Consider the following 452,433-nt stretch of genomic DNA (forward strand, 5'->3'; position numbering starts at 1 on the left):
CTGCCTCTCACGGTTAGACAGCATTGGAGATCAAGTGCGTAACTTGGGCTGCAAATGTGCAGCCAACTTGGCTTCCGTATTTACGCGTGTCTGCTACAGAGGTAAATATCTAACAATCTAGATGGTTGAGGGGTCATAAAATGCTAATTTGTTATAGTACTAGTGAACATTATTCATGCATAAGGCACATACTGATTCTTTTAGCTGCCTTGTCACAGAAAAATATTAAAAATAGCTCTTTGCTGTCAAAAATTAATGTAAAATTTAGGGGTTGGTGGCAGCGTATGTTCAGTATAAAAGCCACCAGTTGCATCAGGAATTAACCTGATTGCCGCAGTCAAAATCCCGCATGTATGCTTTCTGCAAAAATAATTAGTTTGTTTTATTGGTATCTTCAGTGTAAAATTATTCTTATTTTTCTGCAATAGGTCATTGTCGGGTGAAAATCCACCAGATATACAGTCCAGTGAGACCTTAAGCCAGTTCAGTTCAGTGGTCAGCAAAACTATGACGTCACTACTATAGCTTTACAGAGATATTCCGAATGAATTACATCCGTATTATTAAATAGTCTTGCATGTTTTCAGCTTTTCTGCATAAAAATCATGGAAAATTTTCGCTGCTATCTTACCTTCGGCATAAGTTTTTGAAGTAGTAGAATGCGTAACTGAGTGGGATTCAAATGAAAAATACTTGAAATCATTATAACTATTGACATTCAGAAAACACGTTCCCAATATTTTGACATTTGTAGGGCATACAGAACACAGTGTTGGTTTTGGTTTCTTCCCAGTAAAGAGTATTATAGATTATACATTCATATATCCTGACACATTGAAAACGAAACGCCACAAAAACCACGGAGCAGGCTAATAATGACAAGAAGGGTAGGTGAATGTTTCTTAAACGTTTATCGTCAGCTAGAGCAACAAGTTGTTTCCTTTTATTTTCTGATATGACTGTTGGCGGAGACCAGCGTGGTGTAGACGCGATTCGTGCTGGAACAGTCCTTTATTAAGTCTAATTATCTGACCGCTAGGTACTATTTGATAATTTATTTTGATTAACCAGTTTGGTCCAAACGTTAAGTATAATCCTTCTTTAGACTAGCAAGTTGTTCTCCACTTTTTTTATTGATTGACTGGCGGCGGAGACCAACGTCATTATGCACTACTTGTGCTGAATCCGTCCGCAGATGTATCTGCGGTTGATAGGACCGCGAGCTATTAATTAATAAATTTATTTAGACTAACCTTTGTATCCAGATGGTAAGTATAATCGCTCTTCTAATGATCCACAACGTTAAATCCTTTAGAACACACACTTTTTTTAGTCTAAATCCCTGTCAGAACCGAACACCTGTGTATTCATCGGCTGTTGACCTCAAATTTGAATTACCCACGCATGCGTATAAAGCAGCATCACCACACGGTAAAAGTAATGCATGAAAACCGTCTTGCGAGGCATATATCACTGGGAATTTACTAATGCTTGGGTGGGAGCTGTGTTGTTACGGCAGAAATTTAGGAGAGAGTGGTCATGTCAGAAATGTGAGATAGAGTGTATGATAACTAAATTGTAAAAAGACCACAAACTGTATTCAGATGTGAAAATATGCTTCACAATAATAATAATAATATTAATTTATTATTATTACTAGTGGTAGTATCTTCAATCATATTTAATAACATTTACAATGGTATAAATGGATTTTATAACATACATATCTACATATTAATACTTTACATTACTTATAAGAAGAACATGATTATTATGATGAATATTATTAATAACATTTGCAATGTTATTTATGAATACATACATACATACATACAGGCATACATGTTAATACTTCACATTACTTATAACATGATTAGTATGATGAACTTTATTAATAACATTTACAGAGGTATTTATGAATACAAACATACATACATATATAGGTCTGTTATAATTTTGCACCATTACTTATAACATATGGATAATGTTATATTTTAATCAAAAACATTAGTTTCTTCTTCCCTTGTGACCATGGGTCTTCAAAATTCCTTAATAATTCTGTCCTGTGTCTCTTTATCTGTGGAGGAATGATACATTTCAATCAAACGTGTCTTTGCTGATTTTTTGCCTCTGTATACTTGGTCTCCCATTTCTTCAATCAACCAGGACCAAACATTAAAAACAGCACTGTATGTTCTGAACAAATGATAAAAATAATAACGATCCTTTTCATGTGAAATATTCCCCCACACTGCTGGTATCAGACCATGTACATCTGACTCACTTCCCCATCTCCTGTTTTGACTGCAAATATAAACTTTCTCCTTCATATTTTAATCCCTCGTGAAACAAATCGTTACTTATAACATGATTAATATGATGAACTATATACATACATACATACATACATACATACCTAAAATGACATGTGAGTTAGCAATAATTTTGTTTCTTTTGTCAAATTCGTGTGACAATTTGTTTATGTACGAGATGTATATGTCTGTGTTCTTTATTTTTGCTTCTGAGTGGAAATTCTGATAAGCTCTGTGATATCTTCCAAGGATTTCTCTTAAGAGTTCCTCATCCTTCAGTACTCTGACAAACGTTTCAATATCCTTTCTTCATGAAAGTTTTGATTTTCCTGTCTGGAAACATTCCATTTCGTAGACTGTTGTAGAATATATTGTCTAGAACATGGCCAACCCCACCAGCCAGCTTGCTATGTCTGTCCAAAGTGGCATCACTCAGCTGAGGACCAGCCGATCGTAAGCTTTCTATAAAGATAATAAAAAGTCAGCATTAATATTTTAACCTCCAAAATTAACATTATGTGGTAGTTTTCAAATTAATGAACACATAATATATTAGACATCAAGAACATCATGTTAAAGTCATATTTCCACGAATTACAAAATACTGCATATACTAAGACTTCATATATTTATAAAACACAATTCTTCCAATTTAAAACGATTAAAAATAATTCCGTTATCAAATGATCTACCTTTGAAATCCTTGTTCAAAAATTCATTGACTAGGTCAACCTCATCATTGTTTCTGGCACCTCCTGGAGGATTAACTGTTCTGTTCCACACCAAGTCTTGCTGCATTCTCTCTGATACGCACCCAGACAAGTCTGCAAGAATTAAATTGCTTTAGGACTGTTTTCTCATTGTTTAACTGATTCTTATTATTTAACTGATTCTTATAAGTCCAACATCGTCACCTGATGTTTCTGTTTTGTAGCACATTCTAGGAATGTTTGCATATTAATTTACATTAAATTCCTTTATCAAATCAGTTCCTTCCTAATGAAACAAAAATTCAGTTTGTATAGATTAAACAATGTAATCAATCTGTAGTGACCTCTTGAGGCATGGAGAAAACATTGTTTGGATAGGAAACTTCTGGCTGCTGACTGGTGAAGGTAGATGATGGGGAAAATTAGACTGGAACAGGTGACTGCTGAGTAAAGTTGAGAGTTAGGACAGGTTTGAATTAAAAATACTTTTAAAAAATCCAAATGTTTTTTTTTATAATAAAGATTCTGAGCAATTCTCTGAAGATGAATATTGTCTTTTGATATTTGTGAAAACCCTGAATTACCCAATTTTATACTGAATTAGTTACCAGTGAATATATACGAAATGACCTGACCTTGGAGAGGTCAGTTTACATGCACTGTGTCTGAGCATTACCCCGTATGCTCGTGATCAGTTATACTGATGGTATAAAGCCTGCTACAGCTTTCATTAGTGGTAATTACACTGCTACAGCTTTCATTAGTGGTAATTACACTACAGCTTTCATTAGTGATAATTACACTACAGCTTTCATTAGTGATAATTACACTACAGTTTTCATTAGTGATAATGACACTGCTACAGCTTTCAGCTTTCATTAGTGGTAATTACACTGCTACAGCCTTCATTAGTGGTAATTACACTGCTACAGCTTTCATTAGTGATAATTGCACTGCTACAGCTTTCATTAGTGGTAATTACACTGTAAAATATTGTTCATCAGCTGGTGCATTAATTTCTTTTGGCTGAGGTCAAGGTCATTGCTCTTGCCTTCAGCTACATTAGTGGTTAGAGCATCCACCTCAGATGCAGGAGTTTGCAGGTTTGAACCCAAACCGAATCATACCAAAGACTTACAAAAATGGTACTAACAACTGCCTCACTTGGCGCTCAGCATTAAGAGGTTAGTGTTAGGACTGGTCGGCCTGGCGTCAGGATAATGTGACTGGGTGGGCTATCATGCTACATGTCTGCGGCATGATGCCCCTGTGCTAGACATCACTATAAACTGTTACACTGCAGACGTCATAGCGATATGACTGAAAAATTGTTAAAGCTACATTAAAAATCTAAATCACACACTCACACTCAGCTACATAAAAAAACAAAAACATTTGTAATTCAATTATTTTGCCTGATTCTCTGTATTGTAGTCATATCATAACAGGACCACCTTATAAGAAATATCCTTATCAGATACACCAAACTATCTATCTCTCACCAAATAATTTACTGTTGGCTTCCCAGTCATGTGGGTCTCAAAGGTAAATTTTTATCAGCATTGTAGTAATATTTTTTTTACTATTTATGGGGGTGGGGTCTTGTTCCTACAGAAAATAAATATGAACACATGTTTAAAACATAAATATTGAAAGTATGGAGTACATAGTGCAATATAGTTACCAAGCAGAACATAATCATGTAGTTATTTGTTCTGCAGATTTCTTTCATGTTTTAACTCGCACAGAAATCTATTGAAGAATATGTCAAACCATTGCAAACGGACTTTGGTTGCTTTTGTCTTGACATTAAGTGTGTACAGTTTAGCTCATTTTGTATATTATGTGACAGCTGTTGAAGAAAATATGTTTGGTTTGGTTTGATGATTTCCCATTCATAATACAAGTAAGTTATTTAGTGTTGAGGCAGTGCCTTGCCCAAGGGAACACCATGGTAGCTGACCCAGGCTGTTTTGATGGTAGGACTTCAACATGTGCCCTTTCAATTTCAAGTCTGGCAAAACTGTACCAAGAATATACTGTTATGTGTATCTTTATTGTGTGCTTAACTTTTATCCATGATTGTTTGACTGATTTAAGTAGTAGTTGAGTTTTGTCCATGTTGCTGTTGGCATTTGGCCTTAGAAAGTTCTGGAAGCATACTTAATGCTCACATCCTGGTCAACTTATTGTCTCTCAGGTTTTTTTATAAGGTTCTAATAGTCAAGCTTGTTCATTCCTATCTCATTATCAGAAAAAATTATTCATTGGGATTACAAAGTCCTCACTGATGTTTTGAACTAAACACTGTTTGGATTATTGTGAATTCATTCAAGGACATTCTGGATTACATCATTGTGATACATCAAGACTGTTCATACATCTGCTCACTCAAGACTATTGGCACATCAGCACATTCACTACTGGAATTCACCTCAGATGCAGGATGTTGCAGATTCAAACCCCAGCTGACCAAAGACATATTATTGGTACTAACAGAGCCTTGCTAGGTGTTCATCATTAAGAGGTTTGTGTTAGGACTGGTCATTCTGGTGTCAGGATAATGTGTCTGTGTGGGACATGATGCTACATGTCTGCGGCATGATGCCTCAGTGCTAGACATCACTATAAACTGCCACACTGCAGACATCATAGCGATATGACTGGAAATTGTTAAAGCTACGTTAAAAATCCAAATAATACACACTACTGGAATTCATTCAGAGCACTATACTTTGGACTTGCATTAAAACTTTTAGGATTATTTCGGATTGAATTAATACTTTAAGTTCCTTATAAATTTTCAGTTTGTAGTCAAAGAAAATAAATCATTTGTTTGAAGTTTACAAAACTTGTTGGTTTTGTTTCTTTCTGTTACCTAGTTTAAGACAGTATAATTGTAACAGTACATTGAAGATGTTTGGCCTAGTGTACCTTACACAAGATAACAATACCATAGTAATAATGTATCTCACAAATAAGAGTCGCTTTAAGGAATTTTTAAATCAAGATACATAGAAGTGATCCCTAATTTGGCATAGTAAAAGTTATAGCCCGTGAGCAGCTGTTGGTTACTAAATTAATGCATGCAATATTTGCGTGAAATTTCCTACTATTTCCTTCTATACTATTCATGGATTTCTTTTTTATCTAGACATAATGGTGCCGTGTGTATCAGTGTAAATTTTGAAGAAACATGTTATTGCAGCTCACACGAGTCAATCTTGTTACAGTCAGCATGACATGTAACAATTAACTTTGATGTGTGGGCTAGTCCCGTAATAATCACTAGCCTTCAGTGCATGTGATGCTCTTGTTTGGGGACATGATTTACTTTTAATTAGAATCAGCAGAGATGATGGTCAGTCAGATTGGTTAGATGAAGTTAATCCTGATTGGCTATGCTAAATGGGGGTGGGGTTCTCAGGTGAAATTCAGTGTTTTAAGTAATTTCCCTTGTGAAATTAATTGGTCTAAGTTTCTGCTGGGAGGCAAGAAGTTGACACTGGAAATAACAAGTATTTCTCATTATAAATTGTCCAGGAGACGGGTGTCAGGAAGTTGAGAATCACAGAACCTTAAAGGTACAAAGATATTCCGCTGCATAGGAAAAGCTAGTCTCACAAAGCACAAGGTTTGTTTCAACTGCACACAGTATGTTTCATTGATACAAGTTTGTAATTATTTGTTGCATGTATTCATTTTAAATTCTTGCATCAATTTTCCTTTTGTTTGGAAATTGTTTACATTCATCAATCTTGAATTTTGTATGACTCATGTAGTCTAATAATTCCTTGATATGAATTTGTCAGAATTTACTCCTTTGTGTGTAATAGGAATTTTACGCTGAGAAAGTGTGAATTTGTCAGTCCTAAATAATATGAATCATGTAGGCTAGGAACTGATTTTACTATGTCGGGATATATTATGCCAATGAATTGCTAGTTAGCAAGTAATGTAGTTAAGACATGACATGAAGTTGATTAATTCATTTGAGTAATTAAGTTGTGATTTCTTTTAATCAAGAAATTGTGGCATGGTGACTGGCACATAGTCCAGTTAGTGATTTATAGACCACAGTAGGGCCTATTACTATTTACTAAGATGTCTAGTTATGTCATGGTTCCATTTAGGAATGCAGCAAACTGCTAGGAAAGACATTAATCTCATGATATTAGGTTTTGTGTGTATCAACATACTGACCCATATTAGCCTTAGTTTCTGTTGAATTACAGTAAGAGGGGTGCCTGACAGGACAAGAATGGGGATTATTGTTTGGTCCCAGAAGTAAATAGCCTGACAGATAACTAGATTGCAGGGGAAAATAGCTCCATATGTACATAATGCAGTGGGAAAAGACAGCAGACAACCAAGTTACAGCTGATGACCCAAAGAGGCTGCAGAGATAGAGGAGGAAAAGGACTCGGACCTATCACAGCATTGAATTTGGAAGGACCAGAAGCAACGAGGTTATGCAGGCATGCTGAGAGAATGAGTTCAGTCATTCACTCGATTTCATGATGAAATGTATTTTATCAGTAATACAGAACAGCTAATTGCATTTCTTATATATAGTTTGTAATTCTATTTCTAAGAGAAAATATATCATTCAAATGTCATGTTCAAATTTATTTTGTTATTGTAATTGATTATATTTTGCATACGGGGCTTGTGTTGTTCTGTTCTGTATCTTTGCTCTATCAAGTGTCAAATCAGCTGCAGGCCTTTATTCTGAACAAACTTATTAATAGTAATACCATTATTAATTGTTCAAACTTACTAATGTCAGTAGCTTATACAGAAAATTTGATGTTACCAAAATTAAGTTCACCCAGGTAATGTTTGCATTTTCTAGGTTGGTCTTTATTATCGCTCGTGGGATGCAACACGGACAAAATTAACCATTCAGGCATCCCTAGTCATCATTCTTTACATTAATAATTATTTCACTGTTGGAATGTAAATTGCCCAATTGAAAAGCTTTAACAGGGAAATATGAAATTTAACTTCCGTGCATTTTGTCCATGGTCCATCCTGGTCTTGCGTTGGTGAATTTTTCTAATATCTCGAGAATCCTTGCAAAAGCATTGTCCATTTCCTCATTAATGGTTGTGCTGTCTTTGCAGTAAAGAATTACACATGCAGCACAATGAATTCATGGGCTTGTGGTTCTAAATGCATCATCACGCACACATATACACAGATACACATACACACACACAGTGATTATGGTTTATATAATCTAACACATTCTCTGCCACAGTAAATAAAAATATATCCAAACAAAGTAAACAATAATTTATATACAGTATAGTAGCTGTCAGTAATCCTATCCCAGCAGTAATATTTGCATCACAGATCTCCACATATGTTGTATAGTCATTATCAATGATGATAGGCACAACTTAAAACTAACTTCACTTGTGCGTGTAATACAATTCAAGTAATTGTGGTCTGCTTGTTTACCATGCAAGTGTTGATACAAATGATGACAGTGGTCAGTGGATAATTTGTGAATTGTTGTATTTAAACTTTTCCATAACATACAGGTAGATTGGTTCAGCATTTTTTCCACTTGATTTCATCAAGCTCAGTTTCCAGACTGGAATAGTAGATCCAGTGTGTATGTATGATTAGACAGGTTGTGTACATTGTATGCTAAGAGATTTTAAAATATAAATCCTTTGCTTTTCCTGATCCATTTCACTGACGCAAGATTAAAATAGCAAATACTACATTGCATTCAAGGGGCTTTGTACATTGCTGTTAAAGGGGCTTTGGATATTGCTGTTTAAGGGGCTTTGGACATTGATGTTCAAGGGGCTTTGGACATTACTCTTATAGGAGCTTTAAACTTTGCTGTTACATTGCTGTTCAAGGGGCTTTGATACATTGCTGTTCAAGGGGCTTTGATACATTGCTGTTCAAGGGGCTTTGAGACATTGCTGTTCAAGGGGCTTTGAGACATTGCTGTTCAAGGGGCTTTGATACATTGCTGTTCAAGAGGCTTTGATGCATTGCTGTTCAGTGGGCTTTGATACATTGCTCTTCAAGGGGCTTTGATACATTGCTGTTCAAGGGGCTTTGATACATTGCTGTTCAAGGGACTTTGAGACGTTAAAGGGGCTTTGAGACATTGCTGTTAAAGGGGCTTTGATACATTGCTGTTCAATGGGCTTTGATACATTGCTGTTCAAGAGGCTTTAATACATTGCTGTTCAAGGGCTTTGATATATTGCTGTTCAAGGGGCTTTGAGACGTTGTTAAAGGGGCTTTGAGACATTGCTGTTCAAGGGGCTTTGATACATTGCTGTTCAAGGGGCTTTGATACATTGCTGTTCATGGGGCTTTGATACATTGCTGTTCAAGGGGCTTTGAGACGTTGTTAAAGGGGCTTTGATACATTGCTGTTAAAGGGGCTTTGAGACATTGCTGTTCACACATTTTCTCCAGGAACTGTTGCACTGCATATCCAAAGATTTTCAATCTTGATTGAGCTTGTGTTTAACTTAAATAATGGATGTCACAAGTTAAGGTCTAACTCAAAAGTATCCCTATACAGTGTTTAAATAGTTTTAAGTACACTCTGGCAGGGCTTTCAAGTCCTGAGGTCATATTTCAAATGAGCATGAAAATTTCAGAGATTTGTAAAGGAAGTCCAGTGTTAAGCGGGCCCAGACTGGCCGAGTGGTCTAAAGCACTCACCGTTATGGATCACTACTGTCTCACCTCCGTCTGTGTGGGTTCGAGTCTCGTGCTCGGCCAGTGTAGGTATGTGAGAAAGATTGCCAGTAGTTTCTTGTGGGTTGGTGGTTCTTTCCAGGGTTTTCCTGGGTTCTTCCTCCACCATTTATATTGCACACCATGTATAGCCTATCTTGTGCTGAAAAATGGTGTTAAACTCTACAACAACAACAGCAACAAGTACAAAGGCCAGTATGATGTAATACTTAAATGAACTGGCTGTCATTCAGTGGTCATTTTGCTGTCCTGAAGGTTTATGGTGTGATTGAAAATGAGAGGTCATGTCAGAATACATGCAAGTTGACATGTCACTTGTATGTACATCTACACAAGTTAACAGAACTGGAGACCTCGACAAAATACTTTAATGACAACAGTTATATATCACTGCTTTTTGACATATTAAGTATTTGGGGACAATTGTCCATACAATATATGTAGATATGAAATACACTTGGAAGTTTTAACATCATTAACTGAATATGTGTCAGGTTTTTATTACATATTAATTTTACCTAAACTTGACCATATTATAATATCATAAACTATTGATATAGATTTCTGCAATATTTGCTGGTCCTTATATGTAACGTTTTAAAAGTAAATACATTTCAGATGTGTTGTAGTTCAACCTATTGTTGATCAACAAATCCTCCACTGAGATTTTCATTGAAGCTGTGCTTTCTTGGGAAGGAAAGAAGCCCCGGTAAATAAAGTCCCTACATTGAAAAGGGAAACAACTTAAATTAGCACACACAATCCCAAGAATCAGTTAAGAGGTGAATTCTGAAATCGAGTAAAGGGACAAGAACTAATACTGCACATGAACAAATAAGTCTTTTAAAAAACTTAAGACCATATCGAACTTTTGAAAAAGTTAGGGGTATATAGTGTGTGTGTGTGCAATTCATCGTTCATGGATATCTATTGCTCAGCGGGGGCCCCGAGTGGCCGAGTGGTCTAAAGCGCTCACCGTTACGGATCACTGCCATCTCACCTCTGTCTGCGTGAGTTCGAGTCTCAGGCTCGGCTAACGTGGGTACATGAGAAAGCTTGCCAGTAGCTTCTCGTGGGTCGTTGGTTCTTCCCGGGGTTTTCCAGGGTTCTTCCTCCACCAATTATACTGGCCGCCATGTATAGCCTATCTTGTGCTGAAAAATGGCGTTAAACCCTACAACAACCAAATCTATTGCTCAGCCTTCCAGTTTTGTCTATCTACCTACCTATCGATACAGATTTATTATGTGAAAAAGGGTTTGCAATTCAGAAAACTGTAATCAGCAATCCTTCCAATGAATATAGGCAAAGACTGACACATTTTGGAGAAACCTGCTTTTACTAAGAAAAAGTATATTCTAGAGCTGAATGTTTTGAGAGGCAAATTTCCCTTCCATCAAAAATGGGTGATTTTTTATAAATAAGATGGCAAGAATTTATTGAATTCCAGTAAGTTAAAGTTTGCAAGCATTATGCACAATTTTCGTGCATTATGTTGGATTTTCCTTGTGCTATCTGGAAGAAGTTTTCATGAATTCCACCAAAATCACACATCCTACAATAGACCATGACTAAGGTAACAGGTGCTTTCTGTCATTGCAAGTGGCATAAAAAAATGTTTTCTGAACTCTTCAAAGTTGTGAGATGTTTTTTTTAACTGCATATTGTGATGCATATTGATGAACATAACGAAAAACAACTAGTAATTAATTATTGCCATTGTATGATACAAGTAACTTTAGGTGTATATTGTTTTGAATACATTTTCCATCATTAGTATTGTTATGTCTATCAAATTTACATAAAACATTCATCAACTGGTACTTTAATCATTTCTTCTCTTATTGATATAGAGAAAAACAAGGTTTAATAGCATTTTCTAGGCTTTTTAAAGTTAGGACCATGTCTAAAACACTTTACCCTAACCTCAGGTACTAAAAATGATCCCCTTTGAGACAGTTTGTCAGAGACACATCTTGAACTGACAAACAAAAAAATAAATGTGTTGTTTCTTTAATATATATATATATATATATATATATATATATATATATATATATATATATATATATATATATATATATAATGACCCCATCTTTTTGGCAAGAGATGAACCCATCCCTAATTAATTCTCTGAGTCCAAGACAGTTACAACTAAGTAGTTATTCTTTCATCCTAATGGCCATACGTATTTTAACATAATACTAGCAAACTGCATAATGGATTATTTTTGTGATGGTACCTAACATAACACTAGCATACTGCATACTGGATTATTTTTGTGATGGTACCTAACATAACACTAGCATACTGCATACTGGATTATTTTTGTGATGGTACCTAACATAACACTAGCATACTGCATACTGGATTATTTTTGTGGTGGTACCTAACATAACACTAGCATACTGCATACTGGATTATTTTTGTGGTGGTACCTAACATAACACTAGCATACTGCATACTGGATTATTTTTGTGGTGGTACCTAACATAAAACTACCATACTGTTACTTAAAACTATCAAACCAAATAATAAATTATTTTAGCACAGCAGAAATTATGACCATTGAATGATTTTATAATTGCTGAAATTAATGTGGCCCAATATTGTGTCTGAAGGCAAAGTATTTTATTAGAAAATTAATGTGGCCCAATATTGTCTGAAGGCAAAGTATTTTATTAGAAAATTAATGTGGCCCAATATTGTGTCTGAAGGCAAAGTATTTTATTAGAAAAGAAATGTGGCCCAATATTGTGTCCAAAGGCAAAGTATTTTATTAGAAAATTAATGTGGCCCAATATTGTGTCCGAAGGCAAAGTATTTTATTAGAAAATTAATGTGGCCCAATATTGTGTCCGAAGGCAAAGTATTTTATTAGAAAATTAATGTGGCCCAATATTGTGTCTGAAGGCAAAGTATTTTATTAGAAAAGAAAATCCTTTGCATTAATGTTTGATGTGAGACATGAACTCGAGGATCAGAAATTTGCACAATATTAACTATGTTCCCCTCGACTGTTGTGGTAATTACTTATTGACTTAGTTTCTTCTAAAACTATGAACTTGTGTTTGTCCTTTTCAGATGACACAAAACACCTTGTTGAACTGTTGATTCCTAGGCAAAAATGTTTCAGATGACACAAAACCACTTGTAGACCATGTTGATTCCGGGATAAAATGTTTCATACGACACAAGATACTTTTTAGACAGTAATGATTCCTGGATGAAAATGTTTCATATGACACAAGATACTTTTTAGACAGTAATGATTCCTGGATGAAAATGTTTCAATTTATGAGTACTGTGTCAAGCATCATGCCCTCAACAAACAGCACACCTGTCAATACCACTCCAGATGCAGACATTGTGTCAAGAAACTGCTTCAGCAATTTCAACACCGTAGCTTGCATCAGGTAAGTCTTTTAATTAACACAGTCTGTGATATTTTGATATTCTGTTGATTAACACTATAAATGATATTCTGTTGATTGACACTAATAATGATATTCTGTTGATTGACACTAATAATGATACTCTGTCGATGGACACAAATAATGACATTGTGTTGATTGACACTAATATATTATGTTGATTGATGCTAATAATTATATTCATTTGATTGACACTAATAATGATATTCTGTTGATGGACACTAATAATGATATTCTGTTGATTGACACTAATAATGATATTGTGTTGATTGACACTAATAATGATATTCTGTTGATTGACACTAATAATGATATTCTGTTGATTGACACTAATAATATTCTGTTGATTGACACTAATAATGATATTCTGTTGATTGACACTAATAATGATATTCTGTTGATTGACACTAATAATTATACTCTGTTGATGGACACTAATAATGATATTCTCTTGATTGACACTAACAATTATGTACTGTTGATTGACACTAATAATTATGTTCTGTTGATTGACACTAATAATGATATTATGTTGGTTGACACTAATAATGATATTATGTTGATTTACACTAATAATGATATTATGTTGATTGACACTAATAATGATATTCTGTTGATTGACACTAATAATGATATTCTGTTGATTGACACTAATAATGATATTGTGTTGATTGACACTAATAATGATATTCTGTTGATTGACACTAATAATATTCTGTTGATTGACACTAATAATGATATTCTGTTGATTGACACTAATAATGATATTCTGTTGATTGACACTAATAATTATACTCTGTTGATGGACACTAATAATGATATTCTCTTGATTGACACTAACAATTATGTACTGTTGATTGACACTAATAATTATGTTCTGTTGATTGACACTAATAATGATATTATGTTGGTTGACACTAATAATGATATTATGTTGATTTACACTAATAATGATATTCTGTTGATTGACACTAATAATAATATTCTGTTGATTGACACTAATAATGATATTCTTTTGATTGACACTAATAATGATATTCTATTGATTGACACTAATAATATTATTTTGATTGACCCTGATAATGATATTCTGTTGATGGACACTAATAATGATATTGTGTTGATTGACACTAATAGTGATATTCTATTGATTGACACTAATAATGATATTATGTTGATTTACACTAATAATGATATTATGTTGATTGACACTAATAATGATATTCTTTTGATTGACACTAATAATGATATTCTGTTGATTGACACTAATAATTATATTCTGTTGATTGACACTAATAATGATATTCTGTTGATTGACACTAATAATGATATTCTGTTGATTGACACTAATAATGATATTCTGTTGATTGACACTAATAATGATATTCTGTTGATTGACACTAATAATTATACTCTGTTGATGGACACTAATAATGATATTCTGTTGATTGACACTAATAATTATGTTCTGTTGATTGACACTAATAATTATATTCTGTTGATTGACACTAATAATGATATTCTGTTGATTGACACTAATGATATCATTTTGATTGACCCTGATAATGATATTCTGTTGATGGACACTAATAATGATATTGTGTTGATTGACACTAATAGTGATATTCCATTGATTGACACTAATAATGATATTATGTTGATTTACACTAATAATGATATTATGTTGATTGACACTAATAATGATATTCTTTTGATTGACACTAATAATGATATTCTGTTGATTGACACTAATAATATTATTTTGATTGACCCTGATAATGATATTCTGTTGATGGACACTAATAATGATATTGTGTTGATTGACACTAATAGTGATATTCTATTGATTGACACTAATAATGATATTATGTTGATTGACACTAATAATGATATTCTTTTGATTGACACTAATAATGATATTCTATTGATTGACACTAATAATATTATTTTGATTGACCCTGATAATGATATTCTGTTGATGGACACTAATAATGATATTGTGTTGATTGACACTAATAGTGATATTCTATTGATTGACACTAATAATGATATTATGTTGATTTACACTAATAATGATATTCTGTTGATTGACACTAATAATGATATTCTTTTGATTGACACTAATAATGATATTCTGTTGATTGACACTAATAATGATATTTTGTTGATTGACACTAATAATTATGTTCTGTTGATTGACACTAATAATTATATTCTGTTGATTAACACTAATAATGATATTCTGTTGATTGACACTAATAATGATATTATGTTGATTGACACTAATAATGATATTCTGTTGATTGACACTAATAATGATATTCTATTGATTGACACTAATAATCATATTCTGTTGATTGACACTAATAATGATATTCTGTTGATTGACAATAATATATTCTGTTGATTGACACTAATAATGATATTTTGTTGATTGACACTAATAATTATGTTCTGTTGATTGACAGTAATAATGATATTCTGTTGATTGACACTAATAATGATATTCTGTTGATTGACACTAATAATTATGTTCTGTTGATTGACAGTAATAATGATATTCTGTTGATTGACACTAATAATGATATTATGTTGATTGACACTAATAATGATATTATGTTGATTGACACTAATAATGATATTCTGTTGATTGACACTAATAATGATATTCTGTTGATTGACAATAATGATATTCTGTTGATTGACACTAATAATGATATTCTGTTGATTGACACTAATAATTATATTCTGTTGATTGACAGTAATAATGATATTCTGTTGATTGACACTAATAATGATATTATGTTGATTGACACTAATAATGATATTCTTTTGATTGACACTAATAATGATATTCTGTTGATTGACACTAATAATTATGTTCTGTTGATTGACACTAATATTGATATTATGATGATTGACACTAATAATGATATTCTGTTGATTGACACTAATAATTATGTTCTGTTGATTGACAGTAATAATGATATTCTGTTGATTGACACTAATAATGATATTATGTTGATTGACACTAATAATGATATTATGTTGATTTACACTAATAATGATATTCTGTTGATTGACACTAATAATGATATTCTGTTGATTGACAATAATGATATTCTGTTGATTGACACTAATAATGATATTCTGTTGATTGACACTAATAATGATATTCTGTTGATTGACACTAATAATGATATTCTGTTGATTGACAATAATGATATTCTGTTGATTGACACTAATAATGATATTCTGTTGATTGACACTAATAATTATATTCTGTTGATTGACAGTAATAATGATATTCTGTTGATTGACACTAATAATGATATTATGTTGATTGACACTAATAATGATATTCTTTTGATTGACACTAATAATGATATTCTGTTGATTGACACTAATAATTATGTTCTGTTGATTGACACTAATATTGATATTATGATGATTGACACTAATAATGATATTCTGTTGATTGACACTAATAATTATGTTCTGTTGATTGACACTAATATTGATATTATGTTGATTGACACTAATAATTATATTATGTTGATTGACACTAATAATGATATTCTTTTGATTGACATTAATAATGATATTCTGTTGATTGACACTAATAATGATATTCTTTTGATTGACATTAATAATGATATTCTTTTGATTGACACTAATAATTATATTCTGTTGATTGACACTAATAATGATATTATGTTGATTGACACTATTAGTGACATTCTTTTGATTGACACAAAAAATGATATTCTATTGATTGACACTAATAATGATGTTCTGTTGATTGACACTAATAATGATATTCTATTGATTGACACTAATAATGATATTGTGTTGATTGACACTAATAATTATATTGTGTTGATTGACACTAGTGATAATATTCTGTTGATTGACACTAATAATGATATTATGTTGATTGACTCTAATAATGATATTATGTTGATTGACACTAATACTGATATACTGTTGATTGACACTAATAATGATATTCTTCTGATGGACACTAATAATGACATTCTTTTGATTGACACTAATAATTATATTCTGTTGATTGACACTAATAATTATATTGTGTTGATTGACACTAGTAATAATATTCTGTTGATTGATAATAATAATGGTATTCTTTTGATCGACACTAACAATACTATTCTGTTGATTGACACTATAGTACAAGTCACATAGCTCATGTATGCAGTCTGAGTCACTTTTTGCAGCTACATGTGTCATTTTGGAGAATTTGATTACACATACCTTTAAATGGTATTTATTTACTTTATTTCGTACCTTGTCCATCAAAATTCCATTGAAAATTATGGTAAAAATTCCTCAAAAAATGCTTAACGCCGAATTCTTTGATAACATACTTCGACATTTTTAGGCATTGTCAAGCAAGCGGGGTGATCTCATTTAAACCAGTTTTGTCGCACTCTATGACGTAAGAGGGAATGCGTCTGCAGTAGGGAAAAAGTTGCACTTCATATAAAAACTGAGATGCAACAATGTCATTTATAAACAAAGCAAGGGGAAACACTAGCAGGAAAAATTGGCACACAAGTCCAATAAACTGGAGGCGATTATGTAACTTCGTATATATCTTCTGTATGATATGTCATATCTTCTATTTCAATTCGTACATAATACCTATTTTTCTCATATAAGTGTCTGCTTTCATACACATAAAAGACTAGAAAGATGGCTGTCAATTCTGATTTATTTTACATCATGCTAAATTATCATTTTGAAGAAATGTCAATTGTTCATCCTCAGAATAAAACTTATTACATGTTACTCCTCTATCCCATTCATAGTTGAACTTCCATACAGAAGATGATTGTAGATGCACACGACTTTGTTCACGCAATTGTTCACTTGATTCCCCCTGCACTAATAATAGTTCAATCCAATATCGACTTTCTTGACCCAGTGTAATGCTGAACTGCCATTGCTAAAATCCATAGCAATCGGTAATTTCAGTCTGGAAACTTTATTATGACAGTTGATGTGTAGATCACTCAAAGATCATGATTTAATAAACTTTGTTATAACTATATTTCAATTAAATTTTAAAAGTATAATTATTTTTTTAAACTTATATCAGTAAATGTGCTTACATGACCCATGTGATGTGTAATTTAATAATTATATTCTGTTGATTGACACTAATAATTATATTATGTTGACACTAATAATGGTATTTTACTGATTGACACTAATAATGATATTCTGTTGATTGACACTAATAATTATATTATGTTGACACTAATAATGGTATTTTACTGATTGTCACTATTAATGATATTCTTTTGATTGACACTAATAATGATATTCTGTTAATTGACACTAATATTGACATTCTGTTGATTGACACTAATATTGACATTCCGTTGATTGACACTAATAATGATATTCTTTTGATTGACACTAATAATGTAATTCCTTACAATTGTTCATATTCCTCTCACCAGCATTGGTCATCAGTGGTAATGCAGGGATGGTCCTGGCTTTTAAAAAGCTGTCGCCAAAAAAAACACCAACCTCAATATTTTGTCGCCAATTTTCAAAAAGTGTCGCCAAAACAAGTAGTGTACATTTTTTCAAGTGTTAATTTAGTCTATTAATGTAGCAGGCAATGAAAATTACAAAAGATGGGTTAGTTAATACTCTAATTACACCAAGCATTAACAAAATGTTACAAAGTGTTACATGAAGATCCGTCGCAATTTTAGGGCTGCCCACTTGTTGAATGTAGTTTCAAAGTCTAATTTTTCACATCTGTACATGCTGATTCTCATTAAATTCTCGAGAGATGAGATGCAGAGTTTATTTCTGATGTCAGTTTTTACGAGGTTCATCTTACTGAATCCATGTTCACAGTCTACAGTGCTGACAGGTGACACCAGTAGTCTCTCAGCAGCCCCCCCCCCCCATGGCTAGCTTCACAAAGCTTGTAGTGAATTGCTTCCTAAATCCCAAGAATGATCACTGAATGCTGTATAAATTTTCTCGACAAGCAAAGTTGGATCTCCATTCCCACGAATGAAACTTACATGGGTCAACACCTGGCAATATTGGACCGTATATATAAGCATAAATTCACACCCAATTTAGGGATTCTTTCACTTCTGTATTTTGAGAAATAAATAATTATTATTAATTATGCAGAACTATTTTATTTTTTTTTTGCTATTTCTTGTTGCGGAGTTTAAGTCTCTGCAGCCGTAACACAGAGTGATGGCAAAAGGAAAAGATCAATGAGTAAAATGCTGCACTGGCGACAGATATAATTGTGATTGAGATTTTTTCCATTTGCTTTGTATTTATACGCAGTAGTCGGTACTTCAGAGGTTATCAGTTTTCTATGAAGGTTCAGCAAAACTATTGTATTGGTATATGTAAAAAAAAAAGAAAAAAAAACAACAGAAGGATTAGTCATTCAGTTAATTGTATCTGTTCTATTCGTGTCTTCAGAAGTCGGTTAGTTGTAGGTATAGTTCGGTAGCATGATTGACTGTATCACAGCATACAGTACTCAGCCCAGATGTCAGCATAAGCAGATTATGATGTAACAATGCACTGTAAAGATGGGGTTGTCAATACGAACAAAGGATCGTTTGTGTAACAGATTGATTCCAATGCATTGCTTAGTCAAGTTTATGGCTTCCTTTCATTCTCCCTTTTAATTTATCCAGTCCAAATCCATGATTGTATGTACAAATTAAATAACCAAAAAGTCTGTAGCCAAAAAAATCGCCAGATGGGGTATTTTTGTTGCCAATAAGGAAAAAAAATCGCAATTTGCGACATTGGCGAAGCCCAGGATGATCCCTGGTAATGGTATTATTTGCTTGGATATCTGCAACATTTTGCACCACCATTTCTTTTTTACACTGGTAGCCATTAAAAGCTTACATTGATTTCTTAAAATGGGCATCATGGGAACAGTAAAAATGTATTATCATACATGATGTATCTTACAATGATGTTCATGCCATGTGATATTTGAAATAAAAAGAAACAATAACGATATGTTTTATGTGAAACTACATTACAGTTGGTTTTGTCAGCTTGGAACTAAAATGAAAGGAGTATTGTATTACATTTAATTTTTCATGCATGAAAAATATTAATAACTTTTCAGCGTCCAGAATTGTTGCATAGAAAAATGAAGTATCATTTTTGGGAAGATATTGTGTGCGAAAAATAATAAACCAGCATTGAGGAGGGATTATATTGTAGTATTATCCAGAATAAATTAATAATAAGATTTAGGGAACATTATACCATAGTATTATCCAGAAGAAATTAATAATAAAATTTGGGGAATATTATCCAGTAATATGTCCAGGAATAAATTAAAACTCAGATCAGATAATCATTGTCGTGACATTTGGGAAAACTGTATTTTATTGCCAGTCATCGGTAGTGAACTGGATGCTACAACATTCAGATTTGAAATGTAAATTGTTAACGTTAGAAATTTTATCTATTTAAAGAATATGTATTGGTTGACGTCAAAGAATTTATCCCTGTTTACAATTATTTTTTTCAGGAGCTCATTTTTGACTTTTCTGGCTGTTGTAACAGGTCTGCTATGTGTAATGAAGATTATAAAATTCCATCTTGCTCGACATCAGAGCTGTCATCAGTACTTCATTTTGTACTGTGCTTCACTAGAGTGTACAGTAGGGTGAGTTTCATAGCTATACCTTTGACTGAACCTTATATAAAGGGCAGTCATTTTATTTGATGTGTTGTAGTTTTTCTGGCTTAGAGAAATTCTGTATTTCATGAGAACTTAGTGTTGTGTTTCTAAAAAAATTTAAAATTGCTCATTTTTGTGTGAATACACTTACAGTACAGCTCATAGATTTTCCATTCCCCCATGCTTTGCAGTGGGGACTTAATCACCTTCACTTTTGATGTACAATAGCACTCTGTGGTGGAGGGATATAAACTTGCAAATCACAATTGTGCCTAAGCAGGAACACCAATGGCAACTCCACCATGGAGGGGCTGATTGGCATTACCGATTGATATTTGTACAGCCAGTGAATGAAGGTCACCCATGGAAGAGTGAGAAGTCAAGAGTGATTTACAATCAGATACCATTTCAAGAATCAGTCATCTTTATTTGGATGATATATTTGGACGGTACAAGGATTTTTTTCAAAACTATATCATATTCAGTACATTTATATTTAGAAAAGGCCATCCACCTTCTATTGCAATAAATTTACATATTTCATTCAAAGAAACAAACGTAGGTATTGACTTGATGAGAGACAAACCTTTTCTTGAACAGCATAAATTTACCTGTTGTTGCAAAGAAAAGTAATCATGTAATCATGTTTAATGTGGACATTTACATTCCAGAAAATAATTGCAAAGAAAAGTAATCCTATCTAATATGGACATTTAAATTCCACAAGATAACTGCAAAGAAAAGTAATCCTATCTAATATGGACATTTAAATTCCAGAAGATAACCGCAAAGAAAAGTAATCCTATCTAATATGGACATTTAAATTCCACAGTATAACTGCAAAGAAAAGTAATCCTATCTAATATGGACATTTAAATTCCAGATGATAACCTCAAAGAAAAGTAATCCTATCTAATACGGACATTTAAATTCCAGATGATAACCTCAAAGAAAAGTAATCCTATCTAATATGGACATTTAAATTCCAGATGATAACCTCAAAGAAAAGTAATCCTATCTAATATGGACATTTAAATTCCAGAAGATAACCGCAATGAAAAGTAATCCTATCTAATATGGACATTTAAATTCCAGATAACCTCAAAGAAAAGTAATCCTATCTAATATGGACATTTAAATTCCAGAAGATAACCGCAATGAAAAGTAATCCTATCTAATATGGACATTTAAATTCCAGATAACCTCAAAGAAAAGTAATCCTATCTAATATGGACATTTAAATTCCAGAAGATAACCGCAATGAAAAGTAATCCTATCTAATATGGACATTTAAATTCCAGAAGATAAATGCAATGAAAAGTAATCCTGTCTAATATGGACATTTAAATTCCACAAGATAACCACAAAGAAAAGTAATCCTGTCTAATATGGACATTTAAATTCCACAAGATAACCACAAAGAAAAGTAATCCTGTCTAATATGGACTTTTAAATTCCAGAAGATAACTGCAAAGAAAAGTAATCCTGTTTAAATTCCAGAATATAACCGCAAAGAAAAGTAATCTTATCTAATATAGACATTTAAATTCCACAAGATAACCTATTGATTTGAGGGCAGAGTCGAGGTCCCAGTGGCTGAAAGAATAAAAATGGTTTCTACACAGTTGCGTTAGTTCTACAATACATGTCTGGAGTAACTCTGTGGATGGCTTGCACCTTGGGTAAAAAAGGAGCTGGCTGTTGGGGCTCAGAGGTAAGGTCACTGTAACTGAAGAAGACCAATGATTTCTGCTTGGAATTTTGATTTATTGACCATCTATCTTATTCAGTGTTTGGATAGTTAATACAATTAAAGAAGCTTTGCTGATTTTCTGGGCAATATATCAAAGTTCAGGGTCACTGACTGAAAGAAGAAAAATGCTTTTTGTATAATTACTCAAGTTTTAGACCATGTACAGGAACCAAAGGTTTGCGGGGGGGGGGGGCTTGATTTTAAGGTATATTCTGGAAAAGACTTAATGATTTTGGGGTAAAGAGGTCAAGGTTATTGTGACTGAACGACAAATTGGGTTTTGCAGAATAGATTTTGTTCTAGAGTCAGTGCTGTGTCCAAACTTGTAGGGTTTGCACTTTGGATAGGAAAGAAATCTATAGATTATGGAGTCTCACTGTCATTGCAAGTCAGATAAGAAAATAATGGTTTCTACACATCAAGTTCACTTCAAAACTGCATACAGTACTAAAGGTCAAGATCATTCAGACATTTTAATCAAGTAACCTCAAGAGTCATCCATTCCATATTGATGCTTTCATGGAGGACTATTAATATGCTGTTCATGGTACTTGTTCATCCAACTTGTACTGTTTGCAAGTCTTAGTAGGGGAACTGACTCTTGTAAATAAAGTTCATGACATGAAAAGGGAAATATTTGCACATTTGCATGAATCTGGCAAAATGGTGAGTTCTGTCATCAAATACATAAAATAGAATCATTTTCACATGGATATAAGCATTACTTTAAAAAAATTCTAAAGTAAATGTAGCTTTTATGTGTGATTCATCCTCCTTCATTAATATCTTTTTATCCACCTATCCACTTATCTATCTATCTGTCCACCTATCTATCTGTCTAGCTATTTATCAGTCTATGAGTCAGAAAGTCATTTGCTGGGCTGGACATGTGTCAAACCAGTCTTTTGTTGTTGCTATAGGGTTTAACGCCATTTTTCGGCACAAGATAGGCTATGCATGGTGGACAGTATAAATGGTGGAGGAAAAAACCCGGAAAGAAGCTACTGGCAAGCTTTCTCACATGCTCACAATGGCCAAGCCCTAGACTCAAACCCATGCAGACAGAGGTGACATGGCACTGATCCGTAATGGTGAGTGATTTAGATCACTCAGCCACTCAGGGCCCCCACCAGTCTTTTGAGAAGCTGCCTTTTTGTTAGATCCAAGCTGTGGTGTTTCATTGACCAGGATACTGATTAGGGTGTCCAAGCTGTGGTGTTTCATTGACCGGGATACTGATTAGGGTGTCCAAGCCATGGTGTTTCATTGACCAGGATACTGATTAGGGTGTCCAAACCGTGGTGTTTTATTGACTGGGATACTGATTAGGGTGTCCAAGCTGTGGTGTTTCATTGACCGGGATACTGATTAGGGTGTCCAAGCCGTGGTGTTTCATTGACCAGGATACTGATTAGGGTGTCCAAACCGTGGTGTTTTATTGACTGGGATACTGATTAGGGTGTCCAAGCTGTGGTGTTTCATTGACCGGGATACTGATTAGGGTGTCCAAGCCGTGGTGTTTCATTGACCAGGATACTGATTTGGGTGTCCAAGCCATGGTGTTTCATTGACCAGGATACTGATTAAGGTGGTACATGCTCCCTGTGACTGTGACTGGACTTTATGTAACAATGTTTTTACTTCAACTTGGCAAAACCTATACATGTGCTAATATGATTAAAATGTAACTGATGACAGGTTGAAAGTAAATATTTGTTTTCATTTGTAAAAACTTACTTCAAATTATAAAGCATTCACAGTCTGCGTGAGAAATTCAAGATTGACATTGACTATAAATTAGAAGTAACAGACTTTGATAGTGAATCATGTGATATACAATATTACAACTCAATTGTTTTAAAATAAGTAATAGAAAAGAGTGAAAACCAAAAAAAAGTAAATTTCAACAAATAATTTATTTCCATTGAATACAAAGGGAAAATTTAAAAAGGACTTACATTAATTTGAATTAACAATTTATGACAAATCATATGAATAAAGATAATATTAAATTCTAGTGGTGTTTACAATAACATCCAATGCTGAAGGTGTTGATTTGCCTGTGATGGCCGGTGATGTGATGACAGTCTTTAGATGATCTGAGGTTTTTGTTTGAATTCACTGTTAATGACTCCGTCCAGGAATAACATAATTATAACTTGCCTTGCAAACCTGAGCTTGTCCAAGTCAAATTATAACTTGTCGCAGGATCAGCAAGTGGATCTGTCTAGCCCTGTTTGAGGGACTAAATATTAAATATAGAGAAGTTTGTATAAGGTATAACTTTGATCAGCTTAGCTGGGGACACAAAATATTAAGGTTGAGAATCTTAGAAGATGGTCGGGGACTTCGGGTATCAAGATTCCTGGACTACATAGCGTGAAATATTCATGACAGTCCAGCATGATCAATTTTATTTTTATGGCCATTAACAATTTCCCATTGTTCCTTAAGGACTCACAAGGTTGAGAATTTTAGAAAATGACAGATAAAAATAGTACTATTATGGCCATTAACAGTTTCACATTATTCTAAATCCAACCATTGTACATGTCTTTCTCTTCAAAATGTTAGATTCAACACATTGTTCTAAATCCAAGCATTGTACATGTCTTCAGAATGCTAGATTCAACATATTATTCTAAATCGAAGCGTTGTACATGTCTTTAAAATGCTATATTCAACCAGACAGTTTCATATTAGATGTTGTCTCATTTCTATAGAATGTATTATAGACTTTGTCTTTTGTACAGAATGTTTTGTAAAATCTGTGTGGTGTGACCACTTCTAATTGTTTTAATTTGTTCCATAATATTTCTTGTGATTCAGAAAATATCTGAAAATATGTAAATATGATTGTGATGATATAATTATAATTATTGTGTGTGTGATGTTTTTTTTTCAGTGGCATCCATTGGATCCTGAGCACATACATTCAGCTTGACTTTGTTCTCCAGTGGCTGAAACTGATACAGTTCCTTGTCATGTGTCACTTCTACTGGACACTGGCCACCCGTGCTCTCAGGAGAGAAGTCTGGGCCAAGAGGTAATATGATGCAAATGGTTGCTTGAGGAACCACAAAACTGAATCCTTCATCTTTACATTTTTTTTGACAAAGAGACTGAAAAATTAAAATGGAATTCAGGAAAAGGTTAACAAATGTTTTTTAAATCATGAGAATGCTGCAGTTGCATGGAGTTTCATACAGGGATGTCAGCAGTGCACAGTTACATGGAGTTTCATACAGGGGTATCAGCAGTGCACAGTTACATGGAGTTTCATACAGGGGTGTCAGCAATGCACAGTTACATGGAGTTTCATACAGGGGTGTCAGCAATGCAGTTACATGGGGTTTTATACAGGGATGTCAGCAATGCACAGTTACATGGGGTTTTATACAGGGGTGTCAGCAATGCAGTTACATGGAGTTTCATACAGGGGTGTCAGCAATGCACAATTACATGGAGTTTCATACAGGGGTGTCAGCAATGCACAGTTACATGGGGTTTTATACAGTGGTGTCAGCAATGCACAGTTACATGGGGTTTTATACAGGGGTCTCAGCAATGCACAATTACATGGAGTTTTATACAGGCGTGTCAGCAATGCACAGTTACATGGAGTTTCATACAGGGGTGCCAGCAATGCACAGTTACATTGAGTTTCATACAGGGGTGTCAGCAATGCACAGTTACATTGAGTTTCATACAGGGGTGCCAGCAATGCACAGTTACATGGGGTTTTATACAGAGGTGTCAGCAATGCACATTTACATGGGGTTTTATACAGGGGTGTCAGCAATGCACAGTTACATGGAGTTTCATACAGGGGTGTTGGGGTTTCTGTGAAATTAATTACATGATCATATTAATGTTAGGAATAAACTTCTACCTCCAAAATCCAACCATAACAGAACGACAACCAAAAAAATGTTAATCTTTTCCATCTATATACAATATTAACCATAAAAATAGTATCTATGGACAGTGAATCGTAAAGTATACTATTATAATTACCTCCTTTGTCACTGCTAGATGACTACCCATACACTGGATGTTTTTCATTTTAAGCTTGCACCTGATACATGTAAGATATTATTGTTTTACCTTCCAAAATTGATTTGGACTTCTGTCGTTAGGTCCAGTAGACATGTGATATCAACAATAAACCCCTTTCAGATGTTTTTGTATAAAAAATAGAGAATATTAAAGTTGCATCCTGTTTGTACAAGATCAAACGGACACATAATTCTCAACATATTTATTCAGAGAACAATTACCTGGGTAATATTCATTGATCATAGAGCACATGTCAATGATGGTTTTGTTGTATCACTTGACTACTGCATTGACTATCCTTCAAATCTGGATCCTAACTGGGCTTGGACCAACTCACTGGTGGTGTAGCCTTGTCAGATGAGTTCAACTTCTAGGATTGGGTACAGTGATCCAGATAAACCCAGCAACAAATAAAAAATAATTTGGAGGAAAGAGTTTTTTTAATAAAAATGCTTTGGGTTTGATTAATACGTCTCCATCTGACTCAGAATTGAAAGTAATAGAGTTGAAATTAAAACACTAGAATTAAGAAAGATTCATCTTCACAAAGAAAAAGAAGAGAGACAAATGCAATTCGAGAAATAGGATTGAGAGACCAATGCAACTGCAGAGAGAAGAAAGAGAACTGCAGTTGCAGAACATGGAAATAGAAAGGCAAATGCAGCTAAAGAAAGAAGAGAATTGCAGTTGCAGAAAGAGGAAACAGGGAGAGAAAGAAAAGATAGGCTAATGCAGATGCAAATGGCAAAATGAAAAGGAAAAGAGGGAAATACAGATGCAGAGAGATAGAGACTATGATGAAAGTGAATTCAATCTAGATTAGAACTGGAAAATGGAAAACACTCCTTCACTTTAAACACAATTTATAAACACAGTATTTTCCTCATTTTGAAAAAATTGCTGAAAATTTTAAATGGACAAGAGAAGACATATTATTACAATGTGTACTTATTGTCAAAGCTTGTGAAGTGTATACTTCACTCTCAGTACAACAAAGTACTGATTACAGTGTGGTTAAGGAATTTATCTTGAAGGGTTATGAGTTGGTACATGAGGCATATTGATAAAGGTTTAATAACTGTAAAAACAGTGATGTATGGATTTGACATATTCTGATATTCAGTAATATATGTATCTAACTTGTTTTGAATTTTTATTCAGTTTGGACCTCTTCTGACAAAAATTCTAACAAGTAGTGCTGAAAGATTACAGTTTTTCTTAGCCATTATTTTCTTTCTTTCATTGTAAAAATCATAATGGTATAACAACATGCCCACCAGTATATGCTTTTGAAGTTTAAAGTGTCTCTTCTTGATTATAAGCTGTGTACTAAGGGAGAGAATGTGTGTGTGTGGTGTGTGTCTTTTGGGATTTTTAACCTAGCTTTAATAAGTTTTCAGTGATATCGCTATGATGTCTACAGTGTTGCAGTTTATAGTGATGTCTTGCACTGGGGCATCTTGCCACAGACATGTAACATCGTGTCCCACTCAGTTACATTATCCTGATACCCATCCTACACTAACCTCTTAATGCTGAGACCAACAAAAAAATATGCACATTTCCTCTTGCACTGGTTTTAAAATTAGGGTTGGTAGGAATTTTTTTAAATAACATATATATGCCACAGAGATGTTCCCAGGATTTCATCATAAGGTGTATTTCCCCCTTGTGACAAAATAAGGGGGGGGAGGGAGTAGAACCAAAATGAGGGGGAAGAGGAAATGGTCATAGTTCAGTATTTACATAACACTTTAATACCCATCTCACTTTCTTCCTGCTCCAGTCTGTAAGACCCCTATTGAAATCAAAATCTTTGAAAGACGTTGCCTCTAGTTCTATAAGCATTAATCTGTCGATTGTTTCTGAATGTAATATGTTCCATATCTGTGTATGAATATTTTTCTGTACTGAGAACCCACTTTCACAGTCTGATGTTTGATGGGGCATGTACATAGCCACATATAGCTTGGCTAGCTGGAACAAGTTTGAAAACTGTTCTTTATGGTTGTTATGTACAATTTTCCACAGCTCACAAGTATTGTCTTTTGGATACTTCTGCTTCAAAATACGATTTTTCACTAACATAAGCTTTGCCAAAGTTTAACTTCCTTGAATAAACAATCTAATGACTACTATGCCAGATTAGCATTTCCATAATGCTGTATTAGGATTTTAAGTCCATCAGTGCCATAGTCTGCTTTATCTTACAGGGGTATTTTGATCCAATAACTTTACTACCTAATTTCATTTTTAGATTCTTATTTATTAGATTTATTGTAACCTTTCTGCTTCATGGTTTTGTAGCACATGATCCTGCAATGCTAAATTGGGACAAGAAAAGAAATGAAAATTGCAGTATACTTTTAAATTGCCTGTATTTTAATTTTACACACATATTTTTCCACATTTAATATTGAAATACCTCAGAAGTGAGGCATTGACCATCATGCCATCTGTTTTGTCCATAGAGCATGTACATCAGACTTGTATTTAACACCATTTTCAGGTTCAAAATCACTCATTGGTATCTCCTTAATACTTTCCCAGTTCCAATAATCTGATTTACTTTAATTCATTAATTTGAAGAAAATACATTCCAGCCCAAAATAATACTGGACACAACATATAATTTAACTTGGTTGTGCTAGAACTTAAAGCACAAATGAATTTTCCTCTCAGTTACAAGATTATATAGTTCTCTACTTGACCTCAGGTCACAACTAGCATTTTCTATTTAAAAAAATATTACCTAATGGAAAATAACCATCTAGAATTATCCTGATGTTTACAAAATAAAAATATTAGTTATTATTAGAAACCAGAATGTGGACTATGTCAAACACACTAAGGAAATTCCAAAACCTGCACCTAGACCCAAATAAACATATTTATGTCTATTAATAATAATACTGATTTTAAACCCTTACACGTAGAGAATAATTTAGCTATGTAGTTGTTTACACAGAATAAATTATTTTTAAAAAAGTCATTTTAGGTCAAACAGAAATGAACTCAATTTTGGACATAGTCAAGACCAACATACAATGTTACATTACAATAGCATGTAATGAAATTAAAAATAATTTAAAACGCCTAATTAACAAACAATGGAAATTAAATATACATACCACAAGGTCAAAATTATTATACATTGCTTGTAACGGGCCACATGTGCCAATTTAGTTTAACAACCATTCATGTGAAGCCAAAAAATGCAGATGAGTAAATAGTTATCCTAAAAAAACATCATGACAGTCGTTACAGTATTTCTATATGACTTTAAGGGTGAATACAATTGTATACTGTGCAAAGTATATTTTTATATGTGTGACTTACACTATTGGATGAGCTTTTGGACTAATTGATAAAATCTACATGGTTTGCAAATTGTTTGTTTGTTCAAAAATGCTATCTAATACTAATTCCAAATGTGTACATCTGGAGCTACTTCCATTGTTCGCAGTGACAGTCCCCACACCTTTTATTAAATATCCCCAATATTTCCAGACTGATAATCCCCCATTTTTAATTACATATCTCTACATCTTACCAGACTGTTAATCACACACTTTTGATTATATACCCAACCCCCTTTAAAGACTAGTAATCACAATTAATTTTTTTTACATATCAGCCCCCCCCCCCATCTTTCCAGACTGTGACCCATATTATGTGTCCCTTTGCTGTGACTGCATGCATGATCTTTAGTGTAAGAAAAAAACAATTGTCACGGTAATTGCAATTTCAATATATTGAGTGATTGAACATTTCCCCAGCATCAGAGGCGACAAGGGGAAACATTTCTGACTCATAAATGGCTATCATAAGGGCAGCATACTGTGCATTTCCACCCAACAATTCAGGAGATGAAATCACAGACACAGATGGAGGGACACATATTGGATATCACAGTATTCTTTCTCTTGCACACATACATACACACACACAGATGTGGGCTTTAAGTATTTTTTTTACAATGAGTTTAAGAGTGGCATAGGAATTTCACTTTCTCCATCTGTCTGTGCATCATTGCACATCAGTGCATCATTGCACATCAGAGTTTGAAATTCATTTGCATTTATTATTTTGGAAAAAGGACTTTTCATAGTAAGATTTTTAGTTGCTGTAGAAGCACTCATATTTATGCGTTCAGCATTTTTACAGTGTGTTAGGCTGAGACCATCTCTGACCATCTGTCCATTAACTTTTCAAATTCTGTTTCACCACCACATACCTTCACCAAACTTTGTGGAAGGCCTGCATTAGGGGTTAGGAAGGACACATCGGTTTTAGGATTTGAAGGTCAAAGTTTGAGGTCATTGGATGAAAGAAAAAAAATGTTTTCAGTACATTGAGTAATTTTCCACCATCAACATTTACCAAAACTTTGCAGACAGCTCCCACAGCATTTTCAGGATCAAAAGATAAAAGGTCAAGGTCACTGAGAGGAGAAAAATGGTTTCTGTACAGTGAGCTCTACATCTCAGACACTGACTAAACTTTGCAGATGGATTGTACTTGCAGAATGAAATATTATTGTTTTGGGGGTTTAACTCCATTTCTCAGTGCAAGATATGCTATGTATGGTGGCCAGTATAGCTGATGGGGGAACAACCAGGGTAAAACCTGGTAAGAACCACCAGCCCATGGGAAACTACATTGGCCAAGTCTAAGACTTGAACCCACATGGAAAGAGGTGAGATGGCAGTGATCTGTAAAAGTTTGTACATTAGACCACTTGGCCATGCAGTGACCCCAGTATGAAGGAAGTGTATTGAATTTGGGGTCAAATGACCCAAGGTCAGCATTTATGTGACTGAAGGAGGAAAATGGATCTTACAAACTAATTTTAGTTTTAGGCCACAGACCCTCTGCAAAGTTTGTAGATGGCTTACACTTAATGTAATGAAGAGGGCTATTGATTTTAGGATCAAAAGGTCAAAGAACAAGGTTATTGTGGCTCAAAGAAAAATTGGTTTTGTAGAATAACTTTTATACTACAGTAAATTTCTTTACTGAATTTTTTGGATGGGACTTTGAGTAATGAATCAACCTATAGATTCTGGGATCTTGAGGTCAGAGGTCATTGGCATGATAAATCTGATGCTACACTGTAACTTTTGTTCAAGACTGCATACCTTAGCAAAAGGTCAGTCATTGAAACCATTAGTTAGTAATTTCCAGAATCAGCCATGCCCTAAGAATGCATTTGTCTACCCCTCCCCTCCAGTTTGTAACCCCCTGCAAATTTGAAAAAAAGGTCTGTAAAGAGATACGAAATATACAAAATGTCATTCCATTCATTAATTTATATAATCTAACATGATTGTTGCTAGGGGGTCCCTAATATTGTTCTTGTTTCAAACTAAGTGGGAATTTCCAGCGTAAACAGTGAGCCTTGTTCCTGAAAAATTTGTTTTCATTGAAGGGTAGAGGGTATACAACTACATGTACATTGAAGGTAAAAATATGCGTCATCTGCTTCAGATATTGATAATATCTAGTGTTAATATTTATTCACAAAAATTTAACAAAATAAAGATGGCATGTGATGTGTTGTGATATGATTTGGATTTGTAACATAGCTTTAACAATTTTTCAGTCATATTGCTACGATGTCTGCTGTGTCGCAGTTTATAGTGATGTCTAGTACTGGGGCATCATGCTGCAGACATGTAGGATGATGTCCCACCCAGTCACATTATTTTGACACCAGGCTGACCAGTTCTAACATTAACCTCTTAATGCTGAGCTAAGCAAATCATCTGTTAGTACCATTTTTGTAAGTCTTTGGTATGACTCAGTCGGGAATTGAACCCACACCTCCCGCATCCGAGGCGGACACTCTTACCACTAGGCCACAGGTTCAAAGGAATGTAACTCTACAAAAACTTAGGGAATTATTCAGATCTTCTTGAAGACTCTGAATTATATTAAACCACTCCTGTTGTCTGAAAAAATATTTGCCCATGTAAATATGGATGCTGTGTTCGTAAAGAAACTCCTATTTGGTTTGACACTCAAACAGTGTTGGGGACCCCTGGTGATAATTGGGTAAAAAGTATAAATTGATGAATGAAATCACTAAGGTTTGTGCATTTTCTACATCGTTGTAGCTTTTTGTTTTTAAATTCATGGGTGGTGTGGGGATTACAAAAACTACTATGATTCATTCACAGAGAACTGTTAGACTTGGGGTGGACACAAAATGTGCTGTTGTGCACTTGTTTCTCAACAGACAACTTTTGTAGAACTCATTTGAAATCTAAGTTCAGTTGATGGAGATTTTTGTCTTTCAAATATCTTTTTGCTCAGTTTGACTTCTTTTATTTGTGTGCTATTTCAGATTTCTCATACCTTTCCTTCTGCTGGCATGTGGATATTTTACAGTGATAGCCTGTCTGGGAATTGTAAATGTTCAATCACCATTTGTGGAATGTTTAGGTGAGTATCACATAGATCCAATAGTACAATGTTTAGGTGAGTATTACATAGATCCAGTAGTACAATGTTTAGGTATCACATAGATCCAGTAGTTCAGTGTTTAGGTGAGTATCACATAGATCCAGTAGTACAGTGTTTAGGTGAGTATCACATAGATCCAGTAGTACAATATTTAGGTATCACATAGATCCAGTAGTACAATGTTTAGGTGAGTATCACATAGATCCAGTAGTACAGTGTTTAGGTGAGTATCACATAGATCCAGTAGTACAATGTTTAGGTGAGTATCACATAGATCCAGTAGTTCAATGTTTCATAAAATTTAGGGGCATCCAGAGTGTATCTTTGACCTGAAAGGTAGGGTCCATGACTCTCAGAAATGTTTGAGACAGACATGATTCTTGATGGAAATCTCAAGATTAAGTTCCTAAGGAGAAACTCTGGCATCCCCTGAACAAATATAAAATGTCCAATCTTTCACATAGCCATTGGAACTCTATCTCTGTCCCTTCGGTCTTTTAGAACTTCGTGCACATCAGCAAAATAATTTAGGAAAGATTTTACCTTGTAATAATGTTTTATATTACCCATTATGTAAACTCAAATATTTTTACAGCTGTTTCACATCTGTGTGATGAAATGCTGTTGATTTTTAGATATTAAGGTAATAAATATTTTAAAGTTATAAAATTTACAACATACTCAGCTTCTTCCACTCCAGTGGCCTAGTGGTTAGAGCGTCCACCTCGGATGTGGGAGGTCTATCCCCGGCCGAGTCATATCAAAGACTTACATAAATGGTACTTACAGCTGCCTCGCTTCGTGCTCAGCATTAAGAGGTTAGTGTTAGGGCTGGTCGGGCTGGTGTCAGGATAATGTGACTGGGTTGGACATCATGCTACATGTCTCCGACAGGATGCCCCAGTACTAGGCATCACTATAAACTGCAGACATTGTAGCAATATGACTGAAAAATGTTAAAGCTATGTTAAAAATCAAAGTCACACACACACACACACACATACTCCGCTTTTTGTGTATATAAATATCTGTTATGGTAGGTTGTGGTTTGTCCCAACTCTTAAAAGTGCATGAAAGCATCCACATGCAAGTTTGGATTATGCTCAGTCTGCTTATTCAAAAGGAATCCATGAACTTTAGGCCTCAGGTTATTAAACTTATTCAATTGGATTCATCAATTGAGGTGTCTGTCAGTCTTAATTATTATATGATTTGAAACAGTTATTGTTTCTGAAAATTTTGCAGCAATTAAAAATTCAAATATATTCATTAAATTTTAAATTCTCCAAAAGAAAGGGTATTGTTTTCTCTCAGGAAAATGTTTGGAATTCCTCAAATTTTTCTCTTTACTCGGCTGCTACTGCAGTGATATAAGATACTGTACCATATCTTCATCCTTTTCATAATCTCCGCCTTGGACAAAAATTGTATTATTAGATTTTAGTAGATAAACAATAAACTGTATTTAATGTAATACCATAAAAGCCATCCCTCTTTATTTTTGGCAAGGCTCATTTTAAAAAATTGGTTACTAACATGTGTCTTGATTACAGCAAGCCTCATGTGAGGTAAGCAGCTTCTACAGTGTATCTAGAACATCAGTTTTTTCTTGAAACATGCCGTGTGTGGTTGGTACCTCTCAGTACCACTTAAATTGTGGCTTAAATAAGTAAAGAATGTATCTTTCATGTGTTTTATACACTATGACCCTGTGGAAGAGAGAATTCACCTCCAATTCAGAGAACTCCCAGCATAGACGAAGGTAGCTAACTTTTGTAGCATGAAAATGTGATGGGGATATTGTACATAGTCATCAGTGTCTGCATATTGTGATGAGTTTCAGCCTGATGAAATCATCCAAAAAACAGTTTCTTTTAAGTGCAAATATAGTAATTTAACATTTGTGTTGACTACTTCAATTTAACAATTCCATCTGATAAAAAATTTGGGGAATTTATAAAATGTGACATGACGAACCTGTGATATAGATGCAGAATGTTTGAATGAATGAAGTTAAACTGTAATAAAATTTGTAACCAAATTTTGTTCTCTTTTCCAGAGCCGTATTGGCTGGAGTTATCATCAGCTGAATTCCTCATTGTTCAGCTATTTTGTGTGGCTGGATTTTACATCACTAGGAGACTGAATGAAATCAGCACCCTTGACTCGGTCCGCCGAACCCAAAAACGTGACCTTTGGTGGTAGGATATAACTAGGATTGGAGACAAGAGAATCTTTTCCTTGTGTGTGGGCAGGGTACAGAAATGTGACCCAAAAGGACACATTATTTTGTGTCTGGCATATGTCTTATTCCCTGATTCCTGAACCCTCACATATGGGGATGGTTCTATTTATTGTGTTCTTAATGCATTCTTTTAGAGGTTATTTGAGCTTTACAGTGTATAAATCAATCATGTTAAGTAAATGATTTTTTAATTCATGTGTCTACCCCTATGATGATATATCTTGCCCAGGTTAACTTGGGAGAAATCTGGTGGTAGAGATGGAAAGATCAATTATCCATTAGTCTGGGACAGATGGAAAGATCAATTGTCCATTAGTCTGGGACAGATGGAAAGATCGATTGTCCATTAGTCTGGGACAGATGGAAAGATCAATTGTCCATTAGTCTGGGACAGATGGAAAGATCAATTGTCCATTAGTCTGGGACAGATGGAAAGATCAATTGTCCATTAGTCTGGAACAGATGGAAAGATCAATTGTCCATTAGTCTGAGATAGATGGAAAATGTTACCTGACCAGTAGAGTTTTGTATAAAATGCCCAGAATTTACATGGAACAAAATTTGTGTAGAATTTGGTGTAATTTCATGAAAATCTTGAGTCCAAGCAGTTGGTGATTGTAGAATATTTCCAGTCATGTGGTGGGCAAAAATTCTTAAACCCACACTCTTCAAACATTTTTGCTGTAAACTCAAGTTCACTTTCAGAATCACGATATAAAAAAAAGGCGTGATACCCAGAGTTAGCCTGTGTAGCTGAACTTGAGAATGCCATTAAAGAAAAAAAAGTTAAGAAGATCGTGAAAGATATGTGATCTTAAGTTCATTGTTTTATAAGTTACATAATGTCAGACATTTTTAGTTGGTTTGAGTTTAAGCTTGAAATTCATTGTCAAACAATTCAAGAATACAGGCCTTATTTAATATTCTTCTACATACCTGCTAACTTGTATGGGTTACCCGTAATTTGTATGTTGTTTTTTTTTTTCATTTTCATCAGTCTACAGCCGTACAAACATATTGTATGTTTTTTCATATAAAAATTCTATTTTTGTTTTAAAAAATGTTTTGTTTTTCTTTTGTTAATACTGGGAGTCTGGACGTAATTTTTTTTAAAAATTGAACACAATCCAGAATCATTTTAAGCCATGTGCAAGCAATGTGTGGATAACTCTGATATGTTTTGGAAAGTGATGGAAGCTGGTAATGCCAAAATCCGGTTTAGTTGAAGTATCCTTCTTTAATGAAATGAATAAAAATATGTTAATTTGACTTATCATTCCAAAGTTAATCGACCTCGGAACATGCTACACAGCACCATCATTGGGCAGTAAGACCTTGATGCCCAAAAGATAAATATCAGGTCAAGGTCTTTCATTGTAGAACAAAGGGTTTATGGGGGAAAAATATAAATATGTAATAATGAGACCTTGATAAATCCAAAGAAGTTAATATTACACCTTGAAAATTCGTTTTTCAAAATACCTTGCACATATCTTCTTTTTTTCTTTTACTAGTAGCGACACTTTGTTTTTGAGTTGCTTCACAACTGGATCATGAAGCTCTTAAAGATGAGTTTGAGGATTTTTACATGCTGCCTGATGAGTGTGTGCCTGTATTAACAGACGATCGCCAAGAAAGGAGCTTTTGTAGCTAATGGCATGATATTATCAGCCAGACAATTAGTATGGGTGGCATCCAGTTCCCAAATCTGAAATTAGTTATTCAGCAATTACTTATCTTGCCACGCAACAATGCATACTGTGAAAAATCTTTTTCTATGATGAAAAAAAATACATACAAATTGTTGGAAGCCCCTGAATGCAGACACACTAACATCATTTTTACAGTGTAAATAAACACTGACATCCGCTGTATAGACTTTAAAACCCCTGATTAAATTTTGAAAAGTGCAAAGGATGCATGTTTTGCATATAATAACGTATATGTGTTACAAGACACTCAAAATCAAAAGAATAAAGTAAAATAAAGTTTCAGAGGTGTAATTATATTATGTAAATGTGTGTAAAATTAGTTCCTTTATTGCATTTGTTGTTTTAAAATTGTTGATCTTATATAATGTATGAATACATTTTTTCATGTAAGGTGTTAGTATTCTTTGTGAGGTTTTAATTGGTCTGGCATACAGGCTTTCATCTCAAGGGGTTGACAGGTATGCTTCTGAACAGTTTAAAGAATACAGGCCTTGTCTAATATACTTCTTGGTGTAGATCTGCCTTCTGATATAAAAATCTTGTTTATATTTGAAAAATATGTATTGTAGTTTGGAACACTAAATTTTATTGTAGGATGTACAAGGTAAGCAATGTCTGTCTTCTCAGATAACTTGGTTCCATCTCCATTAAGTTGGTCATTTCCCTCTTGGTAGCTTTGGAATTTAAAGTCTGTGCACACACATGCATGCATGCAGACACACACACACACGTACATGTTTAGTGATCTCCCCCTGAAATATTTGATAGCATTGGGGTAAACATGCATTAGTATGATGTTTTTTAAAAAAGTGTGTTATCATCATGAAAGTGAGAAAATTAATATGAATGAATTATGAAAGAAGTACAAATATTTACAAAGTAATCTTTATTTCCCTAAATTATAATATGATTTAATGTCCAACTCTTTTGGCTTTGGAAAAAAAAGGATATCCTTTGTTTCATCATTTCCTCATATAAATATTTTAGCTGTAGAGGAAATGACTGAAATATATACACACTACAAGCAGACTTCGTCATTGCTGGCCAGTCATGTGACAATATCAGTGCAAAGACAAAGCCAGCATCAAAGGTCATGTACCAAAAATCAGGCAAGCCAGGTACAAAAGATAACAGCTGAGTGGGCAGTAATTATCCCGGATTGTGTTAATTTAATACCCAAGAAGAGATAACAACAGGTGTCATTTGAGTAACAGGTGTCATTTGAGTAACAGGTGTCATTTGAGTAACAGGTCTTTGAATTAGGTGATGTCTATTTAACATTTATTTAATAAGAATAGCGGGGAACATTAAAACATAGCAGCACAAGCACAAAGTGTAGCAGCACATTCGAAAGCATCACAGCTGAAAAGGTTGCATAGCGGGACAACTGTGGTTAATGACCCAGGGGAGAACACTGTACACATATGATAAATACAGGGGTTGTCAGGAAAAATATGGATACATGATTATTGGAAGGAAATTTATACAGAATGACATCAATATAATGAAACAGGTTAGTGTTATTATTGATTCCATGTAGGACTCCAGGTGAACAAGAACTTACTGGCCATGCAAGAAGAATTTAGCACTGACCTATGTGCCCAGACAGACCCACGGGATTTCTGTTTAGAATTTAGCACTGACCTATGTGCCCAGACAGACCCACAGGATTTCTGTTTAGAATTTAACACTGACCTATGTGCCCAGACAGACCCACAGGATTTCTGTTTAGAATTTAACACTGACCTATGTGCCCAGACAGACCCACAGGATTTCTGTTTAGAATTTAACACTGACCTATGTGCCCAGACAGACCCACGGGATTTCTGTTTAGAATTTAGCACTGAGCAATGTGCCAAGACAGACCCACGGGATTTCTGTTTAGAATTTAGCACTGACCTATGTGCCCAGACAGACCCACGGGATTTCTGTTTAGAATTTAACACTGAGCAATGTATCCAGGCAGACATACTGGATTTCTGTTTAGAATTTAACACTGAGCAATGTGCCAAGACAGACCCACTGGATTTCTGTTTAGAGTTTAACACTGAGCAATGTGCCAAGACAGACCCACTGGATTTCTGTTTAGAATTTAACACTGAGCAATGTGCCAAGACAGACCCACGGGATTTCTGTTTAGAATTTAGCACTGACCTATGTGCCCAGACAGACCCACTGGATTTCTGTTTAGAATTTAACACTGAGCTATGTGCCCAGACAGACCCACGGGATTTCTGTTTAGAATTTAACACTGACCTATGTGCCCAGACAGACCCACAGGATTTCTGTTTAGAATTTAACACTGACCTATGTGCCCAGACAGACCCACAGGATTTCTGTTTAGAATTTAACACTGAGCTATGTGCCCAGACAGACCCATGGGATTTCTGTTTAGAATTTAACACTGACCTATGTGCCCAGACAGACCCACAGGATTTCTGTTTAGAATTTAACACTGACCTATGTGCCCAGACAGACCCACAGGATTTCTGTTTAGAATTTAACACTGAGCAATGTATCCAGGCAGACATACTGGATTTCTGTTTAGAATTTAACACTGAGCAATGTGCCAAGACAGACCCACTGGATTTCTGTTTAGAATTTAACACTGAGCAATGTGCCAAGACAGACCCACGGGATTTCTGTTTAGAATTTAACACTGAGCAATGTATCCAGGCAGACATACTGGATTTCTGTTTAGAATTTAACACTGAGCAATGTGCCAAGACAGACCCACGGGATTTCTGTTTAGAATTTAAAACTGAGCTATGTATCCAGGCAGACATACTGGATTTCTGTTTAGAATTTAACACTGAGCTATGTGCCAAGACAGACCCACGGGATTTCTGTTTAGAATTTAAAACTGAGCTATGTATCCAGGCAGACATACTGGATTTCTGTTTAGAATTTAACACTGAGCTATGTGCCCAGACAGACCCACGGGATTTCTGTTTAGAATTTAACACTGAGCTATGTATCCAGGCAGACATACTGGATTTCTGTTTAGAATTTAACACTGAGCTATATGCCCAGACAGACCCACGGGATTTCTGTTTAGAATTTAACACTGAGCTATGTATCCAGGCAGACATACTGGATTTCTGTTTAGAATTTAACACTGAGCTATGTGCCCAGACAGACCCACTGGATTTCTGTTTAGAATTTAGCACTGACCTATGTGCCCAGACAGACCCACAGGATTTCTGTTTAGAATTTAACACTGAGCAATGTGCCAAGACATACCCACTGGATCTCTGTTTAGAATTTAACACTGAGCAATGTGCCAAGACATACCCACTGGATCTCTGTTCAGAATTTAACACTGAGCAATGTGCCAAGACAGACCCACTGGATTTCTGTTCAGAATTTAACACTGAGCAATGTGCCAAGACAGACCCACTGGATTTCTGTTTAGAATTTAACACTGAGCAATGTGCCAAGACAGACCCACTGGATTTCTGTTCAGAATTTAACACTGAGCAATGTGCCAAGACAGACCCACTGGATTTCCATTTAGAATTTAACACTGAGCAATGTGCCAAGACAGACCCACTGGATTTCTGTTTAGAATTTAACACTGAGCAATGTGCCAAGACAGACCCACTGGATTTCCATTTAGAATTTAACACTGAGCAATGTGCCAAGACAGACCCACTGGATTTCTGTTTAGAATTTAACACTGAGCAATGTGCCAAGACAGACCCACTGGATTTCTGTTCAAAATTTAACACTGAGCAATGTGCCAAGACAGACCCACTGGATTTCCATTTAGAATTTAACACTGAGCAATGTGCCAAGACAGACCCACTGGATTTCTGTTCAGAATTTAACACTGAGCAATGTGCCGAGACCCTCTTGAGTTCTTCTTAAAAATACAAAGACTCAGCTACATGTGCAAATCCAATGTAATTATATTTAGAAATGTAAACATTCAGCTCTGTGCCCAAATCAAATGTTGTTGTTGTTATGCGGTGTAATGCCATTTTTCAGCACAAGATAGGCTATACATGGCAGCCAGTATTAATGGTGGAGGAAGTACCCGGAAAGAACCACCGACCCACAAGAAGCTACCGGCAAGCTTTCTCACATATTCACATTGCCGAGCCCGAGACTTGAACCCACACAGACAGAGGTGAGATGGCAGTAATCCGTGATGGAGAGTGCTTTAGACCACTCGGGGACCCCCAAATCAAATGGATTTCAATTTAGAAATGCAATGAGTAAAAATGAAATTATATTTATAAATTGATATTTACATAGAGTTAAGTACTCATCCCAAGATTCAACATTATATGTTTGGATTTAACATTATATGTTTGGATTTAACATTATATGTTTGGATTTAACATTATATGTTTGGATTCAACATTATGTTTGGATTTAACATTATATGTTTGGATTCAACATTATATGTTTGGATTTAACATTATGTGTTTGGATTCAACATTATATGTTTGGATTTAACATTATATGTTTGGATTCAACATTATGTTTGGATTTAACATTATATGTTTGGATTTAACATTATATGTTTGGATTCAACATTATATGTTTGGATTCAACATTATATGTTTGGATTTAACATTATATGTTTGGATTCAACATTATGTTTGGATTCATGATTGTACGGAAGAACTTTCTCTAAAATTACTGAAGATAATCAAACATATTAGAGAGTTATAACTTGTTCCAAGCAGGACTTAAACTGTGCCATGAGTAACGACACCTCAAGCCTTATTGTCAGTGTTGTTCCATCCCTTTCTAGGGATGAGCACAGGACTGAATGGATTATGGTTCTGTGCATGAGAGCACTGTATACTTTATTAAATCATGAAGTGGAACCATTAGTAAGTACATACATGCAGCATCAATACTGATTGTTTGGACTCTTTGTGAAATGTTAACTTTGTCCAAATAGTCTAGAGGTCTGAAGAATGGATAATGATGCAAAGAATAAATTGACACTTCTAAGGACTAAATGATTGAAAACTCCAAATTATCATTTAATTTTGTTTTTTCCACATTGTTTTGTATAAAGTCCAGACTTACTTCAAAGATTTAAAGCAACAGGTTTTTCTGGTCCCTGAAATCTCTTGTATGTCAAAAAATGTTGAATTTTAGATTTATCCCCTTTAAGTTTTGAAAATGTGAAACCATATATTCAGTGAATTTGGACTTTTAGTAACTGTTTCCATATATTTAATGAATTTGGACTTGAGTAAATGTTACCATATATTGAATTAATTTGGACTTGTAGTAACTGTTACCATATCACATGTATTGAATGAATTTGGACTCTGTGTGTGTGTTTATGTGTATGCGTGCATGTGATTTGGATTTTTTTTACATTGCTTTAACAATTTTTCGGTCATATTGCTACGATGTTTGCAGTGTGTCAGTTCATAGTGATATCTAGCACTGGGGCATCATGCCGCAGACATGTTGCATCATGTACCACTCTGTAACATTATCCTGACACCAGGTCAACCAGTCTTAGCACTAACCTCTTAATGCTGAGCACCAAGCAAGGCAGTTGCTAGTACCATTTTTATAGATCTTTGGTATGACTCAGTTGGGACTCAAACCCGTGACCTCCCTTATCCGGGATGGACATTCTAACCACTTAGACCACCAGAGTGGTTTGACTCTAAATAACAGAAACCATATTTTGAATGAAATTTGACTCTAAGGGACTGTAACTGTAAATTGAAAATATTTTGACTCTAAGTAACTGTAAAGTTTAAAATTCCACATGAAATGTTTGAAACAAAAATTGTAAACTTATAATAATTTCTTATCTCATGGTGCTCTCCTTAAGTTGTACACTGAGGAGATTAGGCTGTTATTATATTTTAATAAAGTAACAAACATGGGAGTTACTCCCAAAAGATCCACTGAGGTAACAAATCTGAGTTTTACCCAGAATATCATATGAAGTTATGACATGTACATATGTATTCATTCTTTCAGCATTTTATTTGTGTTTAAAGTCTTATTCTTTCTTTCAGTATCGTGATCGTGTTTGAAGTCTCTGCATTCATTGGGGTTCTGTACGATGTGACTCTTCAGATATGTAAGTAACACACACACATGTAAGTAACACACACACATGTAAGTAACACACACACACATGTAAGTAACACACATGTAAGTAACACACACACATGTAAGTAAACACACATGTAAGTAACACACACACACATGTAAGTAACACACACACATGTTGAGAGAGAGAGGGTATGGTATTGTCTTTTTACTAAGGTATGTAAGTAACACACACACGTTGAGAGAGAGAGGGTATTGTATTGTCTTTTTACAAAGGTACTTACGAAGCCTAGGAGAAATGACCTAAAGTTTTTTTCTTCTTTCTTGTTTATTGCACACTTCAGTCAAGATTTCTTTTCATTAACAATTTCAGAAACATCAAGCTTTATTTTATTTTCTCACTGGTTGTTGGATTTGATGCTGGATGTACATCCATCTGTCTGTCCCTGCCAGAGTTTGTTGGCACAGTTATTCAGAATTCAATTGACATCGGCCAATGAAATTCTATAGACATGTTGCTAAAACCTCATATTTTCATGCTTTTTAAATCATTTTTGGATTTTTCAAAAGTTTTAAAAAAATAATATTTGGACTTTAATATTACATTGCAAGGCATATTAGCACATATATGCAAAAACAACTTCACAAAGAGCATGGGAAATTCAGTAGGCCTGTTTTATTATGCCCTTGCTGCTTGTAACAATGCAACTTGAGTTGACCCATTCAGTCTGTCAGTACATCCATATATTCATCTAACCCAAGACACTCATTAAAATCTTTTACAAAAACCTCTTTTCATAGACATGTGATTTGTTTGCCATGTATGGATCACATGGTTAGATTTTGAGACCATTACTGTAACAGCAGTTTTTCAGTTTTGAAAATTTGCTCTTACTGGTACTTATTAGACAAAAATATTTTAGCAGAATTAATTAAATTTAAAGGAGACAGATGAAATTTGATAGACATATCTATTGTAGATGACCTGATTAGAAATTTGATAGGCATATGTGTTGTAGATGACCTAATTAGAAATTTAGGCCATTACAGCAATTTTTGCACAAATTTTAAACACTTTTTTTAAAGTACAATTCTTGTTAACATGATTAAACAACAGTTATTCAAAGCATAACAAAATGTTTGTCTAGATGATCTGATTAAATTTTCATGCAGTCATAGCAATATTTGATATTTTTCTTCATTTTTTTTCTGTAATATTTTGGGATTTGAATTTATGGTGTGTGGGGGCTTCATTCATGTTTACAGACTCAAACCTAGTTCAAGTATAGATGATTTGATTTTCACACCATTTGAATCATTGTGTTGTTTTTCTGACTTGAATCTAGTTTATGGTTAGATGATTTGATTTTCACACCATTTGAATCATTGTGTTGTTTTTCTGACTTGAATCTAGTTTATGGTTAGATGATTTGATTTTCACACCATTTGAATCATTGTGTTGTTTTTCTGACTTGAATCTAGTTCATGTATAGATGATTTGATTTTCACACCATTTGAATCATTGTGTTGTTTTTCTGACTTGAATTTAGTTCATGTATAGATGATTTGATTTTCACACCATTTGAATCATTGTGTTGTTTTTCTGACTTGAATCTAGTTTATGGTTAGATGATTTGATTAGATTTTCACACCATTTGAATCGTTGTGTTGTTTTTCAGACTCGAATCTAATTTATCGTTAGATGATTTGATTAGATTTTCACACCATTTGAATTATGATTTTTTATGTAAGTTTTCAGAGTTTATATTTAATGTTACTGTGATTATTTAAATCCTAGGAAAATGCTTTTATGTGTGTAAATCATGTGACTTTTCTCAATTCAGCTGACTTTTGCAAGTTTTGTCAGATTTTGGAATTTCTGGACATGGAATTTACTGTGTGCATCAGAGGCAGATGCATTATTATGATAAAATTTATTCATTGTGTTTGTCATGTCATGAAAGCTTCAAATTTACATTCAGTCCTAAACTTCTGAGTTTTTTCTTATTTCAATGAAATAATGTTGAGTAGTTTAGCTATATCAGTATTAAATGTCTGAGGTTGACTACCCACCTAGGCCAGCCTATGTCAGTGTGTCAAGACAAGTACTTTATTGCGTGACAAACATGCCTTGGTGTGTCATGACAAGTACTTAAATTTATTGTGTGACAAACATGCCTTGGTGTGTCAAGACAAGTACTTACATTTATTTCGTGACAAGCATGCCATGGTGTGTCAGTACAGGTACTTACATTTATTGTGTGACAAGCATGCCTTGGTGTGTCAAGACAAGTACTTACATTTATTGCTTGACAAACATGTCTTGGTGTGTCAAGACAAGTACTTACATTTATTGCATGACAAACATGTCTTGGTGTGTCAAGACAAGTACTTACATTTATTGCATGACAAGCATGCCTTGGTGTGTCATGACAAGTACTTACATTTATTGCTTGACAAACATGTCTTGGTGTGTCAAGACAAGTACTTACATTTATTGTGTGACAAGCATGCCTTGGTGTGTCAAGACAAGTACTTACATTTATTGCTTGACAAACATGTCTTGGTGTGTCAAGACAAGTACTTACATTTATTGCATGACAAACATGTCTTGGTGTGTCAAGACAAGTACTTACATTTATTGCATGACAAGCATGCCTTGGTGTGTCATGACAAGTACTTACATATATTGCATGACAAACGTGCCCAAGCAAATCATAGTAGAGTTAGAGACCAGTTTTGCACTGCTCAAAGAGAATGCTTTTTGTCTGAGTGGATTTGGTCTTCCACCAGCATCACTATTCATAAGCAGATCTATCAAGCTTCAAAGAAGAATGCCACAAACATACAACAAAATCTGCCTGCTATAGCACCAAAATCACAGAAAGCTCCAGCTGCAAAGAGCTGAAGATTACCAACAGGCTAATGTCAAGAAATAAATGTACACAACTTCCAATGACCTTCTCTCCAGTTGACTGGAACTGTTTGTAAATTTCTTTTGTAACAAAGTTCTGTCAGTTAGAGATATGCTTGACCACACTTTCATCATCATACAGTTGTGATACAGAGTATACACAGCAAGCTGTCTCTATGGATTTGGTACAAATAGAGTATACACATCAGGCTGTCTCTATGGATTTGGTACATACAGAGTATACACAGCAAGCTGTCTATGGATTTGGTACATACAGAGTATACACAGCAATCTGTCTCTATGGATTTGGTACATACAGAGTATACACAGCAAGCTGTCTCCATGGATTTGGTACATCCAGAGTATACACAGCAAGCTGTCTATGGATTTGGTACATACAGAGTATACACAGCAATATGTCTCCATGGATTTGGTACATACAGAGTATACACATCAAGCTGTCTCCATGGATTTGGTACATACAGAGTATACACATCAAGCTGTCTTTGGATTTGGTACATATTATACACAGCAATCTGTCTCCATGGATTTGGTACATACAGAGTATACACAGCAAGCTGTCTCCATGGATTTTGTACATACAGAGTATACACATCAGGCTGTCTCCATGGATTTGGTACATACAGAGTATGCACAGCAAGCTGTCTCCATGGATTTGGTACATACAGAGTATACACATCAAGCTGTCTCCATGGATTTGGTACATACAGAGTATACACAGCAAGCTGTCTCCATGGATTTGGTACATACAGAGTATACACAGCAAGCTGTCTCTATGGATTTGTACATATAATTGTAATGAAAAGCACCCCCAAGTCATGTGAACTTGATCTGATTCTGACATCACTGCAGCTTGAATGCTTAGATTCAGTATTGCCTTCACTAACCGATGTTATTAATACTTCTCTCTCATCTAGGGAATTCCCATAATTTTTCAAAAAATTACCATTGTAAAACCTCTGTTGAAGAAACTGACACTTGACCCTAACGATTCAAAGAACTTCCCCCCAGTTTCTAACCACTCATTTAAAAGATCTTTGAGAAAGTTCTTTTATCCCAACTTATATCTCATCTGAATTTAAATAGTCTTTTTAGCAATGTACAGTCTGCATATCATCCTCACCATAGTACTGAAACTGCCCTTCAAAGAGTAGTTAACAACGTTTTCTTTACTTTGGATAGTGGAAAGATTACAGCCCTTGCTCTCATTTACTTGTCTGCAGCATTTGACACAATAGACCATGATATATTAATTTCGGTGTCTCCAGCATGTGTTTGATATTCATGATACAGCCTTACTTTGATTTGAGTCCTATTTAGTCAACATGATGCAAATTGTCTGTAAATGGAAAACATTCCAGCCCAGTTGACAGATGATCTATGTTTTGGTGTTCCACAAGGCTCTGTTCTCTGCTCCATTCTCTTCATTTTATACACTCATAAGCTCTCAAGAATCATAAATCAGCATCTAGTTTTGCACCAATTGTACAATGATGACACTCAAATATATAAATCTAACTATCCAACTGATGGTGAATTTCCGATGTGAAGTCATGGATGACAGGTAACAAGCTGCAGAAGAATGATGATAAAACTGGAGCCATCATAATCATCATCTCATTCTCATCCTTTACCTGAAACAATAAGTATCAGCAATACCAACATTAAATTTATGCAGTCAGTACAAAACCTTAGTGTCACTCTCAGCAGTATTCTCTCATTACACTAACATGTAATGAACATATGCAAGGCTGCATATCTGCAGCTGAGATGCAACAGTTCCATTAGCAATTTTCTTTTGCTTGATGCCACTAAAACACTTGTGTCTTCCTTGATACTTTCAAGACTGGACTACTGCAATTCACTTCTGTCTGGTTTGTCTCAGTATCTAAAACAGAAACTTCAAAAATTTCAAAACACTGCTGCTTGGATCATCCTTAGAGAATGAAGAACTGAGCACACCTCCCCCTGCTCTGTTACCTTCACTGGCTAACTGTTTGATCAAGAATCAAACACAAAATCTGTTCACTATGCTACTTTTCGTTGACTGGCTTCAGTCCAGTATACCTATCTGACCACACTCATGTGTACACCCAATCTAGAAACTTGTGCTCCTCTTCCGAGACTTGCATTTGCATTGTTCCTTCTGTTAAAATGAAGTCACTTGGATAATGTTCTTTTGCATACCAGGCCCAGCTATGTGGAACAAATTCCCCATAGATCTTAGACACATGGACACTGTGATCTCATTCAGGAGTGCTCGTAAAAATCAAATACTTTGACTACAAGAACAGACTTAAAGACTTAAAAATGTTTATTTCCTTAATTATTATCAGTATGTTTTGTTTTGTAATTTCATAGTGTTTGTTTTTGCAGTCTCGTTATTGTATATGTTTTTATGTGTTATCTAATATTGTAAAGTGCTTAGAGTTTCTAAAGAATAGGTGCTGTACTAAGTCCACATTATTATTAGTATTGTTATTAAGAACTTATCTTCCATTTCTTTGGCTTGATATTTGCCAATAATGTGTTAAAAGTGCCATTAAAACCAGTAACAAAAGGATGCAAGGACTGTTATTATTTGATTTTACACTTTTGAGATCAAATTAAGTCAGACTCTTTGTCAGACAGAACATTGACAATGGTAGAATTTACTATTATTGTTATTTTTATTTTTTGTAGTGGGTGATAAAAATACTGGATGCAGTGCTATATTTGTAAGTATACCAGTATATGTTTATATTTACATGAATAGATATATGAAGGAGGATCAACATTCCAATTTATGAGAGCAGGGTTTCAGAATAAAATCACATGAATGGTACAGTATATACATGTTTTAAGTCCAACTGCAGACTGCACCAACCCAGATCTGCCATCACATAATGCACTGGCAGTTCTGTGTCTATGCAGTTTGTTAGGAGTAATCAGCAGAACAAACAACACAGACCCTCTCCTGCATTTTGTGATGGCATATCAAGATATACGTTGTTTGCAATTGGATTTGACTTATTAGAGAATATACATAGGTTCATTAAAAGTATCAAATTCAGTTATTGTGGATTATTCAGTTACGCTCCAAAAACAAAACTAGGTCACATCTCCATTATATATCATTGATTGAACTTCCTCAGGGCTGAAGGTAATTTACAGAAGAAAGTAATAACAACCTAATCACAAGATTGATTCCAAATTGTACAGATTCTGATCTGGGTTAGTTTAGTTTGTTGGGAATAATCACTAGAACAAACAGCATAGACCTAGATCTGCAAGGGCATTATGAGACAGCAGATCAGGGCCTATGTCTTTCGCGGTTGGACCTGACTTGTAAATGGGTATATATGGTATTCATTGGCATACAAACATTTTTGTTGGGCTTGCTTTGGCAGAAGATTGATGTAATGATCACATTGGGAATCCATGTGCATGTCAATATAATCTTGTGTCTATCCATGTGCATGTCAGTATATTCTTGTGTCCATCTGTGTGCATGTCAGTATATTGTTGTGTCCATCCATGTGCATGTCAGTATATTCTTGTGTCCATCCATGTGAATGTCAGTATATTCTTGTGTCCTTCCATGTGCATATCAGTATATTCTTGTATCTATCCATGTGCATGTCAATATAATCTTGTGTCTATCCATTTGCATGTCAGTATATTCTTGTGTCCATCCATGTGCATGTCAGTATATTCTTGTGTCCATCCATGTGCATGTCAGTATATTCTTGTGTCTATCCATGTGCATGTCAGTATATTCTTGTGTCCATCCATGTGCATGTCAATATAATCTTGTGTCCATCCATGTGAATGTCAGTATATTCTTGTGTCCATCCATGTGCATGTCAGTATATTCTTGTGTCCATCCATTTGCATGTCAGTATATTCTTGTGTCAATCCATGTGAATGTCAGTATATTCTTGTGTCCATCCATGTGAATGTCAGTATATTCTTGTGTCCATCCATGTGCATGTCAGTATATTCTTGTGTCCATCCATGTGCATGTCAGTATATTCTTGTGTCTATTAATGCGCATGTCAGTATATTCTTGTGTCCATCCATGTGCATGTCAATATAATCTTGTGTCCATCCATGTGAATGTCAGTATATTCTTGTGTCCATCCATGTGCATGTCAGTATATTCTTGTGTCTATCCATGTGTATGTCAATATAATCTCGAACACTCCATGTGCATGTCAGTATATTCTTGTGTCAATCCATGTGCATGTCAGTATATTCTTGTGTCCATCCATGTGCATGTCAATATAATCTTGTGTCCATCCATGTGAATGTCAATATATTCTTGTGTCAATCCATGTGCATGTCAGTATATTCTTGTGTCCATCCATTTGCATGTCAGTATATTCTTGTGTCAATCCATGTGAATGTCAGTATATTCTTGTGTACATCCATGTCCATGTCAGTATATTCTTGTGTCCATCCATGTCCATGTCAGTATATTCTTGTGTCAATCCATGTGCATGTCAATATATTCTTGTGTCCATCCGTGTGCATGTCAGTATATTCTTGTGTCAATCCATGTGAATGTCAGTATATTCTTGTGTCAATCCATGTGAATGTCAGTATATTCTTGTGTCCATCTGTGTGCATGTCAGTATATTCTTGTGTCAATCCATGTGAATGTCAGTATATTCTTGTGTCCATCCATGTGAATGTCAGTATATTCTTGTGTCCATCCATGTGCATGTCAATATAATCTTGTGTCCATCCATGTGAATGTCAGTATATTCTTGTGTCCATCCATGTGCATGTCAGTATATTCTTGTGTTAATCCATGTGCATGTCAATATATTCTTGTGTCAATCCATTTGCATGTCAGTATATTCTTGTGTCCATCCATGTGCATGTCGGTATATTCTTATGAAAAATCCATGTGCATGTCAGTATATTCTTGTGTCTATCCATGTGCATGTCAGTATATTCTTGTGTCCGTCCATGTGCATGTTAGTATATTCTTGTGTCCATTCATGTGCATGTCAGTATATTCTTGTGTCCATCCATGTGCATGTCAGTATATTCTTGTGTCAATCCATGTGAATGTCAGTATATTCTTGTGTCCATCCATGTGAATGTCAGTATATTCTTATGTCCATCCATGTGCATGTCAGTATAATCTTGTGTCCATCCATGTGAATGTCAGTATATTCTTGTGTCCATCCATTTGCATGTCAGTATATTCTTGTGTCCATCCATGTGCATGTCAGTATATTCTTGTGTCAATCCATGTGAATGTCAGTATATTCTTGTGTCCATCCATGTGAATGTCAGTATATTCTTGTGTCCTTCCATGTGCATGTCAGTATATTCTTGTGTCCATCCATGTGAATGTCAGTATATTCCTGTGTCCATCCATTTGCATGTCAGTATATTCTTGTGTCCATCCATGTGCATGTCAGTATATTCTTGTGTCAATCCATGTGAATGTCAGTATATTCTTGTGTCCATCCATGTGAATGTCAGTATATTCTTGTGTCCATCCATGTGCATGTCAGTGTAATCTTGTGTCCATCCATGTGAATGTCAGTATATTCTTGTGTCCATCCATGTGCATGTCAGTATATTCTTGTGTCCATCCATGTGAATGTCAGTATATTCTTGTGTTTATCCATGTGCATGTCAATATAATATTGTGTCCATCCATGTGAATGTCAGTATATTCTTGTGTCCATCCATTTGCATGTCAGTATATTCTTGTGTCAATCCATATGAATGTCAGTATATTCTTGTGTCCATCCATGTGAATGTCAGTATATTCTTGTGTTTATCCATGTGCATGTCAATATAATATTGTGTCCATCCATGTGAATGTCAGTATATTCTTGTGTCCATCCATTTGCATGTCAGTATATTCTTGTGTCAATCCATGTGAATGTCAGTATATTCTTGTGTCCATCCATGTGCATGTCAGTATATTCTTGTGTCAATCCATGTGAATGTCAGTATATTCTTGTGTCCATCCATGTGAATGTCAGTATATTCTTGTGTCCATCCATGTGCATGTCAATATAATCTTGTGTCCATCCATGTGAATGTCAGTATATTCTTGTGTACATCCATGTGCATGTCAGTATATTCTTGTGTCAATCCATTTGCATGTCAGTATATTCTTGTGTCAATCCATGTGCATGTCAGTATATTCTTGTGTCAATCCATGTGCATGTCAGTATATTCTTGGTCCATCCATGTGAATGTCAGCATATTCTTGTGTACATCCATGTGCAGGTCAGTATATTCTTGTGTCAATCCATTTGCATGTCAGTATATTCTTGTGTCAATCGATGTGCTTGTCAGTATATTCTTGTGTCAATCCATGTGCATGCCCATGTAATATTCAGAGATTCTGTTACACCGGTATATGCCAGCCTTTTCTGGTAAAATTTGTCCCAGTACTGGAAAAAATTCAGACTGATGGTAGTCATATACCAACAAACTGTAAAATGTGTTTAAGTCTTGAAAGTTAACTGTCTCAATATCAAAGTGTGTCAGAAATCAGTCTATTCTTTTCATGCAAATATTGTCACATGCAAATGTTGATTTTAATAATGATTGACGGTAACATCACAGCCAGGGAAGAAGAGTGAGCTTATCTCTTTGATGGACACATTTTGTTACCAATAGGCAATACATGGTGATTAGATACAATGGGAGATATATAAGCACATTGATTTAGAGAGACACATTTTCTTACCATTTCACAGTGCTATCAGATTCACAAGGTTTGGGACTCTTTGAAAAGCATTTGAAATTTGCTGTCACATACCACCATCTTATTATTTGACTTGAGAAGTTTAATCAGTGTTTAGGACTAAGGACGATGAGCAGTTGATTGAATATAAATGTATTTATAGGGTTTAATGGCACATCAGTACAGCACTGGCTATACTATGCCAAATAAAAGCTGAGTTATAAAAATATAAAGGTAAGTAATTTGTGGATTTATCCTTGTCTGACTTGCACCCAGTTAAGATTATTGTAGATGTACAGAAAAAATATATAGAAAATACAGCATAAACCCATATAATTCATGATTTGTATGGTTTACTTGAAATGATAAATAGAAAATACAGTATAAACCCATAGAAATGATGATTTGTATGGTTTACTTGAAATGATATATAGAAAATACAGTATAAACCCATATAATTCATGATTTGTATGGTTTACTTAAAATGATAAATAGAAAATACAGTTAGAAACCCGTAGAAATGATGATTTACATGGTTTACTTGAAACGATAATAGAACATAACAGTACAAACCCATGTAATTGATGATATGCCTGGTTTACTTGAAATCATATATAAGTATACAGTACAGACCCTTATATGCTTATACATCACGCAAGATTTTGATCTTTACTTTTGGATGTGGGTGTGTATTACACAAAAAAATATAGCCTGTAAGAATGAGATTTATGAAATCATATTTTATGCTTTTCTTTTCAGAACCATATACAGGAGTTGTATTCCCCAATATTTGTAACCTTTATGGTATGTATTCACTTTATCATCATCATCATCATCATCATCAGAAGTATATGCTCTTCAGATAAGTAACAGTAAAGTGTGAAAAGCAACAAGCTTTGCAAAATTTAACAAATAATTTATTTTCCATGAATAAAAGTTAAAATGACAGATAAAGAACTTATGGTATTTTGAATTAAGTCCCAAAATAATACTAGAATTGCAGACACAAGTCCTAATAATTTAAAGTTCTGAATAAACTTTAATAGAAATCCAAATTAAGTCCAACACTGAAGTGTTGATTGTCTGTGTTGACCTGTATAATGATGATGTTCCAACAGTCTTTTATTGAAACATGGTAATATAATTTCATTGTCTGTCCAGAATTATTTTTTTTAATGAGCACTTTGTATTTCCAGAAAAAATTCACTTGAACAATAAGAAGAAATAATTTCTAGCCCAAATGAATACTGAGCGCAACAATAGTACAAATTGATTCCGCTAGAGTTTAAAGCATGAATGAATAATCTTTGCATTGACAAGATTATATAGTTGTCTACTTGACCTTGCGTCACAATTAACATTTTCTATAACAAATACATTACCTAATGGAAAATAACCTTTTAGAATGTTCTTAATGTTTACAAAATAAAATGTTATTATTAGAAAGTCTGTTACTGAAATTATAATATATAACCTGGACAATTTCAGGTGAACCAGGTAAATTGTAGGGAATCCCAATAACCTAGACCCAGACCCAAATAAACATATTTACTTCTATTAATAATGATCCTGATAATAAACTCATACACATTGAGAAAATGTTCGCTATGTATTAGTTGTTTACAGATTAAAATAAACAAAATATAAAAAAGCAATAGTTCAGATCAAGTAGAGAATAAACTGATTTTGGACACGGTTAAGTCCAACATGCAGTGTTACATTGCAATAGCATATAATGAAATTTTACAAAATGAAAAACAACAAACAAACAATGCTAATTAAATATACATAACAAATCAGCATCATCATCATCATCATCACCTCATGGCATAATTTCCTATTAAAACAATACGCTGTATACTTGCAGAAGAAGATTTCTTTAATGTATTTTTCAAACTTTCCCTCTTTCTGTTTTCATGTAGTATTTTTTTGTTTATATTGTTATGTATATTTGATTTACCTGATATTTGATTTAATTTAATTGTTCATTTGTTAGTTTTAATTTTTTTTTATTCTTCCATTACATGTTATTGTAATGTGATTTTATTTACTGGATTTGACAGTGTCCAGAAATTTAATTCAGTTATAAACAACTAATAATAGAAACTTTGTATCTAATGCTGACCTAGTTCCTGACCTTGATTCAGAACCAGTAAAAGTTGTAGTAAACAACTTTTTTCATTTTTTAAAAATTCTTTCTCAGAGTAAGATTCATAAAGAGGAATCGAGGCCATACTTGGAATACTTGACAAATAACATGTGTTTATTGTTATAAACGTTTGCTTTTCCCAGAAGGATGAACTCTTGACCTCCATCCTAGGATCTGTTTTGTGTTGTAGTTAGATTTATTACTAATATTTTGAGAAAGAATTGTCATTTTTGCCTTAACACTTGAGAAGTTAAAGTGTTTTTTGTTGTGACCAGTTTTGGGATAATTATTTTATTTTCATCAAATTATTTGGATTTCAAGATTGTTTTCCCCTGGAAATACTAGTGCTCTAAATTAATTCTTGGACAAAGACATTTATCGAAATTTACATAGAATTCAAAAACTGGAATATTATCTTCTGTGATTCAACAAAGAACTATTGACACATCAATATGATGCTGAGCACAGCATACGTCATTGCCTTCCATTTTGGATTTCATCGGGATTTGAACTCAGTTTCATTAGGACTTTTTATTGCTAGAACTTCTATTTTTTAATTCTTGGATTCATTTTGACTTGATTCGTAAAACCATTAGTTCTTTTTCTCATTTTTACCTTGTGTTTCTAGGGAAATAAATTATGTGTTAAATTTTACAAAGCTTGTTGTCTTCACTCTTTTCTTGTTACTTTTGTAAGAGCTTTAACATGTAACAGTATGTACAATAAGGATGTAACTAGTTAAGCTATAGTATATTTTTGTTTGTGTATACAGGATGTAGCTAGTTAAGCTGTTGTACATTTCTCTTTATATATATATATATATATATATATATATATATATATATATATATATATATATATATACAGTAAGGATGTTGCTAGTTTTGCTGTAGTATATGTTTATATATTCAGTAAAGATGTAGCTAATTCAGCTGTATTATATGTTTGTTTGGGTTTACATGATGTAGCTAGTTCAGCTGTAGTTATTTTTGTTTATATATACACTACAGATGTAGCTAGTTTGGCTGTAGTATATTTTTCTGTGTATACAGAATGTTGCTAGTTCAGCTGTAGTATATTTTTGTTTATATATTCAGTAAGGATGTAGCGAGTTCAGCTATTGTTTTTTTTTGTGTGTATACAGGATGTAGCTAGTTCAGCCGCTTGTATCAATACACATCATTTTCAGAAGGAACAGACCTTGGCTGAATATAGAATGTGTCAATTTAATGATTGACAGGTCACCTTTATTCAAAGAGTATGATGCCATATAAGTTGCAACGCTGTTCCCATCATGTATTTACTATCAAATGTGTATCCATTTCTGTGTTTTTGTAGAATTTGGCTTTGCATTCATTGAAAATGTTGAACCTCCAGCGTATCTTATATCAAACAGCAATGGTAATGTTGGTTCATTATCTACTCTTGGATTAAAAGGAATAAGCTAATGATTAAGTCTGTTAACATTTTCATTTCGGAAAATGTAAACATGAAGAATTGCACAAAATTTTATGACGGTAAACCACTTCCAATAAATGTAAATATTAAGTACAAGAAGAGAAAATGTGTATAAATTTATTTATTAACATTTAATGTCACCTCATCACAATAAAGGCTTCATGGCGCCAATACCCATTTAAATAAATGTAAATACTAAGGACAAGAAGAGAAAATGTGTATACTTGTATTTATTAACATTTAATGGTACCTCAGCACAATAAAGGCTATATGGTGCAAGTACCCATTTAAATAAATGTAAGAATTAAGTAAAAGAAGATGAAATATAAGAAATGTAAAGATTTAAAATTCAGTACAAGTTACACAGACTAAAAGGTAAGTAAGAAATGAAGGTAAGACATAAAAACATGAGCTCAGATTTTTATATATAAACCACAATCAAACATTTTCCCTGTACATCATCATAAAGTTTCTTAAATGTGTTCACATCTATATACTTATGTACTCACAGGTAAAAGTTGACACACTCGACAAAAATGTGTTCCATTGTTAGTGAACACTGGCAGGGTATGTACTCAGCTTGAGGTTCACCCTTAAGGAGGTATGCGAGTTAGATATGTGCGTCTGTTATACAGTCGGCACAGTGCCTATTGATCTAATGTGATTTGTTCTGTACAATGCACACCACTGTCCAGTTGTGAGGTTGAAGTTCCAGGGCTTATTTGTGGAGTTTTGATTCTACATATTTTACAAAGTATGAAGAACTTGCTGATCTATAAATATTTGAAACGAGTATAAGGAATTTTCCATTTGAAAATAAGGGAAAACAAACACTTCATTTGCTTGGTCTTTATGCTTGAGTGGTTGCTTTAAGTCTTTGACCACATAAAGCAGGTGACCATTTTATGCATTGGGGAAATTTCATGTAGGAAAATGTAAATGGCTATTGAGGCCAGGCGACTGCTGTATAAAGGTAAGTGTTATTGTAAGTTCAACTTTACTTACCTTTTTTCTTCCAAAGCATTCCAATAGATTAAGCCAAAATATGAAACTCATCTGGCATTTTTGTGTTGCTTGGTCTTTCACGATTTTGTTGAGTCATTACATTGTGAATTCAGACATTCAACTGGTTTGCAGTCCTTAGTATCAAATACATAATATAGTTCGAATATTTTACCTAAAATTATTTCAGTTTTCATTGAAGTGCACATATCTAAGCATGCATATGTTTATTTTTCAGGTGATAAAGCTGCTAGCTCCAGTGTGGGTGATGCTGTTTGTGTTCAGTCCCACACCTCCAGCCCAGGTTGAGAATGATGACCTCATACCGGCACTCAGTGATGATGGGGTAGGTCATACTGTTAGGATGCAGGAAGAATTATACTTTAGCGACTTGGATTTTTCTACAGTTGTAAACCATTGTGAATTGTATTATCACCTGGCTACTTCTTAGAACTATCCAACTTGAAAAAGGAAAGAAAAGAAACCACTATAGCTTAGTCCAAATAGTGGCCCGTTATCAGAAAACTATGTATGTAATGTCACTTTACTTGTCATTGTTCCCCACAGATACACAGATTAATAATACAGTAATAGTAGTAATTTAAAATTAGTAAAAAGAGACCGTGATAGTGCCCCCTGTCTAATTTGAACTATTTTCAAAACGTTTATGTAAAATATATACCCAAATTAAAGATTTATTAGAGGCAGACTGAAAGATAACAATCAGAATGGAAAAATCGTCGGTATGATAGGGTATGTTGAATGACTTTTGACAAAGAAATATGAAACCAGAGTTGGAAATGTTTTTTCTTTTATTGACATTCCAATGATAAGGATAGTTTTGAAAAAATTCTGATAATAATGTCTAGATGGTCATAATTGAAAATGGTGCCAATCTGATCTCCAATATCGCTGCCACAATGGCTGTCTGGAAATTCTTACTATCTCTACTTCTTCTAGATGGCTGATCATGTCACCAGAAGACTTCTTGTGATGTCTAGTTGGCCTTCATGGAACTGGTGCTCATCAAACAACCAATATTGGTTACCATGACAACCATCCTGAAAATCTTGTTATTATTACTCCTTCAAAATGGAAAATCATATCAGCATATGGTTATCAACAGAAGACTTCGTACAATGTCTTATTAAAAATGCTGATCTGATGTACATATGAAAATCTTGTTATAGTTGCCCTTCTTAAATGGAAAAAAAAGTCATTTTGACAGAAGAGTTCTTATGGTGTATAAATGGTACTAAATCGAAAAGATGCAAATTGACTCGCAATATGATTGTCTTGGTGGCCATCTTGAAAATATCTCTTTGACTCAAAAAGGATGACTATATGAACATGTGGTTTTCACATGTACACTTTTTATGATACATAGTTGGTACCAGTCACATATACACTTTTTATGATACATAGTTGGTACCAGTCACATATACACTTTTTATGATACGTAGTTGGTACCAGTCACATATACACTTTTTATGATACGTAGTTGGTACCAGTCACATATACACTTTTTATGATACGTAGTTGGTACCAGTCACATATACACTTTTTATGATACGTAGCTGGTACCAGTCACATATACACTTTTTATGATACGTAGCTGGTACCAGTCACATATACACTTTTTATGATACGTAGCTGGTACCAGTCACATATACACTTTTTATGATACGTAGCTGGTACCAGTCACATATACACTTGTTATGATATATAGTTGGTACCAGTCACATATACACTTTTTATGATACATAGTTGGTACCAGTCACATATACACTTGTTATGATACATAGTTGGTACCAGTCACATATACACTTGTTATGATACATAGTTGATACCAGTCACATATACACTTTTTATGATACATAGTTGGTACCAGTCACATATACACTTTTTATGATACATAGTTGGTACCAGACACATATACACTTGTTATGATACATAGTTGGTACCAGTCACATATACACTTTTTATGATACATAGTTGGTACCAGTCACATGTCTAAGTCATGAGGATTCTCAATGCATCCCATATTACCAAAACATCAAAGCCATCAGAATTCTCAATACATCCCATATTACCCAAACACTCAAAGCTAACAGAATTCTCAGCACATCCCATATTACCCAAACACTTAAATCCATCAGAATTCTCAATGCATCCCGTGTAACCAAAACACTTAAAGCCATCAAAATTCTCAGTGCATCCCATATAACCAAAACACTTAAAGCCATCAAAATTCTCAATGCATCCCATATAACCAAAACACTTAAAGCCATCTCAATGCATCCCATATTACCCAAACACTTAAATCCATCAGAATTCTCAGTAAATCTCATATTACCCAAACACTTAAAGCCATCAGAATTCTCAACACATCCCATATTACCCAAACACTTAAAGCCATCAGAATTCTCAGTAAATCTCATGTTACTCAAGCACTTAAAGCCATCAGAATTCTCAACACATCCCATATTACCTAAACACTTAAGTCCATCAGAATTCTCAACACATCCCATATTACCAAAACACTTAAGTCTATCAGAATTCTCAGTAAATCTCATATTAGCAAAACACTTAAGTCCATCAGAATTCTCAACACATCCCATATTACCAAAACACTTAAGTCCATCAGAATTCTCAGTAAATCTCATATTAGCAAAACACTTAAGTCCATCAGAATTCTCAACACATCCCATATTACCAAAACACTTAAGTCTATCAGAATTCTCAGTAAATCTCATATTAGCAAAACACTTAAGTCCATCAGAATTCTCAACACATCCATATTACCAAAACACTTAAGTCCATCAGAATTCTCAACACATCCCATATTAGCAAAACACTTAAGTCCATCAGAATTTTCAGTAAATCTCATATTAGCAAAACACTTAAAGCCATCAGAATTCTCAACACATCCCATATTACCCAAACACTTAAGTCCATCAGAATTCTCAACACATCCCATATTACCAAAACACTTAAGTCCATCAGAATTCTCAGTAAATCTCATATTACCCAAACACTTAAATCCATCAGAATTCTCAGTAAATCTCATATTACCCAAACACTTAAATCCATCAGAATTTTCAATAAATCTCATATTACCCAAACACTTAAGTCCATCAGAATTCTCAGTAAATCTCATATTACCCAAACACTTAAATCCATCAGAATTCTCAGTAAATCTCATATTACCCAAACACTTAAATCCATCAGAATTCTCAGTAAATCTCATATTACCCAAGCACTTAAGTCCATCAGAATTCTCAGTAAATCTCATATTACCCAAACTCTTAAGTCCATCAGAATTCTCAGTAAATCTCATATTACCCAAACACTTAAAGCCATCAGAATTCTCAGTAAATCTCATATTACCAAAACACTTAAGTCCATCAGAATTCTCAGTAAATCCCATATTACCCAAACACTTAAATCCATCAGAATTCTCAGTAAATCTCATATTACCCAAACACTTAAATCCATCAGAATTCTCAGTACTTTGATTAGTATAAACCACTTGTCATGCTGCATATGTAGGGGATGTCTGCCTATAACTGGGTTGTTGGTTCAGCCGTATTGATTCATGGCATATTTGTTTGTGTATGATATGTGCCTAAAATGAGGTTGGTGGTTCAGTCATATCGACTTGACTCATAGATATTTGATTGTGCATGATGTGTGCCTAATAATGGGGTTGTTGGTTCAGTTGTATCGACTTGACTCATAGATATTTGTTTGTGCATGATGTGTGCCTAATACAGGGTTGGTGGTTCAGTTGTATCGACTTGACTCATAGATATTTCATTGTGCATGATATATGCCTAATATGGGGTTGGTGGTTCAGTTGTATCGACTTGATTCATAGATATTTGATTGTGCATGATATATGCCTAATATGGGGTTGGTGGTTCAGTTGTATCGACTTGATTCATAGATATTTGATTGTGCATGATGTGTGCCTAATATGGGGTTGGTGGTTCAGTTGTATCGACTTGACTCATAGATATTTGATTGTGCATGATATATGCCTAATACGGGGTTGGTGGTTCAGTTGTATCGACTTGACTCATAGATATTTGTTTGTGCATGATGTGTGCCTAATACAGGGTTGGTGGTTCAGTTGTATCGATTTGATTCATAGATATTTGATTGTGCATGATATATGCCTAATATGGGGTTGGTGGTTCAGTTGTATCGATTTGATTCATAGATATTTGATTGTGCATGATATATGCCTAATATGGGGTTGGTGGTTCAGTTGTATCGACTTGATTCATAGATATTTGATTGTGCATGATATATGCCTAATACAGGGTTGGTGGTTCAGTTGTATCGACTTGATTCATAGATATTTGTTTGTGCATGATGTGTGCCTAATATGGGGTTGGTGGTTCAGTTGTATCGACTTGACTCATAGATATTTGATTGTGCATGATGTGTGCCTAATACAGGATTGGTGGTTCTCAGTTGTATCGACTTGATTCATAGATATTTGATTGTGCATGATGTGTGCCTAATATGGGGTTGGTGGTTCAGTTGTATCGACTTGACTCATAGATATTTGTTTGTGCATGATGTGTGCCTAATACAGGGTTGGTGGTTCAGTTGTATCGATTTGATTCATAGATATTTGATTGTGCATGATGTGTGCCTAATATGGGGTTGGTGGTTCAGTTGTATCGACTTGATTCATAGATATTTGATTGTGCATGATGTGTGCCTAATACAGGGTTGGTGGTTCAGTTGTATCGATTTGATTCATAGATATTTGATTGTGCATGATGTGTGCCTAATATGGGGTTGGTGGTTCAGTTGTATCGACTTGACTCATAGATATTTGTTTGTGCATGATGTGTGCCTAATACAGGGTTGGTGGTTCAGTTGTATCGACTTGATTCATAGATATTTGATTGTGCATGATGTGTGCCTAATATGGGGTTGGTGGTTCAGTTGTATCGACTTGATTCATAGATATTTGATTGTGCATGATGTGTGCCTAATACAGGATTGGTGGTTCTCAGTTGTATCGACTTGATTCATAGATATTTGATTGTGCATGATGTGTGCCTAATATGGGGTTGGTGGTTCAGTTGTATCGACTTGACTCATAGATATTTGATTGTGCATGATGTGTGCCTAATACAGGGTTGGTGGTTCAGTTGTATCGACTTGATTCATAGATATTTGTTTGTGCATGATGTGTGCCTAATATGGGGTTGGTGGTTCAGTTGTATCGACTTGATTCATAGATATTTGATTGTGCATGATGTGTGCCTAATACAGGGTTGGTGGTTCAGTTGTATCGACTTGATTCAGAGATATTTGTTTGTGCATGATGTGTGCCTAATATGGGGTTGGTGGTTCAGTTGTATCGACTTGATTCATAGATATTTGATTGTGCATGATATATGCCTAATACGGGGTTGGTGGTTCAGTTGTATCGACTTGATTCATAGATATTTGTTTGTGCATGATATATGCCTAATATGGGGTTGGTGGTTCAGTTGTATCGACTTGATTCATAGATATTTGATTGTGCATGATATATGCCTAATACGGGGTTGGTGGTTCAGTTGTATCGACTTGATTCATAGATATTTGTTTGTGCATGATATATGCCTAATATGGGGTTGGTGGTTCAGTTGTATCGACTTGATTCATAGATATTTGATTGTGCATGATATATGCCTAATACGGGGTTGGTGGTTCAGTTGTATCGACTTGATTCATAGATATTTGATTGTGCATGATATATGCCTAATATGGGGTTGGTGGTTCAGTTGTATCGACTTGATTCATAGATATTTGATTGTGCATGATATATGCCTAATATGGGGTTGGTGGTTCAGTTGTATCGACTTGATTCATAGATATTTGATTGTGCATGATATATGCCTAATACGGGGTTGCTGGTTCAGTTGTATCGACTTGATTCATAGATATTTGTTTGTGCATGATGTATGCCTAATACAGGGTTGGTGGTTCAGTTGTATCGACTTGATTCATAGATATTTGATTGTGCATGATGTGTGCCTAATGCGGGGTTGGTGGTTCAGTTGTATCGACTTGATTCATAGATATTTCATTGTGCATATGTGCAAACCATAATTCCGCCACCATATGATCCACCTAATCACAATTTACATGATTTGTAACTTATAGTTTGAAACAAGCAGTGTAAGCACAGATCTGCTGGCACATTCTATGTTGAAATATGAACAGGAAATATGTTACCTTCATTTTACAGCCTGATGCTTCTCTCTATTGTCTAGTTAAATATTTCCATTTTCCAGACCTCTGCATTCAGTCCCACAGCTGATGAGCATTACCGACAGCTGTACCATCCAGCAGAGAATTACCAGAGTTTGAATGGAAGCATGTTCCAGACACCTTTACCCAGCACCCCACGCAGTCCAAGTAGTGGTCAGGTAAAGATTAACAAGTCCACCACCAGCCTCGATCCAATCAAAGAGGAGACCAGTGTCCACAGTACCCCACATCAAGAAGATACACATTCTTCAAGTGAGAACATTCAGGAAACTTCCAACCTTAGAGGGAAATTTTATATATGAAAAGACCATTTGTGATAATATTTTATACCATATATATATACCATTTGTTGTAACATGTTATTCCATATCTATACATCATTTGTTATAACATGTTATACCATACCTATTATCACACTCATAGACAAGAGAACTTTGCCAGTGATAGTATATATGTGCTTACTTTTCATCAAAACGTTTGACATATTGCAAGCAATTAATTACACCTGTTTCCATGGTAACTATTTTCTGTTGAACAATGTCATTGTTCTTACATTTCCTATATGCCATTGTTTCAGCTGAGATAAATTTTAGTCATTATATTATTTGATAGATTTTCGTAATTATATAGTTTTCACACTGTTTTTAATTTTAAGTGCAACCACAATGGCGGTCATTCCAGTATTTCTGATTTTTAGTGAGAAGGAATTTTATACATTTTATACATTTTCATTTGTAAAATGTGTTATTGTGCAATTCTAGGTTATGACATGCAAGAAATATCTATCCAGATGGAAACATATATCTATATGGATATATGTATCCAAATGGAAATATCCATCCAAACAGAAACATCTATTGAAAGGAAACATGTATTTATATGGATATATGTATCCAAATGGAAATATCTATCCAAATGGAAACATATCTATATGGATATATGTATCCAAATGGAAAATCCATCCAAACTGAAACATTTATTGAATGGAAACATGTATCTATATGGATATATGTATCCAGATGGAAATATCTGTCCAAATGGAAACATCTATCAAATGGAAAGATGTATCTATATGGATATATGTATACACATGGAAATATCTATCCAAATAGAAACATCTACCAAATGGAAAGGCTTCATTGGTTGATGATTTCAGCAAAGAGTACAGGGTAATAAAGTACAATCAAAATGATACTGTTAAAAAAAGTTCAAAATCAGGCTAATGTAAGGACAATTAAAAAATCAGGCATATAGAAGGAAAATTCAAAATTGAGCGTGTGTAAGGACAACTCAAACATGTGAGGAAAATTCAAAATGAGGCAGATGCAAGGACAATTCAAAATCAGGCATATGTAAGGAAAATTCAAAATTGAGCGTCTGTAAGGACAACTCAAAATCAAACATGTAAGGACAATTCAAAATCGGGTTTTACTGTGTAATAACTTAATAAATGGGCTTCAAGCCTCATAAATGGTAAGTTATATTTGTGTCTTTGCTTTGCACACTGAGATTTTGTTGATTTTTAATTTTTTATACAATTTTTATTATACTTTATGCCACCTTAATAATAGGAGAAGTTTTCCCATGTAGCTAATTAATTACTGTTATTATTATTGTTATTATTATTACAGATTACCTTGTTGACAGAATTTTCATTTCTGGAATGTACTTGCAACATCTTGGGCCTTTCCACTATTTGAAAAAAGTCATCTTGGGTTTCTTTCACATGCTGCTATATTGGAACTGTGGCAAGAACAGGTCTGAACGGCTTGCAGAAATTCCATGTTGTTCACATTAGTTGATGGGACAGGCCCAATTTGTTATTAATGAAGGTAGCTGAGTGAATGCCAGACTTCCGGTGAATGTTAAAATTTGTATATTGTATTTGTGAAGCATTGCCACTTACAGAAATGCTGCAGATGTTGCAATTGTTTTGTGATAGCGTTCTCTGTTATTTTGTTCAGGAGACATTTATCATTGTGGAAACTTGCAATGACAACTTAAGCAGGCTCCTTTATGTGGAATGTGTTAATCACCCAGAAAGTGCCAGTTTGTTTCAGCTCAGCTTATTATGATGGCTTGACTGAATCCTTTTTTGTTGTTGTTCTTTTTTGTTGTTGTTCTTTTAAAGATATTTATTTTAAAAACCTATTAGCATATTCAGTTGAGCTCCTAGTTCTCAAGGCTTTGATTAAGGCCTTCCAATACAATGATAAACAGTTACCCCATGGATTAAGGCAGGGTTATAGTAGAATTCCATGCTGTTCATATGTCATAACATTAAGGATGCATGGAAGGACAATGTTATGAATGGAGAGAGAAGTGTTAACTGTAAAGTTTGTTATATAAAGATAAGTTGATTTTGGGATATTTAATTTCAGAGTTTTTTGTATTCATTCAAAGATTTTAAATGTTACGAACTGTTTACCAGATAAGGAGAAAATCAAACTTTTAAAATCAAAATAATTTTTATTCTTATATGGTTTAAATAATTGTGAATCAGGCATTGCAGTTTGGAGTAAAAATTATGTCAGAATACCCACCCCATCTCATTTGCTATAACACAAAACTTTATACCAGTCTGACACTACTTGCTGTTTTTGACATTACATGAAAGTTAAGGATAAATTTTGACATAAGAGGTAAACTTTCCTTAACGCGCTTTAAATGTGTACAAGGCTTTCCACATTATTCACAAAATAAATCAGAATGGATGTCTAAATTGACTGAAAATCACAAAATACTGTAAATCAGAATGGATGTCAAAATTGACTGAAAATCACAAAATACTGTAAATCAGAATGGATGTCTAAATTGACTGAAAATCACAAAATATTAGTCATTGGTGTTTTGGAATTTTCCATCACAATAGTCAGTGGTGAAATGTTCCATCACAATAGTCAGTGGTGAAATGTTCCATCACAATAGTCAGTGGTGAAATGTTCCATCACAATAGTAAGTGGTGTTTTGGAATGTTCCATCACAATAGTCATTGGTATCTTGGAATGTTCTATCACAATAGTCAGTGGTGTTTTGGAATGTTCCATCACAGTGCTCATTGGTGTTTTGGAATGTTCCATCACAATACTCAGTGGTGTTTTGGAATGTTCTATCACAATAGCCAATGGTGTTTTGGAATGTTCCATCATAATACTCAGTGGTGTTTTGGAATGTTCCATCACAAAAGTCAGTGGTGTTTTGGAATGTTCCATCACAATAGTCAGTGGTGTTTTGGAATGTTCCATCACAATAGTCAGTGGTGTTTGGAATGTTCCATCACAATATTCATTGGTGTTTTGGAATGTTCCATCACAATAGTCGGTGGTGTTTTGGAATGTTCCATCACAATAGTCAGTGGTGTTTTAGAATGTTCCATCACAATATTAGTCATTGGTGTTTACCACATATGCAGTATGATCATAACATTTGCAAAATTAAAATGAATCAAATTTTAGTGAAAAATTACTTCAGTTATTGAATTTGCTAAACATGTTATGCTTGCTAATAATTGGTGATATCTAGTCTGTTTACCTCAAAAGAGTTCATGTTCCTTTAATTGTATTTAATGTTCAAGAAAGTGAAGAAGTCTTGACTCACTAATACAACTTATCTTCCATAAGCAAGATTATTTTGCCTGATAATTAGAATAATTAGTAAATTGAAAGCATTGAATTTATACAGATTAATAAATTGTTAAATAGAACTTGTAAAGAATTTAAATTACATGTGACATAACCAACTAAAGCTTTAAAATATTTTGTATACAATTAGGACTTTCCCATTTTAAACACACCTGTTGATTTTGATGTTTTTACTGTTTGTCAGTCATAATTATCCATTTAGGATGAATCAGCATGTTTAAAGGTCCACTGATACAGTGCACTGATCTTCACTAGTTATTGTTTCCTTTTCCTACATGGTCTTTATGACCTGCTTCACATACCAGTCATCACAGTGTGATTTCATTTCTTTGCTTCACATACCAGTCATCAAAGTATGATCACTTCTTTAGTTTCACATACCAGTCATCACAGTGTGATTTCTTTTCTTTGCTTCACATATCAGTCATCAAAATGTGATTACACTTCTTCTGTTTCACATACTAGCCATCAAAGTATGATTTCACTTATCTGTTTCACACGTCAGTCATTAAATGCCAAACCTAGCATCATCACACTTTGATGGCCTTTGTACACATCAAGAATTGCCACAGCTTGATAATTTCATTGGGCATGGGGCAGTTGTTCATGTTTGGTTGTTCACATATGGAATGATAATAATATCTACACAAGATAATCATCTGGACATAGTGATGATGCAGCTTTATGGTCAGCGATTTAAGTAAAAGATCATGCAGATGTGCTTGAGTAACCCCTTTGGATTGGTGTTGCTGGTTGTGTTGGCTTGAGTAACCACTAGGATTGGTGTTGCTGGTTGGTATTCCTTGAGTAACCACTAGGATTGGTGTTGCTGGCAGTGTTGGCTTTAGTAACTGCTAGGCTTGGTGTTGCTGGTTGTGTTGTCTTGAGTGACCCCTTGGATTGGTGTTGCAAGTTGTGTTGGCTTGAGTAACCACTAGGATTGGTGTTGCTGGTTGGTATTCCTTGAGTAACCACAAAGATTGGTGTTGCTGGCAGTGTTGGCTTTAGTAACTGCTTGGCTTGGTGTTGCTGGTTGTGTTGGCTTGAGTAACCCCTTGGACTGGTTTGCTGGCAGTGTTGGCTACATTAACCACTTGGATTGGGGTTTCTGGCTATGTTGGCTTTAGTAGCCACTTGGATTGGTATTGCTTCCTGTGTTAGTTTTAGTTAGTTTTCATTAACCCCTTGGATTGGTGTTGCCAGCTGTGTTGGCTTCAGTAACCCTTTTCTTTGGCACTGCTGCCTGTGTTGGTTTTAGTAACCCCTTGGTTAGGTGTTGCTGTGTTGGTTTTAGGAATCCCTTGGTTAGGAATTGCTGGCTGTATTGGTTTTAGTAACCCCTTGATTAGGTGTTGCTGTGTTGGTTTTAGTTATCCCTTGGTTAGGAGTTGCTGGCTGTATTTGTTTTAGCAACCCCTTGGTTTGGTGTTGCTGGCTGTGTTGGTGTTAGTAACCCAATGGTTTGGTGTTGCTGGCTGTTTTGGTTTTAGTAATACCTTGGATTGTTGTTGCTGGCTGTGTTGGCTTCAGTAACTCCTTGGTTGGAGTTGCTTGGTTTTAGTAACTCCTTGGTTTTTTGTTGCTGACTGTGTTGGCATTACTGGCTTCATTTTGTTGTTCAGTACTTGGATGAAAACTATGTAAGGGATTGATCTTGTCAATTATTTGGTATGTACTCTTACTGTCAGCAGTAATGTTTTAACCATTCCAACAACCACCACTTGTTGTCAGCACATGTTTGGTTCATTTGGTATTTATAGGCTTAAACCAGCATTCCAAAACTATTCTGACCTTGACAGAGGCAAATCTGTGAATTCAAGTACAACAAAAAATTGTCTAGAAAACCATGAAAATGGTTACCTATGAACATAAATATAAACCAGAGTAATTTAATTTTTAAAAATATTTTGCCATTAAAATGTGAAAGTCAAGTTTGGTGGGATTTGTTGCATCCTAAAAATTTTTTTTTTTCCTGTTAAGAAATATTCAGGCTAAGATATAATATGCACTCGTTAATCTTTAGAGTTAATTTTATTTATTACAAAATTTAAGCAACACTGGTCCACCAGCTAATGTGAAATCAGCAGATCAAACTTGCAGTGTGCCTAGGTGAATTAAGCCATTTTTCCATTGGCAGCCCATATTGTTTACTTTGTAAAGGTACCTGTCGGAAAATAAGGACAGTTTTACATAGTGTTCAATTTCTGACTGAATAACACATGTAAGTCACTTACCAAATTAAAATTTAAATAATCAGTTTGTACTCTGATTGAGTTCCATCGCCTTGCATGAAGCAACTGAAATATTCAAGTGTCCCGTGACCGACCAGAATGGTCTACTGGCTAATAGAGCAATGTACTTTGTTAAGGACAAATGTCAGTGTTGTGCGCTGTGTACTACCAGCATGACCAGTCAGATATTTTTGGCAAAACTCGCCATCTTGCTTGTGGATTGACCTGTCTTTGTAAAAGGTCAGTTAGGATAGTAAAGTATGAAATGGTTTTGCATTTTTTCAAGAGTTATAAAATTTCATCAGCCAGTCTTAAATTGTGCGTATTGTTTTAATGAGCACCTAATCAGAGGACACACTTTGAGGCATTTTCTGATGGCAACAAAATTTGTAGCGTTTACTTTTTTGTAACTGCTCCAGTGGCCTAGTGGTTAGAGTGCCCGCCTCTGATGCGGGAGGTCGTGGGTTCGATCTCTGGTTGAGTTATACCAAAGACTTACAAAACTGGTACTAACAGCTGCCTCGCTTGGCACTCAGCATTAAGAGGTTAGCGTTAGGACTGGTCGGCCTGGTGTCAGGATAATGTGACTGGGTGGGACATCATGCTACATGTCTGCGGCATGATGTCCCAGTGCTAGACATCACTATAAACTGCCACACTACAGACATCATAGCAATATGGCAGAAAATTTTTAAAGCTATGTTAAAAAATCCAAATCACACACTTTTTTGTACCTATTGACCAGGATATGTATACTTCAGAAAAGATGTTAGATATCTCTTTAGATAGACCTGTGTATTCACTATACCATAGGATAAGCTTGATATATGCTTTTATGAGCCTTACCTGTGTATTTACTACACCGGAAGGTAAGCTTGGTAGATGCATTAATGAGTCATACCTGTGTATTCACTGCACCTTCAGGTAAGCTTGGTACATGCATTAATGAGTCGCACCTGTGTATTCACTACACCTTAAGATAAACTTGGTACATGCAATAATGAGTCATACCTGTGTATTCACTTCACCTTACGGTAATATGGGTACATGCAATAATGAGTCATACCTGCAACTGTACTTGATTACCTTTTGTATTTTGCATGACTGTCTTCATTACAGTATCTTCTGCCAGTGAACATCAAATATACATTTAGCTTCACTTTCATTTACCTTAGTACTTAGAATTAAAATAAAACTCCATATATTGTATATTCAAATTTAATTTGTAAATAGTCCAGAGACTAATTGTACCCAGTGATATTCCTTCAAAAATAATTGCAGTTTTTAAAATAATGTATATTTGTGATGAAACGATGTACATTATGAGAGTGATGATTTTTACAATTTTGTATTTTTGAATAGCTAAAAGTTGAAAAATACTGTTCCTTTGTATAACATGAGACAGGAATATTTAGTACTTTAAAAATTGTTGTGAGGTTGCATACAAAACTAGAATAGACAATTGTTGGAAATAAATATGCAAATTTGCATGAATATCATCTATTCCTTATATATAATAATTAGTGAATTTTTGTGATAGTATATCCAGTTTTGCTTCAGTGAAAAATGTATTTACGTAAAAATGATGCTTTGTAAAGACTATAATTGTACCGTTATTTGATTTGTATTCTTATTTATATATTATGGTGTTAGCATTTTTAGAACTTTTTTTGTTAGAGCTGTTTTTAATCCAAAGTTTCTTTTACTCCTGCAAAACTCATTGTTAAAACTTTTCATACTTGAAACGGTGAGAATACAGAAGTGTTGCAGATGCAAGTCAGGAAAGAAGGTCCGTTTTGTTTTTATGTAATAGACACATCCCAGATAAAGGTATATTTTTTCTTTGTATAATAGAAACTTCCCAGATAAAGGTATATTTGGCCTTTGGCTGTACAATAGACATAACCGAGAAACTAGGTCTGTTTTGTCTTTGTATGATAGACACATCACAGAAGAAAGGTCTGTTTCATCTTTGTTTAATAGACACATCCCAGAGAAAGGTCTATTTCATCTTTTACTGTTATAGACACATCACAGAGAAAGGTCTATTTCATCTTTTACTGTGTAATAGACACATCCCAGAAGAAAGGTCAATTTCATCTTTGATTGTGTAATAGGCTCATTGCAAAAGAAAGGTCTGTTTCATCTTTGTGTAACAGACTCATCCCAGAAGAAAAGTCTATTTCATCTTTGACTGTGTAATAGACACATCCCAGAGAAAGGTCTATTTCATCTTTGGCAGTGTAAATGACTCATCCCAAAAGAAAGGCCAGTTTCATCTTTGACTATGTAATAGACACATCTCAGAGAAAAGTCTGTTTCATCTTTGACTGTGTAATAGACACATCCCAGAAGAAAGGTCTGTTTCATCTTTGTGTAATAGACACATCCCAAAAGAAAGGTCAGTTTCATCTTTGACTATGTAATAGACACATCTCAGAGAAAAGTCTGTTTCATCTTTGACTGTGTAATAGACACATCCCAGAAGAAAGGTCAATTTCATCTTTGACTGTGTAATAGATACATCCCAAAAGAAAGGTCTATTTCATCTTTGACTGTGTAATAGACACATCCCAGAAGAAAGGTCTATTTCATCTTTGACTGTGTAATAGACTCATCCCAAAAGAAAGGTCTATTTCATCTTTGATTGTGTAATAGGCTCATTCCAAAAGAAAGGTCTGTTTCATCTTTGTGTAACAGACTCATCCCAGAAGAAAAGTCTATTTCATCTTTGACTGTGTAATAGACGCATCCCAGAGAAAGGTCTATTTCATCTTTGGCAGTGTAAATGACTCATCCCAAAAGAAAGGTCAGTTTCATCTTTGACTATGTAATAGACACATCTCAGAGAAAAGTCTGTTTCATCTTTGACTGTGTAATAGACACATCCCAGAAGAAAGGTCTGTTTCATCTTTGTGTAATAGACACATCCCAAAAGAAAGGTCAGTTTCATCTTTGACTATGTAATAGACACATCTCAGAGAAAAGTCTGTTTCATCTTTGACTGTGTAATAGACACATCCCAGAAGAAAGGTCAATTTCATCTTTGACTGTGTAATAGACACATCCCAAAAGAAAGGTCTATTTCATCTTTGACTGTGTAATAGACACATCCCAGAAGAAAGGTCTATTTTATCTTTGATTGTGTAATAGACACTTCCCAGAGAAATGTCTTTTCCATCTATAATAGACAAATCCCTGAAGAAAGGTCTGTTTCATCTTTAACCGTGTAATAGACACATCCCATAAGAAAGGTCTATTTCATCCTTAACTGTGTAATAGAAACATCCCAGAAGAAAGGTCTATTTCATCTTTGACTGTGTAATAGACTCATCCCAAAAGAAAGGTCTATTTCATCTTTGATTGTGTAATAGGCTCATTCCAAAAGAAAGGTCTGTTTCATCTTTGACTGTGTAACAGACATGTCCCAGAAGAAAAGTCTATTTCATCTTTGTGTAATAGATGCATCCCAGAGAAAGGTCTATTTCATCTTCGACTGTGTAATAGACATATCCCAGAAGAAAGGTGTATTTTATCTTTGACTGTGTAATAAACACATCCCAGAAGAAAGGTCTGTTTCACCTTTGACTGTGTAATAGACACATCCCAAAAGAAAGGTCTAGTTCACCTTTGACTGTGTAATAGACACATCCCAGAAGAAATGCCTATTTCATCTTTGACTGTGTAATAGACACATCCCAGAAGAAAGGTCTATTTCACCTTTGACTGTGTAATAGACACATCCCAGAAGAAAGGTGTATTTCATCTTTGACTGCATAAGGACATATTAAACAATTGGTATTCAAACTTCTCATTTTTCTGCCCACTAAAAATTCTCCTAGTTGTTGCAGTTGCAGTTTGATTGGTTTCAATGATGATATTTGCTTGTCCTGTGTTTACAGAATAGACTAGGTGTTTGATAAGTGCAGTTGAGTGTTCCCTGTACTGTTTTTACAGAAGGAACTACATGTTGTTTTATAAGTGCAAGGGAATGTTCCTGGTCCTACATTTACAGAAGGGACATAAGTTGAACTTTGTAAAATCCTTAGGTGAAATATGAACAAAAAATAATGTTAATATTTACAGAAGAGAATAATTTTACAACAAGGAGGCATTGTAATTAACCTGATGAGACGTTTCTCTTATGAAGGTTTAAGTTTTGTCGTTTTATAGTCATACATAATTGAAACATTTTCTGATAGGTTATAAAATGGCAATTACAGTGAATCTACGTGGCTTCAGAGGAACAGCTGGGTACCATGTATATTTAAATGGAACAGCCCTGGTTACCATATATGTTAAAATGGAACAGCCCTGGTTACCATGTATATTTAAATGGAACAGCCCTGGTTACCATGTATATTTAAATTGAACAGCCTTGGTTACCATGTATATTTAAATGGAACAGCCCTGGCTACCTTGTATATTTAAATGGAACAGCCCTGGTTACCATGTATATTTAAATGGAACAGCCCTGGTTACCATTTATATTTAAATGGAACAGTCCTGGTTACCGTGTATATTTAAATGTATATTTAAATGGAACAGTCCTGGTTACCATGTATATTTAAATGGATCAGGCCTGGTTATCATGTATATTTAAATGGAACAGTCCTGGTTACCATGTATATTTAAATGGAACAGCCCTGGTTACCATGTATATTTAAATGAAACAGTCCTGGTTACCATGTATATTTAAATGGAACAGCCCTGGTTATCATGTATATTTAAATGGAACAGCCCTGGTTATCATGTATATTTAAATGGAACAGCCCTGGTTACCATGTATATTTAAATGGAACAGCCCTGGTTATCATGTATATTTGAATGGAACAGCCCTGGTTATCATGTATATTTAAATGGAACAGCCTTAATTTCATATTTAAGCCTAATGTAAAGAAGTTTTTCCACAGTTCACTGATCCATGTATAGATGTTATATCATAATTTTTGGGGTATTTGAAATATGAATGTTCAAATATATTATAATTTTAAAAACAAAATTAATTTTGCCATATTCTGATATCAGTTATTGTTAGCTAGTCTATAAACTAAGTACAGGTTTTCCTAGCGCAGTACATTTTGAACACATTGTCAGAAAAAAGGCCAAGACTGTACATGTTAGAGAGATAGCCATGATATCAAAATGGAATTTAAAATTTCTTAATTTCTTTTGGGGGGCCCCCGATTGGCCGAGTGGTCTAAAACGCTCTCCGTTACGGATCACTGCCATCTCACTTCTGTCTGCGTGGGTTCGAGTCTAGGATTCGGCCAATGTGGGTATGTGAGAAAGCTTGCCAGTAGCTTCTCGTGGGTTGGTGGTTCTTCCCGGGGTTTTCCCGGGTTCTTCCTCCACCATTAATACTGGCCGCCATATATAGCCTATCGTATGCTGAAAAATGGCGTTAAATCCCACAACAACAACAACAACAACAACTTAATTTCTTTTGGTATATCTTGGATTTTACTACCAGTAACTTTGATCATTCGGCCATGATCTCAAAATGGCATTTATATTTTTTAATTTTGTGTGTGTGTGTATATTGGATTTTACTATCAGAATGTTTATATTTAGCATGATATCGAAATTGTTATCCAGATGTTTTAATTTTTTGGGTATATCTTGGATTTTACTACAAGAAATTTTGATGTTCCACCATATAAAAATGGCATTCAAATATTTTTTTTTTAAAATTCGTACATCTTGGATTTTTCTACCAGAAATTTTGATGTTCAGTTAATCAGATAGCCTGTTACATTTGTAGATATCTTCAAATTGATATTATTTATAATTTCAGATTGGTTTTATAGATGTCTTCAAATTGGTGTAATAGATACCTTCAGATTGGTATTTTAGATATGTTCAACTTGGTATTATTTTTGTGTCCTGTTAAAACATTAGATAAACTGTTAGCACTTTGGGGGCAATTTTAGATTCCCAAAATCTCTTTAAAAATAGCTTCTTTCATAAAAATATGTATTTTATTTGTAAAGCACTTTGTAGCACTTTTAATTTATTTGGTATGTATGTGTAATAAACATGTAAACATTCATCATCTTTCTCATACAGGAAGTATTAAAATTAGAAATCTGTATACAGCCAGTAAGTTTTAAAATTAAAATTCTGTATGCAGCCAGGAAGTTTTAAAATTAAGTCTGTATACAACAAGGAAGTTTCAAAATTTGAAGTCTGTATACAGCCTGGAGTTTTAAAATTAAAAAGCCTGTATACAGCCTGGAAGTTTTAAAAGTAAAAGTCTGTATACAATACAGCCTGGAAGTTTTAAAATTAGAAGTCTGTATACAGCCAGAAAGTTTAAAAATTAGAAGTCTATATACAGCCAGGAAGTTTAAAAATTATAAGTCTATATACAGCCAGGAAGTTTTAAAATTAGAAGTCTATATACAGCCAGAAAGTTTTAAAATTAGAAGTCTATATACAGCCAGAAAGTTTAAAAATTAGAAGTCTATATACAGCCAGGAAGTTTTAAAATTAGAAGTCTATATACATCCAGTAAGTTTTAAAATTAGAAGTCTATATACAGCCAGAAAGTTTTAAAATTAGAAGTCTATATACAGCCAGAAAGTTTAAAAATTAGAAGTCTATATACAGCCAGGAAGTTTTAAAATTAGAAGTCTATATACAGCCAGGAAGTTTTAAAAAGTAGAAGAAATCTGCATACATCCAGAAGTTTTAAAACTAGAAGAAAGTCATTATGCATTCAGAACAGTTTCCAGTCTTATGCAATTGATATTAAATGCCAGTTTTTCTTATTGCTGTATATTTTACATAATTTGTTTTTAAAACATTTTGCAAAGTTTTAATGAATTTTGTTATCTATATTTAATTTTAATTTTATATAGAAGATATTTATATATCGGTGAATGGAATGCTGCTGTCATTTGTGAACATACTAGTATATTGTGATTTTCTTTGCAGTGTTATGCCAGCTATTTTATTTTTGTTCAGGGTTGTCACTTACATGATTTATTTATTTGATAATATCTATTCATTAAATATGTTTCAGAAATTTTAGACATTTAAGTTTTTTTTGGTAAATTAAACAGAATAGTCTAGATATAGGAAGATTGAAACTTTTTTTTAATTGCCTGATATTTAGTATAATTTGATATGGATCTTTGTGTGTGTGTGTGTGTGTGTGTTTACACATTTTTGTGAGTGTGTATGTAAGTAAATGTTTTGTGACTGTATATTAAAGTATATATTTGTGTGATGTGTGTGTAATAAAGCATATATTTGTGTGATTGTGTGTGTCTTTAAGTATATATTTGTGTGGTTTTGTGTGTCTTTGAGTATATATGCTTGTGTGAGTGTGTCTTCCTTTTGAGTTTAACAAGGCTTCATTAGCGTATGTGTTGATACAGCTGGCTGTAATAGACATGGCCTAACATTTGCAAATGTAGTAGTGGAGTTTTATCAGCAATCATTTACACTTGTTTAAAAACTTCCTGATGCAATTTGCTATTATATAATTAATAGCAAATGTGTTCATTTTCATAGTTTTACAAGCAAGTATTTATTGTCTCATTTTATCTATGCACACTTCATCCAAGAAAAAAAAATGATAACTCATTCCCTAAAGAAGCACCTCTTTTATTTGAAACTTAGTTCAAAAATTTATAATTTAGGAGTCAACATTATATAGCATATCTCTTATAGTTATTACTCTCTTCCTGTTTGGAATCCTAAATATGAATGTCAGCAGAAAGATTATTCTCAAATTATCAAGTTTTAACTTAATTTGATTGATCTTTTCATTATAAGTAATAACATATACATTAGCTACTATTTCATCTTTATCTTTGCTGTATGTTAGTAATTTACTACTCACATTCCTTACCCAAGGGCTCATAGGAGTGTACTACCTCCATACAAAGCCCTTGGAATACACAGAGCCTACCAACTCCAATCAAGTCCTTGGAATCTACAGAGCCTACTAATTCCATACAAGTCCTTGGAATCCACAGAGCCTACTAACTCCATACAAGTCCTTGGAATACACTGAGCATATTATTATTCAGAAACATTGTCCCATAATATTGCTTTTACATTCCTAATGTGGGTTGGGATGTTGATGTTACCTTGGAAATGACTTGATACATTCCTAAGTCAGCAGGATTTTCCAATGTCAGCAGGACTTTCCATAATCCTCTTTACTTTCCATAGTCAGTTGTACTTTCCATAGTCAACAGGACTTTCCATAATCAACTGTACTTTCCAGTCAGCAGGACTTTTCAGCCAGCTGTACTTGCCATAATCAGCAGAACTTTCCATAGACATCAGGAATTTCGATAGTCATCTGTACTTTCCATAGTCGACTGCTTGGATTCAACCAGTGTGGGTATGTGAGAAAGCTTGCCAGTAGCTTCTCGTGGGTCGGTGGTTCTTTTCGGGGTTTTCCCACGTTCTTCATCCACCATTAATACTGGCCGCCATGTATAGCCTATCGTGTGCTGAAAAATGGCATTAAACCCGACAACAACAAAGCAACAACAACATAGTCGGCTGTACTTCCCATGGTCAGTAGGACTTTACTTTGTCATCACTACTTTACATAGCAGTACTTACCATTGAAATTAGTACTTTACTTAGCAGTACTTTCTATAATCAGTTTGACTTCACATGTCAGTAGGACTTCCCTTTGTCAGCAGGACTTTCCATTGTCAGTAGTACTATCCATAATTAATAATACTTAACAAAATCAGCATTACTTTCCTAAGTCATCAGTACTTTACATTGTCAGCAGTATTTTCCATTGTCAGCAGTACTTTCCATTGTTGGCAGTACTTTCCTAAGTCAGCAGTACTTTTGATTGTCAGCAATACTTTCCTAAGTCATCAGTACTTTCCATTGTCAGCAGTTCTTTCCATTTTCAGCTGTTCTTTACATTTTCAGCAGTTCTTTCCATTGTCGGCAGTACTTTCCTTTGTCGGTAATGCTTTCTTTGTCAGTAATACTTTCCATTGTCGGCAGTACTTTCCATTGTCGGCAGTACTTGCAGTACTTTCCATTGTCGGCAGTACTTTCCATTGTTAAACATAAAGAGTATCTTATACGAGTTCTTATTTTGATTGGAATTTATTAAATGAGTTAAATCAATTCTATTTTTGGTGAGCAAACATTTGAAATTACTGACAAGTTTCGTAAATTAAATTTCCGATGAGCATAGGTGTAAGATTCTATTTACTGCATGATGGAAAAAAATTATTTTATTTTATCATTCTGCTGAAAAGTTGTGAAATGACTTTAAAATACATTTGGATGCCTCAGCCATAACCCCTTTCTTGTGCATGATTTTATCACATCATTTGTTGCTGTTCTGGGCTTAATGCCATTTATCAGTGTAACATAGGCTTAATCATGGTGACCCATATAACTGTTGGAGGAAGAAACTGGGAAAGCCCTGGTAAGCACCACCAACCCCAGAAAGCTTATGGCAAGCTTTTTCACATACACAAATTGGCCAAGTACATACCCAAATTGGCCAAGCTCTATATTCAAACCGACAGAGACAGAGGTAAAGGCATGCATTTTAGACCACTCAGCCACTTTGTTTGTGGCATCTTGAAGTGTTATTACATCTGTTTCTTATATACAAATTATGATATGGATATATTAATGAAACATAGTAGACAGGTGATAAACTATTAACCTGAATAACTGTAGCAAAGAAAGATATTTGAGTAAAAGTAAACTGATTTTACCAAAATGACAGAACCCACATGTAATTGCTTTGTCAAGGATTTACATTGAGTTGGTTGGCTCCATGAAAACCTTGGCTGGTGAAGATCTTACTTCTCTGTTTAATAGTTGCCAGTAAGCTGCCTCCCAACAGTTAGGAATCAATCAGTGTAATCAAAACAGTATTCATAATGGTCAATTCATTATTTGCCTTGAAATTTTGAGGTTTTTCTTGGGGGGATGTTCTAGATTTCAGAGTTTTCTGAATAAACATAGAACTAGTCAATGTGAAAAGAACACATTAAGAATGAATGCAAAACAGGGTTGCCTAGATCATTTTTCCACCTAGACTATATGGGTAGAAGGGTTGCCTATTATCATATTTTGACCTGGACAGTATATGTACAAGGGTTGCCCATATCATTTTTCTTTTCTACACTATAGATGTAGAAGGGTTGCCCATATCATTTTTCTTTGCTACACTGTAGATGTATAAGGGTTGCCCATATAATTTTTCTTTTGCTACACTATAGATGTAGAAGGGTTGCATAGATCATTTTTCTTTGCTACACTATAGATGTAGAAGAGTTGCCCATATCATTTTTCTTTGCTGCACTATAGATGTAGAAGGGTTGCCTATATAATTTTTCTTTGCTACACTATAGATGTAGAAGGGTTGCCTATATAATTTTTCTTTGCTACACTGTAGATGTAGAAGGGTTGCGCATATAATTTTTCTTTGCTACACTATAGATGTAGAAGGGTTGCATAGATCATTTTACTTTGCTACCCTATAGTTGTAGAAGAGTTGCATAGGTCATTTTCCTTTGCTACATGATATTTATAGAAGGGTTGCCTAGATCATTTCCTAGACTATATATATATATATATATATATATATATATATATATATATATATATATATATATATATATATATATAGCAATATATATAGAATGTTTCTGCAGAATGCTTTGTTGCAGGACTTTTTTTACCTTCATTTAATGTCTTTATGTTGGTTACTACAAGTGAATTCCCCTTTTCATGCCAATATATGCTTTTACAGTTAGATTATGGACAGTGTCTAAGTTATCACCCAAGGGTAGTGAAAGACCCAGGGGCTAATGTTCTTTGCACTAAAGACTTGTCTTTGTTATTCCAGAAAAAAGTGTATACATATTTATTATATGAGAATCTTAATAATTTCTGAGTTGTAACCCACGGGGCAGGGTGGTGGTGGGTGGGGTGTATATGCTTTGGGGGTGGGGTTATAGACAGTTTCTAAGTTATAACCCGGGGGCAGGGAGAGACCTGGGGTGATGCTGGTTGGAAACCTTTGAGATCCTTGCCCTATAACCATGTATTTAGTTTTTTGCATGGGAAGACCAAGCCTCAGGGATAAGGACAGACACAGGAGGTAATACTGGTTTAAACCAAAGTTAGCTGCCTACTTTTGCAGTATTCCTAAGATAAATCCAAAGAAAGATGAACATATCATAGCACATGTGCACTGAATTGTATCAAAAGGTAGAATAATCAAGGGATGACTGTTGAGGTCTCTAACAACAATAATCAAGTTCCTAAGTTTTGTTTTGGATTGCCCCAAAAAAATCAACAATGAGCTGCCACTGACAGATGGCATCATGCTTGCTATGTGTCACAAGAAAGATAAGACAGCTTGAAAAGCACATTTTGTATCATCTTTGTCATGCAGTGTACATTTGCAACATTTACAAAAAATAATATGCACTGTATCATTTGTTACTAATATCCTACATAATGTCGAATTTTATGTTTATTTACATGATATATATGTAGCCTGGAAATAAAAATTATGTTCAGAATTTAAAAATGTTTTTTGATACATTGTGTACTCTTTCTCTTGCTCTCTCCACAACATGCAGTAACTATGGGAAATAACGACAAAGCATCTAAACACCAGTAGTAACTTGCATTGATTGTCTATTTGTGGTGAGAGGAAGTGGGTATAATTTAATGTTCTGCCAGATGCTGATAGATGAGGTATCAACAAAAAGGGACCAAAATCACACTAGGTGTAAGATGATTAGTTTTATTTTATTTTTATAACTCTTTAGACAAGTGAGGTACCATTATTTAGACAACTGAGGTACCATTATTTATTTCACAAAGCAGTACAGATGAAGTAGTTGTAACTTGTCATTAGTAATAAGTTAAATTTCATAGACACTGTTGCTTAGCATGTGTATAACTACTGCATAATGTATGGATAACTACTGAATAGTGTGAGTATCACTACTGAATAGTGTGAGTATAACTACTGCATAGTTTGAGTATAACTACTGCATAGTGTGAGTATAACTACTGCATAGTTTTAGTATAACTACTGAATAGTGAGTATAACTACTGAATAGTTTAGTATAACTACTGAATAGTGTGTATAACTACTGCATAGTGTGAGTATAACTACTGCATAATGTGAGTATAGCTACTGTATAATGTGTGTATAACTACTGCATAGTGTGAGTATAACTACTGAATAGTTTGAGTATAACTACTGAATAGTGTGTGTATAACTACTGCATAGTGTCTAACTACTAAATAATGTGTGTATAACTACTGCATAATGTGAGTATAACTACTGCATAGTGTGTGTATAACTGCTGCATAGTGTGAGTATAACTTCTGCATAGTGTGAGTATAACTACTGTATAGTGTGAGTATAACTACTGCATAGTGTGAGTATAACTACTGCATAATTTGTGTCTAAACTATTGCATATAATGTGTCTAACTACTGAATAGTGTGAGTATAACTACTGCATACTGTCTATATAACTACTGAGTAGTGTGAGTATAACTGCTGAATAATGTATGGATAACTAGTGCATAATGTGTGTATAAGTACTAAATAATGTGTTTATAACTGCTGCATGATGTGTGTGTAACTACAGAATAGTGTGAGTATAACTACTGCATAGTGTCTGACTACTGCATAATGTTTGTCTACTGCATAATGTGTATAACTACTGCATGATGTGTGTGTAACTACAGAATAGTGTGAGTATAACTACTGAATAGTGTGAGTATAACCACTGAATAGTGTGAGTATAACCACTGAATAGTGTGAGTATAACTACTGCATAGTGTCTGACTACTGCATAATGTTTGTCTACTGCATAATGTGTATAACTACTGCATAATGTTGTTGTTGTTTTAGAGTTTAATGCCATTTTTCAGCACAAGATAGGCTATACATGGCGGCCAGTATAAATGGTGGAGGAAGAACCAGGGAAAATCCCAGGAAGAACCACTGACCCACAAGAAGCTACTGGCAAGCTATATCACATATCCACATTGGCCGAGCCTGAGACTTGAACCCACACAGAGGTGAGATGACAATGATCCATAACAGTGAGCGCTTTAGACCACTCAGTCACTCGGGGCCCCCTTCTGCATAATGTGTGTCTAACTAATGAATAGTGAGAGTATATATACTGAATAGTGTGAGTATATATACTGAATAGTGTGAGTATAACTACTGCATAATGTGTGTATAACTACTGCATAGTGTGAGTATAACTACTCAATAGTGTGAGTATAACTGCTGAATAGTGTGAGTATAACTCCTGCATAATGTGTGTAACTACTGCATAGTGTGAGTCATTGACTTGCCATCATCTTGATAGAAACTCTGAAAATTTCTGTACCATATAAAACCATTTTTTTCATATATCATTTTATAAATCAAGACTGAGAATTCACATTATAAATGAAGACTGACAGTTGACATTATTAATCACGACTGACACATGACATTATAAATCAAGACTGACAATTGACGTTATAAATCAATACTGACAATTGACCTTATAAATCAAGACTGACAATTGACGTTATAAATCCAGGATGACATTTAAAATTATCATTGCACTAAAGTCAATGGATTAATTAGAAAATTGCATGTACTTTATTTGTAAAGAATTTAACAATGTAAATCTCCTTATTAGATCAGTATTTTAATAAATTAGTCTTACATTAAAAGTGAATAAATCGGTGCAAGAAAATAAAAGAAATATTCTTGTAATGATATTAATTTTCATTCCTTTATTAGATTAAGAATAAAACAAAATATAACAAATACATGTATGCATGTAATGTTAATTTTCATTCCCATATTAAATTAAGAATCAAATGTATGAAATACATGTATGCATGTAATGTTAATTTTCATTCCCATATTAAATTAAGAGTCAAATAAATATATTAAATACATGTATGCATGGAATGATGTTAATTTTCATTTGCTTATTAGATTAATAATAAAAAAATATAAAACTATGCATGTAATAATTTTAATGTTCATTCCCTTATTAGATCAAGATCTAAAATCAATGCCATAAAACCTTGGCAGTTCAAATAGAGATTCTAACATTGCAGAATGGATAAATTAAACAACAAAAAAATTAAAAATGTAATTATGTAGACATTTATATATGAGTACTTGGTCTCAGAGTTAGAGTTTATTGTATAAGTCTTGCATTGATACCCAAGTATTTGATCTTAGAGTGTACAATTATATAATTATTCATTATGAAAGCACTGCATTATGAATGAGTACTTGGTATGAAAGTTTACAGTTGTAATATAAGCACTGCATTATGAATGAGTACTTGATATGAAAGTTTAAAATTGTAATATAAGCACTGCATTATGAATGAGTACTTGGTATGAAAGTTTACAATTGTAATATAAGCACTGCATTATGAATGAGTACTTGGTATGAAAGTTTACAGTTGTAATATAAGCACTGCATTATGAATGAGTACTTGGTATGAAAGTTTACAATTGTAATATAAGCACTGCATTATGAATGAGTACTTGGTATGAAAGTTTACAGTTGTAATATAAGCACTGCATTATGAATGAGTACTTGGTATGAAAGTTTACAGTTGTAATATAAGCACTGCATTATGAATGAGTACTTGGTATGAAAGTTTACAATTGTAATATAAGCACTGCATTATGAATGAGTACTTGATATGAAAGTTTAAAATTGTAATATAAGCACTGCATTATGAATGAGTACTTGGTATGAAAGTTTACAGTTGTAATATAAGCACTGCATTATGAATGAGTACTTGGTATGAAAGTTTACAGTTGTAATATAAGCACTGCATTGTGAATGAGTACTTGATATGAAAGTTTACAATTGTAATATAAGCACTGCATTATGAATGAGTACTTGGTATGAAAGTTTACAATTGTAATATAAGCACTGCATTATGAATGAGTACTTGATATGAAAGTTTAAAATTGTAATATAAGCACTGCATTATGAATGAGTACTTAATATGAAAGTTTACAATGATTTATTATGCAAGTGCTGCATTAAGACATATCTTATCTAAAAATATTTCAATTATTACATAAGTACTATATTGATACCTGAGTACTTGATTGCAGTTTAAAATTATTTATTACATAAGTACTACATTGTAGCCCGAGTACTTGCAGTTTAAAATTATTTATTACATAAGTACTACATTGTTACCTGAGTACTTGATTGCAAAGTTTAAAAGTATTTATTACATAAGTACTACATTGATACCTGAGTACTTGATCTCAAAGTTTAAAATTATTTATTACATAAGTACTACATTGATACATTCTCTGTATATCAAGAGACCAATTATTTTATCTGTCCCTCTTATAATCAAATTGGATGCAAAAATCGGTGGGCAAAACAAATTTATCCTAAAATTTAAAATGGATTAATTAAAGAACTAAATATTCTTTGATCAAATAGTAATATTAACTTTAAACTTTTTTCACATTTTTAGCTAAAAAGTAGTAGTTTTAATGTTTTGATGTGGACCTTTGTCATTCTTTAAATTAAAACTATATTATTAATCTAGGTTGAATTTTTTTTAATTTAAATTTTTAGAAAAGAAAATTCAGAAAACTGCATGTGCTTTAATATAAATGTACACATCTCTGGTTTTGTTAAAGATAAAAAAATCAAAACCAAAAATGCAGATTTGTTACCAAAAATGTTCTAAAAATATTAAGTGATGTGTCAAAGAAAGCCCTTTGGAAAATTAATCAAATGTGGCTTTCCCATATTTGTTTACTGATCGATGTTCAGTCGATTCATTATATTTACATTGTACATGTTATTCTTTATCTTGTATTACTTTATATTTACGTTCAATTTTGGAAAGGTTTATTTTCATAATTTATTGTGTTGCAATTCTTTATATTTACTTTTTGATGAGATTTACCTTTAATCAGCACCATGTCTCCCTTCTTATGCTGACATGTCATTAAACCCTTATACACACCCAAACATTTTATTGCTTAAGATACTTTGCCAATATTGGGATCAGTTAGTACACTACAAATTAAGTCCTTAGATTTGAAATTGAACACACAGCCTTGCTACTGTTACAAAAAAGAAGGTAAGAAATGCAGACATATTCATGAATTTCTTAAATTCCATGCAGATGCATGCATGTGTAAGTTATCCTGTGGAGAAAGGTTATGTAGAAGTAGAAGAGAATTCTGGGATTGGCAATCTTGATAAGTAAGCATGGTCGAAACTCCCATTATTACACTACTAAATGCATATAATTACTCGCCGCCACCACCATGACGTGAAGCAACTTAAAACTATTTTACATCGTAAATTCCAAATTTCTGCCTTTATATTACTATTCTTAAGAACTGTTTCAGTATGTTATTTTCGTAGATTGTTGTTAACAATTAATTCTTCCTGCAGACAGGCTGCCTGCTGAAAATGAGAAGATAGTCAATGTTATATGGCATGGCTTTTTTTCCTGTATTGACAAGATTGTACGACAAATCATTGCCTGTTGCAAATATTGAAAAATGGAGACAAGTTATCTTTTATCAATAACAAGCCATCTGCTTTTGTCGATACTTTTGTATTTAATGTTGTGTGTGTGTCTAAATTCATTACCTTAAAATGAGCTGTGTACGTGAATTATTGAATTATACCACGCACAGGTGTTCCATACTGTCTTTTCTGACGAATTGTATTTTGCAAAGTCTTTTCATGAAAAAGTCACAGTAGTCATATGGGCCAATTGGGGGCATATGGTGGGGGAATTAAAAATGCGCAGTAGGTTTGCATTAATGTAAAATCCTAATAAAATTTCATAAGTTTACACCAAGGAGTACTGAGTGCATAACGGCAATTTAAAATTAAATGTTTCGTGTAACGGAACTGTAACGTGTAGGTCTGTTGTTCTTGTAACCACTAATGCACTTGAATGACCATGGCTGATTCGGACCGCGACTGATTCGGCCCAAATTACAGGCTGATTCGGCCCAAATGACAAGCTGAAGAAAAACAATTAAACACATATCTGTTTTCACAAGCATAGTGAACTATGCATAAGTTTGATTTTCGGCGTTTATATTTATATCGGATAGTTACGATCAAAGCTCTAGCCGAATTTTTTACAAAGTAGACCTGAACTATCGCATTTAGATTTTATAACTAAACTAACTTTCCAGTGTTTCAATAAAAATATTAAGGTTAGCTTTTCATAAATCGGGCCATTATTAACACTTTCTGTCTTCCCATTTCTATATTTTTTTTTCCTTTGCCGAACAAGGATTCGACATCATCTTATTTTAATCAAATTTTTATTTCGTCTCGCCTCGAAGCAGAGGAGGGTGTAAGCAATTAAGATGAAATCTTGCTAGGTAATTAGAGCAGACGGAGTTTGAAACACTACTCGCGTGTCTTCATATTTTTCTATCCATCTGGCTGTGTCTGTCTTGGTGGCATTTGGTTCGCTTTTCCCATTCTCTTGACTGTCTGTTTTAGTGGCCTTTGGTTCACTTTTGCCATCCCCCTGACTGTGTCTGTCTTATTGGCATTTGGTTCGCTTTTCCCATCCCCCTGGCTGTGTCTATCGTAGTGGCCTTGGGTTCGCTTTTCATGATAGCCTTGAAATCTCTTAGAGAAGATTGAGCTGTTTCGTCCAAAACTTTCTGATGAAAGAGTTGAAGACGTTACAATATCTGTCGGTACTGTTGCCATTTTTCTGTTTCTGACTGTACGAGGTAAATATTATGTCCGTTGTTCGAACCAACGATGGAGTTCCATCCCTATCTTGTATGGAACTAAAGTGAGTTTTCGTCCTTCCGTAAGATCCAGAGGTAGAAGTATTATGTCTTTCCAGAAAAGGGTGTCCCTTTCATCTTCTTCCATCTCATCTCATGACTGGTCCTAAAAGAGGTCCAGCAATGGATCCCAAGAAAACAGCAGCCACTTTTAACAACGGTCCTGTCAGTACGGATAGAAATCTCTCGTTAAATGAACATTGTTTTGCTGACTGATTGGTATTTTCTTTTTCACCATTGTGTGAAGAATGTTTTTCAAATCGTTGTTTCTGTATCTTGGATAAAGGTACCGTTCCTTTAAAAACGCTTAAACAACATTCACACATGGTATAAGTATCAATGATTTTATGTGCTTTTTGAATGACTGGTTTTCGCAGCGGAGGACTGAATTTCGTGGAGGAAGGTTGTGCATTGGGTCGACGATGATGTGTGTGCATTGAGACGAAGAGGAAGGTTGTGCATTGGGACGAGAAGGATGGTTGTGCATTGGTACGAATAGGATGGTTGTGCATTGGTACGACTAGGATGGTTGTGCATTTGGACGAAGAGGATGGTTGTGCATTGGGACGACCAGGATGGTTGTGCATTGGGACGACAAAGAAGGCTGTGCGTTGGGACGACAAAGAAGGTTGTGCGTTGGGACGACGAGGATGATTGTGGTGATGTGCCACTCCAGGTGTCAGCTTTTGCTTCAGGAACAAAACACTTAAGTGAATCGTATCTCACGTTTCTTTTAGATACTGGAATCGGTCACCGCCGGTTATCGGCACGTCGTATCAACTTCATTATGGACTGCACCCGTTGAGTAGATGTTTTCAAGGAATTAAATTACCATAGCTTTTGTTTAGATAAATCCAGTAAACTTTGTAACACACCTACTCTATTTTATAATTTTGTCTTAAGACAGACCACTTTGTTTTTTAGTTGCAGCATTATTTGCTAATTCAAGAGAAGAAAACCTCTCCGCCGATGGAGAAGTAGAAGTTCCTTTAGAAATTTGTTTTCCTTGTTTCACCAAATCAGGAAACACTGGTCTTAAATCAAGTTTGTTGGCATCGTTACGAACGTCGATGAAGAAGAAGCAGTAGACGTGGCCGGAGGAGACACCATCACCATGTGGCGTGCTTTTCTTGACTGCAATACGCGTTCTAGCAGGCGTAACTGTCTTTCTGGCAGATGTTATTTTCCTGGGACTGTTTTTCTGAGTAATTTTCTACGGCTCGTGTGAACTTTCTGCACTACCACTCTTCCTTTCGGACAACCAACGGCTTTTGGAGAATTTGCCTTTTTTGGTTGGCTTTAGATACGGCATTAAAAGGGAGTGACCTGCTAAAAACTAAATTCCACCCAATTTCAAAACGATTCCTTTGTTTGTATGAGTACCGATTCTTGGATCTGCCAGTTGTGACTACACCACTTTATGATTTTCAGAAAAACGTTTGGTTTGTATTTTAGTGATGCTTGAAGTAAATGACGTGCTGTAGAGGTTCTTTCAAGACATCAAAGTCAAATACTTGACTGGAACGTAAGTTCAGTGCCAGTCCCTTGTCTTGACTTTGCCAACGGTTTGCACTTGTCTCTGTCGGTCTCTGTAACGGTATCCATAATTTTTGAAGCCACCGATAGCAAAACTTACTATAGTGTATTCTTGGTGTTCTTCAGTATAGGCACCTAAAACGGGAATTGGCTGTCGGGTACGCTGCAATTTCATGTTTTACTGCTCGAAGTAAAATTTTGATAGTCTTGAATTTTCCCACATTGGATAATTTTATGGTTGTCAGGTGTTGTATAGGACGATAACTAACCTTACAGGCCACATTTCTTCTGTTTTCATCATTCTATTGTTGGAGTTTTTTTATTGTGATTGGTAATTTTAGGACAGAACAGAAACAAATGCAGCAGGATAAGACAACTCTTGTTTATGTTGTATTATTCCCTCTTTGAATAACTCATGAAATTCTCGCAGATAGGGAAATTTCAGCGGTCCTCTTGGTCTTAAACGAGGGGTATGTTGTTTGGTTTAGGTTCGTGTTCGACTTCGGGTTCAGGTTCAGGCTCGCGTGGACGTTGCGTAGGAAGTAACTGCGCATGTGTAACGTAAACTATGGAACATGGTCTCGTCGTAGCATCCTTTGTTGCAATGCTAGTTATCATACGGAGATGGCATCTTTCGTCATCAACAAGCACATGTGCAATTTTGGCACGCTTGGCTTGTGAAGAAAGATGTCTTACGGTCAGATGCCATTCCTCAGGAGAAAGTCCAAATAATGCAAGTATACCTATCTTTGCTGTACCTCTCGGTATCCTATTTCTACGTTCTCGGGCAAATACTTTACAGCTTGCATGATATGCAGCTGTGATTCATCAAGTGGACGTTGTCTCAACCAGTCGTGCAGTATACTGCAAGTATACCTGCCTTTCTCATACCGCTTGCTATATTTATTCCATGCTCAACCAGCCAATAATATAGCATCTTTTGGGCGCTTTGAGGAACTGATATGACGCATTCAAACTAAATAATGATTTAATCTTTTCTTTGACATTACAAACACTTCATTTGTCTGGTAATTTAATTCCCTCACAAGTCGCATATTGAACTCTTTCACAATACTATATTCGTCAAAATGTGTTGTTTGTAATAACATTATATAATAAATCACTGCAATTCTCTAAACTGAATCACTTATGTATTGTCAACGCATATCGATGTCTGCAGCTACCAACCAATGGCGCGGCTCACGTGCAAAAAGAAAATTCAGTGGGGAAGATTTATGATAAATTTTTATGTGGTTTCTGCGTGGGAAAGCCAAAATTGGTCAACAGATCTCAAAACCCCATTATTACACTACTGTATGAGTCATGTGTTACGATTTTATGATATTAACAAAGTGAAAACCAATAAGCTTTGATAAATTTAAATATAATTTATTTCACTAAAATACAAAGTGAAAGAATTTGAAAATAACGTACAGTATGGTGAGTGAAATCCTAAACAGTCCTAAAATATTATATCAAGTCCAAAACTATCGAGCAATCCAAACGAGTTCCAGTGATATTCCGAATGATGTACTCTAAGGTACTTATGTACCAATAGTACTAAATAAATCACAATGGTATAATCCAAATAAACCTTTATATGAATTCACAGTAATTCCAATACAGCTTTAAATCCCAATATTGTTGAATGAATTCACAGTAATTTCAAACAAGATAATTTTCAAGTGATCCGAGCGCTTTTAAATTCCAATGAATGATTGAATTAAACAAAATGAATCCCTTCAATTAAAAACAACTAAATGACCTTACAAGACTGATATTAATAATAGGAATACCTATCTCTACGTAATTAAACTCTTATGTGCAAAGCTAAGATATAATACATATAGCGTCACACATAAATTCTGGAAAAATCCTTTCTCGTAAAACGCATCATGTTTTACACTGACTAATCATAAATTAGATCAGCTTTGCTTCTCAAAACTCGTGTGCTGAAAATCAGATCACGTGATGCTTACTTGAAATAATAGTGCGTTCAGCCTTGAAACTTCAAATATATTTACGCACTACAGGAATGATTCATCTTTAAAGTGTGAACTTCCGACCATTGGGAAAAATTAGTATTTAAATTGTTATTAATTAAATTACTCTTTCAAATCATACTTGTAAAAATAATTCTTGTTTGGATATGTATAACACATGTAAATTTTAATTATTCAGATTATCTATGATGTAATTAATTTTATCAGACGCCATGTGTACAAATTGAATACAGCGATAACGATTTTATTTGGTTACAAGTAGACACAATTATGTTACAAATGATTTCCTACCACAAGATTTGGGATATTTTTTTTTTCATGCATAACTTGATTTGCAGTGCTTATTCAGCAGAAGTAGTTGTTTTGCGTTGCATTCGTACTTCGTATCAAAGAACTAAAAACTATCACGCACGTTTGCTGTAAGTGAAGATATAACATGTGGCTGAATATCTTAAAAGTAAAAAAAAAAAAAAAAATTATTTGCTAGGTAGCTGTTTAAAACTGTAACTACAAGAAGAAGAAAAAAAAAATGACGCCAGTTGTGGCACTGCTTATGACGTGCATGGAGCAGTTCTGGGCCAAACAAAATTAAGGCACAAATTAACGAAGCGATAACACCTCGTACAAATAGATTAAGGGGGCTATCTTGCTAAAGATAAAACCATTTTGTATAGAAGAGCACTAATGAAAACTTTGCATGAAACGAGAGAGAGAGAGAGAGAGAGAGAGAGAAGCGAACGATTTTGCACATACAAATCGTAAGAAAATATTAAAAATCAGAGAACTTAAAACGATAATCTAAGAGGTTCGTAAGCTTTATTGCCGTTGATTGATTGAACATACAAAGCTCAAGTGTATATTGAAGCGTCTGTAAGGTATACATAACTCTCTCTCTCTCTCTCTCTCTCTCTCTCAGATTCGGCTAATGTGGGTATGTGAGAAAGCTTGCCAGTTGTCGGTGGTTCTTTCCGGGTTTTTTCCGGGTTCTTCCTCCACCATTAATACTGGCCGCCATGTATAGCCTATCGTGTGCTGAAAAATGGCATTAAACCCTACAGCAACTACAGCAACAACTCTCTCCTCTAATTAATACAGGAAAAATATACAATGTCACTGTAACCTTTGTAATAAGTTAAATCTGAAGCATGGTTCTCGGAGTCCAATTCGAATAATTTCAATTACTGTATCTATGTTTTCGCAAATTTAATGTTGACAGAATTTTCTCACAGACACATGTTGTGTAAACAATCCAGCAAACAATAAACGATGGTTAATTAAACAGGCTCAATACAACTCCACGCATGCGCACCTCTTTCTTTCGTCTCAACAATCTTTATCCATCAGATCGTAAACTGCATAGCTAACGGCATGGATCTGGTTATGTAGTGCTTTGGGAATTTGGAGCCAAGTATCATCGCTGTGGTAGCCATTTGAGACGATTAGATAGTAGGATTCGAACCCGCGCCTTAGGGTCTCGAGTCTGACAGCCTTACCACTGAATGTCAGTGGCTCTTTGCGTAGGTTTATCCTGAATTCGATTTCTTGGCAAATAAAGGTTGGCCTTTATTTCTTTTGGCACACGCTTTAAGTAAACATGTACATGTTTGATGAGGAAATTAAACATGTTCAGAACTGAATTAATTTATCCATCCTAATAGTCTCTTCACAAGAAAAACAATGGCATGCACGCATTTACTAAAAACTGTTTTTAGCAGCACAAGGATTTCAAAAACTACAAAACAAAACACTAAATAATGAAAATATATTCGCATGGCAGTGGTATCACCATTACAAGAGTTTTTAGACCGTCTATACATACCTTGAAAAAGAACGAAAGAAAGAAAAAGGAACGCAGAATACATTTGTGCCTTGACGCTTGTTAGTTACTTACAATTGTTAAGTAACAGAATTCCAGTACATTGTATATTTTGCTAGAATCTATAATAATGTAAAGTGGTAATATTCATAACCAGCATATTGTTAAAACACGACATCAGCATGGTAATATTCAAATCCGCTAGATGTTAAAACATGCCATAGCGCGGTTATAATCGAATCTGCTTGATGTTAAAACATGCCATAGCGTGGTAATATTCGAATCCATTGTATTGTTATGACATCAGTAAGGTAATATTCATATCCAGTATCTTGTTAAAATTTCACATCAAATTCATATCCTGTATACTGTTGAAAGGTGAAATCAGCATGATTATATTCATATCCGGTATCTTGTTAAAACATGACATTAGCAGTGTAATTTCATATCCAGTATCTTGTTAAAATATCACATCAAATTCATATCCTATATACTGTTGAAAGGTGAAATCAGCATGGTTATATTCATATCCGGTATCTTGTTAAAATATCACATCGAATTCATATCCTGTATACTGTTGAAAGGTGAAATCAGCATGATTATATTCATATCCGGTATCTTGTTAAAATATCACATCAAATTCATATTCTGTATACTGTTGAAAGGTGAAATCAGCATGGTTATATTCATATCCAGTATCTTGTTAAAATATCACATCGAATTCATATCCTGTATACTGTTGAAAGGTGAAATCAGCATGGTTATATTCATATCCGGTATCTTGTTAAAATATCACATCGAATTCATATCCTGTATACTGTTGAAAGGTGAAATCAGCATGATTATATTCATATCCGGTATCTTGTTAAAACATGACATTAGCAGTGTAATTTCATATCCAGTATCTTGTTAAAATATCACATCAAATTCATATCCTGTATACTGTTGAAAGGTGAAATCAGCATGGTTATATTCATATCCAGTATCTTGTTAAAATATCACATCGAATTCATATCCTGTATACTGTTGAAAGGTGAAATCAGCATGGTTATATTCATATCCAGTATCTTGTTAAAATATCACATCGAATTCATATCCTGTATACTGTTGAAAGGTGAAATCAGCATGATTATATTCATATCCGGTATCTTGTTAAAATATCACATCGAATTCATATCCTGTATACTGTTGAAAGGTGAAATCAGCATGATTATATTCATATCCGGTATCTTGTTAAAACATGACATTAGCAGTGTAATTTCATATCCAGTATCTTGTTAAAATATCACATCAAATTCATATCCTGTATACTGTTGAAAGGTGAAATCAGCATGGTTATATTCATATCCGGTATCTTGTTAAAATTTCACATCAAATTCATATCATGTATACTGCTGAAAGGTGAAATCAGCATGGTTATATTCATATCCGGTATCTTGTTAAAACATGACATTATCAGTGTAATATTCATATCCTGTATCTTGTTAAAACAAGACATTATCAGTGTAATATTCATATCCTGTATACTGTTAAAACAAGACATTATCAGTGTAATATTCATATCCTGTATCTTGTTAAAACATGACATTATCAGTGTAATATTCATATCCTGTATCTTATTAAAACATGACATTATCAGTGTAATATTCATATCCTGTATCTTATTAAAACATGTCATTATCAGTGTAATATTCATATCCTGTATCTTGTTAAAACAAGACATTATCAGTGTAATATTCATATCCTGTATACTGTTAAAACAAGACATTATCAGTGTAATATTCATATCCTGTATCTTGTTAAAACATGACATTATCAGTGTAATATTCATATCCTGTATCTTATTAAAACATGTCATTAGCAGTGTGATATTCATATCTAGTATATTGTTAATAAATGAGAGAGAGAGAGAGAGAGAGAGAGAGAGAGAGAGAGAGAGAGAGAGATTATCGATGGATCCTCCTGGATCTAATCTTTATGATAATATTCTTTCTTCATATTTGACGTTTCACTCATACTGTGCCATTTACGTGTAGGTATTCATGCCAACTGTACCATTTAAGTGTGGGTATTTTCATGCAAACCGTGCCAGTTATGTATGGGTATTTTCATGCAAACTGTGCCATTTACGTGTAGGTATTTGCATGCAAACTGTGCCATTTAAGTGTGGGTATTTTCATGCAAACCGTGCCAGATATGTGTGGGTATTTTCATGCAAACTGTGCCATTTACGTGTAGGTATTTGCATGTAAACTGTGCCATTTACGTGTGGGTATTTTCATGCAAACCGTGCCAGTTATGTGTGGGTATTTTCATGCAAAATGTACCATTTACGTGTAGTATTTGCATGCAAACTGTGCCATTTAGGTGTGGGTATTTTCATGTAATCTGTGTCACTCAGGTGTGGGCATTTTCATACAAACTGTGTCATTTAAGTGTGGGTATTTTTATGCAAACAGTGCCATTCAAGTATGGGTATTTTCATGCTGTGCCATTCAAGTGTGGGTATTTTCATGCAGACTGTGCCATTCAAGTGTGGGTATCTTCATGCAGGCTGTGTCATTCAAGTGTGGGTATTTTCATGCAGACTGTGCCATTCAAGTGTGGGTATTTTCATGCTGTGTCATACAAGTGTGGATATTTTCATACAAACTGTGCCCCATTCAAGTGTGGGTATTTTGATGCAAACTGTGTCATTCAAGTGTGGGTATTTTCGCTCAAACTGTCATTTACGTGTGGGTATTTTCATGCAATCTGTGCCATTTACGCGTGGGAATTTTTATGCAAACTGTTCCATTCAAGTGTGGGTATTTACATACAAAATGTGTCATTCAAGTGTGGGTATTTTCATACAAACTGTACCATTCAAGTGTGGGTATTTTCATGCAAACTGTGCCATTCAAGTGTGGGTATTTTTCATGCAAATTGTGCCTTTTACGTGTAGATATTTTCATGCAGACTGTGCCATTTACGTGTAGGTATTTTCATGCAAACTGTGCCAGTTAGGTGTGGGCATTTTCATGCAAACTGTGCCATTTATGTGTAGGTATGTTCATGTAAACTGTGCCAGTTATGTGTGCATATTTTCATGCAAACTGTGCCATTTACGTGTAGGTATTTTCATGCAAACTGTGCTATTTACGTGTAGGTATTTTCATGCAAACTGTTCCATTCAAGGGTGGGTATTTTCATGCAAACTTTTCCATTCAATTGTGGGTATTTTCATGCAAATTGTGTCATTCAAGTGTGGGTATTTTCATGCAAACTCTGTGCCATTTACGTGTAGGTATTTTCAAGCAAAATTGTGTCATTCAAGTGTGGGCATTGTGTCATTCAAGTGTGGGCATTTTCATGCAAACCGTGCTATTCAAGTGTGGGTATTTTCATGCAGGCTGTGTCATTCAAGTGTGGGTATTTTCATGCAAACTGTGTCATTCAAGTGTGGGTATTTCCATGCAAACCGTGCTATTCAAGTGTGGGTATTTAAATGCAAACTGTGCCATTTACATTGAGGTATTTTCATGCAAACTGTGTCATTCAAGTGTGGGTATTTTCATGCAGACTGTGTCATTTACATTGAGGTATTTTCATGCAAACTGTGTCATTCAAGTGTGGGTATTTTCATGCAAACTCTGTACCATTTACGTGGGGGTATTTTCTTGCAAACTGTGCCATTCAAGTGTAGGTATTTTTAAGCAAACTCTTCCATTCAAGTGTGGGTATTTTCATGCAAACTGTGCCATTTACGTGTAGATATTTTCATGCAGACTGTGTCATTTACGTGTAGGTATTTTCATGCAAACTGTGCCAGTTATGTGTGGGTATTTTCATTGAAACTGTGCCATTTACGTGTAGGTATTTTCATGCAAACTGTGCTATTTACGTGTAGGTATCTTCATGCAAACTGTTCCATTCAAGTGTGGGTATTTTCATGCAAACTGTTCCATTCGATTGTGGGTATTTTCATGCAAACTGTGGCATTCAAGTGTGTGTATTTTCATGCAGGCTGTGTCATACAAGTGTGGGTATTTTCATGCAAACTCTGTGCCATTTACGTGTGGGTATTTTCATGCAAACTCTGTGCCATTTACGTGTGGGTATTTTCTTGCAAACTGTGCCATTTACGTGTAGGTATTTGGATGCAAACTGTGCCATTTACGTGTGGGTATTTTCATGCAAACCGTGCCAGTTATGTGTGGGTATTTTCATGCAAACTGTGCCATTTACGTGAAGGTATTTGCATGCAAACTGTGCCATTTAGGTGTGGGTATTTTCATGTAATTTGTGTCACTCAACTGTGGGTATTTTGATGCAAATTGTCATTCAGGTCTGGGTATTTTCGCTCAAACTGTGTCATTTACGTGAGGGTATTTTCATGTAATCTGTGCCATTTACGCGTGGGAATTTTCATGCAAACTCTGTGCCATTTACGTGTGGGTATTTTCTTGCAAACTGTGCCATTTACGTGTAGGTATTTTGAAGCAAAACTGCGCCATTCAAGTGTGGGTATTTTCATGCAAACTGTGTCATTCAAATGTGGGTATTTTCATGGAAACGTGCTATTCAAGTGTGGGTATTTTCATCCAAACTGTGCCATTCAAGTGTGGGTATTTTCATGCAAACTGTGCCATTCAAGTGTGCATATCTTCATGCAAACTGTGCCATTCAAGTGTGGCTATTTTCATGCAAACTGTGCCATTTAAATGTGGGTATTTTCATGCAAACCGTGCCATTTACATGTAGATATTTTCATGCAAACTGTGCCATGCAAATGTGGGTATTTTCACGCAAACTGTGCCATTCAAGTGGGGTATTTTCATCCAAACTGTGCCATTCAAGTGTGGGCATTTTCAAGCAAACTGTGCCATTCAAGTGTGGGTATTTTCAGTCAAACTGTGCCATTCAAATGTGTGTATTTTCATGCAAACTGTGCCATTCAAGTGTGGATATTTTCATGCAAACTGTGCCATTTACGTGTAGGTATTTTCATGCAAACTGTGCCATTCAAATGTAAGAGGCAGAAACGTGATTTATCGACTCGTACAGTTGCATGTACATCGATCGCCTGGGTCAACGTCTCCCCGACATCGAAGGAGACCGTTTAGGATCCTGGACAGACGAACACCCGGATGACAAGATTCTAAGTTTTGCCAGTGGCGGTCCTGAAAATTACGGCTACGTATACCGGGACAAACAAGAAGAAGTGCACACTGAGTGTAAAGTAAAAGGATTGACTCTCGATTATCGCAGCAGTCGAGTGGTTAACTTTGGAGTATTGAAAGAAGCCTTGCAGTCTGGACAGGATGGAAATTTTAGAGTGACCACCTACGAACCGCATAAGATTGTACGTTTACCCACACACCAAACTGTCATTCGACCTTTGGAAAAAGTGTATCAAATCGTGTACCAGTAGCGAGTGCGGATTCCCAACCATTTCATTTTACCGTACGGTTACGTCGATATTGGTCCGCATATAAAAAGGGACAACGTTTAAGACCTATAGTTCATTGCAACTACCACAACCAAGCGAGAAAGATGAATCCTTTTAAACAGACATCATTCAAGTTCGGTGATTCTCAAGTGGAGTGCGATGCTATGCCTTGCGATGAGAGCGATACCGTACGCTGTGACCTCAGCGATGCAGTAAAGCATCATGTGAACCTTGCTATAACTACCAGGTCACAACCCCAGAAAAAGAAAAGCCCACCAAAAAAAGAAAAAGAAATGTCCCCGGAAAAAAGAAAAGCCCCCACAAAACAGCTTCTACCCGCAAGAGAGACAATTCGGCCATGACACAACCTTACATTCGCAAACCATGACCTGCATCGACGGTGACCGTCTCCAGTATCCTCAGGATCTTCCACTTCTCCGTTGCTGGTGATGCCAGCCAAACCTAATGTGACACCCGTTCTTCCTCATTTGATGAAACAACGGAAACCCGCGTCTCCAAAACCTTCTCCAGCAGTGACAGCCTCCTCCTCTTTAACTGCAGTGGCAGCTGCTCACAAAGCACCTGCTCCCAAAATCAAAGTTCAAGAGAGATCGGGCATGTTACAGAGCTTACTGGATTTGTCCAAGCAATAACTGTCTCTATTCAGTCCTTTGCGAACCACTCCACGACGCGTGATGCCTGTCATCAAGTTGATACGTCTTAAAGACAATCAGTGGCGACGCGTTCCAGTATAAAAAAGGCCTGAGGAAAAGAATGGGAATCAGTGTTTTTGTGATCCTGAACACCCAAAGATGTCACCTCCCAGAAACCATCCCTCTCCTAAACCCAAAGGAAAGGACTTCCTCCTCGTTTAGTCAAACATGGGGACAAGTTGTCCGTCCTGTCCAAATCTTCTCCACCCATGCGAGAAAAAACTAATTCAAACTGCCTCCAAAGATGTCATCGAGATCGTGTGCGAATGTTGCTTGAACGTCTTGAAAGGCACGATAACTTTGTCTAAACACCAGACAAAGTGCTTAGCCAAAGATCGTCACGTTCTTCGCCAAATGGTTCAAAAGAATATATCCATTGTCAAAAGAAGAAGATGTTGGTACAACGCGGAGGAATTTCGCCTCTGTTGTTAGGACCCATGCTGAAAGTAGTATTGGGCACAGTGCTGGGAGGACTCGTGGGAGCAAATTAAAAATGACCAAGAAGATAAAAGGGACATCTGAAGTCCAAACATCTCAGACGTGACCCTTGAAATCGAATGGAAGGACGAAAACTGGCTTTAGTACCTTACAAACGATGGATGGAATATCATCGTTGGCAAGAATAACGGACCCCACATTTGCCTACCAATCCGAATTTGATCGAGATGTCCCAGGTACAACACGAACTTCAGTCGTTGATGGATCGGAACGATTTGTCCGAAACAGAAAATTTGCAAAAGTACGGCCAATTCTTGCAACGGCTACAACGGTTTCACCAGAAAGCTTTAGACGAAACAGCTTTGCTCACTCTGAAAGATTTTAAGGCCTTCATGAAAAGTCCATCACCACCACTACCATCAGCACCCCCAGCGGTCAAGACAGACGCAACCCCTCGAATGCCTGAGGAAGAAGAGGTACAAGAAGTCTTTCAAACATCGTCAGCTGCTCCCATTCCTAGCAAGATTGCAGCGTCCTTGTTGACCCCTTTCCCCACACCCCAACGAGAAGAACTTAAAGCTTGGGTTAAAAAGACAGAAGTGAAAAAGAAAGAAAGGAAACAGAAGTGAAAAAAAAAGAAAGAAAGAAGACCAAAGCCATTCCATTACAACTTCCACCACCACTACCTTCGACTTCTACTTCCGTGGCACATTGGACACGTAAAGCCGTTTCCATACCACCATCTCGCTCCATCCAAAGTAGCATCAGCGAGGAGTGGGTGACTTATTAAAAATGGATAAGGTGTTAGCCAGCATTTACTACGATCCATCCCATCCTGCAGATTACGGAGGAGTTCAGAATTGTATCTTGCTGCCAAACCCGTCGGAAAAGTCTCCGTTTACCTCAAGTGCAACGATGGTTACAAGAACAAGCCACCTACACTTTACACAAACCTATTCGACGAAAATTTTCCATAAGTCGCACCCGAGTGGACGGTATCGATCATCAATGGCATGTCAATTTAGCCAGTGTCTCTCATTTGGCCACCTTCAATCGTGGCTACAAATATTTGTTATGCGTCATCGAAGTCTTCACCATATTTGCCAAACAGTGAATTTGTGCGAGCCCTCCAGCTGGTGTTGAAACAAATTGGTCGTCACACTCTTCAATGGCAAACCGACAAAGGCACCGAATTTCTGAACCAAGCTTTCCACAAAAAAATTAAAGAAACGTGACATTCATTTTTTCACTACCGAGAATTCCGAAACCAAAGCCAGCATCGTGGAACGTTTTCAACGCACCTTGAAATAACGCATGTGGAAATATTTTACGCATCACCAAACTCTCAAGTACATCGACGTCTTATCGCACTTGGTCTAGCGTACAAACAATCTTACCATCGAAGCATTGGACGTGCCCCTCAAGAAGTTACTCATGACAACGAAGTGCTCGTTTTCGAGAGTCTGTTTGGTACGTACCCAACAGTGGTTGTCCCCAAGAAAAGTGGAGTGTTGGCAGCAGGAGAGGACATAAACGGAGAAGTGTTAAAAGGAAAGTTTTACTTACCCGAGTTACAACATGTAACTAAAAAAGAAGACGACGTGTACGATATCGAAAGCATTCTCGAACGAAGAACCCGTAAAGTGGGAAAACAACGTGTCAAAGAAGTCAAAGTGCGTTGGAAAGGATATCCTCCCAGTTTTAATTCTTGAATCGATGCTTGGCAAGTCATCGACTATAAAAAGAAGTGACCATCATGCCCTTTCACACACCCTCGGCTACCGCTACCACTGCAGTGACCACTCCTTCACTGAGTTCCTCTCTGCAAGATCTACAAAAGCAACCCTTGTGGGAGTGGTGTGGAGAACGTGTGCCTAAAACTCAAATCGTCTTTTTCTGCCAAATCTTTGTGGTGTATTGTGTCATCGTTGCAGTAATTGCCAATTGGAGTTTGCAACAAGGAGACAAACAATTGTGGACCATTTTACTGAGCAATTGCATCGGTTACCTTCTTCCCAATCCTTTCCTGAAATACTCCTCGAACGGGAACAACGGGAGCCTTGCGTCCAACGTCATTCACCCTCCCAGCAGTTACCATTCCAACAACAACAACAACAATCCTCTTTTAGACACTCCTTTGACTTCGAGTGACCCCTAGGACAGCAGCAGAACTCTGGATTTATGTACAACAACCAATTTTACTTAACGTTACCCAGTGAAAGTTCCATGGAGGTGTTTCCCAGCAATACTTTATGTTGTTTCACGGCCAAATTGCCTCGACCATCCAATTGGATCACGAAGCCCATTGAGAAGTGGCTTTGGTGGAAATGATTCACCCTACACACGTCTTAAATGTCATTCCAGATCAAGATATTTTTGAAGTCGAAATCTGTAATCAGCAACTGCAAGAATACTTGGTAGAAAACAAACCTACAGATGCCAGTAAGAGCAATGATCTTTCACGTCACGCCTGTAACTTGATGATTCGTCCAAGCTATTATTTTAGTGGCCAACATTTGGTGGACGCAGTTAATACCAAATCCTAGGCAGCGTTTGTCAAAGCCTTTGACAAACTCAGAAAAAGTGTCACGATCGAATACCATAAAGTGGCTCGTCGCCTGCTGATGACATTTCCGGATGAAAAAACGATAGGTGTTACATTTTGTCCTAATTGTTTGACATTTTGGGCGGGGACATGGAGATAACGAAGAGAGTAGAGGAAAAAGGCGAATTAGCAATAGTTTACGACAACCCGAATTTTGGAAACTGGTCTCGTTCCCGGTAGAACTGAACCAAGGACTTAATTTGATGTTTGTGTATTGCGATGTGGTGGAGTATAACGTGGTGGGACACACCTTCCATTACTGTGTGTCATTCCTTTTAAAGTGGGTTCTGCCACGAACACTGACGAGGATGGTGGAAACACTTGTCACGTTCACCGCGAATTTGTACATCCTCACTATTTGCCCATCAGTAAGTAGTATTTTGACACTGTCAAAATTGCTATAAAAAGAGATCTGGGACAAAATATTTCATTTACTAAAGGGAAAGTCACCGTAAAACTCCATTTTTCAAAAACTATTCTCTAACGACTCGTAAGTCATGTATCCAGTGTACCAAGGTGTCGCTCGACAACGAGGACATATCTAAGGAGATATGTTAAAATCTGCCGTTTCTTCGCTGGTCCCTGTGTTGAAACCAATGGTGACACGAGGATTGCACGCTTTTAATGATACTGAGTTAACGCAAGGCAAAAATTTCTCCAAAATGTCAGGCATTCATGCTTCCCTAATGCCACAGCAAGGACAAGGTAGAAAGAGAAGAAGATGAAAACACACTTTCAGAAGCCTTCATACTCGTAAAGCTAGAAAGACTATAAACAGAAGAATCGTCGGAGACTTAGACGTTTTTGATTATTAAAAAAATCACAGAGACATAAAAATGATGCACCGAGAGTCTTGCGCCTGTTCCAAGTCGAAACTAGATATGTTTGCCATGTCACCCACCATGATGACGATGCAAGATGCAGACACAACCAGCACAGAGGCCTGTTGTCCCACAAATAGAGGTCTGTGACTAAGAATTGCAGAGGCAAGAGCGGGAGCCTCAGCGGACGCAGGAGGAGAGAAGGCATCATCCACGTTTGCAGAATAGGAGAAGGAGGGAAGTCTTCGCTATCCCTCAAAGTGAAGACTGGGAGAGTGAAGTCAGTCAACCTCCCTCAGCACTCCCAACCACACGCATCAGTTGGGAGCAGACGATGCGTGTGTGGGGCTAGACCTGGGAGGTACCGACATTAAGAGGTATATCTGGAGTTATAAAAACAGTCCTTTTCAGGGCTAACCAAAGCTCTAGAAAAGAGACACTATTCAAGTTGCCAATTTGTGTGAATGTGTAGTGCGATTATAAACACTCACTCCTTTACTGATTTGATTGTGTGTGTTTGTATGAGCTCACGTACGTTTGTGTGAATAGTAGAGTGTGTCTTTGCATAAGTGCGCATACGTTTGTGAGGATAGTAGATTTTTGGGGTTGTGAAAACGACGCTAAACAAATCTCATCATCATCATCGTTCGCGCGCGTCATTCCATTCCATTCCATTCCAAGATTCATTCGATCATTCATTTCAGCAAGAGGACGTTGACCAGTTAACATCGGGGGAGCACTGCGCCTTGGTGTTCGCGTGACGGCTATGTATTATATCACGAAGATTGATGAAATGATGAGCCATGAACAGAATTGTTTGCCCGGGACGACCAAGTGTAGTGCAGAATAACTTCGCTGAAAAGCTGCCCTTGCTGAGTCATTTACTTTGGCGACCTTGTGGGATTTACATCAGAGCCATGTCTGGTATCTTGACGGTGGGGTATGTGGGTGCATGGGAAACATGCTACATGTGAGGACACAGGGACCCACATAACTGTAGAAGAAGAAAGACAGAAGTCCGGTGATACCTCCATATCAACGAGTCTCCTGCTATTGACTAAAAGAGGAGGGTACCGCTGCTATTAAAAGGAAACTTTACACTTCAGTATGCAAGCAACTACCAGTTGGGATGTTAGCAGTCCAATGGAAGGCTGAACCATGTGGACTGACGATAGCAGCGCTGAAAACGAGATGCTCCGTTACCTTCTGATAACCCCCTGGAACTCGATATTGAAAAGGTCAAGCAAAGTGCCAAATTTGCCAACGTGAATTATGAAGTTTCCATTTTGGCTGGAAAATGCTTTTGATAATATCTCTATCTTACAGTATCCTAATTTGATCCGTTTGGTTACCGCCATCAAAATTGTACTATCTAATTTTTACTAAGCGTGATGCTAACTATTCATAAGTCATTTTGGCATTACCGATTGGTATTTAATTAGTATTTTGAATGTACACTTTGTACACTAAATTCCAACTTCAGAATGAATCATTTTCAAAATTTCTGACATAGTCGATTTGAAAAATTACACGGGTGGCTAAATTTGATATAAGTACGGGCAGATTTTTCTTGGAGTACACAACATCCATGACCAGCTTGTCGAGTTCCTTGCCTCCTTGCCTCGTTCGGACATCGTACACTGACGGAAATTTGGGACCATTTCCACCCATCAAAAATCAGGTGTCCCGATGCGACGTCATCGCTGCGAACAATCACAGCGGACGTTACATACTGCTTGGGTCGACACCTGGTGTGTTCAATCGCAGACTGAAATTCATCTTTTTACCATGAGTGCGTGTTGGGTCTATTTCCACTTATGACGGCCATTCAGTCAGGTGGTTAAGGACTTATTAGTCCTACGACCTGACGGCAATATTAAATAATGTTCTATGAACACATAAATGTCTCGGGGACGAGGCACTAATTCATTCCCCCAGGAGTAATTAAATAGCCAGCCGTGCTGGCATAAATCGTCGTACATACCCTAGCGGGCGAAAACGACGTTAATTCAACATAGATAGAGATCGTTCGCGCCATTCATTATTGAATAAAGGAAGACGACAATAGAGCTTAAGAAGTTGAAGGACAGTTGATAATGGATGGTGGATGCCTCCTATGTGCTGGAAAGGCTAAAGCATGAATGGAGGTATCCAGTTACCAAAGACTTTGTGACAAGTCAAGTGACCAGACTGAAAGTAGCCAGGGACCTTGTACAAGGTATAATATAGGAGGAAGTCGAAAATTTAAGAGGTTTCATTTAACTTCTGTATGTGAGAGTGGGTACATTGAAGGAGGCCCTTGATAATGTGATGAAATAAAGGTGTTTTTTTTTTTTTTATAGAAGATACATTGCATTGGACAGAGTGGTCCTTTGTGAAGTGGGGACTGGACCAACTAAAGAAAGGAGAAGAAATAATGAGAAAAGTAATGGAAGAAGAAGTGAAGAAGATAAGAGACAGGTGGTCTAAAGAAAGAAAGGGCAAAGAAAACAGAAAGAAAAAATAAGAGTTTGAAAAACTGAATAAAAACTGGATGAAGGTGCAGGAAAATTTAGATCAAAGGGACATCATGAATGGATTTCAGAGACAGAAAAGAAGAAAGGACTTATTGAGAAAGTGAGGAAATGGTGGAAGAACTGGAAATTAGAAGAACCCAAATGCCCTTTTCAGGGCCACGCATATGCCTCGAAAAGATTTGCGTTTTGCCAAAAAAATTTTAGTCAGTTGTATAGTTGCTTGCATGTTTGTCTGTTGTATGTGTTATCTCTGTCTCTGTCCCGCCAGTCCCGTTCCCGCCAAGCGTTCTAGGTTTTTCCCCCGCTGTTTGGTCGATTGATGTCATCTCCTTGCAACATTGTTGCTAATCGTCAGTACCGTAACGTCACCTTCCCTGTAACGTATTTTTTCCATTGTACCTAGACAGGCTCAATACTTTTTGTCCTTCTATAGACCCACCTATATTAAAATTCCCTATGTTAAATTCCCATTGTCCCCAGACAGCCCCACAATGTTAAATTCCCATTGTCCCCAGAGTGCCGGGACCCTGTTTTTAATGGCAAGTCCCATTGTCCCTAGACAGCCCCACTGTACTACTAAGATCTAGATCTGGCTGATGATCTGGATGTCATTTCATCAAGGCACTCTCATCTTAAAGAGAAATCTGACGGACTCAGCAAATACTCTAAAAAGACTGGCCTGCGTGTCAGTCCAAAGAAAACCCAAGTGATGTGCACATATGCCACAACTATTTCTCCAATTGCCATTGATGGAGAGGCGCTTGAGTTTGTAGAGGACTTCACCTACCTGGGTAGTCTAATTAGCAACGATAACGGTGCCACCATAAAGGACACCAAAGCCAGGTTAATAAAGCCTGAGGTACTTTCAGCAGACTCCGCCTACTACGTCCGCCCTATATGGAAATCAAAAGAATACAGCCTCAAAACGAAGAGAAGACTGTACAACAGCAACGTAAAGTCGCTCTTGTTGTACGGCTCTCAGTTTGTGGAGAGAAGAGAAGACAGTCATGAGCAAAGTAAATTCATTTCACAATAGTTGCCTCCGTAAAATCTGCAACATCTATTGGCGAAACAATATCTCCAATTTGAACATACATGAACAGACGGGATGTGATAACATTTCCGTGGAGATCAAGATGTGCAGGATCAAATGACTCGGTCTCGTAATGAGGACGGATATTCGAGAACTTCGAGACTCAAGGATATTCACAAGAACGAATACTCAAAGATAACATGGCGAAGGACAGTGATGACCGAACTGGAAGAGATGGGACTTTCCTGGGCGAGGCACAAGCTATTGCACAAGACCGACCGGGATGAAGAAATTTAACTAACTTTGTATTATGTACCTAAATAATAGTAATAAGGTATTATTAATGGGTTTCATTGTATTATGTACCTAAGTAATAATAATAATAATAATAATAATAATAATAATAATAATAATAATAATAATAATAATAATAATAACAATACTACTACTACTAATATATTAAAGGGTCTCTTGGCAAATAATGTAGCACACCTATGTAGATTATTAGTGTAGATCCAGACGTATCGTCTAGGCGTTGTTGTTTTTGGTGGTGGTGGTGAGGTTACACAAGAGTAGTGAATGGGGATACCTTAGGGACTATGGGACTTACCATTAAAAACATGAGAGTTGTACCGTAGGGACTATGTAAAATTTAACATTAGAGAAATTTTTTTGTACCGTAGGGACAATGGGAATGTAACATGGGACTATAGTTTGGGTCTGTCTAGGGACAAGGGGAATTGAACAGGGGAATAGAGTTTGGGTCTGTCTAGGGACAAGGGAAATTAACATGGGAAATTGAAACAGGGAGGGTCTCTATTTTTTTTTATTTTTAAAAAAAATAAAAAAGATAAAAATGGGCTAGGCAATTGAAAGTCAAGATCTTTTCGAAAGATAGGAGTGGCCCTGAAAAGGGCCTTTGTGTTTATGTTAATATGCTCTTAACATACAGGGCATCTGTGACTTCTTCTTGTCCTTAGGCTTCGTCTAACTGTAGGACCATAGACTAAAACTCTTTTGAGGCATCCTTGCCTCTCCACATAGATCCTACGTATCTATAGGCTGGTGTCGGTCCTATGGACAACTGTCCACTTGGATCGGACATACATTGGTATGTCCGTCCTGAACATCATCGAAGACACAAGCGTAGAAGATTGAACGTCGTCCACATGTTGAGGCGCCGAGAACAGGTGAAGGAATTCAGTGAACTACACTTATTTATAGGGAGAGGAAGGATTGAAACGGATTGAGTTCGTTGACCAATCCAAACACGCGTTACAAAATTCAGTCAGCCCACATCCAATCCGAAGAGAGCAGTCTGTGACGTCACGTAGTCTATATAGATTCGCTAGCGCCTGGGCGCAGTCAATCCATGCACCACTTTTTCAACATGACGGAAACTCATAAAACGATAAATTGGGGTGCACCAGCCGTGGAGACCACCCAAGGGAACCCGGACTTACTTTCAGAAGAGGTGAATTGGGATTTTGTGGATTTTCTTTCCTCGCAAGAATTTGTTCCGGAACCTTCGTCACCTTCATTACCGCACGTGGAGAATTTTAGACAGAGACAGAAAGAAGAATTGGAGAAATTTATACAACAGCAAAAGGAAGCGGAACAAGCTTTTCTCCTACAGCAACAGCAGCAAGAAGAAGAGGTAAGAAAAAAACAACAACAACAACAAGAAGCAGCAGCAAAGAAACAAGGGTGTGAAAATCAAACGGTCACGGTACTGTTAGACATTTTAGCGGAGTTAAGAAGTCTGAAACAAATGTATCAGACTTCTTTATTACGACCGAAGAGAATACGACCTTCCCGAGCTAAACACTCCAACCCTGTGACTAAGCCTACCGTACCACCCTTAGTGATTTCAACCAAATCATCATCATCATCAACAGTACGCAGTCCAGAAGTAGGCCTTGGCCGTGGCAAAGGCTTAAGACAGTTAAAGTTGATTGCTTAAACTCACCCCTGCACCAAAAAAGGCCCTTTTCAGGGCCACGCACTTCTATCGAAAAGAGATAGACTTTCAATTGCCAACATCCATTCAAACTCAAAAGAAAATAACCATTTTACCCCTATAGTACGTGTGTATGAGTGTGTGAGTGTACGTTCTTATTTTAAAATCAAAACCCAAAGACACTTACCTTTTTCTACCTAATTTATTCTTTTATAAATATTTACAATCCATTTCACAATTCACAACAGAGCACTTTAAAAAGTTCAAACTTCTTCTGTCTCATTTTTTCACTCTCTCTGTTTTTTGAATTTCTTCACCGTGACACTCTTTTCCTCCTCTTCCTCCTCACTTTCTTCACTTCTTCTTTTCTTCTCCTGTTTCTTTTTCTTCACCTCTCTGTTTTCTTCCTCTTCTTCCTCTGAAGAATCCCTCTCTTCTGACTCCTCTTGTTTCTTTTTTGGGCAATCTAGAGACCAATGTCCTTTTTTTTGACAATAATAACAGGTATCTTGACTTTTGTCTTTTCTAGCCCCTTTTTTTCTTTTTTGACGGTCTGGACACTCTGAAGACCAATGCAATTTCTTTTGACAGATATAGCAAGTATCTTGACTTTTATCTCGAAAGGATGAAGAGTAGTCCGTGGGGTGGTCTGAAGAGAATTTTCTAATGACCCCTCGCAAAGCTCTGATGAAACGTTCGAGTTGGTTAGTCTCTTCCATCGTTGTGCTCGGTTTGAGAGTGAAATGAATAGTGGAAGGACAAGGCACACACCCTTTTATATACACTGGTCTGCTATGACTATAAATTAGTCAATCGTGTTTAAACTTTAGTCATTTGACTTTTTGCTATCAAGATGAAACGATCTAATTCATTTGAGAAGAAAGAAGAAGAAAGTAAGAGGCAGAAACGTGATCTATCGCCTCGTACCAGGGCTGAAGTCTTGGCACAAATTCATGCCAGTGATTTTGAAGAGGACATGAGTGAACCAGAATCCAAACCCTCTAAACCAAGTTCATCACCCTTAGTTAACCCTGAAAAGTACTATGACATTCGAGAGACGGAAAAGCGTCCCTCTAGAAAATTTAGAATCACGGCTTACAAATACACGGTGAAGTTTAAAGATTTCAAGTCCGAAGTACCGTTAGAGAAAGCATAAGGGTTCATCACCGAGATGTGGGATTCTTTGCTCACCACACTCAAGCGACAATGTCAACCCAAAGAAGACAATCGCTTGAGACTTTCCATACAACACGACGGTTTGAAATCCCCTGTTTGGATCGAGTTTAGCAGCCCTGCAGAATTGACCGCTTCCAAAGTCATGGACAAAATTCAACACGTACAACAATCCAATGACCAGTTTGACATCACCGATGGAAAAGCCACACTGGACATGACCCACGTCTCTCCTCCTCAAGGGACTGGACGCAAAAAGATTTTATTGGTGGACGAGCTTTGCACCACCAAAACCAGTCTCGTCCGAATTCACAACCCTCAAGACCAGATGTGTTTAGCCCCTGCCATCGTGGTGGGACGAACCTAAGTCGACAAAAACGACACGACAGAATGGAAAAGGATCTGGGAGAACATTCGAAAATCGAACCGAGCCAAACAACGAAACGAAGCAGAACTCCTGTTGCAACAAGCCGGCTTGCCCAAAGACACACCCTGTGGCATTCCTGAAATGCGAAAATTGCAAGATGTCCTAGCTCCACGCTACACCTTGAAAGTGTACCCTCAAGAAGTGCGCGGACCTCTGTTGTTTCGAGGCCAAGACTTTAAGGACGGAAAATACATTCACCTCTATCATCACGATGAACATTTTGATATCATTACCAGTATCACCGCATTCCTGGGATACGGTTATTCCTGTGAGAAATGTGACTATGGCTATAACAATCGAGAACAACACAAGCATTGTGGATCGAAATGCTCAGGATGTTTGGCCTCTCCACCCTGTCTGAGCGAAGGACAAGAACCAGTGCATTGCTCAACTTGTCTGCGCAGGTTTGTCAGCCCTACCTGTTACGAACAACATTTGAAGATGCAAGGTTAATAGAAGAAATGTGCTTGTCAACTGCTGAGATTGTGCCCTACGTGTGGACAAGACATACGTACCAATAGTACCAAGGCACACGTATGTTCAGGAAAGAAAAAATGTCACATTTGTCACCACATCGTGAAGTTGGAACACCAATGCTACGCGCAAAAATACCAATCCCAACCAGAGAAAGAAGACGGTCACAAGAAGAAAGGTAATTTCATCTTTTTCGATTTCGAATGCATGCAAGAGACCGGCATTCACATTTCTAATTTCTGCGTGGCTCATCGAGCGTGCAAGAAGTGCATTCAAGAACCTATCGTGAGTCATTGCCCTCACTGCAGCAAGATTCCTGGAGGACGTGAAAAAATCTTTCGGGGACCGAACACGTTAGCCGATTTCGCACCATGGGTCTTAGACCCCATCGACAAGACGTGGAGCCAAGAGGACATCGAACGTTACGGAGATTGTCATCGTCATGCCACGGTGATGGCTCACAATTTCTCCGGACACGATGGACAGTTTCTTTTGAGATACTATACGGAACATGGCGCCGAGCGTCCTAAAGTGACTTTGAACGGAGCCAAAATCATTTTCATGCAAGTGGGACAAGTTTAGTTTAAAGATTCGATGAGTTACTTGGCCATGCCTTTGAGTCGAATGCCTAAAACGTTTGGAATCACAGAAATGGCTAAAGGGTACTTTCCACACTTTTTCAATACGGAAGCCAATCAACACGCCGTTCTACCCCATTTGCCCGAGGCTCACTATTACGACCCTGACAACATGCGTACCGAACAACGAGAAGCTTTCTACGCTTGGTACCAGGCTCACGCCTCCGACCCTTTCGACTTTCAGGAAGAAATGCTAAAGTATTGTCGTTCCGACGTCGACATTTTACGTCGATGCTGTGGAAAATTTCGAGAACTTTTCATGGAACACGGAGGGGTCGATCCCTTGAAAGAAGCTTGCACCATTGCCAAAGCGTGTTCCTTACTGCACCGGCAACGATTCATGCCTGAAAACACCGTGGCTGTCATCAGTAGTGAAGTGGGGCACCCTACGTACAATGGAAATTAGCATTACAGGGACCTCTGGGCAAATCTACGTACAATGGAAATTTAACATGGCGAAAAATCGTGGGCAAATCTACGTACAAGGGGAATTAACATGGGAATAAATCATGGGCCACTTTACGTACAAGGGGAATTTAACATGGGGAATAGAGTTTGGGTTTGTTTAGGGACAAGGGGAATTGAACATGGGATTTTTTTTTTTTTTTTTTAAATTTTGAAAAGAAAAAAAAAGGGGGGGGTAGGCAATTGAAAAGTCATTCTCTTTTCGAGAAATATGCGTGGCCCTGAAAAGGGCCTTTGGGTTTATGTTAATGTATCCAATAACATAAAGGGCACCGCATTGGTATTATTCTTGTCCTTAGGCTGCGTCTCACTGTAGGACCGTAAATCAGGACTCTTTTGAGGCATCCTTGTCTTTCTACGTAGATCCTACGTATCCACAGACTGGTGTTTGTCCTGTGGACAACGGTCCACTTGGATCGGACATACATGGGTATGTCCGTCCGGAACATCATGGAAGACACAAGCGTAGAAGATTGCACATCGGTCCACATCTTGAAGCGACGAGAACAGGTGAATCAATGCACTGAACTGCGCTTATTTATAGGTAGAGGTAGGATTGAAACGGATTGAGTTCATTCACCAATCCAAACACGCGTTACAAAATTCAGTCAGCCCGCATCCAATCTGAAGAGAGTAGTCTGTGACGTCAGTTGGTCTATATAGATTCGCTAGCGCTTGTGTGCAATCAATCTATGCGACAGTGATTCAACATGACGGAAATTCAGAAAACGATCCATTGGGGTGCACCAACAGGGGAGACTGCCCAAGGGAACCCGGACTTACTTTCAGAAGAGGTGAATTGGGATTTTGTGGATTTTCTTTCCTCGCAAGAATTTGTTCCGGAACCTTCGTTACCTTCTTCATTACCGCAAGTGGAGAATTTTAGACAGAGACAGAAAGAAGAATTGGAGAAATTTATACAACGACAAAAGGAAGCGGAACAAGCTTTTCTCCTACAGCAACAGCAGCAAGAAGAAGAGGTAAGAAAAAAACAACAGCAACAACAGCAAGAAGAAGTAGCAGCAAAGAAACAAGAGGGTGAAAATCAAACGGTCACGGTACTGTTGGACATTTTAGCGGAGTTAAGAAGTCTGAAACAAATGTATCAGACTTCTTTATTACGACCGAAGAGAATACGACCTTCCCGAGCTAAACACGTCAACCCTGTGACTAAGCCTACCGTACCACCCTTAGTGATTTCAACCCAATCATCATCATCATCAACGTTACGCAGTCCAGAAGTAGGCCTTGGCCGTGGCAAAGGCTTAAGGCAGTTAAAGTTGATTGCTTAAACTCACCCCTACACCAAAATAAAAAGGCCCTTTTCAGGGCCACCCACATTTCTCGAAAAGAAATACAATTTCAATTTGCCAATAACTCAAAAAAAAAAAACAAAAAAAAAACCAAACAGCCCATTTTACCCCTATAGTACGTGTCTTTGTATGAGTGCGTGAGTGTACGTTCTTATTTTAAAATCAAAACTCAAAGACACTTACCTTATATCATTAATTTATTCTTTTATAAATATTTACAATCCAATTCACAATTCACAACACAAAACTTTAAAAAAAGTTCATTGACTTCTTCTTTCTCCTTGTTTAGTCTCTCTGTTTTTTAAATTTCTTCACCGTCACACTTTTCCTCTTCTTCCTCCTCACTTTCTTCCCTTCTTCTTTTCTTCTCCTGTTTCTTTTTCTTCACCTGTCTGCTTTCTTCCTCTGAAAAATCCCTCTCTTCTTCTGAAGAATCCCTCTCTTCTTCTGAAGAATTTCTCTTTTCTTCTGACTCCTCTTGTTTCTTTTTGGGGCAATCTGGAGACCAATGTCCTTTTTCTTGACAATAATAACAGGTATCTTGACTTTTGTCTTTTTTACCCCTGTTTTTGTTCTTTTTTGACGGTCTGGACACTCTGAAGACCAATGTCCTTTCTTCTGACAGATATAGCAAGTATCCTGACTTTTATCTCGAAAGGAAGGAGAGTAGTCCGTGGGGTGGTCTGAAGAGAATTTTCTAATGACCCCTCGCAAAGCTCTGACGAAACGTTCGATTTGGTTAGTCTTTTCCATCGCTGTGCTCGGCTTGAGAGTGAAATGAATAGTGAAAGGACAAGACACACGCCCTTTTTATATACGCTGGTCTGCCATGACTATAAATTAGTCTATGGTGTTTGAACTTGAGTCATTTGAAGTTTTTCACTCAAGATGAAACGACCCTATTCATTCGAGAAGAAAGAAGAAGAAGAAGAAGAAAGTAAGAGGCAGAAACGTGATCTATCGCCTCGTACCAGAGCTGAAATCTTGGCACAAATTCATGCCAGTGATTTTGAAGAGGACATGAGTGAACCAGAATCCGAACCCTCTAAACCAAGTTCACCACCCTTAGTCAACCCTGAAAAGTACTATGACATTCGAGAGACGGAAAAGCGCTCCTCTAGAAAATTTAGAACCACGGCTTACACCTACACAGTGAAGTTTAAAGATTTCAAGGCTGACGTACCATTGGAGAAAGCAGAAGGGTTTATCACCGAGATGTGGGATTCTTTGCTCACCACGCTCAAGCGACAATGTCAACCCAAAGAAGACGATCGCTTGACACTATCCATAGATCACGACAGCTTGAAATCCCCTGTTTGGATCGAGTTTAGCAGACCCGCAGAACTAACCCCTTCCAAAGTCATGGACAAGATTCAACACGTACAACAATCTAATGATCAGTTTGACATCACCGATGGTAAAGCCACACTGAAAATGGCCCACGTCTCTCCTCCTCAAGGGACTGGACGCAAAAAGATGTTATTGGCGGACGATCTTCGCAACACCAAAACAAGTCTCGTCCAAATTAACAACACTCAAGACCAGATGTGCTTAGCCCGTGCCATCGTGGTGGGTCGATCCTTTGAAAGAAGCTTGCACCATTGCCAAAGCGTGTTCCTTAGTGTACCGGCAACGATTCATGCCTGAAAACACCGTAGCTGTCATCAGCCCTCAAACGACCAACTTTGTCAAACGTCAATACTCGGTCAAAGCCCTACGTTGGTTACATTACTTGTGCGACAAGGAAGACAAGTGGATTCAGCATGCCCGCAACGGAGGGGGTGAAAAGACCATGGGAACGTATTCGGTCGATGGCTGGGACTTAGAAAACCCAAAGATCGTGTACGAGTTTAACGGTTGCATATTTCACGGATGTCCCGTCTGTTACCCTGATCGTAGCACTAAAAATCAGTTTTTGCAACGAACCATGGAAGACTTGTACCAGAACACTTGTCAGCGACGCCTAAAGTTAGAACAGCAAGGATACCAAGTGGTGGAAATGTGGGAACACGAGTACGATCACCGTATGAAAACCGATCCCGAGTTTAAACGCCTCGTGGAAAGTTACCAGTTCATGGACCCACTGAACGCGAGGGATAGTTTGTACGGAGGAAGGACCAATGCCACCTGTTTGCTGTACCAAGCCGACGAAGAGAAAGGAGAAGAAATCAAATACTTGGATGTGTGTTCGCTGTATCCCTACGTGTGCAAATATTGTCACTTTCCTACAGGGCGCCCGCGATTGCTGACGAAACACATCGACCTGGTCAACATTCGACAATACGAAGGCTTGATCAAGTGCAAAGTTTTGCCTCCCACGAACCTATACCATCCCGTCTTACCTCACCATTGTCAAGGCAAACTGATGTTTCCCTTGTGCCGTACTTGTGCCGAAACGTGCAACCAAGATCAGCCTTGTCAGCACACCCAGGAAGAACGGGCCTTGACGGGAACCTGGGTCAGCGTAGAATTGTTCAAAGCTATGGAAATGGGATACCAACTGTTAGAAGTGTACGAAATTTGCCACTTTCCCAAGACACAACAATACCACAAGGGTGATCCCAGTCAGAAAGGCATTTTCGCCGACTACGTGGATGCCTTTTTGAAACTGAAACAAGAAGCCAGCGGCTATCCTTCCTGGTGTCACACTCCCGAAGACCAAATACAATTCAAAGAGAAATACTACGAACAAGAAGGCATCTCTTTAGACCACATCGAGAAAAACGAAGGCAGGCGATCGTTTGCCAAAGTGATGTTAAATTGCTTGTGGGGTAAAATGGCACAACGACCGTGTTTACCCAAGACGGAATATTTGACAGAACCTTCCCGCTATTTCCAGATGATTCACGACAAAACCAAATACATGAAACACGTGGACGTCGTTCGAGAGAATTTGATCTTGGTCAATTACGAAGAAGATCTGGACTTTGTACAAGACGACCCTTTTGGAAATGTCATCATTGCGGCTTACGTGACAGCTCATGCTCGCTTAAAATTGTACGAAGCTTTAGAACTGTTAGGGGAACGCGTCCTGTACTTTGATACGGACAGTTGCATTTACATCCATCACCCGAGTCAACAGCACCCTGACATCGAAGGAGACCGTTTAGCAGCCTGGACAGACGAGCATCCCGACGACAAGATTCTAAGTTTCGTCAGTGGCGGTCCCAAAAATTACGGCTACGAATACCGGGACAAACAAGGAGAAGTGCACACGACGTGCAAAGTGAAAGGACTGACTCTGAATTATCGTACCAGTCGAGTGGTCAACTTTGGGGTATTGAAAGAAGCCTTGCAATCCGGAGAGGATGGAAACTTTAAAGTGACCACCAATCAACCGAACAAGATTGTACGTTTACCCACTCATCACATCGTCAGTCGGCCCTTGGAAAAAGTCTATCAAATCGTGTACCAGAAGCGAGTGCGACTTCCCAATTATTTCACCTTACCGTATGGACACGTCGGCATTGGTCTGTATATAAAAAAGGAACCCTAGGCAACATCGATAGTTCATTGTGACTACCAAGACCAAGCGAACAAGATGAATACTTTCAAAGAAACACAAAACAAGTTGGTTAGAAAGGCACAATTGAAGTGTGAGGCTTCTGAAGTGGAATGCGATTGTGAGCCTTGCGATGGGTACGACGCTGTACGTTGTGAACTTAGCGATGCCGTAAAGCATCATGGGAACTTTGTTCTTACGACCTCTATCATGGAAAGTGATGCTGTGCGTGTCAAACCTGAGGGATGCGAAAGTGATGCCACTCGTCCTCTTGGACATTTTACTGGGTTTCGTTTTAAAGGGGAATGTTCACCTTCACGTCTACCCCCCTACGGATGTCATCCAGCCCTGAGCAAACTCCTGTTCATGTCACCCAACCCTCATTGAAACGAACCGGTGAAAGACGAATATTCGTTTCCTGTGCGTTTGTCGGAATACTGCGACTTTGAAAATCGTCTTCAATCGTTCAAAGGAAAATGGCCTAAGTATCTGGGAGGACCGACCCCCGAAGAATTAGCCAGAGCCGGATTTTTCTACTTGGGCGAAGGAGATAAAGTCAAGTGCTTCAGTTGCGTTGTGTCACTTCACCACTGGGAACCGCAAGATTCGGCTTACGTAGAACATGCTCGATGGTCACCGAATTGTCATTACTTACCCTTAGTGGGACCGAGACATTGAAGTAACTTACCATAATCTGTTCATGGATACTTTACAAGAGAATATTCGTGCTTTGCCCGTGGAGTTGAGAGAACGCATTTACCGAGAGCTGGTCAAAATACAACTGAAACGTAAAGAACAATTGCATCCGTTACGTCACCGGTGTTTGAACCACTGGTACCTGAAGGCTATACAAGGACTGATTCAATTGAAAGTGTTCCATTGGACAGACATTGATCAACGATCCCCTGGTTTTAAAAAGGATTGGCTTGTTATGGACGATTCCATCTACTACATCATTGTAAACTTACTGCATCGAATTCCAGAGGAAGAGTTAACGAATTACCAACATCTTGTACACAATGTCAACTTAGTGAAAGAGGAAACTTCTGAACGAATTGTAATGTGTAGATTAGTGACTAAACGATTTAAATTCGACACTGAAGTAAAACCATGTTTGTGCAAAGAGTACATTTCTTGTGTCAGACCAAAGAGGATTTAGTATGACCTATTCATGGATACTTTGCTAGAGAACAATCGTGCTTTGCCTGTGGAGTTGAGAGAACGCATTTACCGAGAACTGATCAAAATACAAGTGAAACGCAAACGCAAAGTTATTCAACCGTTTTTAAATTATGCTCTGTTCGAAAGTACAAGAAGACTGATTATGAGTGGATATTACATTAGGCACAAAGTTAAACGAGGCTATTGGCCACCACCCAACGATTCCAAAAACAGTGTATATACTTATGGATACTTTACAAGAGAACATTTTGGGCTTGCCTGAGGAGTTGAGAGAAAGGATTTACCGAGAGCTGTATTGCTTCCGAAACAAAGAGACTATAAAATCAGGCTGCCATGCCACGGCTTATGTCACAAGTGATTGAACAGATTCCGTGGAAGGAACTCAATGACCATATTCAAACCGTAGATCATTACCATCGATTATTACAAGAACTGTATCCATTCAATTTGGGACGACAAGTGGTGTGTGTCTTAGTGACTTGTTTTCTGGGATTTCGTTTACCAGCCGATTCTTTGTGGACTCTTTACGATCAGTACTTACCACCTCAATGGCCTTAAATGGTCACGAAAAACTCCTTTTGCTCAAAGCCTTGCGTTTTCATCTGGATACTTCTCGACCTCAACAGGAAAAAAAGATTCGTCAACTTTTAGCTACCCAAGACGTGTATGACGATGTGTGTGTAGCTTGTGACTTACATCCCCATTGGACAGATGTCCGTGCCTGGAAAGAATGGGATTTTGAGGCTTGGACCCAAGAAGTGGCCCAGTATGCACGAGAGTTGTTCAAGGAAAAAAGTTACTTTTCAACCCGTGTTAGTTACGGTGCCAGAAGAACCCGGCACCCAAGACGGGACTGTCGTGGACAGGCCTGAAAGACCCTTTCGGGAGGACACTTGTGTGACCTTACCCCCTATTATAGAACTGGTTAGAACATTACCCAAAACATGTTGTTGTACAGACACTTGTTTTTCTTCCACGTTAATGGTTATCATGTGCCTTTTATCCTTGTACTTAAGCCTTTGGCTTTTATGTATTTTTGTCTTTCGTATTCATGTTTGAAAAAACATTCAATAAACGTGTTCTGAAAAAGTATATAAACTCTTGTCTTGTTTGTTTTCGTGTCGCAAGTGACATTTCTCACACAATGGCTACCTCTGTCTCTGCTCCCTCTTCCTCTACTGTCAAAGTCATCGACGAACACTTAGATCGTGCCAGTTGGGAGGCTTTGTATCTTCGCCATCCCTTTAACATGCTCATTGCTGGACCTAGCGGTTCTGGCAAAACCGAATTCGTCAAACGTTTGATCGAACATAAACATCATTTGATCGATCGACCACCTCAGCGGATCGTGTGGTGTTACAAAGAGTGGCAATCGGCGTACAGCCTCTTGCGAGAAAGTCAAGGCGATTCCATCGTGTTTGTGGAAGGCATTCCTAAAGAAGACGACGGCATCGTCTCTGACTCCCGTCAAACCCATTTGGTCATTTTCGACGACATGTTAGGAGAAGACGAAGAAGAAATTAAACTGTGGTTCACGCGCAAAGGGCATCACCGTAATGCCAGTGTCGTTTACATCACCCAAAATTTGTTTCAACAAAGTAAAGCCCATCGCACCATTAGTCTCAATGCGCATTACGTGGTCTTGTTTAAAAGCCCTCGAGATAAATCGCAAGTGCAAGTCTTAGCCAAACAGTTAGGAACGCCTTGGCTGACTCAGGCGTACGACGATGCTACTCAAACGCCACACGCCTATTTACTCGTCGATTTGAAACTTACGACTCCCGAGGATTTGCGATTTCGTACCCACTTGTTTCACCACTGGTGCAAAGACGGAGGGCCTGTCCTGTACACGTCTCCGTCCTCGACTTCATTTCACTCCCCATAAAAAAATCTATAAAAACCTCAGACCCTTTTTCGTCTGTCTCACTCACAGTGTGAACATGACGTCCCTTCAGTCGCATCTTCCCGCCAAATTGATTCGTGCCTTGTATGGCATCAGTCGAGACAAAAATCCACAAATACGAGCTCGTGTCTTAGAAGCTAGTCTCAAAGAAGTCTTACGATGGTTCACGGTGACGGCACGTCAAATACTCCAAGGAATCATTCAGATTCCTCATCAAACCAAACGCTTTTTCGATCGAAACAAAGTCGCTTTGGTCCAACTGGCCGATCCCCGCATCGACATTCAAACCAAAAAACAAATCATTTTGAAACCTGGAGGGAGCGGTACTCTAGGAGGGGTCATCATTCGCTCTCTCTTAAGATGGGATCCTAATGCCCCCAAAGTTATACCCAAGAAAAAAGTCCAACGAAGCCCGAAGAAGAAAAAGAAAAAGACCAGGTCCTCAAGAAAAACTTCTCCAGTGGCAGGACCCTCCTCTGACCAGACACCACCCCGGAAAAAGAAAAGAAGCCCCCAGAAAAAGAAACAGAGAAAAAGTCCCCAGAAAAAGAAAAGTCCACAGAAGAAAACTAGTCGCAAGAGAGGCACTTCAGCCAGGACGCAACCTTACACTCGCAAACCACGACCTGCCACAGCGGTGACTGCGTCTCCGGCATCCTCACGTTCATCCACTTCTCCGTTAATGACACCCAGAACTGAAGAGTACTTGGAGACGTTGATCACACCAAGAACTTCTCCGTTGATGACCCCCAAAAGAACTTCCCCAGTGGCAGGACCCTCCAATTTAGTGGCAGTGGCTGCTGCTCACAAATTACCTTCTCCCAAAATCAAAGTCCAAGAAAGATCGGGCATGTTAAAAGTTTACTGGATTTGTCCAAGCAAGAACTGGCTCGATTTAGTCCGTTACCAACCCCTGCACGACGTGTCATGCCTGTCCTCAAACTAATACGACGTAAAGACAATCAGTGGCGACGCGTTCCAGTATAAAAAAGGCCTGTGATCAAGTCGGGAGTATCAGTGTTTTTTTGGTGCTCCTGAAGACTCAAAGATGTCACCCTCCAGAAAACCCCAAGGAAAGAAAAGGAAAGGACTACCACCACGTTTAGTCAAACATTGGGACATGTTATCTGTCCTGTCCAAAGCTTCTCCACCTCTACGAAAAAAACTCATTCAATCGGCCTCCAAAGAGGTCATCGATACCGTGTGCGAATGTTGTTTGAACGTTTTGAAAGGCACGATCCCTTTGTCCAAACACCAGAAACAATGCTTAGGCAAACATCGTCACGTTCTTCGCCAAATGGTTCAAAAGAAAATTCCCATTCGTCAAAAGAAGAAGATGTTGGTCCAACGTGGAGGTATTTTACCCCTCTTGTTAGGTCCCATACTGAAAGGAGTCTTGGGAACCATGTTGGGAGGACTGGTGGGAGCAAGATAAAAAGGCCCTCGGAAGTCCCAAGATCTCAGAATCGACCCCTGACAACCCCATGGAAGGACGAAAACTAGCTTTAGTGCCTTACAAACGATGGATGGAATACCATCGGTGGCAAGAACAACGCACCCCGCATTTACCTCCCAATCCCAATTTGAGCGAGATGTCCCAGTTACAACACAAATTGCAGTCCTTGATGGATCGCCAAGATTTGTCCGAAACAGAAAAATCGCAAAAGTACGGTCAACTCTTGCAACGACTGCAACTCTTTCACCAGAAAGCTTTAGACGAAACAGCTCTACCCACTTTGAAAGATTTTAAGACCTTGATGAAAAGTCCAGCACCATCATCACTACCGCCACCACCACCACCACCACTACTACCATCCCCAGGGGTCACCAGAGATGCTACCCCACGAAGACCTGAGGAAGAAAAGATGCGAGAAGTGTTTCAAACACCGTCAGCAGCTCCCATTTCAAGTAAGATTGCAGCATCCTTGTTGACCCCGTCCCCCACACCCCAACGAGAAGAAATGAAAGCTTGGGTTAAAAAGATGATGTCCACGCCTCCTTCGGCAGAAGTGAAAAAGAAAGAAGGGAAACCAGAAAAGAAAGGAAGACCAAAGCCATTCCATTGCCACCTCCACCACTACCTTCGACTTCTACTACCGTAGCCCATCGGACATGTAAATCCGTTTCCAAACCACCCTTTCGACCCACCCAAAGTAGCATCACCGAAGAGTGGGTGACTTATTAACACACAAAAAAATGGAAAAAGTCTTAGCCAGCATTTACTACGATCCCTCCCATCCTGCAGGTTACGCAGGAGTTCAAAAATTGTATCGTGCTGCCAAAACGCGACTGAAAAGTCTCCGTTTACCTCAAGTGCAACGATGGTTACAAGAACAAGCTACCTACACTTTACACAAACCCATTAGACGCAAGTTTGCCAGAAGTCGCACCCGAGTGGAAGGCATCGATCATCAATGGCAAGCCGATTTAGCCGATGTCTCTCATTTAGCCAGCTACAGTCGTGGCTACAAATATTTGTTTTGTGTCATCGACGTCTTTTCCAAATTTGCCTGGGTCGTGCCCTTGACTTCCAAATCGAGCAGCGAGTTAGTGCGAGCCCTGCAACGAGTGTTGAAACAAAGCGGTCGTCACCCTCTTCGATGGCAAACGGACAAAGGCATCGAATTTCTGAACCAAGCTTTCCAAAAAGAATTAAAGAAACGTGACATTCATTTTTTTACCACCGAGAATCCCGAAATCAAAGCCAGCATCGTGGAACGTTTTCAACGCACTTTGAAAGAACGCATGTGGAAATATTTTACGCATCACCACACTCTGAAGTACATCGACATCTTACCGCACCTGCTGCAAGCGTACAACCAATCTTACCATCGAAGCATCGGACGTGCCCCGCAAGACGTGACTCCCGACAACGAAGTGCTGGTGTTTGAGCGTCTGTTTGGTACGTCCCCGACGAGGGCTGTCCCCAAGAAAAGTGGAATGTTGGCCGTAGGAGATTGGGTGTGCATTGGTAAAACCAAACGCACTTTTGACAAAGGTTACTTACCTAACTGGACGACCGAATTGTTTCGCGTCACTGGACGAGTGCATGGCCGTCATCCTGCCGTCTATAAATTGGAAGACATGAACGGAGAAGTGCCCGAGTTACAACGTGTCACCAAAAAAGAAGACGACGTGTACGACATCGAAAGCATTCTCGAACGCAGAACCCGTAAAGTGGGCAAACGACGTGTCAAAGAAGTGAAAGTACGTTGGAAAGGATATCCGCCCAGTTTTGATTCTTGGATCGACGCTTCGCAAGTCATCGACTATAAAAAGAAGTGACCATCATACCTTTTCACACAGACGCAGCTACGTCGACCACTCCTCCTTCACCCAGTTCTTCTGTGCAAGATTTACAAAAACAACCCTTGTGGGTGTGGTGTGGAGAACGTGTGCCTAAAACGCAAATCGTCTTTTTCTGCCAAATCTTCGTGGAGTATTGTGTCATCGGGGCAGCCATCGCCAATTTGAGTTTGCAACAAGGAGACAAACAATTGTGAACCATTTTATTGAGCAGTTGCATCGGTTACCTGCTTCCAAATCCCTCCCTGAAATTCTCTTCCAACGGGAACCACGGGAACCTTGTGTCCAGTGCCAGTGTCAGTCACCACTCCAATAACAATCAGAACCCCATTTTGGGCGGAGACACGCCTCTGACGTCCACTAACCCCTCGGACAGCCACAGAACTCTGGAATTATGAGTCACCAAAACCAATTTTACTTAACCTTACCCAGTGACAGTTCCATGGAAGTGTTTCCCAACAACACGTTGTGCTGTTACACGGCCAAATTACCTCGGGCCATCCCCTTAGATCACGAAGCCCATTGGGAAGTGGCTTTAGTAGAAATGATTCACCCGACCCAAGTCCTCAGTGTCCTTCCCAATCAAAATAAATTTGATGTGGAAGTTCATGACGAACAATTGCAACAGTGGATGGATAGCCATGGCAAATATGACAAGAAAACCCCTGGCACAAAAAATCAAAGGTACACCACCTATCACTTGTTCATTCCCTCCAGGCTATTATTTTAGTGGTCAACATTTGGTCAACACCATAGCCACCAGGTTTAATGGCGTGTTTCTGAAAGCTTTGGAGGATGTCAAAAAAGGTGTCGTCATCCTGGAGTACCACAAAACAGCTCGTCGCTTCCTGATGAAATTTCCTGAGGGGCGTAAAATGATGTCTTTCTTATTTTGTCCTGAATTGTTTGACATGTTGGGCGGAGACATGGAGATGAGAAAGAAATTTGAGCAAAAAGGTGAGCTAGCAGTGATTTACGACAACGAGTCTTTTAGCAAGTTCTTTCGTACCCCAGTAGAACTGAATCAAGGACTGAATTTGATGTTCGTGTATTCCGATGTGGTGGAGTACAACGTGGTGGGACACACCTCCGTACCGTTACTGCGTGTCATTCCTTTCAAAGTGGATTCTGCCGCGAACGCTGACGAGGAAGGTGGAAACACTTACCACGTCCACCGCGAATTTGTCCATCCTCACTATTTGCCGGTCAGCAAGTCGTATTTGGATACGGTCAACATTACTATAAAAGGAGATTTGGGACAAAATATTCCATTCACCAAAGGAAAAGTCACGGTGAAACTCCATTTTCGAAAACGGTTCTCTCACGACTCGTAAGTCATGTATCCAGTGTACCGAGGGGTTGCTCGACAGCGAGGACACGGTTTAGGAGATATGCTGAAATCAGCCTTTCGTTCGGTGGCCCCGGTGTTGAAACCGATGGTGACACGCGGATTGCACGCCTTGAAAGATGCGGCACTGACGCAAGGCAAAGAATTTCTCCAAAATGTCATCATCGACAAACAAAACCCTAAAGAAGCCTTCATGAGGGCAGGCAAAAATGTCTTGCTGCAAACGGGCAAAGACATTTTAGGCCGACGAGACACACCTATAAATGCCCTGCACGCTACCGAGTCAGGCATTCAGCAAGGACAAGGCAGAAAGAGACGACGAAGAAAACACCCTTTCACCAGACTTCAAGCTAGAAAGGCCAAGAAAAGAAGAACCGTTCGAGACTTAGACGTTTTCGATTATTGAGAAAAGAGACAAAAAAAATGATGCACCGAGAGTCTTGCGCTTGTTCCAAGACGGAACTGGATCTGTTTGCCCGAAGAATCAGATAACACTAACACCAAAAACAAATCACTGTCAAACCCGACAATAGAAAAGTTACTCACAGAGATCAAAGCCGAACTTATCAACAACCACCACTACATCGTGGATAAAATAACACAGATAATAAGCATAATAAGCAAAATCGAATCAAATTTGAAGTTAACATAATAACCCTCAACACAAAACAATCAATAAATGACCACCCCAATAATGGATTATACAACAAACCGGAACATTATAATATGGCAATGGAATGCTAGAGGCTTAATAAGTAATATCAGTGAACTCAAAGCCAAATTACAAAGCTTAGAACACAAACCAGATATTATATGCATTCAAGAAACAAAAATAACAAGTAGAACCAAACAAATACCCAAACTCCCAGGATATGCCCCAGGTCACTTCAAAAATCGAACCACGGGACAAGGAGGTGGGGGTTTAGCCATCTATATAGCAGATAACATCCCGAATGTAACAACAATAACCATAACACCAACCCCAGGTAGCAACGAAGCATTCGAAATTCAGTCCCTCATAATTCATACAGGCAAGGGTCAAATACAAATATTCAATATTTATGACCCAGGGGGAACATCAGGCACAGCTAATTTAATTACTTACAAACAAATAAATGATCACAAACGAGTAAATCAGATCGTCATCTGTGGAGATTTCAATGCCCATAACGAGCTATGGGGGGGGGGGGGCGGTGTGACGGACAAAAGAGGCAAATTGATTGAAGAATGGACCGCAGAATCTAACTTAGCCATTTTAAATGACGGTACAAAAACACGCCTTAACCCAGAAAACGGTCTCATGTCCGCCATCGACCTCACCATTTGCTCGCCATCAATAACCCAGGTGGCGGACTGGAGAGTGGATCAAACTGACCCCTTGGGCAGTGACCACTTTCCAGTAATAGTCACCCTGCAGATGACGGTCCAATACAACTCGTTAAAAAGAACCCCTAGATGGATATATTCAAAAGCAGATTGGACCTCATTTAATGAAACACTAAGCAAAATAGACACCAAAAACATAGAAAATGATAATATTAATAAATATTACGAAGACCTGATTGATACCATACTAAAGGCAGCCACCACTAACATACCCAAAACCAGTGGTAACCCACATAAACAAGGAGTCCCATGGTGGAATGATGAATGCAAACAAGCCATCACTGATAAGAAAAAAGCCCTCAATAAATTCAAACGCACTAAAAACGCTATTGATTTCACTATATATAAACAAAAGGAGAAAAACCTTAAAAACATAATTAAACAGGCAAAGGAATCAACTTGGCATAATTACTGCACGAATATCAATATCACAACTAGTACCAAACAAGTCTGGGATAAGATTAGATCAATTAGAGGAAAGACAACTAACACCACTCCAAAAATAGCTGGAGCCATTACTAATAAAGAAAAGGCTGACCGACTAGCTCAGCATTTCTCAGATATGAGTAGCAACACCAACCACACCCCAGCATTTCAATTACATAGGGACAAAGTAGAAAGAACCCATAGTAATCTCTTTAAAGACCTCGGTCCCAAAGTCTCGAACCTAAATAAAGACATTACAACTTACGAATGGGACCTAGCATTGAAAACCAAAAACGAAACTAGCCCAGGGGAAGATCAAATAGGATACACAATATACAAAAATATCCCAAATAACATTAAACAAACAATTATTAAATTACTAAACCAAATATGGACCTCAGGCAAACTACCCGATAAATGGAAACACGCAATAGTAATTCCAATACCCAAGCAAGGAAAAGACCCTAACGATATTAGCTCCTACAGACCTATTTCCCTAACAAACAACATTTGTAAGATCATGGAAACCATAGTCACCAACCGACTCAAACACCACCTAGAGAGCAATAATTTAATCTCCGATAATCAATGCGGATTTAGAAACAAAAGATCCACCACGGATCAACTAATACGATTAGAAACCGCAATTAAATTGGCGTTCAACTCCAAACGCAAAGCTGATAGGAATTTAATTGCAGTATTTATTGACCTCGAAAAGGCATTCGACCTTGTATGGACCAAAGGCTTATTAGCCAAACTCAACCACTACGCCATCACAGGTCGAATGTTTAACTTCATTGAAAACTTCCTCGCTGACCGTAAAATATCAACCAGAGTCGGCGACACCTACTCTGAACCACACACACTTGAAAACGGTACACCACAAGGGAGCGTACTCAGCCCAACCCTTTTCAACATCATGATTAATGACTTGGACACCAACTTAACATCAAAACTAATTGAACTCTCACAATTTGCTGATGATAGTGGATTATGGAGAGCAGGAAACCCCTCCAACCACAAAGTAATCAGCGATATTCAAACAAGTTTAAACAAAATAGGGAAATGGGCTGATAAATGGGGTTTCAAAATATCCCATGAAAAAACCATAGCAGTATTATTCACCACCAAACGTAAATTACAAAATCAGTTTCCCAAACTCACCATCCAAAATCAAGAAATTAAATTCGTAAATGTAGCACGATTTTTAGGAATGCATTATGACTCCAAGCTAAACTGGGGACACCACATAAACGAACTAGTCAAAAGGTGCAATAAAGACCTTAACCTCCTTACAACCCTTAAAGGAACCACCTGGGGATCCAATCAAGAAACCTTACTAGCTTTATATAAATCGTTAATTAGATCTAAACTAGATTACGGATGCCAAATTTACAACTCGGCACCGCAAAATAACCTCAAAAAACTAGATAGCATACAAAGAAAGGCCCTAATTATTTGCACTGGTGCACTACCATCCACATCACTAGTGGAACTTCAAATCTTAACTGGAGAACTGCCGCTCCACCTTAGAAGACAAGAACTCACCCTCAGATATGCAGCCAGGCTAACAACACACCCCGACACACACCCCACCCGGCTAGCTATAAATAAATGCAACATACCTTTTAGAACTAAATTATCACACAACATACCAGCAGGGAAATTAGTCCATCAATTAGTTGAACAACTTCCTATAGACAAACTCCAAGCAGAAATTGCAAATCACTATGACAAAGAACCATGGATAAATATCAACCCCACAGTTAACACCCTCATTACGAAATATGGCAATAAAAACGAACAGGAACTCAAACTAAACACAATCTGTACAGAAGAAATCAACTCAAAATATTGCAACTACATTAAGATTTACACTGATGGATCCAAAATTACAGAACCACCCAGAACAGCAGCAGCTTACGTAATCCCCGAACTTAACATTAAAGTAGGACGAAGACTACCTAACCTCTGCTCTATATATACAGCTGAATTCTGGGCCATACTTGAAGCACTCAAATGGATCAAAGAGAACAAAATACCCCAAGCGGTAATAATAAGTGACTCGCTAAGCGTCATAAACTCAATACTTAATAACAACACCAAATCAAGAGTAAACTATCTTAGGCAAACCAATTTATTGTTAAAAATACTGAACAATAATAACTTACAAGTAGAATTTATGTGGATACCATCCCATATTAACATACCAGGTAACGATATGGCAGATATAACAGCTAAACAAAAACTAAACGAAACCACTCACATCAACCTAGATTATAGCATATGCGAACTCAATAGCATATCTAAAACCCTCATTGATAATAAATGGCAGGAATTATGGAACACAAGCACTCAAGGCAGGAAACTAAAAACCATCATTAAAGAAGTATGTAGAAATAGGAAACCACCCAAAACAAAAGGCAGTGAACAAAAATTCATAAATAGAATACTCACGGGCAAAACCAAGCTGGCTAACAGCTTCGGACAGTACATAGGACCACAACCACATAACCCTAACTGCTACCACTGCAGGGTCCCAGAAGACATAGAGCATATTTTTAACAACTGCCATACACTTGAAAAAGAAAGGGCTAAGTTTAAAGTTAAACAGCATAAAATTGGATCCCCTACAACATACCCAGAATTCTTGATGAACACAAACCCCAATATTAATCTAACATTCAAAAATATCATAAGTTTTATACACGAATCCAATCTACTCAAAAAAATCTAAGAAAGTAAATCAAAGACCAGTTAAAAATATAACAAATCACTGTTTGGGAATTATGACGGCCGGCTTGGTCTCGTGGGTTCACAGACTGACACAGCCGTTCATAGCCCGAATAATAAAAACCAGTTAAGGACGAATATTACAAAATCACTGTTTGGGAATTATGACGGCCTGCTAGGTCTCGTAGGTTCACAAACTGACACAGCCGTTCATACCCCGAATAATAAAAACCAATTAAGGCCACAAAAAATTAAAATAGGAAAATAGGAATTAATTAAAACAGGACTCCATAATAACATATAAACAACCATAAAACAAGTTTTCATTCCAAACCAATAAGATAGGGAATCAAAATAAATAAGGAATTCATGAACAAAAAAAAAAGAAAACGAAAAAAAAAAAATAAAAAAATAAAAAAAAAATACTCCTAACCGTCTCCTTGTCTCTTAAACAACATCTGGCTGAACTTTTAAATCAAGCTTCCACAGCTATTTCTACTAACATACTCAGCCAAATCCAGGCAATGTTGGCAGACGACACTGAAGAATTTGAAACTTCCACGCTGGCAGCGGCCCTGGAAGTATCATCATCCAGCGGCGATGAAGCTGATGAACCTGCACCACCTAAACAGAGTGGAAAAAAGGAAGGCTCTGTCTACCGGAATATCGGACTGGGAAAGGCAATTGATGATATCAAAAAAGCGGGCCACTTCGTCAATGCCACAAGACCGGGTGTCCTAATGTGACGTCATCGCTGCCGACCAATCGTGGCGGGAGTCACATGCTGCTTGGTTTGACACCTGGGGCATTTCAATCCAACTAAGAAACACGAGTGTGTGGTGTGACTATTCCCACTCATGTCTATTAGCCTTTCAGTCAGGTTGTTAAGGACTAGTTAGTCCTACACCTGAGTGGCTAAATTAAAAAGTACTCTTTGAGTACATAAAAGCCTGGGGGATGAGGCTCCTTTTCCTTCCCCCAGGAGTAATTAAAAATCACGCAGTGCGTGAATAAAAAAGTGGTACATGTTCAAAAGAACGAAAACCACTATAATCCAACTAACTAACTAACTAACTCAATTTTATGTTTTTAGGGGATGTTTTCCATCACGTCCGCGCTTTCAGTATAAAACTAACAGTGTTGGCCATTGGAGCCCATTCTACGGAATAAGCAAACAAGAAGATGCCAGCAGCTGCAGCTTTATATAACGATCTTATGGGAAGTTGGTATTGGATGGTGGATGGATTGAGTGTAGCAGAAAGGGTTGAACAGGAATGGAGGTATGCAGTGACAAAAGACTTCGTCTCAAGACAAGTAACCAGCCTCCACTTATCCGTAAATATTGTAAAAGAAATGATAGAGGATGAGGAGAAGAGAATCAGAGGTTTAATTAACCCACCGTATGTGAAAGTGGGTAAGTTAAAAGAAGCGATAGTTCATGTGACGAGTGCAAGGTGCTTTCTAGAAGACATTGTAGAATGGACAGATTGGTCCTTTGCGAAGTGGGGGTTAGACAAGCTTAAGAAAGCGGAAGAAGTAATGAGGAATGTGCTGACCGAAGAGGTCAAGAAGATCAAAGAAAAGTGGTCAAAGGAAAGAAAAGAAGAAGAAAATAGAAAAAAAAAGGAAGAACTAGAAAAACTAAACGCAAACTGGATGAAAATCCAAGAGAAGTTCCGGGCCATGGGCCACCCGGACTGGATGCCGGAAACAGAAAAGAAGAAGAAAAAAGGAATTTGGGGAAAGATTAGGGGCTGGATGAGAAAATGGAGGAAATAAAAGAAGCAGAAGAAAGCCAAAGGCCCTTTTCAGGGCCAGCCAAATTTCTAGAAAAGAGAATGACTTTTCAATTGCCTACCCCCCTTTTTTTTTTTCAAAATTTAAAAAAAAAAAAAAAAAATCCCATGTTCAATTCCCCTTGTCCCTAAACAAACCCACACTCTATTCCCCATGTTAAATTACCCTTGTACGTAAAGTGGCCCATGATTTATTCCCATGTTAATTCCCCTTGTACGTAGATTTGCCCACGATTTTTCGCCATGTTAAATTTCCATTGTACGTAGATTTGCCCAGAGGTCCCTGTAATGCTAATTTCCATTGTACGTAGGGTGCCCCACTTCACTACTGTCATCAGTCCTCAAACGACCAATTATGTCAAACGTCAATACTCGGTCAAAGGCCTACGCTGGTTACACTACTTGTGCGACAAGGAAGACAAATGGATTGAGCATGCCCGCAACGGAGGGGGTGAAAAGACCATCGGAACGCAAGATCGTATACGAGTTTAACGGTTGCATATTTCACGGATGTCTCGTCTGTTACCCTGACCGTGGCACTAAAAATCAGTTTTTACAACGAACCATGGAAGACTTGTTCCAGGACACTTGTCAGCGACGCCTAAAGTTAGAACAGCAAGGATACCAAGTGGTGGAAATGTGGGATCACGAATACGATTACCGTTTGAAAACCGATCCCGAGTTTAAACGCCTCGTGGAAAGTTACCAGTTCATGGACCCCCTGAACCTGAGGGATAGTTTGTACGGAGGAAGGACCAATGCCACCTGTTTGCTGTACCAAGCTGACGAAGAGAAAGGAGAAGAAATCAAATACTTGGACGTGTGTTCGCTGTATCCCTACGTGTGTAAATATTGTCGCTTTCCTGCAGGGCACCCACAATTGTTCACCGAACACATCGACCTGAAAAACATTCGACAATACGAAGGCTTGATCAAGTGCAAAGTTTTGCCTCCCACGAACCTATACCATCCCGTCTTACCTCACCATTGCCAAGGCAAACTGATGTTTCCTTTGTGCCGTACTTGTGCCGAAACGGGCAACCAAGATCAACCTTGTCAGCACACCCAGGAAGAACGGGCCTTGACGGGGACGTGGGTCAGCGTAGAATTGTTCAAACCTATGGACATGGGATACCAACTGTTAGAAGTGTACGAAATTTGCCACTTTCCCAAGACACAACAATACTACAAGGGTGACCCCACGCAGAAAGGCATTTTCGCAGACTACGTGGATGCCTTTTTGAAACTGAAGCAAGAAGCCAGTGGCTATCCGTCCTGGTGTCACACTCCCGAGGACCAAAAGACATTCAAAGAGAAATACTGGGCACAAGAAGGCATTACTTTAGATCACATCGAGAAAAACGAAGGCAGGCGATCGTTTGCCAGAGTGATGTTAAATTGCTTGTGGGGCAAAATGGTACAACGACCGTGTTTACCCAAGACGGAATATTTGACCGAACCTTCCCGCTATTTCCAGATGATTCACGACAAAACCAAATTCATGAAACACGTGGATGTCGTTCGCGAGAATTTGATCTTGGTCAATTACGAAGAAGATCTGGACTTTGTACAGGACGACCCCTTTGGAAATGTCATCATTGTGGCTTACGTGACAGCTCATGCTCGCTTAAAATTGTACGAAGCTTTAGAACTGTTAGGGGAACGTGTCCTGTACTTTGACACGAACAATTGCATTTACATCCATCACCCGAGTCAACAGCACCCTGACATCGAAGGAGACCGTTTAGGAGCCTGGACAGACGAGCACCCCGACGACAAGATTCTAAGTTTCGTCAGTGGCGGTCCCAAAAATTACGGCTACGAATACCGGGACAAACAAGGAGAAGTGCACACGAAGTGTAAAGTGAAAGGACTGACTCTGAATTATCGTACCAGTCGAGTAGTGAACTTTGGGGTATTGAAAGAAGCCTTGCAGTCTAGAGAAGATGAACACTTTAAAGTGACCACCTATCAGCCCAACAAGATTGTACGTTTACCCACTCACCACATCGTCAGTCGACCCTTGGAAAAAGTCTATCAAATCGTGTACCAGAAGCGAGTGCGACTTCCCAATCATTTCACCTTACCGTATGGACACGTCGGTATTTGTCTGTTATAAAAAGTAACCCTGGGCAAAATCGATAGTTCATTGTGACTACCAAGACCAAGCGAACAAGATGAATACTTTCAGAGAAACACAAAACAAGTTCAGACAGGCACAATTCAAGTTTGGGGCCTATGAAGTAAAATGCGATTGCGAGCCTTGCGATGGGAACCATGCTGTACGTTGTGACCTTAGCGATGCCGTAAAGCATCATGGGAGCTTTGTTCTCACTACCCCTATCATGGAAAGTGATGCTGTGCGTGTCAAACCTGAGGGATGCGAAAGCGATGCCGCTCGTCCTCTTGGAGACTTTACTGGGTTTCGTTTTAAAGGTCGATGTCCACCTTCACGTCTACCCCCCTACGGATGTCATCCAGCCCTGAGCAAACTCCTGTCCATGTCACCCAACCCTCATCGAAACGAACCTGTGAAAGACGAATATTCGTTTCCTGTGCGTTTGTCGGAATACTGCGACTTTGAAAATCGTCTTCAATCGTTCAAAGGAAAATGGCCTAAGTATCTGGGAGGACCGACCCCCGAAGAATTAGCTAGAGCCGGATTTTTCTACTTGGGCGAAGGGGATAAAGTCAAGTGCTTCAGTTGCAGTGTGTCACTTCACCACTGGGAACCACAAGATTCGGCCTACCTAGAACATGCTTGTTGGTCACCGAATTGTCATTACTTACCCTAAGTGGGACCGAGACATTGAAGTAACTTACCATGTCGTTGAAGAAGAAACCAAATTGGTTAGGAGTCAAATGTTGGACATCACCGAGACCAGTATTTAAACTTCATTTCAAAAATGATATTGAATCATTACCTAAAGAACTGCAAGAGAAGATTCACAAGGAAGTTTGGCAGGGGCTTGCCAGAGTGAAATCTCAATGGGTGACTGTAGAACTTTGTGCCGAGAAATTCACAAGAGGAAAGTGAAAAAAGTCAACCAGTGCGTTAGATTTCTCTGGGTCAAGGGTGCATTCATCCTATTATATTACTCTAAACCGTTTACATCAAAAAGAGTTCAACCAGATTCTTGGACGTTACCCTGAGTGGCAGTGGTCAGAAATTTGCTCACTATCTGGATTACTTTTGCTCTAGGAGAAGATTGTGAATTGTACGGACTGACCTTTTCATGGATACTTTACAAGAGAGCATTCGTGCTTTGCCCGTGGAGTTGAGAGAACGCATTTACCGAGAACTGGTCAAAATACAAGTGAAACGTAAAGAACAGTTGCATCCGTTACGTCACCGGTGTTTGAACCACTGGTACCTGAATGCTATACAAGGACTGATTCAGTTGAAAGTGTTCCATTGGACAGACATTGATCAACGACCCCCTGGTTTTAAAAAGGATTTGTTTGCTATTGATGATTCTATCTACTACATTGTAAACTTACTGCATCGAATTCCAGAGGAAGAGTTAACGAATTACCAACATCTTTTACACAATGTCAACTTAGTGAAAGAGGAACTTCTGAACGAATTGTAATGTGTAAATTAGTGATTAAACGATTTAAATTCGACAATGAATTAAAACCATGTCTGTGCAAACGGTACATTTCTTGTGTCAGACAAAAGAGGATTTAGTATGACCTATTCATGGATACTTTACAAGAGAACATTCGTGCTTTGCCTGTGGAGTTGAGAGAACGCATTTACCGAGAGCTGGTCAAAATACAAGTCAAACGTAAAGAACAATTGCATCCGTTACGTCACCAGATGTTTAACCACTGGTACCTGAATGGTATAAGAGGACTGATTCGTCAGAAATTGTTTCAGTGGTCAGACCTTGTTCAACACTTTGAGTTAGTGAATGAACGAAATGTTCATCATTTTGGTTACTTCGAGATTCACCTAGAGCAACGCATTGAGGAAGACGAGTTAAAGGATTACCAACATATTTTACGTGGAATCTGCTTAACGGAAGAGAAAACGAATTCTGAAGTTTAGGTTACAGTATGCAAGATTTAGATTCCCCACTGCAGAACGAAGATGTCTGGCTAGAAAGTACGTGTATTGCTTCCTAAACAAAGAGAGTATAAAAACAGGTTGCCATGCCACGACTTTTATCACATGTGATTGAACAGATTCCGTGGAAGGAACTCAATGACCATATTCAAATTGTGGATCATTACCATCAGTTATTACAAGAACTATATCCGTTCAATTTGGGACGAAGCATAGTGTGTGTCTTAGTGACTTGTTTTCTGGGATTTCGTTTATCAGCCGATTCCTTGTGGACTCTTTACGAACAGTACTTACCACCCAAATCTCCTTAAATGGTCACGAAAGACTCCTTTTGCTCAAAGCCTTTCGTTTTCATCTGGATACTTCTCGACCTCAACAGGAAAAAAGATTCGTCAACTTTTAGCTACCGAAGACGTGTATGACGATGTGTGTGTAACTTGTGACTTACACCCCCATTGGACAGACGTCCGTGATTGGAAAAATGGGGGTTTTGAGGCTTGGACCCAAGAAGTGGCCCAGTATGTTCAAGGAAAAAAGTTACTTTTCAACCTGTGTTAGTGACAGTGTCAGAAGAAGAACCCGTCACCCAGGACAGGACTGTCGTGAACATGCCTGAAAGACCCTTTCGGGAGGACACTTGTGTGACCTTACCCCCTATAGAACTGGTCAGAACATTACCCAAAGCATGTTGTACAGACACTTGTATTTATTCCACGTTGATGGTTTTCATGTGCCTTTTATCCTTGTGCTTAAGCCTTTGGCTTTTATGTATTTTTGTCTTTCGTGTTCTTGTTTAAAACATTCAATAAACGTGTCCTGAAAAAGTATATAAACTCTTGTCTTGTCTGTTTTTCGTGTCACAAGTGACATTCCTAACGCTATGGCTACCTCTGTTGTCTCTGCTCCCTCTTCCTCCACTGTCAAAGTCATCGACGAACACTTAGATCGTGCTAGCTGGGAGGCTTTGTATCTTCGCCATCCCTTTAACATGCTCATTGCTGGACCTAGCGGTTCTGGCAAAACCGAATTCGTCAAACGTTTGATCGAACATAAACATCATTTGATCGATCGTCCACCGCAACGCATCGTGTGGTGTTACAAAGAGTGGCAATCGGCGTACAGCCTCTTGCGAGAAAGTCAAGGCGATTCCATCGTGTTTGTGGAAGGCATTCCTAAAGAAGACGACGGCATCGTCTCTGACTCCCGTCAAACCCATTTGGTCATTTTCGACGACATATTAGGAGAAGACGAAGAAGAAATTAAACTGTGGTTCACGCGCAAAGGGCATCATCGTAATGCCAGTGTCGTTTACATCACTCAAAATTTCTTTCAACAAAGTAAAGCCCATCGTACCATTAGTCTCAATGCGCATTACGTGGTCTTGTTTAAAAGCCCTCGAGATAAATCGCAAGTGCAAGTCTTAGCCAAACAGGAACGCCTTGGCTGACTCATCGTACGACGATGCCACTCAAACTCCACACGCCCAATTTACTCGTCGATTTGAAACCTACGAGCCCCGAGGATTTGCGATTTCGTACCCAATTGTTTCACCACTGGTGCCAAGACGGAGGGCCTGTCCTGTACACGTCTCCGTCCTCGACTTAATTTCACTCAACAAAAAATTCTATAAAAACCTCAGTCACTTTTCGTCTGTCTCACACAGTTTGAACATGACGTCCCTTCAGTCGCATCTTCCCGTCAAATTGATTCGTGCCTTGTATGGCATCAGTCGAGACAAAAAATTCACAAATACGAGCTCGTGTCTTAGAAGCTAGTCTCAAAGAAGTCTTACGATGGTTCACGGTGACGGCATGTCAATTACTCCAAGGGATCATTCAGATTCCTCATCAAACCAAACGCTTTTTTGATCGAAGCAAAGTGCTTTGACCCAACTGGCCCATCCCCGCATCGACACTCAAACGAAAAATCAAATCATTCTGAAACCTGGAGGGAGCGGTACTCTAGGAGGGGTCATCATTCGCTCTCTCTCTTAAGATGGGATCATAATGCTCCCAAACTTCTCCCCAAGAAAAAAGTCAAACGAAGCTCCAAGAAGAAGAAAAAGAGCCACGGTGTCAAGGCCAAGTCCCCAAGGAGACCCGTGTCTCCAAGAACTTCTCCAGTGGCGGGACCCTCCTCTTACCAGTCACCACCCCGGAAAAAGAAAAGCCCCCAGAAAAAGAAACAGAAAAAGTCCCCAGAGAAAGAAAAATCCACAGAAGAAAACTAGTCGCAAGAGAGGCAGTTCTGTCAGGACGCAACCTTACACTCGCAAACCACGACCTGCCACGGCGGTGACCGCGTCTCCGGTAGCATCAGGTTCATTCACTTCTCCGATGATGACACCAAGAACTGAAAAGTACTTGGAGACGTTGATCACACCAAGAACTTCTCCGTTGATGACCCCAAGAACTTCGCCAGTGGCAGGGCCCTCCAATTTAGCGGCAGTGGCCGCTGCTCACAAAGTACCTTCTCCCAAAATTAAAGTCCAAGAGAGATCAGGCATGTTACAAAGTTTACTGGATTTGTCCAAGCAAGAACTGGCTCGATTTAGTCCGTTGCATACCCCTGCACGACGTGTCATGCCTGTCCTCAAGTTAATATGCCGTAAAGACAATCAGTAGCGACGCGTTCCAGTATAAAAAAGGCCTGTGACCAAGTAGGGGTATCAGTGTTTTTGGTGGTGCTGAAGACTCAAAGATGTCACCCTCCAAAAAACATCCCTCTTCTAACCAACCCCAAGGAAAGAAAAGGAAAAGCCTGCCTCCTCGTTTAGTCAAACATGGGGACATGTTATCTGTCCTGTCCAAAGCTTCTCCACCCTACGAAAAAAACTCATTCAATCCGCCTCCAAAGAGGTCATCGATACCGTGTGCGAATGTTGTTTGAACGTGTTGAAAGGCACGATCCCTTTGTCCAAACACCAGAAACAATGCTTAGGCAAACATCGTCACGTTCTTCGCCAAATGGTTCAAAAGAAAATTCCCATTCGTCAAAAGAAGAAGATGTTGGTCCAGCGTGGAGGAATTTTACCCCTCTTGCTAGGCCCATTGCTGAAAGGAGTCTTGGGAACCATGTCGGGAGGACTGGTGGGAGCAAGATAAAAAGGAGCTCGGAAGTCCCAAGATCTCAGAATCGACCCCTGACAACCCCATGGAAGGACGAAAACTAGCTTTAGTACCTTACAAACGATGGATGGAATACCATCGGTGGCAAGAACAACGCACCCCGCATTTACCTCCCAATCCCAATTTGAGCGAGATGTCCCATTTACAACACGAATTGCAGTCCTTGATGGATCGCCAAGATTTGTCCGAAATAGAAAAATCGCAAAAGTACGGTCAACTCTTGCAACGACTGCAACTCTTTCACCAGAAAGCCACAGACGAAACAGCTCTTCCCACTCTGAAAGATTTTAAGACCTTGTTGAAAAGTCCAGTACCATCACCAGCACCACCAACACTGCCAGTCACCAAGATAGAAAAATGAGAAGAAGAAGACGAAGGGTTTCAAACTCCTCCAGAAAAAGTACGCAAGATAACAACACCACCTACCTCCAAAATTGGATGGATTAAAAAGATGATGACCACCCCTTCTTCATCACAAGAGAAAAAGAAGGTGAAGACAGAAGTGAAACAAGAACCGATATCCCCTGTTCAGACATCCTCCTCCTCGACACCTATTGCCGGTCGCACACGCAAAGCATTGCAATCTAAGAAAGTACCCCAAGAGAAAAAGAGTAGCATCCTCCAAGAGTGGGTGCCTTATTAACAAACAAACAAACAAAAAATGGAAAAAGTGTTAGCCAGCATTTACTACGATCCCTCGCATCCTGCAGGTTACGCAGGAGTTCAAAAATTGTATCGTGCTGCCAAAACTCGACTGAAAAGTCTCCGTTTACCTCAAGTGCAACGATGGTTACAAGAACAAGCTACCTACACTTTACACAAACCCATTCGACGCAAGTTTGCCAGAAGTCGCACCCGAGTGGAAGGCATCGATCATCAATGGCAAGCCGATTTAGCCGATGTCTCTCATTTAGCCAGCTACAATCGCGGATACAAATATTTGTTTTGTGTCATCGACGTCTTTTCCAAATTTGCCTGGGTCGTACCCTTGACTTCCAAATCGAGCAGCGAGTTAGTGCGAGCCCTGCAACGAGTGTTGAAGCAAAGTGGTCGTCACCCTCTTCGATGGCAAACGGACAAAGGCATCGAATTTCTGAACCAAGCGTTCCAAAAAGAATTAAAGAAACGTGACATTCATTTTTTTTACCACCGAGAATTCTGAAACCAAAGCCAGCATCGTGGAGCGTTTTCGACGCACTTTGAAAGAACGCATGTGGAAATATTTTACGCATCACCACACTCTGAAGTACATCGACATCTTACCGCACCTGGTGCAAGCGTACAACCAATCTTACCATCGAAGCACTGGACGTGCCCCGAAAGAGGTGACTCCCGAGAACGAAGTGCTGGTGTTTGAGCGCCTGTTTGGTACGCCCCCGACGAGGGCTGTCCCCAAGAAAAGTGGAGTGTTGGCCATAGGAGATTGGGTGCACATTGGCAAAACCAAATGCACTTTCGACAAAGGTTACTTACCTAACTGGACCACCGAATTGTTTCGTGTCACTGGACGAGTGCATGGCCGTCATCATGCCGTCTATAAATTGGAAGACATGAACGGAGAAGTGCTTAAAGGAACGTTTTATTTGCCCGAGTTACAACGTGTCACCAAAAAAGAAGACGACGTGTACGACATCGAAAGCATTCTCGAACGCAGAACCCGTAAAGTAGGCAAACGACGTGTCAAAGAAGTCAAAGTACGTTGAAAAGGATATCCACTCAGTTTTGATTCTTGGATCAAAAGAAGTGACCATGATGCCCTTTCACACTGCTACCACTCCTTCACCCAGTTCTTCTCTGCAAGATTTACAAAAACAACCCTTGTGGGTGTGGTGTGGAGAACGTGTGGCTAAAACGCAAATCGTCTTTTTCTGCCAAATCTTCGTGGTGTATTGTGTCATCGGGGCAGCCATCGCCAATTTGAGTTTGCAACAAGAAGACAAACAATTGTGGACCATTTTATTAAGCAGTTGCATCGGTTACCTGCTTCCCAATCCCTCCCTGAAATTCTCCTCGAACGGGAACCACGGGAACCTTGTGTCCAGTGCCAGTGTCAGTCACCACTCCAACAACAACAATCCCATTTTGGGCGGAGACACGCCTCTGACGTCCAGTAACCCCTCGGACAGCCACAGAACTCTGGAATTATGAGTCACCAAAACCAATTTTACTTAACCTTACCCAGTGACAGTTCCATGGAGGTGTTTCCCTACAACACGTTGTGTTGTTAAACGGCCAAATTACCTCAGGTCATCCAGTTAGATCACGAAGCCCATTGGGAAGTGGCTTTGGTACAAATGATTCACCCTACACAAATCCAGAACATCACTGAAAAGCAAAGCACTTTTGAGGTCGAAATCATGAACCAACAATTGCAAAAAACCATGAATGAAATAGGGTTTTCAGGGGACACAAGACCATCCAACAATCCACCCTTTAATATCTACACCTTGAAAATTCCGTCAGGGTTTTATTTTAGTGGCCAACATTTGGTGGATACCATTGCTTCCAGGTTCGAGTCAGCCTTTGGCAAAGCCCTGAACAAAGCCAGAAAAAGTGTCACCCTGGAGTACCATAAAGTGGCTCGTCGCTTACTGATGAAATTTCAGGATATTCAAACGTTGTCCATCATTTTTAATCGTGACTTGTTTGATAATTTAGGTGGAGACACAAAAGTGGCTCCAAATTTTAAACCGAAGATCAACAGCAATATGGTATTTTACAAGTTTTTCGATTCCCTGTAGAACTGAACCAAGGACTGAATTTGATCTTTGTGTACTCCGATGTGGTGGAGTACAACGTGGTGGGACACACCTCCGTACCGTTACTGCGTGTCATTCCTTTCAAAGTGGATTCTACCACGACCAGTGACCAGGAAGGTGGAAACACCTATCACGTTCACCGCGAATTTGTACATCCTCACTATTTGCCTGTCAGCAAGTCTTATTTGGACACGGTAACATTCCTATAAAAGGAGATCTGGGACAAAATATTCCATTCACCAAAGGAAAAGTCACGGTGAAACTCCATTTTAGAAAACGGTTCTCTCACGATTCGTAAGTCATGTATCCAGTGTATGGAGGGGTTGCTCGACAGCGAGGACACGGTTTAGGAGATATGCTAAAATGGGCCTTTCGTTCGGTGGCCCCAGTCTTGAAACCGATGGTGACACGCGGATTGCACGTCTTGAAAGATGCCGCACTGACGCAAGGCAAAGAATTTCTCCAAAATGTCACCATCGACAAATAAAACCCTAAAGAAGCCTTCTTGAGGGCAGGCAAAAATGTCTTGCTGCAAACGGGCAAAGACCTTTTGAGCCGACGAGAAACACCTATAAATGCCCTGCACGATACCGAGTCAGGCATTCAGTAAGGACAAGGCAGAAAGAGACGACGAAGAAAACACCCTTTCACCAGACTTCACACGTCTAAAGCTAGAAAGACAAAGAAAAGAAGAACCATTCGAGACCTAGACGTTTTCGATTATTGAGAAAGAGAAAAAAATGATGCACCGAGAGTCTTGCGATTGTTCCAAGTCGGAACTGGATCTGTTTGCCATGCCCCCCACCATGATGACCATGCAAGAATCCCAGTTGGTGGAATTTCACCCCGTCTCCTCTTTGACGGATTCCGCTCCCATCGAGTTTGAAATCATAGGACAGCCCGAAGATTACATCGATCTGAATAGCAGTTACTTGTACTTGAAAGTCAAAGTTCACGATAAGACTGGAAGTGATACAGACACTGAAGCAGTAGCTCCCGTCAACAATTTCATGCATTCCTTGTTCAGTGGAGTGGACTTGTACTTGAATAACAAACTAGTCAGTAGCAGCATGGATACTTACCCTTATCGCGCCTACCTGGAACATCTCTTGACGTACGGAATAGACGCCAAGAACACTCATCTCAATGCCTGTGTGGTATGGGAAGCTGACGAAGCTGGCGAGTTTGAAGATTTGGAAACTATTACAAATGATAAACGTAAAAAGTACAATGAGGGATTTGTAGAACGAAGAAACAGAATCATGGGAGTCAACACAAATTTAGACCTCATGGATCGTTTGCATTTGGACATGTGGTTGCAAGACAAATATTTGCTGAACGGAGTGGATGTCCGCCTGAGACTGAATCGTAGCAGTACCGCTTTCCACTTAATGGCTGATAGTGACGATTACAAAACCAAAATCCAAGAAGCTAGACCCTACGTACGACGCGTGGAAGTGTTACCTAAAGTGGGAAACGACATCAGTCACACGTTGAGCAGAACGACCGCCAAGTATCCGATACGACGCGTGGAAGTGAAAACTTTCACTATTCCCAAGGGGCAACGATCCATGATCGAAGATCATCTGTTTCAAGGACAGTTACCCAAACGTTTAATCGTTGGTATGGTCGAGAATGAAGCCTTCAACGGAGCTGTCGCTAAAAATCCTTTCTACTTTCGACACTTTGGCGTGTCCAAGATCGAAGTCAGTCGCGATGGCAAGACCTTGTGTACCCGACCTTTCGAACCTGACTTTGACAAGAAGAATTACTTGAGATCGTACTTGTCCTTGTACGAAGCCACCGGTCAGTTAGGAACCAACACCAGTCATGGCATTACGTACGAAGATTATGCAGGAGGCTATGCTTTGTGGGCTTTTGATTTCACTACAGACCAAGGCAGCGACGAGGGTCATTTCCACCCTATAACATCCGGTCAGATTCGAGTGGAACTTCAGTTTGCAAAACGAGACCCTGATGTTATGTTGAACGTCATCCTGTATGCAGAATTTGATAATACCATAGAAATCAACAGTTTGAGAGAAGTCATTCTAGACTATTAGAAGCTATGGAAGACTGTTATCCCTCTTTACCTAGTGAAGAAACTTTGGACATGAAATGTGAGGAGACTGTGGAAGAAGTGATCATGATGAAGTCGAGATGGCCAGAACAAGAAGCCCATTTAGTCTCCTGTTTTGCCAAACACTTGGTGGAAAAAATGACGGAATTGATCAAGAAAAATTGTTATGGATGTCAAAACGATCATTCCAGTCAAATTCAACACGACAAATGTCTGATGCTGAGTCAAGAAGAAAAATTGGACGAGTATCTGGACGAAGCTTGGAGTCTCATCTCGAACAAAGACGTGTTGCATCAGTGGTATAAAGACTTGCGTGAACATTCTTGTCCACCATTAGCCACTCAAGAGATCCATGGTATCGAAGCTCTCCTGAATCAGAGTGAGGAAACAGAACGAATAACCGTTTATTCGTCAGAAATTTTCAAGCAAAAAGTCAGGATCGAATTGACGACTTATTATTACCTGTGAAGAAGAAAAAAGTACACACAAATCAATGGATACCTGGGAACTTTATTACCTTTTGAACCACAGTTCGTATACAGCTTCTTGGAATCCTGTCGTCTGTGCTAAAGATGAACTCCCTCATCGCAAACCTCAAGACCATCAAGCTTACGTGATCAACACGGACGACAGTCATCTCCCAGGAACCCACTGGGTAGCCGTCTACTTTCCTCAAGAAGGATGTGTGGAATATTTCGATTCGTACGGATTGCCCCCTTTGGAAGACGATATCATCGACTTTATGAGAAGAAATGCTCAAACCACCCGATTCAATAATGTGAAATTAGAAGGCACAGACTCCTTCGTGTGTGGACAGTACTGTGTGTATTTTCTGCATCATCGCAGCCTGGGCTATTCCTTAGAACATTTAGTAACTCATTTTGATCCTCGTTCTTCTTCAAGAAACGATGTGAAAGTAGATCGATGGTTTTGTGACCATTATGCTTATCTTTTGTCTCAAGCTAGGAAACGTAGTGTCCATCAATGGCCTAATGATTTCCAACAGTGGAAATCACAATTTCATTCACAACGTTGTCAGCCCTGTTTAAAGTAGATTGTCAATTGAGAAAAAAATGTTTGTGATTTGAAAAAAATTGTTAGATGTTATCATGTTGGCTTATTGTTATAAATGTTAGAGTTGTTGTTGTTTAGTGTTAAGTGATTTTTGAATAAAAAATGTTGTGTTTTGAAAAAAATGCCTTTGTCTTTTGTTTAGCTATAAGAATGTTGGATTGATGCTCTTTCATTTCTTACTATCCCTCTCATGTCACTCACTGAACGTTGCCGCTCGAAAACCGTGTGGGGGATGTTTTCCTTCACGTCCGCGCTTTGACTTTAAGAACCGGGGTTGTTTCCAGTCTAACCATCCATTGTCGACTCATCCTCCTAAGAAGATGTGTTCCAAACTAGCTAAGCTCAACGAAGCCTACGTGAATTTGCATAGGGTCAGACACAGTCTGATACCGAAGCCAGAAGAAATAGAGAATGTGAGAATGTTAAAAATCACTGAAGACCTGATAGAAGAGCTTTTCAGAGAAGAAATGAACAGGGAAAAAGAAGAATGGACAGAGAAGTACAGACTTCAGAGACAGCAGCAACAGCAGCAACAACAAGAACAGCAGCAGCAACCTGAAGCTGACAAAGGCTTTGTCGATTGTCGTATCGACACCAAAGAGTTCTTCTTCTCTTTCCGAAGAAGCAGACCTATCGCCAGAAAGTCTATCCTCAGAGGACATCGCATTCTTAGAAACTAAAAGATTGCCATAGCAAACAAAAAAAACAGCCCTTTTCAGGGCTACCCAATACTCTAGAAAAGAAATAACTATCCATTTGCCAATGTGTGTAGGTAGAGTAGTGTGAAAATAAACACTAACTCTTTTAAAAAAAATGTGAGGGTATGTGTTTGTGAGTTTGTGTGTTTGTAAGTGATCAAGTACGTTGGTGTGGATAGTAGATTAAAATGATGTCTTTATTTGGTGTTTGAGGTGTAGATTTCGGGGTTAGATTGGATTGCTTTGAGTATGTGGATAGTCAATTGAAGTGATTTATAAAAAAATTTAAAATAGTGATGGGTAGAATAAAAAAGTGAGTGAGTGTTTCTTTAAGGTCGGCGCGTTGTTGTTATTTTTTTGGTCATGATCTAGGTAAGATCAATTTTATGTTTTTAGGGGGATGTTTTCCTTCACGTCCGCGCTTTCACTATAAATTGAAACTCGTTCGGCAGTCCAACTACCCTTGTTGATTGATCAACACCAAAAATGAACACAAGACTGGAGAAACTGTTGGAACTTCATGTGCATCTGGAATATGCCAGGCGCATATTAAATGAACTGGCCGCGGAAGCCATTGTGGAGGAGGGAAGGATAAGAGAGGAGGAGGAAAGAAGAAACAAAGAAGAGGAGGAGACAAGATATAAAGAAGAAGAGGAAAGAAGATACAAAGAGGAGGAGAGAAGATACAAAGAAGAGGAGGAGGAGGAGGAGGAGGAAAAGGAGAGAAGAAGAAGAAATTTCAGAATCCCAGAGAGCGAAAATTGGGATTCTGTAGCGACATATCCTGCCTCTGCTCTCTCCCCCCAAAAGGTAAAAAGTAACTGGGGGATAAGTTGTGTATGTGGCGCCAGGCCTGGAAGGTGCCACCATTAACCAGGTGTCCATGAAGTTCCAAAAAAAACCAGCCCTTTTCAGGGATACCCAATACTCTAGAAAAGAAATAACCATCAATTTGCCAATGTGTGTAGGTAGAGTAGTGTGAATATAAACACTAACTCTTTTTTAAGATAGTGTGAGGGTATGTGTTTGTGTGTTGGTGCTTGTAAGAGCTAAGGTATGTTTGTGTGAATAGTAGATTATGGGTTTCTTTATTGTTTCTTAGCGTAGGTGAAGAGTATAGTTAGGGTTCTGTAAGCGCTCACGTACGATTGTGCGGATAGTAGATTATGGATTTTGTTTATTGTTTCTTAGAGTATGTGGAGAGTATAGTTTGGGTTTTTATTATATGAAATGAGAAAGTATAGTTTGGGTTTTATTATATGAAATGAAAAAGTAGGGGGATGTTTTCCTTCACGTCCGCGCGTTGTTTGGTCATGATCTAGGTAAGATCAATTTTATGTTTTAGGGGGATGTTTTCCTTCACGTCCGCGCTTTTCGTATAAGAACCCACATTATTCGTCGTTCAAACCATTCTGCAAAGAATAAAAAAAGAAGATGGCTTCTAACCAAATGGACAAAATGGAAAAATTGCAAAACGTCCTCGACAATTTAGGAATGATAGAGCAAATGTTGGTTAACCTAAACGAGGATCATTATTCTTATAGTCCCCATCGAGTGAAGATGGAGATAAACAATTTACGAAAAATGAAGGTAATCATCAGTGATCTGTTGAAAGAAATAAAGGAGGAGAAGGAGGATGAAGAGGAAAGGATAAGGATGAGAGCATGGAATGAAAAAATTGAAAAAGAAGAAGAAAATGAAAAGAGGAAGAAAGAAGAGGAGGAAGAGAAGAAGAAAGAAGAGCAGGAGAAAAAAAAGAAAGAAAAGAAGAGAAAGAGTGTTGGAGATAAAATAAGAACTTGGTGGAGAAAAAGAAGAAACTAGAAGCAGAAGAAGAAGAAAACCCAAAGGCCCTTTTCAGGGCCAGCCATATTTCTCGAAAAGAGATAGCCTTTCCATTGCCTACCCCTTTTTTTTAAATTTAAATTTAAATTTAAATTTAAATTTAAAAAAATTTAAAAAAAAAAAATCCCAAAAGCCCAAACTCTATTCCCCATGTTAATTTCCTCTTGTCGCTAGACAGACCCACACTATAGTTCCATGTTAAATTCCCCTTGTCGCTAGAGTGACCCACGATTTATTCCCATGTTAATTTCCCTTGTCGCTAATCTGACCCACGATTTTTCGCCATGTTAAATTTCCATTGTCGCTGATCTGACCCAGGGGTCTCTGTAATGCTAATTCCCATTGTCAGTAGTAAATGGGGATACCCTAGCGTCAATGGGAATTAGCATTACAAAACCCCCTGGGACACTCTAGCGTCAATGGAAAATTAACATGGAGAAAAATCGTGGGACAATCTAGCGTCAAGGGAAATTAATATGGAGAAAAATCGTGGGACGGTTTAGCGTCAAAGGAATTTAAACAGGGTGGGACTTTATAGCGTCAAGGGAAATTGAACATGGGATTTTTTTTTTTTTTAAATTTTTTTAAAAAAGGGGTAGGCAATTGAAAGGCTATCTCTTTTCGAGAAATATGGCTGGCCCTGAAAAGGGCCTTTGGGTTTATGTTAATATTAATATTAACATAGATGGCATCTGTCACATCTTCTTCTTCTTCTTCTTAAACTCCTTCTAACTGCCGGTCCATACACAAGTACCCTCTTGAGACATCCTTGTCTTTCTATGTAAACTCTCCTCATCCATTGACTAGTATCTGTCCTATCAACAACAGTCCACTTGGACCTGACATACATGAGCATGTCCGTCCTAAACATCATGGAAGACACAAGCGTAGAAGATTGCACATCGGTCCACATCTTGAAGCGACGAGAACAAGTGAATCAATGCACTGAACTGCGCTTATTTATAGGTAGAGGTAGGATTGAAACGGATTGAGTTCATTCACCAATCCAAACACGCGTTACAAAATTCAGTCAGCCCGCATCCAATCCGAAGAGATTAGTCTGTGACGTCAGTTGGTGTATATAGATTCGCTAGCGCTTGTGTGCAGTCAATCTATGCAACAGTGATTCAACATGACGGAAATTCAGAAAACGATCCATTGGGGTGCACCAGCAGGGGAGACCGCCCAAGGGAACCCGGACTTACTTTCAGAAGAGGTACATTGGGATTTTGTGGATTTTCTTACCTCGCAAGAATTTGTTCCGGAACCTTCGTCTCATTCTTCATTACCGCAAGTGGAGAATTTTAGACAGAGACAGAAAGAAGAATTGGAGAAATTTATGCAACGACAAAAGGAAGCGGAACAAGCTTTTCTCCTACAGCAACAGCAACAGCAACAATAAGAGGTAAGAAAAAAACAACAGCAACAACAGCAAGAAGAAGTAGCAGCAAAGAAACAAGAGGGTGAAAATCAAACGGCTACGGTACTGTTGGACATTTTAGCGGAGTTAAGAAGTCTGAAACAAATGTATCAGACTTCTTTATCACGACCGAAGAGAATACGACCTTCCCGAGCTAAACACGCCAACCCTGTGACTAAGCCTATCGTACCACCCTTAGTGATTTCAACCCAATCATCAGAATCCTCTGAAGAATCCCTCTCTTCTTTCGAAGAATCCCTCTCTTCTTCCGAAGAATCCCTCTCTTCTTCTGAAGAATCCTTCTTTTCTTCTGACTCCTCTTGTTTCTTTTTTGGGCAATCTGGAGACCAATGTCCTTTTTCTTTACAATAATAACAGGTATCTTGACTTTTGTCTTTTTTAGCCCCTGTTTTTTTTTCTTTTTTGACGGTCTGGACACTCTGAAGACCAATGCCCTTTCTTCTGACAGATATAGCAAGTATCCTGACTTTTATCTCGAAAGGAAGGAGAGTAGTCCGTAGGCTGGTCTGAAGAGAATTTTCTAATGACCCCTCGCAAAGCTCTGACGAAACGTTCCATCTGGGTAGTCTCTTCCATCGTTGTGCTCGGTTTGAGAGTGAAATGAATAGTGAAAGGACAAGACACACACCCTTTTATATACGCTGGTTTGTCATGACTATAAATTAGTCTATGGTGTTTGAACTTTAGTCATTTGACGTTTTTCACTCAAGATGAAACGATCCTATTCATTCGAGAAGAAAGAAGAAGAAGAAAGTAAGAGGCAGAAACGTGATCTATAGCCTCGTACCAGGGCTGAAATCTTGGCACAAATTCATGCCAGTGATTTTGAAGAGGACATGAGTGAGCCAGAATCAGAACCCTCTAAACCAAGTTCACCACCCTTAGTCAACCCTGAAAAATACTATTCCATTCGAGAGACGGAAAAGCGCTCCTCTAGAAAATTTAGAACCACGGCTTACACCTACACAGTGAAGTTTAAAGATTTCAAGTCCGACGTACCCTTAGAGAAAGCAGAAGGGTTTATCACCGAGATGTGGGATTCTTTGCTCACCGCACTCAAGCGACAATGTCAAGCCAAAGAAGACGATCGCTTGACACTATCCATAGATCACGACGGTTTGAAATCCCCTGTTTGGATCGAGTTTAGCAGACCCGCAGAACTAACCCCTTCCAAAGTCATGGACAAGATTCAACACGTACTTCAATCTAATGACCAGTTTGACATCACCGATGGTAAAGCCACACTGAAAATGGCCCACGTCTCTCCTCCTCAAGGGACTGGACGCAAAAAGATGTTATTGGTGGACGACCTTCGCAACACCAAAACAAGTCTCGTCCGAATTAACAACCCTCAAGACCAGATGTGTTTAGCTCGAGCCATCGTGGTGGGAGTAACCTATGCCAACAAGAACGACACGACAGAATGGAAAAGAGCCTGGAAAACTATTCAACAATCGGACCGAGCCAAACAACGAAACGAAGCAGAACTCCTGTTGCAACAAGCTGGCCTGTCCAAAGACACACCCTGTGGCATTCCTGAGATGCAAAAATTGCAAGATGCCCTAGCTCCACGCTACACCTTGAAAGTGCACCCTCAAGAAATGCGTGGGTTTCTGTTGTTTCGAGGCCAAGATTTTAAGGACGGAAAATGCATTCATGTCTATTATCACGATGAACATTTCGATACCATTACCAGTATCACTGGATTCCTGGGATACGGTTATTATTATGAGAAATGTGATTATGGTTATAACAATCGAGAGCAACACAAGTCTTGTGGATGGAAATGCCCAGGATGTTTGGCCTCTCCACCCTGTCTGAGCGAAGAACCAGTGCCTTGTTCGACTTGTCTGCGCACGTTTGTCAGCCCTACCTGTTACCAGCAACATTTGAAAACACAAGGTTCACAGAAGAAATGTGCTTGTCAACTCCTGAGATTGTGCCCTACGTGTGGACAAGGCATACGTACCAATAGTACCAAGGCACACGTATGTCGAGGAAAGAAAAAATGTCACATTTGTCACCACATCGTGGACTTGGAACACGAATGTTACGTGCAAAAATACCAACCCCCCACCAGAGGAAGAGGACGGTCACAAGAAGAAAGGCAATTTCATCTTTTTCGATTTCGAATGCATGCAAGAGACCGGCATTCACATTCCTAATTTCTGCGTGGCTCATCGAGCGTGCGAGAAGTGCATTCAAGAATCTATCTTCAGTCATTGCCTTCACTGCAGCAAGATTCCTGGAGGGCGTGAAAAAATCTTTCGGGGACCGAACACGTTAGCCGATTTTGCCCGATGGGTCTTAGACCCCATCGACAAGACGTGGAGCCAAGAGGACATCGAACGTTACGGAGATTGTCATCGTCATGCCACGGTGATGGCTCACAATTTCTCCGGATACGATGGACAGTTTCTTTTGAGGTACTATACGGAAGAAGGCACCGAGCGTCCTAAAGTCACTTTGAACGGAGCTAAAATCATTTTCATGCAAGTGGGACAAGTGCAGTTTAAAGATTCGATGAGCTATTTGGCCATGCCTTTGAGTCGAATGCCTAAAACGTTTGGAATCACAGAAATGGCTAAAGGGTACTTTCCACACTTTTTCAATACGGAAGCCAATCAACATGCCGTTCTACCCCATTTGCCTGAGGCTCACTATTACGACCCCGACAACATGCGTACCGAACAACGAGAAGCTTTCTACCCTTGGTACCAGGCTCACGCCTCGGACCCTTTCGACTTTCAGGAAGAAATGCTAAAGTGTTGTCGTTCCGACGTGGACATTTTACGGTGTTGCTGTGGAAAATTTCGAGAACTGTTCATGGAACACGGAGGGGTCGATCCTTTGAAAGAAGCTTGCACCATTGCCAAAGCGTGTTCCTTAGTGTACCGACAACGATTCATGCCTGAAAACACCGTGGCTGTCATCAGCCCTCAAACGACCCACTATGTCAAGCGTCAATACTCGGTCAAAGCCCTACGTTGGTTACATTACTTGTGCGACAAGGAAGACAAATGGATTCAGCATGCCCGCAACGGAGGAGGCGAAAAGACCATCGGAACGTATTCGGTCGATGGCTGGGACTTAGAAAACCCCAAGATCGTGTACGAGTTTAACGGCTGCTTATTTCATGGATGTCCCGTCTGTTACCCTGACCGTAGCACTAAAAATCAGTTTTTACAACGAACCATGGAAGACTTGTACCAGGACACTTGTCAGCGACGCCTAAAGTTAGAACAGCAAGGATACCAAGTGGTGGAAATGTGGGAACACGAGTACGATCACCGTATGAAAACCGATCCCGAGTTTAAACGCCTCGTGGAAAGTTACCAGTTCATGGACCCGTTGAACCCGAGGGATAGTTTGTACGGAGGAAGGACCAATGCCACCTGTTTGCTGTACCAAGCCGACGAAGAGAAAGGAGAAGAAATCAAATACTTGGATGTGTGTTCGCTGTATCCCTACGTGTGTAAATATTGTCGCTTTCCTGCAGGGCACCCACAATTGTTCACCGAACACATCGACCTGAAAAACATTCGACAATACGAAGGCTTGATCAAGTGTAAAGTTTTGCCTCCCACGAACCTATACCATCCCGTCTTACCTCACCATTGTCAAGGCAAACTGATGTTTCCTTTGTGCCGTACTTGTGCCGAAACGTGCAACCAGGACCAACCTTGCCATCACAGCCAGGAAGAACGGGCCTTGACGGGAACCTGGGTCAGCGTGGAATTGTTCAAAGCTCTGGACATGGGATACCAACTGTTAGAAGTGTACGAAATTTGCCACTTTCCCAAGACACAACAGTACCACAAGGGTGACCCTACTCAGAAAGGCATTTTCGCCGACTACGTGGATGCCTTTTTGAAACTGAAACAAGAAGCCAGCGGCTATCCTTCCTGGTGTCACACTCCCCAAGACCAAATACAGTTCAAAGAGAAATACTACGAACAAGAAGGCATCTCTTTAAACCACATCGAAAAAAACGAAGGCAGGCGATCGTTTGCCAAAGTGATGTTAAATTGCTTGTGTGGTGAAATGGCACAACGACCGTGTTTACCCAAGACGGAATATTTGACAGAACCTTCCCGCTACTTCCAGATGATTCACTACAAAACCAAATACATGAAACACGTGGACGTCGTTCGAGAGGATTTGATCTTGGTCAATTACGAAGAAGACCTGGACTTTGTACAAGACGACCCTTTTGGAAATGTCATCATTGCGGCTTACGTGACAGCTCATGCTCGCTTAAAATTGTACGAAGCTTTAGAACTGTTAGAAGAACGCGTCCTGTACTTTGACACGGACAGTTGCATTTACATCCATCACCCGAGTCAACATCACCCTGACATCGAAGGAGACCGTTTAGGAGCCTGGACAGACGAGCATCCCGACGACAAGATTCTAAGTTTCGTCAGTGGTGGTCCCAAAAATTAGGGCTACGAATACCGGGACAAACAAGGAGAAGTGCACACGACGTGCAAAGTGAAAGGACTGACTCTGAATCATCGTACCAGTCGAGTGGTCAACTTTGGGGTATTGAAAGAAGCCTTGCAATCGGGAGAGGATGGAAACTTTAAAGTGACCACTTATCAACCGAACAAGATTGTACGTTTACCCACTCACCACATCGTCAATCGACCCCTAGAAAAAGTCTATCAAATCGTGTACCAGAAGCGAGTGAGACTTCCCAATCACTTTACGTTGCCGTACGGTCACGTCGGTATTGGTCTGTATATGAAAAGGAACCCTAGGCAAGATCGATAGTTCATTGTTCATTGAAGTAACTTACCATGTCGTTGACGAAGAAGAAACCAGATTGGTGAGGAGTCAAATGTTGGACATCACCGAGACCAGGGTTTTGAGGCTTGGACACAAGAGGTGGCCCAGTATGCACGAGAGTTATTCAAGGAAAAAAAGTTACTTTTCAACCCGTGTTAGTGACGGTGCCAGAAAAACCCGTCACCCAGGACGGGACTGTCGTGGACAGGCCTGAAAGACCCTTTCGGGAGGACACTTGTGTGACCTTACCCCCTACTATAGACCTGGTTAGAACTTTACCCAAAACATGTGGTTGTTGTACAGACACTTGTTTTTATTCCACGTTCATGGTTATCATGTGCCTTTTATTCTTGTACTTAAGCCTTTGGCTTTTATGTATTTTTGTCTTTCGTATTCATGTTTGAAAAAACCATTCAATAAACGTGTTCTGAAAAAAAGTATATAAACTCTTGTCTTGTTTCTTTTTCGTGTCACAAGTGACATTCCTCACACTATGGCTACCTCTGCTGTCTCTGCTCCCTCTTTCTCTACTGTCAAAGTCATCGACGAACACTTAGATCGTGCCAGTTGGGAGGCTTTGTATCTTCGCCATCCCTTTAACATGCTCATTGCTGGACCTAGCGGTTCAGGCAAAACCGAATTCGTCAAACGTTTGATCGAACATAAACATCATTTGATCGATCGACCACCTCAACGAATCGTGTGGTGTTACAAAGAGTGGCAATCGGCGTACAGCCTCTTGCGAGAAAGTCAAGGCGATTCCATCGTGTTTGTGGAAGGCATTCCTAAAGAAGACGACGGCATCGTCTCTGACTCCCGTCAAACCCATTTGGTCATTTTCGACGACATGTTAGGAGAAGACGAAGAAGAAATTAAACTGTGGTTCACGCGCAAAGGGCATCACCGTAATGCCAGTGTCGTTTACATCACCCAAAATTTGTTTCAACAAAGTAAAGCCCATCGCACCATCAGTCTCAATGCGCATTACGTGGTCTTGTTTAAAAGCCCTCGAGATAAATCGCAAGTGCAAGTCTTAGCCAAACAGTTAGGAACGCCTTGGCTGACTCAGGCGTACGACGATGCCACTCAAACGCCACACGCCTATTTACTCGTCGATTTGAAACCTACGACTCCCGAGGATTTGCGATTTCGTACCCACTTGTTTCACCACTGGTGCCAAGACGAAGGGGAGGGCCTGTCCTGTACACGTCTCCGTCCTCGACTTCATTTCACTCCCCATAAAAAAATCTATAAAAACCTCAGACCCTTTTTCGTCTGTCTCACACAGTGTGAACATGACGTCCCTTCAGTCGCATCTTCCCGTCAAATTGATTCGTGCCTTGTATGGCATCAGTCGAGAAAAAGATCCACAAACACGAGCTCGTGTCTTAGAAGCTAGTCTCAAAGAAGTCTTACGATGGTTCACGGTGACGGCACGTCAATTACTCCAAGGAATCATTCAGATTCCTTATCAAACCAAACGCTTTTTTGATCGAAACAAAGTCGCTTTGGTCCAACTGGCCGATCCCCGCATCGACACTCAAACCAAAAAACAAATCATTTTGAAACCTGGAGGGAGCGGTACTCTAGGAGGGGTCATCATTCGCTCACTCTTAAGATGGGATCCTAATGCCCCCAAAGTTATACCCAAGACAAAAGTCCAACGAAGCCCCAAGAAGAAAAAGACCAGGTCCCCAAGGAGAACTTCTCCAGTGGCAGGGGCCTCCTCTGACCAGACACCACCACCCCGGAAAAAGAAAAGAAGCCCCCAGAAAAAGAAACAGAGAAAAAGTCCCCAGAAAAAGAAAAGTCCACAGAAAACTAGTCGCAAGAGAGGCACTTCGGCCAGGACGCAACCTTACACTCGCAAACCACGACCTGCCACGGCGGTGACTGCGTCTCCGGCAGCCTCACGTTTGTCCACTTCTCCGTTAATGACACCCAGAACTGAAGAGTACTTGGAGACGTTGATCACACCAAGAACTTCTCCGTTGATGACCCACAAAAGAACTTCCCCAGTGGCAGGACCTTCCAATTTAGTGGCAGTGGCTGCTGCTCACAAAGTACCTTCTCCCAAAATCAAAGTTCAAGAAAGATCGGGCATGTTACAAGGTTTACTGGATTTCTCCAAGCAAGAACTGGCTCGATTTAGTCCGTTACGTACCCCTGCACGACGTGTCATGCCTGTCCTCAAACTAATACGACGTAAAGACAATCAGTGGCGACGCGTTCCAGTATAAAAAAGGCCTGTGACCAAGTCGGGGTATCAGTGTTTTTTGGTGCTCCTGAAGACTCAAAGATGTCACCCTCCAGAAAACCCCAAGGAAAGAAAAGGAAAGGACTGCCACCACGTTTAGCCAAACATGGGGACATGTTATCTGTCCTGTCCAAAGCTTCTCCACCCCTACGAAAAAAACTCATTCAAACGGCCTCCAAAGAGGTCATCGATACCGTGTGCGAATGTTGTTTGAACGTTTTGAAAGGCACGATCCCTTTGTCCAAACACCAGAAACAATGCTTAGGCAAACATCGTCACGTTCTTCGCCAAATGGTTCAAAAGAAAATTCCCATTCGTCAAAAAAAGAAGATGTTAGTGCAACGTGGAGGTATTTTACCTCTCTTGTTAGGCCCCATACTGAAAGGAGTCTTGGGAACCATGTTGGGAGGACTGGTGGGAGCAAGATAAAAAGGCCTCGGAAGTTCCAAGATCTCAGAATCGACCCCTGACAACCCCATGGAAGGACGAAAACTAGCTTTAGTGCCTTACAAACGATGGATGGAATACCATCGGTGGCAAGAACAACACACCCCGCATTTACCTCCCAATCCCCATTTGAGCGAGATGTCCCAGTTACAACACGAATTGCAGTCCTTGATGGATCGCCAAGATTTGTCCGAAACAGAAAAATCGCAAAAGTACGGTCAACTCTTGCAACGACTGCAACTCTTTCACCAGAAAGCTTTAGACGAAACAGCTCTACCCACTCTGAAAGATTTTAAGACCTTGATGAAAAGTCCAGCACCATCACCAGTACCAGTACCAGTACCACCAGTACCAGTGACCAAGACAGAAAAAGGAAAAGAAGAAGAAGAAGAAGGGTTTCAAACTCCACCAGAAAAAGTACGCAAGTTAATAACACCACCTACCTCCAGAATTGGATGGATAAAAAGATGATGGCCACCCCTTCTTCATCACAAGAGAAAAAGAAAGTGAAGACAGAAGTGAAACAAGAACCGATATCCCCCGCTCAGACATCCTCCTCCTCTTCAACACCTATTGCCGGTCGCACACGCAAAGCATTGCAATCCAAGAAAATACCCCAAGAGAAAAAGAGTAGCCTCCTCCAAGAGTAGGTGCCTTATTAACACACCAACCAACACAAAAAAATGGAAAAGGTCTTAGCCAGCATTTACTACGATCCCTCCCATCCTGCAGGTTACGCAGGAGTTCAAAAATTGTATCGTGCTGCCAAAACGCAACTGAAAAGTCTCCGTTTACCTCAAGTGCAACGATGGTTACAAGAACAAGCTACCTACACTTTACACAAACCCATTCGACGCAAGTTTGCCAGAAGTCGCACCCGAGTGGAAGGCATCGATCATCAATGGCAAGCCGATTTAGCCGATGTCTCTCATTTGGCCAGCTACAATCGTGGCTACAAATATTTGTTTTGTGTCATCGACGTCTTTTCCAAATTTGCTTGGGTCGTACCCTTGACTTCCAAATCGAGCAGCGAGTTACTGCGAGCCCTGCAACGGGTGTTGAAACAAAGCGGTCGTCACCCTCTTCGATGGCAAACGGACAAAGGTACCGAATTTCTGAACCAAGCTTTCCAAAAAGAATTAAAGAAACGTGACATTCACTTTTTTACCACCGAGAATCCCGAAACCAAAGCCAGCATCGTGGAACGTTTTCAACGCACTTTGAAAGAACGCATGTGGAAATATTTTACGCATCACCACACTCTGAAGTACATCGACATCTTACCGCACCTGGTGCAAGCGTACAACCAATCTTACCATCGAAGCATCGGACGTGCCCCGCAAGACGTGACTCCCGACAACGAAGTGCTGGTGTTTGAGCGTCTGTTTGGTACGTCCCCGACGAGGGCTGTCCCCAAGAAAAGTGGAGAGTTGGCCGTAGGAGATTGGGTGCGCATTGGCAAAACCAAACGCACTTTTGACAAAGGTTACTTACCTAACTGGACGACCGAACTGTTTCGCGTCACTGGACGAGTGCATGGCCGTCATCCTGCCGTCTATAAATTGGAAGACATGAACGGAGAAGTGCCCGAGTTACAACGTGTCACCAAAAAAGAAGACGACGTGTACGACATCGAAAGCATTCTCGAACGCAGAACGCGTAAAGTGGGCAAACGACGTGTCAAAGAAGTGAAAGTACGTTGGAAAGGATATCCGCCCAGTTTTGATTCTGGGATCGACGCTTCGCAAGTCATCGACTATAAAAAGAAGTGACCATCATACCTTTTCACACAGACGCAGCTACGTCGACCACTCCTCCTTCACCCAGTTCTTCTGTGCAAGATTTACAAAAACAACCCTTGTGGGTGTGGTGTGGAGAACGTGTGCCTAAAACACAAATCGTCTTTTTCTGCCAAATCTTCGTGGAGTATTGTGTCATCGGGGCAGCCATCGCCAATTTGAGTTTGTAACAAGGAGACAAACAATTGTGGACCATTTTATTGAGCAGTTTCATCGGTTACCTGCTTCCTAATCCCTCCCTGAAATTCACCTCGAACGGGAACCACGGGAACCTTGTGTCCAGTGCCAGTGCCAGTCACCACTCCAACCACAACCAGAACCCCATTTTGGGCGGAGACACGCCTCTGACGTCCACTAACACCTCGGACAGCCACAGAACTCTGGAATTATGAGTCACCAAAACCAATTTTACTTAACCTTACCCAGTGACAGTTCCATGGAGGTGTTTCCCAAGAACACGTTGTGCTGTTACACGGCCAAATTACCTCAAGCCATCCCCTTAGATCACGACGCCCATTGGGAAGTGGCTTTAGTAGAAATGATTCACCCGACCCAAGTCCTCAATGTCCTTCCCAATCAAAATTTTTTTGATGTGGAAGTTCATGACGAACAATTGCAACAGTGGATGGATAGCAATGTCAAATATGACAAGAAAACCCGTACACAAAAGTACACCACCTATCACTTGTTCATTTCCCCAGGCTATTATTTTAGTGGTCAACATTTGGTCAGCACCATAGCCTCCAGGTTTAATGCCGTGTTTCTGAAAGCTTTGGAGCATGTTAACAAAAGTGTCACCATGGAGTACCACAAAACAGCTCGTCGCTTCTTGATGAAATTTGAACGGAGTAAAATCCTGTCCATTTTATTTTGTCCTGAATTGTATGACATGTTGGGCGGAGACATGAACCTGAGAATGAGCATGATGAAGAAAAGCGAATTACCCATCGTTTACGACAACGAGTCTTTTAGCAAGTTATTTCGTGCCCCGGTAGAACTGAACCAAGGACTGAATTTGATGTTTGTGTACTCCGATGTGGTGGAGTATAACGTGGTGGGACACACCTCCGTACCGTTACTGCATGTCATTCCTTTCAAAGTGGATTCTGCCACGAACACTGACGAGGAAGGTGGAAACACTTACCACGTCCACCGCGAATTTGTACATCCTCACTATTTGCCTGTCAGTAAGTCGTATTTGGACACGGTCAACATTACTATAAAAGGAGATTTGGGACAAAATATTCCATTCACCAAAGGAAAAGTCACGGTGAAACTCCATTTTCGAAAACGGTTTTCTCACGATTCGTAAGTCATGTATCCAGTGTACCGAGGGGTTGCTCGACAGCGAGGACACGGTTTAGGAGATATGTTAAAATCGGCCTTTCGTTCGGTGGCCCCGGTGTTGAAACCGATGGTGACACGCGGATTGCACGCCTTGAAAGATGCGGCACTGACGTAAGGCAAAGAATTTCTCCAAAATGTCATCATCGACAAACAAAACCCTAAAGAAGCCTTCATGAGGGCAGGCAAAAATGTCTTGCTGCAAACGGGCAAAGACATTTTGGGTCACCGAGAAACACCTATAAATGCCCTGCACGCTACCGAGTCAGGCATTCAGCAAGGACAAGGCAGAAAGAGACGACGAAGAAAACACCCTTTCACCAGACTTCAAGCTAGAAAGGCTAAGAAAAGAAGAACCGTTCGAGACTTAGACGTGTTCGTTATTGAGAAAAGAGACAAAAAAAATGATGCACCGAGAATCTTGCGCTTGTTCCAAGACGGAACTGGATCTGTTTGCCATGCCCCCCACCATGATGACCATGCAAGAATCCCAGTGGGTGGAATTTCACCCCGTCTCCTCACTGACCGATTCCGCTCCCATCGAGTTTGAAATCAAAGGACAGCCCGAAGATTACATCGATCTGAATAGCAGTTACTTGTACCTGAAAGTCAAAATTCTAGATAAGACTGGAGGTGCTATAGACGATGAAGCAGTAGCTCCCGTCAACAATTTCATGCATTCCTTGTTCAGTGGAGTGGACTTGTACTTGAATAACAAACTGGTCAGTAGCAGCATGGATACTTACCCTTATCGTGCCTATCTGGAAAATCTCTTGACGTACGGAATAGATGCCAAGAACACTCATCTCAATGCCTGTGTGGTATGGGAAGCTGACGAACCTACCAAGTTTGAAATATTGGAAACTGATGAAAAGAAAGACAACAATGATGGATTTCTAGAACGAAGAAAGAGAATCACGGGAGCCGACACAAGTTTAGAACTGATGGATCGTTTGCATTTGGACATGTGGTTGCAAGAAAAGTATTTGCTGAACGGGGTGGATGTCCGCCTGAGACTGAATCGTAGCAGTGCCGCTTTCCATTTGATGGCTGATAGTGACGGTTACAAAACCAAAATCCTAGAAGCCAGACTCTACGTACGCCGTGTGGAAGTGTTACCTAAAGTGGGAAACGACATCAGTCAGACGTTGAGCAGAACGACTGCCAAGTATCCCATACGACGCGTGGAAGTGAAAACCTTCACCATTCCCAAGGGACAGCGATCCATGATCGAAGATCATCTGTTCCAAGGACAGTTACCCAAACGTTTGATCGTTGGTATCGTCGAGAATACAGCCTTCAACGGAGCTGCCGAAAAAAATCCTTTCTACTTTCAACACTTTGGCGTGTCCAAAATCGAAGTCAGCCGCGATGGCAAGACCTTGTGTACCCGACCATTCGAACCTGACTTTACCAAGAAGAATTACTTGAGATCGTACTTGTCCCTGTACGAAGCCACCGGACAGTTAGGAACCAATACCAGTCACGGTATTACGTACGAGGATTATGCAGGAGGCTACGCTTTGTGGGCTTTCGATTTCACTCCAGACCAAGGCAGCGACGAGGGACATTTCCACCCTATAAAATCCGGCCAGATTCGTGTGGAAATTCAGTTTAAAGACCGAGACCCTGATGAAACGGTGAACGTCATCCTGTATGCAGAATTCGATAATATCATAGAAATCAACAGTTTGAGAGAAGTCATCCTAGATTACTAGAAACCATGGAAGACTGTTATCCCTCTTTACCTAGTGGAGAAACTTTTAGTGTTGGATTATTGTTAAAAAATGTTAGAGTTGTTGTTGTTTAGTGTTAAGTGATTTTTGAATAAAAAATGTTGTGTTTTGAAAAAAATGCCTTTGTCTTTTGTTTAGCTATAAGAATGTTGGATTGATGCTCTTTCATTTCTTACTATCCCTCTCATGACACTCACTAAACGTTGCGACTCAAAAACCGTGTGGGGGATGTTTTCCTTCACGTCCGCGCTTTGACTTTAAGAACCGGGGTTGTTTCCAATCTAACCATCCATTGTCGACTCATCCTCCTAAGAAGATGTGCTCCAAACTAGCTAAACTCAACGAAGCCTACGTGAATTTGCATAGGGTCAGACACAGTCTGATACCAAAGCCAGAAGAAATAGAGAATGTGAGAATGTTAAAAATCACTGAAGACCTGATAGAAGAGCTCTTCGGAGAAGAAATGAACAGGGAAAAAGAAGAATGGACAGAGAAGTACAGACTTCAGAGACAGCAGCAACAGCAGCAACAACAAGAACAGCAGCAGCAACCTGAAGCTGACAGAGGCTTTGTCGATTGTCGTATCGACACCAAAGAGTTCTTCTTCTCTTTCCGAAGAAGCAGACCTATCGCCAGAAAGTCTATCCTCAGAGGACATCGCATTCTTAGAAACTAAAAAGAATGCCATAGCAAACAAAAAAAACCAGCCCTTTTCAGGGCTACCCAATACTCTAGAAAAGAAATAACGATCGATTTGCCAATGTGTGTAGGTAGAGTAGTGTGAAAATAAACACTAACTCTTTTTTAAAAAAATGTGAGGGTATGTGTTTGTGTGTTTGTGTTTGTAAGTGGTTAAGTAAGTTGGTATGGATAGTAGATTAAAATGATGTCTTTTTTGGTGTTTGATGTGTATATTTGGAGTTAGATTGGATTGTTTTGCGTATGTGGATAGTCTATTGAAGTGATTTATAAAAAATTTTAAAATAGTGATGGGTAGCATTAAAAAGTGAGTGAGTGTTTCTTTTAGGTCCGCGCGTTGTTGTTTTTTTGGTTATGATCTAGGTAAGATCAATTTTATGTTTTCAGGGGATGTTTTCGTTCACGTCCGCGCTTTCACTATAAATTGAAACTCGTTCGGCAGTCCAACTACCCTTGTTGATTGATCAACACCAAAAATGAACACGAGACTGGAGAAACTGTTGGAACTTCATGTGCATCTGGAATATGCCAGGCGCATATTAAATGAACTGGCCGCGGAAGCCATTGTGGAGGAGGGAAGGATAAGAGAGGAGGAGGAAAGAAGAAACAAAGAAGAGGAGGAGAGAAGATATAAAGAAGAAGAGGAAAGAAGATACAAAGAGGAGGAGAGAAGATACAAAGAAGAGGAGGAGGAGGAAAAGGAGAGAAGAAGAAGAAATTTCAGAATCCCAGAGAGCGAAAATTGGGATTCTGAAGCGACATATCCTGCCTCTGCTCTCTCCCCCCAAAAGGTAAAAAGTAACTGGGGGATAAGATGTGTATGCGGCGCCAGGCCTGGAAGGTGCCACCATTAACCAGGTGTCCATGAAGTTCCAAACAAAAAAAACAGCCCTTTTCAGGGCTACCCAATACTCTAGAAAAGAAATAACCATCAATTTGCCAATGTGTAGGGAGAGTAGTGTGAATATAAACACTAACTCTTTTTTAAGATAGTGTGAGGGTATGTGTTTGTGTGTTGGTGCTTGTAAGAGCTAAGGTATGTTTGTGTGAATAGTAGATTATGGGTTTCTTTATTGTTTCTTAGCGTAGGTGAACAGTATAGTTAGGGTTCTGTAAGCGCTCACGTACGATTGTGTGGATAGTAGATTATGGATTTTGTTTATTGTTTCTTAGCGTATGTGGAGAGTATAGTTAGGGTTTTGTAAGCGCTCACGTACGATTGTGTGGATAGTAGATTATGCATTTTGTTTATTGTTTATTAGCGTATGTGGAGAGTATAGTTAGGGTTTTGTAAGCGCTCACGTACGATTGTGTGGATAGTAGATTATGGATTTTGTTTATTGTTTCTTAGGGTATGTGGAGAGTATAGTTAGGGTTTTGTAAGCGCTCACGTAAGATTGTGTGGATAGTAGATTATGGATTTTCTTAATTGTTTCTTAGCGTATGTGAAGAGTATAGTTAGGGTTTTGTAAGCGCTCACGTACGATTGTGTGGATAGTAGATTATGGATTTTGTTTATTGTTTCTTAGAGTATGTGGAGAGTATAGTTTGGGTTTTATTATATGAAATGAAAAAGTAGGGGGGATGTTTTCCTTCACGTCCGCGCTTTTCGTATAAGAACCCACAGTATTCGTCGTTCAAACCATTCTGCAAAGAATAAAAAAAGAAGATGGCTTCTAACCAAATGGACAAAATGGAAAAATTGCAAAACGTCCTCGACAATTTAGGAATGATAGAGCAAATGTTGGTTAACCTAAACGAGGATCACTATTCTTATAGTTCCCATCGAGTGAAGATGGAGATAAACAATTTACGAAAAATGAAGGTAATCATCAGTGATCTGTTGAAAGAAATAAAGGAGGAGAAGGAGGATGAAGAGGAAAGGATAAGGATGAGAGCATGGAATGAAAAAATTGAAAAAGAAGAAGAAAATGAAAAGAGGAAGAAAGAAGAGGAGGAAGAGAAGAAGAAAGAAGAGCAGGAGAAAAAAAAGAAAGAAAAGAAGAGAAAGAGTGTTGGAGATAAAATAAGAACTTGGTGGAGAAAAAGAAGAAACTAGAAGCAGAAGAAGAAGAAAACCCAAAGGCCCTTTTCAGGGCCAGCCATATTTCTCGAGAAAAGATAGCCTTTCAATTGCCTACCCCTTTTTTAAAAAAATTTTTAAAAAAAAAATCCCATGTTCAATTTCCCTTGACGCTATAAAGTCCCACCCTGTGTAAATTCCTTTGACGCTAAACCGTCCCACGATTTTTCTCCATGTTAATTTCCCTTGACGCTAGATTGTCCCACGATTTTTCTCCATGTTAATTTTCCATTGACGCTAGAGTGTCCCAGGGGGTTTTGTAATGCTAATTCCCATTGACGCTAGGGTATCCCCATTTACTACTATTGTCGCTAATCTATCCCCATTTACTACTATCAGTTTTATTTAATCTATTGAGAGACATCTATTTTTGGATAATGGATGTAGAATATGTGGTGGAAATAATAGAAAAGGAATGGAGGCATGGAGATATGAAAGACTTGGTAACCAGTCAAGTTCAAGGTCTAAAGGCAGCCAGAGATATCATAGCAGGGATGATAGAAGAAAAAGTCAATAAATCAAGAGGCTTCATTGACCCACCTTATGTCAGAGTGGGAAGTTTGAAGGAAGCACTGGATCATGTCATCCAAGTCCGGTGTTTCCTAGAAAAGATATTGTACTGGACAGAGTGGAGGAATGTAAAATGGGGATTGGAAAAGATGAAGAAAGGGGAAGATCTGATGAGAAAAGTAATGGAGGAGGAAGTACAGAAGATTAAAGAGACATGGAGTAAAGAAATAAAAGATCAGGAAAACTAACAGAAACAGACAGAGTTTGAGAGGCTCAATCAAAATTGGATCAAAGTCCAGGAAAAGTTCAGAGCATTGGGCCATCCTGAGTGGATGCCAGAAAAGGAGAAAAAGAAGACAGGAATAGTGGCAAAAGTGAGAAGATGGTTGAAGAAGTGGAGTTAGAAGAAGAAGAAGAAGAAGAAGAAACCCACAGGCCCTTTCCAGGGCCACTCCTATCTCTCGAAAAGATCTTGACTTTCAATTGCCTAGCCCATTTTTATTTTTTATATTTTTTTATAAAAAATAAAGAAAAATAGAGACCCTCCCTGTTTCAATTTCCCATGTTAATTTCCCTTGTCCCTAGACAGACCCAAATTCTATTCCCCTGTTCAATTCCCCTTGTCCCTAGACAGACCCAAACTATAGTCCCATGTTAAATTCCCATTGTCCCTATGGCACAAAAAAATTTCTCTAATGTTAAATTTTACATAGTCCCTACGGTACAACTCTCATGTTTTTAATGGTAAATCCCATAGTCCCTACGGTATCCCCATTCACTACTCACAAGTAGGCGACTCATGCATTTAAGCGTTTACATGGGATGCTTTTAGCCGTCAAACTGTTAGGAAAATTAACTATACAAGACGTTTTGAATGATTCGCTCTCGTATCGGCCCCCCCCCCCCCCCCCGGGTCCTTCAGGGCCGGATAGAGGTGGTCCAGGGTTTCCTGACCCCCCCCCCCCCGCTAAAAATACACACACGAACACGTAGCCAACATTCACTTGAAATTTGACCATAGGTTTATTCTTGCGCACGTTTATTGGGTATTATGCACACTTGGAGTAAAGAGACAAAGACTTCTGCTTTGGTTCACTTTCGAGGAAAGTCAGAATCCTTTTGAAATTTTGGACCCCCACCCACCCAAACACTTGACCTGATCCGGCCCAGCCCTTATCCCTCGGCGAACTGCCCTTGATTAATCAAATACAATAGATACGCTTGTTATCGATGGATGGGCATATATTAAGTTGATATACATTTAAAACCTGTAAAATACTTAGCGGAAAAGACCAAGGAACCACCGTATAAGGTAGGCCATGCTAGTTTGCGATTTAATTTTCGAGGGTGTTGGGGGCGCCTGGAATTTTCTTTCGTTCATTATTTTGTTCTTTCACCGCAAAATACCCCCCCCCCCCCCACACACACACACTAATATAGTGTATATATTTGTTGTTCTTATCTTTAAATCAGAACAATACTATTTTTTCATGACTGAGGGCAGGAATGTGTTACCCTAAACACCCAAGACAGTCCAGAACCCCCAACCAGTCCCCCTCCCAAGCAAAAACAAAACAAATTAAACAATATACCGCTAATGTAGACAAAATACAATGGCTAATTACATCACGAAAAAATCCTCTTCAATTTTGTATACAATATCAAGCTAGTTTTAGCTGCTGATGGAACATAGGTACAATGCGCCAATTTATTTACAGTTATCAAAACGATTATGACTTGATTGACAGATTTCATTGTGTAATCTGAAGAAGAAAAAAACAACAACATACGCTGTTAATATTTAAACGGTAGTGGTGCAGCTTGAATTGATCTACCTCTAAAATCCCCAGTGCAGTTATATTATGTGCCGGCATTAGATCGAATCTAACCACCACGTGTTCGCGCTCCATGCCTTGTTTATAGTGCGTTTTAAAGAATTGTGGGAATATTACCGTCCGCCATTTTGTTGTGTGTTTGTGCCGTCTTGTCTGTGTGTGTTTTCACGTGGAAAACAAGGTAAGCTATCTAACTCTTTCTTTTGAACGAACATTTTTGATTAGATGTACAATTCATACAAAGGGAATATGATTTTAACACAGGTAGCAATTTACTATCGGCTTTTTATTGACTTATAATGAACAGAACGAGTGTTATTCCCTACTCAATGTTGTGTTGATTATTTCAACAGCCATCGTAATGTTGAGGACGTGATGTATTACTCATATTAGCTGAATGCAGAAAAAGCGAAACATATCTTTAAAACAGCAATTACCAAAAAAGGAGAGCCATACACGTAATTTTAAATGTATATAGTTGCTGGCAATGCAACGCTGTATTGTGAAGCAACACGTGTTTGCCCCCCCCCCCATATCACTATCTATATCAGGGGTCTCGGACTCAAATAACCCTGAGGGCCGCATGAGGCCATTTTCGATGGCTCAAGGGCCGCACCACCTTTGCTATCTGTCATGGCACCTTGTGATGCCAATCATTTTGCAGGATACGGTTTGGCGGGCCGCGTGTTTGAGACCCCTAATCTATATGATTGCACAGGGGCTCGTATCATTGCTTACAGTTGACCTGTCATACATGTACTATATAATAAATACAAGGGAGGACACTTGTCTCCTTGCTCGCGCGACCTATTTAAGAATAAACGCTGATATTTCACCTTGCGCTTTGTGTAGCTCAAGAAATTTGGTACTGATATTTGGTTCGGTCATTCGACTGTATCCCATTAAAAAGTTTGACTTAATGGCCTTGTATAGCATGTTCTGATGTCAGTTGACATCTGAATAAGTCAAACTTTCAGGAATATCTCGCGCACTTGGCAGCCTATATTGACACTCTTCAACTAATGTATGTGTAATTAATATACTTACTGTGCTGTCTTTATCCTAAAAATATGACTAGCAAATGGATATATTTTCATGTTCCGTTGACATACATTTGAATTTGTTGCAATGTGGCAGTAGTTGAGGCATGCGGAAGTAGGTTCATGCGGGTGATATAGTTCTTGAACAAAACAAAACATTGCTTACAGTTCTGATAAGCATAATATTTTTTTATTCATTTCGTTAAAGAATAATATATCAACTTAACCCAATTTCGGCTTTCATCGCTTTCCAGCAAACTGAAATGTAGGCTAACAAAACTTGAAAACATGTACATTTTTTTAAAGAGAATTTGAATTTATTAGTGCTGTTATTTAGGCAGTAAGAGCCATCACCCCCCAGAACAAAAATATCGGGTGATGTGTCTTATGTTGTAGGACTAAGATAGCTCCTGCTTGAAGGATACCAAGGTAGGAGCTTCTACAACACTGTATGGTAATGAGTTCCAAGTACCAGTAGTAAAGAAACTGAAATTTGCTATTTATGGAGATACTGATATTTCATGTTGTGGTCTGCTCTAGTTCTACTTAAAGAAAGATTCAGACATTGATCAGCTGGAATGTCTACAAGGTTGTTCTGTATAGCATGTCAAATGTGTCCTTCTGGATTCCAGTGATTCGCATTGCAGGTGGTCCAACACTGAGATGACGCAGTTGGTATTCCTATTACCGATTCACAGCATATATAGCAGCCTTTCACTGTACCATCTCCATTATTAGAAGCTGAGTTTTGCAGCTCCTCCTGGTGCAAAAGCTATTCCGATATCTGTGATATGCATCCAGTTGCCGCATCATGTTTGCTAGATGGTAATTGCACCTTTTTATCCTTCCACATTCTTGAATATGGCTGTCACATTAGCGGTTTCCAACCTTGCTGGTACAAAGTTGGTCGCACTTGTACACATACAGACCTGAACGATTTTATAGTAACAAAAGTAATATGAAACTGTTGAATACAAGTGATGTAATTGTATGCTTAAATATTTACCTTAGAAAGTAATGTATCAGAGATTGTCATATGTGATGTTGGTACAATAATTTACAAAGTTCAGACAGGTTCAAAACAGTAGTCTAGCAACAGTTAAAATTTTAAAACGCTTATTTTCCCGCACATCATTGTTACCTGTTGTATTTTATATCTTGTATCCTTCTGTGCACAGCTGCAAAATAGAGGTTTGTTGGTGCATTGTTTAACGGCAAGAAGGTTTACATAGGTTCATCTGACCCTTCCCATCCCATTTTAGATGTTTTGACATTTATACTGGGCAGTGACGGAAATTGGTCAGAATTTCATAATCGATAACTGGTTCCACTTAACCAGCTGATAATTGATTATAATCAGTAACTAAGAGCAAATTTTAGTTATTGTTTGTTATTGAGTTATATCTTTGCTCAAGAGTTCAAAATGTTTATAAAAATTTTTTCTCAATTAAAATGTTAAATGAAAGCAACTTTTTGTGGCTAATCAGTTTTATGTAATTCAAATATTGTTGCAATCCCCCCAAACCCTTTCATTCATATGTGATGTGTCTATAATTAAAAGGGTAAAACACAGTTTTTTGTTTGTCATTATTTACAAATATTTCAAAGGAATTTACATTTAAACTGAACAAACTCCTCAGAATTTTGTAAAAATTTATTAACTCTACAATTTAACAGCTTAATCATGTAATCATGATTATATGTTCCTAATTATGAAAGTTTGCACCATTGAAATATGGTATAGTTTTAGTTGTAAAGGGAATAAATAATGTAGATCAACTTTTGTGGATTTTGAGCCCTATTTAGCTCACAATTTACACACGGGTTTTACTAACATTTGGGGACCCTGAGTTACCAAGTGGTCTAAAACGCTCACTGTTACAGATCACTACCATTTCACCTGTCTGCATGGGTTTGGCCAATGTAGGTATGTGAGAATGCTTGCTAGTAGCTTGTTGTGAGTCGGTGGTTCTTTCCTGGGTTCTTCCTCCACCATTTATACTGGCCGCCATGTATAGCCTGTCTTGTGCTGAAGAATGGTGTTAATCCATGGCAAAGTAAACACATCTAGCTCCTGAGAAAATGTGTCACATTGTAATACCTTGCGACATTCTTGGGCTCGAGTGGGTGGGGTGGGGGATTATAGTGGGTGGAATCTGTTTCAGAAAGAGGGGGATTTGCAAAGGTAAGCCATGGAAGTTGCTCAGATTTTAGAATTTCTGTTTGCCTGTTGTGTGCTTTTTTATTTTAACAAAAACAAGCAAATGAAAACAAAACAATTCCAGTTAGGTATGTACAGTAAAACCTGTTATGAGTGACCAGTCATTTCCGATCACAATTGTAATGCACAGGTCGATTTTATTAAATATATATATGCTCTCTTGTGAGTGACCATATGCTGAATGTGACCAGCAACTATGATGTCTTGGTAAAAAATGTATTTTGCCACTGCTATGAACGAATGCATCATAAAAACAGGGATAAACTTAGTTGACCTTTATTTAATCCCTTTCACAATGACCGCTTACACTGTTCTAGCCCGCCCCTACCAAAAAATATGCTGGCTACCGATATGATATAATTTAGTTTATCTTATAATGTTTGTGTTTTCTTATATAAACCAGACTGAAGTACATGTAGATTATTTCAGCACTTAGCCAGATTCCCATCCTTTTCGTTGCTAACACCCGTATGTACAAGTAAGACCCAGAACGACCATATCGTGATAACAGATAAAAAATAAATCAAAAGAGACATATTTTAACACTGGAGAAAATAATTATTGTGACTGAAAGAAGGGGGGAAAAAGCAACCCACTCACAAAATATCAGTTAAACAAATTTAGAGTGTTTTAAAGGAAGAGGAGCAAATCAGAAAAGATTTAATATGCTGATACATGTAGCTGTGATCTTCAAATGTAAAGATATCTTTGTTGCTATAAAGTTTTGTTTTCAGATGAATGCATACAATATTGACACAAAAATTAATAAAGAATATAATATATGTACAGTGATTGTGGTTATTTTTCTTTAAATTGTTCTGAAACTGGTCTTTTTTGTACAAACCTGTTGTGAGAGACCACTTTTTGATTTTAGTTGGCAGAAGGGTGGTCTCTTATAACAGGTTTTACTGTATTTGTTTACCTAAAGCTGATTAGCCATGCTCACATTCTTTAACCACATGGTTTGTCACCATGCTATTGTAAATGAAAACATAATTTCATTCAGATTTTAGCAGATTGAAGGTTTTGATGGATATTACAGTGGTATTAAGTGAGTTGGATTTACATGCTGTTTTGTGCATTGAGTGCGATAAGATAGCTGCACAAGATTTCAAGAAAGTAATCTCCTGGCATGAAATTCCATATATTTTTTGGCAGCATGAGCTTCATTTCCTACAAAAGATGCTTTTTCAAGCAATATTTTGAGGAGGTATGGCTAGTCAGATTTCGTGAACCATTAGATAAAACCAAAATTATTTTGCAACTATTACACCATCTCTTTTCCTTGATCATCAATATAGATAGTTTCCCCAGGGCATATGTTCCACATTTTTAAGGATTAATTTGATCATCAGTATAGATAGATTCTCCAGGGCATATGTTCCACATTTTTAAGGATTAATTTGATTCCCCAGGGCATATGTTCCACATTTTTAAGGATTAATTTGATCATCAGTATAGATAGATTCCCCAGGGCATATGTTCCACATTTTTAAGGATTAATTTGATCATCAGTATAGATAGATTCCCCAGGGCATATGTTACACATTTTTTGGGATTACTTTTAAATTTTCTCCAGAGGTCCTAATTGCAATGAATGTGATGTCAACTTTGTCCAGAATTTTAGCAATTTACTAATGGGGGAAAAATTGATAACTCAATTTATTTACACCCTCTTCCAACAGCATACACATAATGGGGTTATCTCTTAATAATGCAGGAGGAAAAAAAATGTGCATTCTGGTTTTTAAAAAAAAGATTATTTTAAACATGCATTTATAAAACTTCCTTGAGGGATGCAAGGTTAAAACTATGACAGAATGCTTGTTCCATGGCCCATTGTACCAATCAAAATTGGTTTAACAATCACTAATGTCAAGCCAAAAGTTTAAATTAGAAAAATTTACACACAGCATATTTGATGGTGGCTGCTGTGATTCATTACTCCCAGCTATTGTCTTAGGTAGAAATAAAAGAAGTAATCAGATCAGATCACTTTTAGCTACTTCCAGTCACGTAGCAGATCCGAAGGCATTGCTCTGAGTAGCTGCTGTTCATATGCCACAAGTTGATGTGGAATGAAATGGATTAGTTGCATCCAGTAACATATCAGATCCGAAGGCAATGTTCTAACTAGCTACTGTACATACACAATGAGGAATCAGATCTAATCACTTTTAGTTGCATCCAGTAACACATCAGATCCGAAGGCAATGTTCTAACTAGCTACTGTATACATACACAATGAGGAATCAGATCTGATCACTTTTAGTTGCATCCAGTAACACATCAGATCCGAAGGCAATGTTCTAACTAGCTACTGTACATACACAATGAGGAATCAGATCTGATCACTTTTAGTTGCATCCAGTAACACATCAGATCCGAAGGCAATGTTCTAACTAGCTACTGTACATACGCAGTGAGGAATCAGATCTGATCACTTTTAGTTGCATCCAGTAACACATCAGATCCGATTGCAATGTTCTAACTAGGTACTGTACATACACAATGAGGAATCAGATCTGATCACTTTTAGTTGCATCCAGTAACACATCAGATCCGAAGGCAATGTTCTAACTAGCTACTGTATACATACACAATGAGGAATCAGATCTGATCACTTTTAGTTGCATCCAGTAACACATCAGATCCGAAGGCAATGTTCTAACTAGCTACTGTACATACACAATGAGGAATCAGATCTGATCACTTTTAGTTGCATCCAGTAACACATCAGATCCGAAGGCAATGTTCTAACTAGCTACTGTATACATACACAATGAGGAATCAGATCTGATCACTTTTAGTTGCATCCAGTAACACATCAGATCCGAAGGCAATGTTCTAACTAGCTACTGTACATACACAATGAGGAATCAGATCTGATCACTTTTAGTTGCATCCAGTAACACATCAGATCCGAAGGCAATGTTCTAACTAGCTACTGTATACATACAATGAGGAATCAGATCTGATCACTTTTAGTTGCATCCAGACATTAACAGTAGAAGGCATTGTGCGGATTAGCTGCTGTTCATATGTCTGAAGTTGATTTGGATTACCAACCCTTGACTTAGTGAACACGTGTTTGAGATAGCTCAAACTGAAGTAGGATTGATGATGTCGTATATTATGTAATACATGTTCATGTATTAACATGGTACATTGAAGCTGTTCAGAAAGCAGGACAGGTTGGTTTTATGCCTCCACAAAATAGAAGGAGGCATTTCAGCTCTCTGGCCTTAAGTATCTAATATCACTGCAGATCTATCATTAATGTGATAGCTCGTTAACTGTTGGACATTCTTAAATTTTATATTTAGTATTATGGTCATGTTTCCTGCAGTGGAGATATTAGAACAGCATACACGTTTTAGAAACACATAAAGTTCAATCTTCTGTAATGATAAGCATTCTGTGGTTAACGATAAGCATTCTGTGGTTAACGATAAGCATTCTGTGGTTAATGATAAGCATTCTATGGTTAACGATAAGCATTCTGTGGTTAATGAAAAGCATTCTGAGGTTTAGTCCTTGCAGAGAGGATCAGAAAACTTCATATTTACATCTCAGTATTCCACTGCCTTTTGTCACAGTTTTTAGCAGAATATGGTGATGTTTTGTTATCCACTCAAACGGTACACAGATTGTCAAAGGAGGGCTTAATCTGCTCTATCAGTTTGCAGGGTCGATCTGGAAATCTCTCATACAAGGTTATTGGCCTACATTACCCTTGTGAAAAGTGTTGGAAAGAAATACTTGGTGAAAAAATGGTGTACCTTACAACATGTAGTTATTCTTCCATAACCCGTATCTTCACCTTTGATTGAATTACTGTAAATTTGGTATATAATGAGATTGCTTTGCCTTTTTTAGTGTGAGAAATTATAGCTTCTGGTCTTTATTTTGGATTCACTCTGGTCAATTAGCTTAATATTTGTGTAGGATTTTACATTCATTTAAAGATTATTGCAGAATTCTGTGGAGTTATTTTCTTTGTTAAATTAACACCTAGTGGTGAGATATTTGTAAACTTGTTACTTGGATAACAGATCAATAATTAAAAATATTAATAGTGCTTGTTTACCTACCCTCCAATCAGCATCCACAAATTTAAACTCATATACATATGTACAGCCTCACTGGATCTCAATCATTCTTTTTTATTCTTTCTATGAAATATTTTGGATTAGGGTTTCATAGCATCTACCCAAGGGGGGAAGATACTGAGAACGCTAATGTTTTACATGTATATTAGTTGTACATTACTTGGTCATGTTTTTGCATTTAGCTTAGATTTTTTTAAAGTGTGTAAATGTCGAAAAGTAAGTCACTGACTCCAGTGTTTCCCTTTATCCTCATTTATGCATCAGAGACCCCCATATTTTGCATTTGACACACAGTTCTGACACCGATATTTGTTGTTATTTTTTGCTCAAACTTACCCCCACTTGGGACAGCATGGGAATGTTCAAGTCTTGCATCCCTAGCGGAAATAGTGTGACTCTATATAAATTTGCATTTTCATTTTATTTCTCAAGCTCTATTCATGGTAGAAACATCAGACTAGAAGATTGGATGTTCCATACCCTTGCAGCAAAAGGACAGTATGTCCAAAATTTCATGTTGGCTGGCTCAAGTTTTAGCTCATGTCCAGACATGTTCTTTGCACTATGTATAGGTACTGTTATACCTTTAATCATTACAATTTGTGAGAGGATGCATCTTTATGGGGGGTTTACAGTAGGCAACTGTGATCTATAATTTCATACTCCACTGGATGAATCATCAAAGTAGATGTTCACTTGGTACCAACCCATGCATCTTCGCTAGCCAAGGTTCTGATATGTTAACCTTGGCGAATCAAGCAGATATTAATGGACCACGCTGGGCTTTGGCAATGTTGTAAATTGGGGAAAAAAATTTCCTTGGTGACAAAATATACCTTATGGTGATCATTTTGGCAACAACATTTTTGGCTGTTAAAAATTGTCTATAATGTCTTGGGTGTGGAGTTGAGTAATTCAAAGACACCATAACAGGAAGCTGCAAACTTGGAAAATAAAATTGCACCAAATCTATTGTAACATAAACAAATCCTTTCTTCATATTGACAAACCACCCTAACAGCATTTGTATATTATAATCCGCTTATGCTGCTGTCTGGCCTTTGTTGTCTTTGCTGTAATATAACCCAAAGTCATGCTATCTGACTAGCTACAAACGACCACTTCTGAAGGTGGGAACAGAAATGACTACAATCTTGAAGATGGTGGAATTGTTTTCTTTTTTTAAAAAATGTACCAGAAAAAACAGTTAAGCTGAAACTTAAGAAAGCTGACTACCTTTGAAGCATCATTCGTTCTGCATATATACTAAGCAAATGAAAAGCAATTGTCTCCGTCAGTTTTACAATTTTTTATGTTGTCGCAGCAATTACAGTCATTTGTTTGTTCCTTCAAAGATTGCCTTTTGCAGCGCCTTCAATAACACATGAACCTTTATCAAGGCAAGGTGAAGACCTGTGATAAAAGAAAGTCGGCAACAAACTTAAATAAAAACATTGTTTCTTGTTTCATAGTGATTGGAACATATTTAGTGTGCTGTGAAAGTTTACTGTTTGCAACAAAAAGTTCACGCTTACTACCGCTACCAATGGCAGTCTAAAACCCAAATTAAAGTTCCAATGTTTTGAAACGATAGATATATGGCTGCCGAGCTAAATGAAGGTGGGCATCTCACAAGAATGTGAAACAAATTAATTTGTTCACATTTTCGTTTCCCTATGAATAGCCTCATCCCCTTGGTAGCCTCGGCATCATGGTAGTTGTTTCTGGCTGACCAGAAGCTAGGCTAATTTAAGTAAATGTACATGTAGCATATAAACAGCTATACATCCACGTGCTACAAGGATAATAAATATAGTGAATTGTGTCGGGGAAACGTGTTTGTTGACAATGGGACATAGATCAATTTTATATATATATCTGTTTTAAATGTGTTTTCTTGGAGGATTTTACTGATATATGAATTTTCTTACATATGATTGAATACTCAAATTCATTGATTTTTCATGTACGTGTATATTATTGAACACATTATGGAGTGTACTGCACAAATGTCATTTGTCAGTATACAAGTGTCTTAAAGATTAGTTGTCTTCGTTTAATCAAAATTTACAATTTTTTGGCTACCTAAATCCTAGTCACTGACGACAGGTCATCTCTTAAAACTTCCACTTGCATGCAAAATTTCATTTTATTTTCAGCCCATCTTAACTTATTTAAACATCTGCTTATGTCAACAATATTATCTTGGTCCAGAGGTTGTTGAGATCAATGGATAGTACTGTATTTTGAAAATGGCGACATTTTTTGAAAATAGGCGACAAAATGGCAAGGTTGGCAATTTTTTAGATGACATCTTTTTGGGAACAGTGTTCAGAGTTGAAAAACTTTATCAGATACGGTAGTATGCTGCTGCATCCAATGAAATTCACAGATCCAACGCACAGAAATATCTGCTCCTTCCGCCAAGATGTAGATAGTGTTATCTTATAGGAATTTTGGCTTGTGAAGAGGCAATATTTGAAATAAAAGGTCAGTGTGACCTATATTTTACATTTTATTAGCATTCATGAAGTTTTAGCATTTTACTAAATTGGTTTTTGCACAATATATTTGGGTTAGTGACAATGCATGATTTTTGCCTTTGTATACTATTATTTTGCTTACAATAAAAAAATCTTAGATGATGGTTCTTATACAAAAGGCAGGTCATGCTGACCTTTATTTCTTGCTTTACTGACTTGATATAAATTTTGTTTTGTATTGTTCATGTTATGATTATGGGTTTATACATAGATTGCTTCTTTTGTAACAAAGAAGTCACTGTGAGCTACATTTCACATTTCACAAACTTGTGTTTATTTTTGCATTTGCATTTTTTTTGCGTTGAGTTCATGACCACCGGTGTTCTGTATCTCAGTGAGCACTACTTTATTTCAGGCGTATGTCCATCTTTTATGGTTCACTGGGCTTAAATTTTGTGTTTGATTTTTTAGTTCATGCTAGAATGACAAAATGTATGATGATCTGCATCACTGCACACTTACAACAAAATATGCTCATAAGTGTTTTTCTTTTTACTGGCTTGGGTTAATTGTACCTAGCATGCACTGGTGTTTAGCATATTACAGTACAACTTGGTCAGTTCTGTTTCTGTATGCATTGCAGCTGAGTTGGAGAAAATTAACTCATTAACCCCTGGAGGTTTTTGCCTTAACTCATTCAGCCCCAGACCCGTTATCAGTATCACTGCTGCTATGCCCCAGCAGCGCTAAGCTGTGTCTAGCTGCGTGTGCCCCAGAGTTTTTACCCGTTTGAAAAATTTTGTAAACATCGTGCACATGCATTCACTCTTACCTTAATTTCTCTGCTTATATCCAATTAAAATCCAAGAAAGTTTCACCATTTATTGCAAATGAATTTGTCTACACAGTGATGTATTTTTTTCCCTATTTGTCCAAGTCTTTCACGACTTATTTATACAGAATTTACAAAATTATGTGCAACGTTTATCCGCAAGAACTCGATCATCATCGCTGTCAGCATCCTCATCTTCGGACGATTCAATCTCAGAAACTTCTATGTCCGAATCGAAATCTCACAAATATCCAACTGCCGAACATATCTTTCCTCAGCTTGCTCAGTATTTTCAAGATCAAACCTGAGAAACTCCTCATTTTTGCTCTCATCAAAAATCACTCTTACGTCCGCCATCATTTACGATTTTTCATGACCAGAACACGTGTAGTTAAACCGCTTTCAAAACAGGAGCCCTTAGCTTCTGAACAATTCAAATTTCCGCAAATGAAAGTAAAATCATTTCTGATTGGTTTAATAGTTGTTAGTTCTTGGAATAAACCCATTTCTAGCCAATCAGAGACGTTGAATCTAACACACATTCATCACGCTTGGAGACGGGATCGGCCATTGAATGCAGTAAAAAAATCACGACTACAGGCGGGATCGGCCATTGAATGCAGAAACCGGATCACGCCTACAGACGGGATCGGGGCTTAAAGGGTTAAATGCGAGTAGGAAATACATTTTGGGGGCTATTTCTGAATACATCCTAATATATCGACTTCCAAGAGATTTTCCATAGCCTAATGTCTAGTTGTGTTAGAAACATCGTTTTCCATTGGTTATTTTGCTCACGCATCAGCAGAAGGATAAAAGTTGGATTATTTTTTTCTGCTTAACGGACCCATTATTTTCATTTCAAGACCACTCTTTATTCCAAATGCCCATCTTATCCTACTTTTTGCAAAGGTTTATTCTGTCTGTCTGCAGTTCATACCGGTCTGCCTTAGATCTGAGACCAAAATGTCTAAAATCCAGACAAAAAACCGGATTCCGACCACGGATGAATTTTGGGTGAAAAAAATCTGGTACAGAAAATGAGGTTTTTAGTGCAACTAGAACTTCCAGATTATTTGGCATCATTGTAGAGCTACATCCTTCTACCTTTCTATAATACCGCCAACTTTAGTGTATCATACATGACCTTGACGCTACAAAGCTTGGCAGTAGAGAGATTTTCCATAGCCTAATGCCTAATTGTGTTAGAAACTTCGTTTTCCATTGGTTATTTTGCTCACGCATGAGCAGAAGGGTAGAAGTTGGAGTTCTTTTCCTTTTTTTTTTTGTTGCTTAAGGGACCCATCATTTTTATATCCAAGACCATCTTTATTCCAAATGCCTACCATATTGTACTTTTTGCAAAGGTTCACTTGTCTATGCAGGTCAGACTGGTCTGCCTTAGATCTGAGGCCAAAAAGTCTTAAATCCGGACACAAAATCGGATTCTGACCATGGGCAAATTTTGTGTGAGAAAAAAAAAACTGGTCTAAAGAATTAGGTATTTACCTCTGTATTTTGTAGTGCAACTAAAACATCCAGATTATTTGGTATCATTGTAGAGCTACATCTGTCTACCTTTCTATAATACCATCCACTTTAGTGTATGATACATGACCCTGATGATACAGAGCTCGGCAGTAGGCTACTACTTCCTGTCACGTAATCACTGCGCCAGGGGTTAATGAGTTAAGACAGAATAGCTCTGCACACCACTTTATTGTGGAGTCCCATTGAGCCACCAGCTGAATCAGTCATAAAGTGGGCATGATTGACCCCAGGAAGCATGCACCAGCTAGAGAGAGAGAGAGAGCATACAGTGGGACACCCAGTTATCTACTTTATTTCTTTTAGAACAGTCATGCTAGTTTTTCTTTAACCCTTTACCTCATGCAAGTGTGTTTGGGCACCTCTACTCCATTCGCATGGAAACGCCTTTTGATGCCTCTACTCCATTCACATGGAAGCGCCTTTTGACGCATGCTGTAAACATCGGCCATTTTAACTGGTTTTCATAGCGCCACCTTCGAGGAAACCCCCCTATTAGATACTACATTCATTTCTGTGAATGAAAATTACGTTAGATGACGTGGTCATTGTTTATGCTCTGGTTGATATCTGCTATTTAAGTAACTGGGTCGTAATCTCCACTCTCCAAAATCGTGGTCGCGGATTTCATTCAGTACTTACAAAGTTTTCATGATTAGAATCACAACTATGAAAGATTCAATAACTTTGGTAAAGGCTCTGATATTGATGTAGGCAGCAATTAGTTTTTATAAATTATCAAATTCAGATGACTTAGTAATGTAGATGCAGACGAAAAACTTGTAAATTTCGAATATGGGAAATGGCAGCTACGGTTGGTCACGCTGCCTAAATGACATGACGGTGAACGAGTTCTCTCTCGATTTTAAAGCACATAAAAAATTCTTCCGTAAAAAATAATTACACAGCTATAAAAATTAGGACTTTACTCTTAAATTTTTCCACACATAATAGATGTGTACCAAAAATGTTAAATGGTTAAAATTGCTGTTAAATGTAACATACACTACTTTGCATAACAGTTCACATGCAGGGATATGTGAATGGAGTCGAATAGGTCACAAGTGATTTATTTATAGCATGCTGCACTTTGTAACTATGCTCTATGACGTAAAGGGTTAAATCAAATTTTATGTAGTATTAACATTGTTCAATGAAAATTAAATGTATCAAATCATTAAAATTCATCTGCTAGAGGGAGACTGTACAATTGGACCATACATCTGAGCAGCTGCCAGGTTGCACAGTTGTGGGTTTATCATACACAAAAAATAACCAGTCGTGCAGCTTTGAAAGACCTTGCAAGTTACCAGCTGTTATTGTGATTTGTCATACCTAATGCACAATATTTTGTTTTGCTTTTTTTAAAATTAGGTTCGTCCGACATCTTTTTTGGCACTTTATCCATGAGCTCATTCCTATATCTATGGAGAATATTGTTTGAATACAAACACCTGTATGATGGAGATATGTTGGAGTATTGCAGAAACCATGGATGTATTCCATTTGAATTGTTTTCTGGAGGGTATAGTAAATTGATCCATTGATCAGCCATTAGGGAAATATCAAAATTGCAACAGCAATGTGTCATCTTCAAACAAAAGTTATCAGGTTTCATTAGAAATTCAGAGAGACTGAAAAAGTATCTGTTGAGGATGAAACTAGGGAGGATGAAATGTCTTGGTTTACTGTAAACTGAGTGAAGCATGGAAAGTTTGATATTTACACAGAAATCTTCAAGAAACAGCATGTGTGATTTGTGGAAAATGGATACTTATCCTGAAAACCATTTCCTGAATCAATTTAAACTGGGCATACTTTTTAAAAAGCTGATTGTGAAAGGGGATTCAGTTTTCATACTACTCCAAGGAATAGTCTAACCAGAAACCATTAAAACTCTCACTGTGGCAAGATAATGTCAGCATACAAAAAACCAAAACAAAGTCCTATCCCGCTATACAGACAATTCAGATATATGGAAAAGACTTTCTTCTGTGATACTTTGACATTTTCTTGCTACATTGATATAGTTTCAAAGGCCTGTTGGCTAAGATGAAACAGTAAATAAGCTGATAAATATACAGGTACATGTTCCAGTAAATGATGTTTGAAAAGACATTTTTTGAAGTGGAGTGATGTGAAACATGGAAGAATATTTACTAGCTGAGCAACAATTAGGCATGCAGTTTTAAAAAAATGTGACACAAATTATATTTACCTTTTCTGTTAGGTGTTTCTGCACCTTAGTAGTGTTGTCACCCATCTGCAGCCATTTGGCATAGCATGCTTCTCCTCCCCCCCATGTGTGTGTGGTTAACTCACATTAGAATATTTCTACCAACATCTCTGATATACCTGATTGGAAAGTTTTAAATATGGCCACAACATTGTATTTAAAAAGAAAAACTATCAACATTTTGATGCTATTGTTGAATATGTTCTTGCTATAGCTACGGGTATATTATATTTACACATAAAATTTAAACTGTATCGTTTGTTCGCACAGCACAACATGTGAATTCAAGGCAGTGGTCAGGCTGGCGGTTGAGCCGCTATCTCCACACCTTTCCACCTCAAAATCACTGCCAATTTCATGTGCTGAGGTCGTTAGAGATAGTTTGCCTACTATGATGTGTCCCTGCAGAAGGCAGCTACACATTTATTTTCATAAGAAACTCATGAACTGATCAAAATTTTATTATCTACAGTGATCTGTAGTATAGATGCTTTTACACCGTAGCTTTTCTTTAAATAGCTAAATAAACCAGATATGTTGCCTTAGCACTAGAACCATCTTGATTTTGGGCACTGATATCTGGTAGTCTTGAATGTCATAACTAGAAAATGCAAGCGAGCAAAATAGAGTTGCTGGTGCGGGATGTTTCTTGAAAATAAAATTTGAAACTCTTAGACTGCTACTTACCAGAGAAGGGGAAAAATATTCCTATGTCATTGTTAATTTCAGCAATAAATTAATTTTAATTTCAGACAGTTATCAAATGTATGGTTTCAATTGCTGTGCTATAATTGGGGCTTTTAAATATGCTCCAAGTCAATTGGCTTCATGTACAGCAAATAATACCTTCTCATGCTGAAATGTATGTATGTATTTATTTGATGCCAGTTCTTGTCAGTATTATGACAAGGGCTGCTGCTTTGATTTCTGTAGAGAATTTGCTGAGGTCAAGTTTTGCTTAGGGACACACCTGGGCTCTCAACAGAGCTACAAGATGAGGAGTTCTGGACTCTTAACTCGTGGAACTTGGTAGTCTGTGCCTGAGGAGACATTTGCTTTTAAAACGCATAATGGAAAATGAAAAAATACATGATTGTTATTTATCTTGACGAAGTTCTCACTTAGAAGATTACATTATAGAGAAACTATTTTTCAGTAATTGCCAAAAACATTTCATATTTTGCTGTACTCTGTTATCTGCAAACTAGTTTTTCAAATTAGTATCTTTACGTTTTCCTGTTTTTGACTTCAAAGAAAATGTATGCATGGAATTCTAGCTATTTAAGTCTCAACCCTTTACCTCATGCAAGTGTCTTTGGATTAGGGCATAACCGACTTTTGATCCGGAAATCGGATTCCACCGGATAGTATGAACTTCCGATTAATCGGAGTCGGACAAGGCAGGAACGACCGATTCGGATAATAAAAATAATAAAGTTGAATTTCTATAGCACCGTGTCTAACACTGTGTGTCATTCGATAGTGCGTTAATAAAGTTAAATAAGAAGTCAGAAAAGTCCAATATGGTCAACACAACGGGGTGAAACGATAATACTTGAGTTAGACCGAAAGATTTAAATTTATTAAAATATATAATACAGTCCTACCCGTTTATGTCAACATCCTCAATAATGAAGGCATAATATTGAATACATTGACACATGCTAATGAGGTATTAAAAGAAAATGATTCTTACAATCGTAAATATAAATAAAGTTAATAAGGAAACTTTCACAGCACAATAAACTTGTTTCAATCACCGATCACTTTGGAAAATGCAAGAATCGATCAGATTTCATTGCTTTTATTTAAGTCGCCGCAAGAGGCCAACTCTATAGGACCAAACAAAAGCCTGTTTTACTTTTATTTGACCGCGACATTAAAGCATGGCGGCAAGATCAACTAATTGTTGAATAAAGTACAGGATGGAACTGGCCGCTTGCCGACATAAATGATTAAGGCGGGAATATTAAAGCCTGGCGGCAAGATCAACTAATTGTTGAACAAAGAATGGGTCGGCACTGTGGCTTTGAACTTCGTTGCATTTTGCTCTAGTCCTGCCATATCCTTCCCTTTGTGACATCGGTGTGATATGCAAAACGTGTGTAACACGGTTTAAAAAGTTAATTTGAAAAACCTTTTAATTTAGCATTTCCGATTAATTGAATCGTATCCGGAATCGGAAAAATTTCATGCCCAAAATCCGGAATCGGAAATCGGTAGAAAAATGCTAATCGGTTATGCCCTACTTTGGATGCCTCTACACCATTCGTATGGAAGCGCCTTTTGATGCCTCTACTCCAGTCCCATGGAAGTGCCTTTTGACGTCAGCTGTAAACATCAGCCATTTTAAGCCGGTTTTCGTAGCACCACCTTCAGGGGAAAACCCCCTATTAGATACTACATTCATTTCTGCGAATGAAAATTACGGCAGATCATGTGGTCACTGTTTATGCACTGGTCGATATCTGGTATTTAAAGTAACTGGGTTGTAATTTCCACTCTCCAAAATGGCGGTCACGGAATTCATTCGGTACGTACAGAGTTTTCACGATTAGAATCACAACCATGAAAGATTCAATAACTTAGGTAAAGGCTCTGATATTGATGTAGGCAGCAATTAGTTTTTGTAAATTATCAAATTCAGATGACTTAGTGATGTAGACGCAGATGAAAAACTTGTAAATTTGTAGTATGAGAAGTGACAGCTACGGTTGGTCACGCGGAGTCACTGACATGACGGTGAATGAGTTCTCTCTCGATTTTAATACACATAAAAAATTCTTCCGTAAAAAATAATTACACAGCTATAACAATCGAACTTTACTCTTAAATCTTTTCACATATAATAGATGTGTACCAAAAATGTAAAATGGTTAAAATTGCTGTTAAACATAACATACACTACATTGCTTAACAGTTCACAGGCAGGCCTATGCGCATGGGGTCGAATAGGTAACGTGTTCTATTTATAGCATGCTGCACTTTGTAACTATGCTCTATGAGGTAAAGGGTTAAGCACACGATTCTCCTCTTTTTCCTTCAACAACAATTGAATGATCTGTGATGGTTAAAGTCTGTGTTTCCATTTCCAGCAGTCTTACACCTCTCACAAATTGCTTTTAATGTTCCATCTGACTGATTCTACCATGAACATTACTTTATTGGTCGGTCTCCGATGTTCATAATTATGCTACCATTTTTATCTGTGTCCATCACCGTAGTTGAGATTCTGTTAGCATTAAATAAAGAATCCAAGTTGGAGTTATTTTTTGTTTTCTTCACATGTGCTTTCACATTACTTTAATTTTGCCTTTATTTGCTTCATTGTCAGTTTCGTTGTCATTATATAATGTTTCAGCACATGATTGGCCAGTATGTTTTGTGGAGGAAGAATGACCAAACCACATCAGATATTGGCAAGCTTAATCATGTACCCACCGTAGCCTGCTTGGCTGTATGGAAAAGTCGATTTAAGCATTTTCAGAAGTCAATTTCCTGAACAGTAACAACAGATTTTGCTTAAGAACAATCAAAGGGAAAGTACGTTTCTGTGCTCCTTTGAAAAGTGTCTACCGATAGTCAGGTCTGAATCACACATACTGAAGTTTTATTACAGCGGTCCCCCTTTTATAAGCCCCCCCCCCAGCGGCCACCTCATCAATGCTGCCAGTTTTCTTCACACTGACAAGTTTGTGTACAAAAGTATCCCACGCGTGGCTAACCCTCAGATGTGGCATGTGACTAACAAACAAAACAGAGTATGGGGCCAAGACTGAGAAATCGCATGAGAGTAAATATATCCCTTTCCTTATAAACCCAGCATTTTGTCTGGTGAGAAATTGCATAAGAGTAAATATATCACTTTCCTTATAAACCAGGCATTTTGTCTGGTGAGAAATCGCATGAGAGTAAATATAAATCAGGCATTTTGTCTGGTCTACAAAAGTTTCATCCACATGATTACATGCATTACAATTAGAAATGTTGGAATAAATCATCAGCATATAATGGGCCTGGTGATTTACCTGGCTACATTAACTTGACACCCAGCTACTTAAAAAAACTTTGGTGGAGGTCCTCCAACCCTTCCCCCACCTACTTTTGGCAACTTACCCGCCAATATTAAATCTAGTGGACAGTTTACATGTAAATGGAAAATTCTTGCTTAAAAGAAAAAATAAAAGTTATTTGACTTTACGAAAATGCTGAGAGCCCAAAAAAATTTAATGTTGGCAAGACTCGAGTAAACAACCTCCTAACAGATAAGGAGAATATTCTGCAGCAGTGGGAAAATGGTGTTAATGGAAAGAGAATGATTAAAATTCCAGGCGATGTTCGTACCCAGATGACAATGATTTTTGTAATGTTTTTGCAATGTGCATACCAGCATGCCACCAATCTCCACTCACATTTCACATTTAAGAATCAAGAACTGTTACTGTATGTTCTCTTGAAATAAGTCTGTTCCTATTACAGTAGAACCTGTCTTGAAAGACCACCTCTTCTGCCAAAAAATATTGGTCTTTCAAGACAGGTGGTCTCTCATTACAGGTAATAACACTATATAATCAATAAATCCATGCATGGAGATCCTGGTCTCTCAAAACAGGTGGTCTCTCATAGCAGAGGTCTATCAAGACAGGTTTTACTGTACAGGACATTTTAATAATTGATGTCACTTGTAAATGAAGAGATTAAATGCTTTCAAGTTACATGTAGCTTTCTTGCTACATACACATGCATGTACTTCTCACAAATACGGTCATCCTTTGGAAAGGCCACTGCTCTTAAAATACCACCTTCCCGGTGCGGAAGGAGTGGCTGTATAAGAGAGTGACCACTGTATTACTATTGTGCCATATAAATGATTTGACAGTATTTTCCAACTTGTACGCTGAGAAAGATTTGATTACTTCACTGATTTATGTACATGTCATCACCAGCTGAAACATCCCATTAAGACAACAATAGGCATCATTATTATCTGTAATTAGTCAAACTCAAGCTTCTTGCCTTTTTACTCAGTGGGCATCATTATTACCTGTAATTAGTCACACTCAAGCTTCTTGCCTTTTTACTCAGTGGGCATCATTAGTATCTGTAATTAGTCACACTCAAGCTTCTTGCCTTTTTACTCAGTGGGCATCATTATTACCTGTAATTAGTCACACTCAAGCTTCTTGCCTTTTTACTCAGTGGGCATCATTATTACCTGTAATTAGTCACACTTATGCTTCTTGCATTTTTACTCAATGGGCATCATTATTACCTGTAATTAGTCACACTCAAGCTTCTTGCCTTTTTTTACTCAATGGGCATCATTATTACCTGTAATTAGTCAAACTCAAGCTTCTTGCATTTTTACTGAAGCCTAACATTAGCTATTTTGCAGATTGGCCATGACTGACCAAATGTATGAAATTGGGAGTGTCACTGGACTCATTATAGAGAGAAAAGGTGTGGCTTTTAGAATTTCATGTGTATTTGACCTGGTAGCTTGGTTCCCTGAAAGATCTTTTTCTAAGGAGGAAGTAATTTGATTTTATTTTGAAAAGCTTGAAAATGATTGCATTGCTCTGATTTTTGTAAGTAAAAGATCTTATTTGATATGTAATTTTACTATTTTAAAAATTATATTGTATTAATGTCCATGTCAGAAATAAAATCCCAGTCCATGCACAGACACCCCCTTGGGGGCCCCGAGTGGCCGAGTGGTCTAAAGTGCTCACCGTTACGGATCACTGCCATCTCACCTCTGTCCGCGTCGGTTCGAGTCTCGGATTCGGCTAATGTGGTTATGTGAGAAAGCTTGCCAGTAGCTCCTCGTGGGTCGGTGGTTCTTTCCGGGGTTTTTCCGGGTTCTTCCTCCACCATTAATACTGGCCGCCATGTATGGCCTATCTAGTGCTGAAAAGTGGCGTTAAACCCTACAACAACAACAACAACAACAACAACACCCCCTTGAAAAATGGTCCGTGGGTTACTGTACACATGTAGTTGGCCAAAATGCATTAATATCTAACTGTCTCATAGTTATGTATTTAACCTTGTGAACATATGCTATTTTACAGCCATTGCAGAAGGGCTAGAAGTAGTGCTTTAACTTCTTTCTTAATTTCAAATAGTAGTAGATGTCATTTAGAATTTAACTGTCTGTACCTCAAAGAATTTTAACAGGAAAATTTTGTGCTGGTTATGGGAAGCCAACACTCACATTTTGTAGAATAAGTAAAACAAATATAAAATTACAAGAAATGTTCATGGTCTACATTCCATGGATCATGGTATAAACTTCTTTGGCAACAAAATTCAGAAAATGCATAAACATGTATATTGCATAGAAACCAGTCATAAACACGTATATTGCCTAGAAACCAGTCATAAACATGTATATTGCCTAGAAACCAGTCATAAACATGTATATTGCCTAGAAACCAGTCATAAACACGTATATTGCCTAGAAACCAGTCATAAACACGTATATTGCCTAGAAACCAGTCATAAACACGTATATTGCCTAGAAACCAGTCATAAACACGTATATTGCCTAGAAACCAGTCATAAACACGTATATTGCCTAGAAACCAGTCATAAACACATGTATTGAATGTACAATACTTGTCAGAAATTATTTTGTTATTGTCAAAAATGCATAATCTGCATAAAGATTACTGGTTCTTCAAATGGTAGCCGAGAGGTTAGTGCGTCTGCCTCAGATGTGGGAGGTCATGGGTTCGATCCCCAGTCGAGTCATACCAAAGACTTACAAAAATGGTACTAACAGCTGCCTCGCTTCGCACTCAACATTAAGAGGTTAGTGTTAGGAATGGTAAGTGTGGTGTCAGGATAATGTGACTGGGTGGGACATAATGCTACATGTCTGTGGCATGATGCCCCAGTGCTAGACATCACTATAAACTGTCACACTGCAGACATCGTAGTGATATGAATGAAAAAATGTTAAAGCTACGTTAAAAATCCAAATCACACACACACAATCTGATGTCTTGGTCCTCCATGGGTGGTCTTCATGCACTGGTTATTCAAATGTCAGTAATGTGAACTAGTGCCCTACATAGCGGAGAAGTACACTATGCGCATTCAAGTCGCAGTGATAATTTTGTAGGTATTTACCCCTCCACCACAGAGCTTCAAAAGGGGAGCAAGTGTGGAGGGGATTAACTGCCCGACTGTGAAACGTGAAGTGAAAAGTTGTTTGGACTGTCCTGTATATGCATACAATTCTATTCAAAATCATGGTGAGTGGATACATGTTGTATTTCTGTTGAAATTTAGAGTTTAAAGTTCATTTATTGCATTCTCTTTATGTTAAAGTCATGAAAGTTGATAATTGTATGTAGTCTAGTTATCCTCGCTTTTCAAGTAAGAAGTAGAGACTGTCCATCAACTTAGCAATTTAAAAAAAAATATTAAAAAAATTGGGTGCATCTATTCATTGTTACAAGTACAGTAGACATTGGTACGTACACAACAATGGACATCCACTTTTAAGGCAGAGAGTGATATATTTCCTGACACAAGTTTGGGAGTTTTGATTCTTTCCATATGATTGCTGTTGTCAAGTGCAAAAACTGGAAGAAAACATCTTCCAGCCACTTGGCTACATGAACAGTTTTATTAGATTTGCCAATTTCATAGAGCTCCAGAAGTATGATGGTGTCCCAACTTGATTAGGTACTTGTAGCTTTGCCAAAGCTTTTTAACTGGTACTGAACATAGCTGGCATAAAACTCTAAATGACAAGAAAGGCATAAATGTGCTATATTCAGAGCTGAATACAAGAATTTAATAAAAAGGGTTTTCTACATCCTGATTGCAACTAATTGCATTTTCAAAAATCATATATTTTGTAAACATCACAAAACATAACATTGTGCTTCAAGACTTGTACACATCAAGTATAGTCCTTCGATTTTGAATGCATCAGACAGCTTAGTGAACAACTAATTCAGATGCAGGAATTAGTGTTTATAGTTATTTACTGGGTCATAACTTTTATATCGTAAAGACAAGTATGCAGTCACCATCTTTTCCATTGGTCAAGTTATACTGGCAGATAATTCTCCTATACAGAACATTCCTTTCACATTTTTCTGGGTTAAATTCTACGTGTATTTCAGGGTTCTCTGGGACTCAGAAATCCACAAGTATGCATATTTTTAATTTTTTTGGATCCATTTGATTCCAACAGTTCAGTCCTTGGAATGCAGGTTTTTCGCCATTGCATTTCTAATTTGTTGTTAATATAAAGTGAGTATCGCTCATGTAGTGTGCAAGCTAACAACATTCAAGTGATTTTAATGGATTAGGTGAATCCATGCATAGATGATAAAAACGTTTTTTTTATTATTATTATTTACCTCGAAAAACACGTTTTTTTTACATTTTTTATTTTTTTTGCGTTTTTTATATTTGGTACTTCCATTTTTTTTTATCATCGGCCATACAGGTTATTATATCAAGGAAACCATAGAGTGGTCAGATCAGTCAGATGGTGATAACGACATTGAGTGAAAAAAATTTCAATGTTATCTGGACTACGGTTTAAAACTTGACATTTTTTCATATTTGTATCACTGAAAACTTTAAAACTGGTATGTAGCGTGTAAATAAGTAAAATATTGATTTTTGTGTTGCCTAAAAACTACTGGAACGTTTTTTTCGTTTTTTATTTATTGAGAAAAAAATGTGTTTTTTTACGTTTTTTATTTTAATTTTAACGTTTTTAACATCTATGAATCCATGTAGGTTTTATCTCAGCAGACCAGGAGATTAAGACAACTGTTGATCAGTTGTTGCTTGATTTGACACCCCTTCAGTAAACATCAGCACAGTTTTAATAATATTATGTTTATGAATTTCAGAGCACAAAGTAAAATATTTAATCATAATGCTCTATACAAGTACCAGTCTGCTCTGGTGGCTTAAGTGGTTAGATCATCTGCCTCAGATGCAGAAGGTTGCAGGTTCGAACCCTGGTTGAGTCATACTAAAGACTTGTAAAAATGGTACTAGCAGCTGCCTCGCTTGGCACTCAGCATTAAGAGGTTAGTGTTGGAGCTGTTCAGCCTGGTGTCAGGATAATGTGACTGTGTGAGACAAAGTAGTGATCTGATTCTTTTTTAAAGCTACGTTAAAAATCCAAATCACACACACATACGCATATATATATACAACACATAGACTGGTTCTGTAGCTTGTACAGTAATTAGTTGCCTGTGACCATGTTTATCTTGTGCATGTTAAATTGGTTTTTGCATTCTATTGTTTTGCTTGCCTAAAGTAGGTAAGTTTTATATTTTGAAGAAGTGTTGTGCATTTCATAGGTAATTAAATAGGGCTAGTACCCAGCCTTACTTATAGTTCTTTGGTATTTGTTTCTTTAGAAATTCATGCCCCAGCGATTGTCAAAGCAGCTTTGAGGTGTAACAAGAATGACAAGTTGTGCTTCTAGGATGACACATGTACTAAAAATCCCTGACTTGTGAATGAAGCCTGCATTTTTGAGTTAATTTCTGTCTTGCACCTTGATACAGCTTTACGTACAGTATAACATTTCCTAGAGGGTAGGGAATAATGCCATGTATGTACAGGAATTACGTTGGATAGTTAAATTAACTGAGGTGTTACCAATATTTAAACAAATTGTGCTTTTGCAGTCATAAAAGAATTCTGATGTGTGAATGGTATCCTGTGACCTAGATATTCTGGAAATAGTAGTAGGATCAAGGAAATCTTGGTAAGTGAACTGATAGTGCTCCTTCAAACAAATCAACTTCATGATCTGATATGAAAACATTAGGGTAGGGGAGGTTGGTACTACTCATTAGCATTACTGGTCATAGATCAGAAGAGGTTATTGGATGGTCTGTTGACTGTTGTACATCTGTTTTTCTCTCCATTAGCACATGTTTGTTATCACAGCTCTTTTTCGAAATTACATGGAGGATGATCATCTTATAATCTGTTTGGTCCTAAATGAAACCCCAAAAATTATTACCATGGTGACCATCTTGAAAGTTTTCACAATGATTTCTTGTGATGTCTATTTCCTCCTAAATGAAAATGTTGGTGATCTGATACGCAGTATGGTCACAATGGTAAGCCTTCTTGAAAATTCTCCTGAATGGATAATTGTATCAGTATAGGGTTTTCACTAAAGGATTTTGGATGATGTCTAGCTGGTCCTAAATACAAATTGTGCCGATTAGACATCCAGTATTGCCACCCTGGCAGCCATCTTAAAAATCACAACTCTACTTGAACAGAAAGTTGTATTGATGTTGGATTTCACCAGAAGACTTCTTACATGGTTCAGTTGGTCAGAAATGAAGATAAGTGCTGATCTCAAGTATGACTGTAGCAGCAGCCATTGTGCAATCTTAGTTTTGCTTCTCCTGAATGGCAAATAATATTTTGAAAATGTTATTGCTACTTCTCCAAATGAAAGAATATATCAGCATGGGTTTTCTCCAATAGACTTCTTTAATATCTAGTTTGTCCTGAATGAAAATGGTGCCAGTTGTTCATCAATATGGCTGCCATGATAACTGCCTTCAAATTCTTGTCACTACTTCCTTTGAATGGATGATCATTAAAATGGAAGGTTGTTCATTATTATTTCTAAATGAAAATGGTGCCAAGCTGATATCTGATGTGTACCACAGTAGCTAATTTGAAAATCTTGTTATTGCTGAAGATCAGAGATGGTTTCAACACTTTAATAAGGAAGACTTCATCTAGCCTTGATTTCCTGAAATTCTTTTAGACAAGTTTAGTGTCAGTCCTTTGAGGGACTCTGTTTTTTTATATTACTGTTTGATCCAGATTGTGTTAGTTAAGTAAGATGTGACAAATGGTACATGATTGATACTTATATTTTGTGTGCATGTGATAAAAAGTTGTAGGGTTGGTCCCATTAAAATAGGGTAGGGTGGATTTCCAGGTGTATTTGTTTCTTTGATCCCATGCAGAGCACAGTGAACCTCATTTGCAGAACAAGAGGGGAAGAGTGCTACATTAGTCTCAGTTCACAGAAAAGTAGTTATTGCACTGTCACTGACGCCAACAGATTTATGTTCAATCATTTTAAAAACAAACCTGTCAGGTAGAGCTAATTGGATTTATTCTTTTATGCCCGGAGAAGTAGTTAGGTAATCTGTCACTATATAAGTATTTTGATTAAAGTAGGTGTTACAAAATATAATGGTACAATGTCTTTTAAACAGAAATTTGCTACATTCTCCAATTCAGTAGGTTGCAGGATTCCTTTGGCTGAGTTCATGTGTTGGCTAGATAATTCAAGGCATTCAGCATGTGACAAGCAATAACTGTCACCACATTAATACACAGGCCCCCTTTTGGTTAGGTGAAGGTGAACTACTGTAGACCGGTAGACCACCATATTATCCTCATTTATATCATGCCATAAAACTAGACAGGTTCTGTCAGCAATCATAATATGCTTAGATCATTTTGCATTGGATGATCTTTATTTGTGTCATAGTAACCAGCTCATCTCCCACCCACCCCCACATGTACAATTAGTTGTTCCAACATTCCTTGCCGTCACTCTTCTTTTTAAGTCCATAGGGTCTATCAGCAGCTGATGGATATTTGCACATTGGCTGATTTCTTTGATGATTATAACATGTGTATATTTCAACCTCGTCTAGAGACACCCTGAATATACTGGACATCTGGTAGAACATTGCACTTGTAATTCAATGTTTGTGGGTATGATAAAGCCAGTAATGTGTGAAAATTGCTATTAAAACCAACCAAAAAAAGCTTGTATCAACATTCCGTTTGAAGAGACCAACATTTGTCTGTCTCATCACAATTTTCTATGTAGTGTGCTTGCATAAAATGACCAGCTGCTAAACACAACTAGTGTTTGCAACCTTTTGGGTCACTGTGACGTGTACTGTATATAGGGATTGGTGTGATTGGATGTGACTGTCTACATTATCCCATTTGTGAAAATTATTTTTTTTCTTCTTTCTTTAATGATAATAATAATAGTAAATCATAAATAGAAACATTATTTTTAGAAAGTGAGTTAGTTACATATAAAACTAATCTGCTTCAAGGCCATCTATTGTGTACAGCTCTTCATCACTACAACGCCATGGTCACGGTCCATGGCTGCTGACTAGGCTATGTTCCAATTCATGTTATACAGAGGAATGTGATCTATACAGAACTGTAATATGTTAAGATCAGTGTAATATATATATATATATATATATATATATATATATATATATATATATATATATATATATATATGTGTGTGTGTGTGTGTGTGTGTTGTATAGAAGGCACAATAATTTTTTTTTTAATTGTGGTATTTTGAATAGGAAGTGAATAGAAGACTACAATTCACCTTGTTTTCTTTGAAATCTTACTGTTATGCATTGAGATTTTTGGTTCCATATACCTGTATATAGCATTTTGTGACAACTTCCTTTTGTCTTTGGCACTATTTTGATTGATATGTGCAAAAGCTCTGAATTGGCATGAATTTTGAAATTTTTAAATTCTATACCAAATATCACATACAAATGCAGATGGTCTTAATATTTTTTCAACCATTTTCAAAACATTTTCAGTAAGCTCTAAAAAAAAAAATGAACACGAAGCTCCCCACCCAAAAAACCTTTGCTTTTTCTATTGTACTGATTATAAAATTAGGGTAGGCATTGTTTATTTATTTTTTAAAACATTATATATATTATAACGATTATTATATATAGTTTACTAAGAGCTTCAAAGTACTGGGCAAGACCAGCTCAGTTCACAAATCAGTTTCATTGAGAAAGAGGGACAGTCAGCTGGCTGGAACACATATTTTGTTTTATTCCTAATTCATAATGGATCATTGTCAGGATACTGATGTTATAATGCATGCTGTGCAAATGAGTAGGAACAGTTATCTCTGTTTTGGCTGAAGGTCCATTGTGAACCGATTAGACCCCTCACCATCACAAGACTTGACATTTGGAATTATAAATCCAGAGTTTTACTATAAATACTAATACGACCTTTTGATTGGTCAGAATACTTGGGCTGGCTTAAAATTATGGATAGAGAGTTGGGCATCGTAAACCCTGGTCTACCAGCTCATTATGGGATTTGCTGAGCTAGGACTATGCTGTTTGTTGATGGGTTTGCATCATTGCACTAGCAAATACAGTATTAATACGTAAGAGATAGAGAATTAAGTTATTCTGACCATAAGATGAGTGGTGGCAATGTTATTGTATATAATTTTAAGATAACTACCATATTTTGAGATTTTGATAGTACCTGTTGAAGAATTGGCAGTAAAAGTTACCCAATTGTTAACAGCTGTTAAATGGGTGGGATGGGGCTGGAATGAATTGTCCCCAAGGATGATGCCCAGAAGGCTCTGTAGCTTTTGCCCCCAGGTCATAATGTGGGATTGTAGACTTGCCTCATCTTTACCTATACACTTAATGGGCATAAAAAGATAAATCCAGATATTGGCCTTTGGGTTGATTTTTATATCCAGGCACATGCTCCTAAAGGAACAGATTTTGGGTATGGGTAGGGATATAATTTATAGACATTCTAATATTAGGTATAACAGACTTAAAAATAGCAGCAAGGCATTCTAAGAGTGCATCATTTTGAACTTGGAGCATTATTTGAAATTGATCATGTGATTAGATACCCAGTAAGTAGAATGGGAGGCAGCAGCTGGGTAATCTATTTTGATGTAAATTTAAGTGGACATGTGCACTATTGTTTGTAAGGTATATGTATGTAGAAGAGAATGGAGATGGACCAAAGACAAGGTCATTGATTATTGATTTGTTCAATAAAGGAAGGAAAAATGTAGTACATCTGAGATGCAGTGGTATGTGTTGAACTTGGGCTGCACAGCAAAATCAGCCAATATTTGTAAATTTATTAATTTGATAAATCTGTAAATCAATACCAGGCTAAAATTCCTGTGATAAGTTTTAACATTTTATCACAAGACTTTTTACTTTTCTTTAAAATGCAAACAGCTCATGATAGGTAAAACATTTTAAAACTTGATAATTGTTTGCAGTTGCCAAGTGCCATTCGCCATTTGGGAGGGTTGAGTGGGTGGCTGGGCTTTTATCTCTTGTCAATGTTAAAGTCATGCATTTATATGTGAACGATCTGTAGGGCATCATTTTTCCTGGTTTGGGTACTCAATTTTAGCATTTAAGTGTATTTCAGCATGTTTATGCTTATTTATAGATGAATTGCCAGAGCCTTCCTATACCATAATGATTTGTGTAATATCTGGTCTTGTAGTTATTTTTCATGACAGTTTAACTCTGTAATTGAAACTTGATTATCCAGTGTTCTATGCAGGCTTGCTCTAAAATGCACAGTGTGATGCCATAGATGTTGAACAGAGATTTTCTAAACAGCTGTATTTGCTACACATGGCCAACAAGTGAGCCTCTAAGATTGTTAATTTGACATTGAACATAAGATTTCCATACTTTTCCCAGTTGTTTAAATTCTGTGAAGCTGCAAAACAGACCAAAGAGGTATTGAAGGTTATTTTTTTGACTTGTAAGGAAAAAAGTAAATTGCTTGTCCATGTATCAGTACTGACATATCACAACAGTTGCTTACACCATGTTCTTTTACAATGTTGGATGTGTGTTGCCACATACCAGACCATTAGGCCATAAATGGGGAAAAATGATGCTACTGGCAGAATTTGCTTTGATGATCGACTTCTACGACTTGTTTGAAGACCTAATAAAAGTTTACTGTCTGACTTGGCTGGAAATGGCAATTATTATGTATTTTCTTGGTAGTTAAAGTCTTGTCAAGTAATATGTAATTTTTTAAATATTTGCTTGTAATAAAATCCTTTTGTTGGTTGAAATTCTTTGATATAGTTTTTCTGAGAAGAAAAGGTTATTCTGAGCTCACCTGGCCATAAGGTTTAATGATACCGTTTTTCATATGTTGTGTGCTGTGCATAGTCAGTCATCTGTTATAATCTTGCTTGTTACCACGTAGTAGTCCATATTTTTGGTAGGACATTGATCAGACTTGCTAATGAGGTCCGTGCTGAGATCTTTTGTGGAATATAATTATAGGCAAAATTCATGCATTAATTTTTGTACCACCCTGCATCTGGATGACTGAGGTTGTCAACACCAGCAGCAGTATATCAAGAATTTGATTGAGGTTGTCAATACCAGCAGCAATATATCAAGAATTTGAATGAGGTTGTCAACACCAGCAGCAGTATATCAAGAGTTAGATTGAATGGGGTTGTCAACACCAGCAGCAGTATATCAAGAGTTTGATTGAATGGGGTTGTCAACACCAGCAGCAGTATATCAAGAGTTTGATTGAATGAGGTTGTCAGCACCATATCAAGAGTTTTATTGAATGAGGTTGTCAACACCAGCAGCGGTATATCAAGAGTTTGATTGAATGAGGTTGTCAACACCAGCAGCAGTATATCAAGAGTTTGATTGAATGAGGTTGTCAGAACCATATCAAGAGTTTGATTGAATGAGGTTGTCAACACCAGCAGCAGTGTATCAAGAGTTTGAATGAGGTTGTCAACACCAGCAGCAGTATATCAAGAGTTTGATTGAATGAGGTTGTCAACACCATAGCAAGAGTTTGATTGAATAAGGTTGTCAACACCTGCAGCAGTATATCAAGAGTTTGAATGAGGTTGTCAACACCAGCAGCAGTACATCAAGAGTTTGATTAAATGTGTTGTTATTATGAACAAGACCACATATTTATGACCAAGCTCATCTTGCATTTGATTGATGTTGTTGACACTCGAGCAGCAATGTATCAGAGTTTATTCAAACTTTTTATTACCAACAGTACCTAGGCATATTTATGAGCTCATCTTGCATCTGACTGACTAATGTTGGTAAATAACTTGTGTGATCAAGATCCTGGATGGCTATGATTATGAATGAATTTCATGACATGGAGTGGCATCTGATTTGCCAAACTTGTAAACACTCTACGAAATATATTTCTGCTCTGATTAAATGTCTTAATTCTTACAGTAACAAGATGTACGAGTTTGATGATGAGCAAAATATATGGAATGCCTATTAAAGTTAGTATTGTATCTGATTTGCTAAACTCGTCACCTTTCAGATTGCAATATTCTCACAGGATATTTAGCTTGATTGCACACATCACACAATTCTTTCATGTTGAAAGTGGGAAGAAAGACATCCCAGGCTGGCATCATTTCATGAAAATAGACAGAAGTTTACATCTTGCTAGATACTGGTCAGCACTGAATGGAATCCCCTGCTTTCATTGGTTGAAATCATATATAAGAAGGTGGGGGGGGATTCTAGGCAGCACTGTTAAACTTTTTCCTCATTATAATGTGCTTCATTAAGATGTGATTCCAGATGTAATATGGTACCACCTCAGACCTTCCAAACCTTACGCTTTTGCCATAAGTATTACGAAAATTTACCCATAACAGCAAAAATTGCTAAAAAATCAGGAAAATTTGTTCATCTGTGTTTGATTTGGATCAAAGTTTCATATTAGAATTAGTGAAATTAGCCAGGGAACTGACTTACATTACAGCAGTTCCTCGGACACTTTAAACTGCACTTGTTTGTTCATGTGAAGCATCTGTATGTTCAAACTTGATTACATAATTTTTTTTGAAAATGGTGTCCAGCAGTTGATGCATGTTTAAGACGAAAGGGAAAATGAGCCTCTTAGAAAATGTTAATAATCAACACAGAAAAATGGAAATATTCAGATTTTTGCGAATAAAAACCAGAAGGGACACAGTTACATTTATTGGACATCAATCACCTACCAATTTGCGTATGACTAATGGCGGGAGATTTGATTGCTGTCATCATATGAAATGAAAAATTGAATTTCCAAGAATTACGTCAAGTTGAGAGGCAGCTACAATCCATTGAGCTGCATAGGGTTTGGAACTAAAGTTTGTGAAACTGTACTAGTGGTAAATAAAGTCTATGCGTATTTTACAAACTTCTAAATTTTGAACATAATGTTTATCGTTGCTGCATGTTTTGAATACCAAACTTTAAATTACGTTTTCCAACTTTACAGTAGCAGTTTATGATACTTAGTTACACGTTACTGAAAACTGGTCAAACTTGGCTAAAAAATCAACTGCCAAAAATCATGCCAGTGTATAACAATAACAAAACAAAGTGACATTTAAGTCTTGTATCTTTTTCCTTTTCAAAAAACTGTATTCAAAAATTTGATACTTCCTTGTTATAATGTGGTTTTCAGGATAATGTGCTTGGGTACATAATTCTGTAGGTGGCTATGGACCCTGACTGCCATGTTATAATGAGGGAGAGTTGTATAATTCTAGCTTTCTGAGGTTTTATTATGCAATTCTTACTTCATGTGCATGAACCCCATTTCAGCAGTAATCCATTATGGGTTATGTGGAAGTTGAATAAGAATTTCCATCGCATGAATTGGTATTTTCAATCTTTTATATAAGGTTATTTTGGAAACTTGAATGCTATCTAATCTGTATGATGATTTCAAGTTAATTTATCATCTGATAATACACTTGTCGATTTTACAATATTCTAAACAGACACACACACACACACACAGAGAATGTATTAATCATTTACAGACAATTAAATATGGTTTGATGTACCTGTTAGCATTGCAGTTGTCTTTTGAGTGTTCTGTACAATCCATTGTCTTGGCACCATTTGTTGATATGATTAAGATAATGCTGCAGCTGTTCTTGGATTATGTTGCACTTTTGACCCCATGTGTGGAATGTTGCATCATCTCCTTGCATATCAGCTTCATTGTTCTCCATATATAATGGCAGGTCCTAATGCACAAGAGAAATAAATTAGGTTCTAGGATTGAGCCCTGAGGCATACCATATTTGTTTCCAACAAGACCTAAGTGCAGCTAAACTGCATGTTGAACAATATAAATGCAAAGCATTTTCTAAATTGTAAGAGTATCTTTGCTAGTGCCAGAGAATACCAACTTAACCTTGCTATCAGCTGACAGATATTGAAATGTGGGTTGAAGAAAGAAAGAAATGTCTGTTTCAAGAACGAAATGCTCCTTGCATTTTGGTTATTTATAATCCAGGTTCTTTGCAGCACATATAATTTGATATTCTGGTGGTTAAGTACTTTGTAAGCTTAACAGCAAGAGACATCATTACCTGAAAAACTAGAAATTTGGGTACCATATGGCTAGGTCAGTATATTTGTTCCCAACAGTACACTAGTGAGCTAAAAGAATAAAAATATTAAAAAAGTGAAACTAGTAGTTTTTTGAGGCAAAGAGTTTATGCAGTAAAATATTTTTTTCATACATACCTTGCATTATAGAGATATTAGAATAAAAGAAAATGGCAAGAATGGAAATTATACTTTATCTACATGTCCCATCCATTTATGTGCAAGAAGTGGGACGATGGCATGATACCATATATAATTTTTTTTAGATTATTTGCAATGTAAACACTTTATTCTACTTCATTCAAGATGGGCACAATATTTTGCTGTTAAAACTTTGTTTTGCATCAGGGTGGAAATGGCAGTCCAGTATTATTGGGCATACCTTTCTGTTTACAGCCTAAGTGCCTGGTACACCATTTTAATTATTTAGTGAGTCTTTTTTCATGAATATGAGAAAGACAGTCCAATACAAAAGTACCTTTTTTTTACTTCAGAAATAAAACTTTTGTTAAAATCTTTTGATTGGAAGGGCATTCAAAGGGGTATGACTACCAGTAAATAACCTTCCAGATTTTTCAGCAAACAGATACACATATATTCCAGCATCAAAACTGTCAACTATTGCAGCTAAAACTTAAAATGTATGATGTTAAAAAATATGCCTGAAAGCTTGCATGATTACATTTAGAAATACTTTGGAGGGCCCCGAGTGGCCGAGTGGTCTAAAGCGCTGTCCGTTACGGATCACTACCATCTCACCTCTGTCTGCGTGGGTTCGAGTCTCAGCCAACGTGGGTATGTGAGAAAGCTTGCCAGTAGCTTCTCGTGGGTCGGTGGTTCTTTCCGGGGTTTTCCCGGGTTCTTCCTCCACCATTAATACTGGCCGCCATGTATAGTCTATCGTGTGCTGAAAAATGGCGTTAAACCCTACAACAACAACAGAAATACTTTGGCAGTATAACCTCACTGATTGCTAATCAGAACTAGTCCTGTTTGTCATTGTTAAATATTTTTTGATTTCAGTCAGGTTGAAATGAGTTTTAAAGTGCTTGAGAGGTATACCAGCTGTTCAAGAACAAATATACACATTGTGTCTGTTATAGAACTGAATTTAGAGGTGGAAACTTTCTCTTCCATTTGAATTTAGGAAAGAAATATGGGTAAGGTTTGAACATATAACAAATGCTTTTTGTGCATTCTGTTGCATTTTCTTCATAGTTTTCTAGAAATTATCTCAAATCATGCAATTGCAAATCCTTGAATAGGCCCTGTACATTTATTTTAAAGATTGGTTTCACAGAGACTAGAAAAACAGGAAACGTACACAACTGTAGCTTTTAGCAGAGACAGTATATGACAGTGTACACTATGTTAGTGGCAGATTTCATCAGTAATTAGAACCCTTTTGATGTCCTTTATGATCTGCGTGTAATGTAAATAGACGTTTGTGTATATGATGAATTAAACAACAGATACAGAATTATCAAGACATAATACAATGATATTACAGGAAACTTCCTTCATGCTTTTTTATATAATCAAACCTGTGCATGATTCTCATCACTTGAAAGCAGTCTGGGTGAAAGAGCTAGCTTGGATAGCTCCTGATCATGTAGAAATCACATCTCAGCCATAGCTGTGTTGGGGATGATCTAGTACTAATATTAGTACCCTTACTCCTACCTCGTGGACAGGGTACTAACATGAGCATATACGTGTCAATGGAGCAGGCCAGGTGTAAATCACACCCGGTGCTCTTTTAGCCTAATATCAACAATTTGAACATATTCCTTGCATATAATCCAGTAAATTGAGTAGTCCTCTTATTTAATACTGGAAGTATCGAAAATCTTTGTAGAAATAGTTGTAAAATCTTCTTTACCTTTTTCATCTGGTATTTTTGTTTAGATCGTCCGCCATAGTAGTTCAAATAATGATTACTTCCGTTCTCAGCCTTGTTTGTTTGTGTGCCATATAAGGACATTGAGGCCTTATTTGGAAACGTAAACAAATCATAGTAAAAATCTGGCGCGGTTTGAGCCAGAAATTTTGCACATTAAAAGTAAATACGGTTTGTCGGCAACTTTGAAATTCCACCAAGAAGCCATTATTCTCCACTTGATTGATATTAACATTAACATAGCGTAGAATATCCAAAAATGGTCTGGAAAGCCTTAAGGAGAAAAGGGGTCACGGCGAGAGTCTCACGTTATCTGTCATGGCGGACACGATGAGGTTAGTGTAACCATGCCAATTTATTTTATCGTGTAAGGGCTTAATAAATTCAAATTAAGCTAAACTTCTTTCACAACATGATTATACTTATGTAGTTAATTTCTGCACTGTTTGTTTGTCTGACTTTAGTGATGATTTTTTTGGCTCCATTACATGATTGGGCTCAGTTCGTAGCCTCAACCACAACAAATCAAGTTGAGGCTACGTCATCGTACCTAGGGATGATCAAGATAGACTTTTTTGCCCACTTAAAGTTATCTTTTATCTCTCTAAATCAAAAGTGGAAAGAAAGCTTTATAGCCGTCTTGTTCTCCCTTCAGAAGTTGTCACTTTTATTTCAGCAGCTGTCATCCGAAAGTGGATTTTGTACATTACCAGTAATAAAAATGTCTATTAATTAGTGTTGTTCTGATTATTGATTATAATCGATCATCAGTTGGTTGAGTGAACCAATAAGATAATGGAGTGTGAAAGTCCATCATCGATTATGAAAAGGGAGACTACTCTTTTTAGTTGCATGCAAAACACAAAGGTTAGTAAAACTCCAGTGTAAATGGTAAGCTGTATTGGACTTCCAATACAATACAGTCAATCTGAATTATTTGTTTTCTAAATAACTTACAAATATAAAACCATATTATGCTCCACAGGTATAAATTTTTATAATTAGGAACAAAGTCATTTTTGCATGATTTTGCTGTTAAATAGTTGAATTTGGTTAAATTTTGATTTGTTTCAGTTAAATTGTAAATTCCTTTCCAGTATTTGTAAAAAGTGACAAACGAGAAAACCACATTTTTCTGTATTTTAAATGATAAACACATCACATATCAATGACAGGGTATGGGGGATTGCAACAGTTTTTCGGTTACAGAAAACTGATCAGCCATAAAAAGTTGCTTTCACATAACAAAGTTGTATTAACAAAAATAACACGATAGAAATTTTTAAAATATTTTTTTTCATTAAAAGAAATTACTCATTTACATTTATTAACATTTTGAACTCCTTGAGCAAGGAAAGAACTTTAGAACAAACAAAAATTAAAATTTTCACATCACCGATTATAAACCATTATCAGTTGGTTAAGTGGGACCGATGGTGCATTGTGAAATTCTGACCGATTCCCATAATTATTATTTATCTATCACTGTGATAGTGAGTCCTGTCTCATGAAATTCCCATAACATTTATTTGTCACTGTAATAGTGAGTCTTCTCGCATGAAATTCCCATAACTATTATTTATCAATCACTGTGATAGTGAGTCCTGTCTCATGAAAATCAAGCACATGAATCAGGGCTATTGCTGCATCTTGACCCCTTTGAATCCTTTGAATGACGTTATGAAAACTGTCTTCTGGCAGTCTCTCTCCACTCTCATAATTTGCCATCAATCGTTGGAGCACCAGAGTGTTAGCATTTGTGTTCAATTTTGTATGAGCCCTGCAGGTTGTAAAGCCATCCTCCAAAATGCAGTTCAAAATCCTACTGACAGTAACTGCAAATTCACTTTGACAGCTTTTCTTGAGTCGTCAGTTTATCACCAGGCTGGCAAATTCATCAGCACGGTGCTTGCATGTATTGTATCACTGCTGTTAAAATGTAGTTTTAATGTCAATAATACCTTACCCGTCATTTTTATTAAGTGTTGCCTTTCCGTGATGGAATTACCCTCTTCATTCTTGATGCACCAACTCCATGTTGTAGAGATTTCTTAGAATGCATGCACACACGGAAGAAACATTAGGAAAGAAAAATATAAGCAAGTGATGTTGTTCCGTACCAGGGCATGAGATTCATAATTCTTTTTTTATGAAAGTATCCTCAGTCTGTATCCATTTTTAAAAAATTTTTTTTTGATTAAAAAAAACCATTGATGATTTTAATTTGTCTGTTTTAGCATGATGAGCCACCTACCCACCATACTCATGTGTGGGACATTGCAGAAGCAACATGCAATAGTTGTTGCAAGTTGTCCCCCCCAAAAAATAATTTCTGTTTTAGTAAAGATTCCAGAAACCCTAAAAATGTTTTAGTAATATATTTCAACATTACTATCACTTGAACAATGGTGGTCTGTTTTCTACCATTCATTAATGGAATAAAACAAATTAACTCTGATCTTTTTATTTTTAAATTTTTTTAAAGGTAGGAAAGCATAATAATGAGGCTAATACAATCCTTGTTATTATATTTTGTCTGTTATCTGTTATCCTATTAAGTTTCTTGTTTCCAAAACTAATTTACAGATCTTTCAAATGGTTGATAAGTGTGGACACAATGGAGGCCCATGTGGCAGGCATACAGCATGTACATATATCATGTCCATCTTCATTGAAGAGATGGATGGCCAATTTATTGTCTGGGGTCAGACAACATTTGGAACCTTACCAAAAGCTGGTGCGTTTTGCGGGTAGATGAAGATGGCATGTTCTCCTCCTTCTGGATCAATTAAACTTCAAATTGGGCAAAACTTGGCTGGAATTAACTGCATGTCCCCAGTTAAAAATGGATAAACATACTCATCCTTCTGCTATGTTACCTATTTATCCATCAACAGGGATGGAGTCTACTATTATGCATACTTTTGGGAAATCTGACCAAATTCCCTTGATAATGTTAAAACCAGGTGATGGAGTGGTCTAAGTCGATTGCCTTTTCCAATCGCTGATATCTCACTGCTGTCTGCTGTACATAGGTCTGAGTCCTAAGCTAGGCCAATGTGGATATGAAAAGAAGCTTGCAAGTAGCTTCCTGTGTGTCAGTGGTTCTTTCCCAGGGTTTTCCAGGGTTCTCCCTCCACCAGGTATACTGGCTGCCATGTGCTGAAAAAAGGCCTACATTAAGCCTACAAACCTCCATGTCCATGTTCTCTTTGTACCCTGTTTGAACTTGACCCATTAAGGGAAAGAATAATCTGTATCACTATGGATGTTGTCTATGTGGCCCCATGCAAGTACAAGTAATAAGGTCTGACGATTCTCACAAGTTCTGCAGGAAAGGTTGTCAAGGAAGGAGAGTTATGCCCTTCTGCTAAGAGAAGATGAGAATAATTCATGCTCTTCTGACAAAACATACAGTAAACACATTTCTGTTGAAATTGGAGAGGCAAGGGCAAGGTGAAGAAGTTACAGACCATGGCTTGTCAGCTAATCTTGTGGGAACCTTTAATTCTGCAGTGGACCTGGTATCCATAGGGAGATTTCATTTAGTCCTCCTTGGTTTCACCTGTTGGCTGTTTGGAAACCCCAAAAAGGATGCATTATCTGCTCACATTTTTCTAGGGCCAACCTTTCAGTACGACTTCAAGAGGTGGTAAAATCAAGAGAAGTTTTTGAGAGGATTCACTTTGTATGCCCCAGGACCATACTCCTATCAATATGCTGAGGCATCAAGTTCAGGTGGTGGTGGGGGGGGGAGGGGGGGTCAGAAGGAATAATTCTCCATGGCCATTGGTCAGACATCACCAATTTAGAATGCCTTGTTCTTTGCCCCAAAAGGGTGCAAGGAACATTGCATCTTCTCAGACTACACATTGGTTGTTGCATACCTTAGATGACAAGGAGGTACTTTATGTCCCTTCTTTCTGTGTTGATGTTTGGAACCTTCTGACCTGGGAAGAGTCAGAATGGATTAGATTAAGAATTCACATTTCAGGGATAAACAACATGTGGACTTAGTGCAACAAAATTTGGCAAGAAGCTATGTTTTATGTTAACCCAGTTCCAGATTAGGCAGTGGCCACCTTGAGCCTGAGCCCAGATTGATTGTTTGCTTGTGCGTTCCCACCATTCAGGTCACTTCCAGAAGATCGGGACATTCACATCATCAATCATCATGATCACACCATGTGCGGGGCCCCGAATGGCCGAGTGGTCTAAAGCGCTCTCTGTCACGGATCACTGCCATCTCACCTCTATCTGCGTGGGTTCAAGTCTTAGGTTCAGCCAATGTGGATATGTGAGAAAGCTTGCCGGTAGCTTCTCGTGGGTTGGTGGTTCTTTCCGGGGTTTTCCTGGGGTCCTCCACCATTAATACTGGCTGCCATGTATAGCCTATCTTGTGCTGAAAAATGGCGTTAAACCCTATAACAACAACAACACACCATGTGGCTGCAAAAAGGTCATGGTTCAACGATATCCTTGACCAGTTGATAGACAGACCAAGAGTATTTCCTCAGTGGGACAATCTTTGACAACAAGTAGATACTCTACTTCATACCAATCACCAGATTCTCCATCTTCACGTTTGGTTCATTTCAAGCGATCTTTCTGCCAGGCATGATTTCTTATCTCTGTCACTGACTGCATCATTTAGGTCTGGCAATGTTCAACATCTAAGGTCTATGATGAAAAGCAGAACATCTTGTATTATTGGTGCACTGGGAAATGTAGTCATCCTTGCAGACCCTCACTTCCTTCAGTAGCAGATTTTCCACACTTTTTAAGTAGAGGTCTTGCTTAGCCTCTACAATCAAAGCTTACAGGGCTGCCCTTTTGAACACATTTAATTTTTCCTAAAGTCAATCCACATGTTCTTAGAAATCTCTAGAACAGGTAGTTGGTGCCTCTGGCATTGACAAGTCATTGAGGAAAGGTAAAGCTTAATGATAATGACAGGTAAGTATTACGTAATACAAATTATTCCCCCCAATACAAAAAAAAAAAGAAAAAAATATAGATTGGGGGCATGGATACAGCTTGTCTTAACTAATATTTAACGTATATTATCACCTGATTTCCACCTCTCTCCCTGATCTTTGTCATTTCTGTCTTGATCTAAGTCGGAGAAGAATTTGGGTTTCAGACTGGGATCATGTTTTTTAAAATTTCGATCTTGGACTGGGGACCAGCCCCATGAAAAGACAAAACAATAATTGTAGGTAGGTATACATCTTATATATATATATATATATATATATATATATATATATATATATATATATATATATATATATACTCCCACATTTGCCTTTGTGTGTCCCATCTACCAAATGAGGTTGTGGCATCATCCCAGATTTAAAAAAAATATATTTTGTATTATTTTGTCCAGACTTTCTTTTAGACTGCTCATCCCAAGTTTTAATTTTTAAAAAAATTCCCTTGTTAGGATGGGCTAATTAACCTAGTTACACATATAAAATATTGTGACCACCACAAAATTTTGATATTTACCTTGTTGTCAGTCTTCCATGGTGTTCATCTGCCTATTGAATTATTTACTGCATGCCTCCACTCAGCATTGTGGGGGATTCCCTTTTAAAGAAAAGAAGTGCTTGCATGCTTTCTTAACTCAACATTGTATATGATCTGCTTTTAACAGGCAGCAGAAGTGCTAATATGCTATTTCAGTTTCTACTAATGTGTCTCCAGTTTGCATTATTGGTGATTCCCTTTATTAGATTTTTGTTTGTTTGTTGCAAAACCAGAATTGTGTGTACTGTTTGTAATTTGGATGAGCATGGAGTTAGAATGATCACTTTCTGTTGTATCTTGTGCATAATGTCATTTGAAAGAAAAACTTCTTTTGGAGCTCCTTTATAAAACTTCTTTACCTTCCTAAAAGGTTTTTGTAGATTTTTCACAGGCAAGGCTGTGAGTTGTTTGTTGTGGTTGTTTGGCATTCGAGACTTCTAACACATTAACCCCTTGATGTTTTTGTCGTTTTTGCCTGAAATTAGAGTAGAAAACACATTTTGAAAGCTATTTCTGAATGCATTCTAATACATCAACTTCCAGGTGATTTTCCAATAACCTAATGCCTAGTTGTGTTAGAAACATCGTTTTTCATTGGCTGTTTGACTCGCGCATGAGCAGAAGGGTAAAAGTTGGATTTTATTTTTTTTGCTTAATGGACCCATTATTTTCGTATTGAGACCACTCTTTATTCCAAATGCCCATCTTATCTAACTTTTTGCAAAGGTTCATTCTGTCTGTTTGCAGTTCATAATGGTCTACCTTAGATCTGAGACCAAAAAGTCTAAAATCCAGACACAAAATCGGATTCCGACCACCGGTTTTTAGTGCAACAAGAACTTCCAGATTATTTGGTACCATTGTAGAGCTACATCCTTCTACCTTTCTATAATACCACCCACTTTAGTGTATCATACATGACCTTGACGTTACAGAGCTCGGCAGTAGGCTACTACCTCCTGTCACGTAAACTTGTTGCTGGGGTTAATGTGTTAACCAGAGGCTTGCTAGTATCTGCATTATTGGATATTGGTCTGGCTGCTTTGGTTTATGCTTAGTAACCCTAACTGATTTGTAGCTGGCTATATTTGCCAATGCTTCCAGTATAATTGGAATTATGTCAATATTACAGACCCACCATCTGTCTACAATTAAAGCCTGGCACAGATTTACTACAAGTTTGGATTGTATGCCTCCAACATGAGGTTTCATAGCCCAGGAAAACATTTTCATGGCAACATGCTGGTCTGTGTTAAACAGACAATATTGCATTCTCTGTAAATTAAACAGTTGCTAAGTACTTGAATCAGAGAGGAATTGAGTGTTCTGAGTGGTTTGCTGGCTTGAACCAGGTATTCCAAACTGCTGCAGTTATTGCTTGTGTGATAGTGTTTGGCTAACTAGTGCCAGTTGGATACAGTTAGCTGTTAACCATAACGGTGCAACTGTGGAGACTCTACCTCTGTTGTTGTTTGCCACTTCTTGATCAAAATGGCCCTAGAGGAGTACAGGCAACTTTCTAGCGATCCTGCAGTGGCTAGGTAATAGGAAGGATTATTATCATTGTAGTCCAGGAAAAATGGATGTAATTTTGTTTGATATAACATCTGTTTGCCAGATAAGGATTTTATACTAAATACATTTGTAAATCATTGCAGAGAGGTGGCAAATCACTAAAAGCCACTAACAAAGTCATGCAAATGCATAAAATGTTTACTTGCCTGGCATAAGCTCTTATTCAAACACCTGTTCTAGAAAATGCCTACAACATAAATTTGTTTATGTTAAAGTTTGTTTCTGGATTTTTTTGTCTGTAACTCTTTAATACTATGGATTTTGACTGCATTGTCTGAATGGCTGTTGCCACTTACTGTTATAAATTGTGACTGATGATGTTTTGTCTGGTAACTGTCTTGTCATGCGGTGTGCACCAGTAACCAGTGCAATCTTCCCATTACCTATTTATAACATCATTGTCGAAGGTATTCATAGCACGTTGCCTGGTGAGCATTCCCACTAAATTGCCTTGTTTGCTTATGTTTATGAATGGCAAAAACTTATTTCTGTTTAGGCCAAATAAAAATACCTGTGTGGTTCGGATTACATAAATTTTTTTTTAGGTAAGTTGGTTCAAACTTTTGTTGGTCTTTTTTTTTAAGGGGGTCACATGGATTAAAATGTGAGCTTAAACTAGAAAATAAGCACCATCCACATACTGAATTTAACTTCGATTGTTGTTGCATCCTTTTGTCAGCTTTTTTTCTCATGAATTTATTTTCTTTCTAAATCTCCCCCTTCCCCCCATGTTGGGTCGCAGGAAAAAAAATGGGGTTTGGATGGTAAACAAAACCATGCATACTATATTTTATTTAGCCCTGTACAAGTGAGAGTGAGAGAGGTAGAAAGAATTAACATTTTCTCAGATTTGTGTTCTCGCAAATTTGCATTTTTTCTTCCACTGTATGTGCAGGTGCAGTTGAGGGATCATTTTCTCACAAAATTGTATTCTCACAATTCTGCGTTCATATCCTCTCTCCAAAAAATTATTAAACAAATAAAAGAACTGAATTAAATGCAGCGTTTGAGACAGAATTGTCTTTAATATATTCAAAATTTAAATGTTTTTTATGATGCCAAACACAGTTTTCTCCAAGATTCACAACTCTTGTTTAGTACACATCAGTATAGGCCTGTTAGAGAGGTTCTCAACACTCGTTTAGTGCACGTTAACTCATTAACCCCTGGAAGTTTTTGTAGTTTTCACTTGAAATGTGAGTAGGAAACACATTTTGTGGGCTATTTCTGAATACATCCTAATATATCGACTTCTAAAAGATTTACCATTAACCTAATGCCTAGTTAAGTTAGAAACATCGTTTTTTATTGGCTATTTTGCTTGCACATGAGCAGAAGAGTAAAAGTTGGAGTATTTTTTTTCTTCTCTTTTTTTCTGCTTAACTCATGTAGCCTTGGAGGTTTTTGTCGTTTTCACCTGAAAAGTGAGTAGGAAAGACATTTTGGGGGCTATTTCTGAATACATCCTAATACATCGACTTTCAACAGATTTTCCATTAGCCTGATGCCTAGTTGTATTAGAAACATTGGTTTCCATTGGTTATTTTGCTTGCGCATGAGCAGAAGGGTAAAAGTTGGAGTTCTTTTTTCTTCTTTTTTATTTTTTTATTTTTTTTTTTTTTTTGCTTACTGGACCCATCATTGTCGTATGGAGACCACTCTTTATTCTAAATGCCCATCTTATCCTACTTTTTGCAAAGGTTCACCTGTCTGTGTGAAGTTCAGACCGGTCTGCCTTAGATCTGAGGCCAAAAGGTCTAAAATCCAAACACAAAATCGGATTGCGACGACAAGCGAATTTTGGGTGAAAAAAAAACCATGTCCAAAAAATTAGGTTTTTCCCTCTTTATTTTGTAGTCCAACTAGAACGTCCAGATTATTTGGTATCATTGTAGAGCTATATCTGTGCTTTTCTGTAATACCGCCCACTTTGGTGTATCTTAAATGACCTTGACGCTGCAGAACTCAGAAGTAAGATACAGCCTCATCACGCTTACAGGTGGGATTGGGGCTGAATGAGTTAATGGACCCAGCATCTTCTTATCGAGACCAGTCTTTATTCCAGAGGCCCACCTTATCCTACTTTTTGCAAAGGTTCACCTGTCTGTGTGCAATTCAAACCAGTCTGCCTTAGATCTGAGTCCAAAAAGTATAAAATCCAGACACAAAATTGAATTCCGACCACTGGCAAATTTTGGGTGGGAAAAAAAATGGGTTGAAAAAATTGTTTTTTCCCTCTTTATTTTGTAGTGTAACTAGAACGTCCATATTATTTGGTAGTTTTCAATACTCCGTATAAACAGTCACTTTGACATAAGCTTCTAACCAGTATACTAATTATGATAGCTACTTGTTTCTAAATAAAAAATCAAAGTCTCCTCAAGATGTACTAAATAATAATGACTCATTTAGTATGACCAGCACTATGTCGAGTTTGAAAATCATTTATTATTTCATTTCAAGGATCTCTTCTCAATTGCAAATGTGTAACATCGTGCTTTCTCATTAAAGTGAATGCCAGTGATAACTTTTTTTAATTAACAGCGGAGTATTTTGGTAGCATTTAGTCACGACACTCTTCTTGCAGCTGTAATAATTCTTGGGATTGTCCATAACATTTTGCTGAAAAATTTCATTTTAAAATTTATTTTACTAATATTCAGTTAAATGGATATCAGTGTTATCTCTTTAATGTTGATTTCAAATGACATAAACACAAGCTTTCAGTTTGTGGATTATTGCAGGAAATACTGAACTTGTTTACACAGGTAACAGTTATTTTCTTTCAAAATGAGAACAAATTCTGTACCATGTACAGTTGTGTATTAGTCAGCAGTGCTAATTTTTCAGTGCATAAAATATTATTATTGAATTTGCTCCAGTTAGACATAAGATATATAGATGCATCATATTTGTAAAAGTACCACCCATGTTCTGTTAAAATATAAAGGAAAATGAAACGTTTTCATATTTAGGAACATTGCATGAAAGAAACTTTTATTGATCCAGCTGTGTATACAAGTTTGCACTTTATTTTGAGTTAGAATAGGAGGGTACAACCTCATAGCGAGCAATAGAGCATGATTAGTAGTCATTCTCTGCCCTTTTGTCACAGTTGTGTTGATTTTTGCGGGATGAAACGATTCAAACCTATCTGTAGAATGCATTTTACCTGGAAAGATAGTTTGAATATACTTGTCCTCAGGCCAATGATTCTCTTCAGAGTGGCAGGAAATTGATGAGGAGTAATATTTTCAAGGGTATCTGGATACTGACAATAATTCCATTCAGAAAGATTGCAACACAGGAGTGAACCTAATCTTCACTAATGATGCCTGAATACAAATGTTTACTTTTTCACTGGTTTTAATGAATAGAGCAGGTCTCTTGGCAAAGAGGTACAAATACTTCTCTTCAAATTCAACAGAGTGAGGATAAACTGCCATTAAACACATAAAGAGGAAAACCAATATGGCACTGGTTAATCAAATTTGTAACTTAAATCCTGCAGTGAATACAATGGTTGAAAAGGGTTGTATGTTTTTGAACACGTACTGTTTATTTCCTTCATTTTTACACTTGTCTATTGGATTTATTTAGATGTACTAATGAACTAATGACAAAACTTCGACTGCAAATTAAAACTGATACACACAAAATTCTTCACTGTTGTACAGTTTACTTGGAATATTTAGGTATTGCAATGAAACTATTTGTAAATGTCACTCAAGGTACCACAATTTCCCTTAACACATTAACCCCTGCAGGTTTTTGTCATTTTCACCTGAAAATCGAGTAGGAAACACATTTTCAAAGCTATTTCTGAATAGATCCGAAAACACCAAATCCCTGGTGATCTTTAAATAACATACTGCCTAGTTGTTTTAGAAACATAGTTTTTCATTGGCTATTTGACTCATGCATGAGCAGAAGGGTAAAAGTTGGAGTTTTTCTTTTTTTTTGGTTGCTAAATGGAGCTATTATTTTTGTATCGAGACCACTCTTTATTCTAAATGCCCATTTTATCCTACTTTTTGCAAAGGCTCATCTGTCTGTTTGCAGTTCATACCAGTTTGCCTTAGATCTGAGACCAAAAAGTCTAAAATCCAAACACAAAATCAGATTCCGACCACGGGCAAATTTTGGGTAGAAAAAAGTTGGGTCCAAAAAATGAGGTTTTTTATCAGTATTTTGTAGTGCAGCTAGATATTCCAAATTATTTGCGATCATTGTAGAGCTACATCTGTCTACCTTTCTATAATACCACCCACTTTAATGTATCATGTATGACCATGACGCTACAGAGCTCGGCACTAGGCTACTACCTCCTGCACCCGTTAAGTCGTCGCTAGGGGTTAATGTGTTAAGACCATGTCTTTTATTAAAAGGTTGAAAATGTTAAGGAAATAAAAAGGAATGTGTGGATCTTGTCCCTAATAAGCAGGTATACTTTATATGTGGTGCATGCTAAGGGATGTATTTGCTGTTAATGAAAAATCGTCCCTTCAGGGCAGTAACTTTGCTTTTAGCATGTTGGTGTTGAGTATAGTGTGTGCTTGATTTTTGTTCATGATTGAGGGTTGTGGATAGAATTTTTGCATATGCTTACTTTGATAACCATTATGCCAGGCCCATTTTATAGAGACCACATCTTTCTGTGATGGTCATCATATGTGACTGTGAGAAAGCATGATGTATTGAGTGATTGTTTGTGAACTGCCAAGGTAACCGTCTAATTTTCTCCATTCTCTCCACCCTGACCGTGACAAATGGGGTATTAAAACAAATTGCTTGAGCTGTACTGTGCACCATATTTGCATAAACAGAGCATATGGTATATATTTTTATGTATATGATAAATAAATTACTGAAAATTACCAAACTTTTAATTTTTATTTTAAATTAAAAAAAATTGTAGTCTTAGCATGTAAAAAGCATTGGTTAGGTAGTGTGTGGGGAGAGGAGGTCTTAATGATGCAATTACATGTCATTGGGTTAAGTTGGTTCATTGTATAGCATAGTAACAATTTATTACACCTCCTTAAAAGATAAAGTTGTGTAAGCAAATACTTCTGTGCATGTTAATAATTTCATCATGTGAAAGCTTTCTTTTGTGTACTGTTGTTAATTTCCTGAAGTTATGTATGATAAATGGTTTCTTTAAGTTATGTAGTATTGTTGATGGGAATTGATTAAAAACATTTTGAATATGTTTCAGAATTTGATATATAAATTGCTTTTGCAGCTTTACGTTCATGAAGTCCTTACAGTTCCTAAATGTTTTCAGTCCATTGCCTTTCACTGAAAATATTAACAAGATGACTACATCATCATATGTAACAAACTGCAGAAGCTGAAAATAATTTCATTATCTTTTACCCCCTAGGAGGTGGTGAATAATTTCAAATAGTTATGATAAACTCGACCTTATCAGGATGCTAGGAGCAATGCTTCCTTGATGGCCTTGGAAGCTAAATGTTGGAGATTCAGTGGAAAGAAATTAGTATTTACAAATTCCTCTTGCAGAAATATGCATACCAGTCACCCTGAAAACTTCCCTGTACATCCCCAGCTTGATGCTTTTTAATTGATGTCCATAGTGTCTCACGCTCAGTTCATTATGTATTAGAGCAGATATTGTTGGGAGTAAACTAGGGGTAGAGGAGATATGGATATGAGTAAATGAGGGTGGAGTAGATATGGTTGGGAGTGAATTAGAGCTGAAAAGTTTTTGAATGTGAATGATGCTATATCTAAGGAATCTTCACCAGCAGATGAGTTTGCCAGTTGCAGTACAAGTTTTGAATGATTGTTGTAGACAGCGCCTTTCTGTTGTAATGTTTTTACCTGATAGCAGTAATAGATTATAGCAATTTCATTATATATTTTAACAGTTTTTTCACCCAGGGATCAGACCACACATTAGTCTTAGCAGGTCCTAATTCAGGGGTGCACAACCTGTGGCCCTCATTCCGGATCTGGATTTGCGGCCCTTGAGTGGTCTTAGAAAATGCAGTCTGGCCCTTGAGTGGTCTTAGAAAATGCAGTCTGGCCTTTGGCCGATATAGGTTGTGCACCCCTGTCCTAATTGCACATGGTCTTGGTCTGATGTCCAATATGACCACAATAGCAGTCGTTTCTCCTTGAACAGAAAGTCTTATCAACACAGGGTTTTCACCAGAAGAGTTCTTATGATGTCCATTTGGTCTTAAATGATGATTTGGCATCCACTTATAATGGCTCCATGTAAGCCATCTTGGATATCAAGTTATTACTACTACTTCTAAATGGAAAGTGGTATCTTGAAAATATGTTGTCTCTACTCCAGACCAAATGGCTGGCTATATCAACATGGGGTTTTCACCAATAGATTTATAATACCTAATTGGTCCTAAATAAGAATGGTGGCAATTGTATATCTGATATGGCTGCCATGATGATGGTCTTAAATCTTGGCACTTCTTACCTTGAATGGGAGATCATTATGATGGAGTTTTCACAAGTCTGAAATGAAAATGGTGCGACCAAGTCACATCCAATGATCCACTGACCTGCGGGAAGCTACTGGCAAGCTTTCTGAAATGTCCATGTTTGCCTAGCCTACAACTCAAACCCATGCAGACAATAGTTACAAATAATATATATTGAACACTGTTGCTATCAAAGGTAAAACATAACCTCATGGACGCTGTGCTAAGTCATGATCCGAGGCAGAATATAACTTCATTGGACTCAACTGTACTGTAAAAGTCACTATCAAAGGTAAAACATAACCTCATGGACACTGTGCTAAGTCATGATCCGAGGCAGAATATAACTTCATTGGACTCAACTGTACTGTAAAAGTCACTATCGAAGGCAAAACATATTTTCACTGGACTATGCTAATAACTTAACTGGACTCTGTGCTAAGGTCACTATCCAAGGCAAAACATAACCTCATTAAACACTATGCATAAGTCACAAACCAAAATCACAAGCTTATTTATAAGGTTGCAGCAAGCTTGTTATGTACGCTTGCGGCAGGCTTAGATTTGAAACTGCAACAAGCTTGCCTAATTGCAAGCTTCCCTATTACTAGCTTGCATGAGCTAGTAATAGGTATGCTTGTAATAGGTACGCTTGTGATTCGCAAGCTTGCGCTAGCTTGTTATGTAAGCTTGCGGCAAGCTTACAAATTACAAGCTTGTGCAAGCTTACTAATTGCAAGCTTACAAACAAAGCTGACCTAGCTAGCTTCATCAGAAGAACTGATATGGCATTCAAGTAAATTATTCTATACATGGTCACATACCTCCATTTTTCTAGCCCTTGATGTGCGATAAGTATGTAATATCAAATATTAAAATGAAAATGTTAATATATGGTGAACATTAGATAGCATGAGATCTTACTGTCACAGTGAAAGAAAAGAATGAAGTCATGAAATCATTTAATATTTAATCAGATAAAAATATAAGAGCTTATGAATCTGTGTGAGGAAACTCTTTATAAATTTGTTCTGTATGGCTTTAGAAATGATCTAATTTACTTCCATGTGGAAATCCATTTGGGGGAGGTTGGTATCAAATGGTTAGGTTCCCTCTCATCTGTCAAAATGATAAACTATATGGTGAAAACAAGAATTACATTTGAATTACTCTGAGCCACCTCTTCTAAACTGAAATGGATTACAGCAACATGTACTATATAACCAGGGGAAGAAAAAAAAACAAGTATTTACCTCTTTGGCAAAAGCATTTCATTTTCAGTTCAACATTCCAAAATCACTTATCAAGACCAAAAAATATCAGTAAGTGTTATTCAAGATCATTCTTTAATGCGCTCCTAAATTTTAGTTTTACCATCCATTTTGAAAGGGCTACAACACGTCAAACGAATGGCACTTCAGAGCTTTAAACAAAAAAACACCAAAATCTGACGGAACTGATTAGGTACCTTAAGACATTTTGAAATAAAATAACTGCCAACTTCTTTGAGAATGACAAGAATTAACTGTAACAACCTCTGAACAATTGTTGAATTTGATATGCGAGAGGAAAGAAAGACCCAAAGAATAACAGAAATTAGATTCACTAGCGTGTGTTTAATTTTATAATCTCATAGCCCTATTGTCGATAAATGACAGTACTGCATTGGTTACTGCAGTTTGGCAAGCACAGCAATAAATAATAATGATCTTCAGAGTTGTCATCTCAATCATTGGGTGAAGCAATATTAAAGTCATTTTTTGACGTATTTAAATTGTAAAAGTGAAACACAACACTACCGCCAATCTTCAGTCCCAAAAACTAGCAAAATACAACACACTCTTGAGTTTACACACCAACATGATAACTCCATGACTTCAAATTAACTCAGGATATAGGATCTGTTACAGTACATGTATTGCGTCTGCGGGCAATGAAATTGACAGAATTAACAAGCTAAATTGTGACGGTTCAACTTTGAAAAATGCGCCTAATTTTTAACGCGAGGCTACAATGGTTGTTTTGTGTTCTTGTGACTCAAATATGTTGTGTGTATATTTAGAGTTCGTAAACTAGTCCGCTGACTGTAAACAGGGGAAGTAACCGCCTTTAATGACTTGATACCGAATTAAGTCTCTGTCGCAGAAAAACACATTTCATCTTCCATGCTTTTATTTGATTTATATTTAAACAAGCAAAATTCACAATGGGATGCATCTCTCTCAAAGAAAAACAAATAGTGTATATATTTGTAAGTTTTTATTTAGTAAGTAAATAACTGACAATTATTTTTTATCTTCTGGCAGCAGATTGTCATTGAAACAAATATATGACAATTCCTTCAAAAACTTCATGCCAGAAGTTAATATTACAAAAGTTACTGAGACTATATTTGATGGTACATACATTGTTGGCAAATAGCATTTACAAGTACTTGACACCAAATATCTTGGTGCATTAAGTCAGTCTGTAAATAACTTTGCATTCAGCAATACCTGTCTTTTTTACAGGATACAAATTGGAATTCTTTATTCAGTCTTCCATTCCCTGACAAAATGACTGCATAGCTAGTTAAGTGTAAAATCACTTAAAGAATTAACTTTATGCAAAAAATAACTCCTTTGTTTCTCTAACATGTATAATATTTGTAAAAATTTGAAAACGAGAAAAAAGACATTTGTAGAAAAATAACATTTCATAATTTGTCTTGGTCAAGAAATAATTCAGTTTATTTTGAAATATATTAATAGTGTTCATAGTTAATTTAAACACAGAGAAATGTTGGAATAATATATTTTATTTATGTATCAGCTAAGTACAAGTAAGTCAAGTTCTTAGCATTATGCATCACTGAAAAATGTATATTATTTAACTCAAGTGCATTATCAGATGCTATAAAAAAAAGCTAGATTACTGGTAACATCTTTTAATTTGACTAGTTTTTTATACTGAGCATGATCTAGTTACAACATATTCTTCAACATTTCAGAAAGTACTGATCTCATGCAGAACTGCCAACTTTCAGCTTTCACGACTGATTATTGCAAGCTTGTGCAAGCTTACATAAAGTATTTTAGATTTTGCAAGCTTGCAGACTTGGAAAAATTCCTTTTGCAAGCTTGTGCAAGCTTGAACTTTAGATTTTGCAAGCTTGTAAGCTTGCAGACATGGAAAAATTCCTTTTGCAAGCTTGAACTTTAGATTTTGTAAGCTTGCTACGTCGAAAAATTCCTTTTGCAAGCTTGAACTTTAGATTTTGTAAGCTTGCATACATCGAAAAATTCCTTTTGCAAGCTTGCGCAAGCATGAACTTTAAATTCTGCAAGCATGCAGACTTAGAATAATTCCATTTGCAAGCTTGTGCGAGCACCCGTACTAGCTTGCGCAACCTCAGCATAGCTTGTCGTAAGCTTGCTGCGAGCTTGTCGTAAGCATGCATTTTGGTTTGGGAAGTCCTGATCCAAGGCATTATAAAAGGCAAAACATAATTTCAGTAGACTGTGTTAATAACTTCACATAACTTCTTTGGACACTGGGCTATAGTCACTAAGGCACAACATTCACTATCCAAGACTAAACAGAGGTGTTTCTACCCTAATAAAGGCAAGGCTAGGATGGCACAGTGCAAATATTTCAAACTGGTACTGGCTTTTTTGCCAACAAAAAGCTTCATTAACATAAAAAGTATCCCAGAACATAGTAGCAGTGGGGAATTGGCTTTTCATTTATCAGTACATTGTAATAGTGTAATTCTACCCAATTCTGAAATATTTATTTTTGCAATGAGACCTTTTTATATTGATAATGTAGCCTTTATCATAGAGGACCTAAAGAAATTTGTATATGCTGAACGAATTTGAGACATGAGCTTGAATAAAATGTGCAGAATTAGTGCCAATCCTTTGCCATATTACTCAGGGGTGATCTGATGTTGCATGTATGTTTAGAACTCCTACACAGCATTTCCGAGCTGCAGAAGATAGCAAAGTTTATCATAGAGCTGGCAATCCTCTATGAAGGCAAAGCCCTATTACTTTAATTAGCTGACAAATGTGAACAAGGCCTACAGGTAGGGAATGATTCAGTCATTCATGAATATGTCTTGTTGGAGGATTTGCTGTTATATAGATTATGTTTTAATTATATGATTATGTCATGTGATTATATGGTTATGTTCTGTGATCCTACTAAATGCTTTTCCTTGTGAATGATTTCCAATGTGCTTAAAATCTGGACCTATGAGTAATTTGTGTGCATCCTGGACCCACAGTACTGTTGACCTGCTCAGGCTGCATCATCATTGAGAAGTTTTACATTTTAATCAGGTGAAAAGCAGCAAAATCTTTGCCTTCTTGTGAATTGTTTGCATCAAGAAAGTCCATTTTTATCTTCTTTTTTTTGGAGAAAGTGTTACATTAATGATGATATAGCATTAGACCAGTATGCAACAAAATTTATAATATTATATTCATCCTAGTGATTGTGTATATGTATGTATTTATATACATGTATGTGTGTGTGTATGTGTATGTGTGTGTATATATATATATATATATATATATATATATATATATATATATATATATATACATACATACAGTTGTTTGCTGTAAAGTTCTTTGGCATGCATTGTTTCTATGTTTAATTTAAGGGAATGCTTACAGCACTGTCTGATGTTCCAAAATTTAGGGCACTTCACATTGTTTCACTTGATATTAGACAGACTGGTTTGACTTTGTGCCACTTCACATTCACTTCATATTAGGCAGACTGGTTTGGCTTTGCAGCACTTCACATTTGTTTCACTTCGTAGTCGGCAGACTGTGGTTTGGCTTTGCAGCACTTCACATTTGTTTCACTACATAGTTGGCAGACTGTGGTTTGGCTTTGCACTACTTAAGATTTGTTTCACTTTGTTTATTGGCCAGATTGTGGTTTGGATTTTCATTGCTTAACAATGAGGGAGCATTGATAGAGCATTGGGCTTGGAGCAAGGGTGACATGTTTGATACCTAGCCCAGCCCAGGTCTACTGCCTGCTGTATTGTGTCCTTTGACTTGATTCCCATTTCCTCAGCATAAAATAGCCAATAATTAGCTTAAAGTTCTGTTGAAACCCTAGTAGCCAACACCAGCATGATGAAGTTCCTGATGTATATGTTGATAACAATCTAACATGAACTTAACATATTGGACATGTAATAAAAATGGACTTTTGAAGCCATCATAATTGAACACTTCCACTCGATTCCTCATTGAGTTAGGTTTCATAAAAGTTGACTTGTTAGCCCTACTTTGATTACTGTCTGGTTTGGGGAAACTATTTCTACACTTGTCTGACTAAACTGTTCCAACTCATGAAATGGGCTGTTGTGGTTATGGTAGTCAAAAAATGGGCTGTTGTGGTTTTGGTAGTCAAGAAATGGGCTGTCATAGTTTTGGTAGTCAAGAAATGGACTGTTGTTGTTTTGGTTGTCAAAGAAATGGGCAGTTGTAGTTTTGGTTGTCAAGAAATGGGCTGTTTTGGTTATGGTAGGTGAAGCTATAGAAATTCCACTATATAAAAAAAGATGTAAAAAAAATAATTAAACTTGTGTGCCAAATTTCAAACCATGAATGTCTTCAGTAGCTCGTAACTAAATCTGCAAAAATTCAACCCTTTTATGGTCTTTTCGAGTAATAATTACAAATTCCGATAACTGCAAAAAGAATTGTTTATTTAAGAAAAGTTTATCATTATTGGGCCAATTGATTTGGAATAGGTAAAAGTAATTAAAAAATACACCTTCTTTAACTAATTTTGATTTAAAGTATAATAAAATGGCTTCATGGAGTCTGTGATTAATAAGGACTTTCATTAATTCTCCAATTTTTTTCTTATTTTTGTTCTCACATGCTGTTAACTTCATTTCCCTTTCCCTCAGTTTCTCTTTGTATGAAATTGTAAATACCTGTGCTGCAGTGCATCTACATTTACTTCAATACATTTTAATATAATAGGGGTCTCAAGGTAAAAAATCAATAAAATAGGGGTCTTAAGGAAAAAGTTCCTAAGCTCATTTCTTTGATATTACTTAGATATTCTTGGCCTGATATCCAATATGGCCACCACAAAATCATGTTATTACTATTCCAGCTGAATGGATGATAATTACAGAACTAATCTACCATGAGGCCTTTTAGCTGTTATGTATGATGTTTACAATATATACAACACGATGTGATAAATTGGGCTTGACACCAAAGAATAAAGTAATTAAGAGGAGTTATTTTATATTACTAGAACTGTTCAAATGTCGTCTTATTTCATCATTGGAGACATTGATTATGAAAAGAAGAAATGGTAGGAGCATGCCTTATGCCGCTGGGAATGTTGTTCGATATCAATCAGTGGACCATTATATGGAAAGCTTTTTTAAAAGAATTCCTTCTTTGGCTTTGTTATAATGTAATTTTTACTTCTAACAGACCTTAAATTTGGGGTACCATCAGCATCACTTTGGGGAAAGATATTGCTTTAGACAGACAGGAATGGTTTTCAGGACACTTTATACATAAAGGTGGCCTTTCAAAGAAATATTCTTTTATGTATTGTTAAAGTTTCTATATTCATTGCATCCTTGAAATCCTCTATTCTTCAATCTAGATTGGATTATTTGAAAATTTTCTGGCGTAATGACATTGTTATATTTACCCTCTTTTCTTTCTTTGCAAAACTCGGGTAAATATTTTCAAAAATAATACCATTTGTTACAGCATCAGTCACAGTGAAGCATCAGCAAAAACAATCGAGTACACTTCCCCTTCCATAACACACACACACACAACACATACCAAAAACATAGACTGTATTATAAGTGTGGATGTGAGTTACTGAGGGACCTCAGGCACATGAAGAAGTGGATGTCATCCTCACTGTACTTAGAGAAAATGGCGTGGGGGTTGTGTAACGGGGCTTTTTAATGGGTGAATAATCATTTTATAATTTTGTTGGGAATAATTGCAAGTAAAGTGCATTTTCTAATAAAGTTGTTTGCTTTTTTTATGTGCATAAATTACCTTTATTTTCAAAATACCTAACCTCTGAAACAGCATTACTTAAAAGATTTTCAAAAACCATCTCATGTACACAGGAATAGTTTACTGTGTCACTGCTTTTTGTTATTTTTGATTCACAACAAAGCAAGATTCCCCTCCCCCAATTTTTGAAGTGTTCTATTAGTACAATTTTGACATAGCTATTTCATTGCAAGAATTAGTGTTAAGTATTGGTGAAATTTCTGCTCATCCATATTTGTGGGTATTTTCTAGTAAAACAACTTGGATCCCTGGGCTAATCCCACATTATAAGCAAGTTTGTTTGTTATTAAGTGAGTGGTGTGCTTAGATCTGCAATATCCATGATGAATAAATCCTAGATGAATGAATAATCACATGATATCCAATGTTGGCTTTACAATATAAACAAAGATAACTTGCTAAAACAATTAACCATACCTCCAAAGAAGCATATTCTCACACTGTGTTTAGATTTATTGCTCTCAGAAACTGGTGACAAAAAAAAAATGGATTCAGCTGTATTATGTGTAGCTAAGAGGGTTAAGATTGTAATCACTTTGCTGTTTTTCACTGAATTGCTCTCCTGTGTATAGATTACGCTTCTCCACAACATTAAAAATAAAATTAAAGCAAGAAAGAGTTTTGTTTGTCGTTTATATTATCTTTTTAATTTCACTCGTCATAAAAATTTGGGAATCTTCGAAAAAGAAAAACTAATGCAAAAGAATAGTACGAGAGCTACTTCATCCACAATAGATCTACTTGTACGTCCTTAATTTTGTATTTATATCAAACGTGAATGACCCATTTCCAAGAAAACAAACTGGTTTCTTTAATTTGAGACTTTGCTATGCAGATTCATTATATTCCTAGTCAAGTTAATCAGCAGACCAGTCTGTAAAGGAAATGGTGCCTGATGTTAAACAAAATGGGCTTTTACAGTTTGATTTGTGGATGAAATTTTTTTAGCAGATGGGTCTTTTAACCCTTTACCTCATAGAGCATAGTGACAAAGTGCAGCGCGCTGTGAATAGAACACCTGTGACCTAGTCGACAGCATACGCATAGGTCTGCCTCTGAACTGTTAAGCAGTGTAGTGTATGTTACGTTCAACAGCAGTTTGAACCATTTTACAGTTTTGGTACACATCTATTGAATGTGGAAAAATTTAAGAGTAAAGTCCGATTGTTATAGCTGTGTAATTATTTTTCACGGAAGAATTTTTTATGTGCTTTAAAATAGAGAGAGAACTCGTTCACCGTCATGTCAGTGAGGCCACATGACCAACCATAGCTGCCATTTCCCATACTCGAAATTTAAATGTTTTTCGTCTGTGTCTTCATCACTAAGTCATCTGAATTTGATAATCAATAAAAACTAATTGCTTCCTACATAAATATCAGAGCCTTTACCCAAGTTATTGAATCTTTCATAGTTGTGATTCTAATCGTGAAAACTTTGTAAGTACGGAATGAAATCCTGCCTGTGAACTGTTAAGCAATGTAGTGCATGTTACATTTAACAGCAATTTTAACCATTTTACATTTTTGGTACACATCTATTATATGTGGAAAAATTTAAGAGTAAAGTCCGATTGTTATAGCTGTGTAATTATTTTTCATGGAAGAATTTTTTATGTGCTTCAAAATCGAGAGAGAACTCGTTCACCGTCATGCCAGTGAAGCCACGTGACCAACTGTAGCTGCCATTTCCCATACTCAAAATTTACAAGGTTTTCATCTGCGTCTACATCACTAAGTCATCTGAATTCGATAATTTATAAAAACTAATTGCTGCCTACATCAATATCAGAGCCTTTACCTAAGTCATTGAATCTTTCATAGTTGTTATTCTAATCTTGAAAACTTAATACGTACTGAATGAAATCCACAACCGCCATTTTGGAGAGTAGAGATTACGACCCAGTTACTTTAAATAGCAGATATTGACCAGTGCATACATAGCGACCACGTGATCTGATGTAATTGTCATTCGCAGAAATGAATGTAGTATCTAATGGGGGGTTTTTCCCGAAGGTGGCGCTACGAAAACCAGCTCAAAATGGCTGATGTTTACAGCAGGTGTTTACAGCAGGTGTCAAAAGGTGCTCCTATGTGAATGGAGTAAAGGTGTCAAAAGGCGCTTCCATGCGAATGGAGTAAAGGCGTCCAAAGACGTTTGCACGAGGTAAAGAGTTAAACTTCAAAACATATCTGATCAGAAAAAGGGACAAATCAACAACACTAGATATATTTGTAGAGAGGAATATGAGAGTGATGCAGTTAAGCACTTGGATTGAGCACTTCGTCATGCCCACTGCAGAATTTATGGACTTCACAATCGTTCAGCAGAGTTAGACATGTACACTAGTTAAAGTGATTGTTGAATATAAATAACTTTTTAGTATGTTTTGTATTCTGGTTCTAATTCACATGATTTTGCCCATTTTTGCTAAGCAGTTTGGTCTGCAGATCCAGGATAGTAGTAAAAACAAATGTACATTTTTAATACTTGCAGTCTCAGTGAAGTAGCGGTACTAATATTACCAGTAGTAGTAGTGCTCAGATTATGATTTTTTACCACAGAAAATTACGTGTATACCTACCTACCTCTCTTGGGGTTGGCATTTATGAGTTTGTGGTAGATTTTCCATTGTGCTGCTTTCCATAGGGTAAAGACAAAGTAGATCAGTGAATCCTGATAGATTATTGTGTACATCATAGCTATCATTGTCATCTTCATCAATATCATTAGATCAGTGAATCCTGATAGATTATTGTGTACATCATAGCTATCAGTCATCTTCATCAATATCATTAGATCAGTGAATCCTGATAGATTATTGTGTACGTCATAGCTGTCATTGTCATCTTCATCAATATCATTAGATCAGTGAATCCTGATAGATTGTGTACATCATAGCTGTCCTTGTCATCTTCATCAATATCATTATGATTACATAAATATACTTTCATGATATCATTGATGTCACTATTGATATTGACATGTACTTTTCATGGAATATTGTTTTTGCTCCTAATGGTCTTAAAAATCGTACTGCTATACACAATAGATTGTCACATTGGCAAGGGTGCAATATTTTATCAAATCAGAGATGGTTTCAACACTTGGCAGGAGAAACGAGAAAATCGTCCTATCTTGCATTTCTGGGAAACTGCTGAGCATCAGTCCCTTCGAGAGACTCTTGTTATCTTTCATATCTGCTAACTTTTTATCTAAAACTAATACAGCCACTAATCCCATGAAATCTAATATTTCTGTATTTTCCTATTATCATGCTGAGATATAAACGGTAAGAAGTGCAAGCTATGACACTTAAAGATTAAGCTTTTTTTCTTCAACATAAGGTGTGCCAAAAATACAAACAAATTAGAATGGCTTTTAACTTGATAAATTCAAATGATGCTAATTAAACAAAAAGTTACAAAACTTGGAAGCTAAGATTTAACCAGATGGCGTCATTCAAAGGGTTCTTGAATTCATAGTCCAGGATAAACCTTATATAGAACATACCTATTGCCAAATTAAATATCAACAAATATTTTCATGGAATTAAAGCACAAATGTGTAAGCTAAGGATTGTTCTCAGTGTTGTAATGGCATCATGGATGTTCTTAGCCTTGTTCATCAAGATGTTTGTTTTGTGACAGATATTATAACAACATAATGGAATATCAAAGATGAAAATATCCCAATTTCAATCTTTTTTACACTCCCACCAATAGTTTAATTATATCAGTTGATTGCCTATCTTGATTTATGATGAATTATTATTCTGAAACTGCCAAAGACAAGTGATGGTGAGAAAAATCATTGCGAGTCAGAACTATCCTTTGGAGAGAAGTTACAATTATGCATTTACCACATAAAAGGCAGATGACGCTAAACAATTTTTTACCAAAATTTCTGTTTGCACATTGTTGTCATCTATCAATATTGAACTCAGCCATGTTCCCTGTGATAGAATTTCCTGATTTTCCATGCATATGTTCAGGAATTCAAATTTAGTGTACTACATTGCCCATAGTTCTAAAAGATGGCTACGAAAACTGTGAGGTAGTGTGATCCACAAACCCGATAACACCATCCACTCAATCTCGGTACATCCACCAAACCCCTTTGACTAAGAAGTAATGAGTCATCTGCAACCTTCAGTGTGATAATCGTGGAAGACTATAGTGAGAAAATCGCTAAGTTTTGAAACGAGAGTGAAAGAACACTTGTCCACCAACAGAGAATCCCCGAAGGTAGTTGGTGAACATTGCAAAGAATCAGGTCATACTGTTTCTTGGGATAACATAAGAGTACATGGAGGAGGAGAGAACAATAACCATGAGGAGGAAAATAGGAAAAACTATTGAAATCATGGACGGGGAGCCAGTGTTGAACAATGATTCTGAAGTGGAACTTCCACTGTTGTACGGAAGGGTTTTGTCACATGGTCATCATTTAGTTGATCATCCAGATTTAAGGAGTGTCAAAATATATATTTAAGCTTGTCTGACGAGTCCATCTTTCCCCCATTTCTCGTTACAGGTAGCTTATCATACCTTTTTAAATTTGATTTTCAATTTCTTGTTACAGGTATCTTATGATAAATATTAAATTTGATTTCAATTTGTTGCAGAGCTATGAATTCACCACCACAGTCAACAGAACCCGATCCTGATTCCATAAAAATGTTTGTCGGGCAGATTCCGCGTAATATGGATGAGAATGATTTAAGGAAAATGTTTGAAGAATTTGGGCATGTCTATCAGCTCAATATTTTACGAGACAAAGTCTCAGGGCAGAGTAAAGGTGAGCATAATAAAAGAAATCACTAAAATGATTAGACTGTTGATTTGTTTTCATCCACATTTTTGTTTCTTTTGTAAGGAAAAACATTTGTCATGTCAAAACCTTGGCAGATTTCATCAATTTACAAATTATTGGATTGACGTGCATGATAACTTGTAAAGCATCTACATGATTCAGGTAGCACACTACAGTTTCATATTTTGCACTGGGGTAGAACTTTAAAAAAAAAAGAATTTCCCTGGGTTTCCTTGCTGATTATACTAGATATTTAAAAAAGACTTTGTATATCTTAGGTATTGTTCAAAGAACCTTAAATTCTCTTTATTTTAATGTATGATTGATTGGTGTAATATGGGTTAATGAGATTACAGTTTGTCCTTAGTCCAGAAGTGCACCTTACAAAAAAACTGCTATCTTCACTTGGTCATTTTTCATTTCCTGGACTTCAGAGGTTAATTGTAAAAAAAGAGCCAATATATTTTTTTTAAAATACATTTTTTATATTTGGTAGTTTATTGATTGCACTTTCAGAAGCTGATATTGTCTAGTCTTGCCAAATTAATTTTACCTATTTAAATAGCTGCTAAAGAAAGTATATTTTTGACTAATTCATCTTGGTTTTTTGAGCACAAGGGGACAGTCATTTTAGTTGGCTGTGTGCTGAGATTATGTACAATTTCCAGAAGTACAGTATTGAGAAATGTTGGTCACATTGCATCAGAGTAGCACAGAGGTATGCCAACATTCTCTCCACTGTGCATGTTTCAAATGCAAACAACTTCACCTTGCATCACTTTTCTCAAAAGTACATAATAACTGGTGAGTGCCCCCTCAGTCTTGCAAAGCCTCTAGATGATTCTGTCTTGTAAAGCATCTAGATAATTCATTTTTGTAAAGTCTAGATTTATGGTGGCGCTCACCAGTTATTATGTACTTTTGAGAGAGTGACTTACGTAAGGTGAAGTTGTTTGCATTTAAAACATGCACAGTGGAGAGAATGTTGGCATACCTCTATGCAACATTAATGTAATGTGGATGATATTTATATGGATATTGTACTTTTGGAAATTGTACATGATCTAAGCACACTGCTAACTAAAATGACTGCTCCTTTGTGCTAAAATATCAGCCTGAATTAGTCTAAAGTACACTGTCCATAGCAGCTATTAAAATAGGGAAAATGAATTTTTCCAGACTAGAAAATACCAGCTTCTGAAAGTGCAATGAATGAATTACCAAATATATAAAATATAAAAAAAAAGTTATCGGCTTTATGTTACACAATTTACCTCTGAAGTTCAGGGAGTGAAAATGACCAAGTGGAGCTAGCACTTTTTTGAAAGGTGCACATCTGGAGTAAGGCCAAGAAGTATACTCTATAACCCATATTACACCCATCAATCATACACCAAAATAAAAAAGGGATTTAGCTTCTCTTGGGTCGATGGTTCTTCCCGGGGTTTTCCAGGGTTCTTCCTCCACCAATTATACTGGCCACCATGTAAAACCTATCTTGTGCTGAAAAATGGTGTTAATCCCAACAACAACAACAACAACAAAAACTCCACAGTTTGTAACCAAACGTATAATGTGAGATCCAGTGATCAGTGATTTCCACTATTTGGTATAGATTTTCATCAACCCAGTTTTAGCATGCAAATGGACAGAAATTACAATCATTGAACAAATTTACGTTTTTTAAAATAATAAAATATGAACATCATCTCATCAAATCAGTCCTTTCACAGTAACTTGTTGCCATTCACAAGTGGTTTTAGGCATTCTTAGGGTATCATTACTGGATTATATTGATGGCAGCCCTGTTACTGGATTATATTGATGGCAGCCCTGTTGATATTAGCACTTAGGAGATAATGTACTATTATTGGATCCAGGTTTCCTCTAGATTCAGCCTGTATTTTCATCATAGTGGAAAATATAGCAATATTAGTACAAGGCTACAGAGTCATCCCAGAAGTTTAAATTGTTTCCTGACTACCAGAGGATTCAGATTACTGCCTGAAATGCTCAAGACTGGTATTGTCTGGGTCTAATGTTGATTTAATGTCAGTAAGATTCTCCAAAAAAACTAAATACATCGTATCATCACACCCTTTTTAACTCTAATTTGCAGACACTTTTGTTGTTATCATTACTATCATCACTCTTTACTAATGACAGTAGCGTCCAAATATGAATATCACTTGTTAGCATTATAGACAGTGACATCATTGATCCCAGGCATTATGAATTACAATGGCAGTTAGTGACTGGTTTACATTCATGTTTTCAAAGGATTAAATCAAGGTCAGTGGTGCTGTATCAGTTTTTGCGTGGTGGTTGTTCATAACAGTGTTTAATCCATATTTTGCCTACCAGTCATGTTTGCATGTTGCGTTCCACAAATGGTCACGTTATTATTATTATTGATATTATTATTATTCAATGAAGATTTTTATTTTTATTGAGAACAATAAAATATTTGTTATTGCAGTAGGTTTTTTTGATGTGCTTGAGATCTTTCATGTGATTTCTGAATCAGGAACATTATTTTGACTAGACTTGAAAAAAGAAATGCTAAAAGCAGAGAGATTATGTTCCCCTATAATCAGGGTTCCCACGCTACTGGGAAATTGGGGAAAAAGTCGGGGAAAATGATAATTTTTTCACCAACCATGAAAAGTCCTTGAATTTTGCAAATATTGACAAAAGTCAGGATAAACCTGGGAATTTTTCTCCCCAGCGTGACGCATGAAACAATTATGTAATTGAGTTGTAACTGAACTGATTGTGAGTTTAATTTATTGATTTCTAACCAGCATATTAGGAGGTTGAAGTATGGATCATTTGGGTGCTTGCCATAAATATATTTGTTGAGACAATCCAAATGCTCAGTGGATTAGAGTCATCTAGTAGACTTTTTGTTTCACAGACAGCTTGCTATCCATATTTTTTTATATTATGGATATAAAAACCAGTCTAGCATCACAAGCGGCCAGCAGGGTGGCGTTAAAGCATATCCCCTTAGTGGATGGGCTAGCAAACTTAAATGTTAAATCGAGTTATACCTGCATGAAATCGATATGAAAATTATTTATTTTATTAGAAATTGCGAGAGTATTACAATGATTGTCTTTAATCTGCTGAAAGACGATGAAACTAATGCGTTGATGAAATTTTGAGCTGGTACTAGTGATTTCGATAGCATGTCGCACGAGCACACATAATCTCACAACCGTCATTTTTAAATATTGTTGAAAAACATATTAAATGAAAGCTGTTAACTGGTTGTAATAAAAATACAAAAATGAAAGAGCACAAAATTCTCTCTATTTATTTCGAGACCAACTTCAGAGTTTTGTTGTATCACATGATTACCACATTGACATGTGCTCTCACATAGGGAGCATACGAAGTAGGTAACCAGACTACTCTGCATGACGAATCAGACTGGCCCAGTTTCTTGTAGTTGTTCTCGAAATAAATATGTTGAGAATTATGTTCTTTCTGGTTTTTACAAAAGGTATCAGACTTTCATTTAATACAATTGAAATTTTATACAACAACATTAAAAAGGAGTTTGTTGTTGATATCACATGCCTGTTGGACTTCAGATGTCGATGCTTGAGATTTGTGAAGTAATGTGACTATTAACGCAAATGGCGAGTACTGGGTCTGGTTTCATCTATGCTGAGTTTTGTCTAGTCTGTCACTGGATTAAAGACATAATGATATAATAATTTTCCTATTGATTTCATGCAGGTACAAGTCAATATAACCTAGCTTAAATTTGCTAGGCCTGCTGATAAGCTATCTTACGGTGGCGGTAGATTCCAAATTTGATATGTAATTGCTCTGAACCCACACTCCATCCAAAATGTCCAAATGTGAAAAATGGGGTTGGAATAATTGGTGGAAATCCGGATAATTTTTTTTTTGACTCTCAGAGCTGAACCTTGGTGCGAAATTATTACACAGTGACATGTAGCTTGAAGCATTGGTTTCAGATCTTAAATGGAATGCAGGAAAAATGGGAAATTGTCGTCCCTTTTATTATATATTAAGAAACGATAATAGCCCATGTATCAATACAGGTTTGGGGACTGGTTTATTGAACTACAAGAAGATAAGTTGATTTTACAGAAAATTCAGTCCTTGTTTATACAACAATATATAATTTTGATGATCTTTTGTCAAAATTTAAATCAATCCTTTTGTAAATATCTTTAAATGATGGAATTTTTAACCAAATCATCTTAAGAAGTTTAGGTTGGTTGAAAAATCTTGTTTGAGATTTTATTGGCACACATAATTTCAGGGTTAAACTTTTTTCGTTACGAGATAAGATTCTAAAACTTTGCATTTATTGTTTTATTTTTTCCTACTGTGATAGGAAATGTTTCCTTTGTATAACATGCACACATATTGCTCTAGAATTCTTTGGAATTAAAGGTTTGAAAGGAAACAAAATAATGTATGCTTATTATGTTGTTGTTGTTGTTGTTGTGGGGTTTAACGCCATTTTGCAGCACATGATAGGCTATACATGGCGGCCAGTATTAATGGTGGAGGAAGAACCAGAGAAAACCCCGGAAAGAACCACCAACCCACGAGAAGCTACTGGCAAGCTTTCTTACATACCCGCACTGGCTGAATCTTAGACTCGAACCGCCGCAGACAGAGGTGAGATGGCAGTGATCTGTAACGAAGAGCGCTTTAGACCACTCGGCCACTCGGGACCCCCTCATTATGTTGTTTCCATGTAGCAACATAATGCAGGTCAGCACAGTAAAGTTAGAATTTGTATTCTGTACATTGAAATGGCTTTAAATGCCAATTTATGGGAATATAGTCAAATTTGTTTTGTGTGACTCGTTTTGTGGTTTTGTACATGATTATCGTTTCTGACTTGGATGTTTTGGAGAGTCTTCAGAGAGAAACATCTTCAGATTTGGAAAATGCATGTTTTATAATCCAAAATGTTCTTTAATTCCATTCAGTAATGGTCATATGTTTACCTTGAAAAAATTAATTTCATCCTGGAAAAAAACTGGAAAAGACCTGGAAATTTATATTTAGAAAAGTGGGGGAACCATGTATAATGCTGACAAATTGTGTTTCAGTGTGTGTAACTTGATCCACATTTGATGCAGGTTCTGTGAACATGGAAATCTTTGTTGTCACAGTTGATTATGAGATGAGGTTGCTGCATGGAACATGTCATTCTTCCACCATAATAGATTTTAAAATTAGCTTCACAGAAAGAACAGAGTATGTATTCATATCCCTTTGAACTTGATTGCAGCTATTTAGATTCCTTTTTCCATCCATCCATTGAATTTCATGTGATATTTGGTTGGTTTGAATTTTGTCATTTTTGCAATGGGAGTTAATACACACTTAGAATAAGAAAACTACAAATAACAACCATGCACCTTGCTTATTATTATTATTATTATTATTATTATCATCTCTATCTCAACTGCTCCGGTGTCCTAATGGTTAGAGCGTCCGCCTCAGATGCAGGAGGTTGCGGGTTCGATCCCCGGCTGAGTCATACCAAAGACTTACAAAAATGGTACTAACAGCTGCCTCGCTTGGCGCTCAGCATTAAGAGCTTAGTGTTAGGACTGGTCAGCCTGGTGTCAGGAGAATATGACTGGGTGGGACATCAAGCCACATATCTGCGGCATGATGCTCCAGTGATAGACATCACTACACACTGCAGACATTGTAGCAATATGACTGAAAAATTGTTAAAGCTGCATTAAAAATCCAAGTTACACACACACACACACACATTATCTCTATCTCAAGTTTCGTAATTTAACAAATAAAGGTTTTACAGTTTGTGGTTTTTTGAGTGAAACCGTCATGAGGTGATTACATGGTATTTGGGATAATCTTCGGATTAACAGGTATTAAAAGTCATCTAAAATGGTAACAAGAATGTCTGATTTCTTCCCTTTAGATGATAATTAAGAAGAATCAAAAGTTATTGTTTATTTTATTATATTTTGATACTGGACATCAATACTATTTTACATACATTTAAACAAACCATAATTTTTCTCTTTTCAAGAACAAACATTTAAGTTATTTTGTAAACAGAAACTAAATTATTTATTGGATGCACTGTAGATAAAGTATAGATCTAGCAGAGGTCTTGCTAGGATTTTAAAACTAGGAGTCCAGGACTCCCGTTTTGTTAAAAAATAGGAGTCCACCATCAAAAGTTGCAGTCCCTTTCCTACAGAATCAACACGGATATGAGTGCATCTGTTTTTAGATGGAGAGGTTTTTGTAATGTAATCACTCACTATAATATAGCTTCATTACAACAGTCCATTGACAGGATTGCAAACTTATGGTTTATCTATTTGTATACGTACTTGTAGTAATTTTAGGCAAATAAATAGTATCTGACTATCTTTTTTTCCCGTATTTTCACAAATACGTGTCAAGTCAGAAAACAGCTTAGACCTTAAAGTACATCTCGCGAATTCCACAACATAACATTGTCCCATACGTTTCTGACCTACTTAATTTGCATTTTAAAGTTAAATCTTTAATAAAATAATACCTAGGATTTGGTTTCAATGATTTGCATATTTTTTCTGAATATATTTGCCCGATGATTTAAGAAAACAGATAATGTAATAAACTGGTACATCCCAGACTTAGTGAAGTCCGCCATTATTTCCCGTTAGGCCTACTGGTTCACTTAGTTTCAAACTAATTTTATGACAAAATAGTGTATAAGAGGCAGTTAATATATATCCAGATAACCGATTCTGATCTTAAAACACAAGTTTGTATGTTTTATCATCAAAGGATAGCATGCAGGATATTGATAGTTGCTACCTTACTTGGAAAAGGGTTAATGGTCAATCAGCTGTCAAAACATAATACTTGTGAATGGGCAAGAGTTTGTCAACATAATTGATATAAAAACTAGGCCTAGCTACTGATGCCTTGATGAATACATTTTGCTACAACACTAGAACTAACCGAACTAAAGCGAGGGGCATTTAAAAAAAAAAAATAGTATGGTTAGTCAATGTACCTCTTAAATAATCACAGGGTGAAGTCGTTTTCGCTTTCCTAACAGAAGAAGGTGAAGTTTACATGTATAGGTGACTTGTCACCCACTTACGAATGGCATTTTGTCTTAGTCTCAACATGTCTTGATTCTTAGGTCACGTGCACTGCTTATTCCACTACATTCGGAAATGAACACAATAACAAAAGCTAAAGTTGTTTATTTGATGTACTTTTATGAATGACCACACATACATCTCTGGGTCTTTCTGCCTCTGAATTCAATCACTGTAAATATCAGTACATTTTCCCACCCAGCCGCCAGTCAAAGCCTTTTAAATTGCCGCCCACCTATTGCATCGTGTTCTTTTTTATGTACTCTTATAAAATGGCAACATGTATGTATCAAGGGATCTTTCAGTCACTGAATTCTGTCATTGTAAATATCAGCACAGCTAATTGATCAACACATTTTCCCACAAAGCAGGTGGCTGAAGCAGGACTGGAAAGTCTTTGAATTTTGCCGCACACCTATTACATGCGTATGGAGGACTCCTGCCTCAGTGATTTTCTATGTCCCAGATCAAAAATTGGTGTCCAAATATGCGTAATTAAGCATTTCTGAGATCTATGTCTAGTCAATGTAAAATGTACATATAAAGTATAGATCTAGTCAATGTAAAAAAAGTTACTGCCAACCGTGTTCCCTTCAGTACTTCTGTTCATTAGTGGTTTTAACAGTCCTTTATGTAATGCCAGAAAAAAGTGCAAATGAAGAAATGTGTACTAAATTGGAGTTTAAAAGTCTGACTTAGACAATATTAATATTAGAAACGGAGTATGTAGTCATGCACTTAATTCAAGGTCACAACGATGAGTGCACTTTTGCTCTCCATGTTAATTTACTGTAATAATAGCTTCGTCTCTAATTAATGTATAACTAGCACTCTGATTCAAGTTTGCTGCAAACATCGATTCAAAATTGTGTTGTCAACTAGATTATTAATAATCGAGCATAGGCAGTTTTGAGACGCCCTTCTGTATCTTTTGTCAACGTGAGTCATTTTATATAGGATGGAAGCGTGTAGCTTCACTGTATCCTTGTACTTTCTGCTAAATATTCTCCGTCTCTTCCTGTAATCCCATCTGTACAGTTTTTCCGCAAAACACATTTCTTCTACTGGGTTGTTGGTCTTCGTCACGCCATAGTTTATCTGACTACATGTCAAGTGATTAAAATGTTATAATTGAGCTGATTTTCTCAGGCAGACCATACAAATCCATACAGATCATTACAAATCCATGCAAATCAGTGCTTTAACCTATTAACAATTGTAACAAAGGAATATTATAACAAAGCCTTTGAAATACATTGAAATTGGGAATTTGGCATGGGAAATTAAGGAACTACTGCATAATATGACAAAATACAAAATTCCAGAAAACTTGTGTTTCCATTTATTCAATTTGACCCACAGTTTTGATAACAAAGTTTGCTTTTTACTCAGTCTGGCCCTTGTTTTGACACCTAAGAAATTTTTGACTCAGTCTTGCACCCCTGTGGGATACACTTTACAAGGGCAGCTTTAGTGCTTGTAAAAAAACACAATATTTTGACCCATAAAGTACTTCCAAACATTTGAGTATACATAGATAATCAACCTTTATGATTTTAAGAATCATCAGCATCATTTTTGAGTTTATAAATAGGACACAGGAATAAGGTTGCTTAGGTACACAGTGAACCATTCAGTTCATGTGTACAGAGTGATGCATAACAGAGTTAAGTCCTTTTTCAGAAAAAGGCATAGGAAAGAAAAGGTGAAAGATCTCTGCACAGTTGTGCTATATTTCTGATAATTATAGCTTTGTACGAATGCACAGCACAGGCTTTATTGAAACAGCAGATTCAAAATCTATACAACAAACAATGATTCTTTTCCACTTTCAGTCCATACAACATAAAGGATCCTATTTCACTCTTCATCTATACAGCTTAAATGATCCTATTCTACTCTCAATATTTACAGCTTAAATGATCTATTCCAATCTCAATCTCTACAGCTTAAATGATCCTATTCCACTCTCAATATATACAGCTTAAATGATCTATTCCACTTTCAGTCTCTACAGCTTAAATGATTATATTCCAATCTCAATCTCTACAGCTTAAATTATCTATTCCAGTCTCAATCAATACAGCTTAAATGATCCTATTCCACTCTCAATCTCTACAGCTTAAATGATCTGTTCCAATCTCAATCTGTACAGCTTTAATGATCTATTCCAATCTCAATGTATACAGCTCCTATTCCAATATCAATCTATACAGCTCCTATTCCACTCTCAGTCTATTCAACTAAAATGATCCAATTCCAAAGTTGTGGCAAATGACCCACATACATTTTTTGTATATGAAGCTTACATGCATTACTGACTTTTAAGAAAATAAAGAAAAGGAGAGTGTCCCATGTTCAACATTATGGTAATCCATAGCTGTGTAATGAATTGAAAATGTTAAAACAACAAGACCAGTGCAGTTGGCGTTAACTTAGTAATTTAACATGTTCAAGGGTGAAAAATGGTAATGGTTTGCTGGATTCCCTTCAACTGCTCTTGATATGTCCAACAACAGTTCAGAAATTTTTCTGAGCTCTTGTTGATTCATAGTTAAGTTTTTGTTGACTTGGATATATTTTTCTATACCCACAATCTTCATCAGCATGTCATACAGCACGTTTTTTTTTAAAGATTATAATGACTATAAAATTGAAGTGATTTAGCAGGTGTTCCCCTGTAAACAAATTAATTAAGCATTGTATAATTTACACTCTGCCTTGTTTCTTTATAAAATGCTGCTAAACTCGCTGGTTAAATATTGTATATTTAAATGCCAGTTTCATTTCAAATATTTGCAAAAGAAGTATTTTAATTTGAATGTTCAGATATTTATTTAAGCTCACACATGCACCCATACATCATCTCTCTCTATGTTTGGATGTGTGTGTGTGTCTATATATATATATATATATATATATATATATATATATATATATATATATATATATATATATATATATATATATATATATAGACACACACACACACACACGCAGTGTGACCCCCACTATAACATGATTGTTGGGACCATGCTATGTACTGAACTGTGTTATAACAACCAGTTCATTTAGCTGGAGAGTGATACGTTACTCCTTTTGGAAAACACCAAACAAATTAGGGGATACACAAGGGTGCAGTACTATGGACTTGTTAACATGGTTGTCAGCTTGTTAAGATTAAACAAGAAGCACTTAAAATAGTTATTACATATTTATTATATTTTTTTTATGCATACAAAATCTGCAACGTAAGCATAATAGTGAAATACATGTACTCGCCAGTCAAATCTATTTTTATCCATATAAAAAATGTGCATAAAAAGGCATCATTTCTATAATAAAAATCATTTGCTTGGTCCATTTGAATCCTGACATTTAATTTCTTGCTAATACTTTCACTCAAACTTATTAAACAAGTGTTTTTCTGCAACATTCATGTTTACTAGATGCATACAGAGGGTCTGATTTCTGGCCAGCGCTAAAAGGCATAATTCAGACATAGAGTTTCTAAATGAAACCTGTATTTAGACTGAAAAAGCATTTGTACTTGCTGAAAATTCACAATTAAGCTCAAAGGTATTGACCTTAAAATTTTCATGTGATTGGCAGGTGTGTGTACACTGTACATGTAAACTCTTTGAACCCATTTTGGGAGTAAACTGTTAGAGTAAGTTCTGCAAGTTAGTGGCTTTCTCTTTTTCTTTTTCTTTCTTTTTTTAAACATGTATCCTTGCCCCATAATTTGAACAACCTTAGATTAACTTTGATGATTAGTAGTTGAAATTATTGATTTATGGATGTGGTGAGAATCTTTTCTTTCATTTGAGCAAAAAATTTACAGAATGCATTGAAGAAAAATGGAAAAGACTTGCCAGCATAGTACAGTAATAATAAGAGTAATCAGCTGACTTTCTTTCAAAACTAAGCTAAGTTTATTTTGGCACAGAAGTTTACACTTCTTCAAGAAATTGGTGATTGTAAAATCTCATGAACCATGCTGTGATCATAGTATATCTGAATTCATGCACAATCTCTTCCACAAAATGATAAGTAACTTTTAACACATTAGTTTTCATGCTTTGAAACAAAAATATTTTTTCATGAACAAATATTCAAATTCTCAGAAGCCAAGCCATGATCACGTTATTCAAATTCTCAGGAGCCAAGCCATGATCATGTTATTCAAATTCATATGCGATCTCTTCCCAAAATGATAATAAACTATTCATACATTTATTTCTTGTACTTAGAAAAAATATAAAATAATTTGGGAGCCAAACCACAATCGTGTTATATCTGAATTGTTTTAATGGAGTGTGCTACATTGGGGTCACAAACACACACATATGCACGCACACACACACGCACACACAAACACACACACAGTAGAAAAACCACCACTTTAGACAAAAAATAATGGTCTCTAGTGACAAAACTATATAATCAAAAAATAAATATTTGCATTGAGAACATGGTCTGTTCAGACAGGTGATATCATAGCTATATACTTATGTACCAATAAAATCTTCATTCCACCCAGATTTGACTTGCATGGACTATAACAACCTATATTGTTTATATCAGGCTATACCTATCAGCAGAGGAGATACATAATTACCAGCTGTTATCATCAGCATCTTTAATAGATTCCTTGTATTTACTGTCACTATTGCTGTTGATGATGGATGTCTCTGATTAACCTTGGTTATCAGTTCTCATTTTCTTGGATTAACATGTTTAGCATCTGCCAGTGTGTACTTCCTTAGTTCTACTTTATGGAAGCTGATCAGATGCCATTCTTACACAGAACTTTTGCATAGTCCTGTGCAGAGCCAATTCTATTTTGGCAGATTCATCCTATGTCACATTTACACATCATTGTGTTGGACATTTTGAAATTTGCATCATTTGTTGCCTAAAATGCTTTTGTTTATGGACCTTGAAACCCATTTTTCACTAGAAGGTACTGGCACTCTCTAACTCTGAAAATGATAGGAATTTTTATCTGTCAAGTTTATGGAATATGTGGGCATGATTTATAATTTTGTTCTGCTACAACACTGGTCTTGGAATAATGGTCAAACACGTATGTAGTGGGGGAAAAAAAACCACCTTTAATATTTTGATGCAAAAATTGTCAGCAAACATCCCAATAAACTCTTGTGCTTTTAGCTCACAATTTAGAGTGTTGATGGTATAGGTGCAATCGTTAGGTATTGATTCACTTCATCTGTACATCTTACTTGTAGATGTTTTTGTTTGCCTGATGTTTAACTGTGCATGGGCACACTGTTGTAGTGCCCATTTGCTGTAACTGTGCTATGGGGAATTAGTCACAAGCAAGAGGGTATCATCTTTTCTACATTTAATGTTTATTGGTATCGTCCCTCTCAGACTTGCATCATAGAAGGGACTCCTAGTGTAGAAAGTTCCCCCATTGTGTAAATTTTGTTTGTATTAGAATTTCGATTTATTAATTTTGATCTAGGGTTTATACACTGCCCTATGCTAGTGTCAAGAATCTCCTTGACTCTGGCTGGTCTTGGAGTTTTAATACAAAGAGTGAACCTTGCCAGGGATCAGTTTTGTCTGGTGTTTGCTATATGTGTGTGCTATTTGTTTTGTAAATTATCCTTTTGTTTTTTTTGTTGGACTGGCTATTAGAGATCAAATTCTTTAAGTTGTTAATTAATGGTTCCATTATGGCTCGGGTAGTTCAGCAGTGACACTTGTGAGCTCTTTGTGTCATGTTGGTACTGTGCTAGCCAGTCTTTTGGAACCTGTATTATAATTTTAATGGAACTCTGATAGCTCGAAGTTCATCATGCTACTCACTGCACTATGTTTGACCTGGCTTTTTAAACAATCATTGCAGACTTCAGAGAGAACATTCCCTGAAGACCTATTGCAGAACTAAACTTCTGGTCTAATTGTGTTAGGTGCAGACTCTTTATCTAACTCTGATCTAAATATCAAAATGCACAGAATCTAAATTATGTAATTCAAAATAAGGCCATATTAATACTCTCCATACACACCCTTTTCCCACTGATACTGTATGTTAGAATTTCCAAATATATTATCTTGAGTAGGAAATTACTAGTAAAATTTATCCATTTGAGCAAACTAATTCAAAATTAAACTATAACTACTCAACTCTATTTTAAGCACTTTATACCTACTAAAATTGATTCAAATTTCCCTTCAACTGGTCGCTAATTTTAATATTTAAGTATTAAGGCAAACTTGCTATAATTGATTTTAATTAGCTTTACATACACATAATCCAACCATCATACTGACTCCTTTGTTTCAATTTCTCAGCACTTTAATTTGACACCATTTGAATAGCTGCTGATAACATTGCATTCATTCCAAATCTCAGCCGCTAAATTTAACAGTGACTGTATCACAGACATACTATTATTAAATTTATGGAGAGAATTTAGAAAATTTATACGCAAATATGTCTTCTCTTCTAAAACTCAAATAAATACCATAGCACCTGAAATAACTAAATTTAGCCCTATAATAACAGTGGGTAATAACAGTGGGTTATATTATTCTGATGCAGTTGGAGTAGTTGCCCAGGGACATGCCATGTCTTTTGACCCAGACTGGTTCTCTGGTTCTTTGGAAGTTGGCATGTAGATATCGACTTTGAATTAAAATTTTAGTTTCAAAGCCATTAAATGAAGCATTGCCTGGAAGCTTTCAGATGGGTGCTTTGCTATACATAGTTTGGACTTGTACATGGTAGAGATTGTGTTTCCTGCTTAATGACTACAGACTCAATAATGAAAAGGAATTCTGAACTTGAGCATGCATCTATTCCTGGATGAGGCTGATGGAATCAGAAACTGGTATTCTAATTGATGGAATTTATATTATGGTAGGTGTGCAAGGTCTGGATGTCGTCGGGTACTTGCTGGGGCTGATGGGACAACATAGCTACTTGGAAAATTGTAGACGTAGACTTTATGATTCACTAGCCAGTCTGTGTCTGTGCTGTTTGTCATATACTCAGGTGATTACAGAAAAAATTTGTTCAACATTACAGGCATGTGGTACAGTCACTAGTTCTGGCAGGTTTTGCATTTTCGAGGAACCTCTAGGGTGTGCTAAAGATGGTTATAGACCCTTTAGGTGAGATACCCTGTGGATTTGTAAGGGAAGTCACCTGGTATATTATCTGGTTGGTTGGTGGGTAAATCTCGTCTCTCGGCCATTCCGTTACTCCCTGGCAATCCTGCATAGATCGCTCCAAGACATGTTGATTCAGTTACTTAACAAAAAAGGTTCTTATTGCCAATATTACCAATCCACAGCTACTTTTTGCTTTGCTTGTCTGCAGATATTGCATGCACAGTACATACTACCTGTTTTTCATACACAGATATCCTTGTCATCCATGTATCTTTTATATAAATACCTATTTAAAAAAAACATACTTACATTTTACCTATACCCCCATTCTTTCATTTTGTGTGAGAGAACAGTAGAATGAATTGGATATGATATGTATATACATATGCATGTGCAGGGTTTAATGGCACTTCATTACGATCGTAGCTATATTATGCACAGTGAATTTACCTATTCCCAAGATCTGCAAAAAGGATACATGACAAAGATGATGTATGCAGTAAAGAAAAGTATTGTTGGATGTTTAAAATTCTTATTTCAGTGCATTAGGATTTTAACATTGGCTAACTTCTGTATTCAAGTACTTAATAATGTGGTATTCAATTAGTAATATTTGCAAATTATCCCAGTATTTTTGGCATGATTTTCCTCTTCAGTCATCTGATTTTTAGTTCTGGCTATGGCAGTTTATTGATTTAATATTTAGACCTGGCTATGGCGAATCAGTCTTTAGTGTTGTGAATTCATGACAGAATGGGTGTTGGCAGGAAATCTACAATTAGATCAGCTTGGGTTGGTTACAGTGGTAGGGTGTTGGCAAGAAATCTAGTCAGATCAGCCTGACTAGCTACCATGGTAGGGTGTTGGCAAGAAATCCACAATCAGATCAACGTAACTACCATGGTAGGGTGTTGGCAAGAAATCTAGTTAGATCATCCTGACTAGCTACCATGGTAAGGTGTTGGCAAGAAATCTACAATCAGATCAGCCTGACTAACTACCATGGTAGGATGTTGGCAAGAAATCTACAATCAGATCAGCCTGACTAACTACCATGGCAGGGTGTTTGCAAAAAACTTGAAACCAAACAAAACTTGACAAACAGGCTTTACATAGGTTTGGTTTGTTGGTTTTCATGACACTTTTAACACACACTTGGCTATATTGTGGCAACTAAATGGGAATGAAGTGCTTTTCATAAGGACACAGCAAGGCAGCTAATCCACCAGGGTTACGAGTCTGAAGCTCAGCAACATATTTAACTATGGTTAAATTTTTAGAGGAGTGAAACTTTTTGTACACACATTCATCCCAAGGTCTAATTGGTGCTGAATAAAATGGTGCTGCTCACACATCTTGAAAATCTTTTTATCGCTTATTCTCTAGAATGGATGGTCATATCTGCATGGGGTTTTTGCTTCATGATTTCTTAAGATATCTGTTTGGTCCTAAATGAAAATGGTGACTAAATGACTTAAAATGATGTTGAGGTTGGCCTAAATAAAAGTGATGTCGAGGTCGGCCCAAATAAAAGTGATGTCGAGGTTGGCCTTTGATAAAAGTGATGTCAAGGTTGGCCCAAATAAAAGTGATGTCAAGGTTGGCCTAAATAAAAATGATGTCGAGGTTGACCTGAATAAAAATGATGTCAAGGTTGGCCTAAATAAAAAGGCTGCTATCTTAAAAATACTTTGGTTATGACATCTCTGCTTGAACAGTCATATTGAGGTTTTAAAAAGGGGCCTTTTTCTGATGTCCAGTTAGTCTTAAATGCATATGGTTCCATCCTGACATATAGTATTTTCACCACAGCTGCTATCTCAAAAATCTTGTTATTACTACTCCAGAATGGAAAGTCACATCTTGAAAACATTGTTGTCTCTGCTGATCCCCAAGTGGATGGCTGTATCAAATGAAAGTCTATGTTACTCAGAGTGTGCATATTACCCAGTAAACATGCTAGAATAAATTGGTCAAATTTCGATTGACAACGTTTGCATGTGTGTGTTGTTTCTTTTTTAGGTTAGGGGTGGTGGGCTGATGTGACCCTGAATGTGTGTTTTTCAACAATCAACGCTTTATGATACTATGTTGGTCCTAATTGAAAATGGTTCCAGTCAAATATCAAATATGGCTGCTATGATGACTGTCTTAAAAATCCGTTTGCTATTTCCTATGAATGGTTGATCATAAATATGTAGGGCTTTTGTCAAAAGACTTTATCAATGTACACTTTGTCTTAAATGAAAATGATGCTAAACTGACATTCCTAGAAATTCTTTTTGCCCATTTGAGCATTAGTCCTTTCAAGAGACTTGTGATAATTAGTGAAGTATTTGTTTAAAATAGTTGGTTGGATATACCTACTTGACGTGTTGGACCATTCATTAGTTCTGTTCTTAGCTGTTGCAAGAATGCATTCAGTGTAAAACCTCAGTTATCAATGCCTTTCAAATAGTCCAGAAGAAGACATCAATCCTAGGTGAAATTGACCACATCGGGGAAACATGGTTTACCAGACAACTTTGTACTAGGTTCCTAATGATCTTTTCTGGGATTTTACTGCAGGTTGTCTTGAACAGGTCTATTTGGAAAAGCTTTTATTTCAGGTGAGTGCCACCCTAGAGTTTATAGCATTAAGACTTCAAGATAGTAGTCTTAAGAAAAATGGGTTAATGTGGCTTATTTCACGATTGAATGTAGTTTTGAGTTCAATTTGAAGTATTTAGTTCATTCTGCTTTCTAATATTGAATTTGCATTGATGATATACGCAGCCTTAAAAATCGGTTATATTATTGGTTCTTCTAATCTATTTATTCTTTTAAGAATGACCAGTCATAGTAAGTTAAGATTCCTTATCTACCACATGGGGTAACAATGATTCTGGTCTGTAACCAGAATCCTAGTTGTACATATCATCTGATGACATCATTTGTAAACTTGATTATTGTAAACATCACATCAAATTATTGAAGTTAAAGGATACATGAACTCGGGAGCTTGACGTCCTTGATGTTTGGTAAAATTCGGAAAGTCACTGAGCACACTGAGATGGACATTTTTAGTGGTATTGCAAATAATTGTGATGCTGAAGGTGTTGGTATGCCTGTAGTGGCAGGTAGTCTCTGGTGTACCAATGTTCTGAATTGTAATAGATGTGCCAACAGTAATATTATCCAAGTTTTCCTTGTTTGAATTCACTAATTCCCAGTTTTGTCTTCCTCCACGAATATTCTACAGCACTTTCTGTTTCCACAGAATAATAAATAATTTCACCCCATCAAAATACTGCTCAGCAATAAAACTTGATTCTGAACAGATGTTGTTACACAAATAAGTAATTTTCCACCTGACCTAGATCACAATTCGTATTTCTAAAAAAAACCTAGTACCTAATTGAAAATTTCATTCCAGAAGATTCCAAATGTTTACAAAATAAAATCTCTTACTAAAATTATAACATAGGTTGTGGTAAACACACTGTCCTTGATTCAGATCAAAATAAATATATGTTAGAAAATATTGGCTGTGTATTAGTTGTTTACAGAATTAAAAAAAAGGATTTTGGTCAGGTAGACATTGAGCATGATTTCGGACAAGGTCAGCCACAAGATACAATTTTACATAAACCACAGATTATAATTAAGAAAAGACTAACAGTGCAAATTAAATATACATGACAAGTAAAATAGGTCAAATGAAAATGATAATGATATGAAATTCAGAGATTGTTTACACGTATTGTGTTCTTAGAATACTTCACAAGAAACACATTTTGTGGGCTATTTCTGAATACATCCTAAACATCGACTTCCAAATGCCTACTTTTGTTAGAAACATCGTTTTTCATTGGCTATTTCACTTGCGCATGAGCACAAGGGTAAAAGTTGGAGTTTTTTTCATTTTTTTGGCTTAATAGACCCATCATTTTTGTATCGAGACCACTCATTCCAAATGCCCATCTTATCCTTCTTTCTTGCAAAGGTTCACCTGTCTGTGTGCATTTCAGACCAGTCTGCCTAAGATCTGAGGCCAAACAGTCTAAAATCCAGACACAAAATCGGATTCCAAACACAGACGAATTTCTGGTTGAAAAAAGCAGGTCCAAAAAATTAGGATTTTCTCTGTATTTTGTAGAGCAACTAGAACGTACCAGATTATTTGGTATCATTGTAGGGCTACATCTGCCTTTCTATAATACCAACCACTTTAGTGTATCCATGCATGACCATGACGCTACAGAGCTCGGCAGTAGGCTACTACCTCCTGCCCCGTTAAGTCGTCGCTAGGGGTTAATGTGTTAACACAGATGGGGGCATTCGCACTTTAGTGTATCTTACATGACCTTGATGCTAGAAAGCTCGGAAGTAGGCTACTACCTCCTGATGCGTAAATGCAGGGTTAATGAGTTAAAGGACATTGTGTTTAAATTGGTTAAGTAGTTGACCCTGGAGGTTCTTGTCATTTTCACCTGAACATTTTGGTGGTTAAATCTGAGTGCATCAAAACACGTGTTTCTGAAATAGTTTCATTTAGCCACATGCTTACAGACTAGCTCAAGTATATTCTTGGAACCCTACACATTGCGGTGATAGTAGAGAGAGAGTGAAGAGGAAAAAACCTCTCCACCAAGTTCAATTCTGGCTGCTTTTATACTGTATTAAATTTATTTTTTCTGACTGGGATAATTTTTTGTATTGCAAGTTAAATTTGTTTCAAATAACATAACCCTTTGGAAACTTCAGTGGACGCTCCCTTATAAAAGAATTGGCTTGAGCTCATGTTTTGTTTTTGTTGTGGGGTTTAATGCCATTTTTCAGCACACGATATGCTATGCATGGTGGCCGGTATTAATGGTGGAGGAAGAACCCGGGGAAAACCCCGGAAAGAACCACTGACCCACTGGATGTTTTGTAGATATAAAGACATTGATCATTGTAAAGAATGTTATAAAATTTTACCATCAGAATAGGATGGTGTATTGTGTAATTTCTAACTTGGTGTATTGTGTAATTTCTAACTTGGTGTATTGTGTAATTTCTAACTTGGTGTATTGTGTAATTTCTAACTTGGTGTGTTGTGTAATTTCTAACTTGGTGCATTGTGTAATTTCTAACTTGGTGTATTGTGTCAGTTATAACTTGGTGTATTGTGTAATTTCTAACTTGGTGTATTGTGTCAGTTATAACTTGGTGTGTTGTGTAATTTCTAACTTGGTGTATTGTGTCAGTTATAACTTGGTGTATTGTGTAATTTCTAACTTGGTATGTTGTGTAATTTCTAACTTGGTGTATTGTGTCAGTTATAACTTGGTGTGTTGTGTCAGTTATAACTTGGTGTATTGTGTAATTTCTAACTTGGTGTGTTGTGTAATTTCTAACTTGGTGTGTTGTGTAATTTCTAACTTGGTGTATTGTGTCAGTTATAACTTGGTGTATTATGTAATTTTTCAGCTGAAATTATGGTCTTGTCATTAACAGTGAAGTTTGATAATTGTTGATAATTAATCTGACCTTGATGTATTGTTGAAATGAATAATAATGTGGAAAATGTTCAACATACTCTAGACATTCTGTGTTGTTGTATCCACATGTGTCCTATTATTTGTTCATTCTTGTAAGGAAAATATAAAAATAATTTTTTTTTTATGATGATAGAAAAACTAAACAGTGACATGGAAATGATGCATCCATAACCTAATCATAATATAGGTCTAAGATGTTTAATTATTTCAGTGCAGTTTCCCGTTTGTGACTTTTTGAGTGTTTGGCTACTGAGACAAAATAAAAACATGCAAACCAATTTCTTTCAGTAGTAAAAAGCTGATTTCTGTATCTGGTATACTGATTTGCAGCTAAAATTGATTTAAGTGGAAGGCATGGGATTGGTGCCTCATCCTCCCCCACTGACAGATTACATCATGCTATTAAATTTACATTTCTCTAACATGATGTAATGACTTTACACAAATAAAAGACCTATTAGTAGCAGTAATACCAAGTTTGGTCTTTACATTTATCTCAAACTGATTTACTGCTTTTTACTGCACATTACGGAATTCTTCACTTAAAACCAAACAGAAACTTAAGAAACTCCTGATGGATCTATTTCGAGTACATTTAAGTGCAATGAATCTTATTTTACAGAAAATCGCAATACTATATTTATCAAATTTAAGGTCCATAAGAAGTAAAAATTACATTATACCAAGGCCAAAGAAGGAATTGTTTAAAAAAATGTTTTCAATATATTGGTCCACTGGTATGGAACAACATTCCCAGTGACATAAGGCAGGCTTCTAGCATTTCTTCTTTTCATAATTAATGTCTCAAATGGATGAAATCTTTAGAAAATTGAACAATTCTAGTACAATAAATACTGCCTGCTCTTCTGTAATTTTACATCATTTTCACAGTTGAATTTTCAATGCAGGATGATATTTTTTGTTTTATATATGTTTGTCTTCACAGATAACTGTGCATGTGTTCCAGGCTCGATAATTTGAATTTTAAAATTACCTAATTATTTAGTGTCAAGCCAGATTCATCACATCATGTTGTATATCCTGTATGTTACACGGGGGGAGTGAATGTCCCTCCGTATTTGGTTTTCATTATTTAGGGGTTGACCGCCCTCAGTGTTATTGCCCGGTTCGAGTAAATATAAATATAAGTGGTGAAACTTATAGGTGGAATAGATAGAGATCTGAGCAGGTATATAGAACAAACCAACACGAGCCCCCGTACATGTAAACAAACAATTTAATCAATTACATACAAACACTGAAAATTCATTACATCAGGAATGCACTCTGCTTTTAGAAATTTAACTTTCTCCGAAATACAAAGAAAACGCAAATAGATTTAAATAAAATAGCCAGTCTGTTTACTAATAGATTTAGTTCATCATAGGATCAAGTGAACAATCGAAGTCAACGTCTTGTACGATTTCATAACCTGCTCGTCCTCAGTCTGTTTTTGCTTCCTCTGTCGCTGTTCAGACCCTTGGATCTCAGGATGATACTTTCTACCACCCGTCTCAGGATATTCTCAAAATACTTCTTCAGAAATTAATACGTCGCAGGGTTGCGTCACAGGATTATATGTCTCACTGCACTCTTCTCTATGCTTCTCCGTATAGGTCTCAGAATAACATCCCTCATTCATCCCATAATAATACGTCTCAGGAGCTATTTTCTCCCTTTGCTTTCAACGTTCCTCCCTCTAATCGGTAAATTAGTTCATCGGTTCCTTTCGACGATCGTCCCCTTTTTGGACAACAGTTCCTTTTAACGAGAATTTCTTGCAAATTCCCTGAGTCATAACCTCTGGGTTTCCACTTGTAGGAAAAGCTTAGACTGATTAAAATTCGATGCGGGCGATATTAAAACGTATGAAATTTTGTGTTGGAACACGCCCTCTCATTTAACGTAACCAATCAGAATCAAATATCTCTGCCACCTTTTTCCAGAGGCGCCAAAGTCAGGGTCAACTTGACTCTGGTAGTTTACGTAACAGAGTTTCTGCGTTCTCTCAATTGTGACAACTTTACCATGAAAATGAAGTTTTCCTTGTCCTAAATTGTCCGCCTGGCTGCTGTATAAACAAATGTTTAATTAGGAACGAAATTCTCCCTCTAAAGGACATTACTGTACACGGTAGTATGGCGATATGATACGCGCCTGTCTCAATAAATCTAATTAATGGTTGTCTGGTCTCAACTAATGTATTCTTGTTAGATCGACATAAAATTTGCCACTTCACACTGTATATATTGTACATAAAGATAGAAGGCCTCAAGGTAGATTAGTTCTGTAACTGAGTTACCTTCTCTAAATAAAGTCTTTATTATTATTATTATCAGAATGCACAGACACATTCATTTCCTTATTTCTGTTGTGGTTAACGTAATTTACTTGTTAAGTCAGTATACTATGTTTACAATCATATGAAATTCAGTAATATTACTCTCCCAGCAATGAAAAGAATGATAACAAATGATAGATGTAATACATTTTACAAGAAAATCGCTTTCATACTTGACTGATGTGAAACAATGTTGCACAAGTTCCGTTAGTTATACTGTGCATTAGCAGGACCAGATCAGGTCAAACGTTTCTTTTTTCCCCCATAAATTTAAGAAGGACCCTAACTTTCCTTGAAAGGATACCAAAACAAAGTCTGTTTGTCTGTTTACTCATTCGGATTCGGCCAATGTGGGTATGTGAGAAAGCTTGCCAGTAGCTTCTCGAGGGTCGGTGGTTCTTTGCGGGGATTTCCTGGGTTCTTCCTCCACCATTAATACTGGCCGCCATGTATAGCCTATCTTGTGCTGAAAAAATGGCGTTAAACCATACAACAACACCAACTGTTTACTCATTGTATGCATAATACCCAATAAATGTGCAAGAATAAAACTGGTTTAGTGACAAGTGACTGTATGTTTGTGTTTTCATTTCTTTTTAGCAGGGGATGGGGGTGGAGGGCCCTGACAACATCTCTGTAATATCTTGTACTATTTCTTCTGACTTCCAATTACAGAATTAAAGAGGGGTGATTTAAATTTGAAATTTGTGTTATAAAAATGACACCATGCCATTCCTTTTTATTTGAAATAAAATTACCTTGTGATGAATGAAACAACAAAATTATCCTGGTAGGAAAGAACAATCTGGCACCGTAAATAAATTGTCAATCTTTTGGAGTACATGTATAGTTAAAATTGAACAAGCATGGATGTTCAGTTTCATGACTGGGCAGTTACATAGTTTGTAAATTCTTGCTTTTCTTGGGGATTTTTTATATACAAAAGTGGCTGTCAACTGGAATTTAATTGTGTAACCCTTAGAGGACTACCTTTCATGCTTAAACAGCAAGATAAACGTAGTGTTCAAGAGAAGAAAAATACGCTGTTCTGCTCATCAAGTCAGTGCATAAATTTGTTGAGATTTTTAAAAATAAAATAAAAGTAAACATACTGCAAAAGAATTTTTTTACTGGTTGTTTTAAATCACGCATGGCACCTCGGTCTTTCTATGGGTGGTCTTCATTCATTGGTTGACTGGTTGTTCTAAATCATGCATGGCACCTAAGTCTTTCCATGGGTGGTCTTCATTCGTTGTTTGACTGGTTGTTCTAAATCACGCATGGCACCTCAGTCTTTCCATGGGTGGTCATCATTCATTGGTTGACTGGTTGTTCTAAATCATGCACCACACCTCAGTCTTTCCATTGGTGGTCATGATTCATTGGTTGACTGGTTGTTCTAAATCATGCATGGCACCTCAGTCTTTCCATGGGTGGTCTTCATTCATTGGTTGACTAGTTGTTCAAATCTCAATCAGTAAAACTTATGTTGTTAATGACTGGTACCATAATTTGAGCTACATGTATTATGTGAAAGACAGTCATTTGTATGGTAGAAACGGACCTTTCCCAAGTTGAAAATGACATCTTCTGATGCTGATATTTTATAGCAGAGTTTGCAATGGTCACTGCCTTGATTTCTGCTGGACATCTACTAAAGCCAAGTCTTTATTAGGGAGTGACCATTTAAGTTTCTAAAAGAAGGAGGGATAAATTGAAAGCTATTACCTTATTCTGATTTGTGGTATGAAAAAAGACACTATGCCATTTTTCGCTTTACTTGAAACAAAATTATCTTGTGAAGAATGAAATAATAAAAGCTACCACATTTGGAAATAATTATTTAGCCCTATAAAATTAAATGGTCAGTCCATTACAGCACATGTGCATTCAGAATTGAACTAGTTGATAGGGGTGTGTACACATACATGTGTATATTCAGTCTCATAACTGGGCCACTATTGCTTAATGACTAAACACGTGGTTTGCATTTAAGTGTAAATTCAGTGTTTTCTCTTTTGTTGTTTGTGTTTTTAAACAGACACAGCCACTATCTGGAATTGTCCGTACTTCAGAGGATTACTTTTCATCTTTAAACACAAGGAAAAATTTGTACTTTTCAAGAGAAACTCTATAAGGTGACCACTTGTCAAGTCGGTGCACAAGTTTTATAGATGTATGAAATATACAAGACTTTTTAAATCAATTTCTATTGTCCATATATATATGATCAAAACAAAGTTCACTGATTGCTGAAATGGTATTTGATTGCTAATCACTCATGACATCATGGTCTTTCCATGCTTCTTTTCTGATGCGCTGTTCAATCAGTAATACGGATCTGCTGCTCCATGGTGGAGATGCCATTGGTGATCCGGCCAAGGTACAGTGATGATTTGTGAGCATTTTGTATTTTCCCCCATTGTGATGTGTGGAGTTCCAAAAGTGCATTTGAGTTGTATTGTAGGTGGGGTTTTTTCTTATTTCTTAATTAGCCTCATCCCCAGCATGGGCAAAAGGATGAAAATTGGACTTTTCTTTCCTATTGGACCCAATATTTTTGTGGCCTGGCCACTTTTTACTCCAAAATTCAAACTTGTCCTTTGCAAACTTTCATCTGCTGTGTGGTTTGGACAGGTCTGCTTTAGATCTTATGTTACATGAGTAGAAGGTCTAATTTATTGGTAACATTGCATAATTACCCACTTGGTGTGACATTACAGGGCTTGGAAGCAGGCTACATCCTCATGACAAATAAACATGGCACATGGGTTTGAGGAGTTAAATAATACATAAATTTACTTCCATTTTATTATGAACTTTTATTTTGTGAATCAGGACATTTCTAGTGACAATAAGACCACTATTGTACTTGGATTTTGCTTTTTTGGGACATTTTGTACTTGGATTCTACTTTTTGGACATTTTGTACTTGGATTCTACTTTTTGGACATTTTGTACTTGGATTATACTTTTTGGACATTTTGTACTTGGATTCTACTTTTTGGACATTTTGTACTTGGATTCTACTTTTTGGACATTTTGTACTTGGATTATACTTTTTGGACATTTTGCAGAAGTTGGGGTTCGTTTTGTCCCCAAGATAATGGTATGAGTAACTGCCAGTTGATTACATTTACCCATCCATATTTCTCCATATTTGTATGGAATAGAAACTTAGTATGGAACATGGTTGTTGGTCTGAAAATACAATTCATCATTTAGTAGTATACATATTTTTTTCAGTTTGTTTTGTTTCATCCTATCATTTTGGTTGATATTGGTTCTGGTAATGTGTGTTCCACCACTTCTTTTTAGTGAGATCCATTGCACCTGGTGTTTCTCTGATGTGTTTTTTTACCTTCATGCCATTGGAAGGTACCAAATACTTCTGAGGAGATCCTTGTACTGGTTTGTACATTTCAGCTTGGATAAGAAAATGGTGCCAAAGAGATCAAATCAGGAGAAAATGGTAAAAAAGTTTTCTGCCACACATTATGGCCATGCTTTCAGAAGTCATTTAAGGGTGATAATTTGGCACAATTATCAATTCAGAATATTTGTGTGTAGAAGAAATTATTGTGGACACAGTGATTCAGAGAGCTGTGTTAAACTACAAACAGTGGTCAAGAGAAATAAAGACATTGTATCAATACTAAAGACAACAGAAATAAATGCACAGCAGATGGTCTAAAGCGCTCATCGTTACGGATCACTGCCATCTCACCTCTGTCTCAGGTTTTGACAATGTTGGTATGTGAGAAAGCTTGCCAGTAGCTTCTTGTGGGTCGGTGGTCTTTCCAGGGTTTTCACGGGTTCTTCCTCCATTATCCTGGCTGCCATGTATAGCCTCTCTTGTGCTGAAAAATTATGTTAAACCCTATGACAACAACAACAACAACCTTCAATCTTTCTAAAAACGTTTATTCCATATCATATAATATTATGCATCAGTTTCTGTAACTAATATTTTTATGTTCAACTTTACAAACTGGCTATGCATTTTTTATTTTCATTGGTGGGTGCTGCGATGCAGGTATGTGTTATGATTTCTGACTTCGTTAAGAACATTTATTCTTAATTAAACTGAGCTGTATGAATGTCATTGGGCATTTAAAAGGTAAAATAAATATTCCTACCTATTTATAAGAAATTAAGTATATTTTCCTGCAGTTTTCCTAATATTTTGTTAAAAGATGTACATGTAGTTAGAAGTGGTCACAGTTTCATGGTTGACCTTGATGGCTTCAATACATCAAAAAATGCAGTGATTAAAAATACTGAAAGACTTCTGAAAATACTGATTTGTGGGGCTGAAAATATTGACTGATGGGGGTGAAAATACTGACAGTCAAAATCAGGGGTACATGTAACAATGGGTCTGGACTTGATTGAACAATATATTCTTACACATCATATTGTTTTTATAACAGGTATTGAGTATAATCTTTTTATCTGAACTCCCAATAACTAAGCAGATCTTTGTATTTTATTATAAACAATCTTGCAAATTACTTTTTAGTTCCAGAGAAACTGCATGCAACCAACATTGACCCTTGGGTCCATATCTACCCCAAGTGACTTAGCCCATGGGTCCATATCTACCCCATGGGTCATTGTTGTCTACATTCTTATTGCCACTCTGTATCCATATTCTACTAAGCATAGAGATCTGCCTGTAAAATTGGTACGAGCATTTCTTACCCCAGGGACTCTACCATAGGGGCATAGTTTTTGAAAGTGGGTGGGACAAATTGGGAGGACATGGGCATATGTGTTTTCCAAATATTGCAGTAAAGATGATTTTGTTTTATTTGGATACAGTAATACCTCGTGCATTCGCGTTTCTGGATTCGCGAATTCACGGATTCGCGAAATTTTCATTGGTACCCTCTACGTACATGTTTTCTTTATTTTATTGAATTGTACCTTCGTTATATGACTTCTGTGACATATGAAGTTTACCTAGTTTACCTTCCTGACAATGACAAAGAGAACGTCAGTCATTAAGTTTACATTCCCATTCGTTACTTGGTTTTACCTTACTGTGAGTGCAAAAGAAAACGGCAGCCAATGAATTAGTATAGGGGTAATATTAGTACATGTATACATGTACCGTACTGTAAATGCGCTAGTGTGGCAAATACCCATTAGGCGATACTGTACTCTATTTTTACGTCAACCATTTATTTCTCTTTTTAAGGGTAATGTATTAAGCTAACTTTTAAATGAAATTAAAGTGCTTTGGGAGCATGATTTGGGTCATATTTAGGGTTTAAACCCTAGAAATAAGCATTTATTAGCATTTTTAGTGACTCGTACCAAACATTCGCGATTCCTCCTGATCCGCGACTGGTTCTGGAACCTAACCTCACGAATGTTCGAGGTATTACTGTATATGGAATTCATCTTTTAATACAGTTAGCTGGTTGTAGTAAAGATGATTTTGTTTTATTTGGATATATGGAATTCATCTTTTAATACAGTTAGCTGGTTTTAGTAAAGATGATTTTGTTTTATTTGGATATATGGAATTCATCTTTTAATACAGTTAGCTGGTTGTAGTAAAGATGATTTTGTTTTATTTGGATATATGGAATTCATCTTTTAATACAGTTAGCTGGCTCAGCTGCCAGTACCTACATTCATTTTAGTTCTGGTTTACAAAAAATATGGCATAGACATTCCTGAAAGTTCCTCCTAGTGCTTCTGCCAATCACATGTCAAAAAGATGTACTATTAGTTTAAAGGTTCTTATTTACGTAGGTATGATTTAAGTTTTCAGATATAGCAAGTTGAAATAATCTCTACAACAAACTGTTCATTATATAAAGATTATGTAAAATAATGAATATTTGTGTAGGTAAACAGACAATTTCATGTGGATAAAAATTGTATTAGATCCAGTTTCATGCTTATTTGTTATCTATCAGGTAAACGAATTAAATCTTCTACAAATGGTTCTCATTTTACAGTAATTAAAGCAGTAAAAGAACCGTTCACTTGTAAATTAAACATCTGTTTGGTATATAGTGCTTGATCTGTTTGGTACATAGATACTTTTTGACAGTAATTCTTATAACCCACGTTACTATCAGGTGATTTTGCTGGCAAAGTGTTTATCAATTTGCAGAATTTCCACATCCAACCTTCCAGATGTAACAGTTGCTTGAAAATCCATTCCATTTAGAATCTTATTATTATACACTGCTTCAGGAAGTGGGCAGCATACAATTCTCAGTTTCATCCATGCCTCGTTAACTAATTAACCTGTCTAAAACACAATACTCATATGGATTTGGTCCTTTAACCTGTCTAAAACACAATACTCACTGATATGGATTTGGTCCTTTAACCTGTCTAAAACACAATACTCACTGATATGGATTTGGTCCTTTAACCTGTCTAAAACACAATACTCACTGATATGGATTTGGTCCTTTAACCTGTCTAAAACACAATACTCATATGGATTTGGTCCTTTAACCTGTCTAAAACACAATACTCACTGATATGGATTTGGTCCTTTAACCTGTCTAAAACACAATACTCACTGATATGGATTTGGTTCTTTAACCTGTCTAAAACACAATACTCATATGGATTTGGTCCTTTAACCTGTCTAAAACACAATACTCACTGATATGGATTTGGTCCTTTAACCTGTCTAAAACACAATACTCACTGATATGGATTTGGTCCTTTAACCTGTCTAAAACACAATACTCACTGATATGGATTTGGTCCTTTAACCTGTCTAAAACACAATACTCACTGATATGGATTTGGTCCTTTAACCTGTCTAAAACACAATACTCACTGATATGGATTTGGTCCTTTAACCTGTCTAAAACACAATACTCACTGATATGGATTTGGTCCTTTAGCTTGTCTGGCCTTAATGCCACATGAGGACAATGAATGTTTTTTTTTTTTTGCGTGCCACACAATTCAGAATAGTTACTTACACCTTCACCAAAAACTTCTTAACTGCATTTGACCAGATTTGAAAGAAAGCATTATGACTTGAAAGACATTCAGATTTGTTTCTCTGATGCCAGTCCACAATTATATGTTGCCTCCAATACTAAAAATAAAAAAACCTGTAGTAACAACTTAAAAACTGCTCAACAGATCTTAAGATTTTTATGACATGCATCCAGGCATAAAGTTTGTTTTAAATGATGCCTGTCTGCTATCAGATGTGTCCACAATTACTTTAAAATAAAGAATTTATTTAAAATGCCATCTCAAAAGCTGCAAAGTAGAATTTGACCCGATTTTTAAACAGAATCATCCAGGCATATTTAGATTTGAATGTTATATACATGATACTGATCTGCATTCGTGTATGGCCATCATTACTAAAATGCACAAATCTAAAAAGGACTTCACAGGCACTGTTTGACAAAATTTGACCAAATTGGACGGCATCCTAGTAAGGGATTTGAGATTTTTTTTTACAGATGATTCAGATCCGCTATTAAATACATATATGACCACAGTTACTAAAGTTGACTGAGACGAGTCGTATCAAGGACGTATAAAAATGTTAATAGCAGCTGCCTCACTAGGCACCCAGTATTAAGAGGTTAGTGTTAGGACTGGTTGTCTTGGTGTCAGGACCGTGCGATTGGGTGGGACATGATGATGTATGTTTGTGGCACGATACCCAAGTGCTAGACATCACGATAAACTGCCACACTGCAGACATCGTAGTGATAGGACTGAACATTTTTTAAAGCTTCATTAAAAATCCAAATCACACACACATGCACTAAAAGTAGAAACACCTTTACACAGCTTTTCAAAATTGATCAACAGAATTCAGCCAAATTTGACTGAAAGCATCCTTGCATAAAGTTAAATTTATTCAGCTGAAGCTGACCAACTATGCCATTGGCCATTACAGAAAGCATCTTTGCATGAAGTCAACTATGTCATTGGCCATTACTGATAGCATCCTTGCATGAAGTCGACTATGCCATCGACCATTACTGAGAAAAGAAAAACATCTAAATGACTGCTCTAACCCTGTTCAGCAGAATTTGACCAAATTTTATAATATCCTGGAATGCAGGCTTTCAAATTTGTTTAAATGATGCCCTGCTACCATCAAATTATGGCCACTTTTACCCCCACCCCTCAAATAGAACTGTTAATGACATTTTTACAAACTACTCAGCATGAACTGACCAGATTGGACATAATTGCAAAATGGCCAATCCAATTTAAACATCAGATGCCATCAAAAGTAGATGCCATTATTAAAAATAGAAAATCCTTTAAAGGACTTCTTTTAAAAACCTTTTCAATATGTACTTTGATGAAATTTTACAGGAAGTAATGAGGTATGATGGGATTTCAAGTTGATACTGATCATGCCAATCTTTCATCAAAAATATGGTGAGTGTGACAAAAAACTTGTAACTTCTATAATACAACTTTGCAGATTTGATGACATTTGACAAAGTATTCTAGCTTGAAGACTGTGCATATATATACAAGTAAAAGATGTTGGTCCTCCATCAAATATGGCTGCCTTTTCCACCATCAAATATGACTTCATAAGTGAAAGTAGATAAACATTTGCACTTTATGAAAAAAGAAAACAACCTAAAACCCCCCAAAAACTGGAGAATAGAATTTAATCAGTTTTGACGCAAAGAATCCTGGCATATTGGCCATCATATTTGAATGAAGATACAAAATCTGGAAAAACCTAGAAACAATTGTTTAGACAGCACATGCAATCAACAGCATATCAGTTATGAATTAGGGCCAGTCCACAGGGCAAAGGAATAATCCAGGGGTCAAGGCTGGTTGTATATGACTTGATTTTTTTCTTCTTATTCCCATATAATGATCCTATATTTATCGTCTAGAAAAGATAAATAACACCCAACTTTAATAGACAGTGTAGTGACTTGAAGCGCTGAACTTTTCTTTCCCCTCTAGAGTTTCAGTATGGGTGTGCATTTGCATTCATAACTGCTAGGTGAGCGTAATCATCCTCGTAGGTCACTTGTTTTGGGTATGGATGAAGCATTCAGGGACTATAACATTTCTATGCCATGACTATAAAGAAATTCGAGTTGTCCTAACCTTTGAGTTGCTTACTAATACAATCAAGTAGGCCCTTTAATGTTCACATCTTTCATCTGAGAGTAATTAATATATTCATTAGGATTTGGACAGTCATGGTTCAATAAGTGCTTCATCTGGTGAGCTTTTTGATGAATTACTTTTTTTTTTTTTTTTTTTAAGTTTTACTTCAGATTTTGCATTTTCAGTTGTATGATTTATATATTTCTTACCAAGCAGTGCCTGAAGTTATAAAAATGATTCTGATGTAGGATTTTACTCATGTTTAGCTCCTTTGGCTGTAAAACGGCACATGTGAACAGTATGATGGTAGTGTTATATCCAGATAGTTGCCATACTTCAACCATTAAATGCTGCACTATCAGTGGCTACTATACTCGTTGCCTCTTGATAAAAGTAGAGTATTTTTATCTATCATAGGGAATTATCTTTTCAGGTTTTTTTATTTACTCAGGCCAAGTAATAGGAATTGAATGTTGCCAGTAATGCAACCAACCACTCTAAAAACACACCAACTCCATTTTTAACTCTGCTGGTCATGGACCAGAATAGTTTATGAGATGGAGTGTTTTCTGTTGTCATCCATCTTTCTGTTACCACAAGTTTGTTAACTGCTACTCCTCCTCACCTACTTGGTGGTAAGCCATGCACATTTCATACATGTTCATTCCAATGACTTTTTGGTCCAAGTGAAAATGGTGCCACTTTTGCATCCAATATGGCTGCCAAAGTGGGCATGTTTAAAATCTTATTATTGCCGAATGGATTTTTATCAGCCTGAGCTTTTTGCTAAATGGTGTATTCTTATGTCTGGTTGGTGTTAAGTGAAAATTGTGTCCAATGTAACTGTCACATCTTGAAAATCTTGTCATTACTCTTCTTCAGTGGATTGTTATATTGACATGGGGCTTTCACCAAAGGACTTTTATGATGCTCGCTTGGTCTCAAATGAAAATGGAGCAGTTCTCACACAAGTATGACTGCCACAATGGCCCTGTTAAAAATTTTCACATGAGATTGCTTCCACACTCTGCAGCTACAAGGAAACCATTGAACTTATCTTGGATTCTAGGAAAGTCGTTAAGGCTGGTAGAGTTCCATTAGTAGACTTTAGTTCTTTTCACATTGTATTTCTCAGCAAACATTATTTCCAGAATTTTAACAGCTGATATGTTCCTGATTTGTTTGTCATTTAGGTGTTTGCTCCTGACCATTCTGAACGCTTTGTATTTGTAGTTCTTCATTTTGACCATTGGTATTAACTGGTCATTTAGGTGTTTGCTCCTGACCATTCTGAATGCTTTGTATTTGTAGTTCTTCATTTTGACCATTGGTATTAATTGGTCATTTAGGTGTTTGCTTCTGACCATTCTGAATGCTTTGTATTTGTAGTTCTTCATTTTGACCATTGGTATTAATTGGTCATTTAGGTGTTTGCTCCTGACCATTCTGAATGCTTTGTATTTGTAGTTCTTCATTTTGACCATTGGTATTAAAATTAATTGGTCATTTAGGTGTTTGCTCCTGACCATTCTGAATGCTTTCTATTTGTAGTTCATCATTTTGACCATTGGTATTAATTGGTCATTTAGGTGTTTGCTCCTGACCATTCTGAATGCTTTCTATTTGTAGTTCTTCATTTTGACCATTGGTATTAATTGGTCATTTAGGTATTTGCTCTTGACCATTCTGAATGCTTTCTATTTGTAGTTCTTCATTTTGACCATTGATATGAATTGGTCATTTAGGTGTTTGCTCCTGACCATTCTGAATGCTTTGTATTTGTAGTTCTTCATTTTGACCATTGGTATTAATTGCGAATATTCAAATTTTTTGTATAGTAAACACAATTTTTTTGTTAAAAAAAGCCTATGTACCAGTACATCTTTATTACAAGCCCATTACAGGAAATGGGGCCCCGAGTGCCCAAGTGGTCTAAAGTGCTTACCATTACTGATCAGTGCCATCTGTCTGTGTGGGTTCTAGTCTCGGGCTCAGCCAGTGTGGTTATGTGGGAAAGCTTGCTGGTTGCTTCTCATGGGTTGGTGTTTCTTCCCGGGGTTTTCCCAGGTTCTTCCTCCACCATGTATTCTGGCTGCCTTGTATAGCCTATCTTGTGCTGAAAAATGTCATTAAACCCTATAACAACAACAACAACCATTACAGGAAACAGAATTATATTTCTTTGGCATTAGAGAAATATGCTTATCACTATTGGTTTTAGGCCCTTGCAGCTGGAGTCATGTTTGATATTTTGAGCAGACTGATTTACATGTTGTTTCTGAGATTGTCATCATTTCCCATTCTTCCATAATGACCCACTTATAATTCAAAACCTATATTACAAAACTATGGAGTACTGCTTAATTTTATATATATATATATATATATATATATATATATATATATATATATATATATATATATATATATATTAGCATATTTTAATTTAGATCTTGTGCACCTGTGTTATCAATTCTTTCCACTGCTTTTGATATTTAGTCCATATGTAAGTGGATGTCTGATGAAAAGTCTAGTCTTCAATATTCTGTTACCTCCCCCCCCATTGAAGTAGTGATGGGACTAGGTGAACAGTTAGGTTGAGAACAAAATGAGAACTATTTGTAGACAGTTCCCAGCTGTGAAAATAATAAGGATAGAGATTCTAATCAGGCAGTTTAAAAAGATTATGCAAAGACTTTTTGTCTATGTGAATATTAATTTTTGTAGACTCGCCTTAAGATGGATTATTATGTGAAGATTTTGTCTCTCCATCTGTCTGTTACCAGTTTTGATTTCCACACAAAAACTAGATCTGTCAGCCATCTTCAGTTACCACACAGTGACTAGAGTTGTCAGCCATTTACATTTGACACACATTAATGAGTTGTCAGCCCTCTTCAGTTACCACACTATGAACAGAGTTGTCAGCCATTTAGATTTTCCAGATTTTATGGAGGACGGCTTACATTCACAAGGTGTTGGTTTGGTTTTGTACTTTACGGCACAGCAACACAAGTAGGTTATGGTCACGTCCACATTCTAACCAATAATCCACCTCCGCTCTCATGCAGAAGGAAGAATCATGGGTCTATAACTTGATTATCAATGTTGCTGACTGCAAAAAAAAAAAACGCCTCACCATGGTTTCTGCACAATAACCTGTGTTCTGCAATGCCTACAGTTACCATGGACTATCTATAGTTGACAAAAATTGTGGTTGGTTTGCATTATGGTAAGGATCAAACCTATTGATTTTGATTTCAAAAGGTCTTAGGTCTGTGTCACATGATGAAAGCAGAAACCTGGTTATCTCACAATATCTTGACTTACCAACCATTTACAGTTACTTAACTTTGTGGATGGCTTGCACATGGCATTGGGAAGAATCCAAATGATTTTGGGTCAAAAGATGAAAGATCAAGGTCACTGTCAGAAAGATTGTTTCTAAAAAACCTCTTGTATCTCATAGTCATCTCCTGTTACCAAGTTTTGTGGATTGCTTGCACTTGGGATAAGGAAGAATCCTATAAATTTTGGGGTCATTAGGTTGGAGGTCAGAGTCGGTGGCTGAAAGAAGACAGTTTCAGTACTTTAACTTGAGATCTCCATTGTCTATTGTTACCAAGCATTTTGTTGGTGGCTCAAAGGAAGAAACCATATTCACTTGTGGTAAAAGAATCAAAGGTTAAAGCCACCATGTTTGAAAGAATCAGAATATTTTCTGCAGAACAACTTTCTTTTACAATACATAACTTTACCAAACTGTGAAGATAAATGTGTTGCAATTGGTGCATGGAAGAAGCTTTTAAATTTATCAAAGGCTTATGTCATGGAAAGAAGAAAAGTAAGTATTGTTTAGTTCTGCATAATTGACTTCAACCAAAATTTGAGGATTGTTTATGTATGGAGTAAGGAAAAAGCCTACTGGTTTTTGGGATCTAAAGATCAGAGGCCAGAGTCATTTTGACAAAGAAGAAAAGTAGTTTCTGCACAAAAGTGCCTGTTATCTGCATATTGGAGTAGTAAACACAGGCCAGTCATGTGATAGTCTGATTAGAGTATCCTTGGTTTCTGATTAAGTGTTGTACGTGAAATCATTACATGGTGCTAGCCACTCTACTGTGCCATGTGTACAGAGGAATAGCAATTCTGAAGCTCTGATACTTTAAAATTGTCAAAAATTTTTTGTTTTTAAGGGTATACACAATATTGGATTTGTCAGTATAATTCAAGATGGTGGACTTTCCTTAGAACAGACAATAAATCTGTATGTATATTTCTTTCAGAATGTGCCATAAATGGGGTCTGCCTGGTCATCTTTCATCTGTGCTTGATTTGATTTTATCAATTTATATTGAATGTCAAGGCATTACCAGGAAGAGAGCTACAGAGTATTACTATTGTTCTCTTTTTCTTCCATCCCTGATGCTTGACTGTTTGGTTATTGTCCTGTACTCCGTGTGAATGCCCCTATCTGTGTTAAGGGTAATGCTTGGCTGTGTGGTTATTCTCCTGTACTCTATGCGAATGCCCCTATCTGTGTTAAGGGTAATGCTTGACTGTTTGGTTATTGTCCTGTACTCCATGTGAATGTCCCTATCTGTGTTAAGGGTAATGCTTGGCTGTGTGGTTATTCTCCTGTACTCTATGCGAATGCCCCTATCTGTGTTAAGGGTAATGCTTGACTGTTTGGTTATTGTCCTGTACTCCATGTGAATGTCCCTATCTGTGTTAAGGGTAATGCTTGGCTGTGTGGTTATTCTCCTGTACTCTGTGCGAATGCCCCTATCTGTGTTAAGGGTAATGCTTGGCTGTATGGCTATTCTCCTGTACTCTATGCGAATGCCCCTATCTGTGTTAAGGGTAATGCTTGGCTGTATGGCTATTCTCCTGTACTCCATGTGAATGTCCCTACCTGGGTTAAGGGTAATGCTTGGCTGTGTGGTTATTCTCCTGTACTCTATGCGAATGCCCCTATCTGTGTTAAGGGTAATGCTTTGCTGTATGGCTATTCTCCTGTACTCTATGCGAATGCCCCTATCTGTGTTAAGGGTAATGCTTGGCTGTATGGCTATTCTCCTGTACTCCGTGTGAATGCCCCTATCTGTGTTAAGGGTAATGCTTGGGTGTGTGGTTATTCTCCTGTACTCTATGCGAATGCCCCTATCTGTGTTAAGGGTAATGCTTGACTGTTTGGTTATTGTCCTGTACTCCGTGTGAATGCCCCTATCTGTGTTAAGGGTAATGCTTGGCTGTTTGGTTATTCTCCTGTACTCTATGCGAATGCCCCTATCTGTGTTAAGGGTAATGCTTGGCTGTTTGGTTATTCTCCTGTACTCCATGGGAATGTCCCTATCTGGGTTAAGGGTAATGCTTGGCTGTATGGTTATTCTCCGTACTCTATGCGAATGCCCATATCTGTGTTAAGGGCAATGCTTGGCTGTATGGTTATTGAATATTCTCCTATACTCTTTGTGAATGCCCCTACCTGGGTTAAGGGTACTAGTGTTTATAGGATTTGTAATTCCCATGGTCTGTGATTTTTATCTCTGCTGGTCATTGACTTGGAGAGATTATGGATGGCCTGATTTTGTTGTTTGTCTTTTACTTAGCACAAATTTATTATCGCTAAACTACTTGGAGGATTGCAGTGAATCTTCATACACACACTCCTCCAAACTTCTAGTTGGTCCTAAATGAAAATACTGCTGCTTATACATCCAATATGGACATTATGGCAGCCATATTGAAAATCTTGTAATTGCTTCTTCTCCTGAATGGATGGTCATTTAATAATGGAGTTTTCACAAAAAGACTTGCAATATGTAGTTGGTCCTAAATGAAAATGTTGCCAATCTGATGTCCCATATGGACACTACAGCAGTCATCTGGAAAACTATGTTATTGCTTCTCCTGAGTTGGATGATCATGTAAACAATGGGGTTTCAGTGTAAGAATTCTTATAATGTATAATTAGTCCTGAATGAAAATGGTGTCCATCAGTCATCCTATATGGCCATTGCAGCAGCCATATTAAAAGTGTTGTTATTGGTTCTTCTCAACAGTCACATGAGGTTTTCACCAGAAGATTGTTTATGACTCTAGATGTTCCTAAATGAAAATGGTTCTGAAAATATTATTGCTACCCTTCCTGAATGGATGGCATTGTTAACATGGGGCTTTCACTAAAATATGATTTTCTTTTTAGAAGGAATAGCAAAAAGCAAGATTCTTAAAATATCTGCTATGGTGGTCATATTGGTGTCAGATTGACACAATTTTCATAGGACCAACTATGGCATCCATCTTGAAAATCTTGTTACTGTTATTCCTCCAAAATGGAAAGTCGTACCATCATATGGTTTCTACCAGAAAACTTATTGTGATGCTTTGTAGGTTCTGAATAAAATTATGCCAAGCTGACATCCAGTATGTCCACCACAGTAGCTAATTTGAAAATCTTGTTATCACTGTTGCATGTCAGAGGTGGTTTCAGTGCTCAAAAGGAAGAAGTGGTCATGCATTGAATTTGAAGAAATGAGATGTGAGTGCCTTCCAGGGACTCTTATTTTACATAACATCAAGCATGATTTAATCCTTAAAAGTCATCATTTTGTGAAAAAAGAAACTGTTAACTCTCAGCTATGTGAACTTGTAATTATATTTTGGATCTTTTTTTCAGGTTGTTGTTTTGTGACATTTTACACAAGGAAAGCAGCATTAGAAGCACAGAATGCTTTACATAACATAAAGACAATGCCAGGGGTGAGTTTTCTCTTATTTTACACAATTTTCAACTGAACTAAAATGGCTTTCATCTCAAGTTTTAGTGAGTTTTTTCATCATTCTAGAAATAGTTGAAAAATGCAAAATTAATTTGTTTTAATTTCCGATGTCAGAGAACATTACATTATTTTAGAAATTTTCTAATCAATAAAAACCTTGAGTTTTGATTACACACCAATCACACAGAAATTACTCTGTTAGTAAGCGGAAAATTGGCTTGAAATATGCATTAAATTCTAGACAAGGGCGAGGCTCTACTTTCCATAAACAATATTATTTTTTTGTATAATGAACTGATGAAGCTAATGATTGTCCACAATTTCTGTTACACAAATTGAGATGTATTCTTCAGGGCTTTAGAATAGGGTCAATTAGAACAGGGTCAGTTAGAGCTAGAACAGTGGAGAGTAATTGCCAAATGATTGTCAGCAGCTGGCATCAAAATACTATGCTTGTATTTCATGTTAATTTTCACTTGTCATTAATTTCACAAAAAGATTTTGTACCCTTATTTAACTGATTGTGGATAGGAGACACCTTGATAACACTGGTATGATACTGAAGACTCAACAGTGTATATCTTACTGGTTAGCTGTGATATTTTTGGTTTCTGTGATGTCAGCATTGATTTCCTGACCAAATGGAGGTCGTTATATGGATCTGGTACATGGCCATTTCTTTGAACATCCCGACTCCATACTACACAGAAAGAGAAATGTGTTCGTCTTTAGCCACTTGTTACAGCATTTTTTTTTAAAGAAAATAGAGTTTAGTTCTGGATGCATTTTCACTAATTATATTAATTTATGTGTCCTGTAAAAGATTTCAACAGTTTCAGGTAAAGTTGTTGTCCTCACGTCCCCCTCCCATAAATAAATAAATACAAAATGCAATATCTGTATTCTTGTTGAGTTGTTTGGAGATCTACTATGAAAATCAGCTCAGACATGACTATGTTACTTTTGCATGTTGTTTTCAAGTTTTCTTTAGCTTATTATCCCCTGGGCCAAGGCAGCTAGGTAGTCCCCTACAGGGATCATATACGGCTGTGATAGAATGCTTCATCAATACCTTTGACCATGAGCCAAGGCAGCTAGGTAGTTCCTGTAGGGATTACATTGGGCAGCAAGAGCTTCGTCAGTACCTTTGACCCGTAACACATTAATCTCTGGAGGTTTGTGTTGTTTTCGTCTGAAATTTGAGTAGGAAACACATTTTGAAAGCTATTTCTGAATACATCCTAAAACACCAACTTCCAGGTGATCTTCCAATAACATACTGCCTAGTTGTGTTAGAAACATCGTTTTTCATTGCCAATTTGGCTCATGCATGAGCAGAAAGGTAAAAGTTGGATTTTTTTTTTTTTTGCTTAACGGACCCATTATTTTCGTATCGAGACAACTCTTTATGCCACATGTTCATCTTATCCTACATTTTGCAAAGGTTCATTCTGTCTGTTTGCAATTCATATCGGTCTGCCGTAGATCTGAGACCAAAAAGTCTAAAATTTGAACAGAAAATTGGATTCCGACCACGGGCGAATTTTGGGTAGAAAAAAATTCGGGTCCAAACAATGAGGTTTTTCCCTCTGTATTTTGTAGTGCAACTAGAAATTCCAGATTATTTGGTATCATTGTAGAGCTACATCTGTCTGCCTTTCTATAATACCACCCACTTTAGTGTATCTTTCATGACCTTGACACTACAGAGCTTGGCGGTAGGCTACTACCTTCTGCCACATAAACTCGTCACCAGGGGTTAATGTGTTAACCAAGGCAGCTAGGTAGTCCCCCACAGGGATCAGATTGGGCTGTGAGAGCTTTATCAGTACCTGTGTCCCTGAGGCAAGGCAGTTAGGTAGTCCCCTATAGGGATCACTTTAGGGCAGTGAGAACTTTATCAGTACCATGTCCCCAAGACTTGCTGATAGTTTTTGACTGACTGGTATTTAGATGGGTTTACTTGAAAGAAATGGCTTGTATTATGTTTTATTTCCCTTCAATCAAACTAAAATTAGCAGATGTGTTAATAAAATTGCTTCCATTGTGGCATAAATTTCATGCAGCATGCTGAAATGAAAGGCTTGTACAGGAATATGTGATTTACTGTTGGATTTTCTGATATTGATTCTCGTGTCATGAGGGCTATGACATATGGTAAATTTTTACAAATTTTTAAAGAAACAAAATTATTCCATTAAACCAGATTTTATGTTGTTATAATTGACCTTTGTGGAAATTACTTTCTTTAACAAAAATGTTAAGTGAAAATCGTTGACACACTACATCATGGGGTATAGATTGGATACAGGGAGGGTGGGTATATTTACATGTGCAAATTGCTTGCTTGTCAAACTAGTAGGATTCTGTCTGAATGTGATTTCGCTCTGTTGGAAATGTCAGAGTACATAAATTGGTTGCATAAGACACTTAGATATATTTTCTGATTTTAAATCAGATCAATATTTGGATTGGGATTGATTGACCTATTTCACTTGATAATACAAGGTATCATATTAGGTCATTTTTTTGACCTATCAATAAATTGAGTTGATTTTGACTACGCCCCCACCCCTCCAAATGTTGTTCTAGGCTATGAGTAAAGCTGACGGGGAGAGTGCATTGCTAGTGCTCTGGAAAGATCCTTCAAAGTTAGGTTTTAATGGCACTTTTAACATGGTATGAGCCAAGTGCCCTTCCCAAACACACAACCCAGTATGGAAACCACACCACTTGGATTGAGTTTTGATGCACTGCTGAGTTAATGTGGCTTACTGGATCCTTCTGAGAACAGTTTTTTTACCAAAGCCTGCAGGTGGTGAATGACATGTACACTAGGTTATTTAAGTGTGATATACCATGTACACTATTGTTTTGTTTTAATTAGTAGGGCTTTTTTTCTCTCTGTATTTATGATTATACTGTTTTCCTTGCACCATACTTTAAGTCTTTTAAGAGCATCTTGTAAATTATTTTTTAATACAGTTTTGGCTTTTTTTACCCCAAGACAAGATTCTTTGGCATATGTCTGCAAGCATGCAGTATTGGGCAATAGTGAATTTTTTCTCATCATTGTCCTTGTTTTTTAGACGTTCTTGGCCATTAGCAAATGGTGGGTCAGAAATGTAGTTTCAGCAGCAGTTGTTTGCAAGGGTGCCAATAAAAGTCTAATGGATGTGTGTGTGTGTGATTTCCTTTTTTAACTTAGCTTTAAAAACTTTTCAGTCATATTGCTATGATGTCTATAGTATGGCAGTCTTTTGTGATATATAGCATTTGGATAACATGCCACAGATGTCCCACCCAGTCACATTATCCTGACACCGGTCCTACCAGTCCTAACACTGACCTCTAAATGCTGAGTACATAGAGAGGCAGCTGTTAGTACCATTTTTATAAGTCTTTGGTATGACTTGGCCAGGGTTTGAATCTGCAACCTTCCACATCCACTCTAATGGATGCAGATGATGCTTAAAATTTCTTATATGACAAAAAATAGTAAATTTCCAAAGTTCTGTATAGTTCTTGAATTAGCTGACATGTCCATAATGCCAACAGAGCTTATGTCATGGCTCCATGTCCATTGTGCACCATATTGTACATTGACTTTTTTTTTGATCAAACTTTAAATGGCAGCTCATGATCAAGAACATAGCAGTTCTCTTATTCTCGGATACACAATGTGCTGATCTTGTATGTCGATGACCGAGCTTTTTGTTGTCACTCTGAAGCACATGTTCCTGTTCCCGTCTTGAAAGAACTTTGTAAAAAGTCTTAAATCATTAAGATCTTGTTATGGTATTAAAGAAGTGATTTTAAATCTGATTCTTTAAGCTTGTTAATGCTTTATGAAACTGTATTTCAGATTACATTTTATCGAATTTGTATGATGAAGACATCATATGTTTTATTACATATTCAGTACAATTTACATATAGCATGTGTAGTTTTATATTTTTGATATGACAATATATTAAACATCTTTTTTGTGATTCTGATTGATTCAGATAAGCCAATGAAATTCTTGCACAGTATTCTGTTTACTAATTGGCTGCTGAGAATATTTTGTTACCCCGCCTACTGGAACTTTGTTTTTGCTATTGCTACTAACATTTTGGCAATTTTTAAATTGTCTGCCCAAAGGAAATTGTGGGGAAAAAACATCATGACGGTCTGAAGATGGCCCATTTACTACCACATGGCTCTGTGTATAGATTATCATGCAGTGATAAATGATGATAAACCCCAAACAAGAAGAGCAGCAAATAAAACTAAGGGAAGTGGTCAATCGATAGCATGCGTATGGAAGGGGTTGGGGGTATACCTATATCATGGAATCCACCCTATATACAAGAGTGGTTTAAAGGTTAAGCTGTGGGAATAAATAAAGTCACCTGTGTTTACAGAAGAATGTGGACATAAACAGATCTCCATTATCCAACCACAGCATGTTTACGCTGTAAAATTAAACAGATCTCCATTATCCAACCACAGCATGTTTACGCTGTAAAATTAAACAGATCTCCATTATCCAACCACAGCATGTTTACGCTGTAAAATAGGTTTTCTTAATTATCATTTGATGCAATTCCAAATTTGTGTTTGTCTAATTAAGTCTACTGTTATAAATTGAATTAGGCAAATTCCAATTGTTGTTGTTGTATGGTTTAACGCCATTTTTCAGCATAAGATAGGCTATTCATGGCGGCCAGTATTAATGGTGGAGGAAAACTCCGGAAGGAACCACTGACCCACGAGAAGCTTCTGGCAAGCTTTCTCACATACCCACATTGGCCAAATCCGAGACTCAAACCCACGCAGACAGGCAAATTCCAGTTACAGATACATTACTCTGTTAATATGGAATATCCGCATTTCTAATCATCCCTTCATATATCCAGAAATTAAAATGTGTCTGCGGCATGATGCCCCAGTGCTAGACATCACTATAAACTGCCACACTGCAGACATCGTAGCGATATGACTGAAAAATTGTTAAAAGCTACGTTAGAAATCCTAATCACACACACACTTAGTTCAGTCAGTTGTTTTGAAATTTTGGAGAATGTTATTGAACAGGATTTTAATATACAAAATATATTTGGTATACAAAATTTCTGTTTTAATTTGGCGTTAATAGATTCAAGATGCAGTATTTTTAATTACTTTTGCTGTGTACAATGACTAATTTTATTTTTGATGCATTGATTGATTCCATGAAAGATGTTAAGATTCAAGATGTAGCATTTAAAACTGCTTCTGCTGTGTACAGTGACCTGTGTAGATTTTATTTTTGAATCATTGATTTGTAAATTATCCTGTTCATTCTTAAAGTCAAGCATTCTCAGATTATTTTTAATCTGGTTTCACTTGGCTCCAGCTGTTTAATGGTTCCAGCTTTTCAAAGGCCGATTTTCCAGAATTATCAGATATGTACCTGTTCAACACAAAACTACCAGAAAACATTGGTAAACTGTGTCTTTGGTGTGGAATCATTTTCCACAAAAAGTAGACCTTTGCTGCTGGAATTGATAAAGGGAAGAAGGAAGATTTGATAAAATTGTTTAATTTGATGTTTGTATCTTGAAAGAAACTTATCAGAGAAGATACCAAGTGTTTGAAGTGCAGACAGCAAAAACAAATATTGAGTTATTGATATATTAAATGTTTTGTTTATGTACCAACATGAGATTGGATGTAATGCAGCTCATATTTTGAGACTTCATTTTTCAGTCTGAAAACTACTGTATGTACTCACTTTTAAGACAAGTCCAACTACAAGCTATAATGCACTGGCAGATCTGGGTGTGTGCAGTTTGCTAAGAGTAATGACTAGAAAAAATACAATTGACTCTGATCTGTGAGTACATTATGCTGTGGCAGATCTGGATCTTTGTTTACAGTTTGACTCAACTAGTAAGAAATGTACAGTACATGACCAGCATGTATTGTATAGTCATTTGTTTTTCTTGCACTCCATTATTCATGTCCTATCAGTCCATAGAAATCATAATTATTTATTTGTACTGTGAACATTATACAGATATTGCTGCTGTTCATAGTCAAGAAGCAACCAAATCTATTTTCCTACATCTCATTATAATTAATGTGTATGGAAGTTTAGAGTGTATATGTCTGCTCCATACTAAATTGTGAGGCAGACTACAGTCTTACAAATTTGTCATTTAATAGTGAAAAAGGGTGGGAACTGTGATAGCTAAATTGCTATAGAGAATCAGACACTAATCAAAGGATTGGAGGGTCCAGCCTAGGTCAGCTACCCGAGTATGCCCTTCTGAAAGGTGGTTACCTCCCAATTTCTCAGCCTAATACAACCAATGTGTTAAACATGCCATTAAAATCCACAGACAACCACCATAAATCCAGGCAGTTCATGTCTGAGACTGGTAGACAAATTAGTTATGATCCTGTACTATAGTGAATGAAAATCCAGTTTTTTTTAAAATTTTGCATATGCCTACCATAAGGCAGAACCTATCCTATTACAACATATGCCCATTCATCATTTCCTTATTTTGTTTAAGCTAAATAAATTCCACCATCTGCTGTTACCACATTTTGTAAATAACTGGCATTTGGGGTAAGAAAGAATTCAGTGGATTTCAAGGCTAAAGGTCAAAGTCACTGCATCTTGAAACCGGAAAAAAAGGGTTCTTCACAATAATTTCATCACAGACCTGGACCAAACGTTGTGAATGGTTTGCGTTTTGAGATAGGCAGATGCCACAATAATTTCATCACAGACCTGAACCAAAGGTTATGGATGGCTTGCATTTTGAGATAGGCAGACTTCTCTCAGTTTTGAGGTCATGATCAGTCTGCATGAAAAAAGAAACTGGTTTCTGCCCAAACATGACAGTTATCGGTCCTGTACCTTCCCCAAGTATTTGTGAATTCATTTTTGGTAAGAAAGATACCTATTTAATTTCAGAGATGAAGGTAATTGTGACTGAAGCAATGGTTTTTGTATAATATCAGGGCTCGAAATTAGCGGTAGTCCACTAGCCCGAGGCTAGCAGATTTCCTGTCGGACTAGTAACTTTCATAATGTTAATAGTCCAATGGGCTAGTAAGTTTTGGTTATCAATAGTCAGCGTTTGTTTACGCAATTCCCTAATAAAGACTTGACTTAGCAGATGTTCTGTCGAATCGAAGCAGTGGCCATTGTAAACAGAGTCATAAAATATTAGCATGAGAAGATGAAGTTAATTTCTGCCACGGAAAGGTGTGTTTCTATAAAAAGAATCCATCCAATTTTGTGCATTTCACTTAACAGTGCAAATTATGGTCTCGTCATTAACAACGGAAATTTGGTAATTGGTCCTAATTAATCTGATAACATATTAAATGAAAAAATGACGTGGTATCACACTTTATTCACTCGACCACAGTAACAAACTACAAAGCGGTATACCACACAAAAGAACATGGCAAAAACTATTCAAAGAAATTAGTTTGCACATTTTTTTGTTTAAGGTTCTTTTTTTTGCTCGCTACCCAAATGCTCCAACAGTCACAAACAGGAAACTACATATTTTACATTTCCATCAAAATAATTACAAGAATTAGATCAATTTATTACGATTACGTTATTGACACATCCTTTCCATACAACTACTTTTTCTATGGTGATAAGAATAGTTTTTACATTTTTCCCTTACAAGAATGAACAAATAATTGAATATATGTGGAGATATCCAAGCAGAATGCCGTACATTTGTTGGGAATTAAAATCTCTGAACATGGGCATCTAAGAGTTGAAAATTTTCTGCCTTATTATTAATTTCAACAATACATTGAGGTTCGATTAATTAGGAACAATTACCAAACATACGACTTATGATACCATAATTGGAGCTGTTAAATACAACGCGCTGAGTGTCAGATGGCTTCGTTTGATGGGAACACCTAGTTAATCGTCAATTAAGTTAGTGCCAACATGACATCCAGTATTGACATCAAGAAAATCTTTTAATTCTGCTTCTCATAAAGTGTAGGTCATATAGGCATGGGATTTTTAACAGAAGACAACTTTTGGTGTCTAGTGAAAAGCTGGATATCCAGTATGGCCACCACAGAAGCCATCTTGAAAATCTTGTTATTGCTACTCCTGAACAGAGTGTCATTATCAGCATGGGGTTTTCACCAGAATTTCCCAGTTGGATTTATTCAAACATCATGCTGATCTGATATCCATATGGTCATAACATTGTTAATGTTGAAAATCCTTGATGGAAAGTCACTTCACCATTGTTTTTATCAAAATGAAAATGGTGATGATCTTACACAGTACGTCTACCATGAAGTGGACTTTAAATTCTTGTTATTGATACTCCTTAATTGAAATTCATATCATTGTATGGTTTTCACCTGAAGACCAGTTGTGATACCGAGTTGGTCCTAAACAGGTTGCCAGGAGAAATTCATCATGGATCAGCAATTCCATGAAGTCATTCTTGCTTATGTCATGGATGATGGTGAGCCATCTGAACCATTCCCAGTCGCAGATGGAATCAAGCAAGACGGTGTGTTTGCCCAAATCCTCTTCAATATGACGTTTAACATCATCAGCCATGCTTGCCTCATTATGGCCTAGTGACTTGTAATGCAGTGTTTTCATTGCAATGGATGCATGTTCAGATAATAAAATGGTGCTTGTACTTTTTACCTCTGTGAAACGACACACGCAGTGATATCAGTTTCTAAAAATAGCCATTCGGACAAGGCGAACCAATGTAATGGCAATAAGTCTTCTTTTCTATTATTTTTGTTCTTACTGAAAACCATGTACCAGGCATTAAAAATTTGTTTATCTGAATATAGATATGCACCTTAATATTTAATTAGTGATGTTAAGCCTGAGAATCGTCTAGAACAGTGTAATACACAAATTCCTTGCATTTCATTGCCAATACACCCTAAATATTTTGAAATGAAAATTCCAAGGGAACTGCCAGCCCCACCCCCCGATGAAGTATTCTTATATGTGATTCATGTTTTAACATGTAAATAGAGAGGGATGTATGTAGGAAAGTGACTATTTCTTATATTTTGTTTAGCGCATAAAATTACGCTTTACTTAGTTGATGTGATATTATGCAGGTAGAATCTAGAAATGTTGCTTATATATTCCATAAGTTTAAAAACAAAGTATCAATGTTTTTGTTTGTTTGTTTGTTTTAGTTGTTTTTGTATTGTGCATTAGTGATTTTATTAACCTTATCTGATTCTGACGTGTTAATCGATAACAAATTTAAGAAAAAAGAGAAAATTTATGTTTATTTCAGTGTCTGTTTTACAAATTTTAATTTTGAATGATAGTTTAGAACATATAAGAATGCGTTATGCTCATTAGAGTTATGGTGTTGAAAAGGACAGCAGTGGTTGATTATATTTATACTACGTGGATGATACATTTCCTTAATTAAAAGATGTATACAATTACATTTCATCAGGAAGTATAGCTGTATGCATGTATTGATGGAAACAGCAATACAAAAACTGTTATCCCTAATAACGACAGCCACCCTTAAAATGATACACATTTTACACACAAAAACTAACTGAAAAGGAAATAAAGTAGATATAATTGAATATTACTGGTTTCAACACATTCATTTAGGACACACACACATACATATTCCTTTAATGTGTACATACAAGAGGTTTACTCAACGTAGATTTGAAAACAATACAAAAGGATGACAATGAAATGTACATAATTATTACTGTACACATTCATATATTTTAGTAGAATATATCAAAACATTACATAGTGAGGGAAGAGCAAATAAAAACTTTATTTTTGCCTACATGTCGTGAATTACGTGTTTCTTAGCATCTCTCTGTACTTTGTCTGAAAACAATATGGCGGCAGCAGGGCACAGTGATGTCATGTTATATTCCATCTGATGAAGAAATTGCATCAGTCAATTATTAATCTTAGTAACCTTTCATCCAAGGATTTGGAGGAAAATGAGGAAGAGCCAGGAAATGAGGATGAATATATAGGACACTTGGTGTGGACTGAGAATTTCCAGCCAACACCTAAACATATTTCATGGTCCACAACACAGTCCAATGGTGGGACTATATGCAAGTAGAAAAGAGACTTCTTTTCCCACATAGATTGTTGGAATTGGCTGTAGACACATAGATTGTTGGAATTGGCTGTAGACACATAGATTGTTGGAATTGACTGTAGACACATAGATTGTTGGAATTGGCTGTAGACACATAGATTGTTGGAATTGGCTGTAGACACATAGATTGTTGGAATTGGCTGTAGAACTAACTAATCTACATGGTGCACCTCAGCAAGGATGCCAGGGCATGACCCCAAATGGACACCAGTCACTCTTGAAATTATGGCTGGGAATTGGATTAATAATGTGAATTGTGCCACTTCTCAACGAAAAAAGAAACCTTTTAATTTTGAGATGGTGATAAGTAAAGAAAGGTAAGTGCAACATTATGGACACAACAAAAAAAAACATTTGCAAGTGATATGTAATGACTGAATGCAATTGGGTTCCAAATCTCCTGGTGGTAGGAGCAGCAAAGAATGTGTAACTCTATACCAGGGTTTGGGTAGAAAATAATTACCAGGCTCTCTCCAGTACTGCAGCATCAGGCCTTAATGAGTTACTGATGCCTTCCATGACCAGGAACACTGGGATTGACATCATATAACCAACTGACAGCAAGTTCTTCAATCTAATAGCGAAATTGAAATTACAGGAAGTGAATGTTTGTGATCTTCTGTTTGCAAACATCTCTTCCCTGAATGATAAATCTGACATGTAATAGAGCATGGACCATTTCTATTCAGCTTGTGACAATTTTGGTCTCCTAGACAGTATAACGAAGACAGGTGATGTACCAGCCTGTACCAGGAAAGCCTTGCATTGAGCCTATCATCACTGTAAATGGCCGAACCATCCAGGCAGTGGACAAGTTCAGCTATCTCGGCAGCACGCTGTCAAATGCAGTCCACATCCCTGACCAGAATTGCTTAAGCAAGTGTTGCATTTGGCAGACTGTGTACAAATGAGGAGGAGTGCAGACTGTATACAAATGAGTAGGAGTGCAGACTGTGTACAAATGAGTAGGAGTGCAGACTTTACAAATGAGTAGGAGTACAGACTGTGTACAAAGGAATAGGAGTGCAGACTGTGTACAAATGAGTAGGAGAATCAGTCTGCATACAGATCTTAAGATCTACAAACCATTTTGTTGCCAACCCTGCTGTATGCTTGTGAAACCTGGATTGTCTGCCGCTTCCACACCAAGAAGCCGAGCCATTTTCATATTGGCTTCCTGAGGAGGAAACTGATGAGGACAAGATGGCATGATAGTGTCCGAGCCAGAGGTTCTCACCTGGGCAGGCATTCCAAGCAGCCACACTTTGCTGATGAAATCACAGTTGAAACAGGCAGGCCTTTTGACCAGGGTGTCAGAAGAGCAACCACCAAAGAGATCTTCTATGTTACAGAAATGGAGGGAAGCAAACTCGGGGTGGTCAGAAGAATAGCTTCAGAATATTCCCTAATTCATCCCTCAAACACTTTAACATATACCCGGAGTCTTGGGAAGATCTCACACAGGATTGCTTCTCCTATTCAGTCTTATCCACACGTACTTTGAACTGAAGAGAGTTGCAGAAGCATGAGCAATGTAAATATCTGAACTGCAATTATGTCATCTTTTGCTCATGCAAACCCAATCCACATCCCCTGTTGAGTGTGCCACAGTTATTTCAGATCATAAATTGGCCTGATCAGTTCATGGATGTATTTGAATTTGAAGGACAAATAACAGTGGCTGTGTGCACAAGGAAATTTTGTTTTTTACAATCGGGTGAGGTTTGTTTTCCAAATCTTTACATTCCTGTTGTTGTCTGCATCATTAATTTTATTTTAAAGTTGCAGTGGTAGTAATGTGGACAGTTTAGAGTGGAGATACATTTGATGCTCAGTGGTGTGAATTGAACTATAGATTATATCACTTGAGCACAGCACTGTATACCTTTATCTGCTTTATGGGTGGAATTGTGTAGACAGGAGATGGGAGTGATAATGACCAATGCTCTAGGCAGTCTGACATATACAAAGTTTATCCATCCTGTGCTGGTTTTGTCAGATAAGGGTTTAAAATTATTCAACTTTAGAGTTGTGAAGTTAAATATGACAAAAGGAACAAGAATCATCCACACCTAGCATATACAAGCATTTCATACATACTCTTCTCTTTCTTGTTGTTGTAAAATCATGTACTCCACACAAAATAGAGGACCCAGGTGTCCAAGTGGTCCAACATAATCACCATTACATATTACTTAAACCTCTCACCTCTGATGATTTTAAACCTCAGCTTGACCAATGTGGATATGTGAATTAGGTTTCCAGTAGCTCCCCATGGGACATGGTTCTTTCCAGTGTGCGTGTGTGTATGTCTTCCTGGGTAGTTCCTTTGCCAGATATACTGGCTGCCAAGTGTAGCCTACAATGTGTATACATGACAACCATTACACTTTATGCGTAATCATTACGCTTTTTTCCCACTAAATTATGCCTTACGTGTAAACATATTTGGATTACGCGTTTTCGATATGTCCTCCTCCCCAAAAAATTAATGTGTTTTCTTATTTTTATTAACATCCCATTAATCTTTCAGACCATATTCTAGAAAAGACGGCTTCTACTTTAATGCGACATAAGAGTACGTTTGTCTGTACCCTTGCATGCACTTTCCTAACAGTATTATATTCTATTTATAGCAGCTACCCTATTTCCAAAAACATGCTGGTTTTACTTTTAAACTTTTGATCTCGGTTTCTATTTATAGCAGCTGTATGGCTTAGTTAGGAGAGAACAGACTGGTTTTCTAATTTTTAATCTTTGCTTGCAGATTCTTTGTTTTAATTCATATCTGACAGGTATTTGGTGCTAAAAAATCAAGTCAGATTTATTCTGGTAGCTGCACGTGCTAGAGCAAAAATGTTTTTCAAATAGTTTCACAGATGTATTAGGAAAAGACAGTAAACTGATTCAAAAATTAATACATGAATTACACAATACAGCGTTCCATTCTAGGGCAGCTTCATGCCCAGTGCAGGCTGTGTGGATAGGATTTTAGTGTTGGTCATGATGGTAAAACAGAGAAACCTTGAATTAGCTCATTTTACAAACTCCAATACTAAGGTAACTTGTAACTTCTTTTTTAAAGCATAACTAATAAATGCAGAGGCGTTATTTACCGAGTTCTTAATAGAACACGGACTACCCCTAGCAGTAGAAGACTAAGTTGGTCCTTTGTTCAAATGGATGTTTCCTGATTCCAAACTTGCAGAAAATATGCATGTGCAAGAATAAAATCATCTAATATTGTTAGGTGTTTAGCAGAAGATAACTTGCTTAAAATTGCAGAAGCCATGAAAATTGGGCCATTTAGTATTGCAACAGACAGGAGCAGTGATTATGATGACAAAATGTTGTACCCAGTCTGTGCAAGAGACTTTGACAATGAAAAAGGGCGAAGTCAGAGTGCTCTTCTTTGTTTATCAGAATTAACAGGAGATTCTACTGGAGAAAACATTTTTTATTTGCTTCATAATGCTTTGAATAAACATAAGTTGGCAGACCTCTATGGGGTTTTCAGCTGATAATGCAACAGTGATGACTGGAATTCATAAAGGAGTTGCATTCTGTATTTTGAAAAATATAAATTAGAAGGAGAACCCGTGAAGTATAAAGTTGGCATTCTACCTGACAATGTACATCATGTGGACAGAGTTGTTGTGCAATGGCACCTTATTTCCCAGCTAAAGAAAAGATCCAATAACTGGAGGATATACATTTCCTCTTCTTTGTCAGGTTATGGAAGGCATATTGGTTCTTCACCATTCTAATGCTGACTGTGAGAGATTGTTCAGTATTATTAACAACAAAAAAAACGGAATTCAGATCCAGGCTCTGTAACCCAGCACTTGGCTCTCTACTGGTGTGCAAAACATTTGTAATCTCAGCTGGTACAAAGTATTTTGAAATGCAATATGAGAGACTGTTGGTTTTTAAAGCTCATAGTGCTATATATGAAAATTTGAAGCAGTAATTGATGTCAAAAGACCAGAAGGGGTAAATAAATCATTTTGTACATATGCACTGATTACTCTTTTTGTCCACTTGGATTACACTTTTTCCTTGCCAGGGGTTGGCATGTATGGGAAAGCATGCAGTGCGCATTGTATTCAGCTTATATTAGCTGTTCATGCAGAGTTGAAGAAGCTGAAGCCGCTTTCAGAGAATGACAGCATCAGCAGCTGAAGCAGTAGGTTTTGGCTTACAGATCTCCTGGTCTTGTTTTTAAGGCTTATTAAGATGTTAATCTAGGACAAAAATGTCAAGGGGATAATAATACCATGTATAAAATGCCATGCACATGGTTTGGACAGTGCAAGTATTTGGAATCTAAATCTATGGATAAAAAAAAAGTTTTCAGTAAAAGAAGAATGGAAAACTTTTTACGTCCATAAATTCCAATTACTTTATACTGTCTATACCATGACCGTGGTGTTTTATACATGCTATTATTATTGTTCACAGATACTGCGGTCCCTCACTTTAAAACCATTTGGCATATACTGCACCTCTTGATGATGATGATCTTAACTTTTAGATGTGTGTGACCATTTGACCATGTACCTCCACTGTACCTCTTATGACATGAGTATAGTTATGGATTCACAGCTTATGCTGCACCTCATCACACACTAGTACATTCATGGATCCCCAGCATATGCCACACCTTGCAACACAAGTATAGTCATGGATCCCCACATATACCACACCTTGCAACACGAGTATAGTCATGGATCCCCCACATATGCCACACCTTGCAACACAAGTATAGTCATAGATCCCCCCACATATGCCACGCCTTGAAACACAAGTATAGTCATGGATCCCCCACATATGGCACACCTTGAAACACAATTAGTCATGGATCCCCCACATATGCCACACCTTGCAACACAAGTATAGTCATAGATCCCCCCACATATGCCACGCCTTGAAACACAAGTATAGTCATGGATCTGCCACATATGGTACACCTTGCAACCCAAGTATAGTCATGGATCCCCCACATATGGCACACCTTACAACACAAGTATAGTCATAGATCCCCCCACATATGCCACACCTTGAAACACAAGTATAGTCATGGATCCCCGCATATGCCACACTTCGAAACACAAGTATAGTCATGGATCCCCCACATATGGCACACCTTGCAATATGAGTATGGTCATGGATTCCCAGTATATGCCACACCTTGAAACACAAGTATAATCATGGATACCCTGCATATGCCACAACTTCCAACACAAGTATGGTCATGGATTCCCAGCATATGCCACACCTTGCAACACAAGTATGGTCATGGATCCCCGCATGTACCGCACCTTGCAACACAAGTATAGTCATGGATCCCCCACATATGCCACACCTTGCAACACGAGTATAGTCATAGATCCCCCCACATATGCCACGCCTTGAAACACAAGTATAGTCATGGATCCCCCACATATGGCACACCTTGAAACACAAGTATAGTCATGGATCCCCCATATATGCCACACCTTGCAACACAAGTATAGTCATAGATCCCCCCACATATGCCACGGCTTGAAACACAAGTATAGTCATGGATCCCCCACATATGCCACACCTTGCAACACAAGTATAGTCATAGATCCCCCCACATATGCCACGCCTTGAAACATACGTATAGTCATGGATCCCCACATGTGCCACACCTTGAAACACAAGTATAGTCATGGATCTGCCACATATGGCATACCTTGCAACACAAGTTTAGTCATAGATCCCCCACATATGGCACACCTTACAACACAAGTATAGTCATAGATCCCCCCACATATGCCACACCTTGCAAGACATGTATGGTCATGGATCCCAGCATATGCCACACCTTGCAACACATGTATGGTCATGGATTCCCAGCATATGCCACACCTTGCAAGACATGTATAGTCATGGATCCCCCACATATGCCACGCCTTGAAACACAAGTATAGTCATGGATCCCCACATGTGCCACACCTTGAAACACAAGTATAGTCATGGATCCCCCACATATGGCACACCTTGCAACACAAGTATGGTCATGGATCCCTGCATATGCCACACCTTGCAACGCAAGTATGGTCATGGATTCCCAGCATATGCCACACCTTGCAAGACATGTATAGTCATGGATACCCCGCATATGCCACACCTTGAAACACAAGTATAGTAATGGATCCCCTGCATATGTTGCACCTCTCATAACATGAGTATGGTCATTGACTTTGGGTATATGCCACACAAGTATAGTCATGAATTCCCAGTATGTGCTGCACCTTTCATAACATTAATATGGTCATGGATCCCTGGCATATGCCAAACATCCTATAACATAAGGTTGTGAATCCCTGGCCTATGCCACACACCTTATATCATGATAGACCTGTCACCCCTTATGATTTTGCCATAAGTCTTATGAAAACGACCCATTTAAATAGGAACATAAACACAAAAACTACGGAAAAAATGATTGTTGCTGAAAAATCTGGATAATTGGTTCATCTGATTTTTATTTGGATCCTGGTTTCATATTACAATTAGTGCAGTTAGTTATGGAACCAGGCTAACTTTACAGCAGTACCTCAGATGCTTTAAACTGCACATATCTTTTTCATGGGAAGTGTCTGCATGATCAAACTGTTGATTATAGAAATTTTATCCTTGCATATGCCACACTTTATAACATGAGTATCCCTGGCATTTGCCACACAACTTACTACATGATGAGTATTGTCAAGGATCCCTGGCATATACCACACCTTGTAAGATGAGTTAAGTCTTGGATCCCCGACATGCCACACACCTTATAACATGAGTAAAGTCTTGGATCCCCGACATGACACTGAGAATGGTCATGTATTCCATGAAATTAATTAAACTGGTTTGATTAATTCCATGTACCCACACTTTCCAGTTGCAAGGCAATTTCCAAATATTTTCTGAACAGACTTTAGAAATACTACCATAGCTAGAAGACCCATCATATATTTGAGGGATTTTGCAGTGTTATCCCAGTTTCACTGTATTAAAGGGGGTTGTTGTTGAATGCAGTAAGAAAAAAGCAATGGGATTTGCTGTAACAAGTCATCACATTGAATTTGATTTGGTTTTATTATATTTTAGTTTGGCATGAATGTGGTTTCATAGCATCAAATATTTTATTTTTTTGTATGTATTATTATGATAGAGCCTTGTTTGAACTTGTCTCCTAGCACTTATCACTATTGATAGAAGCTATATGAGTGACCAGCATTATTAACGAGTCTTTGCTGAGGAATGTACCAAAAAGGCTGTGTGATGATAGTGCATACACAATAGGGTATTTAATGATCATGTAAATGATTCTAGTGAAAAGTTGAAGTAAAACAGACTACATGAAATGGCAGTATTAAACAGACTTGAGTGTAATGGCATCCACATTCATAGGAGCTTTATAGGAGGGGAATCACTTTACAGAGAAGATGTCTAAAGTGGGTCCATTGGATTGGACAGCCTCACTCACTTTAATGGGTAGCAAATTTATGAACAGCATAAAAAGTGAAAAATACTGCATACAGGTCAAACAAGCTTAAGAGGTCAACTTTTAGGGAGGGTGTGTCTGGGATTTTCTTTCAGACAAGCATTTTTTAAACTATATTTTACCTGCAGATAAAAAAAATTAAGCCAGTATAATGGATATGTTCTTTCTTTCTATTTATTAGAGTAACAATATTTTTTTAGAATTTTTGGATAGCCAGAATTTTTTTCTTGTAACAATCCAAGCCCATCCTCCAGTTAAATGGCCAGTTTATTAGTTTCTTGGGCTCCCTGAAACCTTGATGGGCATGAGAAGTAAACCTTGTTAAACAACCATTTTCCTTTGCAAGACCTACTGGTTTTATAGCTGTGGATGCCACATTCTTATTTCTCACTTCTTAAATTTTATATTTGTATACATGTTGAAAAACATATTATTATTACATTTATTCTTGTATATATTTTTACAATGGCAGGTTGATATTAAATGATGATCTTGACAGGCCTAGAATCCAAAAGAGAAACAATTATTTTGAAGCATTTACTTTCCTTGTTTCTATGGAATAATGTAAAGAAAGTGCAAACCTGCATAAAGCAGTCACTTGTTTTAAGTGGTCTGCGTGACACTTTCCAAGATTTGTTGATTATACAGAATCTTGACAGGTGACGTGAAATGTTATTACAGGTATGTAGGATGATGTCAGATTGGTATGCATCATGGGATTTTTATGAAGACTGAGTCAGGATTGTTAGAGTAGGCCAATATGATAATGAACTCGTATAATTAGTAACATTAGCTTGGCATGGATACCAGCTTCTTCTTGGGCTGAATATACATCTTTGTCAGTTAGAATCAGTGTCCTGCTGTATGTATTGTTACAATAATTATCAGATAACAGTGTTTATACTATCTTTATCAGATGGTTTAGTTAAAATTGTCGTTAATAGTCATGTTATTGTCAGTTGTGAAAACACTTTGTGCTTTCCTATTAGCTCTTTCATGCACTTCATGACATTGACTACATGACTGGTATGGTTGAATAACAGCGTGGGGAGGAGAAAAATTTGCTTAAATTTATTGAATCCCAAAAAATATTGTAAAATTCTCTAATTAAAGTAATGTTCAAGAATTTTATTTAAACATGTTGCTTGAGATGAAAATTCTTCTAAATTTGTAAAATGTGAGGTTAATGAATCACTGTCTTTTACAGTACCCATGTCATTTTTCTGTCCACAAAATTAACACTGTGATTAAGGTGTAACATTAACTATACACAAAATTAACACTGTGATTAAGGTGTAACATTAACTATACACAAAATTAACACTGTGATTAAGGTGTAACATTAACTATACACAAAATTAACACTGTGATTAAGGTGTAACATTTACACAATTAAATAGCTTAGTTTAATTTGCACAAAATTAATGCTGTGATTAAGACTTAACATTTACACGTTTTAATAGCTTAGTTTAATTTGCACAAAATTAATGCTGTGATTAAGACTTAACATTTACACATTTTAATAGCTTAATTTAATTTACTGCCTGTAAATGTTTTGCAGAATTAGTAAATGTGTAAACGAGAATGACTATTGGTGACCCAAATGTGTAAATGAGAATGACTATTGGTGACCCAAATGTGTAAATGAGAATGACTATTGGTGACCCAAATGTGTAAATGAGAATGACTATTGGTGACCCAAATGTGTAAATGAGAATGACTATTGGTGACCCAAATGTGTAAATGAGAATGACTATTGGTGACCCAAATGTGTAAATGAGAATGACTATTGGTGACCCAAATGTGTAAATGAGAATGACTATTGATGACCCAAATGTATAAATGAAAATGACTATGGATGACCCAAATGTGTAAATGAGAATGACTGTTGATGACCCAAATGTGTAAATGAGAATGAATATGGATGACCCAAATTTGTAAATGAGAATGACTATTGTTGATCCAAATGTGTAAATGAGAATGACTATGGATGACCCAAATGTGTAAATGAGAATGACTATTGGTGACCCAAATTAAATAATACATGACAATTATGGATTGACTTCTGTCCATGGTAGAGGACATATTGTTACCCCAGTTAATTAGTCTTTCCATATATCTATTAGTTTGATTGCTAAAGTTTTTTATTTAGGTTACTTTTCAGGTCTTTTGGTCAGGCATAAGTGTTCATAAACATGTTCAAATATTTTAATATGAAAATATGATGCAATGTTAGATTGGTGGGTTACTTGTCATCCAAAGCATGCTTCGGGTTGTCATGGAGATGACCTTGAGATTAGTTTTTACCTGTACAGCCCATAAAGGTATAGAAATAAACAGTGTATGACTACATTATTGCTAGACTGGCACAATCTTAAATACATTGAATTGTTGAATTTGTTTTTTTTCTGGCAAGTTCTATCCTGACTTTTGCCTGACCATCTTATCTGATTTGATGCATCACATATTGTACAGTTTGCAGTGGCTGGTTTCAGAACAGTATTGACAAGGCGGAGAACTGAGGTATTGAATCATGATGGTTATGGTATGTGGTCAAGATGTACAACATGGAGGAAGAATTCAATCTTCCAGGCAGCACCTGCTCACTTTATCAGTTTTATTGTCATCAGACAGATCCATCTTAATGGTTGCTAGAGTGATACACCTGATAACCTATAGGTATTTTTCTCACCTAAATGATAACAAGACCTGTAGCAATTTTTCTTTGGAACTGATTCTATTCTGATAAGTGATGAAGTGATGTCCTTGGTCTTTTCTGATTTTGATTGGGATTTATTCAAATAAGAGCATAATAGGTTTGAATGTTCCATTAGTTATCTGATTCAATTGTAAATGATTTGTGCTTCCACAGACTACTGTAGTAGTTTGTTCCCTGATAACATCGTCCCCAAGAATAAAGCTATGTTGAAGTGTTTTGACACAGAGTAACCTTTTGAGAGCAATTAAAGTAAACAGTCAGGAGCTCTATGCCAACCAGTTGTGCCAATGGTGTTGGAAGTCTCCTATGAGAAACTATGTATAGTCATAGATGATGCAGTTGAGAGGATAGCCAGAATCAGCTGTTGGAGGTAGGAAAATCCAGCTTGGTAACCCCTGTATTAGAGCACATCCTGGATGTGGGTTTCGTGGAACTAGAGCTGCCAAGAACTGGTCATACAATAGAATGTGGGGTTTACAAAATTTAGATTTGTAATGCTGTACCATAATCTAGGTATATCATGGTCAACCAGTCAGTCAATCCTTATGGTCAACCAGTCAATCAATCCTTATGGTCAACCAGTCAGTCAATCCTTAGGGTCAACCAGTCAATCAGTCCTTATGGTCAACCAGTCAGTCAATCCTTATGGTCAACCAGTCAGTCAATCCTTATGGTCAACCAGTCAATCAATCCTTATGGTCAACCAGTCAATCAGTCCTTAGGGTCAACCAGTCAATCAGTCCTTAGGGTCAACCAGTCAATCAGTCCTTATGGTCAACCAGTCAGTCAATCCTTATGGTCAACCAGTCAGTCAATCCTTATGGTCAACCAGTCAATCAATCCTTATGGTCAACCAGTCAATCAGTCCTTATGGTCAACCAGTCAGTCAATCCTTATGGTCAACCAGTCAGTCAATCCTTATGGTCAACCAGTCAATCAATCCTTATGGTCAACCAGTCAATCAGTCCTTATGGTCAACCAGTCAATCAGTCCTTTTGTATTGCATCAACATGTATCATCATGAAATTGAATAACGGGATTGGAGGAAAATACTCTGGTCATCAGGATCTTGATGCTTTAGACCTTAAGCTTTCCTTTACTATTTATTTCCCCAAATCTTTGCCTTTTTCTCTCATTCCTACAAGTGTGTCCCAGTTTTTACACACATACAGCCTTATAAAGTGCTTGAACTTAGAATCAGCTCCAAAAATGTACAGGAAAGTGATTGAAAATGCTCTGATCTCTCAGAGCATAGATGTACCTATAAGTCAAGGGGCAGAGACACTTTTCAGAGGGTTCATTCCCACTGTGGCTATTCGGGATTTGAGGAACCAACAACACTGATCAGTTGCATCCACTCGTGACTTTTCAAAAGCAACCAAGTAGCAAAATCATCCTGACTCACCTCAGGGTCCATCAGCTAAATTCTTTAAAGCTTTGCAACCAGTCAAAGTGATAACCTCATTTCAGAGTGACCCCTCATCAGTTGTGCCCTAGAAGGCCCAGGAGGAAGTTTGTTGACTCATCCCCTTTTCCTAAGAACAGTGGTGGACAGCCATAGTGACTTTCTTCCTGTCCTGCAGACTGTACCCATTGGTACCATAGTATACCTATTTTAAGAGGCTTGCTCCGGATTAAGGCTGATGGCTCAGGTTCTTTCTATCATAAAAGATGGCTACTGGCTTATGTTTTGGGATCTCCCCCTTCTAGCAATGTTCCCCATTTTCTTCACCAGTTAAATCTGCTGCACATAAAGGAAGAGATTCACTCCCATCTTTTGATTGTGTAGTAGAGAGGATGTTAGATCACCAACCTCTGGCCTTATACTCTGATTTTCCTGGTTCCAAAGAAAGGGGGAAGATCCCGTCTAATTTTAGATGTTACTTCCCTAAACAGATTTCTGTTGGAGGACCATTCAAGATGGAGACCACAGCCTCAGTCAGGAATACACAAGACCTAGTGAATGGAAACTCTGTCAATCTTCAGGATGCTTACCTTTGTATCTCTCTTCGCACAAGAAGTACCCCCATTTTTGTTTGAATGGGTAGTTTTACCAATTTAGCTCCACAAAGAGCTTTTACCATGATCATGGGCTTTCCAGGCATATTGTGTGTATTACTGTTTACCAATTTAGCTCCACAAAGAGCTTTTACCATGATCATGGGCTTTCCAGACATATTGTGTGTATTGCTGTTTACCAATTGTAAACTTAACAACCTTGTGCTATGAGGTAGAAATGAACCGTCACATTGAAACCCATGATTTCTCTACCCCAGTAGCATGCTGAGTTTGTGAACGTGATTAGGTGACTTGAGGCAATTAAACCCACAAAAGGTGAGACAAAAGTTGAACAGAAAGTGAAAATTCCAATGAATTGGATTGCACAATGTCAGAGAGAAAAAATAACTCCAAAATTAATAGCTTGAAGGCTGCATTATGTATATTTAATTTGTATTATTTACTGGCTTTTCTTAATGATTATATGTTATATACATTTGTATTTTGTACTTGACTTGTCCAAAATGAAATTCAGAGTGTAACCTGAACAGTGACATTTATTTTGTAAATAACATAATTGATAGCTAAAATTTTCTGTACGAGTGTGGATTAAATATTCAGATCATTATTAATTAAAACAGGTTTACATGAATTTGAGTTAAAAGATACTATCATGATTCTGATCTTAGAATCTTCTACAATGGAAAATTGCATTACGTGACAGTATTTCCAGAAAATGGTAATTGTGACCTAGGTCAGGAAGAGGGGTATATCTTGTTTATCTAAAAAAATTACTCATTTTTGACTGAAACAAATCTTGTTGATGTGTTGAGTTTTTTTATTTGGGTCGATGTATGTCCAATTATTATTCACTGGAAATACAAACTATTCCCTAATAATATTCTTGAACTTGAACATTAATTTTGAATTAGTGAATTCCATCAAGTACATTTAGGATTATATTATTGTGATACATCAAAAGACTTTGCATCACACCAGGCTACTGGCACAGAGTACACCAGGCCAGTTTAAATTAAATGTTATTGGATGAATGAATAGTTTTTCTAGTAAACAAGATTATACAAAAACTAAGATCACAAAATTAACCCAGATGAGGACCAAAAGTTCATTTCTAGAAAAATCTTATTACAGATATGTCTGTTACTAAAATTATTATAAAGAACATTATAAACATATTGTCCTTGACTTAGACCAAGATATATATGTTTACTTCTGTTGATAATGATCCTAATATTAAACCCACTCTCCAAGAGAAAATGAGAAAATATTAATTATGTATTAGTTGTTTACAGAATTTAAAAAAATGGTTATGGTCAGGTAGACAATGAACTTTATTTTGGACAAGGTCAGCTACAAGATGCAATTTTACATAACCCATAGCATATAACGAATTGAAAGCCCCCCCCCCCCAAAAAAAAACCCTAAAAATTAAATATACATAACACTATAAATAGTTCTTGACACAGGTGTTTACAAACGTTGATGATAATAATGATAATAATATTAAGAATAATATTAATAATAATCCTTTTAACAATTCTGGGATAATTTTTCATTGGCTGGTGTTTTCTTAGAAGAAATGGTTATTTCCCATTGGATAGATTAGGTCAGGTGGGTTATTTTATAATGTGGGATTTTTGTTAAGGGTCCCATAGCAAGTTACAAAGTAGCATAGTGTTTTCACCCATTATAATTCTATATAATAAGCACATGGAGCTGGACAATTTTCGTCAGTCTTATTTCTTCTGTTGTTGTTGTAACATCAATTTTAAACATATTTGAAGTTGTGTTTAGATATTATTTTAGAAGAAACATTTGTATACAGAGTGCACATTGGACTAAAATATTATATTGGGACTATTGTGAATTATTCAGTGGAGTTTATGACAACTCTATTTTGATACATCAGGACTGTTAGCAGACCAGTGAATTCGAGATCTGAAATTTGGAATATTCTCTTATTTTTAACTTCATTAGAACCGTTTAAGATTATTGTTTCAGTACATAATTTTGTTAGTTTCTCATACATTTTTATTTTTTAACTCTGACAATTAAATTATTTGTTAAGTTTACCCCAACTTTTTGGTTTTGCTTTTTTCTGTTGCTTAGTTTATAACCATTAAATCGTAACGCTTATCAGTGTTCATACCTAACATATTGTAGCCAAATCTTCATTCCTCTGTGTGGCTGAGTGGTGTAAGGTACTTGGCTTTACAGGGGATTTTCCATGAAATATATATTGGGCTGTCATGTGTATGTAGCCTTTTGTGCTGAACAATGGTGTTAAACCCAACCAAAAAAAAGTTATGTTACTGAATATTGAAACATTAAACAGGAATTTGGGAGTTAAATGAAGCAATATCTGGATAGTAATAAGTGTCAGATTGGGACTGTGGAATAAATATAGTAGGTAATTAAGTTGAGCTGTGTGGATTCTTATTGATTGTATAGCAATAATAATCAGTTCACATACTTATTTCATGAATCCTTTGTTCACTATGGGATAAATAGTTTATCATTGCATGCTTGGCTTCATTTTAGGTGTACATGCTTTGTTTATCATTGCATACTTGGCTTCATTTTAGGTGTACATGCCTTGGATGGGGCAAAAATGCATGGTCCTTTTTCAGAGTTACATAGGCACATTAAATTTAGGAATATGTTTGCTTTTTTCCCTTCTTGTATGTAAAAATTTCATTAAAAAGATACAATCAGAAGTAACTAAAAGAAAATTTTATTTGTTGATTTTAATAATGAAGTATTAGAAAATAATATTAATTATTCAGTTGATTAAAGTTGAATATAGTATTTTTCCCATTACAAGACCAGCAGACTAGTCTAATAAAACTTGTTTACACATCAGATATCCATAGCAAATATTTGCCAAAAGATGGTTAGAATGGACTGGCTTATCATCAGTCAGGGTTTTATCATCAGATAGATGGCAAACTTCAAAGATGCCAAACTTCAAGATAGTACATGCATATAGTGTTTATGTGAAGTTGTGTCTCATCTTGTTTGTCTGACTGCCACCATGCCTGAATTTTACTGGACTATTGGTCTGGACTTTAATACGAAATGTGACAGTATTTGAATGAAATTTAAATCTGACCATTTTATGTGTCTGTAGAAATTGACCAATCCAGTATTCGAAGCCTTAAACTGTTCGAGCTTTTTTCTGAAATTGGGGTTATTTTGTACGACTCTTTTGTCTCAAACTAAAGTTTTGTAAAATTCAACAAATAATTTATTTCCCTAGAATACAAAGTGAACATTTAAAAAAAGAACTTACATTATTGTGAATTAAATCCAATATAGTCCAAAACGTTTTTATCACAAATAAAATAAAATAAAATTCCAACTGAATTCCAGTGGGATTCCAATTAAATTCCAGTATTGAACGTGTTGATGTTCCTGTTGAATCGAATGAAGTATTGTGCCAATAACCTGGATTATGGTAATGCACTTAGAGTCTTTTGATGTGTTACAATATTATAATCCAGAAATGCTCTTATTTGAATTCACTATAATTCCAAATCAATGTTTCTATCTGTACAAGAATACTACTAATGAGCTCTTTGTATTTCCAGTGAATAAAATTTAAATAAATAATTTGACCCAAATGAAATAACTGAAGACAACAATAAGACTGATTCTGCTGAAGATGGAAATGCAAGAATGAATAATTTGTCAAGTAAACAACATTATATAGAAAGCTAAGACAATAATAGAACCAGGAGGAGGGTCGAAAGTTCATTTCTAGAACATTCCATGTTGTCAACATGACAAGGCCTGTTAATAAAATTATAATAAAGAATATGGGAAACATCAGGTACAGCAGGTTCTTCCATGGGGGAATTACAATGTTCTAGACTTAAATTAAGATAAATATGTTTACCTCCATTGATAATGACCTTAATATTTAATCTACACTCACAGAGAAATATTGACTTAATATTATGTTATTTAGTAGTCAATGTCACTAGTCAGGTATGTAGAAAACTTGATTTTGGACAAGGTCAGGTACAACAATCAATTATATATAACATAATTGTGGAGAAAAAAACAACAGCAAACATACAAATCAAATGTACCAGTCATGTTGATTAAAAACTTGACCATCTCTAGATAAATGTTAAGGGAAATTACATTTCTTTACATCTTGCTATTCAGTTAAATTACTGTAAACTGTGAATATATTTGGATGTAATAATGTGGAGAAAGTTTATCTTGATCATGTTGCCATTTCTAGATCACCATGTTGCTGTCATTATTGTTCATTTTTGACCATGCTGACTTGTGATGTCACTCAAAACAAAGTTGGCAAACTAGCCCTTCTAACTGAAATGATAGCTCTTTGACATGAGCTTCAATAATAATGCCCCACTTCCAAGTCAAGAACCATTTGGACCATATAGTTGCAAGGAAGAGGTCCTGTATATAACATGCCCATCTTTGGGGTCACAAACGATCTCTGCTAATGAGCTCATGGGGTTCCAGAGGGTACAAAGAGAGTGAAAGAAAAATTAGATGCAAGAAATGATATCAGGAAACATTTGTTTATTTGGGGTGATTTGATTGGTTGGTTTTACCATCACTTTCAACACATTATTTTCACAATATTGGAGATAGGGGCAAAGGTACATTCCCAAGGACACACCAAGGCTGGCCTACATAGGTATCAAACCTGTGATCCTCAGATTACAAATCTGATACACTACCAACTGAGCTGCTTCATTTTCTAAAAAGAACGAAAACAATTCATAAACAGATAGGGTCAGAAAATTAAAATAAGCCAGCCCTGTGAGGCAAATTAGATTTTACAGGCATTCTGACTTTAAGCATGAAAATAAATCTGGTTGGGTGTTTTAGAGCACATAAACATATTGAAGGTTACATCAAGCCAGGTAATTTAAGTTAATTAGTCAGCAGGTAGGTAAATTACATAGCAGCCATCGCTTAGGGAATGCCATGGTGTCAAGGCAAATAGAGAAAGGTGGCTTGCCCAAAAGCACACAATGCTAGCTGATCCTGAATTTGCCTCCTTATCATTAGTCAGTATATGACTTCCATATAAAGATAATAATATTTCATTACATGACTAATATAGTCATAATCTGGAAGATTTTTCTGACCCTATATGTAGCCGGTAGTCAGTATATGACTTCCATATAATGATAACAATATTTCATTACATGACTAATATAGTCATAATCTGGAAGATTTTTCTGACCCTATATGTAGCCGGTAGTCAGTATATGACTTCCATATAAAGATAACAATATTTCATTACATGACTAATATAGTCATAATCTGGAAGATTTTTCTGACCCTATATGTAGCCGGTAGTCAGTATATGACTTCCATATAAAGATAACAATATTTCATTACATGACTAATATAGTCATAATCTGGAAGATTTTTCTGACCCTATATGTAGCCGGTAGTCATGGGCATGAGAAATATTGGCAAATTTGAATTGATTCTTTGTTCATGGCAGTTAACATAAAGTAAAGTATTTTTCACTAGATCTTAGTTTTTCTTGTTAGAGAACAGGAGATTAAATTCTTAGAAGGCTTGTATTCTAGAAAGTAGGTGATATGTCCACATAAAGTGAGTTGAAGCAATTTCTTTCAGGATGACATCTCCATATGTCATCATCGAGTTAATCAATATTGGTAATATTTCATAGCCCTGCCATATCCATTGGAAAATATTACTGATAGGCCCAATTCTACGTACTTATGTAATGAAGTTTCCCAGTGTTGAGAGCAGTCTAATTTTCATATTCTACAGAAATGTTTGATTTAAGTGGCAGAAATGCTGTGCAGTTTCCTGTTGATTGCCAGTAGGACATAGATATTGAGCAAGCCTTTATCAATGAAGCGCTGTTGGAGCTAAACTAATGTAATGGTTTGAACAAATAGAACACACCTCAATATTCTCATATTGACAATGTAATGAAACGCCAGTCTGGCAGTGTGGGGTAATTTCCTTCCAATTATCCTGAACTAACTTGCTCATAAATATGACAACCGATATGCTACCAATCATTACTGGGAATTTTAGTCTGCTTACTTGCAGCCAAATCAATAGTATTCAGTGCATAAACTCTTTGTAAATGACTCAGATATTATTTTCATTTTTCATGTTGATTAGAGCTTACTGGTTGCATTGTCACATTTGAATTTATTTAGATGGATGGTCGTGTGCATGTGCTGCAACAGTTTTCAGACATTTAGTTTAAGAAGTTTGACCCATTTGATTGGTGTTTCCTCCAGAGATGTTGTCAGATCTAGCAATCCAAGCTACATTAAGATGCTTGAAAATCTTGTATTTCAGAATGTCTAACAAATAAAAGAAATTGTCATTTGCTGTAGAGACAGGTTGATTCCCACAAACACTTACTGTCACTCAGCTGTGTAACTTTGTCTACATCCATCAAATCTTAGTTCGTAAATATCCCTATTGACCCATTCATTCCAAATGCTTGGCCATGTTTCAACTGCCAGAAATGTGGTTACCACAAAAAGGCTGCAAGAGAAAACCAGTCTGTTCCAGACGTGAGGAGGAGGGTCCTGATGAATCCTTGTACTCGGAGAAAATCTCTTGGGTGAATTGCCAGGCAGAACATTTCTCATACTCTAGAGACTGCCCTGAATGAAAATAGGAGATCAAATGCATGAAACAGTGAAAGGCTTTTCTATATCAATGCAGCTAAAATGGAGAATAAACTTCTACAAATGCTGTGTGTACCCAGAAAGACAATATGGTCACAACCTAATTAAAACCCCTAAATTTACAGTTGTGACACTGCTACTTACCCATGCTATCAGCTACAGAACTGTTAGCAAAATAGAGAACTCAAATAATCAGTGTTACATTGTAGCAGTTAAGAAAACATCTAATGCTACAGACGAAAGCCTACCAAAATCCAGCACACAGAAAGAACAGAAAGATATTAACAACAGCGGGAAGAAGATTTATAGGTTACTGCATTTGTATGGGACAATATGAACAGGTTTTTCAGATGGATATACTGCATGACCTTGGGAGTGCATGCAGTATATCCAACTGACAAAACGAGTTCATATTTTCCCATAAAAATGTAGTAACCTTTTTATTATATGCTCATTTTCTTACTCTACCTAAGGCTTAATTATATAAACAAAAATACACTTAAAGAAACAAAGTAACTGAATTTATGCTGTATTCCAAACTAAATACACAAGCAGATTCATCAGTACACAACAACATTATTAATGTGCACATAACTCTGCCCAGATAAATTTGAACTTAGTCATGCGTTACACATCACTTTTGAAAGAAAATGGCGTTTGGTCTACTTAAAATTGAAATTTAGAGCATATTATGAATGAATGTGCATTGCAACAACTTTTTCATTTAGTCTGGAATGGATAGATTTTGGTATTTTTGTCGATTCTACTACATTTTGTGATAATGACTGGATTTGTCTGTGTCAGTTGTACATCAGGTATATCTCATTTCAGCAGGAAGGGAGCAGCATGTTGACACTGCATGTGTGTTTCTGTTCTGTCATTGAATGTTTGGAATCATAATGTGGGAAAAATATGAAGTCTTTCAATTGTAATTATCAAAAACAAGCTATTTCATTTTGAGTGTAGTAAAGAGGATGTAATTGCACCAGGAATGTAATCGAAATTATAGTACAATTTCAAAATGTGTAATCAAGCTTTAGAACCCATGACATGGCTCATGTAATTTGGATTTGCAGAACTAAGAAAATACATTTTGAGGAAATTCAGGATGTAAAACCTAAGTATATTTTTTTGCCATTCTTATTACCAGCTGAAGAAGACACGTTTATGCCTTGTCATTTGCATTTTTATACTGAATCGGGTGAGTGATAATATGATACACTGAGGTACACCATCTACTGAAGATAGCTTTAAAAAAACGGTGCTGCCCGTGTTCACTCTGTCATTTCCATTTTTAAAATAAAAATTGGAAATAAAGTTGCATTTTATTTGTAGGGACCCAGACCTGTCTGGCATCTGTCTCTAGCCTAAATCTGAAACATTGTGTCAAAAAAGTTAATGCAGAATGTGACAAAGCAGCTAGAATGTGGCAGTCCACAAAAAATCTGCTTTAGGTCATTCAGAAACAATTTAATCAACCAAAACATAAAGCGTCTACTATGTGAGTGTACATGATTTGTTTACAGAGTAGTCCTAATACACATGTGTGCAATATGAAGTGCAAGTGAGTGCAGTGTCATAAAATACTGCATGATTCTGACAATATAAAATTAAGCAAGAAACAAATGAGCATATAATAAAGAAGCTTCTTGTTTTACAATCTTTGCCCTTTAAAAGAAAAGTTATATACCTACCGGCATCCTGCCACTACTCATTCCGAGAACTTACTAGGCTGTCCACCTCTTCTCTACTTGACTTCTCTTAGGATGTTGGTGACAACCTATTTATATGAAGTAATGTTCATAATTCTCAAGGGCTTGGGCAGATAAGGAAATTGATGAAGGCTGATTGGGAAATGTTTGTGAGTCAAATCTGAGAGCTGATCATTTAGATCATAGTGGATCCAGTACTCTTAGTTGCAAAGATACTTCAAAATGTTGCTGGAGATAGAGTGGCAAAAAGTTTGGCAATTCCAAAACATTTCAACAAACCAAGGTTTGATGATGCATGCAAAGATGACATCAGGGAACTATGAAAGGTCCTTGTGCATTTTAGTGCCACTGGAAAGCTGAAAATCTGAATAAATGCCATATACACCAGGCTAAATTTAGCTCATCTCATCATAATGTCAGAGAAAACAAGAGAAAAACGGAGATCTTATGTTCTAGATTGAACTTGATAGGATATGGTACGAAAAATCATTGGCAAAAATAGATCTGTATCAAGCATTTAAAAATTCTGATGAAATAGTCACAACTGTACCAGAAATCTTAAATATAATGACATACGATTCTCAAAGAACTGCTCATTAAAGAATTATTCAGAAAACTTGCATCATATCCAAACTTTAAAGGGTCTTCCAAATTTGCATTGTCTTGATTTTGCCCATGACACTTAGGCAGAACTAGATGATATCCACTATCAGTTTTTTAAAGAATTACCTAACATGGCTCTAAATACACATACATCACATTTACTGTAAAATTTGGGAAACTGGCATCTTCCATTTGTCTTGTTGAAAAGCAGTGGTAATACCAATACCAAACCAGTAAAGGACCATACTGACTCCTCCAGCTATCATCAAATAGCATTAACAAACTATTTGCAAAACCATGGAATCAATTATAAACGATGGACCATTCTTGTATCTTGAATCCAGTGAGTTACTATCTGATATTCAGTGTGGATTTTAGAAAAGCACAACAGACCATATTGTCAGACTTGAAGTATTTAGAAAAGCACAACAGACCATCTTGTCGGACTTGAATCCAGCAAGTTACTATCTGACAACATTCAATGTGCATTTAGAAAAGCACAACAGACCATCTTATCAGACACTCAGTGTGGATTTAGAAAAGCACAACAGACCATCTTGTCAGACTTGAAGTATTTATTAGAGAAGCTTCATAAAAAAAGAACTTACTTTTTCAACTTGGAGAATGCTTACAACACCACATGGAAGAATTACATAATGATCTGACAGCCTGTAAATATCCCATATATTACAGTAACATGATGGTCTCATACAATCTGGGAAAGGTAATCTCATATCCGTTATGGTCACCATGACAGCCATCTTGAAAATCTTATTGTCACTACATCTAATGAATGGAAAAATCATATCATTGTAGGGTTTTAACCAGAAGACATTTTGTGGTGTTTAGTTGGTCTCGCATGTGAGAATAATGCTGATCTGATATTCCATATGACCATCATGGCAGCCATTTGGAAAATTCTGTTTATAGATAATCATCCAGAATTGATCATCATATCAACATTGGGTTTTTGCCAAAGGACTTGTGATGATGTAGTATCACTAATTTTCTTGGTACACCAATTTTTGTGGATTTTGTTTTTGCCCTGAACCACCAGTTTAAGGCCTTGACAAAAAATTAGCCACATATGTTAAAGACCATGTCTGTCTTAGAGAACAACAAAGCTATTTGACAAATCGCCATTTCTGTAACATTAACACTATTATATTTCTCACATTTGTTTTTTTTACCCTTTTAAAAAGAGTTTAAATGTAATATATTTTTTCAATGCACATAATCCAGTTTCTGTATTTTCCATCCACTGCCTTAATTTGACTTGCGAGATTAAGAAGGGATAGAGAAATGAGAAAAAGCATAAGGTATTAAAGCACTGTCGTTAATGAAAATAAAAGATATAATAAGAAATGATGCTATAAATCAAAATTAGACTTAATAAATTTGATTCTTAATTCAGGTGAAACTTTTATTGATACAGTTTAATCATAATACAAGGAACATTAATTGTAGCACATTTATTAAATGAATCATCGTGTAAATACTGTAATTATCACAAAATATTGAAGATGACACTTCACTGATTTTAAGAGTACTGAATCAGCATGTGTCTATTTAGTGGGCTGGTTCACATCAGAGTTTTGGGCTAAATAATCCTTAAATTGTAGAATTAAACATGTCCAGCATTCTCAAGGCAACAGATAATTAGGTCTGATCTTTCACACATTTGTTTTGAGCTGCAGTTATCCATTCTGCATCAGTTGACTTCATTGAGAGGGTTTTAAGTAAAGTCTGGTAGTTGAAGTTGGCTTTTACATGCGGCAAACTGAAATGAACGAGTGAGTCCATTGTTTTCAGTTTGTTTAGCATCTTTAAAACTTTGTTCTGAACACATCAGATGACACTGCATGCTAATTGCATTGAGCAAGGGGCCAGCTGATCACGTGTTTGGTTCACATATGGAATAATGACATTATTCAAACTGACTGTAATCTAAACTAAGTCTTTTACGACTCATAAGCCACAATGTTAATGCCATGGTCATCAGAAAGTCATTGATGGTTCAGCTTTATGGTCAGAGATTTAATAAAAGATGATGTACATGTTCTTTAAACTGATTAGTAGTTTAGTGTTGTTGGTTGCATCAGCTTCCTTTGATTTTGACTATTAGTTAATTGTCTTGACAGGTGTTTGTTTTGTGCTCATATAGGTGGCAGTACTGTTTAAATTACTGAAGTGATCATACTTTGTTGTCATCATGTCTTTTTTTGTTTATTTTTTGTTTGGGGTTAATCCATTCAATTAAATACCTTTAATTATGCAGACATTGACAAGCAAAACCATAAATTTAAGTACTGACAAAAATGCCATGATTGTCGAGACCCACAAAAATAAATGATGCTACAATAGTCAATCTTAAATGACAAGGAACTGGCAGACATCCGACATGATCGATGGTTATATTGACAAGGCATTTCACTAAAAGTTCTTAATATGGTGTCTATTTTCTCGTATGAAAAGGATGCTGATTTTACATCTATGCTTGCCACATAATTTGAATATATGCTTGCTCAGAAATATCCACGATGATTTCAGTGCTTAGCAGTTTAAAAATGAGGAATGGTTAGATCTTGAATTCCAGAAAATTCTTTTTGAACAGTAAACAGTATCAGTCATTGCAAAGGACTCTTGTTCATAGTTCATCATTCTGTACTTCAGCTCACTCGAGCAATACTTGATATTTTCTTTAATTGAGCAAACTTGGTAATTTGCCATTCAATCATCCCTTAATTATTGGATATTTGTAATTCACTGTTAATCCTTGACTGCCAGCTTTTTGTGGATTTCATATCTGCTAGAAATCAATTGCCAGAATCCACAATCCTCTGTGTTCTTTTTGTGTTAGCAATAGAATCCCTTTCCTGAACACTTGCATATAAAAAAAGTTTTAAGTACCAATGAAAATGCAGTTTTCTGCAAAACCACAAAGTTTTGTATCAATAAAAATAATTCACTGTAGCGCATTGTAAGGCCTAATTAACTCTTCCCTATCAGGGGAGAAATTAGGGGAACTACCTAATTAAACAGTATGTGGTGTACTTGTTACACTTAACTTGATGATGTAATCAGAGTCTGAAATAGTTTTACACCTTAGTCAACTCCTACAATCTAAAGTAATGTGATTATACATTCAAAAGGAAAGTGTATGTAATAAAGAACATGTGTTATTACTGTTTTCATGATGTTGAATATAAACCTCCATTTCTTTATATCACTGTTATTGGTTGCCAATGCAAAGGAAACTTCCTACACCTAGAATCCTTTCTTACACTACCTCTGTTCCTCACTCGGGGGCCCTGGGTCTATGGCACTTGCTTTTAAGGGTCGATCACACATTTCACTTCAGTCTGCTTGAGTTTGAGTCTCTATTTGATCATTTGGGGTATGTGAGAAAGCTTGCCAGGAGCTTCTTGTGGGTCAGTGATTCTTCCCAGGCTCTTCCTCCACCAGATATACTGGCTGCATTTTATAGTCCATCTTATGCTGAAAAATGGCATTAAACAACATGAAACCAAAACCAAATTATTCCTCTTTGAGTCATAAGGACAGAGAGACTTTGCCAACTAAGAATGTTGCAGTGTCTGTTCATTTGTCATCAATCCATTGATCATCTGGTGTTTGGTGTTTAGAATGAAGTTTTTGTTTATAGGGAAATATCCCATGGTTTAATCTTTGGATATGATCATTTTCAGACAAAGACCATCATAAACTTTGTGTACACTGTAGTTTCCTATCCAGGTGGCAATTGTAAATGACATTACATTGTAGTTTCCTATCTAGGTGGCAATTGTCAATGGCAACACATTGTAGTTTCTTATCTAGGTGGCAGTTGTAAATGGCAACACATTGTAGTTTCCTATCCAGGTGGCAATTGTAAACGGCATCACATTGTATTTTCCTATCCAGGTGGCAATTGTAAATGGCATCACATTGTATTTTCCTATCCAGGTGGCAATTGTAAATGGCATCACATTGTAGTTTCCTATCCAGGTGGCAATTGTAAATGACATCACATTGTATTTTCCTATCCAGGTGGCAATTGTAAATGACATCACATTGTTGTATCCTTTCGTTCAGAACATATCAGTATTATTCAAGTCACTATGGAACTGAACATGAAGTATGTTGCATATAGTCTGTAGATAATAACTACATATTCTGCAAGTTACCAGTTAATCTTAATTTTCATTGCAATTAATATTTATAGCTTTAACTTTAATTGTATTTAAGAAATAAAAAAATGAACTTAAAATGAACTCTGTGACATGCATTTCAATCCACAATTTCAAGAATATTGAATATAGATGGTACTAAACGCATGTACAGCTTGAAATAGGCATCTTGTGCATGTTATATAGATGGTACTAAACGCATGTACAGCTTGAAACGGGCGTCTTGTACATGTTATATAGATGGTACTAAACGCATGTACAGCTTGAAACAGGTGTCTTGTACATGTTATATAGATGGTACTAAACGCATGTACAGCTTGAAACGGGCGTCTTGTACATGTCATATAGATGGTAGTAAACGCATGTACAGCTTGAAAGAGGTGTCTTGTACATGTTTTATAGATGGTAGTAAACGCATGTACAGCTTGAAACAGGTGTCTTGTACATGTTATATAGATGGTACTAAATGCATGTACAGCTTGAAACGGGCGTCTTGTACATGTCATATAGATGGTAGTAAACACATGTACAGCTTGAAAGAGGTGTCTTGTACATGTTATATAGATGGTAGTAAACGCATGTACAGCTTGAAATAGGCATCTTGTGCATGTTATATAGATGGTACTAAACGCATGTACAGCTTGAAACGGGCGTCTTGTACATGTTATATAGATGGTACTAAACGCATGTACAGCTTGAAACAGGTGTCTTGTACATGTTATATAGATGGTACTAAACGCATGTACAGCTTGAAACGGGCGTCTTGTACATGTCATATAGATGGTAGTAAACGCATGTACAGCTTGAAAGAGGTGTCTTGTACATGTTTTATAGATGGTAGTAAACGCATGTACAGCTTGAAACAGGTGTCTTGTACATGTTATATAGATGGTACTAAATGCATGTACAGCTTGAAACGGGCGTCTTGTACATGTCATATAGATGGTAGTAAACACATGTACAGCTTGAAAGAGGTGTCTTGTACATGTTATATAGATGGTAGTAAACGCATGTACAGCTTGAAACAGGTGTCTTGTACATGTTATATAGATGGTAGTAAACGCATGTACAGCTTGAAACGGGCATCTTGTACATGTTATATAGATGGTAGTAAACGCATGTACAGCTTGAAACAGGTGTCTTGTACATGTTATATAGATGGTACTAAACGCAAGTACAGCTTGAAACATGTGTCTTGTACATGTTATATAGATGGTAGTAAATGCAAGTACAGCTTGAAACAGGTGTCTTGTACATGTTATATAGATGGTAGTAAACGCATGTACAGCTTGAAATAGGCATCTTTTACATGTTATATAGATGGTACTAAACGCAAGTACATCTTGAAACAGGTGTCTTGTACATGTTATATAGATGGTAGTAAATGCAAGTACAGCTTGAAACAGGCATCTTGTACATGTTATATAGATGGTAGTAAATGCATGTACAGCTTGAAAGAGGTGTCTTGTACATGTTATATAGATGGTAGTAAATGCAAGTACATCTTGAAACAGGTGTCTTGTACATGTTATATAGATGGTAGTAAATGCAAGTACAGCTTAAAACAGGCGTCTTGTACATGTTATATAGATGGTAGTAAATGCATGTACAGCTTGAAACAGGTGTCTTGTACATGTTATATAGATGGTAGTAAATGCAAGTACAGCTTGAAACAGGCGTCTTGTACATGTTATATAGATGGTAGTAAATGCATGTACAGCTTGAAACAGGTGTCTTGTACAAGTTATATAGATGGTAGTAGATGCAAGTACAGCTTGAAACAGGCGTCTTGTACATGTTATATAGATGGTAGTAAATGCAAGTACAGCTTGAAACAGGCGTCTTGTACATGGTAATTTTCATGGACGTGCAGCTGTAATTCAATAATTATTTGTAAAAGTTTTACTCCAATTATGTGCTATATGGTAGGCAAATCTCACTCCGATTATGTGCTATATGGTAGGCAAATCTCACTCCGATTATGTGCTATATGGTAGGCAAATCTCACTCCGATTATGTGCTATTTGGTAGGCAAATCTTACTCCGATTATGTGCTGTATGGTAGGCAAATCTCACTTTTAAATTAGTATGAACCATTACAGCAATATACAGATCAAATCTTTTGGCAAGCAACTATTTCCTTGTCTATCCGTTTGTACATGGAAAAGAATATTTCATATTTATTCCACAACAAAGACGACAATCCAGCAAGACTTCAAACCGACTCCCATGCAGATGAATGGCTTCATCAAAATAATATTTAAATTTGGAGACAGGCTCAACGTGTAGGCCATGTCCAGTTTGTGTTAAATTTGGAGACAGGCTCAATGTGTAGGCCATGTCCAGTTTGTGTTAAATTTGGAGACAGGCTCAATGTGTAGGCCATGTCCAGTTTTTGTTAAATTTGGAGACAGGCTCAACGTGTAGGCCATGTCTAGTTTGTGTTAAATTTGGAGACAGGCTTAATGTGTTGGCCATATCCAGTTTGTGTTAAATTTGGAGACAGGCTCAACGTGTAGGCCATGTCCAGTTTTTGTTAAATTTGGAGACAGGCTCAATGTGTAGGCCATGTCCAGTTTGTGTTAAATTTGGAGACAGGCTCAATGTGTAGGCCATGTCCAGTTTTTGTTAAATTTGGAGACAGGCTCAACGTGTAGGCCATGTCCAGTTTGTGTTAAATTTGGAGACAGGCTCAATGTGTAGGCCATGTCCAGTTTGTGTTAAATTTGGAGACGGGCTCAATGTGTAGGCCATGTCCAGTTTGTGTTAAATTTGGAGACAGGCTCAACGTGTAGGCCATGTCCAGTTTGTGTTAAATTTGGAGACAGGCTCAACGTGTAGGTCATGTCCAGTTTGTGTTAAATTTGGAGACAGGCTCAATGTGTAGGCCATGTCCAGTTTGTGTTAAATTTGGAGACAGGCTCAATGTGTAGGCCATGTCCAGTTTGTGTTAAATTTGGAGACAGGCTCATTGTGTAGGCCATATCCAGTTTTTGTTAAATAAAATGAGCACTTTTCATCAGATGATTAAAGAATCTTTCCTTTTGTATTCATTCCAAATAAATTCTATGAAACGTCTCAAATAATTTTAATTTTTGCTTGCCAAGGCAAATAATAGAAATTTAGTTCCTCATTTTATAAACTCATTATGAAATGAGTATTCGTGTAAGATTCTTTATTAGTATAATCTCAGACACAAGATGTAGGTGAAAACCTAATTACTGCTCTGTAAGATGGCTTTAATATATTTTGCAGACTGTAAGTAAAGATAATGATTACACATTTGTGTATTGTATCACATTGCTGCATGCATATCCATCTTAATTTACTTTGTGATAGCAATCACAGCAAGTATGCTTTTGCATCTGCCAGGTGATAGGCTAAAGCAGTAGTTTAATTGTTTTTTCAGAATGGGTGAAAAAAGATTTATTTTTGTGAGAATGGCATTATTGGGTTGAATAAGGTTGTGTTTTTATTTCACAGTAAAAAGTTTTTTTTGTGGGGGGGGGGTCTTGTAATTGCCTTTTTACCGGCTGAATATCATAAAATGATTGCTTTTGACAGCTGCAAGTTTTCTAGGAAAATTTGAAGTTGTAGAGGCTGCTCCCATGTCATGTTATCAGCATTATCATTCCATCATATCACCACTTTCACCAACAGAACCATTAGGGTATGTGTGTGTGCCTGTGTAGTCTTCATAAAAATATATAGGGTCTACTTTCCTTTTTCCACCCCGTGTTGAGTATTTGGACTGTCAACCCCAAAATATCTGGAATGGTATCAGAAAGGTCAGAGAAATTTGGAGTAGGTTTGAGCATGAAGTGTTAAATATGCTGTAAAACACCAGATGTATACTGTTTGTGATTTGGCAGTGCTAGTAATACCTGTAAAACACCAGATGTATACTGTTTGTGATTTGGCAGTGCTAGTAATACCTGTAAAACACCAGATGTATGCTGTTTGTGATTTGGCAGCGCTGGTAATACCTGTAAAACACCAGATGTATACTGTTTGTGATTTGGCAGCGCTAGTAATACCTGTAAAACACCAGATGTATGCTGTTTGTGATTTGGCAGCGCTAGTAATACCTGTAAAACACCAGATGTATGCTGTTTGTGATTTGGCAGTGCTAGTAATACCTGTAAAACACCAGATGTATACTGTTTGTTTTTTGGCAGTGCTAGTAATACCTGTAAAACACCAGATGTATACTGCTTGTGATTTGGCAGCGCTAGTAATACCTGTAAAACACCAGATGTATATACCAGTACTGTTTGTGATTTGGCAGCACTAGTAGTACCTGTAAAACACCAGATGTATATACTGTTTGTGATTTGGCAGCGCTAGTAATACCTGTAAAACACCAGATGTATACTGTTTGTGATTTGGCAGTGCTAGTAATACCTGTAAAACACCAGATGTATACTGTTTGTGATTTGGCATTGCTAGTAATACCTGTAAAACACCAGATGTATGCTGTTTGTGATTTGGCAGCGCTAGTAATACCTGTAAAACACCAGATGTATACTGTTTGTGATTTGGCATTGCTAGTAATACCTGTAAAACACCAGATGTATGCTGTTTGTGATTTGGCAGCGCTAGTAATACCTGTAAAACACCAGACGTATACTGTTTGTGATTTGGCAGCACTAGTAATACCTGTAAAACACCAGATGTATGCTGTTTGTGATTTGGCAGCACTAGTAATACCTGTAAAACACCAGACGTATACTGTTTGTGATTTGGCAGTGCTAGTAATACCTGTAAAACACCAGATGTATACTGTTTGTGATTTGGCATTGCTAGTAATACCTGTTAAGTATTTGTGTACGCTATGTAATGTGTTTATGAATTTACAACTTCAACATCAGTCATGGCAGACTAGACTAAACTAGTAGATCAGAGTCAATGTTTTTCTGCTTTTTGTCTTGAGTGAACAACACAGATCTGCCAGCACATTGCAGGCCTAGAGCAACTCTATACTCTAGCAGTGGGAACAACTCTATACTCAAGCAGTGGGAACAACTCTATACTCTAGTAGTGGGAACAACTCTATACTCTAGTAGTGGGAACAACTCTATACTCCAGCAGTGGGTTACTATCTTTACACAAAGAGAAGAACTGTGAATTGGAGCTTATATTCAGTGATTTGTGCATTACTTGGTCCACCCAGTGAAGAGATCCAGATAAGATTCTTCTGGATGAGGAGTTTAAAAAGAGAATATCAATCAGATTATCCTTCATGTGAGTTGCATCATTTCCCACTCAAATACTACTTTCTGGGCTAGCATCATTTCCCACTCAAATACTACTTTCTGGGCTAGCATCATTTCCCACTCAAATACTACTATCTGGGCTAGCATCATTTCCCACTCAAATACTATTATCTGGGCTAGCATCATTTCCCACTCAAATACTACTATCTGGGCTAGCATCATTTCCCACTCAAATACTACTATCTGGGCTAGCATCATTTCCCACTCAAATACTATTATCTGGGCTAGCATCATTTCCCACTAAAATACTACTATCTGGGCTAGCATCATTTCCCACTCATACTACTGTCTGGGCTAGCATCATTTCCCACTCGAATACTATTATCTGGGCTTGCATCATTCCCCACTCAAATACTATTATCTGGGCTAGCATCATTTCCCACTCAAATACTATTATCTGGGCTTGCATCATTCCCCACTCAAATACTATTATCTGGGCTCGCATCAATTCCCACTCAAATACTACTATCTGGGCTTGCTTAAAAGTTGGAGCATACCAGATCTGCAGTCACATGATGAGCCAGCTAACAGATTGGGATTGAATAATCACTATATTTATTAAATGACCAGCTAGTGAATCATTTCATCACAATTCTGGGTCTGTGCAGTTTGTACTTGGGTGTGTTTGGAATACAAGGATACATTAAATAATGAGTAACCTGCAGTTTTTAGCCCTACATGTTGGACTAGAAAGAGCTTTATGGGATGGCCTGTTGTCCATCACTGGTTCGTTCATTGGCACAAGTTTGTTATTGCTACTACTCCTAAACTGTTTGGAAGATTGGCATGAAATTTTGCATGTCTGCATGCACACACACACACACCTCAACCTTATGTGTTGACTTGAAAAAAATCTTGTTATAGCTACTCCTGCATTGATGGTCATATGAACATGGAGGTTTTAACTAAAGGCTTCCTACGATGTCTAAACATGGTGCAAGTCTGATGTCTAGCTTGAAATCATATTATTGCTACATCTACTAAATGAAAAGTTGTATGGACATGGCTTATTTTGTTCATGTGGAGACTGTATTTTGGTGCTTAATTGGTCTTAAAATGGTGCTGATCCAACATCCTACATGGTCAACCAAATGATCATAATGAGAAACATGTTATTGCCACTCTTACTGAATGGATGGTCATACTAACATGTTTTCACCAGACGACTTAGTGTATAATTTTAAGTAAATTTAATTTACAACAGAAATATCCAAAGACCGAGTTCAGTTATAAGCATCGAATATTACCCTGTGTATGCTTGTGAACAAAGTTAGAACCTTTCAGTATTTTGCCATTTCAAAAATGTCTACCTTCCTTTAGCTTATGCCACACCATCTATGATTGTTGTGTTTGTTAGGAAAGGAGTGTGTCCGGCCTGGTAGATGTCATGAGGTCAGTCTCATTAGAGGTATAGTATTGTGTTTGTTAGGAAAAGTGTGTGTGTGTGTGTGTGTGTCAGGCCTGGTAGATGTCATGAGGTCAGTCTCTGTAGAGGTATAGTATTGTGTTCGTTAGGAAAGGTGTGTGTGTGTGTGTGTGTGTGTGTGTCAGGCCTGGTAGATGTCTTGAGGTCAATCTCTGTAGAGGTATAGCATGTTGTATGTGTTAGGAAAGCTGTGTGTGTGTGTGTGTGTCAGGCCTGATAGATGTCTCGAGGTCAGTCTTTTTAGAGGTATATCATTGTATTGGTGATGGGATGCTTGAAAATGACAGTTACAGTTTGTATTCAAATGAAGAATTAAATTACATTTAATATTTTAAACATCAGCTTAAAAGTAATTAAGAAAATAGAGCATGAAAGTGGATGATGCTGCAGTTATCTTAAACTTTGCAATATAGGAAATCTATTTACAAGTTTGTTCTGATCTCCCATTCAGTTATTTTATCTGTTTTTTTTTCATTTTATGCTATTGAAAACAAGGTTTAAAAATATACTTTGCCATGCAAGAATGATGGACCTCCTTCACTTTCCCCGGTTCAACAACCAGCTTTATTTACTTTGGCTTCTTACAGTTTCACAGACCCAATCATATTTCCATTCTACTTAAAAAGGTTCACATTAGCAAAATAGCCTTCACTAAAATATTTTCATCCATCCCTCTGGATTTGAATATGATTTCAGAATGTTTCAAGTAATTTTCTGATAAATTGGAGGGATGGTGGGCAAATCCTTTAGTGTTGTAATGCATGCATATCTTGTAATAATTAATCGTAATCTTTGGAGTGAGCATACCAAGTGTAATGACAGTTATTAAGCTTCCAAGGAAAGTGTGGCTATATCCCACGTGACAATTTGTCAGTTAAATTTGTCAATATACATTTAATACAAACAAATTGTAGACTGCTCCGGTGGCCTAGTATTTAGAGTGTCTGCCTCAGATGCAGGAGGTCATGGGTTTGAACCCTAGTGGAGTCATACCAAAAACTTCTAAAAGTGGTACTAATAGGACTTATAAACCTGGTGTCATGATAATGTGACTGGTCGGGACATGATGCTACAAGTCTATGGCATGATGCCCCAGTGTTAGATTTCACTATAAACTGCCACACTGCAGACATTGTAGCGATATGACTGAATTATTATAAATCCAAATCACGCTCACACACATACACACACACAAAATGAGATTTCTGGAGGTTTTTGTTGTTTTCGTCTGAAATTCAAGTAGGAAACACATTTTGAAAGCTGTTTCTGAATACATCTTAAAACATCAACTTCAGGTGATCTTCCAATAACATACTGCCTAGTTGTGTTAGAAACATCGTTTTTCATTGGCTGTTTGGCTCGAGCATGAGCAGAAGGATAAAAGTTGGATTTTTTTATTATTATTTTTTAAATTATTAGTTTTGCTTTTGCTTAACAAACCCATTATTTTCACATCAAGACCACTCTTTATTTCAAATGCCCATCTTATCCTACTTTTTTGCAAAGGTTCATTCTGTCTGTTTGCAGTTCATACCTGTCTGCCTTAGATCTGAAACCAAAAAGTCTAAAATCCAGAAACAAAATCAGATTTCGACCACGCGGGAATTTTGGTTAGAAAAAAAATTGTGTCCAAAATTTAGGTTTTTCCCTCTGTAGTGCAACTAGAAATTACAGATTATTTGGTATCATTGTAGAGCTACATCTGTCTACCTTTCTATAATTCCACCCACTTTTGTGTATCTTACATGACCTTGACACTACAGAGCTCGGCAGTAGGCTAGTACCTCCTGCCACGTTAACTCGTCACCAAGGGTAATGTGTTAACAAGGATTTTTGAATTTTTTACAAATCGTCAAGGAATCGCTAAATTTGTAATTTATGTGCATTGTCGATGCACAAGTGATTAAATACGCAAGGAATATTAAAATTTGGTGCTGTCATCAAAATGCATCCATTAACACATTAACCCCTGGAGGTTTTTGTCGTTTTCGTCTGAAATTTGAGTAGGGAACACATTTTGAAAGCTATTTCTGAATACATCCTAAAACACCAACTTCCAGGTGATCTTCCAATAACATACTGCCTGGTTGTGATAGAAACATCGCTTTTCATTGGCTATTTGGCTCGCGCATGAGCAGAAGGGTAAAAAGCACTGCATCAAAACTAAGTTCAACAAACTGGGCATATATTTTGGAACAAACATTTCATACATACAGTTGTTGTTGCAAACAGGACCAGTCTTTATCTTAAATACAAAATGCTCTCAGTTAGAACAAGAAAACACACAAGAAACTTTTGATAACGAAAACTAGGACATCAAGATCAGTTAGTGGAAAACCATGAAACTTGATTGTATATTTTCTTTATTTCAGATGCACCATCCAATACAGATGAAACCCGCAGACAGTGAAAAGAGGAATGGTTAGTATCAGTTTTACACACACATCAGAATTTAGGAGTAAAACCTGCCCAGAATTTCATGTTGTTTAAATTTTCCAATAAAGACCACAAACTGGTCATTAAAAACAAGCAGCCTGAATTGGGAGATTTTGTTTTTGGAGGACAAGTTTACTCCGGTCTTGGCATTATTCTTTTAGGTTACATGCACAGTACTTGTAGAAGCTTCCTGGCTTACTTTGGTTTGCTGTTTTAGAAGATGGGGACCCAAGTTATTTAGTGCCTATTTAAATGCGAGATGGGAAGCCAAGTTATTTAGTGCCTATTTAAATATGAGATGGGGACCCAAGTTATTTAGTGCCTATATGAATACGAGATGGGAACCCAAGTTATTTAGTGCCTATATAGATACGAGATGGGGACCCAAGTTATTTAGTGCCTATATAAATACAAGATGGGAACCCAAGTTATTTAGTGCCTATATAAATAAGAGATGGTACCCAAGTTTTTTAGTGCCTATATAAATACGAGATGGGAACCCAAGTTATTTAGTGCCTATATAAATGCATTGCCCAAGGATATGCAACAGTAGCTGACCCAGAATGATCTGATTACGGAATTTTAGACTGCACCCTTAGGGTGCAAGTCCAGCCCACTAACCACTGAACCACCACAGCTGGTATCTCTTTTGTTGTCTCAAGACATGCAGGAGAAGGTTAGCCTATTTTGCAAACCGCGAGGGGGTTCTTATGGAATATGCTTGCCTTGACCAGTACATTACTTGCCCAAACCTTTCTGGTGGCCAAAAAGAAAGGAAAGAGATGTTGGAAATTTTCTGATACATTATTTACTTAAAAATTGTCAGATGTAATGAAAAAGCAGAGTTAAAAGTAGAATACAGAAAGCTCTGACCTAATTTGATAGGTCATCACCCTCGCTTCACAGCAACTGACCCTAAATTAACATGCGAGTGGTGCATATAACAAACATTCTCGTATCTCTCTGCATATGCTACCACATGAATCCTTAGACATCCAACTCAGTCAGTTCCACTCAATAAGATACATGCTATTGATTACTATTGCTTAAGACTCACTAACTTCTAGCTCATGGCAATTCCTAACCTTCAAGATTCTTTTAGCATTAAAAATTCAGATAAATATGCAGTTATCGTTAACTCACTATAATCAATATTTATCCAAACAGACAAATGAAATTAATTCTATAACCCTATGAAACCCTACACATCTGAAAATTTGGATTGAATGCAATCAGTCAATTCTATCAATGAACTAGATGCTATAAAATTAAAGAAATAAATTGCATAAACAACTCTAGCACGTCAACAGATTTCCATGAAATCGAATATATGATGCATATTATGGATCCAAGGCATATCAAACACATTTGCATAAGACAGAATAAACAAAATACAAAATTGCATGAAAATTTAGAATTGCATACCTTAATGCTGTTCTTTTCAAGAAAATGTGCATCCTAGCACTAAAGGCCTGTCTTTGCCTACAAGACAGCCACCTGGTCCCCTTACTTGTCCTAACGAGAAAGAACTACTCTTTAGTTTTCCCCAGAGTCAAACGAGTCTCACTCCTCTTGCAGGAATCTCAGACTGAGGAAATTCGCCCAAAGTCATTGCTTTAAATTCAACATTTCTTCCAGGGTATATGCCTTTAGTTAAACTGACCAATCGTAGTCAGTCATTCCTTATTGTTTTCCAAGATAATTATTACTTCCATCAGATTTTGACAGCTTAGCGAATCGGAGAAATACGACACATACCAACTTCCTTTTATTAAATGACTATTTGACATGACGTTCCTATTAAGCGGATATGGTCGGCATCCTAATGTTTACTTTCCCAGGATGGCTTTGTGATGCCCAGGTCAATTCCAAATTAGCCACATATGTTGGCCTATCCTCCTCCCAGTAAATTTAAACTGATTTGGGAAAAGGTCGAAGTGACCCGTCACATAAAACCTTGCTGGCTTGACTGTACTAAAATTTGAATGCACAATGTATTCAGTTTTAAGATTCAATACTTGTTCAAAATTTGACACATTATAATTATTATCTTTTAGCATAAATTCCTGAACAGAACAGTTGGTATTCCTCGTCCAAATTAAGGACTTGTTTACCTCTTTCCATTGTGGCAGAAAATCTGTTAAACACAAGTCCCTTTCACATTGTAAGTTTACTGCCTTGTTCTTTTTTGCAAACCACTGTCACCCATTTATTGCAATGATGAAGTGCCAAAAAATTCCTTTTATCTCTTTCTTGTGTGCTACATGCATGTAAAGAGTCATACATCAGTCCTACCTGTGTTGGTTCCATGCATGTAAACAGTCATGCATCAGGCCTACCTGTGTTGGTTCTGTGCATGTAAACAGTTGTACATCAGTCCTACCCTGTGAAGGTTCCATGAATGTAAACAATCATACATCAGGCCTACCCTGTGTTGGTTCCATGCATGTGAACAGTTCGTACATCATTCCAACCCCATGTTGTACCATTAGGTTACTTCGGGATTGACAGAGAATATCTGAGCCATTTCAGATCTTTGGCTAGTTTGGGTTTGATCTTATTTGAAAAATCTGGTTTACATAGCTTAATAACAGAAATATCTTACCCATTGTTATTGCGTAGCTTTTTTTTAAAAAATTGTACCACAAAAACCTTGTTAATTTGAGTTGAATATATCCTTCCACAAGGGAATTGTCAGTAATACATGGTCCACTCGTGCACCTCGCATGTCCATTCGCAAAACGGTATTGAACATCATTGATATGTTGCCAGAACATTACATCCTGATTGAAAGAAAAATTTGACTGAAAAAAGAAAAGTGAAATTACAAAAAGTATATCAATTTATTTCATCTGAGAAATTTTGGAGAAAATCCACACATTGCATAAGGCATAGACTTGAGTTGTCACCAATGTGAAATTTAAAAAGAAAGAAACTTGAGCCTGCACCAGTATGTGTTATATCTCATCATCTTGAGATGATTAATCTATTAATTAGCTTGTCTTGTCATGTCGAAGGACCATTAAGTCTTCAGCAGTTTTCACAAAAAAGCCAGCTAAAAGCCTGCTGAGTAAAGAGGGTAATTACAGATGCTTTTTGTTTTCCTTTCAGTTCACAATGTTTTTGGTGTCCTTGTTGTTGGATAAAATGCTTTGCAGTTTTTTATGTCAGTATAAAGGTCTATATGCAGAGAAGTTTGTATTTCTCTTGGATTCCCCAGTACAGAATGTCAAAAAGACTTTTTAATGTTTTAATGTTTAAAATTTTTGGATGTTTCTGTAAAACAGTGTCTTACTTTGTCCTCATCCATTTATTGTTTTTGTTTTGTTGCCAATGTTTTAAAAAAAATGGGATTGAGAGACCTTTACTTTTAGCGGTTTTGTGTGTTATCTAAGTATGGATTAACATGGGAGTGGCATATCTTTAAGTGGCTTTGTGAGTTTTCAATACATGGTTGAACATGGGAGTGGTGTATTTCTTTTGCAAACTAGATTACTTGAAAATGATTTGGAGCTTTAAAAGTAATTAGGTGTTTAAAGAAAGATAGGTTTGGCTTGAAATCTTTTGGAAGTCGTGTACATCCTTGTGCTCTTTTGTATGCACAACAAGGCGGCGTTTAAAACAACTCTATTCTTGACTCATTTACCAGAGAGTTCTCACCTGAAATGTGGGTACAGAAGAACAATTTCTAGCTTCTCCCAAGTGAATCTTGTGCAAGATTTTCATTTTGTTAGTTGGTTTTGATATCAACAGGAAGTTATTTTGGATTAGGTATTTCATTATCATACAAGTGTACAGGATAAAATCTGACTTTTCAGTTGTTCTTTTAGTCCATATTTTAGCCTCCTGGACCTACTTTAATAGAAATGTTGAACTTGTTGAAATTATTAAAAACATGACTGGGTGCTGCATTGACCAGGTTGAGTTAGCTCTGTGATCGGAACCTGGCATTTCTTAATTCTGGACTCCTAAATTTAAGATATTTTGCCTGTAACTTTGTCAGATGCATATAGAATCAAAATTACTTTGTATTATTTTACAGCTGATGTAGTCCTTGCTCTTTCAGCTAAGTCCGTACGTATGGGTCTGTGATGAACAATAGTGATGTTCTCAGCTGAGTCCGTACATATGGGTCTGTGATGAACAATAGTGATGTTCTCAGCTGAGTCCGTACATATGGGTCTGTGATGAACAACAGTGATGTTCTCAACTGAGTCCATACATATGGGTCTGTGATGAACAATAGTGATGTTCTCAACTGAGTCCGTACATATGGGTCAGTGATGAACAATAGTGATGTTCTTAACTTATGGAGGACTCATGTTACTAATTCAGGTCCCATAGTAAACCTATGCAAACACCATGATATTCAAAGTTCAATAACTTCAAAGTTTCAAGTGCTCATGATCAAACCTGTATTTATCAGTATAGATGAAACCTGGATGTCAGCTTCTGTGTAGAGGAAAGGATATGAGCCGCGAGATTTTCCGGACCTGCATGTATTTGAAACATGTGCTTTCAATTCCGCACCAAAGAGTCAGGTGCTAATTTTAGTAATGAGTGTTCCAAACTCAAGACTGTTAAAGGACTGAAATTCCATCAGTAATACAATGTCTCTAATTTTTTTAACTTACAACTAGGATAAGCTCTCAAAAGATTCTTTTTCCTACACCATAACTTACATTATTCACCAATCCTGGTCAGCCTAACCCATATATACTCTATTTTATGTTAACCCATTTCCAGGCTGGTTCCCATTTTTCCATACCATTAGCACCGTATGTCCTGGAATATGGCTACAAAACCCATGCTACATAAATGTCATTGCAAATCTTGAACATGTTGATCTTTGGGAAAGTAACTGTGTCAAATTAAACATCACTTTGTTTCAGCCCTTGGCCTTATTAGAAAAGAAAAAAATGCTGCAGTTTCTGCACTAGCACAAGAGAAGATAAATTACTGCTGTAGTGAAAGTGTTACTTAATCCCATAAACACGTGAAAAACCATTTCAATTATTCCATTTTCATTAGCTTCCAAATGTCAGTCACTAATATTAGAGGTAAAATACATGTCTTTGTCAGCACTTTAGTCCCAGAGGCATGCAGGCATCACTGTGCCATTTCATTCAATGCATAAAACTCCATGGCAGAGGCATGCTGGCATCACAGTGCCATTTCATCCAGTACATAAAAGTCCATAGCAGAGACATGCTGGCATCACTGTGCCATTTCATTCAATACATAAAACTCCATAGCAGAGGCATGCTGGCATCACTGCCATTTCATTCAATACATAAAACTCCATAGCAGAGGCATGCTGGCATCACTGTGCCATTTCATCCAATACATAAAACTGGATAGCAGAGGCATGCTGGCATCACTGTGCCATTTCATTCAGTACATAAAACTCCATAGCAGAGGCATGCTGGCATCACTGTGCCATTTCATTCAATACATAAAACTCCATAGCAGAGGCATGCTGGCATCACTGTGCCATTTCATCCAGTACATAAAACTCCATAGCAGAGGCATGCTGGCATCACTGTGCCATTTCATCCAGTACATAAAACTCCATAGCAGAGGCATGCTGGCATCACTGTGCCATTTCATCCAATACATAAAACTCCATAGCAGAGGCATGCTGGCATCACTGTGCCATTTCATCCAATACATAAAACTCCATAGCAGAGGCATGCTGGCATCACTGTGCCATTTCATCCAGTACATAAAACTCCATAGCAGAGGCATGCTGGCATCACTGTGCCATTTCATCCAATACATAAAACTCCATAGCAGAGGCATGCTGGCATCACTGTGCCATTTCATCCAATACATAAAACTCCATAGCAGAGGCATGCTGGCATCACTGTGCCATTTCATTCAATACATAAAACTCCATAGCAGAGGCATGCTGGCATCACTGCCATTTCATCCAATACATAAAACTCCTTCTCAGAGGCATGCAGTCATCACTGTGCCATTGCATCCAATACATAAAACTCCATGGCAGAGGCATGCTGGCATCACTGTGCCATTGCATCCAATACATAAAACTCCATAGCAGAGGCATGCTGGCATCACTGTGCCAATTTCATCCAATACATAAAACTCCATGGCAGAGGCATGCTGGCATCACTGCCATTTCATCCAATACATAAAACTCCATGGCAGAGGCATGCTGGCATCACTGTGCCATTTCATCCAATACATAAAACTCCATAGCAGAGGCATGCTGGCATCACTGTGCCAATTTCATCCAATACATAAAACTCCATGGCAGAGGCCTGCTGGCATCACTGCCATTTCATCCAATACATAAAACTCCATAGCAGAGGCATGCTGGCATCACTGCCATTTCATCCATTACATAAAACTCCATAGCAGAGGCATGCTGGCATCACTGTGCCATTTCATCCAATACATAAAACTCCATAGCAGAGGCATGCTGGCATCACTGTGCCATTTCATTCAATACATAAAACTCCATAACAGAGGCATGCTGGCATCACTGCCATTTCATCCAATACATAAAACTCCTTCTCAGAGGCATGCAGTCATCACTGTGCCATTGCATCCAATACATAAAACTCCATGGCAGAGGCATGCTGGCATCACTGCCATTTCATCCAATACATAAAACTCCATGGCAGAGGCATGCTGGCATCACTGTGCCATTTCATCCAACACATAAAACTCCATGGCACAGGCATGCTGGCATCACTGTGCCATTGCATCCAATACATAAAACTCCAAAGCAGAGGCATGCTGGCATCACTGTGCCATTTCATCCAATACATAAAACTCCTTCTCAGAGGCATGCTGGCATCACTGTGCCATTTCATCCAACACATAAAACTCCATGGCAGAGGCATGCTGGCATCACTGTGCCAATTTCATCCAGTACATAAAACTCCATGGCAGAGGCATGCTGGCATCACAGTGCCATTTCATCCAGTACATAAAAGTCCATAGCAGAGGTATGCTGGCATCACTGTGCCATTTCATTCAATACATAAAACTCCATAGCAGAGGCATGCTGGCATCACTGTGCCATTTCATCCAATACATAAAACTCCATGGCAGAGGCATGCTGGCATCACTGGGCCATTTCATCCAATACATAAAACTCCTTCTCAGAGGCATGCTGGCATCACTGTGCCAATTTCATCCAATACATAAAACTCCATGGCAGAGGCATGCTGGCATCACTGCCATTTCATCCAATACATAAAACTCCTTCTCAGAGGCATGCAGGCATCACTGTGCCATTTCATCCAATACATAAAACCCCATGGCAGAGGCATGCTGGCATCACTGCCATTTCATCCAATACATAAAACTCCATGGCAGAGGCATGCTTGCATCACTGCCGTTTCATCCAATACAAAAACTCCATGGCAGTGGCATGCTGGCATCACTGTGCCATTTCATCTAATACATAAAACTCCATGGCAGAGGCATGCTGGCATCACTGTGCCATTTCATCCAATACATAAAACTCCATGGCAGAGGCATGCTGGCATCACTGTGCCATTTTATCCAATACATAAAACTCTGTGGCAGGATTTCTTAAACAAAAGTTCAGTCTTGGCTTAAAAGTGAGACTACTAATTACACAGCATGTTTTGGTGTTTTTTTTTAAAGAATTGGGTAAGCTGTAGGTATGTATTAATGATGAATACAAGTTTATCTGCTTTTCTTTCTCAAAGTTGTGTTTCTTTAATATTAATCCAGCAGTGCTGGATGAGTTTTTAATATGACCTTAATTTGACCAGTCCAAAGATTTTGGTCTAGTCTTGTACTCAGGGTTCCCTTGCTATGAGGAAGTTGGGAAAAGGTCAGGAGAAATTATAATTTTTTCCCTGACCATGAAAAGTCATTGAATTTCACAAATATTGAGGAAAGTCAGGAAAAAACGGGGAATTTTCAACCACCACTTGGTGCCTGAAAGAAACACGTAATTGAATCGTAACTAAACTGATCGTGAGTTAAATTTATCGAGTTCTAACCAGAATATTCGGAGGGTGCAGTATGGATCATTTGGGTGCTTGCAATAAACATATATGCTGAGTCAATCCAAACATTCTGTGAATTAGATTCGTCTAGTAGACTTTTATTTTGAAAGTCAGCTCAATATCCTTATCTTTCTTTACATGGAAGGTATGAAGACCAGTCTAGCATCACAACAGGTCATCATGGTGGTAGCAAAGCATTGCCACTTACCGGATGGCCTAGTAAACTTTAAATGTTAGATCGAGTGATACATGCTTATGAAAATTACTTATTTTCTCAGAAATTGTGAGTATTAAAATGGTTGTATCTTTAATCTGCTAAAAGACAAGATTAAACATGTGACCAGGTACTTGTGATTTGCATTGCTAGTCGCATGAGTACACAAATCTAACAACCCACATTTACAAATGTTGTAGAGAAAAAGAAAAGAAGTTAAATATGAAAACTGATTGTAGTAAAAATACAAAAAACCCTGAAAGAACACAACATTTTCCATATTTATATATTCCGAGAACAACTTTTGGAGTTTTGTTGTATCACGTGACTACCACGTTGATATGTGCTCTCTGCTTGATAAATCAAACTGGCCAGATCACTGGTTTTTACAAAAAGTATCTGACTTTCATTTAATATAAATTATAATTCAATTTCTGTACAACAACATTAAAAAGGCGTTTGTTGCTGATGTCACATGACTTTGACTTCCTATGTCATCGTTTGAGATTTGTGAAGTCATGTGACTAGTAATGCAAATGGCCTGTACCAGGTCCAGTTTTTTCTATGCCATATTTTCATCTAGTCTGTCAGCGGATTAAAGACATAATGATTATTATACTTGCCAATTCTGAGAAAGTAAATAATTTTCCTATCGATTTTATGCAGGTATAAGTGATATAACATGAGTTTAAATTTTCTAGGCCCACTGGTATGTCGCTACCACACGGTGGCAGCCAATTCCAAATTTTCAATATGCATTTTCATTGACCCCACACCCAACCTAAATGTCCAAATATGAAAAATGGGGTGTGTATATTCAGAGAAAACCTGAATTAGAAAATAGACTGCTATTCGATTTAAGCCAGATTTGTTGTCCTAATTGTTTAATCACAGAGCTGAAATGAGAAATGTCGTCCCTTGTATTATATATTAAAAAGTTATATGAGCCCCAGTATCAGTACAGGTTAGGGTACTGGTTTAACAAATTACAAGAAGACAAGTTGATTTTACAGAAAATTCAGTTCTTGTGTATACAACAGTATATAATTTTGAACGTCATTTGTCAAAATTTAAATTATCCCTTTTGAAAATGTTTTTTAAACTATGGATTTTTAACCAAATCATCTTAAGTAGATTAGGTTGTTGGAAAAATCTTGTTTGGGATTTTATTGGCACTTAAATTTGGGGTTAAACTCTTCATTACAAGACAAGATTCTAATTATTTGTGTTTATTGTTTTCTTATACTGTAATAGGAAATGTTTACTTTCTGCAGGATGCATATATATATATATATATATATAGTCTTACATGTAAGACGTATCACATGTTATTTATGTTTTAGTGCTACATCTTAATACCCAAATAACGGCCTTGTATAGCATGTTCCGCTGTAGGTTCACATTGGAACAAGTAGTCAACATTTCAGGAATATCTCACACACTTGGCAGCCCGTATGGACACTCTTCCACAAATTGATATGTAATTAATATACTTACCATGCTGTTTTTATCCTGGTGGAATCAAAATCTGACACTCGCAAATGGATGCATTTTCATGTCCCATTGACATGCATTTGAATTTGTTGAAATGCAACAGTAGTCGAGGTATGCTGAAGTATGTTCAAGTAGGTTCATGTGCAGGATATATTTCTTAAACAAAACAAAATGTTGCTTACAGTTCAAATAGGCATAATATATTTTATTCATTTCGTTAACAAATAATATTTAAACTTAGCCTGATTTCAGCATTCCTGGCTTTTATTAGTTTCCAGCCAAATGAAATGTAGGCCATCAAATCTTGAAAACAGGTCCATTTCTTTTGTGCGAATTTGAATTTATTAGAGAAAAGATATGAGTAAAACATTATGACTTTACTTTTTACTTTGTAGAAAAGCGTCGTCATTTGCCAGTTATGTGAGATATTCCTGAAAATTTGACTTTCGTTAGATGTTAGTTGGCATCAAAACACTACACAGCGCTGTTAGTTAGGCAGTAAGACCCTGATGCCTAAAACATAAATATCAGTGTCGAGGTCTTACATGTGGGACTAATATATATATTGCTATAGAATTCTTTAGAATTAAAGGTTTGAAAGGAAACAACTAATTTATGTTCATTATGTTGCTCTCATTTAGCAACATAATGCATGTCAGCAAAATAAAATTGTTATTCTGTACATTGAAATGACTTTACACGCCAATTTATAGGAATGTGATCAAACTTGTTTCATGTGATACATTTTTTGGTTTTGTACATGATCATTTTTTCTGAGTTGGATGTTTTGGAGAGCCTTGAAAGAGAAACCTCTTTAGATTTAGAAAATGCATGTTTTATAATCATAACTGTTCTTTAATTCCATTCAGTAATGGTCATATGTGAACCTTGAAAAAAATTAATTTCATCCTGGGAAAAAACCTGGAAATGATTTGGAAATGTATCTTTAGAAATGCATGGGAACCATGTGTACTTTGAGATATGTTCTTGAAACTGTAACCTTAACTTGACCATGGATAGCTTGCACTTTATTTTTACCACAGCTACTTTATGTTCTTTCAAATTATCAAACTATTACACAGGATAGGTGCACTGTGGTCTTTCAAATAATCAAACTGCTACACAGGATAGATGCACTGTGGCCTTTCAAATAATCAAACTATTACACAGGATAGATGCACTGTGGCCTTTCAAATTATCAAACTGTTACACAGGATAGATGCACTGTGACCTTTCAGATTATCAAACTCTTACACAGGATAGATGCACTGTGGCCTTTCAAATAAACTATTACACAGGATAGATGCACTGTGGTCTTTCAAATAATCAAACTCTTACACAGGATAAATGCACCGTGGCCACAGGATAGATGCACTGTGACCTTTCAAATAATCAAACTCTTACACAGGATAAGTGCACTGTGGCCTTTCAAATAATCAAACTTTTACACAGGATAGATGCACTGTGGCCTTTCAAATTATCAAACTATTACACAGGATAGATGCACTGTGACCTTTCAGATTGTCAATCTCTTACACAGGATAGATGCATTGTGGCCTTTCAAATAAACTATTACACAGGATAAATGCACTGTGGCCTTTCAAATAATCAAACTGTTACACAGGATAGGTGCACTGTGGCCTTTCAAATAATCAAACTGTTACACAGGATGGATGCATGCACTGTGGCCTTTCAAATAAACTATTACACAGGATGGATGCACTGTGGCCTTTCAAATAAACTATTACACAGGATAGATGCACTGTGGCCTTTCAAATATAATCAAACTGTTACACAGGATAGATGCACTGTGGCCTTTCAAATTATCAAACTATTACACAGGATAGATGCACTGTGACCTTTCAAATAAACTATTACACAGGATAAATGCACTGTGGCCTTTCAAATAAACTATTACACAGGATAGATGCACTGTGGCCTTTCAAATAAACTATTACACAGGATAGGTGCACTGTGGCCTTTCAAATAATCAAACTATTACACAGGATGGATGCACTGTGGCCTTTCAAATAAACTATTACACAGGATGGATGCACTGTGGCCTTTGAAATAAACTATTACACAGGTTAGATGCACTGTGGCCTTTCAAATAAACCATTACACAGGATAGATGCACTTTTGCCTTTCAAATAATCAAACTATTACACAGGATAGATGCACTGTGGCCTTTCAAATAAACTATTACACAGGATAGATGCACTGTGGCCTTTCAAATCAAACTGTTACACAGGATAGGTGCACTGTGGCCTTTCAAATGATCAAACTGTTACACAGGATAGATGCATTGTGGCCTTTCAAATAAACTATTACACAGAATAAATGCACTGTGGCCTTTCAAATAATCAAACTGTTACACAGGATAGGTGCACTGTGGCCTTTCAAATAATCAAACTGTTACACAGGATGGATGCACTGTGACCTTTCAAATAAACTAGTACACAGGATGGATGCACTGTGGCCTTTCAAATAAACTATTACACAGGATAAATGCACTGTGGCCTTTCAAATTATCAAACTGTTACACAGGATAGATGCACTGTGGCCTTTCTAATAATCAGAATGTTTCACAGGATAGATACCTGTTTTTAATCTTAGCAATTAACAAAGACTAATGGCTGTATCCCACAGGATGGAGACAACTTGCTGTATCACATTTAACCTGGCCAATGTTCCAATGGGTTTTTATTTGACTAAGTGCTGCATGCCAATCATTTGACTTGATCAGAATAGTACAGCTTTGTCATGACTGAAAATAAAATATTTGTATGTAGACCATGGTAGTTTAACCTTAAGTCAAATGCTGTCCATTTAAAATGAGATTAACACAAGCATTGATGAACTTTGAAGACTGAGTGTCCTGCAGTGCATTGTTTGCCTCACTGTACAAAAATGACAATCTAATGTTCATCCGTCGAGGCAATGAGGATCACTTTAGTCATCCAGTGTTATAGAAGGAACGATTGGTCTGAGTGCATAGGTGGCTGATGAGGCCGATGTGTGCCCTGAATGTTCTATGGCATTGTGGACAGGGGATGGTAGTAATGCTGGTTGTGGGGTTACTGGTTCGGAATTTCCTGGCCTGCCTTCATTGTTCTGCAGCAGCTGTCCTGTTGGCTTTGCAAGCTGCAGCGCCTTTATCAATGGAGATGCACCATGTGATCCTGCCCTGGACATTCTGCCCCCACTTGTCATAGCTAACCCCAGAGTTATTTAATGACATCTTCATGGTGTCCTTATATCGTTTCGTCTGGCCTCCTTTGTTGCATTTTCCAAGCCAGTGGCCTGCCCATCACAACTGTGATTGCATCAGGATGGTGTAGATACTGGACAGACTTGCTTTGGCAAGGACCTCAGTATCCAGAATCCTGTCTTGCCACTTGATGTTGAGGAGTCTTCTGAGGCAGGTTGTATGGAAGTGGTTTAACTTCTTCGCATGCCGCTGGTACACTGTCCTGGTTTTGCAGGCGTATAATAGCATAGGGAGTACTATCATTCTGTACACCTTCAGCTTTGTAGACTAATTCATCTTCTGTTCCAGATGTTGGTGTATAGTCTGTTTTTGTGTGTATGTGTGTCTTTGTGGACTGTCAAAATTTTAGGAGACTTCTACCAGGTACCTGTCGTTCCCAACGATCAGTTACCTGGGTACCCGATGAAAAGGAAATTGCATTAAATGTGAACTTGAGTTCCTTTGTTGTGGGTTCATACATGTCAACCCCCAAGAGAAATACAAGCATAATTATTATTAATAAAGTGGAAAAATAGTGTTATCTGAGCATAAAAAGAACAATCTATATATTACATGCCATATTTACAGAAAACCATGAAAAACGTACAATTATTTTTGCTACTTATCTGGATCTGCAGTTAAATTTCTTGTCAGAAATTGGCTAAATCGATGTGGATTAGTAATTAGTACAAGAGTATTGACAAAAAACAAATTCATAAATTATTTCTGCACAATATTTAACTAGTCTTCATGTCTATCAATATTGCTGAATGGTCATGAAGTCCACAATTAATGAAGGCCTATCAGTATTGCTGAATGGTCATGAAGTCCACAATTAATGAAGGCCTATCAGTATTGCTGAATGGTCATGAAGTCCACAAATGTTGAAGGCCTATCAGTATTGCTGAATGGTCATAAAGTCCACAATTAATGAAGGCCTATCAGTATTGCTGAATGGTCATAAAGTCCACAAATGTTGAAGGCCTATCAGTATTGCTGAATGGTCATGAAGTCCACAATTAATGAAGGCCTATCAGTATTGCTGAATGGTCATGAAGTCCACAAATGTTGAAGGCCTATCAGTATTGCTGAATGGTCATGAAGTCCACAATTAATGAAGGCCTATCAGTATTGCTGAATGGTCATGAAGTCCACAAATGTTGAAGACCTATCAGTATTGCTGAATGGTCGTGAAGTCTACAATGAAGGCCTATCAGTATTGCTGAATGGTCATGAAGTCCACAAATGTTGAAGACCTATCAGTATTGCTGAATGGTCATGAAGTCCACAAATATTGAAGGCCAATCAGTATTGCTGAATGGTCATGAAGTCCACAAATGTTGAAGGCCTATCAGTATTGCTGAATGGTCATGAAGTCCACAAATGTTGAAGGCTGCATTACATCACTGTCAAATTCTTCTTTCAGAATGTATAAATGCTATTGATATGACCTTTTCCTGATGCAGCATGTTTAACAAATTCCGTCTCCATTAATACATGTCAGTCATAGAATATCCAGGAGCCACATTGATAAAGCTGGTTTCTCTGGTGCCATTTTTGTTTTCCTTTTAAACTGATCTGCTATGTATGTGTCTATCAAAATATAATGGATCTGTAACACGTGGTTTCACATTCAAGAAACCAGTCTGTTTCTTGGAACTGTTTCATGTACAGTTAATATAAATAGAAAATAAAGAAATTAGGTCCACTAATGATGGATGAATTTTCAGCAGCAAAGTCACATGACAGGAACCTTGGACTGTAATTGTACATCTGTGTCTCACTCGCGCCTGATGTCTTTGATCTTAAACATTTTTTGGTAGGTTTTAAAATAATTTTAACAGGTACTGATTTGCCTGTTTTTTACCCAGGTACCTGAGTACCTGTTGACAGCTTTAGCATTAAAGTCCATTGTGATGTACAGATCTTGCTGTGATGTAGTAACATGGAGACTTTTGTGGCTAATTTTTTGGTCAACATTTTTCAGACTCCGTTATAGTGGAGATTACTGTTTGAAAATTGAGGATGATGGGTAATGTTGTACACATAATGAGATGCTGATGGTACTCCAAATTTATGGTCTCAGGAGATCAGTCAAAATTCTATGATGATTGTTAATTCTATAGACCACTGACACTACCACCACCCCACACATGAATACCAAGGTTTACGTATTTTTTTTAATGTTGCAGGAGTAGTTTTCCAACATTACAGACATCTGTAAACAAGCAGTGTTACATTATTCCATTTTGGTGGGGTGGGTGTATGTGTGGTGGGATTGGAATATCCGGTAGATAGAGGTATATACTGTGTTTTAATAACTACAAAACATCACGGTCATTGGCATTATATGCATGCTTATCAAGGTGTGCCTTTTGTGCCTTGTTCTGCTGATGATACCAATTAACCTGCACATCGTGATGATGACTGTCGGCAACCATTATTTTCTTATTGACTATTTTCTTTTGTTTCAGAGGAGAGGAAGCTGTTTGTTGGTATGGTTTCCAAGAAATGCACAGAAAATGACATTCGAATGCTGTTTGCACCATTTGGGGCAATAGAAGATTGTACAATATTACGTGACCAGAATCATCAAAGTAGAGGTATATATGCACTTAATTTTATCTTTTGGAACATTACTAGACCAAATTTTGTTGATAAATTCAAGTAGTCAACCTATTTGAAACTTCTTTTCCTCTAAATATACTTTATGGGTTACATCTAGAATGCACAACTTTGAAAGTCCCACCACTGGACAAATTTAGCAAATAATTGTTTTGGCAGTAAGATGTTGACAACACCCCACCCCTCCATCCAGTATATTGGGGTTTATGTCTTGTATTGTTGGACTACCATCATATAATGTTCCAGCGTATCTTGATCTGTGGTTCGATTGAGGAATTTGAATGATCAAAATAGGCCCTAATGATAGCAACGATGCTCGTTCACGATTCCTTGTCATACTTTCAAGTCGTTACTGCATGTGTTGTTGGATATTTGATATTCTTTATTGGATTTTTATGTGACAGCCAAGTTCAAACATTAAGTGCCGTTTAAAAACTTGAGGATGGATATACATGTGGTTCACTGTATGGTGGAAACAGATTTTTGTTTTCATATTTTATCACCGGTTTTAACAAAGGTGATACATTGTAAAACTCTTTCTGCTTTCATTTTTACTTTCTTATTTTCCTTTTGAGAGGCTTCTACTTTGACCAGATTGGGTTATCTTTTTACCAGATTACCCCTCCCACTATCTTTAGCATCAAGGGGGAATAGTGCCCAAATTTACTTAATCTTTGATGAAACCCTGCATGCATAGATGCACAGGCATACAGACATTGGATGGGGCTAATTACAGTATATTTGAAAAAATGCACATATAGCCATTGGGGATTGATATTTTTTAATTGCCTCCTTTTCATGTTGGAGAAGAGACCATAACGCAAGTATGATTTTTGCAGTTTATATATGAAAGGTCCTTATCTTTGCCCAAACATGTTAGAAAAGCATGAAAATGAAAAATTTTATTTAATCTTTATTGTGTATGCTATAAATCCATCTGTTGCATTGTTAATATATGTCTGATCTAACAGACAACAGTAAATTTACTTGGCCTTTAATTATTCAAATACTTCCTGTGGACCTTTGGTTGGTGGGTAACTGAATGCAGTATCCATAGTTACCAGATCAATACCATCTTCATTGCACAGGATACATGTACAGGATACATAGATTGGATGCATGTACAGGATGGATCCAATTTCAGTCATTTTGATTTTAACATGGCTCAACAACTGGTGTACTTTCCATGGTTTTGGCAGGCTTGGTGATATTGACTGTTGTTTGCAATATTAACTTTATGATCAACATGTGGTTGACTTCTTATCATACCTAGTTGGTCCTGAATGAAACAGATGCCAGTCATACATCCATTATGGCTGCCATGACAGTTGTTGTGAAAATCTTGTTGTCACTACTCCTCCCTCCCGAATCTGATCATTATGGCATGAGGTTTTAACCAAAAGACTTCTGATGACGTCTACCTTCTCATAAATGAAAATGGTGCCAATCTGACATCCAATATGTCAAACAGTAGCTAATTTAAAAATATCAGAGATGGTTTCGACACAGCAGTTAAAAGGAAGAAATGGTCTTATCTTGATTTCCTAGAAATTCTTTTTGCCTGATAGTGTCAGTCCCTTTGTAGGAATTCTTGTTTATTATGTCAGTGCTGTCATAGTAATTAAAGCTTAGAAAATACAGAGGCCAAATTGTACAATTTATAAAATACTGGAAGGAGTAAAGGAGGAATGAAGACTATGGATTGCTGTAGAAAGAAGCAATAATCTGAATAACATAAATCAACTTGATGACTTCCATTCTGATCCCATCCCTATTCAGAAAGTAAATAAGTACCCCACTCTTTGCCACTCCCTTCTGCTCTCACAAGCAATGGAACAAAATATACCTTTTAAGAAGAGGAAATGATCAGGATGTTTATAGAATGGTTGTTCAAAGTCTTCAGACATGTCCTAAAAACTATACATAATAATTAAAAAGCCGTTAGAATCAGCATTTTCTTAGTCTTCAGACAAGTCCTAAAAACTACATGTAATAATTAAAAAGCCATTAGAATCAGCATTTTCTTAGAGTCTTCAAACACGGACCACCCACTCAAAATTTTGTTATAATTAATAGTCCATTAAAATCGGTATCTTCTTAGACAAATACAAGTGTCTTTGATTGTCTGCATTGAAAATCATAGTGAATAGTAACTGCTTGAACTAATAGCCATCAATCACTATGGAAACAGCTTGAACCAATATCCAATCTTTTAATCTTCACAGTTTATTTTATATACAAAATCAATGATCACCTTGTGTGTTTTAATTAGCTCTTCAGTGGCATTCCTTGATTCTTCTCTGAGCCAGTGTTTGAGCACATTCGCATTAAAGTTTCCTTACATGCGTTTTCATTAATAACTGGTGTCATACAGTCAAACCTGTTTTAAGAAGGCACAAATAGGGAAAGCAGGCCTCTTACAGAGGTGATCTCAGATTGGAGGTTCAAGTATCAGACTTGGTTTTTAAATAGATATTGTGCACAAAATTTATACTATTGTTTTTTTGCTATTACATTTTTATTCTAAAGTTCATTTTGCCTGCCCCCCACCCCGATAGATCTCTCTAAACAATGTTGCAGGTTAATTAATTCAGGTACTCAACTTAGCAGTTGAGAGATGAGCCAGTTGAAAGTTACTGTGCCTTGAGTAGGGTATGTATGTGCGACATGTATAAACTTCATGCCTTTACCTAAACAATATCATTCTTCTGAAAACAAATTTTCATATAGACAGTGGACATGGTTGACTCGCTTGAGTGACAGTTTAAAGAATTAAAAGAAACTAGTTTGGTGAAGAAACACTTGACCGTTGTCTGCATAAAGCAGGTAACCATTTCATACATGACTTTTATTGAGGATATTCTGTGAGGGAGGGGTATAGAATGTAATTTAAACCAGGTTTTTGTCAGATAGAGGTGTCAATTAGGGCAGGCTTGACTGTATCTCCAGAAGTTACATCTGATGCATCTATGATACTTTGGTTGTCATAGTCCTTTAAAAACATTGATGGACAATATACAATTAGCTCTTTTAATGGAGTTAGTTGTCACTAAAGTTGGGATGATTCAATTTTTTTTACTGTGATCTGCTTTTATTCTGAAGTTCATGCACAGCCATATACATACAACCATTAGGTAGAATGGTGATTTAAAAGAATTGCTTAGTAATTACTTTCATAAATGAAGGCATCTTTTTCTTCATTAGAGAAGGTTTGGCATTTGTAATTTGTCTGCATAACAAAACAGCTAACTAAAAGAAACATAGTGGGCATTATTCATGGATTTTGAGGCCACAAGTTCCATTTAACTGAATCCCTGGCAGGAATTTTGAATCATTTACTCCCCATGTTTGTTTTGCTGTGCATGAGACTGGATTGGATACCATAATCAATGACAGGAGGGCACACATGTGGTTGTATAGTCTTCAGTCGGTTCACAGTGGATGGACTTCCTCCCTACCTGATAACTTGAAACTGATCCTCTTAAGATGCAGACATTACTGACCATAATCCTATGTAGAAGATAACAGCTTGATACATTATCTGCAACTGGTATTCAGCAACATAAAACCCTGGAACTGTTTCAGTCTTCCTTGAACCTTTTTCATGCCAATACTGCTGGTGTTTAATTTTTCTGGTAGCTAATTGCAGAATATACCATCCCACACTCCCTCCCTCAAATAAAGAGTATATTGATAAGGCATGAAATTTGGGATGATGTTCTGAGTAAGTACTTCAATGGTAAGGCGAGTTTAAAATGGAAAAACTAAATAGAGTACTGTTAGTACCAGTACTAAGTGCATGTGTGAGAGAGAGAGAATATGTCTGTGTGAGTGTGTGTGTGTGTGTGTGTGTGTGTGTGAGGGAGCGCGAATCTTGGGTCTAGTACAGAAAGCTGAACTTTCAAAGCACCATTGCACTTTATTTACTACATATATGGTTGAGAAGTTCCAGCACCCTTAAACTTTATTTACTACATTTGTATCACTATAGTTAGATTTAATTAGCAATTCCTTGTTAGCTTCAAAAAAAGGACAGCAGTTTCATGGATCCTGCCCATTGGTTCCATTATTGTACCAGCCTTGGGTAGCTTATTATCATATGTAGAATTGCATAGAGATTTAAAATGCTACTTCTGTATTAGCTTTTATTTATTTTGGGTTTTTTCCTTTTTTTCAGGTTGTGCTTTTGTAACGTTTGTAAATAGACAATCAGCTCAAAATGCCATAAAAAGTATGCATCACTCACAGACAATGGAGGTAGGTAGGTCAGTCAGTTAATGGCACACACAGGTAATTGTCATCATTGTTAATTGTTCATCATTCATGTCATGCTGATTGTTTACTTCACACAGCTCATGGGATTTTTATTCTTTCCAATGTCATTGATTTAAATGCTTGACATCTGATATCACATTTGAATGGTATTACTCTCATTTCCCAGTTGTAGGGGCTTCCAGTGTCTATCCATCTGTCTGGTTAAGTTTTGCATATAGGCCAGTTTTTGGTGCACATTTGTTATGGTAAGGTCTTTTTGCCGAATCTCTGCAATGCTGTACTGTACTGTTAAACAAGACTTGTCTTGACATGTGATTGTAATTTCATGAAATCTGTAAGCGTCTTAGTGATCACATGAGATGACATTGGTCATGTGATTGGTCAGTCTTTGGTGCACACAAAAATGGCAGCATCTGTATATACATATATATATATATATATATATATATATATATATATATATATATATATATATATATATATATACACACACACACATACATACATACAGTGCGACCCCACGATAACGTGCCCCATGGTAATGCAAATTCGGATATAACACAGTCATGGCGTGGCTCCTGAAATTTCGTATATTCATTCGCACATGAAAAAATATTTTTTGTTCAAAGTGCGTAAATAATGTATAAAAAATGTATTATCATTATGGGGAAGAGATTGCATATGAATTCGAATATAATATGATCGTGGCATGGTTCCTGAAATTTTAAATGCATGTATGTGTAATTTTCTCTTACCAGGATTTTTTTAAAGTATGAGAAATAGTGTGTAAAACATTTATTATCATTTTGGGGAAGAGTTCGCGTATGAATTTTAATATAATACGATCGTGGCATAGCTTCTGAAATTTAACAATTTCACCAAGTTCTTGAAGTGTTAAGCCAAAATAAAAATTATCAGAAATGTTGCTTATTACTGATCCATGAGTAAAACTAGTAAGTCATCTTTGTGATTGTCTTCAATTAATTCTGTATACAATCGTTGCTCAGACAATAGCCAACATGTGTTTCTTCTTTAACTGCATACACACCCAAGCAGCAGACAATGCAGTGGTTAAAAAAAGATTCTCACAATTTAATAAACATTAAAAAAACAAAAGCCGCCAACATGTTTGGCTGGGCTTGGCGGTGTTATTAGATGCAATCAGTTGACCAGTAAATAATGTCTGCTTTATTAGTTGGAAATTGAAAGAGTATCAAATTTTACATGCATTCATCTTAAAATGTTTTATAAAAGTGACTCATGACCATTGCAGGCATACTGCACTTAGTTCTCAGGTTTTACATGTGTATGGTGTTTGCTTATGAACTCGTTATTAATTTCCTATTTTTTATAAAAAAATTATTTTACCGTTATGGAAAAGCAAGTTCACAAACACAAGTCATTCTCTACACTGTGCGCAATGATTAGTATATTAGTTTTCACACATTTCTTTTGATATTCACAAAATCTGAAGTAAAAGGTAAATGCACACTGAAAGCATGTGTTGATTGTTAATTATTCTTGCTGTAGTCATTCAAACAAATAGGTGTACAAGCATTAATTATTGGAAATTTACAATGGATAAATGTACACGGAAATGCATATGAGAAAATTTTAGCAGTATGAAATTTGTACAGACACCATTCATAGACCCTGGAACATAATGAACCATACATGTGTTTCATGTTCTTAACCAAATTTTGCTGTTAGTTTTTCCCATTGAATTCAGACACATAATGATCTGTGACAAAATTATTGAATAGGTTAAATATGTATGCAATTTTTGCAATGGAATTACATGTATTATGGATTAATTGCAAGCCTCAACAGTATGATATCAGACGACAAGTAAACAGTGTTAATACTCTGTTCATGATATATATTAGACGTTGAATTCGGACACATCGATCTGGGACAAAATTTTTGAATATTGTAAATCTGTGCAATTTTCATTGGAATTGCATTCTTTATTGATGAACTGCATGCCATGATGGCATGATAGTAAATGGTGTTGATACCCTATTCATCATATACATTACACATGAATACATGTATATGTGTCAGTGAGATGTTCTCTGAAAAAAGTAAAATACTGAAACCCCGCATTAATGCAATCCAATTTTTTGGACCCCAATTATCGCATTATAGCGGTTATAGCGAGGTTTCACTGTGTGTGTGTGTGTATCAGATCCAATTGCAAGATACAAAGACTCTGGTCTGCCATTACATGATGCACCAACAGATCTGGGTCAGTGTTGTTTGTTCTACTTATTACTTACAACAATCTTTATAGACCCATATCTGACAGCATATTTGTGTTGGAAGAGCTGGGTCTTTGCGGTTTTCAGTGGGATCCAACTCGTAAGCAGGTATATCAACAACTATAGATTGGTGTTTATCAGTAAAGGTTGATATGTAATTACTAGGACCCTTGTGTTCTTCATAAAATTACAGTCAAACATCAACTTTGTTTTATTTTTTCATTTAATTTCACTCCTTTTTTTATTAGGCTCAATTATTTTTGTATAGAGACTTGCTTCTATCTGTATAAATCATTAAACATGAGACTAATGAGAGACTTTATCTACTACATAATAACAGTTACAAATACCCAAATCAGCTTAATGAGCTGATAAAACCTCTTTACTAAATGTATTCCTGTCTGTTTTAGGTTCTAAAAGTTCTGTTAGTAGCCCATCCAGCTGCCATTAGGATTGTTTCTATTGCTGGCCTTCAGTGTTGGCAGTAGTTAGTAGCCCATCCAGCTGCCTTGAGGATTATTCCTAATTGTTAGCATTTATTGCTGGCAGTAATTAGTAGCCCATCCAGCTGCCTTTGGGATTGTTCCTAATGTTAGCCTTTGGTGCTGGCAGCAGTTAGTAGCCCATCCAATTGCCTTTAGGATTGTACCTTTTGTTACCCTTCAGTGTTAGTTAGCCCATCCAGCTGCATTTAGGACTGTACTTGGTGTTGGCATCAGTTAGTACCCCATCCAGCTACCTTTATGACTGTACTTGGTGTTGGCAGCAGTTAGTACCCCATCCAGCTACCTTTAGGACTGTACTTAGTGCTGGCAGCAGTTAGTACCCCATCCAGCTACCTTTAGTACTGTACTTGGTGTTGGCAGCAGTTAGTACCCCATCCAGCTACCTTTAGGACTGTACTTGGTGTTGGCAGCAGCTAGTACCCCATCCAGCTACCTTTAGGACTGTACTTGGTGCTGGCAGCAGTTAGTACCCCATCCAGCTACCTTTAGGACTGTACTTGGTGCTGGCAGCAGTTAGTACCCCATCCAGCTACCTTTAGGACTGTACTTGGTGCTGGCAGCAGTTAGTACCCCATCCAGCTACCTTTAGGACTGTACTTGGTGCTGGCAGCAGTTAGTACCCCATCCAGCTACCTTTAGGACTGTACTTGGTGTTGGCAGCAGTTAGTAACCCATCCAGCTACCTTTAGGACTGTACTTGGTGTTGGCAGCAGTTAGTAGCCCATCCAGCTACCTTTAGGACTATACTTGGTGTTGGCAGCAGTTAGTACCCCATCCAGCTACCTTTAGGACTGTACTTAGTGCTGGCAGCAGTTAGTAGCCCATCCTATACTATACTATACTAGTGTTTAGTATGGAAACACTAAAGTATCCCTACCAGAACTTTTCATTATTGTCTTACCAAGTCACATGGGTCATGAAGGCGCATTTACTCATTTTAAATTAAATACAAATTGTTGTTTTAAAATTTAACACTAATTTTCTTTAACCAAAGTCTATAAAAATCCTGATTATTGAATGCTCTGCACCTTAACTGTCACCAAGAAACTACCAGACGAAAATTAGCTATCACTATGGACTTTACATTAATGGCCATGTACTAGACTTGGGTCAAAATAAGAACGCATCGAGTGGAATTGTCATAATCGAGGGTAGTACGAATTTGTTGATCAATATGTGTAGCTTTCATTGTAACATCACTCCAGATTGTACTGGATCACACCTTTAGGTTCATTTTGTCCGAAAATGTCTGTGTACTTTAACTTTGATTTTTGCCATATGAACCTCTTGGGGCAGCTAAATAATGACCTTCCAAAACAATATGGATGAATATGAAACCAAATGAAGTGAATACTTGCCACTTAAAGGTATGTTGAATCAAATTCTAAAACATTACACCCATTACTGAAATAGTTGGTGTTGAATGCCTACATGACCTGTGAACGCTCTGGTAGCCAAGGGGTTAGAGTGTCCGTCTCAGAAGTGGGAGATTGTGGGTTCGAACCCCAGCCAAGTCATACCAAAGACTTAAATAAATGGTACCAACAGCTGCCTTGCTAGGCTCTCATCATTAAGAGGTTAGTGTTAGGACTGGTCGACCTGGTGTCAGGATAATGTGACTGGGTGGGACATCATGCTATATGTTTGCAGCATGATGCCCAGTGCTAGACATCTCTGTAAATTGCCACACTGCAGATATCGTAGCGATATGACTGAAAAGTTGTTAAAGCAATGTTAAAAATCCTAATCACACACACACACACACATGACCTGTGTGACTTGTACTATAGCTTGAAACAGTTCCTTTTGTATGGAGATTTGGTTCCTATTGTGTTTCACTATTGGATAAACCTGTGCTCTGCTGCAAACAAGTTTGCAGATAAATAATTACACACAATTTCTTATTATAATGGATCTTCTTCTAAAGTTATGGCTGTACATGATGTCCTGGTTTTCACTGCGCATAAAAGGAAGATGTATTTCTGCAGCATTACCAGTGAAATTTGTGTTATTTTAGTGATGCAAGTAACATGGTGAACTTTGTAGTCAATATCTTTTGTAAAACATTACTCTGGTTTGAAGAAGATTTCACTTTTGTTCATTTTAGCAGCACTATTAACACATTATTTCCCATATCACACTCCAGACATGGGAGCAAAATGCCATTCCCAAGGAAGGCAGCCAACCTTTGCTGGATTCGGTAGTGTCAGACCCGCAACTCTTTGATTATGACTTGAAATGCCCATGGTAAAACCCTAAATACTCTCCAAAGGCAGTTGCTGGAAATTGTTTTTTGTTTTGTGAAGAATTCCATGTCTCTCCAAGTGGACACAAGTGTATGGTTCATTCAGATTTGCATGTTGCAAATGCCATATCATTGTACATAGCATGCTCAGTGTTAACTTTAAGCACTTCCAAATATTCAGTTTCCAGGTCTGGTATATTTGTCTTGAAGGTAACCTCCTCAGATGAACAATGACCTTTATTAACAGCATAAGGGGACTTACCATAAGCATTGGAGCTGCTTTCTCTGGCCAGAAATATACTTTGGTAAATTCTCATCATCATTTCCCTGTGTCAGTTTCAGGCTCTTTATCTGGAATCATTAGATCATCTTGGTCTCAGATTCCATGTGTCAATTTCAGGCTCTTTATCTAGAGTCATTAGATCATCTTGGTCTTGGATTCCATGTGTCAATTTCAGGCTCTTTATCTGGAGTCATTAGATCATCTTGGTCTTGGATTCCATGTGTCAATTTCAGGCTCTTTATCTGGAGTCATTAGATCATCTTGGTCTTGGATTCCATGTGTCAATTTCAGGCTCTTTATCTGGAGTCATTAGATCATCTTGGTCTCGGATTCCATGTGTCAATTTCAGGCTCTTTATCTGGAATCATTAGATCATCTTGGTCTTGAATTCCATGTGTCAATTTCAGGCACTTTATCTGGAGTCATTAGATCATCTTGGTCTTGGATTCCATGTGTCAATTTCAGGCTCTTTATCTGGAGTCATTAGATCATCTTGGTCTTGGATTCCATGTGTCAATTTCAGGCTCTTTATCTGGAGTCATTAGATCATCTTGGTCTTGGATTCCATGTGTCAATTTCAGGCTCTTTATCTGGAGTCATTAGATCATCTTGGTCTCGGATTCCATGTGTCAATTTCAGGCTCTTTATCTGGAATCATTAGATCATCTTGGTCTTGGATTCCATGTGTCAATTTCAGGCTCTTTATCTGGAATCAATATATCATCTTGGTCTTGGATTCCATGTGTCAATTTCAGGCTCTTTATCTGGAGTCATTAGATCATCTTGGTCTCAGATTCCATTTCCCTTGCTTTCCTTGAATTCAGGTATGTGGTCCTTCAAAATTTTGAAGTTCCAGCTAGCTCAAGTACCTTTTCAGGCTTAACTCATTCAGCCCCAGACCAGTTATCAGTATCACTGCTGCTATTCCCCAGCAGCGCTAAGCTGTGTCTAGCTGCGTGTGCCCCAGAGTTTTTACCTGTTTGAAAAATTTTGTAAACATCGTGCACATGCATTCACTCTTACCTTAATTTCTCTGCTTATGTCCAATTAAAATCCAAGAAAGTTTCACCATTTATTGCAAATGAATTTGTCTACACAGTGATGTATTTTTTTTCCCTATTTGTCCAAGTCTTTCACGACTTATTTATACAGAATTTACAAAATTATATGCAACGTTTATCCACAAGAACTCGATCATCATCGCTGTCAGCATCCTCATCTTCGGACGATTCAATCTCAGAAACTTCTATGTCCGAATCGAAATCTCACAAAATATCCAACTGCCGAACATATCTTTCCTCAGCTTGCTCAGTATTTTCAAGATCAAACCCGAGAAACTCCTCATTTTTGCTCTCATCAAAAATCACTCTTACATCCGCCATCATTTACGATTTTTCATGACCAGAACACGTGTAGTTAAACTGCTTTCAAAACAGGAGCCCTTAGCTTCTGAACAATTCAAATTTCCGCAAATGAAAGTAAAATCATTTCTGATTGGTTTAATAGTTGTTAGTTCTTGGAATAAACCCATTTCTAACCAATCAGAGACGTTGAATCTAACATACATTCATCACGCTTGGAGACGGGATCGGCCATTGAATGCAGTAAAAAAAATCACAACTACAGGCGGGATCAGCCATTGAATGCAGAAACCAAATCACGCCTACAGATGGGATGGGGGCTTAAAGGGTTAAGTCATTTTTAAGACACAAGACATGAGAATTGAGTTTGCTTGTTTAAACAAAACATTGGCACTTTGGGTCATTATATGGTACTGCAAGGTTTGTTCTTTCACCAAACCTGACATCTGTTCGTCTTTTGTGGAAGAATCGGGCGACATAATCTGTATGACATCTGGCAGGTGTCATTTTTGCAACTGGTGCTTCAATGCCCAAATCAGTTGGCTTACACCCAAGTGCCGCCCATTCTTGGTAGTTGTTGGGCCCATATTATCCCCTGCCCTCTAGTGAGAGATGTGGTGAAATGTTGTCCTTTTCATTTCCAACTACTTGGCTGTATTTCACTAATTATTCCCATCGCTTCCATGATCTAATTGGTAGTAGCAGCATCTGCCATATTTTCTAAAAGCTTCACTGGACTGTGAGATGAAGTTTATATTAAACTTTCTATAGTGTCGCCACACTTTTCCTTTGCAATCAACATACACCTCTCCCTCAATAAATCATACACATTGACCATACTGTAAGTGAAGATACAAGTTATCGAGGGACCTATAAATGAATATGAAGTAATGCCATCCCCTCAGGACATAGAGAAAATCATGGGAGGGTGGACGGACAAATGGCCTGTTAAATGGCTGAGCACTGATTTTATAATCATGTTGGAAATAATGGTCAATCAAGCACCTTGTCTAACAAAGATTTTTTTCGGTTTTCTGTATGAATTACCTTTATTTTCAAGATGTCCAACTTCTAAAAGATCATTAACATTATTCTAGTTGGCTTCTCAAGCTTCACATGTACCCAAAAACAGAGTGTTATACATCACTGCTTTTTGTTATTGTTCATTAAATTCACAACCAAATCAACCAAGATCATTATTTAATTTTTACTTTTAGGATTTGGATGTTGTACAGAAATATAGCAATTAATTATAGATGTAGCTCTACAGTGAACATATGCAAGGCTGCATATCTTGAGCTGAGACGCATCAGCTCAATTTGCAAATATATTTCAGTTGATGCCACTAAAACACTTGTCTTCATTAGTACTTTCAAGACTGGACTATTGTAACTCAGTTCTGACTGGTTCATCTCAATATCTGCTCCAGAAACTTCAAAAAGTTCAAAACACAGCTGCTCAGATCATACTTAGAGTACCACGATCAGAGCACACCTCCCCGCTGCTCTGTACCCTACACTGGCTATCCATTTGATCCAGAATCAAACACAAAATTTGTTCTCTGTGCTTCGTTTCATTGTCAGACTCTAGTCCAACATACCTATCCGACCTCACCCATGTGTACACACCAGCAAGATACTTGCGCTCCTCTTCTGACAATCGTATACTCATTATTCCCACTAGGAAAACAAAGTCATATGGACAGTGTTCTTTTGCATACCAGGGCCCAGCAACGTGGAATGAATTGCCCACTGAACTTAGACACAAAGACACAGTGATCCCATTCCAGAGTGCTCTCAAAACTCACTTATTTTGACTGCAAGAACAAACTTAAAGTAACCCCTAGCGACGTGTTAACATGGCAGGAGGTAGTAGCCTACTGCCAAGCTCTGTAGCGTCATGGTCATGCATGATACACTAAAATGGGTGGTATTATAGAAAGATAGACAGATGTAGCTCTACAATGGTACCAAATAATCTGGAATATTTAGTTGCACTACAAAATACAGATATAAAAAAAAAACTTTTTTGACCCCGTTTTTTTTTTTCTACCCAAAATTCGCATGTGGTCGGAATCCGATTTTGTGTCCGGATTTTAGAGTTTTTGGTCTCAGTTCTAAGGCAAACCGGTATGAACTGCAAACAGACATATGAACCTTTGCAAAAAGTAGGACGGGCGTTTGGAATAAAGAGTGGTCTCGATACAAAAAAAATGGCTCTGTTTAGCACAAAAAAATAAAAAAATGCACGAGCCAAATAGCCAATGAAAAACGATGTTTCTAACACAACTAGGCAGAATGTTAGTGAAAGATCACCAGGGATTTGGTGTTTTCGGATCTATTCAGAAATAGTTTTCAAAATGTGTTTCCTACTCAATTTTCAGGCGAAAATGACAAAACCTCCTGGTGTTAATGTGTTAAGAAATATATCCCGCACATGAACCTACCTGAACAAACTTCGGCATACCTCGACTACTGTTGCATTTCAACAAATTCAAATGTATGTCAACGGAACATGAAAATGCGTCCATTTGCTGGTGTCAGATTTTGATTTGGGGTTAATGTGTTAACAAAAAATGTCAGAATATCAGGCCCCAAAAAATGTGTGCATCATGTTTATCATTGCCAACCCTAGTACTTCCCCCTCCACATAAAAAATAAATATGTATATATACATATATATATGTAAATGAAAAATTCCTGAAATTGTTTTTGTGCATCTAATTGAGCTGGATTTGCCCAGTACTTTGAAGTGCTTAATACATCATATATACTAATCAATATAAATGATGATAAAAAAAAGAAAAAAGAAAAAACTACCTACTTACCCTAATTTTAAAATTGGTGCAATAGGAAACAAAAACATTTTTTTGGGCCGCATCAAAATTATGCTACTGCCTGAAGTCTCTATAACTATTATGAAAAATCAGTTCACAGGCTTCATTAAAAAACATCTGAGCTTTGAACACATGCTCACCTGAAAATTTTAAATTTCATTTTTTGTAATGGAGAATGAAATAATTATGTTGAAACATTTTGAAATATGTCAGTCATCTTATCACAGTATCCAGAATTTCTTTGAAATAAGTTGGTCGTCTTATCACATTATCAACAATTTCTTTGAAATAAGTTGGTCAGCTTATATTATCAACAATTTTTTGGAAATAAGTTGGTCGTCTTATCACATTATCAACAATGTTTTGGAAATAAGTTGGTCATCTTATCACATTATCAACAATTTCTTTAACCCTTGACCTCATAGAGCATAGTGACAAAGTGCAGCACGCTATAAATAGAACACCTGTTACCTAGCCGACCGCATCCGCAAAGGCATGCCTGTGAATTGTTAAGCAATGTAGTGGCATTACGTTTAACAGCAGTTTTAACCATTTTACATTTTAGGTAGACATCTATTATATGTGGAAAAATTGAAGACTAAAGTCCGATTGTTATAGCTGTGTAATTATTTTTCACAGAAGAATATTTTATGTGCTTTAAAATCGAGAGAGAACTCGTTCACCGTCATGTCAGTGAGGCCGCGTGACCGACCGTAGCTGCCATTTCCCATACTCGAAATTTACACGTTTTTCGTCTGCGTCTACATCACTAAGTCATCTGAATTTGATAATCAATAAAAACTAATTGCTGCTTACATAAATATCAGAGCCTTTACCTAAGTTATTGAATCTTTCATGGTTGTGATTCTAATCGTGAAAACTTCGTACGTACTGAATGAAATCCGCGGCTGCCATTTTGGAGACTGGAGATTACAACCCATTTACTTTAACCCTTTACCTCATAGAGCATAGTGACAAAGTGCAGCACGCTATAAATAGAACACCTGTTACCTAGCAGACCGCATCCGCATAGGCATGCCTGTGAATTGTTAAGCAATGTAGTGGTGTTAGGTTTAACAGCAGTTTTAACCATTTTACGTTTAAGGTAGACATCTATTATATATGGAAAAATTGAAGAGTAAAGTCCGATTGTTATAGCTGTGTAATTATTTTTCACAGAAGAATATTTAATGTGCTTTAAAATCGAGAGAGAACTCATTCACCGTCATATCAGTGAGGCCGCGTGACCGACCGTAGCTGCCATTTCCCATACTCGAAATTTACACGTTTTTCGTCTGCGTCTACATCACTAAGTCATCTGAATTTGATAATCAATAAAAACTAATTGCTGCTTACATAAATATCATAGCCTTTACCAAAGTTATTGAATCTTTCGTGGTTGAGATTCTACTCGTGAAAACTTCGTAAGTACTGAATGAAATCCTGCCTGTGAACTATTAAGCAATTTAGTGTATGTTACGTTTAACAACAATTTTAACCATTTTACATTTTTGGTACACATATATTATATGTGGAAAAATTTAAGAGTAATGTCCGATTGTTATAGCTGTGTAAATATTTTCCACAGAAGAATTTTTTTATGTGCTTCGAAATCTTGAGAGAACTCGTTCACCGTCATGTCAGTGAGGCCGCGTGACCAACCGTAGTTGCCATTTCCGATACTCGAAATTTACAAGGTTTTCGTGTGCGTCTATATCACTAAGTCATCTGAATTTATTAATTTATAAAAACTAATTGTTGCCTACATTAATATCAGAGCTTTTACCTAATTTATTGAATCTTTCGTGGTTGTTATTCTAATCGTGAAAACTTCGTACGTACTGAATGAAATCCGCGGCTGCCATTTTGGAGAGTGGAGATTACGACCCAGTTACTTTAAATAGCAGATATCGACCAGTGCATGAATAGCGACCACGTGATCTGACGTAATTGTCATTCGCAGAAACGAATGTAGTATGTAATAGGGGGGTTTTCCCCGAAGGTGGCGCTACGAAAACTATCTCAAAATGGCTGCTGTTTACAGCAGGCGTCATCAAAAGGCGCTTCTATGCGAATCTTGCAGAGGCGTCAAAAGGCGCTTCCATGCGAATGGAGCAGAGGCGTCCAAAGACGCTTGTATGAGGTAAAGGGTTAAATAGCAGATATCGACCAGTGCAAGAATAGCGACCACGTGATCTGACATAATTGTCATTCGCAGAAACGAATGTAGTATGTAATAGGGGGGTTTTCCCCGAAGGTGGCGCTACGAAAACTAGCTCAAAATGGCTGATGTTTACAGCAGGCGTCAAAAGGCACTTCTATGCGAATCTTGTAGAGGCATCAAAAGGCACTTCCATGCGAATGGAGTAGAGGCGTTCAAAGATGCTTGTATGAGGTAAAGGGTTAAATAAGTTGGTCGTCTTATCACATTATCAACAATTTCTTTGAAATAAGTTAGTCTTATCACATTATCAACAATTTCTTTGAAATAAGTTGGTCATCTTATCACATTATCAACAATTTCTTTAAATAAGTTGGTTGTCTTATCACATTATCAACAATTTCTTTAAATAAGATGGTCGTCTTATCACATTTTCAACAATTTCTTTGAAATAAGTTGGTCGTCTTGTCACATTATCAACAATTTCTTTGAAATAAGTTGATCGTCTTATGACATTATCAACAATTTCTTTGAAATAAGATGGTCGTCTTATCACATTATCAACAGTTTCTTTGAAATAAGTTGGTCGTCTTATCACATTATCAACAATTTCTTTGAAATAATTGGTCGTCTTATCACATTATCAACAATTTCTTTGAAATAAGATGGTCGTCTTATCACATTATCAAGAATTTCTCTGAGCATTGCTTCATGAAACTTAAATAGGGTATGACAAAAAGATGTGATGAGGGAAGAGGCTTTGAAGTTGTATAAAAACGGGGATAGGTACATTTTAACGGGTATCTTGATGTCAAGCCATGGATCAGGTGAAAGTGCCATTTTAGCTTGAACAGCTGTGTAAAACATCAATACACAATGATTAGGATGGCAGGTAAGAACTTGTCTTTGGTTGTATTAAAAGAAAAGAACATTTATATTGAACTGCCATGTGGCATATGTTGTTCATTGTTTTGCCATGTAGCAAATATTGCACAAGGTAAAACAGCATAAACAATGTCCCTATGTCAGTCTTCACTAAATAAAAACAGCATAAACAATGTCCCCTTGTCAGTCTTCACTTAATAAAAACAGCATAAACAATGTCCCCTTGTCAGTCTTCACTAAAAAAAACAGCATAAACAATACCCCTATGTCAGTCTTCACTAAATAAAAACATCATAAACAATGTCCCTATGTCAGTCTTCACTAAATAAAAACAGCATAAAAAATGTCCCCTTGTCAGTCTTCACTTAATAAAAACAGCATAAACAATGTCCCTATGTCAGTCTTCACTAAATAAAAACAGCATAAACAATGTCCCCATGTCAGTCTTCACTAAATAAAAACAGCATAAACAATATCCCTGTGTCAGTCTTCACTAAATAAAAACAGCATAAACAATATCCCTATGTCAGTCTTCACTAAAAAAAACAGCATAAACAATGTCCCTATGTCAGTCTTCACTAAATAAAAACAGCATAAACAATGCCAGTATGTCAGTCTTCACTAATTAAAAACAGCATAAACAATGTCAGTATGGCAGTCTTCACTAAATAAAAACAGCATAAACAATGTCAGTATGTCAGTCTTCACTAAATCAGTTTTTATCATTTCATATTCTGCTGGATCAATACAAATTTCATCCAGTCACTATCAATAGTGAACAAGTTGTCTTGTGCCAGATGTATCAAGTAACACAGGATTGATTTGCTTTCATGGGTAATCCAGCCAGATATCTTTAAAATTGGCAAAGTTATGTTATTTTTAAATGCACAAGTCATTTTGCTTTACAAATCCAAAGTTACTTAGTGTTGAGGACTCTATTGCCCCAAAGTTACTTAGTGATGAAAGGGTTAAACATACACCTTGTAATGTACATGTTACTTTTTTTAAATTATTGACTGACCATTTCTTTTTTTTTTTAAATTTTGCAGCATGGGCACATCTAATTTACTTGCATGTCTACTGTATCAGCCTGCCACAGAAATTGCATCAGTATTTGTATTTTTACTGATCCTTTGCTTAAATGGGCCAGAATAAAGGTCCACATGGAAGGAAGTAGTAAATTTTTGTTTAAGGCTAGACTGTAAATTTAAAAATTTGTCTTTTTTCCAGGGTTGTAGCTCTCCAGTTGTTGTGAAGTTCGCAGACACACAGAAAGAAAAGGAACAGAAGAAACTCCACCAGATGAACACGAATTTATGGGGAAACTTGGGACCTATCGGACCACAGTATCTTGCTGTAAACACCATTTTTTACTCTATAGACGAGAGGAGCATGTAGAATGGTCTGTTGTCTGTCCTTTCATTAGCACAAGTTTGTTATTGCTACACCTCCAAGACTACTTGAAGGATTGACTTAAAACACACTGATTCGGCCCGTGGTCTGGTGCTCAGTGCAAATGGTGCTGCTCAAGCACCATTTGAGCTGCCACATCAGCCATCTTGAAAATCGTATCACCGCTTCTTCTGAATGGATAGTCATATCATCATGGGGTTTCCACTTAAAGACTTCTTAAATCTTATTTGTAAAATGAAAATGGCAACGTTCTGGCATCCATTATAGCCACAAAGGCAGACATTTTGAAAATTTTGTTATCACTACTACTCCTGAATGGGTGGTTATATTAGCGTAGGGGTGACTTTTTTTGTGATGGTCCAAAATGAAAATGGTACTGATCTGAGCTCTCCTGTACAGCAACCACACCAGCCAAATTGAAGATGTTGCTTCTCCTAAGGTTTTAAGTCAAAGACTTCTCACGATGTCTATTATTTTATAAATGAAAATGGTGTAGATCTGCTGTCCAACAGACACCATCTTGAATATCTTATGATTTTTCTGTTTTAAAGCATAATTCTGCTTTTGCCCTTGTGAGACAAAATCAGTTTACTGACGTATTCCATTTTTTTAATGTCATCTCCTATCCGGTTTTGACAAATATGGTCTCTCCAGCCCTGTTCCAAAATAATCCTTGTAAAGTATTCCTTCCGTATATGATTTAACATATGATTGTTGTAAAGAGTATTCTGATTGGTCAAATTTTTCTACACATCCAATGAATCTTAATGCAATGGAAACTGATGGAAATGGAAAGATTGAAGCATGCTTGCAAAACATCGCATCTCGAGTTTTGAGGGAGAATAGGACATCCAAAAAGTTTGAATAAAGGTTTGAAAACTGAGTGGAAATGGGAATGGCTCCGGTGGAAACTCGACAGAAATATAGTTGGTTAGTTTATAAGAAAACTAAATGCCAGAGGATAGGTATTTTGTGATTTGCAAGAAAGTTGAATTATGTTAATCGCTGTTTTTAGACATTGAAGCAGCAGCTAGCTACGATGTCGTAGCCTCAACATGGCAGTATTCTATTCATACTAGAGCAACAGCCAGCAATCAGTAGAAGCTGCATACAGAGAAATTGAATCTCAGAAGTATAAATTACAACCAATACATGGAGGTGTTTGAAAGGAAAATAAAACATGTTGAGGAGAAAAAAAGAAGATTGAACACTGAGCCAAAAATGTCAGTGGTGACAAAATGGAAAGCAAAAGAAATTTTCATCAAGGCTGCAAAAAGAGCAAGGCTGGTAGATTAATATCAACATTTTGTCCAGTGGGGGAAGAGACAAGTGAATTTATGTGATTATTTATACATAGTTGATGTTTTTTGAGCTTATTTTACAGATCTTTTCTGAAAAGAGGAAAAGCAGAATACAATATTTGCAGCAAAAATTGACAAATTGTTGTGACTGAATTAATGTGTGAACAGTGACATGCACATGAAATAACTTGAGCAGTAATATTATTGAAGAAGAATTTTAATGTGACAATGAATAATGTGACATCTTCAAGTAAAATTATTAATTTTGGCAAGTATGTTAATTTTTCTAATGATTATTTTGTTATATATTATGATAATAAGGCCCACCAAGAGCAGTTTTTTATGATTGTAAAATACATTTTTGGCTTGACCCTGTGTCAGAGGCGCAACCTTTGAGATCCCCAACTACCCCTTCAGACATTTTTTTAATGGAATGCCCATGTTGCATCTGTAGCTTGTTATGGCCATTCCTTCTGAATGGAATATATCAAAAGGGGGGTTAACGGTCAAAAGGGGGGTTATATCACCTAAAGATTTGTTATGCTGTCTAGTTTCTCCTAAACTAGTATTGATTGTATTCCAGTGTGGCTGCCTTGGCAACCACATTTAAAAATTCATGTTATGTCTACTCCTGAATGGATGGCCATGTCATCATGGGGTTTCACAGTAAGACTTTCATAGTGTCTAGTTAGATGAAAATAAAAATGGTGCCAGTCTGAGTCCAATATGGCCACTACGACGGCCATCTTAAAGCGTCTGCATGATCCAACTGTTGATTATAGAATATTTTTTTTAAAAATGGCGTCCAGAAAGCAATGCATGTTTAAGATGAAAGAGAAAATAAGCTTCTAAAAATGTGTTAATAATCAACACAGAAAAATAAAAAGGAGTATTCAGATTCTTGTGAATAAAAGCTGGAAAGGATACAATTACGTTTATTGGAGATCACGTGCCAATTTGAGTATGTCTCGCCGCAGGAGATATGATTACCGTCGTCATGTGAAATAGAAAAGGAATTTCCAAGAATTACGTCAAGTTGAGAGATAGCAACAAGCCATTGAGTTGCATATGGTTTGGAACTAAAGTTTTTGCAACTGTACTTGTGGTAAACAAAGTCTATGAGAACTTTACAAACTTTTGAACATAATGTTTGTCATCGATGCGTCAAACTTTTAATTACATTTTCCAGCTTTACAATAGCAGTTATTGATATTTTGTTACACCTTACTGAAAACTGGTCAATCTTATGGAAGAAAATCAACTGCCTTACTGAGATGGACATGTCAGGGTTGGCAGGTCTGTAATGCCAACAAAAGCAAACCATCATTAGGATGTAGCATGGAAAGTGAGGATTCTTGGAGCAGGGTACAGAGATAACCGAGGAAAACCATTGAGATAAGCTGTTTTTGCTACAGACTAGTTTTTGGATGGATTACCATTTATTTTGGAAAATTTATTGCCAAATTCAGCAACTTGTTGTATCTAGTCAAGGGCTTAGGATGAAGTTCATTCCAGATCCTTTGTAAGTTGATGAACCTGGAAATCAAATGAGCAGTTAATGTAAATGTTGTACACTGCTATTTTCTCATATATTTACATTTTTCAATCACTGCATCCACTGATCCATTCATCTATCTGTCCAATAGGCCTGTACATCTCATGTTATTAAATGAATATACCAAACTTGATAAACCTGTCAATAAAAGACACTGAAAGGACTTTGAGTTAATGTGAAGATGTTTGCCATGAAAAAGTGAAAATGATCAAGGTGCAAGATATTGGTATGCTGAGCCAAGAAGTAATCTTAAGAGTGTTAAAATGAAGCCATCAGAATTTTTTTTCTCTTGCGTTGAGTCAGTTTTTACATGGGCAGTCTAACGTCCATGAGTAGATAACTCCACAGAAAAGAAAATGCTATAACTTAGGCAGGGAATGTGAACATTTGATTGGACAAGGAAAGATGTATGAAATTCACATGCCCTTGAGCAGGTAAAGTCTGAAAAGATTAAATGAATAATAATTCCAATTATAGCTTCTGTATTGTTTTTAAACCCTTTTTATTAAGACAGAAGGTTGTGCATGCAGGTATGGAGGAAATGCAAGTGAAGTATATTATGGATAGGCCCAGTGGGCTTATGGTCCAATTCTTTTCCATAGTGCACTGTCATTCATGTATCATCCATTCAGAATTTCTGTTTAGTTCTTCTCAAAAACCATATAATTTGACCAGATTTTACAAAGCATCCTAACTCTTTCAAATTGTTGAAATGATGTGGATCTACCATCAGATTTGTCTACCATTTCTTAACATGGATAACCCTTTAAAGGAATAGTTTCCAAAAATTGCTGACTGGAATTTGACCAGATTTGATGGAAAGCATCCTGGCATGATGGTCTTTCAGACTTGTTTGAATACTGTTGATCCACCATCAAACAGGGCCACCATTACTAAAAATAGAAAAACCGTCAGATCAAAACCAGCTGAACAGAATTTGACCTGATTTGACAGAAAGCACCCTGGCATTAAGAAGTTTTGAAATCGACCTGATTTGACAAAAAGCACCCTGGCATTAAGAATTTTTTAATTTGTTTATATGATGTAAATCCCCCATCAAACACATTGCCATCATTGCTAAAAATAGAAAAATTACTCCAATTGCTATGGCAACAAATAACCTAATTCTGTTGCTTTGCCACAAGACATCAAGCCAAACATTCTCCTGACAGTTTTAAGAGAACAACTTGCTTCACAATCAGCCTGCATATTAGGTGATGGCAGATCTTGATAAATGCTGTTTCACATTGGTAAATACTGTATTTTCATTATAAACTATCCGAGTAACATGGTTACATTTAGAAATCAAAATTTATTTGACGTAGCTATAAATTTCCATGAGATCCCAAAGTAAATAAAAAATGTTGTGCCATTTTCATAGCAGTTTCTATTGGATGATGGAGATTTGTAGTTAATTATGGTTAATTATGAATTTTTCATGAGGTGTGTAATGATGAAAAGCCTTCATCATTAACATTATATTGTAATTACTATCCCTCAGTTTTCTCTTGGGATAGGATCTAGCTAATGAGACACTTTCTGCGTCAATCACTCTCTGTTGACTTTGCTCAAACCTCATTTAATTAGGTCTGAAGAAAGAACTAGAGTCGAGTCAAAAAAATTTCCTGTTGTATAACCTTCATCTGATGTTAGAAAAAAAAACCCAGTTTATTGTGATCTACCATGTAATTTGATAAATATTTTTTTTTGTTTTGCTGGCCATACACCAGAAGAGCTTTAGGAAAGACTGTTTTCTATTGTCTGTTACCACAAGATGGTTATCATTACTCCTAAACTACTTGGAGGACTGCACTGAAACCTTATACACAATCATCCCAAGGTCTGCTTGGACATCCAGTATGGCTTCCACAGTGACCATCTTGAAAATCATGTTATTGCTGCTCCTATTGAATGGAAGTTCATACAGAAACATTTTCACTATTCTAAATTTGATTGAAAGCATCCTAATTTGAAAGTGTTTCACATTTTCACATTTGCTGTTAATTTAATGGAAAGCATCCTAGTGTGAAAGTGTTTCACATTTGCTATTAATTTGATGGAAAGCATCCTAGTGTGAAAGTGTTTCACATTTTCTGTTAATTTGATGGAAAGCGTCCTGGTTTGAAAATGTTTCACATTTTCACATTTGCTATTAATTTGATGGAAAGCTTCCTAGTTTGAAAGTGTTTCACATTTGCTATTAATTTGATGGAAAGCTTCCTAGTTTGAAAATGTTTCATTTGTTGAAATCATGCTGATCACTATCACTGTTTCTCAAAGTAGATGAGCATTTACACAACTTTATCACAAAATCTGCTCGACAAAATTTGACCATCGGAAAGTGCCACGGCATAGAGACCTTTCAGTATATGAGAAATGATGTGCCATGTAATATAGATGAACAACTCTAGAAACCTTAAAAGTTGTTTTTATAATGTATGCAATTGGCAGCATTGAAAGAGACTTCAGCAGAAAGCATCCTGAAGAACCAGATGTTTTGGCTATCTGCTCATGCATTGACTTTTGGATTTCAACATGGTGAGCAATCTTGGGTTTCTTTAATGTTGGACCTCGAATGATAAAGATTCTGATGGAACTTTATTTAGAAATCAGTTGTGTATTGCACACCATTGTTTACTCCTGCATTTAGGTCAGGGTCACTGCAAGTGAGAATGTCAATTCAACTGCTTGCTTCTTGGTTTGGGTTTAAGTTTGTTTAATGAAACTTTCTCCAAACATATATTGTGACAAGATGGTGTTACATACCATAGATATGCCCCTGCCTCAAGGTCAAGGTTATAGCAAGGAGAACAATTTTGTGACTTGTATCCTTGTCCAGAGTAGAGCATTTTAACCACTGAAGATCTAATAAAATTGTAATTGGTTACATATCATGACTAGATTGTGTGTTAACATAACATAGCTGTACCTGCTGACTCATACTGAGGGTAACAAATTTCAGCAGTGACCTCGATCAATGTAAAGGTATAACTTTTGAACATTGAAGTTTTTTTAATGAGAGTTTAGCCTATTGTATGTCTAGACTTCAAGGTACATAACCTGTTAACAGTCGCATTCCTTGCCTCAAGGACAAGATCATAACAAGGGTTAATGCAAGTCATTGGCCAGTTGCTACTTTATCTTGGCTGTCACTTACCAAGTCAGATATTTTGATGAAACTTTACCCATGCACACACTTTATCATGCACTGGTCAAGTCCCATTCTCAGAGGTCAAAATCTTTAGTAGAATAAAGGTCATATACATGTATACTTGGCTACATTTCACACTTCATTTTTTTTTCACGGCTTGCACATTAAGCTAGACTTTGACTTTGATGTTACTTTTTCACTTTGTTTATGCACATATAGTTGGCCAAAGTTTCTTGGATTCATGGATACATCCTGTTACATACAAGAATAGTCACTTTGAGCTTGATTTTACACTTCGTTGACTTAAGGTATTGTATTTTGGTCAATTTCTTATCTACATTTGGCCACAGAGCAGAAATTGTGACATTGATGTGTCTTGGTTGATAAACCAGCTTTCCACCAAAAGTAGGTCACTGATCAGTATTGATTAGAACATAGTTGTTGTGCAAGCTTCGGTGAACTTGTATGGAATTCTTGTATTCATATGGCATGAATCCTTATGTCATCATATAATTAAGTTGAGTCACATTTTCACTTTGAACTCTATTGGTTTATTTTCAGTTGCTTCAGCAGGCAGCCACAGGGAACTTGGGGATGTTTGCTGGTTTAGGAAATTTAGGAAATTTAGGTAGGTTAAGGAGAGTGGCAAGGGGTTGTCTCCCCTAACAATGAATTTATACACCTCCCCCCTTGCCTGAGGCATGTGTACTTAACAATATGTATTTGTGTACAAGACTGTATGTAGTTTTTAATAGTTAACTAAGATCTGCTGTTACACAATGTACTAGTAGATCAGAATCAGTTTTGTTACTTTATTCTCTGCAAATTTCGATCCTGACCCACTAGTTTTAAAGCTTCAGCAGAGGTTTGTTGTTTATAGTGAGATCAGATCTTGTAACAAATACTTTCTGCACACTATATGAGTTACACATGGAATTTGTTTGCAGTGTGATTTATGCATTTTATGAGTTTCTATCAGCATGGAGGAATGACATGTAATTATGATGGAAAACAGTTTCTTATAAAATGTACTTTAATAGGTGAGGATCTTCCATGGTGTAATGTACCTGATGATAGGGTTAATGCAGGTAAGGATCTTCCATGATGTAATGTACCTGATGATAGGGTTAATGCAGGTAAGAATCTTCATCCTGTAATGTACCTGATGATAGGGTTAATGCCAGTAAGAATCTTCCATCCTGTAATGTACCTGATGATAGGGTTAATGCAGGTAAGAATCTTCCATCCTGTAATGTACCTGATGATAGGGTTAATGCAGGTAAGAATCTTCCATCCTGTAATGTACCTGATGATAGGGTTAATGCAGGTAAGGATCTTCCATCATTTAATGCACCTGATGATAGGGTTAATGCTGTTTGTTTTAAATCCTGAGATAAACAAAACCATGCAGACTCTAATCTGCTGGTGTGATAAGTAACTACAGATCTTCAGCATTGGTAGCAGATTGCGAGTTTTAATGAGCAGTTGGAGATAAATGTAAAATTCTTTTTCCCCTCATTTCCTAACATCCCTTGTGAATTGGAATATTTATTTCCTCATTGCCAGTATGTTATCAGTATTAGCCAAGGATATCACAAATGAAAGGAAATTTTGGGCCTTTACTAACATGTCTGTTCTACTTGTGGTTATTTTATGTGAAGGTGTATTATATGCCCAAACGTTATTAAGAATACAAATTCCCAGGCCTGACATTTGAAAATTTGAATCAAAATCTCTACAGGAAAAATGCCAAAGTTTGGAAATTTCTTAAAGAACAAGTTGAACTATTTTTAATCAAAATCTCTCCAGGAAAAATGTCAATATTTTGTTTTTGAACATCTTATGTAAATAGCAAGTTTTGGTGAACCTGCCTCTCTAGAAGTTCAGTGTAATGATCTTTGTGTCCATTTGCTTGTCCATCCATTTTCATATCTGTCCTTCTGTTCATCCACACTCTTGATTAAGCTGGTTGTTTTTATTTTTTATTTTTATACATTTATTTTAGTACCATTTTATTATCGCCACTTTGGAATATAGTTTTAGTATGCACATGCCTTATGTTGCTAAAGAAATGCCCTGATTATCAAAGCTTGGGGTATGTGTTCAACATACAAGACATGGCCAGTTTGTTAGATTGGAAGTGGACTGATTAGGCATTCCACAGTGCCTAGCGTAAACCCATTTCAAAAGCTGTCTTAATAAACCTTTTGGATGGATGCCTAAACCAGCAATTTATGAAGAGCTCTCCTACCATTAACTTCCATAATGTAATTAGGAACACCTGTTAACTGCTGCAGAAATGGCTTGGTATTGAAGGAAGATGGTAATTGTAGTACAAGCCTTTTTTCTCAAGCACAAGTGTAATATTAACTTTATTGATGGTTTTTAATTAAATGTTCAAATAAAGTAACGTGTAAGAGAACTTGGTTTGCTGTAGGATAAAAGGTTTTGTATATAGATGTTGCTTTAACTTGGATGTTCTGATAGATTATGATTTTAGAACATCATAAGGAGATATGATTAGATAAACTTTGTGATTTTCTTCTTGTATTTCTTATTACATGATTATGTGCCAGTAGTAAGAGAAGGAATCCATGGTAAGACTTCAAACTAAGCTTAAATGACTTTATTAGACTGTGAAATTATTAGCAACATGGACCCTGACTGTCATCTATCCGTGCTTAGTCAGTGGACTAGGCCCACATTAACAGTGTATGATTTGAATGAAAAAGCCTGATTTACCTTGACCGTTGTCTTCTGGGACTTGTCCTCATCATTACACATCTGGAGTTGTTAAATAACACTTTTTTTGTGTTTTTAAAAAATACTGACTCAATGAGGGTTGACGAGCACTGTTGAGAATCAAGTGGTTTAAACTCTAGATCAAGATGGGAAGAAAAAAATAGCAGTTTTCACCTCCCCCTTTCCCAAATTTTCTGTCATAAGGGAAAGCAATTAGAATACCACTAATTCAATTAATAGTTGGTTTTGTTAAATTTCTATCATAGTTACAATGACACAAGATTATCCTGTGTCAGTTTGTTAACATCAGAGTGCTCACAGCGATCTCTATCATTATAGTTTTTGTTTTTGGGCCCAAATAGGAGAAAAGTGAAATTGTAGTATTGTCAATGTGGTGGTTTTTATTGCATGCATCTGACTGGGGTCAGTATGAAGGTCTTGATGGTCATATAACTCGTCACCATGATCAGCCTGTACAATGACATCATATTTGTCACCCAATGTCACAGAAGTGTAAATCACTTGTGGATTGTCTGCTTTAGCTGTAGATCTCGGCCAATTAACAACAATGATTGAAATGTTTGAAAGAAATTATAGATACTCTGAAAACCTGACAAGATAGATTGGTGGTTCTTTAGTGTCTTTAGAAGGGTCCCTGGATGACCAAGTTTAAAGCAAAAATTTCAAAAATGAAATCAAGCCACTTGAAAAGAGAGTAAGAAATAAATTTCGGTGGGAATGACAGGAGGGTGTAATAGGGTGTTTGTCAAACTACATTTGTAAAAAAACATATCTCTGGTTAGATATCAAGTCACTCAAAAAGGAGTGAAAATAAGTTTAAGTGGGAATTGCTGCAGGAAAAGAACCATAATAGAGTATTTTTCAGACTACATTTGAAAAATAAACATCTCGGGGGGGGGGGGGGGGGTAGGGGTCAAGTCACTCAAAAAGGGACTACAAAAAATTTTTAGTTCAAGTAGGAATGGCTGCAGGAAAAGGAATGTCATGTATTTTACAGACTAGATTTGTAATAAAGTATTTGTCAGACTAGATTTGTAATAAAGTACTTGTCAGACTAGATTTGTATTAAAGTATTTGTCAGACTAGATTTGTAATAAGTATTTGTCAGATTAGATTTGTAATAAAGTACTTGTCAGACTAGATTGGTAATAAAGTACTTGTCAGACTGACCACTCTGGTGGCCTAGTAGTTAGAGCGTTCACCTCAGATGTGGGAGGTCGTGGGTTCAATCCCCAGCTGAGTCATATCAAAGACTTTAAAAAATGGTACTTACAGCTACCTCGTTTGGCGCTCAGCATTAAGAGGTTAGTGTTAGGACTGGTCGGCCAGGTGTCAGGATAATGTGACTGGGTGGGATATCATTTTACATGTCTGCAGCATGATGCCCCAGTGCTAGACATCACTATAAACAGTCACACTGCAGACATCGTAGTGATACGACTGAAAAATTGTTAAAGCTACGTTAAAAATCCAAATCACACACACACACTTGTCAGACTAGATTTTTAATAAAGTATTTGTCAGATTAGATTTATAATAAAGTATTTGTGAGACTAGATTTGTATTAAAGTATTTGTCAGATTAGATTTAAGAAATAAATCAAGATACATGATGTGAACTGTGACAAACATCATATCCTGCTATAAATAGAGTAGTTCTACTTTCAAATTTGTTTCCATCTCTCTCAGACCAGGAACCTCTCTCAGACCATCTAGTATTGATTCCAGAAACTTGTAATCCAATGTGGGCTGTGATCAGCTTTCAGACTTTTTCAATTCAGGCTACTTGTAACTCTGCTATAAACAGTTTCTTGAAAATAAGATAGCATGTTAGAGGCAATGAAGCTGTTTGGATCAGTTGTTTGTCCTGGCAGCCCAGATTTCTCTCAACACTTGGTCCATGTGTTGCATTTTGGCTGTCACATACACCTGACCAGTTGTTATATTTGGCTGTTGTCTGAACACTTTGACCAAGTGTTTGCATTGCTGTTGCATAAACACTGACCAGTTGTTGCATATGGCTGTTACATAGACACCTTGACCAAGTGTTGTATCTGGCTGTTACATAGTCACTTTAACCAATTGTGGCATCTGACTGTTGCATAAACACTTTGACCAAGTGTTTATCTGGCTGGCTGTTACATAGACACTTTGACCAAGTGTTGTATCTGGCTGTTACATAGACACTTTGACCAAGTGTTGTATCTGGCTGTGACATAGACACTTTGACCAAGTGTTGTATCTGTCTGTTACATAGACACTATGACCAAGTGTTGTATCTGGCTGTTGCATAGACACTTTGACCAAGTGTTGTATCTGGCTGTTACATAGACACTATGACCATGTTGTATCTGGCTGTTACATAGACACTTTGACCAAGTGTTGTATCTGGCTGTTACATAGACACTTTAACCAAGTGTTGTATCTGGCTGTTGCATAGACACTTTGACCAAGTGTTGTATCTGGCTGTTACATAGACACTTTAACCAAGTGTTGTATCTGGCTGTTGCATAGACACTTTGACCAAGTGTTGTATCTGGCTGTTACATAGACACTTTGACCAAGCGTTCTATCTGGCTGTTACATTGACACTTTAACCAAGTGTTGTATCTGGCTGTTGCATAGACACTTTGACCAAGTGTTGTATCTGGCTGTTACATAGACACTTTGACCAAGTATTGTATCTGGCTGTTACATAGACACTTTGACCATGTTGTATCTGGCTGTTACATAGACACTTTGACCAAGTGTTGTATCTGGCTGTTACATAGACACTTTGACCAAGTGTTGTATCTGGCTGTTGCATAGACACTTTGACCAAGTGTTGTATCTGGCTGTTACATAGACACTTTGACCAAGCGTTGTATCTGGCTGTTACATAGACACTTTGACCAAGTATTGTATTTGGATGTTGCTTAAAGCTACCACTATGAAGCCTCAAGTATTCTGCCTGCTAGGGGCATGGAATAGTGAGATTCATAAATACCAACAAATTTTTTATTTTTGTATTGAGCTCATTTTCACTGACACACAGTGTTTACCTCAAATGCAGGAGGTCACAAGTTTGAGCCATGCCAGGTGCTCAGCATTGAGTGATTAGTATTAGGACTGGGCAGCCTGGTGTCAGGATAATGTGACTGGGTGGGGCATCATGCAAGACGTCTGCAGCATGATGCACCAGTGCTAGACATCACTATAAACTGCCACACTGCAGACATTGTAGCAATAGGACTGATTTTTTTTAAAGCCGTGAAAAAATCCAAATCACACATATTTTCAGTCAATTTTGTGTAAATTTATGAAAACGATTTTTTCATGGTCCATACTACTCTTTTTGGTCAGAAGTAGGTCACAATGACCTACTGTTCATGCTCCATTGATTATTTTTTATTTTGGTTTGGTTTTCAATTCAAGTCTGTTTCTCTGACACTGTTATATGTACAATCATAAACTTTATTTCTACATAGAAGGATATTGCTCACTACCAGCAGAAGTAGGGCATAGTGATCCCTTCATTGTCTAGTAACTTTCAAGTTTCATGTTTTTAATAATGTAACAAACAATGTAGTTCTCAAGTGGAGGAATACATTTTTGTGCCTGGTCATGCATTTCAGTAAGTTGACAAGGCAAAGGATACATTACAAGGTTAAAGTATAGGGATAAATTACGGTATACACTCTAATTTCACATTTTTTCATTGTGCTATAAAAAAATGGGGTCTGTACCACTCGAGCTCAGTCCCCTTCTTTTAATAATAAGCTAGATGATGCCCCTTTTCTATTTAGAGAATTCAAACCAAAATAGATCAAAATTGACCTAGTATTTTCTTGAAATTAAAGAAGTTTTCCCAGAGTGAGGCTTTGTAATTTGCCATATTTTATGCAATAATCCGTGCATGATGACAAGCCCACTTAATATTGATGAATAATTTTCATTATCTACTAAAGTTATATTGGATAATATGGTCACCTCCTACTTTTTGAAAAATGTATTGGGCTGGTCCCCCAGGCCTTATCATGGGAGGAATTTATTAGGCTGGTCTCCAGGCTTTATCATGAGAGAAATTTATTAGGTTAGCCTTCTGGCCTTATCATAGAAGGTATTTATTAGGTTGGTCTTCTGGCCTTATCATGGGAGGTATTTAGAGGTATTTATTAGTTTGGTCTTCTGGCCTTATCATGAGAGGTATTTATTAGGCTGGTGTCCTGGCCTTATCATGGGAGGTATTTATTAGGTTGGTCTTCTGGCCTTATCATGGGAGGTATTTATTAGGTTGGTCTTCTGGCCTTATCATGGGAGGTATTAGGTTGGTCTTCTGGCCTTATCATGGGAGGTATTTATTAGGCTGGTCTTCTGGCCTTATCATGGAGGTATTTATTAGGTTGGTCTTCTGGCCTTATCATGGGAGGTATTTATTAGGCTGGCATCTCGGTCATGTGAGAAAGAGGTGCTGGTCTGACAAGTTTACATCTTGATCTGAGTTTCAAACTCTTGATAAAGCCACCTTTTACAAAAGAATTTATTTTCAGTATTCAAGAAGCAGACAGCATGTGCTGAATTATATGCATTTTAGTGATGTTTATAACTCTTAGAATCTCAAGAATGGATTCAAGGCATTTTTGTCATAATAATTGTAGGCAAGGTTATGATTGAAAAAATTCAGATATGTTAGTTTCTACTGGAAACGCATATCCCTTGGACATAATATGCACCTAATATTGCAAAGCCTCATATATCATTGTAGAACCTGCCTCTTTGATGGAAAAATTATAAAGTGTCATATATATACAAAATTTAATTGCCTATTTTGTGGAGTCCACCTTCCTAAAGGCTCGAGGTAGTGATTACCATGGCATACATGTGTCCATCCACAGATCCTTCCATTTCCTTTATTAACCTTGATGTTTGAAGCTCTACTGGTCATAGATGAGAAGAGCTTGTGGGATGGCCCATCATCTAGTGTCTATTGTATGTCATCTGACATTGATACAATTTTGTTATTGATAGTCCTAGTAAAACTACTTGGAAGATTACTATGAAACTTTGCACATACATTCACCCTAAGGTCTTCTTGTTCCTAAACAAAAATGCCGCTGCTCAGATGTCCAGTATGGCCACCATAGCAGGCATTATGAAAAATTGCTTCTTCTCCAGAATGGATGTTCATATAAGAATGGGGTTTTAACTTGAAGATTTCTTAGGATGTCTGGCCAGTCCTAATTGATTATAGTGCTATCTGATGTCCTATATAGCTGCCACAGTTGCGGCTTTGAAATTTGTTCTTGCTGAAAATAATTTCAAAGAGAGTTTCAAAACTTGGCAGTTGAAAAAATGAAATGGTGTTATCTTTATTTCCTCGAAATTCATTTTGGCCAGTAGAGTGTCAGTGCCTTTAAGGAACTCTTGTTTGCTTTCCTTTTATTTCAAAACCATATTATTCCACCCTTATCATAGTTTGGGGGCAGGCACAAAATGCATGCTGTGGTCAGGTTCTTTGGTTGAAGAAGTGAGCATGTGTGCACATGTTTAACCAACATAATTGTAATTATTCCTGAGGTGTAATACATGGCAGTCAAGGAATACAAATATTGCCTATGCAACAAACTAATAATTATATGTAAAACCTATTACATTGACCTCTCTAATTTTTTTAAATGGAAATTTCACCTACACTATGAAATTGTTAGCCATATACAGTTTTAAGTTTTAATAAGCCAATACAAACCATTCCCATCAAAATAATGATTTAAGCCAAATGTGAGAGAAATAACATGAATTAAATGAATTTTTTATAACATTTCCTTAATTTTGTTTTACAAGTTTACATTGAAGTTATTTTATGAGGACTAGACCATTTTAAAACTTATTTTCCTGATTGTTTTGTCTCGACAAAATAGTGTTAGGAAACCAGTAATATATCTGAACTGATGGGGAAAACATCTATATGGACAGAAATGTTCATGTGAATGAATATGTTTCCATGTTTTAGAGATATATTACAAATAACCAACACTGAAGGATATTTATTGGGCATGCCCCTATATAGTAAAAGCAATTGTATATTCAAACATATTACAGAAAGGTGGTTTGGAATAAATGACATTAAAATCAAGGCCACTTATTAATTCACATGCATGATTTATGGTGATTAATGGGACTAGAAAAAAGCAACTCTTAAGCCCATCATATTCTATACAGTGGGCATTAACCATATTTATCCATTTCTAATGAATTTTATTTGCACTTGAATACTTTTGGGTAATTGTATAAATTAAAATAAAATAAAACAAATTTAATCTTCGGTTTTATACCAAGAAGGTGGTCTTGATTTCACCCATTTACATGAGAAATTAAAACTTTGCCCTTACACATCATGAATTTTACACGGCTCTGTTTAAATTAAAACTTTGCCCATGCACATCATGAATTTTGTTTCAGTCTAGTGACTTCAATTTCCATATCAAATGAGATCTGCCGATAATCAACGAGGTGATCTTGCATCTGATTGGCTGAGCTTGTTACATCTCAATACAATATATTTCTTGTTTTACTTCAATAATTGAATATTGGCAGGTCTCACTTGATACAGAACTTGCAAAAAGCATGATGATATAAGCTTTGCCAAGTTAGAGCACAATTCATCTGAATTTGGACTCCAAGAGTGGAGACAAGCTAAGCTAATAGGATACAAGACAACATGGTAAATATTTGAAGATCTGGCTCATTATCATTCTCATCCAACATCTGATGTTGTAATACTATTTCACACTTTGATCATAATCGGATCATAGTGCTGAAATGCTGACAATATTTATATCCCATCAAAATCATTTTGAGCTTGAGCTTTAACTTTTTGGAAATAATGTTGGTAAAATCTGCATGATACAAAGGTTGGGAAGTAGTTTTCACAGCTCTGTGTTCTTACAATATTACATATGCCACCTTTGTGAAACGGCCAGTGGCCAAGTTATGTAAGCCAGGTGAGTGATATCCTACACACTTGGGCCTCTTGTTTTTGTTGACAGGTCTTAATGCCTTGAATTTACAGCCGATATTAGCTGCCCTGGCTGCAGCCAACAATAATCCAGGTATTCTCAACATATCTGTTCTTGTACATTTTTGTTTCTTTCCTTTTCTGGTGACCATCTGTAGCACAGAATGCCGTGTACTTTATTACCTGTTGATATGTCTGGAGTAGTCCCCAAGTCACCAGGCTTGCCTGTGTTGTTTCTTTTTATTTTTTCTATGCAGTTCTAGTGTAATCAACCTGGCAAAGGAAGATCATCACTTTAGTATTTCTCTGTTTTTAGTTTTCTAATCTTTGTGATCTTTGATTTTACAAATATATTAGCTTTTATGCATTTAAGCTCAATACTCTATAATTAGCATGCGTGGATTCTCCACTTTTAGAAAACCATGGATTTGTAGTTTCCTGTCAATTGTTGTTGATGTTGGAGTGGATTATTATCAGGTTATTCCATGGGAAACTTTGTTACAGACAGCGAGAAAATAAGCACAAGTGTCTGCACTTGTTGGACGACACACATGGACATTACTTTTCTTATCTCAAGATACAACAGGAAATATGTGGTTACCTTCACTAACTTTTGATTTGTGTTAATCTGACCTACATTCTCTGTCTGGTTGTAGAAAAATATGATTTGGGGGTGGGGGAGCTTTATACGTAGAAAAATATGATTTGGGGATGGGGAAACTTTTTATGTAGAAAAATATGATTTGAGGATGGGGGGAGCTTTATATGCAATGGCATGTAGTAATTTTAGAATCACTATTAGAAGGCAGGCCTGGTACAAGGGGTCACTTTCAGAAAATCTTTTTCACTTGCATCATTTGGCTTGGAAATGTAAGATTGTTGGAAATTTTCTTTAATGGCTAATATTAAACTTTGCCTTCTCATTTAGTTTGTAGACATTTCCCCTTCTAAAACCCATCTAGTTCATATTGTTCTCCTTTTTTGCATTTTAAATTTTTTTTATTTCTCTGTTCCAAGTTGACTTAAAAATTTAACAAAAAAATAAATATTGGTTTGCCTCTAATATATGAAAGGAAATGTTGCCTCTACTGGTCTGGAGAGTGTATGTGATTGTCTGTTATCCATCCAACCATCCATATGTCTGTTTACACAGGTTATTGTTACTCCCCTTGGTCTAGTTTGTCGTAAATGAAATTAGTGCCACTCCGAGATCCAATAGAGCTGCTAAATTCTTGTAATTGCTACTCCATGGATAATCATGTCATTCATGGGTTTTCACCAGAAGACTTGTTTTGATGCCTAATTGGTTCTCAATGAAAATGGTACTAATCTGATGTCCACTATGGGCACCAATGTAGCCATCTTGAAAATCCTGTTACTGCTACTTCTACTCAGTGGATGGATTTTTAGTTATGACTTCTTATAATGTTTGATTTGTCATGAATGAAAGTGGTGTTGCTCACACATCCATGGCTGCCACAGCAGCTGTCTTGAAATGGGGTATTGCTGCTATTGAATGAATGATATATAAACATGGGTTTATTACAGAAAGACTGCTTGTAATGCCTAGCTGAAATGCTTATCTTGAAAATCTTTCTGTCAGTACTTCCAATGAATGTCCATTTCAGCAGTTTTTTATATATATATATACTAAATAACTTCTTTTATATCTACTTGGTCCTAATTGAAAATGGTTTTGATCTGTCTCTTGATAGGGTGTCCATTGTAGCCATCTTGAAAATGTTATCATTGGTCCTCCAAAGCAGAAAGCATATCAATGTGGGGTTTTCTCCAATAGTCTCCTTATGATGTCTTATTTGACCTACATTAAAATGGTACTGATCTGAACTCCAATATGGCCACCATGATAGCCATCTAGAAAAGCATGTTAGTGTTAGGGGAAGTCAGTTCTTGGGATGTCTCCTTGGTCCTAAAACAAAATGATCAAATCAGAAAGGTGTTATCAACACCTGTTTTCACCAGCAGACTCCTTATGGTATCTTGTTAGTCCTAAAATGAATTAGTACTGATCTGACCTCCAGTATGGTCACCTGACTTTCCCTATAAGAGTATTGCTAACATGGCTTTATAGATGGTCATCATTGCCATTTAGAAAGTCATGTTAGTGTTACTCTTAAAGGTAAAGTCGGTTCTTGTGTCTCATTGGTCCTAAAACAAAATGATTTCTGACGGACTCACTACCATGGCGTCCATCTTTCAAAGTTTGTTATCTACTCCAAAATTGATGGCTATAGCAGCATGGAATTTTTGCAAGTAGATGATACCTAATTGGTCATGAATGAAAATAATTCCAATCATACATCCAGTATGGTTACTACACCCGCTGTCTTGAAAATTTTGTCTCTACTCCTCCTGAATGGATTGGCATATTAACGTGCTTTTTTTACCAAGACTTCTGATGATGTCTAATTGGTAAGACATACAGTATGTCCACCACAACAGCTAATTTGAAAATCTTGTTATTGCTGAAGAACACTGGGGATGGTTTGAACATTCAACAGTTGAAAGGAAGATATGGTCTTTTCTTGAGTTCCTGGAAATTCTTTTTGGCCAGTAAAGAGATTCTTGTTATTCCTCAGGATGGTGGTCAGTTGAAAATTAGTATGTTTATAGTTGGCCTGTCTTCATGTACTTCAGTGGACAACTATGGTTTTGTTTTCTTTGTTTTTGATTTTCTTAGCACTAGTAATTGAACAGCACTTAGCCGTGGTTTGGCCATGAGGTGGGGGGGGGGGGGCATATCAGAATGTTGCTTGAAACTGTTCATTTTAGGAGTATAGTGTATGGTTGTACCTTTATGAAACTGTTCATTTTAGAGTATAGTGTATGGTTGTACCTTTATCCAACTGTTGTTTGTTGAGTGTGATTTACATTGTGTTTGTATAGGCCTGCTTTTGTAGTGTGCAATATTCACTTTCATTAAGTCTGTTTTGATGGACATTTGGGGAAAATATTTCTGCTACTAACGGATGTTTGCAGATTCTGCAGACAGAGCTGTATATTGTAGGCGTAGATCTATCAGTAGCTTGCAGTGTTGTCAGGATGGTGCTTGATTACATCAGATGCTTCTGTCTTATGATATATGTTAATAATTCGTTTTAATTACTTCATCGTGCAACTATATATTTTAATTCACTGCCTTTCTGTTTTCTCTTCCAACAGTTTCAGCTTCTGACATTGTCACAAACTTTCATTGGTATGCAGATGATATCTTGTACAATTCCTATTATATATTTGTATGCAGAATCTATCTTGTACAAGTCCTTTTTATATATTGGTATGCCGAAACTATCTTGTACAAGTCCTTTTTATGTATTGGTATGCAGAAACTGTCTTGTACAAGTCTTTTATATGTTGGTATGCAGAAACTATCTTGTACAAGTCCCTTTTTATGTATTGGTATACAGCTCCTAGCTTGTACAAGTCTTTTTTATATATTGGTATGAAAAAAGCTATCTTATACAAGTCCTTTTTATATATTGGTATGAAGAAACTGTCTTGTACAAGTCCCATTTTATGTATTGGTATACAGCTCCTAGCTTTTACAAGTCTTTTTTATATATTGGTATGAAGAAACTATCTTATACAAGTCCTTTTTATATATTGGTATGAAGAAACTGTTATACAAGTCTTTTTTATATATTGGTATGAAGAAACTATCTTGTACAAGTCCTTTTTATATGTTGGTATGAACAAACTAACTTGTACAAGTCCTTTTTGTATATCATTCTTTCACATCTTGGTGATCATTTTCAACATTTTTTCCTCTTGGGTTATTATGTCAATGTGTATTGGATACTGGTAAATATAATATGGAGTCAATGTGAATTGGATACTGGTAAATATAATATGGGGTCAATGTGTATTGGATACTAGTAGATATAATATAGGACCAATATTATTAGAATTATTTGGAACCTTTATATAATCCCTTGTAAATTGGGTCCAACTGCAAACAACAATGTGACAGCAGGTTAGGATCAGTGTTGTGTTGTCTATTGATTACTCCTAGCATGGAACCAGACCAGCCAGCTAAGTATGTAATGGTGGATCTGGATCATTGCAGTTGGTCTAATCCTCTTCTTGTGAGTGTGTTTTGTAATTACATTTCCTGTAGCCTATTTTCTAGCTTTTTTCCCATTTAATAACCTTTAATTAGATCCTTGTATAGCTAGCATTGTTGTACATCCTACCTTTATAAATAGCTATAATTCATAATTTTAATTTTAAAAAAAAGAAAAATGGAATAAAACCGAATTCACGGTACAGAAAAAGTAAGAATATCTTTGATTTGACCATGAGTGTTTTATTTGTCTTTCTTTAATCATTAAAAAAAATCAACATTTATACATAAGCAGGTTTATTTACGTATAAATAGAATTGGATGTGTTATTTCATTATGTCAGTTAAAGATATGAAAGAGAAATGAATGCATTTCTAAAGTAGAATAGGATAATATTACAAAGAAAAATGCCATTAATGCTTGGAGCCCGGAAGTGTTGCTGTCAGTCTGTTTGCCCATCCACTGTTGTAACCACCAAAGCTCTGCAACCCGTAGAAGCAATTGGATGACATTTGGAAGACAAATTGCCGACGATGTGCCTTTTAAAGATATCATATTTTCATGTCCAGTTTTGATGGAGTCACTGCCGTCTTTTTTTTTCAGTTTTAAATCTCTGCAGGAACTATTCAGTATGGCGTTTGCATTGCCTCATAGATGTATATATGACTTGTCTTGTGGGTTTGTCTCATCAACTCCATTACTGATGAACATGTGGGCTTTAGCAGTAATTTATAACCTGTCTTCACATAGGATATTACCTGTAACCATTGTAGCTTACGAACCATTGGACATATTTTTTAATGCAGTATTGTTGAACCTGTACGCCATTTTAATTTGACCACAAGTCTCACTGAGATTTCTAAATTATGGACTTGTGGATTAATAGACAAAATTACAATAATATTATCATTGCACCCAGGTCTTGAAACTAGTTTTTCCATGTGTGATGTGTAGTTCATATTGGATTGAGTAGAGTTGGTCAGGGAACCAGGCTCGGTTTTAGAGTGGAACCTCAGATGCTTTAAAAATTGCATATTTCATGCATAACACCTGTGTGATTAAGCTGGTGGTTATAGCATTTTCTAGAAGTGGCATTTTGTTAACAAAAGAACTTTGAAGATGAAAAGAACAGTTAGTGTCTTAAAATGTTCAGACTGTCAGGATAATAGAAGTATGATAAGGAATACACAGATGTTTAGAAAAAAAAGCAACATAGGCAACAGTCATGTTTACTGGACATAATGTATTGTTTTGATCATGTCTCATGATTACTGGACTTCATGTGTTGATTTGGTATTAGCTCATGATTAATGGACTTCATGTTGTGTTGTTTTAATTGTCTCATGATTACTGGACTTCATGTTGTGTTGAATTGATTTTGTCTCATGATTACTGGACTTCATGTGTTGTTTTGATCGTGTCTCATGATTGCTGGATTTCATGTTGTATTGATTTGATTTTGTCTCATGATTACTGGACTTCACATTGTGTTATTTTGATCATGTCTCATGACTAATGGACTTCTTGTGTTAATTTGATTTTATCTCATGATTACTGGACTTCATGTTGTCTTATTTTGATCATTTCTCATGATTGCTGGATTTCGTGTTGATTTGATTTTGTCTCATGATTACTGGACTAAATGTTGTGTTTTAATCATGTCTCATGACTAATGGACTTCATGTGTTGATTTGATTTTATCTCATGATTACTAGACTTCATGTTGTGTTGATTTGACCATGTCTGATGATTACTGGACTTAATGTGTTGATTTGATTTTATCTCATGATTAATGTACTTCACATTGTGTTGTTTTGATCATGTCTTATGATTACTGGACTTCATGTTGAGTTGTTTTGGCCATGTCTCATGAATACTGGACTTAATGTTTTGATTTGATCATGTCTCATGACAGGAGAGATGATTGCCATCACCACTTGAAAAGAAAATGACACCAACCCCCACCTCACCCCAACCCCCAAGATTGCATCAATTTAAGAGATCTAGGAAGAAACCGTTGAGCTCCATGAGGTTTTAAGTAGCACTTTTTGAATCATTACTGGAGGTAATTAAGATCTAAGTGTATTTTATTTTTTAGTTCAACATAATGTTTTTCTACTTGAGCCTTGGATCACTTTTCTATTGCAAAACAGTAGTACATGAAATTTTGTTACACCTTGCTGAAAATTGGTATAAATTATTGACAAAGTTTGCTCTGGGTGGCAGGTCTCTGTGGTATAAACATTGTTTCAGAGACCTAAATGTGACATTTTGGGGGCTTTTTTTCTTGTTGACTCCATTTCAGAGTTCTAACTGTTAATCATTTCATAAGATGGGTTTTTGCTTGTAATCATCTTAACATTGAAAATATCAGATGTAGTTTGGTACAAACATTACTTACAGGTGTCTTTTACAATTTTTTGTCTCTGCTTCATTTTGGAGCACCTTGCTGAGCTTATTCTTGTGATCAAATGGAAACTTGAGGGTTGTTGGAAACATGGAATGTTGTTTGTAATCAACATAGCTCAAAGATCAGGTAACATATTCTCATGTAATGTGATGAAAATTTTGTCTCTTGACACCAAGATGCATGTTTTTGGGGTTTTGTTTTGTATGCACTATTTTGGATGGAGTTGTGGTCTTATGTAAGTCTATCATTACCAGGGACATTGCTTATAATCAGCAATGTAAAGAACCGTTCAACAAATTCTGATGAGTTGATGTGACTGCTACTTTGTAGACCTCTTTGTCCTGTCTAGTCCATTTTGAAGTGAGTTATGGCCCTTGCTGATAACATTACATCTTTATCTTTACATGGGATGTTGCATGTATTGATAAGACAACTCTTGTAAATCTTCTCCATACTTTGGTTTTCTGGTATGAATTGGTCTGTTTAAGGCCTTCTACAACAAACAAAAAAACTTGTATGGGGGCACCTTTTGTGATGAACCCATTTGTAATGGATCTAGTTCTTACTGATAAATTATGTTCACTTTCAAAACCAGTTTTCTTTTAGCAAGATGTGTGTATGTGTGTGTGTACATAATACAACATGTCATTTGTGCAAGATGGACATTAAAATTACACAGTGATCAGGGGAGTGTTACTGTTACAGACATTTGAAGTTGAGATGGAGAGGAAGTGTATAACATTGAAAAGCACGAGAGCATGCCAAATTTGGATGGACTTTGTGCAATCCTAGTTGCTTGTAAATTAGTGTAACTAACAGACTGATTAGATCTTACAGAAATGCATATGAAACACATTTGTATAATTGTAGACCTATGTTGAGAACAATATGAAGATGCATGTCAGTATGATGTTTATTGTTTAATAAAACTTCATATGAAACAAAGGTCTATAATTGTTTTATTACATGATTTAGTACACAAAGGGCTATAACTTTTATTACATGATTTAGTACACAAAGGGTTATAACTTTTACATGATTTAGTACAGAAAGGGTTATAAATTGTATTAAGGATTTAGTACACAATTTTGAAATTTAACTATATTTCTCTCAGAAAAGTGTAAAGTTGTTCAGCTTTATCATGCAGTAAAATATAAGTTGTGACAGCAAGTAAAAGTAAATGGTCATGTCGGTAAAATTGGATGAATAGGTTAAAAAAATCAATGACATTGTATCATCTTGCTTTAATACAGCATCTGTTACTGGTATCATGTAATAATAATTTGTATTTGCTAAGGACTCACATGTTTCACACATTATGTTCCAGAGAGAACTGCATTGCCAAGAAATGTGTAGAGTATTAATGAAATAAAGAGATTTAGTACGCTTAGGTTGATACATTTTTGTTATACTTAATGGTGGTATAGTCTTTGTAATTCTTGACATGAGTGTAATGCAGAATAAACCTAGGCAGATATTTTTAGCATAGTTGCGACATGATGATAGTTATAATCGATGCCTTGGTATTTCCCCTGACAGGCCTTTTAGCAGCCCTGGCCGGGCTTGGATCTTTAAATTCCACCAATAATTGTTCTTCGCCACCTGCCAACAGTGGCGGTAATAGCAACACCAACTCCCAGTCAGGTATACATACTTGTTGTCGGCCCTGCCCACGCAAGTCAGATGACAACACTAACATACAGCTCTTGTCAACTGCATTTTGGGTGTTTCATTGATATTCTTTCAGCTGCATTTTGGGTGTTCCATTGATTTACTGTCAGCTTTGAAACTTCATGTGCTACTCATGTTTGAATATTTTGCGAATGAAAGTAAATTGCTTATCGCTACAAAGCGTTTTAATAAATTTAGTTTGTTTTTGGAGAAATGTAGAACTAAATTAAGATAAATATTTCTGGGTTTAAGGGAATAGGCTGTCTTTCCTGAATAGTATATTATGTATTTCAATTAAGTTTTTATTTTAAAATAGACTGCTAATTAATAATTTGGTTCTTAAGGACAATAACAACATTGATCAATAATAAACAGTATTTTTTTCTCAGTCAAATCATTACATAACAGCCATGAGTAATAATAAATGATCTTGCTCATCTCCTCATGTTTAAGCATGCCAATGTAAAATGTAATTTAATTCAGCTGTACAGTTCTACTTCACAACAACATGCTGTTTCATATCATTGCAAACTGTATTCAAGATAAGATTATCATATTTTATGTTATTGCAAATATGATAGGTTATTTTTTTTAAATGGTAATTTAATTAGAATAATAACTAGTACAATTTAATTTGTAAATAGCTTCCAAATCACCACATGGGAGACACTGTGACTGTATGTTAGCTGTGTCAGAAATCTGATGCTGCGTAATGGCAGGGTGGTGTGTTTACCGATACTTCATTTATATGCTGCTATTGTTTATTGTCTGCCCAATTATTGTATGGCTAGCTCTCGCTGTATATTTTTTTTTCTATATATGTTGCATGGTTCTAAATTGTGTTTTCACATTTTCATTGCTTTTTTGTAGTTGTCTTTACCAACCTTTACATGCTTGACTGACCATCCCAGTTCACTATTTAATGCCAGATTTACACAAGTAGAAATTTTCTATATATTTGTACTATAAAGACAAAATATGGTATATTCTAGCATGATCTCATACTAGTATGAACGCGTACAGTAAAGTAGTATTCTGTGCATTTGTGCTATGAAGACAAGGAAAACTTGATAGTATCTTCTGGTATGAACTCGTACTAAAATTCATAATATATTTCCCTTCTGCACCTGAACTATGCCAGCATGTTTTTAGCAAGAATGACAAATTGTATGAAAGAGCTGTTCTTTAATAATTACTGTGCATATGAACCCCTGACTTGTTCAATGACATCTTTGTAAACAGATTGGTTATTTACAGAAATTCAGAATGGAAATAAATTCAGAATGGCAACTAGGCTTAGAAACACCTTGAAGTGAGATTGCAATTCTGACAGGGTTCTCTGACAAGCCTGAACAAGTCTTGTAGAATGTAATTTTCTTTGAACCAGACTGTTTCAGTCAATTCAGTGCTGAATCATCACATTTCTGCAAAAACTAGTACGTGTTGGCTTATTTTGGATATGTATTTTTGTATTTTCAAACAAAATCAAGTGGCTTTTATCTAGATTTCTAAAAAATACAAATATTACGGGTGTTGTGTACAAGTCTTTCTTTGACATCGGAGTTGATCTGAAATTATTTGAAGACTGCCGAGTAGCCATCTTGTGGCATGCATGGGCTTTACATTCATTTGTTTTTCAAATGATTGTTTTTTCTCAGTTTTGCATGATTGTGATGTGTTAATATATGACTTGCATCCAACTTGGCTTTTTATTGTTATAAATTTCTTTATTTTATTGCATAGATTTTGTTTATTTTTGCATTTTTCATGTATGTATATATGATTGTATGTATTCATGTAGCACAGCATTTGGTTCATATATTCTAACTACACATTATTTGCAATAGGATTTGCATTCTGTTGAGCAAAATAACACAAAAACTAACCAATTACAATAACATTATACAAATAACATGAATTAGTTCTGAAAAGTTTATGAAGCCAAAATGTTGCCCCCTTGCTAATAATTCTTGAAGTTTGATGTTCATTTGCTAGATCTTCTATAGAATTGTATTGATCCTGCCTTGGCAGTAGTTTGACATAGCGATCACTATGACGACCATGTGCATGTTCATCTCCACTCTAGATTTTAACCTCAAAATGCAAACTTGTTCATTTTTGGTCATAGTGTCTTGTTTTTTTGGGGGGGAGGGTTGTTTCTTGGTGTTTTTTTATTATATGTGGATGCATCTTGAAGTATAAAACACAAATTTACTTGGCTGTTTCCATCTATGATAATAGTTTTTCTTCACTTGAATGTTTCCGTGTTATTGTAGCAGAGATCTGATCTTTATTCATCTGTAGATAATGATCAGACGGAACTGACAAAAACCAAATCTTACTTAAGCATGCATATCAGTTGTTATGAAATGACAGTTCGACTTGAATAGCCTTGTATTTGCTTTTGTTGTCCAGACACTAAAGTCACATGCAAGTATTGAACCTTTCCCCATTGATGCTATAATTTAAAAAAACACAACTTAAAATGCCAACTTGTCCATTGAAGATAGAGATTAATATCCTTCATTTGATTCTAAATTTCATTTCATTCAAGAGAAAAGCTTTATTTTGAACAAAAATGTGTTATATCACATTTTGTAAAAGCATTGCCGAAACGGTTTTAGTGTACATGTATTCCAGTTCTTAATGACCACTGTTTGACCAAGTAGGCATCAGCGTTTGATGTGATGCTACTAAAAGCTGTGCTACATTTGTACACTTTATCACCGTTGTCAAGTAGTCACTTTATTTCAGCTTTTTGACTATGCATGCAGGGTTGTCTCCCTTCCACCATAAATGCCAATCTGTGTGGGAACATTTTTTTTGTGTCACCTGCCTAGTTAAACATTTACACTGGCAGTCACTGTGTCAATCATATGACAGATTTACACTGGCAGTCACTGTGTCAATCAGTTATATGAGCTTCTTAAGTGTTTTGTCTTTTTCTAGAATGTATAAAAAGGAAATAAACTTTTGTATCGACAAATGTAAACTAGCACAGCAAATATTTGTTACACCGATCTCTACTATTGTGGTTAGGTCACTAATTTTTATATAATTATTGAATCTCTTATTTTAAGTTGAATTTTATCGTTAGTGTTTTACTTTAATAATATCAGCATAAAAGTATATTTCATTTATCTTCCATTTCTTAATCAGAAATTGTTCCTCCAACTTTCTTCTATAAACATTTTTCAGGGGATGAAAAGTGAACTGGAACATTATAAAGAACTAGTTTTATGTAGGATAGGAAGAATTTACTATTGATTTCCAGGAAGCTATGCAGGTGGCATGTGAATTTATATTTTTGTTTTATTTATCGTTTTTTTCTTTTGTTTTCTTCACTACAATAGCGTAGCATGCCATTTATATACTGTATTGACTCTTTACATTTTATTTTGTTTCCATAATGAAAGTAACTAAGATGAGTTTTTGTTTGTTTTCATGTAATACAATAAGTCTAAAGGAATTAAGCCTGGTAGAAATGGAAATATACCATATTCATTCTAATTTAGACGCCCTTTTAAGACTAATTAAGGAATTAAGCCTGGTAGAAATGGAAATATACCATATTCATTCTAATTTAGACGCCCTTTTAAGACTAATTAAGGAATTAAGCCTGGTAGACATGGAAATATACCATATTCATTCTAATTTAGACGCCCTTTTAAGACTAATTCAAATTTGGGAGCACAAAGTTTATTTTATTAGGTTTAAATTTTGGTGGCACCAGCTTTCGAAAATTCAGCTTTCAGAAATCAGTGAGTACCATTTTTGAGGTGCTAAAAATTTTGACTGCATATAAATACATTACTTCACTATTAATAGATTGTAAACCTAGCTTCTGACGATGATTGTTTGTGGTTTTCATGTATCCATCCTGTTTCACGTTCAGTGCACTCGCAACAATGCCATTCAAGTTTCTGTCACCACCCTAATACTTCACAACAATGCTATCCAAGTTTCCTGTCACCATCACATTACCTTACAACAATGCCATCCAAGTTTCCAGTCACCATCACAATACTTCACAAGAATGCCATCCAAGTTTCCTGTCACCATCACATTACCTTACAACAATGCCATCCAAGTTTCCTGTCACCATCACAATAGTTCACAAGAATGCCATCCAAGTTTCCTGTCACCATCACAATTACAGTAATGATTGAATAACTCAAGAAGAGCTTTTCATTTATCACAGCTGGATTTGAAGGATAATATTCATTTTTTTCATCACTGAAGTGTCATGGGTGCTTACTGTCTGTCATTCCAAGGCATGAACTTAACAGAGATATCAAGTAAATCTAAATGGTTAGGACAATGGACAGAAGGCACATGTTGCTAGATGTCAATCTGCATAAAGGTTAGGACAATGGACAGAAGGCACATGCTGCCAGATGTCATTCTAAATAATGGTTAGGACAATGGACAGAATGTACATGCTGCAAGATGTCACTCTAAATAATGGTTAGGACAATGGACAGAATGTACATGCTGCAAGATGTCACTCTAAATAATGGTTAGGACAATGGACAGAAGGTACATGTTGCCAGATGTCAATCTAAATAATGGTTAGGACAATGGACAGAAGGCACATGTTGCTAGATGTCATTCTAAATAATGGTTAGGACAATGGACAGAAGGCACATGCTGCCAGATGTCATTCTAAATAATGGTTAGGACAATGGACAGAATGTACATGCTGCAAGATGTCACTCTAAATAATGGTTAGGACAATGGACAGAAGGTACATGTTGCTAGACGTCAATCTAAATAATGGTTAGGACAATGGACAGAAGGCACATGCTGCCAGATGTCATTCTAAATAATGGTTAGGACAATGGACAGAATGTACATGCTGCAAGATGTCACTCTAAATAATGGTTAGGACAATGGACAGAAGGTACATGTTGCTAGACGTCAATCTAAATAATGGTTAGGACAATGGACAGAAGGCACATGTTGCTAGATGTCATTCTAAATAATGGTTAGGACAATGGACAGAATGTACATGCTGCAAGATGTCACTCTAAATAATGGTTAGGACAATGGACAGAAGGTACATGTTGCTAGATGTCATTCTAAATAATGGTTAGGACAATGGACAGAATGTACATGCTGCTAGATGTCATTCTAAATAATGGTTAGGACAATGGACAGAAGGTACATGTTGCCAGATCTCACTCTAAATAATGGTTAGGACAATGGACAGAAGGCACATGTTGCTGGATGTCAATCTAAATAATGGTTAGGACAATGGACGGAAGGCACATGCTGCCAGATGTCAATCAAAATAATGGTTAGGACAATGGACAGAATGTACATGTTGCTAGATGTCATTCTAAATAATGGTTAGGACAATGGACAGAAGGTACATGTTGCTAGATGTCAATCTAAATAATGGTTAGGACAATGGACAGAAGGTACATGTTGCTAGATGTCAATCTAAATAATGGTTAGGACAATGGACAGAAGGCACATGCTGCCAGATGTCAATCTAAATAATGGTTAGGACAATGGACAGAAGGCACATATTGCTAGATGTCATTCTAAATAATGGTTAGGACAATGGACAGAAGGCACATGTTGCTAGATGTCAATCTAAATAATGGTTAGGACAATGGACAGAATGTACATGCTGCAAGATGTCATTCTAAATAATGGTTAGGACAATGGACAGAAGGTACATGTTGCTAGATGTCAATCTAAATAATGGTTAGGACAATGGACAGAAGGCACATGTTGCTAGATGTCAATCTAAATAATGGTTAGGACAGTGGACAGAATGTACATGCTGCTAGATGTCACTCTAAATAATGGTTAGGACAATGGACGGAAGGCACAGGCTGCCAGATGTCAATCAAAATAATGGTTAGGACAATGGACAGAAGGCACATGTTGCTAGATGTCAATCTAAATAATGGTTAGGACAATGGACAGAATGTACATGTTGCTAGATGTCAATCTAAATAATGGTTAGGACAGTGGACAGAAGGTACATGTTGCTAGATGTCAATCTAAATAATGGTTAGGACAATGGACAGAAGGCACATGTTGCTAGATGTCAATCTAAATAATGGTTAGGACAATGGACAGAAGGCACATATTGCTAGATGTCATTCTAAATAATGGTTAGGACAATGGACAGAATGTACATGTTGCTAGATGTCACTCTAAATAATGGTTAGGACAATGGACAGAAGGCACATGTTGCTAGATGTCAATCTAAATAATGGTTAGGACAATGGACAGAAGGTACATGTTGCTAGATGTCAATCTAAATAATGGTTAGGACAATGGACAGAATGTACATGTTGCTAGATGTCACTCTAAATAATGGTTAGGACAATGGACAGAAGGCACATGTTGCTAGATGTCAATCTAAATAATGGTTAGGACAATGGACAGAAGGTACATGCTGCAAGATGTCACTCTAAATAATGGTTAGGACAATGGACAGAAGGTACATGTTGCTAGATGTCAATCTAAATAATGGTTAGGACAATGGACAGAATGTACATGTTGCTAGATGTCAATCTAAATAATGGTTAGGACAATGGACGGAAGGCACATGCTGCCAGATGTCAATCAAAATAATGGTTAGGACAATGGACAGAAGGCACATGTTGCCAGATGTTACTCTAAATAATGGTTAGGACAATGGACAGAAGGCACATGCTGCCAGATGTCAATCTAAATAATGGTTAGGACAATGGACAGAATGTACATGCTGCAAGATGTCACTCAAAATAATGGTTAGGCAGTGGACAGAAGGCACATGTTGCTAGATGTCAATCTAAATAATGGTTAGGACAATGGACAGAAGGCACATGTTGCAAGATGTCACTCTAAATAATGGTTAGGACAATGGACAGAAGGTACATGTTGCTAGATGTCAATCTAAATAATGGTTAGGACAATGGACAGAAGGCACATGCTGCCAGATGTCAATCTAAATAATGGTTAGGACAATGGACAGAAGGTACATGTTGCTAGATGTCAATCTAAATAATGATTAGGACAATGGACAGAAGGTACATGTTGCTAGACGTCAATCTAAATAATGGTTAGGACAATGGACAGAAGGTACATGTTGCTAGATGTCAATCTAAATAATGGTTAGGACAGTGGACAGAAGGTACATATTGCTAGATGTCATTCTAAATAATGGTTAGGACAATGGACAGAATGTACATGCTGCAAGATGTCACTCTAAATAATGGTTAGGACAATGGACAGAATGTACATGTTGCTAGATGTCAATCTAAATAATGGTTAGGACAGTGGACAGAAGGCACATGTTGCTAGATGTCAATCTAAATAATGGTTAGGACAATAGACAGAAGGCACATGTTGCTAGATGTCAATCTAATGGTTAGGCAGTGGACAGAAGGCACATGCTGCCAGATGTCAATCTAAATAATGGTTAGGACAATGGAGCTGATTTCTTGCCAAGGTACCTGGTATCAAATGAGGTATAAAACAAATTCCCTTCAAATTCATATTTGAGTATTTTAAAATTTAAAACTATATAAAATAAGCATCAAATTACTGAGTATTTCATGTTAAATATTATTCCCAGTTTTATTTGTCTGTGACCAGCTTGAAAAAGCATGCTAGTGTACAAAATGTTTTTTAAGATTTTAATGTTAATTGTCAAAAGCTCAAAATCCTTTTTCAGGGTGTTATAATATAGTTAGAGAAGGGGTCAGCATTATTGGTAAATCAGTCCGATGCATTATTGGTAAATCCAATGCATTGTTGGTAAATCAGTCTGATGCATTGTTGGTAAAACAGTCCGATGCATTGTTGGTAAATCAGTCCGATGCATTGTTGGTAAAACAGTCCGATGCATTATTGGTAAGTCAGTTTGATGCATTAATATTAAATCAGTCCAATGCATTATTGGTAAATCCAATGCATTGTTGGTAAATCAGTCCAATGCATGCTGGTAAATCAGTCTGATGTATAAAATAATTTAATTGAAAGGCAAAAATTCTAAATTAAATGGTGGTAATAAATATTATATTACATTTTACATACCACAGTTAAAAATTGGTTAAACATGATTACTTAATAATTTTAATTTTGAGTTTGCAAGAAGTATTTATTAAAATTTATCATGAGTAAAAACAAACATGTATCTGTTAGAAGAATTCTCATTAAAAATATTTATCTGTATCAGATTGTCAGTTGATCAAAAATAAGTGTTCTGATTGACCAAGCTGATTTATAATGAAAGTTAGATAAAAATAAGAACTTTACCCTCACGTTTTTAATTTTTCTTATCACAATGGTAGACCCTAGAGGCACTCTAAAATCTGAGCTACAGACTTCTTCACATAGAGAGATTCAAAATGATTCACACAGGACATTACTAATCAACAATGCAGGTGTTCTTTATATACAGGTAGAATACTTTGATGAATACATGGGGCCTGATGAACAAGGTTTTCATGCTCAGATGGTTGTTATATCCATGTGGTCATTAGAGCAGGTTTGATTATATACGCATATTTAAAATTGATAAAGATCCTTTAGTATCATGTATACTCCTCAATTGAGTCAAAATGCTGACAACATAGAACCTGACCTACTGTTGAAAAATATGCCAGCAAATTAGGTTCTGTGTTGTCTGTTGTACTGGTTGCATAGACCCAGACCTGCCAGTACATAATGCAATGCCATATCTGGTCTATGCAGTTGGATTCGATTTACAAATGAGTATATTCAATAAATTAAATGTCTTGTTTGGTTAATCTTCATTAATTTTCAGGAACACAAGTAGAGTGAAACAAAACACTGAACTGTAAACATATGGGGGGTGGCAGGAGAAGCTTGTTTATGCACGGGTAGTTCTGATACCAGAATCAAGATTGATAAAGATTGGTTACTTATGTTTTACAGGAGATGCAACTAATAATCTGCACCTTCAGAATTTGCAAGGCCTGGCAGCTCTCGCATCTTTAGGTTCTCCAGGTGAGGTTTTTGTAATCGGTTTTTGTGTACTGAAAAATGGTGTGTGTGTGTGTGTGTGTGTGTGCATGTGATAATGGCACTTTTAACACAGTATGCCAAGGAATGCATTCCAATTGCCCTTTCCACTAACACACTGAGGCAACAGACCTGGACTGGTTTGGTCTGGTATCAAAGCTTGGATTACGAGGTCTACTGAGCTACCTCGGCTCTCAACCCTGCTGTTTTATAAGAGAATCACTACAATGCATCTGTCACTTCCATTTCAACTTAATATTTTGGCACTTTGACCCGGGTAGATTTGAATTGTGTTGTTTCAACCAGGGATGAGGGTGTTTTTCACACAAATGGAGTAATTTGACCTTTCTTTCCAGGGTTCATTATTATTTAACAAATCATATCCAGTTATCAATTTCTTTTCACCTCTTTCCACCAGAGTTTTTGGACAAACCTGTCCCACATGCCAAAGTTTGTCACTTTCGCCCAGTTTCTGTGATTTATTCAACATTGCATAAGATACATCCATCACAAAAGAGACATTATCTATTGTGCTCCTTCTCATTATCAGCTTTGTCAACCGTGCAGTGCAGTGTGTATAATTAAGTTGCATTGCATCCTTAAATTTGACTATCATCTTGTTCTGAACGATAGCGGAGATGATTCTTCCTACTTTCTTATCCAGTAATTGTCATTAGCATAGGACTACCTCTTTGTGTATCCTGTAATTGACCATTATCATTGGATTACCTCTTTGTATATCCAGTAATTGTCATTAGCATAGGATTACCTCTTTGTGTATCCTGTAATTGACCATTAACATAGGACTACTTCTCTGTGTATCCTGTAATTGACCATTAACATTGGATTACCTCTTTGTGTATCCTGTAATTGACCATTAACATTGGATTACCTCTTTGTGTATCCTGTAATTGACCATTAACATAGGACTACTTCTCTGTGTATCCAGTAATTGTCATTAACATAGGATCACCTCTGTGTATCCTGTAATTGACCATTAACATAAGATTACCTCTCTGTGTATCCTGTAATTGACCATTAACATTGGATTACCTCTTTGTGTATCCTGTAATTGACCATTAACATTGGATTACCTCTTTGTGTATCCTGTAATTGACCATTAACATTGGATTACCTCTTTGTGTAGCCTGTAATTGACTATTAACATTGGATTACCTCTTTGTGTAGCCTGTAATTGACTATTAACACTGGATTACCTCTGTGTTTTGTGTAGCCTGTAATTGACTATTAACATTGGATTACCTCTTTGTGTAGCCTGTAATTGACTATTAACATTGGATTACCTCTGTGTTTTGTGTAGCCTGTAATTAATTGACTATTAACATTGGATTACCTCTTTGTGTAGCCTGTAATTGACCATTAACATAGGATTACATGTTTCTCTAATCTGCCATTACCATAAGATTACCTGTGCTTAGGTGCACAAATCTGATGCCTCATCAACCTGCCTAATATAAACCTTCATATCAATAAGAGCACGGCCAGAAAGGTTTATATTATGGATAGCTATAATAAATCAAAATAAAAGAACCTTCATGTTTCCTGACAAGTCAATTGAAGCTCATAGCCAGAGTAGTTTATACACCACAGGCTGAAGTTCACACGTGCATTTTTCACGACCAAAGGTCAATTTTAATGCATAGTGATGCTCACGGTGCAAATGCATGCACTTGTGTAATAATTTGCAAAATCATTTTGTGTGTTAATCAGCTTAATGGAATTCAAAATAGGTGCCATCCAGGCTATTTTTGAGATATTCAACTGACAGTGGACCCAGCTTGTCTACTTTTGTGGGTAGTTAGCACCGCTTCCTGGCCAGCTATTGGTATTTCCCTTTGTAGGTGATGTGAAATAATTATGAAAGGTACATAACAACCTGAGCTGAAATAAACTAATTCACAAATGTACTCATGTCTTTAATTATTAAACAGTAACAAGACAGAAGTTATGAAATTTGAAAGGGGCCAGTTCATAAATATATATGCAGCTACCTTGTGTTGAAGGTTACAGTATATTTCATCATCTGACGGCATTACTGAAAGTGCTGTCTACTGGATTTAAAATTTGTAAAAGATTGTAAATCAATAAAATGAATTGGAGAACTTCTTTAATGGTGTTACTAATCTTTTCACAATTCACTCTCATTTTCTCAGGAGCCCTAAATGCCTTAGGAATGCAGAACCTGGCAACTTTAAATCAACTGTCTGGTGTCTCAAGCGGTCCCGGTGGCTCTGGTAGTATGTATATGTAGATCTGCATGTATAATGATTGACAGTTTAGTCTGTACACCTGTTGATTTCACATGTGGATTTATTAAGCAGACATCCTAGTCTTGTAACTTAGTCCTATGTTGTGTATGATAAAAATATAACTTAGTCCTAAATAGTGTATAGCAGAGATTTGGAAAATTTGTCTAACTGCATGCTGAAATATTGCACTCGGCTTTAAACAGTATCATGGGTAGAACAATTGATAATACAGGGACTGGTGTATTTTAGAATAACGAAGTACCAGTATCGACACACAAACAAAACAGGTGTGAGAAGATCTATTTAGCTAACTAGGTCATATGACCAAATAGGCTTATGGTATGACATTGTAGCCATTGTGTTTTGTGTATCATTCAGCTGTCAAGAATTGCTCATTACTACTGCAGAGTCAAAATTTCTATTGGATTTTTATTAGCTCTACTGATCACAGAACAGGAGACCTTGAGGGATAGTCTGTTGTCCATCCATCACACACACCATGTCGTGGTGTAGTTGGTCCTATGGTGGCAATCAGACATCCAGTATGGTCATGTCAACATGGGTTTTTCACTAAAAGACTAATGTCTAGTTGGTCCTATGGTGGCAATCAGACATCCAGTATGGTCATGTCAACATGGGTTTTTCACTAAAAGACTAATGTCTAGTTGGTCCCGTTTAAAAATGGTGCTGATCTGAGGCCCGATATGACCACCACATCTGCCGTCTTGAAAATCTGTTAACTTTCATCCCGAACAGAAAGTCATATTGATATGGGGTTTTCACCGAAAAATTTCATTAGGTATCTATTTCGTCCTAAATAGAAAGTATGCCAATTAATTGTCCACTATGGCTTCGCATACAATTTTAATTGCTACTCCTCCTGAATTAATGAGTGGTCATATCAATACATTGTTTACACTAATAGACTTCTTATGGTAACTGGTTGATCCTAAATGAAAATGGTGCTGATCTAATGTCCAGTATGACCGTTAAGGGCAGCCATATTGGAAATCTTGTCACTACATCTGAATGAAAAGTCATATTGCCAATAGGTTTTTTTCATGAGATAGCTTCTTAAAATGTCTACTTGGACTTGTAGAAAAATCATGCTCCTTGCTTATCCAATATGGCAACCACTGTGGCCATTTTGAAATTCTTGTTATTACTACCATGCTTGAGTTTAGGGTTGTATAAATAGGTTTATCTCTGATAGACTTGATATGATGTGTCAGGTTGGTCCTAAAATGTCACCACCAGTGGCCATGATGAAAATTTTATAATCACTACTTCTGAATGAATGGTAATATCAACTTGTGGTTTCCATTGAAAGATGTCTTGCGATATGTGGTTATGATGCTGATCTGAACTCCAGTGTGGCTGCCACTGTCTTGAAGATATTGTTATTGCTACTTTAACTATGTGTTGGTTCATACAGACTTCCACCAAAATACTTTATTATGATCTTGATTTGGTCCTAAATGGAAATAGTTCCAATCTGATATTTAATATGGCAACCATGGTGGCCATCTTGAAAATCTTATTTACTGTTACAAAGTCATATCAACACAATGTGAGATCTAAATTAAAATGGTCTTGATCTGACAACCATCTTGAAAATGTTGTTATTGCATTTTTGAATGGAAAGTCATTTTTTTAAACTCTCTTACCCTGTGTGCCATGTTTACACATCAGAAGGTAGTACCCTACATCCGAGCTCTGTACCATCAACACCAAAGTGGGTGGAATTACAGAAGAGTAGACAGCTGTAGCTCTACAATGATGCCAGATAATTTAGACTTTCTACTCAAATTACAGATTATATTGGGAAAAATTTGATACTCATGTATTTCTAGCCCAAAATGTATGTTTTTTGGAACCGGATGTTTGTGTCTGGATTTTAGACTCTCTGGTCTGAGATCTAAAGCAGACTGTTCCAAACTGCACATGGACAGGCACACCTTTTAAAAAAGGTAGGATAAGTTTGAGATTTGGATCAGTAAATGGCCAGGACACAAAAATCATTAGTTTTCTGTACATGTGCTAGTCTGTATCCAATCAAAAACATCTTTTATATGCATAGGTTTCCAGCTAAACAAAGATGTCTTGGAAGAAGATGTGTATGGATGTATTCAGAAGTACCTTATCAGTTCTAAATATAAAAAATGGTCCCCATTCATGTCTCCAGTATGGCTTTGACAAGGGTTGTCTTGACAGTCTCATGGGCACTATTCTCCCTGAATGAATGGTTATATTGGCATTAGATTTTCACCAAAAAGACCATGTCTGCTTTGTATGAAATGACACTGGTTCCAGTTGGACATGCAGTAGGTCCACCTCAGCAACTGATTTTAAAATATGTTTTTGCTGAAGAATATCCAGCATGGTTCAACACTCAGCAGTTAAAAGGAAGGAAAGGTCTCATCTCAAATTGCATTCGAGGGACACTGTTAAACTTAGTTTGTGTCACCAAATTCTCCCAAAATCTAGAAAATGAGTGAGTCCCACACACATTTATGAGGTGTGCCTTGTTGGGTAAGCTTGTTCCAGTTTGGACTCATTTCTGGTCTGATATTGATCAAACTTGGAATATAGGCTTATATCAAGTCTGAGACAGTTTCAATAATGAGCTAGATACAGTCGTATTAATCCAGTTTTTATTAGACTTGAAATATAGGCTTAAATCATCAAAATGTTAGGTGAATTCAGTAATGAGTGAGACCCAAGCATATTAAGGATGTTTTCTTACAACAGATCTGACAGAAATTGTTGCCACTCTGGCAGTCATTTTAAATCTGATTTTATTTAAATTTGGTATATATGCTTATTTCATAAAGATCTCTTTTGAGTAATGAGTGAGGTCCATGAGGTGATCTTGCATCTGATTATGCTTTTATCACTCGCAAGTTCTTTATTTCTTCTTTCTAATTCTGATTAAACTTGGAATACTTGCTTACTTCATCAAGAGCTTTCAATAAGGAGCTAGATCCATACATGTTAATGCAGAGTTCTTTAAAATTCTTGGGGATGATTCTTTGATAATATTTTGATTAAACTCCGAATAAGATTAATACCCCTCATGAGTCTGATGATGATCAAGACCTACACATATTAATGAGGTTCTTTTGCATCTGATTGGCTGAACTTGTTACCCCTATAGAGACTACATTTTTGATCTAGTTCATAAACTTGGTAAAATAACCTGAAATTGAGATTTTAGGCAGCACCAATTTTGAAGAAGATCCATGTATGTTTGTAAGTGATCAAATTATCAGATTTCCAAAATGCTCCAGAAAGAACATGTTTCTTTTTAAAACCATGTCAAAGTTGATAACAATAATGTTGGCAGAGAATTATTTCTGCAGTATTTGCTAAATATAGATTTCTTAAATATTTGGAAGCAAGTTTGATGTGCTTGGTAAAATAAAGTTGATGTTAATGCCATGTTAAAAGTGCCCGAAACATCCGTCATTTTTATGTTTTCATATGTATTGTGCATTTTGTTTCTTGGCATTTCATGTATTCACTGCCATTACTCTCAAATTTGTTGAAATTTTTATATTTTCAACTTTTGATATATAAAAAAATTATGTTCATGTGAAAGCCACAAGACTCGGTGGAACAGGAAGTAAAGAAAGTAAACTCAGTTTTAAAAAGATTACTTTGATTTTGGCTTGAGACTATGCATCACGATTATTGGAAAATTATTGATATTAAATCTGATAAAATAGGTAAAATTGACATGATGCAGACCTGCCAATAAAATGTATTGAAACGACCCATAAATGACAGTCTTATGAAACAATTGCACAAATTATGAAAATCCAATCCTTGCAGTTAAATCTAGTTATTGGCCTGTCATGGTCTGGTCCTGATCAGGGTTTTGAACTCTGTGGTGTTGGTTGGGGAACACAACTCGCTGTAAAGAGGGTACCTCAGACGCTTGACTGTACCTGTGTTGAACTCTGTGGTGTTAGTTGGGGAACACAACTAGCTGTACAGAGGGTACCTCAGATGCTTGACTCTGCCTGTGTTGTTAATGCAAGATGTCCACATTATCAGGATTGTGTTTTTAGGTTATTGCATATTCTGGAAATATCCAGCAATTAAGAACATGTTGAAGGTGATGAGTACAATCACCATTTTAAAAGCCCAACAATTGGTATTAGATATTAGTCAGATTCCTGGCCATGTTCGGAACATTGTAGGAAAGGCAATAATTGCATTTTTCAGAGAATGTTGTGTCCGTTTGAACATTGTAGGAAAGGCAATAATTGCATTTTTCAGAGAATCTTGTGTCCGTTTGAACATTGTAGGAAAGGCAATAATTGCATTTTTCAGAGAATGTTGTGTCAGTTTGAACATTGTAGGAAAGGCAATAATTGCATTTTTCAGAGAATGTTGTGTCAGTTTGAATATTGTACGTGTTTGGAGTTAATTGCTGCTGCCACAAAATTTTTGAAATTTCAAACTATAAAGATTACATCAGATTAAGAAATATTGCAGGAAGTAATTGACCTCCATGGGATTTTCAATTACAGCAACAGAGCTGGTGGTCATTAAGGCCGAAGTTACGAACACTTTAGTTGAACACAAGTTTGCTTTTGTTGAATCACGGAACTTTAAAAGTGTATGGTTTTCACATCAATAATGGCAGTGCTTGATATTTCATTACATCTAACTGAAAATTTATTTAAAACATGGAAATTATTGGCAGCTTTACTGGAAGATTTCTAGAAGGTGGGACAGTCGGCATAATATAAAGTTTAGCAGATAGTTTTTATAACGTTCTGTTCTTACGACAAAAGCCTGCCTAACGAAATGGTCAGCTGTTACGTAAGCCCGATATTGTCTGCTGCTTGTTTCTGTGATTTTTACATCATTTAATTTATGAAGTTTTAAGAAAACTTGATGAAACACGTATTTACATGAAATTAAAGTAAACTTTTGCATACAGCTCCATCAGGTTTTATTCTATAATTAGAAATGTTAAACTCATGAGGTTTTATTCCTTAATTAGAAATGTTAAACTCAACATGAAATTTAATTGTAATTTCAGCCATCAGTGAAAAAAAAAATGTTAAAATGGTTCACAGATAACAGCTGAAAGAAAAGGAAATTTAGCAGAATATTTCTGTTGTTAATGGCACCAGTTGTCCTATAATTTAAACAGGCCATCCAACTATGTAGATATTTGGATCCACCCACACCATTTTTGATTGTAAATTTGTCCCTCTCATCATCCATTCTTCTGCCTGTCCATCATACTTTTGTTGCCGTACAATTAGATTTCAACCTAATTTGGTGTGTTGCTTCATATTGCTGTGACTTTGTCAGTTACACTGCATGATTGCTCACACTTTGTTGATTTTAGTTTACTTTTGGGCTGTCATTGTCAGAAATCAGTTAGCATGATTTAAAATATCAAAGTATTTATACATTTTTTTATAAATCAATCAGGAATGATATAAAATTAGAAAACATTTTTAGATATCTTTTGAATCGGTCAGAAATAATATAAAATATCAAAACATTTTACATTTCTTTTAAGTCGATAAGGTATGATGTACAGTGTCAGAACATTTTAAGTGTGGAACATGTACATACAATCAAGTACAGGCGTTTTTTGTACTACTTCATGACTGTCACAATCTTTACATGATGACTAAGACAGGACATTACCTTCAATTTCATTTCTGATATTGTTGAAAACATGAAAATCCCTTTTTGGCGAGCCTGCCATTTATATGGCTAGAAAGTAAAAGATGTTAACATTGAGCTTAATAGAAGAAATTTTTATCACCATCCATAATGACAGTTATGAATGGATTTATGGACAGACACACAGACATGCCAAAGTGATCACTATGTCAGACTTCCACCGGTGCTCTTATGAAAACAAGAACAATAGCAAAAATAAAATCCACACTTTTAGTAGGGAGATTACAAGTGAAATCGTTTGTAGTTGATGACTTTACAACAAAAAAGGGATAATATTGAGGTACACAGTTACAGTGGACAAAATGACACTTGGTTTAATGGCTGTTAGGGGTGAAGGAGCTGTGGAGGAATATTATTGGAGGCCAAGAGCCAGGGATTTGTGCAGCAGGTTTCTTTTTTCAGATTTCTTCATACTTAACAGATGTTGCCCCAGCCTGAAAAATGACAAAAGATGACTGAACACAAATCTTTACTTGTACATCGTATGACTATTGATTTGAAAATTGTACTTTTCACCATTGCTACCTGTATCCTTTAAAAAAATTTCCGACAGGTATACATTTTGTAATCTGCGGGATATTACAAAACACGAAATCTTCCAGAGTTTAGACACATCAGATAAGATTCTGTATCATTAGTTTATATGTTTAATAAATTTAATACTAGATAAATTTAATCGTTGGCACCATTACAAGACCATTTACCCTCTGTCTCTTCCCAACAGTTTTCTCCCACTCCCAGAAACTTCATGGATCAATGGGTAAGAATTGTTTTCTGCCACACAACAAACCTTCAAATTGTTACCACCCTATAGCACAGCAAAGGAGGTAAATCATCATGGCAAGGGAGAAAAATTGTACTCCGTGAATGTGTTATGAAAGAATACACTAAGTTGCTAAAGGATGCCTCATGGGATATCTTGCCTCTTTATTGTCTTCAAGTTCTAAAACAAGAACAGACTTCTTGTACACTTGTATTGCAAATAGGAGCTGTTTCGAAAAATTGAAAGGAAGCAAACAAGAATGTACATATACCGTATACCATATGTACTTGCTTATAAGTTAAACTGCAGAGACCCAGATCTTGGATCGCATAATTTAGCCAGTATGTCTGGGTGTATGCAGTTATTAGTAGTAATCAATAGAATAAACAACATAGAGCCTGATCTGCCTGGCAGACCTGCTACATGCATATCAGGGTCTGTGTTGTGGCAAACCTGCTACATGCATATCAGGGTCTGTGTTGTGGCAAACCTACTACATGCATATCAGGGTCTGTGTTGTGGCAAACTTGCTACATGCATGTCAGGGTCTGTGTTGTGGCAAACCTGCTACATGCATATCAGGGTATGTGTTGTTTGCAATTGAACTTGACATATAAGGAAGTACATACAGTACATATTCATTTTATTTGATGTAATAGTAAATAATACTTTGGAGATGTATTCTAATTTTGTTAGTTGGCAAGGCTGTGTAGGCAGAGTAAGGGTAACTCAAAGCTTACGTAAAAGCTGGAAGGACACTTAATATCTCCCTTGCTGCTGATTATTTTTGGGTTTGTTTCCAAGTTTTGTTTTCTTGTGTGTCTGTAATTCAGTAGCTATTTAAAGAGATCAGGGGACAAGTAGAGTATGTTGTGTAAAATGATGTTACATAAAAGTTGCAAATTTTTAAACACATTCCAGTAAAGCCAAATAGATGTTATCTTTTGCAGTAACATACTTTGCTTTGACATTTTAATGGTAAAATAATGGAGATTCTAGTCTGATGGCCTTTTTATGTACAGATCCTGGTCTGCCTCTTGTTTTAGTAAGATCCTGCGTAAATGAATATCATGTCTGGAAAGACCACCCTTCTGCCTAAAAATCATGGTTGCTTACTTCCTATGATCTTCAATGACAGGTCATCAGACTGTTTAATCAATAAATCTGTGCAATAAAATGGCCAAATAGGGCATATGCAATAAAATGGCCAGATAGGGCATATGCAGTAAAATGCCCAAGTAGGGCATATGCAATAAAATGCCCAGATAGGGCATATGCAATAAAATGCCCAAGTAGGGCATACGCAATAAAATGCCCAGATAGGGCATATGCAGTAAAATGCCCAGATAGGGCATATGCAATAAAATGGCCAGAAAGGGCATATGCAGTAAAATGCCCAAGTAGGGCATATGCAAAAAAATGATTAGTTAGGTTACATGCAGTAAGGGCCAAAATGAGGCATATGCAATAAAATGCCCAGATAGGGCATATGCAATAAATTTGCAAGTAGGGTATATGCAATAAAATGCCTAGTTATGTTTAATGTAACAAATTGCCCAATTTAGATATATGCGGTAAAATGCTACATTAGGTTATATGTAATAAAATGCCCAATTAGGGAGTATGCAGTAACATGCCAAAGCTTCAGATCCATCCAGGTTAAACAATATTTGCACCAGATCTAAGCAAAGTGGGCACCAATGGTGCTGTGATATTGTATTTTCTGCACGGATAGAAGTGCACTCATAGTTCGAATGTAGCGTATGAGAAATGGAGGGTTTGGTTTAGTTGCATCAGTTATATAGGCCAAGTATCTAGCCAATATTTTGTTAATAAGTTTTTAAATGTATACTTTAAAGTGCTGAAAAATATCACATCTTACCAGGAGTAGAGTTTACTCCCTTCCTTAGCACATAAAGTGAAAGTTAACAGAGAATTTCTCTTTGTCTTGTCTGGTTCAGCATTTTTAACTTGATTTTATGCATTGTTGTGCTGTGATATTGTTTTTATTTGATTTTATGCATTGCTATGCTGTGATATTGTTTTAATTTGATTTGTTTAATCATTGTGTTGCATTTCTCTTGGGTCTTTATTACCAGAAAATAAGATCTTGGTAGTACTCTTTGCCAGCAACAGTGTGGACATGAATATTTTGTGTTTAAGGTTTTTTTTTAAGTCAAGATATCGGAGTACATAATATTGTTCATAGGTGAGACTTGTCACAAGCAAAAATGCTTGTTAAATATTGATACAACACTGAAAACAATGGCATAAATATTTGAGAAAATCATTGTAAAACTTTTTGTTACCATTTTGGCTCTTTATATTCTGTGAATTATACTGTTTATAATGCAAGGCTTGTCCAAATGGTTACAGTGCCAGCATTGTCTTAATCCAAATGGTTACAGTGCCAGCATTGTCTTAATCCAAATGTTTACAATGCCAGCATTGTATTAATCCAAATTTTTACAATGCCAGCATTGTATTAATCCAAATTTTTACAATGCCAGCATTGTATTAATCCAAATGTTTACAATGTCAGCATTGTATTAATCCAAAGGTTTACAGTGCCTGCATTGTCTTAATCCAAAGGTTTACAGTGCCTGCATTGTCTTAATAATAAAGTTTACAGTGCCTGCATTGTCTTAATAATAAAGTTTACAGTGCCTGCATTGTCTTAATAATAAAGTTTACAGTGCCTGCATTGGCTTAATAATAAAGTTTACAGTGCCTGCATTGTCTTGATAATAAAGTTTACAGTGCCTGCATTGTCTTAATAATAATGTTTACACAGTGCCTGCATTCTCTTAATAATAAAGTTTACAATGTGCATTGTCTTGATAATAAAGTTTACAGTGCCTGCATTGTCTTAATAATAAAGTTTACAGTGCCTGCATTGTCTTAATAATAATGTTTACACAGTGCCTGCATTGGCTTAATAATAAAGTTTACAGGGCCTGCATTGTCTTAATAATATTTTTGTTGTTGTTTTGGGGTTTAATGCCATTTTTCAGCATACGATAGGCTATGTATGGCAGCCAGTATTAATGGTAGAGGAAGAGCCCAGGGAAAACCCTGGAAGAACCACTGACCCATGAGAAGCTACTTCTCACATACCCACATTGGCCAAATCCTAGACTCGAACCCATGCAGACAGAGGTGAGATGGCAGTGATCCGTAACAGAGAACGCTTTAGACCACTTGGCCACTCGGGGCCCTGTCTTAATAATAATGTTTACAGTGCCCTGCATTGTCTTAATAATAAAGTTTTAGTGCCTGTATTGTCTTAATAATAATGTTTACAGTGCCTGCATTGTCTTATTCCTAGGTTTACAATGCTATCATCATCTTAATCCTAGGTTTACAATGCCTGCATTGTCTTAATCATAAGGTTTACAATGTCAGCAATGTCTTAATCCAAAGGTTTACAGTGCCAGCATTGTCTTAATCCAAAGGTTTACAATGCAAGCATTGTCTTAATCCCAAGGTTTACGATGTCAGCAATGTCTTAATCCTAAGGTTTACAGTGCCAGCATTGTCTTAATCCTAAGGTTTACAGTGCCTGCATTGTCTTAATAACAAAGTTTACAGTGCCTGCATTGTCTTAATCCTAGGTTTACAATGCCAGCATTGTCTTAATCCTAAGGTTTACAGTGCCAGCTTTGTCTTAATCCAAAGGTTTACAGTGCCTGCATTGTCTTAATCCTAGGTTTACAATGCCAGCATTGTCTTAGTCCTAAGGTTTACAGTGCCAGCTTCATCTTAATCCAAATGTTTACAATACCAGCATTGTCTTAATCCTAGGTTTACAATGTCAGCATTGTCTTAATCCTAAGGTTTACAATGCCAGCTTCATCTTAATCCAAAGGTTTACAGTGTCAGCATTATCTTAATCCAGAGATTTACAGTGTTAGTATTGTCTTTATCCAATGGTTCACAATGCCAGCATCGTCTTAATCCTAACATTTTTTATTCCAAAATTGTCTTAATTCTAAGGTTTATAATGCCAGCATTATCTTAATCATAATGTGTACAGGAAACAGAGGTATATAACCTGCCATGACAGTCTCTTGTCAGTCGGACTACGTTTGGGTCAATCTATTCCAGTTTTTGATTTAGATCCTTTTTCAAGCATAGGGGTGGGGTAATTGGTGTATCATGGCTGTGTGGTGTCCCTCGGTCTACATGAGGATCCTTCCATTCTGTTATTCATTTACGTCCATTTTCAAGCAGTGTGGTGGGGCAATTTGTGCTCCATGAACATATTGCTTATTAAACTTCAGAGATAAAAATAAATTCTAATTTGATCTTTTACTTCATATTATTTTCACGTTGGATAACTAAAATGTCCTGTTTTCTTTTCTTTTTTTTTCAATTACCTGTCCAAATAAACCAGACAGTGTTATTTGTCCTTATAGGTAGAAAAGATTTAATTTATAACTTGGAGGTCACAATTATTGATACAAGAGTGAACATTATTTTCCCTGAATTTGTGATTATAAAATGTCATTGTTTCATGGAAACAGCCACAAGAAGTGCAAGTCATTTTGGGTTTCAGGTATCTCTGAGTTTTCTGTCTTTGAACTTGGGCAAGTTTGTAATAAACTTCACTGTTGCAAATGTCTGTATCATTATGTTTTGGACAATTTGTAATAAACTTGACTGTTGCAGATGTCTGTATCATTATGTTGCCTTTCTGTCTTAGCAGACATTAACTTTTTTTTGACAGGATCTCTCTCAGGATCTACCAACTCTCTAAGTGGGCTTGGCAGCCTCCACAACATGGGTGGCAACAGTTTAGGTGGAGGGGCTGGTGTTTCCTCAGCTTCCATGAGCAATGGCATGAATGGCCTGAATTCTGGTAATCCATCTGGAATGGATGCTCTCAGTCAGGCCTACAGTGGCATACAGCAATATGCAGGTTTGTCCGGTTTACTAGGTCAAGGTAATAGCTCATTTTATTTATTTTCTGTTTTTTTGCCAGGTGTGCTGTGATTAAGGGGTTGTGGTGTTTTACAGCTTCCAATACTGTGTACATGTCCACTAGTGGTGGTAGTTGTTAACACCTACATATCAGGGAAAATTAACTCTAGCATGGGCTTCAAGAATCCCTGTTGGCATTTAAAGAGGAGTCTAGTTAAATACTTATGGAAATTAGAACTGGGGAATACAAACAAATTTTAAATTGGATAATAAATAATTACTTTTGTAGTAATCCAGTCTGCCTTTGGCAATAGTGATGTCATTAGTTAACAGGGATTCTACATGGCAATGGTGATACTAAAGAACACTAGCCAGTTGGCTAGAGTTGTGTGTAGTGTTCAGTATCGTGTGTTAGGGGACACTAGACGATATGTGTGACCAGGTGGTTAGAGTTGTGTGTAGTGTTCAGTATCGTGTGTTAGGGGTCACTAGACGATATGTGTGGCCAGTTGGTTAGAGTTGTGTGTGGTGTTCAGTATCGTGTGTTAGGGGACACTAGACGATATGTGTGGCCAGTAGGTTAGAGTTTGTGTGTAGTGTTCAGTATCACATGTTAGGGGGAAAAAGAAAGCATACCTGTAGCTGCTGAGGATTGAACACTGGGCCTTGTACATAACAAATTTGCTAGTCTTATCTGAGACAGATAGGCTGTTCACTTAATAGCTCAACACAGTCATTTTAATATCATTGTATAGTATCTTAGAATATCAGTGAACCAGAGATCCTAAAATGAATGTATCTGAGAGACATGACCAATAGCTTAAAACTGTCACATGATGATTTGTTAACTTGATGGAGTTCTTAGTCTGGACTGTTCTTGTGTTGCACATTTCTTCCTCACCTTTATGGCACCATTTCAAAGTATTGTCAACATAATTACATTTTCTCCTCACCCACAGGGTACCATTTCAAAGTGTTGCTAACATAATTACTGGTAGTCGTAGCTTTTATTCCCTGATATGTGGGTAACAAGGCTCTCTGATTTGGCACACCAAACAAAAATGTGAGCTTTACCTTACCATTCCAAATCCTTGTCTAATGTGCCCTCTATATTGCAGCTGTATTTTCTGCAAAGTTTAAGATGGCATCCAATGAAAATATTGTAATGTTCTTAGCCATATATATAATAACTGAATCTTGTTTTTTCAGGATGGAAATAAGTGTTAATAGGTCAGGATATCTTGGACTTGATGTTCTATGTTGTAAGATCAATTTTAATTGCTGCTGTTTTTGTGTCTTTTATCAAAATAATGGAAGGGGCCAACATCAAAACATCTATTTCATTGCAATTTAAACTTGAAGTTTTAATTTCTTCTTAAATTTCTGCATAAAAGATTGTTGTATCTACACAACCAAATCGTAGAAACCTAACTTCATTTCCCCCCAAAATTTGTATAATATATTATCACGACCCCAAGTGTACAAAATTGTGTTGCCTAATCAGGGAACATTCATGTCTGTTTTCAGTACAGTTGTTGACAATAGGGCCACAAAGTTGACAAATATTTCATGTTCATTTACCATATTCAGATACGTGTTTATTTTGTTAAATGTTAGAGCATAAGCTCAGCACAGATGCTTTCTAACCATGTCAAATCACTAACAAAGCTTAATGTCTTCACAGTAGAGCCAGAATGATCTTTAGTTCATACAAACCTAAATTATTCCACCATTCACTGAACTGTCTCAAAACTGAAATCCCCTGGGAATCATAGTTTTCTTCTTGCTGAGGCACTTGGTTAAGAATGAGATACGATGACATGATACGATGACACGATGACACGTGTCATCATTCGTACAGGTAAATGTTAATGTTTCAACAAAACACAAAAGAGAAGACAATTTTTAATATTGATAATTTCATTGCATCTCCTTGTGCTTTATTGAGTTTTATTTTACTTCTCTTGATCTTAGGTCATTAAATGGACTATGGCTGAATAAATTCTCTGATTAAATTTCGGTTTTATAAGGTTTGTTTTAGCTTCAGAATGCCATTTGTAACAGAAAATTTAGTGTAGTTTTCAAAGTAGTAGTTTGCTTTCAAAGTAAACATTTATTGAAATTAAGGAAAGGAAGACTCGGGAGAAGAAATATAATTCAATGTTTTGAGTTCCATTTTTTGAGAGGTGTCACTGTATGCACAAATACTTGTTTTATTTTCTCCCCTATTGGAGTTTTAGTATTTTGTGGACTATTTAAAGCTATCATACAGTAGTACAGATGTTATATACTTCCTATTTGGTATGAATCAACATCCTTGATAAATATGCTGTTATGCAGAAATTGTATGAAGCATTTTCATGTTATGCAAAATTTCAAAACAAAAACTGCACATAATATGAATAATAAAGAACCTGCTGACCATATATGGAACTCACACCTTTTGGGAATAAGACAAGTCAATCTCCAGGCCTCATCCCTGACACTAACCCTTTGGGAATAAGACATTAATTGTACAGGCCTCATCCCTGACATTTACCCTTTGGGAATAGAATAAGACGGTGAATCTCCAGGCCTCATCCGTGTCACTTACCCTTTGGGAATAGAATAAGATGGTGAATCTCCAGGCCTCATCCCTGACACTTAACCTTTAGGAATAGAATAAGACAGTGAATCTCCAGGCCTCATCCGTGTCACTTACCCTTTGGGAATAGAATAAGATGGTGAATCTCCAGGCCTCATCCGTGTCACTTACCCTTTGGGAATAGAATAAGATTGTGACTCTCCAGGCCTCATCCCTGTCACTTAACCTTTGGGAATAGAATAAGATGGTGAATCTCCAGGCCTCATCCATGTCACTTACCCTGTGGGAATAGAATAAGATGATGAATCTCCAGGCCTCATCCCTGACAATAACCCTTTGGGAATAAGACATTCATTGTACAGACTTCATCCCTGACACTTAACTTTGGGAATAGAATAAGATGGTGAATCTCCAGGCCTCATCCGTGTCACTTACCCTTTGGGAATGGAATAAGATTGTGACTCTCCAGGCCTCATCCCTGTCACTTATCCTTTGGGAATAGAATAAGATGGTGAATCTCTGGGCCTCATCCCTGTCACTTACCCTTTGGGAATAGAATAAGATGGTGAATCTCCAGGCCTCAACCCTGTCACTTACCCTTTGGAAATAGAATAAGATGGTGAATCTCCAGGCCTCAACCCTGTCACTTACCCTTTGGGAATAAAATAAGATGGTGAATCTCCAGGCCTCATCCCTGTCACTTACCATTTGGGAATAGAATAAAATCATGACTCTCCAGGCCTCATCCCTGACACTAACCATATTGGAATGAGACGATCATTGTCTAGGCCTCAACTCTGAGACTAACCATCTTGGAATGAGACATTCATTGTCTAAGCCTCCTTCCCGACACTAACCATATTGCAATGAGACAGTGATTGTCTTGGCCTCCTCCCTGACACTAACCATCTTGGAAGGAGACAATGATTGTCTAGGCCTCCTTCCTGACACTAACCATCTTGGAAGGAGACAATGATTATCTAGGCCTCATCCCTGACACTAACCATCTTGGAATGAGACGGTGATTGTCTAGACCTCATCCCTGACACTAACCATCTTGGAAGGAGACTGATTATCTAGGCCTCATCCCTGACACTAACCATCTTGGAATGAGACGGTGATTGTCTAGACCTCATTCCTGACACTAACCATCTTGGAAGGAGACAGAGATTGTCTAGGCCTCCTTCCTGACACTAACCATCTTGGAAGGAGACAGTGATTGTCTAGACCTCATCCCTGACAACCTTCAGGGAATAAGACTTTGACTCTCCATACCTCATCCGTGACACTGACCTTCTGGGAACAAGACGATGACTGCACAAGTCTCATCCCGGACACTACCATCTGGGAATAAGACAGTGACTGACCAGGCTTCATCCACACTGACCTTCTGGGAATAAGACAGTGATTATCCCATCCTCACCCCTGATACTAACCATATTCAAATTTCCCTTACCTGCAAATACTTTCAGAAGATTCTATAAATTCAAATTAATCCTAATTATTTGAACCATTCTCATGTTGTATGCACTAGAGTAATCAAGGTTCTACTGTAGATTTTTCACAAGATTCTAATGTTTCCTCACAGTTTTGTGGCCCTTGACCATGAAGCTGGTCACAGCACCTATGTTTGTTTCAACCAGCAGTAAATTGTGTTTAAAAGTGATTGTTTTAGAATGTTGTGTGTTTAATGTAGTATCTTACTGAATTGATAAATGGTCCCATTAAACATGTGCAAGGCAAAAGTGCTTGATAAGAAATTTCATTAAGTGTATCATAAGGATCCATGCTACATTTGCAAGAAGTTATATTTGAAATAACAGTCATGTGCATTGCGCTGTCAATAATGTAAACCAGCAAACATTTTGGTTTGTGTTCATTTTATAAATGATTAATCTACTTAATATTAGCTAAATTAATTAGATATGCAGATGATGTTGACAGTAAATGTTAAATTGACAATGTTTGAACAGTATAATTGCTTGAACATAATGTATATACTTGCTTACATGTTGAATCGATCTACAAAGAGCACATAGATCTGATATCACGCTGTGTAGATCTGATATCACACTGTGTAGATTATTCCGATCAATCACTAAAATAAACAAAATCTTGATATGCCAGCAGATTAGGGTCAAAGTTGTTTGCAGTTGAAACTGAACTAATAAGTGAGTCAGTATGACAGTATATTTAAGTAACAGTTGTAAATTAAAATGTGTGCATGATATAAAGTATTTGTAAAAGTGTGTAAGATGCTTTGTAAAAGTACATACAACTCTGCTTTCAGCATCATTCCCAAATGCTTTCAACAGCCAGGCAGCCCAGCAGTTACAACAGGCTGCAGCTAACTCCGCAGCTGGCAAGCAAACAGAAGGTTTGTACAGTATTTACTTTAATCAGAATCTCCAATGTCACTCTTGTGACATCACCACCCCAAATGCAAGGCAGTGTTTGCCAGCCCAAATTTTATAACTAAACATCCATGGTAGAGTGAAAATCGTACAGATTGATAACTGGCTTATTTATCTTTATGTCAGTTAATTTTTATGTGTTAAGTCCTTATTAGACCATGTTTTTTTTCTTCTGTTATTTAGTTTTCTTTAACATGATCAAGGTTATTAAGTGAAAGACAGCAGTGGGAAATTTTCACTCATCATAGACTAAATGAGATATCTATGAACAAATGAGATGGCATGAAAAAGAATAATTAAACTATCAACCTCTGCAAATCACTCATTTTAATAGCAGTAATACATCACCTGTCATTTTGCCATGTCTGCCGATTCCTAGATGTTAGTACACTTGTCCAAGCTCATCCACCCATTGGATGGAAAGATCTAGAACAGAAACAACATGCAGTCTGATGCTTTTACAGGCCCATGTGGAACACCCTTTCTCTTGATGGAAAGATCTAAAACAGAGAGAATATACATGGTCCATAGCTGCCAACCCTCACGAATTTGGCATGAATTTCACGACTTTTTCTGCGATTTACGGATTCACGCCGCAAGCCAAAACTTCAAGAATTCTAGTTCTCAGTTGTTTTAAATCTTTAATAAAATACCCGATTTCCTGTTAAGCGCTAGTCGTGATATTGCCAGTTGCCGAAACGGACTGATACTGCTGGTCGTGATATTAGTAGAACTACAGCCAGTTAGTACAGTTGGCCCAGTAGCAAGCATTTTAGCCTATTTTAATCTATATGTATAAGAGTAATTTTACAAATGCTTTTGAGAGAAACTGGAGCCTAACCGGAATAATGCTCTGCGCATGCATCACCAACACTGATTTGAGTTACCGTTCAGCATCGCATGTAAGATCTTGAAAATGTCTTCACCACCAAGGAAAAAGAAACGTATTGCTCAAAAAGTGAAGTTTAATTTGGAATATATCAAAAATTGGCCATGCATTCTGCCATTAAACACTGATATACATCATGCTTTTTGCACAGTGTGCCGCAAATTGTAGTATTGGGCGTGGTGGCAGAGATGATGTGAGGGAGCACATTGGTTGCAAAAAACACACAGAAGATGGGAAAATTAAGAATTCACAGATTTCAGCTCTGGAATATTTTAAGCCATCGGTGGAAAACCTGCAAGCTACCAACACTGAAGCATTTTTTGTGAGTTTCTTGTTGAACACAATCTACTTTTATCAGCTGGAGACCATGCTAAACATCTGTTCCGACAAATGTTCCCAGACTAAAAAATTGCTTCCAAATTTTCCTGTGGATGAACCAAAAGTGCTGCAGCTCCTGTGCATTCCTCACAGCAACAGTGACAGCAGAAGAGGTTTCTTTAGTGAGGAAAAATAAGACAGACTTTAGGGCCTCCTTAGCTGCAGAAAATTTGTCAGCAATTTTAGTCAACAAGATCAACCAGCAGGCAAGAAGTCTGAACTGTTTAGAAAACAAATTTACGATCAAGCAGTTGAGGAAGTTCAAGTCTGTTACAGTATCATGTCTTGATTAATAACCACAAGAACAAGTGAAGTTTATGAATACCATAATAAATAGAAATGCGGATATATTTCTGCATATGTGAAGTGTTTTAGTTTTATATTGCGATCTTGATATAGTGTAGTATTGACGGTCCGAGTGGATGGAGTTATTGTCGTGGTATTTTTCACTAAGTCATGTCCAAAGTCACTACTTTTTATCACTATTTTCACTAATTGCAAGCCTGGAAGGTTGGCAGCTATGATGGTCTGACTCCATTATAGGCCTTTGAGGAATACCTTCATCCTGATCGAACATTCTAGAACACAAAAGAACACACGGTCTGACTCCATTATAGGCTCATGTGGAATAGCCTTCCTCTTGATGGCTGTGCATCAGTGTGTGCGATTCACAGAAAAATTTGCATGTTTGTGTTTCAAAGATGTATTTTAATAATTCAATCTGTTTTTCATAGTGATATTACACTCGGTCCTTGCAGTTTGAGTGTTGTTCTTAAAATTCTGAATGCTCATAAGCAGATCTTTTTTGATCTGTTTTGACATAACCTTTATTAATCTGTTTGACATTTATTGATCTGTTTGACATAACCTTTATTGATCTGTTTTAACATAAACTTTATTGATCTGTTTTGACATAACCTTTATTGATCTGTTTGACATAACTTTTATTGATCTGTTTTAACATAAACTTTATTGATCTGTTTTGACATAACCTTTATTGATCTGTTTGTCATAACTTATATTGATCTGTTTTGACATAACCTTTATTGATCTGTTTGACTTAACCTTTATTGATCTGTTTGACATAACCTTTATTGATCTGTTTTGTTGACATTTATTGATCTGTTTGACTTAACCTTTATTGATCTGTTTGACATAACCTTTATTGATCAGTTTGACATAACCTTTATTGATCAGTTTTGACATAACCTTTATTGTCTTTTTTGATATAACCTTTATTGATCTGTTTTGACATAACCTTCGTGACAGCTTCTGTGTAGAGAAAACCACATGAGTCCCAGTTTTTTAATTCTGCATCAAAGAGTCCAGTTCTAATTTCAGTAACAAGTTTTCCAAACTCAAGTCTGTTAAAGGACTGAACTTACGTCAATAAAAACTTGTATGAGTTAGTTTCATCTACAGTTAGGATAAGCTCTCAAAAGCTTCTTTTTATTAAAATCTGACTTTCATTATCAACCAATCCTGGCAAGCCAAACCCACATATACACTCATTTTATTAAAATCTGACTTTCATTATCAACCAATCCTGGCAGGCCAAACCCACATATACACTCATTTTATTAAAATCTGACTTTCATTATAAACCAATCCTGGCAGGCCAAACCCACATATACTCTCTTTTTATCTTCACCCATTTCTAGACACTTTTCCCATTTTTTTCATATCATGAGTAGTGCGAGGCACACATCAGCCAGTGGTTTACTTGACGGCTATGGAGAGGAGTAGAATGAGTAAGTAAACAGTTCTGCTCATCAAATAGCGAATATTAAATTATATTGCAAGTTCCAAGAACAGCATGATCATAATGTTTCTAATTGCATAGATATTAACCGATGTGCAAAATAAATCTACACACAACACACCCCTCCCCATTCATGGCAACATCTACCATAAATAAATCTACACAAAACACACCCCTCCCCATTCATGGCAATAGCTACCATAAATAAATCTACACACAACACACCCCTCCCCTTTCATGGCAATAGCTACCATTTCTGATAGTGTGTTTAATATCCCACTGAAAGTCATTCAGAGGTAAACAAAGAGTATTCATTTTGATTGTTTTCCTCAAATAAAAATATGTACATGTATATATAGAACCACTGTAGGGCTGTTATTCTCTATAGGACTCATGGTACCAATTCCATTGAGGTTTTGGACCATGGAGAAAGTTGGTTTACTTGTAATGGTAGGAAGAAAGACAATTCCTTGACCCTAGGGAGATATGGAATCCATTGAGTTATTGATTCCAGGAGAGCATGGGAATTCTTTCCTCCTTAGAAAAGAATACTCATCAATCTTAGTAGTGTAGGGATCCTTTATGTGTGACCCAAAGTAAGACTCCATCATCCTAGGAGAGTATGGGATCATTCTCTTTGTTAAAGAACAATAATAAGGTCCAAGGATCCCTGATGGTTGTACCAACACAGTCAGTGTGGGATTGGATTCGCTCCAGGGTCCTTTCCAAGAGAGGAAAACACTGGAAGAAAATGAGTGTGGCCCACACCCACTTAGAGCATCAGTACTCTTAACCCAGTGAAGACAATGAATAGATTGTATCTTCCTAAACAGGTAGAGCAGTGACCACACTTTGCAAGTTCTGAGAGGAAGGAATCCACCCTATTGGGGGGCTCTACAGATCCCCATTCTTCAGTACTTTGATGACTGGTTGATGCATGATGGCCTTGAAGAAGAGTCCCTCTTGTAGGATCTGTCCCATTGCTCGTTCATTGTGACCTTACTTGGTCATGTCATGAACCTAGAGAAATAAGTCAGTCCCTTACAAGGATTTTGTTTCCATGAGGATGAACTGCCTTACCAACAGAGGGCTAATACATTGCTCAACTGGACATGATAGACGGAATCCAGACCCTGGTGTTGCCTTCAGGCCAAGATCCTGTGGTTCTTGAATTCTGTCATTCACCTGGTTCTCTTAGGGGAAGACTTACACGCCCTCTCCACTTTCTCCTTCTGACAAACAGAAAACAACACATAGGTCACCTGCCAGCTTAGATTTTTTTCATGGTTAGATTTTTATCAACATTTGGCTTGGCAGCCAATTGGGACCAGTTTCTGACTGGAGTCCCAATGCATGCCCCTGAAATCCACTCAGACTTTTCACCAACACATAAGCTTTGAGTGGGGTTCTCACTTGGAGCCCAAAGAGGTAATTCAGGGTTTGTGGTTCCAGGAAGAAGCTACCTTTTACAACAGCAATTTCAAAGTGATGTATTTTTAGCCCTACAGATGTTTGCAGGCCAAATAATAAGTCATTGTTTGATGTTTCCTCTGACCTGTCAGTAGGATCGTACCTCAGGCAACAAGGAGATACTGAATCTCCTTCTCTTTAATTTGCATTACTCTCTATACGCCATATTCCAGGCAAGAAAGTTATTCTGGCAGACGGTCTGGCAAGGTAGTCCTTAATGGAATGGTCCAATCTGTAGCAGAGTCCATGCTAAAACTGAGAAGGAGAAAGTGGGCTTGTTCCTGAGGAGTCTAAACAACAAGCTCTCCTTTTGCGTGTTCCCATTGTCAGATCAGAGGGCCTAGCAGTGGATGCCTACAGTCTAAGGAGGGATTGTCTGTTCACACATTCCACCTTTCAGAAGGAGTCTGCATGTGCTTCACAAAGTTAGGACTTACTGGTTCAGAGACCTACTTGACCTGTTGGCAGACAATCCCAGGACATTACCTCATAGGATGGATCTGCTATTGCAACACAGGGGGTCTCTTCTCCATAGCACCCCACAGATTTTCCACCTTTATGCTTGACTAATTTCATGTGATCAATCTACCCGGACAAGGTTTTAAGCATGGTTGCCAGCTACATTGTTCCTTCTAGGAGATGGTCCATTATCTAAGTCTGTGATTCAGCTTGGAGAATCTTTGCAGTAGATAGAGTAGGAAAAGCATTCAACCTAGCTGTCCCTCTCTAATTGCAGAGGCAGACCTCATTTCTTCAAAGAGAGATTGTCTGTCTCAACTATTAAAGGCAATAGGGCAGTCCTGTCTAACATAATCAGATTCTCAAAAGGTCCACCCATTGGTTCAGACCATCCTCTTTCTGATCTTGTCAAGTATTTTGTGCTGCAGAGACTGGCATCTAGCTCACTAATGTAAAGATGGAATCTCTTATTGTTTTGAGGGCTTTGGCAAAATCGTAGGAATCATTGCCTGAACTTTTGAGAACCTTTCCCGTAAACTGTTTTCCTGCTGTCCTTTGTGTCTGCTAGAAAAAGTGAGCTTCATGCCTTAGCTATAGCAAAAGTGTGTTCTCTTTTGTCAGCCTTGTGTTTAGATATAAAAAAAAGTTTCCTTCAGTAGCTCCACTCCCTATTGAGATCCCCAGCTTCAGCCATATCTCTGCTGAGGATGATAGGGATAGGGTTTTCATTCTATTAGGCCACCTCACAAGGGAGAAGGAAAGGTTGGCTGCATCTGCTCATACCTATTGAATGCTGTGTGAGTATCTTGGCATTGACCACATAGATTGTCCTCATTAACAAGAGAGCTGTAGGTTGTCACAGGAGGGACCTTTCATTCTTAAGAACTAAAACGCACAAGGTTAGCACCGTTGGGTCTGTTAATCACTCCCCTTTGGATATTGCAATGAGAACTGCCTTCAGGAGGCCTCACACTAACTTTTCATCCGTTTACCTTTGACCTTTGGTGCACCAGACCGAATGGTCCAATCATGATGGCACAATATGTGGCCAAGCGATCTACCAGCTTTCAGTAGGGAATATTCCTACAGTAAGGGCAATGCAATAACAGCAGGTAATTAAATACTGCTATTAAAATGTAGGTAAAGCTAATTTTAATTATGTAATATTTACCTGCTACTGTTAAAAAATTTCTCCATCCACCCAGCTATAATGTCCCATAATTTAGGTCCAAGTTAAGTGGATGTTCTGTATGCTGGACATGACTAAGGCATCAGACTGGGGTCATGTTCCAATCAAGGAACAACGACACAACATAAATCATTATTCTGTATGCTGTACATTACTAAGGCATCAGACTTGGATCATGTTCCAATCAAGGAACAATGACACGACATAAATCATTATTCTGGATATGACTAAGGCATCAGACTGGGATCATGTTCCAGTCAAGGAACAATGACACGACATAAATCATTATTCTGTATGCCAGATATGACCAAGGCATCAGACTGGGATCATGTTCCTATCAAGGAACAATGACACGACATAAATCATTATTCTGTATGCTGGATATGACCAAGGCATCAGACTGGGATCATGTTCCAATCCAGGAACAATGACATGACATAAATCATTCTGTATGCTGGACATGACTAAGGCATCAGACTGGGATGATGTTCCAGTCATGGAACAACGACACGACATAAATCATTATTCTGTATGCTGGATATGACCAAGGCATCAGACTGGGATCATGTTCCAATCCAGGAACAATGACACGACATAAATCATTATTCTGAAAGCTGGACATGACTAAGGCATCAGACTGGGATCATGTTCCAGTCAAGGAACAATGACACGACATAAATCATTATTCTGTATGCTGGATATGACTAAGGCATCAGACTGGGATCATGTTCCAGTCAAGGAACAACGACAACGACACGACATAAATCATTATTCTGTATGCTGGATATGACCAAGGCATCAGACTGGGATCATGTTCCAATCCAGGAACAATGATGAACATAAATCATTATTCTGTATGCTGGATATGACCAAGGCATCAGACTGGGATCCTGTTCCAATCCAGGAACAATGACACGACATAAATCATTATTCTGTATGCTGGATATGACTAAGGCATCAGACTGGGATCATGTTCCAGTCAAGGAACAATGACACCACAGAAATCATGGCACAGTGACATGGTAGAATATTGTTATACATTACAGTTATTAACTGGTTCAGAAAAAATAAACTTTTTAATTTTTTTATATTAACAAGTTATTTAGTATTAGTTGAAGCATGTTTTGCGGAAAGAAAATGTCGAGTAGTATCACAATAGCACCCTTGTCTTGAACGCCAAGTTTGGTTTTTAATGAGCATCATGTTTTCCTTAGCTAATTGGTTTTTGTTGTCCATATTTACTGTAACTTTTTTGTCAGGACCTGAGGGAGCGAACCTGTTTATCTACCACCTGCCACAGGAATTCAGCGACCAGGACCTTATGCAGACGTTCCTGCCCTTTGGTACCGTTATATCGGCCAAAGTTTTCATCGACAAACAGACCAATCTTAGCAAGTGTTTTGGTAAGATGATACTCCTTGCTGTTAAAGGAAACCTCACATGACATAATTTGACTATCAATGAGGAAAGATTAAAAAGCGTCTGTAAACTTCATTTTATTTTTATGACAAAGCAGACCTGCCAACCCTTTCGAATTTGCTTAAGTCACACGAAAATGACCCTTAAAATATGGACATATGGAATAAAAGCAAAAACTTCGGAAAAATTACTGTTGCTGTAAAATCCAGATAATTGACTCATCCTTTATTGATTTGAATCCGGGTTTCATTTTAGAATTTGTGGAGTTGGTCAGGAAACCAGACTAACTTTACAGCAGTATCTTAGACACTTTAAACTGCACAAATATTTTCATGCAGGTTGATTGTATGATCAAACAGTTCATTATATAGTTTTTAAAATATTGCATCCAGCATGTTGAAGACAATAGGGAAAAAGCCTCTGAAAAAGTGTTAATAATCAGCACATAAAAAAGGAATATTCAGATTCTCAAGAAGAAAAGCAGGAAGAGACGCAATTATTTTTATTGGACATCACATGTCAAGTTGAGTATGACTCGTGGCAGGAGATATGATTGACGTCATCATGTGAAATGGAAAAATAGTTCCAAGAATTACATCCATTTGAGAGATAGCAACAAGCCATTGAGCTGCATGTGTTTTGAAACTGACATTTGTGCAACTGAACTAGTCGTAAATAAGGTCTACGTGTACTTTACAAACTTTTCAGTTGAACGTAATGTTTACAGTTGCTGCATGTTTCGAATACTTTTAAATATATTTTCCAACTTTACAATATCAGTTTATAAAATTTTGTTACACCTTACTGAAAACTGGTCAAACTTACCGAAAAAAATCAACTGCCTTACTGGGACGGTCTTGTCAGGGTTGGCAGGTCTGAGAAAGTTCTCAAACAGTAACTATATGCCAATTCCACAACACGAAAATCCTCAACAGCAACTATATGCCATAACATGAAAATCCTCAACAGCAACTATATGCCAATTCCATAACACGAAAATCCTCAACAGCAACTATATGCCATAACATGAAAATCCTCAACAGCAACTATATGCCATAACATGAAAATCCTCAACAGCAACTATATGCCATAACATGAAAATCCTCAACAGCAACTATATGCCATGACATGAAAATTTGGATCTGAATTAAACTTGTTTGAATGTACACTCATAGAAACCTGGACATCACATTTTTCTTTCTTATAGGTAATTACACCATTTCCTCAATACCTCACACCCTGATAACTCGCAAATCTGCTTATAACGCAGAGTCAGGCATGGAACCCAATTGTTCTGAATAGAAATTACCCCAAAACTGACCCCTATTTATTGAACTTGATAACTGAAACTTTTATTTTCGCTCATTTTATCTTCAGAATGGTAGATAGGACCTTGAAATTTGAATCAGCATTATGAAATTGTCAACTTTTAATAAGAAGTCATAATTTTTTTTTACATTTTCTCTTGAAACTACATTCTTAGTATGCTGTAAATAACAACATTCAACAAAATTTCAGTCAATGAAAATGTCACTTATGCATACCGGAGGCAGTACTTTAATTAAATAAAAACTTTTTAAAAATTTTAGCAAGTCAAATTTGTATTTTAGTTCCATCATTTAGTTTGGTTTAAGTGTAGAGATGCAATGCGCCTTCTTGTATTCAGATGTAATATGTCAATCTTCCATAACAGCAATGGCCTCGAGCATTTATCCGACAACCTAATTAAGTGTTAACTGTGTTTTGGTATTTGAAGTTTTTATTGTATTGTTGTACTGAATCAAAGTTGACCTCCTTTGTATTTTCTTGAAAAGTTGTGTCTTTTGTATCAAATAAAGAAAGTGGAATAAAAGAAAAGCAGAAGGGCATGCAAATCCTACATGCATAATTAGATCTTGATGCCTCGGTCATGTTAGTTGAACTGATTTCAATTGATGAGTCAAACAGTTATAAATATTAATAAATATTATTTTGTGCTTAATATAATTAGACTACCTTAAGTAAGCTACTCAGTCATAAATGTGATCAAAGATAGCAAGGCAAAATGAATACTTCGTGAAATAATGAGCATTGTTTCACACATACAGATCATTGGGGAGAAGTGAGTTTCAGAAAAATCCTGAATTGGCTCTTCGAAATATCCTCAATGATGAGAAAAAGTTTCACTTTTACTTGCAATGAAATCATGGCATCAGTATTTTACTAACTGAAAAGTACAAAAATTGAGTTTTGTTAAACAAAATAAATGCAGCTAGTTGGGTTTCTTTAAGAAAGGAATCTTGTTTCATCATGTATCAGCAGGTAGTTATCTTCCCTGCCTTGTAAACTCCCTGCTTCGAACTCTGCATAACATAATAAGCAAGGAACCGGACTAATCAACAAAACAAAATTCAGTGGTATAATACTTAAATGTTTCCATGTGAATGCTGTTGGATTAATGTTAATGATCTTCAGATGGGCATCTTGAAATGTAATTTATACAGAATATCAAACAGCTTCATTAGAAAAAGTAATTTATTGACAATTATTCTCAAAGTGATTATAAAATAAGCATTCAGCCATTAAACATCACCGTCTCCCCACCCCCCCATCAGTTTTGTCTGGCAGGGATGGTATAACTTATATTTTGGAGGTCCCTTGGTAACTCTCACGCTTGCTTATAGTACGGTCTGTCTTTGGACCCAGTTGTGTGCGAGTTATCACAGGAGAGGTATAGTTTATTAAAACAAGTGTTCGTGCTAAAAAAAGACTGAAAAGTAAACAACAGATGGATAAAAGATGGTGAGACAATGGTATATCTTTCCAGCATCAGCATTTAAATTTTGTCTTGGATTTCACAACACACAGTTTTCACCAAGGTTAACCAAAACATTCCATGATTTGTAGAAGTCATCAAGATCAGTGAAAATATTGTAGCTCACTTCATTTTTAATTTTCTACTTGGATAGGTTTTGTAAGTTTTGACAACCCCGTGTCAGCCCAAGCAGCAATTCAGGCGATGAACGGCTTTCAGATAGGCATGAAGAGATTAAAAGTGCAACTCAAGAGACCAAAGAATGACAGCAGGCCTTACTAGTAGTAGGAACAAAATGTAAGTTGCACCTACTATGACGGTATTCCTTAAGTTTTATTGTGGCAAGCTTGTCAAAAGTAAGTCTGTAAAATTGATTAGGTAAGTCGGTAAGTATGCAAGTAGGCTGTACTGCATAGACAGGTACATCAGTATGGATAGCACAGCAACAGTGTGCTTACTTTGCACCTGTTCAGCCCTGGATTCAGACCCCAGTAAAAGCATTTGCAAAGGTACCTTTTGATCATAGATATTGTTCTTTAGTGCTCTGTTTGCGTCCATCTGAGACTTCACAAGCTAACAACTTGAGTTGTATGAATATTCTTAAACCCATGTTTTTATTCAGTATCTAATAAATAGGGTTTAATGAGGAAAAAACATTCTAGTCAACTTGTATTTTCATGAAATATTGATCTGATATCTAGACTTGAAAGTTAGAGGAAATGCAAACTGTTCTAGAAAGAAGTGCGTATGATCTGTGCTATCCCATGTGCTTCAATAGACTATGCTAATGCTTTGGAAAATGCACCTCACAAGGACATAATTTTCTTCTTTACCCACCTTGATGCTTTTCATTACTAAAATCAGTAGGGGGTACAAACAGAAGAGTGTGTGAATACTATAGCATACATTGAACACACATTTAAAGCTGTCCTGTGACCTAGCATTCATTAAATATAGCATATGTGAATATGAGAGCATAGCAATTTGGAATCTTGAACCTTTTGGCTCAAAAAATTGATTTTTTTCTTCTTCAAATGTGACTTTTTATTGGATATGTTTGTGATCCTGATGACAAAATTATCATTTTTGCACCTATGTCATAAGGAGGGAAGGGACAGTGTTGGCATGATACATCTTTTGCCCCATGTCATTACGTCCCATATATCACTAATTTTCTTTCTCTTAAAAAAAGTTCTGAGGAAATATATCATTTAAAACCAAATGGTATGGCAGCTCAACTTTCAGATGACCTAGGTAAGGTTTGAGTTGTTTATTTGGGATAATTTGACATAAAGTTGTCCCCATTTCTTAAAGTGTTTATTTGCATGTTGAACCCTTGGTTATACCATAATAGTGGGGCCATCCATTTTCTTGTCACAAGTTTAGTTCCTTTATTATTTATATAAAGTTCTGGCCAATTAATGCACAATTAGTTGCCCAATTAGTTGCCCAAACAATTTTGTTAATTAATGTTCCAACTCCAGTTGTGAATTTTGATTTTCTTGCAGGTGAAACATAAATATCATTGATTACAGGGGTTTATGTTGTCGTTGAGACATGGATATTATTCATTATGGGGGTTTGCGATTTTGGTGAGACATAGATGTCATTCATTAAAGTGATTTTTGTTGCTGGTGAGACATGGGTATCATTCATCACAGGGGTTTATGTTGCTTGTGAGACATGCGTATGGTTCATTATGAGGGTTTATATTGCTGGTAGATGTCATTCTTTAAAGCAGTTTTTGTTGCTGTAGAGAAATGAATATCATGCATTAGAGGGTTTTATGTTGCTCTTAAGACATAGGTATCATTCTTTATGGGAGCTTATGTTCTGGTGAGACAAAAATGTCATTCATTGCAGGGGCTTATGTTCTGGTGAGACAAAAATGTCATTCATTGCAGGGGCTTATGTTCTGGTGAGACAAAAAATGTCATTCATTGCAGGGGCTTATGTTCTGGTGAGACAAAAAATGTCATTCATTGCAGGGGCTTATGTTCTGGTGAGACAAAAAATGTCATTCATTGCAGGGGCTTATGTTCTGGTGAGACAAAAACATCATTCATTGCAGGGGTTTATATTCTGGTGAGACAAAAATATTATTCATTGCAGGGGCTTATGTTCTGGGCAGACATAGGTATTGTTCATTACAGGGTTTTTTATTCCTGTTGAGACATAGGCATCATTCATTACAGGGGTTTATGTTGCTGGTGAGACACAGGTATGAGTCATCATGGTGATTTATGTTGCTGATGAGACTTGTATATAATTAATTACAGGCTTAGTGTCATCATTGGTACAGTTTTCAGTATTTCCAAACCATGGGGTGAAATAATGAATCGGGGAAAAACTGATCTTTCAAAATCATGCATCCCTGCCCTACTTCTGACCCCTTGGCAAGGGTAAGACCATCTTAAAATATTTTGTCAAGGTTTTGGTTGAAGTTGTTCTGGTTTTGTTTTGATGTTTTATGGCATAGCAGCATGTTGAAGAGTATATTGTACTGAGTCATGAAGATATAGTGCTTAGCCCAAGGACACACCACCATCGTCAATCTGGGCAGATCTGACAATGGGAGTTGACCACTTACTGCAGAGGATTTCAAAAGTTTGCATGGACATAAGCATTGTTGTGAAAAAGACATCATTTACATTTCATTGATGTATTTTTTGCTAACTAGTCCTGTCCGTCATTTACATTTCATTGATGTATTTATTGATAACTAGTCCTGTCCGTCATTTACATTTCATTGATGTATTTATTGATAACTAGTCCTGTCCATCATTTACATTTCATTGATGTATTTATTGATAACTAGTCCTGTCTATCATTGTAATCATTTATTTAACATTGGCATTGGCCATATTGTGAGCAAATGTTTGAGAAGCATCTGTCAACATGGAGTACTTTGAGAACATTTTGCTATATTTCAACTATCATTTTGTTTGTACTATGGGAAAGCCTGCCCAGGTGGTCTAATGTGCTTACCATTATGAATTGCTGCCATCTCACTTGTCTGCATCTTCGGCTCGGCCAATGTAGGTGTGTAAGAAAGCATGTCATTAGCTTCCCGTTGGGCAGGTGTTTGTTTCCTGGGTTTTCCCAGGTTCTTCCTCCACCAGTTATACTGACTGCCATGTACATCCTATCTTTTACTGAAAAATGGCATTAAACCCTATAATAATAACAGCAATAACAAAGCCTGCAGTAAATCAAACATTCCAAAAAATGTTCACCCCTTTCTTAGGCAGTTATTGGTGTCCTTTCTGATGATTTGGCACCAGGGCAGTGTTTTATCTACTGATACATCATGCATCAGATACACAGACTTTTCTGATTTGATGCACACAAATTGTTGCCGATATGTAAATTGATGCTCCTCAATGTTATGTTTTACTTATTAACAAAAAGCAAAGGTTTGGACTAAAAACCATCAATGGTATTTAAATTGACGCACTCCAGTGTTATGTTTTGCTGATCAACACAAAATTGTTGATTAACACAAAATTAAGGTTTGGTCTAACTACTTTAATGGCTAGATTACAACTCTCCCAAACAGGGTAAACACACGCACATCAGTTTCTGACACTAATGTTATCATAATACATAGAGTTACAACTGAGTGTGGAGCCTGGATCTGACCTTATGTGACCTGTAACTGTCACATCATTTGTAGCAGCAGGAGGTTAGAACCGTATAATCCCCTCCACCCAAGAAAGAGGTGGAAAATACATGATTTTAAAAAGATTCTCACGAGAAACTTTTATTTTATGTGCACCTTTGTCACACATTGAAACAACAATTTCCATTCACTCAGTTATATGCCTTTCATTGTCCCAAGATACTGTCAGCATTCGACTAAAAATGGCGTCCCAGGCTAAATAATTAAAATAGACCACGTTTATGACTGACCGATGATAATAGTATTGTAATCAAGCCTTCATCATCCAAAGATGAGGTAATGGTTACTCATAAGATAAAACGTAAATTGTGCAGCAGTGGTTGAAAACACAGCTGACTATATTTTCAAAAAGAAGTTAAGTCGAGTGAAGATTGTGACAGTGAAGACACCTTTATGTTTTGCCATATATGTACAGAGGCTTTAAAAAAACTCCATGACCAAATGTGCATAAAAACAATAACTTTCTGAACAGTACATGGCAAGGCATGCTGGGTTGCCAGAACACAAACTGCTGATTGAAGGTCAACAGTACCAGGCAGATTTGAATGTAGGTTTACAAAAACATTCTTCCAAGTAAGACATAGCATAGCAGAGAAAGTGCTACTTAAGTGTGTACATTGGTTGAGTGTAGAAGACATTCCTTTTTTAAATACAAATCTCTTCTTAATTTAATACACAACTTAACAGCTGAAGAAATTGATGCCATTGGTATTTGGAAGAATTCTGCCAATCAGTATGACTCGGCTACTACCAGTTCATATTTACTCAAGAGCTTATCAAACGTTGTTGAGGATAGTCTTATACGTGACCTGCAAAATTCGCCATTTGTGACAGCAAAGGCAGATGAAAGTACTGACATAGCCAACAATAAATGCTTTGTCATATTTGCTCAGATTATTTCTGATGACATGAAACCATCTACAAGATTATGAACAAATTTAGAATGTGTAGATGTTTCTGGCATGGGATTGCCTTATTGGCTTTAGTCACATTATATAACTAATATTTTTATTGTGTATTTAAATAATATAATTATTTTTTAAAAACTACTGAAAACTGATCATCAGTTTGAATAAGACTCGTCGGTTTGGATTGTGATTCAGTTTTGTTGCCTTGATGAGTCAAATGACTTACATGAAGCCATTTGTAGATAAAACACTGCCAGTGTTAAGTGAAGCTAACTACAAACCTGAATGTTTTTTGGAATTTTTTGTCCCCATGCATATTGCTATTTTTTCTCCATTTGGTCTACAACTGAACATCATCAGCTATTTTTTTGTGTAATTGCTCATTTTCACATTTTTGTCACCAAATAGTCACTGTTGTGCTGTTGTGTCCTAATATGCTGCTACGTTCATACATATTTACAATTTCATCCATGTCCATGTATCCTTTCTCTTTTATCGAATATAGTTTGTGTTAATACTGATAAACTGTATAGCCTTACTAAAATAAACAACATTGTTTAAGGTAATTTATGTCAAGGGCGGCAATTCATATTTAGTTAAATGAATAAACCTTCTGGCAGTGATATGGCAGGATACTGTCCATTTAGGGTTATGTTTGTAGCAATAATAGAAAATGCTTTTAAAAGGAAACCATCACAATTATGCCTTAAATAGTGTTTAAAATATTGATATAAATTCTCTAGTGACATGGGAAGAATTGAAGAGTTCTTCCATCTTGTATAGCATAGTATCAGCTGATCATGCCAGTATTTGCAGTACTTTGATTAGAGCCTAGAATTCATTAGTGCACAAGACCCCAAAAAGAAACCATGTCATCTAATTGAAAATAAACTAACCTTTCATATAAACCATGTCTTCTAATTGAAAATAAACCTTTCATATAAACCATGTCATCTAATTGAGAATAAACTAACCTTTCATATAAACCATGTCATCTAATTGAGAATAAACTAACCTTTCATATAAACCATGTCATCTAATTGAGAATAAACTAACCTTTCATATAAACCATGTCTTCTAATTGAAAATAAACCTTTCATATAAACCATGTCATCTAATTGAGAATAAACTAACCTTTTATATAAACCATGTCATCTAATTGAGAATAAACTAACCTTTCATATAAACCATGTCTTCTAATTGAAACTAAACTAACCTTTCATATAAGCCATGTCATCTAATTGAGAATAAACTAACCTTTCATATAAGCCGATAGAAAATGACTAGAAATTAAAATCTCACTAAAATAAAATAAATTCTTTCTTTAAAGCCTTTGACACACTTACAAACATAATATTAGTTAGACATAGTTTTGTGTCATTACTATACATGTACATGTGTGCAGACACTTTCATAACCACAACCACACTGGTATGAAATTTTAAAAAATACACAAAGTTTCTGACTTCAAAATCCATTGCCAGAATATGGTCTTAATTAGTTGCCGTCTATGATGCTGTCGATATTTCAACGGTATGGGTGTGGATGCAAGTGTCATTAGCGGTCATCTATGCACTCACTACAGCCCTGGTAGTACTTTGTTTAAACTTCCCTGCAGGATTCTTGTAGTGAATACTGGTCAGAACGGAGTTGTTATTTCCAACATTAGCATTGTCAGAAGTGCATCTGTAAAACAAAGGAAATACGCATCACAATAAGGATTAACCATTTCATTTGGAGGCAAGATAATGAATAATAAAATAATGACAAAGAGATCTTACCTGACTGTTCAGTTCAATGTTGAATGTGTTCTGGTTTGTCCCTGTGTTACATAGATATGGTGCTGTATGTCAACAGATGTTGTACACGCTGTAATGACTGATGTGGATATGGTGTTTACAGGATTTGTGAGGAACAAAATGCTCCCCCTTGCTGCTGTGTATCACAAAGTTAAACTCCATCAACCAGGAGTTCTGAAATTTAGTTGTCTGCATCTACATCACTAAGTCATATGAATTTGATAATTTATAAAAACTGATAACTGCCTACATCAGTATCAGAGCCTTTACTTAAGTTATTGAAATTTTCATAGTTGTGATTCTAATCATGAAAACTCAAGTAAGTAGTGAGCAAAATCCACAGCCTCCATTTTTGGAGAGTGAAGAATACAACCAAGTTAACTTTAAATGGCAGATTTTGATCAGATCTTAAAAGCGACCACATGATCTGATGCAATGGTCATTTAAATCAATGAATGTAGTATCTAGTAGGGGGTTTTCCCCAAAGGTGACACTACAAAAACCCGCTCAAAATGGCTGATGTTTACAGTAGACGTTGAAAGGCGCTTCCATGACAATGGTGTAGAGGCATCAAATGGCACGTCTATGCAAATTGGGTAAAGGTGTCAGAAGGTGCTTCCATGAGAATGGAGTAGAGGCACTTGCATGAGGTAAAGGGTGAAATTATACAGAACATGAAGTTGCATTGTGAAATACAAATTCAAAGCTACCAACTCTTACAATTTTACTCTATGGCTTGCTAAACCTTTTAAAAAAAGACCTGAAGCAGTATATTTGCTCTTTTTGGTTAGGTCCAGATCTAGGTTTTTATATTTGACTCGGTGGATATGGTCAGGGGACTAGACTACTTTTACAAGGTGAACTGCATAACCAGCCCATGTTGTTGCAAAATGCCCTTGTGGCCAAGCTTTCATGTCTAACAAAACAAAATCCTATTGAAGACAAAGGGTTTCGGCAACCTCTTTAAAGTCCAAATGACACATTAGTATAAAAGAATATTTAGATACATGGACAAGCTTGGGGGAAAAAAAGCTGGAAAGGCAGTGGTTACATTTATTAGACATCCTGTTGTGGTGATTTGAGTGCTGCCCACAACAGGACAGATGACTGATGGGTTGAGAAATCTAACAAGTAGTCGTTGACCTCCATAGGGTGTAGATCTGTAATTTCTGAAACTGGAGGTCCTTGAGGCTTTCATAATAATTTGTTATACTATCATTTTCCTTTGCTTTTCTTCCATGTAGATAACACCTTGGCGTGCCATGTGACCTGTGTGCCCTGTTATCGTCGTGACACGTTCGTCCTGTTTGTTTCCTACGCCCAGTGAATCGTCAGCGTCATCGTCTGGACTGTATGCCTGTATAGTGTATTGCTGTTCTGCCCTTGTACTTAAAAGATACTTCAGACTGGTTGAGGATAGGGGTTTGTTACTACTTGTGTAGAATTTTCTATTTGGTGTGTGGTCCCTTTAACCTTTGTCTCTGGGGTATACACAACATCCCTCATTAAATTCACGGTCAGATAGAGTCCTATTAGCAAATCATTTTTGTGTCATCTTTTTCTTTCTGTTGAGTTACCTCCCTTGATCACTGGCTGTGTAGGGGCAAATTATAATTTGAAACTGTTGTTGGTTCCATTTGCAAAGAATATCTTCAAAAATGTTGTTACATGTACAATAAACATATCATGAAATTATAATATTTTGCTAGCTATTGTTTAAATTCTCATTTTATTTTAAACGTACTGTTTTTCTCAATGACAAATCCATCTGGAATGATCCTGTACTTTATTTCTTCACTTGCATGCATGTTTCTCAATTAACATTCTTTTTTGGTTGAATTGGCCTTTTGTTCAAATTTGAATCAGAAATTTCTTCGAAAGCTTTTTGATGTGCACATTTTTTTAAAGAAATGGGTGGTTTTAAACTTTAAAGTGAATCGTAAATTGCTTTTCTGGTACTCTGTTAATAATTTTTTGTTAGCAACCATCAAGATAAACATTTAAGTCTAGATTTGTAACACTGGTATCTGAATTGTCTTTACAATTGTAACATTGGTATCTGAATTATCTTTACAATTGTAACATTGGTATCTGAATTGTCTTTACAATTGTAACATTGGTATCTGAATTGTCTTTACAATTGTAACATTGGTATCTGAACTGTCTTTACAATTGTAACATTTTTATCTGAATTGTCTTGGCAACCATATATAGTGGTGGGCCATTTGGCCAAATAATTTAACTGTGAATATTGCTGCATTTTCTCTTTTAACTGCTAACAAAATTTGTGCATAGAATTTATTTTTCTTTCATGAAGTCCTTAACAGCATGATTTAGTTTCTGTTTCTAATTCAGATAGATTTAGGGACATCAGACTGAAAATTTATGTAATATTGACCTGGAATTGCTTTATAATTCTAGTTTATAGATAGATAATATCTGTCTGAAAGTCCATCATTTTTGTGACAACTATGAAGTTTGGGTTCATGTTGGCAGAGACTGTTGCTGTTAGAGTCAGATGACATGGTATGTGACTGTTCCATGAAGAATACTTTTCGCTATTACTGAACACTAGGACATGGTGACATACATTTCATGGTTTACTGCTATTAGCATTTTTCTTGCCAGATATGTTCTAATGCTGCTTCAAAAATTCATGTTCTGGTGATACATGTATACTAAAATGACATAAAGTTTAATACGATTTGTTTCCACAATGCCATTGACTTTTTGGTTGTCATTACATTAAACCAGACACAATCATTAGCAAGACTTAATAAAATAAATTCTAATTTTATTTTATTTTTAAGCTTCAAAAGTTTATAGTTCCATTGGACAGATGCTTTTTTTCATCCTATTATTTCCTTCACTCCCAATTCTGAGGTAGTGTAAGATTTCATAAACAATGGATTCCTTATTAGGCTGAAAGAATGGACTGAGAACATTATTCCTTTCAAGAACCATCTTGCTTTGAATGCAACAGTGTAATTAGTAAATAAGGCTTTGAATGCATCAGTGAAAGGAGTAAAAAAAAGCTGCTGATGCAGAAGAAGCTAGGGAAGTGTACCATAATTTATGTAATTTTTCATACTTCCAAGTTTTGATACAGCTGATCCCAAAATATATTTTAAAAAATTACTTGTAGAAGAAAATGATAGCCTGTTAATGTACTACTGTGGTATATGTGATGGAATTTAAACTGAATGGAGTACATGCCATACTGTGAATATTTAAATATGAAATATATTGCTTTGAAACTGAAGGAATGTGGTATGCATTTTTAAAAGTACATTTGCTATTTTATTACTGTTTGCTTTTGGGCAGACTTTTCAGCAAACTTGCATGAAATGAGCTATTGAGCTGAATCCCTCCTAACTCTCTTATACAAAACAAACAAATTTCATGCACTCATTTGGAATAAAGGCCTGTCTGGTTATAATTTTTTTTAAAATCGTGAAATGTCTTAAATAGGCGTGATAATGAGAGACTAATGTATGTGTCATAAGTACCATTTTAGCATGCTTCGAAAAGCAGTAAATTACAACAAAGTTCTAATATTTATTTTCCTGTACTCAGAAATGTTGTCTTACGTAGTACACGCATGTATAAGAAAATTCATAAATTATGTTATTCTGGTTTATGAAATTTTAGCAGAAGTATATCAAATGCTCTTTCATTTGATATTGCTGATCCTTTAAATGTTTTTAAATTCTTCCAAGTGTTGGGTCTTAATTTTTTTTGCACAATCACTACTCAGTGTCAGGTCTTTATATTTTTACACATTTACTATCCTAAGAAAAACTGTTCTAAATGTTGTTTTTCTTAAATTGAAATTTTGTTTTTTATTTTCTTTTGGTGTTCACAAATAAAATAAATTATGGTACAGAGCACTCACTAAATTAAAGCTTTAGAGATTAGAGATATCTGAAAGCATTGGTTGTGTCACTTTTTTCACCTTCCTACACCCTTCCCCTCATCTCCTCTTTGGGAGCATTATTTGTGAGAATGTTTCATTTTCTAATTTACATTGCTGTAAGTTTGCTTCACATGAAGTATATTTTGATGTATTCAGATTTTAGTCAGATTGAAATGGTACATAATGATATTTTGTAATGTAATTTATTTTTTTCCTGGGAAGCTCAAAATATATGCATGATCTAGTCTTTCAAATCAAACATGGTAGTGTTACTACAGAGTTGTGATTGTGTTGAAAGTGAGCAAGATAAAATTGTAGCCATGGAGGCTTGAAGGGAGGTAACTTTAGCAAGCTTATGTGCCAGGGAAATGACCAACATACCCCAGATGTTAGTGTGAATAGATATGTATATTTAGATATCATGCTTTATAGTTGCTTTATTGTTAGTTTACTAGCCAGATTGTTAGCTAATCTTTTGTTTGTTGTTTGCAAACCTGTATATCAATTTGTCCTTCAATCCATCCAAGAGTTAGCTACCGATTTACTTGAGCTTGTTAATACAAAAAAGACGCATGTTTGTGGTTTTATAATGACTTCACATCAATAGAGTAGTTTTAAAATGTGAAAGAGTATTCTGTTTTATTTGTCTGGTTATACAGCTTTAAAGACCATGTATATTTGTCAATCTGTCACTTCAATTAAGTCGATTTAGAAGGTATACCATATTTTGAAAATCAATTTTATCACTAAAACTGTTACTAGGCTGCATGCATATAATGCAAATTTATTACTATGTTTGTGCATATCCGTGCTTATTCAGCTGCAAACTGGGTAGAAACCTGTATCCATTCTGTGCAGGCTGACCATGGTTTGTGCTGATCTACGACATATTCACTTATCAAGTCCAGTCAAACTGCAAACAACAAAGATCCTGGTGTGCCATAGTATAATGCTTCTGTATATCAGGGTCTATATTGTTTGTTCTACTGATAACTCCTAACTGCACAGACTCAGATCTGCTGGCACATTATGCAATGGCAGATCTGGGTCTGTGCAGTTTGCAGTTAGACTCATAAGCAAGTATATATGGCACTTTAATATATAGCAAAGCAAAGTACATGTCAGTGACAGTCTTCTCACGCATTAGGTCACAATAGATCGGGGTCTTTGTTTGCAGCTGGATATCTGGGATGCATTTAGTAAGGACGGCATTATGCGCTGTTAGTGCCAAGTACAGTTTGGCTCCATTGAATGGTCTGTCTTTTCAAGGAGCTTTCAACATGGTAAACAGATGTTCACTTCAGATTGGCACAGCATTTACTTTTTAAGGTTTTAAATCATGTTTTTCTTGGATTAATAAGCAAACATTACTTGCATTAGAAAATGTATATTTTGTCTATGCCATAAAGTAAAAATATTTAAGTACATGCCAAATGAATGACATTAAAGTTAAATTAACTGCATACCTAGGATCTCCTAGTCCCTGCTTATAAATGTCAGTTGGCAAGTGCTTCTTGGAATGAAACCAAATTTGCATGCATTGCTCACAGCAAGCTACCTCGCGCAACTTTTAGTTTTTGTCATCTAGCACCACTTATCACGTACAGTAGGATTGTTGGCCAAGTGCTTTCTAATGTTGGCTTTAATCAATGTAGCCCTGTTATACACATTTAATTATGGCACATGTTTAGACCAGTCTTGAGTGTGCTCTTATAAGGTTTTTATTGTTAAAATTTGACACACATAATATTATCTGTTTACAATATCCAGGTTTGATTTTTCTGTACAGAAATGAAATCACTTTCCTTCCATTCATGGGACTTATTTCTTTTTTAAGATTCCTGTTTTAGATTCCATTTCAAATTTATTTTTCTGTTTGATTTAAATGAATTCATGTTGCATTTTATTCAACTGTCAAGATTAGTTAATTTGGATTCATACAAGAAAGAAAAACAAAGAAAAAAGAAACTATTGCTTAAAATATGGCAGTGGTTAAAGCAATTAAAGTTACTGTAATATGATGATAACATAGTAAATTGTGTTGTTTATAATTTTTTCAATTCTGTCATCCAGACTTGATCATTTAATTCTTAGCTGTCAAAATATATTACAAGTTGACACATTCTTCTCTATTAGTACATTTGTCAGATTAGAATTTTTACCTAGATATACAGCCTGTTCTTTGCATTTGCTGTCTTGATTCACGTTCCTCGTGTGTCTTTATTTCTGATATTTCAATCATTGGGGGCATGATCTGAAGTGTTTAGATGTCATTTATAGTATATATTTACTATGTTTGCAGTGTTTCTGCAGGGTTTTTCTTGTAATTTTGTGTGAAACTAAATCAAAATGAATGGTGGTGTTGTCTTTTTTTTGTGGGGTGTACTACACTTGTGGAATTTACTTTTCTTGTCAAATTGCAGTTGTTTATATATATATCAAACAGCCTTGTATGTTTGTTGTCCAGGTTTAAATAGAAGTTGTATATGCCTTGTGTTTGTCATTTCCAGTTAATAACAAAAGCACAGAGAATTGTAATGTTTTAAAAATAAGGAGTCATATAGTCTTATTTTCAGAATCAGTCTCTGAGTAACTAATAAAAGTTAAATAGTTATTGTCTACTTTGCAGCAAGCAAGGTGTTGTCACTTATTTTTAAAGTGAAATAATTAAGATATTAACCCCCAACATTGACTCATAAAACATGTATAAATACTTCAGTATTAAAGTTAGATGATTTCCTCCAATGGTTGTGATTGGTTAATATTTTACATTTAGAATTGCATTTAAAGCATAAATACTTAAACAGTGATCCATATTTGAATACTTCACTGAGTAATCCATTTTGGAACACTTGTGGCTTTTTAGCTCCAGTCAGTTATGTACATATAGGAATATATCTTGCAGTTTTCTGGGATTGGGGCTAATATATAACATGTACCCATCTGCTAATAGGACCATCTTGGATCAATTGCCAAGTGCTGTGCTGGCAGATCAGAGTTTAAATATTTTACTTGCATTTTCCAGCAAACAGACTAGACCCTGATCTGTTGACCAACACATTATAGTCTGATTTGGGTGTCTTTTACATGATTAAATAAGGTACATCTTTATCCAATAGCCTATGGCTTTCTAGTGTACCTGTCCTCGAAGTGTTCACAAGCAGGAAATAAGTATATTTGTCAGATTTCCCTTAGATTGATCACAGGTAGCAAGATATATTATTACTTGGCCAGTAATGTATGTTTTCATGAAGTTCTCAACATGCCGATAATGATATGACAAGCTTTCTGTTTCACACCACCTCCTCCCTCCCCATTATGACAGTATTAAGCCACAATTTTTAGAGGTCAGTTTTCATTTATGATCTGTATGTAATCTGTACATATGTATTATCAGCAATCTTTCTTGGTATGTCCTGCCTTAAAATAGTGTACAAATATATTGCCAGCTAATTAGTCAGATTAGTACATGATATTTTCATTTTCACCATGACAGTTGAAATAGATCTAGTGTTTACCACAAGTAGTTCTTTTATTAAGTTCAGCTGGAAACAAATATTTCAATGATAGGTTTTATACCTCACAAGACCATCTGCAAGTTTGGACAGACCCAGATCTTCCATTGCATAATGTACTAGTAGATCTAGATCTATAGGAATAATCAGTAAAACGAATAGCATTGACCCTGATTTATCGGTGCAATATTTGGCAGCAGATCAGGTCTGTGTTGCTTGCAGTTGGACTTTATTTACTAGTACTTATTGTCGAATAGATAAACACAGAAACAATTGCACTAATAAAAGTATATACTAGGGATCATATTTTTGGATAGGCATGAAGTTTGCTATACTTAACCTATCAGTGAAACATTTCTATCATTTAAAAGTATTTAAATCAGTTATTTGTCAATCATGCAATCAAACTCGACACAAACGAGATGTGTGTTATGTTACTAAACAGTGATCATTATGTGGTTCCCATCCCCAGGGTTTTAAACTATCAAGTTTTATTTTTGACAAAAAATCTAAATGTATTGGTTTCTATTGTGCTGGTTGAATTTTAAATGAGGATGTATGACACTATGTACCTGCAGCTGAATCTACAATTAAGTCATCCATTTACCGTTTAGAAGAGATTCATCTATTTTTCCTTCATCTCATGAGATTGATTCTGTGTAAGGCATGTGAACTCTGTGTGAAGATCTCAGGAATTCATGTTATTATCAACATGTGTCTGTTTTAACAATATACAGTTATGCCCCTCCCCATCTGCTGTTGCTATAGTAGCAGAAATAACTTTGTTATTATGGTAACAATTTAATAACTGTATACTTGAATGTAGCGGTCTGGCAGAATGAAGGATTTGCATGTCTGTTATAAATTTTACAATCATGTTGTTTGCTCAGACTTTTTGGAGCTGTGATCATGTTGAACTATGGAAGACAGATTGTTAGGGAAACTTCTGAAATGAATTTTTGTTACACCCTATCCAGTCAGTAATAGAAGAATAATGAGGAATCCAGTGGTGGAAAATTTTGCTGATGAAAACCCAGATTTTAACTCTCTTTTTGATTAAAATAATTTATATGCACCTGCCATGAGGCAGGATGAATCATCTTTTGATGTACATCCATCTGTCAGTCTGATACCAATTTCATTTCCATGCAAATAATTGCAATTGTCCACCATCCACAGTTCAAAAACGTCATAGTCGATAACCTCATACTCTGGGTCAAAAGCTCAAATGTGGATGATTTGCACCTGTGGTTGGAAAGAATTCAATCTATATTAGGGTGAGAGGTCATCACTTTGAATTAAGAACAAAAATTGTTTCCATACAGTAATATTAGTTCAGCATCACATAGTTGGATCATACATAATGGCGGCTTATACTTGGCATAAGGAAGTGATTTTGATTTGAGTTCAGAGGTCGAGAACTGATAGAATGAAAAAATGGTTACTGCACGCTAACATTAGATCTACATCACAGACCTGAATGAAACATTTTAGATGGTTTGCACTTAGAATAAGAAAGGAGCCTTTCTATTTTGGGGTTAATAGATTAGAGGTCAAGGTCACTGACTAAAAGTAGAAAAATTGTTTCAGCACAAAAATTTAAATTGTCTACACAGCAGGCTAATTATGTGAGGTGAGCATTTAATGTCATGTTCCATATACTCATGTTTGTATCACAATTTAATCTGTTTCCTCTTTCTCTATGTCAGATAGTTTCAAATTATGATGTATTTAACCAATGTATTTAGATTATTCCATGGCAGACTTGCCATTTTTTAAAAAGTTTTACATGGAAGATAAATTGGCAACATGTTGCCTTTTTTCAAAGAAATTAGTTTACAATTGGTGGTATAGGGTGTACAGAATTCAGTCATAGAGGTTTTCATAAAATGTCTGACTTAACAGTGCCTGTATGAAGAATCTGTCAAGTTGCTGACCCCTGTTAGAAGAGGGAACGGTCTTTGGCAGGTTATTTTCATTTTGAGAAAGTATTATAGTTTTTCTTGTTGAGAATATATTATAAAATGTTGTGTAGGAGATACTGAAAATCATGACTTAGACATATAAGGAACATACAGTGGATCTACATGGTTTGATTTGTAACAATTGTACAAGACTGTGATCACAAAATGCTTACCGGTACATTTAGTTCTCAGCTTACCTGACTGTAAGGTGAAAGGTGAACTGTGATTGTGGTATGGCCCAGTGTCCATTGTGTACTTATCATCAATTACTATTTTCAGCTTCACCTCAAAAACAACTAAACCAATTTCAGACAGCATCCTGGCACAAAGGTCTTTCAGTTTTGTACCAATAATGCCTATCCATTAAAAAATACGGCCACAATTACTGAGTTAAATTTTTGGGTTTAAACGACTTCTCAGCAACTACTCCACAACATTTGGCAGAAATCATCCTGATAACTCTGTACAGGTGATGCCAATCAGAAATGAGTGTTTTCATAATATATGCAATCAACAAGATGTTAAAACAAGAAGTTTCTACAGAAAGCATCCTACTGACAGATTCCTGTGTCAGCTGCTTTTGCATTGGCTGTTAAGCAGATGTCAACAGTGTAAGTGATCTCACACCCAGTTGGGCCTTTTGTCAATCACCGCAGTTTACTTTTAAAATGATTGATATATTCAAATTTTCAAGGTTTTTATTATTTCTCCCAGGAAGAAATATTTTTTATAACCTCACATAATTCATTTTTTTTTCAGAGCATATGTCATAGTTTGTAAAATTGGGGACAAAATGTCACCAAGACAACCCAGATACACTGTCTGCACTAAATCTTATGTTTTGCTTGTAGCAGACAAGAGTGTAGATCTAAATTTTAAATAATTTTGGATACCAAGCTCCCTAGGGGTTTGAAAGTCTATTTGAGTCTGAATTCTAATCCTTGTGTCATTTTAATTTTGTTAAATTCCGAGTTAAGGCCATAATTTTGATAAGATACAATTGACTCTCTTTGCATATGGGTAGCTAATGTACATAGTCATTCATAACCTTGACCTCAGAATTTCATTTTGTCTCACTTGCACCAACCGCTGTTCATTTTGCAAATAAGACTCCATATATTGAAGCTAAACATACACCATGTACACTATATTCACATAGTATTTACCTACCATTTCTAATGTATATATAATGCCCAGTAAACAAGCCAGATAACTAGAATGTTAGTTTGTCTACATTGTCTTGCATCAAGCATGGTGACTGGTTTAAAGATTCAGGGCATGCTTGTTGCCAGGGAGATCAGGCCAGACTGCAAAAAAGTACACATTTTTATATATTTTAAATACTTGCACTTATAGGTTTTCATTATTGACCTGTAAAAATAAAGTTTGTAAACATGTCTTGATTCATTTTCAGCATAGTAAGAATCCAATACCCAGGCAAGTGTGTTCTGTTGGTTTGGGATTTTATCAGTAAAACTGGTTACAAATGACCCACAGATGTGAATTTAAAATCACTATTGACTTCAGTAACCATGAAAGCTTGGATGGTCATAAATCCTGAAGAAGCAGACAACATTTGATTGAGTTCTTACTACAGCTGTACTGCATTTAACATGCACCTTGTTTACCTTTGTTCAACATATGCCCAGATGAACATACGTAGATCCAGATCAGCTATCCCATGCTGTACCAGCCATCCCATACTGTACCAGCCATCCCATACTGTACTAGCTATCCCATACCATACCAGCTATCCCATGCTGTACCAGCCATCCCATACCATACCAGCCATCCCATACCATACTAGCTATCCCATACTGTACTAGCCATCCCATACTGTACCAGCCATCCCATACTGTACTAGCTATCCCATACTGTACCAGCTATCCCATATTGTACTAGCTGATTGGGATCTATACAGTATTTGCCAGGGCTGAGGCTGTTTACAGTAGAAATCATAAATAGAACTGATAGTATAGACCAGGTATAGTAATCATTGAACTCTTGACTTGAGTTGAACATGATTTTGTTCGACAAATAGCAAATTACATTACTAATGTAAGCTTGCTTATGATTGGCTGATAGTGGAAACACAATCCCACCATTAAGCTTAAAGCTTCTTGATCTCCATGCTTCACCTGCCAGCACCTTGTGTGATAGCGTGTCTGGGTCTCTGCCTGACCTTATGGCACATTGTGTGATAGCATGTCAGGATCTCTGTGCCTGACCTGCTGGCACATTGTGTGATAGCATGTCAGGATCTCTGTGCCTGACCTGCTGGCACATTGTGTGATAGCATGTCTGGATCTATGTGCCTGACCTGTTGGCACATTGTGTGATAGCATGTCTGGATCAACATTGTTAACAGGAAACTTGATATGGGTTTTATGTCATTTAACACAATTGTAGATGTGTTAACACATCTGTGGGTGTGTTAACACAGCTATGGGTGCACATGAATGCAGCTTACCTTTTCAGCAGGTACAATCAAGTTTAGTAGTATTAATTTTTTAGCTGATGCCATGCATTATATGAATGTACAACTGCCCTGTCTACATACTTATGTTGGATGTTGTCATGTGGCAAAAATGTCTCTATTTTGAAATAGACTTGATTGTTTTAAAGACTTGTGAAAATCAAAATGGCTTTTGTCAAAGTATTATTCAGTTCTAATTGAAGGTATACTTTTGAAGAATATTATACATTATAGATGTGAGATTACAAACATTTCTTAACAATTCTAATCCATTATCTTAGTTTACCAGTTCTAATGATAATTAAATGTTTGAGGAGGAGGAGGATCATTACATTCCATCAATTTTTCTCTATAGTAATTAATCTGTCCTCATAAATAATTGGATAAACTGTATTTGCATGCTCAATGGAAGGGATAGAATTTCTCATATGAAGAGGGGGAAAAAGAATGGATTACTATTATCCTTGTAATGAGTCCATGGAAGTTGTTAGATATCCTATGTCCCAATGGAACATTTTATCAGTTAATCTTATAATGCATCAAACATCTTGGACTTCAAAGGACTTTTATTATTTTATGGTTCAGGCTTCATCTTTCCACAGGATGAAGTACAGGAAGCTGGTCAAGTCTCTCATTGAACTGGGTTATTAAGACATTTACGTCTCTATTTTCATCATCATCCTTTGTTTAAAAACTTCATCACATTTGCATACCAAGAAGGTTCAAATGTCCCAAGTTTATAATTGTTTCCAGAGACACAATTTTTCCATAATTTTTTGTGCGTGTTGTACTTAATGATCTTCACATTTGATAGATCATGATTTAGAATTCAGTTTTCAAATTGTCCAAAGGACCCATTAACCCAAGTAGGGAAATGTTGAAGTCTTTGGTATCATGTAAAATAAGTAACACCCTTATGAAGCACCATTTGATTAATATCAGTGGTTGTTATTTATGTGAGGGAAAGCATTATACAGACTCTGAAAAGGGCATTGCCATACCCATAGCCATGAATTCAATGATGGACTTGTCAAGGATCCAAAAAGGGCCATGCCATGCCTATAGCCCTTAACCATTAATTCCAAGATAGACGTGTCAATAATCCAAAAAGGGCCGTGCCATGCCTATAGCCCATAACCATGAATTCTGTTATGGACTTGTCAAGGATCCAAAAAGAGCCATGCCATGCCCATAGCCCATAACCATGAATTCAGTGATGGACTTGTCAAGGATCCAAAAAGGGCCGTGCCATGCCTATAGTCCTTAACCATTAATTCCAAGATAGACGTGTCAAGAATCCAAAAAGGGCCGTGCCATGCCTATAGCCCATAACCATGAATTCTGTTATGGACTTGTCAAGGATCCAAAAAGGGCCGTGCCATGCCTATAGCCCATAACCATGAATTCTGTTATGGACTTGTCAAGGATCCAAAAAGGGCCTTGCCATGCCCATAGCCCATAACCATGAATTCAATGATGGATTTGTCAAGGATCCAAAAAGGGCCTTGCCATGCCCATAGCCCATAACCATGAATTCAATGATGGATTTGTCAAGGATCCAAAAAGGGCCTTGCCATGCCCATAGCCCATAACCATGAATTCAATGATGGATTTGTCAAGGATCCAAAAAGGGCCTTGCCATGCCCATAGCCCATAACCATGAATTCTATTATGGAACTGTCGAGACGGGTTTTTATTTGAATAAGCTTCCATCTACTGTATATACAGTCTTATAAGTCAAGTCAGACTGCAAAACAGCAAACATCCAGATCTGTTGTAGCATAATGTGCTTACACTGCAGATATGGGTCTGTGCATGTTTTGCCGTTTTACTTGTCTTATAAGCATATACGTATGGTAATTTGGGGAGTTATTTGTTATAAAGCCATACCTCAATTTTCTGTGTTCCATTACCAGCTGTAGCTTATGACCGAGTGGCATGATGAACCATTTTTTAGATCATTTCCCCTGATGGCATACCAATATCTCATACAAGTCGATTAAAACACTAATGCTACGCCCCTGAAATTATTACAATATTACATCATGTACATTAGGCATGCAAGTCTCTGTCTAGTCAGAAGAAATATCAAAATCAACTTTTTTTTAAATTTGTAAGGACCGTATAGCCTCCATGTTTTTTTTTTCTCCATGCATTTTATCATTGCATCATGGTGACCCTACAAGACTCTACCCATTACAAATCATCAGTGTCCTCTTGTTGACCTAACTATGGATTGTTTAATAAAGGGTTCGACAAACCTAAAACATTAACTAAAATCTGTAAATTCATTGGTCAGTTTGTAAATAAATCAAAAAAAAAATTGTTGAAGGAGGATTGCAGTACAAGTTCATATCTCCACAATTATCAGTGGTTTCTTTTTGTATCTCAGAACCTACCACTGAATTCTGTAGTTCTTCAAAACCTTTCCAAAACATCATCCTTTCTGTAGAAAGGAATGAGAAGGAAGTTTAGCTTTTGATGGCTTTGCTAATTAATGTCAAATGGAGCAACCACAGATCAAGAAATGAAACTGCATATAAAGATTTTGCAATCAAATGCAAAGAAAACACGAGGACACTGGGAAACTGTAGGAGTCCAAGTAATCAACAGAATCATGTCCTAGCACAATCTGAAAGAATACTGTCACTACTTATGATATGTTTTAAAGAAAATAATGAGTTGTTTCAGCTTATATATATATTGTCGAGGAACGACAAAATTTGTTTTAAATAGCAAGATTTTATTGTTTTAAAAGAGATGCCAATGATTTGGTAGCAAACTTGGTGTACTGTATATTGGAGAAATTGTGTTGTGGTTATTCATTGTAAATATTGAATATGACATTAAAGGCATTAAAATCACATTGTGTTCATGTACTGTTATAACCCTTGTGTTTAAAACCAATGCCTCTTGTGTCCTTGACCTTCATTTTCTTTTCATTATACTTTAGTTCATTTTAGGGATGGAAACATCAGCATTCCTTTTCCCCTCCACATATTGAACCTGACATAACTGGAAATGCATAAAATGGAGCAGTTGCCAACCAGAGGTTCCATCCCACAGAACCTTGCCTATTTGTTTATGCCATCCACTCTCACCCCACTCAGTGATATATTTTTTATCCTTCCAGCCCCAAGTGCTTCATTCTTAATATCATCAAAATTGTGCATGTGCAACAGTCAACTGCAAATAATTCAGACTAGTCTGACGATGCAAACAGTACAAATTACAATCTGACACTGCAAACAACACAGACTAGAATCTGACATGGTAAACAATACAGACTACAATCTAATACTGCAAACAATACAGACTACAATCTGATACTGCAAACAATACAGACTACAATTTGACACTGCAAGCAATACAGATTACTGACACTGCAAACAATACAGATTGCAATCTGACACTGCAAACAATACAGACTACAATCTGATACTGCAAACAATACAGACTACAATTTGTCACTGCAAATACAGATTACAATCTGACACTGCAAACAGATTACAATCTGACACTGCAAACAATACAGATTACAATCTGACACTGTAAACAATACAGACTACAATCTGATACTGCAAACAATACAGACTACAATTTGACACTGCAAACAATTCAGATTACAATCTGACACTGCAAACAATACAGATTACAATCTGACACTGCAAACAATACAGATTACAATCTGATACTGCAAACAATACAGATTACAATCTGATACTGCAAAAAATACAGATTACAATCTGATACTGCAAACAATACAGATTACAATCTGATACTGCAAACAATACAGATTACAATCTGATACTGCAAACAATACAGATTACAATCGGATACTGCAAACAATACAGATTACAATCTGACACTGCAAACAATACAGATTACAATCGGATACTGCAAACAATACAGATTGCAATCTGTTACTGCAAAAAATACAGATTACTGTCTGATACTGCAAACAATACAGATTACAATCTGATACTGCAAACAATACAGATTACAATCGGATACTGCAAACAATACAGATTACAATCTGACACTGCAAACAATACAGACTACAATTTGACACTGCAAACAATGCAGACTACAATCTGACACTGCAAACAACACAGACTACAATCAGACACTGCAAACAATACAGACTACAATCAGACACTGCAAACAATACAGACTACAATCAAACACTGCAAACAATACAGACTACAATCTGACACTGCAAACAATACAGATTACAATCTGATACTGCAAACAATACAGACTACAATCTGATACTGCAAACAATACAGACTACAATCAGACACTGCAAACAATACAGACTACAATTTGACACTGCAAACAATACAGATTACAACCTGATACTGCAAACAATAGATTACAATCTGATACTGCAAACAATACAGACTACAATCTGACACTGCAAACAATACAGACTACAATCTGACACTGCAAACAATACAGACTTCAATCTGATACTGCAAACAATACAGACTACAATTTGACACTGCAAACAATACAGATTACAATCTGACACTGCAAACAATGCAGACTACAATCTGATACTGTAAACAATACAGATTACAATTTGATACTGCAAACAATACAGATTACAATCTGACACTGCAAACAATACAGTCTACTTAAGACTTGGTTTATGGCAAATTGCATAGACAACTGACCAAAACGTATATTACAATGCCTACTTATGATTTATGGCAAATTGCATAGACAACTGACCAAAATTAAAATCACCTAGTCATGAGCATAAAAACAAGGACAATGAGTGTTTTATATTTTTATTCATGATATAGGTCATGACCTTCCATTGCCCTTGACTTTTCTTAGCATGAAAGTCATGTACTAAGTGCAACTCATGGATTAATGATCCATGAAAATGAAGTACCCAAACAAAGGCAAGAGTGATGCAAGACAGATGCAGTCACCTGGATCATTAACCAGCAAAACTGCTATTAACACTTTGTAGAAATGTCTTTGAGGCTGTCTAAAGTAGTAACCATGGAAACTGCTATTAACACTACTGTAGAAATGTCTTTGAGGCTGTCTAAAGTAGTAACCATGGAAACTGCTATTAACACTACTGTAGAAATGCCTGAGGCTGTATACAGTAAATGTTATGATTATAATAATAATAATAATATTAATAATAATAATAATAATAATAATGAGGACTTTGTATAGCGCCTAATCTTTAGAAGCTCTAAGCGCTTTACAACATTAGACAACACCTATAAGATAAAAAAAACATATAATAATATTATTACAAAAACAAACACCATGAAATTAGAAAAACATTTTTAAAAAATAAAATAAAAAAATTATACACCGTGTCTGATCGATATTTAGTCTTCTAGACTCAATGCTGGGATTGAATTAGCTGGTTTATAATGGTACAAATAATATGAATCAGTACAGTTAATTTCCATGCATACGAGAAATAAGTTATTTTGATTTCAAATAAATTGAAAGAATTAATAATTGAAAGAATTAATAATAACTTACAGTGTATGAATTCTTTAAATATTGTCCGAAAATGTTCTATCAATTTCACATTAATCTGGAAACTATCCAAAGGTATTTCAAATAGAGGTTCTAATGTTTATATGCTAACGTGATAGCGCCAGTGAAGAATCAGTTCTAAATCCAAAAGTTATTACTTCAAGGTAATCCTGTGTAAGTAGAATATCATTGAAGTCCTTGAAAGTCACACATAATCCAACATAAATATTTAAATACTCAAGTCCTTGAATAATTTCACATAATCCAACATAAATATTTAAATACTCAAGTCCTTGAATAATTTCACATAATCCTGAAGGCACTGGTTATTCTAGAACAAATACTTTCCATTCTGCAAGTCCAACGAACATGTTATAAATAAACCACAATTTCCATTCGTACTAATTCAGAACTGGCATATGAACTGAAGAATGAAACGGTGCATATTTAACTCCCTCATGTAGTCTCTGTGCACACCAAATTAACAAAATCTGAATCACTAAATATATCCTCGAACATTAAAATATTAAATCGTGAAACATTTAAGTCCTTTTCAAATTATTGAACCAATCAACAACTCGGGGATGAATGATAACCCTAAGGAATAAATGAACTCCTACTATCAAAATGCTGTTTACGCGACCTCCATTCAGATAAATACATGGTATACTTGACCGAAATAGTTGTTGACCATAGTAACCGGCCTTGATTTATGAATGGCAATCTCGCAGCGTATGGTATATATACTTGAGCAACAGTACAAGTCAACCACGGAATTAAAAAAAAAATTAAAATATAAACATCATAAACCCAAATGACTCAAAAATAAAACTATTATAAATTAATGTATAATACAGATATCCATAATGCCTTCCTCCTTAAAATGAAGGTTTATGCAATAAAATTTTCTTATCAATCGTTAAACATATATCTAATTAATATTGCATTCAAATGAATAATACAATGTTGTGTACAAAACAATGCGATACTCTATTTCTATGTATGTGAAGGAGCGCATACAATCTAATTTTCTATTCCCCATTGTGCCTGACATCGATGTTACACCGGACTGCATTGTGACAATCTTTGATTCTTGTTTTATTTTTTGTTCATTTTATTAATGAAAATGAGGTTGCGATCGCTGAAGAAAACAGTAAAGGATATGCATTAACATGCACCTCACAGTGTTGCAATGCCATCATCAAAGCAAGACACTATCGTGGAATAATGTCTCCAGTGCATGCTCAATTTCCTTCAAAAATAGCACACAGGATGTTCCACACCCTCTCTCTCTCTCTCTCTCTCTCTCTCTCTTCCTGTAACAGTACTCAACCGATGGCAAGGTCACTTGCGTCTACAGACAGTTTGAATGACTTTGTGAAAACAGCTTAGAGAACTGGTGTTCTTTTCAGTATGGTCTTTAACTTATCAAAAGCCTCGTAACATTTGTCTGACCAGTGAAACCTGGTCTTTGTACTTAACATGTTGGTCAGGAATTCAACAGTCATAGAACAATTTGATCAAAATTTCATTTCCGATATTTACCAACCAAACCCCAAAATCGCATCAGTTGCTCGTGAACTCCAGTCGCTTTTACTTGGTTTGATGGAGTCATTCTCCAGCAAATAGTGAATTTCTTTTTTCGGATAGTCTTGTTTAAGAGGATTCACCATATAAAGATGTCGCTTTACAGGCGTTGAATTTACTATTCCAACGTCATGGATGATCGTATTCCTTCACACCGGAAATATTCATATTCTTTTAGTAGGTTTTACTTCATTCATCACTTGCCACTGTAGATGTGAACGTTTCTGGTCCAGATTGTCCAAAATTTTAGAATTGCTATGATTATGCACTTAAAAGACAAAACTATCCGATTGCTCATCTTCGTTCAAGTGTTTTATGTGTGCGACAGGTACTACTAAATTAATTCGTAAATTATATAGCTATCTTTGTCAATGCTCATAACACTTAACATATTACTCATAATAAAAATAATCATATATTGCCATCCAGAATGGATCCTGTATTTTCAGTCACTCACTTTTTTTGCAACAAAATAAAGACTCGGAAGAGAATCTCCTTAACATGAAACATCAACAGCTGAACACCATTGTCTGTTTCTTTTCCTGTATCTCTCTGAAGGCCAAAATTGGTATATAAACAAACTTTCCCAAAGCTTGTAGTAAGGGTCTCAGTTTTAATATTCCTCGAAGGAATAGCTTCTAGAAAAATCGTGGACGGGTCAACAAGCATCGGTTGCCTAACTTTGGTCGTATGTAAAGGGTTGACACATTATACTTTATTATACTAAATGGTTCCTCAAACGCAGGAATAGGTGACATATGAGCTTGGGGTGTCTTCTCATTGTGTTTTCCTACCATTTGAGAATTATGACAAGATCTACAAAATTTAGAAACATCATTTTTAATGTTCGGTAAATAAAAATGATTTAAGATCTGGTGATAAGTCTTACTGGCTCCTAAATGACCAGACAACGAAGTTTCATGCACTTGAATAAGAATGTCATGTGGATACCATCTGAGAACAATAATTTGATAGCTTGTGGGTACCTCGGGTGGCTTCCATTTCCTCATAAAGACCCCATCCTTCAAGAAGCAACATGTTTATTCTTGTGTGGCATTAGTATTACAATTTATAAAGTTTCGATGATAATTCTCAGGTACCATCTCATAAGCCTTCAAGACATATTCTTTCACCACATCATATCACCAGCTTCAGCAGACGAAAGGAAAGTGTAGACATAACTATCATTACAAGTAAACACACTCTGTTAGTCCAATAATCTTTCGTCCTTTTCAAATTCTCAGCAATTTTCTCAAAACATTTGTCTACCTCCTATTCTCTAACTGTCCAATATGTTTGGCAAGATCAAAATATAATTTGATGAAAGCGCACATTATTGGTCAGTTTCAGTTCCTTTAATTTATATTCCCTATCTACATTCTCTCTCTCTCTCTCTCTCTCTCTCTCTCTCTCTCTCTCTCTCTCTCTCTCTCCAGTTTCTTTCAAATTAGGCTTCGCCTCAGCAAGATCATAATGTTCGGAAAGTTCAACTAACTCGTCCTTTTTGTAAGGATTCCAGTTTTTCCTGGATAGGATAGGCGGTAACATTTTCAGACTTGTGGGCGTCATTTTAATTTCAGACTTGTGTGCGTCATTTTAATTTCAGACTTGTGGGCGTCATTTTAATTTCAGACTTGTGGGCGTCATTTTAATTTCAGACTTGTGGGCGTCATTTTAATTTCTATGAAATCAAAATACCAGAGACGACTAAAACTTCAAACAATGAAATTCAAACCTCAAGAAACATTCTGAAACATTAAAATCTCTGAAATATTAAAATTTCGAAAATATTTAAATAAATTAAAATCCTGAGAATATTCAAATTCCGAGATGAATTCCCATTAATCTTGTTACTTTCTCTAACGTTTCCACCCGTCTCTCATCAAGGTTTTAGAATAAATATTTTCCACTCTACAAGTGCAAAGAACATGTAAAAAAAAAATCACGATTTCGTCTTACAACTCTTGCAAGAATGGCATATGAAATAAAGAATGAAAGGTGCATATTTAATTCCCTAATATGGTCTCTACATGCAGATCTAATAAAGAAAATCTTAATCACTCATTATATTCTCGAACATTTAAATCTTGAAATTTTGAAATAATTAATAATCATGTTCTGACATCAAATTATTGAGCTAATCAACAATTAGTCCGTACATGATATCTTTACCGGTATTAGGTAATGTATTTGTGACCTAGGTGCTTGTTTGTCATGAGCGAGCGCTTGAGTGAGTGAGTTATTGATCAGTGCACGAAGCGCATGAAGGGACGATAATGTCGAGCGCCTAGCACCTAATAAATGCCCTAGGCACTCGTCGTATCGGTTCTGCACCAACGACATCTTATTCATTTTGTACATGCCTATGGTGGCGAATACAGTTCGCGAGAATTGTAGCATCTAAATATTTAGAATCTTCGAATCTGGTTGGTTGTCATTTATGTGTTGTCCTGTTGCTATATTGAAATACCAGCGTGCGGGTTGTGTATCGTTTTTGTCTCGTTTGTAGCATTGTATATTTAAGTATTTGTTCTGTTCTGTTTTAGTATTGTATATCTAAGTATTCGTTTTGTTTCGTTGTAAGTTTTTTTAATTTTCTTGTGTCTGACGAAAATTAAACCCCACGACCTGAGGGTGTTGCGTCCCGGCTCACATCCATTCAAATTAATGTATGGCGTACTTGACTGAAGTGGTTGTTGACTTGACCTTAGCAATCAGCTTTGATTTATGAAGGAAAATCTTGCAACGTATGGAACATGTATTTTCACAACAGTACAAGCCAACCACTGAATTAAAAGACTTAAAATATAAAAGTTGTAAACACAAATAACTTAAATATATTTTAATATAAATTAATTTATAATACCGATAACCATACCACACTGTCTTGATATTCAGAAAGCTTTAAACATTAATGTAAGGTTAATGCAAGCATACATCCGTACCGGAATCAACTGAGTTTGTTTTTGCTAACACCTAAAAAATACATTTGGACCCAGTAACTACAGCGGTGTATGCAAGGGAAAATATTAATGCGACAGAGCACGCCATTATGAATACTATAAGTCACATTTGCTCGCATATCGTGGTGTGGGTGCTCAACCATGTTCTAAATGAGGTATCGGAGTGAAATCACGTAATCAACTTTGTCGGCCATGTGGATCTGTTCGTGAATGTTATCGTTCGCATCGGTTAAAGATTGCTTCAACGTGTTATTGCACAAACACAAACATCTGTGACCTGTGCACAAACATCCGAAACAGACACAGCAATAAATGAAATAATAGCTATTATTGAAGCGATTGCCGTTTCTGATGATGGTACAAAAATTAAAACAAGTTACTGACAGACTTTTCAGTTACATAGAGTTATTCTCTTATATAAGCATGCCGACTGTGCTGCAATTAAAACAGATCGCGGTATGCGAAAAATCGACACACGTGAATTGGTGTTGCATCGGATCAACTTGTTATTGAAGATAATCCACCACCGGATGCTAATGCAACAACAACGACTCAACAACTTAAACAATTTGCACGTGAACATACTTTACGAATAACATGCGGTGCAAGAAGAGCCGACATACTTGCATTGTTAGGTTTGTTTGAGAATGTACAAACCCGTCATCGGGAGGATGAACAAAACCGCCTTCGTAATGCATCTGCCATTGCCATCAAGGTTGTGTTGGTGAACGAAAACGTCGTCATTATGTCACACATACTGTCGCTGAAAATGCACAGCAATTACAAGTACCTGAAATTAAATTTCACAAACGCAGAGGTAAATTATAAAATTATGTAGCAATTATCCTTCACACATTGAAATCAAGCAAAGACGCTCGGCAGATGCTGAAAACTATGATTCCTCAAAATATATCGGTGATGCCACGCTCTGGTGCCTCTGGAGTTAAGGAGAATATTATCCTAATGTGCATTTAGTTATGCAGCTTAGTCGTGATAAAGATGGATTTAAAATTACAACACCGTAGATTCGCAGCATGCTAGTACAATTCTAAACCATAAATACACTAAGGCAATCAATGATGAAATCGACAAAGGAGTTGAAAAGATTCTCGAGACGTTTGAAAAATACTCTAGTGCAAAGATGGACACTTGACAGATCTACAAACCGATACACATCTCCTATCAACTGATTCATGGATCGAGTTATATTCGAACGTCAGAGTATGTTCCGCCACGGTCAGTGACAAATGTATAAAACGTTAATGATCGACTTGATGATGGATGTTTTGAACGGGCAATTTTGTCGGCGTTATATCCGGCTAGTGATAATCAAAATCAGCCTTGCAAATACCGGCAGCACCTGGGTGAACTAAATTTTAATAATATAGAATTTCTTGCGCAAGTTACTTAGGCCACTCTGAATAAGTTTCGAAGCACTTAACACAGGTATTCTTGCTAATGTATTTACTAGGAGTAAAAACTTTTGTCCGCTTACATTATCCACACATAGACAAAGTTAACCACCCCAGATTGATTTGTTGTTGCTGAGCAGCTTACGAAATTGAGGCCGGTACGATGCCAGTCAATGTCATGACGGACTGGGGAAAATGATCAGTAGCCAGTCGATCTGGCCAGTTGGATTTGTAGGCATATCCATTAAATTAAATCTACAGAGTTTCTATTTTTATGATATTAAAACAAATATTAGAAATCAAGTGTGAGATAATACTGCAAATAACTTGCGTTTAATCTACATTCATTAGATGCTTATATCTCCAAAATAAAGACTATCCTGCATCTATGAAATGTCTGATGACACATGCTACACGTGTCAGCACGTGGTGGTATTCGGATACCTGGAAACCACCAGTGCAAGAAAAAACACACCCCCCAAAAAAAAAAAAAAAAAAAAAAAAACAAACAAATAGACAAACACAGCCAAGGCAAAAAGAACAATTCAAAAGGAAGATGACAATATCAAATGAAAATGATAGATTGGTTACAAATTGGCTAGAAAAAAGGGATGCATGCTAAAACCATGATAATGATGTTATAGTTCATTCAGCCCGGCATCTCTAATTATGTCCAGGGTTCATACAAAGTCTGGAAAAAGTCTGAAACATAGTATGGGGAAAAGTATGATACTCTTAGACCTGGAAAAAGTTTGGAAAATAAAGATTTTGTCCTCAAGATCTGGATAAAGTATGGAACTTCAGGATGCTTGTTTTATTGGATGAGGCATCATCTGCTACATACAGGATCAGTGTGGTTGGCGAGACAACAATCTGTATGAACACCATAATATCCGACTGTGAAGTTCTGTGCTTTTTCACCCGAGCCTCTCAAAACTTAGGAAAATTTACCAAATTCGTTTTGCGGACGATTGATTTTAACATCAGTTGTATCAACATACAGAGCAACACTGCTTGTTTAATTTTTGGTTGTTAGTGGCCTGGGTAAATGTAATCAGATGTAATGTAATGTTTGCCTTGTAGTTATGGAATAGTTCATTTTGATACAGGACTAGGCAGATATGGGACCCGCGTGCCACAGGTAAACAAACATGGAGCAGCAGGGAAGTTCTACAGACCAGACGGTTCCAGCAAAATAAAGCCTCCTACGAGAACTTTCTCCGTAGAAGCCTCAGAAAGCAGAAATAAAGCTTCCCAGGAAAAACAATTTGCGTAAATTCGACCCAGAGTGCAATTTTTGTGTGCAAAATATATCATTCTGGACAAGGAAAAAATACGATTTTTTAGGGGGGTGGGGGTGGGGAAAAAGATCGGGTGTCGATGAAGTTTGCAGGGAAGGCTGCAGATCCTAATTTTACCTCGCATTAAAACAATATAGTTGAAAATAAGATGAGTCGGAAAATTAGTAGAGTTGGAGAACCGCATTCTGCTAGATTAGCGCGAGAAGAATTAGCGGCAGTAAGGAAGCTCATCCCGACAAAACAATTATTTAAGAAAAAAGTTCGTGAGTACGATGATTCTCAACACCATATTGGTGAGGTATCGTCGAAATGGCTGAGTCCAGTCACTGGAGCAATCGAAGAGTTCGCATATGGTAAACAAAAGAAAGATAAGGAACTTAGAGATCTTGGGCTTATTCCTATGATGAGAGACATCGAGCAACACTCTCGGGTGGTTCCTGGTCGACTTGAGCAAATTCATCAAGAACAAACACAAACGCGTCAAGAACAAGCACAAGCGCGAGTGCGAGCACAAACACAAAAGCTACAAGGACAAATACAACAAGCACGAACAAAAGCACAAATACAAGCACAAACACGAGCGTTGCGAGAACAATTACAGCAAGCACAAGCAGAATCACCACGAACATCAACACCACAAACACCACAAGCAGAATCACCACAAACATCACGAACATCAACACCACAAACACCAACACCACAAACATCACCGAAACATTGGCGGGAACAACTTTGGGAAGAATTAAAAGAAGAACAAGAAGAACAACCAAGTGTGAAAGAAGAAGAACAAACACAAGAAGAAGAAGAACAAGAAGAAGAAGAACAAACACAAGAAGAAGAAAAACAAATACAAGAAGAAGAAGAAGAAGAAGAAGAAGAACCAACGGAGGAAGAAAAAGAAAAGAAGGAAATTAAAACCGATAATCTCGCGAATATAAAGGAAAAATTTATTGAGTCGAAGTTTCTCGAGCTGAAAATAGAATTAGATAATATTGATCCTAATGATCTTGAAGATATTGGTTATTTTGCAAGGCGTAGCTTTGATAATCGACATCAGTATTTAACAGAAGTTGGATCAAATTTTTATAAATCACGAGATCTTTGGACCAAGGCAATATATCGAATAAGATTTAATGAGAAACAGGCCAGGGGGACAAATTTTGCTCATGTTGATGAATATGCAAAAAAAAGACCTACAGGAACGGCTGAAGAAGCTCATAGAATTTACGGAAGAATTACCGCGAGTAATTTTTCTCCTAGTGGGCTTAGAAAATTAAATAAAAAAGATTTAGTTAGAATCGCCAAGTACGATTATGACGTAAGAAACAATTATTTACGCCGAGATTCCGTAGATAAATACAACCGCGAAGAATGGGTCCCCGCTGTGTTTTTTGCTGAGCGAGGTGGAAAAGTTGATCCGTATCTTCCAAGTTATCAAAGATTTAAAAAAGCGGTGAGAGAATTAGAAGAAGAAGAAAAATTCGAGGATGTATTATCGCCATCGTCATTTTCAACACCAAAAACAGGAAGCGGATATACCGTTTGCCCTGACAATGTTGTCAATGACGTATCTCGCCTCGAAGTATTAATCGGAGGAAAACGAGCTGGAAATAACTCTCGCGAAATAATCAACGAAGCCTCAGATATTTGTCAGCGATTATTCCGCGGTGGTGTCATTGACTCTCACATTTACAAAGAACTTGTCGATGAGCTCATCGATTAAAATAACACAATTGAAATAACATGATTATTCACAAACATCAACGCAGACCAAGACAGGTCCGCGTAGTTAACTCTAGATTGCCCGTGTACAAATATATTCACGGTAACGGACTCGGCGATATCATTGGAAGTCTTGTCACGCGAGTAATACCTAAAATCGGACCCACGATCAAACAATTTGGGTTAAAATCAATAGGAAAGATCGGTGAGACCGCTGTTTCTGGTATCAGCAATTTGGCCAACAAAGGCTTCAATGCTGTCAAAAGTAAAATATTAAATTTAATACGTAAAAAACGACCCGTCAAATTACCTATCACCAGTGAAATGCCACCTGAAATTAGCAAAACCATAAACGACGCAGCAAATAAAAAAATAAACGATCTAGCGCATGAGGTTGCTAAGACAAATCTAGCGCATGAAATTGCAAATACAAACCTAGCAAATACAAATCTAGCGCATGAAATTGTAAATACAAATCTTGGAAATACAAGTTTCATTTCAGGTGATGGTCTTCGTTTTAGACGATATTATTAATAATAAAATGTTTACGCGCGTGTCAAATGAAGCATTTGACATGGATGAGCCCGTAGGTAGGGACACATCAGTACGAGATTTACAGTATTTCTCATACGACGTAGTTGACCCAAATACAGCTAATCGCAAGGAAATTCAAGTCCACGATACAACGAGATATTTTCTTCCATCTGAGGCGTATATCGAATTTGTTGGGAAAATTAAAAAAACCGATAATACTGATTATGATGATGATTTTAAAGTTGGATTCGTCAACAACGGTATCATGGCGTTATTCAAGAGCGCAACCTACATGATCGACGGAAGAGAGATTGAATCAATCAATGACAATGTTGATATAGCAACAACGGTAATAGGCCTAGTGAGATACTCGGATGATTTTACCAGATCGGCCGGCCCTGGTATGATGTTCGCCAAGGATAACTCTGATCACGCTGATCATTTCCCGTATAACGTCAGGAGACCGAATAATAACGCTGGTAATGCTCAAATTGATGTCGAAAATATGATAATTAACACCAATGACAATTACAATCTTGGATTTGCCACGCGAAGGAAAATGCTAACGGGTGGGGAACGAAATTTCTCTTGTGCAATTCCACTATCTCATATTTTTGGATTTTGCCGACATTTTAGAAAAGTTATTTATGGAGCAAAGCATACTATCTCCTTTATTCGAGATGAGGCTGGCAATAACAGAGCCATCTGGCGAGAGGCTGGTGTGGCCGCTGATGCTGGTAGAGTAATATTAACTAAAATTACTCTGTGGATGCCAGCAATAACACCATCGATTCTCGAGGAGGAAAAATTATTATCATTCATGAATCAAGGCGGAAAATCCGTCATGTCCTGGCTGACAACAACGACCGACTCCTCCACCGATATTAATATTAACGGAATATATACCTGGCGAATTGCGTCACAACAAGGTGTTTCGGCACCTAGGCATATCTTCATTGTTCTTCAAAATGCAAATAGATACGATCAAATTCACAGTCATATGATATTTGATCAATTTCATGCAACAAACGTATCATTGAGAATAAATGGCCAACAAGAACCATCTGAGGAAATATCCATCGATTTTGACCAAAAATCAACCGCACGCGCATATCATCGATTACTAAGTTTTATGGGCCGCGATCAAAATATTGATACCGGATTGCAAATATCACAGCTAGATTTTAATACTCTCTATCCCATCTATTACTTTTCCCTGGAACATCTTGATTTGGTAAAACAATCAGTTGTCGATATTCATTTCAAGGCTAGAATTAACACAGGTGGAAACGCAAGAGCCATCGCGTTAATACTCAGTGATAGAACAATGATCCTGGAAGGAATTAGCGGTAGAATGAGAGTTATCGATGCACCCGTAGAGAACATGTGATAAATTCTAAATTTAGATTAAGTGATTATTAATATGCCATACGAACACGTCAGTGTAACACTGGCCCCGGGTCAGATAAAAAAAACTCCAAGCAGCAACAACAGCGCGAAGAGGTTTGAAATTAACCTTGAAAAACAATCAGATTCACGGTGGGCCTAACAAACTATCGCTAACTAGAGGTCAACATGGACGATTTACCAAAGCCAAATCAGCGAATTCCGGTGTTCATGTGAGTCTCTCCATGGGCGCAGTTAGAGACATGGTCAAAGTAGGAGGGTTTCTTCCTTTCCTATTGCCTTTATTAGCACCATTAATAACAGGCGCATTATCAGCAACGGCTGGATTTGGGGCTAAAAAATTATTAGAAAAAGTTACAGGAGGACGATATGGTAAAAAAAAATATCAGCGCGGATCCGGCCTGAGACTAGGACGACCTCCAATATACGGATCCGGCCTAAGATTAGCACGCCCCTATCAAATTTAGATTTAATCAACGAAGCAAAGAAAAAGAAAATAAGATTTTTCAGAGGCGTGTTTATGCGAGATCAACTACCAGACAAACCAAACCCTACCGAGACAGGAATAATAAATCTCGATGATAATACCGGTCCTGGCACTCACTGGGTTGCCTACGCGATTAATCCTCGTGAAGTTATTTACTTTGACTCGTACGGATTAGCGCCACCAAACGAATTTATCAAATACGTGTCAAAATTAAATATTCCGGTTTGGTATTCGACGCTTCCAACACAAACACTAACAGATCCACCAATATGCGGTCCAGAATCAGTTAACGTCCTCGAAGCAATTTCAAAATCATCTCGCCCCTATCACAAAATTTTATTTGAATATACCGTAGATAAATATCATGGTTGACATTTACGGTAGATCCCTCTTCAGGAAGGAAAAAGAAAAAGAAAAAGAAGCAGGTGACATTGATACATCAAAGTTTGCAACCAAGAGAGATATTAACAATCTCCTATCGTTGGCAGAGATAAATCCTGGTGAAATTGCTGTTTTTCAAAATACCGAAGGGCGATTACAAACTAGCAATGTCAAAATAGCTGATATAATCAAACGAGATGAATATAACGAACGCATCGAGCAATTTACTCGTTTGTCGGATTCGGTAACAAAATCTATCGCTGACGTTACTGATCTTATCGCGAAGTTACCATCGAAGGCTAATATCGCAGACGTAGAAAAATCCGATAAAGAATTATCAGCGACGTTGCTACTAAAGTTGGATAAGGCAGTCTACGACGAAGCTCAAGAAAAATTTACAAAGCGACTAACCAAACTAACTAACGATCTTAAAAAACTCGATGATGCCTTAGGTAAACTTAGCAAGAAAGTTGACGAGAATATAAAAAAATCTGCTGATACTTCATTTGTCGCAGATCAACTAACAAAGAAAAAAGTTGATCAGGAATTGCACGATGACCTCAGCGATAAAGTAGGAAAAATAAACGATGATATTACTAAGATTATCGCCGATGTTACTGAAATAAAAACCACAATGGACAAGAAAGGCGATAAAGTATTATACGACGATCTTAGCAAGACGACATAGAAAATAAACGATGATATCACCAAAATCAACAAAGATATTGAAGCGGTACGTGATTTATCGCGTCAAGGTGACTACGACGATCTTACCGAAAAAACAAAATCCATCAACGAGGATATCGAAAAAATCAACAAGGATATTGAAGCGGTACGTGTATTAACATATCAAAAAGTCGATAAAACATCACATAACGACCTCAGCGATAAAACAATAAAAATCAATGAGGATATTACCAAAATCGGCGTAGATATTGACGTGATGCGTGAGTTAATGAATCAAAAAGTCGATAAAACATCACATAACGAAAAAACAAAATCCATCAACGATGATATTTCCACGATACGTGAATTAGTAAATCAGAAGGTCGATAAAACATCACACGATGACCTCAGCGAGAAAACAAAAAAAATCAGCGAAGATATTACTAAAATATCCGAGGAAACTTCCGAGATACGTCAAATCGCAGATGAAAAAGTTGATAGAACATTACACGACGATCTCTACGATAAAACAAAATCTATCAAGGACGATATTGCTAAAATTAATGATCGTATTAGCTTAGATCTTGAAAAAGCAAGTCAAGATATTAATAAAAAAATCAAAGATATCTTCGATGATGTGAAAAAAGTAATTGAGCTTGTTAACACTGTTGATAGTAGAAACACCTTGACATATACGCAGATGCGTGAAAAAGTCGATACATCGGTGTTCGATGGAGAAATTCAAAAAATCGACACCAAACTTCTCGACGCAACAACAAAAATTAGCGATATTAACACAATAATATCGTCGGTAGATATTAAAAGATTTACGCGTATTTTTACACCAGAGGAGTTAGAAACAGACGAAGACTTGGGTTTTTATTTGCCGCTTGTGTTACAATCAAAGTTATTCGGATGGACCCCCCTTAGAAATTCTGATATTTTTACCGCGCCGCTTAATGGTGTATATCGAATACATTATATTTCCAAGGTAAAATTTAAGGTAACAGCTAAATCTCACGAAATTGATGAATATTATCCCGGATTTTTTTATATTTCCATGTTGAAAAATGTCGAGGAAACATTTACATTGGAACCACCAGATAGAACCCTGACAGAAAGAACATACTGTCATGTGATCGTCGAGTATTTACGTTAAAAATCCGCAATTGGCTAGATAAATAACTAATAAATGACGGCATCGGATTACCGTTACAATCAGGCGCGATCATGGCAGGATTCGTTAAAAAAACTACTTGACGATTATCAGATAAAAATAAAGAAATACCAACGAAGGTTAGTTACCATTGACGTTGCTGTGTACGCTGTATCCGCTGTAGTCGCCGGTGCAGGAATAATTTTATCCGTGGTAACAACAATCGCGCCAATCGTAGCAACAATAATAATCTCGTCAACAACAACAATAGCTGGTGTTTTAAATATCATCGCGAAAAAAATATCTTCGTGCACGAGTGAGAAATTATCATCGTACAAGAATAAACTAACTAAGATCAACGACGCGTATTCGAGATTATCATCGCTGCTTTCTGAGAGTCTCAACGACGGTATTATATCCGATCTAGAATTTTCTTTGATGATCAGCATCTACTCGGAGATTGAACAAATGAATATTAATAATGTCCGAACTAGCCCAGATCGTGACAAACACGACGCCGTCGACAACAACGTTAATATCACTAAGTTCAACCAATCCAGAATTTAACGTCGAATTTCCAACACCAATTGGCGTTAAAGAAATGGCACTAATACAACTTCGTGTTTACAACAGCTGGCCTAATATCAGATCAAAATCATTCGGCAAATTATTATCAAACAACTCGCTTGTTGTCGCTAATAAAAAACGCGCCGATGGAACTCCCGATTGGTTCACCGTTAGTATACCAACAGGCAGTTACGAAATTGAGCAACTGGATAAGGAGTTTACCAACAGGATATCAAATATAACAGGTGATGCTATTCCAGGAATAAAGATAACTGCGCATGAACCAACGCTATCATCGATCATTGAAGTATCATCGCCGTATGCAGTAGATATTTATCATTCGTCGATTAGAACCGTGCTGGGTTGGCCCTAGATTCCACCCGGTGAGATAATAACACCAGAACCAAAGAAAGAAGATTTTATCAGCGATAAAAAAGACTATCATGGAACCAACTTAAACTATATCGATCAGTATGAAAAAACAAAAGGAAGCCTTGATTTTTCTTCAGGATCCGTGTATATGCTGGATTTGTTCGAGGATAGCATTAAACTATTATTTGGTGAAATTATCAATGAATACGAGAAACAAAAGAAATTATTAGAGCATTTTTTCCAAGAGTGTATATTTAACGTGCAAACCTCATGTAACGAAATTACCATAACAATAGAGCGAATAAATAAATTAGCTGCCGATATGGAACTCATTAACAACAGTGCGACGGAAAATATACAAAATAGCGCTGTTTTTGGTATTGGTTATATTATTACGGCATTCATGCAAAGACATAATCTAACCGAGAGGACATTGCTAAATTACAAGTTTCCCGGTTATAACGTTGATGGAATGAGAAAATTTGTCACTGATACCACTGATAAGTTATTTCCTAAATTACACGATGCGTGGACTAAGAAAAAATTACAAGCAGAATCGATCCTGCTACATGACAATGATGGAATTGGACAAGGACGTCATATTTCTCCTGGTATCGTTAATATAACGGAAGTCATCGCGGTTTATCTTCACGCGGATGTTGTCGAGGGCAGTTATAATGTTGATCCAGCAATATCAAGGGCGGAGCAGGGATTTATCTTATATTCGTTCTCTCCTAGCGTCTCTCCGGGATATTTGATAATAAAAGAACCAGTGAATCCGTTCTATCTGCGATGTCATAATCGATTGTTATCAAGGATAAATTTCAAATTAACGAATCAAGATGGACATTTACTTGATATTCGCGGAGAAACACTAAGTATCAGCCTGTTGGTAAAATCATGAGAGATTTATCTCCCAGGAAAAAATAAGCGAAAAAAATAAATAAAATCCAGGGAAATTTTCAAAATTAATATATTTTTTTAGTTTTTTTTTTTTTTTTTGTGGAATTTCTTCAAGATTCGGAAATTTCCTTGGTTTTATTTTCATCAACAAGTCTTTTCAACTGTCTGACGCGCGAACTTGTAATTTTTCTTGATTCATATGCGTCTGATAAAATCAATCTAGCTTTCTCCACTAACGTTGATAATTTAACAAAATCCTCGATTTGATCATCGCTGACTGTCGCAAGTGATTGGTACATCGCAATTTGGATTTTCTTTATTAATTTGTACTCAGATGGTAACGTGTATTTGTATTCGAGTTTTCCTAGGATGATTGTTTCGAACTCAGATCGAATTTTATTTATATCTAGATCCGATGGAAGATTTATTTTTTTCTTCAGATCATTGATTGCTCCAATGATGTCGTTTATAGTTTGTTCGTCCATTATATTTTTTGTTAATATTTAATTATTCTTCAAAATCTTCGTCCTCGTTATCTGAATCAAATATTATTGGGATGTAGGAAAATTCGATCCAAGTGCCAAGATTATATGAAAAAGTAGCATTGATTTTTCCTTCTGCTGCATATCGCACCGATGCTACGTTAATATCATAATATTTCGCAGCAGCTCTCATCGACTCAAATATAAGTTCCTTGCCTGTTTCTTGATTTATCGACTTGACCGATTTAGCTGATCGTGCGCCACCAGAATTACCAAACCTACAATTTTCACTCTGAGTCACAGCTCGAAGGTTAGATAACTCGTTGTTAAGTTTATTTCCATCAATGTGATCAATGACAAGTCCAATTTTTATTGGTCCGCGATAGCATTCGTATATGAATCTGTGATTGGAATAATTTACGCATCTTCGTTTTTTACTTTCATTAACGGTAAATTTGAGATAACCGTTACTATTAACATTACCAACACGATTCTTCGTTTTGATATGTCTGACATTTCCATCCTTAGATGCCTCGTAACCCTCAATGGTTGGGTGTGATCTATACTCGTTCGTGATTTTCATTGCAGGAATCGTTGATTTGTGATTCATATACAATATTCCATTTGTCTAAATCGTAATTTGCTTTGAATCGATTAATATAATCTTCTTCGCAAGTTATTATTGAGGAAGATTTCTTTTCATAATATCTCCGTAATTCACGATAATTTTTCCCTCCACAGGAGAAACATAATCGAGTCTTTCCTCGAATGCCAACTTGACAAACTAAACAACGCTGTGGTCCTTTACTGCCTCGTCGAATTGCGTATACGTGAGCGCCACAATAATCTCCTCTGCAGGATTTGTCGCATGATTTTGTTGATCCGATTGGTATCCATTTGCATTGCATATTATAAATTAAATATTTGTCTAAATTATAATAATGGATACATTTGATCTTGATGAGGCAGAATATATCACTCCTGAAGTCGATCGAGCCAAGAAAGAATTTTTCGATGATGGAGCGATTCATGTTTGGTCGACGTGGAAAACAAATTCCGTTGATGCTACGATGAATCTGGAGCGAGCGAAGAAGATAATCGAACATATAAAATCCGAACACAAAGAAGAGCGATTTATCTTTGGAATAAAATTTATTGCACAAATGCCCGATGATACTTGGATTATTCGCGATAAACGAGATCCAGTACGCGGCGGTAAGAAAAACGTCATTCTTGATAAAAATTCGAAACCAGGATTATTATTGGGAATTGATGGTCCTTATTATGCTAGAGCTTATCCTTCTAGTGCTGTTGTTTATGGAATTTATCGGCTGAATAATAATCCTGACATGAAAAATCTACCTGCGATGAAAGAATCGCCGATTATAAACTGCGTGGCCGAGCGAGTTATCGAGCATATGAAAAACGCTCGTCGTGGATCTGGTCTGACCCAATTGAGATTGGATAAAATTAACTCATGGGCAAAGACAGTTGTTGATGGTGCATCGATTGACGATGTTGCTGCGTTGAGTAAAAAACTTAAGTTTCCTATCACGGTGAAAACATTATCGGGAGAAATATTATATTCGTCGCCGTATAAATCTCGAGGATTACCAATCGAAATTGTTGATCATAATTCGCATGCGTGGTCACAGTCGGTGATGATATTCCCACGAGATCGTGTTGTTAAATTTTATCCTGTGGAATCTGCAAAGGATAATTCCGATGCAATGTTCAGATATATCAAAATATTAGCCGCGTCTGATCCAATATCGGTCTGGTTATTTTCGAGCGAAGAAAAATATGATCAGTTTATCTTGCCACGCGGAGATATTTACCGAGATGAAATATTACATGAATCGATGAAAAATATCGCAGTGAAATATTCGACAAATCCAGATCAGTTACTGACAAATTGTTTTACTATTCCATCTGTTGCTGCTCATGCTGCCAGAGAAAGAAACTCATGGAAACCTACGAGAAACGAATTTCTTACTGATATTCAACTTAGTTGTATCGAATACGGCCATGGCGGATTGTGGAATACCAAGTATTATTTCGAAGATATGATTTCCGTTGACATGAGCGCGTGCTATCCTGGAAGTTTCCTTGGATACGGCGATTGTGCGGATTATTTTGCTAAATTTGGTCATCCCACCAGCGAGATGACGAGAGTGGCAATTAACGGACCGTTGCCTGATTTTGTTATGACAGGATTTGCTCACGTAACTTCGTTCGAGTTTGCTGAAAATTTACATAAGATTTGCTATATTTGGTTTGGTCGGCATTTATCTCAGCGAAGATGGGTCCCTACGGTATTGTTGAGATATATGCTGGATTCGTCGATGTTAATATCGTTGATGGTGAGCGAGGCGATTATATCGTATAGGAAACAAACCGAGGTGTGGTTACCGACGGATTGTGAAAATGCGAAAGATATCGGAAGAAAAATAATTGGCAAATTTACTCAAGGAGGATCAGTTGATCATAAACACCGACACGCTAGGTTATTTATCAATGATGCCGAGATGGATTTTATTATTGCCGATACAGTATCGCGTGGAATATTCTGCAACAGAGAAAATATTATTATTGATGGAACGAAGTTAGGTACCGTAATCAGCTACCTTGATGGAGAATCAGCGCAATATACGCATTTGCGGTCGTCGATGCTCGCCTATGTTAGTATAAATTTACTGTCGATGATAAACAAATTTTCTGATATCGCGGTAAGGGTAGCAACGGATTCATTTTATATCGATAAGAAATATCAGTGTAGGCTAGAAAATTTAATCACTGATGGTTCTTGGGGAACTTGGAGAATAAAAAACGAGGATATTCTAGATTATTGCGAGGACGCTGATGTCGAAGATTGCGATAAATTTCATCAAGATAAATGCGAGGAAATATCGACGGCCGCATCTGCGTTTGATCCAATTTCACGAAGTAAATTCGTCTACATGAACGGTCCCGGCGGTAGCGGTAAAACAACGCGAGCGATAAAATTATTTTCAAATTCCGATATGGTCGTGTTGACTCCAACTCACAGATTAGCGCGAGAAATAAGACAACGCGGCGTTGATTCTTGTACGTATCATAGTTATTTCAAATACAGCGGTGGATTGTGGGATTCGGCTCGCATGGGAAACAAATATATCAACAAGATTATAATATTTGATGAAATTTGCACGGTAAATTTAGTTGTATTAAAATCGTTCCTGGTCTGGCTGGAGGGAAAAAATACCGCCGTGATAATGTGCGGAGATCATGGCCAGCCTGATCCTATTGATGGTGAATCTCCTCATGAGTGGCTTAGGAATTTCGTTGATTATTATGAGGAAATCGACGCCGATTATAGATCTGATGATATTTTACTGACCGAATTCAAAAAAATAATTCGATTACAACCGAATAAATTTCAATGTGATGTGATGAGAAGAATAATCGACGAAACTCCGATGGATATTTTTCTAAATTCGTGGTGTCCAGATCATCTGATTGTTGCTAGCAGAAAAATTGTTCGTGATATTATTCAGGAAATGTTATTCAAGCTGCATTGTGAGAAATTTCCAACGTTGCAGGTGCCGTTATGTTACAGGCCCACTGATACCAGGAAACAAAATATTAGTGTTACTTTGCCATGCGGAGAGGAAAAAATCTTAGTTTTGAACGATATTATTCTTGTTGATATTAATCTTGTCAATGACGCAATAAACGCAGAAAGATCGCCATGGAAACTTGGATACGCAACAACGATACATTCATCACAGGGATTGACCGTAGATGGCCAAGTTTGGATCGTCGATGATAGAATTTCCTGGTCAAATTTAGTTTATTTAGCCGTGTCAAGAGTAAGAAAATTATCTCAGTTAGGTAGAATTAAATTTCACATTAATGACGCTGGCGGTAGTTGAGTATCTTTCGGTATTATTTGTAATTCCTCCTTGGTAAATCCTCGTTGTGGCGCTAGCGAATCTAGAAAATAAATTGCTGGTCTTCCTGATGATCTTGTTACAGCTGATATTTTATGTGTCGTAACGCTCCAGGTTGGATCGGTTGCTCTTTTTCTTCCTCCTTCAGCTTCTCCTTCTTTATATAAATATCTGACCATGACGCTACCTAACACAGGTGGAATAGTAGAATTTCGCTTTAGTGGTATATTTGTTTTTGTGATTGCAATTGCAGGTTTCATTGATATTGTTCGTGTTACTTCGTTATTTAGTGCGTTAATCACGTGAGGCAATCTTGTTGCCCAATCGTGAGATCGTTTATCTTGGATGAATTCTCTCGCGTACTGATATCCGAATAATCGCTCCGCTAGTGTTTTATTGAATCTTTCAACGATAGCCTGATTGCGATGAACACCAACTATGCCACGTCGGATTTTAACATTATTCTTCTTCATCAATGAAGTAACCGCACCAAGAAATTCTCGTCCTGGATCAATCTGGAGAAGCTTCGGCCAAGTTAACGGAGATCGCGAGTAAATTTTCTCAAATGCCTTTGAAATTTCCGTTGCTGTTTTATTCGATAACGGTTCCGCTTCCTTGTATCTACTTGCAATATCAACAACCGTTAATACGTACTTGTATGTAACTCCGTCAACGGTATCATGAGGAAGAAACATTAAATCAGCCTGATGAACCTCATTAGGTACGCTGACGGAGAAACTCGCATACGGTATTTTTTTAGGAGGTGGAAGATAAATTTGCCAGACTGCCTGTTTTGATAACCATGATGCAGCGACAGATTGTTTTATTTTTGCTGCCTTGGCAAGTTTGGCTATTGCTGATTTTCCTCGCCAGAATCCTCGCGGAGAATAATATATCTGCTCCATTATAATTTACCAGCACCGAGTACTAATTTACCTTTCATCGCGCCCTTTACCAACCAAGTTGCTAATTTCTCTTTGAAACTTTTATTAGGAACTGCGTCTATTGCGTGAATTAACCTAATATCAGCGAGATGTCTTTGTTGTAAATCCCCGCTACGATACGCAAGATCGTGGTAGTAGCATGCGTTATCGATGGCGTTTACCGGATCTTCACCGGGATTTGGTTGATTATTATTATTGAGTCTTATATCAAGCCTCGTGCCGGGTCCGCAGTAATTATATCCTGGCAGATGCTTCTCTCCGGGATATTTCGCCCAAGGCAGCCCAGGTAGATTTTTCATGGAGGCGGTAATGTCTCCTCCGGTTCTATTTTTTTTTTTACAAATCTAAATTTGATTGTCTTGCAAACTGCGCATTCACCCTTGATTGCGTTCCTGTTGTTGCGTGTGACGATTTCGATTGGATTTATCGTATCTGTGCGCGTGCGACACTTAACACAATATAGATCCATGTATTCTAGTAACATGAATGTAATTGATTTTTCCGCCACGAAGAAACGCGAGCAAATAAAACACACCGCGGCATTACCAAATTCGATAAGAATGATAATCATTGGCCCGTCAGGATCTGGAAAGACGCAGTTGTTGTTAAATTTGATAATGCGATGGTTGAAATGGGACAAATTGTATTTGGTTGCGCCATCTGTTGACGATCAGCGATGTTATCAAGTATTAAAAGAATTTAGCGACAATACCGATGAGGGCACGATAGAATTTATCACGGACATTAATGAAGCTCCATCGGTGGAAAATTTAGATGGTGACGTTAATAATCTTGTTGTTTTTGATGATGTGATGTTGGATAAGCAGACTAATCCTGCTAGGATATTTTCGCGTGGCAGGCACAAGAACACTGATGTGATTTACGTGACGCAGCGATATACGCAGATTCCAAAGGTGATTAGGGACAATTGTAATATCTTATCGGTGTTCAATGGCGTTGATACTCACACGCTGAGAAATATTCATCAGACTTGGTGTAACGGCGATATGGATATAAATAAATTCAAAAATTTCTTCAGCCACGCTCAGGCAACACCGCATGGTTTCATCACGATTAATCTTCATGATCCGCGTAGTAGGTATCGAATCGGTCTCGATCAAATTTATTCATAAAATTGCAGCCTTTCCCTGCAAACTTCATCGACACCCGATCTTTCCCCCCCCCCCCCTAAAAAATCGTATTTTTTCCTTGTCCAGAATGATATATTTTGCACACAAAAATTGCACTCTGGGTCGAATTTACGCAAATTGTTTCTCCTGGGAAGCTTTATTTCTGCTTTCTGAGGCTTCTACGGAGAAAGTTCTCGTAGGAGGCTTTATTTTGCTGGAACCGTCTGGTCTGTAGAACTTCCCTGCTGCTAACATGGTGTGCTAATTAGACAAACAGAATCACAAACATACGTTAAGTGACAAATTAAATTATTTTAAAGAAATCCAGATGATGAAGTAAATTTATATACAGTATGTTGCATGACCCTTATTCACTGAAATGCAGACACAGATATCATTTTCGAACTGAACTGAACAAACTATAACTGTTCAGCTGCATTCTGATGATGGGGCTCCATTCTGATGATGGGACTACATTCTGATGATAGGGCTCCATTTGATCCAGTTCCAGATCCAACAATGCACAGATGGACCTCAGCTTTCCGCAGAAGTAATTTCACAAGCAGCTTACGTTGAAAACCAGAGTCTCATCTTTGGAAAATGGGTTTATTTCTGGTACTGTCAATGATGACAAGTCAATGGCCGAAGAGCCTCATTCTATTTCAGACTACAATCCTCACTGGTCATCAGTGATTCAATCATGGTGCCAAGCCTATTAATAAGCTATATATGGATCTAGATCAGCTGGAAAATAAGAATAATTTTCCTAAACAGTGGCCCTGTTATGATGGATTTTTATAAACCTTTAATAAATTTGATATAGGATATAAACAACTTGTTTTGTGTTTTCTTTATGTTCCATATTTCTTGATATAAATAACCTGCATTAAGGGTTGATGTTCATATACCTTAAATTATTTGACTACATTTTATCTTCTTGGATGATAAAATGTAGGACCGGTTGATTATGGACAGGACCAGTAGCATTTTCAGGTTACTGGTCCCGTGGGCTTGCAGAAAGCTTTAGCGAGTTTCACTCACTGTTGCTGAGTGATATGATTGTTTCAGAATCATCACTGTTATGTGTGAATAAAGAATCCTGCCCAGTTTCTTAACCGACAAAACAAGTACAACTGTAAGAAATTTCCGTGCATGCGTTGTATGCATGTATTTAACACCAACCAACTGCTCACTGACCATGGCTTTGACTGCGGCGGGATCAGTGAAAAACCTCAGCGGACAATAAAGCCAGAAGCTAGTAAAAACAGTCTAAAGCTTACATCGGTGTAACAAAAGGTGAAAGTCCCTTATATCAACTACGCGGACTTTGAATGTCTCAACGTTCATGTAGAAGATGTATTTGCGTCGAACGATCATAAGAAAACAAAACAAGTTGCCTAGCAACCACATGCTTGTTTTAGTATAAAATGGCAGGTGTGAAGGTCAAACTGAGCCACCAGTGTTGTATCTTGGCCGGGTCTCGGTTGAGTTTCTTCTTTACTTGCTTGAAGTTATTGCGAAATGGATTCTACAACAGGTCTGTTCGCCCGCACACATAGTTATGACCAGTGAAACTGCTCATGAGTTTTCTGATGCCACGCATTGCTGGATCTGTGATGGCGCTTTTATCGTGGAGGGCAAAGCCGTTCCACAATAACTGAAAGTGAGGCTCACTGTCACATCCTTGGCATGCATAAAGGAGCTGTTCATGATGCACGTAATTTATAATTACGAAGGTACGCATGCAAAACAGAAATTCCTGCAGTGTTTCATAATCTGCGAGGGTGCGATGGTAACCTAATAAAGTAAGTAGTGGCATCGGCGTCAAAGGTATCAGTAAATGTTATGCCAAACAACACGGAAATATACATGACGTTTAGGCTCGTACAAATTACAGTTCATCAATTCAATACAGTTTTTTAATCCGTCCTTGGACAAGTTTGTGTTCTAGCGGTGGAAAATTTTAAAATCACTAGCAGGTATAGTGCCCCTATAAGTATCCTGTTAATGAGAAAAGGTATGTACCCCTACAAGTAAATGAATGATATGGACAAATTTGTCGAAACTAATTTGCCACAGATAAAAGCATTTTATTGGTCATTAAATCCGAAAAGTATGTCTTCGAACGACTTTTGAACATGCAAACAAAATTTGGTCGATATTTGATTGTAAAACCATGGGTGACTATCACGATCTGTATTTACCACTAAGTGTTGTTGCTGGCTGATGTGTTTTTGAAAAACTTTATGACACTGCCACGCACTATTTTGCGCCACCGGGAATGCCTTGGGATGTGTTGGTGTCAAAAACAAAAATCGAGTTGGAATTGCTCACCGATATTGACCAACATCTGTTAATTGAGCGCTCACTTCGATGCGAAATATCAATGGAAAATCAATTTGTATGCGCGTGCAAACAACCAAAGCATTGGCGGGTATGACCCCTCTGCCTCTAACAGTTATATCATGTATCTTAAACCCAATAACCTTTAAGGCTGGGCAATGATGCAACCGTTACCTGTCGGGAGATTTCAGTGAATTGATCCCATATAAGTTCCGCTTCTCATTCACATATACAAACGGGATCCAGATTACCTGACTATTGCTCCATTTACACCACTGAATTCTGGGCTATACTTGAATCACTACAATGGATCAAAGACAACCAAATACATAAAGCAGTCATTATAAGCGATTCCCTAAGCGTTATCAAAATAGATCCAAAATCGCAATACACACTCTAGGGAACAGAGCATGCCAATTAATCGACGATATCACCACAGCACATCAATTATTCGAGCTCATGTGAATACCGTCTCACATTGGAATCTCTGGCAACAAAACAGCAGACAAAGTAGCATAAAACAAACTAGGAGATCAAAACTATATCAATCTTAACTATAGCTCTACAGAAGCACTAAGCTTCGCACAAACATATATAGACCAAAAATGGCAAGATTTTTGGAACTCCTCCACAAAAGGTAAAAAGCACCATGAAACCCCAAAAACCGTAGATAGGAACATACAGATACCTAAG

The 452,433-nt window shown here is 36.8% G+C and overlaps 2 protein-coding genes and 1 long non-coding RNA gene across 11 annotated transcripts; 2 read left to right on the forward strand and 1 right to left on the reverse strand.

Annotated features, from left to right (window-relative positions):
* The first annotated feature begins 567 nt into the window (after positions 1-567).
* Positions 568-81,166, forward strand: LOC149785969 (uncharacterized). Of its 2 annotated transcripts, XM_089976219.1 has the most exons (13): positions 568-887; positions 6,566-6,656; positions 7,258-7,491; positions 12,848-13,179; positions 20,771-20,908; positions 25,582-25,722; positions 33,085-33,182; positions 35,263-35,404; positions 43,169-43,233; positions 48,823-48,857; positions 53,606-53,650; positions 57,694-57,801; positions 63,764-81,166. In XM_089976219.1, the coding sequence occupies exons 4-13, from the start codon at positions 13,043-13,045 to the stop codon at positions 64,040-64,042; spliced, it is 1,188 nt and encodes a 395-aa protein (XP_089832345.1). In that variant the 5' UTR covers positions 568-887; positions 6,566-6,656; positions 7,258-7,491; positions 12,848-13,042; the 3' UTR covers positions 64,043-81,166. The 2 variants fall into 2 exon arrangements, with proteins under 2 accessions (XP_089832345.1, XP_089832346.1); XM_089976220.1 differs by lacking the exons at positions 6,566-6,656; positions 7,258-7,491.
* Positions 81,167-165,052: 83,886 nt separating this feature from the next.
* On the forward strand, positions 165,053-424,798 carry LOC149785970 (CUGBP Elav-like family member 2). Of its 8 annotated transcripts, none has more exons than XM_089976221.1 (19): positions 165,053-165,172; positions 224,913-225,085; positions 263,048-263,130; positions 307,833-307,881; positions 323,344-323,472; positions 327,672-327,751; positions 341,538-341,663; positions 348,289-348,355; positions 357,515-357,577; positions 365,517-365,621; positions 374,556-374,627; positions 376,817-376,900; positions 383,355-383,390; positions 388,123-388,338; positions 393,191-393,277; positions 396,276-396,332; positions 400,721-400,864; positions 403,829-403,971; positions 411,308-424,798. In XM_089976221.1, the coding sequence occupies exons 2-18, from the start codon at positions 224,917-224,919 to the stop codon at positions 403,954-403,956; spliced, it is 1,695 nt and encodes a 564-aa protein (XP_089832347.1). In that variant the 5' UTR covers positions 165,053-165,172; positions 224,913-224,916; the 3' UTR covers positions 403,957-403,971; positions 411,308-424,798. The 8 variants fall into 8 exon arrangements, with proteins under 8 accessions (XP_089832347.1, XP_089832348.1, XP_089832350.1 ...); XM_089976222.1 differs by having other exon boundaries at positions 388,123-388,314; XM_089976224.1 differs by lacking the exon at positions 396,276-396,332.
* On the reverse strand, positions 232,333-242,621 carry LOC149785971 (uncharacterized). The gene is made up of 2 exons (XR_016425178.1): positions 242,379-242,621; positions 232,333-233,340 (listed from the first exon to the last, which is right to left on the reverse strand). It is a non-coding gene; the product is annotated as an uncharacterized LOC149785971 (long non-coding RNA).
* Positions 424,799-452,433: the final 27,635 nt, after the last annotated feature.

Source organism: Sinohyriopsis cumingii, chromosome 12, assembly GCF_028554795.1.
Source record: "Sinohyriopsis cumingii isolate HCF-2022 chromosome 12, ASM2855479v2, whole genome shotgun sequence".
In the NCBI taxonomy this organism is placed as follows: Eukaryota; Metazoa; Mollusca; class Bivalvia; order Unionida; family Unionidae; genus Sinohyriopsis; species Sinohyriopsis cumingii.

Bases quoted from the DNA above. Each gene is read 5' to 3' on its own strand.
- LOC149785970 (XM_089976221.1), top strand. From the start codon at position 224,917: ATGAATTCACCACCACAGTCAACAGAACCCGATCCTGATTCCATAAAA. The intron at 383,391-388,122 runs GTAAGAATTGTT...TTTTTTTGACAG, and splicing joins GAAACTTCATGGATCAATGG to GATCTCTCTCAGGATCTACC. The intron at 393,278-396,275 runs GTTTGTACAGTA...TATCATGAGTAG, and splicing joins AGCTGGCAAGCAAACAGAAG to TGCGAGGCACACATCAGCCA.
- LOC149785969 (XM_089976219.1), top strand. From the start codon at position 13,043: ATGAAAATGTTTCAATTTATGAGTACTGTGTCAAGCATCATGCCCTCA. The intron at 25,723-33,084 runs GTAATATGATGC...GTGCTATTTCAG, and splicing joins AGAGAAGTCTGGGCCAAGAG to ATTTCTCATACCTTTCCTTC. The intron at 43,234-48,822 runs GTAAGTAACACA...TATTTTTTGTAG, and splicing joins CGATGTGACTCTTCAGATAT to TGGGTGATAAAAATACTGGA.